At 35.6% G+C, this 489,834-nt stretch overlaps 1 protein-coding gene across 6 annotated transcripts; it reads right to left on the minus strand.

Annotated features, from left to right (window-relative positions):
• Positions 1 to 4,906: 4,906 nt before the first annotated feature.
• DGKB (diacylglycerol kinase beta) lies at positions 4,907 to 328,172 on the minus strand. Of its 6 annotated transcripts, XM_062567786.1 has the most exons (26): positions 328,103 to 328,172; positions 295,200 to 295,276; positions 291,045 to 291,065; positions 274,979 to 275,132; positions 269,803 to 269,943; positions 264,458 to 264,507; positions 260,518 to 260,592; positions 259,844 to 259,963; positions 248,843 to 248,960; positions 246,011 to 246,099; positions 245,814 to 245,930; positions 241,871 to 241,969; positions 239,937 to 239,939; positions 234,894 to 234,926; positions 231,664 to 231,780; positions 227,698 to 227,771; positions 220,256 to 220,330; positions 210,405 to 210,490; positions 207,890 to 207,979; positions 202,905 to 203,065; positions 145,880 to 145,944; positions 85,295 to 85,385; positions 79,992 to 80,187; positions 16,362 to 16,482; positions 14,253 to 14,313; positions 4,907 to 5,309 (listed from the first exon to the last, which is right to left on the minus strand). In XM_062567786.1, exons 1-26 carry the CDS (start codon positions 328,170 to 328,172, stop codon positions 5,202 to 5,204), a joined length of 2,412 nt encoding a protein of 803 aa, XP_062423770.1. In that variant the 3' UTR covers positions 4,907 to 5,201. The 6 variants fall into 6 exon arrangements, with proteins under 6 accessions (XP_062423770.1, XP_062423771.1, XP_062423766.1 ...); XM_062567787.1 differs by lacking the exon at positions 291,045 to 291,065; XM_062567782.1 differs by lacking the exon at positions 239,937 to 239,939.
• Positions 328,173 to 489,834: the final 161,662 nt, after the last annotated feature.

Consider the following 489,834-nt stretch of genomic DNA (forward strand, 5'->3'; position numbering starts at 1 on the left):
TGAGCAGTTAAGTATTTATTTTCAGTAACTACCTTGGACTAAAATCCAGACTTAAAAATTCAATGACTTTGCTTACTCATTCATTTAGACCAGCCAAATAATTTTCCATGTTTATTACAAATGGGCACTTCACTATGAAACTGTGCCGCTTTACCATCAACATAGCTATCACATTTCTATAAATAACAAAGCCTGATGATTATCACTTACTCTTTGTATGACTCATATTTAAAGAGCTCCCTGAGCTGCTTCTCAGGTAGTCTCTTTGAATCATGAATCAGAAGAGAGGGAAAAAAAAATTAGCCTCTGAAATATCACCATGCCGAGAGATTCTAGATGCCTAGATTGTATCATCTCCTATTTATAGTGTTAAGCTGTAGGGCAGTCAGACAAAATGGAAGTCAGTGGTCATGCAGAAGTTTCTCTGATTCAGTTGCTCTTGTTAAATAAAAAGAACTTGAGACTGGAAAAAGCTCCATTAGCCTCCATCACATACACATACATGCACCCATTAATCACACACACACATCCATTAATCACAACCTAATTCCGAGACACAACTGTACTTCCATGCATGATACAGAAATAGGAAATAATTGGACTGAAATTTTCCAAATTCTTGGCCTGAAAGACATCTGCTCACACGCTGACTCTAAAACTGGCTCTGTGTCTGTGTATGCAAAGGCAATGCTGTCTGGCAGGATTACTCACTCAGTACTACATAAATATGAATACTCCACTTTCAAAGTCAGCTCAGCTTCGCCTAGCGTAGACACTTCTAAGGTATGCAGGGTTTGCTAAAAACAAGCTAGTTTCACATAGAGCCACTCACTAAAAATCACTCTATACTCCTGAAAAAGCCACTTAATAGGTCTCCATGAAGCCTGCATGGAGCAAACCATGACAGACCTTGTACTATTGGCCAGGCTTTTCTGCACAATACACCCATTAACCCATGCAGTCCACCACATGCCACTGATTTTAACCCATTACCATAAGGAGTGCTCTTCAATAGCCATTCGGTTTCCAGATCTGGCCTGTGTGTTATTTCATTTCCAGGCAGGGCCACAGCAAAGCCTTGCTCACTACTCACTTCATCATGACAGAAGTAGTCTCCTTTCTTTTGGACAGGGATGGAGGGAAACCTATGCTTTCCAACCTCACTGGAAGGGCTCAGTTCTTCACCTCAGTAGTGGGCCTTACTCCTATTAGGCCATGTTTAGCCCAGTGAAGGGGGCAAACACTACCAAAGTCCTTAAGCCCTAAGTACATAGCCTCTCTTGGGTTATCTTGATCCCAAGGTTAACCTGGGGGTTAATTCACTCCTTGGCACATCACGCTCATCAGCTGTGAGTGCCTTCACATGGCTTCTCAGCTCCACATTACAATTTTTATGCACCCACCTTAGAAGTACCATGTCCCTTTAGCACATTGGGTTTAGGCTCAGTTTTGTCATTCCTTAGAAGAGTTCTTCCAGGCTCTTATCCTGATTCCTTGTCTGAAGATCATTATTGCTGATACTTCTTCAGATCTGTAGTCACCACAGCAATACTCTAGTCACTCTTCCAGGGAGGCAAGGGACAATACTTTTCCAACCTGACTGCTTCCCAAAGGGCCTTGCTATGATCCACCCAGAACTACGAGCCCCAGAATCCAATTGGGATTGAAGACAGTAAGTTCCCAGGCAGTACTAGTATCTTAAATTATTAAAAGGCCAGCTTGTTGCAATTGACTAACTATCTATCATCCCAATTCACAGATGTTAATTGCATCAAACCCAAATATTCTTTAACTAAGTTATTTTTTATGCTGGTATCTTGAAACATCTTGAACAGTGACTTTATTTGCGTTACATAATTTTGGGTATTAGGCGATCGTTATTACTATTTACATGCACTACTGCAGAGCTGAGAAGACTGAGGCAATGTTATAGGACATTGTTTCAGAAACTAAATTCTTCTTAGCTCTTCACAAGCTAAGCATATCAGCAAGTTACCTGATTTGAAACAAACACACACACAAATCATGAGGTGATTTAAATAATTGTTTTGATGATACATATAAAAATGTTTTACAAGTACTGGAAATGGTAAAAATGTATTTTTCTCTGCACCAAAACCTGCTTGGGACTGATGCTAACCAATTTCAAAAGTTAGATTTCTTCCTGAGATGCCAGGTTCGTTCCTCAGCACACTGCCCAGCTGCAACATATTAGCAAGTAAAAGAAAAATTGACAAATCCAGTGTCAGACACAATTCCTGTGTGTTTTTAATTTCAAGTGATATTGCCGACATTATTAAGGATGCCTAAAAGAATGACTCATTGTAAACAGTGGAAGGTTGACAGCTACCCCTCTAAGATACACTGCATGTAAGAACTGTGTGTACCTAATGTGGCTGTATGAAGACACAGGCATATATTTTTTGCTTCACTCCACCATGTACCAGTGTATAATTTAATCATAGTAATTCTGTGCATATTGAAGAAGAAGTGACATGTTCTTTCATCAAATGTAGTATTTTCCTTTCATATTATATTCTAGGTACTGTAAATTTTTTCTCTACATCATCAGTGCTTTCAGCTTATCACTAGAGGCTTTGTTAAACATGCAAACAATCAAGATTAACAGAATGACAATGTAACTATTAGAGAATAAGTGTATAGTAAAATAGGTCCTCCATTATATTTTCCTTCAGTGAGACTTTGATTATACTGACTTCTTTAACAGAGCTGATTTACCTTAAATATGTCTAGTTGGAAGAGTATATAGTTGCGATTACATGAACCCATCTATTCCTCTTTACATGAAAAAGTGTGTTGTCAGCAATTTGCTGTTCACAGACTGGTACTTTTAAAATTTCATACATTATTAAGGAATAGCTTATGTATCATTTTATTTGTTTTCAGAGATACAATGTTCATGAGATAATCATAGAGAGCACATTATATATTATCATTAAACACATTTTTGCCACAAAAAGTTGAGAGCATTGGTAGAAAATCCTATGTCAAGTTATGTGAAAATATTTATCACCTTTAACCATAATTTCATAAAATCAATGTACATTTTATGTAACATTATGTCAGCAAGTTCCTTCTTTATGCAAATATCTTTTGCTCTACACTTATGTATACTAGCAGTTAAGAACTCCATCAAATGCTTTTCTCTGAGTATATGTGTGTGTATGCCATACAGGAAAAGTAATAATTTCACTCCTATGGTAACTGTAATTGTCAACACCACTGGACTTAAGAATGGGGAATTAGAAGATCTTAATTTTAGCAAATAATTGCCATTGTATCTTTCTACCTAATGCTGAATGTAATTGGTATTTACCTCCTAATGTTTACACAACATTGAGTTTATATTTCAAAGACATAATCCTTACCAACTATATACTGACTTTTATTTCAGTTTCTATTATGTAAATTAGGACTTTGTTGAATACTGAATATTGAGGAACAAAGGATAGCAATTTTATTTAAATACATGCACAGTATCGTGCACTACAGAATGATGAAATACTATTTTTTTTTATGGATGACTGAATCAATAGAAAAATAGATTTAATAAATCATTAACACTTTAAAGTCTAGATAAAAGTGGGAGGAAACTGATAAATCATGCATTTCAAGCAAAGTTTTATCTTCTCCTTTTTCTGTTTTTTTGGTGAAATCTCTGAGAACTTAAGACATGCAGAGATGACGAGGTCATTCTGAACAAAGAGCAATGTTAAGAGTGCACAAAAAGTTTCGACTGAGACTATATGTTCATATGCAACATTTAAAAAGGTTGCCATTCTTGGACTTCCTTTCAACGTTAGACAGTGCTGTGCAAACCTCAGACAAATCCCTGTAGTACGATTTCTAAGTTGTTAGGAAGTCTCTCAGAGGGCTGAAAAAGTAAAACTTGAACAATTGCCTCCCCAAATCTTTATGGCAAGAAATGTTTTGAACCCAGACAGCAAACTACAAAAGGGGAGTAGGTAACAGTTTATCTTTTCCTTGAGAGACTAATTTAGAGGATGAGTAAATTATGGATAGCGTAAATTATTTATAAATAATAATGACAACAAAATTAAATACAATTTTAATTTTGCAGTATCTGTCTATGCCTATCAACTTATGAAACAAATAAAAAGTGAGTATTATTTTCAATTAATTTAGTGTTTTTCCTACCCCAGCATTTGTCTGGACATTGCCAGGGTAATCAAAAAAACTGTAAATTTTCGGAAGTGAGTCTACTCCAGTGAGCTTGATTAATTATGCATTAACCCATTTCTCTGAAGCATCCTTCACTAAATCTTTGGTGGGAAATGCACTTTATTAGGCATGAGCTTTGGTTATTTGTGTGCATACATACTGTACTATCGGTCAATATGCAGAATGATTTAGTTTTCCATGTTACAGGGATTTATTGCTCGTTACAATAATTTTAGTGTTTCAGCAAGCAATACCTATGATGGTGAGATGCAAGTATTATTATCTTCACTCTTTGCATGATCTCCTCAGCCCTATAGCTTTTGCTCAAACTTGCTTTGACTTCCAATCTTGAAAAAACTTGCACAAGAGTAATCATGGTCACTTGAATACTGCACACATGGGAGTTCAATTAGGTGTTTTCTGCAGGTACAATTACTCATATACATAAGAGTTAGCAGAATAAGATACAAGATTTTAATACTTAGCTGAAGAAAAACATTCTCAGGGTAGAAAAAAATGCTAAACTAAAAGTACAGATTAATGAGATCTGTAATAAACTTTACTCTGAAATAGGTCCAATCAGTTACTGAAGACATTTGATTCAAGAGAGATTATTGAAACTGTGGCATACGATCATTGTAGTAGAAAAAAATATAAATGGAATTATATAGAGAAAATCAAATTACCCATGGCATTCTCTTCCCATATTCCATGGCAGAATTATCGCAAAAATTAGTAAATGGTAATGCATGCAACAAAAAATATGCCGTATCACTTTATGTAAACATCTGCTTTCTTCATGCAAAATGCCTACAAAACTGTGACAATAATTTTTTCTAATAGCATAGTTTTACATTAGCTCAGTCACAGAAACTGTTAAACCAAAATCCATGATTTTGCAAGTGGAAGATATTCTAAAATTCTTGAAAGATTTCCAGCATAAATATTCCAAAGCCCAACACAGCTAATTAGTTTTCTAAAAACTAAGCTACATAGGTTTATTCCTTGCTGTGGTTCCTTGTTCTTTTGATGATAGATGAGAAAAGACCAGTTTTTGGAGGTGGTCCCATCAACATAGGTGCTTGGTTCTTGTGGGTTATTTTTATCTGGGGGAAGAAAGAAGAAAAATAGAGTTATTCCCAGAACTAGTTCAGCTCCTACATTCAAATATCCAAAATGCCTGAACAATCTTTAAATATGATTCCTGAACCATCTTCATTTAATCAAAGATGAAAGATTTTTTATTTATTTTTTATACATAAACATGTACATACTGTATTTTTATGAATATATACATATATATACACATATGGTATATATATGTACACATACTGTATTTTTTATGAATGATACTACATATGTAGTAAGCCAATCTATGTATAATCATTGTTACCACAAATACTTTAAATTACTGGCAATCAATATTATTAATCATATGCAATGAAATACATACCAGTAGGTGATCTTACTTTTTGAGTGTGAGTTTTATTGCTAGCTGTTGAATATTTTACATATCTACAAGGTGAATAATAATTTAAAAGCTGGAAAGGACATACATGCTGACAGAGCAAGTTGTTGCCTACTATTAAGATATAAGCTGCGTCTTTGTATGCTTTATTTATAAAGCTAATCAAGCTGTACTTCTCTTCTAATGTAAGCGACTGCTTAATTTCAAAATAACCATTATGAATGAAAGTCAAAAATTAACACACAAAAAAGGTCAAGAATGATGAACTAGCATTCTAATTTGTTAATTAATTGGTAATATAATAGACTCAAATATTGAAAAGCCTATTTAAAATACTTTGCAAGACTGCTCTAAAGCCACCCATTTTGATTTCTTTGATATAAAACTACGAATCACCTTAAATGAGACAACCTTAAAGTAGATTATGTCTGCAATTTTCTCTAATTCAAGTCTAAATTAGAGAAGACATTTTATGAATGTATGCTATGCTCAAAGCTAATTGAAAGCAATTATCAAAGTGGCATTTTGTCTGTGACTTTAAGATACATTGTAAGATAATAAATGATTCTCATTATGTAATAAAAAGGTCACATCTTGCCTTTGGGCTAGTGACGCTAAGAGTTTTTCAAAAGCAATCCGAGACATTTTCTTTAGTGAACTACGACTAATACAAGAACCATCACTTATTAAATATCAGTTGTCACCTGCATAGTACCCACATCAGAGATGGGTATTTCTTTCAAAAAGAAACACCACCTCATTAAAAACTGGAAAAATATATCTCTTAAAGTGCATACCTGACATTTTCAAGTTAAAATGAATATCCTTCACTTGTCATTCACTAATAGTAATGAAACAAAAAAATGTATGTCACGTGGAGAGGCTCATTAAAATATAGATCAGGACATTTCTTGGGGTAGAAATTTACTTTACAGTCTAAAGAGACAGAAACATAAAAATCTCAACAGAACGAGTGGGTTTATTTAACTGTATTATAGCCTTTACTTTATTCTCCAAATGTTCATTTCCATGCCACCTTAGTTCATTAGCCTCATATTTCATATATGACCTCTTTTTGTCAACACTGTTCATTAGCATCAAATTTAGTATATCATTTTTGGCAACCTAGATTACATTCACACAGAAAATAAGTCCTGCTTCCAAAGATTGGCATAAACATATTTTCTCACAAGAAATTCTGCTTCAGGCACCACTATGGAAGCCAAAACTGTAATTGGGATAAATTGGCATCATTCCATTGATGTCACTTTATACCAGCTGATGATCTGGTCCTGGAAATCCTCAAGGATTTCTGTAACTTTCACATCCTTCATAAGACGCACTCTGGGGCTCAGAGATAGTGATGACATCAACCAGAGCCGAAGGATCAATACTAAAGTAATGTGCAGCTGCTGAGAGTAAATTCTTCGAGATGCATGAGGGCTCAGCATATTGCAAGATTTGGCCATGTTGAGGGAATAGGAACGTCCTCAGAATTTCCTGTCAGAGGTAAATCATTGTAATTCTTCAAATGAAGAAAAGAGCAAAGCACAAAAGATGGCTTTAGCATGAAGAGGTGAAGTAATCCTGAGACCTCATACAGATTGCGTGTTGGATTGGGGCTGTTCAGTGCTGCTGAGGATAAGTGCAATTACATATTGAGAAAATATTTATCATTTGTAATGTTCTTTTTTGGCTTGAGCCATCTGTTTCAGAGACCATGACCTCTTCAGTATGTTGTATCCTATCAGCTGAGATCAGCTAAGATGCCTGAACATGATTAACCACTCATGCACATGAGAATGGAGTCCTATATACATTTCTCTGAGGCATATTTTCAACTCCTGCAAATTGGCACAGTTCCACTAGTTTCAAGTGTACATTATGTTCTGAAAATATAAAAATAAGATGTAAACTTGAAGTACATATTTTATGTATCCTTGGTAGCATAAGTTAGCATTACATTGGTTAACAATGATAACCATTGATTCTTTTAATTTCTTGCTGGAAAAATAGAGCTAAAAATCCTGATATTCGGGTGATAAAAGAGAGATCAGTACAATTGTAGTACACGCTGTCTTTACTGGACCATAGCAGCACCTTGCCTGAAATATGCTAATTTTATCTTTCTCAAGACTCTCAAGCACTGTGTTTCTGTGCTGGATTCTCACTTCTGCTTCTCTTTCCATACTAGCTGCAGTACTGGAGTTAGTGCTGTGAGTTTAGGGGATAACTGAAAAGTGAAGGTACACACTTTCAGCACTAAGGTGTCCAAAAGAGAAATAGTGTTGCAGATCAAAAGAAGGGAAGTAGCACTGAAGACTTAAGAGTGCTGCGTGGGAAACTGAAATGGACAAAAAAAAATAAAAATCTTTAGTTCTGAGTAATCAAAATCTAGTTAAGTCAAAAAGAAAAAATGGTATCTTACTGAGGCTACTTAGAGCTCTGTGTAGACTCTGTGTTTGTGTACATGAGGTAGCTAAAAAATAATTTTTACCATTCACTTCGTTTCCCTCGTTCAGCAAGCAACCTTACGTCTTCTGTATCAGAAACATAATTTTAAAAGCTTTAAATGAGATGCACTAGCTTTTTTGTTTTTCCTTTTTCCCTAGGTGAACCTGTGTTTAAAACTTGACTCAAAACAAAAGATATATAAAAAAAACAAGTTGCTCAGAAAAAAAAACCCAAAAGCTCAACCCTAAGCTAACTTATTTTTAGTAACTGATGATACCCTGACAGAGTCCTGCAAAATACTGTGGAGTTCTGTGAAAATAATTTTGGGGAACATTTACTCAGTTTTATTGAAAATATGGAATGGCTTACAGAAAATAAGGAGAGTGCTCTTAAATTTAGGGGAGAGATTGAAGTGCGGTTGGAGGAAAAAACAGGCAAAAATTTTATATGGCACAAATTTATATTTAAAAAACATCAAAAATATAGAAATAACAAAATTACATTTAGGAGGAAAGTAAATAGCCAAATGAATTGCTAAGATGTCATGATTTTTTGTTGAAAGCTCTATGTGCAACATTATAGGTTAAACTCAAGCTGTTGAAGCCAATGGCAAAACTCCCATTCACTAGCTGAAGCCAAGATTTTATTCTATGTGTTCATGATCACAGAAATTTACAGGACTGGTATATCTAGTAAATAGATTTAGCAGAAAAATACTGCATTTGCAATTTTAAAATCACTTTTGCAGTATTAGAAAGTAAGTGTATCTAATGATAGATTTGTGGGAAGGAAGACTAGATGCAATTAAAAAAAGAGCATAATTCTTAAAGGTATAGACGGTAATTGCTCCCTATTTGAAGACAGGAAATTTTCTAATAAAGGAGAAGCCAGAGTCTGTGATATTAAAAATGTTTATAAAAGCATAAAATGGACATTTATTTGTTTCAGAGCAAGTCAGGTTTTCAAACTGTGCCGTGAAGTCACATTAATACAATGCATTCAGTAAATAAAATGCACTGAGCGTTAATAATTTGAAAGTAATAACTATATCTTTTAGACCAATCAGTTTTCCTTTTGTGTTCATTTTTCTACAATATATGCTGGTTGCATATGTGCTCCTCACTTCACAGAATGCTTAAGTGCTTCATATTAATACAAAATATGGTGTTCTAAATACAGGTGCTAACTGGAATGCTAAATTACACCAGAAAATTGAAAACAGAGATAATCAATTCTGCTCATAATATTTCAATCAATATTACACAAAAATAGTATTATTTCTGTATTTTAAGGAGAGAAGGATAAACTGAAAGATAAAAACATATTAAGTTGGAGCCGGTAGTTCATGGCCACTTCGTTCTGTTTTTACCAGCAGGGCTTGGCTGTTGGTAGGTTTGATGGTAGGAGGAATTCCCGTAGCTGAGATGCCCATATGCTGCACCTTTCTTTCATGGGAAATGGATGGATGCAACACCTCCGTATCACAGGAGTGCCAGATACTTTTAACTTCCTATAGGTAGGTGATCAAGTGCTGTACAGGGTACCATGAAGGGAATAATATAGATTGTAGGCAGTACTGGAAGAAAAAAATTAACCTGTGACTTGTATTATGTGGCATTTGGTCAAATCTTTCAGATCTGGACTGGCGGTTTTAAATATAGCATTATGCAACACATCTTTTAAGTAAATTTCTTAACAATATTATTGTGCAAAGTGCAATCAAATCTAATCAGTTTGGCATTAATTAAGCTCTAATAATATACTCTAGCCTCTCTCCTAAGTAGTGTGATCCGCTTCCCCTTCACACAGGTAGATTGGAAAACATTATGGTGTCATCATAATTTTTAAACATACTGAGAAAATGACAGAGCTGCAAAATTAAAATAAATGATTAATGGCATTTTTTTCATGTTTTGTACTAATAGGTATCACTGAGGTTTTAAATTAATAGAGCTGTCAAGCTCAGGGTTGTTACAGATCCAGTGCTGAACAAAAATGGAAATTATGTATTCCACAGACACCTAAAGATGACACTTTGGAATATTTTAAATTTTAATTAGTAGGTGCAATTGTTTTTTCCCCCTTCCCCCTTAAACCACTGCAAATTAATTGGCAATTAGTCACAACTAATTCTTTTCTTAACAATCTGAACTGGAAAGAAAGGTACATTACACGTTAACATATTTGTCTGGGGTGCAGAAAGCACACATGCAGTAAATTGCTTTGTCAATTACAAAAACTACTGTTGTGAAATTAAGAAAAAATATGCATAGGTAAACAAAACTAATTAATGTGCAGTGTACCTGTGAGCACAAAAAATAATGCCCAGCTACACAATAAATTGTTAGAACCTCAGAAGAGCACTCTGGCCTAGAAACAGAAATGTATGCACATTCTTACTCAAAAGAGGGGGGAAAGATACAGCTTTTTATAATAACACTAAAAACTTTTTCTACATATCTACTTACAGCTTAACTGCGTAACAACTGCCTAATATTCTACTAACATCAGCCAGTGTAGCAAGGACCCAGTTCCTCTTTGCCCTCGAGAAAGATACAAAAGTCTCATTTCCCACTTTTTAAAAAGCTGTCCAAAAAATCTCATTACATTCACTGACATGGAAAGAGGATACTTTACAGACTGACAGGCGAGAAAACAGCTGCAGATTCCTCATGCCATCTATGGCGTGTGGGAGCCAATGGAGCTACATGAAAGCAAATCTGTGGCTCTTCATATTAGCTTTCTCACACAGCCCTGCCATATCATGAATATAGTTTTTTGATTTTAGCTCTTGTTTCTCTCTGGACTTAACTAGAAAGGTAGGATTTCAGTAGGCCCTCTGTGCTCAGGTTCATCACATCTTCAGGGACTGAAGGAAAGGCTAGAAAGAAACCATCCATTCATTCCAAACATATTTTCAAGTACATACAAATTATAATATTCTAAAATTTTATGTCTGAGGTTCATTAAATGGTTCATTAAATGGCTTACTAAAAATTTACCTTTCAGTAAATGATTCTAAAAACACTATTAGACATATGTTATATGTTTTCTTTTGGATGTCTATGAAACTCTGTTTCTGCGGTCCATTATAATGGCTCTCCCTAGTTTCATTCCTTCATTCAGGCAATATCCTTTCATATTCTATAAACACATCTACCTTCCACTTCCAGTCTGGTGATGCTAGCAGCTTGAGACTCTTTCAGACATGATGCCAACCAAGTCAGACACAGATGAAAGAACTGAAATCACAGTTATTTCTGATTAAGACAGAATATCTTTATAGATTTTTCAAAACAATACTAATAATTTATGTGCTTAAATGCAAAGATTATTTTTCAAAAAAAAAATCTGATAGGTGAAGCTAGAAGTTTATCAGATTAACTTGAAGTCTTTGAAGTTTCATTGCTATTAATGACCTGTTTGGAGATCAGGTGAAACTGTAGATATCTTTCATGTTGCTATATTTGTCTGGGAGAGCTCTGATAGAATTTCCTCTTCAGCTAATCAGACAAGATGTTTAACATAACATTAACATTATCATCTTTCCTTCTCCCAAAGACTCTTCTATAAAAAACAGTGAAAACAATACAATTTGACATTCAGATTATGCATCTTATTATACCAGAGCAGAGTGACTTTGTCAGACACTGCAGTCTGCGTATGTTCAACATACTGAAAATTCTGGATGGCAAGATGTCTAGAGCAGGGCCATTTATGTTTTTAAGTATGCACAGAACCAGCAAAAATGCACTTCTGCTCTCGTTTAGGGATGCTAGTGGCATGTGCAATAGAAGATGGTAAAAGACAGTAAATGAAGCACAGAGTATATTTTTGAGTACTAAAGCAAATCACAGGAAGAAAAATCACAAATCACACAGCTTCTAGGGGATCACTGTATTATCTATTACATTCCGCAATATTTTTCAGTCTACTCTGTCATTTTTGGGAACATAGTTTCTAAATGTTTGAGAAGGAACAGCTATTAGCAGCACGTGTGCTGTTTGTGTAACACTTTTTCCAGTCACAACGGAGAAGTAGCAGAGTTGAGCTTGTTGATTGCATTCTCACATCAACAGGAAATAAACTTCAAAGCCTGCGTTTGCTGATGTCAACCCATACATAACAGGGATTTGATACAGAACTTGTTTTTCTTAGTCTGCTTAATGGAATCAAGCAGGAGAATTTTGATCAGGACAAACTAGATTTCTTGAAAAACGACTTGAAAAATCTAAATGCAAAACAGAAGAAGACTTCTGAGTTTAACCACTTGTACCTTGGGACAGAGTTGAATCAATACTTGCTGTTAGAATGAATTTCTTTTTCACTCCAGTCTCTGTAATTTTTATATCCGCAAGAACTACAGAACTCAGGTGACACTGAAGTTATAAGTAGCTTCTCTTGTTTCCAAAGAGGTTCTACTAAGCCAGTAGGGACTGAGAGACTATAGACCTGAATCCAAAATGGTCTCACAGATGCCAGGAACTCAGCATCAGGACACCTAATTTGAAGATAAATGCTACACCAGAGTGTAATCCACAACTCCTGTGTAAGATCTTTAGGTTCCTCACACTTTACAGAAACATTCACAAGAGCCAGTACCTCAATATACCTGATAACTGTGGATATTCTCAATCTTATCCCTCAGCAGGGTTTAGATATGTGATTGGCACACATCATTACCTAAGCACAACTCGCAGTCTACAGATCCATCCCAAAGGGGCTACTCAGCTCACTGAGTTCGTGAGATCACTGTGCCAAAATGAAATATGGGTTATTTCAACTACTATCCTATTAATATAAGCTAACATTAGCCTATACTAATACGCACCTTCCCCCAGTAGCCTACATATAAAAATGTGAGTCCAGAGCTAGCATGAGTATCTTGTCACCACATCACAGTGCATGATGTATGAGTGCTGGCAGCTCTATACACGGGCCTCAGTTCGTTGTAAGAGCTAGGGAAAGAGACTTCCTAAGAGATAGGGAGGGAAAAAGGAAAAAAACTCTCATATATTTCTTAAGAAACAAAAGTCCTACATTTCTTTATCTGGTTGTCAAGATTTTCTCCATTTAAATATTAGTAATTGCTCATTCACTTGCAGGTAATTCTGGGACAACACTGATTATATCTGCAGAGAAGAAAAAAACTCATGACTCTCATATTGTTCTCCATATTTTTTATGAAATCTGAGCTCTTACAGGTTCAAATACCTGGCTACACAGTTGGCTATACTTAAAGATGTGTTTTGATTTTATGTTCTCTTCAGCCTCTGGTCTAGGATACACATCACTGAGAGACTTATTGGAGAGAGATACTAATGGAGTGTTTTTAGAGCTACACCTTATTTTTTTTGTCTATTAAGAGTTATTCAAAGAAACTGCTCTGAGCAACCTCCTCCCCATTCTATACTATTTAGAGGAATAGATGTGTCCCTCCTGTTTACTTGCCCTCATTTCATACATGTGGGCACAGAAACATCATAACATAAGGGATTAATTTCCTTCCCTTCTCCTTTATACAATAAGGGTTTTTAACTATTATTTATCTTGAATGATTCAATCAGCACATTCAAAACCAGCTTTAAACAAAATGTTCTTGCTATGCGCTCTCTAAGGTAAATGGAAAGTCTTCCTAAATTTTATAAGAGTTATTAGTCACATACATTTTAGCACCATAACTAATATCAGGTCTTCCTCAGCAATCAATAGTATAAACGTGATAGTTCATCACACACACACACAAAAAAAAAGATGACACTAGATAACAGGATACTGGGACTGTACTCCCTAAGCATTTTCCAAAGTTTGAAATAAATGATATCATAATAATGCCCATCTTTTTACTCTATCCCAACCTGCGGAAAAGAACAGCATGACTAATTAAAAATGCAGTGGGTGTGAACTATATAATAATGCTGTGTGAAGATGCTACTTAAGTAAATTAAGTTAATATTGATGACAATGGTTGTCTTTTTAATCACAAATATTCTGTTTCTGTCACTTAAGAAGCAAAAATAAATAAATCAGTAAATGCTTCTGACTGAAATGAAAATAGTGCTATAAAGAAAGTTTCTGAATTACCATTTTTGTTCAGCACCCTTCTCAGAGATAAGAGTATACTTACTGTGCAAGGGGTCTGCATCCAAGGTTCCCCATCTATCTGCATAGGCAGAGACTTGCTGGTCCTAAAGTAATATATTTCATTACATAAGTAAAATAACTAGACAAAACTGATAAATTTAAGTATTAAAGAGACATATGTATGATGGCATAGACCCATATAATCCTGATTTACCCTAAGATTCTGTATAATTTCTGGTATGGTGAAACATGCCAGTAAAAGTAACTCTCCTAGTAGGAAGCATAAGCAAGCCTTAGCTTCATTTTCAACATACAAAACAAAAACATAGCAAACATTCACACATCTTGTTAGTAATATGCTATTCTCTCATGGGAGAATAGTCTCTAATTTGTGAAATAAAGAGTGAATTATGCAAAAACAACCCTTCAGGCATAAACTTTATTAACTGAAAAGATAAAGAAACCTCTGCTATTTTTGGTAACTTAGATTGAATGCTATGAAGGAAATAGGAAATATACCTTATCTCTATGATCAGTGTTTGCTAGAACCATAAAAGATGTTTTCATACTTTTGTCTAACTCCAGGTTAGACAGAACATTCTCATAACATGTGACAATTATATTCAGAGCCTTTAACTTACCATGTTATAAATTCAAATTGTTAGTAAAGAGGCACTGATTTTAACATCAAGCATCACTTAACATCAAGTATCCATTTATATATCCATGTACACTTTTGGAACCACATTGAGTAAAGTACAGATAATTAGAAAGGAAAACGAAAGGATTATCTTTTGGGGTCTCTTACAACCCTATATTTTTGTGCTATAATGGTTTCCATTCAGACCTATTGGAAATAACACAGACTAAATAATTGAAGAAAAAAGAATCAGTTGAGCACTCATGATGTCAGTAGAAATTCTGGCTTGGACCCTGAGAGTTTGTGAGCTTAATCATTGTCACCTATGGGCATATGTAGATGAAGCAAAGAATGTGCAATGAGCCTTCACTTCATAGCTTGAGACAGCTACATTGGTGGTCCTGCAATCTCTTGGTATCCAAAGAAGGTTGGCAGGAAGCATTCTCATTTCTCTTCTTTATCTACATGACAAAATACTTTGAATATCACCCAGTTCTTCAGGAGATTTTCAAAAGTACACTAGGTCCTTTAGAAATCCTACTTATTTTATTAAAGTTTTGATTAATGCTCTTCAATAATTACCTTACTTTATGCCTCATTTAGGCTTCTTAGACTTTAATTTATAGCTTATGATTCTATTAAAATTTTGAAAACATACATTGAAATAAAATTTGAAAACATATATTAATAGCTCTTAATAATAATATTTTGATGTACAACATTTAATTTTACAAAAGAAAAACAGGATCACAGAGGAAGAGCTAAAATGTTGTAAATCCCCGCTCCTACCAGTCCTGAAAATTTTTGTCTCTCTCTTTCCCATGCTTATCTAATCCAAAAGTTAGAATGATTTTTTTTTCCTTAACAGCTTTCCTATATTTCCTTTACTGTAACTCTCGTCACTTTTAGCTTAGTAAATGATAAAATACAACTAAATTAGTGTGCTCCACTGTTCATAGCTTACACATGCCAATGCATTTATTAATAGTGACTTGTCAGTGTTCTGTAAATAACAAATAAATTAGACACAGAGTACTTTGACTACTAAGGATCAAAAATATGCTTTACAAATACTAATTACATGCTACTATTCCTTGGTGAGGAATGCATTAGAAATGGGTTAAAATTTGTTAAAGTGATGTTAAATGACTTTTTGCTCAAAATTGCTTAGAGTCTATATCAATACTAAAATATAACATGTTCATGCCCTACTCTTTTGCTCCAACTGCTTGATATTTTTTCCTCAAAAGATGAAATGAGAGTTGAATACAGATGAAGCCTTAATATAAACACCCTCTTTCTAGCTTTTTGACACCTTTAAAGGAAGGAAAACATAAGGGCAGAGAATATGAATAGAATAAATATTCTTTATTGTTTTAAATTACTACTATTAATATAACAATAATACTTTCATGTACTCCTGACTATTAAACCACCAAAATGAACCGGTACTGTATGCAACATTACTGTTCATTGTATGCCATATTACTGCCATATTAGAGACGCCAGTACCTGATGACAACAGATGAGCACTGGGCAAGCCGTTTTCCAGCACTTTTCAGGCCTGTATATATCTGACCCATCTCCATAGCTCCTTCCAGACCAACAACTTCCATAAGTTGGTCACTTAGATCTGAAAGAGTTGAAAATTGTTCCATTAGAAAAATTATTTTGTCTAGAAATGATTTTGACAGTGGTCATCTTAACTAGTAAAATTTTTTTTCAGATGATGAAAGACAAAAGATGAAGTGAACAGAACTGCAAAAGTGATTAAGGTGATGATTCCTAAGCAGTGATTGCAGCTTTCAGGCTGGGCACATGTGGGCCTGTCATCACACCATTCTAAAATATCCTGACCAAAATGATTCTACAATACAGTAATACTCTTCCTGATTTATTTTAATACATACATACAAAACTAAGAATTTTGTTATGAGAGAAAACAAGAAAGACTCCTTCATGATCTTTATGACATGACTATTTATTATTTTTATTATTTTTTGCACCGAATTTTTGCCTCAATAAGTGCACAGATTCATTCCAAAAAGTGCAGAATTAAACTTGTATCAGCAACTATTCATCTAGCTTTTTTGAACTTTGGAGTGCCTGTTTGCAGCCACTTACATATTTTTGTTTTACATTGCTTTTTGATTACATAGCATTTTGGCACTAAACTTCTAAAAATATTTTAAAAACAAAGTGCTTCTGGCAAAATAAATGTTAGTTTGTTTGACTGCAAGGAGCAAGGACAAATTCTATCTAGAATTTCAGATGTGAACAGAGATACAACCAGAAACCTGAACAGTAATATAGCAGTCTGTTTTGAGAAGCAACCAACAAAGGTAATGAAATCTTATTCAGAACCAGCTAAGATGTTTTGTATAAAATATTCTACATGCTCCAGTTTAAGTATATGTTGCCAAGACCAGATGGACAAAGCGAAGAAACAATTTCTTAGCACTATATTATGTGTGTTTTATAGACTAGCTGGTAATATCCATGTTTATGAAAGATATGCTACTTGGTGAAGCAGAGATGAGCTAAAATGTTACTCTATCATTACACTGAAGAACAAAAGAAAAAGAGCACATTACTCTTTGTATATTTTAAACCCTCCAACCTTTAATGAAGGTAGAATTTCATGCTAATTATCATATCTTTGAGGCAAGCCCAAAGTTTCAAAGGGAGTCTTTTCTGTTCACTTCTTTGGGCTTTGAATGAAAGTAATTAAATGAAAGAAGTACTGTTATAGGAAAAAAATGAAGTATTAAAAGCAAATAGAATTTATGGTCTGGATTATTCTGCTTCCATCCAGAAAGACTGATGCTATCCAATGTCTTCCTTTCTATTAGGTTTTCTTAGTATTACTTGCTATTTTAATTTTCTCATCAGGGTGAAATCATTTTCATATAATATAAATGAAGCAAAAATAAACCCAGTTTTTCCTATTACAGAAAACAATAACATGGACAATAAATTAAAATATATAATATGATAGATTTTAAATATGCTTTTTAATAGTTTGCATGACTATAACACATGTAAGCCTAATTTTATATGTTTGACTTTCTGCTGAATTGTTTGTTTAAAGGATGGCATTCTTTTAAAATATTTTCCTTGAAATTATTCATACCCTTTGAATCTTCACTCAGATTTAAACATCAGATTTTCCTGATATCCATAGAGATTTAATTTGGAAAGTCCTACTCATTTGTAAAAGCTTTTAAATTATAAAAGCACACAGACTTTTATAGATGTACTAAATCATTAAAATGTTTCTAGCCAAAGAAAACATCAAATTCCTATTCACCGGGTTATTAGAAAATTATTATTTTTAAAAATGGGAGAATAATTAAGAACAGATTTTTATTACTGACAGCTCAGGCAACATATGCAAGACTCAGAATACTGACATTTGCAATGATATAAATTTGATGCCTCATTTTTCAATTGCTGTGAGATTAGTGCCAGTGACAGCAGTTAACTAAGGGCCAAATCCTGCCCTTTGATCCTCATCACATATCTCCAAAAATACGGTATGTTAAACACTGGAAGATAGAACTGAACAATGCTCTTATATACCAAAAGAAGTCAAGCCTTTTAAAAAACTTCGCATTTGCAATGGCACATTCCCAAAGTTGGGTTATTTTAGGCCAAATATGAATATTTTTAGCAGCAAACTTAACTTAAACATAAACTTCCTTCAAAATCAATTAGGACTAAAGCAAATGTAACATGCAATTAACTTAGGGTTAATTTTTGCTCCTGCCCTAGCTAATATATTTGACCTGCATGGATCTACATAGCCAACATACATTTCAACAAATGATTCAACTCTGTTGACTTTGATAAAAGCTTGGAGTGAGCAAAAGTAGAAAAGTGAGTGTATATTTTAGCGCAATTTTTCAAAGCTGTTACATGGATATGGGTACTTTAGTTCAGTATAAAGGGTCAAGACATCAATGAATCGATTGTTCATAAAAGGTCCTTACCAAAGACTCTGAAAGAAACTAAGCGCTCTTAAAAGAGGTCAATTCCTCTTTTAAGTTAAAAGATATGAAAAGGAAAGTCACTCTTCACTGTGGTGGAAGGTTATCACTAGTTTCTCAGAAGGATCTGTGCTGGGCTCCTTAGTGCTCAACATGTTCCCCTAAATAACTTTGAAATAGGAGTAGATAGTGAGTTGCTGACGATTCAGGAAAGAAAAGACAAAAGCCAATTAAAAAAAGTTGCAAAGGAATTTCACAAAACTGAGTGACAGAGCAATAAAAAGGCAAGAAACCAATAATAGTAACCTAATTCCAATGAGTGGAAGTAGAGGTAAACTGTTCTCTTTCTTGCTCTCCATATATATGTATATGCAGAGATATGTATGTGTGTGTATGTGTGTGTAGATATAATTTTTTGTATATATGTTATGATGGGCTTTAAGTTAATATTGTCATGCAGAAATTAATTCTGAAGTTATTCTGGCTACTTCTATGAAAATATTAACTCAATGCTCAGTGGTGATCAAAATTCAATATTGTGATTGGTAACACCATGCAGTAAATTATCTGTAGCTCTGGTCCACTCATCCACAGAAAGATATAAAATAACTGGAAATTATTGAGAAAAGAGCAACAAACATGGTAACAAATATGGTTCAGTTTCTATATAAAATGAAATGAGACTAGGACTCCCCAGCCAAGACTATTCCTTATTTCTCAAAATGCCAAAAAGGGAGCATCACAGTGCTTTTAGAACAAGCAGGAAATACTTTTAATGTAATATGTAGTTAAACCTGGAATCCATCATTTCAGGATCATCACAGGATACTACAGATGCTGAAAAGTTTAGATGAGTTAAAAATTAGGCAAATTCATGAAACTACTGAAACTAGCCATATTGGACTTCAGAAATTCCCCAAATCACAAATTGACACATATCTGGGAGGGTATCTTAGTGGAAGAATCACTGTAATTTTGTCTTCTTTATTTATAATGATACAAAACTGGCTGGTGTTAGAGGTCAGACTGAGCTACATGGACTTGTGGGTTGACTTAGTGAGACTGTTCTTATTATGTTTTTATAGATCTTACACATTTTTATTGAGAATAATAAATGTTGCTTTTCATTAAACATCAGGTATTGCTTAGAACAGGCTTTAACATGGACTTCCTAATTGTGTTTGGGACATAATTCCTTTATAATTCTTTTGGAGTCCCCAAGTAATCCCCTAAAATTACATGCTCTTGTGCTTGTCTGTGTACGTCTCTACCATACTATATAGCAATAAATGCAATTTTTTAAGGTATGTTGCAGTTCTTTGGCATTATATAGATTTTAGTCTATAGATAAAACAATCGAGTGGTAAATGCACTAATAAAAATTTCTACCTGCTTCAGTGCATGCTTCATCTTTTATAACCAGTTTTAGGTGGTGTAGGTTTAGGAGACTGAAGATCAGATTTTCAAGAGTATAGTTGCTAAGAGTGAATAGTTGCAGCTATCAGATACTGAGCAGCTTTTCAATCCAGCCATGTCATTTAGTTGCCTAAAGGTGGAGAGTATCTTGGTATTAGTGTATGAGGAAAGTGATTTTTGACTGATGCCTTTGGGTTCTGGAGTCAGCTTGTTCTACTGCAAGCTCTGTGAAAGAGCTGAAGGCTCTCACTTGTTTTCCATGTGAATGAGCTGTTAGAGTGTGTGGGAATGTTTTCACAGCACATTGCCTCTCCTGCCCTCTTCCATAAACCAAGCTACTTCACGTGTCTCCTCATATTAGCCCCATCAGTAAACAAAGCCAGCTCTCACAAGGGAGGCAGATGTCAGCAACTGGTGACTAGCATGCAGAGGGGCATCTGACCCCTTGCACTCATTCCACATGGCTGGATAAAGTCACCAGGGAGACGCCTGCCCGTTTCCTCCCATCGGGCAGTGGGAGGAAAAGAAGTCCAGATAGAAAGGCGCAGAAGTGGCACACGAAGCACTGCATGCGAATATGAGCCCTTTATAGTACTCTCCCTAGTCATAAACACGCTTGGAAACCTTGAAGTTTCTCACTGAAGAGTTTACATTATCCTTTAGCTTGGCATTAGCTAAACACTTCAATATTCAAAGTGAATTCACAATAGAGTAACACATTTGGAATTCATCTGTGAAGATAAAGCAAGGAAACAAAATGGAGTAGGAGGTGGAAAGAAGCACGATGTGATTAGAAATACTGATTTACATAGAGAACTTTCCATCTATAATGGAACTGGTTTTGATGTTCAATTTATCTTTGTAATATATAAATATTGCTGTCCTGGCAAGAGATTGAATGACTCTATTATAATTTGGGGTTGCTGCACTCACTCAGGCACATTTGCATAAAAACACTGTTGGTCAGTGCTAAATCTGTCTCTGGCAGCAGTTTGTCTTCAGCGAGAAGGGGCTCCGTGGCTTACTAAATGCAATCAAACCCTGGTAATCATCACAGGGGAAAGTTTTTAGTTCCAGTTAAAATACTGGATAAGGGTTTGAAAACTGGTGTGATGCCAGAGGATCCTTGAAAACCTGTTGAATCCAGTGCTCTGCCCCGCATGAACACTTCAGTATCTTCTCGAAGCAGGGAAAACGAGCTTCGCGTTACGCAGGAATGTGGGGGCACTTTCATATGCAGTAATAGGAATGGCTGTTGTATAAAATGCTAAGGATGTGTTTAATGTCACAGTATTGCTTGATTTCAAATGAACAGCTTTTTCTGGATTCCTGGTTAGAAGAAATCAGTAAATCAAGAGTAATCCATGCATCTTTTTTTTTTTTTTTTTTTTTTTTTTTTTTTTTTTTTTTTTGGTTTCCTTTCTTTCAGAGAAGCTACCTGAAATAACATCTCTCTCAACATTTGTAATTGTTTATGTCAGAGTTGTACCTAGAGGCCCGGCTGATGACAAGGCTCTGTTATGTTACTGATTCACAGACACATAACAAGAGACAGCCCTTGTCTCCAAGAATTTATAATATAAACAAATAAAAGAGACAAAGCATGGGGGAAAGATAATATTATTTCATCCATTTTACAAAGTGAAAAATTGTATACAGACAAATTTAGGTCCTGCAAAAGATTTGTTCTCATACTTAACTGAATATATTGTGTGTAGACTCACAACAGTCATAATATTATTTCTACTGTGTAAAGCGTGTGAGTTTACAGAAGTGACTTGGCCAAGGTCACACATGATGTCTGTGGCAGAGGCAAAAACTAAATCAGCAGCTCCTAAATTTCAAACCAATACTTATAGAAGTCCATTCCCCCTCTTAATATTAATTTCAAGGTTCTACATGAAGTCCTGTATCTATAGTATTTGACTCAGTTTTGACTATTCTGCGTTACTGAGTTTGCTTATAAACATTAAAAATCTGAGGGAGGTACATACATCTATTTTATGAGAGTATTGACTTTAAACTCTACTCTTGCCTTCATTTTTTTAAAAAAATCTTTTTAAAAGAACAAAAATGAAACAAAACAAGCTAAGCCCGCCTCTTGGTGGGAGAAAAGGAAGAAATATCACTGCTGTAATTTTCACCCCACCGAGATACTCAGATACTGTGATAATAAATAAATAGATATGTTATACACACACATACATATATTTTATATTTATGCAGACATACACACATATGATATATACCCAGATATATGCGTATGTGAGAAGTAACACTACATTTTTGCTCTACCATATGAATTGATGATGCTCTAATGAGTTTTAGTGGCGTAAGACTGCAAGGTGATGTTTATTGTTGATACGTAAAATTAATGCAATTAATAAAATCCTGGCACTGCTGAATCCAGTCCTCTCCTCCAGTCCTCTGACTTCCATGGGCCTGGATTTCACCCAGTATCTTTCAGTTTAGCATAGAGATTCATTCCTCAGATGGAATCGCTTAGCAGATACTGCTCAGCAAACTACTGTATATTGGATATTTTGTATATAATCATCTCCTGACTCTCATTAATCATTTAGTGACAGGTTCTCCAAAAAGTAGGAGGGCAAACAAGGAAGAATCAGTCCCTATAATTAATTATTTTATGAAACTTTTTAATGTGCACAGAAGGCCTTTGTAAAACTTTTCCTTAAGTGAACTCTTTTTTAAAAAAAAAAAAAATCTTCCCAAGGGGAAAGAGAAGAGAGTTCTTAATAGATTCATTCTTGATTAACAGTAGAAGAAGAAAAATAGAAAAAAAAAACCCTACAGCATTCAAATTAAATCACTTCCACCCAAAAACTACTCCCAAATACCAATGTTCAGATGTTCAGATTTTCAGTGTTTGAAACAAGAGGTTTCATCTTCCACTTCGGGAGATCATTATGGAAAAAGTCTTTCATGGTAAAGCTTGGCAGACAAAATGTATTCTTTTTTTCAGATTTATTCTTTTAATAGTTTGAGGTACAATTGCATTGAACATACTGCTGCACCAAAAGAAGCCCCCTATTACTTTAATCTGTATTCTTTTAAAAGTTATTTGTTCAAAAGGATTTCACTGTGTTACTCTTATACCCCCTTCATCCAACAGAACAAAAGCCGTTCTATGAAAGGAGTCTAAACTTGGACAAACCGTAAAAAAAGCAAAGTTCCTCTCTGTTTTTATCAAATTTGATTGCTGCAGCTGTTCCCAGTTTCTGTATTTTAAAAATAGCCTTATTCAGTGCCTTGTTGGCTAAAGGCCAGAGTACCATTAGAACATGCTGTACGGAAAACCTCTATTCAGTTACAGATACAGAAATATATTTAAGATCAGTGGGGGTCATCTGCAGCAAACACTTGTATGGGGGAAAATGGAATTTTAATGTGTTTGGACTGCTCACTACTTTTAACAGATATTTAAGAACTTCAAACCGGATATCTTTCTATTTGTATTGGTACTATCATATTACTGAGCATCAGGTATAACACAATATGAGCAAGTCAAGATCATTTCAACTAACAAAAATAGATCTAATTCTCAGATTACTTCTTAGTAGTTCTGGCATTCACTTTAAATGGCTCCTAGTAATATTGGATATTTGATTAGCCTATAAAAATGCCACAGCCTAGAAAAGAAAAATATAGTAATATTGATGGAACTGTAGAAATCTGATCAATGGAAACCAGCTTTGATTTGCACATTTTGAAAAGGACTAGAACTAATAGAGGATAAGTGTTTCTGTTCTGCAGGTTAGCAAAATGTAATAATGACATTATTTCCATGCTTATCAACTGAGGAATTTTTTAGTTATTCACTAGAAAGAAATCTTCATCCCATTTACATCAGTATTAAAACTCCTTTTGATTAAAGTGCTAGGGATTCTGGTCCAGGACCTCAAAGATGATCTTCATGCTGTTTTCTCGTTATGACAACCAACTCCACTTGATTCCTCTACCATGCTACTGTCCTGTGATGGCTGGAGATCACAATACGCAGGATGGACACTGGTTTGAACAGCAGTTTTTAGTAATTAACCAGAGCCTACTCCCAAGAAAGGGAATTAAACTACTTTCTGAAAGCATTTTGAAAATGAGTGAGATGTATGATAGATCAAAGCTTCTAGCCATTTCTGGTAAACTGAAATGTCTATGTCTATAGTGTCTATACTTATTCACACTTATGTTTTTACTGCAGTTGGAGGTGGGACTTCCAGTACAGTAGAGCTATCCAAGGTAAGTAGAGGTATCCAAGGGTATTTGGATAGGTACTTGGGGGAGAGAAACCATAGCAGTGATAGCATCAGGATAGCCTATATGAGCATCCTGAGACCCCACATGCTTAGTGGTTGGATGGAAGCCTGCATGTCTGGGCCTTCACTCTCTCTCTCTAGAGATTGCATGTTCAATTACAAACACCATCCGCACCTTCTCTGTGTACAGAAGGAGCATTAAACAATTCAATGCAGCCAGACCTAAAGAACTCTGGAGCAAGTATTGGTATCACCTAATCTTCCTAAACTCTTCCTATAGTCACTAGAGCTAAAAAAGTTTAGACTTAATTTCTGACTAAAGTATACATATACTTCAGTGTCGTGTGAGATGGCCTAGGATTTCCAGGACATTCACCCACAGCTGACAAGCCTCACAGAGGACATATAAAAGTAACAGATGAAAGGATGGCATCTTGAGAATAACTCTATTGGTGTTAGGAACTTACACATGGACAGCTGAAGAAAGTTAAGTGTTCCCTCCAGAAAGCACTTCATGGTATGAGTCTGAGAGGTCTGATGATCTAGTGGGATATATTTTTCTGTGTTGCCTCCAAAAGCAATCCTGGAAGTTGAGCTAGCATGCTTAGTCATCTTAGCTAGGTGCCTAAAGCTAACTTGTGGCAAAATCTGCAGTCCCCAAAGTCGCCACTTGGCATGGCTCCCTTTACGGATGCTAAGGCTTATAAAAGCCTCACAGACACTAGTTATAGGCATGCAATTGTAGATATTTTTCTTCCCATCTGAACTAAATACTTTGTTAAAAACAATCAGATTTTTTGCCTATTATTGGTTTACAAGAAGACAGTTCTAGTGTACACAGAAGAAATTTTTGTTACTTGAAGAAACCAAAGGGGAAAATGACTTCTAATCTTGCTCAAAGAAAATTAAATGTTTTATTTGATGTGATTTCTGTGCAGAGACATAACAAAGGATTTCAAAGAAAGCAAAAGTAATTTTCTTTAAACACCTTTCATTATTTTAAGTGATAATGACTGATATCAAGCTATTTTTCAATGCACTGTTATTAACAATACCCAGAGGAAAAAGGATATTTTCATAACTGTAATCAAGACAACTACAGAACATTTCCAAATTTCTTCTCAAGGACCAAAAATTCAGAGCCAGCTATGAGTATCACAGTAATGAAACTCAAGTTATTTTTAGTGCCCTAGTCCTTAAAGTTATCAAAGGGGGGGGGGGAACACCTTTTTTCATTCCGAACAACAACAGAAGAATGGTAGGAGAAATCTACCCCCATACTGCCTAATGCAAAATAAGAGACCAAAAAAACCCAAGGGAATGATTCTCCTCTTATTTTCATTCCCATTTTTCAGTCTCATTTTTATTCTCAGTGATGGGAAATGACAGAAAGTGAATGACAACAATGGAGGTTAGAGTTGTTTTGCTAGTATGACTATACTTGTGTTTTCTTCATTTTCATAGTGGAATATGCTAACCATGAATATGGCAATCTCACTCTAACAGTTGTCATATTTGGAGCTACTGAACAAAAATTATGCTGCAATTTCCACATAGCTATTTTAGGAAAAGTTCAAGGGGGACACAAGTCCTTTGAATTCGTATGGACATTGCAACAGGATGGCACTTCAGAAATGCTTTTACTTTATGAATTCACTTCATTATGCAACTCTGTTTAAATATGTTTTCTAGGCATTGGGGCCAAAACTGTAATACAGTGTACATCAGATTACCATTTCTCAGTGCAGATATGTATGAATTCGAGAAGCTCCAGGGGCTGGTGTAGCGCACAGGATTCTGGCTGGGGTAAGACGGGACATACTGCTGGTTTTTTATGCTGTTATATTAATTCTATTCTATGAGACCGTTGTGTGATATTTTATTGACTACATTTAATTCTCATGATGGTTCCCAGGCTTCATGTGTTAGTATACATTCTATTCTTCTAAAAACTAAATAACATATTCAACAGGAAAACAAACAAGCACAAATAATCAGATATATAAAATAACTGTTTAGGGAAGTAACACTGACCAGAAAAGTTAGGCAATACTTGTAGAGAGAGTTAATATCCTTCATCATACTAGCGGATACAGACGGAAAAAAAAGGCTTTCAGACTGAGAGCTGCCTGAGGTCTGAAGCAGAAGGAGCAAACTTCAAATTGAATACAAGCTGGGAACAATCATTCTGCATTTGCTTTAAGTTTATTAATCAATTACACACTGGAAAGCAAGGGATGGGAGGGTTGCTCTCTGGTCACAGATGGAAATTAATCTGAAAGGATGGAAGATTGTTCATGAATATTTGGGCAATTTTACTTTCCAGGTTACTTTCAACAAAAGGCCAGACTTTTAAAGTACTTTAATTTTAGCCTGTGCCCAACAAATCATTTAAGCATGGATTTATCTTCAGTGGCATCCAATGGACTGCATGTGTGTTTCAAGCATAACTGTAGGTGCCTTGTTTATCAGGCCTATTTCTATGGTAACTACTATATGGTACGTCATCTCACAATATAATTATAGAAATAAATAAGGTAGTGTGCAACAAACAGGTTTATATTTACACATTTGAGGCATCTGAAAATTCAGCCTTACCTGTATAATGTATATATAATGTGTAATCAGTTTTGAAGAATAGTTTTCATCGTTGTAATTCATACATGCTAATGTTAGCTGGTTCTCCCACCCCTCACCCCAACACTACTTCTTTACATTAGGATCAGCAGCACAAGAGGATTGCAATATACTAAAGGAATTAAGAAAGCAGAAGGTGCAGGTGCACTAATAAATGGGTGGTCTTTGGATTACAGTATTTATGTGTGCTATGCCGAGCTAAACAGAAACCTAAATGTTACACGTACAAAGTGGTGCAACAAGAACATCTGTGTTGGGGGACTGAACTGGCATGGCTAACACCTCCAGTGCCAGGTGCAAAGGAAATTTCAGTATAGCTTGAGTAATTTTGACTGCTAGCATCTGTATACATCAGATTATCTCTCCTCTTCCTAGCCCCATATCCCACTAAAGTATTTATATTATACATCTGGCTTCAGATTCTGGAATAGCAAAAGATATGTTGTAATACTTCCATTCCTGGATCTTAGCCTCATTTTTTTCATTTGTTTTTCACTTCTCATGAAAGCAGAAGCCCACAGTTAGTAGTATTTTTAAAATGTATATTGTGGTGCTAAAAAAACTGACCATTTTTTCCCTGGGAGAGAAATATTACAACGAAAAATAATTCATTTGATCTATTTAAAGATGATCAAAATGCCTGTACTGAAAGCTTTCTCACCCTAAAGAACTAAAGATGGGTCAAAACTTCACGTTTCTGTGACATACATGTCCGCTCTCCTGAGATATTTTAAATTTTCATGGAAAATCACATTTTAAATCAACATCCAAAATAAAATGAGAAATTTCATTTCAATTTCAAATGAAATATCTAGTTCATATAAATGCTGATGATATCTGGTAGGAGAACTAGCTGAAAGAAAGAGAATTGGACAGCTGACATGATTGCTGGAAGATGCAAAAGTAGTCATTCCTGATTTACTCATCCAAGTCCAATCCTAATAACATTTAACTTATGGCAAATGTATATAGAGCCCACAGAGACCATAACCTATGTCTGTGTTAATAATGAGTTGGGTTCAATCTTTTATTTCTTAACCAGGCAAAGATTTTAGTGGTCAAATGAATAAAGTTGAAAAAATAAGTCTTAGGGGGTAAAAAAAAAACATTAGTGACATATCAGTTTGCGTGGAAGATAACACCATGGCCATGAGCTCTGTGAAAGCTTTAAGTTATTCTCAAGAAAGAAAGAAAGAAAAAGAAAAAGAAAAAAGGAATGGGAAGATTATGCTATACTTGTATTGCAGAATGAATAAATTTGTTGGTGCACTGTTGACATATTTGAACCACAGCTCTGCATGTTTTTTATTTGAGCACTTTTAACAAGACCTATATTTCTGTTCAAGACAGGAAGGAAATGCTGTCAATGATACAGCTGGACATATATAGCTTTGAAGGAATTTCTTCAGAAACTTTTTTGGAAAACTATTTCTTTCTCTTGGCAATGTCAAATCACCTCTTTCCATTCCCAAGCGCTGATTAAACCTTGTGAATATGTCTAATAAATAATCTAAAAAAAGAAAGGACAAATTATTTCAAGTCTATACTTTTCTGGGAATTGAGAGTTTGTTCCACCACATTGTAAATTATCTTTGATAACTTCTAACAAGGTGTGACAAAAATGCAATAAATACAAATAAATCCACAGGGAATAAACTCAAAAAAAAAAATTACAAAAGGTTGATTTTTTGGGGAGGAGGAGGGAAAGCTATAACAAATTTGCAATCCCTAGTTACTCATCTTTTCTCGTTACTTCAGTTCTAAAGCCAGATTCCTTCATTATTTTTTGACCTGATATGAAATACCATCTGGCAAAAGCATGTTGCAGTTCTACATAAATGAAATAATTGGAGCGTTTCTTTAAAATATATGTCATAAGCAAGTATTATTATGCATTAGTAAAACTGACTTTATTCCATTTCTGCGCTCTGTTGCTGAGCTGTGACTCCTCCTTTTGTGCCTGCAGGACCTGGGATTCCCGGGCAGTCCTCCATCTAGCACTGAGCAGTCTTGAGCCTGATCAGCTTCCACAGCCATACAATATGAGATGCATACATCCGTATATTTCATTTATATTCATTTTATGCATTATTATTGGTAGATTTTGGTAGTACCACAGACTTAGAATCTGTAGGAAGAGATCACAGCCTCTGAGTCCTGACAGGTCTGTGGCAACAGATTACGGCCGAACCTATCTGGCCAGAGGGGCTCTCTCAGTGGGCTGAATGGTATGGTTACACAGGAGCCACTTCACACGGGCATCAGGTCTCCTTGTCTTGGGACAGCTCGAGCACGCTTCAAAATATTTTTAAAAATAATTTTGGCCAGACAGCCAGTTTCAATCAACTGCCAAGCCTCAAGACCTGAGATTCCTATGGATGGACCTTCATGCCAGCACACAAGCTCGCTCTCCTTTTTTTCAAGTCAGTGGGATCTTCTGTAGCATGCCAGTCTCACTAGGCATACATTATTAGAGGAGTGAAGCCAGAAAAGACAAAAAGGAAGTCATTGATTAATGGGATACACGTTACAATGTTGTTCCTCGACAAGTTACGACAAGCACGGAGTAATAGTGCAAAACAAAATATTTGCTGCTGATGAAAAGGGGTATACAAAACAGCAGTTGGTCGTGAGCAAACATTTTGCAGTTGTAAAGACCCAGCTGCTTTGGCTGACTAGAATGAAAAGCCACAATGCTCTAGGAGCTGTGAAAGAAGAGCTCACAACTGATGAATTATATCAAAAGAAAAAAAAAAAAAAAAAAAAGGCTTCCTTAAAAAGCATGAATAGTCCAAATAGTCCTCTATTCATCCATTTATAACATATCTAATTTCTCTCAATCTACAGTCTTAGGTGAGTGAGCCATGTACTAAATGAACACCTGTTCACAGCTGTTGAAACCAGTTTATTCCTTATGACTGTTTTTATTTCTCATTAAATATTAATTCATTGATATTAGAGTTATGAAAAATTTAGCATAATTTTCATCCTCCCCTATATGAATACAAGAAATTAAAGGAAAAGGGAGTTCATCCTGCTTTATAGGTATGAATGGTACAGCTTGTGATATTTCCAGAAAAGGATGACAGTATCAGGAATCAATGAGAAAAAAAAAATGCCTTGTACATCACCTAAATATTTAACTACGATATCAGCTTATGCTAATCACATTTCAAGAGTGGGGTTGAACATGCTGTAATTGTGCCATCAACCGACATGAATCAAAGCTTTATTTAATAATTGTAAAAGCTGCCATTTGCTACTTTTAAAATATCTCATTTCTCACGGTCCTTTACTTGATAATGGTCACTAGAGTTACAAAATGCTAAAAATATCAATGTTCTTGAAAACCTTATTTGAGTCCTTATTGCAGAAGATGAAACATCTGTAACAGTGTATGGCAATTATCAGCTTCTTGCAATTTCTGGCAGTACTCAGTTAAAAGGCTTTAAAAAGTGTAAGTAAAAATATTAGTGTTTTGACTACTTGTAAGAAACTGTTTTGCATGCAATTAATATAAAGGAAACTGCCAAGTCAATCTGAGCTTAAAATTTAGGGTTTTGTGTTATTTTTGTTGTTTTTAATTTATTTTTGTATTCATTAAGAAAAGGGTGGGGAGAAAGCTGTTGAAAAACCTAAAACCAATAGAATTTTCCAGGTATTTTATTTTAATTAGAATAGAAACATATTGTAAATCTCATCAGATAAACTAATAATGGAGCAAAAGCCAAAAATTCCATGAATATGAATATACATATAGTATTAGAAAAAACAAACAAAGTTCCCTCATCCTGAATCATGCAAGAAAAAAAAAATCAAACCAAGAACAGTGTTCTCTCGGTAGCAAGCATAGAGAAAGTTCAACAAAAGTGGACTCAGCTCTCATTCAGATATAATGAGAACTGGATGCAGTCCTAAATCTTTTGAATAAATGGAAAAGTATCTTCTCAGAATAAAATAAAATTAATCAATGCTATTTTGGTAGCATTGGTCTTTGGTAAGAAAAACAATCAAACAAATATAAAGAGGAAGATTAGAGGAGAACAATAAGAAGAAACAGAGTTAATTGCTAAGTTTTGAGACATTTTTTTCCATTATATGTTTTCTTCCAAAATGTCCTGGAATATGACATTTCCAATGCTAATTCCCAGTGCTTAAACAGATCTTTATATCAAAGTACAGTATACACACTGGAGTCCACATTACTTATCATGAGAAATAAAATGCACAACAAAAATGTGGTCTTCAGAGCAGGACTGAACTGAGGTTAGCTTTTCTGAATATTGGTACTTTCTATGTTGTTAATTCTAACTCAGTAATCTTAAGATTGTTCTTTTAACTTACTTTTTATGAACAGTGTACATAAAGCCCTTCATAAAATAAATTTTTAGGCTTATACATATGCGGATATACAATAAACATTTTATAGAGATTTCAAGGTTTTCTAATCACTACTTCTTGTCACTTTTTTCAATCAGGTTTTTAATCTTTTAAATAGTCAGAGCTATTTAAAAAAATTAATTAAAGCATTATCAAACTGCAATGGCTTTCTTGATTAGCCCCATCCTGTAGCAGTGCTTTTTTGCTGCAATATTTCAGCTGTAATAGCTAAGACAAGGACTGCCTACTGCTTTTCCTGTTCTATTCTACAGTGTTTCACAAAACAGGACTGTATTTTGAAGACGCATCACAGGAATCATGACTAGTGCTAATAATATGAAGTATAGATTTTTACTTGGGATCTGTTCCAAAGCCTGCCAGTTCTGTAGAAATGAAGTAACAACCATGTATGTATGTACAGTATTATATCCATTCAGGCAATTAGGATAAGAAATTTATTATTAATGCATCAAGTCATCACTTAAACACACCTACATTTTATTGTCATCCAAATATTAATTCCATTATGGAATCTACCTGATACAGTACCTAGACCAAAAAAAGAGGAAGCCCAAGAATTTTGTTTATGAAAGATAATTTTGTTTCATAAACCTGTGTGTGAATGTAGTTAAAATATGCCTTTCATTATGTCCTAGTTGTGTGCTTCCAAGAAAGTAATTATCTGTCAAATATTCCACTGGCTTTGATGCATTCTCAAGAAGTTCTTTTTTTCCCCTCGTCTCTAATAGGGTTTCTACCAACTTATGATTCTTTTGCATGTTTATCAGCAAGAGGTGAAAATGCTACGTAAGTGGCAGTAAGGGTCCTAGTTGCATCAAGAATACAAAAGCAGCATGACAAAGGCCCAGGGAGAAAAGTCAGGAATCTTGAATTCTGTTCAGCTGAACTGTGTAACCACTGTGTAACCTCAGGAAAGCCATCATAGACCATTTACAATCCCCATCTCATTGTGCCTATTGAATTAACAGGACTATTTGGTCTTGCTATACTTATGGATTCTTCTGGATCTCATGGGATTGGGAAAGTGTCTGCTCATATACATTCCCTTTAAATTTTCCAGTAGCTCCATTTTCAGACGCGAAACCAATGATCAGCCATGATCATCAATGACATGCCGAGCAGACTGTGAGCTCTCTAGGGCATGGATTGTTTTTCTTGTTTGTGCAGTATTCTGTTCCCTGCAACTCTGCTATCTGATTAGACTCCTTAGGAGGTACAGGAATATACATAAATAATAAGCAAGAGGAGAGACAATTAAAAAAAATAATTGCTACCATTAATCTAAGAGATTAAGATGTAAACTACACACTTCATATTGCACTGCTGACTCCCAAGGGAAGTTTGTCTAAGAGAACGTACACACATGTGCACACGAGGCAGTATCATTGATCAGTGCTCCCTCACCAGTTTAGCAGAAATCTCATCCCAGTGCAGACTAATGATTTTCCTGGGCTGACCTGTGAAGTATTCCTCGCTTCAGCTCAGTCACTCAGCCTCCTCGCAAATGCCAGCTTGTTTTCCACAACTATCTTTTCCATCCACGGGGATTTTAATAGGCACAAGTAAATGAGGACAGTTATGAAGTAAATTCATAGTATAAAGGAAAACCCCCAAAGCCCCAAATTAATCGAGCACTCAACCTTCAAAGCTTTTTCGTGCTGACTAGTGCTTGGTCCTTTGGACAATGCCAATGATTTCTTTCTAGGCTGACCATCAGAAAGCCATTTGTGCACCCTAGTATGGCTTTTCTCTGAGCTGGTGAGCGTGTCTGCAGCTCAATAGGACTATTCACATGAACAGCTGTTACTCAGTGTGACTACTGGTAGCAAAATTAGGCCTGTCCTTGCTCTTCCTTCTTGCTACAAACATCAGCTGCTCAGATATCCAAGCTCTTTTTCTATGGCTTTTTGCCATACACAAAGCATGCGGATGACAATTTTCTTACTCTTTTTTTTTTTTTAATTCTATTTTCCACAAGCATTTACATAAACTAACGTTTATATAATACTTCATATAGCTTCTTGTATGACTGTTGATAAAAATTGCAGTTAGCTTTCCAGTTAGCATGAAACCTCGTGGCATTCACAGATAAAAATGACCAGATAAAGGCATCTCTGTTTAAGTATACATTTGATTGGATATAGAAGACTGTTGGACCAACGTGAAATTTTTATTTTTATAGCATACAATTAAATCTGATAAAACTAGAGATGATCGTTTGATATATTTTATTTTCATCCCAACACAATTTTTATCCTTAACAAATTCATATATATTATTTATTTACATGCAAAATATCCTTAACCATTTTAAAAACCTAAAGTATTATAAGACAAATATTTATTAACATTAATAGTTATCAAATTTGGATATCAAATATATCACAATATTCCTTTACCTAACTCTCCGCCCTTCTCCATTTTTATCAAATTGTAACAGTAACAATCTGAATTCAGAGTTGGTGTAAAATACTCCAACCTAAGAGGACCATACCTGAAATCATGAGTATTACACTTGCTTGTAGAAAATTAAACATCATATTTGAAAACAAAAAGTAATAATAGTACTTCTCCTATTTATTGCTCTCGTTTGATAACTGAAAGCATTTTATTTAGCATTTTACTTCTGGTTAATGGCCAGAAACGATCATTAATATTAATATCTCTCTTTGCATTTATATTTTAAAATCTCTCCAACTTGACTCTGAGCTGAAGAAACAGATAAGGCTCAGAAATAAATTAGAAAGGGGTATAAAAAGATCTTTTGATAACGAACTAGAAAAATACCTGAAGAGGGAAAGCTCCACATGTAGCATTTATACAACCAGGTTTAAAGATCAAATATGGCTTGTGGGGCTGTTTTTTTGTTTTTGTGTGTTTTCCTATCTATATATATTTAAAAACAAAACAAACAACCCAGAACTTTAGTTTTTTTCTCTTTTTTTGCAGCCTGTAATCCCAAAAGCTGGAGAATAAAGATCCATGAGGAAAAGTTAAAGTGAAATATATTTCAGATACAGCTGGACCAGGTGGTCCAATCTGCTAGTTTACTACTCATTGGCAACCATTTCCTCTTCTTCTGACCCCTGGTTTATCACCTGTTCTTAATGACTTGTCAAGATTATGGCTAGTGGATCCACAATTCATTCTGACAGTTTTTTAAGAACCCTTGACTGAACATCATCTGGCCCTGCTGATTTATGTATATATTTAGTTTTTCTAGGTATTCTTTTACCAACTTATCACTCATTCAACTGATCCTCATTAAATGTTAACTCACCATGCTTCTATGTTTTCATATTTAAAAAAACAAAACAAAAAAACGTGAGCACAGGTGGGGAGGAAGGGAAGGAGAAAAAAAAAGAAAAATAACACAAAACCCCCAAATCCTCAAAATAAATCTTGATGGATATTTCCAAAAATATAATCTACAAGTTGTCTCCTTTACTTTCCTGGTTAGCATTAAAATATGCTGTGCAGGTGCAATGCAAGTAAACAGATATACCACCTAATGGAGAAGGGTGGCTGTTCCTGGTTAGCAGGTACAGCTGTGCTTGCCAACAGATTAGGGCAAAGCTGGAAAAGTCTGGATTTTGGAGTACTCCCTATCCTTTTCTCCTCTGCTTCCATGCACACAGATTAGTCTCAAGGGAAACAATCCAGAAATAGTACTGACATTTCCTTAAGTACCAGACTTGTGATTGTAGCCATTATTTACACAGAAAAACACAAGACAAATCATCCTACTTCCCAGCATGATTGCATAAGTACTGCTTCCAACCTAAACCCTCAGTAACAATTATGATTTCCTAACATAAAACCTACACTACCTTTTCCATAGTCTACTATTTATGCCAGATTTCTTATACCACTGTTTTTCACTTCCTCTGGAAGTTATTTTCTGGCCTAATATTTTCTGATAGCAGTAAAATTCATATAATATACTTACTGGTCTTTTCCTTGTTGCTATTTCATATTAATTCCTTCTTTATCTCACTTACTGAGAAAAAGTATATTAGTACTGCTAGTACCAGAACTACCATCTGCTGTGCCTTTATTATTGTATCATTCATTCTATGCCATCTTCCATGTCCTATCACCTCTTACTAACACTGCTTACTGGATCCTGGCACACTGATTCTTTTAATGCCAACAGTATCTGCTTTTAAAATGCAGCACGTTTTCGTTTTGCTTTAAACTTAACTGGTTGATTTTACAGGTTTATTCACTATTGCAACAGACTGAGATCCACACCATGTAAATTCTAGCACCATCCCCCCAATGTTTGGGGGCATGACATTGGAGGATGTGGGGAAGGAAGGACCTGAAAAGAAAGGCACACAGACAGGCACAACCAACACAGACATGTCTCAGTTCCTTGTTTCATCAATAGAGATATCAAGTCAATTAAGTCCCAAAGAGGGACCCAAGTTGGGGGTCCCTCTCTCCTTGGTTGTCTGTACACCAAAGTAGCAAATTTCCCTTCCACTCTGGATCCAGTTCTTCCAGCCACACTACAAAGTGGGCATCGAGGAATCAAGGTTGCCCATTATTAGAAAGGAAAATTATAGCCACAGTAGCAGTATTTAACTGATTATCTCATAGTACCAGGTGATTTTCGATATAGTTTAAACCATACAGACGAGTGCCTAACCACCGAAGCTCTGCAGTATGTTGAGGGACTGGCAATAAGTAACCAAAAAGAAAATCATTATGCAATTAGGAGGAAAGCAAGATAGAGTATTTCTGGAAATAGAAAACATGGATTCAACCACATGCAGCCTAAGAGTGCTGAAGCCAGATGTCCTCCCATATCCTGGCTGAGAACCTTAACTAGCAGTCCTTCATGGGAAAGGTAAGGACCATCAAAGAAATTGTGTGTGTCCTGACTGGCATGGTGCTTAGTTATCTAACTGAGTCACGATGGAGCTCCTGGTGGGAAATACACATCTATCTTCCCAGATTAATACTAGAATGCACAGGGATATCCACAACCAACTAAGCAGGTGTTTTCAGGCAATTGAGCAGTACTGAGCACAAGTTTCAGTGCCTAGAGGGTCTAGACAGTGGGAGAAGTGGAAGTTAAATATATTGGATCTTTTTCCAAAATTTGTATAGACTTGGGGCACCTAAATCTCGAGTTAAGTAGTATTTAGATTCACTAGATCCCATCTATGTCTATTAATACTAATATTTTGATATTAAAATTGATTTCACAATCAGAATTGACTGGACTTCTGCATTACACAGATCTCATCAAGTAACGTGGTGTATAGTGAAGGGTTATGGTATAGACTAATTAATTTGGAAACTACAAAACATCCTACAGTAAAGCCTTTAACATTTTGCAAGTCAGTCTATCCTGAAAATATAGCAGTGCAGAAGTGCCTATCAAAGATGGATAGGTACTTGCATCTTTATAAAGTAAACAAGAGGATGAAGTGTAAAATATGTTTGTCCTTGAAACTCCTTGAATGTCACAATTTGGCCTGAGGAATTTCTATAGCTGGATTATAAACTCTGAAGGTTAAATGATGAAAACACTGAATTATTATGTAATAGACAGTGTCAATATGATCTGTCACCGATCTGAAAGAACACTGTACCCAGTGATAGAAAAAAATACTCCTTCATCAAATACTGAATGAAAACAATAAATGATACTGATCCAAAGGACACAGAGAATCATACTGGAAAACTATATCCTATAGTAATGAGCAGCGAATGAGTTTTTAATCTAATTTCAAAGTGGCAACAAACAAATAACATGCTTTACGCTGCTTTCTTGTTTAATCTCTCTCTATATTTTTTTTGTAATCCTGTGCCTTGGGCCCACATAAGAAGTTCTACCTCAGTACCTACTATGCTAGTCTATTGTATACAGTATAAAACCTGTCTCTCCTAAAATGATCTGAATGGGTCATATGTAGGAGACAAAGCACTGTAACCTGACTAGTTCCACACTCACTATGCCTATTTAAATCAATGACACACAAAAAAACATGTTCTGAACTACATTATAGCAGCAAAGCTTTGTTTTTAAAAAGCAGACATTCTACAGAGACAGAAACATGGTCAAAGGAAGCTTTTGCATTAGGGTGTGTAGTTTCATAGAGAGACTGGAGAAAATTTTCCCTAAAAAAAAGTAATGTAAGAGGGCAGCAGAGAAGAAATATAGGTAGTTTTATTTCACTAGCATAAAGAAAAGCTTCTAAGAAAAATAAATAAATAAAAAGCTCTGATCTCCTAACTGATCCGGGAAACAATTCAATTAAAATAATCATCATGCCAGAGCTCCCTTCCTGATCTGCTTAAGTAAGTTTGTATTTCCAATAGTAGAATTAGGCTATGTATATATGTGAGTGCTTCCCTCAACCTCTTCTGCCCCAGAGAAAATCCTCTTTACAAGGGGTCATTTAGCAAATGTCATGGGGGGTTAAAGGATCTCAGGTTCCCAGAATTTTGACTATATTGACTATACGATTTGTATGCCTTAAAGGAGAAATCTGACTTAGATTTAATGCAGCCATCTCTCTTTTGGCTCCACTAACCAAACTTCAGTGTGGTTTTGGTCAGAAGCTCTGCATTTGCTCCACAGTGGCTGCAAGTTTTATTAGTTTCTATTCTACTTACCTAAAACAAAACAGTTGAAACATATTTCATTGTATCATCTTTTGAAATAACTCATATGCTTATAATGAAGAAAAAGCTAAAATAGCTATCCCGGTTAGGATAACAAAATATAATGTTATCTTTACTCTTCTAACTACAACCAAACATTTAAATGTGTTGGAGTGCTAAAGGCCTGCAATATAACCAACCTTATATTCATGGTAAAAGATATATTTACAGACAGATTAAGTAGATTATTTCTTCAGACAAGGGGTGAGAACCTTATTCTTTGGATATGCTGCAAGAAAAGAAAGTATAAGAATAGCAATTACAGCCATAGCGGATCAGACTGGTAATGAAAAAGGCATTTTCTGCTGCCCTGGAAGCCACTCTTCACACAAAATACAGCACTGTGCTCAATAGACCCAGAATTCATGGACTCAGCAGGAATAAACTTGAAGTACTGATAATATTGTATGCTAAATTCAATTCCATTTACAATCAGTTCATAAGATTGTGATGGATGTGTCTCAAGAAATAATACACAAAAGCCTATAAGAACTTGGATATGGATAAACACACAAGTAAACCTCTAGATTTCTAGGCTGTTATGACAGTTCATACCTCTTGTATTTTTAACTTTCCTATACAACAGTATTTTGTTAGCAGTTAGTGTTTTACTGAAAACATTATGAAAATGGAAACTTCATTTTTGAAGTGAGTTTCCAATTTCCCCCTTTTTCACAAAATAATAATATTATGATGTATATAATGTTTTCAATAGATATTGTTTGATAATTAAATTATACTTGTAAAGAAGAAAAAAAGAACAAGAAACAAAATGCACTTCACAAGACTTCTTAATCTTTAAGCAAATATAATTTGAAATAATAAAAATACCCTTTGATTCACATATTTTAAACAACAGCTAGTTACATAATTTTTATTCTATCACATTTTTCACACACCACTAATATTCAGAACTATTTGACCTTTCTATTGATGATCTCCAAATTCAATCCCATGAAATGAATCAGAAATCTTCCATAGAAACTATTTTTTCCTTATTTATAAAAATTTAATTTTAGGTTGCTTCAAACTTGACTTTGAAACTATGGAACAGCAAGGGAAAGCAAAGTTTTTAACAAAGGAAGATCTTAAAACTGAACATGAGCCATAACACTCAAAAATAAACTTACAGTTTAGAAATAGAACTTTAACAGTTATTTAGAATAGCAGCTTAGAGCAGACTTAGGTCTGTTTGAAAAATCACTGGATTTTCACTTTCAGATCATTGAGAATTGTTCTCAGAAGGGGTTGAATACTGCCCTTTCATCTGCTTATACCTCTATCTATGAATAAATATCTATTTACTCAGTAAACACCAGAGTTCACGTGATTGCACTTCGTACAGGCACAGGCAGAATTCTTGGTTTCCCACACAGTATAGATCTCAGTTCTCTGAGCACCATTACAGAGCATTTCAGGAAAATGGGAAATGCATGCAGAACAGCTATTATAGCATAGATTTCTCTGTTCTCTCCGTCGGAGGAAAATAGCATAAATGACTAAGAAAGCTCTGTTCTGTGAGGTCTGGCGGCAGAACAAGGAAGCATGCGACTCAGATTTCTTGGATTTGAGAATGCTATTGCTGTTTTCTGTTAAAATACAGTCTTAATTATGGATCAAATTTTTAGAAGGTATCAGAATTGCTTTGGAGAAGAAATGAAACGTATAAGAAAACTCTTACCGAGCATGTTGGGAAAGTGTGTATCATCTCTAATGAAACTTCTTCACTGAAGAGAGACAAGTGAACAATTTACCTCTCTTTCAGTCTGCTGAACTTAACCATATTTTAATGGCTACTAGATATTGGCTATCTCTTTTCCTCTATTGCAAGTTTTGGGAACCTCCATAAAAACCCGTTCCAGTATTATCATTAAGTATTATAACCAGCAACAGCTCCTTTTTATGACCATTCTCAGTATTGCATTTAATTTTCAGGTGAACAGCACAAAATTTCCCCCAAAGATCTCAAAAACTAAGTTGAATAGCTCAAAAACATAGGTTTCTCAAGTTAGCATGATTAATATTGAGGTTATAAAACTGGCATTTCAAAATAAGTAGAACTATTTGTGCCTGACAAGAAGTTAAAAAAATATCTGTATTCATACATGGTCTAAATCACAGTGACTTAGTTCTATAATGCTTCAGCATACATTTCATGTCATGCAATTCTCATTTGCAGCTCCATATCCAATGAAAATATTTCCCTTCTACACATCATCTGCAGAGGTGGATATCCTTTCCAAGTCATTAAAAATAAAACAAAAAAACCCCTTCAAACCTTACATAAGTTAGCAAAGGTGTGCAAATGTTTGTATGTGTATGAATGTGTGGGTATATGCTCATTCGTATCAAGGGAAAAAGAAGGCAGAGAGGTATAAGGACTTACCTAGCTCTCATTGCAGAATTTCTAGTTTTAAAGGCATAGACACTGTATTATACCATAAGTCTCTGCACTTCACTAATTCCAATGACTGCAAGCTTCTTTGTGATTTTGATTTTGCAATTGAAACTGATTGGCTGGCGGACAAAGGGACAGAAACAGCTGCAGCTGGTATTATTGATTATTTCCTCAATTTAAAGGAAGTAAAGCAGGAGGCTAACAACATTGAAGGACAAAGGCTAAGTTGTTGCTCTACATCTCTGGCAAAGCCAGTCACTGGCCACTGGAGCATGCTCTGAATTAATTCATAAAATGTAGCTATTATAATTTTAATAACCTGGACTGCTGTAGAAGTCATAGGAACCTGCCTGATATGATGGGGAATTTTTATCTCATTATTGTTTTAGTAAAAACTGAAATCTCTAATGTGAAAAGACACTAAATCCAATATAAACATTCTGGAAGCTACTTTTGGGCTGTGTTATCAGTAAGACGAATAACTTTCCAGCGATAGACTGAGCTCACAACAGTTAATGCTTAGCCTGAGAGGTCCTGCCCTCTGAATGAGAATTGTGTCTTCCTAGAGAAATGAGAAGATAACGCTCTAAAACCAGGAGATGCACTGGTGACTCAGGACTGGGGGAAGGGGAAATCAAATCAAAGCAGGAAATGTGTAAATTTAGAAAACAAATGACACAGATGTTATTTGTTGTGCCCCTTTTCTTTACTCCCTTCAATTCATTGACTTGACATTGGCCACTCTTTTTTTGTCTTATGTAATGCCTCAATTTGAAGGAAGCAAAGCAGAAGAATTGAATAGAGCCTGTCTCCATTAAATAAATGTACGTTAATGTAGATACATGGTATAAACATACAGCATCATGGATATCATTCCTTGATGTACAGGATCTGTAAAGCTCTCGTGAGCTCCTGGATGGAGGTCTCTCAGGCTACAAAACTGTAGCAATTTACCTTACATAGTGTGTGTTGCATTAAGATACAATCTTGGAGCAGGAAGAATCAGATGCTTCCTTTTAGATTTAAAAAGCTCTTTTTCAATGAACATTTTTATGATAAATCTAAAAAATGATCAATACACACATTTGTAAAGAACTAGACCAAAAAGCAGACATGAAGACATCCCTTACCTATGCCATTTGGGCATTCTCAAAGCCTTAATGTGAAAAAGCTCCACAACTTTCCGGGGCAGCCTGTTCCAGCTCTTCACGCTCATTACCATTACAAAGTTTTTCGAGTTCTATCTGAGTCTCTTGATCAAATTTAAGCCCATTACTCTATGTACTGTTCTCCACGTACATGCAGAGCAGATGATTCCCTTCTGCTTTAAGAAGCTGGAAGCTGTCCTCATATTCCCTCTCTGTCCTTCGCAACTGTGCAGAGATCTTTTAAAGAAAAGCACTCTAGGATCTGAGACTATGCTTAGATGATGGCTAAGACTGGATCTGTCCATTACTGGATCATCTGAGAGAGCAAATCTGATCTACACAAGCAGATCTGAGCATTTCTGTTGGGAACGCTCAGTTCGATGCCTTCCATGCCCACGGACAGACCGCCTGTGTTACCCGTCTGCATTTTGTCTTATCCTCCTCTTGTCTTCCAGCGGAAGTATAATGTCTGTAACACTAAACTAAACAAGGTCAGGTTTTCTGACCCTCAGGCTAACTGGCACTGAACGATTTCCTTCCATACAGTTAAACTCTCTCCTCCCAGATAACAATATAGCTTTGTCAGTGCTGCCTACTGGGAACAGTCCCTGGCCGGCACCCAGACATTATCTGGGAGTGTTCGTTTCCACCAGGGAGCACGTTGCTGGACAAGCACGTGCCAGAACTTGAGGCCTTGCTCTGTAAAGTTTACTGCCGTAAGTGTAGCCAAGGCTGTTGACCCTATCATGACAGAAGAGATGTTTATGGCCAGTGCCCCCTTCAGGATGTGGTGTTCTGTTTCTGAGATTAGCTACTGCTTTGGAAAAACACTATACCACTACCACACTGCTAGTCTGGAAAATTCTCATTGCTAACGGAGGAAGCCGGGACAGGCTCTGCTGCAGTGAATCTTCTAACAGCATCAGGATTTTCTAACTGTATCACAAGTGCTTTGACTTTTTTGGAGTCTCCCGTTGCTGAGGGGGTAGAAAGGAGCAACTCCCCAGACGTGCGGTAGGCTGCAGTGAAACATGGTGTTATGCAATGGATAGGCTGCAAAATCTGGGCAAACAGATGAGCAGCTCCAGATCAGCATCTGAGGAAGCTGCAAGATGACCCTAGACACTAATGCCAGCCTTTAGGGTGTTACCTCCTGCACCTATCCTACCTCTTCCATAAGGTACAAATGTCCATTAACATTAGTGAGATATTAGTTTCCATTTTTTTCCACAGCCAGCCAAGCTGTAACACATTTACACTGTCTTGTACTAAGATTTATCACCCCTCAAAACTACCAGACATTCAACTCTTGACCAGTACTCACCTTCAGCATTTCACTCGATACTCTATTTACATTAAAAGTGAATTGGTTCACTGTCTTGGCTTGGACTCACTTTCTGAAAATTGCTTCAGTCAGGCTCAAGTGTGAACTTACGGAACTCCTCACAACAGGAAGTTTACTATGTGTTTTGTGGAAAAACTATTTCCTTTGGTTTGTTTTGAACAAAAACCCCTCCTTTATTTTAAAGTTTAAAAACCAGACTCCCACTAGCTTCACCTGATAGCTCCTTGTTTCTGTATGAGAAGAGACAAGGAATGGGCAATTCCCATCTATTCTCTCCAAGAAACTAAGGCCTCTTTTTCATCCCCAGGAGACTTATTCATCTTTTCTTTATATAGTCTATTCCATCCTATGGCCACAATATTTTTGATGATAATTTAAGCATTCTAAAATAAGATTTAGCATTGTGCTTTTTCACGGTTTACCCTACTCCAGACTACTTTGATAGAACCTTTTTGTAAAATCCAGTAGATAAATTTGATTTCTAGGTAAACTTGTGCAACCATACTGGCAGCAGGACTATGTATTAAGTCTGATAATTAATAGTCAGAAAAGACGTATTTCTTTATTATTATTATATACTGGGGAGTTATATATTTAGTATTAGAATTACACTAATGAAGTATTTTATCAAAATATTCTACTGAATTCACTCTGAAAATTGTATAGAATTGTTTCTGAGGAATAGATAGTTAACTGTGAACACATGGGCATATGGGATTATTGAAATGAACCAAGCACAAATTAGGCAAATTAAAGGGAAAGGATATGATTAAATGTAAGCATTAGACAACTCTGTACAAAATGGGAAACTTAGCTGTCACCTGCGAAAGGTGACAGGGAAAAAATTTCATACAAAAAATACTATTTTTTCAAGTTGATGCATTCTTTTGAAGTATTATATTTTTCTGCTTCCTGAAAATATTGTTGTCTGTCTGCAATATCTAAAGGAACATAAATTACCTTCTCTTCCCTCTATCATTTCTTATTGCTCTAAAGTTTAAAATTACAATTGCTCTAACTAGGAGCCCAGATTACACAATTAAACAATATAGTCTAGAGGTGGACAGCAACCTAAGACAAATATCTATCTATTTAAAATTCCTTTAAGGAAGGAAATACTGAGACTCATTAAAACAAGAAACTCTTTCCTTTTCAGGTCTTCTGAATTCAGGTGCAAAACTACTAGCGATTCTGCCAGCAAAGAAACAAAATTACACTTCAGTGACAGATTAAAAAAAAAGAGACAGCCAAAACCACCACAGCCGGTCACATTTTAGTCACTACCCCCAGACATCAAGAGAAGCAGAGAAGAAGTTTGGATTATTTGCGTGTCACGCTTAAGGCACACTGGCACAGCTACACAGGTTGCCTGCCTTCACTGCTTAGTTAGGAGCAGTGCACCTTGTTTGTTTGCTTCAAGACTTTGTAAGTACTAAAATGGCCCCTCTTAAGATACAAGACCAGCCAACAGCTGAGCTAGTTTAACATTTACGTGTTAAACGGAACTCAAGAAATATATTATAGCTCCTCATAATGATTACGTTCCACTTTAACAGACACTGTGAAATAAAATCTTCAATTATAAATACCATTTAAGTAGGATACATAAACAAAGGTGCACATCAAAATTATTTTTTTAAAAAAGGCATCATGACTCTCATCTGTGTTAAAAACATAGGGAAATACTTTAGGGCCAAATATGGCAGTTTTAATTCTGCTCAGCGAGCAAAAGGTCTTCAAGTGGAATAGCTAGGCCTGTGGCAGCAATTGAAATCTCAGCCTATTCTGTTTACATTATTCTTGTTTACAGCAGGATAAAAATACTGCATTACAAGCTGATAAATGCCTTCAAAATATTAAGATATACTTTTTAATTTTACAGTAGAAATAAAACAGCCTTTAATAAGATTGGATGTGTGTCTTAGGCCAAATTTGCATAAATCTCTGTTTCCAACATGATGAATCTCTGTTCCTAAAATGAATTCAGTGCTGTCAAATTGAATCCACAAAACACTAATTATTTAGCTGCTGTGAACTGACCCATTTGCCATTCTTTTTCCCACTCTAGGGGAACACTTTGAGAAAAAAAAATTGAGAATGCAAATCTTTTTCTTCTAAGAAGTTGAAAAATCCTCAGAAAGTCAGAGCACAAAGCAGGATTCTGAATAGAGTATCCTTTGCCTGTTTCTGCATAGTTCATATTATATCAGCACTTTGCTTTTCTGTTTCATGCCACAACAGTTCAGAATTTTTATGCCATTGTAAAAGAATGGTGTAATTTCCATAACAACACAGACTGTTATAATCACGAGAAGATACTGAGAAAGCATAAAACACCTGGGGAATTTCTGATTCAAATTTTGTGATATGTTCTTAATCTCAAGAGAGGCCTTTTATGTTTGAAGAAATAATCAGAAGAAAACCAGTATCTGAAAAAGAGCACATAGGTGCTGGTCAGTTATCAGGAAAGTCAAAGGTACCGAACTCACCCCTCTAACCAAACACTGGCATGTTGCTCACTTTAACACCTCTGAATGGTGCATCGCAGCACTTTGCTCAAGCTGGAATGGGGAACCTCATAAATGTGTAGTTAATAACTTATATACTGTCCTTCCAAGAAAGGCAATGAAAATTATTCAAATGTGTTGCACCTCAGCCACTCTGTGCATGTGCAGAGCCAAGACGCTGAATCTAGTGCATGCCTGAAAACAGATTTAATATTAGCCTCTTTAGTTTATCCTAGCTCTGTGAATCTCCATTGCTGCAGTGTAAAAACTGAAGATAGTTGGGCATTTCGGTGATCTTTTAGGCTGAGGTGATATATGATTACACAGGAAACATGCAGCAGCTGAGGTCAGCTATCAGACAAGTTCTGCTGATTTCTGCTTAGGAGAAAAAAGTGATTCCAAAGACGATGTAATTCAAAATCTTGGAGAGAATTTGCAAAGATTTGTGAAGGTCATGTCAAAAGAGCAGCAAGGGACATGCTATGCTGGCCCAGCATGACTAAACAAATAGAAAAAACATGGTCAGAGATTTTTTCAGAGTACCAGAGGGGAGCTGAAAAAAGTTTATGACAATTCATAGGAGGCACCCAGCAATAACTGACATCATAGTTACAGCAGAAGGAAAAACAGAAAACAAAAAACAAAGTTATTCACCAACATAGTATGAGCTATGCAAGCTTCATATCCAAGGAACAGAAAGATTCTGATAAAACCTAATGTTGTCTTGTACAGCAACAGCTGTAACAGAATTTTTACACTTTGCACATACTGTGTTCTTGCAAACTTAGATAACTCCAGAATTTTTTTTTTTTTTTTTTTTTTTTGAGGCACACGGAGTGATCTAGGCTTACCAAAGGTGATTGGTCCTTTGTTGAATAGAAGTGCTAAAAGAAAATTGTATTTAAAAACTGTGCTGAACAAAACTCTGTACAGGTTATGCTAACTTGTAGGAATCTCAGATACCCTAAGGAGACTAAACTAAAAGACACACAGGGCATATTTAATTGCATTAATTCTCACATGTGTAATCCCCTTTGAAAAGACATGCAATGGTGCCAGCAGAACAGACAACAAGAGTACATTCTCCCAGCTCATATAGCGATTGAAGGAGTGGCCAGAACTGCGATACTTTATTGTGGATATCATGGCTGACCCCACACGTCCTCCTGCTGCTTTGTGCTTTCTGGAGAGTCTTTCACCAGGAGAGTCTAGCCCAATAGTGACACATATACTCAGTCTTCACCGACAGAAATCAGAGCTTAATTTGTGACATACTAACTACTTTTACCCTCGTTATGACTAATAACGAGAGTTATTAACAAGATAACACTGGACGACTAAGTTATATAGATTGTAGTTCTGATTCAACACCTGCTTTGGACAAGAGTAAAATCTCCATTGATTGCAGTAGAAAAAAAGATTGGATAGATATATGCATGTGTGACTATAGATTCCTTTGTCTAATGCTGCTTTCACCTTTCCTGAAAAGAGCTAATCTATTCTTGCATACTTAAAGAGGTATTTATTAATGTTTAGCTTCCTGTAGCTAATTTGGCTGCTCTATGCAGCTATAAAATTTTATGACAGTAAACATGAGAGATGTGCCTAAATTGCATAGAAATGTTTCTAGACTGCCTGTTTTATATTTCTTTTATAGTGTCAGTCCCATTAAATTTACATTGGTGCTAATTTTACAAAAAACTTTGTGTTAAAATTATTAGGGTGACAAATATGCTGAGTCGATTATTTTAACTACATCCCTTTGACTGCATAGAATACTTTTGCTTCAGTTTGAGATATATATATGTGGAAGCTCTACAGCAAACATTGTTATGCTTATCCAGTTACTGCAGCCACTGGAAGGACCAGTGATGACTGTGAGCAATCATTAAAATGGGGTTTAACTGTTCACATCTCAACATGACCTTCAGAGCAAGATGACTCTCAAAATAAAAAAGTCATTTATTTCTTAACATTTGCCAAAATCTACAGTGAGGGCAGAAGAGAAATAGCTATATTAATATAAAAATGAGTGAATATTATACCAAGGTCAGAAGATAAATCAGCTGCTGGACCTTCCAAGGTATGAAAGTAAAACAGAGCACTTCTTACAAAAAGAACTACAAACCACTTCTGAATTAACCACTAACAGCATGGATATCTATAAAGGTAGTGGAGAGAAGATTAAGATTATGAAGAACAGATAAAGAAGCATACATCTTTTGATGAGAGAACACCTCTCTGTACTGAATCAAAACTAAAATTTGAATCAAATTGGGGATTGCATTTTTATAGCCTGTTTCAGAACAATGCTTAGTGCCTATTAGGTGAACATTCCCAGCCTTGAAGTCCTCACCTGAAAGTAACAATATAAGACCTAAGAATTTGTAAGAATCAAAGTATTTTTTATCTACACTGAAATTACTCAAAATGAGATGTTTCTTCTTGCCTCTCTCATCTTTGTGATAGCAGTAGTACAACTTTTGATCCCTTCTCACAAGACAGGTGCAAAATGACATGCAGGTCAATAACTTGGCCTCATCTGAATTTTAAGTCAAAACATGGCAAGTGAGTGCAATCTGCTTATAGTCATCACAAATAAAACTAGTGTGATTGCCATAGTACACACCTGAGTTCTTCAGTATTGGAATGTTACTTTCCTGTGTATTTTCTCTGTAAGTATTTTCCCTTTGCCTACATTCTCTTTCCACGTCTTTCCTCTCTTTTCCTTCATGTTCTGGTGGCAGTACTAGATTCAAGTGAAACAATGCTTTAGTTATAAAATTGTAAGCCATAGTTTTCCGGTTCCCCAACAAACATTGTTCTTATGAAATAATTTTATTTGTCTGAGCAATTTCACTAAGCAGAACCTTGTTTGGTTTCGTAAGAATTAGAACTATATATCTGATCAATAGCTGCAGCTATATGCATGGATTTTGTCCTCTTTTATGCGTATCCAAGGCAGACAGATAATTCTGAAGTGTGGTTATACTGCAGTGCAGAGAAAGATTTCCTCTGCCAGTGCCACTATATTTTTCCAGGAAAAGGACTAAACATTCCCAAAACCCATTCTCCTAACTCCTCTTTCCGTTTGCTTTCCCTCATTCATTTTGCATTCATCTTTGCCTTGCATCTGTTTACAAACTAGTCTATTATTCAGCTACAGTATAATGGTGCAGCAGTCATTGTATTCTTTTTTATATCATTCTTGCAGCTTTTGTTTCCAACTTGCTGGGTTTTCTTTTTTCTTTTTTTTTTTTTCTTTTTCTTTTTTTTTTTTTTTTTTTAACTCGTATAAGCAATCAAGCCAAGAAAGGATATGAACACATAAAAAAGAAGTGTAGTTTGAACATCAGGCTTTTACAACCTAGGCAAGGTTATTGCTGATTCCAGAGAAGAATAACGTTAAAAATTGTTTACTAGAAAGTTTAAAGCTCAAAGGTATGATAAATGAGAAAAGCTAGAGATTCAAGACATACACAGAAATCACAACAGATTTTTGATGCAAAAGTGGAGGAATATGAAAGACACTGCTGTTAGATCTGTGAATGCAAGCAGATGACTCTACCGTTAGATTTTGCCACTTGGCAGCTAGCAAAGCCCGTGTTACCAAAGGCTACTGTGAAGGGAGCTGTAAGAGGAGGAGCTCCATGGACCTCCTTCTGGTTCTCCAGCCATGGTCCCTGCAAGCCTCCCAAGAGGGAAGCACATTGGGGAGCCATCAGTGGCTGCAGGAAACTCTAGCTTTATCTTGTAAACGTGACAAAACTGAGCTCCTCCAAATAGGATAACAAGCTACCTGAGCATAAACTTACAGAAACTGCCCTTCTGTACATAGGTACAGAAGATTTTCCATGGGAGAAAGTGATCTGAGTTTACACTGTTAAGCCTTTCCTTACGACAGTCAGCATCCTTTTGTCCTATTTTCACTCTCATAATCAGTTCTGATCTTCGATTTTCCTCTAAGTACTGGAATTCATGGCTTCCTAATTCATCCTATAAACTGTTTCATAATGAAATAAAAAGGAACCAGTCAAAGACAACTAAAAGGCAGCAAAATTAAAAAATAAAAAAGCAGTAGCTTTCTTATAAAATAGACTATTGAAAATACCACTCAGGGAAGAGTGAAGGAGAATTATGAAACAACTTTAAATAAATAAAAAAACCTAAAAATCTTAATTGAGTTATGATTACAATTTTTAGACTTCATGCCTCAAAGTTTAAATCAACCATAATTTACTTGAGGTATGGAAGTAATTTCCTTTCAGGTATTCAAACTTATCTATTGTGGGAACTCTTCCTACTTCTGTTAAGCAGCCAAAATAGACATTCAGAGATTGGATCAATGAACCAGTGACAGAGTATGATTATATGACAGTTACTCTTCTCAGACTCTTGTGCTTTCCTTTGCAAAATTTCAATACCTTTGTACTTAAAATATCTTCAAAAATATTTTGAGACATTTATGTATAAATTGATTTATTATAAGCTTATTGACCTTATGTATAATTTCCCCATCTCAGAAAATGCTTAATTAAAAATAAACTCAATACCCATTGTTTGAAAAAATAATTATGACCACAGACCACATGGAATAAACCCCCTCTACACTCTCCCACATCTTAGAAACTTAGAAAGTAGAACTCTAAAACACGTATTTAAGAAAAAGAATGTCAAACGCCCTTCAAGAGCACTATAAAATGTAAGAAAAAGGAAATAAAAATAAAATACTATGCAGCAGAGTGTTTTACTAGCAGCAGCTGTAACATAACTAGACAAAAATATAACAAATTGCACTGGATTATTGAAGAGTTGTAATTTATACAGTTCTGCACACATCTACATAAAAGGCCAAGTGTAAGGCAAATCTATGTTCCTCAGTTCAGAGTATGCAGGAAACTAAATTTTCATTTAAGTCAGTCAGTCAGTGACCCACCTGCAGGCAGACATAGTTCTCCTTAGCTATTACTAGTCCTCTGGTGGATACCAGTCTTGACTTCATTCTCTATAACGTTCTCTGAATTACTGAGCAATACAGATTTGTATATTAGGCCAAACAAATCATCCAAACCAAAATCCAAAACAGGCCTAAGAAACAATCCTTATATTGCCCTGGCAGTCACCTCCGGACTGACTACGTTAGAGGGGAGAGAATTCAGTCCAGACTACATGCTAGAGCTGTTCATTTTCCACAGTATAGCTTATTGGCTGCACTATTAGACTGTACTTGCAGAGTCCGATGCTTTCCCTGCAGAACTAATGATAAAATTCATCGTGGCCAGAGTTTCTGTGTAGGAGGAGATTATTATTTGAAAGAAGACAGAAACATATCAGGCTTGTTTCCTTTGGGAATTTAGGTCAGGCTTTCGCCAGGAACCCACAGTCAAAGTAATGTCTTACAATGTAAAATAAACCTTAAACAATTACTTATATCTATTCATAAGTTACAACTGAGTGGAGGAAAAATATTCTCCATAAAATTTAATTGGTGACCTCAGAAGAGTGCTAATACCTAAAATATAACTACCCCTCTTATGACTTCCCAAATCAATAATAATAATGTCTGAATATGAAGTTAGACCTTCTAAATTCAATAGAAATGTCAGTGACAGTAAATTTAAAGGAGGCCTCATACCCAAAGACATGAAAGCTCTTCAATGAGCAGAAGAAGAAGAAAAAGTCTTCTGGCGCTGTCCCAAGATCACCTAATGTATTTAGAGTGTAAAACAGGCATCCTTGGTTGTTCAAGGAATCATTCTTCTGCTCCCTCAGAATGAGACTTTCTTAAAAATACATACAGCTTATGGGAAGAGTCCTTTCATTTGGATTTAGGTGTCTATGAAAGAAATATTTCCAAGTGTTCCTTTGTGCTCACAGAGCCTAAAAATGTTCTTTCATGTTTCAAGGCTTTGAGGTTTCTTTTTTTGTTGTTGTTTTTTAATAAAAGTGAAAGATATTCTTACTGCATCATGTGATTCCATGATCTGGGGATTGAAGAAAAACACCAAATGTCTTGAGAGCTGGCAGCTCTGACAGTGTTACAAAACAAGCCCCTGAGCCAACTTGACTGAGACACGCTGGCCTCGCACAGTTGCTATAACATGACAATAAATGTTTAAGTTAAACGTCTATAGCACAAGGAAGCTGCCTCTGACTTCAAATGTTTATGTAGAAACTCTATTAGAATAATAGCAGATGCTGCAGTATGCAGAGCTCGTTACAGAGCACGTTGCCGAACTCCCCGAGGGGCACGCGGCGGAGCTCCCACTCCGGCGTCCAGCAGCCCTCGGGATCGGCTGGCGGCGTATCTGAACAAGCGGAAAGGTGAAGGCCGAAGGCATGTCGCGTCCTTAAAAATACGTAGAGATTTGTATACTCCAGGGAGTGCTAAGTACTCCGGCTCACTCAGGGGAACAACCTGGAGCTGCCACTGGGGCAGAGCGGCTCTGGGCTTATCTAAACGAAGCTTTGCGCTGAATTGGTGCAACAGCGCTGCATGCTGCACTGCTGGGGTTTTTTCCTTTAGAGGATGCTAATATACGAAAGATGCAACCATTCCTTAAAATTCAAATTGAAATTTGCTTCCCCCACGGCTTTTTTTATTTTGCCCAGAGGAATGAGCAGCAGAATGACAAAACAAAGGGAAAAATAAATCCTTAAATAAAAGATATTTAATTTCTGTGCTTGCTGACTTGCCTCTCTTACTCTCTCTTACTCATTGAACAATTGTACTGAAATGAGTAAAATTACTCACATTAGTCACATCAATGCTGTCTACAGAATTAGGGACATTCTCTTGTTTACTTCAATCTTGAATATTGCCTCTGCTATAAAAAGTGGTCTCAAAGTATGCTAGCAGAGATAAAAAACTCCACATAAATGTCAACAGAAGTAAATGCATATTTTACCTGTGTTGAATCCAAGTCCTAAAACTGAAAACAGCGTGGAAACTAGTAACCAGAGTTATCAAAATGATGTTATTTCTACTGTGTGGGAAAGAAGGTTTTCATCAGGTTTAGAATAAAAGTTCAAAATGTGGAAATTTTCTTAAAATTCATATCAGAATTGGTTCTAAACAATTGAAAATAACATTAAAACATTTTATTTTGATACTATCAGATCTGATATATTATATAAGCAAAGAATTCTTTGTAAAGAATGCATATTACACTGATTTAAAAATATTATACTATAAATACCAGAACTTCAGCATTATCAAAACATAATAAGAGAATCAAAATGATTATGTGGATTTTTTTTTAATTGAAAATTTTACTGAGTTCAATTCACTTTCATAAAATGTATTTTAGATGAAGTTTCAGATGAAGAAGATATTACAGAGAGCATATTTATGGAACTCTGCTAGTATTTTACTGCACTATTAATTTATTGTTTTTACTAACTAAAGTTTGTTAAACTTTTATTAACAAAGTATTATATTTAACTTATATTTAACAAAGTATGTTAAAAGTATTTACTGCTTTTTTCTTATAATTACTTTTTTGTTGATGATCTTGAACCTTTCTGCATTCGTGATTTACTTCATATGATGAGGTCTGTCAATGGTCACGTGGGAATCCTAACACTTGTGAGACAAGTCCATGTTCTTACTCAAATAAAGATGATAATGGTCTAAAGTATCAAAGTATGTATTCTTTCACATAAAATGACTTTTGCTGGCTTTTTTTCCTGAACTCAGTCTACCTTCACTGTTGATTACATTTCATAGAGCACTGGGTAGAATTCTGCTATGAAATGCTTGGAAAACCTGCAAATATGTAAGTGAGCAAGCACCTACTATACTTTTGTGTTCTTCCATGAAAAGTGGAAATGGAAAACTTTTTATATAGAGATGGGCTGCTAATAAGAATTAATTACCATTATTACAGGTATAGTGTTCTATCAAATGATTCCTTTAACATTAATGCTTTCCTTCCTACTTTTTCTTACTATGACAAAGAGAGATTATCATTAAGATATACATTTATGGACTTTTAAGGCATGTTTTTATAAAACTGTACATATATAAATTCAAGCTTTATGTCAATAATAGAACTCCTGAACTATAATGCTTATTCAACATTTAAATTACATTAATAAATTGATGGGGTCTCACAGCATAAGAAACTGATGCAAGTATTTATGAGAACATTTAAATACTTGTGTAAATCCAGCTAACGTAAATTGAAAACAATGCAACATGATGTCTTCTTAAAGCTAAGGACACACATTATTTAACCAAATCAAGATCTACATTGGGTTGAATTCGGTTTGAAACAGAAATGAGATCATAAATACTTTTATTTAAACAAATGTATTCATTTGGAGACTATAATTTATACAGCGCTTTAAGAACTTATAGGATAACAGCTCTGAGCAATTACGCAATATGACACATATATATATGATTTCAGGAAATTAAACCTGTTAAAGTATGGGGCAGGAGAAGAGAGGGCACCTTCATACCAATTGCTTTTAGGCACATAAAATCTTAAGTTAGTTTGTTAGTCTCTCAAGATTCTGTATACAGCAAATGGAGAGAAATGGGCAGTTCCAGATGGTGATCCTGTATGAGCCTGGAAGTGTTTAAATAGGAAGTTATTAGTTCTGCCTTCCTATGCCTTCCCCTAATGATCATGAAAAATAACATTACTTCAGACACCTAGGAAACTCTTCATACTGTATGTCGAGATATGCATTCAGTAAAAGACACCACTCCTCATACATTTGTTCATCTTTTATATTTCTACAAAAGAAGGAGTGGGAGGAGAGAAGAGAGAGAGAAAAAAAAAAAACATAAAGCCTAATATTAACTTAAAGATGATGGATGAATAAAAACCCCACAGAGGAGGAAACAGATTTTGGAAGCCAGTGATGAACAAACACATTTCCAAAACAAAAGCGATTCTTACTGATATATATTTCCAGGATGGTTCCTTCTCCCCCAAACGCTGCAACTAACAGCATCAGAAATGACAGTAACATCTACAGTACAGTAAACACTTCACATCATTAATCAAACAAAAGAATGGCAAAATATTAGCAATCAATATACCAATTTTACTAAAGATAAGAAATAGTTGGAGACTGAATTTGAAAGACCACTGTATGAAAGGTGTAAAGGTCTAAAGGAAATTAGGCAGGTGATGTTTCTAAAACACATCACTAAAAATCAATGATGATTTTTAGAAGAAGTTATAACTTTTTTCATTAGCTCCAATTATGCTCTGATGAAATTGGTTTACATTTGATGACATGATCATTGCTGCCACCAAACCAGCCTCTCCAGGCCTCATTACATTAAATGTCAATTAATACCAAAGCAAGCAGTTTTTCAGGGCTCCTAGGAAAAAAAAAAAAGAAGAAGAAGACAAGACTAATGTATTATTTCTTCACAGGATCAAGGAGCAGTGGATTACCAAATAGGGAAAAATGTTTGTTGATTCATGATTCAAAGGCAAAATTGAACCTATGCAGATGGAGGTCACTGGGAATTGTTCTAATTAGCAAAGTGCAACAAGATAGATCATCCATTTCTGCTTTCTCTCCCAAGTGTCCAAATATATCTCATCAAGAACAGCTGCCAGGAGGGGAAAGGAAAAAAAAAAAAAAAAAAAAAAAAGAAAAAACACACACATACATAAACTAAAAAAAAAACAAAAACACATGGGATAAAAGATGGACCAGCCATGACTTCTTTAGAAATTGAAGCAGTGCTTCACTATAAATTCCTTCCAAAGAAAGAATCATGAACCTATCCAAGAACCATGGTTTTAATATGAACACCACAATGGAAGAATATTCCTATAGATTTAATCTAGATATTTTTAAATTAATGAAAGAACATGTAATGAATACTAACTGCTATATGCAAACACAGACTCTCAATGAGCTGTTAGAGACTTATGTAAATAATATACTTTCAAGCCTCAAATCTGTTGTGATAGACCGATCTACTATAGCAACTCCATCATTGCCTTGCTGTTCCCCTGAATTTGATGCTACTTGAAGTGAAAATACTCTCCAAGCAGTACAATTTGACATGAAGTTACAAATTATGCTTCCAAAGAAAAAAACAAAATTACTCTGCACTGTCTTCATGATGTAATCGTAATTGAAAACATCTCACACAGTTGTTTATAAGTTATGAATGTGCTGATTTTGAAAATTCACTTCAGACAAAAATATAGGTTATTAAGGAAGAAGGAAAAAAGAAAACCTAGATTTTACTTAGGAAAAAAAATCCTAAATAAATAATTCATGCTTGGATGAACTGAATTCTAGTCTTTTAGAAGGTGCCAACAGATGGTTTACATTTATAGAAAGCACACTAGCCGACTTCGAAACAGAAATTAAAATTCATAAACCATATCATTAGTTCTTCTTTGAAGCACCATTGTGTTTACGATGTGGATTTGGATTTTCCCAGGTGAACAGTCTTTAATCATAATTTTACTAAGGAAAAAGTGCAACATGTTACTGTTTAGCTGCCATTTAGTGTTTGTAGGTTTAGAATTAACCTGATTTGGTGATCATGTCAAAAACAAATTGAGAAAATGGAAGCTGAAGTATAGTTGATGTTTTCAGCTATTACAAATTTCATAGCAACTTCAGAATTTTAAACGTCAGGCATTGTACTGTCAGTTCTCATGTATTAGAGGTTTATGTACTGTGGCTTCAGTTTATAACACCACTGCTTGGACTGAACATTGTAACTGCCAAATAAACAATGAGTTTGCACCTCATGTAAAAGTGAGCATTTAGTAGTTCTCAGTTAATTTTTATAACTCCCCAGTGAACTACAGTCATTAATAGCACAGTATTATTGCAATACTTCATTTTTAGTTATACTCATTGCTAACTAAATGTTACCACCTAAAAGATAAGGTTATGATTAAAGTTTATTTTATACTTAAAAAACATACACTGAGATCAGCTTTCATTAAACTTAGTTATACATGTCTTTCCTCTGTTCATAGCAGATTTATTGTTTAATATATATCTTTGATATAGCAGAATAATATCACGAGGTATGGGAGAATCCCAAGAGATAGGAGAAGAGTTTGCTGCCAAAGCATATACAATACAGGTAACCTCTTTTCCAGCAGAAGGCTGATGCATTTAAAAATAATTTAAAAAATGAGTTTTGTGAATATAAAGTTGACAAAGTAAGAAGACAAATCTTACTTGAATTGACAGATGAATTCAAAACAGGACTGGAAAGAGAGAAAATGCTACAAATTGCTACAAACAGGCTAAAGGAAGCGGAAGAATTTGGCTTGTTTAGTGGAAAGGGGGAGAAAGGACTCCTGGTTACTCTCTACAAACACATCAAGCGACTGGGAAGGCTTGCGAAGAGAGCAATGCTGTCATAAGGATGATGGATCTGGACACTCAGGTGGAGACGCTTAAGTGATAAATTGTAGCTTTAAATGAATATATTAAGCAATTTCCACATAATAGATAACAAAATCCATTCTGCTACTTAGAACTACCCTGGGTAGATTCTCCTTCAAACAGTTTGAACTAGTTTAGCTCAATCTCTAGATCTTTTCTCATTTTCTGCAGAAAAAGAAAAAAAATCTATGAGCAGCAACACATCAAATCCCTTTAACATGTAGTAGATTTTTGTAGCTTTTTCTTCAAACTGTAGCAGTTGCAAACTGAGGTGATCTACACATTCATATCAACTTAAATGTGTTAAATTTCTAAACATTATATTTATTCACCTTTCTATGCCCATTTTATACTGCAAGACAGGAGAAAAGCCAAACAGATTGCTACTAATTTTGACCCCAACAAGAAAAGTTTCTTACTGCTATTCAACACAGACTCATAGCATTCTTAAAAAAACACACTCTTTCCTTTACTCTGTGTGCCAATATAGAAAACTAGTGGGGATTCAAGAAGTAGAAGAGAGTCCTTACAAATTATTGAAGAGTGGATAACATAACCAAGTCTTATTTCTGGGACATGCCTTATAACTTTCCTGATATTGTCCTCTCACTCATTCTGCATGGCCTTTTGCCCACTGCTAATCCCTAGCAGATATCCTACCAAATTAAATCAGGTCATAATATCCATGAAAAATATAGACTGAGGAATAGGAGGAAGAGATTTCTAAGTATTGCCAACAGAAATAGGGAATGGTCACCAACTCCAGATTACTGAACATTACATACCTGAGATGTATCAGGATCACAGTTCTGTCAATTACTGAGATCATACAAATATATATAGAAAATCATAATGATTACTGGAGGACTCAATCCAGTTACAAATCAGAGTGGTACGGAAACATATAACTTGCTCTGTCAAACTACAGTCTCAATTTTACCAATACTTACAGCCATGTTATAGCCACATTTAATAAGAAGCCCCAGAAAAGCACTATGTATTACACTCAGATCTGGATTGAATCCTTCACTCACCATCCTCCAAGGCACTATCTAAACAAACTAATTTTCTGCAAAATTACTATTCTTCTAGAGAAGGAATATACCTTCTACATACTTTCATGAAAGGGCAGTGACATTAAAATACCATCTGGAGAAAAAATATTTTCTTAAGATTAAGTTCTGGTACCCCAAGCCAAAAGCAATAGATTCAGTAAAAGGAAATAGTTATTCCCAAGGTATTTTATAACTGCTACTGAATTCAAATCTGTCACCATTCTCTTGGGGCTTTATGCACTGGAATCTTTGTAAAGTAATACAAATGAGATGATAACATCAAAATGAGAATAGGCTTGAGGCTCTTGATAGAAAATAATGGAGAAGGTTTTATTTCAAACTGTTTAATACAAGAGTTCATTCAGAAGGCCTTCAGGACAATAGAACTTTTTTCTAGTCTATAAATGTCTTCCATAACTACAATATATGTAAAAACAATATTATATTACTACCGTCATTGTTTCAGATACCTGCCCAGTTTAGGTGATTTTCAAGATACCTCTTGCACAGAAACTGGCCTCTCTGCCTGTCTTTCCTGTTAGTCAGTTAGACAGATTGGTCTGAAAATGCCTGGAAAGTTAGCTCCAATGCCTTGTTGGCAGGAGCCACACATGGAAACAGTTCACTTACTTGGTGAGATATTCCAAAGATTAAGATGCCATTTGAGGGCTTTTTTGTACATGAGTGAGTGACTTCAGCTGAACTCTTTGCAAGGCAGCATGTACTGTTTCTCTCCTGTTGAGTTCAGAACAGCTCCCAAAGCTCTGCAGCATTTCACTGGGTTACATTCCGTTCCATTATCAATATCTAATTTCCTGACTGATGCTAGAGGCCTCATTAATACTCTGAAACTAGACCATTAATATCATATATTGGTTGTTAAAGACCTCAATGTTTCTGATCCTTAAAATCATTTTTTCCTTAAAATTCAAGATGGATATTTATATATCTGGTATCTATGTTTCCTATAGCTCAGGGAAAATTAGCAAGACTCAGTAAAACACAGTCTATTCATTGTTTGCTTGTACAGAAGCTTATTCAAAACAAGGGATAATATATTGATTAGGTTTCTTGAAGAACACCTGCAAATTACTGTGTTGGAAATCCACCTCTTACTAAAAGAGTTATGAACAACATAAATCATTTCAGGTGTAGGTTGTCTTATGCAACTGCTTATTATATGCTTTATATTTTTTTCACTTAATAAGGGGACAGAATAAGGAATGCTGTTCAATGATTCAATTGCCATCATGCAGATACAATCTCTTTGCCTCTCCTAATTCATACTCTTAGGACTCTTGACCTCCTTGAAAGAGTAAGCATAACTTTTGAGATATAAACAAATAATCTTGCAAATATTTTTCTGGCAGTACCAGTATCAGTAATGATCTTCACAAACATATCTCCACTGGAAAAATACACAGCCACTTAGTTCAAAGTTATTTCTGCTCTGAACTTATTTTTAAATGATGAATTCTTCACAGTATATTGGGTCATGTGGTTTTAATATTTCATATGCTAGTTTACACAAATTACATATTTGCCCTTGAGGCAGAGAAGAGAAGAAGAAATCCATGCCCACTTTCAGCTTTTCTTGGGGCACAGTGCTATTCTCTTGAATGGGATGAATCCTAAAGCATATATCTCTTTTCCCTCTAAAAATCATCATTTCATACTCTTCTCAGAACCATAGTCCTAAACCCTCAACTAAATCATATTAGTACATCCTGCACATCTGTAGAGCCATTCAGCAGGAACAATAATTACAGACTTTTACTGGATATACCTGGGTCATACTTGCCCACAGTAATTGCTCATGCAAAAGAAAACAAACAAACAAAAAATCCAAAGGACTGTAATCACAGAGAATTTAATGCTTACGGAAATAGAAGAAAATCTCCTTATCTTCATGCAAGAGCAACAGATATCTTCAACTACACAGCCATCAAAAACTTCTAGTCATTACTGACAAATTCGACAACATAACGATCTACCATAAAGCAAAGCCATGAATAGATGCTCCACCCTAGCTCTTAGCTGCATAAGCTAAAGCTGTTTTGCCCCCAGGTGCTCACTGGTGCCTGCCTTCAGTGCAGGAGTGGGCACAAGCAGCTGCGAGGGCAGTACCTCTGATATCTGGCACAGCTGTTGGAAGAGTATGTGTCCATGATGGCCTGCCTCAAACAAGTCTCTCACCTGATTTGCATCATACTGACGCCCACATATAGGAATAACTCAGAATGGTTTTGAGCACCTGGACTATATGGATGCCTTTTGTTTTGTCTCCTATGTCTTCATGATTATTTCTAAAGGCAATATTCCTCTTAATAACTAATCTCAGCTACTCTACCCGACTCTCAGAGTAATAGACATGACTACAATTAGATTCATCTGATCTATTTCAAATATCTCTATCAGGATCACAAGAGGACTCATACCCTAATCCCATACATTTATTAAAAAGGGAGTCAACAGTGACAAGTTAGGTAAAGAGCTATTGTGCAGATGTCAGAAGGCAGATGTGAAGAACCTCACAGGAGATTTCTGTCTCAAGATTTGCAAGGCCTAGACTGCGTGACTGCAAAAGTCTACTTGCATACTTCTGCTGCTACTTTTTTTTCCTTTCTTTTATTTATTTTTTTTTATTTCCTATGTCTAGGATTTATCCAGAATACAAAGAGTGATTAGGAAAAGTTATTACATTTTAGCTCAACATCATATGGAATTACATATAACATTTCTGTAGGTTTTTCTTTACCTCTATTTTCTTAATTAAAGTCAACCCTAGAATAGGATGTAAAAAACTTTATCTTATCAGGAACAGTTTTGCTAATCTGGAACACCTGCATTCTGCAATCTCTTAAAGGCAGGTAAAAAGCCAAAATCATGTGATATCCACTATAAAATAAGTGCAAATAAATCAGTATTTTTGGATTAAGGTCATGATTTAATGTGCACTAATAAGGTGAACCACCACTGCCAATTAAGAGCTGCTCCGTTTATGTAGTATCTTCAGAAGGTGAGATAAATCCATTTCCTTTGTATTTTAAGTCTTTGGTATTATATGTTGATTCATGCACATTTAAGCATGTAGGCATGAAGGATGTCCTAGGTAATTTTTCAAACATCATAATCTATTCTCTGTGAAGAGAAGATACAATTCCTCAGAAATTCCTAGAATGAATGAAATCAAGAATTTTCATAGGCGTTAAGCACTCTATAATGATTACTGTAATCATTATTTTTGGGCCAAACTATAAAATGAGTGCAAACCAAATTTCTCAAACCTCATTACCAAAACAATTTTAATTGGATTATGCATTTAACTTCTCTAACAGGTTTATCCTTACTTTTATCTAACTAAGTAATGACAGCAGGACTTTGTCTGTTTGAATAGATATACTGTTATTTTATACACAGTTGCAAGAGTAAGATTGTTGCAAGATTGCAGATCATTGCATTGTCTGTAAGGCTGCAAATACAAGGAGTTTCTGAGGAAGCTGTGTGTGTTTTCAAACAGTTGTTCAGAGACCTCACGGCAGTTGCCAGCAAGATTGGCTCTTACCACTGTCATTCCCTTAACTGTATCCACTGACATTCCACTTCTGTCTTCAAACCAGATGTCATCCATTACAGAGAACATTCTCTCCACAGGTGCATTAGTGCATCTGCATGCCAAAACAAATTCAGCAAGGAGCAGGAGATTTTAGAATGTATGGTTTTTTTTTTTAAATTATTTAAAATTTTCACCCATTTTTCAGCCAGCTTTCTGCACCCAAAACCTCATGACAGAGAGGGAGAGAAACTTCCAGCTTAAGAGAGACTTTCATTTCAGCAAGTAAAAGGTTCCATTATCTAAAAATAAAATAAAAATGAATGTACCCTCCCTGTGGTTTTGGGCCTATGTTCTGCATGCTATTAAGATGACACAGGATTTTGGTTTAAGTAAAGAAAAAAAAATAAACAAAACAATGCACAGCTTGGATTTGTTTACTAGGTCATTGGCATTGCAATGTTCTAGAGATATGTTTGGTGAAGAGGAGAAAATACACTTCTGATGGACAGGCCTGTGTAAATCCACGAAACTATGTAACCTGTGATACTAAACTTGTAACACCACTGTAATGTAGAGGATTTAAGCCTCCATTACAATAAATCAGGCTGCATTGCAGATCTGAGATAAGTCCATTCAAGTGCCTTGATCCTGAACTATCTCCTTAACAAGCACAACCGTAGTCAGGGTAAAAGTCAAGGCGACAGAAATTTTCTTGTCAAAGGAGATGTGCCCCTGCCCATGCTGCTCACATGTCTGTCACCTTCAGCCTCTCCACTATCTCCAGCCGTGTTTACTTGGGGTAGTGCAGAGTAAGCTGGGAGAGCTGCTATACTTAAACAGCAACCCCTTTTCAGACACTCTTAATTCATACTAAAAATGCTTTTGTGTGGGATAGTGAAGGAGCACTTACAGTGCTGTTAAATCATACATTCAGCAATTCTTTCTGAGTAGAGGCCTATATATTTGGTGCTAATTACTGCTGACACTGCATGGATGCAGTTGCTGATGGCTGTGATATTAGTATAAACACAAGCACAGTCTGTAATTAAAAGACCATGACTCTTTCTATACAAACATTTCTTGCTCGATATCTCATATAGTGACGCAGATTTCAAAATCTACTCAGCATGTCAGGGAAGAACTGGAAGAGCAGCTCAGGTGAAAGTAGTCAGTTTTTAGAGGTTCTTAACTTTCAAACTGAAACACAATTTCTAACTTTTGAGGTTGAGAAGAAATTTTTTAAACGCAAAAGGAAGGTAGCAAATAATGTACTGCTCCTCTTGCAAAAATCCAGACAAAAACTCAGATTCTGCTTTTGCTATTCTTACCTAGAGCAGGCTGAAAAAATTGACAGTGCCACCCCACTTTCAGGCAGTTAGAATGTATGACTAACATCCTACAGCCATGAGACTTTTTTTTTTTTCTTCCAAAGAAATACAATTATTCTTTATAAATTTACTTTTGGTTTTTTTGAACCTTTAACATTTTGGAGAAGGTATTTTTCTGTAGCCAGGAAAGCCAAAAGCTAGCCCCCTCCTCTACTAACTTGAGCTTTCAGAAGACCTTAACATCTGCTTTCTACAGGAAAAGAATTCTTGGGGGGTCAGAAACACTACAGTGGGTGAAGACTACATGTGTGGCCGTATAAATTAGGAGGTGCCTCATCTTCTGGGAAACGGAGAGGAAAGACAGCAAATGCTTCACCTACTAATTCCACATACCTACTGAGCCATTAAATATCACATATTTATATCATCATATAACCCTGGTCTGCATTACTGGTATCTATCTTCTTCTTGGTGTCAAAGAATGGCCACCTTTTGTTCTTTCTTCTAGGAGGCAGAGACGACTTTCATGACTTTGTTACAGAAAAAAATGATAATATTTTCGTATTATAAAAGGACACAAATTAATCTCCTTCTAAAAGGACAGTTTATTACACGCCACTCAGACACCCAACTTATATCCCTTGACTAAGGAAAATCATACATAAAGTTACAGGAATGCACTTGGTTCTCAGGGGAGAAAAAGGTGACACTCCGAGAGTCTTTCCTGCTTGCACTCTGTTAGGTTGGAGGGTTATTATTATTATTATTATTAAAGCCAGGGGATGTGGACATCTGTCTGCTTGCTTCCCTCACATATGCAGCAACTGTGTGTGGTCCTCTAAATTAAACTATTAGCTACGCAGTCCTGTATCCCCGTACCAATTCTGAGCTGCCTGAACTCACGCCAACTAGAAAATATTCTGCTCTGTATCCCCACTTCACCCACTTAGAAACACTATAAGAAAATAAACAACGCTTTCAAATAATGTTTTCACATTTTTTTCTTAACCTCTTCTATAGTTTTAAAATTTGTTCTTTGAAAATGTACACTAAATTAACAGGTCTAATTTTAAAATGCAAGCTTGCTCTACAGCAGCATGCTCCACTGGATGATAATGACTGTATGAACAGCTGCTGTGTGAGGTCAGGGAGTCACAGAAGGGGAAAAAGTAGCCACTGACATGAGAAGCTGGGTGATCTCAAGATGTAGTTGAGCTAACGCACAAAGTTTGCATTACTCACAAGAATGCATTAATAAAGACTAATGGGAACCAATGTTTACGTGCAAAAGTTATTACTCAATTAAGGATACACTCATTAGTAAGTGTCCTTTGATTGCACAGGTATTTATGAAATACTTGTTGGGAGGTTTTCATCTGATAAACAACACGCACAAATATGCTTCAAAACACTGAATTAAGAGATTTACTTTGTTTACTGGTTTAGTTAACTTCTCAGACTAGGGCAGTTTTTGTGAGATTCAAGATTACATTCAAAACACAGCAACTGTAAACACACATACTTTATAGCATAAATCTTGCAACACCACTATCATCACGCAAATCCATCACAACAGCAACTTCCAATCTTTATTTAATGCCTTTTTGGGGTCATAACACACAGCATGAAGCATTTTCTAATGAGGGGCAGAAGCACACACACAGCTGACTTCCTATTCCTCCCAAGACAACCCAGCTATGCTACTTCACATTCTGTCTCTTTTTTGTTGTTAGATATGTAACAATGTCATCCACCATGCTGTACAAGTAGTATATGTTAGTTAAATGGATTTCTTCTTTTTCAATTATCTAGCAACATTTTGTCAATTATCTAGCAGCTCGCATTGGCCAAACTCGTCAAATACTTCACAGATCTGTTAGATTCCTATAATGATGGAACATATGTTAAGAAGACCCCAAATCCCTACCAAAAAAAAAAAAAAAAAAAAAAAAAAAAAATCAAACATGAGGTCTAGACCAAAAGATACTTAATGCATGTACAATGAAAGAAATCTAGTGATTTTTTGAATTCACTGGTCACAATGTCACTCTCTCTTTCAAGTTGTTGCAAGTAGTTCCTTCACTTTTAAAGCTAAAAGGCCATCTTTTCTCCTATTAGCTTTTGTTTTAACACAGTACTTTTATTTCCACAGCAGAAGAAATCCTTTTCCATGAGCTGACTGTCAAGTGAATTTAAACTACCTGTGTCTCATCTCTACCCAAAACCTTGACATTACTCTCAACAAGCATCTGAGAATTTGGAGATTTTTCAGATTTTGACAAGACATACTATTCAACACATTTTTGAAGTTATTCAAAACAGATTTCATAGTGTTGTGGTTAGTTCATAAAGAAATAACTTTGGAGCACAAACATACTAAAAAATATACTATTAAATCAGTACTAAATTAGTATAGGCAGCCTTAGGAAAGTTTAGGAGATGTTTTAAACAGATAGCATAAAGAAACCCCTCAAGCTAATGAAAAAGTTAATTTTGTTTGTCTTAGACTAAGTAAACGACACTCAGAAACATCATATAGAGAAGGCCAAAAAGAAAGAATTCACAAATATACTAATTTTACACTAGTGACCAACCCTTGACTTTGGCTGATGCAAATCAATGTAAAACTGAACTTGATTAAAAACCAGAAACTCTAATTATTTACAAAAACCCCACCCCACCCACGAAACTTCTGCTCCATGAATTCAGATGAAACCTAGACAGAATAGGTTAGAATGATACACATCTAGACAGATGTGTTTGATAAGCCCATATAATCCACGTCTTTTCTGATACTGCCAACAAATTGTCATGAATTCTCTGATAAGTGACTACTAAGAACTCACAGACTGCTAGACACAGCAGGTTAAAATAATGTAGCAGAGCAGGCAGTATTTCATAAAGGTGCACTCACATGAGTAGGAAAATTAAAAAAAAAATCACCACTAGACCAAAGCAATTATGTATATGAACTTAGATTTTTAGATTTAGAGTATGTCTGAGGAGAACCAACAGGAATAACGACGAGCAGTATTGTATGTACCACACAGACCTCTGCAGCTGACCTTGCTGGCTCAGAGGGAAGGGTCAGCAGAAGCTAGCTAGACTGCTTTCCCAAGAATTACAACTCTGGGACAATCTGGTGGCAATACAATGAAATACTTCAATAGGGGTCATCACCTGACACAACAATCACCAGATCACCCTTAATTTCAACATAGTAAATATTACTTTTGTTTTAATGTCAAAGACAGCAGTATTAGAAGAGTTCCATGTTCTCTCCTTCAAGAAGGAAGAAAATATCACATAAAGAGATTAGGCCTCTACTATTTATATTCAAATAATTCCTTTCACATAATGTGAGCAGTAAACTCATTCAGCTCCAAAAAGGAAAAAAAAACAAAAAAAAAACCTTTTTTTTTTTAATATTGCAGGCAGGTACATATTGCTATTTCCTCCTTCTCTAGTGGACTTCTTTAACCTATAAATTTTTCTTTTACTTTTTATAGTAATATTAAATTGACTCTTGCTTTGAAATGCAAGTTCCTGCAAAGTTATAGAGTCATACATGATCTTCTCCAGCTAGCATATACACCCTGATACGCATACACATGCAACAAATTTTACAAATTTGTATATATAAAACTAATAAGAGTTTAACTGTATCCCCTGCTACAGAAAAGAGACTTTAGAATAAGAATACTTAAAAATAAACATCTCTTGTAAACGCATGAGTTGATAACTAAAGCAGAATTAGTGCCTCTACTCTATGCATTTTGATAACTGAGTTGCAATTTTATAACCAAAAAGCATTGTATAAACAAGACTACCCATACAGTTTTTCACCTGTAAAAAGAAAGACTTTCATACATTTTTTCAGAGCTAATCAACTCCATCACCCCAAAATTAATTATACAGCAATTATTTTTTGATGTTTTAAATGTCTTCTGATTACGTCTTAGTCAGTAATTCTCAAAGTGTCTACAATATTAATATGATTTCCGATGTTATAACAAAAATTGCTGATTGTTCCTTACTAATGTAAGACTTTTTATGCTCTAAAGACTTAATCATCCATTTTATCAGTTTTTAGGTAATGGTTCTAAATATCTCCAAAATGGAAATGAACATTTTACTTTGGATAAAATAAATTCATTTAAAATCTTGAATCACAAAGAGTTTTTCACACCGCCTAGAGAGAATGGCCACCTATTGGAAATTTCTTCACTATCCATAGATGGTCATCTAACCACGAAGCTCTCTGCACTTCAGAGAGTCTATTATCATTATTTTTACAGGGTTGCAAACCATACTGGAATGAATGCAGAAGTCTGAGTAAGTGAAAAAGAAACATGAACAGAAAATGAAAGACATACTGACTGCCTGAATTGGGGTCACATACAGAATAATGTTGGACTTCTCCTTAACTTTATATTTAAGAACCAAACCCTCAGATTTAAGCAAATGAACTTTAAATCACAAATTTTTAGATTCTTTAGACTGCATACTCTAAACAAGTCCCTGAGCAGTCTGATCTAATCAGACCTGCTTTTGAGGCCTGGATTAGATGAGGGACTTTGGCGATCCCTTTCAATCTAAATTGTTCTACGATTCTTCATCCAGGAAAGAAATGGGCCCATTTGCCCATCTGTGTTTATTTTCATGTAGTATCTGAGACCTACAGATGTTAACATAGAACAAAAATAATAATCACTATCTGCTAATTTGTCAGTTTATTCGTACAGTTCATGTAAAGTAATGCAAAGAGTTGTTTGTCAGCCTTGGGTTATTCACTGGGTTCTAGAAAGGCTGTGTTTTCATATTAATCTCACTTTCTTTCCTGTACTCAGCAGCATATTAGACCCACAAAAAATGATAACGAGAATCACATTACATAGAAACCTTCTGTGATTTATTAAAAATCTATGTCCTAGTCCATATTTTAAAGGAGGTTTCTTACTGGTTGGAGGCTGAAGCCACTGAAAACCATAAGCAAGCCTTTCTGGAACTTTTCCGAAACCAAAAGCAAGCCTTTCTGAAACTCTTTCTGAAGAACTTACTTAGCTAATAACTAGAGTCTTCATTAGAAAATAACAGCTGTGCATATGGAAGATGTTTACAAGTTTCACTGAGGATGGGTGAACGTGAAAAAAAAAATTGGCTTGATTCCATAATTTTACGACCTCTGCAGTGCTAAGAACTATTAAAAGCTATTGTAAATGTAAAGATGTGTCTGAATGCTCACAAGGAGGATGATAGAACAACTCCTGAGCCTCACACAAAGGGCCTTTGAAAATGTTCATTTTGCATCTTGAAGCTTTCTGCAGCAAGGAATGCATCTCCGGTGAGGACACAAAGCCTATACAGTAGCTTTAAGATGTACTTCTCTATATGGGGGAGATATTCCAGCACAGCTAGAAAATTTCTCCCCTGCAGGAGCTGCCCACTGAGGCTATACACAGGTAGCACAATTTAGTGCTATCAGAAATCACAACATATACAATAAATGGAAAAATCTGCAACAACTTGGATTTTACAATTAAGTATATATCTCTGTTTTACTGCTATTTTTCTTATGTCCAATTTCAAGGACTTCCAGTGATGATAATAAACCCTCCCACTGACACATATGAAAGACAAGCAGTGTGTTTGCAACTCAGTTGCCTGGAAATAGTAGGTCCAGAAATAGTTGGCGCTAAAGTTTAAATAAAATTATAGAACTCTTTCAACCTTTCTACTCTCACTGTGTAAAAGCGAAAGTATTGTAAATCTTGTTGACAGTTATTGCCTTATCTATTGGCACACAGTCAGCAGCAGTTTGAAAAGCGTTGTGCAGCATAGCTAGTGCCCATTACCTGTCTTCCTATATTTTCTTACAATTTATTCTCACCCCAGCAGGCAGCACCTCACAACGCCATTAATTTGTTGGGCAGCTCCTACTTTCCAATACACCCTACTTTACAATGTGCTCTTATAAACAACCTGGTGGTTTACTGGCAACGCTTAACAGTGTCAGGAGGGAGACTACAATTTAAAGGCAGCAGGTAAAAGTGGAACAGGTCACCGAGATGACATGGTCCGACTGAATCTGCTCTCGTTTACATTGGCTTATCATTAGCACAAGTGCACTAAATCACCTGACTTCCACTTGGTCTCTTTGTAAAAAACATGATTGAAGCAACACTGCTACCAAACACTGCTTTCTTGATTGGTGTGCCTGGACACACGCTTTTGCTATACAGTATTCTGCTATACAGTATTCTCTAGCAGATCATGAATATTTATATGAAGAAAATAAAGACAAAAAAAAACTTTAAATTGATCAAAAGAATAGGTATGAAAAAAACTCTTTGTGCAAAGTACATCCACAAACACTAATTTCTCCTGTATGTCCCATTTCTATCTCAAGTGAGTAATGCAGCAGTATACACATCCAACCTGTGGTCTTACTGGGTCATAATCAAATTATTCCTATCACCAATATTTTTAGAACACTTTACTTATCTTTTTATTAGTAGGATAAATGTGTATATTAACTGAAACCATCTCTCCTGTTTTTACTTGAAATTAAATTGCTGTCAATACAACACCTTTCACAAACACTGGAGAAACTTGACATTTCCTATTATTAAGTAATAGAAGACTAGAATGGATCAGAGAATATGATTATGTGTTACAGCAGCCAAAAAAATGATCTGCTAGGCCATTCTATTTTTATTCCCGAATCTTTCGTCTTAAGATTCAGGCACCTGGGGCAGGATTAAATGAGCAAATAGTCTGAGTAATATGCTCTCGGACATTCCCAGAGAATACTTGTCTGCCATTAAACAAATTCAATATTTCAGAATGGTTACTGCAGCCTTTTATACAAAGATCACAATATAAAAGCATATGTTTGGCATCAGAAAATATTACTATACATCTAAACCATATAAGCACATATCTGATCACATTTCGTTCTCTTTTTTAAAGTGATGACAATCATCCACAACATTCATGTGTAAAGAGAATCTGAAAGGGTTAAAATTGTCTCAGTCTTAAATGTATCCAACCTTTCTACTTCATTTTTGTCATTTTCCATGTACTTGCAATGTTTTCAAATAACAGACCAATTCCTTAACTCACGCAGGAATCTAAATTACAATAATCATATGCATTCCTTTCCCCAAGAAAGGAAACACCTGTTGTAGTTAGTTAATTGCTGACTTTTTGTAAGCATTTGGAAGAAAAACTTCATAAGCAAAGAACAAATGAATTATAAACACAGTATGAAACTCAAAGAGTAGTTGGAGACAGCAACAGATGTTTCCACTTTGTCAATTAAAGAAAAACTCCTTACCAAAGTACCATAATAGAATATGGTTATTTTATAACTGAGTGCTTGTTTCTATTCTCACACTGGTCTAACACTTCTGCAATAGTTGTTACTTATGCCATATATCAGTATGAAATAAAAATTAAGTTCTACAAAAATATGAAAATCTGATTTTTGGAGGAAAAAAGTATGCGTGTGTGTGTGTGTGTGTAAATCAGTGTAGAAGATGCATGCAGAACTGTATTTTATTTACATGCTTTTTTATGGAATTGTTGTCAAAGTAGACCACAAGGTGCACATTTATGTGATTACAAAATCTAAAATTTCTATTAAACAGATCTGACTTATATATATGTATGCATGTATGTATAAATTCACAGATTTTCAGCTGGAATGTATAAAGGTTTTGCTCATCCACATTTAGAAATATAATAAATGTGAAATTCTGCCCTGGGCTACATTACTTTATTATTCCTTGATATAAATCTGATAATTTCAGTAGAATTACTCCAAAGGGAGTCGTGTCCTGTGGAAATTGCATCATATGTTTTTGTACAAAAAACAATATTTGATGCTTGTCCCAGTAAATTTTAAATAACAATTACATGCCTGCAGTATTAACAAATGCTGAATTGTAGACTTACCACACCATACTATTGCCACTATACTGGACGAGCTGCCAACATACAGTAGCAGAGCTACTGTCAGAGAAAAGACCAGAATACCAAGAAACTTAGGAATACAAGGAAGCTAATTATTAGAGAGCTGCACATTCTTCAAGGTGCATTTTCAGCTGAAAGCAAACCTGTTGTCTTTAGTACTAGGAATGTGGGAGAAAGCCGGACAGTTTTGCTACTGTGAAAATGATATTTGTTACTAATTCTGCATTGAGTAAAAGAAAACAAAAATCAAAATCTTTTGGATTTTGCATTCCTATTCCTTACTACTTACTACATCTTCACTAATAATTTGCTTCTCAGAACAGAAAGCATTCATTTACTTGGGTTAATAAGGCCCAAGTGTTATGAAAGGCTCCCAGGAAAGCAGAATTAAGCACTGGGACTAATGTGGAACAGGTTGCAAATACCTGTGTGTGTGGTGGAGAGGAACATAGTGGGCCAGTATACCTGAAAGTGAGCCACAGAGCCTGCACAAAGTGCATATCTAGGCAAGATTAAATTCACTTTGGACACTGCACCACGCACTGCAGAGGAGCCTGAGCTGCTGTGAGGAGCTGGAAGCTCAGCCACATCAACAGGGTGCTACATTTACTGTTGGGCACATTAACTGAGTCCCAACAGAAAACTGCCTGCCCGCTGCCAGCGCAGAGCTTGGCTTGGGTATCTGCCTGCTGCACTGTAGGTGCAGCCCGAGAAGAATAAGCAACTTCCTGCTTGTCGGCTGGTGCTGAACGTGCTATCCCTCCCGTCCTTGCCTAGTTCTCCGCACGAACCAATTTACTTGGGCTTTTTTCATACAATAGCTAGAGTTAATTTCACCTACTGCATTTAAAGTCATGGGAGTTATACGTGTAAATCCCTGTACTTAGAGATAAGATAGTCCTTTATGCCATTTTAATCAATCTTTGTCATGGGTATGTTACTTAATAGCTCTGTCTTCCTATAGAAAATGAGCAACTTAAGGGAAATGAAACTTTTCAAAGATACATTTTCCTTCTGGCAGTCTGTGAAATACACCATAATTATCCTCTTTCGATGAATAACGCTTGAAAGAAAATGAACATTCTGCGCACCAAAAAGTATAATATAATGACAATCTCAATTGCCTTGTAAATAAAAGGAAATTGTTTTTCTGTTATGATCTATATTGCACAGAAACATGTATACATGCTTTATAAATATAAATCCAAATCAGACTGTCAATTCATTTTTCAAGCTGCTACTACTTCCTAATAATAATACAAAACAGTATTTCACAGATACCAGGAACAGTATTTATATTTCTAAAAGATTTAAACTCTATTATGAATTATGGACTCCATTCCCCGTGTTGATGGGCTTACTCGTATGAGCAAGGCTCTTTCTAAAGCACCTTTTCAGTAATAAAGGTATTTAGAGGAAAAGCAGGAACCTAAAGTTTCACTGCCAGAAAGAGGGGGAAAGGCTTTGTTAATAGCGTGTTAAAATGTGCCTGTCCACTTTTTTTTTTTTTTGGTGAGGAAAGCTGCTATCTTTAACAGCTCGATAAAATAAACACAAATTTGCTCCTCAGCTCTCACAAACTAATGGGTACAACGTACAATTTAACTAAGTACAAGGCACTAGTCACCCCTTTCTGATTTGAAGCTGGCGAAGTTGGCATTCCAGCGAATGCGGGTGTGCAGTAAAAACAAAGACCCAAACCCATGAGATCTTCAGTAGCTAATATGAGGCAAAGAAAGAATTTCTACCTGTGAATAGCAGATTAATCCGGCTGCCAGAATCTCAGTAAGGAAAATTTCATCTCTCTATAAAAGTCTTATTCTAGTCATGCTTACCAATGCCATCACTTTGCCAGGTTGAGTAGCTCAGCACCTTTGTCACCTCTACACGGAGTCTAAACACATAGCCCTTTACTAAAAATAAAAGAAGTGGAAGTTCACTAATGTAGAAGAACTGAAGGTTGTTTAATTCTTTCTAAATTTAAACTGCTGCCTCCACAAAGATAAGATACTGTTGATTTGTGGTAACACATCACAGTGTGGGGATCGCTGCTCCACAGCTTCTGGAGGGACCACCAAGAACCTGGAGCTGCTGCTTCAGCAAAAGCATCTTGCCTTTTGCAAAGAGCAGGTCCTGGATTCACAGGAACAGATGCTTTCCACAGGGGGAAAATTGGCAAGGGTTCCTTGCCCCTGCTGAGTCTGCAACCCCACCAAAGCCAGAAATCACCACCTCACACGCTCCCAAGCTACAGTGTGCAGCTGCTTCCAGTGAGGCAGCAGCTCTCAGCGCCTGCTGTGCTCCTGCTGGAGATATGGAGCAAACTGTCCAGCACGGTGGCCTGTTACTGCTGATCAGCTGATGACTTACAACTTGACAAGGTGATGCACAACTGAGGAATGCAAGATAAGCGCATGCAAGGGAAACTGGATATTCAGTGTGGCATTCAGAATTTTAAAGGTGACAATATAGTGCAGCCCAAACTAAAGCAGGGGCAGTATGTCACACTGAGTGCTACTCGATTTCAAACACTGCCAACATTATAATCCCCCAGACTGGCATTCCCCTGTTCAAGTCCCTCAGGGGCTCCAGGTCTTATTCCAAGCAGGCTCTACACACACTGACAAGGCAAATATTTTGCTGGGGTCCTTTCTGTGCAGTAGATTAGTGACTACAGGATTCATGAAAGACGTAGGACACATCAGGACAGGCCCAGAATAGAGCGCGTGACTCTGCTCAACAAGGCTCATCCGGCACAGCGGCGACTGGTTCCCAATCCTGCTCCAAGGACCGTTTGTGTATTTTATGACGGTTGTCATGTGCAGCACACACAGAAATTCATCTAACTAACTGTTTCATCAGCTGGAAGCAAGGTGTCTAACCTAGCCAGTCAGTAAGGATCCCCTTACAGCACACGGAGAGAGAGGCACCACCAGGGAGCAATTTATCCTGCCTGTCTGAGACCCTTACACAGGATAAACACTCTTTGTGAGGTGACATGTTCTCTATCTATTGACTATAGACTTCTAGACACTAAAATCAGCTGAGATTAATGGCTCCCTAGCTTTTACAGGACTCACAAGGATTTGATTTACCATATACAACACGTGCTCGTGTATTTTAGCAAGAAAATGCAGACAGAAATATGTGAAGTCTAGCTTAGAGCTTAAGTTTACATTTTAGGATGTTTAAGTATAGTTCTGGATGCACACTTGGACAGGGAAAAAATTGGTCTGAATACATTTAGAAATTTATTTCAAATGTTTTAAGAAGTGTCTGGATAAGAAGGGTTAACTTATTTATTTATTCATTCAGAGGATTTTCTGTATCTTTCCGGTTTCAATCAAGGGCAGGAAATAAAGTGCCCAAAACATACAATTAAACAAAACTTGAGAAATAATGGAAATTTCATACCAAGGGGCTTTTGCATTATTTTTAAAACAAAGAAATTTAGGTTTATAACTAATGAAATTTATGAGTGAGCCAAGTATTCAAAGCATTTTAGATATATGCAACACTGTAACTTGCTGCATATAGAATTTTCCTGAATTTACAACCTAGAAATAAGTTCACAAGGGTTTTATAGCAGTTTACACTGAAATAATACTGCAGTCTTTTCCTGAACTTCATGCATTTAATGCTTTGACCCTACACTTCTATCACCAGTGAACGAATAGTCCTTTTTAAATAGACATACAAGCATGCATACGGATCCTCCTTCCTTTTTACCTTTTCTAGGAACACAGATACATTATCTTCCATGACCCTTTAAAGTTTAACTTATTTTACTGTTAATTATGGAGGGTTTTTTTTCCCCTTGTCTTTTCAGATCTATGTGTTAGTCAATATACAACATACAGATCTTCTTGAGTTACTTTCATTAGGAAAGTTAGATTTTTCATTCTTCATTCTTACTTACAACTAAAGACAAAAGTTTTTTTCCCTTAAATATAGGAAGATTCAAGCAGAAGGCATCTTCTTTGCTTATCTAACGGTTTTATAGTCAGAATTCAACAGCAAAAGCAGTCTTCCTCACCACTTTTTCTTAAAAATACACCAAGAGATTTTCTATTACTATGTATGCTGCTTCCTCTTTTTTTGGTTTCACTGTTCTTTTTCTGCTATTTTCCATAGAAATATCACAAACAGAGCCCAGCAAAGCATTTCCAGCCTATACGCGCTGTTTGTATCTTTGTTTTGGATACAGATATGTCCCTCAGCTTTTGGAGAGGCTCTTCTTGCAGAAAGACCTTAAATGTTTTGCAAGCTCAAATACAAGAGGGTGTTTATGCCGCCCTCCAGCCTATTTTAGTGATTTTGTCCTAGCTTAGGGCAGTGCACAATTATTATTTCTTTTGATGTTTAACTGATTTGGTCACTGTTTTTTATTGGTTAGATGTATTTCTGCTTACTGGGATCCTTAATATCAAATGTATTATGAGAAGATATTATGATTAACTTAAGCTAATTTACCTTTTTTTTCCTTCTCTAAAGTAGCACAAATAACCCACAACACTGATTATTAAAACTGGTGGAACTGAATTATATCAAGACTTGCTTGTTTCCATCAATCTATATGTATGTGTGCCCTAAAACACGTACTTAGGATTGTCAAGGCAGCAAGTAATTAAATGATTTTACTTAGATGCGCCAGCTAAACTATATCATTTCTGCAGCTGAATATCTAACACAAACCACTTATGAAATAGTTATTTTTAATTATTTTTCTCAGAAATGTGTTAATGATTATCTTTTCCTTAAAAAAATAATTTCTCTTTAGAATAGAATTTCATACCTAAGGAATATGGCATTTTTTCCTCTTCCACTATGTACAGATGTTTTGGAGTGTTCTAAGGCCTTCACAATTGCATTTCTCATATTTTTTGACTGTAATGAATCATCTGTATGCAGATTATTCTGCTCCTAAAACTTCTGCCTTTCCATTCAGAAATTCATAATGCAGTTATTAACTGAGATCTCCACATAGAGTTATTGAATCATCTTGGTAAGCTTGGTTTATGCCTAGATACTGTGCCACGAATGCACATTGTCTTGAATTAGTCTATTAGTCCAGCACATTGCTTAATAATGGCTCATTGCAGCTCCCCTAAGAAGCTAGCCTGTGTAGTTTGTTAAGTACTTGGTTAAGCACTATGCTTGGTGTTGTACAAAATAAATAGGAAGAAATATTCGTCTACTAAAATATTTATAGATTATGAGTTTTATCCATTAATACTAATGTTCATAAACTTTGACTAGAGTAAGTCCACTGAGGTGATTGAAACTACTTATCCAAAACAAGTTATGGACCTATGTTTGCAAAAAAAAAGTATAAAACTATTACCCAATGAAGAAATCCCATTTCAGGACAGGGTTCTGATAACTTTGGCAACGAAAGCAAATCACAGCCTAAAACATTTTGTCCGAAGAAATTCCACTGCATTAAAGAAAATGTTAGTAGACAAATTAAAAAAAAACACATTTTTTAAATCAAAAATATTAAATAAAGAATGTAAAAGTTTGCAAATTTTATTTAGTATCTCTAGGAAGACCATTTTGCTGTTTAACACCTAACAGAAGTGGTGAATATTTAATGGAAGACATATTTTCATGATTCAACTTATGTTTTGGATGTTTCCAAATGACAAGTAGCTCAGTTATTTACATTTATGTATCTCAATTCATACTTTAGTTCATATGCAGTATGTTCATCTTTTTAAAACACTTCTTTTTTGGTATTTATCAATATTTGTGTATATCCAAACAAAAATCCTGTCCAAATAATGTTCAAGGATAGTTCACAGTTACAGTTGAGATCCTGTACTAGAGAAAAACTGATTGTGGATAAATATTTAATAGATACATACATACTAGGAGATGAAAAAACAATTAAAAACTCACAAAAAATAACACACTGCAAGCAGCAGATTCGTAAAGTGAAAATACCAACTAAATCACATACCTGGATCAACTATAATGTATATGTGTAGTTAATTGTATTTATTACTATTCATTGATTACGGACAATAATCCTGAATTTCCACCTGAATATAAGAAAGAATTTCTTCCCTGTGAGAGTGACGGAGCACTGGAACAGGTTGCCCAGAGAGGTTGTGGATTCTCCTTCTCTGGAGATACTCAAAACCCACCTGGATCCAACCCTGTCTAACATGCTCTAGGTGACCCTGCTGAGCAGGGAGGTTGGACTAGATGATCTCCAGAGGTCCCTTCCGACCTCAGTCATTCTGAGATTCTGTGATTCTGTGACAAGAGAAATTCTAATTAAAATTTAAAAGAAACAAAACCAAAATCTGATTTCTACCCTAACAGCATCTATTGAAAGATGCTTTATACTTCTGTACAGGAGGTGAAATGAAAACTTCAGTATTTGATGTCATTAGTAAAGAACAGTATTTAGTATCCTATTGCTAAACAAGGTTTTATTTCTAAAGAATTATAAATTTATTGTACAAATGTATTTTCATATATGATTTGATATGATAATGTCAAAGCCAGTTACCTGTTAGATGGAAATATATAAGATACACACACACACTTTCTGCACACATGCACAGCTCCTAATGATATCAGTAGGGATTTAAATACTCTTGTATTTAAATGAAGAATATACATTTTAAATTACTGTATTTCAGTTTATATTTTCAGACTATGTGTATATAACACAGTGTCCATCTAACTATTATTTCTTAGGTCTGGCTATTGAGTGGACAGGCAAGGAAAAAGCAGGCCTTTTTCTTCAGTGTGCCACCATGTGTTTGAGTAAACAGGAGTGAGGAAAAAAGAAATCAAGGTGAGAAGGCTCAGAGAAAGTTACCTTCCTCCAATCATATAAGAAGGAAAAAGATTTGCCGTAACTTTGATTCTCTTCCCTGCAATGATAGTCATACAATATATGCCTGGTTTTTAGCATGAAACACGCACAAAAGCATGGGGAGACCTCGCAGAGTTTACTATTGCTCTGGATTTCTCAGTCACCAAGTCCTTCCAGAGCTGCTCCAAGAGACTCGGTGGCACCTAAATACCCAGAGCAAGGAGACAGCTTCAATATTTTCTACCTATATACTATTTAAGGGCTTAGATTTTGAATGCTAAACTTCAGTTCCAGTATTTGTGGTTCCAGTATTTGTGATCAAGTAACAAAGCCAAAAAAGCAAAAAGTTGCAATAAAATACAGCTGCAATGCAATCTGACAAGACTAAAACTGAATGTAAATGCCACTGTAGGCCCAAATATGAGAATTAGATTTTCAGAATAAATGTCATGGATATCTATATGGAAACATGGGTATGTTAGGTTACAGCTGCCTAGAAAGTGTAGTGTTCAGTTATCAGAAGCTGTATTTGGACAAAAAAACAGCTGAATGGATATTTATTCAGAATATGTAAATAAACAGAAGTTAACAAACAGGTGTACATTTAACCTTGGTTCTCAATCCAGCAATACATATTTCTGCACCAGGCATTAACATTTTGTAAAATGTTTTTTTTCAAACTACAAACACACAAACCTAATATACCTAAGAAAACAATCACTTCAGACAAGATAGGACTCTAGGATATGCTTCTCTAAAGCTAGCAAAAGAATCATATTACCTTAGAACAGACAGGAAGTCAGCTGTTTCCACAGTGGATAGATTTAGATTTATCAAAGCTCTTTGATAAGCCTAGACTTAAAATAGATTGAATTCCATTATTCAGCAATATTCTTGAATACTGAGATGAAAAAGCTTACTCTAACCTGAATAGCTATTTTAGCTGGCAAAATTAGAAGGTAAAATGCAATAGAAATGGATCCATAGAACAAATCATTTCATCCCTAAAACCTGATGTCCAGGCTATCTGCATTTTAGGTTTCTACACAGGGATGGTAGCGTATGCAGAAGCAGTAGAAACTTAGCTGTTGATAAGACTTCAGTTGACAGAGTGTGTTGTTAAGTTACATGGAGATAAGGAGATCATACTGCAACTTGCTGAAATGCACAGTAAATCTTGAGTCCTAGTACCTACTGCAGTCTCCAGTCCATAGAAAACTACTTCTTTCCTAAATTTACTTCATCTAAATAAATAAGCTGGATTAAAACTACAACATATTGTGATTAACTAAGATATAAACAATCACTTAAAAATTACTGCTCATCGGATACAAAAAGTAAGTTATCCAAAACTAGAGAAAGGATTAAAATAAAAATCAAACTGTTTAAATCCTGACCTTGATTCAGTCTATGGATGTTGTAACCACTGAAGCAAAAGATACTCTTTTCAACGGGATAAAAAGTAAAGAGAGGAAAAGTTCGGTTCTTTGATCCTTTGGTGTGAAGAGAACCACTGCTGCATAATCATTGCAGCTTGTGATGTTTTATGGTGTGTTACAACACATACTAGTCAGCTTCTACAGACTATAGTAGAGATTGCTATTTATTTTAGGGTTTCCTCATAAGTTAGGATTAATAATAAAATTTAAGGAGAAAATTCATCTTATCACCAGGAAAGTATATGAGCCCTGAAAGAAAGGATTACTCTCATGCAAACTATAGTATATACTATCAAGGATTGCATATAGCATCATAGTATGGTAGCATCAAACGTATAGACAACTCCTTGTTACCACTAAGCAGTTTTCCACAGCCTATTTCCTTAGGGCAAAGTTTGTTAGAAAAGGTGCATGATTATCCCCAATTTTTATGCATACTGACACTTACGGCAAGCATTTTTTTGACTCCAAAAACTGCAGGCACTTCTAGACTAAATATAATAGCAGCAAACAGTGCCACATGCTGTGCTTACTCTGCTTTACATGTGACATCCTAAGAAAGGCAGATTGGCAAGTATATAGCAATTGTCAGCATGTCTTTGCTGCAGCACTTACCATCAGAAAGCTAAACACACACACACACACACAAAGAAATAGCTAAGAATTGTCCATCTTTACTCTTTGCAAGAGGCAATGCAATTGCAATTAAATAATAGAGTTGACTATATGAAACCAGATAGCCTGTATTAATCCGTAAGCTTACCTTGGCACACAAACTTCAATTCCTTGGCATCTATGACAGTGGTTCTTTTATCTGACCTCTTCTTTTCTGTCCGACGATGGCTACGTCTTTTCTTTGTCTCTCCCCAAAGATTTGACCCACCATGCATACTTGGGATGTTGAGAATGGCAATTCCTTCCAGAGAAATATTGATTAAGTCTAGCTGAATTCCATCACACTGATTAGCAAGGAGAGAGAAAGGGTTAGAGAGAGAGAGGGAGACAGAAAGCAGTAAAAGAGAAAGAAAAATCAGAATGTTCTACCTATTAGATATTTTTTCTCTAGACATTCACTGCTCTTAGCACTGTTATTGGTTTATTCAAGGTTTATATCTAAAATATATATTTATATCTGGAAAGGAAGTATGAAATAAGAATAGATCCTCATTCAGCAGGCAAAACATGATTACTATTCAGCCCTTGATTGCTTGATTAAGTGTGGGACCATTTGGTAGAGCCAGGTTGTTATTTGATGCTTATTCATTGACCCGTGTGAAACATATTTTTGATTTCATTGCAGCTATTAGCCAACAAACATTTATACTGCAAAAATTGCCACTGTAATAACTGGTAGGTTTTTTTGTTGCTTCTTCCAGCTAAATTGTCTTTCTTATGATTTTATAATGATACTTGCCATTATAATATCTGAGTTCCTTCCACACGAAATTGAATATAAAAGTCCTTACGAACACATTGTAGAATTTCTGGTTATAGTTAGTAAATGCTTCATGGAAAAGGGTCTAAACAGGCCTTGAGAGCACAGAACAGCACACAGATATCAATGTCAACCCAAAGGCAAAACCTGCATGTCATGTAGAGCTACACTTGTAAGAGAATAGACTTTAACTTATCTAGCCTGCTTGCAGACAGACCATGACACCTTCTCAGGTGGCAGAACAGCCTCCACAGAGGAAAAGAGACTCAACTTTGGTTACTACATTCGGGAATACATTTTAATACGTATGTGGAAAGCACAGTGTCTAAGCCAAAGTCCCAGAATCCACATTCTTAAACCTTAATTAAAGGTAAATTATCTTCACGTCTCACAACATAGCTAAAACATAGAGATACCCTGGCAGGTCACACACCTTATTATGTATAACATCACGTTTCAATGCATTAGTTCCTACTCCTTCGGTGTATGACCGGAGCATTGGAAGGGGTTCTTCAGGCCAATAGGGGCTCCAGTCATGCATTTAAAATTGAGTAAGGGCCTTGCTTTGTAATTCTGATAACACAATAATGAGGAACAAAACTGGAAAAATAATTAACCGTGCTTCAGTAATAGTCCACTGACATCTTGCATCTTGCTGCTCTGTGGGTCACTGGCATTTTTTCTCTGTTTATCTGAGCCTTTATCACAAGCTTAAAGAAGAAAAGGAAAATATAACTCGCAAATGACTACTTGTATTTATTCATTTACTCTGAAACTTACTCAGATCATGAATCTGAACTATATTGTAATGCACAGTCTGCATCTTTCTAATTCTTCTAACAGAATTGTAAATCGGGAAAGAGAACAATTTCTGTATTAAGGTTTCCATTCCATGTTTGCTCTTCCAGAACTAAATTTTAAACCTGTGGATTATATTCATATAGAGGAATTTTTACAATGAAAAGACGCATCTGGAAATGAGTTTGCAGTTGTGGCAGCAAATGTAATTGAAAGTGTAACTTTTTAATCACAGTTCTTTTAAAAATAAAAATGGCTGGACTCTTCACTATCATTTTGAAAGAGAATTCATGCTTTTTCCTATATTTTATATGTATTAAATACTGAGATGATTTATTTTACTAAAAATTCTACTCGTGTATGCTCACTTACTGCTATACATTCTAGATAAACAGATATTAATTTCATAATTAAAAGTAATCTTGTGTAAATACCCTGCAGGCCTCAATGAATCAAACACATACTGTGTGTCAGGCCTCCCACTGTCTTCAAGTGGAATGTACTGGCTGGATAATTAGATAGTACATATTTTTTAACCTTATTTGCATGCATATTATATCTTTTGCACACTGACAAGCAGCAGTAACAACAAAAGTCAGATTACCACAGGGAATTCCCACAAAGAAGTCTTCATTCCTTATAATTTGCAGCCTAAATTAAAATAATTTGATCTTTGACAAGGATGAAATGTCAAGCAGAAGGGGGTCCTCTACAAGCCACGGCCTGTGGCTTCTGAAATCTGCCTAATTTATGTCAGTCACTTCTTAATACATATTTAAGTATTACACGAGAAAGATGATAAATATGCAATCTGACACCTTTGGTATTTCCCTGCTGTTAATTTATAAAGGTCTGGCGTCCCCCAAACTGACTGGAATTATTTAAATAAAAGAAGGATTGTGAAATAGGATGGTGCAGGGTGCAGGCTTCCATTTTCACTCAATATTGAGCACAGCAGGTAGTGCGCTAAGACAATTATTTGACTAGGCCCCAGAATCCCACGGTGACGAGTAACTTCCAGAATTAGTAAAAGAGGGTTTCTTTTGTTCAAACGCAGATGAGAAGTTTGCACTACAGGTAGCTTGCGCTGTCCCGACACATTCATAGGCTACAGCGACAAAACACAGATGTGTTCTGCTCCTTTATTTTGTTTCGAGGAATACAGAGATGCTGCTGCATATAAAAACGGGCTTTTAAAATGCAGAGGGGGCTTATTTTGGTTACAAATAAGCAGCAGTGCTTCTTGTTCTTTTTTTGTGACCGGCCTCAGTCCCCTTTTTGGCATAATCTTTTATACTTTGTTTATAATATTGAAAATATTTAGACCTGTAGGTGGAGAACATAGCCATGCCTGAAAGCAGCTGAAAGGCTTTGCTGTCTAAACAAGTGTGATAGTATGCAAGAGAACATAATCTCTCTTCCTCACCTGTTAATACCAGGTGGTATCCTATACTTCCTCTGGTCGCGTGATGCTTCTCCAGCCCTTCTCCAGCTATGTACCGCACCAGCCCCACTTATACTAGACCTGTGCCTAGATTAATTAAGCCTGTTGCATACACCTTATTTTTTTTTTTTTTTTTTTTTTTTTTTTTTGAAGTGGAAATAACATGTAGACTGGTAATCTGCAAAGTCTTAAGCCTCATTTAGTGACACATTATGTTTTTTTAAAAAAAAAGATTGCCCTATTTTTTCCCCTTTAAAAACTATGATTATCTCAACATCTTTTTAGATCCCAGTTTGGGAGAACATCCCTTATTCTGGATAATATTTTAGCCTGTGCTACTTTCTTGGTTATCAAATAGGCAACTTTTCCTGTATCTTAAATACAGAATTTAGTAGATGAATTCAGTGTTTTGCATCTCAAATAGAAGAATAAAATACAGCACTTAAGACACATGGATGTATATCAGGAAAACCAAGCTTACTTAGTTTACAAATCAAATATATGGCTGAACAAATAATTGCCCATAGAAGTCTTTATTGCATTCTCCCAGCTTGGAGATACAGATCCTTGATTTTAATGTGCCTTGTTCATTCAAAATTTGGGTGTAGAGCATATGCATTCTGTGTGCATTTTATTCAGAGTGAAAGATGGTGCAATTCCTCAAGCTCTCATTTACAGCAACACCCCCAAACTCCAAGCAAGGGGCAGTAGGTTAAAAACCAGTTTAAAACAGCATTACATCCAAGTATTTATAATATAAAAACAAGAAACTTTAAATACAAGCATATTGATAAACATTGCTTGCTTAAATATAATTTATTCATCATAATGTCTGTAAATAACTTTCTCCTAACACTCTCTGCAAATATTTTGGAAACTATGTCCCATATGATTTGCTTGCCTTCCTAATTATAGGACTAATGATAACGGCCAGCATAAATGAAATGAATATTAGTAAATATACCTTAAAAATTAGCCATGTATTAATTACTAGCATTACTAGTAAATTTTACTAATAAAACTAGTATCATCAGCATAATGAATTTATATGGATACTTGTTTACTATGGGACATTAACAATGTTTCATCACCTGTCCAATGGTTACAGGTAGATGGCTAAAGAAGATCTTATCTTACTAAGAGTTAAGCTATGTGAAAATTCAGCCTGGTACAAATATTTTCTGGGGTAAGCTTGCTCTTCAATTTGTACTTAATCAAAAAGTAAAGTTAACCTGCAGGACATTCAAATCAAATCCAATCAATTCAGGTAAGCATTTCTTCCAATAACTAATCAAATATTTCTCAGGCTGTATTTTCAGAGCTGTATTTAAAACCAAATGTGTGAAGCACTGTCTTAGAAAGCAAAATTAGATTTTTTGTTTGTTTGTTTTTGAAGGAACATATCTAAGTACTTTTCCATTTTAAGAAGAGACATAACTACAGACAGGCAAGTCTCTGGCATCACAGGTCTTACAATTTCAGTCTCAGTATCCTTCTCCTCTATTCTGCTTCCATGGTCCCTTCAGATCATTTAAGTGCAAGCCTTTCAGCAGCCTTTGACCAGACTAATAGCTTTTACCATACCTTTCAGGCTGTCTCATACTACTATACAAACACAGTATTGACAAGTGCAATTTCTCATTACTATTGGAAAAGAAAAGCACTGTAATCCTCTGGAGAAATAGTTTTGTTATTTAACTTAAATTCTCAAGTTCGTAGCTTCACTCATATCACACCCTTCATTTATTTAGAAGTATCAGTCACCTCCCCAAACAGTTTACCTAATGCAGCCACTTCTACCAGCCATCAAAACAGCAGTACCACATTATTTTACATTCCCTTTTTGTCTATAACTATCCTCTGTTTTTTCAGCTAATATGTTCAGTGTATAATGGAAAGATGACCCCTTGTGCAGAGAGAAAAGATAGTTAATGAAGGGGAATGACTCCAAAAAACATATATTCTTTAACCTTTATTGAGGAAAGTAAGTACAATTTTATGGAATTGAGTTTTAAAGGTTATAAAAAGTTGGGACCTAGAAATAATAAGATTTTTTTTATTTTAATCCTGCAGTAGCTCTCCCTCCCTCCAACAGCCTTTCATTTTTCCATCTGACCCAGCCACACTCCCTATTGATTTCTAATGTTATAGTTCACCTCTTGACCTCGTCTACAGTATTAAGACTTCACTAATCATCAAACTGAACTTTGTTCCAGTGTTCAGGGCTACACTACAAACAGACATGATAAAAATAATAGTTTGGAATACAGGGTCGAAAGGATGTGCACTGCTTTGCCTTGTTGGATTCAGGCACTCTGCCCCCCCTGCTCCCTGCATTTCAGCCAAACTAGTGACATTTCAAGGATAAAGGCAACAATTAGTTTCTTACTTCTATTTCTACAGATTCATGCAGCTTCTTACAGGTGGCTGAGAAAGTTTCCGAAGTGCCAAATTCAAAATACCAAAATTTGTTCTTCATTCTGAAACAAGAAAAAGAAAAGAAAAAGAAATATCTTACTCACTATCAATATGTGACAAAAGTGATCACTCTGTCTTCCATTATAAGTAATGGCAAAGGCTTGGGAACATGTGACATCCCATTTGAAATAGATGAGCTCATAATTTTCAAAGCTTAAATGTTGGTGTCAAGTTGTATGATATCCCCTAAAGGGATGACAGGAATGTGTTGAACTGACAGGTTCAAATGTACCTTTGACTTTTCTTTTTCAGTGACTATCAGAATATTTTTTGTCACTTAACCAGTGACATGCCTCATAAAAATGTATCGATTTTATTTCATGTCTTACACCAGCTATATGTTTTCTGATTCATGGTTAAAATTTATCTCACAGAGCACCAGTATGTGCAAGCAGGGCACTCCTCTCATGAAGAAGAGCTAAGACAAAAATGTAGCTTTTCATAAGCTTGGTAAGTGGCTGTTGTTCACGATGACAGATAAGATAAAGAAAATAAAATTTCCAGATCTAACATCCTTTAGGTATTTTGCAGTAGGAGAGCTGCAGTACCATATAGTTAACACATAGACACATTTAAAATGGGTAACAGAACTTGTATTTTGAAGTTCATTAATGGATTCTATAGAAAAACAATCCACATATAAACGGTACTAAATTTTTGAAGTTATCATGACAGTGAGCAGAGATTACACTTTTTCCATCTTAAATACATAAAGAATGCACTTCTGTTTTACCAGAATTATTACATACTGTTAAATACAATCAGGACATCAGTGATACCATTTCATATAATTAAGTGTAGTTTTGTGTAGCTATCATGAGTAATTATTATTCTGTAAGAGAAAGAGAAGTAAAAATAAAAAAGACACTGAATTAGAATTCATTATTCATACTTAAGAATCAGATATGAACACAGTGTATCCACTTGTATAAATTATGCTCTGACACAAAAACATAACGGTGTGCTTGAGCTGGAAGTGGAGAAGAGCAAAATACAGATATATGCGACTGTCAAACATGTCAGCAAGAGTTATAAATCCTACCCTATTGGTAGGTATTTCAAACTACACATCAAAGTCTACTTAGCGGCTCTTGAAGTCACAGCCATGCAGAGGGAGCAAACCACTGCAGGGTTTGCCATTTCCAGAAACATGCTGGGAACAGAGCTGGGATTCCTGGTGCACTACAGAGGAGCCTCAGGGTGTCCAACCCAGCAGCCTGCCCGAGGCGGGGAACACCCAAATAATAAGGACACGATTTCTCAAAAATATGGTGCAACCCTTTCCAAGGGCTTTTGCACAGAAATTCTGGATGCACTTGTAAGCAATTTTTAAGAGTTGATTCTGGGACCAGCCTGCTCTAAGCAGCATACACACCTACATGCTCACTTGGGATCAACTGCTCTATTTCTGCCATGAATATGAAGAAATTCAGAGTCCTTTCATCGCCAAACAAGTGTGAACAAAGTCCTAAATTCCTATTGCATCCCTTTGAAAAATCTGGATGCAGCTATTTTCCTGCTTTTTTCTACACAGGGAGAATGAATAAGGAAACAATAGGAAAAGCTGATTTAGGAATTCAGAAAAATTGTCATTTGTCATTTCTTTTGATCTCGTTATTGAGTAAGATTAACAAGCCTTTGTATCTTCTCCTTTGAGAGTCTTTCCTCTTGCTATTCAGTTATTTTTACCACAAACGAAGCATCGTTTCTTTCCTTTATTGCAAAGTCTGCTTTAAATTGATTTCTCAATACTGTATATAATAAATTCTTTGACTTGCAGAGAGCTAAAGCAGACAGATATATTTTAGAATCATTTTAGATCATTAAGAATATATAGCGTCAAATTCATTTGACAATGCACTCTAGGTTTACTAGAAAATTCAGATCAATAAATAAAAATTTGTAGAATTATATGCTATAATTACATTTATATACATTTATCAGGTGCTTTTTTGACCATTGATGTATTTCTTGTCATTGTGATATATCTATAAGATTTTATTATGCCATAAAATGTAGTCTTGTGAGCCTGTCCTCCTTTCCCTAGCTGGAGACATTGGCTGTACCTCTTGTTTAAGCATATAAAGACAATCTACTTGATCACCTTATCAGTACAAATAGACAGAAATAACTTTGTTCTTCATTTTTGAAAGGATCTACAACTACCACACCATACAACAGTGATTTTCTTTACAACACTGCTTTTGTCAGAATAGGAAAGGGAATAGCTTATTTTACAGGAAACTATATTTGCAGATGCTTTCATTCTTAACAAAACTTCTTGATTGAAAGTACAATATAAATAAAAAATGAATCATGATTAAAGGCCTGACCTAACCCTATCTAACCCTATCAAATGTGTTATTGGATTACAGTATACCAAGATATATATAGATGTAGGAACGACCAAAATAATTTGTAGTTCAAGAGCCTCAGTTCTTCCACTGGTGGTAGTGCTCCATGCCAATCCGGCACTGGCTATCTTTCTGATAAGTGCAGTAATCTTCAACAGAGATGAAACAAATTTACAATACAGTACAAAAAGGCTAGTACTGTAATTTTTTTCTGTCTACTGAACTCAACTGCTATATTTGATTAACTAAAAAAGTAGACACAATTGTTTTTACTAAGTAATCAAAAAAGTTTAGTTAGGGTGAATATTTCTCAGAAAAAGTTCTAGCTAATATTTGGTAATCAAGACAAAATGATCAAAATAGTCTACGACATAGGTTTGCTCTATATCAGTTAATCAGAAATCCCCCTACTGCTAAATCTATTTTGTATAACCTTTCTGATTATGCAATTACAAGGCATATCATTGAAAAATTGTCCTGTATCTAAATATGGAAATAGTAAATACTTTAGTCTACACCTGAAGAGCATGTACACTTCTTTATAGTGCACACACTCTGTCAGAGCATGCATAACAACAGGTTACTAATAAAAGAGGTCAGAAAACAAAAAAGGGTATCTATAAACTTGAGAAGCAAATTCATACTCTGACTTTAAGGGACAACAGGCTGGGGCAGTCATTTATTATTAATTTTACAGATTTATCATCTTTTCCATTGCATTTTATTTACATTTCTTATTCATATATTCCTTGCTTATATTTATTATGTTTATACTATATTTATTTATATCCTATCTTAATTATGCAGTGTAAAGCATCAGTGATTTGGAATAAAAATTTCTACATCAGGAAATTTCTGACTCCTCTTTTTCTAAACATTTCAGCTGAAATATTTTGATCATTTTTGCAAACGACTCTGAGGAAAACCATGTTTTTTGCTTATATTAAGTTTGTTTGATAGCATATACTTTGAACTGTATTACTACTCCTACACTTTTGGAGAAGAGATTTTAAATTTAGTACCAGGATAGCCTTGCATAAAGGCTTCTGGCCACCTGCATGAAAACACATACAGAATTCCATGGTATCATGTTCATTTGGGAGAGAGTTCTTGGAAAACTTTAATTTGAACATTCTCACAGGGCAGAGAAAGAACAAACTTTTAGCTCTAGTTATATCAAGCTGACACCCTTCATTCTTTCACCTATATAAACTATGGGGATTTTTTATCCAAGGAACTGATAGTTCTTAATTTTTCTCAGCTAATTCCTTGAAGAGCCGACCTCCAGGAAGCAACCTCTACCAGAAATCTGTGCAAGAATTTCTGTCCATATAAGGGAAGTCGTACTTTGCTATTTTGTTTCCTCCATAAATCATACTGGTCCCCAAAACATAATCCCTGAACTTTATCTGTTTAAAAGCTTCTCTTTTCCTAGCAAAGCCAGCTGTTGTGCTGCAAAAGTACCATTTTTATTTTCTTTGTCAGGGAGTGTCAAGAGCTGGTCTCAGCCCATATCATAAACTCAAAGCTCCCCTTCTAAGAGCACTCTTCATGAACAACAACATATAGATTATAATGCATTTTGAAAAAGAAAAAAATAAATATCTTTTTTTCCCCACCATAGGGGAAAAAAATAAAGAGTGGGAAAGAAGAGCCCACAGAGTGGATGCTTCACATCTCATTCACCACAAAAATAGCAGAAATTTGAAGAAATGGAAGTGTGAGACAGAAAGATGTATTTCCACAGGAGAGAGATGTTCAAGGACAGAAAGTGGTTGAGAGTGTATGTGAAAAAATGGAGATGATCATCAGGAAAAATAGAGGACTCAGAGAGAATAATGAGAAAAAGATAGGAACCTAATTTCAAAATGTATTGAACTTCTGTTAACTGAAAGAAAAATGAGGATAAAATAGAGAAAGGATAGAAAAAAAAAGAAAGAAAATAAACCTAAAGGGTGCCCAAAAGTACAAGCATACACTTGTGAAGTCTGAAAACAGTCTAGAAATAAAATTGGGAATACAGAGAGTGTCATACTGGACAAAAAGCCTGAGCATCTGTTCCAATATTCTGACACTGACAGTGACTAGTACCACAGACTTCAGACAACACTGTAAAAATCCATGCTATGAATAATCTAGCTCTAAAGAAGGTTTGTTTATTTATTTATTTATTTTAACTCAGACTGTGGTACTTTATGCTATGAGGGAAAATGCAATAAAGAAAGAAAGGTAGAAAAATAAAACAACAAATAAACAAAAAATTACCTTGATTAAAAATATATATATTTATATTACACTGTGGTTTTCTGCTGCTGACACAGTTGCTGTTCTGCTTTGCTAGAGTTTGCTCCCTATCACATTTTTTAAAAAGTCAGTACAGAAGGTCTAGTGTTGGCTAACAAATCCAAGGAATAAAAAGGTCAGTACCCAGGAACAATCGAAACACAAGCAGCTATAAAAGTCTTCAGTCCCACAACTGGGAATAAAAGCGTCTGGGACCTCACTATCTTATTTTCCTCAGATCTTGGAAAAGTCTTTTTAGCTGTAGCTAAAATTGCAGCTTTTGGTCTATTGAGTCCCAGCCTATGTGACATAAGAGTAAATGAAGTAAAACTTACAACAGCTTATATGTCAGGGTGATTGTGCTTTGTATTCTGGTTACAAAATGTGTTGGCACATTGGATTTTTGCTAATGAAATAAATATCTAAAAATATGATAAAATAAAATAAATTAAACTTCAGCTGCTAGAAAATATGTTAACATTTATTACAATTTTATATAAAGAATATTTTTATCAAGTCCTGTTCTTCTCACATAAGTTTTCAACAGACAACATATTTTCCATCTTTTCTCACTGTTCATAAATCTATTATCTAGGTAATTTTATACTTAGGTAAAAATGATTTCACTGTAGCACATAATATATATTAATAAGAATGTATGACTTTTTCTAATGTTCTTCTTTTCTTTCCACTTCTGTCTTAACAATCATATAATTCCTGTTCTGCTTTATAATGAATCATATGCAAAGGTAAGGAAATAGCCAGTGGAGATGCACATCCAAAAGAGATTTATGTGTGACTGGCATGATTTTAATGGGGACTTCTTTGTCAATTTTTTCTTTTTCCATTACCAACTGTACTTATGGCATATCTAAGTGTTAATCTCTTATGGTACATAGCATAAGCAGAGATTTTATAGCTAAGTCCAGAAAAGTTAAAACCTGAAAGGACACTTCCAGTTTTACACTGGAAATTAAATAAATTAAAATTTTCACATTATCATACAACAATACCACAAGCAGATGGAAAGTTACAGCCTAAAAGCTTATACCATTGAGTTAAACTTTGAGACAGTTTTACAACTATTGCTGCAAACCTGCATTTCACTCCATTTTCTCTCTTGCTTTACAGCACAGTTTGGCACTGTAACTTGCACTGGAGTATGTAGTCGTTCTGCAGTCTCTCCTGTCCACCTACCTGCTCAACTTTTCTAGCTTTCTGCCCAGTTTCCTCCAAAATGTCTGCAATTTATTAAAGCCTTAACAACCATCCTTCCTTGCCTTTCCTTTTCAGTTCTACTTCTACCTTCTTCTGGGCTCTCATATCCATCCATGACTCCACTCTTGGATATCCTGTCAGCTCCAATCATTTTCAGTAATAAACATGAATCATGAAGAGCTGTGAAAGAGCCTCACAGGGCTGAGTGACTGGGCAATAAAATCACAGAGGAAGTGTAGTGTAGATAAAGGTAAAATGATGCAAAGAGGAAAAAAGAAACAATTCTAATTTTATATATGGTAGTGGGCTTTCAGTGGGCTTCGGGGACGAGGTCCTGGGCTTACAGTAGTAGATCATTGAATGAAATGTCAGAGCAATGCTACATGGCATTTGCATAAGTTGAGATGTGATGCTGAATACTAGGTGTGATTTTCCTCTCTCCAGCTAGAGGGAAGGGGAAAGGAGAGAGAGAATTTATTTTCCAGTAGAACTGGAAAAAGTCTGAAGAAAGAAAACAGAGATGAGCAAAATAACTCTTCAGTCTAAGAAGGTGATAAATGAAGGAGATAGATACAACAGAGCTCTCTAAAATTATCTATGCAGGGAGGAGGATGAATAGAGAACAACTGTTCACTGTCTCTCCTGAGAAAAAGCTATGACACATGAAATGGAGTGAGGAGGCAGTAGACAGAGCAAACAAAAGGATTCTTTACACAGCATGCATTTAAGATACTAAACTCTTCACTATCGGATGCTGAAAGCTTACATCACTTCAAAAGTGACTAGAGAAATTTGTGGAATAATCACTGAAGTCCATATATCACAGAATCACAGAATAGCTGGGGTTGGAGGGACCTCTGGAGGTCATCTGGTCCAAGCCCCATGCTCAGGTAGGGTCAGCTTAGAGCAGGTTGCCCAGGACCATGTACAGGTGAGTTTTGAATATCTCCAAGGATGAAGATGCAACAGCCTCTCTGGGCAATCTGTACCAGTGTTCAACCACCCTCACAGTGAAGAAGTGTTTCATAATGTTCAGAGGAAAATTCTTGTGTTTCAGTTTGTGCTCTTTGCCTCTTGTCCTATCATTGGGCACCAATGAGAAGAGTGTGGCCCTATTCTCTTAACACCCCTCCATCAGACACTTTTGCATATTGATAAGATCATTCTGAGACTTCTCTCCAGGCTAAAGTGTCACAGCTCTCTCAGCATCTGCTCATATAAGACGCTGTAGTCCCTTAATCGTCTCTGTGTTCCTTTGCAGGTCTCATTCCAGTAAATCCTTGTCTTTTTTATACTGCAGAGCCCAGAATTGGACACAGCACTCCAGATGTGGCCTCATCAGTGCTGTGTAGAGGGGAAGGTCCACCTCTCTTGACCTCCTGGCAACACACTTCCAGTATAGTCTAATAGCCTGATATTGTTGGCCGCCTTTGCCATGAGGGTGTACTGCTGCCTCATATCTAACTTGCTGCCCAGCAGGACTCCCACGTCCTTCTCTGCAAAGTTGCTCTCTAGTTGGTCATCCCCCAGCCTGTATGGTGCATGGGGTTACTCCTTCCCAGGTGCAGGACTCTGCACTTCCCTTTATTGAAGTTCAATAGGTTCCTCTCTGCCCATTTCTCCATCCTGTTAAGCAGCACAGCTGTCTGGTGTATCTGCCACTTTGCCCAGTTCTGTGTCATGAGTGAACTTTCCGAGGGTGCATTCAGTACCATCATCCAGGTATTAGTGAAGAGGTTAAACAGTACTCAACTCAGTATGCCCCTGAGGGACATCAATAGTCACTGGCCTCCGGCTGGACTTCATGCCACTGATCACCACTCCCTGAGCTTGCTGGTTCAGCTTCCCATACACTTGCCTAATTCATAGTTCATCAGCTTGTCAATGAGGATGTTATGGGGGACAGTGACAAAAGTCTTACTAACATTGAGATAAACAATATCCACTGTTCTCCTCTCATCCACCAAGCATGTCAACTCATCACAGAAGGTCTTCATATTGGTTAAGTATGATTTCTCCTTCAGAAATCCACATTGACTGCTCCAAATAACCTTCCTGTCCTTCATGTTTTTGGAAATGTTTTCCAGGATTAGTTGCTCCACTGCCTTTTCAGGGATTGAGGTGTGGTGACTGGCCTGTAGTTTCCTAGATCCCTCTTCTTCTGCTCTCCTGAAGTCCAGGGTCACAATTCTCATTTTTGATTTTTTCCCTCCTCACAGGGTCCTGAACTCCACCATCTTGGGGTTGCTGCAGCCAGGCCTTTTCCTGACTTTCACACCTTCCAGTGTCCAGTCCAGTTCTTCCCTGTTGGCAAGTATGACGTCCAGCAGAATGCCTCTCCTCGTCAGCTCCTCTGTCATCTGAGTTATGACGTTGGTATCAATGCACTCCAGAAAACTCCTGCATTGCTAGGGCCCTGCTGAGCTGTCCCTCCAGCAGATATCGCACTGATTTGAGTCTCCCATAATGACCAAGGCCTACAAATATCAGCCTTCCTCTAGTTGTCTGAAGAAGGCCTCATCTACTACTTCTTTTTTATCAGGTGATCTACAGCAGACACCAACTACAACATCATCCATGTTGGTGTGCCCTCTAATCCTGACCCATAAGCTGAATGCGGGACCCCAGCCAGAGCTCTTTTGCTCTCTCAGATAAACAAGCAGCTCCCTCTTCTCACCATCCTGTCCTTCCTGGCTCATCCTTCCTCAGGAGCCTATATGCATCCATGGCAGCACTCAAGCCATGTGAGCTATCCCACTATGTCTCTATGGCATACTACAATGAGATTGCAGCCCTGTAATAGCACACAGACCTTTTCCTTATTTTTCCCTCCCCTCTCTCCGGTGCTGTATGTATTAGTGTATAGGTTTCAGAGAGGCATCCCATCATGCTATCTTCCTAGAAAAGGCAAAGGAACTTTCCCCATAATGTGATCGTATGGGCACTTCCTTATTGGATCTGCCAAGCTCATCCACCACTTTCTTGGTTAATCATTGATCATTCTTCCCTTTCCCATCATTTCTAGTTTAAAGCACCCCTTACCAGCTTGGCCAGCTTGCTGGCAAAGATACTTATACCCCATTTTGTCAGGTGGATTCTATCTCTACAAAGCAGTTGTCATCCCTTGAAGAAAGTCCCATGGTCTCAGAAACTGAAACCCTGATGTTGACACCAGCTGTGCAACCTGTTTTTGACCCACAGGATCTATTCAGTCCTCCTTGGGCCCTTCCCCCTCACCGGCAAGATGAAGGAGAACATTCCCTGCCCCCCTATGCCCTTGACCATTATCCCCACAGCCATGTAGTCACACTGATACTTTCCAGGTCTGCTCTGGCAGTAGTGCCTACATGAAAAAGAAGCAGAAGGCAACAAGGAAATGTTATTACTAGTTACCCTGTACTTATATTCTCTCCTTAGACTCATGAGTAGACAGAGGTGGTGGAGAGATGGTAGTTCACTAGATAGACCTCTGGCCTGCACAGGATGGGATTTTTTGTGTTCTTCTATTTCTAATCTTTTTACTTTCTTTCTACATTTACTTTCTTCTGTCCTCTTTTCTTAAACTCCTTGCTTAATTATTTATTTCTCTTCAGTAAATGCCTTATCACCCATAACTATTTCTTATCTTGTGTGTCATCTTTTTATTTGTATTGAAATATTTGTATAGGCAGCCCAGATATGGATAAAGTTGGTCTACATATTTCCAAATAGAGGTACTGATGTCCCCAAACATTGTATACATCTATATGCATGCAGACAAAAAGTGTAACAAATTCACCACATGTCTCTGCACTATTTCCTCACTTTGTTGAGCTACTGATCAGAATGTCATTTGTCTAGGTTTTCAAGATAAATAGTAGTCAGAATGGAAGCATTCTTTCTGTGCAACTAGAAAAAAATGAACAAAACCAGAATGACAATCTTTCGTATAATCTACATTCTTCACTTCCTCGTTGTCTATGAAACCTGTTTTAACTGAACTAACACTAATGCCTTTCTCACATATCCTTCTCACTCTGCAGACTCCAGTAGATTATAGAGAAGTCTACTACCAGCATTTACACAGAGGAGAATCGTATCCTAACACGCAAACATATATTGCAATATAAACAACACTTCAATCATTATAAGAGCCTCTGGAGTATAGTGCTAGGTACTAGAATGCAGGATGTACTAGATGGCTTTTGAGCTGTGTCTCAGATTATGTCTGTTCCATGCCAATATGCAACAAGATATATCTAGCTCATAAGAAAAAAAAACATATATTTCTCCTAGAGCTATAGAAATACGATACTCTCAGTTGGCATAAATCACAGGAGGGTAACCTACAGCACTTGGTATAAAACCCAGCTATTACAGAACAGGGTGATATTTGGTGACTGATAATAGTTTATAAGACATTCTTCCATGTAACAGGATACTGTTTCAGATCTACTGTATAAGTATGTGGAAGGGATTCTGGCACTTGATTTTGAAAATATTCCAGTTTAAAAAAAGTTATTGGTAAGACTAAAAAAAAAAGTCTGTTTAGTTTCTCAAAAAAGTTTACAAGTAACCAATATGATCATTATATCCGTGATTTAATCTGTCATTTTGCTCTATTAAATGAACTTTCTTGTAATACTTGTTAAGTCCTTTGTGTTCACTCACCATCATGAAGATTTCTGCTCTTATCATTTTATTTATTTTCATCCTGATATTTCCCTTCAATTTCCTTCTCAAATTCCCTAGTCTTTGGAGCAGATGCTGAGGCACCAATGACTCATTTATCTGAAGAGTTTTTTTTTTTTTTTTTTTTTTTTAACATGAGCAAAAATAAAGGCTATAAACAGTTTCTTCACTTACTAGACTCAGTTGTACTAGAGAATCAACAAAGCACTGTTTAAAAGCCTCTCTGTATATATTATAATAGACACAGTAACTCAGAGCAAGGTCATAGAATTCATATTTCATCTTTAAATTATGTCAGGCAAATAAAATAATTTTCCTTCTCTTTACCGTCTAATATCCTGGTATGTACAAGTAGATATGACACTAAGTACTACTTAAGTTAATGAGACCACTGTTACAGCAATTTAGAGGTTCAGGTACAGATTTACACAGAGCAACTTCTCATTGACTGCTTTAGAATTATAGCTCCATTTTAGAAAAAAAACCCCTAATTTTGTTTCCCTGTAAAATAGCTATATATGTAATTAATTTATCCTTTTCTCTACACAATAATTTTAACTTCCATTGCAAAACTGAAGTATTTCAATATTGACATTCACTTCTGTCCAGAAAACCTCTCCATTCCCTCAAAATATTTGAAACAACTTTTTGGAAACCTTTGAAAAGATTTTTACCATTCCCAGGTAGAACACAATAAGGAGATTAAGAAAAAAACAATAAAAAAGTAATCAGATGCTGGAAAAGAAACAATGAGCAGTTCTTGCGGGAACACAGGCAAGAAACCTCAGACTCTGTGTAAGAGAAGATCTTCTTTGATAAAATCTCTTCTCCTTAGGACCTCTTCAGAAATATTTAAGTCTGACAGGACACCGGCAGATCTAAACACCTCTGCCTGTTGGACTGGGATTCACTAGCCTCTAAACCTTTCTCTTTTAGTGATAGAACAGTTTAAGAAGTTTCATCCTCCTTAAGCTCCGTTGCCTTCTGATTCCACCCACGCAGAATCAAGAAGTGAGGAGATCACATCTAAGAATGAGACGGCTTTCCTGGGTTTCAGCTTGACACCACATTTAGACATTTAAGTGCATCTGTCTGCCTTTGAACTAGACATTTTTACTCCCATTCCAATTTTTATTCCCATGTCAAAAGACATATACTCAATAGAATTTAAGGTGACCACAGCAGAATTGGTCTCCAGGCTTCACTGACAGAAATAACCGGCTCTCAAGAGACTAGAATGAGAGCATTGACTTCTAGTTCACATACACACAAACACCTTCAAATGTCTGCATTTAAGTGTCTAATCTCAAACTGAATCTCACCCATCTTGTTTCAAAGCATTTACATCAAAATAGAAGAAAGGAAAAAAAAAAAAAAAGGAAAAACAAGTTCTATTAAATAATTTTACTCAATATTATTTTCCTAAGTAAACTGAACACAGTAGTCAACTGCGGCTAAAAACAAGCTGTTTTGTAAATGTTTCTCATATGCAAAGACTTCCGAATGCATCCTTAGTATAGCAGAAGGTCTTTACTTAGCAGAAATCAGGACTTAGCATCATCATAAGTGCACATGGTTGCTGTATAAATAATAAATTCTACTACTATAACTACTTACTACTTACTACACTGCTTTTCAAAATACAAATCTAGAAAACTTTTTACACTGAATGACACCTGAAAGGATGAGGCAGCTGCTGAAGTGAGAGCAGATCTGAGAGTACTGTAGTGTTTCTGCTCCTCTGTACGTGTGATCGAGATTCTATTTCAAAAATCTTCTTGTATAATCAGCAAATATCTGCTCAAATACCTCTGTGCTACATACATTGCATATCATTTGTTTCATTTGTTAGAATGTTGGGGTGGAAACACTTGTTTTTGAAATATTGTGCTTCACTGCAATTTAAAATACTCGTAATCAAGAAGGAATAGGTATCTTTTCAAAACCATACTTAAAATAAATCTGTAAGATGGCATGTTCCTTCTACATAACATGCTTGTGATTATATGCATTTCACTATAGGGAAATCTATAGAGAGAGATCTCTTTTCATAGGGATATACATAAAAATCACTTCAAGAAATTTTCTGCCTTTTTAATTTTTGGATAATCATATGCTACAGAAATGGTAAATTTAGCACCAGTGTACAGTAGGATTCTTTTCTGCATCAAGAGAATTGGTGAGGAATCAACCTTTATGGGTGATAATTCTAAGCTATCAAGTAAGCCTAGTAATTAGACCTGTGCGTCTACCTAAATTATATTTGTCTTGTTCAGTGCCTTCAGTTTAACTTCTTACACTGCAGCTCCATATTGCATTTCTAATCATTACTTCACCCCTGCTTTTTAAAATCTATCACAGTTCCATGCTACCAGCTGTTGTTTTCTTTCTTAATGCACTTTACTTGCAAGCAGGGGAAAAAAAAAAAAAAAAAAAAAAAAAAGAACTGATCTAAATTTCTTTGAACCTTATTCTTACTCACTGTAAGTCTGATTTTCAGCTCTTAAGACAAATGGAAGCAATTATTCTTTGCTTTAAAGTCAGTAATACTTCAGGAGTGAAACTTGATAAAGAAATCATACATAGTCAATAAGGATTCAGTCATTTGGAGTTCTTGATCTGATTTCTTAAAATTTGTAGAATTCCAAAGACTGGTTAACTTGAAGATTACACCTGTTTAACTCGCTTGTTAAACTTAAATAAACAAGTACAGATTTTTAGGTGTATGTTATTGAGCCAAGAAATGCAAATTGAGGTTGATATTCATATACAAACATAAAATAAAGCACTTATTTCTATGTTTGCAGAACTGGAACTCCATTTTTGTATAAAAGTTAATAATTTTACATTAGTTAACATTTTCTAGCTAATTCTACCTAATTTCTAACTAATTTTCTAACTGATGTAAGCTAAGCCAAAATAAGCCACTCTTAAATCAAAATTAAAATACATCTACTCTTATCTTTTGTTCCAGTTTTACGTTATTATGCAGTTTGAATTCAGAAAGCAACAACAAAAAGAAAACAAGCAGACAAACCTTATATTAAATTGGTACAATTATTGTATAGGCAGAGGTTATTCACCATATAGAAAGCATCAACTTTTGTTAACACATGTGCATAGTTGTTTGTGAACTGTGAACATATAAGTAAGGAAATATAAATTATCAGCACATAAAATGTGGTTTCAGTAGGTTCACTTTAGTTACAAAAGAAATGCAGCTAAGTCTTTTACTGACAAACAGTCGTATAGAGCTCACAGAACTTAGCTTGCAGGCTTGGCTTTCTTTCAAAAAATCAAATGCTAAGAGTAAATTAGAGTATATAAACATAGTCTCTAAAACAGGTCTTCATAACGTCTTCTCCGATGAACTTTTTAGGACTGAAGAAAAGTAATAAAAAGCATAAAATATGTTTCCACAACATTACATCAGAGAAAGGGCAAATGAACTTTCAAAATCTAAAAAAACAACCAAACAACAAAATCACTCTGAAAAACCACGTATGAAACGGCCTGTAAAATTTTCTACTTGGGACAACATCATATTCTAAATTCTTAAGTAAAAGCTTAGAATGCTGACTACAACAGAGATGTTTTAAAAGAACTGCATGCATCAAACTTTTCAATGGATCCTATCAACTGGGAATATAGTGACGTATAATTTTCCTTTATAATGGTGAGTGAAGAACCAAGAGGGAAGCGTATGCTGAGATTCTTAGCTTTTCTCTAGTTCCTTTGCATCAGTCTACCAGTACAAAGGGGCAGTAAAAGTGACTATTACTGTTTTATTGTGTAACAAAGTCCTCATGACTCTTACAGTAATGTAATTTTCTTGTTTTTTAGGAGTTTGGCCAGAGAAAGGGAAGATACTGGAATATTTCTTCTTCCCATGAGTCCTCAGCTATGTAGTATGGTGCTGAGGAGCTTGTTTGCTAATTTATGCTAGAGATGATTGAATCAAAAAGCTTGACCTAGGATTAACGAATTAGATGGCAGGAGAGGCAGCATAAAGTACATACAGGATCTGAACTGTAACTGTTAGATTGAAAAGATCCATATTTGCACTTCCTTGTGCGAGTGCTAGAGCTGACTGTAATTATAGTTTTCAGTAACATACAGGTTTCTGTGTTAAGAAATAGGGAGCACATTGACTAAGAACCTTTCAGCGAAGGGGGTGGAGGGGAGGAGAAAAAAGCAAAACCTGTTTAGTAAAAATTGCATAATTTTCAGTAGGCAACAGAGGCTATTATATTAAGTCAGAACTGTGCAATACTTTCTGAAAAAAGTTTAATCTTTGCAAGTGCACTTCCACAAACTATTCCTGCAGTTTTCATAAGTAGGCAATATAGCCTATTTGTTTATCATTAACATAAAATTGTGGCTTTATATCTATGTAGTAATATTATTAACATACTTGTTCTACTTGCATAAGCTCCACAAGAACATGCAGAAGTTTTTCCCTTTTATTTTAGTAAAACATCTTTTATATTCAAAAGCCTTATACACTTGATTTTGATAGTTTTTTTTTTTTTTTATGTAAGGTTTTAGGTTTCTCTCCCAGTAAATAACTAACACACTATTTTTTCCTTCACCTTGTCTATATGTGCGGAATTGTGCTCAGCAGCTTTTTTTAAAGATTGTCTAATTTTGCAAATGTTTCATTCAAAAATCTCAGCCTGTTTCTTCTCTGAGCTCTTCCTTGCAGCTAGAAATTTGCTGTGAGTATGAAGTATCATGGGCCACTGTCACATGACAAATTACTGTTTTCATCCATCAAATATTAAAGCTGCTCACTACTGACCTTGAACACTACTTACGCTCCCATAGCCAGGCCCCTTTTCTAAGTCAGCAGGGTGCAGCTGGCACAAATTCAGCTTAGCAATCAGATTTACACTGGTTCACAAAACTTGTGACTTTTAAAAGCACCATGTCTCATGTAGTATAACCAGAGTCTTGACCGCTCTTTAGAAAGGTGCCCTACACCTGACTATTCCTACTGAGGAGTATTACCTGCTCACATTGATTTGCAACAAAGTATTTCTCAATAAGTATTTCCACTTAACATTTACTCTCAGGGAACCTGTGTAGTAGGAGATATTTATGAGTTGCTTTCAGCTTAAAAATAAATCACCTCTAATTCCTCTAAGCAAAATCAATCAAAAGCCTGTAAAAAATGGACTGGTTGTTTGGTCGATCCTGGCAGAAAAGTAAACAGCACTTCAGCTTTTCTCCACCATTAAGGTCTAAATGGCCTAGAAAGTAAATCAATATCTCCAGTCAGCCTTCTGGCTATTGTTTAGCCAGTAGATATGGATTTTCTCTAGCTTACTGCACTCCTTTGGGACTAACCTGTAATCCTCAGAGAGTAATAATAAGTTCGTTATCTAGTTCAGCTCTCTGTTGTACATTTAAATGGACCACATCCATCAGCAGCACTTGTTAAAGTTAAAGGACAATGACACTCCATTCAACCTATTTCACAATGAAATAATTGCAACATATGATGGAGAAATTATTATAAAAATCATATTTCTTCTCAAGTTACTAAAAATAAAATATCATAAATGAGGAAAAAGGGTAAATAAGGATTTTTTCTAGCTATGAAACCTTATTTCTTCATTAATGAGTTAAATTGTGGTGAAGTTTATTTCTGTCATACATCATGCAATCTTTCATTATTCATATCAATCTGTTTCAAATATTTCTGGTTAAATACTGCTGCGAAGCAGGCAGCTGTCAGAACCAATCAGTACTTTTTTGTCATTCCTGAGCTTCCAGATGTTTACTGGACCAAAACGATTTTCCCTCTCCCTACCTAGGAGTGAACAAGAAAGCCCTCTTATGTTTATACACTGAAGTTTTAAAGGGCTTTCGCCTCAGATCATAGAATCTATATTGTGCTCTCAGCCAGAGATAGTTACAGTCTCTGATCCGAGCACTCCGTCTCATTGTGTACCCGCATTTTCTCCGATAAAGGACGCAGTCCACCACAAAATGACGAATAAAACATTACTTTTACAGCTTTAATATTTTCTGAACATTTCAAAAACATTACCTAGAAACTAAATGCGAGTTATTCTGAGGATTTAAAAAAACACTTACTAGTTGCTGTGAATAGATCCACACTGTAAATTATGCACATGAAGACTGTTGTCTGCTGGGGAATGTGAACGTGTTTTATCTATGGCCTCATATTCAGCCCTCAGAGGGGTTATACAAAAATATTTAAGAGTCACAGCCACAACTGGCACAGGTTCTTTTCTCTAATTTCAGAATTAAGAGGAAGAATGACAGGAAAAGGAGTGGAGTGTGTTTTGAAGAGAAATAGTTACTATAAGCAACCATATTTTCTTTTTTCAGAATTGCATATCTGGATTTCAGCTGCATGTAGGTGAGTGACAAATAGTCCTCAGATCAAAAGGAGAGTTGTCAGAGTCCTAAATAAAGATTAAGGAATTGATCCTTATAATGGATCATCTAAATTCAGAGGTTGAGTCCAAACAGCAATGCTGTATAGAAAGGCAAATGGAACGCTATGACAGTGGCAGCTCTAAAACAAGGCAGCATCAGTCCCTGCTGAGCTCTTGGTACCAGGATCACCACCACGTGACAGCTAGAGAGTACCCACGGTTCAATACACTTGTTACCCTCGATGTTCTGTCTAACAGCTCTGCTGTATTTCTAAAGCAATTTATTCAGTCTGGTGAAGTTTTTTAGACCTTTCCGCAGAGCACTGCAATGAAAATCAATAGAACTTAGGTTCCTATGTGCGTGTCACTTTGAAAATGTCTAATGTCACTGTGTGGAACAGTGCTTATACACCTTAAAAGTCAGAGCCTTAAAGTCTTGATGGCACTAATCTTCTTGGGCAGAGAGTAAGGTTTGGTCAAAGGATCTGTCAAAGAAGTCAAACCCACAGAAAAGAGTGCCTGAAAAAGTATCACATTTTACTATTCTTCTAAAATACATCGCCAAAGTGGTTTTCATCCTTTCTCTCTAGATACGTAAGACGTAAAAAACCAACCAACCAGAACTCCTTCCTTCTACTGTTCCACAGGATTTGAGGATTCACACCACTGCAAGAAAGCAGTGATGGGTTTGCTGTTCTAGGATGAGCATTTCTTTGCTTTTGGGATTCTTACTGAAGGATTCGGCTCCCCTTGTTATATTCTTTCTTGCTGTTCTCTTGCAGCAATGAATTGTGAGGCAATTCTTTCATGCGTTCATTTTTCTCGTGGCTGAAAATCTCTGTTCTTCATTTCTACGTTAAATCTAACTAGCTGCAACTTCTGTGTCTTGCAATACCTTTGTCTAATAAACCTAATTGTCTTTTCCATTAAATAACATCTCATAAAGATACTTGTCACGATCATCTCAAATTTTAATCTTGTCCTTTTTAAGACAGATAATTAAGATTCAAGTGTATTGTGGCTTTTTCCAACTTTTAATAATTCTTGCAGTTTTTCAGAATTCTTTTCAGTTTCCAGTATTCTTTTTAAAGACTGGACACTAAAATTGGATTCACCAATAGCAATGATCTCACTAAAATCATATAAAGTCTCAAGAATCGCCCTTCTACTTGTAAGTAAGTATGATGTTCCTGCTCATAAAATCAAATACTATATCTGCTAAGCCACAGCATCACCCTCAAAAACTCCTGTTCATCTGGTTACCAGCCATGACCATTTAGTCCTTTCCAAGGTCACAGTTTTCTAAAATACAGTCCTCCATTCTCCAAGTGTGATCTACATTTGTGCTTTCTAGATGTGTGACCATACATTTAGTAATTTTAAAATATATTTAGAACAACTCAGCCCAGTTTACCACATAACCCAGACAACTGTGTTATTAACCTTTCTTCATTGCTTAGAACTCTTCCAATTTTTGTAAGTTGAAAACTTTGCCAGCAATGTTTTCTTACAGACCTCTGATAAAGGTACTAAGCTACGCTGTGAGAATTAAAGACTTCTGTACAAATATTTTGGATATAAAAATATACAGTGGTAATTACAACTATACATAAGCGGCTTTCAGTGGCTGAGTGCCTATGACTTTTAGTTTCTGTAACACACTTATAAGAAATAATTAGAAACAGAATATGTATAAAATGCATTTTGGCTTTAGTGTAGTATATTATAGACTCCCTCCAATCAATATATTTCTAATGTCTTGTTACATTAGAACAAAGTTAAAACCTGAATGCTGTTAAAGAAACTAAAACCTTTAGATAGTTTTCTGAAATAATTGTCTTCTGTGTTCAGATTTTTTTCATCATCTCACTCCTATTTAACTACAGTTACATGTATGATCTAAATACCCTTCAAAAACTACATAATTTGGTAATTATTTTAGGCACTTGTAATACTCCCATACTCTAATATCTTGCATCTAGAACGAGATCTGGCCCTAATAATTCTAAAGTAAAATTTGCCCTGTTTTCAATGAGTTCTGGATCTTAGTCTTTATCTTTGAAACATAGAGCTAATGTTCTCTTGACAGTCTCATTTTAGCAATGCTCTTTACTTTGTATAATGCATCTGTTTGTAAAATCTTTTTTTTCTTTGGTTTTAGCCAGAGAGCAAATTCAAAAAAAAATCAATTTCGTTATTTTTAAATGTGATTATTTTAAGAAAATGAACTCTATAAACAGTCTCCTATTTCTTCACTTATCTGCTCCTGCTGTCTCTTGGGCTTAAAGTAGAATGTTTTACCCAAATGCTGGTACTCAGGAAACTTGAGTTTTTTTCAGAGCTTTGCTGATGGGATGTAAATAGATACTCAAAGTTACCTATAGTTTAAATAAATGACTGAACTTTCAGAGCTGAGCACCATTCTCAGCCGATCAATCTATTAGCAGAAGTTTTGTGTTGCAGATAAAATGAGAGCTCTTGGCCATATACATAAAGCACCATGATATCAACAAAACAGAAATATTATAAGAAATAACAATTATTAGGAGCAGTGGCAACAAATTCTCCTGATGGAAGTAGTTTTAAAGCTGAAGTAAATAGCTTTTCCCTACTGTGAAGGCCCAGCTCCTGTTTCTTTTTGCTCTGTGGAGGGAATGTGCAGGTGCCTCTACTGCAGCTTATGAGAGGAGCCACATGTTCAGAGGACCAGCGCCCTGAGTGTTGGCAGATGATTGTCCCTACAGCTAACCTGACCCAATGCATCCCAACAGTCTTATGGCGCTATGGGAATTGGAGTCAGGTGAGGTGATCTGACCACAGGAGACAAATGGGGTAAAAGCACTTACATTACAACTCTCTTGAGATGCTCGACAGTTGGGAGCAGGCAGATAGCTGTCAAACTAAAGTGAATGACACTGTCCATTTCTGGATTATTGACAGAGTTCTTAATTTTTTAACATTATTCTTTTGAGCAAAATCCACTAGCCCATGATATCTAATGAAGAAAAAGGTGTTTGTTCATGTCATGTGGTAGTCTTTTGTTTCAAGTGACTAAAAACTTTTGCGTAGATGGAGATGATTTTTATTATGGCTTCCTTTAGCATTAAGGATGCTGCTGTGTCCTGGCTTCATTGCCCTCTGGGACACCATGTGTCAAGTTCCATGGACTTCCAGCACAATGAGTTCTGTTTTAGCTTATCTGACTAAAGACTAAACAAATTAAACAAACATAAAGGCCTGGTGAGGATAGATGAGCAATCATAGGCAGAAGAACCAAGAAAGCCGATCAGTGAAGAACAGAACATGCACAATCCTCCTATTGAAGGAGGACGTGTTCAGCAAGTCCAGAAGAGACTACTTAGATGGTTGTGGACTGCAGCAGTCGCCTTGTGAGGAAAGGCTGAGGGAACAGGGCTTGCTCAGCCTGGAAAGGAGATGGCTCCAGGGGCTTAACAGCAGCCTGCCAGTCCCTATAGTAAGGACGTCAAGAAGATGGAGCCAGGCTCTTCACAGCACTGGTAGGATAAGAGACAAAAGGCATAAACAGAAACAAGAGAGGATCTGTTTGGGTATAAGAAAAACACTTTTTCATCACAAGCACATGAAGGCAGCAGAACAGTTTGCCTAGAGAGTCTTTGTAGTCTCCATCCTTGGAGGTTTTCAAGTCCAGACCGGATGAAGCCCTGAGCAACCTGGTTTGCCTCACTGCTGATACTAGGATCTGAGCAGGGATACGGGAGAGACCTAAAGTTCATGACAATATTTCAGAGATCTGTGAATATGAGTATGATTATGAATCAAGACAATGTGTATTGTCCACCAGAAACATGAATCCTGATCAACTGGAGAGGAGAAACAAGACTGGACTTTCTGTATTCGTCCTTTTGCGAGTGCTGATGGTGTTTTTGTAGGTGCCAGGAAAAGCACGGCTCTCTGTGTTGATATGCGTCACTGGTTATGTGAATACCTCTGACGTCTTGGAATTCCCACTCCAGACATGGATCTGTGCTGGCAAAATGGGAAAAGGATGTGGGATAACACAGTACTGGCAAAATTTGGGGAATTTAGCATTCAAATTCAAGTCCTAAGATTTCACAGACTTTTCTGTGTTGAGCTGTTTAGCTCTGACTGAAAATGTCAGGAATATTTGATAACAGCTTATTAAGGCTTATAGAATCATAGAGTGAATCATAGAATGGTAAGGTTGGAAGGGACCTCTTGAGATCATCTAGTCCAACCCTCGGTATAGCCTGTACGGGGATTGAACCCGTGACCTTAGAATTAGCAGCAGCACGCTCTAACCAACTGAACTAAACCTAACCCCAATATTGATGCTTAAAACCTAATTGAGACAAATGTATTAGTATTGCCATTTCATAATTAATAGAATTTCTAGTCTTTGAACTAGAATAGGTACCTATGTCTGTTTACGTTATTTGCGTATACTACAGTATCCTATTATCACCCATTACCATTGTATCTGAGGCTCTTAAAATCTGGAATGTATCTAGACTTCCCTTATGTACAGCAATTGTACTGTTCATGCTTACAGAACAATTAAATACAGAGAAGAATTAGTAAAACTTGGAAAGTCTGTTCTTATCAGACTTTTGCACTGAATCTACACCTCAAATTCTGTTTCTTTTACCACCAAAAAACATTTTTTTTCCTAGTTATTGGCACAATTCTTAGCCATGGCAACACTGATGTAAATCTGAAGGAACAATTGAAACTTATATTCTGTCCCATTAAAAAAAACTACTTATTTCTGACAAAAAACTCCACTGAAAATCTTGAATTTAAAAAAGTGCAGATTAAAAGACACATTAGCAAAATCTATACACATGTCTAAGTGAATCTATCAGTGTTAGACACGAGTAGAATCAACCGTTTATGGAAAACAGCATTACCAGGAGGAATCAGTCACCTTCAACCTCTACAAGACTTGTAACAGGAAAAACTAACGACAAGGGAAACATCCAATATTACAGAAAACAAACTGCTAATCAACATGTTATTGATCCTTCATTTTGTCAAGGTCATTTTGTGTTTTAAAAAATGATCTCACACTAGATCTTTATAGAAAAAGTGGGCTAATTTGATTTACAAAGCAAAGTGCTATTAATTATGGAAGACAGTCAATAAAAAAGCTGATTCCTCTAAACAGAAGGCAAATCTCATAGCCTATGATTTATGATGATGGTTATGATGGCAAAATATTTGCAGTTCTCAATATCATCCAACTTTGGCTAACGGGAATAAAAGATGCAGGTAAGATATAATCAAGCATCAATATAAAAGAGCATTACAAAACAAGCAACCTTTGGAGAAGTAAAGGCAAACATTTGCATTAAGAATAATACATAAAAATGAAAATTTTTTTTAAGTTTCTTTTCCACAGTACAGAATACAAACTTCTTTTTTTTAATGTCAGAGCCTGCCTTCTGTCTTACTACAGTCCCTAAATGCCTAAGTTACGTAACCAGACATCTCCAGGGCACACAACACTCATCTAAAAGGTTGTACTCATTACAAATTTTCCCATTTGGGAATATTAGTATGTCAGTAAAATCTGTCATACTAAGTTCATAACTAAGGCAAGCCCTGGATTTTACTAAAAATGTCTTGTAGGACTTGAAAATATTAAAAGGCCTAATTTCCCTTGAAGAAAAGAATATTATTAAAGTCTTAAATTAAAGATTATAAACAACCTATCACACATTTTAGATTAAAATATTTAACGTTAGGTAAATACTTCATATAGCAGACATAAAACTATAAGCCTAAAAAGAGGTATGGGAAGGTCAAAAAAGATCTACAATAGGAAATAATCTTAGAGAGAAAAATGAAGAAACCGGAAAAATCAAATGCATCTACTACAATATTTTCAGTTTTCTTTTTGCATTGTTTTTTATTTTAAACAGTGGGAATGGGATAATTCATACTTCTTAGAATAATTGTTTCAAGCTGCCAATAGACAAAAAGAGAAACAAAATTGGTTATTCCAGGTCACATTTTCCATCTTTTTTCATAATCACAAGATTTAAAGAATGTTTCTGTCACTGATGTAATCTAAGGGTTCCAAAAGCCTACAGCCCACAGCTTGGGCTTTCAGTGCATATGTCTTAATTCAGCCTGGAATTTTTAGCTAGTCTCTTTAACACAGAAAGGAACAGTTCTCTATCCTGCATGGTTTACAGATAGCAAAAGACACGTCTAAAAGAACGGATCAAATTTTGGCTTACCAAAATCATCATCTGTTTTTATGCTCATGCAGTTGTTTGAATAAAGTATCATTAACATACACTTGCAAGGTGCTGGCAAAACTAAACTTATGGCTATCACTAAAATCTTTCATCATATTTGCTTTATTCTCATGTGAACAACATGACACTTGATTTTGACAATCTGTCATTCTTCTAGCGTGTTTAGAAAGCTGTCAGAGCAGTACTTTTATGTTTTCCATCAAAAACCTTACGATGCAGAACTGCTCGTCTTCTATTAGAGTCCTTGTCAAGCCCAGTGAGCTGTTAGGGAAGACTGTGTCATATTGTTTCAGGCCCACATGTCAGCTACAGGAGAAATAAATCTAGGGGTTTCTATCAGCATTAACGCTTACTTGTGCATTCATATATATCAGATATCTTTGTTTGCAAGAGGCAATTTGATAGTGTCGTAGGGCTAGTGTGAGTAAGATATAAAAGCTCCCATCTTCCAAGTTAGTGAGTGTCTGCATGGCTTATTCTCCACCAGCTTGCTCTCTCTGAGCCTGCTCTCTCATTTGCACCTCTGCAAAAACAGCGGATAGCTAGTGTAAAATATCGACAAGTCCAGTCAGCACTATTTGATACAGAGTTTCATGATCTGTGCAATGTTACTCACCAGCTTTAATTTTTAAATCTAATGGAAAGTTATATTTTTGAATAGATTCAAAATGTTATTTTTCATCTTTGAATAATTATAGAGTATCAAATCCTTTCTACAAAACTCCCCCCCCCCCAAAAAAATATGTCTGTAGGCTGTTTCCAACTTTCTAAAATTGTCATAACCCTAGAATAAAGTTTTTGAGAGTATTATCAGAAAATACTAATGAATCTTTATAATAGACTGCTACTTATTTTAAAGTATAGGACCCCAGAAAGAAAGGTAAAGTTGCAGAAGGATAGTCAACAATTTTAATGACAACTGAAATTGGTAACCGTTTCATTAAAGGCCTCAAAAGACTGTGGTCTGAATATGAATCATAACTAGCTTTTAACACATCCTTTCCAAAACTTACTTCAAAGCTTATTTACAAAACCTAATTATAGAAGACTTTTCCACACTGGAGTCAAGCCATGTACAGTTGTGGACTCTGGTGCATAAATATCTTCAAATATTATTAAAGTAAGGCCATTTGTACTTTTTGTTCTCCTACAACAGTTGCAGATTTTTTTCTCAAGCTCAACAGCAACCATATTCGAACATAGATTCGGGGGGAGGATTGTCTTTCCTTATGGATGGCTTTCTAAATATCTCTGGAGGTCCTGATATTGCTCAGAACAAAAAGATCCCAGTCAAACAAACAAACAAAAATAATCTTTTCAAAAAAAAAAAAAAAAAAAAAAACTTGCTGTAGCCTGGGCACAAAAGGGACCAAGGACACCACTGTAAATGATGCCATTATTAGCAAGAAGCCTAAAACTACACAGTGATTTTGCATTATTTATCTAAACAACTTAAAAAGTTATTTTCTGGCAAATATGCAGCCTCTTTCGGCATTCTGCCAGAAGTAACATTAGATTGAAATGCATACATCATTCTTTCTGTCGTTAAACCTCTGCACAGACGATACTTTTAGGTAACTTAAAACCAGAAAGATGTCAAACCATCTCACTTTAAATCTTTGTGAACAAGAGCCCTGATGTTACCTATCATTCCCAGATACCTTCATTTTTAAGTGCGTAATAATCAATTTAAATTAATTACACAAAATTACAGAAGATAGCACGTTTAAAATGAATTCGTGTAACTGACATCAATCAAAGTGTCATATGTTCATAAGATCTAAGCAACTTCCAGATAAACAATAATATTGATGTGGTAACATCAATAATATCTCTCGAGTTTGAGCCCAGCCCATACTCAAACACAGATTTGTTCTTGCTTCCAAACTTTTCTAAACGTTCATCTGTGGGAGAGGCCGGGGCAAAGCTGTGCTTGTATCATGTTGCTGGACTCAGACAGACAAAGCACCTAGATGCCTTCTAAGGAGGGTTTCGCCAAAGTCAAGATGTGGCTAAGACTGTTTTCAGACAGTTTATATGAGTGTAGGACAATAGTGACGCGTGTAAACGTTAGGACACAGTGTAATCTAGCCCCTGTCAGGATCTTTGCTCTGCAAAGTAGAACATATATTAAACAGTATAGTCTAAGCTGACAAAATATCATTGTTGGTGCACACCACTTCCTTGGGGTTGTGGATGGTAAAGCTGTGTAAATACTTCAGCTGTCTAATACATCTATGGGTCTATTGCTATATCCTAAAATTGTATTAAAAGTTTGAAGTCCTATCTAAAATGAAAACTTGCTTAACTCTGCTCTGTATGCTGTGCACTGGAAACATTTTCCTGAGTACAGGAGTACACATCTTCCAAACAACTGCTCTGATTTAAAGACAGCTGACTTACAGGTATCAGGCAGTCTAGGTACTCTAAGCCTTCAAGTAGGCTTATTTAAAGTTATTTAAATAATTGCATTCAGATTTATGAGCATAATTCTATGAATGCATTTTCCGAAATCTAGGTGAATGTCACTAGATGGTCATAGTAGCCAAAACTTTTAAAAATTTTAACAGGAATATTTTTGTTGTCATTCTTATTATTCCCATAGCAGTAGAAAATTCAGCCATGGAACAGGACACAATTGTGTTAGAAATACAAAACAAAAAGTTGGTCCCTGAATCAGAAAGCCCTTACATTTAATAAAAAATCTTTTTTCCACATTATTGATCAGATAAGAGGCTTCTATTCTCTGGAAGGATAGAATATTTCTGAGCGAATGCCAACGTTATTATTTCTTATATAATGGTGTTTTCCGATTTGGAACAGCAGTACTGCCAACTCTAATATTAAAAAATCATGAGTCAGGTCTCAAAAAGCATGTCATTTGGGAAAAAATTACACTTGGATATTTCATATTTGTCATTTGCTGCTTTGCCTAAGGGAGTGTTCAAATCATACCTTTAAGACTTTTGCTACAACAACGAAGACAAGAAACATATTTTTAAGTAAAACGAAATCTTCCTCATAATGACAAAAAAATTGAGACTTCAGTAAAATTCCAGCACACCAACATTTGTGATAAAAAACCCCAATCCGCTGTTTTTCAATACTGAAACGGAATAAACTGTGTGCCATGTGCAATTTGTAACTGAGGGTCAGCCTTGCCAAGCCCTTGGATAAGACTTCCTATTTGCCTAGGTAGCTTTTGCAAGGAGCAGGCCAAGTTTCATGCCCAAAAATGTAAGAACACTAAGGATGAGAACAATTTGATTATGTGGTCACCTGAGACACTAACACCAGTAATCCAATTTACATTTATTTCACTTTTATTCCTTAGTTTATTTTTAATTGGAATAGGCTGAAATCAATACATCTGACTGTGTTATTTAGAAGAGAGATTTAGAAAGCCAAGGTGAAGGTAGCATGAGAGAATTAAAAAGGAAATTAAGATGTGGCATCTGGATGGATTTAAACCACAGCTAAAAGGTAAGAAATGCCAGTAGAAATGCCAGTCAGGTAAGTACACTGATAAAGAATAGGTAGAGATTGACAGAGGTGGCTTTTTTTTTTTTTTTTTTTTTTACTGTCAGAGAATATGTGGTGACATAGCAAGTCAAGATGAAACCCAATATTAGTTTTCTCTGCCTCATGTCTAGGAATGTCAACATATGGAATGTGTTTCATTATTTACCTATGTTGCCCAAGAAAAACAAACTGTTCTTTACTATTGATGCCAAAAGACCCAAAGAGGGAGCAGGTTCGGGCTGTTAGACAAACATCCCATCATTTTAGCCAAAAATTATCTATGGCCACTAACATCCATTTTTTGAAGCTCCACTCATCCAAATCATGGAAAGAAGGAAGCAAGCAAGCAAGCAAGCAAATATTCTGAGATATATTTAATGCTATATCTAATATCTCAAAGTTATTTTTGGTTCTTTCTAAACTGATTTTTTTTCAGTACAAAGATTATTCTGTAGATAAGTCTAATCTTCAATAACAGAGACCTCTTATTATAGCTGCAGAATGAAGGATAGAGTTTTGACTTGGCTAACTAGCTTCAAGAAACAAATAGCTTTTGAAAGTATAACACACGAGATTCAGTCCATCAGATACTACTAAATATTATGATTTGATGTATAGTTTCTCTGATGGCAAAAAGGAATACCATATGATTACAGCAAGGACTTGCAGTTGAGAATAAGAGATCCAACAGCTACCACAGCAAATAAAGAAAAAAAGTATATTATGATGTTATGCCATATGCACTGCCTGGCATTCATTCAGCTCACTGTAGCTGAAAAATGGCTGCGAGCATCTATGTTCCATTAACACTATGTTAATTATTATCATTGTCTCATCAGTAGTTTGTTTACGACAGCTCTGGGTGACAAGGATACTGAGATGCTCTATCAAAGCCATCACCTGATGAGATTTTTATTGGCATAAGATCTTTCTTTGCTTTACTTAGCTACATTACAAAAATCACTGTTTCATTAAATGCAAATACTATTCCCTGCCTTTGGCTTTTTATAAGATTCATATGAATGATATAATAAGCCTGATCTGGCATTGCAATAACCTGCTTCTTCTCTAAGTGGGGATAAGCTAATCTGTATCTCTTCTGAAGAGATTCACATTGTAATAGTAAAGCACCAAATGGACATGTTCATTCTTGCTTAATAAATCTTTTATTTCTGTTTCAAATGTGCAAGAAAGATATTAATTGCAATGCTATTGTCTAACTAAAAGTAAACTCCTCAGAAATTTAGCATTAAAAGGGAAAGATAGCAAATGCTTAATTATGCCTCATAAATAGCATTTTACTTACCATTGCATTGCTGAATCCTTAGGCATTCAATTTAGATTAGGGCTTCGCTAATGAACATGTGAGTTCTTTCTTAATGTCTTTCCTATTTTGCCATCCTAACAAAGATGGCCCTTCCAAAACAAAGGATATTGTACTAAGGTAAATGGTCCTAAGGCAAATGAATACTGGGGGCCAATCCTTTGGTTTTGCTGTGTGTTTTGGTACGTGCCATGGATATGACTAGGCCTCCTGTATTCTACCAAAACCTATTTTTAAGTAGCTCTTAGAAACACTAATTTGAGGAGGATTCAGACCACCTCCACTGAATCTCTGCGCCGAGTGATTCAGGCATGTACTTCATGGGCAGTGAGACACTTGCACTAGAGCAGATGGCCTGAATCTACTTCTCCTCTTTGGTAGACACAGGCTAAGACAGATAGAAAATAATTGCTCCTCCTTCCTCTTCTTCCATCATTTTTAAAGTGTGAGACTTGATGCCTTTAATAAAAATTACTTCAATTAAAATTTAAGGTTGTGAATTACAACACTAAAGGAATGCCACTTCAACAAATTGTATTCTACTAACTACTGGGATATTTCCGTGCTTCATCTTACTGTCTTTCACATTTATCTAACAGCTTTTTCCTCTGGAAGTTTTAATTATCTTTGTTACTAAATAGTTATGTTGAATGGGAAACTGGAATTACTATGGAAAAAACACAATCTAGCTCTATAAACAATACCTTCTTTATTACATTCACCTCCAATCTCATGACTTTTCTTTCTCATTTGTGGTGTCTTTCTTCTGTTAGATTCATAATCACAGATGTACTTATAATAAGGAAAAGCCACATTCAGATGTGGATGTGGTGTGAACTTGAACTTAACAGTGGTGAGCTACAAAATTTCACAACATAATGGATCATCATTCATCCAAATAAAGACATCATTTCATACCTGTTGGACTAGTATTTCAAATGTGCATAACGCAAATCTATCCCGTCTGAAGACTTAGCTGATAGTCTTGTTTATCATCACCAAAAGGCTGGCCTCATCATGTCCTTTTCAAGTGGAACTTCTTGAGAAAGTATCTATGAGATTAAACAATTTTGCTCTTTGTACCAAACAACCAACAGTTCCCTTTGTACTTAACTTCCTTGCATGCTTCAGTGTCAACGGAAGTTCTCATAATAATTATTACAGAGACTCCTTATCTGAAAATTTACTGTATCTACCAGAACACTCCTTATCACATGGTAATTACAAGTAGATCAGCCATCAGAAATACCAGGATCATAAGAAGTAGTCTGAAACTATCAAAGATTAGTTTGTTTCACAGAACTGATTTTAAAATGCCTTAATCATAACATTCTTTAAATGGTCATGGACCAACCTATATGGAGGTTACTAAGAAACAATAGGTTATAAAAATTCATAAATTCAGAGCAAAAATGTTTAAAATTTTATGTTTAAAAACAGTGAATGAAGATAAGGAGCAAGAAAAAGAAAAGGGACATCACTATGAAGCTGAATTTATAACAGAATCACTCACCTTCTCTACATGCACATTTCCAGGCCCTGGGCTTTCAGACTAACAGTATTCAGGTCAACACAAAACAAGAGCCAGACAAATTGCCTTATCTTCAGGTTTCTGCATATATTACATTTATGTCTCACATTAGTGATGCTTCAAATTCAACCTTGTCATTACTTAGTTCTAAATGATTTGTTTCCATTTCTGATCTAAGTAGTTTGGTAACTGAATCAATAAAATAATTCCAGAATATTGCCTCAAGGACTTTTGTCACAGCCTGCTTGGTTTATTTACGGCTAAAGTTAATTGAGTTATTTGGTAGTTGCTTGTTAGAAACACGTCTGAAGGGTTAAAACTTCTGCACATCTCTTCCACTGATTTTCAATGAATGCAGGACCAGACTCAAAGAAAACAGTCCATGTAATGTTTGAATAGCCAGTGTTTCTCAGAAGATTTCACAACTGCTTGCAAACAGCACTTTTTCCCCTTTTACATTCAGAAATACAAGAAAGAAACAAGAACAAACAACGTTCTCATGTTGACATTTCAGGGAGTGTGAGCTATTCTGCCATTTTGCATGCAACAAAATTCAATATCAATTATCTCATCAGAGTTACAAGGTTTTTTAGTGTTATGAACATGTATTTCATGGTTGATTTCATGCTTCAATGCTTCATTTACTTTTGAAAAACTACATTTTATTAGCAAGGTGCATACTAAAACTATTAGCTGTAGATTTTCATAAAATTCACTTGACCACAGCTTTTAATGAGCTAGCACTAGGAAGGGAGGAAGAAAATAAAACTGTAGGTCTTGCAGATACATTGGACCAATGGAGGACTCATAGACTTCTGGGACAGGTCTTATGACCTCCAGACACCCTCTGCTGATGGAGCCATGTGGGGAAAATCTCTTTGAGTAGATGCCCACAGAAGTTTACTCCCCTTGAGTTTTCTCCCATTACTTTGGAATGGAATTTGAAAGTATCTTTTGAATCCATAAGTATACTTTTGAAAGAAGAAATTCTGCTTAGCTTTGAACTATGATTAAAAGGTACGAGTCAAATGGACAACGGGGTGAGATTTTGTGTATGTTTGGGTGTGCTTGTACTGCAAACATACCTTTCCATCATCCTTTAATCTATTTATTACTTACCCAAAGGACTTTCCTAGCCTTTTATGATGTCAGCTTTCAGCAAGGAATGACTTTTTATGACCCTATTATAAACCTATAAAAATGAAGGTTTACAATGGAAAAACTAACAGATGTTTATTTCTAGCTTTAAAAGGGGGAGCTTTGGACTCCAGAGTGAACATAGCTTTCATTTAAAAATAGTCAGTCTTCACAGCTATTTGGCATTTTGTCCTGGAACTCTATATTCTGTTTCCTACAGTTTCTTCAGTTAGATCTATTACTCTTATAACAGTACCATTTGTCCAGATACACTACAGTGAAAGACTGTCTGCCTTTTCCTTATCAATAAATTCTTATTTTAGCTTCTAAAAATATGTTCCACATTTAAACTTGAATCTAAAAGTTGGGCTAGGGATGAATTTGTTTACAAAGCTTAATGAAAAATATGTACCTATTTTTGAGTCTGTTTCAGTAAAGTGCAGGAATGAATGACTTTAAGCTTAAAAAAAAATTGATTTTTAAATGGGTTTTTGGAGGCAATAGTTTGTAATTGGTACTAATTGATTTGTTATTAAAAAAACCAGGACAAGTCACTTCTTTAGGTGTGTCAGGTCAGAGTATTTTCAATGACAATTTTGTGAGGTTATTAGTATGTCTACTTAGTCCTTCTACTGCACTCAGTAATCCAATGCCTGTAAAAACAAAGACTGAAACATCATCTCCCTGTGAAAGTGGACAACAGCATTCCTAGCTAACATAGTGAAAAATAAACAACTATTTCTTCTCATTATGTTATTAATTCTGAACTAAATCTGGTTGAATTTCCAGGAGCTTTCGAGATAACATATTTTCCTGAAAGTAAACAATGAATGTGGGCTCTAAGCAATAACAAATAAAACAATATACATATGCATGAATGCATGAAGCTGATCTTGTTAAGTCATGTTCAAAACAAATGCCTTGAATTCTATTGTACGATACCATGATGTCTGGCAATAGAGGAGCAGCTTTAAGACTTTAGAAAGACACACAAATGCACAGTGAAGCATATCAGCATACAACACTAGGAAAATTGATGGGGTATTGCAACATAGTCCTGGTATTACTCATTTGCAGATGTATTTTAAACAGTCATTTCCTAAAATCTCTCTATATCTCCTCTGCTGCTTTTGCTGACTTTCCCTATAATGACTAGATTAAAAGGAATGTACTTTGTCAACAGAAAAGAAAATTGGCCTAATTCTTTCTCTGAAAATGCAAAAGCTTCTCACAATTTTGTGAAAAACTTTTTCTATAGGTGTTTTGGATATGCTATAAAATGGCACCATGAAAAGAACCTGAAATTATTATGGCTGCTCCAAAAAGAATGATTAAGTCTAATCACAATTATGAAATTGCATGAAGAAAATAATTATAGTTGAAATATTGTACCTCTCCACATCTCTTGGGATCTGTTCAAGTTAAATTAGTATGATTTGGAGCTTGGGTTCCCTTTATAAGCCTTCTTGGAATGGAATCTACCCTATTTTAGTGATACACTCTTGAAAAGTCGAAGGCTGACTCAAAACAGGCACTCTGTTGCAGGTGCATAGCAGAACTGAAGACACTGTAAAATTAAAAGTCATTTTCATTTTGATAAACAAACACTCTACAACATCAGCTACTGAACTGTGCTAAAATAAAAGATTATAGAGTGAAAAGTATACATATAACAATAAGAAAACAAAATATTTTTCCCTTTTGGATAGTCTTTACCATTGTCAGCAAATTTCCCAGTGCATAGTGAATATTAGAATCTTGAAAGTTCAAAAAAATATTTTAAATTCTCTCACTGTATCATACCTATGTGGATGCACTCATACTTTTACATACATATAATACATACATGTATCTATATATTTTGAGAAATAATATAAAATAATACAAATGAAACAGAAATTTATCAGGCTAGCCACACAGTTTTTTCACTTGCATTTTATTGCACTTGCTGATGATGAGTTGAAAACCCCCCCAACAACAGGTCCAGTCAAACAGAAAAGAAAAGATAATCCTATGTACTTAGATAGTTGGCCACAGACCACCAGAAAGACAGGGAAGACCTAATTTACAGGTGTTCCTTCACAGGAACTTTCTAACAAAAGTTGTTGAATCTGAACTAGTAGAGTATGGCTTATTTCAGATTTTACTTATTAGAAGAATTTATCAATTTTTATTTCCTGAATAACATGTTGTTCTATAACAGACTACAAAAAGGTCTAATGAAGGCACGTTCAATGAATGCTGATTTATATTGCTCACTTATTCTATTGCTCACTTCACAAAATCTGTAATGCTAGTTCTCACCTTAGTATCTCATACTTCTCATCACGAAGACTAGATGTCTTGTGCTAGCTAGACCAAGTACTAACATAGAAGGAAAAGATTGCTCCTGACTAAAGTGGTCCTAGAGACCACTAATGGATATAGACAGATAGAAATATGAGAAAAATGCAGAAGGGAGAATATGGATTTATAAAATAAACAGTAGTATCAGAACCAGAGAAACTGTTATATAATATTTGTGTAGACTAAGTCAGACAGAGGGCATGTATGGGTGCATTCCTAAGCCTTAGTAATCAAAACAGGTGTGTTCCTAACTTTAGTTTATAACTTCAGTAAAGTTAAGATAGCTTATATTTCCCTAGAGTCATAGGAGATTACAATTTACCTTGGTTTCCTGGAGCTTCCTCCTTTGATCACAGAGTAAAAGGGTCCAAAGAATTTATGATGACAGATACCATGGAAAACAAGAACAATTTAGGATATCACTAAAATCTTTCAGTTAGTATATTAAATATATTTAAGAGGAAAACAGGCATGTCTTATAAAACAGTTTGTAAATGAAATTAGGACTAAAACCAATCAAATGACAGAAATAGGATGTTAAAATTACTTTTTCCTTTTCTTCTAGAAAATGTTATCTCCTATTTAATGTACCCATGAATCTGCAGATTAAATTTTATAAAAGTTATAAGACCCTTCTTCTTCAGGGAAGTACTTTATGTTAAATGCATATTTTAAAACTAAGTGGGAAAGTTTCTAATAACTGAGTTCTAGCACAACAGGTTAATCAGATGTGTTTGGCGGAAGGAAGGATTAAAAAGAAAACACAGATCTCAAGCAGATGTACATTGAACATATAGGCCTATGGGCACAGACATACAAATCAGATCTTAACAAGGCCAATAATATTTTATGAAGTAGGAGATGCTGCTTGTCGAAGTATTAATCGGTTATGATCCACTTCAAGAGCATTAATTCATTGATGGAATTTATTCCTTCAGGTGATTCACTAAGTAACTAAGAAATTTAGTCAGTTTCTTCAAACAGACTTTAGCAAAATAACACCAAAAACTTTCTGTAGGGGCTTGGGAAACAACCTGCATTGCGTCCTCTCCATTCTAAGATTATTTTCAGATTGTTTCTAGATGCCAGTCTCCAAGAAGGAACATGAACAGCAAGATACATGATGAGACCTGGTCTGGCCTGAGACAGAAGGCAGATGGAAAGAAGAGGCAACAAAACTTTAGTAGGAGACCATGGACAATGCAAATAAGACATTTTGAAAATAGACACTTCTGTGTGGATATGTATGTGCAAGGTAGCTTAGTGACAAGAGGCATAATATCAGGAATCAAGACAAGAAAGCATTAGGATAGAGATCTTACGTGCATGTTAAGAGAAAAAGATTTGAAACATTAACATTTTGATTTTTCCTTTCTGTACAATTATAGGTTGCAATTACACATCAAAAGAAACAAATCTACCCCCAGTTGGGATGGAGGAACATCTGCACTTTCCAGACATTCTTTTCCATGGGATTTCTTTGCAACAGCATAGAACAACCAGTCACTTAATGACTGCATTATAATCCATTATGTTCAAGAGCCAATTACTCCTAGGCCTTATAGTTTTACCACATACAATATGTCTAAATTAGATGCAACATTGTGGATCAATCAAATTCCAAATTTTATCTGAATCTGACTGCATATACAAATAAATTATATTGAGGACGAGGGGAGGAAAAAGAGACAAAATTACAAAACACCAAATCGTTAACAATCTCTTAAAGAATTAGCTACTTCTTTCATTGATACATGGCCTATGCACAGACAAAATAATTGCAGTTTAAAGAAAGTATCTGGTATTTTTCCCAGGTGTAACAAAGCCCAGAAATCAGTAACACTGAACAGTTAATCAGGAAACACACAGCACAGATCAGCATGTGGAATTAGTCCATATATGAAACTGGGATTATCAGAACAAGGACTATAAGGGTCATAGGATACAAATCTGTAGGAAAACAGACTTCATTAGTTTGGCTGCTCTTGCTATAGTTTGTTAGTATTATGCTCCTCTGGATGTACAGTTGTTAATAAAATAGAGTTATGAGTTACTTTTTAAAAGTGTATACAAGATATATGAGTTGGTACGTGCCACCTGCCTAAGGAATGAATGAGTCACTAGAAATGCACATAAGATGTATTATTTACAAATGCTATATTTTGCAGCATCTTGACATTTGCCAGTTTGTAAAGGCTATGTCTCATAAATCTCTGTGGGCAATAAAAGCATTTATTCCTAGACCGCTGAAAATAAAGGTAACTTGATAGAGGCTATATTCCATCTGATGGTCAAAATAGTTGCAACTTTATTATTGGAAAATAAGACCTTCACTTGCTATAAGTGAGCATTACTCCATCAAGATCAATAATGTTGATTGACTGCAACAGGGTAAATGCCAGAAACATACATCAAAATTTCCGTGTAATATCTCAAAGGAAAAGAATGTTCTTAGTTTTGTTCCGTTTTTGTTTTTGTTTTAATAATTCACTTACACAACCCTCATCACTTTGCTCAGAGTTCTGTATATCTTGCATGGGTAAATTTGGAGCTTAATCAGCATACATCCAAGTGGAAATTAATGCAAACAGAAGGCAAAACAGGGGCCAAAACAAGAGCATTTAGTTTTTCAATTGTAAATGTGTTTTTACATGCGTAGATAGTTGCTGTAAATAGCAACAGAGGCTTGGAAAAGCTTCTTGGATATTTAAGCAATATGAAAGAAGTCACTAGTGGTTGTTAGGTGAGTTGATGAACATGTGTTTAGATGTGCAAAGACATTTGTTTTAGGAAACTTAATAATATGACTTCAAAGATATGGCAACATTAATTGAAGCTGCTTTCCACAAATTCATAAACCACCTGCAGTATTCATGATCTCTAGCACTAAGCTAGTTTGGTTTCTAGAGTCCTGAAGCTGACAAAACATTTTAATAAATTCTGAAATGGAATAAATTCAATAGCAGTTTTATTTTATAGCATTTTAATAAGTACATGCTCCTTTTCCCTTCTCGTATCAAGAACAGTTGGCCACTGCCTTTAGGCCTGAGTTCATAAAATCATTTCATAAAATAAACTCCTCCAAGAAAAGGAGTTTCATTTCTTCATGCAACCTTCACCTTCATCTTCTAACAAAAGAATGAAATGTCCCCATTAGATCAAAGTAGTGAGATAGATAGGACTTTGGTTTAGCTATGATAGTTAATTTTAAAACATAGAAGCCTGCAATATATGTACAGTATCTTTAGGGTATGTTTAAAACCAACACCTAGGTTTTCTCTAAAGGATTTTTTTCCTTCTTGATCTGTAACATGTACAACCCTCCTGGGAGGCTGAGTTGCTTTTTTCACTCTCACCATGGATTGGTACTGCTAAATACAGGATGACTTAGGTTAGCTGCTTGGTAGCACTCCAAATGCCACTATGTTATTTCAGGTACCTAGCTGATACTCCTGTTCAATCAAAATTAATCAAAATAATCAGAATTAATAATCAAAATTAAACCAGTTGCTGGGAATATTGTACTGAATGTACCCCATGCCCCAGGGCAGAGCAGTAAGGACAGCTAGGGTTTTATTGCTATCGTAGTAGTATTGATCACAGTGTGCTTCCTAGGATCTCCTGACAGGGTATTTTTGCTTTGCTTTTTTGAAAAAATTCCTCAGTTGCAGGGATATAGGCCTGCTGGTGCCTGTGATCACAACTGTGTTCCTTCTGTAGCATAATATGACTTCTGGTGTTTCATTGCATGCCTTAAGTTTCTTGTAGCAGGAAGAAAAGCATGCAATGCTACCACAGATCTGACGAGCTGCAAGCATTTCTAAGTAATTTTATTATTTTGACATCTGTGACTGCAGTGGATTGAATTCGACGTCCCAAATGTTTTTTTTCAGTTCCTGTCTTCCTAAAAATGAAATATCGAGCAACACTTCCCTTCCAGTCCCTGACCACCAGGAGTTCAGACACTTTCTGCATTGGAGTCTGCAACTAAATAAGAATGTTTAATAGCTCGTGATCTCCATCAATTTGCTTAAATGCTATGCCATTCTGTGGATTGCCAATTCTAAATCAGGAGGGTCTGAACTACTCTCTCAGGTTATTCTTTCTGCCTATTTTATTAAAAATATGTTTTATTTTATTATGCTAAAAAAAAAAAAGAAACTGAAAACTAATAGATTTGACTCTTGTATCTACAATGAACCTTTGGACAGGTACTTAATGAGAAAGTGTATATCTGGGATAATCAAACAAAGATCCCCTAACTAGCACTTATTACTCCGACACAGGTTCCATAAAAACAAAACAGAAGTCTTTGTCACCATATAAACTAGTTAGCTCGCATCCAGCGAGCTAATCCTTTACCAGGTATTGCAAGAGGCACATTCTTTCTGACGCGATATGATAGACTCTCTCCCTTGCTTTCGGTATCAAAGCTCTCACTGCAGTTCTAGCAGCTTTGTTAGGAATCCTATCTCATGTTTACTAGGAATCAGCTTTCTGTAGCTAAACCAATAATAAACTCTGTTGATAATGTTATTAGGAAAGTAGGGCAACCCAGATGACAGATCTGCCTGTGACACCAAAATACTGCATGTTGTAGATTGCTGTTTAAAGTTTAAAAAAAGAAAAAGAGATGTATAGTAAGAACACTTCTTTAAAAAAATAAAAATCAAGTGGCAAAGTCCCATGCTTAAAAAGAAAATGGCAAAAAGGAACAAAAAAGGCAAAACTCCTCAAAGCAGGTCCTACAACAAAGTATTCACAATATTCACACAGTTTATCTGGGTCTTAGCATTTGCTAGGAAATTCATGACAAATCCTGTTTATATATTAGGTTTCCAATATGCTCTATGACTCTTCAGAAGATTTAAAAGGATTGGTACCCACATAGAGAAGAGTCAGGGCATCACTGCTGTAAAGCGTGTGAATCTGAAAGAATCTTCCCCCTCTACAGCTGTCTAGGGACCACTGTGAAGACTTTGCCCACTTTGGCTTCCCTCTGAAGATGAACTGCTGTGGTGTTAATCACAATAATCATGTACTTTCTCTCTCCCTAATAAGCATTATTTGCTTTCTATCGCAGAGTAGGGATTCTGAAGAACTAAGATGAACCTTTGCATCTGGTCTTTGTTGAGTGCTAACTAAATTCAACTTATCTCTTTTCCCTGTATTCCAAAATAATTATGTGCTTTGTGGAGTATGGGTGAAGAAGATGACCTGGATACTGTGTATTGCTGTTTTTCTTTCCCAGGCATGCTGTCTAGGCAATTTCTGGAACTGTTTTCTCTTTACTTTCTATTTTGGTAGGAACAGAGAAGCATCTACATTTACAATAGGATAAAACTGAAACTGAGTACAATCTGAATTAAAATCTGAATTAAAAACTGTACTAAGTAACTCTTATCAAGTTTCTCATTAAAAGATATTTTTTATTTACTAAATGTGATTGCATACGCAAGCTTTATTTAACTAGTTTATTATTTTGATTGCATACCTCCAAAATATGTTTTCAGCTAAGGTAATTGTGTTAATTTGCATCTTGAAAGGGCACCTTTGCAAACCTGAGCATTTTATCAAAGCTATTGCTGCCAAATCAAAAGAAGTTCATGCACAGAGATGTAATGATTCCCTTCAACATTTTACATTGACGAGAAAAAGGAAAATCAAAAAATCTCTAATCTTCTAAACCTAATAAAACAAAAAAAGGAAGACAGAATGGATTTTCAGTGAGATATAAAAATAACTTATTTCTGCTTTTCAGGGAATTGTAATAAAAGAAACCGTAGAGACAGGAGGTGGTTGAGATAGAATCCCTTCCTCCAGTCTGGAGACAGAAACACATCAACTGTGCTAGTCAATAGTTGATCGAGCAGTGGCTGTTCGACGGAAGGTAAAAGAGTAAAATCAAGGTACAGTTCTACCTTGATTTTACTAACAGACAATTTGGCACTTAAACTAGAGGATAGTCTTCTTTTTGTCTTATTTGGTTCTAACAGGCATTTTTTGCAACTCATTGTATAAAGGCTTCTTTTGACTCAGTGGAAATGCCTCTAACATGACTGCCTTTTTTTTTTCTTTTTTAAAATTCCTTTTAATTAGGACAAACTATATCAAGAAAAACTAACTTATATTCAGCAAAATCACATATCAGATTATATTACTTCAACTAAATCCGTAAAAAATAGAATGAACCGTTAAATTCACGTGGCTTATGAACCCTGACATCTCTAAAAGAGTTTTGATCAGTGATGCTGCCAGCTGAATCACTGCCCAGAGGCTTGTTCCTTCTGAACTCTGCACAGCCACGAGAAGAGCAAATACCACATAATGCCTATGAGCCCTTATTCTGCCTTGGTCATACACATGCCACTGCGCAAGAGAATCACAACACTGACGCTGCTTTTTTAGATCTGTGGACTCTGCAAAGTTGAGGAGATCATAGGATAATCATACTTTTATATCACCACATTTTTGTGGCCTCCACAAAAGTGACAGATACGGCTTATTTAACCAAGAAATGATATTGTCCGCAATTATCCAATAATACACAGATTAAAATAACTTTTTATTGACAAAATCAAGATGAAAAATCTAGATTAGCAACAAAAAAAAGATCCTTTTGGATATATTCACAGGTGACCAGCTTAATTAAGTAAAAAGAGAATCCAATATAAAATAATTACATTATGCCAAATCTGATCAGATGTGTTAAAGTAATGCTGATATAGCCTTGATTAAAAAAGGGGGGCGGGGGATGCAACAGTCTGCCTTGTTATCAGTGTGTATGTTGTCACAGCTTCCCGGTGAACTGTGACTGAGACGTATTAGCAGGTCAAAAGGGCAAAGCTCTTCAATTTTTTACAGTTCTAGAAAATGGATGACATTCGAAGAAAGGCTTAGTCTTAGCAGGGGACCAACCAAAGTGTTATTTTTTCTATATATATTCTAAAAGAAGAAAAAAGAAAACAAACACAGGCTCTGTTATTAAAAGTCTCTGCTTCATGCCAGGCTTCTTCTATATGTTTATTGTGTACAATTTACTGCTTAAACCCCCTATAAAGCTCACACAATGATTTGGATAAAACCAGAAAGAAAAGTGCTATGAATCTTGCTTCCTGGAGTGGCAGAGGTTGGGCTAGAGGTGAGATTTCATGAATTACGCTCATAAGTGCCCATCAATTATAGATAACAGTATAGTTAGATGCATTATTTTATCTCAAATTAGGGGTATGCAATTGGGTATTCAGAGAAGCTTGCTCCAGCACCTTTATCTAAGTGCTTTGGCAGCTGAATGAGGTACAACCTGACTATATCTTCCTTAAAGAAACAGATAATTAAGTGTCTCCTAATCACCTGGCCTTTTTTTTTTTCTTTCTTTCTTTTCAAAAGGTTAACACTTGAATGCTTTAAAATCTGATTAATAAGAAAAAGATGTGGTGACCTGATAAACTTTCTAACCTTTATCACTTTTTAAGATATATTTTAACATTTAAAGTCCCATAATAATTTTGCTAACACTTAATATTTTCCCATTTAGGAAAGTATATTCTGCTTGTCCTCTGTGGTGAGCTGAAGACTCAGGATAACAATGTAATCCATGGAGAAAATGCTATAATAAGAAGAAAATTTGTTGCAAAAGCAGGCAAGGGAGGATGACTGGCTTATATTTCTATTTCATCAGCTCTTTTCTCACATTACATGACACTTGTCACTACCTCATGTGTTTCTAGCATACCTAAAAAGGATGACATACGCTCTGATAGCCATGGACTGGAACTCAGAGGACGTGGTTTCAGTCCTAGACTCCAGCACACTCCCTGGAAAATCATTTGCACCTTTTTATACCTGTTTCATTATTTATAAGACCTTACCTAAGGTCTTATATATTTATGGGCTGCAATACACACACAGCAAATGATGTGAGTATCTTTGAAGTTTAAATTCTCTTTCTTAGTAGTTTTGCAGACATCTATAGGATGTTTAAATACTAATAATTATTTGAAAGACAAAGCCTGGTCCCTAAAGGCAACATTATAAGCAAAGATGGAGCAGGAGAGACTCCATATATAGCTCAGCAGGCATTTTCTCTCGATATTTCCTACTACCCAGAAATGCTTTGGACTTGAATCTGTGTCTCTGTAAACCATCTGCTTGCAATATGGCAGTATTTCCAATCTAATGGAAGCCAGTATAGGCAGTCCTGCCTTGAGCTGGCACAGGATTTTGTTGCTTACTTGCACCTAGAGGTCCTTCTTTACACAGTGGAGAAACTACTAAGTGGAGAAATGCTAGACCCTCTCAAGCCGTGTTCATGGGAGACCATCACGCTTTTCCAGTTGTTTCAGTTATGGTATTTTGCAGATGCAATGTGTTAAGAGGCCATTAAAACTTTTGACAGGATATTTCTGCTCTCCTTAATACTGTTGGAATACATGTAAGAGTTAAGAGAGGAAAGCTTAACCTACACTCATGAGGCTTTGGATTCTGGAAACCAAGGTTGTATACTTATTCCTAGACCAAATCCCCTATATTATTTTTTTCTTCAGCATGAACAAAGAAGCAACAGCCAGGACTTTCAGGTTATATCTGCTACCTTTAGCAATTATGTAGTTCAAAGATTAAAGGAAATGTTGTTGATTTTTTTGATGCTGTATGAGCACATGTTGCCCCACCAAAAATATCTAAAATTAAATGTTACACAGAAATGTCATTCAGAGTAGTTATTTACCATGATGATTGTTATGAATGGTCTATTTAGAAAGGGAAAACTGTAGTCAATTGTTTTCAAATTACTGACCTATAGGCCTATAGAGCCATTATTGATCAGCTTCTGGGCAACAGAACAGGATAATCTTTGTCATATGATTTACTTTAACTCATGGAAAAATTTGGTTGAAATCCGAGGATGATTTAAAAAAAAGACTTAACAATATTAAAAAATATATTTTATAAATATCTTCATGACTGAGTATATAATATTAATCTAGTACTGCTAAATCAGTCAGTGTAGTATCCTCTTCTGCAAATGATTGAACATTTGTCCTTTTCAGTAAGTGTATTTAGCACACTGGAAAAAATATTCCTCTACTTTTTCCATAATAGTAATAAAAAAACTGATTATTTTTTACTTGTCCATAAAAAATGTCCTCACAGCAACCTGAATTTGATTAAGCTGGTATATCAAATATATATATATATATATATATATATATACACATATATATACATATATATATATGGAACTGTGCATGGAACTGTGCGCACAAAGTAGGGCATATAAGAACGTATGTACAAATTAGATGACTGCAGTATTTAGTGACACAGTGAACAACCATCTTTGCTAATGTAACACTTTTTTTCTGCATTTAGTTATTTGAAATTGAAGTCATTTTTAGCCAGAACATGCCATTCTTTTAGTGATTCAGTCAGGTCTCCTTTATCAACACACTAATCATAACAGCTCTAATGAAATATCTCAGACCTTGAAAGATTGTAACATTAAAAATAATGGAATACCAAAAAGATACAGTTATGAAAAAAGGTTTTTTCTTCTTTAGTAGAAGACTAATTACATGTGCAGGCTAAGCAAAAAAAAAAAAAAAAAAAAAAAAAAAAAAAAACAATCCCTTCCTCCTTCATTCTAGGTGCTTCAACTATACCAAAATAATTCTCAACCCTATTAAAAGTGATGGAAACGGAAATCTTTAGCATGCCTTAAATGATCTCAGTCTGCACACTTCCCACCTTGGGTTTAGGCCAGGAAGTTGATTTTTAAGAAGCATTTAATACTGCAAGAATCCCAAGCAAAGGAAATTGGCTTCGGTGTCTTCAAACTTAAGGTCAGTGAATACTGAACTGATCCAGTGTGATAGATATAAGACCCAATTGTTTAGATGTGAACTACTCATTACCAATTCATTGTTATTTTTCTATTGCCTTTATTTGAGTCTAAAATCACCAAAAAAAAGCAGTCTCAGTGTGCTCTATCTCAATAGTAGCTGCATTTAGTTTTGTTTAAAACAGAGAATTAATCACTGCCAATATCTTTCTTTCTTTTTTTTTTTTTTTTTTTTTTGACAATGCTTCAAGAAGTTTGCAGTGGAATTAGAAAATGATTGTTAATTTACACATACAAGATAAAATTATGTGACTTAAGAAAGATTAAATGGAACAATCAAGAGTGACAGTGGAAGAAATTAAATCAGGATATGAATGAGCGCTGTTTTATGCTGTAGGTGTTCTTGCAAAACCTAATGCTAATACTTAAACTCATCAGTTAATCACTTCCCATATTCTTTTCCAAATATTAACCTTTTAAAAAGTTGAATTAGCTTAAGAATAACTTGATATATTATTAGGATTAATTTAAAAAGTCCATGCAGAAAAAGAATGGTTCTCTTTTTAAACAGTTTTTAATTATTATGAGGCTTATATGAAGAGGAAAATATATTTTAACAAGCATCCACACAAGTGGTCTGATTATGTTATTCTAATCTGCAAACCTAATTATCACCTTCTTATGGAGTACAAGGAACAGCTTTAGAAGAAAATTAATGTATCCTATCAGTGGGACAGTTTGTCACTTTATTAAATAATCATCTTCTTTGCAAATAAAATTGTTAGAAGCTTCATTGTATTAAGGAAAAAATAAAACCCCTCACACCATTACATATTAAAATTAACTTCCCACCGTTTCTTTAATGGTCTATTAAGCCTTCACTGTGGTGGATTATGAAGTACAAATGAGGATATCAACTGTTTCTAAAACTGTAAGAAACAAACATGTTCTATGTGCATTTTTTATTACAGTGAGTTATATTCTAGCAAACATTTAAACTATTTTCACTAGTTCCCAAGAAGGAACTAGTGTAAGAAGGATACTCAATACATAAAAGTAGATGTTACATTGTTTTTTTTCTCTTTTCGATCAAAATCATAAGCTATAGGGACAAAACTGACATCTCTGTCCATTATTTCTGTAAAATGACTGATTCACATTCTATATTTCAACCTAGAAGACCAAAAAAAAAAGCAATCTGTTGCTACAGATATCCCTGGAAGTCATCTTTAGACTGACCTCTGGCATAAAAAATGGAAATCTTGATATTTAATACATCATTGCTTAAAGTATCATTCTCTTATACTTCTGACTGAAACTCCACCTCTAAATCTTCAGAGGCCTGCTGCACAATAATTGCAGAATGACACAGCTTGCAAGTACTTACAGGAATCCAGCTTGTAAGTACATACAGGGTCATATCTGTCCTGCAGAGAAGGACTTATATCGGACTCATCAGTTATTAAAGATTTTCTTTCACTGGTTGTTGGAATCAAAAACTATAATGCATGCATGACGTCGTCTTTGTTTCTTTTGTTCTTTTTTTTCTTCCTCGTAGCATACCTGTTATGACTTCCATATAGATCTGGATTTTTTTTAGCTAGCTTTGATTAGACAATATTATCCACTGATACCCAAACTATATAAAAGAAAGCCACTTTTAATAGAATCTTCATCTAGAAAGAGTTATCTGTTAGATAACAGATGGAAATTCAGCTCATAATCATTTATAAAACATACTTAGCTACCATTTATTAACTGATCTCTGATCAATGTGCATCACCTCAGATTTGGGAAACACAGCTTGTGTGTACCACATTTGGACTAAAGTCTAGAAATTAATCTCCAACATCTCAGGCCAGTGCTCTTATCTTCACAATTTTAAGCAGGGCTTTCAGTGTTATTCACTGGAGTTGTTTCACTCTGGTAGTAGGAAATCAAATGGACCAGCCTCCATCCTTAAGCTGTCCATATGGCAGTGCTCTACCTTCTGTAAGTAAATATTCACCAGCACAGATCTAAAAACCAAACCAAACCAAAAGAACCCCTTCTCCCACATACTAACTTAGCATTAGGTCAACTGAAACATGAAAGAGCACAGAGTGAGAAGCTGAGTCTACGTCAGGCTGTTGAAGTTGGGATTCTCCCGTTTCAGGCAGGCACTACAACTATTAGGATAAGAGCAATTGTGGGAGAGACAAAGGCCCCTTTCTGCTACCAAGGCTATTCTATAAACTGGATAAAAGTCCTAGAAATATAAAGCTTTGAGCTGTCATAACAGTTTTCTTATTCTATCCCTTCAGAAAAAAATCAAAAATTCTATCTGTGTTGTTATCAGAAGGATTGATCAAATCTGCAGTGACAGCATATAAATATCTTATTCATAAAACTGTCATTCTGGTTATCAACAATATTTACAGTCTTTGTGAATTTTAACTACAAAGATACTGATTTTCCTAACTGATTGCTAAATGTAGATCTCTGTTGCTTGTGGATACAAGTACATGCAGCTATCAAGAATGCCCAGTATTATGTAATACTGTCCTGTATACATGGGATATTACTATGCTCTGTAAAATAAGGCAGTTTGTCTAAAAAAATTAGAAGGTTACTTAACTTTGACAGTAGAAGACCATCATTAACTTGGGGTAATGAAACAAGTCATAAAGTCAATGTTTTTATTATAAATTCTACTTCTCTACACTTTTTTTTTTTACTCACGAAGATTGAAAGCATGTCTTGTAATAAAAGGTGAAAAACAAAAAAGCTCAGACAAATCAGGATTTCAGTAGAAATACTGGCTTATCTATTAGAACTATATATTTTTTTTAACAAGGTTGGACTTATTTCCAAACCAAAATTCTTGGAGAATAGAATAAAATACTACTTATAGTTAGTTAGATATTTCAAAGTGCTCTCCAAAAAAGAAAAGTGACCAACTCTGTAGAAAAATAGGATATTAACAAGTTAGTCTGCAGTGGTATAGACATATAGTCTCATACTTTACTAAGGAGGCAATGTTTCAGGGCATTGAAATCATTTTCTCTATTTTCACAGGCTGCACTGAATTTTTATTCCTACATGTTCTAAAAAAGAACTGCTTGTCTAGCAGTGCTGTCAGACTCTACATGCACACTAAAATCCTGACGTACAGCCCAAATATGCCCCCCTCCCAGGCCACAGGTTGCAGAGTACTACCAGCTCAGTGCATTAAGCTGGCAAGTCTTCTAACGAGTACTTAACTGTCAAAGAGAATCCTGGTAGAAATGTACATGATATGCAGTGGTCCACTACATTGATAGGAAAAAAAGTTATGAGGAACATACAGAATCACAGAATCAGTAAGTTGGACCTCTGGAGATCATCTAGTCCTACCTCCCCACTCAGCAGGGTCACCTACAGCATGTCAGACAGGTTTGCATCCAGGTGGGCCTTGAATTTCTCCAGAGGAGGAGATATAATATATGTTATAGAATCACAGAATCACAGAACAGCTGGAGTTGAAAGAGACCTCTCAAGATCTTCTATGACTTTCTTATACTGGGGAGTCCAGAATTCACTTCAGATGTGGCCTCAGCACTGCTGAATACAGGGGAAGCATCACCTCTCTCAACCTGATGGCAACACTCTTTCCAGCTGGTCATCTTCAACCAGCTACCATACTAGATCAAGGGCGTACTCTTTCCCAGGGGCAGCATTTGGCACTGGACTTCACTGAACTCCACCAGAGTCAGCTCTCCCCATTTCTTCAGCCTGCCAAGGTCCCTCTGAACAGCAGCACAACCATCTGGTGTACCAGCCATGCCTCCCAGTTTTGTATCATTTGCAAACTTGCTGAGGGCGCACATGGCCCAATCATCAGGGCACTAGTGAAGAGGTGAAACAGTACTCAACCCACTATCGGCCCTGGGGGACACCACTGGTTTCCAGCTGGACTTTGTGCCACTGATCACCACCCTCTGGGCTTGCCAGTTCAGCCAGTCTTCATTCCACCTCACTGTCTCCTCACCTAGCCTGCGCTTCACCAGCTTGTCTATGACAACGTGATGGGCCTGTGTCAAAAGCCTTACTAATGCTGAGATAAACAAATCCACCGCTCTCCTCTCATCCACCAAGCCTGTCATCTCATCACAGAATCCTATCTATCTGGTTCAGCACAAGTCATCTTTGTAAATCCATGCTGATTGCTCCTGATTGCTTTCTCATCCCTCTTGGGTTTGGAAATACTTTCTAGGATTAGTTGCTCCACCACCTTCCCACGTATCGAGGTGAGTTAGATCAGCCTGTACTTCCCTGGATCCTCTTTCCTGTCCTTCTTCAAAATAGGAGTGACACTGACTTTCTTGCAGTCTGCAGGCTGTGACCTTCCCTCAGCACTCGTGGGTGCATCCTATCAGGGTCCAGGGACATGTGTAAGTCCAGGTTGATGACGTGTTCCCTAACCTGACCTTCCTCCACCCAGGGAAAATTTTCTTGGCTCCAGACACAATCTCCACTCTGAGGGCCTCGGGATTCCTGAGGGCCAGTTCTACCAGCAAAGACTGAGGAGAAAAAGGTTTTGAGGAATTCAATTTTTTTGTGTCCTTTGTCACCAGGGTGCCTTCCCCATTCACCAGCAGGCCCACCTTTTCTTTAGCCTTCCTTTTGCTGCTGATGTACTGGCAGAAACCTTTCTTGTAGCCTTTCAGGTCTCTCGTGAGAGTCAGCTCCAGGAAGGCTTTAGTTCTCCTAACCCCTTCCCTGTATGTTTGGACAATGTCTCCACATTACTCCTGGGTCACCTGTCCATGCTTACACTGCTTGTACATTTCCTTTCTATGTTTGAGTTTAGCCAGGAGCTCCTTATTCATCCATGCAGGTGTTTTTTTGATTTCATGCTCACCATTCATTGCTCACCGAGCTTGCAGCTTGGAGGAAGATGATCCTTGAATACCAGCCTGCTCTCTTGGACTCCTCTTCCCTTCAGGGCTGCATCCCCCAGGATTCATCCAAGCAGGTCCATGAAGAGGCCAAAGTCTGCTCTCCTGAAGTCCAGGGTCGCGATCCTCATTTTTGATTTTTTCCCTCCTCACAGGGTCCTGAACTCCACCATCTTGGGGTTGCTGCAGCCAGGCCTTTTCCTGACTTTCACACCTTCCAGTGTCCAGTCCAGTTCTTCCCTGTGGCAAGTATGACGTCCAGCAGAATGCCTCTCCTCATCAGCTCCTATGTCACCTGAGTTATGACGTTGGTATCAATGCACTCCAGAAAACTCCTGCTTTGCTAGTGCCCTGCTGAGTTGTCCCTCCAGCGGATATCACACTGGTTTGAGTCTCCCCTAATGACCAAGGCCTACAAATATCAGCCTTCCTCCAGTTGTCTGAAGGAGACTTCATCTACTTCTTCTTCCATACAAGGTGATCTACAGCAGACAGCCACTACAACATCATCCATGTTGGTCTCCCCTTTAATCCTCACCTATAAACTCTCAGTCAGCACCCATTCCCATGGGTTCCATGCACACCCACAGTTTGCTCATTAAACGGCATTCCTGCGTTCTCCACACCATGGCTTGTGCCTTTTAAACAGCCTATAGGCATCTGGCAGCAATCCAGTCATGTGAGCTATCCCACCTCTCCATAATCTCCATAATCACTATGAGATGGTAGCCCTGTAACTGCACACAGAGCTCTAATTTCCTCCTTTTTGTTCCCCATGCTGCATGCATTAGTGTAAAGGCACTTCAGAGAGGCACCAAGCATGCTGATTTCCTGGAAAGGGCGCAAGAGCTTCCCCTATAATGCTGTTCTGCAGGCAAATGCTTTCGGTGATTCCCCTTCGGCTTAGAATAAATGCTTCTGAAAAAACCAACAGGTAAACCAAACAAAGCAACTTGAGTTCAAGTAAGAGATATGGCCGAAAAGCACTTCCCTCTTGCTCTGTCAGCTTCTCCATTTCTTTTTTATTAAAATACTAAACCATGAGCATTAAGCAGCTCTTAATTTAGCTGTATAATAAAAATTGAAATCCTTCTTTACCAAGAGTGTAGTTTTCTTGAAATCTGTATCCTTGATTATTTTATAAGGTGAAGGAACAAAGTAAAACCAAGATAGGCAAAGAAAAGAGGAGTAAAAAGCAGAAAGAGAAACAAGAGGCATGCACTAAAGGATGAAGGAAAAAGTAAGCAAAACATGAACGTTCCTTTAAGCAAGAATATGCTTCCAAGTTAAAATTTGATCTCAAAACTTCCTTCACTTGAGACAGGTACAAAACATTTGACAAGGTTCAAGAAGGTGTAATACTGTGAGAAACTACTGGCCACTAGTTTAAGTCACAGTGAATTCAACTAAATCCAGGTCTTTTACCATATACCTCAGCCACGTCTTCACTATGTATTGCAACGTGCTTCTAAGATTGTGGAGCTAGTGCTATGGCCCAGATATGGCTCTGGAAATACAGATATAACAACCAAAGCAGTATCACCTTGTGCTTGAGGTACTCTAAACCATAGAGCATGTGGTCCACTCAAGTCCTGCAGTGCTGCCCAACTTGGAAGATGACTTACAGTTCACTGTGTAGGAGGTCAGCTGTGCCTGTTAAAATAATTTTGAGAAATCGGCAGAGTCGAAGCAAGTGCAGAGCAGTCCTGATGGGCATCTTCTCTCTGTAACTCTGTAGTTCTCTGCTTGACAGTGCTATCTAACATGCAGATACCAGTACAATACACATAAACCATCCCCTTTGTAACAAGTGTGTCCAGTGTCCGTGATACTAATTTTGAACATACAAATAAAGCAGATAAGAAATATTGTTATTAATTCAAGCAATACAGTTAAAAATTCAGTCTTTCACAGGACTTTAAAAAATAGAAAAACTCCTCTTCTTTGGGTTAGTCCCTTACCTACTCCATCCAGCTGCAATTTTGTTGCCTAGTGCTTAAAACACTTTTGAAGGAAGTGAGAGTGTGCATGATTGCCCCCAGTGAGAAGGGGGAACCGAACCCCGATCTCCCTCTTCCTGGGTGAGCGCTCTCACTACAAAGACGGTACAAAAACAGTGATGAGGCTGCAGTCGTGTGGTTGCTGTGCTGCTTTGCTACTGCAATATTTTCTCTGAAGTACAAGCCCTGTCTATGTAGGTCAGTCCACTCAGGTTTAATTTCTAAATGCTGAATACAATTTGACAACTAAATTTATGTTCCCAAATCACTTACACATTTACTTTACAATTCTTTATGCAATCAAAGAAGCTAAATATATTTCATCTAGAATGAGTTGTCAGCTGTCTCATAGCAGCAAGACTAACATATTTCTTTGATTAACACATTTTTTTCATCGAACATCAACAAAATCTTGATAAAGAATTAAAGACTGACAGCTTAACACAGCCTTCAAGGATTTATTATCAAAACCTAAATCACTTAAGAATTTAGACTGCTTCTACTTATACTGTTACTGTAGTTATTAATATATCACCATAATTAAAAGTGCACAACATATTTTAGCTCATAAAGAAAAAAATCAATGTTGCCCTTGTTTTTAATATTTTGAGCACAAATATTCCTACTACAGAAAAAGTTCTCCACTTGGCCATTATACTCCCAAATCACAAGTTACTGTTCCAAAGAGCATTCAATGCCTTTAGACATCTTCATAATTGGCTCAGAAATAGCATGCTGCAAGAAAGGTTAACAGACCTTGCTGTTCCTCATATGGAGAAATCTTTAATAAAAAAAAAGAAAAGAAAAGAAAACGAGAAAAGGATAACTGAAAGGTCCTCAAGAATCAGGAAACCATATTACTTGCGGCTGTTCCCTAAGTCTCATTTAAACAAGAAGTGGCAAACCTAACAGATGGCCTCTTCCTCTGATTACAAAATGAAAAACCTAAGCAGCTTTTCACATATATACCTGTGCCACACAGATTCAAATGATGCATTCAGAGCTCTAGGCCTGAATTTTAGGCATATCAGGAAAACAATTTAACATAAATTCAATATGATCTTAAAACACTTAACTTATTTCTTAACCTCAGGAACAACAATAGCTGTTGGCATAATTATATCTAAATACATTTCTAGTAATTCAAACTGGATATAGTTGAAAATAGGATATTATGCCCTGCCTATTGCTGAGATAGTAAATCAAGGTCCTTTAACCTTCCAGTTCAGAAGCAGGTATAGATCAATGGGTGCTACCCACTAAGCAGTATAGTTAAAAGAGAAGCCCAAGCATTTTACTTTTAGCAACATGTTAGTACACAGAAATACTCTAATCTGAGTAAGTTGCCTATTAGGAAGGCAAGAGACTGCATTTCAAAAGAAACTGAACAATTCCAAAAGATTTACTCTCAAAAAGAATAAAATTTACTCTCAAAAGCCTTAAATGACCAAAGAGTATTCCCAAAACACATCCGCTCTCCCATTAGACAAACTATAAAATGAGCAAGAGGAAGTCATGCAATATCACTTTAAACTACTTTTTTTTCCTAGCTAAACTTGGCTTCAATATTAGCAGTGCCACACATCAGAATAAGCAACAGTCCTTCCCTTTACACTACTAAGTCAGACAATACACATTTCTTGGTGGTGTCATGTTCTTTGTTTTATGCTTGTTTGGATAACTTATTTAAAAATGTGTAATATTTGACTGATTTTACAACCCAAACACAGACAGATACACAAAGAGGCTGAAAAAAATCTGTATTTTGAGTGTAAGTATGTAAAAACTTTATCTGAACCATTCAAAGTGACTATCTGAAGAGAATTAATATTTGGGTAAGTACTTATCAAGTTTGATTATATACTTATAATCTTATCAAATGAAATAAAAAAAGTGATACTTTATATTTTCCAAGTGAAACTAAAAGCAAAATTATTCTAAAGACAACACGAGCAACAATTTTGTAATAACAATATGCAATTATCATACAACTTCATTATATGATATTGCAGTATACAGATAGGATCTATGTTATATAAAAAGATAATATTTTAAAAATATTTTCTCTGAAATAACATATCCTTTGTTAACTAATCTAATATATATTCAAGAAGTCAAAAAGAATTTTACCTGAGGGATAGCCAGAGGATTTGTCTAATTTTCTAAGACAAAGAAATTATAGTTTACTGTATAGTATAGGTTTGGAAATCCCTTTTGTTTTGCACCATTCATAGAGAAGGGTATTGCAAAAAAAATAAGACTTCAAATCAAATCAGAAAGAAATCTGATTACTTGCATGAAAATGATACACATACATAAGCTAGTCAAACAAAATTCAAATAGAAAAAACAGAAAAAATGGAAAATGTTATTTTTTATCTGAAGTACTAGAGATGATGACAGGCTTTTTATTTGACATATTAAATTCCTAAATTACTTCAGTTATATAATTAGCAAAGATAGGAACTATTGCTTATTTATTCAGGATCTGGCACACAGGCTGAAAATTAATTCAAACATTTTGAATATTAATATTTAAACTTTTGAACATTAGTATTAACATTTTGAATAGAGTTAGGAGGATTTGCTACATCTACACTTTTTCATATTTCTTTCCAATTACCTAGGTCTTTCCAATTTGACATAAAACTAGTGTGGAGCATCACAGCACAGTGTTGGAAGTTTGGGGTATTTCAGCTGTAAGATGCTGGATCTGAAGTAAAACCCAATTTCTCCCGAGTTAAGGCACCAGGCCAGTTAAGGCATATCCTGTGTATCATGTCAGTCCATGCAGTACTGAAGACATATTTGGACTCTCCTTATTATCAATGAGTGCTACCATATATTTCTGAATAATGGTACTCTCTAGAGTCTAAATTACTGGAATTAAAGAATTAAAAAAAAAAAAAAAAAAGAGAGAGAGAAAAGCTTGAGCAGGGGGGTTGGACTAGATGATCTCCAGAGGTCTCTTCCAACCTCAAGCATTCTGTGATTCTGTGAAAAGAAAAGCTTCACAAAATCCCCACAGGTCAGAGTGAAGGTGTTCACACTGTGATTAAATTTTAATATCTTTGTACTTAAGAATAATGTGTTTATGTTTATTAAATAGGAAATGTAAAATGTATTCCTTGACAATTCATTTCATTGCTTTTAATGGCTGGAATATCATCAATAATATTATAGGTAAGTGCACTGTGCCACTTAGCAACCTTGTCTGGATTTTGAAACAAGGATTTGTTGGTTTTGCAACATATATTAGAAATGTCTGCTGCTTAACCCTTTGTAAAACCCAGCGTCTGTTGTAAATATGAAATATAGTCACATGAAACTTATGCAAAGATTTGCCATTTACTTCAGATGAATTCATCCAAAATAAAGTCTGAAAAATCAGTTGCAAATTTACATTCTTAACAAACATTCTCTAGTTCTAACAACAAAAAGTCTCCAGTAAAAAGCAAGCAGTATTTCCTTAAGAATTTGTATCATGATGTTGATACAATTTATTTCAAGTATGCTCATGAATGTCAGGGAAAATAACTTTATTAATTTGTAAAGAAATTCCCAACTATACTTCATGAGTAAGCAACAAATGGCATGCTGTAGTCTCTCGGTTTTACTACAGTGTTTCTCCTAACTTACAGACTCTCTTCACATGTGAATTTACTACAAATGAGAGTAGTCAGAAAGCTTTTTCTGTCGTTGCATTATTAATTTTTTATTTGAAATGGTGTCTGTTTAATTCCTATATACTGAAGTTTGCCTTTAAAGTATTATAATAAAAGACAGTAGTGTTAATTAATTAAAGAATGTGTAGAACTTCCAATAGCCACTTCAAAATCCAGATAAAAGGTTCATGACCTACTCTGTGTAATGAGCCATCATCTACAATAAAATCCTTTGCCAGCTTGACATCAGTTGAAGAAAATTAGATTTTATTGACATTGGCCTATACCATACGGACAGGCCTGTTGTAAATCAACAGTTTGTTACTTGCAGAAAGCATGCTGGGCCAATTTCTTTATATCATTGTGTACCATGTTAAACAAGCGTTTCTCCTAGGCAGTGCAATGATTTTCACCCTTTAAGAAGGCTATCCATTTTGTCTGACAACTTTGAATGCAACCGTTTCTTTAACAATTGGGTATCAGCATATATCTTTAAAATATGTAATTTTCCCTAAAGAGAAAAGGCATTCCCATTCTGTTTTATAAATATTAGTAGTACATATTTAATTTAGTTGTTACTTTTAAGAATGAAAAATGAGAAGTATTTCACAACATCTCCAACAAAATTGCCCAGTGGACAGCTGGACCTTACCATCATAAAGTGCAAAATCTGAACTCATTTTGCTCCAGCAGTAGCGAATTTGACAGTTAAGGACTCTGAGAATGTAAACATAAATTCACTGTTCCACAAAGGGTCGGACAAAGTACACTGTTCATATCTTCAAAGATACACTTTGAAATCAAACGGATGCTCAGGACTACTACCAGTCCTCTACTTAGAATACATTATATATAGAGAAAGATAGACACTGCTTAAATTTTGCTCTGTAGTCAACAGACATGGGCATGTTGAATCAGCATTATTTTCTAAATATCTTCTTTTGATAACATATTGTAGACCTAGTACTACATGAAAGAAGAATGTCTGATGAAAAACAAACATTTTCAGTATAACTTGATGTGTTGACCCAAGCTGCAATGTGACAGAATCTACAGCTTTTGTGAAAGCCTGGTAAATATACAATACTGGTGTACCATTTGCAAATACAAACTGTATTAAATGGATGTCTGCTTAATCCTCACATTAAGGATTCAATAACTCTAGGTAAAGTCCTACAGACAGAAGAGCTGCAATATAGTACCAAAACAATCATATTGGTTTTGTACCAGCTCAATAAACTCAAACATACGTGATACACCTCAGGCATTTTTCTAAAGATGAGACATTCCCGCGTGTGAAGTCGGACAGAAGAACATGTTGATTCCTCCTTCCTGTTTCTGTCTATTAGCGTAATAACGAAGAGCTAGGTAGACTAGGCTGTATAACTACAGGCCAGCTCTTGATCATGTGCAAAAACTTCAGACTGTGCTCTGCCTACTGTTGTTTCTGATGACTGCTACTGCAGCAATACTGTCTGAATGCAGAGGTGTTGTCCCCTGGAGTCTTATCCTTTTAGGAAAAGGAACCAGTGGGTTCAATGGCACAGGTAACAGATGTCTGCAATCTGGTTTCTGCATGGGGTCAGTGTCTTTTTTTTAAGTGTTCTCTGCTCATTCACAATGAAAAAGGGAGGAGAGTTTGAAGGAAATAGACTCTAAAATACCTGCATTTCAAATTAGGAATATTCTGTTAAGGACTGCATCATGCACTGCAAAATTGCAACTTTTATTCAACCAAACAGCATGCATCATTTAAGCTGAAAAAGTGAAAGAATAATGAAAATAGCAAAATTATTTTGTTCTATTCAAAATGAAACATTTGAGTATTTAATTCAAAACTAAAATAAGCCAGTTTTAAAACAAAGGCTAGGCATATCTAAGAACATAGTGTTTAAATTAAAGAATCCCAGAACTGTTGAGGTTGAAAGGCACCTCTGGAGATCATCCATGTTTCAGTTTGTGTCCACTGCCTCTTTTCCTCACACTGAGAACAACTGAGAAAAGCCTGGCTCTGTTTCCCACCAAATAGTTACACATAACTTGATAATATCTTCCTTGAGCCTGCTCTTTCCCAGGCTAAAGTGTCTCACCTCTCTCACTCTCTTCTTGTATGACAGGGGCTCATGCCATTTATCCTATTTGTGGCCCTTTGCTGGACTTGCTCTAGGAAAGCCACGAATAGGGAGGCCAGAACTGGACACAGCACTCCAGATGTGGCCCCAGCACTGCTGAATACAGGGGAAGCATCACCTCTCTCAACCTGATGGCAACACTCTTTCCAGCTGGTCATCTTCAACCAGCTACCATACTAGATCAAGGGCGTACTCTTTCCCAGGGGTAGCATTTGGCACTGGACTTCACTGAACTCCACCAGAGTCAGCTCTCCCCATTTCTTCAGCCTGCCAAGGTCCCTCTGAACAGCAGCACAACCATCTGGTGTACCAGCCATGCCTCCCAGTTTTGTATCATTTGCAAACTTGCTGAGGGCGCACATGGCCCAATCATCAGGGCACTAGTGAAGAGGTGAAACAATACTCAACCCACTATCGGCCCTGGGGGACACCACTGGTTTCCAGCCGGACTTTGTGCCACTGATCACCACCCTCTGGGCTTGCCAGTTCAGCCAGTCTTCATTCCACCTCACTGTCTCCTCACCTAGCCTGCGCTTCACCAGCTTGTCTATGATGTCTATGACAACGTGATGGGCCTGTGTCCTCACCTATTAGCTCTCAGCTGGGCCCTCACCCATCCCCAGGCAGGGTTCCACGCACATCCCCTGCTCATTATGCTATGATAAAAGATTTTACTTTTAAATGAATGCTACCTCTTCCAAACATACGAAAAGGTTAAATCAATCTTACCTGTGGTGTTTGTTCATCAAACTGAAATTAATGCTTTCCAAAGCAAAGCAAGTGATTTGGGGAACCTCCAATATCCAGTTGGAATAACTGTTCTATTTTCTTTGCTGCCAGGTTATATTAGAAATATTTTTCAATACAGTTTTGAATACAGTAATAGTGTTTACAGGACAGGACTTTTTTTTTTTTTTTTTTTTTTTTTTTTACTGTGGTCAGGCAAGATGTGTTACTATGACAAATACATAATATAGTGCAGTACTCAAGTAGGTGCAAACAAACGATCTGGTTAAAGATTTATTTATCTTCTATTTCCCCTATCTTTTCCTTCTGTGGAATTAACAGAATAAACCAGTGTCATATAACACGCAGGTCAAAGTGTACACATAACTACCTACATGTATAAACATTAAAAGACCATTGATTTTCTTAGAAATCACTTGCACAAAGTAAATCAGTACTTTCTGTATTTTTGAATAACATATCCTTAGAAGTTACATGTACATTGGCACAAAATAAAAGCATAATTAAATGAGATGAAAGAGAACTTTTTAACTACATGGTCAAGTATATGATACTAACTGAGTTATTAGGAACATGAATATTTTTCTGGTTTATGATTTCTTCATAATAAAAGAGCTATAAACAAGGACAATAGAATCATGTTCAAAAATCTCAGTGATGATGTGCTGAAAACTGTAAATACAAACTATAAATAATACATTTCTTAGCTGAGTCTAAAAAATATCTTGAATGCTACTGGGTGCCAGGGAGTCAAATTAGCAGGTTTATTTAACAGAACATTATTTTAGAATAGTTTAATATTAAACTGAAGTATTTTTGTTAAATATTTTCTTTGTTTCCATCTATATATTTTAGTCATATAACGCACACATCTGTTATTCTCAGCTTCAAGTCTATGATGTTTACACAGATCCCCGTGCAAGGCATTTTGGTCTAAAAGAATTGTTATTTCAACAGTATGTCCTTGCTTAATGACAGTGTTGCTTGAAATGCTGTCTTTTGCAAGTTTACCCCTCCTTGAGGTTACCTCAACCCCTCCACACCGAAATCAGGAATTCTGACCCTATTCTTAAGCAAGAGATACTGAGAACTGAACCATGCTTTTTCAAGCACAGTGACCTCAGCGCTTCAGAGCTGTAGAATGGCTATGGTGACAGCTGAAATTCTGAATTTCATAAACATACTTAAGTCCTGGTTTTGAAATATGTCAAAGTCCATAATATCAAGTAACCTACTTCCAGAGTATTCTACAATACTAACTAGTAGTAATTAAAATTCTTCCTAAGCCTTGTGATGTGCTTTCATCTTCATTTTGGACTGATAAACCAGTACACAAAGATTCTGCTTTTACACACAAATGTAAAATATCAGGAACTTCCATATTGATAAGCTCTATTTATGTATGTATTTATTGCTATGCTCCCATAAAACATGTGATGAGAATGTCAAGGAATGTTCTCAGGATTGAAGATTGTAATTATTGTGAATTAAAAGAAAAACAAAAAACTTACAACCACAAAAGTACTGTAATTTACCTCGCTGAAGCACATGCAACACTGTTGGGTTTTGACAGAACTCTGCACATACAGTTAACTCAAAAGCAATTTATTCTTTCATTCTAACCAAGCAGACAATTTTGTTTATCTACTAGCCAAAAAAACAAACAAAACAAAACAAACAAACAAAAAAAAAAAACAGTCTGCTTCGACTGTTCTGGCTATTATAGTAATGGAAACCTTACTTCCAATTTAATATTCAGGTTTCTAGCTACAGTATATTGTGACCACGGGCCGTTTCAGTTCGGTAAGGAGATGAGACCCTGTTTACATATTCATCTTCAGAGCAGAACCTCAAAGCAAGGATCTGCCTCACAGAACTGAATGATAGATGTGGGAGCACAAAACCTTGGAAAATCAGGCAAGATAAAAAATAAAACTCACTGAAAATCAAAAAAGGATTTTTAAAAATATTTATTTTTATTTTTATTTTTTTTGAGTCAGGAGAGATATTCAGAAGTGTCAAGGTAGGATTTTCAAAAATATAAGTGCTACTAACTCTGAAGCCCACTGTTAACCCACTTGATCCTTAGCTGGACTTGCTGATCCTAAACCATTTGGACTGGATAGAAAATTCCACACACTGGTGAAAAGAAAAGTAAAATATATCTTGCTCTTTAGCAAAGATCTAAAAAAAAAAAAAAAAAAAAAAAAAAAAAAAGGGCTTTATTTTCACACACTGTAGGAAAATGTATTTTGGAGCATTGCTAAATGCTAGTGTTAGAGGAACTATTTCTGACCTAGCATTGTTGGTCAGGAAAATTTCATTTAACAATAAAAACAACAATCTGCATTTTTTTATCACTACACAAAAGAAGAAATATTTAAAAAATCAGTCTCTATCACAATACATTGCCCAAGACTTTATATTCTCTCTTAAAAATATATAACCTTTCTGAATAAAAAAACCTTTTCAAAAGAAAGGGTTACTTTACAGAACTGAAATGGTCCTTGGTCACAAAAAAACCCTCTTTCAAAACCCAAAGAATCATTGATTTTTTTCATGTTCTTTCAATATCTCAGTGCCATAGCACGTAAGGACTTGAACTATATATTTTTGTAATTAATTTCCTTAAGATAATGTTAGAAACATCAGATTCCTTAAAATATAGATGAATTTCAAGGTGAGTCTGCTAGCAGATGTTATTAATGGCATATGATTTATTGTGACATGAAATCTGATCTGAAACTCATGTTATTAGCTGAGCTTTTTATAAATTATAATTGCCAACTGCTGAAAATATGCAGAAAGACCACTGATAAACTAGCTTCATCTTCAAGGACTAGAATATCTGCATTTGCTAAGTGTCCAATATCTGTAGTCTTCCTGAATTGGTATAACACTTTTTGATGTATAGGCTAGGTTCAAGTTCAGATAGTATAATTCTTTCAGAATGATGAGCATCAGAGTAAGAATAAGAGGTAATACAACATAAATGTTTACTGCGGTACTTCAACAGAAATATATACTTGGGTTCATAGTCTGTCATTGCATAGATGCTAAACAGATGGAGTATTCAAGAAAAAAGCCCCTATTTCTGACTGTTAAAGTATGGGAAACATAAATTTTTGCTCGAAACATGAAAACAGTAAGAAGTTAGATAACATCCAAATATCATCCTGTATATTTCTAAGGAGTTAAACAACCCACTGGCATGAACAGAATATTTCTGTGAAGACTTGCATCTCACAAGACTTTCCAGGTAAGCCCCAGGGAAAATTAAAGAAAAACTATGAGTAGGTTCAGAAAGACAAAACATTCCGGTTATTCTTTTTTCTAGATATTCCCCTTTTATTCCCATGCACTTAACATCTTTCTTTCCTCTTCCCTTCTGCCTCTTAATGGTAATTAAAGTTTCTGAAATGTTGCTTTTACCCATCACAACTGATGTGTTAAATTACCTAAATAAAAAGAGACAAACATAAGCATTGCATTATGAATATTATCTACTCAACAAACCAGATACTGAAAGAAGATGAATTTACAGTACATGTTGTAATACATTTTTAATCTCCAGGAAAGCTCTGAGATAACATTCCAAATTCAAAAAGCAACACAAGGAACAGATGCAAAGTCTCATTTTTGACTTTTTTACATATCCAAAGCTCTTTAATGATAAAAAGCATTTATGTGTAAAATGGCATTCACTTGCCCTTACTAAGGGTATATATGGAAGAGCCCCTTGTCAATGTACCAGTGTGCGTGTGGGAATGAAACATAAGGATCACCATCTGCAGCTGTCTAATAAGTGTTCTTCAGTGCCTAATGGCAAAGTGTCAATTCAGGGATCCTCAGATACCACAATGCATCATCTTGTCCATGCTAGTCTTACAAGTCAAACATTTTGCATGTGAGAACAGTTTATTTATAATGTTATTCACTTCAGTTGAAATACCACATATAAAACAGTAACACTACAAGCAGTCGGGGAGCACATACATAATATGAGATGCACCAATTTCCTCTCTTTTATAAGAATCAGTATTTTAAAGGATATTCAGAATTTAACCCCTTACAGAGCATATCTCAATAACATAGAAAGAATCTCTTCATACACAAATATTTTTAGGTTCTTACCTACTGTTGAACTTCTCTGGATGTTTTTCTCTCATGATATGGAATCTGTGGGCAATTGAAGCATCCTAACAGAAAAAAGAAAACTATAAATCTATCATGATGGGAAAACTGCAAAACAGAAAATCAAACCTGTAACCAAAGCAAGTCATTTGTAAGATGCTTTGTGAAATATCATTGTTCAACAAGAGCAAAACTCTGATCAGTTAGAAAGCTCACAGGTACACTGTTCCAAGAGTGGGATATATCTGAACACAATTAATTTATTATATTTCTTATGGTCTTCATTACAAATCAGAAATAACAGTTATTTTTACTGAAAGTGTCTTCAACTTCTTTGTAGCAGAGACTATCCAGATTCACTGAAGGTTTACCGTAAAACCATTCAAGCAGTTCTTTTTGTTGGAATACTAAATAAAGTCTACAAAATCTATTCCTTTAATAAAGCTGAGTGATTCAGCAGAGTTACATTATACACATACAGCTTGATATTTGCATATGGCTGTTCAATAGCTTCCTATAAATTTGGTAGAAAATGGAAATAAATGCTAGGGCATACTCCATTTCCGACATATCAAGCTGGAAAAAATTAGTGACTTAGGGGGGAAAAATTAGGATTTTCAATTTAAAAGATACTTCTTATTTAAATTAAATATATCTTATTAAAATATTTTAAAATATTTTAATTGATGATTAGTCATAATTGGTTAAAATGCATATCTGAAACAAAATAGTATACAATATCTATATTTTGGTACACCTTTAAAGAAAATCAAACCATTGCAGTTGTGGAAGCTGCTGAAAATAAAGTGTTTGAAACTGTTGTGCTAAAATCAGTTTTCACAGTAGTTTTGTATCTCCTTTGTAGATATAAAAATATTTTCTTCCTTCTAGATAATTTAACACTTCCTTCTCTTACTAATTCATTCAATATTTACAAACTGGGAATTAAGAAACAAAAAAGCTTTTTTCCCATCTTTTAATTTAAGTATTAAACTAGGTACAAGAGTATGTAATCTACCAGCTCTGTAGTCTTGCAAGACATAGTAAACAGAGAAATTCATTTGCTTTTCTCATTAAAGATACTATTTTAATTGTTAAATACATGTTATTAACTGCAAATCATGTTTCTATAATTACAGCTTAAAATACTGCATATATAAAAATTAATATAGAAAGAGCTAGCTTAGTTAATAATAATTTTAGTTGAATTTCATTTCCACTTGAATAGCCTGACAAAAATTACAAGTAAAACCATCACTATAATCAACTATCCTGTAGAATAATGCATCATTTACCACCTTAAAAGGTCATGAAAATAGAAAAAGTAATAATTTCAGAGAAGTATTAAATTCAGTTTGAAGCCCTTATCTAGCAACATGTTTTAAATGATTTCTCACCAGTAAGAATCAGCATTCAGTGTGCGTGTGTTGGGGGGGGACTTAAACTGTATCTTACTGCTGATTCCAAACATGATTAAAATATTTTGTTTGAAATCATTTCTATTTAAACCAATTCACCTTAATATAAATTTTAAATAATCAAGTAATTATTTAGTGCAAATATACAGGTACCTATTAACATCAAAAATGCTTGCAGTCCTTTATGGATGAAGTAATTTTTTATTTATTAGAGTCTTAAGCAGGGCAAACTCCAGAGAATAGTCTGGTACAATATCTAGATTTGGCTTACTAACCCACAGGTACTTTGAAAAAATAAATGTGTGAATTTGATAACAGGTCAGATAGAGCTGCCCAGAGTGATTGATAACATTTTTATAAACTTTTAAGATTATGAATAAAAAGCAATTACAGAGTCATACATTTTTTCACACTATTGTACACAAGGGCACAATAAAGAATTTTTTTTTTTAGCAAAATGACTTGTAATCACTGATCAAGTGAAATCAATTAGAGGCATCACTAAACATACCGTCTCCATTGAAATTTTTACATTATTTGTGATCTCATTATGTAGCTTATAAATATGCATGCAGCATGATGTATTTTTAACAGACATACCATTATTTTTTTCTATCTTTAAGAATAGAATAATCAGTTAACATTTTACTGCCCTACAAGGAAATCAGAGCAAAAAGCCCTAATGAATGAACTCGTGTTAGTTACAAAAAGCCTTCTCTTTCTGTCCTGTCATCCAAACTGCCATCTGAAACTTTGGATGCAATATTCTCAAACTCCACCCACCATTGCTTTAAATTTATTTTTATGTGCAATGTAATTTTATAATGCAAATACCCATAAGCACCCAAGTGATCCCACAGTTGTTGAATACGGATGAAATAAAGCTGACAGTAAACCCCGAGATGTCACACTTCTAAACAAAGCCTGCCAGCTGAACTAAAATAATAACTCTGTTAACTTTAGAAAGACCCGTCGTTAATACTTCAGCCCACCCCAGACTTGCCAATATGAGAAAAAGTATATTTGTTAGCCAGTTTGATATGAAACACAAATAAAAGGACTTCTGTTGTGGTTAACTGTTAATTTTCTCTACACTGAAGCACAAGAAAAAAGACAGACCCAAGACAAGCTGAATAAAGGAGTAGTAGCATATTTGACACAAACTAGGAAACACTAATCAAGGACTAAGTGTCTAATGAATGAAATGAAAAGGGTAATGTGCTTACTCCTGCATAACAAATGCCCGGCACAAACAAGCTAGGGATCGATGCCCACTGCAGATGGCAAACAGGCAGTTGTTTCTATGCAAGGTTGATTTGATTGAAATTTTCCCCTGCCTGTACATTTTCTGACTCCCAAACAGATCTACTACCTTAATGAGCTGAGAGGTAAATAAATAAATAAGTAAAAGTAATATACAAAGCAAATTTTGGTAGGAACAACACAAGACGGGCATATGTCAGACCATTTTCACCCCAGAACTGCTGAAAGGCTGTGGCTTTCAAAAAGAAAATCATAAATCAGACTAGTAATTGCACACAGATAAGCTCCAAAGCACGGGAGTTGCTAAGAATTTCTTCAATTTGCAGAAGGCCCAATTCTGCCTTAAACCAGTCAGCTAACTCCACCATGCACCACCCTTAAATTGCATAGCAGAAAAACCCCTTCCCACCATAACTCCATGTTACACGGTAATCTGGAAGTAGCCATAATACTTGTACATTAATAAGTTAACCCTTCGTTTTATGAAATAAAATCCTCTTTTTTTTAAAAAAAATATCTTTGATCTTTCATTTGTTAAGATAATATATTCTAACCCGGTATCAATAAATGAGAAAACAACTGGGAGAATTAAAAGTAACAAGAGTAAGAGGTGTGGGCAGGACTGCAAGTGCTGTCCCGTAAGAGCCGTAGGAATTACTGGGTGCTCTCCACGAATCCCAAGGAACAACATTCACAATTTTTGTATTCCTGGATGGAAAGAGCAGAGGGTCCCTTACTGTGAGCTGTTTCTGCTACATTTGAAATAGAACGAGTCCTTCCAAAAAGAGTCATCTAGCATAATCTACTTAGAGCCTACTACTGCTTTTGGACTAATGGAGAATTATTATTTTTTGTGTGTCAGAAGCTAATTAACTCTACTGAAAAGAACATAATGATATCCACATGCATAATAAATTGAATATTTGCATATTACCTTAATATTGTGAACTTTTATGGTACCTGATATTGTGAATAGCCAATAAAATATGAGAAAATATTTTTATTTTTGATAATAAAACTCATGTGAAAGAGAAAACTCACGAGCAAAACCAAACTTGAAATAAGTGTTGAAACAAGTGAGCAAACTCAGATGCACTGTGATGTTACCTAAAAAGGTAACAAGTAAATCATTTTTTGAGAACGGTCAGCTGGGAGTGAGATACTGTTAATATCTGATAGTTAATATCACAGATGAGCATTATTATTAACTTTAAATTAAGTGATATTTGTGCTTGCCTAAAATACAAATTTCCAGAAGACATATTATACCTGAACCTAAATGTTTTCTATTTGCAAAAGTAATATAGCACAAATGCACACAAACATACCTAGACTAATTAATCCTCAGCAACTTTAATGTTAATAATAATCTGAAAAGTTACAACTGGTGTTAGGCCTGTTGCGAGGTGGAAGGCTTTACGTGATCACTGTAATGTGAAGCTAGCCCCCTTCACTATATATTTGCTTCAACCACAAGGCTTCTTTTATACATGAAGTGCTCTGACACTTTGTACCAAAGTATCCAAGACAGGAGATATTTTTCAGGAACACTTTTGCATCAGGTCCAATGCTGGTGCACAAAGAAATTGTGAATACAAAGTATTTTTAACCAGAAATTCAACTAAGTAACAAGACAATTTTGTGTTTCTGACAATATTACGTGAATATTTGAGTTGTATACTACTAACATGAAACATTATTTTTAAGATAAAAACTATTTTACAGTCACTTAGATGTTATATGCAGTATATGGTAATAGCCTCCATGATTATCATTTCTATGAACTTTCTTTTCACAGTGCCACCATAGTATCTGTTCGTAGTATCTAACCCAAAAAAACCTTACTCTCTTTTGTATGTCTCTACGTTAGATGGTTTCTATTCACTTCCGTAGAATTTTAAAAGCAGAGATAAAGAAACTGATAAGCATTTGATGAACATGAGTTGTAGTTTATTCTGGCTTGATAAGAACATGAATTTTACCCTTTTTGTGGTAAGAAACTTAGGAGCATACTCTGAGTAATGTCCTTTATTCTCTTTAAAAGATTGACCATGAGAAGCATGTCGTGAACATGCAAATGTGTATACATACATATATACCCTTAATTTGATCCTGTTCAGAGTCTGAAGTAGTTAGACAACCTTTCTATTACCCGACTCAGGTTTGTTTTAAATCCTGACAGCGAAGATAAGATAGAGAACAGACAGAGCATATCTGAATCTACTACTAGGAAATGGAAAAAATATTTTAATTGAACTAGGACATTTCTCAAAGTGACCTGCCAAGAAGAAAAGAAGCTTAAGTTGCTACACCTCTTTAATACCTTATGATTGACTTACACACATATATATTCATCTTTTTAATGGGTATTAGCATTACCGGAAAGCAATCTGAAGCAGTCTTTTCAGAGGGGTAACCTTATACATTGTGAATAACCTTATAGAAAGATTAATGCATTTAATATACATCTATCTATAAGCTTGCTGTGATTAAAATTTCCATTAAATAATAATTTTTATGCTGGTGAACAAACAAATGACCAATGTGCATCATCTTTGGATACAAATGGTCTGATTATTTTTTTTCTAAGATGCCTCTTTAATTAAGGCTTAATGGATTCCAAGGCTAGGAAGCTTAAGGGATAATTCAGTAACCTGTAATCTTTGGATCAGAATGCAAATCTAACCTGAACAACCGGTTAGCTTACATCAGTTCAGTTATTAATGTGGAGTAGTAAAGATGGAGAAAAAAAATTATTGAAAACAGATTAAGAACAGTTTTCTACAGTGGTTCAAGAATAAAAATTATTTTCTAGATAAACAAGCCTCTCCATCATTATTATGTACAATAATAATTCTGCACATACATTGAAAAAGCCCAAAACACCAATACATCCTTTGATTTTAATATTTCTCACCTGATAATAATCAAATAGCCTTAGACGAACACATAATATGTAGAGTACAGAAACATATTCAATGATCCAAGTCTGGAAAAAAAGAATCCAGAAGCTTTAGGTCCTGCCTTATTTGGATCAGTATGTCACCACTTCATGTTGGACTCCCAGATATTTCTGATTAAAGTACATATACTAACCTGGGAGAGAAAGTAGCAGGACTTCCCAAAAATTCCATTGATACATTGGTGAATTCCTACAGCATTTGTAGTTTTTAGTGCAATTCTGAGCCCTTATATCTGAGGAAGGTTTGAAATAGCTAAACTGAAAGATAATGCCATTTACTTTCTCAAGAAAAAATCTGAGAAAATTGCGTTCCTTGTTTCCCAAGGAAAACATGTAAGCTGGCAAGATAGTCTTGTTCGTTGTGTCAATGATATTGCTGACAGTCAGCCCTGTATTTAAATACGGTCATATTTAAATAAATTTTAGTGGTACATCTATTACTAAGTCAAGTTATAGTTCGCATGTTAAATATACATTCAAAAATGTAGTATCTTTAAAATAGGATGAAATATGAATAACCACAGTTCTGGTGGTCAAATGACTAGAGGATAGGGTATTTGGAAGTCATAACAAGATACCTGCAGCAGGACATCAGATGTAAGCATATTCTCCCTCCCTTCACATTTAAAATCAGATGTCTGTTGACTTTCTGACCCTGTATTTGAATAATTTGGTACTGTAAATATTTCATATAGCCACAAAATAAACTCCATTTTGCAGGAAAGGATGTATTTGTGAGAAAAGCTATGTTCTGCCTATGTATAACTCTATAACATGTGGACTTGTACACAAATTTCTCAATAGAATTTATTGCAGATGAGTTCCTTTAGTGTGACAGTCCCAGCTGTGTAGTGACCAGTCCAGGAACCAGTCCTGCAAAACAAGCCTCTGCAACAATATCTCAGGGACTTTCTTTGAGAAGCTATTCTGAATTTTTAGAAACTGACATAAAATTCCTATGTTTCCATCTTTCAGGTCAATACCCAAATTCCAGGGCCAAAGATGACTGGGAGATAAGGTTATTGTCTGACCACACGACTAAAAGTATGAGCTATTACTTAATATGATGCAGAAGGCATGCCCCTGTACCATGGCCACTGCTGGGAACACGTCGGGTTGCAGAGCACATCCTTCTTCCTTTTCTTTAAATCTGGTCATCCTAAATTTGCTGCAACTAGAAATGGTTCTTCTAGATTCATGTTGAGTGTTTATGTGGTCACTAAAGGGAAAAGAAGAAAAGTGATCCCATGGCAATTAGCCAGCTTAGCCATATAAAGAGTAAAGAACAAAGTTGTTCAGAGATCTCTTGTATATTGAAAAGGTCTCTGTGGTTAACCTTTAGTAGCACTTCTGCTACTGCTGATGGAGAACTATGCTGAAATTGCCCAAAATTATTCTGCATAGTGGATTTGAGCAGAACACAATCAAGGTCACAGCTCAAATTAAAAATGAATACAATCAATACAATGCAATGAAAATGGCTGTTTCTATAGCTGTTCTTCAGAAACACACATCATAGATATCTATGTGTGTGTATATATATATATATATATATATATATATATATATATATATACAGCAAAAAGCAGAGGAGTTCACATTTAGAGTCTCTCCTGCTTGAAACGAACATCCAGAATTTCATGTCCAGTACTTTGGAATTTTGAGGAAAGTATGTAATTTTCCAAAAAAATCAAAATCAACTACTAAGAATTTTTGGTGGTATACTAATTAATGACATCACACTAAAAAAGTTAACATAGACCAAAAAGATATACTTGGGACAGGTACTCAGATTGCGTGTAAACTGTCTTTAAAAAATAAACTCTACTTGTTTATGGTCTTCAAACATTGCCCTAATAAAAAAACAAATCTTGATGATGTTTTTCCTCTTGAGCTTTGACCAAGTTGGCATTAGTGTAGTATTCACAGAAGCTAAATTTAGGCCTTTAATTTAGGCGCCTATACTGGAAGGACAGTCTCTCTATCCTTCTACCACAACCAATGGTAAGAAACAGGCTACTTGGAAGGTTTCTTCCAAAAGGCAGTTCAAGGCACCTAAATAAGCTGCTCTAAGCTTTTTCTTTCAGTTTTCAGGAAACCTTTCAGTATTGAACAAATAAGAAGTCTAGCACTGCTAGCTTCTTCTAGCACTTCTTTACTTAAGGAAGCTATGCCTAAAATACAACTTTGAGCAGTCCTCTGAAATCTTCACTGGAGTCCAAGCTAAATCTTGTATCACCACCCATTTTATATGCTCATTTGCTTGATAAAGATCAAATAATAAATGCTCACCTGACTTCTCCTTAGCAACTTCACATAACTTGTTAGTCAGAGCTTTGGCAACAGAGACTTATGCTTTTAATACATATTTATGTTATTCATTTGTTTCCATAGAAGTTATTTATTTTTATAAATATGCAAACCACTGAAACATCTTATTGATTTACAGTCTGTAAGAATATTTTTCTCTTAATTGAAAAAGGTCACTCTTTTCCTCATTCATTATGTTTTCCAATTTGAAATTTAAATTTTCATATTATAATATTATTTATTATCTTCCCTATTAGACAAACAAATCTTGGGGGGGAGGAAGAAAACAAACTCACAAATTAATGCTGGACATTAGATTATTCAGCTACAGCTGTTCTCTCTCTCCACTGATAATCATCAAACTTCCTATGACCCTACCTCACCCTTACATATTTGATTCTCTTTGCTCTTTTCTAAAGGCCTAAAAGCATTTTTTTTAATCTTTTGCTCAATATCTGCACTTTTACTGTAGCAATCAAAATATTCTCTGAATCTTTCTCATATGACCAAAGCTTCTTTCTAATTTATTTATTATTCTAATTTATGTTCTTGGGTTTTTTTCTTTCCCTGCATTATCACTAATTAAGCAAATCTACAGTTATTAGATACAAGTTTTCTCTTTTTCCTCATGACTCAGACATCTGAAAATTTCATTTATTTCAAGACCTTTTCCCTGGGAAAGATTTTAGGATTGCTCTGTTCACCTTTTTTGACTGTATTAGCATTGACATTCATCCTCACCATCTTCTCCATTTTACTCATGACAGGTCAAATGGGTCAAAACATCTGTTTTTTTTTTTTTTTTTTTTTTTTTTTTTTTTCACTCTGAAGAAAAGGTGTACATCTTTAACCTGGGCACACCATGCTAGTTTGTCATGCTACTCTTCTTCATTACTAACATGACCTCTCTCCCTTTCAGGAACTTCTTCCATGACTTCCTTCTCTGATATAATTTCCAGGAGCAGAATCAGTGCCCACCCCTTCCCGAGCTGAAAAATTCACTGCAACTTGTCTCTCCTGCCAATATCACTGGCCTGCATACTGCAAACAAGTATTTCCAGTCAGAAGAAGTGATGAGGTCAGAGAGTCTGTGGATGATATGTCGATGGCATTAGTTCACTGTTTTCAGCATAAACTTTGAGGCTATGAAAATGCCTTCCTCAGACTTACTGGTCATAAGTGAAGAAGATCAAATGTGGGATACAACTACTATCAATGTACTAATATACAGGCCTTTGCTTTTACTTGGTGTTTCCCTATATTTTTTCCCCTTAAAATTCTGTTCAATCCAGACTGCTTGAATGATTACTACATTAGTTTTCCTCCTTGCTTTTGCTGGTTATTTACTTCTTCATAGATTTTACCACTGTATCCACATTATTTAAATACTTTTAGCAAAACACTTGGAAGGGCAGAGCAAGCTCTGTTTTCTCTCATCGAATTCAGGACTGTGAGGTCCAAATGTTATTAGTCTAGAAGAACAGTTAACTCAAGCATGCACAGTGGATTTTTTTTTCAAGTATTTCTCTCCACAATTTTATATTGCCTATCTTTCATACAGTCTTAATCTTATCTGCACCTGAAACTTCTTGTTAAGTGATCAGCTACAAAATATTCCAATGTGGAAAGAATTCAAAGTCTTCACTGTCAAATGTCTGACATAATTTCTAGATATCAAGGCCATCAAAGTGTCACATATAGAAGGCACTTCTGTGTGCCACATATGAGGCATTCTTCTGTCTATAGTTGCAGTAAGTGAGGGTCACGATGACTTTTTGTCCTGTCCAAGAATGAAGGCCTTTGGTTCTCGTCATCATTCAGTGATGCAGCTCGACTTGCGCAAAGCTTCCTCATTCATGCACAGGCTTCCAAGGAGGTTCCTTTAGGCTTTCTTCCTCCTTTCTCCTCCACCTGTCTAGGCCATGCCCTTGGGTGCTGATAAGCGCTAGGGATCCAGTTCTGACCTTAAGTATCCATCAAAGCATGACATAGCTGTGGGAAAATAATGAAAGTAACTGCAGAGCAAGCTTGCAGGCCCTAGCCAATGCTATCCTGAGAGAAAGAGAGGTATCCTACCCTTTTCAGGCATTCAGGCACGTTCAGCGTATCTACAGCCTTTGAGGGCTACAAAATTCTGGTGAAGGAGAAGAAAAGTTTAATGGAGATTCCTACACATGGTCTTGTTCCTACACATGGTTCTCCCTAGTGCTCATGGCTAATATCAAAGCACCAGACTGCCTTACAGCAGAGTAAGGTCATATGGTAAACAGAAGAATAGCATTTTTATCAAATTGAGAGCATCCTATTTAAAAGATAGGGTGAAAATACCTGGGTAACTAAGAAGCCTCCAAGAACTGTGAATCAGATTCATGTAAGGTATTCATGCCTAGAATGCCCTTACCAGAGAGGTTTCTAAAAGTGAGCGAGCATCTAAAAGATAGAATCACAGAATCATAGAATCACAGAATCAGTAAGGTTGGAAGGGACCTCTGGAGATCATCTAGTCCAAACTCCCTGCTCAGCATGGTCACCTAGAGCATGGTAGACAGGGTTGCATCCAGGCGGGCTTTGAATATCTCCAGAGAAGGAGACTTCACAACCTTTCTGGGCAACCTGGTCCAGTGCTCCGTCACTCTCACAGGGAAGAAATTCCCCATCATGGTCAGGTAGAACTTCCTGTGCTTCAATTTCTGCCCATTGCCTCTTGTCCTGTCACATGGGACAACTGAAAAGAGTTTGTCCCCGTTCCCTTGACACCCTCCCTTCAGGTACTTATACACATTGTTAAGATCCCCCCTCAGTCCCCCAGGCTGAAGAGGCCCAGCTCTCACAGCCGTTCCTCGCAGGGCAGATGCTCCAGCCCTCTGATCATCTTCGTAGCCCTACGCTGGACTCTCTCCAGTAGCTCCATGTCTCTCTTGTACTGGGGAGCCCAGAACTGGATGAAGTACTCAAGATGAGGCCTCCCCAGGGCTGAGTAGAGGGGCAGGATCACCTCACTAGACCTACTGGCAACACTCTTCCCAATGCACCCCAGGAGACCATTGGCTTTCTTGGCCACAAGGGCACATTGCTGGATCATCCACCAGCACTCCCAGGTCCTTCTCTGCGAGGCCTGCTCTCCAGAAGGTCAGACCCCAGTTTGTACTGGTGCCTAGGGTTATTTCTCCCTAGGTGCAGGACCCTGCACTTGCCCTTGTTGAACCTCATGACGTTCCTCTCCGCCCAACTCTCCAGCCTGTCCCGGTCTCTCTGAACGGCAGCACAGCCCTCAGGTATATCAGCCACTCCTCCCAGCTTGGTATCATCGGCAAACTTGCTGAGGAGGCACTCTGTCCCCTCATCCAGGTCACTGATGAAGAAATTGAACAGTATGGGACCCAGCACTGAGCCCTGGGGGACACCACTAGCCACAGGCCTCCAACTAGACTCCACACCACTGATGAGGACCCTCTGAGCTCTGCCTTTCAGCCAGTTCTCAATCCACCTCACTGTCCACTCGTCTAACCCTCACTTCCTGAGCTTCTCTAGGAGGATGTTATGGGAGACAGCGTCAAAAGCCTTGCTGAAGTCAACGTACACAACGTCCACTGCTCTTCCCTCATCTACCCAGCCACTCACTCCATCATAGAAGGCTATCAGACTGGTTAAGCAGGATTTCCTCTTGGTGAACCCGTGCTGACTACTCCTGATCACCTTCTTTTCCTCCATATGTCTGGAGATGACATCCAGGAGGAGCTATTTCATCATCTTTGCAGGAATGGAAGTGAGGCTGACCAGCCTATAGTTGCCTGGGTCCTCCTTCTTGCCCTTCTTGAAGACTGGAGTGGCATTGGCTGTCTTCCAGTCCTCAGGCACGTCTCCAGTTCTCCGTGGCTTTTCAAAGATGATGGAGAGCAGCTTGGCAACAACATCCGCCAGCTCCCTCAGTACCCGTGGGTGCATCCCATCTGCGCCCATGGATTTGTGGATGTCTAGCCTGCCCAGAAGGTCTCTAATCCTATCCTCCTCAACCAAAGAAAAGTCTTGCCTTCTCCAGATTTTCTCCCTCACGTCCAGGCTGCAGGATTCCTGAGGGCTGCCCTTAGCAGTGAAGACTGAAGCAAAGGTGGCATTCAGTAGTTCTGCCTTCTCTGTATCCCTTGTCACCAGGGCCCCTGCCCCACTCAGTAGCAGGCCCACATTTTCCCTAGTCCTCCTCTTGCTGCTGATGTATTTGAAGAAGCCCTTCCTGTTGTCCTTAACATCCCTTGCCAGACTCAATTCCAGCTGGGCCTTAGCCTTCCTCGCAGCATCTCTACATACTCTGACTGCATTCCTGTAATTCTCCCAAGTAGCCTGTCCCCTCTTCAACATTCTGTGTATTTTCCTCTTCTTCTTCTTCTTCTTCTTCTTCTTCTTGTTCTTATTTCAAGGCCAAGAGCTCCTTGCTCATCCATGCAGCTCTCCTGCCCCATTTGCTGCACTTCTTACTCATAGGGATGCACCACTCTTGAGCTTGGAGGAAGTGATGTTTGAATACTAGCCAGCTCTCCTAGAACCCCCTTCCTTCTAGGGCCTTAACCCATGAGATTCCTCCAATTAGGTCTCTGAAGAGCCCAAAGTCCACTCTCCTGAAGTCCAAGGTTACAATCCTACTTGTTGCCTTACTTCTTTCCTGCAGGATCCTGAACTCCACCATCTCAAAATGGTTTCTATAGATGCACTATAGAAATGAAAATTAGACTGTTCATAAAGATTACAGTCTAATGACCCTAATAGACTGCAAGACAATAACATCTTGATCATATATTGGTTTTATTGCTGTTGTTACTCAAGTTTGTAACTTTTAAGATGAAGTCTTCATACATAGTACATGTGGACAAGCTTTTCCTTGAGTGTAAAAAAAATCACACACTTCATTGACCAGTAGTTCCATTAAAAATATAGGGTTAATATTCTCTGAAATATACCTATTCTCCCAAAATATAAAGTTCAGATAAATAATATTTGATATCAATTTCTCTCAAGTTAAATAAAGCATAGCCTCTGCAAAAATGGCTATTTGAAATACAAATCAGATCAAAACACAGAACTAGATGTCACTTTACTGAGCATTTAAGGGCTAAAAAAGATATGCAGTATGAATAACAAGATCCTGTTTTCCAGAAATATAAAGCACTCTATGGCATACAGAAAGAAAAGTCTTTTTGAATCTCAGTATCTGGATCTATGGCAGAGTTAAAATATCGTATGTCTAATATGGACAGGTGTTTACAATAGGCATAGTCAGATTTTCCAAAACTGATTCACATTTTTTCCTCCTGAAACAGACCAAACTGTCTTTATACTTGTTTTGAATAACTGATTTAGACAAGCAGAACTTTTTACAAAGACAATCTACTCAGAGTATAGCAGAGAGAGCTTATACAGTACCTATTTTGTTATCTTCGGACATTACAAAGATTTTAGGTTAAATAAATTTATTCATTTCAGAGCGATTCTATTATGTAGTATAAAGAGAATAAGTCACAGGTTATTATTGGAATGTTCATACTCAGAGAAAATCAACAAAAAATTACTTTTCATAGTATCCAACTAACTAATAATTATGAACTGTAAATGTATTTTAACAAAACTAATATGAAGATAAAGTTGGCTTTACCTTAAAAAAACACCCAGCAATTTTAGGGACTACCAACTTTATATTTCATTATGACATTATGCCGTGTTACTTCACTATTAAATAACCTCACAGTAAAATTAAAACATGTTTCTTGATGTGGTCAGAAACTCTGTAAACTGCACTAAAAGCCTTTGCTGTGATACATACATACAGAATTTTTAACCCGAAAAACCAAAATGTCCAAATTGCTTTATAACTACTGTGTTGACAACATACAGAAATATCTCTGAAGAAATATCGCTATTGCCTTTCACTTCCCATAGATCTAAGTTTGCAGAAGACTTGTGAAGAATGCTACAGGAGTATAAGCGTCTGGTGAGCGAATCTGAGAAATTCCTTAAGTTCTCTAATCAAAAAGTTTTCTCCCCGCTTATTATGCACTTGCATAATGCTCCTGCTTACCCATCTGGACTGGCTCAGTGCGTCACGGCTGTTCCTTAAGTTGCTAAACTTAAGGCTTTCATGGTAGCTTTGAACGTGTTATGCCACTATCCTACTCTCAGTCTCAAATTGTTTAGGAGGATTCTATTGACTTATCTGATAAAAACCCCTTGCACAAGTCTCGTTTCTGACACAGATGAGATTTTCCAGTAGGCTAATAAGATCAAGTATTAGGGTCTAATGCCACAAATTAATTAACAGGTTCATTGAGTAACTCTATAAATGATTGCACCATCAAACTGAGGGGGCAGCAAATTGTAGTGCAGAGGTGAGAACAAGCGGAGTGAGACACGAAATTCTTCAGTTTCTTTCCTCTCTGCATGTCTTAAAATAGGGCCCTTAATTTGTAATGAGCCATGAAATATGTGACCACTTATATAAGTGAAGTGTTACTTGTATGGACAAATGGCAAACTACATATTCATCTGCATGTATGTTTGCTTTAACATATGACTAGAAATCTTTGAGATTTTTAAAATCTTCTGATACAGTATTTTCAGCTCCTGTGAACGAGTTCATCAGACCACTACAGCACATATTCAAAGTCAGGTCCACTAAATTTCATTGAAAACAATTTGAATTGAATAGTTTTTCTGAACCCCAGGCCAGACAGCTATTTTTACACATATTTTACAGATGGAGAACCACATTGCTGTTCCACAAAAAATAACAACTCGATTTGGTTTGTGAGTCAGAAGTTCTATGTGAATCTTTGGCCTAAATGAAAGTTTAGTCAAATCAGCCTTCAACTTTTGACCTTAAAAGTCAACAATACAATAGGCTCAAAGCTGCTCCTAATTTTTTTTGCTTTTTCATAAATTTGCAAAGCAGAGAGCACCTGTTTGTAAAGCACTGCTTTGATTCAGCAGCTCAGGTAGTTAAATAAGGTAATCAATACTAAATGACAAGCTAGTATTCCCAAATGTGAGCACACTAAGTAGACACCTGTCTTGCCAATGTTTGTAATAAAGTTATCTTTGTAATTACTGTGAAAATAAATGTAGTTAATGTTACTCAAGCATGCTCAAGCATAAATATCATACCCATTTGCCACTAAAAGTTAGCCAGGAGTAAGAACATTTCAATGGTTATAAATATTTGGTATAATACTAGCACTCTTAAGGACAATGTAAGTTTGTTAAATCCTAATTTTACTAGTGTTTTAGTTTTGTTAATCAAAACAATCAAAAAAGTCCAAACAAACAACGTCATTCAAAGGTCAGTGTAATCTAAACGTCTCTAACTTTTGGAAAAGTCTAAATTCAGACTTTAATCTTTTTAGTTTCTGATATGTACACACAATTCAGAGTCACTTCCCATCCAGATGCCTGAAAGAAAGATACCACTGAGACCTTCCTTTAAGGACCACTTGGAATACACCAGACATTTCATTTTGATAGAGAAAATGAAAGTTGCAGTTCAAGCTGCCATGACTTTCAAAAGAGATGAATCTATGTCAACAGTCCCCAAAGGGACATTTAATAATGGCTTTTGTTTATACATTATTAATGACATAAACATTTGGTTGCTGGAATAAGAAGCATCTTTTGCCCTTAATTTTCTTTCAGTAAAAATACTTACACTGTTAGAAATTGGTAAAGTATCATCTACTGCAATTTCACTGTTATTGCACAAATTGTAAATTATGCTTTCTGAATTACGGATGGAATTTTTAAAAGGCTTCCATTTTTATAGTCTTTTGAAAGGACAATGAAATCTATAAAAAACCAAGATTACAATTTCAGCATTTAAAATCTACACAAAGTAATTCAAACAAATGTTATGACATTTAAGATAATGAAACCCTTCATTTATGCCAATGTGTCCTACTTCACATATAAGGAGTCAGAACAGATGTCCAAATACTGTAATGCCAGAAGAAAGTTAGGGCATATCTTGATTAATACTCTCAATGCAGTCCATAGTGTCTCTTTAAAACTGGCATGCGTTACTTCAAAACATCTACTCAAAACCCATTCTAGGAAACACAGCTAGACAAAGTGTTCCCAAGACAAAAGGAAAACAATAAAGCTCTGTATAACCCTTTTAGCAATGTAAGCTGCATATTATCGACAGACCATTCATTGCAATCAGCAAATGATTAATTGCAAATTTGTTGCTAAATTGACCACGAAAAAGACAAGCTTCAGGGTACTGTTAAAGAGGAAAAACTTATGTTAAAAATGATTGGAGACTTTTGTAGTGAATTAATTCTAATCAATACTCTTGTTGACTACACAGTGGAATAATGACTTCCTTAAATAGCATATGTACCCATTATTGTAGACATTCAAATTAATATTTAACCTAATGCCTTGCTTTTTTTTTTCCTTCTGAAACAGCATTTTTCTAACTTCACTTTTAAGAATTACAGTCTCAACTATCAACTGCAGTATGTCTAATATCAATCAGTTTGGGGGCATCATATAGAAGTAGCACAAAAATTTCTACACAGAATCTTTTTTTTTCTTTAATTATCCTAGGCATAGAAGAAATATAAGATGCCTTCAGTCATATCTACCCTACAGACTTCTGCTAACTGTACTATCATTCAGTTCTGTGTAAAGGTTTGAGTTCAGATTTTCCTCATTGTGCAAATTTCCTCTTGTTGTAGATGAAATCACAAGAGCAAAAGCTAATTTTTCATGACATAAATCTTCTTATTCCTGTGAGGATCAGTATACTACTGCAAAATAGATGAGGGGTTTTTTTTGGCATGATGATGTTTTCTTGAGAAGTGCTTTGCTCCTTCATTTGATCTTGAGTCTGGTTTTCATATTTTTATTCTAGAAAAATTGATTTATTAATAGTTTTATTGATGAAGAAATGCTTTAATGGTTCAAATATATTCACAATTAAAGCACAATTTAGAAAAAAAACACTTAGGCCTAGCTTAAAACACCAATGATATCACTGGGTGTCAACCATGGGCTTTGAGTTGAGCATGTGTTTAAATGGTTTCCTGACTAGGAATGGACTGATGTGTATGTTTATTAAAACTTTTTGGAAAGCAAGTTGCTTGTGAGTATGGTATAGGTTGAATTGAAGCTCTGAACTATGTCTATTCTTCTTCACTTATTTCTGATAATATTACAGAAAAAAATGTTAAGAGAACCTATGAGAAAGTTTACATTGTGGCTTGTGTCCAGTTCTCTTGGAAAAAAGAATTCCAGACACTAGGATATTTTTTCTTCAATTTCACAACTACTTCTGCAATATACATTTGTACATATCAAAAAAAATATATTTGAAAAGTTTCGAGTTTTACTCTGGCTGCAAAATAAATGATGAAGTTACCTAAAAAGCCTACGAACAGATAAGGCAAGGACAAGGCTAGGAGCTGAAATCAAGCTGATAATAAACCAGTATTAGTTTTTAAATATCTGAGCAGGACAATTTTTTTCTTCATTCAAACTTCTGCTTTGAAAATCCCTGAAATATTGTTTCCTTTAAGGAGCATAGATTGCATAAAGTCTCCGCAATACCTAGCTTTTAGATGCTTGGCCCAGAAATAGAATCCAAACTCCAAAGTGAAGCCCAAAACTTATTAAAGTCAGATACTTCAAAAACTCTCATTATTTTATGAGTCAAACAGATTGGCCCACATTACTTCTCTTCACTGCAGCCTTCAGTAAAGTTCCTTCTCTCTCTCTTCCTCTCTCTCTGTATCCACAGACCAGAATTCTCTCCTGTAAAATAGGTACAGATATCTATTCTTTCAAAGAGCTGGGTAGAGTTTATAAAAGAACTCTATCTCATCCACTTTTTTGCTTCTGGTTTTGGTCAAAAGTGTGTTCTTAAGGAAAAATATTACAAGACAAACAAAGTAATACTTCCTCAGGAAGAGAAACTAGCAATATGTTCTAAAAAGCATTAATACAAAACACAAGAAAATGATGTTTTCTTAACTAAGCAATTATAACATAGGATTATGTTTGTAACCTAAAATGCAAATTTTCTATCAAGATTTCACTTACTAAAGAGATGTAAACAGCAGTAACACAGTACATAAAATATAATACGCATGTGACAAAATAGCCTCCATTTGGTAGAATAATTATTTTATAACTTAGCCTTTAAAGCAAGTCTTCCAAAAGATTTTTTTTTTTTTTTTGATAGGAGTCTTTTGTAATTCTGATACGTAAACCAAAAACCTGACATGCTATGGGTATTGAGCAGCCTCTTTGGATTCCAGCTGGCTTGGCTGTATGCCTTTCTAATGGTAATGAAGTCACACAGCTGCTAGGACAATCAGCTGGAGTTCAGATCATCACTAGCTAAATGGATATCCACTGACTGGCTTCTTATCAGGACTCATTAAAGTTCAGTGTTAACAAACTGTAGGGTTACATAGGTTTACATGGTTACAGCAAAGTGCCTTTTAAAAATGAACTTGTTGGAGCTGAAAAAGAAATCTCTCCTTTTTCTGCCTATAAATGTCACTTTGTGCTGGTCAACTCAAGAAACGTCCAATCCTACTCCCAGTGAAGTGAAAGGAAAATTCGCATTCATTTGCATGGAAGTAAAACAAATCAGTTCCCAATGTTTCAGGGATTTTTGAAGAATACTGCTATTCAGATTACTTCAGAATGCCTTGGCTGAAGGGTCGCTAAGTATTCAGCTATGTCCAATTTTCAACTTAGAATGCGGTGCACGCTAACCTGGGAGAATTTATGCTTTTGCTTTGCCCATGAAATTTGCTGGTGTGTTTACGCCTCTTTTAAAATGGCAAAATTTCACCATTTTTATAAGAGGACAATTTTCAGTTATGAAAATGCAACCTGACATACAGTCTTTTTAACATAACAGTATTATATAACTTTAAATGTGAACACAATAAATTTCAGTGGTAACTGCATTTCCTCTAAATAAACAGAAAACCCCCAAATGTTTAAATTTTTACAAAATCCTTACTGATTCTTTTTGTCATCCCTATAGTTGTTGTCTTTTGTCTTTACTGAACAAAAAATTAGAATATGGAATATGCAATGGTATTTACTTGATACTAAAAGGGTATAAAAATCTGTATCAGCCATGTGTGACTGTTCAGTGAGGGACTTTCCAAAGTACTCTCCACGTTCTTCAAAACTGATATAGTCTCTAGACAAAATTTCAATTGTTAGAAGTAATGGAAACAAACTTTTAATTATGGGACAAAAATGTCATTTTTCAACTAGTAAAAATTCAGTGAGAAATGATAGTAGTTGAACATCTGAGCCTCTGTGAAATTAGTGAATTAATCAGCTCTTTTCTTTTCTTTTTTCTTTTTTAAGCAGATTTTCAGTCAGTTAGGTTTTTGGTCACCAGCTTTATGAGACAGCTCCCAACATCAGGGCTGTACAATATAAAATTTATAACTGACTTAACTGACTTAAAAGAGCAGTATCTTAAGACTGGCTTTATAGTGATTTATACAATCAACAGAAAAAAAACCCAATCAAATTACAGGCAAACTTAACCCTACAATCTAAACAGTTCTGACTTTTGTTCTCTTTACTTTCATTTTTAAGGTTTGCCCAGCTCTTTCCAAATAGGTTTCCTCTATTAAGCAAAAGCTGATCAGTATTCCTTATGTGAAACTTAGACTAAGGGCTTGGCAACACCCCTGGATTATAATCAGCAAAATATCATACCTCCCACAAACCAATATATGGAAACTCACCCACGTAAATGATATCATCCTGATTCAACTAAGCATGCCCAGACTGAACAGTGACATTCATGCACAGCTAGAAGTTCATAGAGGGAAAATAACAATACTCCTACAGTTAATTACTCTCAAAGAGAAATGGGCAAATAACTCCTTTACACTTGCACTTACTCAGAATTCTACAATGAAGTCTTCATTGTAGATCCTGCTAGAAAAAATATATTATTTTAGTTTTGATTTTAAAATGTCTTTACTGGCTACAAAAGTTGGCAGAACGACAGCATTTTCTGCATTAAGTCCTATATTTATCCACTGAGCTCAGGTTTCTGTGCCAATTTTCTTTGGCTTTTACCTAGAGGGGCTACTTCTGCTGGCAAGCAATAAGTTCACTTCCATGGATCACAGTTGAGGCTGTCAACAAATGTGCCAACTGTATGACATAGTTGTCTGCTCAATAGAAAGGACTAAGCAGAATTATTCTATAGGTTGTATAAATGTCACTTGGTAATAACTTTTGGTTATTGTAGATCTCAGCTGAATTTAAGTAACTGAGCTAGAAAGTAAAATCTCTGTAACCCATTACTTCTCCCAGAAATTTATTCCAGAAACCAACCAACCAACCAACCACATGAACAACAATTGACCTGATTTTATCCATGAAAGGGCACTAGCAAGTAGACAATTCACTAATATTTACAGCTCCAACACAATACTCACTCATACCTGTACAAATATTCTTATTAACTTCACTAAATTTTCAATTGGCTTTTACCACTCCAAAAAGAAACAATTTTTCAGATAGAGAATAATAAGTATAAATACATTTAATTCAAATTATCTGTAACTTTTAAGATTTAGAAAGATACCTCTTTAGATTTAGAAAGGATACCATTTAGTAACAACAAGAAGTTAGCATGAGCACATGGTTTTCTTCTATTTCAAATTTCTGCAGTATACAGGTATGTCTATAGGATATAACAAAGTGTTAATGTGGCATCCAAAGGAGAGAGATTTTGTACAAAATAGAAGCCACTTGCAGTGTTTTGCAGTGTAACCATCTAAAGCAATTGCTCTTGGCACAGATCTAACCAATTTGTGAGCAGGCAAAATGCCATCTGAACAGATGGCATGAGGTACACAGCCAAATAGCCATGTATGTGCATCGACTGTGGGTAGTAATGGCATGATTCCCAGCCATGAAGGTCTAAACAGTTGTCCATCCTGATCTTACAAGCTCATGTTTATAAAGAATTGTCATCAATAATCTAGCTCTGCAACGAATTAATTTTTTTAAAAAAAATGTTACTAGAGCTGAAAATGGCAGATAGCTGAATTCAAGACAAATCCTGCGTTCATGTCTTTATTACTGCCTTGAACAACAACAAAAAAGAGACAGCTCCAAAAAAAAAAGGGGGGGGGGGAGTCCAGTTTCCCAGACCCCTTCTACTTGTTGCTTGCCACTGTGGTAATACTCAGCAGCCAAAGACTGGGTGGATCTGGAATTAGCCTTTGGGTAAGGGAATGTCTGTGCACATTCCCTCAACATCCTCCTCTTTCTTCTTGTTCCCAGATTAGGCAACTGTTCCCAAGAAATAAAGAACAAAGTGTCCTACTCTGGAGAGTCACCCGAATGAGTCAAAGGCACTATGATCTCCCCACGGTCGAGTACAAAAAACTGTAACTGGGCTTTACAAACCTTATCCATCCCCTCAATCTTGGGACTAAAACCAGCTCAGATTCAGCTTTCCCTGACATCCTTATCAGTGTGTCTCAGCCACCGCTGAAGACCCTAACCAATCATTTTGCCTAGGAAATTTTCCTTAAACTGTTCAGTAATTCAGCATAGCTAATGATTTCTAACTGGCTAACTCCTTTTCCGCATAGAAACTGCCCAGAAACAAATTAAGATACTTTTGTGGACATTAGTCACTTTAAATTATTTTTCATATAATTTCAGTGATTGGTTCTTAAATAGATAGATTTTCATTGTGTGTGTTTATTAGTTAAATTAGTTAGCTAACTGGTTGTGTTTTGTTTTATAGAAAAATTACTATAGCAAATTTTTGCACTCTGTTTGGATGAACAGAAATTTAGAATCGGGATTTTGAAACAAATTCTTGCAGTTTCAATTTCCAAATCAATGCTTGAAAATAACTAAATTTTATTTTTCTTAAAAATGCTCCCTGCTAGAAAATGTACATCCATAAAATACAAATTAGCTATTTAACTTAGCATTTTTATCTTTCTGAAAGTTGGGCCAAGCACAAAAGAAAGACCCATACTTGTAAACAGAATAGACTAGCTTAAAAAAAACAAAGAAAAAAGAAAAAAGAAAAAAGAAAAAGAAAAAGAAAAGAAAGAAAGAAAAAAGAAATTTTTTCCAAGCAGATCTGATGAGTATTAAATTTTGTTTTCATGCAACAATATTGGATTCTATACAGTATCCATCCAAAGATAACCAGAACTTTTAGCTTACATAACATGTAACTTCTGCAAGCATGATAGTATAACTTTTTAGAGAAAATATCAGCAGCTGCAATTGAATTAATTTTACTAAATGATCCATCCTTACAAATTCACCAGTGTAAATAAGTTGACTCTGTGCAGATAACTAAAGTTAGTTCAATAGCACACCTATCAATGTTCAATACAAAAAAGACCATTAACCACAGCCTCTTAAGACATTTCTTGGTAGAATATGAAACAACTTGGCAAACAAAGACAAATTTGGTGTCCTTGCAATAAGAACAACAACAAATAGCCCTCTACTGATTTTAATGGGATTAGGAGATAGTCTGTAAACATATCATAGATTCCAGATTATCAACAATTTTATATAATGTATCCCAGAAAAACTGGAGGAATATTTATGTCAGTGAATATAGGTTACTGTGAGAAGGTGTCTATTGTTTTACCTGTGTAAAGTAGTGCAAACTGCTGGAAAGGGAAATTGATATCCGAAGAAAGAAGAGAAAGGGAAAGAGAAAGAGAAAGGAGAAAAAAAGAAAGTGCAGTGCAGTCCCACCAAAGCTTTAATTGTCAAAACCTTGCTAAATTAGCTCTTTGCTTTTGTAATATGTCCTGCACATACATTTATGTTTTTAAGCTTACAGATAGAACCTCTCTACTCTTAAAAGGGTTGACCAGTACAACTACAGGGAAGGCAAATTAGCACAAATGAAGCCTGCATGAACAAAACATATTTTTAGTAATAGAGTATAAATGAATTACCTGAACAGAATAATCATTTCCACAAAACTCCCCTTTTTTCCCACAAGTATATCTTTTTGTTACAGTTTTGTTAATTAAAAGGTAAGCTTCTTGTCACTCTTTTAAATGAAAATTATACTATCAGAAGTTTTAAGATAAAAACAATGCACATATGTATAGTTGATTAAACCTTTTCTTCCTATTATACCTTAGAAAAGAAGCTTAATCTAGTAAATGCACTGGAAACCTAGATTATTGCCTGGTCTGTTAAAATAATCAGGCATACAAAAGAGAACTAAGTACATATATATGCATATTACATGGCATTAAGTGTTGAGCAGAAGGCTAAATATGTGGTGATAGCATCCATCCCTCCATTACAATACTCATCATAGCTGTGAAAGTAAAAATCTTTCACATTTCTGTTCGTATAGGGCAACTGTAAAATCAGCACATTTGTATAGTATGATTCAGGTATTCAGAAAGAGGCACACTTCTGCCTAGATTTGACCTATTTAGTCCTGGAAGCCAAGATGTCTTTGACATTACGAGTTGAAATTGGAGGGTTCATACTATGCAGAAGAGTAAAAAAGCAGACTCATGAGTGACCTTGATCTTTTCAGACAGATCAGGGAAGATCTGCAAAGAACAATATAGATCTAAATGAGAACAATATAGATTTAAATGAGAAAGGAAAAAAATCAGAATGAAGATCTACCAAAAAAAAAAAAAAAAAAAAAAAAAAAGACTCCAAATGATAGCAACTACACATGAATGAAAGACCAAAGTAAAACAAACAAACAAACAAAAAAAGACCCACAGATGTTTTGGAGAACTAATATTGAGAATGGGAAATATGAAGATACTATGAAAAGAATAACCATTGTTGCACTAAATCTGGCAGATCCAGAAGGTTAAAGACACTAAGATCGAAACGAAAATAATTATTTATATGAGAACTAATATGCCAATGATATGTTCAATAAATCAGGTGAAAAATTATATAGATAAACATGCTTTAAGAAATTGTTTTGCAAGCAGCACAACTAATGTAATCTGATTTCTTACTGATCTATGTCCTCAGGGCATTACACTTACATACCCCTAATTCCTGAGACAACCCCACTGGTCAAGAAACTGTACATCTTTCAGACATTGTAAAACTAAATGTATGATAACTAATGCACCAGTTGCTATGAATTAGACTGTTTTACAGCTGAACCCTGCCTGCTTTTCTTTCAAAGGTAGCCTCTCTCGTACACCAGCCACTGATTTTCACAGATTTCTGAAATCTTCATGTCTCTTTCTAACTTGGCTGGAATTAGCCTGACAGTCACTCAGACAGACAACATGATCACATGCATTTTCTCTCTTCAGGAAAAAGTGTTTAAAATCAATGAAGCTGCAAAGATGGCTCAGGATAGAAAGCAGGGAACGACTGAAGGAGCCCACTGAACACCTAACAGTCTAAAGTAGAGTTAACTAACCCTGCAGCGGAAATAGAAATAACTCTTACCTCCTTAGTTTATGTTCTGAAGATTGTCAACCTGTGAGGGAGACACTGTGGAAGATTTTAAAAATGGTATTGTATTTCTGTGTGGAGTTCTCCACGCAGCCTGCTTGTAACCTATGACCAGCACAGCTCTGCTACATAGCTTACTGGTAGCACTGGTTCAGCTTCATCAAGGCTTAATTGTATCTAAATGATGATTCAGTTTTAATACAATGTATTCATGTAACCCACATTTCTGTGCTGCACTAGGCAGCTTTTGCTACATTCTTATGAAATCTTAAAACTAAAGCAGAAGCTTCTACCAGAACTGAATCAAAAATTTCTATATTCAAATTCAAGATGTGCTTACAATGAAGGGCAGGATGTTTCACAGTCATTTAGCACCTCCTGAGAGTTAAAGATTACCAGTGTATCTTTGTGACTTTGGTCAAGTCACTTAGAGGCATCTGTCAACTAAAAAAAGTTGACATGCACTCCTGCCTCAAAATGACATAGCTTCTGTTACTACAGTTAGTCTGGTATAAGTGTGCTACCATTAAGAGATATATGAAAAATAGCATTCTCTATTTTCCACTTTGCTAACATGGCAAACCTGAAAAGTCTCAGGCCAGTATTTATCTATGTAGTTTGTGCTTGTGTTTTTAGCTATGAGTCTATTAGACAGCAATGAGGGATAGTAACATGAAGAAATATCTAGCAGAAAAGAATATTTTCCACAATCCTTATGAATTACTGTAGGAGATTTAAGCAGTGGTATAATGATTGAGAGCACAAAAATCAGTATTTTAAATTGCCTAGAATTTGATTTGATTGCACACTTTTTTCTGTTCTTCTTAAAAAAGGAACAATTACACACTTACCTCACAGAGGTATAGTAAGACTTAATAGTAAATGATTCAATATCTCAGAGGACAAAAGGCAGCAAAAAATACTATTCTGTCACACTCCATATTTAAGGAAAAGGTGTCTATAGTTTGAAGAGTAAAACACATGCATCATCAGAGTGCTCCTGCATAGAGACTCATTTTACTCATGTTGACCAGGTAATTTTACAACATCTACTAGCTTCATTCCAAGAAATCACTCCACAAAAGCAGGGTATCAGTTCCTGTTCACTGCTAGAAAACGTGGCAGCACATTGCAACCACTTCTCAAGGGCCTGGGAAAACAACAAAACATACAGGATCTCTTGCAGGGCCGCAAGTCATCACGTTTCCAGGGGACTTGACAAATATTAGGCAAAATTCACTTGTGAGATGGATCCAGATTAGAGTCTACCATTCAGTCGTCCTACTACAAAATGAGAGAAGTATTTCATACTACACCCAAAGTACAATATGTTTTTTATAATTTGCCTCACTGCCACTTCTCTGATTCCCTCTGGAAACACATGTGTAAAGCGTGGCAATAAAGGGGTTATTCAAGTATCTTAAGCATCTGCTTTTGTGATTAGTATTTGAAAGGAGATGAGTGCTTCTCTTGCAAGGCACAAAATGACATGGATTATAACAGGTACTGTTAATGACAGTATATTAATGTTTAATAATGCCGAGTGATTAAGACTGGGTCTGTACTTTATTATTCTATCTTCTACATATGTCAGAACGGCTTGAATACCTTTTGGCATTATATTTAATTAAAAGTAAAAGTTAATTTTTCTCATTCATATCAGGCATAAGAACTATTACTTATGATTACACTAAATTTCCTAAAATGACTTTCTTTGTTTAATTGATTGTTCACAGTCTGAATTAATATAATTTTATTTTGAGTTATTTGATTTTTCTACAAAAATGTATAAAAGTTTCAGGAAAAATACTCTAATATCATACTAATTGATTGAATATAGTTGTTTACTATAAACACAAGAGAGTTTTTATCACAACAAAGAGTTGATCAGACAAAGAACTGGATTTGCAAAGATTCTGAAGAGCACATCATCTATACATTTTCAAATGGATACTGGCCATCTCAAATAACTTGATGAAAATGGTTTGTGCTAAAAAATCACACTTTTGGCATCTTTGAAAATCCCAGTGCTTGCATCTGATGTATTTTATTCTTTAAAAATATAACACCTTACCAAAGGTAAATATTTTCTCCATGAATTTCACACCCAACTGTATTACTAGTAGCACAGCTGAAAAAGTGATTTTCTCAGTATACTTTAGACTGAGTTACAGAATTTCTTAAAAACCTATCTTAAATATTAACCTGGTGTGTTCATGCAACAATAGTCTTGCTAATAAGAACATATCTAATATGAACAGAACAGAATATAATCAGATGGAAAAAATCAACTGCACTTCAAGTTAGTATTTGAACTTAGTCTGGAAGTTAACAGATTAGTTAACATTAGTCTTCTGTATCTCTAAAACTCCCTGGCAGCACAGTAGTTTCTAAAAGCAGTACAATTAGATACATAAACCTAAACTGCAAGACTCTCTGCAAAATGCTAATATAATCAAAAATAAGCTTTGCTAGACTGTTATCTAGTTTTACCTGTGCTTATTTGAACAAATCCACCATAGAACATGATTTCTTGAAGATTTCGGTGCTTTTAAATTCTTGTTCTATGTCCCTCAGTTCTGTATAATAGGAATACTATTTTCTAATTTCACAACATACTGTGAAATTATATTCCTTTGCAACTACTTCTACTGCAAAGAGAGCCATATAAAAGTCTATAAATAAACTACACTGTAAACCCCATTTATTCAGCGAATACTTGCCCACACTACATGGCAACTCTGTTTCAAAAAATATGTTTGGAAGCTCAAGGGATAAAAACCCATATGTTTATCTCCTGTATAAGATTGTACCGAGAAGAATAAATCAGTTTAAAACATTCCAAATGGTACAAAGACTGATTTTGCTCATATATATGGTTCTGGCCTATGTAAAGGTGATTCAGTACGGTTATGTTCAGGTAAAGCGAAACAGTGTAAGTTAGGAATCCTTGCCAGGCACAAGGACAAATTTTCACGTGATGTGTACCTCTGATTTATCCCCCCACCTCTGAGGCATAAGTAAGACTGAAGTGTTCTGTCCTATTTACTGCTACATCCTGCACCAGTGATTTCAGACTCTTCCTTCATTAATAGACCTTCTTGTGCGGCTTTGGTACTCTTTGCTCCCCTCCACTCACTTGCTCCCGCTGTCTCCTCAAGCTTTCCCCCCCACAGCCAAACTCCGCACAGCGATGAGGCAGACAACATAATTATTTCTATCTTTAGCAACAGCGTGCCAAGAGAGGAGAGAAAGATCCTAGAGAATGGCACAGCAAGAGAACTGAGGAAAGGTCCTTGGTCCCTCCACCAGTCAGGACCTTCTTGCTTTCTGTAAGTCTGGTTTTGGCACAGAGTCCAAACTCACATGCCCAGCAGAGACTGAGTCTATGTAGAACCTCATCCTATATTTTGGTACACTCGAGCAGTCGAGTACTGCTAATAAAAGAAATTGCTGCTAGCATATATGAACCATCTAGTGCTTCATTTGTTGTTTTATAACAACATAGCTACTTTAAATAAACTCAGCACCTCAAAACTAGACTTGCCTGCATTTTCCTTTAACATCACACCCAGTCCTGCACCTCTAACACATTTTGTGAAGGGAGTAAGAAACAAACGTGGAGTTTCAATGCACTGTGTGCATTTCTACATTTGCTCTGCTCATCAGCATCTTTCCTATATAAATAAGAGAAAAATAATGAAATTCAGATACCGAACCTTTCTTTCAGTCTGAATTGTGGGAGCCTTTTGTCAACTGTCTGAAAGGACGTGTTCTTTTCCCTAGGCTGCCACTAACAGTTCTCTGTGAAGATCTACTAAAAAAAGATGTTTTAAAATAGCATGGTTTACAGATACTTATCATAAACTCTGCCACCTTCACAATATTTTGACTGTTTAATAGCTTTGGGAGAGAGGATAGCTAATTACAGTTGCTCCAAAGTCCCCTTCATATGCATGTTATTAAATGGCAAACATTTTTATATGCAATGTCCTCTGTGCTAATTTGCTAATTCTGAGGACTATTCCTTTTCTCTAAGCATCAGTTTACCATGATATCGATATATTTTGCTCATGGAGCTTCTGTAAGACTGAATCTTATACATTGCAAACACAATTGCAATGAAGAGTTCACACTCTTACACTCTCTCTTGCAATGGATTTGGATATGTGAATTAGTAGTTTATGGATCCATTAGCAATTCATCCTCAGCTGAAATTTTAATGTAGCACAAAACAGGACTCTAAGGAAGTGGAACCCTCCTGCATTACAATCCTCCATCTTTAATAATATAGAGAAACCAGTTGTTTCAAACTTACAATTTTTGTTACAGTTTAAAACCATTACTTCATTTGCCCACAGTATACCAACTGGATCCTGATCACTGACTTCATGCAAACCAAAACAGTTAAGTCATATCATGTCAATATTTGTAAATCTTCAGTAATTATATATATGTATATGTACAGATAGATGTATAAAATTTATTGTACTGAAGACAGAAATGTAAACCTCAAATAGGAGGACGAAGGTAGTTACATTTTCTTAACAATCTGATAAAAAAATATTAAAAAATCAGAAGGAGAGGACAAAAACAGTTTAATGTGAATAAAATAATAATACTAAAAAATGAGCACTCATAGAGTCCAGAGAAGCATAAATTACTTTTCATTTAAGAGTAGTTCTCCAGACACGGCTGAACTGCTGCAACAGACCCGTGTAAATTCAAACATCTACATAGACTTTCTATTTGAACTAGATCACCAGTTCTTTTCTCCACCTTCCACTCATTTCCCTCCTTCCCCCCAAAAAACAAACCAAGAGAACTCTCTCCCTACCAATCTGAGCAGCCTCTTATTCTTTTCCATCTACAAACATGACAGATTTATATAAAACTTCAATTCTGTATCTTTTTACTTATTCTGTATGATTTTTGTTTATCGATTTATTTGTCCATTGCAGAAAATGAAGACACGAGTGAAGTAGAAAGCAGGTATGGACATAATTGTTTGTGATTTTGTATTTGTTAGAAATCTGTCCAGGAGATGTCTTCACAAAAGTAAAGGTTCAATTCCTCTGACATCTTCTGAAAAGGAGAATGAATTATAAAGATTTTTAAATAATAAAAGAAAATGTAAATGTTAAATACTTAAGAATACGTTTAGAACTGGTGATATGCAGACATTAAATATAAATATCAATTGAAAAATCAGGAAATCCAGTGGTCAGTAATATAGTTTTTGAAAAATAAATGCAAAATAGTAGGCATGTGGATATTGCAGGGCCACAAAGGTAACAGTTTCTCTGTAGGCATCAATCAGAATAAAACTACAGAGAATGCAAAGTTCTTTTTTTCTTTGCTTTCTTCCTATTGCCTATAACTCTCTATAACATCTACCCTGCTCCTCAAGGCATACTAATCTTGTGGAGATTGATAGGGTTAAATAGGTCTGAGCAGATAGCTATGCTTTCAACTCTTTTACCCAATCAAAATGTTCCAATTTCCAAAAGCATTTTATAATCAGATTATACCATGCTGACATTTATATACAAATTATAGTGTTTCCATGTATCATAACCCTTATAATCGTGAGCAGCTTTAGTAGAATTCTCAGTGGAAGACAGCTTTGATAGAAAATCGTTTCTGTCCTCCCAGTTAATTACTGATTTTTTTTCCACCAATTAGAAATTTGAACTCAATCCCACAGATTTATAATTTACAATCAGTAGCAAATGCATACAAATTACTCTTGCTTCTGTTTTAAACATGACTAAAAGTTCAATTTATTAAATGTTAAATCATATGAAATATCCACAGTAAAATGCTGTGTAGTAAAACCTTCTCTGGCTACTGGAGAATACAGAATAGTTATTTATTTTAACTAATCAATCTTAAAAGCTACCAAAGGCTTTTTTATGCTGGGTAAAAGCATATGTGTTTGCACTCTAACCTACTAGATAAGTATTGCTAATTTAGACTCTTAATCAATTAAATTTTTTTCAAGCACTGAGGTAAGTAATACAAATAGAAAATGTAGATCAAAAAAGGAATGATTACCTGTTTAAAAAAAAGCCAACAACGCAAAGAGAGAAACATTAACTTATATTTCCTGCTCTAGTAATTCAGCTGCCACTGAATCATAGTAGATTGAGGTTTCAAAATTTACCTCAGTTTCAAGGAAACATATAATTACACCACATTTCTCTGCATTTATTTTCTTCCTTCACTCCCTTTCCCATCTGACCTTCCAGATCATATATGACTTTGTATAGGATAGGACTCCATAACTGAATGATCTGAAAACAGACAAATAATGGTGAATCACTGCCACTTGCATTTATGATCAGGGAGACAGATTACGCATGTATGAATGCTCCCAAAGTTCAGCAGTGCTAAAAAGAGTCCAGAATTCGTATACCTTCCTGAAAGCCTCTTCAGCACACTTTCTGAAAGTCTACTCAGCAGACTTTACAGAAGTGTTTCTAAGTCTCTTTTTCCCAATTATTAATAAATCACAGAATATAGAGGTGACAGCTATATCAAAAATCACTTGGCAATACTGACTTTGTTCTATTCCAGTTAGGACAACTACATGTATTGCTTTTTAACAGTTTATTTTTCTTTTTTTCTTTTTTTTTTTGCTAATGTATTATAAAACATAATTAAAAAGAACTATTGAAAACTTGTTTAGATTAATAACAAGCTTCAAGTAATTGTAATGTGAAGAAACGTGACTGAATAAATATACATATTATCTTATGTGAAATGGATAAAATACTGCAAGAGATGATAATAAAAAAAAAAAAAAACTAATTGATTATTTGTAACTCTACATTTTACAGGTTTGTCCTCAATGTCATCAACAAGTAGGTGACAAGTAGATCTTATTTAAAACACAATATAACGAAAAGAAAAATCCAGTGCTCTGACTTGAACTGATGCCACTTAGATTCAAAATGCTTTCACACTATGGTTAAAGGAAAATTTTCAGTTGTTGCAAACACAAATTGCTTTTTGGCATTCTTTTTAGAACAAAGCCCATCGTAGCTCTATCCGAGTAACAAATTCAGAGCAGCAATCTTTTCAACAACCAACTTATTGCAATGCTTTCTGATGCTGCCTGGAGAAGAGCTGGTCACTTTTAAACTGCAGGCTGTCATCGGTAATATGGCAGAAGGTGCTCTTGGGAATCTAATAAGGTCTGTTATTACAAATATTCGTATCCAGTTGATGACTTGATCAATTTTCCTGATCCTTATGGAGGCATTTTCCCTCACTTTGGTTCTGATTACATAAGATTGCTATTGTAGCAGAAGATATAAACATTTCACAACTAAGTTTATCTTAATACTGGCTTTAAGGAGAAAATTCTTCTACTTGTGAAGCAAAACAGAAGATTATAAAAGCTTTCATATCCATAGCAGTACTGCGAGCATACCCATACACTTCAGTAAATACTAATTGTGAAGCTACTAGAGTTAAAAACCTTTCTATGTATGTCAGGTATGTGTCTGATTTATATAAAACACATATATATGTACTCCCACCACAATTATTTTACCCTTAAGCCAACAGAGTCAATCCTTAAATATGTCTGAAATAAAATTTTTTCAGTCTTATCACTATAAATGGAAGTTCATACCTGACAATGTACTGAGTAAACAAGTGCATCGTGGACTAGATAGTCATAAACATGATCAAGCTAAAGATAGAAACAACTCAGAAAACAGTCATTTTGTACATAATTTGTATATGCATTGAAACATTAGGATTGTAAAATATCTATTATTGTTAAAAGTAGATATTGAATCTGCTGAACTCTTGATAATATTGCAATTGCTGTTCCTTTAAGTTACTTCTCTAATGTCTTCCACTATTTAATTTTCTCTGTATCAGGAATTTTTCAGCTACAGTAACTGGAACTGTCTTCACATAGAGAGAGCAGAATGGGGCCCTTGGCACAGTCAAAATTATCACAAGTGCAAGCATATAGGGATATTTCTCAGCAATTCATAGTGTAGAAGGGACTTTGAAGAAAAGCATGTTTAAAATCACTTTTATGCTCTTATATAACTTTATTCTTTGCTATGTGAAGCAAGTCACACTACAACTCACTGCTAAAAGAAAAAAACTTGTAGATCAATTTCCATGAAAACTGGTAATTCATAAAGAATCTTTTCACTTTGCCATACTAATTTTTTAATTTGATTTTCTAAAATACTGGTGTAAAATTCCTGTCATACACTCACCCTTGAAACCAGGCAGAGCCCAGTTATGAACACATTATTACACAATTCAGAGTTTAAAAGTACTTCTAATATGGGGTTTCAGTATTAGTTAAACAATTCTCTCCCAAAAAAAAAAAAAAAAAAAAAGGCCTTTAGTTTATTAATCACTATTAGTGTCACTCTGATACACATACATTTTCATATCGACATCATCATATCCTGCTGCCATGGTTTCAAAGCACCATGGAATATTAGCTACTAATGACAGAACCATCAGGTCTGCAGATATGTATTATCCAAATTAGTCTCCAAAACAGTGAGAAAACCCCTGAACAAAGCAGTTTTATTCAGACTCTCTGAGTCACCCAGCTGCTGGACCTACTGGCAGACAGATTAATTCTAAAAGATTAATTCTCTTTGGTTAGAATTCCTGATATGAACACGGAAAGCAGTACTACGGGCCTACCAAAATACTCTGTGGGGCTGAACGCGCTGTGATTGCCTCCGTGAATGATCCTCTTCTTGCCCTCTGTCAGAAAACCATTATTTATTATTTGCATTAACATAGCATTTAAGAATTGTTGTTATCAATTTGTAGAGCAGGGCTGTACAAACACAGAATAAAAGGTCAGTTCTTGTCACGCTAGTCCTCGACTGGATGCATGGAAAGAGCTTGTCTGAAACATCATTCCTTTGGGTTCGTTACCTCTGATTAAATCTGGCTTTCCAAATCTATTTGCATCAAAGGTTACACTAAATATTAGATAAGCATAAAGTTGAAAAGAAATGTATTCTAGCAAAAGAAGGAAGTAAATTCTTGATACTTAAATTCAAAATTCATTACAAATGTGGTGAATAAAATAACAACATTTCAAGACTACTTTTGATAATAAAAGTCCCTTCTAACTGCTGCAGCATCTTGTCTGGCTTAGGAAATATACAGAAATTAGTTCCCCCTAATTCACAAGAATGACTTAACCTCGAGGGCTTTGCTGGTTACACTCTCCTCCTTTATTCCTTTGTTTAAGGGTCACTCACCTATTTTCTTCTCAGACTGGCTTATGTTACTATTCAATGTACATGTGTCAAGAAAGGTATCTTCCTCCTCCATCCTTTGACTAAGCTTATTTCTTCTGGCTTAAATAACATTCCAGCTGGCCACAATATTTTCAAGATTATTACAAGCCATGGATCACAGCTCTACTATGGATATGTAAGTCAAGGACAATAAGAAGTTTTCACTACTTGCATATGTTATCAAATTCACAATTCTTAGTTTATCTTCATATCTTCACAGGGACCAGAGACAGCTTATTAATTACAGAGCTACAAACTTGGCATTTAGAGTGCTCTCACCCTTCTCTCATAGCACTTGTCAGTTTTGGACTCTTGCCATCACCACTATATTATAGAAAATCAGTAGATCAAAAATTATTATCAGATTCAATCAATTTTCCAAGTGCTTAATTTACCCAATAAGAATTTCATGGCTCCTAAAATTATTGTCATAATCTTCTTTAGCCCCTGTTTCACTTTCTACATATTGTGAAATAAAATATGACCTTTTGAAATACAAACTTAGCAATTTAGCTTAGACACATAATATATATATATAAGGTGTTCCCCAATCCTGCCAATAAAATACAGAACTTTAATTTTACATTTGAAACCTTTAGTAAAAAGTTAAGGTCAGTGTATTATGTGAGATCACTTGTGATTATCTGTCTTTTCTTTCAGCATGGATCAACTCCAAAAGAGTCCTGAAGATACACTTGCACATGTATAAGCTATATGAATATTTCTTCATATTTCATAACTTTGGTTTTTATATTCTTTGCTTTATATGAAAAAGTACGATCTCATGATCAGTGTATCACATGGAAATTCACTCAGCTGCAGTTCAGTGCATTTACTTATTCAGCACATGAACAAGCGCTTATTTAAAACATGAAGAATTGTATTGTATTTGCCTTAGTGTTTTTTCTACTAGCTCATAGCAGCCAGTTCTATGCTGCAGTGAAAATGAAGTATCAGTCCTGTACTTTGAGAATTATACTTTCTCATGGCACAATAGCTATGACATGTCCTTACTATTAAAGTTCAGATTGGTGTTAAACTCGATATATCGAGCTACTGTAAATAATACAAGCAAATCTGAAAAATACAGAGATTTCTTGATCATTTTGGCTCTACATTACTGCCTGCCAGCATCAATAGTTACAGAAATCCGTTAAGGGTAGCCTGAAATGATAATTACATATACATCTACATGAACATACACAGAAATATATATGTGTGCATATATATGGCCTGGTCACATGAGCTTTAATGCGTACGACTGAGCCATTTTTTCCCATTGTCTGAATCTCTTGAGGTTATGGGAACTAACCTGACAGAGTATTTAAAAGCAACTCATGTCAGTCAATCAGTTTATTTCATGAGACAGCTGTGAAAGTTGACTTGGATTCAACAAATATTGTATGCCATGTGGATAGATGCCTAAAAATCAGCTAGAATAGGCTACTTAATTAAAGCCATATGTTCCCATCAGTTACGCACCGTGCACAGAAGCAGCTGGTCACAAGTTATACAACTTACGTGCAAAGTGCTAGTAAATCCTTTATGTGGGAAACTAATGTCTAGATGGCAAACTGACAGTGGTGTTTGGTACCATAACATAGTTGGATGTACTCTGCCCAGGTTCAACATTGTACTATACTTAGACGCTTGCAACAATACTATTTAAAACATGATCAAGTGCAAGATAAGACCAATAAACCTCAGAATTTCTTGTAATGCAGTATAGATCATTCACAAATTGACATAAAAATAGCACTAACAATTAGAATTACCAGCAGCACTTTGATGACGAGTTTAAGTGTTTGACTGTTCAGTGATTCTGTAGGACCAGGGGTTTTAACCGACCTGTGAAATCGATAAGACTAAAACGTTCACAGGCAGATCCCGATATCTAGAAAAAAACACTGACTGAGGGCTAACTTCTTATGACTCGGTCGTGATTGCTAATTAGCTGATGCTATAATTACCATTGACATATAGTATTAAGTCATGCAATTTAAAAGCACTTCAGCCAGATAAAGGGACAAACCTTTTGGTTCATTGGAATGGCTGCATGGAAAAAATGTTCCCTAGGCTTCTGTATGAAATATTTGACTTCATCTAGCTGACTTTGTGAGAAGTAAATATAGATACACAGCAGAAAGCAGAATTGTACAGATCAGATTTGGGGGTTTGTTTCCCTTTTTAAGAAATAAAATATATGTAATTCGGTGTGAATACAGAATTATAGTGAAAACCATTAAAATAACCAAACAAGTTCTGTATGATATGTGAAGGAAATCATTTGCAAGCAATAGCTCTCAATCAGCTGAAGAGAACAGCGCATCTTCACAGACAGGTTATGAGGTCCTACCCTTTGTGGCATACGAGTGCCACTTTCCAGACAGGCTGCAGCTTGATCCTTGTTTGAGAAAACTAATCCTGGTTCTCCCCTCTATCAAGCTTTAGGTCCATTCCCTTTCCAGGGTGGTCATGACTGGACAAAGCAGAAAAAAATATTTCAGGCAGGAGGATAGGTAAGCTATCAGAAGAGGAATAGTATTGAATAGTATTGAAGAACTTCAGTTCTTCAGCCCACAGAATGCAGAAAAACGTTGCATAATAATGCTGCCCTTGGCAAGTCTGATAACGATGTCGTGCATTTATCTACAGGAAAACAAACTTTCATCCCTGTTCTAAAACAGGACACATGAATGTACAATTTTATCACGGGCTTTCACACTTAACAAGATTGTGCCTTCATAGTCAAATGCTTGTGATATAAAATTTGCAGAATACTAGAAAGGTATGCACTGCTCTGGGCATAGCACTAGAAATAAAAGGGCTACAGCTCTCTTAATCATTTCAAAAAGTTTGGACTGACATAAGACATCCTAATACACTGACTGCATTACAAGGAGCCTCACTGCAAGTGAAAAATATAGCCTACAATTTTCTTTTTTTTCATTGCCCTTACTATATGTTTTGCTTCCTTTTGAGACACGGGCAACCTGTATGACCTCTGTTCCTCACATCTGTTATGCACAGCTATCTATCTTCAACTAACAATACCAATTTGTGTTTCTACTATTGTGAGCTAAATCAGGAATGGAAGTGTGATAAAACTTTCCTAAATACACTCAGTGTTTCTAACTGGTTAGCTGTTAGGTATATATGTGTGCATACATAAATGCTAGCATATAATGGACGTTTTATATCTATCCTGAGGGAATTTACATTGCTCCTACAAAGAAGTAAGTATTTATATGTTTTCAAGAAGGCTATCAGGCCTACTGTGTGATCTTCTAGCTTGACCAGACTAGCCAAGCTACGTAACACAGCCTTGAACCAAAGGTTTCAACACTTTCTTATGTGTTTCCATTTTGCATTTGAAATTTTATGCAAATTAATGGCAAGCAAGAGCTTCCCAAAAGTCATTTCTAAAGGGATTATAAAGTGCCCAATCCAATTCTATTACTAAATGCAAAAATATGTGTTATTTTGCTCATGCTTTACATTTAGAAACCTTATTTTTTCAATCTAACTTAAGAACGATCTTTAACTGCAAGGCTTAGTTTTTCTTGGCAGCTGACCATAAATTATCAGAAGGAGGCAATCAATAAATATACATGTTAAAACGCAATGACTGTAGCCATCAAAACAGTCATTGGAATATTTATACTCTGTGAAACAAGGGAATTATAGAAGCTGTCACTCTTCTTGACAGGAAAAGATACCATACATGCTGTTTAACTTCAAATAGAGTTAAAGAGAAATAGTACACAAAACGACAGAGCTTCACACAATTTAAGCAGTGAGCCAAGGGCAAGGAAGACCTTATAATTATTCTATGCCACTTTCCAGTTGAATTTCATAAATGTACATGCTCTTTTTCTGCAGTATTTTCACTTATTCTTTCTGACTGAACTCAAATTATTCTTGCCATTAACCCTTCTTCTATATTGCCATATGAATCAACTAGATCTTTTAAACCCAGTAGCCTTTAAATACTAACTGAAGCTCCACATGGCACATATCAGCTCCAAATGTTTTCTGAAATTTCAAACAGAAAAGAGAGTAAAGGCTGAAAAGATCATCTGAGATGATGTGATCAAGGAGGATGTTTTAAGAACAGAGCTTTGGGAACATGATGAACCACCCAACGTAATAATACATAATAGGGTTCAAATCAAGTAGTAGCCTGCTTTATAAACACTAAACTGTTATATGCTCTAAGTTTGTAAGAAATGGGAAACTTCCTTACTAGTTTTACACATACTTTACATTAAAAAAAAATTAAAAAATATCTCTTATGATAACTTATTGCAGATAAAAAAGAGAATATGTATGCAAAAAAAGGCTGCTTAATAAGTATTTTAGTCATTGTGATACTATTATTACATGATATGATATACTTAACTACTACTATTGCAATTATTGCAATATTTTTCAACTCTATTGCTTTCAAAAGATAACTCCTCTTTTGCTTTTGCATACGCATATGTACTCAGACACTACCTGGAATTCCTTTCCCTACACACGTGTAGCAGCATGGTAATATGTATGCTGGAGCAATGAAATGAGTGTAGGCAGGGAAGGAACTGAGAAGCAAGCAGCCAGTTCTAGCATGTTACAGCCAGGAAGGACTAGTCCCAGCTGCCCTAGCAGCCCATGGTGCACCTGTACACGCTACTGCTTCCTCTCCTAAATTCCTTTGGGGAAAAGAGTTCTTATTCCCTTCTAACTAAATGGAAAAGGTTCCACTAACAAAGGATTCACTAGTATATTGATGACTCTAACAGTTCATGATGATTTTCCACATAAATAGGAAATAACATTCAACATTACAGTTCCTAAATAAAGCCTGTAATTTCCTCCTGAGCTATATTACATATTTAGGAAACTGTACTATCTTGAGCTGAAATCTGAAGAGATGAAAGTATGCAGATTGTCCCCATTATCAATCACCTCCATTCTTAAATACCTATGATTTATGTCCACTCTTGATTTGTCAAGTTTCAGCTTACTTCTTGAAGATCTTTCCTTTTTTAAGGTACTGTTGGCTACCACATATTTTGTCCCAATTAAGGTACGCTTACATTGATCTAGTTGTTTCTTAACTGTCTTCTCAATATACAGATTGAGCTCTCAAAGCTTCTGAATCATTCCTGGCACTGTTTTCTGAACTCCCTTGAATATTTCAGCATCCTTTTTTGAAATATAGATGCCACAACTGGACAAATTTACCAGGACTGCATACAGATCATTCTAATTTTACTAAATATCATTCTCAGAATAAAGCCAAGGATTATATTTGCCTTTCTAGCAACAACACATAGTGATTACTGAACATGGCCAATTAGGGATTCAGAGACACTACTTCAGAGTATATAGTCTTCCACGCCACAACTCATAAGCTTCTTCTCTAGGTATCTGACAGTGCTAAAACCAAGTGTTAATAATAATATTAATTAACATGATGAAAATAGCTACTGCACCCAAGAAATAAGAAAAGTGGAAAGGCTGATGTCAATCCAGGTAACATTCTTACACATTAAGCAGTTTATTCCTTGAGAGATGCCATTGCAATTTCCAGTATTTGATATCTGAATCAGTAGTAGTGCTACTACTTTTCTGACAGGCTGAAGTGTACGCTAATTAATGACAGGGAACTTAATCTCAAGGAATACATTTTATACCCCAGTATTGAGTCAATCACAATGTTGTTCAATGATATGAACACAGTTCTTCTGCATCATTTACTTTATTCAATGTGATATTTAAGCATCTGACTTAGGAAGGCCACGCATGTGCCTTTAAGTTCTAACTGGATGTGCCTATTATTTTATAGCATAGCCATGAAAGCCATTTCAGAGCAAATTTGGATACAAACCATATGGAACATTTGGAACAAAGCAAACACACTAGCAATAATTTACCCATCATAATACAGTAGAACCAATTTTCAGATGTATCCCAGAATCTGTCCGGTTCAAAGATGAGTGTTGGAACAGAAGGAAAACGTGAGATTCTGTGTTTTGATGAGAAAGAATGGCAAAAGGGATATTAAGGGTGTACAGAGGTGAAATGTGCTTATTTATCTAAATTAATTTAGACAAAATTGATGCACTTGCTTGTGTGGTTGCTTTTAAAGTGGTTAAAGAGTGGTCAAAATTGATTTAGTTTAATTGGGTTAAGCTAAAACTGTTTTAGCCACTTTTAAACTGCTTCAGTGTCCAAACAAAGCAGTTGAACCTACTTAGCTAAATGGAATTAGAAGCAGGAATATGCTTCTAATTGGAAGAAATGGAATTGTTAAGCAGGAACAATTCCTGTCACACAAAAGTGACAGGTTAAGTGACAAAGTTAAAAAGAGAGAATAGTAAAGTTGAGGTAATAATAAATGGATATTATAGGATAAATGAATGAACTAGGAAGAGGGTAGAAGAGTAAAGGACTGAATACAAATAAAGATAGGATAGGTAGACATATAGATAAAAGAAGAGAAGGCAAAATAAAAAGAAGGAAAAAAGAAGAGAGGTTTGACTTTAACCTTATTCTTACAGAACAAACAAGAACAGAAGCAGTAAAAACAAAATAAGGTTTTTATAAATTGTACTTCTAAGCACAACCATCCATTTCTTCCTCTGGCAAAGCTTCTATTGATTTTTGCCTGACTAAAGATCGAGCCTCTAATTTGGCTCTAAGAGTGGAAATTTGTTCATTCTTGCCATGTACCATCTCAATGAACTATTGTAAGAAAACATGCTTATTATGATCTTTTGCTAAGATGCCAGGTGGTAGCACTTATAACCTCTTGCTATGGGAGTAGAAAGGGGATTTATTTTCATTATTCATGAGAACCATTTTTAAGGGATAACTAGTAACATGAATGTAGCTCTGAATCAAGTGACATGAAGTGTACTTAATTCTGGGGTTACAAAATGAAATAAGGTGAGGTAGTTATTTAAACTGGTAATTGCTTGTAAAATGCAGGTACACCATGGCAATAAAAGTTACAAGGACGTAAATTAATTAGCCACATGATTTTTACGTTTTGTTATACACACACATATATATATGTGTGTGCGTGTGTGTACACACATACACATACATATATATGTGCCATATAGTTAAAATTGACAGCTAATATTGTATAGACAAGATTCGACTTTACATTCCCTGAAAGCCTCAATTAAAAATCTCATCTGATATTTCAGAAAAATTGATCTTCTTGATTGTTAGATCCCTAAGCTTCTTTCTGACCCAACCTGGTATGTGCACACAGAACAACATATGAACAAGGCTGCTTTGATTCTGGACTCATGCTCAGATGGCAGGATGTATCTTTACTCACAGTATGGAAAATTCATAGCCCTAACAACATATAGATCATCAAAGGCTTACTACAGATAGAAGGTACAAGAGCTTCACCACTATTTTATTTGTATTTAATAGCATAAAAGTATGCAGAGTTATGTGAATAAAATATTAATTTTATTCCACACACACGGAGTTGATTAGACAGGTTAAGACAAAAGTATTTTGGAGGCAGTGTGCCCTTGCAGATAAAATCTGACCGAAATTCAGTAGGTCTGATTCTGCTCCCAGGTTACCCCTGGCTTCCTGAATGGCTTTGGAAAAGTCACTTCAGTTACTAATAAGATAATGATGTGTGTCTCCTTTTGGAGTGCTCAGAGGTCAGGAATTTAGGGAAAAATATTACTAGTAAGGGCTATTGTCTATAGTGTCTAGAAACTAGCAGGTGAGTGACCCTCACCTCCATGCCACTACTATCCCTATGCTCATAACTCGACACAGAGGCTTCAACGTTATCGCAAGGTCAGATCATGCAAGATGCTAATTCTGTGCCTTATCACTGGTATACTTCATCCCTAAAAATAACTTACGTAACAGAGAGAGAATCTACCAGTCATAAACTTTATTCTCTGTTAAATCAGAGATGAAATAGTGGCTTATATGTCTTTTCTCCTTTCTTTCCAAGATGTGAAGAAAGGATAAAACTCATGCACTGTGCTGATTTTTTTTATATTTTTGTCCTCAATAGCCATAATAAACAATGTAAGAGATTATAATTTCAGCTAGTAAAAGATAGCATTTCCCAGAACTGTCTGCTGGTCCATACATTTCACTGGTAGATAACATTCTGTTTACATACATTTTGCACACTTTTTTTTAACTCCTGTTTTTGCATGGGAAGGGAGATCACCATAAACTGAAACATTAAGGAGATCATATATTTAACAAAGCAGAAAATTTCCATATCCCTTTCCATGCATTCTGTCTGGGTGATGGATTAAGCTACATTGTAATATTCAGCTTCAAACATTATCACACACAATTAGCCAGACATAATTAGACAGTCAAGTGAGAGCGTATTAGTCGTCACTCACTAAGCTTTTTCATCTTATGACCTGTACAGATTTCCATAAGGTGAAGGCCAAAATGGACTACAGCATTTTTATTTGACTAGCATTTATGAATTCATGTATCATTATCTAAATATTACCTTTGATTGAGATCTCATTAAAGGTCTCTCTGTCTCATATCAAAATGTCAATAACCCTCCTAAGATGGGAAATGTCATTTAACTAAGGCTGTACTTATTAATCTAATAACTTCAAAAATGATCACAGAAAATGACTTTTTTTCTCATTAGACCCCCCATTGTTTAGGGCTTTTTTTCCTTCAAAAAATACTGCGCTTTCTTCAGAGATACATTACAATGAAAGTAGAAATTAGTCTCTATTTGAAACGATAGTTGCCTTCCCGAGCTGAAGCGCTATCATCAAAGAACTCTCTCAGCACCAGGTTTCTTTTTGGTACAGCATAGCATCCCTTTGAGACATTGGCAGGGCCCTTATTCCTCTTGGTCTCATAAAATATTCGGTGTAAAAGTAAAAGAAAGAAGAAAAAAAGAGGATCTCATTGAATTCAAGAAAGAGAAGCAAAACCCAAAGTCTAAAGGCAAATGCTTTTTAACATTACACAACTTTTAGCTAGGTATAAATTTATGGCTGGGGATATTCACTTTCCTGAAGATTTTCCAAGCACTTTTGTTTGGGAAGCAGGGATGATTTCTTTCCTGTTACCACAGTAGCAGTCAATGCTTCAAGTAGGTGATATATCAGTTGGATATGTCAGGTGACAATCTTTCCAGATGCATTTTGCCTGGGATGGGAAAAGGAGAAAAAAAATTCTCTTCCTTAGCCACCACTTATGTGATTTTACAGATGTAAGGCAGCCGGTCTTTGCCTCCTCCTGGCTGAAGTAATAAAAATATTGCAGTAGTCTAAACTAGTTCTTGCAGGGCTCAGAGCTGACATTCCAAGCTGTGCATTTAACCGTCTTTTTTATTTCCTCTAGTCAAGATTGGCAAGGCTGGATTTATGTAACCTGATATATCTTGCTATTCCTATGTACTACTTGTGTAACAATTCCCTTAAGATTATAGATTTCATCTGCTTCCCCAAAACTCCCCCGGAAAAACCCGGAATTCTCCACTTCATTTGCTTTAGCATCCTAGATTACCTGACTTGTTTGAATGACAAAAATGCAGGATACAGCTTAGAAAGAAGTAACACAGAATGGGCAATATATATGGAATTTTAGGGGTAACAGCTCTAGACAGCATGTAATTGGCAAATGCTGCGATCAGCTCTGAAGTGACTGTTGCCAGTTGTTATGCTCAGTTACCAACATCCTAGCATGAGTTCTGAATTACAGAGAAGAGGGAAACGTGCTTTCTGTGACAGCCAAAGCAGCAAAGCAAAAAGCGCCTACGTGAATGCGCTAGACACATCAATCCAGAGACCGAGGAGCTCTTCATTCACCCCTGTAGGGACAGTCACAGTCATGCAAAGAGTCTTTCCAGCGGGACTACTGCATGGAATTGCACTATAAGGCCAAGAACAGCCCCTAGGCAGGAACCTCATTACTAGGATGGTCTGCCCTGAAAAGGATGCCCTGTCTACATTATACAGCTATTGAAGAGTTATAGTGTATACGTGACTCGGCGGTGCTGAACGAAGGCACAGGCGCAAGCTTGTGCAGATCCCGTCACTTTGCACTATGTAATACGTGCTGATGATCTTGCACATCACCCTAGATGGGAGCATCCTCCAGAGTGAGACTGCCTGAGTGGATGCACTGCAAGGCACTGACAGAAACGTCTGCTTTTATGACTTTTACTCTGGTGTGTCACATCAGCTCACTTAGGGAAAATTTGGCCTTGATGACACCACTAGTAGAAGTACAAAATTACAGCCTAAGGGCAACAATAATGACCCATTCTTTTGGCTGTTATAACCCTAAGTACTCTTGGAATCATGAGAAATACAAGAATGCGCTATATTTTGCACTTAAAATTTTTATATTAAATGAAGAAATTGTAAAATCTCATATAGTCAATAGAGAGCTCCTTGGCTATGTGTCTGTAGAAACTCTTCTGTACAAATTGTTCTAGCAAGGACATGGAATAACTTATGTTCAGTAATTTCCCTCAGGATCCACCTGGTTCAGATGGTAACATAAGACTAAGTGTTTCTTGGTTAAATCCGCCCACTTTTAGTTTAGTTAAATCATGTTCCTTCTGGGACTCTGCCATAAAAATGCAGAAAACATGCAGATCTGGAGATATAAAGAATAATTTTGTACTACTTGATTCTCAATTAAGCTATCAGCTCTCTGGATATATAAATAATGCTAAATGGTGGATAATTCTAGGCCTCTCAGATTTTTAGATATTTTGCTCTTAATATTTCCACCATATAAAAAGAGAACAAAATCAATAATGCACATTTTAAAATGGTAGAGATTATATTGTTATCATTATATATTTTGTGATGTGAACTCTTTGCAGACATATACAAGTGCCTCAGAACTAAAAGCTTCTTCCTGAAGAGCTTTTTTTCTTTTTACATATATAAAAAAAGAATAATCTCTTTGCTATCTGGGCCTTAGGTTTGGCACACAATACGGTAGGTGAGTAAGCACTAATCTCCAGGGCTTATTTAACATCCAATTCACATCATATCCACAATGAGTCGTCACGATCAGCTGATGCCCAGCAGGGCTGAGTAGGGCTCAGGAAGACCTGGGAAAGCAGAGTCCTCAGATACAATCTTCTATGGGGTGGGAAAGGTGAATGATGTTGTCAGGGAGAAGTCGTTAAAATAATTTATTACATAAGCTCGTTTACATACACTAGGACTAACTTTCACATGAAAATAGAACGATTACAAATGAAGTCCCAATTACTTTTTATATTTTTCTTTTCAGCCTTAGCAGAGTAAGGACTCTTGATATTTCTGGATAGCCCTAAACAGTGCTGAGTATTTCTGGATAGACAGACTATAAGCTTTGAAATTCAATTTTTAAATAAAATTGATAGTTTTATGTACGTACACAGAGCATGTCAAGACATCTTTTCTGGTTTAGCCATGTACAAGGTGTCAGCATACGCATAGCCAACCTTATGTTCTGCACAGCTTGCACATGTTTTATAAATTCCTTTTTCAGATGTAGTTGACCTCCACTGCTAGCCTCGCATGTCTTCATGACCTCTGCCTTTTCCTTCAGGTTATTTTCTCAATCCTCTAAACTTCTTCCTACTTCTACCTCAGTATGAGACTTATAACCAATCTTTCAGCTTATTTACCTTACTCTTAAATATAAAGTATTGTTGACTTTTACTTTCCTTGCAACATTCCTCTTATCATCACGAACCAGAAATACAAGATCAGGATGAGGACTAAAATTTCAATTTCATTTAAATATAGACACTTCTCACTTTGTGTGCAAAAAAAAAATCATATTTTTCCTATATCCTTGACATTTCTTTTAAGAACAACTAACAATAACAGCATTAACAAGATGAACATACATCACAATTATATTATGATAATATGAATGAAATACTATAATGAACTCTTAATCATTACTTAGTACATTACAAATTTCATATGGAGAAAATAATACCTTACATATATAATGAGTAATATCGTACTAAGACTAATATAGTTGTAAGTTAATTATACACTGTGTAGCTGATTTAGCTGCATTTAGCTAAGGAGCTGTTCTGAGCTCACTGCAGATTAATTATGTCTTTAGGCATATACTCTCATTTATAACTGTCACTTGCGACAGTAGCTTCTGGCTAGGCTGCTTTGTAGTCCATTCCTTTACAAAAACAAAAGCAAAAAAATATATATATATTCTGAACATCCTAGAGGTTTCATGAGACTCAAAATCTCTACTGGCTGAGGTAAACACTAAAAGAGTGCAGGTTTCATTTTCTGCATTTCTGCCCAGAAAAATCCTTTTATAGTATCTGTTTAGTAAAATTACAATGCCTCATTGCATACTATTTAATATAATTAGTTCTGTTAATCACAAAACTTAACATAAATCTCCTCAGAACTACCCTATAAATAGTTGTATTTTCCAAATCCCTTATAAATTAAATAGAAGGATTTAGGTAAGTGCCAAAGACTGTGCCTATGATTTTCATTAAAGTTTTTACTGATTATAGGAAACAAGTCCTTTTGAAGTCTTTGATTATACATCAGATGAATAATTTTGCATGACAGAAATGGGTAATAAGTGACAGCAAGTGCATGAGCTAATCATAAATCTAAAACAAGAGAGTTTTTCTCTGTTCAAGGTGTTCACCATTGTTCTAACCTCACCATGAAAAGTTAAATGAAGAAGAGCATCAAGTATATAATATGCCAAAATAAAAATGAATCTACACAGCAAAATAAGAGAGGGAGAAGGAAGGTAAAAAGTTAGACACACTATACTCTTACATGTCTATACTCTTGTATAAACTTTGGGGTTTTATTGCAATTAACTGCTAGCATAAAGAAGAGTAAAAGGTTGTGTCAACACTAACATTTTGCTTTGGTATTGAAGTTTTAAAGCAAATCTCCCAATGCCCCCATTTCCTGTAATTGTGTTTGCAGTGAAAATTTGATGCCTTTGAGCTGATTTCTTCTGTAGGAACTACATTTAGTGTGTGCCTATGTACTCCTCTCAAAATATAGGGACACACAAGCTCAAATCAATGACTAGTCTTTTAGGTAACTGAGACAAGTGTGTGCCAGGAGAGTTCAGCGCAGGGGAACTGACTTTATCCAGTTTGGAATGAAACTCCCAGATTGCATGTTGTGTAGATGTGTGAGCCTCACTCTCAATTGCTTCAATGTACTGCTGTGCTCCTACCGAACCAAATTGCTTGATAATGTGAATGTAGCCAAAAGAACTGGCGTTTTACTGATCCTAATTAAAAAAAAAAAAAAAAAAATCCCCAGTGAATGAATCTCAGTCCTCAGCAATCTCTCTGTCAGAAAAGAGAAACTGCACACACAATTCTCAACCTCTCTATATGATATACATACTTTTAGGATGCACTCACATTTAGCAATGTTAGGAAAATGAAGGAAAAAAGATCTTTCAGATAAGATAATCAGACAATAGGAATAAGCTAATACCTTAGAATTTTTTATACTTTTATAAAACATGAGAAAAGTTATCTCAGATTTTTTTTTTTTTTTTTTTTTTTTTTTTTTTAAGTGGTAAGTTTCACTAAGTAGTAGAGTAAGGGTGAACCTTCAGCTCTTCACTTGAATGTACCTTACCCATTCCATGCAGCACAGTGCAGGGCTCTTGCTATCCTCATCCACATTATGAAAGGCAGGAGGTTTTGCTGGCAAGAGGGATGAGAAGGTAAACTAACTCCACAGCTGTGGAAGAAAATAAGCTAGCTTGAAGTTCTGACATCAGCCTCACAACATAGGTATTCCTAACTCTAAAAGTCAGCATTCCCAGCTAAGGAATTCTCATTCTACATGCTCAAGGAAACATCATCCCACAGTAGAAAGGAAACCTTCCGAGAGGCTCTTACTGCTCTTTAGCTGTGAATATCTACTACAGCTCCAGCTTTTCAAGGCATATGGTATGTTTGTGCTTTCCTGCCATGAGAAAAAGAATAAGCACTTCAAATGAAAAACCTGTATCATCCTTATTTGCCATATTTTATGCCCAAAATGTCTGCAGAAGAATCTCAATTTAATTTCAATTCAAAGCAACAAAAGCTGAAAAGAGTAAACATGATTCAAACATGTAAACTGCAAAAACCTGTAAGGATCACATTTTCATAAAAGATTAGTAATGTTTGGTGGTTACAAGGTAACAAGGAAACCATAGATCAGACTACCAGCAACTTGCAAATACGATAATATTTCAAATCTAGGATTAGATCTGTCTAATGAGATCTCCTTCTCCAAAACAGCACAAGTCTCTTCACAGATGCAACCATCACTCCTAGAAAACTGGCTGCAGGACTAAGTCTTATGTTATCATATAACCAATATCAATATGTTTCTTTTAAAATTATATTTACATTCATACATGAATGAACTGTTCATTCTCTTAACCCTTTTGGAGGAGGAGGAAGTGTTTTGAATGACAGAGTGATAATATTGGTTATTATGTAATGTTCTTTCTCTCACTGGCACAAGAATAATACAATATATAACAGCACAAAATTAGCACATTCAAAGTGATGATTATGATTCACCAAATCATTTAAGCATGTGCTTATGTTCATATTAGTTCAGCAAACCAATAAATGTGATTTTCAGTTAAGTATACACATGAATCTTGCTATAATTGACTAGCTTACAGCAAATGCCCAGATTTAAATATGTGCAGTTGTCCAGTCATATTAATGAGATTGCAGAAAATAGTTTAAAAAATTACTGTATGTTTAACTACTTTGCTAGATCAGAAGTGTTTAAACATATACTCAGATGTCATTTTGAATTAGTATAAAGATGAAAGTGCCTAAATCAGGGCCTAAATAGCTAATTTCCATAAGAGGTTTTCACACATTGTTACAAAAAATTCTCTCTGACCACTGGGAATGCAAAACACTGTGAGACTTTGGAACTTCAAAATATACAGTTACTGCAAACCCAGAAATGATTCCCTTCTGTAAATAATGTACTATAACAAAATAATTGTTTGTAGCAATCAAGATATTCTGAAATAAGGTAGACGTTATAGAAGACTATGGGACTGCACCATCAGCTAGAGGAACTAGCCTACTTACGCTCTGACATTTGTGAGTAAAAATTCTGATAGCCAAAGCTTCTATTCATGCTCATGAACAGTACTTTTAAGAAACAAGCCAACAACAACAAATTATTTTAGGTAAGATTTCTCTTTCAGAAAAAAAAAAAAAAAAGAAAGAAAGATGTAATGGAAGTGGAGGTTTATGACTTAGAGCACAGCAATGGGGAAGCAGACCCATAACAAGTCCAAATTTATGATTATGAGAATTAAGCAGATATATTTTTCCCCATTGGCAGAATAAGAGGCTCTTAGTGACTGGTTAATGCTGAAGGATATTAAATCATGACCATGCAAATATCTATTTGATAGTGCACTTGCATAGTAATATATTAAGTGTCATGAAAGTACACTTGTCTTTGTCATGGACCTTTGCTACTTTCTGATAATTTTGCAGAGAACACATACTGAGTATAGTAGTACTAGGATGAAAGGGGTCTCCCCTCTGACAACTGCTTTTTTTAAAAATAGCATTTAATACTGACTTGTTCCTTAAAGAATCTAGAGAATATTTCAAGGCACATTCAACAACCTTCATTGCCTTAACTACATACACTTGCAAGAAACATTGTTGTAGACCATCCAAATCAGAATATCACCACATTGAAATCGATATCACATGTTGGAGAAACTGAAAGGAAAGCTGAGGTATTCTACTTGTGTAAGTTCTGTTTTGGCACTAAAATTCTGTTTCTGTTGATGTTAGAAAAGAAATCATATTCAACTAGGTGCAGTTTCTGAATTGCCATGCACATGTTAATCAAATGGACAAAAACAACAGATGGAACAGGAATCTGGATATCACAATTCTCTTCCAGGTAACTGTCTTAATTATTGTTCTAGAGTGTTACTCTCCGTTTTGTTTTTCCAATATGTTTTTGTGTACGTGTTTGCGTATGCATTCAAAGGTTCAGCTGAATGGAAGATAATTGTGTAAGTCCTGTCTAGGCAAATAAAGAGATTAGACACGTTTTCCCCACATTATGTACCTTGTGAAAATGAAAATGTCTGAGTAAGACTAGTTACAGCTTTAAGCTTTCTAAGGAGTGTGAGTCTGTCTGCAAGGACTTTTCAAAGAACATATGCAAAGAGCACCAATAGTAAAAATTCCAAGTAAGCCTAAACTAATATACAGATGCAGCTGATCAAGGGCAAAGCAATTCAGGGGACAAAGAAAGCCAGCCTCTAAGGTACTCTGCTATTATCCTAGGATACAGTAGCCCTTGTAGTCCCTTTTGGCCTGACTATTAGGCAACAAGTATGAGCAGAGGAGATCCATAGGTTCTTCACATACAAAACAGCTACATAACCTGATCAAAAGCAAGAGAAAAGTTAGTTCAAAATTCAGATGGGATCTAGTCAAAAATTCAGAAGGAATCTAGCCCAGAAGGAATAAAATTGAGAGGGAAATCTGTAAGTCCTGCAACTAGTCATTTATACAGAACATTTCTAATTAAAAATAATAAAAAATAACAAAATAAAAAAAAAACTTAAAGAATATAAATAAATGTATAAAAATATATAAATATATAAAGAAAATCTTCATTATAACAGGTTTTCAGTACTGATTCATGTTCACCTAGTTTGACTCCATAAATTGTAAACTCTAAACTAATTCAGTGGAAGAACAGTAAGTTCAAAATTATGCTTGGTTCAGAAAATCTACTTTAGGACTCTTCTCTTAACAGCAAAGCATATCTATACACAAATCCTTTCAGCATTATTACCCTAGAAAATGGAAAATAACATATAAGGTCTTGAGTTTCTAAAGGTAAGTCAGTGGGAGATAGATGAATTGTTCAGTTATTATTGAGGTCACATTATTATTGAGGTCATATTAGTATAATTAAAACTTACTTTTCATTTAACTACTTTTATATTTTCAAGCTCTTTACATAGTAAATATAAAAAATCTGTTTCTAGAAAAATTGGCTGCTACAGAATGATGCATGTTACTCAGCTGTGCCTTTGGTTTGGTCTAGAGCTATTTGCTCCAACCAAGAATGTTATCTGGAGTGAAAGTATAGACCTATCTTTAGGAATTAGAATTGATCATTGTGAAATATTAAATAACAAAAAGATGTTTTAAATGACTCCATCAGAGTTTTTGCCTTATTCCTCTGATCTTTATTTCTTCAACAAACATGTAGCAATTACAGTGCTGCTAGTCAGACTTCGAAAACTCGGACGTTCTAGTCATATGTCCAGGAACTTTTACTGACTGATCCAAAAGTAACTGAGTTACAAAAAAGACTACAAAAAGATTACAAAACAAGTATGAGTGAATTTCTTATCCTTTTAGCATTGTACCAGTGAATAGCTCTTCCCTCAGTTCATACTATTGCACGTATGTTTAACTGTCTATGTCCACACACACACTCATTTCAAGTATATTTTTTATACTTTCAGCAATTTTGCTAAATGATGTGACATGACTGAATTTCCATTCCCAGGTCAACTACAGAAATTCATTGCAAGCCCACTGGACAGAATGCAGGGGCTGTGATACCATACAAACACAAATATAACTGAACTCTGTGTGTGATAGTCACACTAGTCTAGTGTACGATGGCATAACTATCAAGGCAGGTTGTGCAGTCTATGGGGAAAAGAACTACTGTTTCTTTTGTCCAAAATCTGACAGTAATATTTGTATTTCAGTAGCCTCTTTCTGATAGTTGGCTTTATAGTTCCTGTCTGTATCATGCCCGCTTACCTTTTTCTAGTGTTACTGGTTATTTCTGGCCAGCGCACAGCATCTCTGACTTTCCAAGGCAAGCTTCTATTTTCACGTGGTCCTACTATATTCTTGATTTTTTATTTCCTCAGCAAAAATTATTTGACTGTTTTTATACATGTTCTTCTTGGAACTTGTTTCAGTGATTCCAGTAATATTGGGAAGCAGATGGAACTTCTCTCCTGGTATCTTGCCATCCTGACAGAATGATGGATGTGAGCACTTGAAAATCTTTTTCTTATTCTACTTCACCCTTAGATGTTTTCTAGCTCACAGTTGGAAAGTGACACACAGCTTGGCCAATGCTTTGTACGGTTTTTCTGTTCCCCATGCTTCCATCAGCTGAACATCTCATATACTCAGTCATTTACTGAATCTCAACTATTCAGTTGAGTTCATTTGTTTTCCTGTACTTCTACAGGAAACTTATACATATCTCAGAGTAGAAAAATTATTTTTCTTGTCTTGAACATACTAACCAAACCTTTCACATACTCAGACTATTATAAAGCATTCCTTCTCAACTGAGTGCATCATTATTTTGCTGCTGCTGTCAACCCTTCTATGAAAGCAATGGCTGACAGAGATCTGCTATTGGTCTCACCTCACTGACTTCTTGTTGTATAATAATATTTTGTCTCACCTACAGAAGCTTTAGTTATTTGATCATCAAGTCCTTACTGTTTGAAACACTCATCATACTGAATTAAAAATAGCCGGGTCTCGTTTTCATAGTCATATATTACAGATCACATATTTCAAATGTTTGAAAAAAATGTTGGTTATTGTTTTACAAATTGGGCAGATCCTTACTTATTTAGTATCTTCAGATTTTGGCAGTTTGCCTTTTTGGTTCAAGATACAACTTCAAGAAGGAAGTATTCCTGGAATAGATATCCAGGCATGCAGGGACTATAGTGAATGGGAACAATCAGCATGGATTTACTACGTCAGGGTGCCACAAGGGCCACTGCCTGTCCCATCACCCCAGCAAGGGAGCCAGGCAAGGGGGGCAAGCTCAGCTCCAGGCATTGGGCACCTCCATGGAAAAGTGGCCAAGTCCAGGCCTGGACATCAGCTCACAGTTTGGGGTCTGCATCAGGCCCAGTAAGGTTAACCATGGTGAGACACAAACCCATGATGGCTGGGCAGGGCCTTGGTGGCGGGGCTGGGTTGAGACTAGCTGAAGAGCTGACCTGCAGGTCAGGATTAGGCAGGGGCAGTGCTGTGGCAAGCTGGAGACAGGCACAGCTATGGCTCAGGACAGGCACTGCAAAGGTGTCACTCGGGCAGGGACTGATGGCCCAGGCCTGGGCTGAAATGGTCTGAACTGATGGAAAATAGACGAGTAAAAATGATTGTTTGGATGATCAGGCTCAGAGATGGCTTCAGGTAGATCTAATAGCCTGCCAAGGTCATCAAAGAAGTTATCAAGCCAGCCTTTTCACAGTGGTGCATCGTGGCATGGTAAGAGACAAAGAGTGTAGCATTGAAACGAGAGAAATTCACACTGCATATAAGGAAAAACTTCTTCACTATAAGAACAGTCAAGCACTGGAACAGTTTGCCCAGAGAAGCTGTGCAGTCTCCACGGTCGGAGATTTTCAAGGCTCAAATGGATAAAGCCCTGAGCAACTTGCTGACGCTGTTTGGAGCAGAAGATTAGATTAGAGTGCTCCTGTGATCCCTTCCAACCTGAATTATAGTCCCAAACCAGTAAGAGTCTCATGTCAATCATCGCTTTATCTCATTTTTATTTAGATTTACTCCTTTGGCCTTTTCAGATAGACATTAAAATTATGTTTGTTGTCTAATATAATTTCTGCCATACTATTTCAAAATCCATACAGCAGCTTCTATTCATAATGCAACAGAGACTGTGCTTATTATTTGGCAAGGACCTATTAAATAATGTTCAGTGTTTTGTAGAATACCATTAGTATTCACAGTGCTTCAGAGAACGCGTGAAAAATAAAAAGAGGGTGTAATTCAGTGAATGTAAGGTTCTACACATACGTAGGAAGAATCAGCTATGCAAAACCCAAATGAGATATACAGTAGTGGTTCTTTGAAAAAGCATACGGAATTAACAATGGATCACAAGTCAAACAGGAATAAAAAATTACGGTAATGTTAAGAAGGCAAATTTCACACTATTTTTTGTAATAAAGGTATCACCTGCAAGACATAGAATTTAATTCCTCTTTCTACTTAGTGCTGATGAGACATAAAATGTAGTATTGTGTCTAATTGGGAGCACTACAATTCCAGAGAGATATGGATCACAGGGAGTAACTGGACTGAATTCTCATGTGTCAACTAAACATACATAAAAGCAAAACATATGATCAGATGACTAGAAAACATGATCTGTGAGAAAAGGTTGAAGAAATTGGGGTTAGTTAGGCTACAGAACACAACACAGAGGCAAGATCTGATCAGCCTCCTAGGATCAGGGGCAGGTTTAGCTTAGCTGGTTAGAGCATGATGCTGCTATTGCCAAGGTCACAGGTTCAGTCCTCGTATGGGCTACGCTGAGCATTGGACTAGATGATCTCCAGAGGTGAGTCCCTTCCAAGCTTACCATTCTATGATTCTATGATATAATAGATATTTTAACAGAGGAATAGAATAAATGTTTTTTTTCCTTTTTATCCTTTCCATATAGGACAAGATGTTCTGGGGCTAGGTTACACCAAGACAACTTGGATTAGATGTGACAAAAAATTCTGAAAGTAAAGATAACAAAATAATACAGAATGTCTGTGCAGACAAATAAAGGAATTTCCTTTATTGCAGGTTTCTAGAGAGAAACCGGACAAATATCTGTCAGGAATGAGGCAGGTGTCACTGACACTACCTTAGGGAGAGGAACAGATAGGTGACTTTCTGAGGTAAAGGCTACTTCATCAAGTACCATTTTTTTAATGAGTCTATGAATAACACAATCTAAAACAACAATCCTTTTGATTTTTCTTCATATACGTTTGTAGGTGGCACTTATATTTCTCTGCTACAGACTTGACGCAAGCTGCATTCTCAGCTATCAGTAACTCCACATTGTGTCCCAGTGAGAATGGTGGGAGATACCAGCTTTCCCTATTCAGCAGCACTTGCCAAAGTTCGTATTAGGCATCACGTATTGAAAATGGTTTTGCTGTTGTGAAATTAGGTTGACTTCAGTTCTAGTCACTTGGTAATGCATTTTCAGGACTTTGTCTATTTGCATAGACATGTTAATATTTTGTCTCGCTTTTCAAGAATTACCATGAATACTACCTAATATGTGAATTACATAATTTTAACAGTCTAAATCCCAGTTCTTGAATTTTTCTTTTGCTTTGTCTCATTACTTACTTTAATGAAATTGAGACGAGCATTATGTACATTTGTGTGTATAATAAACTCAAAAGAGATCTTACTCCTTCAAAAATATGATCTTAACAATTTCGGAAGCTGAAGGAAACATATTCATTGTTGGTACAATTTTGTGCTGCTCAAAATTCCATTATCTGAAAAAAATCATAAGTTTAAGGTGATTAAATTCAAGAATTCACATGTTTTAACTGAAAACTGAGTTTTCTGGTTGCCTACAGAGCCTGAAATATTAGCCTATTTTCCTTAGATATTCTGGAAGTGCATTACAATATCCTTAATAATATTATGATCTTGCCACTGTATAATTCAATGCAACTTTTCTTGAATGCAATTCTGTTTTCTTCTCTTGAATAATTCTAAAGAATTCTTTGAAGCCTAGCACATTCACAGATGTCCCACTATCTACCTGGCATTCAATTTCCTGTTTCTGGGCTGTGCCTTTACATGTGGTGCTCCTCTACATTTTATAAACCATTTAAACTGCACTGTAATAACATACAGGTGTAAAATCTCATCCCTCATCCCTCTCACCTTTTGCTTGCTTCCTCAGTGTAATGTATTTTTTTTTCCTTGTCTGTGAGCTTTAGCATCAATATTCTCTTTCGACAAAGTCACAGAATATGTCCCCCCATGCAGGGCACTTCCATTATCATGATATTTTTCCTATAGCCTGTAACCTATTCTTTTGCACTGTGTTTCATGTCTATGAACTTGATTTTCACTAGCTTTGGTGCACATATATACTTCTATATCCTAATTTCTGTAATTTCTATTGAATCTAGATATTCTCTGCACTTGTTTTGAACAATGGAGGCTAACAAATCTGATAACACAGCAAAAGAAAATGCAAGTTCTTATTACTTAAATATCTTAACCTTCGGAAGATATTTAACCCCCCCCCCCAACATTTAGAAGTAGAAGTGAAACCCCACATTTATAAGGACTGGGCTGTCTCTGCATGATGCTTATCCACACTGTATCAAAATTATAGAATTACAAACAATATTATGTAAAAGTTTCAACAAGAACACTTATAACCACAAGCTGTGGTAGAACCTGTGAGGGCTGGAGTACAAAGATCAAGCAAATCAACAGAGACTTAATTTCCTTGGATTTACAGTGAGTATGTAAGGACCTTCTATTAAAAAACTTTCTACAGGGTTTTGAAACATCGCATTGAAGATTTAGATACATAATATACAGATTCTTGTAATGTACAAGGTAAATAAAGCAAGTTTGTTTTAGAACAGCCAGAGCTAGCTATTAGAGGGCACATTCCCATGTTAATTAGTCTGCAGTTATGTCTGAGTTATAAATCCAATTTGTGAGCTCTTCAATCTGTTGAATTTGGTTCTCGTTATGGTCCCCTTCTGATTGTGTTTGAGTCTATCCACAGTAAAAGACTACAGGAGAGGCAGACAGGAAAACCCTGATTCCTCTCATATATGCAGTGTGGCTAGCAGATGAAATTATGGGAAACCATGGAGAAGCACAAGCTGAAAATTAAGTTCCTAGGAGCTGAAAAGTCCAGTATCCACATGATTTGGTCTAACTATGAGCATCCATCTATAGACAGAATCAAGAAGATACTTGGGTATTTTTCATTTTATTATTTAAAACTGCCCTGAAGAAACAAAGAATGTCACTGTTCTTTTAAACAGTTCTCAATATGCAAATAGTAATGGAGAACTTTCCTTAGAGTTCTTAATAATGAATATTTTCCTTTATATTTTTTTAGGATCTTTATAATGACAATCTAGATTTAGTGTTATGGCTGTTCATAAACTATTAGGAACAACAAGAATATCATCTACCTGGGAAGACAGAAGATCCTGAAAAGTAGTTTTAGTTTGAATGTAAGCAAATTTATGTAAACTGCTGTCAGTCATCTATATATTCAATTCACTAGCAAAATAACATTACAGATGATTTGTAGCCAACCATTCTTCACTAAGACTTGCAAAAAATATATTTATTCAGAACAACAACAACAAAAAAAGCACTTAAGGATAAGCATAAGTCTTACCACGCCAATTGAAAAGTAGTTATTGATGATGTTGTAAGGCACTGGGTCTCCTTTCTCATCTTTATCATTGGGTATTACTTCGAATTTCCACCTGTCCAGCAAAATTTCTGTGCTGTTCTCAATGTCTTTTAAGATCTTCATCAGGTTCTCACCTTCATAACCTAGCAAAAGGTGAAGATGGTGATTTTTACCAGACATTATAAAAGTTTTATTTGGTTTTCTTTCTCGGTGATTGGAAAAATGAAAATCATGCATGTAAAATCTGAAAAGCAGGATTGTGTTTTCAAGTACTATCAATTTTACAGTATCTGTAATTAAAGGAATACAAATACAGAGTTGACTTCTGCACTGTAAACTTAGAGTAATTCTACAGATTTCACTGGGCAGCAGATACATAGTGACAATGGAGAAAATTTGATCTAAACTTGCCATTCCCTCAAATTTTCAAAGTGATTATACCAGTCATCCAAGCACTTGAAGTTATACTTTGTATAAAATTCTTGATATAAAATGAATGCTAATATTTAATGTCTTTAATTTCAAAACTTACACAAAAAGACATAGAATCCTAGATTTGCGTCTAATGAAAGTCTGACAATAGAGTGAAAGGTTAAAAGCTGTTTACCATTTTTTGTAAATGTTTTCAACATGGCCTAGCATAACAAATATAAACTTTGAAACCCATTCATAACTGATGAAATACCTATCCAGCAGAATAACTATTGTTTTTCCATATTTTAACATCCTGCTCTGCAACTTTTTCTTACTTGTCAAGAAGCACAAGTCTTTAGCTAGTTCCCTGCACTGCTTAAATGTAATTACCTACTGTAATACACTGCATTGTATACTAAACTGGGTAGAAAACTATTGCTTACAACCTTTGAGTACAAACAAGCCAAAGTACATGTGTGCACATGCGCACATAAAAGGGGGAAATTTTACTGGGGAACATTATCAGCTTTCAATGCTATTCAGACAAAACAGGTCTATAATAGGTAACTGAGATCCGTGAATTCATTCCTCCTTCAAATCAGAAATAAATATTCACATTCAAGCAATATATACTTCCTGGTTCATTAGCAATTTTCATAAATTAAAGCCTCATCTTCAGGAAGCAGAAGGTGTACTTCTGGTAGAAGGAAAAACTAGGACAGATAACAGGAGTTCTTTTCATAGCTGCTGGTTCTACCAAATTGAGCATGTGCAAAAGGAGAAAATGAAGACTTTCAAAGCCTCCCTGTACAGAACTCATAGCTGTTATACATCTTTATTATTGTATTGTTTTATATTTTTATTTGTTACTGCCAATCACCACAGAAGTGCACAAGGTATATATGTACAATTCTATTTGTTTGTGTCCTTGAGATCGCTCACCAGTAACCTAGTTTCGTGAAGCCCCACCTGATCTCCCATTCTATCAAAGTTCCAGAAAATCTACGTCATGACACTGTCTACCAGAAAGCAAGTAGGCAAAGAATGGTGAAAGCCAAAATATATTCTTATTGTGTCTTTCTATTTTTTTTCCTCTATCATGTAAGCTCGTTTTAAAACTGGTAATTTTCAGTTCAGATGGATTAACTCAAAACAGAAGTAAATAGGAGCAAATGGCAGTACAAATCCTGAGAAATGTAATTAAAAGTAGTAATTGTCCATTGCTGTTCATTCTCATCTTCTCTTGCAGAAAGTTTTATAAAAAAATCAGCAGAGGTGAACTTGTTGAGTTTTATGTTTCACATCATTGAGAAACCTATGCCACAGTGACAGAAAAGAAATAGGTAGCATGACAAGACTTTAATGTCTCTGCAAAATTCCACTGTAATTACTCAGACCTTCTAAGTATGGGAAGATGAAACATGCAACCACAATTAATCTGACTTGTAAACAAACAGTTAAGTAAAAAAAATAGTTTTTAGCTAAAATTTTAGCTAAAAGCTAGTAGGAACATAGAAGAGAAAACTGTGGTTCAGTTTTTTTCAGATTCAGATGAACAGAGCTGATCCAAACAACAGAATAAATATGTTGCAAGTTAATTGCAACAGGACTAGGCATGTTTTTCTTGTTGCTTTGGCTTTTAATTTGCTGAAGCGTAGTGTTTTCCCAAAGGAAAAAGAAGAATTCAGTAGCAGGTGAATAAGGCTCATCATTCACCTATACAGAAGGTAAAAATCAGGCAGACTAAGATATAATTATCAAGGATTACAGTAATCAGCCAACAGACAGAATGGGAGAGCATTACAGAGGCATTCTTATAATTAGTAAATTCATGGGAACGTTTCATGCGTATCTTATAGATACTGCAGTGTAGCTGGCAAGCATCTGAGAACCTACATCTGACAAACATTCTCCATAAGGAAATGCATTTAGAAAAAGGGAGGTATGTATACAGCAGGAAAAACTGTTTAAATGCTGAGAGGCAAATGTGCCTAAAACTTGAGCAAAGACAGGGAATTCCATACTCTGGAGAACTCAGAAATTTTTGATCTTTGAAGAAAGATTTTAAAGATGTGTAGACCTGCCATGAAAGACTATCAAACACCATGAATAAGTATACTGGTCACTAACTTTCTGTGCTGATGGAAAATACATTTGAACAAAGACATTTGATCAAGACATCTAGGTAGGTGTTAGGACTTCATTTTGAGTTTCTGGAGAGAATATCATTTGAAATTGGATCCTGAAAAAGAATGCCTGAAGTTGATTTTTTATTTTAGCAATTTCACATAATATTTTAGTCTTAGGCTTACTACCAGAAAGAAGTGAGCATAATCATTTACCTCAAAGGAAATACAGCATGTGCTGGTTTTGGTTCTGCCAAAATTCAGCATGTGCTGAAAGGCGGGGCTCAAGGAGAAGAATTATCTGCAGGTTTGAGAAAGGGATTACTTTTGAGAACTCCATCTACACAAGTCCACAGGACAAGATGGGCTACATCTAAGGCTTTTGAGAGAGCTGGTCAATGTCTTTCTAATGCTATCATCTTTGAAATAGTAGATTGGGACCTGATGACAAACAAAAGACTCTTCTTCAAAAAGGCTAAAAGAACAATCCAGAAAATTACAGGTGAATTAGCCTCACTTTCAACTGTGGGAAATTCATGGAACTAATCTCTGTGTGAGCAAATCTCTAGGTGACCCTGCTTGAGCAGGGAGGTTGGACTGATGATCTCCAGAGGTCCCTTCCAACACCTTACCCATTCTGTGATTCTGTAAATCCTCTTGGAACACATTTCTGGACGTATGAAGGAAAAGGCAGCAGGCAGCATGGATTCACCAGGGTAAACAGCACGCCTGACACATGACTGCCTTCTGTGATAAAATGACCAGATTTGTGAGGAGCACAGTAGCTACCTTAATTTTAGCAGTGTTCAACAGTTTTCACACAACATACTTGCATCCAAATTTGAATGTTACAGTCTGGAAGGGTTAAAAATTAGATCAGTAGATAACTGATTGGATGGTCAAGCTCAGACAGTACAGGGGATTTAATAATAGCCTGTCAAAACCAATGAAGAACATAGAGCTAGCCTCTTCACAGCGACACATCATGGAAACGAGCTACTATGAAGAGTAAGAGACAAAGAGTGTAGCATTGAAACGAGAGAAATTCACCCTGTATATAAAGAAAAACTACTTCACCATAAGAACAGTCAAGCACTGGAACAGTTTGCCCAGAGAAGCTGTGCAGTCTCCACGCTCGGAGATTTTTCAAGGCTCAAATGGATAAAGCCCTGAGCAACTTGCTGACGCTGTTTGGAGCAGAAGATTAGATTAGAGTGCTCCTGTGACCCTTCCAACCTGAACTATTCTATGATTCTATTCTATGAGTTGTCAAGAAAATGAAGCTTGGTTGATTTGATTTTCTCCCAGACTATGTGAATAAACAGAGACCAGTCAGGACAGAGAAAATATCCTGAAATAATTTGACAGAATATTATGGTTATCAAAGAAGTTCTGTAGTAGGCAAACTACTAAGAATTTGCTAAAGACCTATCTGATAACAAGGCAAGCATTTGGAGAAGAAACCTGCCATGATGAGATAGGAGAAGGAAGAGGTATGTACACAGAGGTCACAAAGTTCCAAATAAACAACATCTGGACTGAAATGCCCAACTAAGAGCTGAACAGCCAGAACAGGCTAGGAGCCTGTAAACTGACATGTTTTCACCAGAGACTGAGTTTTGTCTAAGACTTCCTTCCTTTTATTTCTCTTTTTCAAGTTATCCTGCTCTTCTTTTTTCATCCTGTAATACATTACATCATGTATGTAATACATTAAATCACGGATGGAAAAAAGTATTGGAGGAACTGAGTTAGGCTCCATGCATCCACGAAAGGTTGCAAAAGATATTAAAAGTTTAACTTTACACATATATGTGTGTGTGTGTGTGTGTGTGTGTGTGTGTGTGTGTGTGTGTGTGTGTGTGTGTATTTCACATTCTTTGCCTCCTTATTTCCTGATAAATGGCACCATAGCACTAATTTTCTGGAATCCTCTGTAGGAGGAGAGAAGGAGAGTAGGTTAAAGGAACTAGTCTGAGGCTGAGATATATTTTCCATTTAATATTTATGAATATTAAAAAGAGATGAAATCATTCCAAACCCATTATTAGTTGTTTTCAGTAACCCTTTTAGAATAGCTCCAATTAAAATGTATTTAAGAATACCTCTTTTATAATGTATTGATCAAATAACTGTAATAAAGATTGCAAAAAGCCAACAATTACTACAGACTACTCTCATTGCACCTTAGAACTTTTTTGATGTCAGTGAAAGCTACAAACCAAACATAAAGAGTGATTATGACCTTCAATATCTACAAAACAGTTTATATAACATTTACAGATAGCTCATTCCAAAAAGAAGAACAATGTAAGTTTTTTTAAAATACATCATAAAGGAGAAATTAAAATGTTGAGAGTAGATTTTGATACAAAAGTTATTTTTCTTTTTAATTACATAATGAATGATATTTTAGTTTGTTTTTACCTCCACCCCATCTCAGACACCTCGCTAAATCATTGCCAGTCCCAAGAGGCAGGATAGCAACTGGAGGATGCTTAAGCAAGTTTGCTTTCTCTGTAAATAAAGAAGGAAAAACATAACTAAGGAACAGAAATCTAATTGCACAGTACTGATACAGTTACTGTCTTATTTCAGTGAACGACTGTGACATGTACCTTGCATATGAGTTTCTACCATGTTCTCCACAACAGGCTCTACCATAGCCCCTCCCCTTGTCAATATTCAATCATTAATTTATGTTATTGTTCTTAACGCAAAGACTTCTGGAACCCATGAGTGTGACATCTGGCATAAACAAAGATATTGAAGATCTTTTTGAGACTGATCATGTTGTACTCCAATTTTTTCAGCTCTGTCATTCAGTTCAAAATGCCAAATATAATTAGTTAAAGGACACGAATAGTGCGAAAATGTTGTACCTTTTCATCTGAATAGCCTAATTTGTGTTTAACTATGTATCCACATGGATTCATGTCTACACATGGGCACCATTACTAAGAATTCCTTGTAGCCACCACTAAGAGGTTTTGCCCATCAGAAATTAAATCTCATATACAAAATGATCCAATTGATCACTTTGATCACCAATTGATTGGATTAACTAAGTCAGTATTTTGTAGTTAATAACTAATATTTTCAAATTTATGTACTTATAGTGACATTTATCTCTTAACTATACTTTTCCAGTGTTTCAAGTCAAAGGATTTCTATTCAAAACCCAGTGGAAAAATGTGTCAGCAATTGCCACAATCTCTAATGAAAGTGGTGCAGGTAGCACTTAGGCATAATCTTTCAAATACATAATTTGTCTAATTCCCAACAGAATTTTTAACAGAAATGAGTATCTAGTTTAAAAGTTATACTTGAATAGTTAATCTGCTATTTTGTTACACAGAATAATGCACAGTTCTCAGCATGAGTTCATATCCAATGGATATGGCAGGGGCCTCTTCTTATTTATCATTTTTTATCTTCAATTCTTTCAGAGGATTTGGTATTTACAAGTATATTAAAAAGCTTTACAGCTTTTAACAAAGAAAAAGAAAAGGCAAGTTGAAAAGTCTCATCAACCGTGGAGATAAAAATTTGGGGTTTTCCTCATGCCTTGCTCTCTGCTGAGATTATTTTTAGATCAGGACACCATGGACCAAATGATCAAATTGAAAAAGTGTCTGCTGATTTTCTAAACCAGCTGATTTTTTAAACTTTGTATGCACAACTTATGCCAAAGAGTCCTGTTTGCTAAAAGGCAGTGTTCAAAATCAAAATTCAAAAATTTCTTGTACCTGCAGAACTGATGGATGCTCAAAATCGTTTCTTAGTTCTATACCACAAAAACTGCTGCAGAAGATAGCATTTAAGTGCACCAATATGCAGTCTTTTATTCAGATAACGCCACTAAAAAAAGACAGGTGGCTGCATGGAATTCTAGTCCTCCTCAAGAGAAAGGTAATACACAATAGCAGCTGCAAAACTTCATCCCTTCCAACTGGGGCAGTACATCAGATACTAGCACACATTGATTTACAATTCTGAAATCTAGTTGAGAGCTAGAAGCAACAGTCAGGATTTGGGGAAAAAAAATGAACAAGATTGGAAATATACCTCCGCTACTATCCATTCTTCCACCACATCACCTTTACTTTCCTCTTTACCATCCTCTTTCTGTAAGGTTTTCTGGTCTTCACCTTCCAAAAGCACACACCTTTTAACACTCATTTTAACCTCATTTAAACTTTCAATTAAGCCTTTTGGCCTCTCTTCATCTTCTTCCTACTTTCCATTGTCACATACTCCCAGTTTACTCTCTACAGCCTCTCTAATGCTAACTAAACAATCATGTGTTGCTGGAGACATTCTTCCTAATAAGCCTTGAGAAGTTTAAATTTGCATTATCTTGAAGTCTAGGTCTTCCTAAAGATTTGACTTACAGAGCACTTTATGGCCAAGTGCCTGAAAGAACTCAGAATCTAAACTGGCAAACAGGCCCCACCATGCACACAGCTGAGAGATTTGCATGGCTCTCAGAACAGTCCTTTTCAAAGGACTATTATCCCATCATCCCTATTATGGGATAATGGAGCATAAACAAAACTGTGGAAACTGAAAAAAGCCAATGAGCAAAGGTAAATGGTTTTGGGAAAAAAAAAAAAAAAAAAAAAAAAAAAGATTGATTCACTTTAGAGAATTGACTTTGAACTGAAAATTAAAATGAATTGATTCAATATTTCTTGCTTACTAGGAGTCCATAGGATTCCCAGAAATAGAAAAATGGGACTTACGTAGGGATTTTTGAATACTCTTAAAAATTTTGGATGCCCTTAATAATCCTCCAAACTAATATATTTCAATAATCCAGATGAAGAAAAAAAATCATATTTGAAATAGTTGGATCCATATGTTGATAAATAAGGGAGAGCAGTAAAATGAAAATCATGAGTAACTAGTCAAGCAAAGCTATGGAAACAATATTGATTACCTATGCAATCCAAAATCCAGCCCACTGTTCCATCTCCACCACATGCCAGTACTCTGAATTCAGGTACATCTCGGAAAAAATTTAACCTAAAACAGTAAATGAACATATCTATTTGATCAACATAAATTCATTCTGTATTATGCATACTTTCTATGACTTAAGCACATTTTATTTATAGTAAATACTAAACTGGCAAGTTTAGCACTTTAAGTAATAATCATCTCCGTCCATGCATTCATTCTTTTAGACAGAAGACAATACAATCCAACACGGTATTATCTAATAAATTTAATACGAAAACATCAACTTGAGGACTATTACTGTACACTACTATTAGAAATAGCTTGGACCTGATAGTTAATCCCAATCTTGAAGTTTCAGTTCAATTCTTGCTTCAAATTCTTGTTAGAAAACATTCTTAGGTTACCTAGTTATAAATGGACATGTAGACTTTCAAGGCAGAAAGTCTAGGGTAGCTAAGTATGTCAGCCATTTCCTCGTAAGGTGGTAACTATAAAAGCTTACAAAAACTGTGTATTTTTTATAGTATACTAATACCGAATGACCTGTGCATTTAGGGGTTGATACAAACTACTTTTTACAAATTTTACAGCACGGCTTAATATAGAATGAGTAGGAATCAGATTGAATGCATCCATTCCATCACCATTCAAACTGTAGTTTAAAAAGTGAAATGGTATCTTTAGTAATATTTTCCCTGGCCATTTCTGGCTCCACATTCACTGAGTGATGATCAGTACCACCACATCATTATCTGTTTCATGAAATCCCAACATTCTACAATGCTGACAAAGCAAGGGTATATTAAAACAATTCTAAATTGCAATATTTTTAATTCAAGAGCATTTTTATGGTAAACTCATGTTGAAATTAGTCCTTATATGTAAATTATGACTTGACAAAAAGAACTTCCAACAATTTTGCTGATATCTTAATATATTCTATTGATCATTGTCATGCACGTCTTAATATATATTTCATATGCTAGTGACTAGAGCTGTTTTTCAGTTTTTAAGCTCCTAGTAAATACACAGTAATTATATTGTGCAAAAATTCTTAACTACAAGTAAATCTACTAGATTTATAAATAATATTTTAATTCAAGCTATTTTCCGTATGAAATATTCAGCTCTAGTGCTGGACAAGGAACGATGTTCCTGTCCCCAGGCTTTAAAAATTCTTTCATGCCTCTTGGAAAAAATCAAGAGCAAATCAAAAACTATAGAGAAAAAGGAAGAGCATGTCAAAAGGAAATGAAGAACCAATGGCTAAAAAAGTCATTTAACATACAGAATATCTTGTTCTAATAGTTTTAGATCAGAGTTCCAGGACAGTTGAACAAAATATAGCTTTAAAGCCCACCAACTCAAAGGAATATTAAACACATGGTTGTCCCATTCCCTCTGAACAACTCTGCTCAGAAGAGAGCTTGGACAGTATCATCTGCCAAGTATAATGTTCTGAGGATTTTGTTGAACCCATTCCTACCTTGCAGCTCCTCACCTCTTATGCCATACTTGACATATTGGCAAGACAAGTGCTATAGGATCTCTTTCATTCCTAAGTGTCATGTGCTGTATCTGGCTGGGTACACTTGGGGAAAACGTCTTCTAATAAGGGCCCGGGCTTAATGATGCTCTGCTCAAAGCCACATCCCACCACTATGACAATGGGCAGTGAAATATGCCTAGCTCACCTGCTTCGCTTCATGAGACCTACCAAGGGGACAAATACCACCCATCACTAGCATTTCCTCTCTGACACAATATGTTGAGACTTTAGAAAGTTGGCAGATCTAGTTATAATGCTTCCAGTACTGAAGGTGCTTAAATGAAATTACAGACAGAATTGGAGAACAGAGTACTAAATTTCTATTAACTAAGCATTATTACCATATGGAACAGGTGAGAAAAAGAAAAATTGGAGGGGAAAAAAAAAAGTGCTTGATTCTAGCTTTAATTTAGTTAGACAGAGCACGAACCTAAACTTCAGTCTCCTTTTCTATAAACAAGTATCCTAACCATATGGCTATCAAACATTCTTTGAATCTTCTTTATTTTGATTGGGTATTTCATCCTTATTTAAAAAAGAATCCTAAGAAAAGCTGGGAAATAAAAAAATCTGAAAAAACTACATTGTCAGTAAACTCCCAGTAAGGTTCAATTGCTGTTTCCCCTAAAGCATTTTATATTTATGCCCAGTGAATTTTCTAAACAATAATCTCATAATACAACATGTCTTTTTCTTTTTACATATTTAAATATAAGAGATACCTATATAAATTTAATGCATATTATATATAAATATACTATAAATAATAAATTGTAATGTATAAAATTAAATATAAATTTATTTACATAACTAAATATAAATAAAGCCCATTAATTGAATAAGAATTTGTAGCCTACATTAACGTTTGGTAAGGGAATATATTTTTATGTTTCATGTAGTTCCATTCAAACTCAATAACTGTTATCACCGTGAAAGAAGAATTCGACAGGTTTGTTAATAGAGCTTAAAGTAAAGCATAGGAATTGTTTACCAAGATGTTTTTAACCATTAGTGCTTTATAAAATACCTGTGACCTGTTAGCCACATAAGATTTTTAAATGATTTGAAAAATCTCCTGGATCTAAATTTTTGCTTTTCTGCTGCATATTGGTGAAAAAAAATAGTAAAAGTGCTTAAGTGGAAATAAAATTGTTAAATTCACCATAAAGGCCTTGTGCATTGTCATACTACTACAAAGGACTAAAACAGAAATTTTAGTCCTATTTTCTTGAACCAATTTATTAAATTGTACAAGAATTCTTGATTTATAATAATCATCATACAAATAAAAACATAGAGCTACTTATAATGGTACTCTTTCTCTAAAATTGTTATCTACTCTTTTTAAAAAAACAATTTAATTCTTTTCACTCAGCTCATACAAATAGGCTAAGTAATATGAGAAAGGGGAATTACTTTCCCCTAAGTATCTAATGGGAGATATTAAAATATGTGGAAAATATATAAAGTGCAACAGATTTATAAAAGGAAAATTGTGCGCCCATTTGTTAGACAATTGCTTTTTACATAGCACAACGTGAATCTTAAGAAAAATCTGGCACCAGTACAAAGGACAAATGTTAATTATGTCAATAATCTTGACAGAAATTAAATAGAATATTAGAAACAAGTAAATCAGATTCTTCAAAACATATATTTTAGCTGTATCAAATTAACTAGTTCTGTAGTCCACACTGAATCATCTAACATAACACATTATTTTGATAACTTTTTTTTGCTTCAGTTAAATAAAAATAAAGTTACTAAAAAAACATTCCCTGCTTCTTTATAGATATGATAGGCAGATATGATTACGTAGGATAGACTTGGTTTTCACACGTAGTAAAATAAAGAGCTTTCCTACATCACTTCATACAGGTCATACAGTCAAAAAATTACAAGTGATGGAGCTGGAATAGAACAAAGGAATGTAAGGTTGATGCAGACTGTAACCCAAGTAATATCTACTCTTCAAACATTGGCAAACAGTCTACAGGAAAGATCAACAGAACATCTCCTACTAACATCTCCTGCTACAGGACACACAACATTCTTAATCCATGTGGGAATGAAAGATGAGAAGTCACAGCTATAATGACCCACAGGAAGCCAACAAAAATGGTGACAGCACCCTAAGGCCTTACAACAGTGGGATATTTGCTAGGTACATTCTTAGATTCTGGAAATTGACCATTTTTCTTGCTACAGAGAAAGGCAAATACAACCAACCCCTAAATTTGAGTTACTAGAGATTACATTCTATCATCACAATTGACAAGATCATCTAAGTCTTCTTTCCTGCTGAGCAAATACAAACTGCTGCAGTACTTACCAACCTTGCACATTCTACAGATGTTGTAAGTATACACACAGTTCTTAGTCACAGGTCGATAACGAACATATTAAACAGCCATGAGACTGAGCTGGAAACCTATCACTTGATAACTATTTGCATCTTAATAGATAAATTGGCCTGCTGTAGTTTTCCCTGAACCTTTTCTCTGTCATTTCATTAATAGATTTACATTGATAAAAGAGAGATCTGACAAATATCATACTTCTAGACAAATTCTGTAACTTACGAACTTTGTCCATTTGTGAATTCAGAATGCTGGGTTTAACCAAGCAATTTCACTAACATAGATGTTCTGGTTAACTCACCACTGAATCTCCTTAAACTAGCTATCCAGAGGAAAGCATAACGTTGAAAGACAAAGCAACTATATTGTTGTAATGTCCACTTTTTCATTACAAGGAATGTATTGCCTTCTTTTTAAAAAACAAAATAAACAGTCTCTGACAAATGGTTATTTACTTGAATACATAAATGAAAACTTAGCATAGTTTTTCCCTTCTCAGATTGCCAAAGCTGAGTTGGCCATGTGGCCACCGGAAAATACACACACACATTTTACGCTCATTATAACACTTCTGTACACTGTAATGACACTATTCATGAGACACTAATTACAGTAAAACAGTCCAATAAAATTAGTTTCAGTAAATACAGGTAATCATAGTGAGGGATAAAATATGGCTATCCTGGAATGGTGTTTTAATGTGCAAAGGTTAACTGATACCTAGCATCTGAAAATAGTGTTTTCAGTTCACACTTTCTAAAGATAAGGGTGGCTGCCAAATTCAAATCATGGGTTTGCTAAAGAACATGATGGCACATTTAGAAGAAAAAGAACCCAGTCCTGCAGTGCGTGTTCACATGGGTATCAGGGGACTTCATGGACATTTTACTGGAAAGTGCACTTTAAGGTTAGAATCTATGTCCGGTACCCAAGACTAAAGACATTGCTCTGTATCATATGCTTCATACTCAAAAACACTTAGGTTTTACTTAGGTTTTCCTTAGCTCTTACTTAAGATGCATACAGATCTATTTTTACAGCAGTATAGTCGGTAAACAACTCCAAATCATTTTGTTATAGATATTAAAGAGTAACAATAGTATCAAACTCCTGATCTCTACGTGAATGAAATTTGCTTTCATATGCATAATACTCCCGAGATGGACAGCATCTCTGCAGGTTTTGGAGAGACATATACCAGTCACAAGAATGAACACAGGAAGCATTTGTGGGAAAAGTGAATCAACATAGGCTGAGTAGCAGCTGGAGTAAAGATACTGGATGTCATAGGCATAGTGAATTTCAGAAGTAACTTAAAAGTGAAGGTGATGGAGAGAAGGGAACCAGTTGAAGAATGCAAAGAGAGGGCAAAAAAGTAATGAACAGGAGTAAGGATGACACAGAGGCTTTTAAAATAGAAAGCAGACAACAGGCTCTGACTCTCAAGTGTACTCACCACTGAACAGCTACCAGGGTTAAGAAAGGGTGAATGAATCTGAATCACAGCTTTAGCAGACTAGATAGACGTTTCATAATACTTAAAATATTCCTACACTATTGAAATATTTTAAATATTGATCAATAAATCTAAAATATTGATAAAATATTGAAAAGATTGTCATTGATCCTGCAACCACCACAGATGTCATTAATACTTATATATTTCATTACAGAAAGATTCCTTTCTTAAATGAACAATATTATTAAAGAGGTGATTAAAATATGTCTAAAACCAAAGTTTAAGTTTTACCTATTAAGACTTTTTAAGTTCTAAATTCTATTGATTTACAGTGCACAACTTTTACTTTAATCATTTTAGAGAAATAAGCAATCCACCATGGCATACTTTGTCCTTTTTTGGCAAAAATATAATTCTTCTAAAGCAATACAGCACAGGTCTCAAGGTTTTGTTCAGGAGAAAATAACTCAGCAGTTACCACGTTATAGAAAAATATTCCTAGTGTGTATTTCTTCCTAGAATATTCTAAAAATTCCCAATGTCTAACAGCAAAGAAAACAGGAATATACTCTAGCAATCAATTTCAATCATCAGGGAAAATAGTGTAATTTTCAAAATAGGCCTATTGCTTTGTGGAGTTATAAAAGCCCAGGTGCTGTAGATTCCCAACTAAATTACAGAGTAAGCTGTAGGGATTCAACCCGGCTGTCTTGGACATCTTTTAAGTGGATAGAATTTAAGATTTAAAAAGGCCTGTTGATGTAAACTTGTGGATGGAATTTTTTAAAAAAACCTATGTTGTCCAAATTAAATGCTTAAGAGAATTACAAAGAAATGCAACTTTTGTGGATGTAATTCCTATTATGAAATAAAAATAACATAAATTAGACATTTTAAATAACAGACTTAAGGGAACTGGAGCCTTTTCAGAGGGACAAAGCCTTTGTGAAATGGTGACCTCTCCACAAACATGTGGGTCTGTGGCTCAACTGCTATTCATCCAGCTATTATTTACCTCTCTGTGAGGTGAACAATAACTGAATTTCAGATTCTTCAAGATCATTAAATCCACAATAACAGTTGTTGTCAGAAGTAGAAGGCTCCTATAGAGATATAACAACCAAACAGGGAAACTCTTTTCAAGGCTAAAAACACAGGTGCTAGGCACAAATTACACAATGTATCAGCCTGGCAATTTTCATGTCACTTTGTTAACCGTGGCAGCCTGTAACCGTGGAGTACCTTTTATGCCTCTGTTCAGCTGCAGGGCTTACAGGGTTTCTCCAGCTCATACGTATGTCTTTGCTCCCAAATAAAGACTGTCTAAACCATTAATTAGTATACCAATCTTAAAAGTGTACTGTTGCCCTTTGGCTGAGAGCTCCTTGATTTTCAGGCTTCACAGCAAGTCAGCTCCCGTTCTTGGAAAAGAATCAATGTCAGAGAGTAGGCTGCAATGCCGTTTATTTGCATCACATGCATATTTCTCTCTCTCTCTCTCTCTATATATATATGTATATAATGTTCATGAATCTTGACATAAATGACTCTGGAAACCTTGGCATGGCTATGCTCGGAAGCTACAAGGAACACCTTTGCTCCTGCCCCTGCAGTTCTCCAACTACCATCCCATCTACTACGAAACTAAGTGACACAATCACTTGAGCAAGCAGGGATTGACTGCAGTACTAAATTTATTGCCATCTTGTTCAAAATATTTTTCTGCTTAACTACTACATATCGGAAAACTTAATAAAAATGCACAGTAATTGACATTCTAAGATTTTTTTTCATTTTCCTTTTTCTTTTTAAGGGAAGGATTTGAAATGGAAAGGGGAGCGAATCCTTTCCAGATTTCAAAGAAATTCAAGTAGGGACTCCAATAATGCTCATTCTTCCTCTGAGTAGGTTTTAACCTCATGGTTTAATCTTTAACCATGAGGTTTTAACCTTATTTCAGCCTAGGTTTGCTAAGGAGCCCTTTACTCCAACATACTTCTGTGAAAGAATGTGGTTATTCCACTGAAGAGGAACACTGCAAGATCTAGTGATTGACTGTTCCTATTTTCACAAAATATAGCAATTTCTGAGCCCCTCTGAGATTTAGGATTTTACTGGTGTCCTAGTTCTCTCATTTACCTGTTAGCCTAAACAAAGCTATGTAGATTTTCAACAGAAACAAACTGAAAATGTTAATTCACATCAGTCTCAGACATATGGAACTGTAGGTCGGAAATTTTTGAATTTTACCTTCTTGGTTGATGATGGCATTTCATCAGAAATATATCATCAACAACAAATGACAAATGCTAACTTATGGATTAAAATGGGCAGTTTGGTGCTAGAGAAAACAGATAAATATTACCCTAATATTATAAACAAGGCACAAGTTTAGTAACATCTGCTTTTAGCATTCAAAACAAAAAAAGCTCAAACAGACCTGATTGAAAAGTATTAAAGTAATCATAAATGAGTTTAAAATAAATGTATATTATGTTTATCCCTTTCAATTCAGTAACAGTAACTGGCATGAAGAATACAATTTTTTTGCCCTGTACTGCACAGTTTCTCACTGTACTCTATTTTGGTCTGAATGCCACATAAGGCAACATTAAATAAATGTAATATTTTGATTGACAGTCCAGTGTATTGTAGAGATGGATGTGTGAGTGAATGGATGGACGAATGGGCGGGCGGAGTTTTTTTTAGGTGATCCAGCTTTCACAGAAAGAAAAACAGAGATTGGTAAATGAAACAGAGAGAAAACATGGTTTATTGGATTGCTTGCCTAAGGGACAAATCATACACAGCCCACACAGAATTGCCAGGGGCAAGAAGTGATGGCAAGAGATAAACTGAAAATTTAAGATTACTGTTTTCTGTGAAATTATTATTAATAATAATAAAATACCAAAACAAGCTTAATAAAATGCAATGTCTATTTGAAAATTAATTAGAAATTTCTTCAAAGTGAGACTGAAGTAAAACTATTTAGCTTCCTAACAGGAAGAGAAATTGAAAATATTTCCTAAAAAAAACCACTGTTCTGGTTCACAGGATTAGAGTTTAAATGATTTCAGTGCAGGGTTTCTGTTTGCACTTAACACTGCCCTCTTGTGCTTCTGCCTTAAAACACATTTTCCTTAGATCATCACTAGACACAGGAAAACTAGAAGTCAGTCATAGATGGAAATGCAGGCAATAAATGAAGTATACTTGTCAATAAATGAAATATACATAGCCTGATTTTTTTCTGGCTTTCAATGAAATAAGCTGAATTTGAAGAAAAATATTTCAGCGGTTTTAAAAGTTAACAACTTAGTCTCAATTATAGCACTTCTAGGATCACACTCTATCTAAAGCAATATTGGTTGCTAGTTTTGTCTGTGTTAAAATTTACTAAAAATTCCTGAAATAACTTTCTGTAATTTTTCAAATCTGCTTGCCTTTTAGACTAACATTGTTTAAATTTTCCTTAAGTCCCAAGATTAGTATAACAAAACACAAACAGCAAATATCAACTAATAAACTTAGCCAGAAGAATTAGCACAAAGTAGTCCTGAAAATCCAGACTTCAAAAAGAATTAGAACCAGTTCCCTTTTCACTTAAATTGGCTCTATAAACACTGTAAATCTAGAATAGACAGCTGATGTACATTAGTACTAATGAAGACTTACTTTCTGTATATTTGACCTTAAAATCAACAGTAATGGCATACACTCTTAGAGCAAACTCTTTCCTGTAGTATGTATGTGGAATACAATATCACAAGGCACAAATCATGTACATTTCCACTTTCCTCTTTCCTCCTCCAACCTTCAAGATAAACCTAAAAAACCCTCTTTTCATAAAAAATTCCAAGATCTAGAACAGAATGGAAAAAATAAATATCCCAGCACTTGTGCAAACTTTGCGTCAATTAACATATACATTCTATTATCCCCCTGCAGCTGTTCTGGATGATGAAAAATTTCATATATCAGTCATATAACTAAATGACATTCAATACATACAAAACGATCGGTGGCCCAGTTGTTCAGGGTTGGGGTGTGCGCACACGTATTCACACGCGTGCACACACACACACACACACGTGCACACGCGTTCCTTTAAAGGAAACGTTTGTCTTGTGAGTCGCTCTCTGAGGCTGCTGAGATACTTGCAACATAAAAGTAACCGCTGAGTGAACTCGGATTGCTGATAGAGCAAGGAAAGCTGCAAACAGAACGCAATTTATCACACGGGTCTTACAGCAGCCTGCATGGTTATCAGGAAAACACGTAGGATATGTACTTTTATTTCTACATGTCAACAAATAATATCTGTAATTTCTGCAGCCATTTATAGGTCTGTGGCGTTGATACATTTGAAGCATGCCATATATGCTTCAGTCCCTTCATTTGATTATGCAGTTTTTTATTAAATGAGTTCCTGGTAATGATATTAACTGTAGACTTACCCTGGCATTGGTCCATTTCCAGCAAGACTATAAACTTGACGAGGATTTAAAAGGTACTGAAATTTTCTATAAATTCTGACAAGATAAAAAAGACAAGGGAAAAATATTTACTTTCACTTCTGAATTGTTTTTAAAGCTATCGGCAAAAAAATTAAACAAGTTAACACATACTATAATGGATCTGAATTACAGAATCTCATTAATACAAAAGCATGATCAAATATTTAAACATGACAATTATAATAATTTACATGTACAGAGTTTTGTGAGCACAAAATCAAGACATAACTGCTACAAGCTTTTTACAATCCAAACACCTTATATAGACAGAAAAAAGTAGGATAAGGAAGCATGATGACATAAGAAAAGGTCAAAAAAAAAAAAATTTGTAGGAGCACTTTGATTACTATTAAAGTAATTTCATTGTGAAGGAGAGATTTATTCCAGAAATTTATTGCTAGCACAAAACTAAAACTATAATTAGTTGCAAAAGAAAATTGGCTCTGCCACCTACCAAAAATGTCCCCATACATTGAACAACATTATGAGAAAGCAAACTTGTTAGCAACTTTAGATTCAGTTAATGGGAACTTACACCATCTTTGCATTATTTTTAAATGGAATGAACATCAAAAAGATTGAAAATCATTGTTTTAATTAAATTACACTCATTTAAAAAACTTCTCAATAATAGGAGGGAAATAAAATAGTATGATACAGCATGGAAAGTGTTTTTCTATTCCAGAAGGAAACATTGGGAAATATTTCTTCAAATGGTACAATACTTCAAAAATGACAACCCTTTAAATTTGAAGTTGCTTGTCCTTAAAGCATGACAGAAGTTTTGTATCTTGATTACAAGTATTTAGAAATGCAATTTTCTACACTCATTACAATGTGATACCTGTATCATTTCTTAAGTAGGAATAATCAAAGACATGAAAGAGTTTGAGCTCAGAATCACTGAATACATGCTTAGGAACTATGACAATAGTTATAAAACCTTGATTCCTGCTTTTAACATTTATGTCCTCTAGCTTATTAATATTTTAATGCTTTTAAGAATACACTTATTTTTTTCCACTGGAATAGCTCTTCCTTTCCTTAATAAAGTAACCTTTATTACTGCTTTATATAAAATAGATGCATAAGAATTGAATTCTTTTAACATAAATGTCCACATGGCTTAAAATTCAGCAAACTAAAACTGCCTAGACAAAATTTATGTGCACATTGGGGGACTTTTTTTAATAGAAATATATAGTTTATCAGGCTAGATGGAGGATGAGGGTATAAGGATACTGAATAGAAACAAATTTATAATTATCTGTAAAATTACTAAATTTGAAAATTTTCTTATCAATTATTTAGTGATATCAGCTTCTTTAAAAAGCATTATATTCAAGCACATACACAAGCTATTCCTGCTGCCACTCATGACAGAAAACGTCAGCATGAAATGACTGGCTTCTCTTTGTAAGCACGCACATTTTTGTCAACTGTTGTGATGATGACTAAATCAGACATTTGACAGTGGATTTGCAACACTGTATTTTCATTTCAAATGCAATATCTTACTGATGCAAAGGGAACCTATTTTTAATTTTCTAGTTAGTAGGTACAAGTTGCTTGTCAGTGACAGCAGCTGCTTCTCAGTGACAGTGATGCTATTTAACCTGGTCAAAAGTGCAGTGACTTTAACCTGTGTAGCTGAGCTGAGGGAGTTCCTGAACAGTATAGTTACGAAGCCCTAAAGGCTTAACTGTTAGCTACCTAAGAATTAGGAGCTACAAAGCATAGCAGCCATTACCTACACTCACAATACTATCGTTGGGTATCAGTAAAACGCTACAGAAACCTTCCTAATAAAGAGGGAGCTATGTATCTCTAGACAAAGCCTGGAAGTCCACCAGCAATAATGAAGAGATTACACTGAATCCTCCTTGATTCAATGCATGCCATTCACAGATAGTGGCTGAACATCAATAGCAGCAGAATCACGCTCTAATGACTCATTGCAAATGACACATCATACTTTAAACTATTATAACACATATTTATGTACACCAGTCTGTGTAAAATTCATAACTTCATGATGATTCATTTCAGTTCTCACATTCACCAAAAAAAAGAGGAAGAAACTGCTGTGTTTGCCTCCGTACTAAACTGTAGTTTGACAGTGTGACACATTCAAGACTAGGAAAGGGACAGTAATACAGTCTTCCTGGTTTTATATGCACAATACTGAACAGCCTAACAACACTGATGTGGGTTTTTTGGGGGATTGGGGGAAGGGAAAGAAGTGTTTGCTTTTGTTTGCAAGGGAAGACTCAGACACGGTTGCTGATTTGCGCAGACAGAGCAACGAGGCAGCGCGGTGGGTAATGCCACCTAAGAGCTCTTTGTGACTGAGGGCAACTCCACGAACAAAGCCAGTTTATGAAATTACCACTTGCCACCATCCAGCTGCTACCTGCCCCATGACACAGTTTACCAGCATACAGTTGTGCTTATGTAATTGTTCACTGAGATATTCTGCCATCTAGATAATTCTAGATTCAAGTAAAAACACAAATCATTGGAAAAGTTCCTCAGCTGTCATTTTGTCCCCTCGCTTGCATCGTGGTCATGATACAATATGCAGTGGAAACTCCAAAACTAGGATAACCAAGGAGGCAGGAAACTACAGCAGAAAGGGCCAAGAGGGCTGGGATCTTTTGTAAACAGCCCTGCTGCTAAAGAAAATACTCCTGATGCATGTTCACCGCTTGGCCTGAGCCAGACTGAGCTGTCAAAAGATCACTGCTTTAGAAAGTTAGGAGACATAGAGGGACAGAAAACTATCTGTACTCCAAAATTGGTAGGAAAATTGATTGCACTGGGAGAAAAGCTGACCACATGCCTTCTGTCATCCGGGGAATGCATCATTTCAATCACCTGGGGTACGACTTCAGATAAGGGGAGTTTAGGCTTAACTTATCAATAATGACAAAGAAGCCAAAGTCTTCACACTCAAGATAAAAGAACGTTTTAGTCTTTTCTCCAGGACATAGAGCATTTTAAAAAGCACATTTTCAATCGTGTCTTTATTTTGTCTCCATGCTAAATGAGAGTTTAGAAATCCAGTGTAATCCTAAAGTGAGACTGAAGAGCTACTTTGAAACAAAGTTATCTGAAAACAACAAAGGTCAAAGATATCATCAACCTTCCCTGCACAGATACTGCAAGTGGAGTCAGCAGGAAACGTCAGGGTACAGGAACTGATCTCCAGTGCATCCAGCCGCACATTTGTCAAGGAAACAATTGTTTAAACTCACCTGCTGGCCAGGCAAATAAATTGCAAAATGGGGAATGGGAAAGTAAAAAAGTAACGAGTGTGGCAAAACAACAATGTGATTTAGCAGTACTCTTACGTGAGAAACATTACCCTTCACGGTAAGAGTCTCTGGAAGCACTACATGCCATAACCACTTGCCAGTTGCATATTCTTTCAGTTGAAAGAATATTTTGTCAATGATGTAATAATTATGTATACTTTATTCACAGGTTATTGAAAGTTGCTGTCTTGATAAGTTGGATCTTAAAGTCACACATGCAGGAATGTTAGCTCTAGGATGAAATAGAAATATAGTAATTTTTTCTGACTGAACATACAAGTGTTTAAATTTCCATTTTATGTACACTATTGAAAACACGTTAAATTGTAATGTAGCCTAAAGAAGACATCTGATTCGGTTTGATGAACTCCTGTCCAATCTCATTTTAATTAAAGTCTATTTTTTGTCCGTGAAAGGCTAAAATTCATCAATTTTAACTCTAATCTGCTACTTGTTGCTTAATACACGTTAAACGATACACTTCTCAAATGGAGTGATACCTATTGCCTATCACCTGAAATGCAAATACATTTAAATGTCTTTATTTGTTCTTAAAGGATTTACTCCAATGTAGATATGTTTATAACAAATTTTAGAAGAAAGCATGACTGGATTATTTTCATAGTACTCTATTTTTTAATTATATCTGAAAATCATGGCATTATTTTTTAAAAGAGAAAACTATACAGAGAAAGAATATGCTATTGAATACTATACATTTTGCACAACTGTTTAACAGAATTCAAATTGCAAAGCATTGATAAGATAACCTAGATATGGTTATAAAGAACACAGATGCTCCAAACATAAAATATTTTTATCTACTGAATGTACTCTTTCTACATATCCATTTATGTTTCCCACTATCCCTTTGTTGCAACACTCAAAACCAAAGCTAATCTACCTTCCTTTAAGTCGATTGATCCTCAGTTCCTTTCCTTTACATTTGAGAAATTTGAAAAGGTTTGCAAAATCAGAATGGAAAAGGCAGACTTATTGCTGGGGGAGGCCACTTACTCCTTTTGGTGTCAGATGGATGCATGCACTCTCTCCAAGTCTAAGGGCAGTGAAATGGGTTGGCTCACCATATGGCAAGGCATAAAGTCTCATACAGGGGAACTGTGGGAACACTGGATTCTTGACAATATCTGCAATAACCTTTCTGTGTTCAATGAAAGTCAATTAGAAATCATAACTTCATTCATCATGATCCCTCAAATATAGCAAATCTTAAGTAAAGACTGAAGAACAGCTCTCACTAAAACATCACCTTAATCTGATCGAGCCAAGATAATGAAATTCTCACCTACAAAAATTAGTAGGTTCCCCCCCTACACACACACACACAATGGAAATTTTACTTTTGTTACAAACTATCTTCTACTCTTAAGTTTCTCAATATCTGACTAGATTGCAAAATCACTATAATCAGAGTCTGACCTGAATCACTATCACCATACATTTTGCAAAGATATTTATGTTTTCAAATATTCTTTTTTTTTTAATTTTTCACATTTTATAATTGCCAAAAAACTCTGAGAGTTTCCTCTCTCTCTCTCTCAATATATATATATATATATATATATATACACATATATATATATATATATTGTTCCCTGGAAGTAATTTCATACTTGAGATTATTTGGGAAACTGAAAGAGCATTGGGGACAGGCTTAGCTCAGTTGGGTAGAGTGTGGTGTTGCTAATGCCAAGGTCACGGGTTCAGTCCTCGTATGGGCTATGCTGAGGGTTGGACGAGATGATCTCCTGAGGCCCCTTCCAACCTTACCACTCTATGATTCTATGATTCTAAATCTTCCAAGTCATATGTGATCTTAACATCCTTATTTTATCATTTTATTATGTTACTAGAATCAAAACGAAATGTCAACACCTGAAAGGCAGACAGCAAACCCCTTTTTATAAAGTATTCCACACGTGGAAAAGCATTTTTTTTTCATTTTAAAATCCAGTTTTAGATCAAATCACGAGATAAAAACATCCTCTGCTGGTGGTGACTTGAGGTATGTCTACATTGGTATGCAGTAGAGTTCTTGACATGCTCCAACTAACACAGGAAGCTTGAATGTGAGTTTGACAAATTAGTATGCAGTTAAACATATTTTCTGTGACATCAAAGCCAATTTAAGAGATTCTTATACTTCACTATACCCAGTTGCTTTTTGCTGTCCTCATGCTACACACTTCATTATTTAACGACACTCGCAGTTAGTGATATTAGTGAACAAAACATGTATATAAATTTATGAAGGCATTATATTTTAAAATTCAGATTATTTCTGTAATTTACTTGGCCCCATTAACAGTTGCATTAACATAAATGGAGAGGTGTCAGATTGCTATATGTGAATGGAAACAAGAGATTGAGTTAGGGAATCAAGTTTTAAACTTGCTTTACCACAAGAGAATATGCATCATTAAATGACATCCCTCATGTTCATTAAGCCTATTCAGCTAGTAACATCTGGGACCAACTCTGAGCTGGGAACTAAAAATGTGAAGCAGCGTTTCCTTAAACTGTTCCATGTAAGTGCAGCTCTCTAACCTACCTCTCACAAACCTATTTCCAAACTGGACTCCTGACCTACTGACTTCACATGCATGTTATAAAATAAGGCAAGCTGTGTGCTAATGCACACAGCGATCCTGACTAAATCGCGTGCTACAGTGTTTGAAATACTGTAGTATTTCAATACTACATTCCATATACTATATTTCAATACTACATGAAATACTTGCTCACCATACAAGCCTCAACTGCTGCCTCATATTGTATTATCATGACTGCAAAGGCATGATCTTGAAACCGCTCATGCTGGATCTTTTAGACCAGTCTCTGATTTACAAGCATTACTGGCAGGGTGATAACTAGGCATACCAGCCCACAGATTACATAATCAACTCCTAAGCGATAATCTCTTCTCTCTGAGGTCTTTGAGCATACTTTTGGTTAAATGTTCTTGAGATCTGAGATTTCCCTAACACCTGCCTTGCAAGATTGCATGCTCTTTTGGTTTAAATGCGGAAACAGTGTTTGAAAGAAACAATCTGATGGAGGCAGCGAGGAAGAGGTAGGGAGAGATGACACATTTTGAAGTTCCTTTGCTCCCCTGATTCCAGGTGTGGGAGTTGCACTAGATCTTTTCTTTTGTGCATTTGGGTATCCATACCACTTGGCATCCACAGGTGTCCTCTTCAGTGTAAAATTGGCCAAAAAACAAAACCTTCTTTTTCAAGGTTTGAAGAATAAAATACAGTACTGGCATTAGAAGCTAGTCTAAAAATACTACGATTTACCTGATGATATATTTTAGTTTTGATCAAAAATCACCATATTGTTAGCTCTTGTGATTCTGAGGTAAATTCAGAAAAAGAAATGAGTTTACAGAACAGGATAGGAGGACAAGGCTCCTTGCCTTTATTTTATCATACCTTGATGCACTAACATTTAACCATACATACAAGCTTTTTGAATTCACTACTGACATACTTAAAATTTAATCTCTTTAAAGTCTCTGTGATTAGACTTTGATTCTCTAACTTGATTGTTAAAGTACTTCCTATGTACATTTTTCTTCCTCTCCATACCTAAAAGGCTGGCAAGTTTACTTACTAAGTCTCCAAAAGGTAAGTCATATATTAGAAAACAGCTCACTGTCTACAGTTTAAAGCGCTGGCCTTTTTGCATAATTAATACAGTTACTAAAACCATTACAATATGAAATTTACAATGCAAAATATAGCAATTAATGGCTACAAAACTTTGCATCGAGTATAGTTGCTCTTTCAGATGTGAAATGAAGCTGTTGCATAGAATTCATTCTAGTTTTTAATTGCAGAGTTTATAAGCATGTGCTAATGTGCACCTATTCTAAACAGGGTAATAGGAATGTCCAAATGCAAGGCATAACACTACAAAATGTACTCCAGTCTTGGATTTCTTCACACATCTAAACTTTTCAGATCCAATTAAGTACATCACAGATCAAATAGAAAAAAAAAAAGAAAAAAGAAAAAACAAAAAGAGAAGACAAATCCTTACCTTTCACCTTGTTTCCCACCACTTTTAGGATTGACAAAAACTAAAAGTGGATGAGTGCCTGGAACTGGAGTGATCTAAAAGAAGGGAATAACACAGCCACTCATTAATGCTGTGTGTTGCAATCATTTTTTCCTATAGTAGTCAGAAAAAAAAAGCTTAATACAAACTCTATGTTATGCTATGTAATCTAGCTGGATGTAATTCCACAACTTGCAATAATCCTCACTTCATTAATTTCCTACAGATTATAAGTGACATTTACAATTTTTTATGATAGCTGTCTAGCTTACAGCTGTGATGCCATTTTAACATATAATTCCACTGAAATCAATACTGATATATATATATATATATATATATATATACACACTATATATATAACTGTATATAACTATAGTTATAAGAAATCTCAAACAAGGGAAATCTCACAACGAGAATATTATTTTTTAGGTTTTTTTTTTTAAATGATAGAAACCTGCAATACTTGAAATGATCTGAAATCCCACAGTTTTAAAAACATAACAATCAGTAATAATTAGCTCCTTTAAATAGCTTAGACAGCTGAGAAGTTGAAGAAAGGAGAGCAGATGAAATGTGGTTGTGGAAGTCACAAATCTGAGGAACAGAATAGGAGGATGAAGAAATACTCATACGGAAGGAGACAACACCTACCACATCCTTTTTTTCTCTTGTGTTTCAAATGTTTTACATACTAAACTAACATTTCACTTTGTCAAACTAACGCCTTCCTTCTAAGTAATACTGTCAGTCTGCATTTTCAGATGCCGTAAGATACGAGCGTTCACTGCTTTTGCTACATTGACTTTTAAGAATGTAAAAAATTTATATCAGATGAAGAGCTACCTGTAATACCTGTTTTTAAATCATAAAGCGAGTACTCATATGAAAAAGTATCACCCTTTTAGCCATATATCACATGTCAAAAGCATATTAAGAGTGCAAAGTCACCACCCTCTGAAGTCATGCACTAACAATTTAGATTGTATCTGTTTCAAAAAAAGAAATATATTGAAAACTCTTGCTCCAAATCTCCACTCATAATTCCTCAAACAACAGGATCTTTTCAGCTGAAGATTGCACAAAATACAACTTAAGGCATAACCTAAAGAACAGGAAGCCAAGAGGTTTATTTTGACAATCTTAAACTGAAGATTTCTGAATCTGAAACTCCTTTTTTCCATCCATAATTGCACAAACAATGGGTCCAATTCATACAAGAAAAAATTAGGAAAAACTTTAGTAAAATAAATAGAATTAAATCTAGTATAAAACCTACACAGTATCAGACTCTGTTGCAGTATATCCTTATAGTATAGCACTGTAGGTTGAAACACATAAAATGTCAAATTGCAGGACATACTGAAGTTTGTCATATATTTAATTTTTATCTACTGTTTAATCAATTTTAGTTATTTAGCCAATTCAGAAGATGTTTGTTCCTGTGAACTAAGTGTAAACCAATGGGGCTCATTGTGACAGAGATGGACTACCTACTGAAATCCCTTAGGACGCAGGTTAATTAATGAGACTCATCCTAAGGTTATACATGATCTATGACTTCCTCTAATTAGAAATAATAATCCTGATCATTATGCTGGTTAGCTAGAAAGAAGTAAGATGAATGTGCTTAACTATGATTAATAGTCTTCTCTAAGTCGTGCAGATCTGAGTTATGTGCATACTGCTCTCTGATGGAAGGAAGGTTTTGCCTTGATACTTTTCTCAGCAAAAACTAAATCTGATGAACTTATTTTTCTTTTAAATCTTTTATTTCCAAACTTAACCCTATTATTATAGGTAGGTGGTCTATGATCATCAAAAAAATCTAAAAAAAAAAAAAAAAAAAAAACAGTTTGTATCCCACTTGATTCGAAAATAAGATGTCTTTCAAATAATTTCCTACAGTTTTTCTAAATTGGTTTTCTAAATAACATAGATGTTTCCGTATAATTCACAAGCAACCTAAGATTTAGGCTAAGTTGGTGAATATTTTCAGGTATTAATCTATTATAATTTCAAGATAATCTTTATGAAGCTTTTGGAAATGTGATTTAAATTTTGGGGGATCAAGCCTGCAAAAAAACTTATTTTTTCTTTCTTTCTTTCTTTTGTCTTTTTTTTTAAAAAGAAAATCAATTATATATAGCTTCTCCCATATTTAAAACAGAGGTCTCATGGGACTAATGTGGGGATTTTCTGGGTATCTCTGATACAGAATCTTCATATCTTAATTCATAAAAAATGCAATTAACACCACAATCTGATTAAATAGATCATATTTTTTGATTAAGCTAAGTTTCAAAAAAAAAAAAAAAAGAAAGAAAGAAAGAAAGAAACTCATCAAAATCCTTTTCTATTTTTTAAAATCACTGAAGCTCACATTCAAATGAGAAGATGTCAGGAAAATGTAAGTGCTTACTGTACCACTCCAGTAGTGTACTTTGGCCAGTTATGGTAGAATTACAATAGCATTAGAATTGTTACAATTGTAGAATTCAGTAGAATTACAGTGCAAGGAGTCTTTGATCAGCTACAGAAATTTTTGCTCCAGATCATTCTGAAAATATACTTCAAATGTAGCAACCTAATCCTAGGTAAAATAGGAGGTAAAATAAAAATTCAGGATATAGACAGTGCTGCTACTGAAAGGAGATGTCAGAAAAGTTCTCCTCTACCTAGAACACTTCTGCTCCCTGGGACTGCACAGATATCTCCCTGGAGCTAGAGAATTCTCCATGTGCTTCTGGTAGCACCAGTTTATTAGGTCTCTTCACACTGTGACTGATTAGACACAGCTTAAGCATTCTGTCAATAAATACTTTATTGCTTTATGCTTTATATCTGTCACAGGTGATCTGAATACTACTGCAACCTGGGTGGATGACAACCACAGGAAGAGAGCCTTGAGAGCCATGGAAAATGATCACGATAGTATCCTGCCAGACCATCAACGGAGCAGTCAAGTGACTGCAGAGTTTTCTGCTATTTTTTTTTCCCTTTGAGTTGTCATAAGAAGAATGTTTCACAAACCTAAAAAGATGAAACAATACAGTAAGCCTCTATCCTGACATGATAAGGGGTATCATGAAATAATTATGAGGTATTCAGCATTTGATCTATGGTAATGGAATCTTTGATGTTTTACTGAACCTCAATTCCAGTACACCAAAAGATACAGAGAGCAGTCAACAACATATATTAAATGATCATCATATTGTTACCATGATGATCACTAACTCCTGAGGAAATCAAGAAGCACCACCACATATATGAACATTTACACTACTCAAAACTGCCCACATCTCCGGGAAAAGTAGTCTAGCAGCTCAGACAGAGCTTTCGACGTGCTCTAACCTCCCTACAGTAACATTTGCTCGTCAATCACACGCACAGGTACATACACTATCGGGTTTCTTTTCAAGTAGAAGAATCTCCATTTACTATAGATAAAGCTACTACTATAACCACCTTGCCTAGCTCCACCCTTGATTGTGATGCGCCAAATACTTTTTATGGAAATGCCTGGAAAAATACATTTGAAGTTTAATTCATCCACTTGTTAGTTAAAAGATCCAACAGTGATCAAGTCATAGGCTCAGTTTTATCAAGTAACTTCAAACAATGTTGCATGACAGATACTAAAACAATCAAGTTCATCCTCACCCCATAATCCAAGTGTTATAGAGCTTAATATCCCTTTCCCGTTAATGTCTTATGAAGTCTAACAACCATATCAGAAACAGGGGATTTCCATAAATGGAAATAAATGGAAATCCTGTACAGAGGGAAGAAGTTATCTTACTGTCATATTTTCAAACATATAAGAGTGAAGTATTAGAAGAATGTATATATAGGAAATATTTTACTTTTAAGATTGCTCACCCTATTGTTGTCTTCATACCTACAAATAACTTCTTAAAATTAAAATAACAACAATAATCACACCTGAAGACCTTGTCCATCTACGGTGACTGAATTTGCTCTTTGCATTTTGTTCCGTTCTCCCAATTTGTTCATTTGCTGGGGACAACTCTTTTCTTTTTTCACCGTTGCCTGCCTTTCCTTTGAGAAAAGAACAGAAAAAAAAAAGGGAAATTTTAACACATTATATGATGCTACCGCAACTTGCACAATGCCTGAACAAAATTTGGTTTTTCATAGAGAATAATGTCAGATTTTGCTTAAATGAAAATGAGATCTGAGTCAAGTTACTACACAATGTCTGTCCACTTCACATAACATCTATCCATGTGCCTAGCCATTACTAGGCAATAGATAGATGGAAATTGTGCAGTCACAACACAAATTAAAGCAATGATGTGAAGATAATCTGGCAGTGCACGTTGGCATTCTGCAACTTGAAAGCCAATCATACAAAATCCTTAACCATTTAATAACCATATTTATAACAACCAATACAACAACTTAATATCTAATCTTAACTGGTAGCAAAGGTTGGCTCTTCTAAGACACTTTTCCACTTTTGACAGAATATACCCATTCTAAATGTACCTTAATCAATTGATGGTCTATCTTTAAAAGTATATATTTAAAATAGCTTTTTATAAAATATGTATTTTATATCAGAAGGACTATACTCAGTCCAGGGGAAGTTGTGAATCTGTATCAGAATCTCAGCAGCTGGTAACTTGTAACACTAGCAATAGGCAGCACAACTAGGTGATTATTAGAAGGAAAGCTCTTCAAAAAAGGTATCTTGCTGTAATCATATTTTCAACTGTTGTGAGGTTATTTCAAAGAACTGTGAAAGTTAAAAAAAAAAAAAAAAGAAAGAAAGAAAGAAAGAAAGAAAGAAAGAAATATTGTCCTTGTTCTTTGCATCTCATTTTCTTTTCTATTTATAAATTGCACCCAGCATGTCCTTTTAGCATGTCCAAAAATGCATCATAAAATAAGACAGCAGATGTTTATCAAATGGAATCAGTGTCCCCAAACCCAAATGCACTCCAGTCACTTTCCTCACTTTACAAGTGCACAGAGGCTTTAAACCAGTCAGGGGAATGGGCTGGCACAAAGCTGCTGCAGCAGCAAAGAGCATGAAGGACATACACCCCCTGCAACTGCGCTCAGTAAGCAGTTCATTAAATGTTACCATTTACGTTGCGTGGCAGGCCAGACTCCTCTCTGTGGTACCTCTGATAAAGCCTAAGGGATTTCACTAGCAATTAATCCATGTCACTCTTTCTAGATCAGTTTAAACTGTTAAGAAACGTTGACACAGATTCTCTGGGATGAACAGTATAACTCCCAGCTTAAAACAGTGTTCCTGTTTTATTACAGTATTACTGCTTCATTAATACAGTTGTGGACAATCACTATTTTTATACTATCTTTGATTTCCTTAAATTTGAATACCAACACAGCTTCAGTCTGGTCCTGAGGCAAACCAGAGTCATCCCAGGTTGCTTTAGGTAGCCAAGTGCTCTGGAGAACTGTGGCCATCTGGTCACATTTTCTATAAGACGACTGACAAACGTACGCCATGGAACGAACAGGGGAGTCTACACTATTTCCCATTCACAGTGAGATCCCTAAGAGCTTAGTTAACTGAGCTCTTAAACTTGTCTGGTTATTCAAAGCATTCAAGAGAAGGTCTAGCCTACATACTACTTTAAATAGAAAATTACCTTTAAAGTAGCTAAGAAGAAAATAACAAGGCTCTGTAGAAGAAATCACGCCAGCTCATCCCAGCCCTAACCTTCAAAACACAGACATGCACTGTCCACATCTTTGCCTAAGAATCGCCAGCTCTGCATTTATTTATTCAATGTTTTTTACATACTGGAGCCAGGATGAAGAATCCAAGCAGAATAACATTTGCAATATCACACAAACATTAATGCGCTATGCCATTGGTTAGTGCCAGGAATGGAGAGTAAGACAACCTCAGTATAAAGGAAGTTTCACGTAAGAAGCAGTTGTGGAGTTTGATACAAAACTGTCTGAAATGTTATAAAAAAATCCAGTATGGATAGAGGACCTTGTTATCTTTTAAGGTCTACTTCTTTCAATGATAATTTTAGAAAAAAAGAACAAATAAAGTATTTCCGATTACATACCTTCTATATATATGATACCACATTATATGTCACTGCATGCATGAAAAGTAATGTTTCAGAAACATTCATGAAGATAAGAGTCTAGATTTCCTAAAATTATGGAACCTACATATACGTAACACTGTGAGGATCTGACTTATGGTTTATATGAAATAATACAGTAAAGTGCATCCTAACTCTGTACTGAATATTTCTATTAAAGGTACAGAAAAAGAAATATTTAATTAAAAATAATCTTGTAAATATTCTTGTACAGATATTCTGTATTTTATATGAAACAAAAAGTTGGCTTTCTAACCTAGTTGCAAAAGACTATTTGAATAAATTTCAGGAATTAGGGAATTATTAAGATATCTAAGATTATCATGCACTAAACAATGTCATTTCCTTAAGAGATAACAACAATTTAATAAAATCATCTTTGGATAATAGCGTACAATTTCTAACTTAATGCTTAGAATCTGACATGCACTGAAAATAAGCAGTATTACAAAATGCAAACATGTATTTTCAAGGTAAGAAATGTTTACACTACAATTGTGCTGCATTAATATCTCTTTTAGTTAGAGCATACAAAATGATTAATGTATCTGTGAATCACTTTTTTCTGGTGGACATGCATGAAGTTGATAGATTGAAAACAGTATTTTTAAAAGCTATTGTACATTTTGATGGCTCAGAGAATCAAGCTTTCTTTTTGTCTGCTATATGCCAGAGCATATACCTTTCAAAATAGCATTTATCACAGGAAGAATCTTTTCTGCCCACTTTTGCATCTTTCATGCCCTCTTTTCTTGCCTTGAACTTCCACTTTGAAGTCATTATCCATTAACTGATAGGATGGAGCTTCCACCATTCAGTAACGGTCCAGTTAGATCACTGTCAGATTAAAACTGCCTCTCAAATTTTACCTATCCTTTACTCTAGCAAGTAAGGAAAAAGAATTGATAAATGAGATAGGATCTTTCAAACAACAACATGGAACACCATGCCTAAATAGTCAGCTCAGCCCCAAAATGCACTTTATAGCAAGAAGAATGTACATTATCGCGACCCATCAGTACTCGCGTACACGGATGCCTCCCCGTTACGCACCTCAGGGAGCAAACCTCCTGAAGTGGGTAGCGTCTGTCGGAAAAAAAGAACGTTAGGCTGCAACACTGAACAGCTGGGGTGGCAAAGGGGCTGGGGAGAGCTCTCACAAGGAACGCTACCTTGCAGCAGTTGAATTTCACAAAAAATATATGATGCTTTATTCATTTTTTTTCTTTTTTCTTTTTTTTTCTTTTTTTTGCACATTTGCACAACCACACTTCCACAGTGTTTTGAATACCATATCATATAATTCACACTCCTGAGAGTGTGTGTGGAATCATTTTATCACCAGCTAAAATACTGAAAAATCTGAGGACTACACTCTTTCTTATAGTTAAAAAGAGATACTTGGTTCTTGGGGAGTACTCTATGTTGCTTATTTTCTGAGTCTTTGAATCCTCATCTAAACTGAGGAATCTTATTTTAAACAATTCCTTGCACTATGATTGACCAGCTACACAATATGTGTTCTCAAAAAGTATCTCAGCCCTTTCTTTCTACGCATAGATACATTTTCTTTAAACAAAATAGTGATATTTAGAAATATCATATGCTATTGTAGCTGTTGTCATGAGAAAACAGAAGATTAACAACTAATGTTTTACTCAGTAGTTTTCTTTTTGTATTTTAACTGCTGACATGGAATGCAGTCCTTATGCAGCAAAAATTGATTTTTGCCATCTTGTCTCTTACTCAATTTGTGAAAACCTGTCTATTTCTAAATTATTTTGTACACAACTGAGATTATTTAAAGTTATTTAATTTTAGAATCTACTCATTAAATATGATTGTAAAACCACTAGTGAATGGTTAGTTTCATTAAATAATTTGTCAGATAACTACTGAAAACTCCAGGTGACTTCTGTATGATACTTCTATGTATAAACTGAAAAAAAATTATAAAAATTCTTCTTTTAGAACTTTGAGATTTGAGTTTGAAAGGTATTGGTTTGTCAAAGAATGGAAAGGTATCCTTAAACTTTTGCAAGGTGAAGCTCAGGGAAGCTTAGATGTGTGTCATGTGAATGCCAAACTGAAAGTTTTTCTTTTTTAAAGGAATCTGGAGGAAGGGGAGGTTGGTCTTTTTTCAAAGTCATACCATGATTCCTTAGAGCTACTTTGTTTAATGACCTGGCAGTCTCCAAGGGATGTAAAAGCTATGTTTTAATATGCAACAAAATATTAAGTACTCCTACACTGCCATTTTGGAAGCCTACATGATATTCAAGACCCTACTTACAAAAATTCCATTCTATGCAATTTCTGTTAATAGTTACTCAAATAACCAAAGAGAATTAAGGATTCAGACAGTCAGAAAACTGGCAGTTGGCAAGCCTGGGGAGGACTCTATCTGTAACAACTATTGAACATTACATCCAACTGTGATATAGATAGGCCACAACATTTTTAGAATTTACTTTATAAAGTTATCTCCACATTTCCAGCTCTAACTATGTGTATATACTGATCAGAAGGGTCAGTATAGGACACCATATTATGATGCATTGAAAGCTCATGGAGTTCAATACCCAGATCTATGCCCATGGACTGAAGTTAAAAGTTATCCCGGGGACAAGACTAGTGATCAATTCATTAGCAAGAGAATCTGTCCAATGAGCTATATGTGCCCATCCTATCAAGGGAAGATGAGGCTTCTAATAATTTGATAGCTGTTTTGTCAGAAACATTATGTCAATCAGAATGTTTAAGGGTTAGCATCAAGAGTATTTTCAATAACTTTTTTTCTTTTCTTTGAAATAAGCACATTCCTCCTTTTTCCTCACTTCTCAAGGTTTATGTTATGAATCTGAGATCAGCTATATAGCTGATCATTACACATTACTATTTTGTTATCCATAATACAAGTAGCTACCTTAAGTGATAGCTGGAGCAAATACTATGTCATCTGAAAACTCCCTCTGACCTCTCCGACTGTAAGACTATTTTGAACAAGAAATCACTACATCGTGACTTTATATAATATTTGTCTTGCTTTTTTAAACTGTCTTAATAGAGATATAAAGACTTCTCAAAATCATAACCAGATATTTCTCATTTAGCATGTCAGACTTATTTCATTTAGTTGGTAGAAGACAACTGGCCTTACATCTTGCATCTATTCAAAATTTACATCAATATGTAAATACAGTAGGGCCCAAGACTTTTTATTTAATTTCAAACCTAAACTAAAGATGGGCAACCATAAATAGGCTTCAAGGAATATAAAACATTTAGGAAAGTATTTTGAAAATAAAAATATATTAAACACCAATGGGAAAGTATGTTAGGAACAAACACAGGGACAGAGAGTAGTGATGAAATGTGGGCAGGCAACTAGATATAACTTAAAATGATTGAATGTCTGCCATTTCAGTTTATCAGCATCTTATTATTTTAACATTGAACTGTGTTTGCTGAACAGATAATTAGTTAGAAAGATACATTTTCCTCCAGGGCAATTATTAATTTTCTTCCGACTTCAAAGAAATGAAAAAGCTTTTATTGTAGATAAGCACACCATTATATTTCAGGTCTGTTTTAGGTTCTCAAAGAACTGAATCTGCAATATGATATGTAACTGAGAAGGAGAAAATGGTATTCTTCTGTTTCAGTTGCTATGTCATTACTTAATATCCAACACAAGATTCAAATTCCTTCCTCATAGAAGTATATATACTCAAATAACTATTCCTGCTGTGTCTATGTTCAGAAACTCACAATAAGGCTCAACTCAACTGCTAAGGATCTGATTGCTCATAAAGATGCTTACACATTGCTGACTTTCACCACTCAATGTTAAGTTTGTATTCAACTGAGTTAAAATTGATCTCTACTGTTAGAGAAACAGCAGAATCATTTCAGGATTTTAGGATTAAAAAACAAACACACAAACAAACAAACAGGAAAAGGGATTAAGAAAGCTCATTCTTCAACTAGTAACTGCTAATTCCCTTATTCTCTCTCTGCATCTCTGCATTCCTATGTGAGTAACATTTACCTACCTCACAGGAAGACAGTATTAGAAAAACACATTATCAGACAGGGAAAAATACCTAATGAATTATGTTCATTTATAGCATTATAACTATTCTATTTCACCTCTCTAAATGCCGTCAAAGAAAATTCTTGTACAATATTATTCTTTTCTTCTAAGCTGCTTTTTTATCAGCATCTCAACACACCTGCTATACTTATACAAATTCATGGAATTTTGAAAATAAATGTAATAATGTAAATATGACATTGCATAGCATAACATTTTTCATCTGCAACATAAGTATTTTACATGCTTACACCAAACCAGTTACAAACATAAGATTTTTGCACTGTGTGTTCTTCTTTCATCAGAAATGGAGGAAAGAAAAGGAAGGCAATGAAATGAAGAAGCCAGCATGTATGTTAGAATTTTTACCTTTTGCCTTATAAAAGAGGGGAAAAGAAAGAAAGAAAGAAAGAAAAAAAAAAAAAAAAAAAAGCTGTATCATAAGAACAAACCAAATCTCTTTTCTTGCCTACTCACTCATCTCATTCCAAAGCTCAGTTTTTAACCTGGTTATGATCTAATTCTGTACTCTTGGTAGACTAGGATTCAATTGAGTTAAAGATTTTTAAACTCACTGCCAGTCAACCTTATCATGAACTTTCATTATGCGTATGTAATTAATTGGGTCCAATGAACAATATCAGCACTGAGTTATAGACTTTTTCCCCCCACCATATAATTAGAATATAATTACCCACAGGATATCAGAATGATGCAAAACCTTTCCTCTAAATGCGCCCTCATTAGGAAACAAGTCTCAATGTACATTTATTCAATCAGTATGAATTAATTAAAACGTTACTGAAATAAAAGAGGGTAGCATTAAAGTGTATCTGACATCTATTAAAAGCCTATCGCTTGAGATATGCACACACAGTTTATAACAAAACTCATTTAACTCAAGGAAGAAACTTTACCATACAACAAGCTTTATATACAGTAAACAGAAAAGTGAAAGGACAAATTTTAAAATAGGGAGATTACTTTCAATTAGATCATTTAAAAACCTCTGCAAGGAGATACAAAAAATTTTCATATGGCATCAAATTCTGAAGGTAGCCTGGACAGATATATTACTCTTTCATACCATACACAATGCCAGTTCTCAAACTGCATGAGTTTCACCATGATTTCTTTCTTCAGCTGAGAACTTAGCTCACCCTACTTATGAATAAAATTTGACAAGCCGCATTTTTGTGGTTTGAAGGTGGAGCCCTCTTATTTAACTTAGACCAGTCATCTAACTTTTAGGGGCAACAAGATCAGATCACACCAGTTACTTTACTTTATGATCACCTTCCAGAGCAACCCCCCTCTCCATTGCCTAAAGAGACCCTCAGTAATTCAGGCTAGTCACCTTAGCTGAGATAGCTATGTTTAGGGGAAGACAATTATTATCCCCTGAGATATTAAGATTGGGAGTGGTAGTTTTTCTATTGATTCTTCTCAATTCCAGTAGTGATTTTGGACACTGACAGATTCCTAGGAAATGAAAGAAATAACAGAGAAGGTATAGAACTGGACAGCAAACTGAAGTTTGAAGGCCCAGTTTGGTAACTGTGTGTAATATATCATTATGTAGAAGAACAACTGATGAAAAAGTTATCCTTTCCTCTGCAGAAAGAATCCAGATTTGACTTGTGAAAACTGTAAGTGAGATATAGTGGATGAGACAGAGGTAAACGTATATATATATACATATATATACATATATATATATATATATATGCCCTTATTTCCTCAAAAGAGGAGATGTAAATGTTGCCCATTTTGTAATTGTCCCTCAGAGAAGGTAACTTTGTCTGAGATGAACTTTGACAAACAGGTTTCAGGAAGAAGTCTGCACTTTCAGTATTAAAAAGGGAAGAGAGGGCTAAAATGCAGGGGAGAAGAAAAGATACAGAACATTTCAACTTGCCATTTTGTCTTTCCTACAACTGTTTTTGGTTCTTTTTGGGTAGAAAGAGATGCTACACAAGTTACCATGACAAGACAGTTACCTGCTTGTCCTTTCCTTCCACACAGAAGTAGCATTCTAAGAATATCACTGCTCAGGTGATCTGCGAAGCTAAATGTGCTTCATGGTTGAAAGAGCCTCCAACTGCTGGGCTTACAATTTGAAAAGTATAAAACCATCATTCCTACTAACAGACATGCTTACTATTTTATCTTCAGAGGATTTTGAGGTGAAAACATTCACTGCTTTGCTGTTCTGAGAGTGCTGGTTTCACATTCACTGAAGTACTACATTTATCAAAAGGAATCCCCGTAACAGGAAATGGTAGAAACTAATTAAAAAATTACTAAGATAAATAATACACAGACTGTAATCAGTCTTTTCTAGGAGGAATTCCTATTAGCCAGGTCACTGATGTATTATTTGTAATTTGAGTAATCTCAGGATTTTAATGCATTTTTGGAAGAATTTACTGAAGAAAGAGTATACTATGAAATTATATGGTTCCCATTAAATCACAGTAAAACATATAAACAACAATGTTGAAAGACATGCTTCATGTTACATTATTAGTATGTAATAGTGAAACATAATTCTGACACAGGAAAAATAGTTATTTCTGCTTATGCATTCAAAATTTGCTGATGAAACAAACCTAATCAAGGGTGATTTTGACTCTAGAGTGGTTTTATATATCCTCTAAAAACTTAACTAAACTCCAATTGTGGATTGAAAATCGTAATTCCGCTATACTTCTTCCTCTCCTGAAAAGAAAATGGAGTTACACAGACATAATTGAAGATGAAATTTCATGCAGAGGTTTCATTCAGTCTATAAGAGTAGCAAACAATAAATAACAATCAAGCAAGAACAGTCCAACAAACATGATTTCTATATACTAACCTCTAAAGTTTGACCTAAAATCATGAAATAAAATGATGTAATATTAAACAATTATATAAATATTTAAAAATATTTAACAAATATTAAAACCAGCTTCCCATTGCTTTATCTCCATTGACAGCTATGGAACAGTCTCAGTTTATTCAAGTACCAGGTCAGAGTCAAGCATTCATCCCTTAAGATATTCATAAACAAACAGCCAAAAGGGTTAATCAAAAAATCAGTAATATACATAAAGCATGAATATTATTTTTAATTACCAAAAGTTGTTTGAAATAGTAAGGTAAATTTTATTTATTTTTTTTTCCTCACTACCATAAATCATCCTTTCTCAAGGTCAAGAGTTCATTTTTATTATGAAATATATTTAAAATAGGAAACCATGCATATCTGTTCTGGTATGAATATGAGGATGCTGTGACCTCTATCTGCATAAAACATCTAATTCAATCTACGAAGTTCTAAAAATCTTTTTTCATGATGAACTGCTCAGTGCCTTCAGTACAACCTACATAGAGCAAGCATTTTATTTTCATTGAATTGAGTTATTGTTTTTGTGGACAGAGAAATTTACTGTCCACTACTGCAGAATAAAATATACCGTAATGTTGATGCATAGCTTGCTGCAAGACCAGCGTCATCATTCTAGGTAACCTCCGGCTTAGATCAGAGACCTCAGCATCACAGATATACAATATGCATCCCAAGCACAAACTGTCCATAAGAATAACTTCATTATTCTGGGAAGTTGGATCTATAAAAGATGTAAAATGTAGTGTTCTGCCTATACAGTTTCTGGTAAGTACAGTCTGACTAAGTGATAAAACCTGAGTCAGCTTCAGTTATAGTATGCCCTATAGAAAGTTCATTGTCACATAAAGGAAAACGTAATATGCAGCAGATAAAGTGATATGCTTCTTCCTATAACTAATCAGCTAGGATTACCCATTGTGTTTAAGGTTTATACAGTCCTGCTAAAACAACAATTTCAGTACCAGTAATCAGCTCCGGCATGGCTTCATCCATTACCTATGACAGAGGATTTCGTTAGGACGGAAAATAAGAACAACTCACCAATACGACCGGGCAGATTGACGTGGGCGGTAAAATATGATCCTTCAGAGGTCCACAGTCACATTCAGGTTTTAGATGTGAAGCACATTTATTATGTAACTAAGAGAAGACAGAAAATTAATATTCAGCTTTTTACTTCTACAGTCTAAAAAATCCTAAAATATAATATTAAAATCAGGTGAATTTAGATTACTAAACTAATCTAATTGCTACCATAGTACTCTACAGGAAATGAAACAGTGCAGCAGAAAACATCTTGGGCTTGACAAAACCAATGTATTTGTACTGAAATGAACAGCAGATCAAGATGCGTTCTAGTTAGGAAATGCTACATTTGGTCCAGTGTACAATATGAGAACAGCGTTACATTGACAGTAAAGCAACATCAGCAATGCGATTAGTGACGATATCTATGGGTGATCAACACTTTCATTTCGTATGACAACTTCTTACGCTGAGTCAGGGATTATAGTACTATTACTGTGCATGTCTTGGATTATTCCTAGTATTCATTCAGTTTTCATGAAAGTAATGGAAAGAATTCTACTCTGAGAACATAGAAATAATATGCTCAAGTTTTGCTAACTGAAATAATATTGGCTTACTTCTATACCGATAAAAAAAAAAAGAAAAAGAAAAAATATGACTATCACAGCAAGATAAAATCCCAAGAAATAATAACAAATTCATTGAAACACTTTGCATTAGCAAAAGTTCTTATTGATATCTTAGAATTTAACTCAATTCAAATGTCTCTGAATAGAATATTTTAACATATGCATCCAACTATATAGTGCAAAAGCACAGTTGTGTTATCTGGATCATTCAGATTTGATTGGAATTTTATTGTGACTGGAGAGAGTCACAATAAAAATACAATTTCATATTGTGAAATTCAGTGAAAATTTATTATTTCTGCACCGATTAAACACATTATGCATTAAGTTCTTCAGCTAATACATGCATTTCCTATAAATACGAGTATTTTATTTTTTGAGAGGATATATATATTTGCATTAGAGGAAAATAATCAGGATAATAAACATCAGAAATTTTGAAGCATAAATCTTATTTATTAAGTATTATATCTGGTTTAATAGGTAGCATACAGCATTAGTTCAACAGGTTCAACAGCTGTTATAAAATCTGTAGTTCAACAGCTACATCTATAAATCACTCTTTTCCAACGACTGATTCATTTTTCCTTAGATAATTTAACCATGTCAGTATGATCTCCATCAAAATTACAATAAAATCTTATCAGTTGCTGATATATAAGCTTTACCAGTAATATGTTCTTCATGAAGTCATCTAGTACAGTTAATGCAGACATAACATTTCTGAATTTTGAACTGAATAGCACCTAATATTAGCCTTCTCCATATTCATTTATACTGCAAAGTTACCTTCTCAGGCAGTTACTTAGCAACAGAAAATAAAAGTCTAATGAGTTTTGATTTACTCTGAGTATTAAAGCCCTATTATGAGAGTATTTTGGTAGCCCTGTAATCTAAATCATTTGTCATGATAATTCTTTTCCTCAGTGGTAAGGCTACTTGTACCATAATTAATGCACACCAGGCCACGTTACATCAAATAAAAGTATCTTCACACATTCAGTGATAATTAGCAGCTCTGCTACTTGGTGGCATGCAAACTTATCTATGAGAAAAATAGCTTAATCTTCTTATTAGTCTCTGCTGATCTCTGACAACAGAATTGATGCATAGCAGACAAATGAAATGGTAGAAGATATGTAGCTTTAATGAAAACATTTTGAATGAAATAAAACAAAATACGCATCTCTTCTCAAAAATATTTTAGCAGATTTTAAATACATATCCCCAAAAAATCCCTTACCCCAAATCTAGTTCCTTAGAACATTACCTCCCTCACAACTAGATGCCTGGAAAGTTGGAAAATCTGTATTTGCTAGACAGAAAATTTAAGAAGCCCCTTTATAAGATTGTATGGAAAAAACAGGGAATCAAGGTCCAGGGTAAAACTCGGTATAAAAAGCCTCCTTAGCTCAAACAGTCTCAAAACTCTGAAAACTTTGTGATTTGAATCAGTCATTTGACATCAGAAATGATCCTATTAATTTGTACGAAGGAGAAATGATTAGAATGCATAAAAGACATGCTCAGAATTGGCTGTATAATACCTAACATTCTCTAATGCTACAAGCCCCTGACGTGTCACTGTATAAGAATGTGAAAACATATGATTGTACTGGATGTACTGATAATTAAGTAACTCTAGAGCATCCCTTCAAAAATGATGCATCTGTTTGAGATTTACTGTATTATTTTTCAGGAATAAGGCAAGGTTTTATTATTAGAGAATAGAGTCCTAAAAAAATACTATTTATGTAGAATTGTACAAAAAGCAAAGAGATTGAGAATAAAACTTAAATAGCAATATTCTTCAAATTTGAAATAAAAACCCAATCATTTTTCACTTGTGTCTAATTTACACTAGAAATCATAGAAATAAAGTTTCCTAAAGTTCTTTTGAAAATATAACATTATTTTAATAAAAATATAAATATTTAAAAAACTGATGGAAATACAATTGCAAAATTATATGCCAATGCCAAAATTTTAATATCTGAACATCTAAAAACATACATCTGTTTTTAATTGGAATTTTGATAGTTACTCAAGCATTTAAATATGGAGATTGATACGTAAGATATTTTCAAAAGAACTTATCCTCTTCATTCCCAATGATTTCAATCAGAAATAATTCTTCGGTACTCTTCGGTCCTTACTGTTTCTCAGTGCTTATGAAAGTCTTCTATATTTTGGTGTTTTCTTCAGAAAGCAGAATGCCTTTTAAAATCTGGTTCATATTCATATTTAGGTACATAAATACTAGGAAAATATTTTTTCAGAGGAGCTATAGAATTTGCAACTTCCTTTGACTTCCCATGGAAGCCTTACATAACACGTATTTCTTGAAAGATATAGAAATTATATATAAATAGATATATATAGATCTTAACATATGATGCATATCTCTACAATAGAACACTTACTTAGCCACCTAAGCAGAGTTGGTGGCTGTCTAATCTGCGTTTCAATATTTTGGATTGGATGTTTATTCTCTAAATAAATTATCCAAATTTTGACAGCAATCTGGACTACATATTTGCTTCCCTGTAAAATACTGGGTTTTCTGTAACCATAACAGCTTATCACTGAAAGTATCCTGGATCTATTTTCCTTGATGATTTTTCACATTTTGTATTTTTATGTTAAGAAAATATGTCACAAAACATCCAAACTTTTATGTTGAATACAAACATTCTCTAATGCCTCATTCTGACATTATTCTTTAAAACACTGAACAAACGACTGATGTTCCATAATAATAATAACAAAGATGATGATGATGACGACAATAATAGTAATAAAAACAATAATAATAATAATAAAAATCCTATAAGAATTCTGAATCTCTCCCCATTTAGATTTAAATCCTGCCTTGTCTAGGAACAGAAATACTGGCATTGTTCTTTCTAGCATGAAGATCTCACTTATAAGAGTAGTGTTCCTTGAATGTCATTAGTTCCAGTTACTGGTTACTGCTGAACAAGGAGTACACACAAGTTGTATATATTAGGCTTAGTGCACAGATTATTATTTTAAGATGTCTCTGCTATCACTCCCAGGCACTTGAAATCACTGTATCCTACCAGATGTCCTCAATTACATTTGTCTGTCAGTACACCACAGATCACAATTTTTCCCTACTTCACAGTGACCTTGACTTTTATCAGTATTGAAAAATTCCTTTATAATCATTCCAATATATATGTTGGGAATTCTCTTCTTGAATTAATGAGCTGAACGAATATTATTACTATTGCTCTTTAGAACTGGTCCTTAGATTTTTATCTGTCTAACCTGTACTGAAGGTTTTACTATAGTGTACTCACTGTGATCTGACACCAAACACAGTGAAGTCCAGTCAAGCCTTGGTAACATTTTATAGTTTTGTGACACTTATCACATTTTGTTGGACAATTTCCTTCTACCCAGAAATGGTGCATTATCTGCAACAGAAAAGTGTGGACATATGTAGGGTTACTAATTTAACAGGTTCACGACAAAGGTAATGCTACCTCAGACTTACTTCAGTATTCCTTTTAGATTTCACATAAGTTTTGATGCAAGATGCAGGAGCTCTTGAGACACAGCGTTCATGGACTGTATACTTGCAAACTGGAAAAAGAAACACATTAATATAGGCTGAGGCAATGATGTTTCTGACTACATTTTTATTAAGTAAATAATGTTACCAGCATGCCATCTCTATATAATCAATCCAATCAGTCAAAGAAAACTCAAACTAGACTGCTTTTCCATGGAATACAAAAGGCCAATTAGTACAGGAAATATTATGCAAGTGAAAAATCCAAGAATGCACCATCATTACATAACAGGAAATGCTTAATTAAATAAGAGCTCACTAAAGTTTTTTACAATAATTCCCAAATGACAAAAATATTAAAGACAAATTGATGACTGCCAAATGGCTTGGTGTCATTTGCTAGTAGAAAAAAATCTATATTTTACAAACTATAGGCATGAGAGCAGCTGGCAAGCACAAAAATAAAAGCCAATGAGTTTATGTTGTTCTTTCTATTGATTTATAAATCTTAAATGGTTGATTAGTCCATTTCCAGATAGCAATTGTTTTCATGCATTTCATGCAATCATCCCAAGTTTAACTCTTATTTTCCCAAACACTGTCTCCAGAGAAGCTTTCTTTTCTAACCCCTCCCTACCTTTTCGCGCAACTATCTTTGTTGGCCAGGTCTGTAAAGATCACACTAGCTGCATTCGGAAAATATACAAATGTCAGGGTACAATGCAAAGTTTTCCTGACTATAAAACTCTATGAGCATATTTGTGTGACGACCAAACAGCTAACAATACTGCAACAATTCCTAGATGAGGAAATAATGCCACTGCTTATAGCTGCATTCAATAGAGTTAACTATTAAAACCTGAGAGTGAATACCCTGCATGATATATGTCTTGTGCTTTTGACCTCAAGAGCAATTAAGCACAAAGTACTTCTAAACACCTTGCTTGCACCTATTACACAAACCCAGTGGGAGGCACAGCCATTAATCAGACAAACTGCAGGGAGTAACATTGTTGATTGGACCATGGAGGGACGGTGAGGTCCCCTGCAGTTTCCTTTTTTTTTTTTTTTTTTTGCGCTTCTCATACAATATAAAACACAAATAATGAAAACTATAGCAATGCTTTGAAAATATGTAAGAAGACAAGCTTAGCAAAATACATAAATAGAGTAATCATTTTGTATGAAGATTCATGGCCCTTCCTGTATGAAGTAAGTGAGAGGAACACGTGAAAGTCATTCTCACCCAATAAATGCCAACTAAAATAACAAATAAATTTAAAAGAGGAATATTGCACCACAGAAAATTACAGCTCTTGTAAGGCTGGTCTTTCTGTAGCAGTTTACCTTATACAACAGGGAAAGTCTTGTCTACATATTACCAGTAACTACAGAAGGGGAAGGTCCATGTTATTTGTTCAATAGAATTTTCTCTCTCTATCTAATGCATATGGGTCTTAGGTTTCCTCACCAGGATAAAGTAAGCCTCTTTACATCACTTTAACTTAAAAGAATACTGAATGATGCAACGGTTCAAGATTTGACAGTCAATTCAGCATTTAATGTATATTCAGTTACTGTCATCAGCATTTATTAATCTGAAGATGCAAGATTTCTGTTTGTTTGAATTGCTTTTAATGAATGTATCTCTCTTACTCCAAAATATTGCGGCTGAAATTATATGATGTGAAAACCAGTAAATGGAGGATTTACATCTGAATTATGTTTTAAAGATGTCTATGGCCCACAGAGGGGAGAGAAATGGCTGATTCCAAAACCCTCATTCGTTTAAAGTAATCTCAAACTAGATCAATAACACCATGCAGTCAGAAAGGTTCCGATCAGCTGTGATGGGCTACCCATCATTCCAGAAATGGAGAAAGTAGCTTACACTAAGAATCTAGTTAATTCATCAAAAAGAAGAATGAAAGGTGACTTGATATCATCATGAGGAGGATACTGTGGGTACTGAAGATCTCATTAATCTAATGGAGCAGTGCATAACGTGAACCAATCCCTGGAACCGTCTATTAGACATAGTCAAATCAGAAAATAGGTCTTTGTTAAAAAATGATTAATCAAGGAAACACACCACAAAAGAAAGATATGGATCATCCATCTCTTGAAACATTCAAATAGAGATGAGATATCCTTTGGCAAGATACAAGTTACCAAGATACAGGTTATGAGCTGGTCAAACATAGGTTATTATTAGGACACATATCTATAACTCAACGGATTGAACTATAGTAATTGCATTTAATAATCTTATATAAGTGAAAACAGATGCAATAATTTTTCTGAGTTTTTATGGAAGCTGGACTGGATACTAGTTTCTGGGGAACTGGAATTTTGACCACTACCGTTAATAAAACAAGAGTTCTGAGGAAAATTGGAATAAATAAACATGAGAATTAGATACTAGGCTAGTCAATGCTTAATAAAGAATACAAATTATTTTTAAATAAAAAAGATGAAACAACAATAAAAATATTGTGTTGAATCTTAAACATGATCCTTGCTAAGAAAAATGAAATAAGAAGTAGAGGCAGAATACAAAAGGGAATATCTTAACATTGACAGATATTGTAATACAAAAACTCCCTCAAATGAGAGTTATGGGGCTCAAAAGCCCCATAGCTTGAACAGCTGAAAATGCAACCTTGAGAACTCATGCATAAAAGATGAAGGGGAAAACACCATTGTGCTGGCAAAGGGTTAGTACTGGGAAGCTACAAGTTCTTTGGTATAGCGACTGTAACACTTCTAGGAATAAACATATCTGCAAATGGACACTGAAATATCTATACTCACAAGAACAGCAGAGACCTTGTTTCCCTACTCCTATTAGCATGTTCAAACAAAGATTACAGTAGGCAGGCTTGTTAAAGTGTTTCAGTCTCCATACATGCTGCCCATCATCTTTCACATTCTGCGCAAGACATAAAAGAAACAGATTTCATTTAATAAAATAAACAATGAAATATCTAAGTGCCAATAAAAATTGGAGATTGACTCAAGAACGTAAAAGACAAGCTGTTACTTCATTTAATACTCTGCACCAGATAACTGTATAATCCTTATAAATACACAAGCAATGATATAATAAAAATTCTTCAGAAGCTCAGGGATGTCCATGTGTTTCAAAAAAAAAAAAACACTCAGCAAAAGCACCAGTCTGTTGTCAACCCTGCAACATAGCTCTAGAAATAAATCTAAGCAGATATTAAGTTCCAATTAATTCTGAAGCTTATTAAAATAACTTCCAAGATAATTCCAAAAATAAATATGCTGCAGGTTAGAAGGCAAAACTCCCCAGATCAACAACAGAAAGGATTGCTAAAACTTCAAAGATGCCTTCAATGGCCCTCAGAGGGAGGGAGACATATCATTGTTCTGTATCTTATGATTTATGTGAAGTGGAAAATCCAGCTACACCATGCTAGTATCTATTGCCAGCTTTAATTTATGCTCATCTACCAACAGTCTACCAAAAAACATGCATTCAACGGCAAGATTTACATTCCGTACCTCTTCACTAGTAGCTGAACTGCTCACACTTAAGTCTGTCTTTCTCAGTTAGCAGCAGCACTATACTCAAGTCTTGCATGAACAGACCAGCCACTAGACTAGGCCTTGCACCTCAGTGTCCCAGTGTAACTCACGCTTACATCTAAATTATAAACCAAATCACTTATAATTACAGAAGTAAGCTTTCAGTTGCACAGTTCTCCTCTTCCTCCCAAATGGAATCATTCTGTGACCTAATTGTTATTATATTGCTTACTAAAATGATGTGCATTGTACAGATAGTAAATTATGCACAATTACCTCTGTAAATTCTAAGTTTCTCAGAAAATGTGGCTGTCAGATTTTTTTCTCTTTACAATTATTAGAATTTCTGAACTAATAAATGAGATTTTTCTAATCTGTAATATCTACAAAATCTTTGAAACCTATTTTAATTATCTTAATTATTTTTATAGGCATAACATCAAATGGAAGAAAAGTAGTGAATGTCTATCTAGAAACAAGCTACAGTATGATTTTGTTGTGCCTTACTGAACTGCTGTGGTCTTAGTCACTTCATTATTAAACATACATTGTCACATATTTAAAGATGTATAGTTCATGATCACATTACGATGGCATAGAAATCTTAAAGGGAAACAGTAAGCAAAAAATGTTTATGATAGTTACAATTCAATACAAATTACACACCTTATTTTCACATAGAACTTAAAGAATTACAAAGAAGCAAACAGTGTGTTTGAGCAAATATTTCACAAATCCAAATCATGCAGATGACAATGCAATTTGATTTGCTCATGTCTAAACTTGTACTACTTTATTTAAGTACTTTCAACTCTGTCACATTTCAACACACGCTGTTTGAAAAAAGTAGAAGTACATTGTGATCACTACCAATTTATTTGTCAGACATGAGAAAAGAAAACCACATGAACAGCTGGTTCTCATCTAGTTACTGATTTTTCATATCAAACTACAAAAATGTTTATCATACAAAATATGACTGACTTGATTTTCAATAATACATTGATTTTCACTGATAAGAGCAGTCAGTTTAAGTCAGAGGACGAGATTTTAAACAAAAAAAATATGTTTTATTGTGTATTACCACATATAGCATTAGTTATGTCCTTAAAAATTGGCATTGTTCTACTCCAAAGGTTAGTCATTAATGACAAGTCAAAGATGAAGCCTACTTCATCCTCATGAAAGAAAAATTTACTTTCACAAGAAAAAATAGCACCCTAAGACATGAGGACTGTTTGCTTCAAGCCAGAACACAACTTTGAATAATTCCTACAAATTACCTACAAACAAAAGGAACTCAAATCAGCTGGAATATTTCCCCCCTCCTCGCCCTCTGTTGAGATACCAGGATCAGCGCCTAAGTGGAGTTCCCCTGATATTATCAGCAGGAGATCAAATGCCATCTCTGACAGCTGGGCAATGGCAGGGACCCCTTTCTGCAGAAAGAGCAGAGCAGATGCCTAATGTGGGATTCTCAGGCTGGCAAAGAGCGTGGAAGTTTTCCAATTTCCCCTGAAGAATCAGAAATAGATTCTGCAGCTGTGGAGCCCTAGTATCCTGTCAAGCTCCTTCATGACTGGCAGCTGAAAAGGATGGATGTATTTTATTACATGAACTCTGACTCCTGTTTCTCTTTCCATCTTAAAACTCATCCAAACCATTTTCTAAAGTATTGTTACATTGCAGCATACTGAGTAAGTTTTAAATCATCTACAAGTAAACAATTATTCACTAAACAATAAAGACCATGTAAATTATTCTGAGGGAAAAAAAAAATAGTAAAGAATGTGTACTTTCATTGTAACATACATTACTCTGGTCATCAGCAAACATAGTCATAAGCCACAAGCACTTAAAATGCAAGCTGATCAGCTTTTATTAGCAAAAATATTTGCAATTTCTGAAAATTAACAAAAAATACATGATTACACAGAAAGATGCTTCTAGCTCACGTTAGTTTCAGTTACTTTTTCATTTCAATTTTATTTTTAAAAGAATGGCCACTGCATGTGAATGTATCGCTTCTTATTTGAACAGAACATATGGACCAACTTAGCTGGCATTTTCCTTATCAGAAAAACAAACAAGTCTTGATGTGGGTGTTCTGCCAATTAAAACACTTAACTGTGTTACAGACTGCCACTGATGCACAAATCCATTACATAAACACAATGCACTTTTGGAAAATAGCAAATTAAATTTTTGCTCTTGTGCACTGCCAAAAATCAGCAATAAAGTGCTGCATATGATTATGCATGTACATAATTTTTTAAAACATTGCCTAGGAAAAAAGACATAATGTGAAACGAAGCCCCCTCAATATAAGATTTTAAGTATAAATAAAATCCGTATTTCTGACACATCAGTGCATTTAGTGACATTCAGTCATTTTGCTTCCATATCCTGAAAAGGAGTTTAAAAACAAACAGTCATTAAGAAGATCTCAAAGCAGGGCAGGTACTGTAAAATTTTCTTCCTCACTTCATTATACATCACTGAAAATGAAGCCTCCATATGTCATATAGAGACATTATGATTCTATGACAATACTAGGATTTATTTTGCTAACGGTGTTTTTAACTTATGGGCCTGACCCTTCTATCACAGACTTGATTGCCAGAAGGACCTGACCTTAAAAAGCAAACCAACCATGAAATAGTCAGCCTTACAATTAGCAGAAAGCTTCATGAAGTCACAAAATTTAGTCTAGGCTAATGTTAAGTTACTCTAGCTTTCCAGGTGTTTGTAAATAAAGATAATCAAAGAGATCTTAAGGTTCAAACCATCAAACTTCAGATTCCAAAACAAAAAAAAAAAAAAAGATAATAAAATAGCTGATAATTTTTTATCCTGGTCAAGCATCACTTCATATAACAGTAGCCACAAAGTGCCTGAAATGTCAGTATGTTCAGTCTTTTCTATGAAAAGAGCCTGTAACAAGCAACCTATACGGTAACCAGGGAGAAGGATATTAAGGAATCTAGTAAATTATTCATTTGCTGCCTACTGTTATGTTGTTTTGGTTTGCATTGTAAAACATTTACATGTCCTGAGGACATTTTTACGACTGATCTTTGGGTATTAATCAGTCAGTAGGAAGGTGAGAGGTGTCCATTAAACTATGTAACAGTTTTGTGTTAAAAGGAGGTGCTAAGTTCTGTTTCCTTGCTGGACTTTCAGCAAAGACTTGAGGTCAGGTTTTCTTTCATTTAGTTGGATTTGGGGGGCTTTTGCAAGTCTCCTTCAACCTGAGAAGGGGTAAAATTACTCAACAGACATGTCTTTTGGGAGGGCTCCTCACTTAGAAATGTAGCAGGGGAGGGAAGGAGGGGACAACATTGCCTCTCCAGCCTTCATCCAGGTAGCGAAAAGAGTATTATCCTGACCACCCAGAAATGCTTAAATAATAATGCACACACAAGAAAAATGATGGGAAACAGAACAGGGAGCACGGGGCGGGGGGGGGGGGGGGGGAGCTCATTTGTTTAAAACAACCTTCATAATTAGCCACACTGTCACATTTTCTTGTCCCTGAAGTGACAGTCAACTGTCACCTGGACAGACAGAAATGCTGCAGAAATTACCATTTAAATAATGATGAATTTGTGTACCTGCATGAAATACTGTGTATTTTACACATACTTAAACATGGAACAGGCTACGGTTATTCCTGATTTCTCCTAGGCTTTTACCAACCTCCAGGCAGAAGGAAAGGTATTTACAAATGTCCTGCAAAAAAGTGGGAGTTAGCAGAGCATAAAAGTAATACTGTCAAGAGAAGGTATGTACTTTTTTTTTTTTTTTTTTTTTAACAGATCCTAGGATGAAATCTTGCAAAGACTTAATGTTACTCCCTCTGGTGGCAAATCTATGGAATGATATTGGTAAAACAGCTTCCATCATAACTTGGGGAAAACCTACTCCCAAACCAGTAAGGAGGTAGCAGAGAGAGCATAACCTACAGCTTCTTCCAGGAGGACCTGCATATGTATGGAAATAGCATCATTTAAGTTATCTACCAGCTATGACTTCAGGCAAGAACGGTAAACTTAACATTGGGGAGGGAGAAAAGCCCAGATCATCCCTGTTCCTCTCGGAATGAAAGAAATGTAACTTTACCGAATGGGCTGCATGTTAAACAGAGCATTCAGAGTTCTGTCTCAGAGGGACTCCTCACATGGCAGACTTGCAAATGTTTTCAAGTCCCCACTTTGGTTTTACTTTCAGATAGCCAGAGCTCAGTAAGCAAGTAAATAACCTATAGACAACATAAAAAGCAGCATTTCCCATCGTTACAGGAATGGATTTCCATGAATCTCAGATGGATTCACAGCAACATACTACAATCCATATTTAATCAAAAAGGTTACAAATAATTACTTTTTAAATTCTTAGGAGGTAAGAACATAATATTTGTTGCTTAAGGATCCAAACTAAATCTTAAGAGAATTTCCTTCTAAATTAACTGAAGTATAGTCACACTTTAACAAATATATTTTTGTCTCATTGAGATTTACCTTTTTTTTTTTTTTTTTTTTTTTTTTTTTTTTAAGTGTTCAGAGTATATCTGCTTCAAGAGAGGAGGTAAAATGGATTGAAGACTAAGACAAGTAATTTGAAAGAAAGGCATAGTGGCCTGGTTTCATACTATTTATGACAAAACTTACACAGGGTATGGAGCATTTATTGTTGCTCAATCTTTCTTTTGCCTTAGAGCAGCTTTTCAGCAACCGTACGGCACCAGCTACAGTGCAACTCCGACATCTAGTGGCCATGAAAAGGGAGCAAATATAAAATACTTTCCACTCCTAAAATGCCCAGGATTTTGTAAACGCTAGCACTTGTGAAAATTACGTGAAGATTTACACATACCTTTTGTAGGACATCTGACAGAGGTGATACATCACAATATATCTGTCAGAAAATTATCTGAGAACAGAAATCAAGTGCTTTCATCAGCACACAGTGGAAAAAATACTGTGCAAGTGAGGGACTCTTAGGGGAGCACCGCAAACCCCATTCATGCCTGCAAAAACCCTTCAGAGTAATGCATTAGTAAATGCCTTTGTTCCCAAATAACAAAGAATATTTTGAGCAATGCAAGGAGATGGTCGTTGGAGTATCTCATACTTTGCTAAGGGTTTTATCTGCTTCAATTAATGCAGAACGGAAGAAAAAGGTCAGGCTCTTTGCGGGTTTCGACCGTGAAGGAGTAGAATAAGGAGAGCAGTCTATTCTAATAGTTACTCATGTGCAATATGCCACTTTCCAAAAGCGCAGTTATCAAACTGAAGGAGTAATTAGCAAGGACATCTCTATCCAGTCTGTGTTTCGGCAGGAGAAAGACCATCTAATGCCTTAAGAAGCAAAATCAAATTTGGGAGTTGGTGAAGACTCTGAGAATTTCAGACTGAAACATGACCCTAAGACAAAAACTCTACCTAATACAATAACTACTAAAAATTTAATTATATAAATTAATTTCCTCTCTAATTCCTTATTTTTTGACTTTTTTATTTATTTTTTACTTCAAGAAATCCTTAGTTTTCCAGAGACTTAGAAGCTCTTGGAATAACTTCCAGGAAACTGCTGTGACTAGATGCTTCAGAATAAGAATTACTGGTCTTAGAGAGAATGGTTTTAATAGATATGCTACTTGACACTATGTATTCAGCTACTGCTAAGCAGAAAATATATAGTTGTCCAAGTACATCTGAAATATATAAAATTCTAAGATCCACTGTTGCAAAACAAATTTCCAAACAGTATGTGTATCGAAGTACCTCCATCGAACAAAAATTAATTATTTTTTTTAATTTAAATTTCTTATTTTGTACTGAAATTGTTTGTCTTGAAAAGCACTGGAATAGAATTTATTGTTTCTGTTTTAGAACATCACCACTTACATATTTCAAAGAATGTTCTACTTTCATAGCAACTCTAAAATCAAGTTTTAGGAGCAATTAAAAAGGTAAAATGCAAAAATATAAAATAAACTGAATATTTAGATGGACTTCTTAAAGAAATTCCTCTTAGGTATTTATGTTCTGTTTGGCTTTAACCTCATCCAACAATTTTTGATTTTATTCATTAATGTTGGCTAATTTTGAAAGGATACTAGAAGTTTCATGGACGTCTCAAAAAAGAAGAGAGAAGGAGAAGAAAGTCAGGCAAAATTCCCTGTTAAATTTTTGAATTTGGCAGTAGCTGGCTCATACGGATCATGTGTGAGATCATAACCTAATGCTCCTGTGTCTTTCAGAAGGAGCCTACTGATGGAGTCAAAGAGCAAAGACTACAAGTCTATAAGATATTAGGCAGTTTCAGTCCCATTGCTTATAAACTAACTTATTTTTTTCAGTTTTGTATAATACAGTTCCATATGTCACTGAAATGATTCTTGGAATATTTTGGACTACTATTTCTTTAACTAAATAATCTAATGTAACATTTAATACAAATGAATTGAAAGATTTTTAGTGTAATTTAAAGCTTTTACATCATATCTAGCCTTTATAGATCTCTTAAAGGAAGATAAAGGATTAAGTAAAAATAATCTGGCTGAATTTCTAAAGATATGAGGGTAAATCTTCAGCTGAAACAAGTTGTCACAGCTTCACTGATGTTAACATAATAAATTATGTCAACTGAATTATTGTTTGTACAAGTGGTATACAAGACTTAAACACAATACAGTAAGTGAAGAATGGAGTAACTCTATCCTCCAACCCTAGAGAAATGAAAGATCTCACTTGTATTAGCTTCAATATGAAGCAATTAAGAGTAATAAAGTGCTCCGTATGCTTAGTTTACCAAAAAAAGAACACTAGGGGGACTCGATCACAGCGAACAAATAAAACCTGTATAGACAAAGAGTGTTTGATAATGGAAGACTTACATCTAGCAGCACAAGCCATGAAAGCATTTAGAATTTGAAGACGTATATTTTTATAGTGAATATAATAAAACATCATATATTTTTAAAATAATTTGGATGTATTAGCACAGCCACAGATTACTGGCCTTAATCAAAAGTGAAAATTTGTACTTTGTTGAATTTAAAATAGATGTATTTTGACAGTCAATAATTTCTATCAAGTCAAGGCTACAGGGAAACAACAGAAACAGCTGATGTCCAAAAAGTTAATGGTCTAATGAGACCATGAGATAGCTTACAGTTCTGACATGGATGTGCTTAGATCTCTTCCTCTAGGGACCATCCCAGAGAACATCCAAAGACTTTTAAGGTGAAATAAATAAATAAATATATAAAATAACTAGATTTTATTTAAATAAAAAATAACCTAGATATTCAACTTCTTCCCAAGCCGAGAAAACTCAAAGAAACTGTGTTAAGATAGTAAGACAGAAATAACATTTATAAAAAATTTGTTCCAGACCACATATCCTCGCAACTATGCTCTCCTTTTTATCATCTAGGGCAAACTCTGCTTATTGCTGCCTGATATTCAAACAGTTCCTTCCATCATCTCTGAGGCCTGACAATCTAGTCACTGAAATTTCATTATTCATTGCATGAGCTACATGTTCCCAGCTTCTTACTGCAACTTCTTTGAGAACCATATATTCCTAGCAAGTTTTTTTTTTTTTTTTTTTTTTTTTTCCCTTCATGCATGGGAGAAACAATATTCTAACAGGAAAGCAACAATCTTCTCTCTCCCTACACAGGTCCACCTGAGCTCTTCAGGAACAAAGCACAAATTCAGAATAAAGCTGGATACTGGCACACTCAAGTTTTGTGCATATTGACTTAAAATTGCCAGACCTGAGATATTATAGCTTATGATTGAAGACTCAGATTTTTGAAAAAGAAACTACAGTGACCATTCTTTGTCACTATCATACTGGACTGGCTCTGAAACCAATCTCTACTTGGTTTTATTGCCATAGTTCATAACGGGATGAAAAAGTAGTTGGCTAAAGCCAAAATAAGGCAAGAGAACTGTTTTTTATGTAATGAAAACATATCTTAAGCAGCAAGGGAACTTCCTTCATATTGAAAAGTTGTATAGCCTGAGATTTCTAATCAAATTTTCCTTATTTTCAATATGTGAAGAGCACCTGAATGTGTCTAAGCAGCCTAACACAGGAGGTTGTTCCCTTTATTCTTGCAAGCTTTAAGATATCAGGACTTTATTATTTCATTAATGAGTGCAAAAGACTCTTTATCTTACTTTTCATTACCATAACTAAAAGGGAAGAGATAGACAAAAAGCACAGTCCTGGGTGGTTTGGTTTGCAGAATGTAGCAACGGGATGTAAGGAGTAATGACAGCATTCCAGCAGACAAAATGATCCATGTTTTAAAAGAGCAAACGTATCACTCAACAAAACGATGCCAAGAGTTTACACAAAACATTAATGGATAGTCATTAAGAGAATTATCTTACATGATTAACTTTTCAGTGTCCTAAAATACACTTAGATTTGACTATTTCAACCTGTGTACAAGCAGTAGAGTTGTGAAAAAAAATAATGTTTCTTCGACACATGAAGAACTCAGATAGTCTTAATGAGAGAAACACTGACCCACGGTGATACTGTTCACAGGACTACGGAATTTTAATCACTGAACTGGCTTGGGAATTAGTTAAAATACTTAAAAGGATAAATTATCAAGTAATATACATTTACATAGCTTCTTTACATTTACATAGCTTTTGGTTTAATACAGAAATAAACCTCTACAGAAGGACCTGCATTAATTTATCATAGAATTTAAGCAGTTTTATAATCAGAAAGTATGATATGTCCACACAAAATACTCCCAAAATGACTACAGTATCTATAAAAAAGAAAAATTCATGCTGAAAATGCCTAACAGTTATCTGCTATACTGACTGCTTACAAGAAAGTGTTGCTATTTGTTTAGAGTACTTCTGCAGAAACAGTAGAATGCAGCCTGACACAGATCTGCTATTTCATGATGGGGAAGTAATTTAACTTCTTGTTACTCGAACTCTCAAATTTAGAATTAGGAAATCACTGATTTCAGTGCTGATTTAAACGTGCAGTTAAGTAATCCTCAATTCAAATATCCAGCTGGAAATTTGATTAAAAAAAGCTAAAGGTATACTATTTTGCAAGAGTTTTAGAACTTTGTCTAAATGTATCGTAGTGTTGCAGATTTTCCTATGGCCATTCTTTGTGAAAACAAGACACTACTGATTGAGCGACTACAGCAATCTAGGTTTAGTTTGGGCAGTAGCAGTAGATGGGGAGTGTTAAAATTAGTTATTATTATTTCTCTTCAGCTTCTTGAAAGGATTTCAGAATATTTTAAATAAAAAATGCTTTATATCAAATCACGGAAAACGTATTTGAAACACATGCTGAGATACACATGCTCAAACAACTACAGGGCAGCAGGTGGCACTGGCAGCACGCCAGTGTTAAAGCAGCTGTGAACTCATATAAAATTGGTCATATTGCACATTTCTGATCTTTATTTGAAGCTGTAAATGGAGAAAGTGTTCTTCGTTCACAACACTCAACCCTTTGGTGTAAGTGCTCTCTTCAGTGTTGCTACTTGGTATGGTTTATTGAGGTAGTTATGGAGATGGAGGAGCTCTCTTCACAAAGATACACAGTGGCAGGAAAACAGACAACTGACACAGAGTGCTTCAGAGGAAACTCCATCTCGACATAAGAAATAAAACTCTTCACTCTGAGAAGAATTAGACACTGAAGGAAGCTGCTCCAAGAAGCGGTGAAATCTCCTTTGCTGGAAATATTCAGGACTCTACTTGATATGGCCCTGGATAACCCAATCTGATGTCCTGCTTTCAACAGGAGATTGGACCAGATGAACTCCAGAGGTCCTTGACTGTTCTGTGAGTCACCGTGGCTAAGCTACACTGCACAGCACCACACAGAGAAGTCTTGACACTGCTCCAAGCAACTTGCTACATACACATGGGCATCAAAACATCCTTCACAGATACTATTTTGTAGCAGAGATTTAGCAATACATTGTCTGTAGGACTAACTGGTACGGCTAGCACATCAAACTGCAAAGCTTTTTATAGCTTCCAGCTCAAGAGCTAGCTCATTTGGAGCAGGTCTGGACACACTAATATCGTTCTGCCTTTTGAAGGCACACTTCTCTTCTTCAAATGCCATTCGGCCATAGTGAAAACAAGAAAAGACATTCTTTATGCAGCCTGCAGAGAAACTAATTTGAGGGCCACAGCTGACACGCACGCAGAGGCTGGATACTCTTATGTCAATACTTACATTCTCTAATCCAAGCAGCACCAAGAGCGGGATTGTTGTCATTCCTCCTTGGATCCACTCTTCTAGAGAAACAGTGCCATCATGGTCATAGTCAATTTCTTCCATCATTTCATGGAGGATCTATGCAGTTTTAATGAAAAATAAATAAATTTCATATTCTAAGACAACAATAAGACATACAGAGAACTCTGATCCCCTATCCATGCACAAACAGTAAGGAAAATATCATTTGTATGACATCTTTGGAAGAAATGTATTAAAATGACTGGTGACAGGTAAGAACATGAAACTCCATATTCTTATTTATGTTTCATTAACACCTATTCACAAACCAAGTTATGCCCCATTGTGTACTTACTATGTACACTACAAATAAGAGATAGATCCTTTTAAGAACTTTTCAGGGATACACTAGTTGTATTATAAACATTAATGATTATATGAACTGAAGAAAAGCCTTAAACTTTAGCAAAGAGCTAAAGCAGAACACACAGTATATTTAATCAGAAAAAAGACCTGTTGAAATGCTAGTTAACAGTGCTATAGTGAAGCACAGACTACAATGATTTCCAATCTTACTGATACCTCAAATCACTTGTAGGCATTCAGTATTACAAAGTGATTCAAAACAGTCTCTTACAACATCAAAAATGGGTGACAAAATGGATGCTTACTGGACTCAGTTCAGTAACATCCCATTCAAGGTATTCTGCAACATGCATCATTTGAGCAATGATATTTTCCAGCTCCTACAGATGCAAGAAAAAGAATAATTTAGTGCAATATTATAATGACAAATTCTACTGCAAACAGTTTATGTTTTACACCTGTTGCCTTCAGTAATATTGTTTTGCCAGTGCTAAAATACATGGAAAATTACATTTCTAATCACTCACTGGTAGTCAATATACAGTGTGATTGCTACCGAAGCCTAAAGTAAGAGACCACTGAGCATAAAAAGGAAGAATAATTATAACTTTTAAAGTAAGTATTTTAATTTACATAAATATATTTACCCTTACAGAAAAGTCTTTTTTGTGAGAAGAGGAGGTTTGGAGCTCATATTTGGCATACTTATTTAGTAGGAATAATTTATATTCTTTGTTTGTCATGGCAAAAGGACAGATGATAAACATTTGTTTTAAATAAACACTGACCAAAATTGAATCTGGTTATTTCCAGGACAACTCTTGATTTCAATTCCACAATTCTATACAATCAAAACTCATGAGTTTGAGTCATTAGGACTTAAAATTCAAAAGGTATCTCCCTATATTCTAGGGGTTGAGGAATGCACTGGATAGAAATGCTGAATTAATACTGATGATGGAAAATATTATACACATAAGGATATGCATGAACTGTGTGAACTTAACTGTAGAGGTCTGTGAGAAATGTTACATTTTCTTTAATTATTTGTTAGGTAAAAGTGAAAAAGTTCATATAGATCTTTGAATGCATCCTCATGTAACTATAATACTTAGCAGTAGCTGAAGGTCTACCCCCATATTTCTAGGTCAATCCTGCATGCCAATGTAAATTCAAACCATATAGACACATGAACCTTTCCACTCCTATTCTCAAAGGGAGTACAAGGGAATATACACTACAATTACATATATGATCTGATTTTTTAAAAAATGCTGAATATTTGTATCTCCAGAAACAAGGCAGGTAGTTTTATCATCTGAAACGCAGGCTTGCAATTAATTTCTTTAACTAGTCTTATATAACATCAGTGATATTTACATATAAACATATGTATTAACGTGATTAAGCACTGGAACAGGTTGCCCAGAGAGGTTGTGTAGTCTCCATCCTCAGAGATATTTGAAAGCTATCTGAACAGAGTCCTGGGCAACCTGCTGTAGGCGACCCTATTGAGCAGAGAGTTGGATTACATGATCTTCAGATCTTCCTTCCAACCTCAAACGTTCCATGATTCTGCACAGTAAGTTTCAGGGATGATGGAAAGAGAGCATAAAATCTGTCTCTTGTTTAGTATCTTATTATTATTATGTTCAAGAGATTCCCTAAATATTGATATCCAACTTAGGAAAAAAAAATCTCGAGGATTAACACTAAAGCTGTACTTGAGAAAGAAGTAAGCTGCATTTGCAGATCTCTGCAAAAGAATTTAGCTACACAGGAGTTTATAGGCATAATGTAGAGAGCAATTTTTGAAATACTAGAGTAATCAGTGTCCTGTGAAACCAACTGTTATTTGAAACAGGTCCTACTTTGTAGCTTTTTTTCATTATGGAGATAGCGAGATTAAATAATCACTGGTCAAATACATAACTGTACTTTATTTACTCTTCACTTGTAAAAAAAGATGTGGACACAAAACCATGGAGTAAGAAAGTCAATTAATTTCTGAGTTATCTTGAATTGACTAATCTTTTCATTGTGGTGCATTTCATACTTCAGATGTTCTTCAAGTTCTCCTGTTATTAAAATCCAGAATCTGAGAGAATTATATAGATAGGACATGTTTTAATAGTTCTTTCTAATGGGCAGTATTTTGTATAGAAGCATAATTTCTGATTGCACTTTGAAGTCAAATTGTGCACTACACACTAACCTTGCTGCGATGGACATCCCATTCCTCCTCTCGCTGGAATTGTACACACAACTGAACATCATATAATTCAAATATATACATCATATAATTCAAATTTGGGGGTTGACCTTCTGGAGAGCAGCTCTGCAGAGAAGGACTTGGGAGTGCTGGTGGATGACAGGTTGACCATGAGCCAGCAATGTGCCCTTGTGGCCAAGAAGGCCAACGGTCTCCTGGGGTGCATTGGGAAGACTGTTGCCAGCAGGTGGAGGGAGGTGATCCTGCACCTCTATTCAGCCCTGGGGAGGCCTCATCTCGAGTACTGTGTCCAGTTCTGGGCTCCCCAGTACAAGAGAGACATGGAGCTACTGGAGAGAGTCCAGTGTAGGGCTACAAGGATGATCAGAGGGCTGGAGCACCTGCACTATGAGGAACGGCTGCGAGAGCTGGGCCTCTTCAGCCTGGGGAAGAGAAGACTGAGGGGGGATCTTATCAATGTGTACAAGTACCTGAAGGAAGGGTGTCAAGGGAACGGGGACAAACTCTTTTCAATTGTCCCGTGTGACAGGACAAGAGGCAATGGGCAAAACTGAAGCACAGGCAGTTCCGCCTGACCGTGAGGGGGAATTTCTTCCCTGTGAGAGTGACGGAGCCCTGGACCAGGTTGCCCAGAGAGGTTGTGGAGTCTCCTTCTCTGGAGATCTTCAAGGCCCACCTGGATGCAACCCTGTCTACCATGCTTTAGGTGACCCTGCTGAGCAGGGAGGTTGGACTAGATGATCTCCAGAGGTCCCTTCCAACCTTACTGATTCTATGAAATGAAAGGCATAGCTGATTTTAGCCTCTCATTTTAATGTTCTTAACAAAACGTTCTTGCGCTGGAAGCTCTCCAGCTCTTAGGTGAATCCACATCACTAGCAAAATATCAAGCATAGACTATAGAGCATTTAGGGAAGTAAAATGTAGTGCAAATGTAGCCCTGGACTAAAAGAAGTAATAGATTTTTGCTTCCTAATTTGACCACTGCCTTCATGATCTGTAGTCCACCCTATGATTTAAGGTACTTCAAACTCCAGCATTCTAAAAAAATATTTTTTTTCAGTAATTGTATAACTCACAATTTTCCAATAGAAAGTAAGCATGAAGTGGACTACATAACCTAATACAGAGACCATTTCCCATAACTATAATGCTGCAACTTCCTTCATCATTTATCAGTAGGGCTTTCCTATAATAATGTGTAAAATGTGATCTGTCAACATGTTCAGGCACTTATCTAGAACCATTCAGTATTCTCATGCTGTATTTACTATGACCAGTTATCCAATTAATGTTTTTTACTCCCTATCATAAAGTCTTTATATTAACTATGTCTATGTATCTAATATTTACTTTTCCTTACCAATTGACTCTTTGCTTTCCTACTCTGAAGACAGACAAAAGAAAGGAAAGCTGCCCATACAATACCTATTTCCATTAGCTGATCTTTGCTCCTTGCCAGAAAACACAACAACAACAACAACAACAAAATAAGCACATCTACATTATTAAAAAATCCTTTCTGACAGCTCTCTCTGATTTTCATTCAAATATGTGCTTGGGCTACTAATCAGAACCTCACCTATAATATTGCTCCTCAGTTCTCAATAAACTGGAGGTTCTGACATCTCTCCACCCGCACCAACTGTGCGACTCTCATGCTTTCCCTATTTAACGAAGCCTTTCCAAATGGCACCTCTCCCAGAAACATACTGGAGTTTTAAGAACCATGTTAACACGTCTTCCTGCAGCAATTTTTTTAAAAATCAGAAAACAAGACTCATAACAGTTTTATAAGTATTTGACAATTTATATAGACAGTTGTAGAAGAGAAAGCGTATGGAAGAGCTCTTAGCTACTTTCAAAATGGATGATGTTTCTATTGAGTACAATTTATACTTCTTCTATTAATTTAGTGTAAATGTGAAGTTGATTTGGTTTCATGCAGTTTGCTATAGGTATACTATTACTCCTATAATCTACTGCATACCAAAATTAATAAATAAAATTACCGAGCTATCCAGGTATCCATTCCCATCTGTATCATATAAGCGAAACATAACTAAAAAGGAAACAGAAAGAAAGGTGAAGGAAATTCAATTAGAAAAAAACAGCAACAATGTTATTTCATTTTAACAGACCCGAGTTCCAGAGAAAGAATAGCATCATCATTTTCCTCAGGGTTCACTAATCATAAACCCGCCAAATCCCTTGTGAGATTATGTGAGAAACAGTCAGTGACTCCCCTGCCAGAGTGCCTCCAGTAAGACACATGAGCAGGTCATTACAGTTGCATTTTTTCAATGTAGCCCACGCAGCAGCTAATTTGAGCTGTGACATGGGATTCCGATTCCTCCTAGAAAGGATCCGTTTCCACAGGGAGCACCACCAAAAGGCCCTTCTCTGCCACTTTGCCAAACATATGATAACGTGCAGCAGGTCAGGCAAATGTTGATATGTCTACTTAAGTTCCAATGCTATTCCGCTCCCTCCTTTGCAGCTATCACAGTTCAATATTGATACCGCTTTAGAAATGTTTTCTGATCAGCTAAATGAAACAATGTATTATTTGAAGTATCTAGTCAGCCAAATCCAACAACAAACATTACTCATATATGTCGACATGACTCCTACCAGGTTTACATCACAACCTAAACACGCTCCATCAGTTTGAAAATGTATTCTCAACATGCTGGGGAGCTACCTAGACAAGAATAGCTCAATTTTGATAATGTTCAGAAATAATGTATTCTTCCATGTTCCTATCATTACCTGATTTCAGTCATAGAAGCTGGTATATCCATCACTACCAAGATCTTTAAAGGCAGCTTACTGAGCTGGTCATTTGCAGGATCAGACTGCAGAGCAGGGATAAGCTTGAATCTTTGGTTCATTATTATAAAGCAATTACTATAGAACCATTATTATAAGGTAAAGGATGAAAAACACACACCTAGGAATATCTTCCTCTTTGTCCCTACTATGTGGGGGGCATAGTTTCTCAGAACTTTGAACTCTAAAACCCATCTCCTTCAACTGTGTTTTTTTTTTCCCCATAAAAGACCTATTTTCTAAGGAGTAAGAAGATAGAAAGCCCACTTAGATGTGTTGCAAGACCCTGTAGTGTTTCAACTCATCAAAAAATCCAAGTAAATTACTTGAACTGTGATATCAATGTCTTGGGAAACATTAACATATGACCTATTAACAGTGAACAATCTGATTACATTGGATCCACAGGAAATGCAGCTTTATGCCAGTAAATTCTGCAAGCCAAGTTTATTACTATTCTCAGGCAACAACAATAAAATGACAAGTGAGAGGAATTTCTTAGCAGGTGGAAAACAAAATGAGAGAAAGAACGTGATTATTTTTGACTGAGGGGAAAAAAACACATAAACAGGTATTTGGATTAGTGGGCTTGCCCATCCCCCACCATTTTCCCAAGTTGATCAGATGATTCCTCAGTTGATCCTTAGATAACTGAGGAAAAAAAACCCCAAAGCATAAGTACTACTCCATCACTTTAGCAATGTTAGCCACTATGATACGACCTTAAGAGCTGTAACAAAAGACTGAAGATATTTACTCCAGAATACTGTTACAAGCTACATAATTTCACATGTTCATAGCATAAGAACACTAAAAAAAAAGAAAAAAAGAAAAAAAGAAAAAAAAAAAAAAAAAAAAAAAAAGGTGCTTAGTGAAAAATAACGGTTAAAAGTCACCAGAGACTGGTACTGTCACTGCTACTATGCTTCTACCAAAGCTGCTCTGAGCAAGACAGCTAATACCATCTGGCAAAGGTACCATGAAGCATTCACAGTTTCCATAGGGATGAGTCACTGAATCACTCAGTGACAAAGTTCAGATCATTTGGCTCTGCCACCTCCTCCTCTGTGCTTGTCCTGTGGTCCTTGAAAGGATCTCTACAGCCACCACTCAAGTAGCAGTTGTTTTAGGAGTTTCCTGATCTTCATCCATTCCAGAGCAACAGTGTTGGCAATTTTTAGCATGAGTCAGTAGTTCTAGTCAGTCATTTAAAAAATATTAGTACAGATGCAACTGTTTCATCTTGCTAGGAAACAAAGTCTCTCCTGTTGCACATGCATTGCAAAGGGATAATGCTCAACCTCTGTTCTTTGCTGATATTCTGTTTTGAATAACTACCCTACTGGCCAGGCATGTAATCACTTTTCCATTCATACACTTCTAAATATTCATGTTCTTACTGATTTACACAGTCTGGGAGAAAACACAACAAACAATAAAAACTCCTGAACAAAAATCCCTGTGCAAACAACTGACAGAGCCTAAGCCGGCCTTTCATGTTCCTTTTCCCATCCCCTAACACAATAGGGCTGGCTGATCTCTATTATGAGACTGCACACCTTACTTTCTGCAAATAAATAAAAATGTATTAAAAGAAGATTACCAAGACGAGAGTAGGTGTTGCACAGCTGAACTTTCCAAGTTTGGGTGGCATACCCCCAAAACTACAACAGTTGCAAATCAGGGCCTTTAGAGAAGAAATCACAGAATTCATTTTCACATACACATGTACACACGAAGTCTGAACACACTTTCTGTCTTCACCACTGCAAAAATGTAAACGAGAATCGCGCCATTCTGGAAGCTTTTGTCAGTTTGGAAGGGACAGAAAATGAATAACTTAGAGAGAATCTTGACAAGAGAAACTATGGCAAAAAAGTGCAGCTCATAATTCTTGGAGTTTCTTTTCATAACTGTGATGAGAGGTCTGAGCCCTTATAAGCTCGTTATCTTCTGGAGCTACAGTACCTGTGCAGGTTGCGTTCATACCTAGTGCCCTCCATACTGCCTCCTGCCGTCTCCCTGAAGAGTTTCACAATAGGTCTGTGCCCCACGTCTCTAACCATCTACAGCCACACTAATAAAAACACATGCAAATTGAGGAATGGGCCGGGCTGAGAAAGACCCACATAATTGAGAGTCAAAATAATGTCCACTGTTGGGGTTACTAAAGAGAGAAAAGCGGTGCTACAAAACACTACAGTTCAGTCCTAGGGAAGCATCCTGCATATTTACAAAGGGTTTTTCTTACGTATTCAAGAATTACCAGTAATCGAAGCTTGGTATATGTGAAAACAACATGGATAGGAAAAGGTAGTTTCTATGAATCAAGCTTGCAGGCTAAGCTACAGAACATCTAAGTACATAACAATACAGACGTCTGTTTGTAGTATGACCTTAAAAAGGCAGCTCAAATTCTTCCAAATTCTTCTCTGCAGCTAAAGTTTGGCTTATAATTTATACTGAGGTTAAATACATTTTATGAATAATAGATGTGCTAAGTGTGTCACAGCTGAGATTCATAGTGCTAATGAGCTTTAGGAATATCAGTATACTGTTATGTGTAAAAGAATCCATTCATCTGCTGAATTATTTGTAAATCTATGAAAACCTATAAATTATACCCAGACCCAAAATCTATAAAACACTTTTCTTTTAGTGTCTTTTTATCTTAAAAATCCTCCATCTTATATCTATTTTTATTTGAAAGCACAGCTTCCATGCTCTGCTCATCCTGAATCTAGCTTCTAAACTCTCAGCTATGAATCAAGGTGTTCCCATTTTTGTCAACAGAAGAACTAGTGATTTGAGATTAATATTAATGTTGACAACTCTGGAATAAGCCACCCTTTCATTTTTCTGTCTGTTGCTACTAATTTATATTTCACTTTGCAGTCGCAGTGCCTATTGTTATGAAATTATTTCAGACAAAGAGTTAAATTATACCATTGATTTATAAGCAGAATTCAGCTAGAATCTACAAGGAATTATGCACACTAAGTAATGGTACAGTATAATCGACACTATATAAATCAATAAATCATATAAATCAATATATGGTGTATTTCAACTTTATATGACAAACTATAAAATAAATCTACATAATAAGCATGTTCTTACTTATAGATAATAAATGTAAATGAACTTGAATATGTGAAATGTGTAACAACAGCATCCTTATTGGACCAGACTGTCTCTTAAATCATTAAAAAACATCCACAGTCTCTTGCCTATGCACTTCCTCTAAAAGGAATTCCATGCAACATTCCCTGCACTAAAATCACCTTCTGCTTCTCTGCCTCTCCCTCTTTCCATTGCACCAATTCCTGGCTCCAGGGGAAGCAACTGATCTCCATTTCATGCTACACTCTGGGCTTTAGAGCTCTGATAAGGCTTGCACGGTTTGCTACCAAGAAAGAATTACTATACGGTAAACTGAATTCAATTCTTGAAACTTGTTTTTCCTTTGTATGCATTCTGAATGCACATTTGCACATCATCATATTCCTACTGTACAATACCACACTATGATTATCATCAAATCTGAGGGTAGAACCTTATAATCTTAGCTGAGGTAAAATTGCCAGTGATTTTACAGTATGAAGTCTAGCATCTTGGAAGTTGTTATACGCAAACTACGAAATATGAAGATAGTTCAAAAACATATAGTCGCTTCACCTTGCAATGAATCTCTTTGCAGCAAATAGAGGCTGCTGTCTGCATTTCCTATCATATTGAGTATTTACCTTCCATACAGTATCAAAGCCTGATCCCACTGCTCTTTTATAAAATAGACCAGCTATGCATATCAAAGTATATTTGGTCTTAGAAAGGACTACAGGACTGGACTGATTGTTTACCTACCTGGAACTAACTGTTTCTAAAATTACATAATAGGAAACACAAATGTTCTTTTTTGTCTGATTTGCAAATCAAACTCACTTTACTACTTTTCTGAACTGATAGAGGTATTGGGCTTCTATGAATCAGGCCCTTAATTCACAAATCAAGCCTTCCAGAGTCAAACATTCTCTTTCAGCAGTGGCACAAATCCGGATTTTTTTGTTTTATTTTTTTTAACTTTCTGATATTCTTTAATATTATAGAGTCCATGGCCTACATTAGCATCTGTTCTTTGCCTGACCTAGCATGTTTTCTACAGATTATCCTAATCATTACTTGTATATATCTCTAAGCATCCTCAGTATATTTGTTTTTCAAAACTCTGATACCAGGAATAATTTATTTAAAATACTATTAAAAGAAGCACTTGAAAGGATTATTTTAATTGTAGATCTTATGTGCCTTGCTGTCCAACTTCACGTGTACTAGACAGAAAGAAGTTAATTAAAATCTTAGAGTTAAAACTCTTAGCAAGAATAATAGTTCATTTCCACAATACTACTTCCCTGACACCAAATTAAGTCTTAAATTTGAAAAATTCTGAATCAGAAATTTTGATGACTTTTTCCTTTCCCTGAAAATAAATAAATACATAAAATAAGGAAAAATAAAAAGAACATACATTCTAGTTTATCTTCAGGTCTTCCTCTTTCTAGCAGAGACAAATAGCAAACAATGTCTTTCAGCTGGATCACGTCTGGTAAATGCAAGTTAGCAGGAGTAGAAGGTCGGGATGCAGTGGTACTTTTGTTAAGTCTCAAACCTGGAAATAATACACAATCCCTGTTACTCTTATTTATAAAATAAATAGAGAATGCAAAACAAAACTCCTATACACATGCATCTTTGATTTCTTTATTTAAATCTCAGAGGATTTCTTAAATATAGAATGTGAAGTTTTAAACAATCCATATTCAGAGTTTATCTGGCAAATATAGAATTAAAATGATAGAGTTTTGTGAAAAAGGTGTAAAATAATATACAGATAAACAAGCTACTATAAAAAGAAATCAACAAGGGCAATGGAATCGCTTTTTTAATTTGCCCTGATCTGATGTCATTTGACTGAAAAACATTTCTGTTGAATATTTTTATTCAACTGCTTATATGTTAATTTAAATATTAAAACAATCCCTGCACAACTCTGCATCCACCTCCTTGTGTTTGAGAAGTTTCATCAAACTTACAGATTGTCATCAGCTACACTAATTAAAAGATGTCTTAGTGATATCAAAGAGAACTTTGATGACATCCAAATGTGTATTTTTCCCCAAAACAGTCAGATGCATGCCAAAACAGCACATATTTAGCACATATTGTAGAAGACTTGGCCCAAGAATATCATGAAAATAAACACAGAATTTAAATAATAGTCATAATAATTTTTCAAATGTTGTGATCAGAGCAGTTCCAGTGTATCAGCTAGAACAGAAGTTTCAACACTGCCAAACCTTTTGCTTCAAAAAACATTAGCAAGACTAGTCCTGAGGATATTATTAGAATTTGAAGGACTGATAATAAATAGAAAAACAAAGTAAAAGGATAGGATTACACAGAGATAGAAATAATACGACTTTCTTAAAAAATTCATTGCATTTCCCACTGACCTTAGCAATGCTAAAGAAGAGTCTTTACAAAGGGATTAACTGTCCTTAAATATTTTCTATAATTAATTCAGAACAGGTTCTTCACTGCTTACATAACCTGTGTACATAGTTTCTCTCACCCATTCCTCTTGGATTAGCTAACTACTTTATCAAATAGAAACAGATTTTTTTTTTCAGATTTTTTATTTTAATCTTGAAAGCTTTATTAAAACCTAAAAATTTTTTCAAATGGTCTCCCCTAAGATATGTATGCTGCAAAAGAAAAAAACAAAAACAAAAATTAATTACTGAGAGCAATTTGGCATTCGGGGAACGTGCTTTTGAATCATGTCCAAGGTTTTAGCCAGATAAGCACTAAAAGTAAATATTTAAAAGAATAAAAAGGTTGAATAGGTCAATATTCCACCAAATATTATTGCTATAAGAACTAGAGCATTATTTTAGAGCTGCTGTACCCCTAAAGGCTCTGCTTGGACAGGCCTTCGAGATGGACCGTTTCTCTGAAGAGGGCCTATCCCCATCTGAGGTCTGATACAGAAAGCTTTAAAGCTTTCTACTCTCTTGCACAAGGCCTTGTGATATCATCACCCACGAGCACTGTAAAATCACTATTTGTATTTCCATTAATATCAAAGAGTGAACAAAGTAGCTCAGACAGCCAGACTTTAACCAAAAGCAATGTACATTTAAACTTGAAAACTACTTGGTGCAGCAACTGACCATACGATGTGAGCAAAAGGAGAGAGCTATTTCACACGTTTCCAAATAGTACAGAGATCTAAAAGAAGGATCAGAAATTGAGTTCCTGATCCTTCCACTGGATCTACATTTGAGGTAGGTAGTGAAGTCTAAAATCTGCAATTTAGGAAAAAACATGAAACAGAATTCGGACTTGAAACTAAAAAGAATAGTATGTACTTTTAAAGCAAGACAGCACAAAATATTAACCAGTGTTATCTTTAATCACACAATTTATGGAAATAGTTCACTTTCCAATCTTATGTGAATCCTGTGCATTGAACAGAACTGGACCTAGCTCATCTCAAATATTATAGCCCTGAATCCCACTGAAATCCAAATGAAAATTAACTTTTGGCCTATCATCAGCTGCATATCAAAGTATTTTCTTCATAATCATAAGTAGCTGAAGGGGGGGATGCAATACTGACTTAAAACGCTACTGCTTACCTGGCATCTGTTTCCATCTCTCTTCAGACACCTTAACTGAAAATAAATTTATAAACATAAGTGAGTGGATAGAGAAACACTAAGTAAAAAGTGCACATATTCCAGAGATATTTATGAACTTTGCTACTTTTCTTGGGAGCTCATGTAAACTTTCCCGTCTTCCAGAAGAATGCCAGATGTTTCCTTCACAGTATGATCAGTTTTTATATTATTGGCAATGTTTAAAAATTACTTGATAAATGGAAATCAAGGTTTGCATGATTTTCATTTGTACATTAAAATGCTCAAATGCCCCAGTTTTTCTCCTTAATCACTACAAATTATAAATATATAACATCTAGTTAAAATCTCATTTATTTGAATTACAACACAGACAGCAAATTTTCAGGCACAAATAACCAATAATCCTGAGATGAACTGAATTGTCTCTGTTAACACGCTTTGGGCATAACACTTCATAAAATTGTCCTTTTAGTATTATATTGAATTCATATGGAATACTGCTAAACTGGTCTCATGACACATTATTTAAGTCTTTACTAAAAGAAAAATAATTAAAAGGAATTAAAAAATGGAAAGAATGAGTGAAGGAGAAACAAAATATAGAAGGTAATATTATAATAAAAATACAGCAAACAGTTTTAACAACAATAAAAGAATTCATTTATTTAAGTGTGAAAAAAGTGTATCAGAGAGAATTGCAACATCGAGGGAAGCTTAACATGGCGTTTACTGAGCAGAACTTGCAAATTAGTCTGACAACAACCTAAAAATCACAGTGAGCATTTTCTTCACATGAAATGTCAGAGCCACAGGAAGAAATGCAACACCAAAATGACAAAGGATGGCTTTTGGAAATATCTACTCAGACAACATATGCTAAAACATAACATAATAAACAAACAAATACGTATCAGTAAACATCAGCTGTTGTTGGAGTTATCAGGCAAAAAGTGTTGAATGTAAAAGATTATGAACTAATGGTGACTGGTACAATGCATGTTTGTAATGGATGCTACTCCCTGTGAAAACATCAATAAAAAAACAGACATGCTGTAACTGGAAACAAAAATCGTGCTGCTAAGACATTATTGGCAACAGAATCTGTACAGCTAAGAGAAAAAATGCCATGCTGAAAATGTAGACATCCGAAATAATCTTTATTGTCTACTGCAGAGACTATTACATTTACACATGTCCTGCCCCTAGAGATTCTGTCACGGAGAATCTCTAAGGCCGAGGGACTGAAAACACTCCTCTAAATGACTTGCCCAAACCCATGAGGAAGTCATTATCAGAACTGCAATTAGCAACAGAAAGTTTTGCATCTTCTGCACAGTTGATTGCATCACAGCCCAGTGCTCTGCACATGGAACTAGTCTAGATAATAAGACAATAAAAATACAGGAAGTTTGAAATTTATTGTCTACACAGCAGATGTTTGTGGATGGAGATGAGTCCACGGCAGTTCTGACTAGAAAGGATAAAGAAAGTATCTTAGCAATTCAATTCATATGAAATGTTGTAAGCAACCTTGGCTAGCAGAAAAGGTTTCTCAGTTAAGCCTAAATTACAGCTTATGTATATAATAGGTATTATTATGCTCATAACAGTAGGCAGCAATGTAATATGTCTTTTGGCTGAGCTATATAAAGCTAAGAAGTAGAAAAAACAAATACTATAAATTTAAGGAAAGAAAAATAAATGAAACATCTATTTAACATATTTAATTAAAAATGGTGTTTGCTAATCAGAGAAAAGGTTATCATAATAGACTGTTCCTTTCTCAAAAAAACGAGTCAGATTCAATGGGCAATATTTAAAGGCCTGTAATTCTAATTGTATCTATGCATCTATAGAAATAGGCATCTATAGAATCTATAAAAATTCAGAGCTTGTTACTGTAGCAATCTTTTTCATACTTTTTCATCTCATTCCCTGCTAAAAGCAAGTAATTGGTATATTCATAGGCTGTAATGTTACTGAAAATTATTATCCATATCCCTTAAAGCATCTCTGTAACACAATATTTTAATCAAGATGCACCTATATCAAGTCCCCATCTTCCAGGTGAGTTGCATTTTGAGGATATTTAATTTTCTTATAAAGATTTCAAGTGATTAAAGATCCATGAAATCCTTTTGTAACTTGTTCAAACTGTTCAATTTCCCCAGATGTTTAAAGTAGGAAATTTATTTCTAGTCTAAATTAGTCTAGCTCCTGCTTTCAGCTACTGAATGTTGCTATAGTTCCCAAATTAGTACCATTCAAAATGAAGTCTCTGAAATTTAGGAAGATAATCTTATTTTTTTCTTCTAAATTTTCTTTAATAAAAAGCTTTATAAAACTTTATAAGTCAAAAGTTTTTAACATTGTTTTTCATGAAAATATGTTAAAAATGTATGCTCTCTAAACCTAAAATCATATTAAATAAAATGTACAGTCTAGCATGAAAAATTCAAACTATATTAAGGAACTGATCCTCACATTGGTTAAAGAAATACTGGCAGCACTTCCAGGTCATTTAAACACCAGGAGCTGATAAGTGTGTAGGATTACCAGCAGCAGCAGCAGCACAACCAGGAAATTAAAACAGGAGATAGTAAATGGGTAAAGATAGCTTTAGAGCACCAGGAGGAGCTTCCTGAAGGAGGCTCTGAAGTCTTCTAAGTGTTTACACAGTACAGTAGGCAGCAGGACCATGTAACCATAGCAATTTAATTAGCATTAACATGAAAAAGACCGTCCACTTGGTGTCTCAGCTACATCATTATTGTGAATTTAAAAGACGAAACCATTTAATTTCCATTTCTCTTCACAATAGCCCTGTGTTCATGACTGAGTTTCTCCAAATTCACAGATACTGGGGGGGGGGGGGAACAAAACACATATACAAAACCCCCTTAAAGACAATTTAGAATTCTGTGTGTCTATAACTAATAGAAGTAAATAGCAATAGAAAAAAATTTTAATTTCCTGTATTACTGTAATTTGATTACTTACCTCCAGAAAGGAGCTGTGGTTTGTTTTTTATTAAAGGGCTACAGTGAGGGATTTTGTTGCTGAATGACATAAAAAGATGTTCAGTGAAGTCATCAGGCAGCTCTGCCTCCAGAAAAGTCTTCATGAACAGCCTGAATCCCTCTAAATCAATTGTCTAGAATGACATATATATATATAAAAATATATTATTATTTGTTAGTTACAGAAATATTTCATATTAGTGCATCAAATATCCTGTTAACAAAAAATGTTAGACTATCCTTGAAAATATTGGTTTCTGAAGATATAATCTGGAATACACATTGAAAACTATTGATGAGAAAGAGCGAGTGAGAGATGGCACATTAAGTGCCATGCTACCTACTTTCTTCATTAGAATATGACTTAATTACATAAATAAAATCAGAACCAAAAATGTCTGTGGAGCTCATAGGGCTGTACCTGGTACATTTTAATTCCTCCTCGAGTTAGGAAGATGGCAAGCAGGGAATTTTTGGATCCTAAGTCTAGGGAACTGAAAGCCAGCTAAGTTCTTTTCCTGGTAGCAACACGTTTTATTGCTGTTTGTCAAAGAGGAATCAATCATTTTATCTAAACAGGTTCTCATAGCCAAATAGGAGTGCTGAGACTGTGCAATATTATGCATAGGAATAATAATAATAATTTTTAAAAAGACTTGTTATTGGTTTCAAACATTTGCCATTTCAGTTTAATTTGTTCCTGTTTTCACCAGCAAGGTAAAAAGTGGTTAACGAAACTTCATCAAATACATCTCTCCAGTAAAACAATGTTATCAGTCTTAACTAACTAAATGAATGTAAAATATTTTGATCATATTTTATCCTACTAATATAGAGTACTACTAGAGACAAAGGTGTGATGAATTATTATATCAAGAGATCTTAAGACAATTTTCCACCTTTCAGTAAGTCTCAGATAAAGCCATGTCTTACTGCAAAATCAAGGTGGGAAAAACTCCCACCTAGGGAAGACTTTACATATCCCCATGAAAACACCTTGGTGCAACAGAGCAAGGAATGCAACACTAGTGAGCAAAGGACAAGAAATTAAGTCAAACACAAAAGTTGAAGACAAATTTTCATAGTGCCCCAGTAACTTAGGAATCTGAGTCACCGTAAAAAAATACGTTAAAGTAGCTATAAAAATTATTTCACTTCGTAGTAGTGATTTTTCTTTCCTTTTCTGCCTCTGCCCTATTTGACAAGATAAATAAATTTTGTTCTGTACATAAGAAATAAGGTATTTTCCAAGAAGAGGAATAAAACCTAACTGCCCCACAGTAGTACTTTAATTGTATGCCATTCTTCTTACTAGAGGGCAACAACAAAGACTGCAAAATCTGACAAATTTTGTGCAAGTTTACTGACTTACTAGCAATATAAACTTGGCAAGAGGGCATCTCTGTTGAGGTTAAAACCGAACACCTTGTTTGACAAAGAAGCTCAGTGAAACCACTAAAACTCCTACCTATTGAATGAAAAGCAAGCAGAGACTGGGAAAAAAGAAGCATCTTAGACACAAAGTAATTATCTTTCTGTCATCCTGGAGTTTCAGCCATTCTCTTCTACATTTACAACTCATACTCTGTTTCAGTCCTGCTGTAAACTTTCTAAATGTTTTCCTCAATAACAAAGTCACTGGCACTTAATTCAGTTCTTACAAACTACAAAGGCAAAAAGACTTGTATCAGCAGCCAAGCAAACTGGTCATCAGTTTACAAAATATATATATAAATATATTTTTTATCTGACAGCATAACAGATACACTAATCGCTAAATTAACTAATATTAGAAACAAGAAATTGTACTGGATTGTTCATTAATGAAATGCGTCTTAGCAATTTCATTAAAATTAAAGAGGTATAGCTGAGATGAAAGGAAAACAGAAAAACAAACTACAATCTCACTTAAGTTAGGGTTCATGGATAGACATATTAAAATCTCTGTTACATAAAGCTTTCTTTCATTTACCTTGTCTGCAGCTTTTATGTACACATTTCCCTGCTAAAAATATTCCTTGAGCTGATAGCTATCTTATATTTTTAAACAGCTGCCCCCATTACCATACTGCCTGAGTAACAGTTGTCCATAAAGCTGCTGGCAATAACTATTGATACATTTTTAATTTTACAGGCTCAGAATTATGCCTGAGCAAAAAAGTTGGTCAATAAATAAGATTAAAATTATGCAATTTTCCTTCCTAAAGATTGTTTTTCTCAAGGAGGTTCTATCTTTTCAATGTTTTCTAAAGACTGTCAAATTATTGTTTACCCCAGTGTCCTCTAATATAAGTGTTCCAAACTGTCTTATATTTTCTGATCACAAAAGACAAGGTCTATCAAAGTAGATGACTTGGCTGCCGTAACCATTTATTATATTTGACGCCCTGGCTGCCATTGATTAGAATGCCCAGCAAAAAGGAAAACCAACTGGACAGGGAAGTTATTCTGGAAAATTGTTCTATAGCCCAAGCTCTTCAGCTCAAAGCACGTTACACTCTCCTCTCGCGTGCCCTGGGACCTATATTCCCACAGAGAAACAGTATGATTTGTATAGCAAAACAGAGCTCTGATGTTGTACAGTCAAAAAGCCTTCAAATGAACCTGAAAGTTGGTTAGGAGCTGGTAAGTGACTTGACCACACATCATCATAACCTGAAACAGAAGATGGAAAATCACGTGCTGTATCGGCCAAATGCACCACAACTGTCCTGACAAGGACAGATCCCCATGAACAGATCTTCGCCTATATGAAGAGGATAGAGGCCTTGATTCTCACCCTCCTTTTCTGAATAACATTTTTCTAGAGGATCTAACATAAAGAAGTTGGGTATAGATTTACAGATGATCTTAATAGGAATTGAGCTCTAAAGCAACGTAGGCATTTTTGTAAATTTGTTTTTTTCTAAATGCATCTACACTAAAGATGTATTTTTGTAATGTATCTACAGTAAAGAACAGGAGACTCGTAATAGATTTAGAAGTAGTTTAGATTAGCCATACAGTCTACAAATATGAGAGTCTTCAAAGAAGGCTCATTTTAAATTAGTCTTAGTTCTTTCTCTTCCCCCTCTCTCACTGTAATATACACAAGCCATTACATAATGGCAGAGAATGGAAGAATTTCTTAAAAGAAATCCTATGAGAAGCACAGAAGATTCGTGTTGAATATGCTAGAATATTACCAAGCACCTACTTGAGTACTGAGTATGGCTCATTTAAAACAGAATACTTAAAGAAGCAAAGTATTTGCTGAACCTCCATCCTAATTTAAAATAAGTTTTGCAGAACAACACCACACAGTATCATGAATACTTCTCTATTCTGAAATTATATAGTACTTCCTTTCTCATAGAACTTCCCTGTTCTAAAATGTGAAGATGCTTCTATTCACCTCTTCAAGCAGCAAAGATTGTTTGCCTTCCCCGTTCTCAAGTTGCCTTTCTGAGATGGCTAAGTAACCAGCCTTTCTCTTCTCTGATAATTATGAGGATATATTTCGCCCACCCTAAGCTACTTTTCACAGAAATCACACAATGTTTTGGTAAGCAAAAAGACTTTAGCCACAGATAGATGAAAAAAAGGAATGCAGAAGTCATTAATTTTCCACACTGACATGCATCATGCTCACTCATCTATGCAGACCATAATACCTTTTAGAAGACTTCACTACCACATCAGAATTATTTAGAGGAAAAGTTCAGTAAATTTTGGTATGGTTGTAAAATAATTTATTTCTGTTAATTAATTCAGAAGCATTAATTAACCAGTTCAGACTAATAATATCAGAATAACATATACTGATACGTATTAGCATGCATACTAATTGCTTAGTTTTCAGCAGTTGCTTGGCTTTCAGAAGCTCCAGCTGAATTCAAATGAACCTGTGAAAGAAGGATTTAGCTTCTTAAATAGCAATTCAGAAGGCATTTTCCATGATGTTTCCCAGGTGAAAGGAGAAGACTGTGAAAGGATGAAGCAAACTGGTGATGATTAAAATGACAAAATACAATTTACTCCATCCATTTTGCAAGAGATTATGAGTGTGAAGGGGGATTTCCATCACAAGTGTAGGGATATCAGGACATCTCGTATTTTCAAGGTAATGGGGTTCAGCTGACTGAGACACACAAAAGGGCCTGGCTGAAGCAGACAATATTTCCCACCCAGAGGAACATGAAAGAACTTTCAGACCATTTGGCCTAAATCTTCGGGGGTAGGGATACTCACTATGCTGTTTTAGCTTCAATTCAAATAAAAAAAAAATCTACTAAATGCCTGTGGTCACAGAAAGCGAGGTTTTTCTATATTAAGCAGACATAAATGGATTCTTCTTTTCTATATGTTGCAATACCTAATTAACCAATTTGCCCAGTGTACTAGAGTTCCATTTCTTATTGTTTCATACCATTATTGCAACATATATCTTTATAATCTTCCTTATAATCTTTTATAAAGCTTTGTAAAGTTTCTTACAGTTATCGCTTATAAAGCTTCATTTGGTAATATAACATCTTGGTATCAGCTCAGAGAAATACCCATTCAATAATACCATCAAGTTATAATATCTAATTTAAAGCATAATGTCTACATAATATTAGTTTTACTACTATTTTACAAGGAATACATCATTTCCCAGTTACACCATTTAGCAACAATTCCAATTACCTCAAATTCAAAAACATGGTATATATCTAAATTTGATAGAAAGGGAAGGAGACAGGACAGATGGCACAAGTAAAACTGCAATTTTAATTTTTGATTTCTTTGCAGCAAATATGTGTGTCAATCATTAAACTTTTTAGCTTTTCTGGAAGCAAACATTAAACTGGATTCACTATGACTCACGGCAGAGGCAAATTAAAAATATGCATCTTTCTTATGTGACAATTTGTCAGAGACAATCATAACATTTAATTAAGCATCCATAAAATTTCAAAATTAATTCCAGCCCAAGCTGCCAACAAGAATTTAATTCACAGGTACAGTTTTTTCCTTTAACTTCCCCACAGACAGATCTGCACTGTAAACTGAAAAGTAGAAACAAACCAGCATTTACAATCAGTTCTAAATGATTGACTGAATACCGAAAGAAGGTATCCGGACTTGCCCCCATGCATCCAAATGCGTAAGATGACAGATTTACGGAGAAAGGCATCCTAAGGTGTTTTTTGTGCATTATTAGTTGTGCCCATTGAGAGACGCACTGAGAAGAGGCATGGCTTTTACTTCACAGCACTGTAGACCTTAGTTTACAGACTAAGGAATCCCTTATACGTTTTTGTAACTATAAAACTAGGCAGCTAATTACAATCTAATGAGAACAACATGGGACAGTTCAGAAATACATCTGAAACTGGATTTCAATATGATACTGATGCCTTTGTTCATACCGGAATCCTGAAGGACTGACTCTTGAAGTCAACTGCTACCAATCAATAAAGCACTCAAATCAGATAAACCCTTTAGCTTTCTGCCTTAAACTTCTTAATGTGCCCGCAAACTTGTTTTGTAACATGAATAAAGCTGTTATGGTCTTGATTGGACTGAAGTGTTCACTGTTTACCTCATATCTAAGGTACAGAATACATACCAGGATAGCTAACTAAATCGTGATACTTGGTCTCATTTTCCACATTCACAAAAAATGTCTAAGGAAAAAAATAATAAATGCTGTGCACCAAGTGCAGTGGAGACCACCATTTCATTTTGAATGCACAGAAGGAGTGACAGCTTTTCCCACAATTTACACAAATATCTCCTGGTTGGGATACACCCACAGGGTGCAATGCTTTGGTTGAGTTCCTCTCTTTGCTTGGGGAAATTCAAACTTGCATCCCTTTTTACAGAGGATATTTAAACATCAGAAAAGAGCTGAAGATTCACTGAGGAGAAAAAAAATTTATAAAGAGGTCTCTGTAGGTCTACTCCAAAGAATGATTAAACGTTTATTTGCAAAACTGTTACTTGCCATTACAGCAGCACTTCTGGGCACACGAAGAATTTAAGGTGCTTGAGTATGTTTTATTGAAAATGGTTAAGCAAAATTTTTTGTTTGTTTGTTTCTCAGTTGCTATATCAAAGGTAGGTGCTAACTTCATTCAGAGTGGAAGCACCTCATTTTGGATCTAGGCCTCTGCTAAAGGAAACAAAACTAATGTATGTATTTCACATACGATACATAAATATTTTTATGTGTGTTTGTGTATGTGTGGGTATGTATATATATGTATACACACACACACACACAAAACAATGAAGCAAACACCAATTATAGCTTTTTTCAGAGGCCATTCAACATCTGTGGGACTTTATGTCATCTGGTATGCTGCGTATACTGACTGATTTGCCCAGCTCTTCAGTTTGAGCTGATGATTGACTGATTTGTCTTGTTAAAGAACCAAAACTCAACCATTATGGCATGGAAATTTCTCTGACGCTTATGGCATCCTTCACTTTACAAGAAGCCACAGACAAAGACAATTAGAATTTGCTATGCCAACTCCCATCACTTTAAAGAAAATTCCTGCCCTCAAATAGCCCTTTAAGAACCAAGATAAAACAGAATTAATTAGGCCAAGAGTTTTCCTCATAATGATATCCTTGAAATAAGTTAATAAGAAACAGTTACTCAAGGAACTTGGTTACAGTGTCCTAATGACATTACAAAATAAAGTAAAATAAAACTAAATCAACACTAGCTATACACATAGCAGCAGCTGCAGAAAGTAGTAATACCACATTGTGCCTATTTTGCCTAAACTGAAAATCCTGAGAGAGAGAGAAGAAGAGGGAGGATGCCACTCATGAACAAACTAGAATATGGGGGGAAGCAACCTCTGAGCCAGGCCAGCACATGGGGTGACATGAAAACTGCAGTGACTTTTAACCTTCTTCCAAACCCATTAGCACCTCTGGCTCTGCTGTATCTTATTCCCTATTCCTTTCCTCTATTCTAGCAGCGGCCAAGGAGGCACAGCTGGGTAAGTAGCGCAGGAAGGCTCGAAATGGGCTACAGATCCCAGAGCTGGACTCTTGAGAGATCTTCAACCACATCTAAGGGCACAGAACATGATGATGGGGCATATAAGAGGAGTCTTTTGAGTTAAGGTGCCGCTCTGAATTCAGTGGAAGAACTAAGCTAAGATCCAAAAGAAAATCCCTCCATAGGGTCTCAGGATCCTACAGAGATGTTTAGGGAAACATGTTTCTAGAAAGAATTGTATTTTCTCTTCCTCAACTGCAAAAGGTTCCTGGAAAAAACAAACAAACAAACAAACAAACAAACAAAAAAAAAAAAAAAAAAAAAAAACTTAATGGCTTTGGCCAAGTATTCTAAGCAGTTTTGCTGTTTTTCAATCTTAATACATTAAAAAGCCAATTCTGTAGAAAAGCCGTTAGCCTAGTTTCTGTTCTGCTTTCCCATCTCAAGTTTCTGATCATTAATTTAGTATGGATCCTTCTCAACATACCACACAAAATCCTGTGACAGTAAGCACACAAAACGATACATAACAATCATTGAACTGGAAATAGTGTTACTAAGGAATCTAGACTGCAGAGAGCTGCAAATCACCAAGGGATTGAAGTCCTGGCAACTAAGGCAAATAAAACACAGTTTTAAGGACAAAATGTATTTTTCAAGAAAATTTTTGAGATGACATTGATCACATTGACTAAAAAAATTCTCAACTCTGAAGAGATCAACTTAAAAATACTAAAATTAATTTTATATAAGTATTAAAAATCTCTTTAAGTTAACAAAATAGTGTGCAACACTGTACCACAAAAAACAACAATAAAAGGACCATTATCTTCTACAGTGTTTTGACAGATTATATCTGTATGCACATTTCTTCAGTTATCCCATTCAACTCAGATATGCGCTGAGAAGCTTTTTCGCTCACTAATACCACTGAACCACGCATACACCTTACACCTCTTTCTACTCTGCACCAATGCCATAGAGTGTTAACTTCCTACTCTTCAGCTTCTCTTGAATTCTAGATTCCCAGAATACGTGGGATGGAGGTGGGGGGAGAGATGAAGTACAGTCTACCTTTATATATGTTTTAAAATGTCCAGTTACTAAGGTAAGTGTCTTGTTTCTCCTCAAGCACTTACTCATAAATACATTACATTAATTTAGTCCTAATTCCTAGACAGCAAGTTTCCCTGAACCCCAGGAAAAACAGGAATTGGAGAACTGGTTTCCCCCAATAGCAGTATTGAAAGTGAAACTATGAGTATGCATAGTGCTTGCAGAAAGCTCAAAGATAATTTTTTAAAGGATTTTAGGCTTTTAAAATTTAATATAACACTTTTATATAGACCAATATTCACCTAAAAATGGGAGGGATGCTCAGCCGCATCAGTATGATACTGATGTATCTTGTATCAGTATGGTACAAGACTCTATAGAGATGTCTTAAATACTTGATTCTGTTTAGACAGAAGGATGGCTGCCAGAGGGAGAATCAAATGCATCGAGATGTATCCTGGCTAACCGAAAGCATAGGACCACCTCTATAAATTCCCTTCTCTTTGCAGACAATGCAAGTCCGTCCTCCTTTCCACAGTCTGAAGCAAAAGCTCTGCTCATCCCCTGCTGCACATTGAGAAGGAACAATCTCAGTCAACTGCTCATCTGCATACAACTACGTTGCATTCTACTTTCTTAAGACTGGTGGATGTCACAAAATTTCCCAGAACATATTGGTTTTGTAGTCAAAACTGGAATGATGGGAGCTGAGAAACTTGTGCATGGGACCACACGGTTCATAAGCAAGAATGCACAGGAAAACTGCAAGCCAACAGTTTGACACAATGTCAGCAGTTTTCACTTGGCTCTTATTCCTTACAAGCTATGAAGCATCCATACAGTTATTGGCTCCTCGAAACCAGTTAAGCTTTCTCCCCACCCCTCTGTGGGGCACCCAGGAGTTAATAGCCCTTAAATTGCTCATTTTAGACTGGTATGAAACATAACTACAGATGTGATTATAGGAGAAGGAATGTATATTATATACAGCAACTCATCTCTTGTTCTCCACCTCATAGAGAAGAACTGATGCACGTGTTGGGCAGAGGCTAGGGATTAGTGAGATAAAAAAAATTCACACTCTGGGTATTTAGCTACTCCCTTTCTCCTACTGCAACTAACCTGTGCTATTTTACAATTTGTTCCTTTGCATTACTTACAGCACACAGAAATACAAGATCAAGACAGATGTGTCCATATCATGAAGAAATATGTATTTCCAACTGTGCTAAAGTACACCAAACTCCATATGGTACAGACATAATAACTTTATATACTGTGATACTGAGTATATGCAAAACTGTTTCTTAGTGAAAAATAGGATATACTAGTAATGCAAATTTTGCATGCGGTAGAATGTACTTTAATGAAAACTATTAAAAGTTTTTAATTACAGTATGTAATATTTTACCTCCTACCATGTTAGTCATTTGAAGAGAATGGATAATTTAATCAGAACAAACAAACAAATAAATAACAGCTTTTGTTAATCAAGATTTACCCTGAAGCCAAACTGCCATAGAGGAGGTCTAATTACCTCCTATATTTTCCCAGCTGGAGTAAATGCAACAAGAAATTTTAGTGGCTGATATGTATAAGAAAAGCAGAGAAGCTTTACTACTCCACTTTCCATCTCCTCAGAAACTGTAAAAGAAAAAAACAAAACCAAAAACTTACAATAACCTCTTGACAAAAGAGCTACAATTGTGGATGGGCTAGGGTGTGGAGCGTGATTAACTCCCTTTATTCCTCCCCATGACATTGGTCATATAAATGGAAATAAGGCATGATCTGGTATTTGGAATTAATCTCCACTGAGAATTCTTTCAAAATAACACATTCTCTTTGGTCTTTTTGTTCTTCTAATTTTGTACAAAATATTTCAACATAAGTCACAGTTTTCATCATCCTGTGAACAGAATGTAAGAGAGGAAGAAAAAGTCCATGTTCCAGCACACTTTCATGAAACATCGTTTTCAATCATTAAAAAGAACATTTCAGAGTTAATGGAAAAAGAATTACGTTTAAATGCAATTTTCAATTAATTACTTTTTAAATAATGCTGCCAACTCCAACTGCTGCCAAAAATGTACAGCATAATCAGTATTAATCTACTGATAGTAATAGCTCTGAATTATTTTTTGTTTGTGTAGGGGTCTCCTTAATTAACTCTTTTGAAATAAGTTATATAGATCCAACATATGAAAAATTGCTGCCTGAATCAAACAAACAAGAGAACAACCTAGAAGGAAATGGAAGGCTCAATTTTTATGCAATAACTAGACTTTTCAACATAACCTTGATGCTGTACTGTTATGTTTCATGTTATAAATTGATGCTAATTACTAAAATGAATGTGAAATGTCTTTATCAACAACAGCAGTCTTATCCCAGTCTAACATCCAAGTAAGAAAAAAACTTCTACCAGCAGGTTTTCTTTAACACGTGATTACACGTGTGTTAGTACTAGTGTACTAGTACTATGTGTGTAGTCCATGTGTACTACACACATAAATGCATATACTTACTACACAAAGATTTTTCTAAAAGAAAGAGTGCTAAGGGACATACTTTCAGAAGGAATCTTTAATGGATTACCTGCCATAGTCCTATTTATGTATACTATCAATGAATAACATTAAAGAAATGTACATAAATTGTTGCATACTAACAGAGTGAGCAGCACTTATCTTACAATGGGGACAACAGCATGCGACAGCTGAGAGTTACAAGTACTACAAAAGTTAGGAAAAATGGGGTAGAAAGCCTGCCTCAGACTAAAACCAACTAAATAGTAGAAAAAAAATGAAGAGAAGTTAATTCTGAGAAAAGTTTTGGCTGAATCAAACAATTTACCTGCTTGTGAAGATAGTTAAAAAATCTACTGATGAACTTGGCTGAACTGCCATTTTCATAATTGGCTAAAATTAACAAGAACCATTTATCTAAAAGCATTCCATATCAGTAGCATTCCCTTGTGTTTTAACCATACTGATCTTCCCTGCTTGTTGAAAGTTTCACAGATGTTGTCTTTTGGCTACCCTTTAAAGAAAACATTTGTTACAATACTTCTTGTAAGAAAAATAATGTATGAGTAAATCATGTGTACAGTCCTTGTGCATTCCTCCTCCTTCAAAAGTTTTGAAAGGTGCACGTTGACAAACTTTCATAATATTGCAATTCATGGATAAATGGTTTGCTAGTATTTAACATAATCTGAGCCTACATGATTGGATCTTTCACTTGGAATAGTCATTCTCAGCAGCTCAAGAAGGTTTGAAATGTCCCATTCTCACTGGCAGCAATTTATATCCACTTCACACTATTGGCACAAATTTACCGCCTTTAGGAAAGTGAAGCTGTGTTAGTCAAGCTAAATTTGGGTTTGTCTCATCAGAATTTAAAACTGTAGCTTAGCTTAGAAAGTGATAAATTTGAGAGCACCATCATCAGCCCAATTATATATATTTATAGACCAATGTTTTCAGCAATATGTGTGTTGCACAAGAGGACTCCAAGTCACCTCCATTTTTCGCCCAATTACTGCAATAATTTATGATTAGGATTTTTTTTTTCCATTTTGTTTATTTATACAGTTTGATAAACACCATCAACATGCCACCATGCAAGTTAATTAACTGTAAGAGCAGCCATTATCATAAAAGCAAAGTAGAATATAATATATCATACTGCAAAATGAAAAACAAACAAAAAAGGTAATAATTAAATATTCTGCATAAAGCACTTAACTAGAATTTACTAATTCAGCCTGAGTAAACCTATATTAAATTAAATACATTTAAAGATGTAAGCCAGACATTAATGAACATTAGGCTGTTCAGGAGTCTAGTAACTGTCTGTAATTTCTAGATAATAACCTTTAAAGAAAAAATAAACTAGGTTTGCTGTGTGTCTGAACAGGTAGCACAAAGGTCTGTAGCTCTGGATGGTCCTTTATTAGTCCACTGGTACAAACAGGATGTAAATTAAAAAAGGAATATAGTACCAATAAAGCATCCATTTGACATATCCTTACTGTTATAAATGGAATACAGAATTTCAATATGAATTTGTTTTAAGAAAACATCTTTATGTGATTTTGTTTGTCAAAAAGAAAGAGAAAGTACACACCAGGCAAAAACCTCTCCTCTGCTGCTTTCATAGCATGAATTCAAGAATGCAGTGATTGACAGAAGGCACAGGGTAATAAAACAATAATGAGACAAGTAAAATGTGTGTTGATGTCACGACTATTATATTCTTAATGCATTCTGCCATAAACAACTGTGAAATATTTAGTAACTCTACGACAACGCTACGTTTGGCCAGTTTCCAACAGTCAGCCACGAGATGTTACAGACTTATCAATACAAAAAAATCTCTCAAGGTGGGAGCGGGGAGGGAAGGTCAATCTGCAATACTTCCTGGGAACTTCAAGCTCTGGAACTTTAATTTACTTCTCCCCGAATTCATTTTAAGTGGTTTGAATCTAATAGCCATGAGGACATCTTTCTAGAAACCCATCTTGCAAAAGGCAGTTTGAAAACCCAAACAGAAGGGGAAATTGCAACCATCTTTCATCATCATCTTTGTATTTGTGAGAGACTAGAGGGAGAGAAACCCTTGTTTCCTGTCTCTTAGAAAGCAGTTAGGCGCATAGCCTATAAAATTCTTAATTAGTAAAATGACTTCAGAGTGCATGTTACATGCAAGGTGGAAGTAAATAGTTCTATTCTATCCCAATGAATGGGTTCACTCACCTGCTTTTCTACCACAAGCACAGTGATATTTAAATATGGCTATGTCTTAAGATGTGATTACCAGTGAACAGAGCAGCAGCCACTTCTCTTTCCTTACAGATATTTTTCTCTGCAATCACTTTTTTTCCTGAATATGCAATATACCTTGTAGGACTTAGACTAGTATGACTGCATCATTTGCATATTCCACATTGACCACCTCAGCAATGGTTTTATGCTAATTATTAGGAGTGTTAGCTATATGTATTAGATCTTAATAATAAACTGCAATCCTTATCAGCACAAAACTACTACCAAAAAACTTGGAGAAAGGATGGACAAAGAGAAATCATACTATCTTACCTGAATTTTTTGTTTCTCATATTTTATTGCAAATAAAATTAAATTAAAATTCAACGCTAAATATTATGAAATCTACCAGAAACAACTAATAACTTGCTCTAACTCCTAATTCATGTATAAACATCATATCGTTGCATCTATGTTTGAACTGAAATGCATCAACTTTATATATTCATTAATGCCAATGTAAAAATTAAGTAGCATACTGAAGCAAGTCCTTTCTCAAGGAATTTGTTTTTAGTTCACTCTAAAAAAGGATAAATTTGTTAGTATTTCACATTACTATGAAAAAAAAGAGAATTTTATATTTCATACTTTGAAACACAGTACTATCCATATTTGGCATCATATTTATGTTATGTTTTCATGCTGTTAGAAGAGCTGAAATGTCAAGTAGTCTGTCACTCTTCAAATAAAATGTTAAAACTAAAGAATTTTAGACACCAGTGTGACCCTACATAACATTTTTCTGTTCCTATGCTTGGAAAGTTTTCTTTTTAAAAAAGCTTTAGTGTTAAGAAGCATATTCTTTCTATGTTTTAAATTCTGTATTCTCCTTCTTTTAAAATAGTTTGAAACAATATCTGTTGCAAATTGGAAATAAGTTATCACCTCAGAAATGATGACAATAACAGTAACAGTAGATAACATGTAAGTGACAGTGGTATCAGGCCCCACAAATGTAAGGTAATACGCAGCCCAAAACAAAAAACAAATAAACAAACAAACAAAAAAAAAAGTAGGAAGATGAGTATAAAAATGGAAGATTAAGGTCAAGAGGGGAAAGGAGCAAGAGATGGACTTGTTAGCACAGACTGAAGAAAGGAGACAGAAGGACCACTAAAAATGGTCCTAAATGTTCAAAACTGAAGAGGATGCAGCAGAAATCGATGTACCTGAAAAATCAGAGTACATCTCCTCAGTGCCCTCAGCGCTTTGCGCAGAAAGCGGGCTCACAGACCAGGCGGCCAGCCCAGCATTGCCGCCTGGCAGGCTTCCTGGCTCCCTAGGTATCCAGGAAGCTGTTCCCTAGAAATTCTCTCTAGAAAGCAAAAAAAAAAAAAAAAAAGAAGAAGAAGAAGGGTAGGCCTTTCCATTCACAGAATGCTCATTTTTTCTGTTCCTGGATGTCCAGGATAGCATTTAATATGGCTAGCAAAATACAACATCTTTTCTTAGTCTTCAGTTGCTTACAAGTGAGGGATAGGCTTATGTTCCCACATAACAGATTTCTTATAATTCTCCTCATCCTACTAACTCTTCTATAAATTAATTCCTTGCTGAGTTCACACTTCTTGCATGTGGGACATATATTAGTAAAAACTGGGTCATTAAGAAACTTGCTTGCCTGCAGTAGAAATATTTTGCTTTATATATAATAGAAAAGCAAGGTTTGCACAGCAAATTAATCTCTTCTGCCAAATCGAGTAACACAGCTGGGGAAACAGGTACAAGAAGCCTTCTAATCTGTATTTCTCTGTGCTTGAAGGTTTAACTAACTTTCCACTTAAGTCAATGTGTCCAAAAGATACTACCTTTCCCTGCAAGCCTTGTCTTGCTCAGACCCCCGTGGCTACAGGAACACTATTACGATGTCCCAAATAATATATTTCTCCATGACCAAACTACAGCAATGCTTCGTCATCATTTTGTGATCAGCTACCACACTCAGGTCTCTATCTGCCAGTAGCACCGGTCCCACAGCACGCTGCACTGTACTGTACACTAGCGCCTTTCATTTTGTTTCTATTTTCTATAATCCAAAAGATCATCAAGCTTTTTCAGTTTGATTTTCAGGCATTTCTCCATTTTGGAAACAATTCTCAAATTCGGGTTAGTGAGCACATTCCGCTAGTATTCATCTGCTTTTTGTTACAAGGTTATTAGTGAAACTAATCAGATTAGTCCCAAGACTGATCCTAAAAACACCGCTTTAACCTGAATGTCTCCCCTTTCAGAACCCACTGCAGTCACTCTTTTAACCAACATTACTTTCGTAATAGGTTACTTGAGGAAAAAAAGAGCACTTTCACAAGCAGGAAGTGAGTTACTGCTCACAGTAGCACACCTCCAAGAGCTCAAAGGCCTCCGACACCAGCACGTGAGGAGCTCCTACCAAACTTTCAGTCCTTTCAGTCTCTCGACTTTGTGATTGTTCTCATGCTCCAGCTGCCTCTTCCCAAAGAGCAGAGCAAAGGCTTTTTCATCCCTCTCTGCTACAATGGAAGAATAACTAGGTCATTTGAAGAAATAGTTCATTTGGCTCGTCCTTCTTGACTTTCCTCTTTTTTCTCAATATTTTTTAACCTTTCTTTAGGCTATTTAAGCTAGTCAGTTGTATCCTGGAGTGGATGATGAACCCTTTAACCCTTTCTCTTGTAACGGTTGTAAGCTTTCACATGAGAGAAAATTTGTTTTAAACACACTATAAACCTCAATCAAATATAAAATATGTTTTTTTAAAAAACCTTGTACATATAAATGGTACTATACATTCATAATAGTGATAGCTAATATTTTTGCCCAGATGTCTATCACTTCAGAATAAAACAAAACATTTGAGATCTCACTAGTAAGTACATCTCTCTGTGACAAGTGTAGAAGTTAGCTAATTACCTTGTTTTAACTAACTTATTTTTCATATTGCTCCGAATTAATATGTTAGTAAAATCATGGATTGTTACAACAACCCAAATGAAATGCATCTAGTGAAGAACAGTTTGCCAGCATAAAGAGAATGAACTTTGGTCACAGCCTCAGCTTTAAATATTTATCTATTATCTTATAGGATAGCAATATGCAATACTTACCCATAAATGAACATTCTAATAAAATCCTATAATAAAAAAATACTGCTCCTATACATAACAAAAGGAGCAAAAAGTCATATCAAGTCTACTTACTTGGTTAAGTATATCTTGTTTCTGTAATGCATGCAAGAAAGAAAAAACATACATACATTAATGAAGTACAGTAACACAGAGACTCTTTTTATAATAGAACTACTTTAGTTAAAAGAGTAGTGATGCAGATAAAGTTTAAGAGAGAACACAAAATATTCCATTTTCTTGAATTGGCACAGACACCAAGAAAATGGTTCTAGTCAGCATTCTTGTTTTGATTAATTACACGGTATAAACAATTTATTTTTAACCATGCAATGATAGATATCCAAGGAAAAGAAAGTAAATACAATGTTTGCATCTTTCATCCTTGTGTAAACTAAAAAAAATTGTCAAGAATTGTTAACAAAACATTTTAATAAAAAATGAACACAATGATAAACACTAGTAAGCACTGCCTTAGAAGTTATCACTACATGCTGCTTCAATTTCTAGTAACTTCTGCTTACTTTGAGTACTGAACTAACTTTCTACATTATTCTCCATTATTCTCAAACTGCTATAAATATTTTACAGTAAAAGGTATTATCTTAACATTACAAATACTGTTGCAGACTATGTACAAATTATATTGATTGTACCAGATTTTTCTAAAATGGAGTTACCAAGGGTATCTTTCATACTTCTACAGAGCCAATTAAAGAAACTAAAACCTCTAGAAATCAGAAGCACCTAGAGAAAACTCCTCAAAAGAATCCGCACTACTTCCAGAAACACAAAAAATCATTTGAAGGAGGCAGGTAATTGCAACATGACTGCAAATATTCCGCCAAGTTTGGGGCTTGGCCTCCGTGGGCAGCTGAGATCTCGAAATGTGCCTTGCGTCATGCAGTCTCTGTAATAACCCTTTTGCAAGTGTTTCTCTTCCCGGACTTTCTGCACATGCGCATTTTTACCCACACCCATGCTGCGGGACTCGGGAGTACTCTCCAGCTCCAGGTGCAGACCTGGGCTGGACCCTGACTGCTTGCAGGCTGAGACCCCTCCAAGCACTTTCCATTCTCACTCTTGGTGCCCTGGTTAACCCCCAAAGACGTAGGTGGGTAGCTAAGTAGGTCCACAAGAAATTGTGGTATACTCCAACAGATCCCCCAGAACAGCTGTTCGATCAAGAGTCTAGGCCTGCAAGCACACAGAGATGTGCTTTTACTGCCCAAGCTGGATACAGTCTTTAGCTCAATCTACTTCCTTAACTTTTGCTAGCCTATTCAGTGCTCTCCACCAAATAAAATGATTGAAATTAATAAATGTAGATAAATCGCAAATGATTGAGACACCTATTTATAAATCACATATTCCAGCAGGTTGATCTTAATTTACCTGTAAATCTTACATGAGGTGTAAAATCCAGTCTTAATTACATATGTTAACAGTGACACACACATACACACAAAGAGGCAGGAGGCAGAGGTTCATTAGGTTTTACAGTTTTAGTCATCTTCCTTACACTGAAAGCTAGCAGAGAGTAAAAGTAACACTGCCAGCTCCACAAATAAACTCCCCAGACTGGATGACCTTCTGATAATCAGCTTCACTATTCCCACTAAGCTCAAAAATCATTCACTCAACTAGATATAAGATAACAGAAAAACAAGTCAGATGGTTTCACGTTACAAGCTTTGAATATCCATAGCTTTTCTTTAGCTATTTCTGTCCCATTAAATCTGCTTGTGATAAAAAAACGCAATACAGAAGCAATAGCAGGGTATAAATTCCTGAGCCCTTTAAGCAGGGAGAAGCCTGAAACAAGCAATTTTTAAGCCTTTTTCTTAAGAATAGAAATACATCACAGTGCAAAACTAGCTGGCATAGCCCTGTGTTCCACATTTGTTAGTCGAAAAACTGACATAGCTTTTTCGCAGATTATTGATAACACTGGAAAAACATTTGAAGTGATTATGAGATAATGATCTAGGAAATAATGAGATAAAATGGAAACATGCTGGTATCTCCTACAAAACAAAATGTTGGATGCTTAACAATTCAAAATGTTATCTATAAAGCACGGAAGAGGAAAGCTGCATCATGACTGATTTCAGTTGGAGCTTTATATCTTGGATATCTCATGTTGCCAATACTAAAACACTCTAAGACTTTCTTTTAATTTTTCAGGTAGTAATTACCTTAGTTAAATAGTACATCCAGCACAGGGAGACCTCATCTGATCAGACACAACCAGCTCTCAAATCATCTTGTAAAGAGCTTATCGAGGTAGCAGGCTGAATGAATGCCAGAAATACAGACACCCGTGCTCTGTGCAAGGGCAGTTCAGTCTGCCTTGGATTATTCACTCAGCTGCAAAGAAAGTAATCTCGGCTACTCTGCCTCCAGTTCAGCAGTTTATGTCACGAAACCCGAGCTAATAAATCCTACTGAATCCAAACCAGCTTTACTGCTAGCCGTATTTTCCTTTTGCTGCTCTCTCTAAATTTTGAGAGCTAAACAGCAAAATGCAAGAGCTGTTGGGACCAGCCTGGGTCAAACATGGGCAACCCCGAGCGGTGCTGAGTACACCAATACCCCTGCTGAAGACAGTGGAGCCACTGTAAGGAGTTGGGTTTCCTTTCTCTCCTCCCTTTCCAGCCTCCCATCCGGCTTATTTGCTTGGGTGCTGCACTGCTCCCTTTGCCCCTGAGCTGCTTCAGGGCATCAGTAGGGTGCTACATGCAAACGGTTGTGAAATGAAGAACAGAATGGGAAGTGTTGTACAGATATGTGGACTCTGCTCGGGACCGGCTGTGTCTGCTTATTCCAACTTTGCATAGATTTTGCCACATCCACTTGGCTTCAGTCAGAGCAGCTGTCACAGGTGCCCGTACTGCTCGCTTTTTGCCATGACTCAATCTCCGCATTCCCCCAAATTGGAGAGATGACTATTAAAAGGGCTTAATCACACCACTTTAAATACTGACTTGTTGTATACAAATCTTGATAGTTTCATAAATGTGTATTACCTACAAGATGTCTGTTATTTAAATATATTCATAAATACACAATTAGTTTGTACTTTAAAAGTGTGTATTTTACAAAACTGAAAACTTGTATGGAAAGTGAAAAGTGAACAGTTTCAAGAGAAAAACGTGAATAATAATTAAGAAACTTTTAAGACAATTTTACAATGTACATTAGGGACACAAAGAATGCTGCAGAAGCCAAAAAAAAAAAAAAAAAAAAAAAAAAAAAAGGTAGGCTCTGAGTTTGTAAATTAACATTTCACATTTTTCGAAAAAAATTTACTGCTTAAGTAAAATAATGGAGATTTAAAATGATGATTTATAAGATAACACATACTAGTTCAATGAGGTATGAAATACTTTCCTTGGAAAATAAACGAAAAATTGAAAAGAGAAATTGAGTAAAATACTCAATATTATGTTGTACTAAGTTCAAAAGGTCAAACAATATTTCAATCTTTCAATCCCAATCAAACCCAATCTTTGGGTTATAACTGGCTTACTTGACGACAATTCTCATCTTTTACACCCTGAATAAAAGCTCAAGTCATTTTCATAATGGTTAGTTCATTCTTCTGTTTTACATTTCACACAATGCAAGCATAATAAGGAACATTACAGAAATACATTTTTACTTAGCTACATTTTGAATAACACTTTATGGATGTGTTAACCAGATACACATTGCAATCGAGAGTATTGGAAGAACACAATCTAGCTTTTTCTACCAGATGAAATAGAATATTTGCTCTAGGAGTGAATCTGTAGCCACAGTGCGCACATGCATGTTTCCCTTCTGCAAAATTCTTTGCTTTATAACATGAGAAAGTGTTATGCTTCTCAGAAAACACTTATGAGAAGCAGAATTTAAGAAGAAATCCTAACTGAACACATTGTCCTTTTCTAACTTCTGAAAATCTTAATATCTTAATCGTTAAAACAATTGGGAAGTACATTAAATTTACTATAACAGTTATTTCCATTTTAAGAAAACAAATTGTCTGTGTAAATTATTCAACAGTTCTGCAGGATGTGATGTCATAAACTTTTAGTTCTTCAAAATATACATATCTTTATTTTCAAACAGTCACAATTACTTCAAGTAGTATAAATAACCTTCTTTTTCTAAATGCTTAAATTTGATACGACACTTATAAATATTTTTCCCACCATTTTTGACCATTGAAGAAAGAAGAATTACCCCTTCAGGATTATATTTTGCTAGCACTCCACTGCCATGAAATTCTTCCAAGACATCCTTAATTTTCTTGGTAGAATCTAGAGGAAGAATAAAGAGAAAGAAAATGAAAAAATAGAAAACAGATTAACATAAAATGAACTGTAATTAAATAAGCAACAACAAAACCGTTAATAGCTTTTCTGAACGCACATTAATAATTTCCTCTAGCTGCACGAGAGCTACTGGCACAATGAAAATGAGAACAAACTGTACCCTCTCACCAAACACTGCAAAAATCAGCAAATAAACACTAACATGTGGAAACATACACTTTTCAACCCAAACCTTGATTGCTGTTAGGTAGTGTATTTCTGAATGAATTGTTTGCAAGGTCTATTTTAAGTCACTTCTTTTTGTCCTTGAAACCTGAGTTATCTATGGAACATGCTCATTCCCAACAGCATTACTAAATCTCCTCTGGCATAGTTGCCAATGAGTAAAGGAGCTGTCAGAACAGTGAAACAATATCAAGATAAAGGGAAAAGTCAAGGAAAAATCTTTTTTCTGAAATCATGTCACAGAAAAAATGTTGCTGTTGAAGCCCCAACTCCTGCAAACCTCTAAAATATTCTAACTGCTGCCAGCTATAATAGCTTTAGGGCAACTTTTGTCTAACAGAATTGTAAAAAACTATGCCAGTTCGGCAACACAGGCATCTTTTAACTCATCCATTTTGTTTTTTTCAAGTTATAGATGTCTACTTGCAAAATAACAAGACTGTCATTTCACTAAGTTGCCACTGTACAAAACCCTTCAACTCACACTCAGTTAGACTGCATCATGCACTCAGCCATTCTCTCCACCTTTTAAGGTATCTTATCAACAAAAATAAATGTAACACAGTTTTGTCTTAAATATAGCAGTCAAGTGCATAATGGTCAAACGTGCATAATGGCCACAATCTTGGAGTAAACCTTGGACCAGCAATGAGTAACAGATTCATTACAGAAGAAAACAGGTATACATAATGGCGGCACACTTTTTTCTATGGCAAAATCTGGAGGGAAAGAAGACAAGCAAAGAGAGAGGAACAAGAACAGGACTATTAGTAATGTTTGGACATCAGCAATCAGTTAAATACTTAAGATTACAAGCATCAGAACCTAGCCTTACAGCTTTAAAAAAAAAAAAAAAAAAGTATCAACAGAACACAGAATGGTAATAGTTGAGAGTTAAAGAAATTCCTCATCTACAAATTGACTCTAAAAGGTTTATTTAATAAATTATATGACTTTAGGAGGGAGAAAATATGACAGCAAAAAAATTTAAAGAAATTTAAGTTTGTAACAGTTATAAACAGGAGGAATTTCACACTACTAAAATTCAATTTCCTCTAGGGATGCTGAAAAGGAGGGCTTTTCATGGGAAGGTGGTATTAGAGTTTGGGTGGTAATAAGAATGGCTTCTCCTAGTGTCAGTCATTTTATAATGCTTTCTTAAGTGAAAATACCTGATACTTTCTGTATGGTCATAATACAAGAGCTTATTTTGATTAATCAGATATATTTTGACTTATCAGGTTGGAACTAATTGAATTTCCCATATCTCACGGGCAGTCACAGCAAGTATTTGATAAATAGCCATCTATAGTTTTACTGATATGTGATCTTAAATGCAGCAAACAATTTCAACTTTGCTGGCTACTAAAAAAAAAGAATCAAAAACTGTAATAAAAGAAGTGTAGTAAATCGATACGTTAAGTTGAGTAAGAACTGTATTTAGAAATCATTCAGTTAGACAGTTTTCTGATTAGGACAAGTACAGAGATTGATGATTGACAGTGATTTCTATTTCACTTGGTCTCTTATATTTCAGTATGCTTTTCAGTAGTCATATGGACACACAGCTGTCTATACAAATCACTGCACCTTATGGTAATGAAGTCAATAATCATGGAAGAGGCAATCCAAGCTGAGCAACTACATGAAAGAGGTGTCTGAAAATAACTCTAAAAAAATATTTTTGTGATGTTTGGAAGAAAAGAGGAAGAGGTCAAACACATCTGAAATAGCAAGAGAAGTCTCCTCCTACACATTCTGTTATACAAAGAAAATATCTAAATTAAAAAATGGCTTGCGTGCTAGAGATTTTACAAGAGCGAGCTGAGGTTTTTCTCCTAGGAACAACCACATTTCTTTCGTATTTTCCCAGATAGATTCTATTCATCTTTCAGCGAGTATTGTGCCTAGGCAACTGTAATTAAAACTGAAATAAGTGTTATGTTTCTAATTAAAAATATATTAAATCTTTGCTTTTAATTTTGTACAGACTCTTCTTAATCAAATATGATTAAAACAGAAAAATTCTCTGTTTCAGCAACTGCACAACTACTTTCTCTTTTTCTGCAAGTCAGCTCAATGCAGTCATCCAGCAAGCATAGCAAGTTCCATCCTTGAAATATCAATCAAGAAAAAAGGGTCTGTGGATCTAATTTCTGCATCAGTTGTCCCAACAGAACTCTGAGAGACTTCCAAGGTCTGGACAGGAGTTACATTTATTACAAGCACCACATCACACATTTGGCAACTGAGGCAGAACCATTTTTCAAAATCTTTTGTTCACAGTCATTCGATCATTTTTCGGTCCATGTAACAGTATCCAAACTAACCTGAAGAGATTTTATAAAATTCGGTGAAATGACATATCAATGTTTTAAGCTGAACACCACTAACAACAGCATCTGCTTGTGTAATCTTCATTCTGTTGATGTTCTCTCAGAAAAATTAATTCTCTTTCTACAACTCTAAAGGCAACCAGTAGTAGGAGCATGTTCCATTTTTAGTAAGTTGACCTGAAAGAATGTGATCCTCAAGATCATTCTTACCTGGGGACTGCATGAAAAACAAATAAACAAACTAACAAGCAAGAGACGTTGTTTTAGAAAGCTCTAGGTCAATAAAAACAAACTCCAATGAAACACTCTCTCAATTCTACTGATAAAAAAATTGCTAGGTAAATGCCTTCTGGCAAAAACAGACAAAAGTTTTCAAAACTTATTTGAAATAATAATACATATTTAATATTACCAGTATTATGCAGGTAATATATATATAGGATATACATACACTAGATTGTGTATATAACATATAGTACACAGTACAATATATACCGGTGTGTGTGTATATATATATATATTATACTATATAAAGTATGTAAAGTGTGTGTGTGTGTAGCATAAGCCAGGCAAAAACGTATTCAAAAGCCAGAAGACTCCTGCTCTCTAAGCTGTACAATTCAAATGTTATCCTAGTGCATTTTTTTCACCTAGTGTTTCATCTTCATCCAAAATTGAGCATCTATTGAATCTTTCTGTACTACTAATATTAAATACCTTAGTCAGATGATGTTTATTTAGAAAAATATAGAAAAGTCACACTTCAGGTGTTCAAGAAAAAGAAGACTATTTCATTTCTTAATTAGTCTTCTCAGTGTTATGACTACCCATGAATTGGAATTTGACTTTTTTTTTTTTTTTTTTTTTTTTTTTTTATCATAGAGGTGCAATTTTCTCAACTGTTCAGTTCAGTAAAGCACAAAATAGAAATATAATTCTGATCACTCATGTGCATATTTATTCAGGCTTTAAAATTCCCCTTTTCCTTTCAGGCAAATATTCTTGCGCTGAGCTGATCTTACTCATCTCACACAAGCTCTCCCCTCCTTCCAGACTCAGTATTGGAAGTCAATAGCCAAAGTCAAATTCAAATAAGTAAAGTTATCAGAATTTTGCTTTGTATCTCCATTTCTGATAAAATTCCCGCCATAGAGGTACACATTGCTAACTGTAGTCTCAACAGCAGACTTTCAGTAGTTCTTATTTTATGAGCAAAATAAACCATACAGGTCAAATTAAGAGATAAATCATAGCATTATGTAAAACTTAGGAACACTTCTCCAAGCCAGGGACAGACATAAACAGAAAGTCACAATTATTCTACTAACCTTCCCAATGTTTCAGGACAAAGTACACTGCAATAGGTCTGTACAGTAGAAACAGAAAATCCTCCCTGCTTTGATAATGCGCTTATGTTCTACATGGTTGATGGAAAATGAAACAAGACTTGTTAATTCTCTTTCTTTGATACATATACTTTATTTTCTTCTTCTTCTAATATCATCAGTCCATGAATGAGTATAGCTGCTCTGTGCAACTTGTAAACATGCCAGAAAAGTTCTAACATAAAGCAGTAGCAAGTATTTTGCAAAAACTACCTTATTTGATTTTAAATTTTATTTTAATGTCCAAAATGGATAGAACAGATTCCATATTCGTCTTGTGTTCTTTGAAAACATTCTTTTTTATATCCAAAGGGCAAAGTAAATCATGGTTACTATTTCCTACTGCCATACTTGCATGACAGATAGTAGAAAAATTCACTGTTAGTTATCAAAGCAAAGTGTCGTAATAATTTAAATATTCATGATCCATCTAGGTTACACACAATAAAGCAATGGAAGGATGTCCAAATTAGCATTTAAGAATGGATTCACATTCCTCTCATTTCTGAAACAGTAGGTACATTCATTTGAATTGACCTTGGAAAAATTCTGCTCCTTTACAGAAGTCACCCCTGTTAAAATCAGTTTTTTAAATAAAAATAGAATTATTGAATAGCACTGCTGATTTATCAATAACAACATAATTTTACATGCAAGGTCTAATCAGAGCCTTAGCTGAAGTACTTACTACCATATATTAAAAGATAGCTCATTTCCACCATTTTCTTTTCTGTTCCTACTAATAAAAAGTAACGGAAACATGTTTTTCATGTTAAAAGAATGTACAAATGTACTGAGTAATCCCCAAAACCCTCTCTAGGTTTTACCCAGAGTGCCAAAAATTTATCCAAGATCTCACTGTTTTATATCTTGATTACTGCCACTTACTTTCCCTCTTTGCCTGTCTCCATGATGCTTATTATCTCCTATTCCAGCACAAGCAGTTATTTTTCCCTGTGATCTTGATACATGGCTGAAGCACTTACTAACAATAGATGTTAATCTCACAGATGCTACAGGCTAGTTTCTAATCTATTCACTCTGATCCAAATTATCTACATAATCACTAGAAAATGGGGATGGAAGCACAAGTCGCAAATTCAAACCTGTGTTCTCAACATTACCTCTGCAAATACAGATGTTCTGCTCATCTTAGCAACCTACTGCTTTGTGAGCACTCTCAGTAAATTCACAGGCACCACTCACTTGTTCAAAGTTAAAAATAAGTAGTCTTTAATCTCACTAGATAGCTGGATTTTATTTTTTTTTTTAATTAAATATAGATTATTTCTGTGTCTGGGTCCCCTTATTCCAAGCTCTCCTTGAGAGAGAAAGTTTCTAAATATGTGTAGACAGAGCACACAGCATCTCACTGTAGTGCCTAAATCTCACCTTATCTGTAAAGCTATGTATGGATATGTAAAGCACAGTATAGATTTCAAGGAAGCATTAAATATGTTTTTTGGAGAAGCATTTCATATTTTTGTTCTCATAATTCTTTTTTTTTTTTTTTTTTTTTTTTTTTTCCTTTTTTCTTAATTACTAGTCCAATGCTTTGGGCATTTGCCCAAAATATTTGGTTCTTTCTTTTATCTGGATGGATGGATTTTATCTCTCAACCTGTCTTCCGCTGCAATTTGGACAGAATATAGCAGTGTTCACTGAGCTCAGGAGATGGAATAGGAGAAAAAGAAACTATGATGCTGGGGTTAGACCCCTTCCTTGTGAGAGGCTTCTCAACTTCTGCTCTAGTGAGTCTGAGGAAGAAAAAACAGGCTAGGCATGATGCAGAACTGAAAAGTTAATAGTTTTGGGGAGAAACAGAGTGGTGCAGACATTTTAATAAATTATGACTTCAGACCAACAGACATATAGATGAGACTTGAGCTAATGTTGTATTGTTTCAGACTAAATACAAATTAAATAAAACCATAACATTAGAAATAATTAGCCTGCCTACATAACAATGGCATATTCAGTGCCTGACTTTTTCTTAAGTGTTTTTCAGTCTTTTTTTCAGTTTTCCTAACAAAGTTACATGTTCTAACTGAAGACAAATTTACATACCAAGTTCCAAACCATTTAAGATATAGCCCACATTAAAAATGATTATTAGGTTTATAAAATGCCACAACTTAAATGAGGAAGACTGAGCACTCCAGACTAGAAGTCAGTGTATCATTTTCCCCTACTCAGAAAACACTGACCAGTAGAAGAAACCACATTCCTCCACATTCTCTCCTCATCCTCCCCCAAAATCCTTAGAAAGAGTAAAGATAAAACAAAAAATTCCCAAATACAAAATATTCTTCCCCAAACCACCAAAAATTATGTAAAAATCAGCTTAAATTAAGAGCCTACACACATAAAACTGTTTTGCAATTTAAAGTGAAATAACCACTAGAAAGCAATAGCTTAAAAGCTGTTCCATTATAAATCCAGATGTAGTTTTCACTCTTCACAAAAATTAATAACAACCTGCACACTTATTGGACCATAACTAATTTTGACATCTACAAGTAAACTAATAACCACTTCATACAACTATTTCCATTTTGTAAACTTACAAAATATGAAAACTATCAAAAGTATCTAAAGTCCTCCAAAGGTCAAGTTCAGCATTTATATTTAAAAGTATCAGGGTGTTTTTGAGAGATTTACGGCTTTATACATAGGCCATAAGATAGTTTATTTCCACCTAGCACGTTGTTCTTATTCCCGATCTTTCTCACTAATGGCAAACTTGAGTTCCCTTGTCTCTTCCTTCAACATACACCTACTAAATACTAGTGCACGTTTCTCCCTCATATTTCCCAAAGACAGAATTGCCAAATGGGTTGGTCAGAGACGCTAAACTTGTGGGTTTGAGTTTATATTACAACTTATGACACATCACATGAAATACAGTTACTGTGCAAATGGAACCTGCAAAATCATTTAACACGTTCTACCTGTTCACTATGAGGGTGACTCAAAATTAGTTATTAGGGCTTCTTTTGATCACGGCCCTTTATTTCTAAGAGCTTGAGAGAAGCTCCTCAAGTGGTCGCAGTTTTCTCTTTCATCTGTACCTCTTTTCTTTTTCTTTCATTTCTTTATGGGCGAAGCAGCCTTAAAGCCCTGTTTCATTGTAAAGCAAGGCAGAATTTAAAAGCTATGTTTGGTTCTTCCATCCTTCCCTGTAACAAGAAAAGCTGAAATGTTGAAACGCTTCTGTACTCTTCCTGAAGCAGGAAGATTTGATGTTTCTTCCTTCCAAAATATCGTGCTCATTTTCTCGGCTATGAGGATTTTAAGTTTCCTGTTACAGAGAAATGACTGTTACTGCATAAACTTACGCAGTGAAACTGAACTTTAGAGGTGAAATTTTAGCTCTGTTGAAATTGAAGGCAACACTTCTGACCTTAACAGGAAAAAGACTTTCACCTAAGGTAATTTTTGTAACATGCAATAAATCATATTCTCACAAATAAAGCAATATAAATGTTAAATCAAAGGAAGCTTTTTTAAAAAAACTAAAAAACAACTAGATTTTTTTTTATTCATCCTACTGGTTCCTGATTCATTAAGATAAATGTATCTTTCATTTCAAGATTTATTCACTATTGCAAAGAAATATTCTTTAAAACTATAAAGTGCCATTCTCGTGATCTTGATTCTCTAGTTTTTATCTTAAGATCAGAGGCTTTAAAGTCAAATAATTATCTAGACCATAAAAGTGAATTAGTAACAGAAGCACACACTGCTTTGAATTTTTTCTGTTCTCCCATTACCGAAGGATACAAAATGATGGTCTTGTAAGAATGACACATTGACAAATAGAAAAGATTCAAACATATGTTTGAACATACAGCATTGTAGGTCCTGCTCCTCATCCTACTTCAGGTAGGAGTTAATTCAGTTTTAGGGAGCTGATAAAATTGAAAGACATGTTTCAGGCCTGTTAAATTAATTATTAGTTTGAGTTTGAAATTGTACCAAAATACATGCTTGTTAATGGTGTATGATGCCACCAAAAGCATTTTAGATTACATATTTATCATTAAAATGGCTGGTTGTCTCCCTGTCTCATTGTAGGAGACAGTAAATAAATCAGATATCATTTGTAACACAGTAATTTAGATTCAAGTATTTGTGTACCTGTCCTATTTTAACAAGATGTTAAAGCTCTTAATCTTGGTTCATATGAATGGGTTATGTATTTCTACAAAGGGACAGAATCTAAATTAGTTAATTGTCACTTACGATCATTTTCACACAAAATTACCTTGACATAGGAACCTAACATGGCAAAAAAATCCCAACATGATTATTTTGATTCATTTCTCATATTTATATACCCAAATCATGAGACTTTAACTGGTGTGGAATGCATGAAAATTGGCTCAATAAGATTTTAATTCTTAGGCTTTTATTTAACAGTTTTTGTAACTCTTCTCAATTGCCAGTAGAATTACAGTAATGCAAAAACTTGGCAGAGTTTTCTCGGAGGTTTCTAACTACTTAATACACAATTAAAGCTAAAACTATACTGTCTTCTTCACAGTAACAACATATTTCAAATAACTATGAGTAAAAAAGAAAGAATGTAATTATACACTACATGAGAAAAATGTTTGAGTTCAACGTGGATTAAAGATAACGCATCTTTGCTGTCATGTGCAAAATGGAAAGACAGAGGAAATACAAGCAGGAGAATACATGGCAGGTAAAATGAATACACTATTTTTTGAGATAATTTTTATCATTTTTCTAAACATATGGATGGCAAGTATGACACATTACTTCTTTAAGTTTTTTTTTTTTTTCTGATAACAAAACAAGTACATTTTAAAAGGCAACAAGAGGAAGTATTAAATGTGTCCAGATGGTGAAGAACTTTTCACACATTGCAAATTCCCTGTGAGCTGTTACAAGTACAGGGGCACAAGGGTAACTGGGAGAAGTGACACAGAAGAGAGGGAAAGGATTCAGTAATCCCACTCACTGCAGTCACTAATCAGCTAATTCTAGGAACTTCTCCTATCATTTTAACTCTGAAGACCAATACAGGTGACCTTTTTCCTTGCAGTCTGTCCCACACACTTCAAGGAAAAAACTTCTTCACAGTAGCAAACCAGACCATTCACAATCAGCAATGTTTTACTACTTACCTTCTCCGACATGGCAATAATGGATTAAAACTTCACAGGCAGGCATTTAAAGTTCAGTAACATGTAAACAGTTATTTTAACACCCTACATATTTGGAAAAGTAAGGCCAAAGTGGAGAACCAAAGCATACAAATGTAGGCTCTTCAACACCACACTTTATTAAAGACATCTTGAAATTTGTAAAATCATTAAGACATGTAGTTTACCTCGGAAATTTTTATATCTGAAAGAGGCATAATCAGGATTCCCAGGTCCTATATTGTCTCTTCATCTAAGGGCAGAGAAGAGGTAAATACTACCTATTCTTGTGTTTCATTTTTGTTTCTTTTTCTCTCTTTTTTTCATCCAATTATTAGGGGATTATGCAACTGCTAAGGGGAGAAGAGGGGGAGTAAAGTCAATATGAACAAGCTATAGAGGTGTACTGCTGCAAGAGAAATGTGTTTACCAGGCAGAAGCATTGGAATATATTACAGTATTCCACTAGGTACATCGTATTCCACAGTATATATCAGTAACTAAAAAATACACTTAGTGTCCTCATTGTTTTCTTTGAATTATATTTGTTATCTGCCCAGTAGTAAGCTAGTAAAAGTAGGAAGCTGTTTTGCCTTTTTCTGTTCTAAATATGATTCCTTAATTTTTGTTCTTGGTGATCGTGAATTGGAATAGTAGTAAAAAGCAGTTGCTAAAATGTTCGCTAACATCTATTGTCTCTAAGACCCCAAAGCAAGCCCTGACAATTGAACTGAAAACTTTTCAGCATTTAGAGGTAATGTTATCAAAAACCTCTATCAAGCAATGTAGTTGTACAGAACGCTTGCCAATATTCTCTATTGCTTTGCTAGTTTTGGTATATCTGATCTCCACATTAATGTATATTAAATACACATACAGATGTATACATAAACTAAAATACAAGGGCTTGGCAACAATCTTCGTATCATAATTTCAGTTAGGTGAATTCATACCTGTGCCAGTACCTGCAGCCAGCAAGGTATTGGCTGAAGTAACCTGTCAATCACCATAAAAAATAGCTTAAGGTTGCCACCATGGATTGAGGAAGGGAAAAAGGGAAAGCTTCTGCTCTATAGTCTATATATATTTTTTGAATATCATAAATAGAATTGATCATTTGGGGCATTAAGCATACTTCCATCCTTGTTATTTTCTTTTTTTTTAATTCCGGTTTATATGTTAAGAAATTGCCTGAAGGTTCACAGTTTCCAGTAAACCTGTTTAAAATAAATTTAGGCTATTCTTGCTTATATGAAGCCTCTTCAATTTGTATTTCCTTTATAGAGGGTTTTATATTTACCAAGTTGAAAGTGCTGACACTTCACATCAACGGTTCTAATTTTCCACCATTTTTGCTGAGGATCCTGCTGTAATTCCATTTTGGATAAAATATTTGTATGCTTTTTATAGTATTGCAGGTGTTGAGGCTTTGGAAACATTAATGTCATATAAAGTATAACGTTAGTCACTGATAAAATCACAGGTGGTGTCCATAAAACTGAGTTGTTAACAAGATGTCTGCCTGCAAGTCACTGCCTCCCAATAACAGCTTAATTACAAAGTCATGGTCTGATGGTGAGATTGTACCCACTGTGGTACTACTTACACATTCAGCTATGTTATAAGGCTACTAAGAATGCCTTGATAAATAGTTAGAATTAAAAAATTACAGCCAAAAGAAAAGATGCTACAAACTGAGCAGTAGAATTTGAAAGTCTCCATTTTCAAACCTATGCTGGAGATCTGTTTTATGTTCAAGTGTTCTGGAAAACTAATATGTTTTAAGTACTACTTCCATAAATCATCTAGCAGCAGAGATCAAAATTCAAAATTCTGCTTCCATCCAAGCAATCTCTGTGTCTGAATATGGTTCCATTAAACAGGTCTCTTGCAGCACTGCTATAACAAATCTTCATTTTGCCAATATTAAATACTTTTCTCATAAATGAACTCATTTATCTCATTAATTTCTTAAGAGATTGTATAGGAAATATTGACTGTAACTGAAAAACAACACTCTGATGAGAGGCAGAGAGTACAGGAGAGCTGTACTACACACAGGTATCAGGTGAAGGAGAAGCTCATAAGATTTAGTTTATGTTCCTGCAGAGCTACGTTCTAATGATTCTTGCTTGATCCATCCCAAGTCCTTTCCGTTTCACTATAAATGCGTTAGATGTGAATTCTAGCTCTTCCTTAGCTTGATGGGATTTAATCCTCTGCGTCTTTGACTTACTATCAAAGCTGACATACAGCAACTCTTTGCTGATTTACTTCTTCCTTGCTCCCTGATCTAGTAAGTTCAAGCTCCTTTAGGAGGACATACACTCAATCTGGCCATCAGATACTGCAGAAGTTGTGTTCATTCAAATAAAGACTGCAGCCACTCACGAACACGTAACTCGTAGTCAATCACCTGAGCTCTCCATTGCCAAGAGATCCCTCTCATAATTCACTTCTTTTTAAAAAAGCACTAGCTTAACTCTGTTCTTGAATTCAAGATTTTCATTGACTTCAAGAGGAGAAAAGGTAGGTCAGAGCTAAGCTTCACCCATCATCTCTGCTGCCAATGTCTTCTTTAAATAGAATTACTCCGTACAGGCAGAGGAATTTGCTCATGTAACTTTCCTTTCTCCCCTAATTCCTAGGATTATATTCTTGGTGGATGAATGTAATTTTGGGAACACCAACTGAAAAATTACGTAGATAAACATAAATGAGGTTCGAGGAAAAACAAGTAGAAAGGAATTCAAAGGTTTACGGTACTTTGAGATTACTGCTTTACCAATCAAGTGCCTCTAGTTGTGCAGAAAAGTTAAAATAAAAAATGGCAAGTGGAAAGGCAATTAAAGTTTTGTGAATAGCAACCAGTAAAAAAAAAAAAAAAAAAAAAAAATGAAAGAAGTGTCATGGATTATCCTTGTTTGAAACTTCAAAGTGTTTTGTCTGAAAATAAGTAAAAAAAAAGTATGTCTTTAAAAATACATAATGTGTATATAAAAAATAAAACTCTCATAAAAAGCCAAAAAATAGCAAAAATAAAAGACAATACACCTTCAGATTCAGCCATACATTAAAAAATTCTGAAATTACCAAGGACCAAACCAAGTAAGAACATGTTAAATAAGTATAAAACATGCTAAAGTTGAATTAACTTGTTTTTTTTTCCGGCTATTTCCTAGCCAGTCCTAAATGCATTTCTAACATTCACAGTATTTTCAGCCATCAACTAATTTTATGCTGCAAACCGTTGGTTAAATATTCAAAGAAACTGAATAGATACGGCACCAGTTCCTAACACACGTCAAATAAGTTTTGCTACTGTAAGAATATTTTATTTGAAATAATTCTCTCATGTTTGTTTTGAACAGTCTTCTGAAACATGCTTATATCAATAAAAAAAATCCACTGAAAATACAAACCTATGCAGGTTGCTACGTGGATGAAGACAAGGTTTCAGAACTACAGGTACTGCCTAAGAGGATGGGAATCTTTAAAATAAAAAATACCAGTGTATTTGTTTTCTTTAACAATATGGCCCAGGAGATTCCATTTACAGCAACAATTGTTGCTACAAACAAAACTGAGATAACTTACCTGTATGTTCTGGTGTATTGGTCATGCCTCTGCTAAAATAAAGTCTTTTTTGGTTACCCTTCCTTTTCCTCAAAAACACATATTCAGTTTGATTGAGTATTATCTCTTTATAGTTCAAATAACAATTTAAGTCAAAATAAGTCTTTTTCCAACTTTGTAATTTTTTTTAGAAGAACATCTTAAAAATGATCACTGAAAAGCTTTAGTGAGAAGAATAGAAGATGACAGAACAACCTTGGGATCTTCAGTAAGAACCCATTCCCAGTGCCTATTCCTCTCCTGCTAGTTATTTGGCTCCCTCACCTCAGTATAGTCTAAGCAGATCTCTCTGAGGTGAAAATCTCCTTTTTCCCCCCTTCATCTTACAGATCACTACCAAATATACTGAAGATGTCTCTACCAACCAAGGAAAGGCATTGTCTACCCTGAAGACAAAGTTGTGACTTGGCTCCTACACTCAACCCATAGCATTAGGGGCAGAGATAAAAGTGCAGTTTAAAGCAGAGACCTCAATTTCACAAGTGGATTTTGAAAAGCGTACTGAATTCCCTTCTGTGAAAAATTTATTCTAGAAGTATCGAAAGTATCAAAAGGCAGCCTAATTAAGCCAGTTCTCTTAAAGCTGTATGAGATGTAATCACCTTCTAACCATAACATGAGCTCACTTTGAGTTAAATGTACTTCCCTTTACCTATATCAAAGATCAAAGTTTAGTACCTTTCTCCTCTACAGAAACATGCATTTTTATGATAAGTCTAATATAAACTTGCAATTTATATATAGAAAGATCTTAAAGAATATATGTTTTACTGATTTATCCCATGTAAGGACAACTATAGGTTAGCAGCCCATATGAAAAATTAATGTAAATATGATACTAATAGTCTCCAGTTTTTATAAAATGATCTTTGTTATTTACTTATCATCATCATCTGAGCAATCATCATTTGCCTGTCAACATCATCAGTCATTAGCTATTCCTGGCAAGTTCACCAAGAATTTCCTTATTAAGATCTGATTCCACATCCCAGATGATGTCTCCATCTTTAGTTACATCTTTCCATATAGCTATGCTTAAATCATTTCTGCCAGAAAACCTGCCAACAGTCAATAACCTTTGGAGAATAAATCACTTTTCCAATCTATCATACTACAGCGTAAGGAGGGAAAAAAAGTAACAGACGTGATGAATCAAATGACTTACTAAAACATCTTTTCTGTCACCTATGCTTCAAATTACAAAGATATCACACAAAGCTAAACGTAATGTATTATTAACAAGCAAGAGAAAAAACATTTATAATTACGTGTACTGACAATAAGCTTACATTAAACTTGATATATGCTTATTGAAGTGTTTTATGAACACAGCCCAGAAACATAGGGATTATAAAAAAAAATTAAGGTACCTGACCTGGTTAATTTCTATAAAATATAACAACATTACTTAATACATAACAAAATACCAGTAACATGACACTGGCATTCATCACCTTAATTTTGCCACAGACAGAAGGCAACTTGACTCTAATGAGCTAATAATGTGCTCAGGTTCAGCATTCAAATTTATATCCCTTCCTAATCCATTTACTTCTCTCACAGTGTGCTCACACAGGATAGGTTTATTTATTTATTTTTTATGCTTCAGTTAGGAAGATTAACAGTGATATTGTACAGAGCATCTAAGATCAACATAATTTCAACAAAGGGTGATCTGACAGAGCAGAAGAAAGCAGAAAAGACATGAGAAGCCAAATAATGACAAAGGTGTAATCACCAAAAAAAAAGGACAAGAGAAAACTGAAAAAAAAATAATAAAAAAAGAAGTGGGGAGAGTGAAAGATGAAGATAGATAAAAAGCAGGAGATGAAAGTTTAATGGTGAGACAAAATGGAAGACGAAAGAAAAGTTTTCTTCTGCTCATCTTTTCTCTCTTCTTTCACTCTTTTTTTTTCCTTTCTCACAACTTATAAAGAAGGTATTACTAATGAATCTCAAGATAAACATCTCAGCAATGCTTGATCATTCATAAGGACCTTGAAGAGCCTAGACAAAAGATGAGATCACATTTTAAAGTTTCTACAGACCTTAACTATCTACTGATCTAAAAGGCTGACTCCCAATTCACAATAAAGATTTTCCATCAAAAGCTCTCTCCATGAGGAAAAAAGCATTAGAAGTTAACCTTAGAGCTTCCAAGAAAATAGGAAATTAATAGTGCAAAGGTGAGGTTCTGGGTGCAACAAGTACTTGGATTCATTATTAACTTGGAACTGAATATTTAGAAAGTTCCATAAGACTGATTAATAAAAAGATTGTAATGTGGGATTGTAATGTTAATTAAATAGTTTGATTTAAGGGAAGAAAAAGAAACAAGAAGATGATTTGAGATACATTCACTTAGAAACAGAGGAGCTGATGGGGACCAAAGTTACATTCCAAGTTAATGGGAGGGTTCCTTGGTTCAGGAAAAGTTCTGAGGATAAGGAAAATTGGTGGATTTGGTTATAAGACACCAGGGACAGTGCAAAGAGAAGGAAAACTAATTTAGACTTCAGTGACTCAGAAGCCGCTTAAGAGTTCTGTTGAAGGATGACAAAGGAACTCTTAAAGCTGGGCTCCTTCTTTCTGTTGTTATATTTTGATTTAGAATTAGAAAAAACAATATTTTTGAATACTTCTGCTATAAAAAAAACTACTGTAGGACATTTTAACCCTAGGAATCTATTTCTGAAAGACAGACATGGAAGTGCTGGACCCTGCCAGGCATGCTATAAGTGCTATATACAACAGACAGTATCTTACAAACATGTTTAGAAACTTCTGTATCTAGACATTTTATGTCAAGGAAAAAAACTCTAATATCTGTGCAAATGAGCTGAGAAGAGTGTGGTTTTTCCTTTAGCTATGATGCCATGCTTTATTTAAAACACCTGATAGCATAGTTCTAATATCACTGCATAGACAAATACATAAAACAATTGTAAAAATAGAATTTATTGAATGCTATTTAGTAGATAACGTGCTTCCCTAACAAATAAAATTAACAATAAATGTAGCATTTCTCTTCATGCCTGGCATTTAGGAATACCTAGCTGGGCTATCCCCAGTCTTCCTGTAGCCCTTGCCTGTTCATTATCTTACAAAAGAGAGGAATTTTCAGCTGGGATGGAGTTCTGATTAGGTATATACAAAAACTGTAGCCATGTTTCTATGAGAAACCCAAGTTTCTCATAGAGCAGTATTTTTTTTTCTAATGCTTTTCTAACATGTGCTTAGTAAAATAGAGCTTATCCCAGACTACGTGTTAAAAAATGACAGAGTAAATGACTTATTAGCTTTCAATATGTATGAGATCATGGTTTCAAGATGAGACAAATAAGGATCCAGGCTCCTGAAAGTAGTGACGCATAATCCTCTGCACCATTAAGAAATATGCCATATCCTTGTCAGAATCTTTCAACCTTGGTGTCGCTCAGTGACAGCAAACAGGAAAACAGAAGACTCTTTTCCACCACACAAAAATTAAAAAGATACCCCCAACAAACTCTGAATCTGAAAGAAACAAAAGATACGATATGAATAAAAATCAAATGGCTAGGCAGAAGGGTAATTTACTTTTGTCAATGAAGCTGAAATTTTTGAAGCTGTCTAGGAAATAAGATCACTGAAATCAAAATCCCAAAATAATATAGAAATCTTTCTTTAATGATTTTAGTTATATTTGAAGTTGCATTTTAAAAAAGACTATGGAAGGGATTTATTTTTGCTCCACTCACCAAGGCAACCTAATAAAATTCTTAGATGAAATTTCTATTGATTTTTCACAAAGGAATAAAATACCCAAAATGCTTTGGTAAATATGATATTTCAGTAATTCTGACATGTTTATTTTCATATCCTACCTTTAAAAATCAGATTTTGCTTTACTTCTTCAAAGCGAAACATTCAGATTTTTAATTCTGTAAACGTACAAAAAACCTTTTCAATAGGAACACTGAAATGTTTTGTTTCATCAAAACAATTTGTTGTTTTGTATGCCTACAAATTGCGCTATTATGTAAAGATATTCTGACTAGCTTTAATCAGGCACTGAAGGAATTCTAGAGCTCCAAGATGATCACATTAGGAGCACTGAAAATAAACTCCAGCTGTGCCGCCGCAGCCAGCTTACTGCTGGCTTCTCATTCAGGAATCTTTACCCTACACTACAATCTGTGGCATAAGCATGTTGCTTCTCTGGGAAACAGGACATTCCCAGCTATCACAGCCTTTTATTCCCATGGGAAGACCTCAGCCAGAGCCCACAAACCCCTACAGGTTCCACGCAGGCTCTTGGTTTCATTTCGGAGCATCCATTCCCTCGCCAAGTTGGGTCGCCACGATGGCCTTAAGCCAAAGCAGAGAGCTCTCTGTGTAGGTACCAGCCACGATGCTACTGCTTGAGGATGGCAAGAGATGAAGAGGGGGAGGCTGTGGATCTTGCCAGGGAGCTGGTGGAAAGGGGAACACCTGCCTGCAAAGGGGGGAGAGGGTTGCTCACCGCTGCTGACAGCGTAAAGAGGAAAAAGGAGGAGGAGGAGGTAGAGGTAGAAGAGGAGGACATGCTGTCAGCAGTGGGGGCTCCTCTCAGCCTCATCAGAGAAACATGGCCACTGACAGTGAACTCGCTCTGAATACAGAAAATACATCATTTTCTTGTTATCACAATTGAAGCCATCCCTCGGGAGCTTTAATCACAAGTACAACAACGTGCATCATATGGAGTTAATTCTAATCATGTCAAAGATCTGGAAAAGCAGAATGAAGGCTTCTCATTCGGCCTGCTGTGCGTCTTGTGAAGGCATTGAGCCCTGTACAAAGATCAAGGATTGACTTCTACCCAATTTTAAAGGGAACAGCTATAATTCATGTTGTTTAAAAGCTTGTATGTGATTCAGCAGATAATTTGAATACAGAAAAATAAATGATTTTTTTTTATAAAGTATTACATTTTTAAGAAAAGCACATACATTTCGCCATTGGCTCATCTACTGTGTACTTTTTCATTCTCACCTTCTTCCTAGTTCTGTTGCCTGCCTTTTCAACTCTAACATAAGCCTTCCACCATTTCATGTATATTGCCTAACTTCCCATTAACCTTTTCTCTTTGTACGTATCTTCATTCTTTTTTATCCAAATCCCTGCAGCCTTCTTAATTGCTACTGCTTGTTTTCACCAGTGCCTCCTACCTACATTTTATTTCTAATGGCCATTCTCTAGGTCACAAACTCACAACCTGCCAAATAAAAAAAAGGAGCTAATGAGAATTAGACCTTATCTGCCTCCTTGTTCACTCTTTTCATGTTTCTATATAAGGTGCACATTTTTTAAGGCACAGGATTCAAGTTATTTTAAAGTCTAAGATGTTCTGACTATGACCAAAAATAGAAGTGCGACAAAATGAAATGGGATACTCTCTTCAGAAAAATTATTTACAATGAACTAGTTTCACAGAGTGAGGCATGACTCTGCCTCATTAACATTCACATTAACATTGTTTAAACAAAAATATCAGTTCACAAGTGTGAAGGTATCCCCAATACAAGAAAAATTTCCTGAGATTTTTCAAAACTCCAAAAAACAGAAAATCCTCAAAAGTTGTAAGAAAGTATTTGAATTTCTGGACCTGAAAATGAAAATGGAGCAGTGTTCTACATTCCCTTAAAATTAAATGTAACAATGGCCTGAGCGGAGAAAAACAGGAACTTGCAAAAGAAGAGCAAAAGTGAAAGCTTGAAAGCAAACCTGCAAAATGGTAACAAGAACTAAAAGAAATGGAATAAAGAATCAAATAAGATGTAGGAGCAAAAATACACCAAAGCCATGAACTGCTTTTGGACAGATTCTATTCTATTTGCAAGAAGAAAAATTACTGTGCAAAAAATAATAATAAAAGATCTGTAGACGAAGATGAATTTCTCTGTCATACACATACCAAGAGATATCTTTCTCCTACATGTTCAACAAATGTAAAGAAGATTTTGATAGATTAAATTACATATATCAGAACCTGCAAAGCAGTTTCCTTCTTTAGTACTTGTGGAAAAGAAAACAGAACTTTCTACATGAACCTGAAAACTGGAACAGACATAAAATGTACATCCTTTCCCCTTTTTTCCCTTTTGGCACATGTCAAATATTTTTCCATAATGAACAATTTAGGTAACTTCTTTATTTCTCCAGAAAAATACAGTTCATGTCTGTTCACTTTTCAAAATACATTTGGAATGTATTTTCTGGATTATTATGCTAAGTTTTTTATTGTTGTTAAGATAAAAGAAATATTTGATAACATAAAAGATACTGATATGATTTTGCATATGAATATGAATTTGGCTATGAAGACAAATAGTAGCAACAAGAGACCTCCAAAAGCTCTAGAGTCATGGGACTCTGGCTTAAAATTAATTAGACAGAAAATTAAAAGATTAAAGAAAAAATACAGAAGAAAAAAAAGTGAAAATAGATTTTTTTAAAAATTATTGAAGCCTTGTAGGATACAGAAAGTTAGAATTATGTTTTTTGGGAAAAGATTATGTACATATATTTATAACAATAGAACTTTGAAAGCAGAAGAGGGTGTTCATGCAGAAAATGACTATTACAGTTGCTAGTCTGACAGCATGACTGCATAGAATTTCAAAATGCAATTGGATGCCAACCAAAAAAAGCAGTTTGAAAATTCTCTGCCAGCTCTGACTGCAAGCCCCAAATAAAGCTATCTGCTGATGGTCATTTTGCATGTCTTGGAGTACTCACTTTTACAAAGTTCCATCCACACCAGAAGCTCATTAACTCTTATCTACAACTAAATATGTGTACTGGAAAAAACCCTAACCTTAGCATACACAAATAAAGAAAACCATATTTTTAATTACACGGAAGACTATTACTGCCAGTAAATTGAAGGCAAAGATTAGAAGTGTAAACCCCTCTAGCTACATTATGCTTTCATATGAAGCTTAGGACCAGACCAAAATAGTACATAACAACTCACACTAAATAAGGGATCTCACTTTCACCTCTTTCACAAAATAAAATGTTTCCCATTTCTCACATCTGTTTGGTCTGTGTAATAACCAAAGAGGTTTCACCTCTTTCAGAAAAGAGAAAAGGAGAAATAAAATGAGGTAGAATCTGCTCTCCAGAACAGGATACAGAACAGGGCACTGAAATAGCAACAGCGCTCGTGGAAAACACTCCGCAGAGACTCACGAGCATTTAGGAAAAACATCCAAAAATAAAATCACAGAGATGTTTCAGCAACTGTAAGCCACAGCAGGTCAATTTTTCTGAGCTAAACTAACTAAAGAGCTGTTGGTATACGTATTTTTTTATTGTTACTGTCTATTTTTGGAAGAGAAATATGTGGCCCATAAGAAGCTTGGTTTAAAAACACGAGAATGCTATTTGAGACAAGTGGTTAGCATATATTAGCAGTCTGACTAAGAGGAGCACTTACAGAAACTCACCTGCTGTTACATACAAGACTAATCACAGTTAAAAACCCTAACATAGAGCCTGCCATAATCATCATCTCGGAATACTACGTGGAGTAACTCCTTGGCACTGTAATTTGTGTAGCAACTAGCAGCAGGCGAATGCAACTTCTTTGTGGTCGGCAGCAAGAACATCAAAAACATACAAGTGAATATATTCTATATCCCCTGTTGCCATATCTATGAGTGTATCCATCATTTATCTGGATAAAAGCTGAAATACAGAGCAGCTTTTCCAGCTTTATTAACTAGAAGTAATACAACACTGAAGGAGGTCTATCTCAGATTCAAGCAAAAGACTTTCCGTAATGCAAAGACCATATTGCTAGTTTCCACTAAAATAATTAGAGATGTGATTACAATCCATCACGTCTTATCATACAGAATTTGGTATTGCTTTTTATGTTAAGACAGACCCTGAGTAAAGACTAAAATATTGTTGCCTAGAACCTTCACAAAACAGCTCAGACACATGCCTCCCAGGGGCAGGATGCTAAATTGCAGGGATGATTGAAATGTTTTATTTTAATTATCTAAAAAATGCCACATGGATCTCGTGGCTAGATGACAAAATGAGGAGGGAAGAGTAGAAAAACAGGAAACTCAGGTTCTTACAAAGGCTACCAACTGGAGGAAAATCAAGAAATTTAAAGTAAGCTTATCTAGGGTATTTGTGAAAGCATTATCCTCTTAAGGGTAGAGTCTGTCCTGGAGTTTGCAATTTGAACAACAGCTTAGCCTCCTACAAGTCATCCATTACATCTCTAGAGGGCTATTAGAAGCAAGTGCTACTCTGGCACTCGCTTACTGAAACCTAATCCAGAAAATAATTTCAGCATATGCTTAATTTAAACACAAAGTTATGCTTGGAAATACTTGAGCATGCTCTTCCATACAATTTGGCACAACTTCATTGTAATTGTCATTCTTATCATGGATTCACAGAACCTATTACAGGATCCATCTTTTTTACAGATCCCAGAATCTTTGTAAAGCTCTGATAATTAAAAAAAAAAAATACTTAGTAGTGCTATGTATTGTTTGGAGATACCATGTGTTAGATGGACATTGCTTAAATAATACTACAGCAATCACAGACAAAATAGTAAGGTTGGACTTGAAGAGCAATGCAACAAGATTCAGTGTGTCTGAAGCAAAACGTATAGATATGATTCAATACTTAAACCAGTGAGGTATGAAATGGATCGTTATTCCTTAAATTATCAGTTCATTCCTAATTAACATCTTAGCTATGAAAATAACTCTGAATGAATAATAATTTCTGATTTATTCTAGATTAAGAGCAGTTCCAAAGGGAATATAAAGGGATTATTTCAAATTCCTGTTTGTATACATATTGGGATTTGCCCTCTACCAAAAAGCTTAATAAGTAGTCAAAAAGAATTAAAAGTAATAGTACTTCTACATTTTCACAGGTTTTAATAATTAACTATTTATACAAAAACTTCTACAGGGATCTCTACAGAAAATTGAATAGTTATCCACTAGAGTTCTGCTTGAATTCTTTTCCTCCTGCCCAATGTTATTCCTCTCAATCTTAATCCATTTTTCGTATGAAGTATTTATAATTTGTTATGAACAAACACCCAAAATATCAAATAAGAATTTCTGACATAAACCTTTAGCTGCTTAGCTCTGTTTTAGCTCCTCTCTGCTGCTCTGATTTTTTAAAGACCTCTTTTGCTTTTGGTCTAATCATCTCATTCTGAGATCTGTTCTTCCCTTAGTTCCTTGATCTCACTCACAGCGTTACCTTATTTGAGTTGTGAAAGTATCACAGATCCATTGACTTTGGCTTGGAAATACAAGTTTTGAGATTTAATCTTAAATCACTTTGGGTTTGTTGTGTTTTCTATAGTTTAATTTGTGGGTGTTTTACAATTTTTCCTGTTCAAAACTTCCTTATTCACCTCAGGAGTCCTGCATCTCTTATGTTGCTATGATGGTACATTTACCATTTGTTTGCAACCTCAGTTTAAAACTAGAGTAAAATACTTAAGAATCAAACACATATACTTCAGTGCTCTAAACTATTCAGATCTTCCACATTTCTTACTTCTGTTTTTCTTTACATCTCTTCAATCCTCTTCATCCCTAGCATCATTTCAATAATTTCTCAGACATTTAGACCCTGTCCATTACTGTACACTGTTCAACAGAGCACTCAGGCACATGCTAAATGCAGTTTCAGCGTTCCCACCCGCCACTCATAACTCATTATAAGAATATGGCCTAAACTTCCTTGCAAAGCAGTGATATCAGCAGTGACCATGAGATTTAACAGGTACCTATTCTGATACAGGTAAAGATGCTAAGTTCTATCCCATCTCTGTAGTGATTTTCAAGAATAAATAAAGTTTTAAAAGCAGAATTATCCTATTATTTGAAATCAGTTAACAAATTATTTGTATGCTTTCATGGATGAAAATATATAACCTACTACTAGGTCAGTTAATTATGAGAAATACACTCTTCAAATTAATTATCAATAACTATCATCATTGCTGAAATTAACTCAAGTGCCTTAATAAAGCAAACATTTTATTCTTCAAAATGAAAGGTTATAAAATCAAAAACTGCTAATGTCGTTACCATCCAAGAAAATTTTATATTATACTGAAATTCAATCACAAGCTCCCTCCACATTTCCACACTTCCATATTTCATACTTTTTAAAACAAAATAATAAATTATAAAACCCAAAGCACTGGGGTTCTAAAAAGAGATTTAGCAATAAGTAAATCTCCTCAAAAGGCATTACATTTTGCAATGCAGCCAACAGAACTATGCAGTGACAGTCCATAATACCCAATAAAAATCTTCCAAGGCCACACAAAAGAGTAATATATTTTTAGTGCTTAAAAAACAATGAAAATATTCATAATTATATGCACACTTAAAAATCAAATTATGCTTCTTTTAATTAGCAAAAAAATCATCATCCTCTACACAGGGAAAGAGGACTTATGCCTCAGAGCTCTATGCCTCATCAGGCAGCCTAAAACCTTTTAAATTCTTTTAGACAGAGGTCCTAATTTGGACTATCAATAGCCACCTATCTACTCTTTTCAAGAGTAACAAGATAGATATCTTTTGCTCCTTTTTTCAGAAAACCAGGATAGGCAGAACAGCACAAGTAACAAGTAAATGTAAAGTATATTTATTTAGTAGATGAGCTGGGTAAGCTTCTTTCCCTTCCCTTTCCAGTGCTTTGCTGGGGTGAGAGAACCCCCTCTTGGAGTTAGAATACCATACAAGCAGAGAGGAATCATCTTTCTCTCAGAGCTATTTTTTCAGTTTGTCTGATGAATCATGGATTGCCATGATTTGGATTACACTTTCAAGTTTTTCTGCAGAAACACAAAGACTAAAAATACACGCTTCTAATGAGAGCTGAGATTCTGCCACAGTCGCATGACTCCACAATTAATCTATTCTCCTTTTACTTTGTTTCCTTAGAGCTTGGTGAACTATAATTCTCTGTTTGTGACATGTGGATCATTTCCACAGCAACCAATTGAATTATCCCCCAAATCTTTGTAAGAGGGAGTAAGCAAGATGAACAGATGAACTCTTAAGAAACAAATGCTTCTCACTGTTTACATGCAAATGTCCATAAAAACAACTAAGTAATAAAGGAAAAGAATTGTGGAAGATATATAGAAACACAGGAAATACAACATACCTTTTTTATGTTTTACAGTGTATTAATACATGTTCAGTATTTTTATAATCATATGCCAGACTTGTAATGACCACAGTGTATGTTCAAAGACAATAACAGCTGATACTGCAACACCAAGCCTTAATGACTGGCATTATTTATCTGTTCAGCTTTGTTGCTGAAAAGGAACCATTATTTTTGACAGAGAAAATAGGAATCAAGGTGAGATGACACCATCCTTCATCACAGTAGGTAATGTTTCCAGACACCATGTACCATAGATCCCGCAGCCACAGAAATCCTAGCCTTAAGTAGTAAGGTTTCCACTTCGGAGATCATAGAAACTCTGTAGATTTGTTTCTTGCAATGATTCTCACAAAAATGTAAATGAGTATTTTTTTTCCTAAAAAATATTCATAATGCCCCCCTCTTCATTTGCCACAAAGGCCCAGCACCTGGGAGCCTACCTGTATTATTTAAAAACTATACATCTGTATGCATCCCTAAGGATTAACACAAGCCCTGTTCTAATTGACAATGCTAGAGCTCTGACAAGCTTTATCTCACCAGATGCCTAAAGAGCCAGTATGCCCTCAGCAACAGTGAAAGATCTCAGTAGCATAAACTAGGAAATCAATATGATTCCTAGAATCAATATTATCCAATGTCAGCACAGACAGTTCAATATATATTTGTTTGTATTGACCCATTTTGTATTGCTGCAAAGTGAGACTTGGTAACAACTGCCATCTTCTCCAGGTGTTGTGATTTCCTCCTCTCTCCACTTCCATGGATGAAGCTGAAGTGGAAGATGGTTGCCCAACATTATGGGCAGGAAAATCAGTGCATCTTTTAGTTAGGCCACTAAGTGCTCTTGATGAAGGGACAGCATCCTATTTATCATCCAGTAAGTGTGGCCAGAGCCTCACTGTGCTCAAATAATGGGTGTGTGATAATCAAAATGCTATAAAAAAGGCTATTATCTCTGGAGTCTGGCACCAATGCAATCTGGTGCTATCTAACAGGACACATCTAACATTTTGACTCCTCTAACATTTCCCCCATATGAAATCTAGATAAGTACAGAACTTCAACAGTGTTTTACACTAACTTTCCTAAAGTGGACAAAAAAAGTGTGTTAACACTAACATAACTCAGCTTATTTGCTCCAAAGTATTTTTGTTACTCCTGAAGGAACATTTCAAGGCTCTGAGCCACCATATACTTGACCCTGACACTCAACCATTCAGAAATCAGAAACAGCTCTTTAACTGAAGCTGAAAGTAGTTGTTACTTTGTTGAACTGATCCTGCTCTGGACCAATCTGCCAAAAAAACATGTTTAAAAATTCTGAATAAAGAGTTCACTATAAAAGCCTATAGCTCTTCTTGTTTGTACTAAATGAACCGTTGGTCTCTTTCCTTTATGATATATGATCTCTAGCAGTTTCTATTCAACAGCAGGCAACAACAGTAGTCTTGCATTTTGGTGGCTATGATCCCTTTCCACCAGAACTCTTAAACCAGTCATATTTTCCTGAGAGCATCCTTTGTTCAATTCATGGCACTGCAAGAGAGATGAGATCTATGAACAGGAAGGAATATGTCCAAGTTCTCCCATGCGATAGCCACAAGCATATACATATTCATTATTTTCCTTCTTAAAGCACGTCACTATGCAGACGGCATACAAAATTTCTTATGATTGCACTCTGAAGACAAAACAAGATCCTGAAATTAGCTAAGATACAAGCAAAATGTTGTAATAAGTTCATTTAAGAAAAAAGTGATTTTAGTTTTGCCATTACTGTGTACAATTCAAGTATGGTTTTAAGAAACCCATTAGTTCCTATAGGAATGTTTTAAATAAAATTATCTAGTAGCCTAAGAAAGACTAAAAGGACTGGAATGCATTTACCTTTGACATGGGAAAAAAAAATAGCGCCTGAACGATTCATTTGATAGACCCTTTAGCCAGAGCAAGAAGGTCAGCACTTTCTTCTGCATTGTCCCTTTCCCTAAATAACCTATTGCACCTCATATGATTTGAGGACCATATTCAGTATGCACTAGGAAGAGAGAGAGAAGCTCTGCATACCCCTGAGTATCCTGTATTGCCATGAGGATGTTCCTTTTTACTCACGGCTGTGGGTAGAGTCCATGCAACTCCATTTTCCCTGGGCTAACTAGAGAACTGACTGAATTCTGCTTGGGTAAAACCACATGAGCTAGCCATAGACTAGGCATATATCACAGGTGGAATATTAAGCATTTTAGGTCATCAGGAAAATCATCTAAAAGATTATATTTTTATATAATATATTACATATTTTGTATTATCATACGTTTCTCAGCTTTGTTTCCTTAGGAAGTGCTTGGCCTGGTAGGTCTATCTTACAGTCTCTTCAAGATCTAACAAAGATCCAAGTGACAGAAGAGAAAGAAACTCATTGATCCCTCTGTGCCCAGCTCTCTACCCACCCTAACTTCTTCATCTGCGAAACCATCCTCAGAGGCCAAGTCCCAATTATAATGGGATAGGCTAAAAATAAATTCACAGCTTTGATAACTTCTGTTCTGTATTTCAATCTAACATGAGTCATAAATTTGGATCTAATGCCCTCATTAGTGCAGACTGCATATAATCACCTTCCTTTGGACAGAGTTCAACTTGATTAGCTATTTATGAACAGATCTGACTGCAGCTTGAATTTATCAGATCTAGTATTTCTCTCCCATTTACTCTAACTTGGAACAATATAGGAATTTATGCCAGAGATTTAAATTCACAAGTCTTAGAATAAAGATTTCATCTCATTACAATATTATATCAGAAGCCACAGTTCAGCTCTCAGAAGAAGTAAACTGAGTGCCCCATCAAACCTCTGCATGGGACTCTGATACCTTCTAGTCAGATTTTTAGTCCCCAGCAATAGACTCGCAATCATTCCACACTCCACAAATAAGCCTTACAAGCCCAGCTGTCTCCCCCCGCCTTTTTTTTCCTTTAGCCACCACATAGAATTCCATCCCCAAAAGGCCTTGCACACAGAGAAGGGATTCCTCATGAGACTCATTATCCTTCTCCAGTAAGCTCTTTGAGAGCCACAGGATATATTATAGGCTGTTCTGGCAGCCTCCATCTTCGAGGTGGTTTGACAGGCTCTGACAAAACTTTACAAGAACTTAGTTTCCTCCATTTTTACCAACAGCAGTATAAACTCCATACTCCTTGCATCCAAGATTTGGGATAAAACTGTTCAAGTAATTAGCAGTAATTTTCTCTCTCCACTTTCCAACAGTCAAACATAGCTGCTTTTAGCTCTCTGTAATCCTGGGGGAGGCCAATTCCTCATTACAATTTGCACAAACGCAACGTGGTATTAGAAGCCTGCAACCCTCCTCTTGTACTGAGGAGCTGGTAACGGCCCATGGCTTCCAGGGCTGCTGGTGGCCAGCTGCCACACACACAGAGTCCCCCGTGGGTTATCATTGTAAGAGAAAATCTGTTCCACCTGAGAGCGCCACAGAATCAAGCACATGCAAGAGTATCTGGCAACTTAATTCTGGACAGAAACTTCTGCTAACCCTGCTGTTTCTCATTCGAGATATTTTTCACAAGTCTCTCCTGTTTCCCTAAAAAATGGCTATACTGTCTAGTTCTTGCAGTAGCTATTGATGCTGCTTCAAGAGATGCTGCAGTTGCTGCTGCTGTTCCCGTTCTCCCAGCCATTTCAGTAGTACTCTATTTCCATCTTCAAGCCGTGACAGTTTGGCCAAGTTCTTCTCCACTAGCCTGGGAAAAAATCATTGCCAAACGTTTTGCAAAAAGTCTTTTTCAAGCTTTTTCCTCAGGGCACAATTTGTTGACAAACCTCAAAAGGACAACACAAAACAAAGCAATTTTCCCAGAGTACACATGCTGCCAAGAGCTCAGGGGCCTTTTCCTCTGCCTCTCTCCACCTACTTTAGTACTTTAGAAGGTCAGACTTTCCTTCGTTTTAAAGCTTAGCTAAATCATGTAACTCTCTTGCTTTAACTCTTTCCAACTCCTTCAACATTTTTTCACTTGTTTTTGGAGCAGGATCATCCATACTTCCTTGATCTGAAATTTTTGATTATATTAGCCATTTAATAAAGTGAAGATGATACAAGAATACTCTCCAAAATGATCAAACTTACTCTATGGATATTAATAAAATCACAATGGAAGTGCTTACATCGATTCTCGCTATTATCCTTACAACTCAGGCTGCTGTTAGGATAAGGCACACACAGGACTAGCTGCTTGACAGGCAGACTTCTCAGAGGAGAGACCATTTCTTCTTAAATGTTTGCATAGTACCAAGTATATGCATAGTTCTGTATTACTCCTGTGTACCTTAAAGGGATATTTTTATGCAAAAAAAGGCATCTTTTCACCCTTCTTTCCCACAGCCAGCACTGATAAGATCTAAAGGAAGAAATATAAATTTGTCTTGAGTAAAAACGTGCATGTCTTTCCCTAGAATTTTCATGTTTTGGTGTGGGCTACAAACCCATAATGAGCATCCCGGTTATCTTTCTTTTATCTCTTCTATGGTATTTTAAAACTGGGTAAAGACCTAATGCACAAAATCTTCTACTATTCCCTCTTCAGAACAAAAGGAGATTTTTAATTTGACCAGAAAGGAGGACACAAAGGAACTGTCATTACAAATAATTACTCTTGTAAAACACACGCACACAATTCACATACAAATTAACTGCAAAGAGGCAAGTATGAGCTAATATGCTCTTTGAATTCTAGAAATACAATTTTCTTCTTTTTAGACTAACACTTCAATTGTTCCACAAAAATTCTTTTGAAGCCCCAAATTATTTAAGCATGACTGTATGCAGATGAAGAAAGTTTTTAAAACTTAAATATTAAGTAGCCTCAACCTGAGCTGAAAAATATTTTAGTAAAATGAAATCATGAATATTCTTTGAATCATGGACATCTAATAGGCTATTACATTTATACCACTTTAATTGTAACCACAGCAAACCAGAGTTTGCTACAAAGATATTAACTTACTGGAAGATACTCAATTACTCTCAAGTCCTGAGTGTCACTCTGAGGAAGATGTTTTGTGACTAGGAACAACTGGTGGAGGACTCAAATTTGTATCTCCTTTGCCCTTAGGTTAATTAATGGAAATTGGAAAAAGGTGATATGTGTTTTGGAAAATAGATTTTACATTCAGAAAATGTAATAATACATTTTCATTGACAATAAGCTTGAATGAACTGGGAATCATACTATAAATACGTGATGAATAGCATAAGTAAACAAGACCTAGTAGGAATTTCTGAAGGGGATGCAGAGCAGGGTATCTGCACTTACTGCAGGCCTTGTTTATTTAACAATACTTACAAGAACAGAGAAGCTATTATCTGTTAGCTCATTATCTATTGTTATTGATCTGCATAATTCCAATAATCCTAAATTTGCATAATAATCTTACAAAAACAATTCCATCTGGATTTCAGTTTGTACAGAAATAATTGATTCCAGTGACCACACTGAGTAGATGTGACTCTCGATCACTAAGAGCATGATCCAAAGCCACTAGCATCCAAGGTAGAAATGTTTTAGGGAAACTTTAGTCCTTGAATCGAGCCTAAAATAAACAAAATAAATGGGAACAAAATGAAATAGGAAGTAAAAATGTTATATTTTCTAAATTCAAAAACTGTATCTGTTCAAAGAAATTTCCAAAGTTAAAATCACATTGTAATTTAGGTAGGATTTGTGACGTACAGTCTATATACATCAAATTGAATGAAAGGCAGAACAAATAATAATCTCCAGTATCAGTAGGTGGGTGGAAAATTAATCACTTTGATAAAACTTCCCCACTGCATTCCAAAACACTTTGATGAAACTCAGCTCCTTCACACAATTAGCAGTCAGGACCTTCCTTGCCAGCCATGAGGCAAAGTTGGGGGTCATAGCTGACAGCTGTTGACAGGCATTTGTCACAAAATTAGACATCTCTGGAGTGTTATCTTCTGCAGCCCAGAATCTCTCTCCTTTCTGTGGGAGTTAAAGAGTTTCCAAGGCTCATCAGAAGCTCCCAGATATCTTTTTGCCTAGAACAGAAAAATTTCTGTTCTTTTCATTCTTTTTTAGAACTACTGCAGAATGCTAACACTATAATGTAAAACACTACTCATTCCAGCACAATTTTGTTGCACCATCTGCAACAAGAAGCAGTCATTTCTGACAAAGGAGCATGATGGACAGCTGCTACTTTGCATACGTAAACATATCACACTTCTGGGACCTGCAGGGCTGTACCATGAGAGAAGATCCAGTGGTACCTCCAAGTTACATGCTGGAAAACAGAGTGCATTTATTAAAAAAAAAAAAATTAAGCAAGCTTAGTCAAGCAAGCCCAAGTCTCCTAGGATCTTGCAGCATTCAACAAAGAATGGAATATCAAAGAAATTATATACTCAATTTTTTTTATAAAATTCCACATAATTTAATTACTATACAGTGATGAATAGAGTCAATGAGTCAAGGCATCTACTATCATAATAACTTATATCTCTACATGTTAGATGAAAATATAACAAATTCTAAAATGCTAGATCTTTTAAGCCTTACTCACACATTTAAAAGTGTTGTGGTTCTGCAATTAGCAAAATTAATTTGGAGAGATCACACATTTAAAACAAGGTCCATATCTGGGTTATATTCCTTTGAAATTATATATTAAAGCTTCTACACAATTAATGATTTTTTTTTTCCTAATTGCCTTGGAAATTCAAATGTTGATACAAATAAACATCACACATTTCACATACTGGTGCAACTAACATCCTTTTACACACAAGCAGAGACAGATTTAATCAACACACTTCAGAAACATTATGTCTGCCTCTTATGTATACACACAAATCTGTGTTTCTCCCATTACATACACACACAAATCTGAACATAAGCAAATCCAACCAATTTCACAAAATGCTTTATACCGATACCAATATTTGTTCTATTAAAGGAATAGTTCTGAACTGTGGTGTATGCAAGAGTGCTGGAGGAGGAAATGGTAGTAAAAAAAGACAGAATACAACTGCCTTTTTCATAAAGGAGAAGACAAATACTGTTGTAAACAGTGCACTGAAGGCTTAGAAAAAATAATATACAGAAAAAAAATAACTATTTATACCTGTCTATATTAGAAGTCAATTTTTGATAATGAAAAAGTTAATGAAGAACCATTTTGAAACCTCTTCATAGACAGAAGTAAATATTCCCTTTAAAACTGTTGTTTACTATCCAAGACTTACTCATGTCGATCTTATGAAGCATAAAATTTTCCATTGCCATCTTCTATGAGGGCAATGGAATATCAAAGACAGTACCCCTTCAAGCTTTACAGAAGTCCAAAAAATTCCATCTTACAGAAATCCTAAATACAGGGAAGTATGTTAGACAAAAAAAAAACAAATGCTAAAAAAGCTTGGATATGTTCATTTCTCCGACTCAGGCCAGATCTTGAATAATTAATCGGTTATATTCTATTTCTTAAACAGGTCTTATACTCCACTATTAAAAAAGAAATGAAACAGCTCCCTGCTTGGTAGTATCATTGAGATTTAAAGTAATACATAGAGCAAATTTCTTCATCTCTGTAGCTTGTCCTTTGAGACAAAATGGTAGCATGGGTGGCAGGAGCATGCTTTGTTAATAGAGTATTTTGAACTACAGGACAGTTACATAAACTCGAAAAACACAAATACATCTGTTCCAGAAAGCATTATATATGTATTTTTATCTGATCACTTTTTTTGTTCAATGACATTGCAGAAAAATTCATAGTTTAACTTGATATCATGAAAAATGTACAAAATCCAATAGTACATTCCACTGAAACGTGATTAAAGTTAATTCCAGTCATCATTTCATTGTTATTCTGTTAGAGAGCTCTACTGAAATACAATTGCACGTATGCTGAGATTTTATAGGCAGAACAATGACAACAAAAAACAAGTCATTTTTCTTCATTTTACCTTATTACTAAAGGACACATATATGTATAAGTCATTCATGAATAATTCAAGATTCTCTCTAATGTTTTTCAAAATACATTGGCATTTTTGGTATTTCTTATCATACAGGAAAAATTCTCAAAAGTTGCACTATTCTTGCTCAGTTCCTGGCTACATAAACTGCCTCTTAAATCTAACTTCTCATCTGTCCTCTAAGTATGTAATTCTGTTCCACTTATTCAGGCACCTTAAGAAAAGTTTGCCCAAGTAATAACTAAAGAACTGGATCTTCAGCTTGTGTTTTGAACAGGGAGATTTTTATTTCCATGTCTTTCAAATCAAAAACAAACTCATTCAGATTGAGCAGCTAGGTATGTTTCTCTTGTAATCATTTCCAAAAGGACTGAACAAGTTTGTTCATTTATTTAATGATAGTTCCCCCTCCTGAGGCCTACAAAGTGTTAAAGTGAGTTTAAGAAAGCATAGAAAAAAAAAATGCTTTCTAAATAACCATAGTCAAATAACCCATAGTCAGTCTAAGTCATACCATACTGGATGATAAATGCTCAGGGGGGGGGAAAAAAAGGTTAGGAGTCACCAACTATGATTTTTTTTTTTTCCTGAAAAATCATATCTTTTGAATTAAAAAGCAGAAAAAAAATGAACCCTAATTTAACCTGTTATTTAGCAGTGAATAATATGAGTAATAATATACAATGTATAATGACAGTAATATATGCTGTTAACTGTCCTGTGGCTCGAGTTTTGTCTTCTAAAATACAGCTCAAAATGTTCTCAATTTTGAATTAGCAGTTAAGTCATGTATGTCAAACAGTTAAGTACTTACACTCTGCATATTTCTGAAGCTGAGAGAATTCTCCAGGACTAAGGTTAAGCCACTTCTCCTGGTTCGTCATAATGGCAGTAAGGGTCCTTATTAAATATCAGAAAAGCATGCCTTTTGACCCAGGTGATGCAAATCCCATATGGTTTTGTAGTTTCAGTCCACAGTGCTTGGAGACTTGAGAGATGGCATCGGTCTACGCGAACAAAGGTTTTGATGCTATGAACTGTTCCCAAGTTGTTGATTCAGTGGTGAGTTACAACACTGTTAAAAGAAAGTCCAACATTAGAAGTATAAATATCAGTTTTACTAATGGAATAATTATAGCTGATAAACATATTTTTCCTGTATATAATTGTGTTCCACATTTGTTCATATAATATTTGTTCATAATCAACTTTACATGCATTTTCGAACTTTATAATTCCAAATGGTTCTATACAGCATTCCTAACTAAATACTATTCATTGTTTATGACCAAGGTGCATCTGCACAGTTTGAGCAGGTACATTTCTGTCCCAGTAATAATCAGCGTAATAGTAGGCACCATCTACGATTAGACTTAATTCCTATGATTTTAGTATGAGATTTAGGTAATTGGGTTTACATTTGATTATGTCATTGTATAGTACTCTGCAGCCTTGTCAAAAATATTCTGCAGCTTTTATCTGTCATCTCAAAAATGAAATTAATTTTATTCAGCAATTTGGTGAGAAATTCATGAGAGATAATATTAACTACTAAAATGAAATAATAGTTGAAAACATCAAAAAAATGAAATATAACTGTTGGCACTATTCAGAAATCAGTTCAGGAAGGAAGATTCAATTGCAGGTGCCATCGCATTCCAGTTTTATGTAGTTTTGACCTCGGTAGAACAGACTTTACAAAGGTAATGCATTACCAGCACCACTCCTTGCATAACAGGTAGTGTACTTTTCATCTAATTTTAACCATCTGAAGGTCAGATATCTCATCTGAGACTGTCATGTAGGGCTCCCTCTTTAATCAGCAAAAAGAGACAGGTGGCCCAAACAGCAATTAATCCTCTGTTTTCAACATAATCTTAAAATGTGATAAGTTGTCTTCCTGTAGTATTTATTTTCTCTATCAATTACAGAGACTGCCTAGATGACAGGTTTAGGCTAGAAAGCTAATTTTAGACTGTAAGAGGAATCTCTTATATGTCTGGTAATGGTGTTATTTACAAGGGTCAGATTATGAAAATAGCAAAGGAGAAATTCAGACAAGAGAGACTGACAGAGTAATGGAAAGAGTGCTAAGGAGGAAGATATTAGCAGCTGGGGAAGGAGGGAGGGGGGAAAAGAGCAAAATATGAAGAGGGAAAAAAAGGTAGAGCAGCTAAGAATAGAAGTATGTGAGAGAAAAATACACTCATCTAGTGACAGTCAGCATTTTTTTTCCCCGTCTCACATATGAGAGCATCATTTGTGGACAAAGAAATCCAGGAAAAGGTAAAAGTGACCAGTCAGAAAGCTATTATTCTGTCGTGAGAGCCTCATTCCTCTTATTTGCAAGATGAGAAAAATCACTTTGGTCAACAGAGACTTTTTCATCAAATTAGAAGTGTTTCACTTTTGACAGCTGATTAGATTATATTGAAAATCATCTTATATTTTCAAATAGATTTTCCCCCCTCATCTTGACAACTGATTAGGTTTTATTGAAAACAGTTTTATATTTACATGGTTGATCTAACATATTCAAAAATGTCTACAACAATTTCAGCCAGTATTACTTCTTGCATTATTAATTACATCAGCTTCATTAGCTGTAAAAACTAACACTGCTGAATGCTGTACCATTAGAGATCATCCCAGTTATTTATTTAATGCAAATATTGATGATTAACAGCCTACCATTTGAATTGTTATCTCTAGCAAGATAATAACTGGTTTGGGATCTAAGCTGATCCATCTATTCATGTCTTGTTTGCAGTACACGGGCAGGGAAAACAAATGTTTTCCTCCCATTGTCTTCCTCTTCTCCTGTTTTAGGCTAAAGCCTCACCTCTAAGGCAGGATATCCTTTCCCCTTTACCAGGCATCCAGACTCTCTCTTGCGTGGGGACAGTTTTGTGAGAAAAGGTACATGACCTGATGGAGACGGAAGGGCAATGGAAAAGTTTGGTTTGGGCATGACAGTCCACTGGGAAGAAAACATAGCCTGTGTTTAAGCACACAGAGTTACTATGGAAGATATAACCAAGTTTAAGACTACGTTATTACCTTGGAAATCTCTCCAAATTTAAGTCCTCTCTTAAAAAAAAAAAAAAAAAAAAAAAAAAAAAAAGACTAGGAGGGAATCTAACAGACTAATTTACCAAGCTGAACTGAACCCTGAAGCAGAAATGTGGAAGTAAACATCCTGCGAGGACAACTCCCTGGTCTTTGGGGGACTGCAGCCAGCTTCTGTGTATCACCTCCGTGTGTGTGAAGCAGGAACGGGCACAAACATAACAGTGAAAATTTCTGCAAAAGGAACCTCATAGAGGTTTCCTTTTTTAGTCTCCTATGTTCTGTTCTAGTTTATGTTCTGCTTCAGGAGAGGTATCTCAGACCTAAAAAAAGAAAACGTAGCCTTCCTGCATCCATTAATTAACATTCACATTTAAGGCTTTTATAGCAGCATTTTCTCATTTTACATGGATAACAATGTGTTCTTTACACAGATGCTAAGGCAAAAACCATCAAAACATATTTATGTATTATAGTATGCATCTCATCTGTTCAGTAAACATTTTATTTCCAGTAGGTCAATATTTAATACAAGTTTCTTAAGTGCTGTAAGAGAAAGTGTTAAATTTATATTACTTTCTTAGTAGAGTTTAATTTAAACACTAAAATAAAGTGCAAAAGAATGCATTCTTTCAGTACTCATGAATATCATGCAGTGAGGGAACTAAGTCAAGTATATGAAGAGGAAAGTAGGAACAGGGATAACACAATAACAAATGAAATATAAAATCTTGAACCAAAACATTAATCAAATGTGCTTGCTGGCAAGCAAAATAAAGACCAGAAGCACTAAACAGATATAAACAGTGCTTTGACCTCTCCATGCAGAGGTAAATTGCTTTGAAGAGCACAATATAGTATACAGTTAAAATATACAGGATAAGTTACTTAGCACTTAGCCAACAACTTTAACAAACTTAGATTTCTAGGAATTCCTCATGCCCCTGAGATTCTCAGCTACCCTTAAGAAACTAGGCTGAGGAGAAGAAGAGAAAGGAATAGTAGTGAGGGGGGAAACCAAAAGGGCATGTCCCCTCTAGAGCAGCCTCACTAAGCAAGTTATCTCATAACCGCTCATAAAGCAGGGCAAGGACAGAGTAGCTCTTGGGAAGTATGGCAAAAGTTGATACCCTCAGTCTTATGATAACACTCACTGACGCTATGTTCAACTTCAAGCTTTGATGCCAGACAGCAACTATGGCCTGTGCAAGCATGTCCAGCCGCTCTATCCATCCAACTCCCTCTGCTTCTTCACGAAAAGGACAAGGGCTGCTTCTGGGGCACATCATCACTGCCGTGATGTGCAAGCAAGATGAATGCATGCCTTAAGGCATTTTCTCTGCTAACCATAACAAGAAAGCCTGAACAGTCTAGAAATTGGCTATTGGAAATTTTCTGTCCCTTGTCCTACCAGTCTTTCCATAATGCCCATCTCGCATCCAATTTTATTATTAATTTCCAGTTACTCCATAAAGAGTAAACCGGGGCAGGCTGATGACAAGAAAGGGTGTAAGTGACCAGTTAAGCATCTTCCACATTATAAGAGAATGAAACCTTCTGATCAAGGCTTTCTTCAAGTCTTTTCCTCCCACTTTCTTCTTTTTGCTAACTCCAAAGCTATGTGGGAGCTTCCCGCTATGTGGGAAACTAAGCTAATAAGTGACTAATTCATTTAGCCAGCCATGGAAAACTAATTCCAATATGTTCATGATTTTCTTAGGAAATAAAAAAAAAAAAAAAAAAAAAAAAAAAAAAAAAAAAAAAAAGACACACACACACACACACAAGGAACTGGAACCATAAGGAGACTAGTTTCCTTCCAAGGAGACTATAGCTCTCTGCAACATGACTGATTAGTGATTTTGCCTGAACAATAGAAATAAGTAACCCAGAATGTTTTATACCTTAGTTGCTATGGAGGCTGAAGCAATTATGCTTTTCAAGAATTGAACTTTTCTATACAGAATGTACTTGACATTTCCTTCAATCGTGTCCTGAAATTTCACCACGGTTATCAGAGTCCTGTGATTTCAGTGTGGGTGACATCATGGATTTTCCAGATGAGAATTTTTATATGTCAACTACCACATGCTGACAGATATGTACCTGAAAGTCTTCTGTATTAGCACCTGAAACCAGTTTAGGAAGCAGAGATGTTCCTTTACTGACAACATGTAAGCACATTTCCTCTGAAGGCTCAATAGTGTCATTTGCAAATTTAATCAAACAACGGAAAAGTGAACATTCAATGAATACTTGTAGAAGAGGAACTCAGACTTCATATACAAAATATATCACCTTGTTATAAGATCTGTACAATAGGAATACATAAGGGATTACGTTGCACTATTTCTGGTTTATCTAATCAAGCAGTTACGATCAAGGTACATAATGTTTCCCGGGAAATGAATGACAAACTTTGATACTGAACCCCCGCATACTCTCTGTCCTGAGGTTGTTACTGTCAAACAAGATGAACCAAAAAAAAAAAAAAAACTTCTATTGATATCCAAGACAATTTGTGAATATATTCTGGCTATTCACTTCGCATCTTTTGGGAAACAGTGTCTCTAATGTCAGCCATACTCCAAATTCACTGAGCTGAATGTTTATTCTGAAGAGAAACAAAGCATAACGTCATTTTAGTAATATACGTTCTTTTTCAGTTCAGCAAAGGATGCTTATTGATGTAAATGATCTGATGTAATTCTGAAATCTAAACATGGATGCATTGAGATCAATAAAAATTTGCTGACCTGGCAGAAAATCTCTCCCATGAAACTTAAAGCAACTTCAACACAACTCAAAAGCATGACTGCTTTAAACCCCAAGTGTCCTAGTTTGGGGTAGATAAGAACATTCATTTAAATTTTAATGAAAAGATTTGGTCTGTATTCCTCAGAGAAGCAATTATTCCAGTCCTCTTCAAATTATTTATGTGAAACATATCAGTAAACACTGGGGACATACGTAGCACCAGAAAACCATTGTGGCAAGTTAAGTAGAATACCTGAATCTTTGAGAAAACATTTCACTAATACGTTTTTGTGATAACGAGAGATATTAGCAACAATTGCAATACATCGGTAAAAACTGATCAGGATATACTGGGAAAAAAAGGAGATAAATGTTTAGTAGAAAAATTACTTAATATATTTGATTACATTTTAAATACAGGAGTACCTTTTTAACTATATTTTACTTTGCTCTTGATGTACCTTAACTTCATCACATGGCTACTTTAAAAGCAAATTTAGATAGATCTCAAATTTTTCCAACTCTTGTTAGGCTTGTTATTTCCTGGTTCTTATATTAAAAACTTACCAAGTGAGAAGAACTACATCTAAATTTCTTTTCTTTCTTTTTTTTTCTTTTTTTTCCCCCTCACTAGAAGAAATACTGAAAGAAGCAAATTTGGAGTAGGAATCTGGACAAGAAAATACCAGAATGTATATGTATCTACTGCAGGTTTACAATGGCTTTCCTCTTCCTTTAAATAATATAATTGAATGAAATAAACTGACATATTTCAGGCTGGATTCTACCTTGTGCTTATGAAGCAAACAGTACTTAATTCAAAAATCTTTTACTGAGTATCATAGGGCTGTTCAAGGTTTAAAAACTCCTGGATTACAATTTTAGGAAACAAAACTTAAATTTTAGAAGGTGAAAGCATGAAATTTGACAAGCTATTTATCTTTTTAATAATTTTTCATCAATCAGTGACTAATTTGCATTAGCAAATTTGTCCAGAGGTCCTTTAAAATTTGGCACTCTATTTTTTTTTTTTAAAAAAAAAAAGATTAAATGATCACGCTGTATTACATTTTCCTTTTTTAGATAATTAATTATAAACATATTGAAAAGTGAAGGAGTTGGAGGGATGACATTCAAGATGAACTGCACCAAAATATGAGGTTTAGACAGAAAAGTTTCTAGAAAAAGGGTATTAATATTTTGAAATTGTCTAGTTTCAGAAAGGTGCAGTATGTCACTTGATTGTGAATTTCTAAGGACTCTTAAAAGAAGGCTGAATGGTATAACCAGGCTTACGACTGGTATTCATTAATAAATGACACAAAGTAATTTGCCACAAATTACTACAGAATTTGACTATTATTACTGTTTTTTGGAATAAAGCACATACGGTCATGCACTGGATAAATCATTTTGCTGAGAGAATTAATCAAAACTCTTTCCAAGTTACACACTACTAAGTTTTTATCCACCCCAAAATTCTCCAAACTTCAGAGCAGAAGAGAAGAAACATCTTAGAGGCAAACTCTGCCTTGAAAAGTATGAATTCGTCACCTTTCACAAGAAAACTAAACTTTAAAAGTGCATCTTTCAGGGTGAATTCTATACAGATCTCTACACTAGCCGCATCACAAGTATCTGAGCCCATATCAGCAGAATATTAAGCTCTTTGACTACTATCTACCATGTGTTGTTCCTCTGTTCTTTCTATCTCCTCTCCCGGGATGAACTGTAAATTCAGCATCACAATTAACTTTGCTAGAGTCCTTTTGTTGGTGATAAGCTACATGCTTTTTGTTTAATTGCTTGCTTTAATTAATCTCTCCATATTTAGGTACTCTGGGGGGAGGGTGTATTAAAAAGAAAGAGAAGCTGAAAAGTGTAATTGACAACTGGGAAAGATTTCTGATGATCCTTAATTTCCTGGGGCAGAAAAATTCCTGCTTCATGGTTGGAAATAAGCCTTTGAAGAGATGGGCTTTAGTTGTGTGACAAAAATGTTCCACTGTGCTTGAGGAGAAGATTTGTTAACAGCTGTCCTCATTCCAAAAGTTTTATGCACTTTTAAAATATACCAGGAACATGGCACTTCAGTTCCCTTAAATAAGATGTGAGAATATGAAACTCATTTAATCTTCAACAGGAAAAGTGCACAGAGAGTACAGAACAGGTTAATGGGCAGGTTAATGGATTTTGTAAGAGATGGGCATGCTGCACTGTTTTCTACTAGCTGGATTCCTCCCCCCGCCGCCCACCCCTGGGGAGATAGCTTCAAGCAGAATCTGATTAAGCTATTGTAGCCCCAAAACGTGAATAGCCTATGCCATGTCATCATCCCTTGAGAAAGGGCAGAGCTTTCTAGACAACTGGAAGTGGTTTCATATTTATTCTCTGGTACTATTACAGAAGAGTTCAGTGACAGTAAATTACCAAAAGGGATATTGTAAAAGTGGGATAGGCCCTTGCCAACTGAAACGCATATCCTCAGCCAAACCACGCGATAGCAGCAGCATCTCACACTACTGTTCCCTGTTCACCAACACAATGTCTGTCTTGCTCAAAATTAGTTCCCAGCACCTGTTAATTTCTAGGTTTGCAAAGAATCCACAAATGGCATCAGTTGTATATTCCTGGCACTTTGACATTCCTAGCACAGTCGATGGCACATGCACACCGTCACCAAAGATGTGGACATGCAAGTACAGTACGCGTTAGTGTTTACAAAGGTAGTGTTAACGAAGCAACGTTAAGAGAGGAAGGGCAGAGCGGGCACAGCACAATCCTCCGAGCAGGCTCCACGCTCGGCCCGCCGCGCGCTCAGGCGGCACCGAAATCCACGCTGCTACTGTTTCACTGCTCGTGTTGCCTGCAACTAATACTTAAAAGCAGCTCGTCTCTATCTTTCACCTCTTCTAATAGCAGAAATACATCTGTATCCTCTCTCATCTTACATCTTTATCAACTTTCCTTTAGGCTATATACAGCTATTGACCCAAAACCAGTTAAAGAACTAACATTTTTGAAACTTCACACAAGAGATCTGGTTACTGATAGAAGCATATTTTCTAATTAATGGTCCGTTTGTTTTTCTCCAGGGAAGAGTTACAGCATCAAGACACATGACTTTAATACTTTGGCACATCTTTCAGATGGGACAACAGCATCTCATCACTAACTGTGTTGAATATTTCATAGGAATATGAGAGGACGACACTAAAATAGCTGCCTTCCATCTACTGATACCAAGGCATAAAAAGTAGTTACATTGTAAATGTTTAGACCTTTACCAAGATTCAATCCCACACCCCAAATTTTAACACATTAAGCAGTCTCTAGTTTCTTTTTCTTTTTTTTTTTTTGGGGGGGGGTGTGTAGCTAACTAATGCCACATATTTATCTGACATTTTTAGATACTTAAAACATGAGGAATAAAACATTGCAAAAGAAAAGATAATTGTATTGTATTGTAAGGTATTTAATTGTACTTTTATTCAGCCTAATTTTATGTACTTTTTCATTGAGTTCAATTCAAAATATCAGTCTTATCTCACTTCCTCCTCTTTTTGCCATCTAAACTAAAATGTCCTGTTTCCTTTTTTCCCCTTGAGATTTTTACTGAGCTAGTATAAATTATTCTTTTGTTTTTATGTATATTTTTTGTCTGCATAAAGGCTTTATATTTGGTTCAGTTTTAGTTATTATTTCATTTCCCTTGTCTTTTTCTCATGTTTTTCTCTGTAGTTTCACCTAATTATCTTGTCTTCTAAAATGTTGCAATTTTAACTTCAACTAATTCTCTTCAGATCTAGCTTATGCTTTTATGCAATAGTCCTTGACATTAATAGTATTGTTATTGTAAGTATGACTATCTAAAGATATGAGAAAGGTAGGATTTTCAGAAACTAGTATAATATATTTTAGTAACCAATGAAGCTTTCAGACACACAAGCTTTTCCTCAAGTCTGAAAACAGATGCAGAAAGCTTCAAGACCAATTATTCTGTCTTTATCTTAATTATGTCACTTTATTTTATAGTTTGAGTGAAAAGGGTACTTAGTACACTATTGCCGGTCTGGACTATGTGCACAAATGCTTCAGGACTATTAATTGTTTTCCCCTGCTTTATATAGGTTTGGGGATATTCACTCTTGTGACTGGATAGATGACCCTGATATCAACGGGTTTTTCTTTGAAGGACGCAAAGCAAATGCATTACGTAGCAGTAAAAACACCCTACATAGGGAAAGGAATTAGGCAGCCAGTCAGCAGCAAACTGCCTACCCTCACGAGCCGGTGAAGACAAGTCTCCTAACTCTGCCACCAACAATTCTTATTGCACACATTACTATTCAACTTCAGAACAGCCTTGTTAGAACACAGTAATAAAATGTATTTGAAATTACCTGAGTATAGAAGCACAGGATAAACCTGTGCAAAGATGTTCTGAAACAATTGCATATAAGGCATATATGGCTCATTAGAGTCAAAGACGCAAAAGTTGAACTCACCCTACCCCACTCTGGTCCAAAACTTATGCCAGTTTTGGAACAATTTCTACCACCTTTGCTGCGATTCGTTGTATTTTCTGTTCCCTCAGGATTACACTCGTGCCCATAAGGAACTCATGGGACTTAGCCCAAGGAAATGTTAATGTCACCTACAAATTATTGTCAAGTGAGACCCTGCTGACTCCAAAACAACATAGCCACCTCACATTTCAAATCCTGGAAAACTAAACAAATTTGAAGTACTAATCTCTTTCCCTAAATTTTGGGCAGTGTTAACGGACCAAAAGACTTCATGTTTTTATGGGAAATTCACTCAACTTGATGAACCGTAGCAACTTCAGCATTCAAAAAGACCACTTTGAAATTTATCTTCAAAGAAGCTCAAGTCCTTTGCATTGTCTCCTTTACATCAGACTTTTGAAGCCTACAACTTCGCTGCTTTAGTTACCAGTTTAAATGAAATTAAAAAATTGGAGTGAGTTCACTTCCTCCTGAGAGCCCTTTGTTTCAGTGAACAGCCCTCAGCCTAAGATACTGATACATGCAAGGTTGAAAGGTTAAAAATATGGCCCAGTAGACCTTCCTGTTACCGCATCCTGCAAATTTGGAGGAGGGGGGATGTAAAGTCTATTTTTGGCTTTTTATCATTAGAAAGAAACTATGAAGAAAAACCTTGATATTTATGAAACGGCACAAGATCAGTAAGTCGTATTTTGTCTTTCAGAGCATAAAATGTTGAACAATAATTCCTCTGTATAGCTTCAATTATATAGAGTCAGTAACCACTATAGTACTTCTTCCATCTACCTGATCTGTACAAAGAAGTCACTAAAGGACTGGATGTTTTATGAGAAGACTGTAGATGAAATATACACTTATTACAGTGTTTGGATTTAATTAAAATCTTGTAAAAGAGAAAAATTTACATTTTTAGCAAGTAAGTTTGGAGGTTTTTAAAGACTTATTTTCTGTTCTTTCATCCTGAACGGATACGGAAAAGTTTTCAAATGAAGAGATTTTCAAAAAATCTTTTGGGTCATCTACTGTTATCAGTAGGCACTGGGTTTTGCATGTATAACTCTTTCTAGGAACCAGCCATATAAAACTCATTTTTGTGAAAGAGAGGATATGTGACAAAACAAAATTATACCAATAGAATCAGGTGTTTTGTTTATCAAATGATTTGTAATGTATAAAGGAGGCATTCCTTTCACTTGCTATGTACTAAAATATGCAAAACAATTCTTCTGAAAAAGTTCATTCTTTTTATTGATCTTTTATCAGATGATTATCAAAGCTATGTAACCCCTAAGTTATTCAGTTTACTGATGTCACCCGCTATTTTGGTGTAACTAGTGAGATTAAAAAAAAAGAAAAAAGCAAGAACAGTTTTCTTCCATTTGTTATTTAAATCTGTTCTGTGATGATTTTTTGCAAAGATCATATTTTACTTTGATAAATCTCTCTCTCATCAGTAAGTATAACTTCATGTTCTGAGAATATCGAAGATCACCTAAGGCCCAGTAAACTTCCATACTCAAAAAGATAAAATGCATTTAAAATGAATTTGTTTTATATACTCCAACAGATATTCACGGAAATGTTTCTTCTGTACTTGACTGGATATTGTAAAGAATTCCTTTCTTTATGCTGATACTTGCAATAAGCAAAGAGAGAGCTAGCCCCTCTTGCAATCTTGTATCATTTGAAGCATGCCAAGCAATACATGTTGTTTTATCCATTGCTAAAATGACAAAGGACACCTACTAAGCAGACACGCACACAAAAAGGAAAGAAAAGAAAGAAAAATCAGAGAGAAAGGACATCCTGCACCTCGTGAGGTTCACCTACAGTAAGTCACGTACCTTCATGCGAATCTGTGCTTCAAAGCAAGAAAAGCCCTGGCTCGCAGGGTGCCACAGGGCACAGGCAGAAATCCCGCAGCTGAGCACTGGCAGCCGGGGCACTGGCTATTCCACTTGGTGCCCCAGACCGAAACGGCTGCGCTCTGGTGTCCAGCACTGCCGAAATACACTGGGTTTTCTGCTAATTCTTTACAAGTTGGCTTAAATAACTAAACAGATGAAAAATGTTGTTACTACTAATTATGTTATCATTATTATATGCTTGTCTTATAACAGTGCAAGCTTTTATAAGCCTAAAATTGACTATACCATTGACAGAAGTATGTGCATAAAGGACAGCTCTGCGTGCATTTAAGTGTGGGATTAGAAAAACGAACGAGAAAGGTATATATATACCATTTTACAGAAATTAAGTGGAGATTTGGAGCTCCTAAGAATGAGTATAGACCTACTGCTAAATTTTTAAAAGTAGCTAAACACTCAGCTGGCATAATTATTGCATTTTAAGTTCACTAGATGTACTGAAAAATTTGTTCCCAAATAACTTGTTCACTATCACACAGGAAGCATGTGGAAAACTCAAGAACTGAAGGGAGTGAGATCTGTAACTGAATATATTCAAACACAAGAACAGTGTTAATTTATGTAAGTCAATAAAACAGTTTTACCTCTTAACAGCTTTTTTTTGTCTAAACTATTAAGTTTGAACTGGAAAATCTAATTTTAAACTCTTAGCACATATACAACTTACAATAACATTGCATAATATAAAATTTATCATTTATATTTAATTACCAAAAGCACTGAATTTTAATTAAAATTCTCTCTCTCTCTCTCATTTCAGCTTTGGTTACTGCTCCAATAATTAAAACAAGAAATAGTTCACAGAAAGTATACACTGCTGGGGAAACATTATCCCTTACAGATTTAGCTACATACAGCCAGTAAGGTCACCATTCGGGGAACCTGTGGCTGCATCTAAATTCCTCGAGCGCGTGTGCTGTGGCTGGCCCTGGCTTCCGATTCCCCAGGCACCCACGCTGAGGAGCTGCTCGGAAAACACCCCAACTCCCATCCAGTTCGAGCAGCTCCATCTCCTTTCCAGGGAGGGAGACTAGTGCGTGCCCAAGCCCTACCCAAAACACAGCTGAGCAGAGGCAGCTGGGGTCTAGACCCCAAATGCCAGAAAGGCTCCCAACGCACCAACTTACTTGTCCCTACAACAGCACCTCAAACTAAAGGAAGATGGAGCTACTGAGCAACGTAGGTTAGGACACGAAACCAACACCTGCCACAGTAAAGACTGGAATTTTAACCACTATACTACCCTTCTCCCTGGTATACACCTCAATCAAAGTGTGTGTGTGAGGGGGGGAGGGGGGGAGGATAAATAAATTCAAGTCTGCTACTTGAAATTACAAACTTACAAAATGTTAAATATTTTCAGTTCTCAGAAGTCAAGTGAGAATTTTGTGCATTCAGCATTTCTCAAAATCTGATCTTCTCACATACACACAAGACAAAAGATTAGATCAGAGATTACTATAGATCTCTAATATTTATTAGTAGTTTCCAGTCCTCAAGGTTCCGAGATACAATTACATCATTTGATTTAGCTTACATTTCTTAAGCTGGCAAGGCTGAAATAAGTTTTTTTTTTTTTTTTTTTTTGGCTTCTTAAAAGAATTTTAAAAACCCCATAGATTTAGCATACCTAATAAATTCAATGTAAATATACCCTGTTGTAAATTTATGTACAATATAACTTTGATAGTTCCTATTTTCTTTTTTCAGGATAATTATACTGAATTATACTAGTATTATGCTGTGCTAATATTTAAGAAGCCTACCTATGCTGAAGTTCAAAATTATGAACATCTATATTTCTGTATAGATACATTTAAATATATACATAAATATTCTGTCAGCAATTACCTTAGAATATTCTGATGAAAATAAATGATCCTTCATACTATTTTATGTATATCTCTCCTATTTAATCATTCATGACATGTATCTAGCCTTTGAAATAACAGGTGTCACCAACAATGTTAGCAGATCTCCTACAATACTGTTGCTTAATGAATTACTAAATCAAAGTTGGCATAGATAGCTAATTAATGAGATAAATATTTATTTTGATTAGTTATGAACCAGACAGATCACTTAGAAATATTTAAATTCTCATACCTGTAGAGTATTCCATTATTATATGTAATTTAAATATTTACATATGCATCTAACAAAGCTCCAGTAAATAATACTCTTTTCCTGTCAAAAAGTCCAAACGAAGATCAAGTGTGTTTTCTTGCTAATCATGATTCCAGATAACACTGTATTCTTTTCAGAAGTATAGTTCTTTTTTCTGAATAACCAAAGCAGTTAATATACTAGCAGGCTCAAAACAGTCCAACAGCCCCAAAATATTTTAATGAGAATAGCAAGCTTTTCTTGTTCAGCACAGTAGGGGAGATATTTTGGTTAGTTTAAGTTATGCATATTTTTCTGATATATCAAAGGTTGCAAAAACACATTTCTTTTTTATGAAACATCACAATTGCTCCATTTGTGGTAAATTTGCCCTGGGACATAACATTTTACAATGAAAATTGTTACAATGGTGCAAATTGCGCCATCTGTTTTAAGAACAACTCTCCAATGATTTCTATGGAGAACAGTCTCCTTAAAAGAGTAAATGGAACAATATATCCCAAAGTACTCTTTTACCTAGCTTAAATACTCTTGATAAAAAGATTTTGAAATTTAGCAAGCCACTAAGCTTGCTAAATAGCACTACCACTAAGCTATCCCCTTACTCTTCTTCTGTTCCCCAAAAAGCTAGTGTAGAAGGGTAGAACATCACACGTGGGACAGCCCCATGGAAGCAAAGGCAGACAAGGATCCCCACAACTCAGGGCCATGCAGAGAGTCCAGGCTTTCCCTTTCCCAGGAGAGAAGTCCTGCCAGCACCCTCTTTTCTGCTCAGCAACAGCAGCACTACCCATACCAGCAAAAGTAAACAGGCGTGGGGTCATAGACCTAGAGATGTCAGTTGATCACAAGTAAAAGAGTTTGGGGTATGAAAGTCTAATGTTACCCTCACATTTGACCAGTGCCATCTCAGCGCATCCATAGGATACGCTGCAGACAATGCTAATGTCAGAGCAAGAGAAAGGACTTCGGGGGGGGGGGAGCCTCCTTGGAGTTTCCAACCACAGTGTCACTGTAAACAAATCCTGCATGCCAAATACCTTAGATGCACATCAACTGCTTGACAGAACATCCAAAAAGGAAGGGGGGAAAAACCAAAAACAAATCACAACCTTGTCTTGTTATTGTCTACTTCCTTTTAAGGATAAAGTATTTCTCCAACACAAAATGCAACTACAAACTTCAGTGGCATGAACTTGCCATGACTGTCTGCATTTATTCACCTGAGAACATGAAATCTCTATAAAACTCTAAAATAATCATAAAGTTCTGATTTAGGTCCAAAACAAGTAATTAATATTAAAGAGGCATATTATCCTTATTTACACTACACCAGAGTTATTATTTTACAACACATTCAGAGCAGAACATTCCTGGAAGTTCCCTGGAGAAGCGATCTGAAACCCCTTTCAATAGAATAACAACCTTCTGCATCAATGTAACCTTCATATTACCTCATATCTCATTTAGATATAGTTAGGACAAAAGCCTCCTTGTTAACTTCATTAAGCAGTTATTGTATTAGGATGTTTCCAATATTTTCACAGAATTACCAGTGTTCTCAGGATATTAGTATTTTTTCATCAAGTGGTCTGGTCTAGTTCAAAAAAATTATATTCTTTCATCCAAATTGTCTACATATGATGGTAGTAACATAGCCAGCATAACATCAGATGACAGTAACATTATCACAGAACTTCAATATTCTCTTCATCAGTTCCTTAAGTTGCTCTATCTTTATACTTTTAGAAAAAATAATTTTAAACCACACTGAAGGCATCTTGAACCTGAAAAGATCCTCTTTTGCACCGTACATAGTTATATCTATTTCTGCAGTACACTTTTCACACAGGTGTTCAGGGTTTGGAGATATCTTTCTGAAGATCAATGATATAGGGAGCACCTTCTTTATATTTAGAAGTGCTTCAGTCATGCAGATCTCTGTCAATATGGGTCCAAACTGAAATATTAGTAATAAAGTAACATGAAAAACATCATTAAAAAAAACTACTGGATTGACATACAGTCACAACAGTTCCCAAATTGACATGGGGACTCATCTTTCTTTTACTTGTCAAAGGATCTTTCCCCTGCCCACCTCCCAGACATCGTGAGTCTCCAGCCTTGCCTTGATCCTGGCACCTGCTGAGCACCGTTTTGCATCCATCTCTCTCTAACTAGATGTTGTGTAAACACTCAACACAGCATTGTGTTTGCTCACCTTGTGCTCTGGAATTTACCCAGTGCTTAGCTTATTCACAGGAAAAATTCCACACTCTGCCCTTTCCGTAACCGCAGTGCAGTGCCTTGTCTGAGGGCCACCCTTGCCCCTGCAGAGAGAGCTGTTTGCCCTGAGTCTTGGTCTTTCACCTCCAGCCCTCACATCTGCGTTCCTGCCCTCGGCAGCAAAGGGGCAGACGCGGCAGCTTGGCGGTTCCCCGGCTCTGCCTGCGCAGAATTCAGTCCCAGGGTTTCCACTCACAGAATCAGGTCTTCTCAGCAACGACACAGGATTCCCACAAAGTTTCTCCAACCCACACAACCCTTTCCTGCTGTGCTTTTACCTACCAAGGGAATGACTGCAAGTATCTCACACACACACACGCACACACACAGAAGAGCCAGTGACAGATTTTATTTGATCGTGTGTGGGGATTCCCACCAGCTATTTTCTGCAGCTATGCTCTGGCAGTCAATCTGTTGTTTGCTCTGGCGAACCATCTTTAACGGTAGCACTTTGGCTCTTTCAAGAAGTGATCCTCAGGAGTGCCACATCTACAAAATAATATAGTCTATTCCATCATTTAAAAACTGTGGAATCACTCAAATTTGCCTAGGGCTTATTCACTACTTTTATAGAATGTTGAAATTTTTGTCCTAGTACTTGGTAAATGCAGGTATAGATTGAGTTTTCACTTACTGTTACAACTCATGCAATCATCCCAAGTAGAAACTTAAGTATTTTAAAATGAAAAAGCCCCCAAACATGAAGAAATATATATGCAAATGAAGATGGCTATGCTTACAACAACCCAGTCAGCACCTTTCCACTGATAATCAAATGCTAACAAATTATTCCTTCCCCTAAACTATCTCTTTACAAACCAGATGTTTGCAAAAATGGGCTGTTAAAAAAAAAAGGATGTTCAGTAACAGCAAATCTGAAACCTGGGCCAGGCCAAGAGAGGTATCTTAATTTTTTATTTGAATTTCATTTGAGAAGGAAATAAAAGCCCTCACTCTTCAAGGCAATAAGCATCTGAAAAGAAAAATAGGGATTTACTTGTAATTCTTTTGTTTTTCTTCCTTTCCCAGACAAGCTCGTTCTCCCCAGTTTTTGGAAAAAACATGCTGACAAGTAGAATTTCTACTCAGCCAGTTATCTTTGCTGCAGTAGCTTCCATTGCAGTCACTGCCAGCTGCGAACGTCCATGCCCTAACCGTGTTTGAGACCACCCAAAGTATCACCTATGTTTGTGGTTCATAACCCCTGGGGCACACTAAAGTCTCTTCTAGGAAACATACTAGAACTTTTTTCTGAAATGCTATAAAAAAGGGTAGACAACAAGGTCAGTAACTCTGAGTTGAACTCAGCTTCTGTCACATTCCTCTGCCCATACAATAGTGATTTAGGAAAAGGCATATACACATAGATAACATTTTTATTTTGCAAGACTTACTTTCATATATCACTGAATATATACCTCCATGTAGCATGAGAAATATACAATAGTAACAAAAGCGTTCTCCAGGTTGCATTAGTACATTTCCATGACGTTTCTAAGGTTCTTACCACCACGGCACCAACGTAACAAAAAAGCTAATGTATAAAGCATACCTTATTAATAACATACAGCAGAGTACAGGAACAACAGTGCTCTAGAATTAGGACTGTATCTGGAGACTCAATGATTGAAATATCAATTCTCTAAGAAGCATGAGATTCATTTATAATAATTCTTTTCTAGTTCGGGCGATGTATTTTACATATTCCTAGAACAAACAGTCATAAACAATGCTCCAATGAAACCAGCTCCCAGTAAAAATGAGCAAGGGAGAGAAATCAGTTCAAGCATTTTTTTTCTTGTACAAAATCCAAAAAAATGTACCTTATCTTCACATCTACATATGAATCTGCTTTTAAATGTGCATGTCTACTAAATCACCTTGCTAGAAATCATGCGGTTAGAAAACTACTTGATAGCAGATCAACACATTTTTTGGCTTTGGCTCTCCAAAAAGAAGTTATGACTAAAAACGGCATTTCAAATACGACTCACTACTAATTCCCATGTTACTGACTGAAAATCACTTAACCGAAGCCTGCCACAGGAGGTATTTAATATCATCGATCTACACATGACTGCAATTCCCACATACATCAGTGGCAGCTCCACGTGCAGAATGAAGGTAATCTACGGCTCCAAAAGCAGGAATTTATTTTGGTCTAAATCCTAAAGTGACTCCCACAGATGATTAGAAGCTGGCAGATTTCTATGTATTTGCTAATGTTAGAGCCATAATGCAAATATAGCCTGGGGAAAATTCACAGAAAATAACTATAAATTTTGTCAGTTACAAATGTCAGTTACAAAACAATTCATGCTAACTAAACTATGTTTTCAACACAACCTCAGCCTAAATTTTAGCCCTCAATTTTGCTCCTACTACAGTTTTCACAAGTTGCCAGTCTAAAGCCTGAAAAGAATTACATACTCAATTATGCATTAAAAGCAAGACAGATCTTCAAAAGCAGAGGTCATATCTGAATATTCAGCACGATGCATCAGTTTAATACTAATCATCATTTTTTCCTCAACTTCAAAGTTTTGCTCAGTTATCCCAATAACTTCAGAAAACGTGAACTTCAGCGCCCAGAGTCAAGCCCCACTAGCAGCTCTCACTTGCTGTTCACTTTGTCCCATTCACCTTAGCAGGGCCAGATTCACAGGATGTCAGCCTAGCATTTGATTGTGCTCAATATTCATTAATTTTATCAGCCCAGATCATTGGAAGTTTCAGTGGTTACTATGAAATGCATGCTTTATGGAGTTAACATCACTTGAATTCCTTTGTAATGTAACATTCTTCTATTGGACATTTAACAGGGTGACAAGCGTCTATCTCATTATTTGCAGAATATATTGAAATAGTCCGGTATTTCATTTAAGATACATATAACATGTCACAGAACCATCACTGTTATTAAAAGGAATAAAAAAATGACATGATTCATGGCCATACACTTTGTTATTTATAAATACTATTACTTATGAGCATTATTTATAATAATGAGTTGTTCATAAACAGCAATTTGTGGAAAATTTTTTTGACTCTGTGCAATCACCAATTGTACATTTTGCAACTAAAATTAAAAAAACAAATTATTTAAATGTTAAGAAAGAGTGTATTTGTTCCCAAACTAAGTATAATGCTTGGAAACAGACTGCCAGTGAGAACAGTCGTATTTATGAATTTAAAGTTAATTTTATTCCCATCTTCTCCAAAGTTTAAATTTAAAATTCCAGAGCTTAAAATTTGTGACAGTAACTCATTGCTCAAATGCCTTCACAGAAGGACACAGAAGGCATACAAGTATAATCAAATTACTCCTGCTGTATTTTAAATTAAAATTATCTCAGTATTTTTGCCCTCTTTCTTCTTGCAACGTTATTGTTAACGTTTTGGCTTGTACTATAAACTGTAAGGTTTCTTCAGACTGCAGGGAAAAGCTCTGCAGCTTGAGGTAAGGGTGCACAAAATTGATGGCCAGTGAATCCCTCTGGACGAGGCAGCTATGACACGGATCCCTGAGGCTATAAAGGACTAGACACAACGGTCCATGTGATCTGTTCCAGCTCTGTGTTCCCATTGTAAGTCTTCACATTGCTATATTACTCAATTAAAAAGAGGATTAATGTGGTGATATTGATTTTTTTTTTTAAGTAATAATAGTTCATATGTAAGAATCAGTTAGTACCTCTTACTTACAAGCTCCACTGCTGTTGGGTATAAGATCCAGATAAAAATAATACTTTCATTGGGGATTGGACTTCATCCATAACTAATGTGATCCCAGCTAGGGTTAGTCACTTGTTTGGGAACTATTTCTCTAAATACCACCTCTAAACTTTAATTCCTGTAGGCAATTAAACTGTAATAGGAACCTTCTGATGGCTACAAATTTAGTCATGATCACAACATACATGGATGTATGATGGCATATTCCTATTCAGCATGAGGTCAGCATAAAATTATATAGAATGTATGCATAATTACATATGTACCTGTATTCCAAATTGAAAAATATTTTATATATTACATACAAGGTTAAATATTTTACCTGATTAGAAGATTAGCAAAGATAAAAAATATTTTCAAATATTCAGATATTTGTCTTTTTCTAAAACATAACTGCATTTCTAAGAATTCTTTAAATGAATAAGTTCACCCAAGAAATACACTACATGCATTTCTTGTACATAGGTATAAATACACGTATTAGAATGTTATGAAGCTGATTCTTTTTTAAACTAGTTTTACGTTTACTATGTATTTTACTTTCAAAAAACTATTTATTCCCAATGAATGATCAAGTCATTTTTCTACTTGTTATTATCCACACACCACTGAATATCACATAGCTATCACGCTCAAGTGATATAAATGAAAGTTCCATACGTCACTTAAAAATGTGCAACACTGATACCATAACACTTTGGTGCTAGACCAAGGAAAAGTTTCAGAGAGCAGAAATAGAGGTACTCAACCTCCATAACTACAATCCCCCTCCCCCTAGCACCACCAAAACCAAAAATATCCTAATAGCCAAACTCTCCCTTCTGTTGCTTAATCCTAGCTAATGCTAGCCTCCACTGCCTGCTGGAACAGTTTCATATGCCTCAGCAACAGATGAATATAAAGCAATGCAATCAATAAACACAATCCTAGCTTTATAGCTAGAGTGATGAGCAGTGAGATCATCAATGATGAGCTAACAATTAGAGACGAAATTTTGGAATTATAATCAGAAAGCATCAGACCAGTGCCCAGGAACATATAGATCCCTGGTGCTCTTGCATTTTGAATAACATATGGAGTTCTGGGACTTCAAATCAATTATAGTAGAACTGCAAAAGAGGAAAAAAAAGAGCAACTTGCTCATGAGAAACAAATGAGTATACTAAAATTTTTCTGGATTAGAAAAGAAGCAAGGGGATATCACAGAGATCTACAAAATCATGAATGCATGTGGAGGGTTGGAGCCTGGAGGAGAGCTCTGGAGATGCTTACCCTATTCTTACATTCTTCCCTATAAATGCACTGTTAGGGGACAGCATATAAGGCTAGACAGACCTCTCATCTGATCCAATAACGCTATTTTTCTGATTCTAATTAGAGAGATGGAGAAAGAACCTATTCACCTGTCCTAGTAATATATCACTTTTCCTTCTTCTGATGTGGATATGAACATGCCACAATGATGTTTAAGGACAACGTGCAGAATATATCTCCACACATACACCAAAAAAAAAAAAAAAAAGAAATAATCAATCTATTTTAAATCTGAGCCTTCATGAAAAGCTCCAGGACAATACTTAAAGGTCTTTGCATTATGTTGTTTACACCTGTTCCCTTCAGAGAAGGCACATTTATGGTATTAAGACACAAAGGGTTTGCTGCCATGATATGTCTTTCTTCTCTTTCTCTTCTTCAATCTCATTAAGATTGCCCCAAAAAAAGAAATCTTCAGTGAAATTTGTGCTTAATCTGCAGAGACAACAACATTGCTGAAGATAAGAGGTAAGTTTTAAATATTAGCTTCCCTTCTACAACACTAGACACTGAAAAACATCGTAACAGCTGTTCCACCTTCAGGTCCGTGATTTTGAACAATTTTAGTCTCTTACTGCTTTGCGTGGATTATATAACACAGCTATTCTTCTTAAATGGCCTTAGCATTTCTTTCGTATCTCTGAAACACGTGCATGAACATAGAATGCACTGGTTTTTAATGCTCTAAGTATTTAGGTTCAATAAAAAGTAGATGTAGAGGTTTTAGCTATAGAGGTTCTACACTGCGGTAAACGTCAAGGTGTTACTAGAAGTTAGAATTGGGGTTCAGTCATCTTAAACAGCATAAAAAACAAGTCTGATCTGAAAAAAAGCAATAATAATGAGCTGGAAGTGTGATTTGTGTTTATGTGTGGGTATTGAGTATTCCTGTCAATGTACATATTGATAAAAAAATAAAAAGTTCAGTAAGTATGAAATTCGTATCAACTCCCTAGGAGAGGAACTGCATTTTATTCCTTCACGGGTTAATAATTTGCTCATAGTTTAAAAGAGTTGGCACCTGCTCTGCCAGAGACATATTTGCATTTCCAAAGAATGAGAGCAGTAAACAAGACAAGGGGAGGAGCACTGAAACTTTTCCTGAATAAATTAAAGATTAATAATCTCCAAGGGGACAGGATGAAGCATTTGAATCTGAATTAAAACTGTAGAACATGCCAAGAAAAATATCCGCGTATGAAAACTGGCAAATTTTGCCAGCTTGGGATGCTCTCCAGTGAAAGCTGGCCAAGAACATAAATAATGCAAGAAAACTCAGTCCTTGACCTCATACCAAATCTAAGGAGCAGTACCTTGTCAGGGTACATAGAAAATTTGGATCTGACTTTAGTACAAGAAAACAAAGCAAGAATTTGTTTCAATACTATAATTCCTGTCTTTATAAATCCATGCTTTCGTGTGTGTTTTGGATTTTGCAAATAAATGATTTATTTTCTTTTCCATTAACACGGTAGCTGAATTAAGGTTAAGTTAAGGATGAATTAAGAATGCTTTCCAAGTCTCTACATGGTAGAAGCGTAATTCCATTCCCATTGGAGCGGTTATCCATTTAGTTGGGGTCTTGGACTAATCATGCAGAATCCAGTGCTTTAATACACCAGGTTAGAACGCTGGAAGTGCAACGCATTGTATCTTTCTGCAGCTGGGCGGTATTTTGAGAGGTGGTACTATAGGGTCTGAAAGGAGAAAAGCTTCACTGAGCGGCCAGAGTTGGTCATAGGGAGTATCTCCCAAACCTTGGAGGACTTCAACTTCTTTAAAGTTACAAAATGCTTTACAGGTGTTTGTATATTCTCACTAGTCCCATTTCCTCTATGACTATATGCTCACTAAAATACTGTTATTTAGTTTTATTTCATAGTTAAATCGTTCAGAAGAGTGTATTTGTATGAATCTACAACTACTTCCATTATTGACAGAAGATCTACCCTGACATTATGCTAATCCAACCTGAATAAGAATTCACAGAAATTCTTGCGAGGGAGACTTGAAATTTCTCTAATTCATTAGAGATGCAACTAGAAGTAAGTACTGGATCAGCCATCCATTTTTCTCATCACCAGATACAAGTAAAAATCACCATGCTGGTAAATGGCATAATACAAGAGTAGAAAAATATCTTGATCACTCACACAGGTTACCTCACAAGCTGTTTCTATAGTTTCTAGATTCCCAAACAATTTATAGAAAGCAACCATTGACTGAATATAAGAGGTTTTTAATGATACATTATTTTAAATTCAATAGCAAACAATTTCATAAGTGATTGTCACGTTTTACTATGTAAGAGACACAAAATAACCACTTACCATTTTAAAGAGAAAGTAAGTGAATATTCTTATCAGAGCACCTACATTGATTAACGCCATGTGTATTTCAAAGCAGGGAGGTTTTCCTGGAATTCCTCAAGACATTCTATTATTACCAAAAAAATGGTTGTCTCAACTGTGCCAAGTCTAACAGAGGCAGCACTGTTTTATTTTACGCTGCTATGTAAAAGACAATATTGTTTAGAATCTGTAAATTCTTTTTGTTGTAAGGCTGTAGAAAGGGATATCTTCTTTCCGGTAACCCACTCTAGGCTACTACTTTTGGTAAGTATATTTTATCTCATATTTATTTTTAACAATACATTAGAAAGTATTTGATATATCCTTGGGATTTCAATCCTGCCTTAACTTTTTTTTTTTTTCTGGGTAACAAAACACCCAAGAGCACAATTTACCTCAACCACTGCTGGATGTCTTAATATTAGATCTTGAACTGCACACTGGTCATCCCTGGCACCCTTTGTAATGATCTGAGACTTAGATACATCCTGTACATACTTCCACTGACCTATATGAAACGCTTATCCTGAAACAAGAATCTCCCTCAGCAGGTGCTTTTATCTCTCAATCAGCAATAATAGGAGAGGCGCAAGGTAACTAGCTGGTATTTAAATATTAAAGCTGGGACAGATTAATCCCACTTATGTGTATTTCAAACATTATCAAAACTTCGAACTCTAAATGATAACCGAATCACCATAATTACTCTACAAAAAACATGAAGAAAAAAAACAAGGTAAAATTCTTGCCACATACTAGCAGCATAAGGAAGGATCAGTCAAGCACTCTGTCTATATATATAAAGATTCATTCAAATTTCATTGGTGATTTCTAACCTTCCAACCTTTTTTTACCTTTCCACTGAATTCGCTAATTTAAGCGCTTTAAAATTTTCAGGTGGGGAAAAAAAAAAAAAAAAAACACTTTGGAGACTAACCTTGAAAAATAACAGCAAACATTAAATTTACCCTTTGCATGTTTAATTTATTCCCATCTGTAATCATATATCTGTCCAATTTCATCTATTTTATTGGGGGAGGCACTTACTTCTTTTATCTTCATCTGTCTTTTGTCTTTTTTCCTGCTGCCTAAAGATATCTTCGGGCCTATATCCCAATATTACCTCCCATTTTCTTGATGAATACAGCCATTCACGTGGGCGACGTGAGAAAATCTGTTCAGCAAGAGGCAATAGACTCGAGAAGAAAAAAGGAGCAGACTGTTGATTCTTGGGCTGCAGCGGCTCACACTGCTTGCGCCCAGACCGATGCCCCTATGGACCACGTGGGCAAGACACTACTACAACTACTTCCAGAAAGACAGAAAGGGAAGGCCTCTTAACATCACATCATCTGCAGTTCTTCCGTAGGCTCACACAGCTGATTGAATTTGCCACTGACATCCTTCGCTTCGCTTGTCAGCCAAGCGGGGTCATAGCTGTGCAGAGACGTTACCGCATGAGAAACCTACACATGCTTGTAGACGGTGCAGGGCTGAGGCCTTACACGCACTATGGGAAATTTCAGCTTCTTTCCAAATTTGAACAAATGCAAGCCTTGGAAGTGTCCACCTGGAAATAAACTTAGACCATCAGACTAAAATTGACTAGCATTAGTTATTTTTTCCTTCACACAACATGATTTAGATAAAGGAAAAATGGCATTTTTCATTATCCTGGTGCATTCTCCAGTTCTCTGAATAAGCCACAATTACATTCAAATGCTTCATAAATTCCCGCAAGGCAACTCAAAGGGAAGTAAAGCATCATTTTGCAGTGGAACAGAGTATAAGGCACACAGCACAACATCAACTTCTGTGAAAACTGAATTACACTTACTAGTCGGGATTTTTTTTTCCTACTGTAACACATAGAGAGTGAACTCCTCATTACTGCTCATGAGTAATAGGAAGTTAGTATTTGCCATTTGAATCCTCTGCTCATGCTGATAGTCCTACTGAACACAATGGGGGAATTAAAAAAAAATTTCCAATCAAGTAATCAAACTGTGGGCGGAAGTCAAATTTAAAAGCATTTCATGGCACTTACAGTAACTAGAAATAAAGATTTATTACAACATATATGAACAATCTATTCCTGAAAATTTTCAAAAGACAATAAAAGGTATTTAGATGACATTTTATTTATAATTTATTATAGTAAATAAAAAACATTATCTAAAAATAGAAAGTTACTCTATTCTAGCACTTAGAAGTCTAATTAGTAACACTGAACTGACAAATGTGTTTGTAAGTTTGCTTTTCTTTGTTTTAATTTTTAAAGTAGTTTAGGGTGTCAGAATTGTACATTTTCATTCCAAACTAGTATTAATGGGTTGGACAAGAAGTACTTAAAACAGCCTCAAAATACTTACATTTGTTAAGCTTTCAAACTTGTGGCAAACTTACTAAACAAGAATATATGCCCTCAAGGCTAAACTGTTGCAAACATTATTCAGAGAAATCTTCTATTTTTGTTCAGAAACAATTAAAAAAAAGAAAATGTGTTCTAGATTGCGTAAAACTGCTTTACTGGTTGTTTGGGGATAGTTATTCACTCTGACTTGAAAAAAATAAAACAAAATATACTTCTCTACATGCTAAATTGGCATAAAATGCCAAACATGGATCAAATCACTTCTATCCATATGATGCAATGAAAGTTATGTCAAGCTGAACAGACCAGTGGTATCCATTTCAAAGCTCAGATTTGTAAAGGGTTTTTTCATGCTCTTGTGGACAAGGTATTAAATATAACTGCAAACATATAATTATTTTCAGGGAGGCATAGCAGGTCATTTCTTAATCTTTTCTTTAGCACATTGAGTTAGCTTGTTCCCCAAACAGAAAATTATTAACAAAAATATTGTTATGAAAAAATACAACTATAGAGAAACAGCTGTAATAGGACTCATGTTATTGCTATTAATTGTTCCATAAGTGCTCCAGGAAACAACGGACAAGAGTTGAAGACTCAAGAAACTTGCAGCTGAAAGGTCAACAAATCCTTTACATTGAATTATTACAGAAGGAACTACTGTTTTTTCTTTAACCTTCTATGTCTTCTATTATTGATTAAAATGCCTTAGGAATGTTATCATTCCTACCAAATAACACTTAAAACTCATTTTGCACAGGTACTCAAAAAGAAAAAAGCGAGCTCTACCCAAAGCAAAGCCCGTGTATTATATTATCTATTTTATTGTCCGAGACAGGAGTGATGGTAGGAAGATCAATTTGCAAGTCTTGAAAATAGGTTTCCATGTTTACCTGAGACTGAAAAAAAAAGGTAGGGAATTGGAATCAAAAACAGATGGATTTCAGAAAGTCAGCATCCTGTCCTGACCCTCAGCGGCATTACACTCTCTTGGTGTCCTTCCTAGATTTCACATCACAACTATGAAATAAATGGAGACGTTCTCAAGTAGCTTCTCCTTTCCACAGGTTAGGTCTAGCTGGAATTCTTTCACTCCTGGACACCAAACTGCAAAACAATACCTTCTCTTTTCATATTCCTCATCCTTTCCTAACTCCTCCTGATTTTTGTCACTCCTTCACAATTCTAGATATATAAAGGGAACATTTTGTCATAAGTTTTTCACAACAGTTCATGACTCTTGGCCTGACGAAAGTTGAGAAGATTTATTATGAATACTGATATAATTATGTAAAAATGTTCCTTGCCACAAAGCTAACTTTAAAACAGAAAAAAAAACAGCAGACACAACTGATGTCGTAAAAAGACCTGTTAAAATTGTGTGCAGAATGTTTAACTTATCAAGGAACTGTAAAAAGGTAACAATAATTTGTAGAGAATGAAATTTTATGTAACATCTAGATACACTTTGTACTTTATTGAATTAAATAATTATAAAGCACAACTTAAATCCTTTGTCTTTCATTCTACAGGTGACTTTCACAAGAACTCAGAGCTACTCTCATACAGGCATGAAGCAAGAGTCCAGTCCAGCCATCCAGATGACTGACCTGTTACTATCTTTTCTCACAAACATCCTGTATCTACACCCTGCTTTATCAAAACACTGCTCTAGCAGATTTCCTACATTTTGTATCATTGGTACAAAATCCTTATAAATAATATATATTTGGAAGAGTATCATATAATAGGTTTTTTTTATTATTATTAACTTTGCTACTTCCAAGTTGCGTAAGCGCTTCAAAAATAACTTAGTATGTCTATTGAGCATAATAATGTTCTTCGAATATTTTATTCTAAGACATATCTATAGGTTTATATGTAAAAATGATTTCAGTTTGTAGCCCATATATTTTTCTTCTTCCTTAGGAAAACTATAGTTCCTTAAGTTCTTCTATGTTTGCATAACAGCAGCAACTTCAACTGGTTGTAGAAATCTAAAATAGAGGAACAGATTTTGGCCCAAAATGAGTGAGTAAATATCTTGCTGCACACTCATTTAAGAGAATGCATTTAAGAGGATTTCAGGACTTCCCTGTCCTGAGAAACAACAAAGCTCTTCCACCTTGACAAGCTCACAAGGGATAGGTAACTTGGCACCCCAGTAGGGAGTACTGCTCCTTAAGGCCAGGTGCTTCCTAGCATTCATGTGCTTGTCATCACTCTGTACAAGCCATGCATTTCAGTCACTAAATGACACTGGACTGTCATTTCGGGGGGGGGGGGAATAACTTTTCTTGTTGCTTTATCTACAAATCACAGCAGAATTCTGGTCACTTGGGAAGGCTCTTCCTATAGATTTTTTCTTTTTCTGAGCTATAACGATATATTAAAATATGTGGAAGGAATATATCACTGAAGTGCAAAGGAAAAAAAGGAGTAGCCTTGATACATTAGGTCATTTGACCCAAATAGGAGAAGAAACATATAGTTTCCCTTTTAAAAACTTTTTTAGACTGTTTATATTTTTTCCTGTAAGAATTGCAGCTTTTTTCCCATGTTGTTGCATTCCCTTTCTTACTTTCTGAGATATGTATTTTACAGGTATATTTAATTTACTTTCAAAAAGGCACACATACCATAAAGAAAATGCTTTTGAAAATGAATAAGACTTCTCCTTTCTATTATTTTTCTGCAACCTAGATGAGAAATTATTGAGGAATGTATAATCTGGCTGTTTATCCAGAGAAAAAAAATATGTGATACAGTAATCTGAGAAAACCTTTCATCCATTTCTATAATAGCATACTTACAATGAAAAATGTAATTGTAAGCACTCCTGACAAATAAAACACTTTTCGACAGAATGAATCAGAACACTAGACTACATAAAACATGAATAAGCTGTATCTACATTGACTTCAGACATCCAACAGTTCAGACAATCAGTACAGTATTTTTAATTCTTCCTTTAGAGGATATTTATATAAACAGACTGCCACATCAATACCCAAAGTTTCAGGTGACCAGTCCTTATGGCTCAAGTTTGCAGCTGCAGCTTTTGTTTCACGCACTCGCTATGTTCTTAGCCACACCGCACGCTTCAGCGATTCAATGTTTTGAAGCCAACTATCAATGAAAGCCCAGCCAGTATCACGACATTTACTGTGGCTGAGCAAAGTGGCCTAGGTCAACGAGACAAACTGGCGATCACCGCGAACCAAAGCCACCAGTCGCGACACATTCAACACAGCGCGGCTAGCTCTAACTTTCCTGCCAGCCCCCCACTACGCGCCTACACACAGCCGCGCACAGCCCCCCTCGGTTTCCGCGACCGCAAGCGGCTCAGCCGCCCAGCGCCTCGCTAACTTACTGCAGTGTGATGCAGGAGGAGGAGGAGGAGGAGGAGGAGGAGGGCTCACGTCCCCGGCATGCGAGGGAGCCCGGCGCCCTGGGCAGCGAGGGGGACCGGCCATCCAGCCGGGCCGCCGCCGCCTGCCGCAGCCCAGCACGCCCTGCCCCGCGGGGCCGCCGCCAGCCGCTGCGCGCCGCTCCGCGCCGCAAGGCGCGCTCGCCGCGGATCCCAGCGGCCGCCCGCGTCCCGGCGACAGGCAGCTACAGCCTGGCCGCGCGTTTTTAAGCGGCGCCGCACCGGCAGCTTTCCCACCCCCTTTCTGGCAGGGCGGCAGGGGAAGGGGAGGGGACGAGCAACACACACACGCGCGCACACATACACACACACACACACACACACACACCCGCCGTTTGCTGATGCCCGCCCGCCCTCCGCGCGGTGCGGTACCTGGTGTCCGGCGCCTGCATCCCTCCGGGACCGGCCGCCGCCCGCCCGCCCTCCCCTCCCCGCCGGCAGCGCGGCCCGGGCCCGGGCTCGCTCGGCGCTCGGGCGGCGGCGCGGCCAGCACCGCGCACGGCTCCGCGCCGCTCCGCTCCCTCTTCCCCGCCCGCCCGCCCCTGCGCAGCACTTACTCAAAGTTTACCCGGTCCCTCCGCCGGCGGCCACCCTCCTGCTCGCAACGCTGTGGCAGCGCCCGCGCAGCCGCCAGAGCGCGGAGGGGCTGTGCGCGGGGGCGGGGGGGGGGCGCGCGTGCAGGCGGCCCCCCGACACCCCGTGCGCACCTGCGCGGGGCCCGCCCTCGCGTACCTGCCGCTGCTCCCGAGGCGGGAGGCGGCGGCGGCTGCCAGGCAGGGCGCGGGCGCGGCCCCCCGCGCTGCCAGCCGAGCCCCCGGCGCGGGGCGGCGCGGCGCGGCGCGGCCGGCGGAGCCCGCGTCCCGCAGCCGCGTCAGCTGCGCGCGGCCGGCCGCAGCGCAGGAGCCACCATTTGGCCGTCGGTGCCGAGGGACGGCCGCGAGCCGTGCAGCAGCGAAACGCTGCCCTGCGCCCCTCGCTGTCCTCCCGAGGGGCGGTCTCGGGCACGCGCTGAGAATTTATCCATAGGTAACAACAACAGCAGAAGAAAAGCCCGTAGGAATTTGCACGTGAACTAAAAAAAAAAAAAAAAAAAAAAAAAAAAAAAAAAAAAAAAAAAAAGAGAGAGAGAGAGAGAAAAGAAAAGAAAAACAAAATAATGTCTATGACATGAAAATAAATGTCTTTTTACCAATGAGTTCCTCTTATCAAGGCACAGAACAAGGGAGGAGATCAAACTTTCACTGGAAGCTTCCCACTGACCTCAATGCCAATTTGTCTTGACTAAAAGCAATTCCTCTGAAATGTTGTCTGATAGATTTATAAGCAGAGCAACACCACCAAACTTCCATCTTGACCAGCTCCCAGGAGCTCTTCCTAGATCATTCATTCATCTGCCTCAGAGTATCAGCTGTGATCTTGATAGTTTGCTTAATTATAATAAAGATCAATTCCTATCTGAATCCACTTTGTTGCTATAGGCACTAAGAACACTTCAGCACTGAAGATCGTTTCAGGCAATCTAAATGGAACTTGGCACACTGCCAATAATTTTATATCGTAATAAAACTGCAGAAGTATGAAAATACCAAATATTTTACCAAGTTTATTGTTATTATTATCTTGTAACTGCATCCATTATTCCTTTCTGAAATCTGCATTTAAAGGATATAATTTTTACATAACATACAAGTGTATAGAAACTTTGGGGATCGTCTTTATTTTAGTAGCCATGTAAAACCTTGCCAGCACAATTTTGTTCCTAATGATTTTTGGTTTTTTGCAGGAGGATTATGTAATTCACTTATCTTATGGTAAGCAGCTTCCTCAGACTATACAAAATGTATCTTCTGTAAATTAACTGCTACACAACATAGTAAAAGACACTAACCTGTTTTGAATTAGCAAGTTTCCAAAACTCATTAACACTTCATTTTTTTGTGTTTAACTCAGAGTTCAAATATTTAGATAAGTTTCAAGAGTATAAGTACAGTGTATTTTATATAATAAAATATAATGAATACATATTTATACCATAGACAGCACCGTACACATATTAATGTGTATACAGCTAAAATTACTGTGTGCAGATACCTTTGATTGCCTAGTCTAGTTTAAACAGTCTAGTTTAAAAAAAATGTTCATTTTTCTTCATATGCACACCAAACCAAACAATGAACAAGAAAAATGTTTCTAACTTTGGGAAAAATTCTAGGGAGTGTAGTCTTACCACATAAGCCTTTCAGTTCAGATCTGTGTCAGTAGATATTCATAAACTTTATAAATATCTTTCCAAATAACATTTTATCAGTAGGACATGACTAGCACTTATCTTTAGTCTCCCATGTTTAATATATTGTTTTCCCTCTAAAACATTGATTTCCAAAAATTCTTTTCCTTTCAGAGAATAAATTTGGCCCCAGCATATCTGAGCCTCGGGTTACAATGCATGAATCAAAACAATGAAATACAATAGCTAGTTACTTGTGATGCATCATTCCAATATGACTATATATATATATATAAATTTATATAAATATACGTGTATACCACTAGATCAAGCAGTTTGATCTATTGCAGAATATATATAATATACACACACACACACACAAATACAGCTATTCTTAATATTGTACATAGCTTTTGTCACATCTTCTTAAGTTGGCCTATACTGTTTTCTTCTATCCTGTATTGGAACCATGTTCTGCTTCAGTACCTATTGAAATAAGTCTGCCAAATTCTTCTGTACTGTCATTCCATTAACATTTGCAACTTTAAAACATAAAAAGTTCAGTCTGAGGTCTTGTGATAAAAGTAGAAAAATTAACCATTTCATTACAAAATGAAATACACTGTCTTACAAAAGCAGTAACCATTATACTGACCAGAAGACAACTCAGTATGGTACAGCTGTCAAATATCACAGTAAAAGTTGTCAAACCAAGGGACACTAATGTGAGGATTTTGTGTCTGCACTGAAAAAATGTTTATGAAGATTGCTATCCTCAGGGCTAGCCTTGGAAATGGGGTCACAGTATGTCCATTTTGAGGAAAGGCCAAAGGAAGGGGATGGCGAAAAGGCTAAGGCTGAAATACGGCATTTAGCTAAGAGCTCCCTCAGCCTCTTCCCTCAGCTCCCACAGCTCCCACGAATCTCTCTTCGTGGCTGTGTTTAGGGGCAGCACATTCATAACCTGTTTTGCTTTAGTTCCAAAGCTTTGGTCCCGTTCTAGAAGTGGTACGCTGCCTAAAGTGTACATGCTCCTGTCCTCTCCTCCTCTATTTAAGTACCTACTATAAACAGATTGCCATCTTAAAAAAAAGTCTGCCTCTTAATAGCTCATTCTCGCACAGCAGAGAAAATAACAGATGCCTGGAATCCACAGCCAGGATTTTCAAAATGAGATTTCTTATCTTCTTTTTTCAGGTCTATGTTTGACCATTTAAATAAATTATTTGTGCTGCTAAGCGTAGCTTTAAATTACTCATTTAATATGCCTTTGTTATGAACTCAGAAACCAGTTTTGATATCATTTATAGAAGAAAGCACCAAATCAAAGAGACATAAAAGGGAAAGTAAATATCCGTATTTGAGAAGATAGAGTATTTCAAATATTCTAACCAATCTTTAGCTAATTTTTTGTTAGGTCAATAAAGACCTGGAAAAATACTGGAAAAAATAAAATCTGCTTCTGCTTGACTATTGCTGATATACAGGTTTGATTCTCTAATTGCTACAAGCCAATCAATCTCAATTCTTCCTGGGAAAATCATGCAGTGACTCCTCTTGAAACCCTTATCGGTGTGTGAAGGAGAATGTGGTGACTGGAAACAGTCAACATGGATTTACCAAGGACAAATCTTGACTGATCAGTATGACTGCCTTCTGTGATAACGTGACTGAATTTATGGACAAGGGAAGAAGAGCAGATGATCCCTCAACTTTAACAAGGCTTTCTACACTGTCTCCACTACATTCATGCACCCAAGTTTGGATGCTATATTCTGGATAGGTGGAAACTGGGTGGGTAGATAGCTCTTTAGATGGCTGGGCTCAGAGGATAGTGGTTAATGAGCTGTACTTCATCTGGATGCTCGTAACAAAAGGTGAACCATAGGGGTCTATCCTAGGACATGTCCTGCTTAACATCTCTATCACTGACCTGGATGAGATCATCCCATGCATGTTGTTCAAGTTCGTAGATGAGACACACAAATTGGCAGGACATGCTGACACACTCAAGGGCAGGCCTGGCCCCCAGAGAAATCTAGGCAGGCTGGAGGAATGGGCTGACAGGAACATCATGAGATTTGACAAGAACAAATTCAAAGCCCTGCAGCAAGGAGGGAATAACCCCTGCAATGATACAAGCTGGCGACTGCCTGGTTAGGGAGCAGCACTGCTGAAAGGGTGACCACAAGGTGAATGTGGGGAGCAGCACTGCTGAAAGGGTGACCGCAAGGTGAAAGTGAGCCCACAGTGTGCCCTGGCAGCGAAGCAGACCAGCAATGTGTTGGCAGGCTGCTGTGAGGTCCTTCTCAAGCCTTCCCTTTGCCAGTCTGGACAAGCGCTGCCCCCTTATCCTCCGTCGTGGGCCTCAGTTTGGAAGGCAGTAGTGAAATATCCACACCTAATTTCTGCCCAGACAAGTCAGTGATTATATACAGATTGTCATATGAATGTAAAAATACTTGAATGTATTTCTCTGTACTCTCATTTTCTGACATTATCTCTAATGCTTTAAGGGAGAGAAAGACAACTATAAAAGAAGCAAAGACAAATGTGTTATACTACAGTACGAATTCCAACATTTTTTTCGTTTCCAACTTATTCTCATCCTCACTTTCTGACTACATATGCAGTTTTCTTCTGTATTACTTCACTTCTAATTTCATATTTTGAACATGGACTGTCCATGTATATGTCATATGACTAATTTACTTGCAAAACCTTTTTCTAGAGCCATCTAAACTCTACAGGGAGAATTGTCAGAGACATCAGCAGGCAATGAATTTAAAAGCCCATATAATCAAAAATATCATTGGTTTCAAATGTATATAGGAACGAGATCTAATTATACTAAGTGATAAATGTTTATTCCCTCTAAAATTACTCTGTTTGAGTAAAGATTACTTAAGAAACACATGTCTGATAGTTCATCCATTCTTCAGTATAATAGTATAAAGACTATTAAGCTCTATACAAGTTTGTTGATACTGGGCTGGGCAGGAGGTAACGTCAAAAATGCATTTATTGCACATTTCTTAATACTGCATTATAGCAGTGACATGTATTTTTTCCCCCTACTCTTCCCTTCCTTCATTACATGCAGGTTATCAAAAGGAAGCATATGGCTTGCAGACATTTGAAATAAAAAGAAATATCTTTATCTGAAATCTCAAAAACAGCTTTATGTTTTAAAAGATGGTTTTAATACATTAATTACCATCTGTATGTTTACTGAACAGTGTTAACTGTGTGAAAAGATATGATATGTCCTTAAACATTTGTTGAATCTGAACACATATTTAGGAATCACTATTTAGCATTCAACCACCAATATAATTTGTTTTAGGAAGGCTTTTTTTTTTACTTTAAACTAAATTCAACTGTAATTCAAGTGTAATAAATTCTCTGGTGGACAGTAATCATTCCAAAAAACTGATGACCTGAGATGAAGTCAAGGATTATTAACTTTTAAGAAGATAATAGTTCATTATATGCACCTTGCAAAATGACTGTTCTTGTTGCTGAAACAGGAAGACTAAAAGCATGGTGAGGGCTTAGTTAAGCTGTCTTTCTGCTACTACTTTCCAAATTTTCCCTGAATTTTGGAAAGTTGCTTACGTACAACACCATGCCTCCATGTGTGCCTCCTGCAGGTAGATCTAAGAGGCAGTAGTAGGTTATCATGTCCCAAAATACAAACACACACCAGAATTGTATAAGAATCCTCTCCCTGCGCTGTTTATAATGGGAAGAACAAAATGGAACACAAATGGGAACATCTATTTTTCCCTGTTTTATGAGTTGTTCACTAGCAGAGGCAGTACAAAACTTTCACAGATAAGTATTATTAAACGTGTATTAGCACAAAGCATTTCACGACAGAAAGCAAAGGTGCAGGGTTTACCAAGACAAGAGAGAAGGACAGCAGTTCACAAATGACTATGGAATCAATAACGAAGAGATAAGCAGAAGAGGGTGAGGTGAGGTGAATTTAATTTGGGAATTTCAAAGGGACCAGGAACACTTGGTATAAATGATAAAAGCAAAAGTTAAAATTTTTCAGGTAGGCACAACAGAGAGGAAAAGAAAGTTACAGAGAGCCAATGGTGTTTGTTACAACTTTGCTTATCTTGAAAAAACACGCTATAAAAAGTGAGCATCAGAAAGGGAACAAAATTTATAAAAGATTATTTAAAAGTATAGCTGAAATTAAAAACCAAATATGTGCCTGTTACTTGCCGTTCAGCTTAACTTGTTCTAAAACATAAGAAAATGAACTATAAGAATTCATAAACTGCATTTCCTGATCCTCTAGCTAATTAGATCCATTTAATCTGGACTTTCCTTAAACTGAATCCAAAAGGATGAGGAGAGTTTTTTTTTTTTTTTTTTTTTTTTTTTTTTTTTTTGAAAAATAATAGAGAGAAGACATGTACTAAGTGAGTAGGCCAGAGATATATAGTGTCAGTATATCTGACCTCAGGGAATAATGACATTACCAAGAGCAACACAATTATCACAAAGACTGTGAGTTTTGGGTATTCAAATATTGAACAAATATTCAAGAGATATGTATATTATCATATAAGAAAGTGAATGGCACTTAAAAGCAATAGGGAAAGTTGAAGTTTAGAAAGCTGAAAACTGAAAAATATTAAGAATAGATAAGGAGATTTGTTTGTAAAAGCAAATGGAAAGAAAACAAGTAGTAGAAAAGAAAGAAACTATTAGGAAGAACTAATTACATCTAATTACACTAAAAGAAAGTTTTGAGGTGGAGGAGGGAGAAGAGGGAATGAAGATAAACAAGGACATATATCCAAGATGGTCAGTATCAGTGAAAATTGTACATGAAGTGAATACTTACTGGTGCAACCAATGTGTGTAATAGGAAATACTCCAGCCTCGAATTTTCACTATTTAGTTTCAACCTAATCAATGTGGTTTTCAGGTAAACTTTTTTGACATTTCTATTCCCATGTTCCCCTACATCCTGCACCACTGTAGGAACATTGAGTGGAGAGAAAATGAAAGACCAACAAGGAGACCAAAAATGAATACAAGAAAGAAACAGAGAGAGGCTCATTTATTTACATTCTTTAAATAAATTTATATCCTTAAAATAATATTATACTTTCTTTTGTTCTCTGGTACACCTGCTATCTATTTCTTGGAAGAGAAAATCAAAGAAGCTTATAAGAGAGCAAGCAGAAAAGATAGGATCAACAATAAAAAAAGTAAAGAGAAATTTCTTATTAAGTTAGTAAGGAGGAGGTCATGAGCAATATTACAAAGAAACTTGCAGTGTATTCAAGGCAACTAGAGAAAGAAGAGAAATCAATACACTACACAGTGTCTAGCTAGCACCTGCTTTACTTATAGCCCTTAAACCTCAGATTCTTTTACAGTCTGTGGTGGAATTTATGGATAATTTTTTTCCTCTTTGGGAAGTTATGTTTTGCAGACAGGTCAGAAATCTAGCTATTTAAATGAATTGGGCAATATATTTTGTAATAATATACACTTTACAATAGCTAACATAGAAGTTTATTTAATAAATATAGATCCTTAAAGAGGCATATCTTCTTCTGTGATGCACCTGGTACCACTCCTTGGCACACTAATGTCTTTTTTGGAAAAGCTTATATATAGTACACACATCAAGGTTACATTGTAGATACTTCAATTAACTATGGTTTTCAATAAACATTTTGTTAAAAATTATTTCCATTAAGTAAAACCTTTTGAATTCTTATTGCTTCCTGCCATACCAGGTCATTTGTACGTTTCTAAAGTGGCTGCTTTTAAAGTATGTTTTTATGTAAAATTCTGCTTGTAGTTGAAAGTGTATAATAAAAAACAACTTCCACTAACTTCTCTAGTAAGACTTGCTTACAAATTTAAATTTGTCAATTTAACAATTTATCGATAAATCTTTTATTCTTATATTTATTGTTTTGCAGAACATGTTATTGATAAGTTAAATTTTGCTTCTACTTGCACTGCCACAGCTACTTAGGTGGCTTGTTCTGGATTTACATTACTATAAATAAGATCAGAATAAAGGCATTGGTTTGTGGAAGCAGCAGGATCCTCTGAATAAAACTGCCATCAACACACTTAGAGACTTGTGTCAAATCTTTTCCAGTTTTGCTGCTGGACTATTGTGTGACTTCGGTGTCTAGAACTTAGGCACATGAAACCAGTACTGTGATTTAAGGCCAAAACTTTTTAAAATCTTCCACAAACCTCAAATATTCAGTTAGGAAAAAAAAAACTGGGTAACTGAAGTTCTACTTTTAAAGATGACCATGGCTTCATAATTTTTTGTTAATATCTAACAGATAAATGTTTCTCTCATGCCTAGAACTTAGAAGTTTAATGCATGAAAAAAGTTCCCTGGCTCAGACTTCTCTCCCTGGAGGGACTCAGACTCGCATCTTACCTCATCAGAAGATAATCAACATCTTCACTGCCTGTTAATGCAGGCCAACAGAGAAAACATGAATTGACCCCCCCAAAAAACAAGAAAGCACAAGAATGAGTAGGATGCTCCTACCTAGGAAGGACAACAGACTTGATTTTATTTTTTGTTTCTTCTGGGATCCAGGAGAACCTTTCCATGTAGAAGGTCTATAAAGTCATACTTTGAACTCTCATTTTGATGCAGTAAAATGTACAGTCTTTAATTCAAATGAGGAGTGACAGACTGATCCCAACAAGACCAGATTCAACATTAAAATTCTGGTACAGGGAGAGAGGGAGGATTTGATCCAAGTTCTTTTTATGCTTTTTATACCGGCATTTTCTAATTCTCCTGCCAAGTTTTAAAAAGCAAGTGGTGATGCTTTCACTGATGCTGCAAATACCTGCTGGATATGCTCTGAAAAGATGTATCAAATAAAGTTGCCAAGAAGATTATGGATTGAATGATCTTTTGGATTTAGCTTGGGCTTTTCCATGAGTTGCTATGATGTCACAGCTGTGAAGACCAGAGCAATTTTGGGGATACATATATGTGCAACTCCAGATTTCTTAGAAACTTTAAAGAAAAAGAGACGCGTTGAATTTAGAATTAAGCAACAAGATTCAGAAACCAGATACTTGGAGCTAAATTCTAAATGTTTGCTTATTTCTTCTGATTAATAATTTATAATATTTTTACAGCAAGCCCTCTATCTCTTCATATGTGTTTTACTTCTCTGGACAAATTATCTGGAGCAATGAATTTCTCTAATGTGAATTCTCTTAGTGATCAGCACAATGAAGTTTAAAATTTGGCTTAGGTCCATATTATAAACTGCATCTATGGGACTGTGTAGGTTTATCTAGTTTAGAAAAAACTCTAGCATTATAGATGTATAGCAGTGGAAATATTTGCTTCTAAAAGTTAAATTAAACCTGAATCAGATAAATACACTACATTTATTTGCTACTACTTTAATGCAAATCTGAGTGACACTTTTCAGGCTAACTAAATTTACAGCTCAGATGTTGATTATTACCAACTATACAATATATGATATTACCAACTAATACAATGCTTACTCTATTTTCTTTTATTATTTTAGCAGATTTTATTATATTTTATATTTAATATCTATCCAATGCTGATAATTGTCTGCTGCAATGTATAGCAAATACTTCATCTTTTATTAATTTTGATGAGCCTTTATTTACATGCCTAGCTTCTCTGTCTTGAATGGAATAACTGCTGTTTGTCTGCTAATATGGAATCCATCTCAGAAGAGAAAACAGTCATGATGCCGAAAATTTTGCTCACTTCTGTCACAGTTAGTTTCCACATAATAAGCCTGAATATTTAACTCCTTGATATCACATTATTGCATATGTATGAACATAGTCATCCACTTGCATAGAGTCTATTCCTAGTGCAGTGTTTTAGCACTTGTAAATTGGACTTTTAGATCTTATCTAGCACTTTCGCTCTTTATAAATTGGTCCCTGATCCTTCTGTAGAGGCTTCATGTGGCTCACATACTGAAGAAAAAAGGCTAGGCTACAAAGAAGGCGATGGTACAAAATAAAGAGAGGTATGGTACGCAAACTGCTTGAGGATCCTGAATGGTGCTGCAGCTGGTAGATCTGCTATGATGTGTGTGGCTCTGAGGATACACACAAGTTATGGGTAGGGTCTTCTCCAACTGCTCACCTGAAGCATCTTCACAAGACATCAAGTTGTCTTGAAACAGCCAACTTGGACTTTGTATTGCAGTTATCTATTTTTTTTTCAATTCTGTGATGATCTTCTTAAAGGTACAACACAATTTTATCTTAAAGAGTAAACCATGGTCTTATTCAAATGATGGTGTGCTTTTCACAGCAGCTTTCAGTTTGCTTTTAGCAAAGGTGATCAAATATTTCATGAAAAATTAATTTGGTCACAAACCTTTTTCAATGTTAGAGAAAATAAGACATATAACAGCAGCTTGGATTAGTTAATGCACATTTGATTTAGTGAAAATGTTGAAGTTAAAATAATTGAAGTATTGCTACAAATGCTTTCACATCCCTTTTTAGCATTTGCCCTGATGATACTGCAGCATTTGTTGATTTATGTATCTGTTTCTGCTATGTTACCTTTTCAGAACTTACTTTTTTCAGACTTGATGTGGTAAAGAATTTTGTCCACAAGACAGGAAATATTGGCTTTAAAACTATTTAGTATTGGCCACTCTACACTGTCCTTCCCGTTCCACTATTAGAAGGTGCTGACAGAAATGAAAAGAATCAGCTGGGATCCTTGCACAGGACTTTGTCATGTGAGATGGGCAGAACACAGACAAAGGCGAGGAGGAGGGAAGAGCAAGTGCTAGAAACTCCTTTGTAGGCACACAGTAAGGGATTGCTGATACACCCAGTCGTTTCTGTATGTGATGCAAGGTGAACACAACAGAAGTGATCTGAAGCCTAAGGAATTTAAACGTTGATGTGAATGGGGTTGCTCCATACAGAGCGCCACTAGCAGGGCAGTCCTCAGGAATGAATACAATACAGACATATATTGCTGATATCTGAATTGTATATACTTTAAGGTAGCAGAAAATTGTTTCAGAATATATTGTAGTGTGAACATTCAAGCAAAATAGAATTTAGAGGTGATACAAGTTGCAAGCTTTGTAATCAGAAGATAGGAGTGAACACAGAAATTACTGTAGTTAGGTATGGCGAAATAAATGAAGCAATAAATGAAGCCTGGGAAGACCAGAAGTGGGCTGTGATTGTCTCAATTGTGTATAAACAGGAATAAATTCCTACACTATTCAAAGTAATGAAACACCTTCATAAAGAGTCACCTGCTACCGTCATTTCATATGTATATATTTTTAAATATTCAAGAGCTTTCTGGTACTTCTGGAAGAACAATACTTTTGTACTTCTGCATAGCGTTAAGTAGTTTGGTGGAGCATACATTGTTGAAAAGAACTAATGGATTAACTGAAGCTAGACCTCTACATTTCTTATACCAAAAGTTAGCTCTGAAACAAATTATCAATTACAAAAACATATTCCTCAAGTATAAAACCCTTTAAAAAAAGTCCACATACGCTCTAATAATATCTAGGACTGAGCCAGGTTTTGGTTTAGCTTGTCGTTAGCCAGTTTCATGTTTCTTAAGAAAATTAGATTTGTGTGTTCATAGTGCCTGTTGGATCTGTTTGAATACCCTGCTCAATTTTAACCAAATTTCATGGATAATCAAGAAGAATGGAAATCTCAGGGATGATAAATTCGTGTAAATTTTATCAACGCCAATGAACAAGCAGGTGAGAGATGCTCAGGTGTCTCTCAGGTTTAGTACCATGACTGGGTGAAAGATATCAGCATGAGCTAAGTGATCATCTGTTCTGTTTGGCCTGTGAGCTGACCTGCATGCACACAGTGGGAAGCAGGGAAAATTTGGACTTGCTGCCATTTACTGGGACCTGGTGCAAGGTCTATTTGAAACTGCAAATATTAGAGAAGCAATGTTGGACTTGAAGCAGATGGAAACGGAAGAGGAGAAGATAGAAGAATTTGTAAGGCTGATGCTGCATAATTACTCTGTCCCTATAGGCACTTGATGAGGTACTCTGGAGTTACACTGTAGCATTTTCAGTCACTCATGGATCTCCTCAGGGTTTCAAGATAGCACACTAGAAGTGTGGCAAAGATGGCCATGAATCAACACATTTTCATTTTAAATAGAAATGTTTCAACAAACAGATTTTAATATGCAAAGACAACCATTAACTGCTGAAAGCTGCTACTTAAATAAACAAGTGAGCTACTTTCTCAACCTAAGGGAGCAACCTATTCCCTCAATAGCCATATTTACAACTTTTATCAGAAGAGAAAAGATTTAAAAGCTACTTCTTCCCTTCTTAAAGAAAAAATATCACTGACTTATGAGAAATGAGCTCTGGTCTGACCAAAAAACACATCAAATAAAGTCTTCAGCTGTACTTCTGAAACCCCCTATTTCACATTATTGTAAGTTTTTTTATTAGATGTCACAAAACCAATCAGTTAGAAGTTACTAAATAGTACCATTCTGGATACATCAGGAGAAGTTAATCCATCTTACTAAACATGCATCTGGAAATATTTTTTCCTTTTTTTTGATCACTAGAGGCTACACATGTGATTCTAGATATACAAAAACTGCTGGGCCTTTGTTAGATAGTCAGTATTCATTACAGAAATGTACTTTAATCTTATTTTTAGAAAAATGAATCCAGTTCAAACAGAAGAATGGAAGAAAATCTTAAATAAGGAGGTCAGAGAGTAAGATGAGGAATGCAACCAGGTAAAATGATTTATATTAATTTTCCATACAATTAAAAAACTAAATAATGATAAAGAAAAAATAGAAAAATATCCTTAAAATACCAAAGAGAAATGGAAAATTTGTTTAATGAGCTGTAAATTTAGAAGAATTTTGAAATAATTATAAAAAAGGAAGATAAGGAGGTGGAGTAACTCATCAAGCTTGAATGCTCAAGGAGACTGCAATACGTTATTTTCTTAATTATCAACTCTCAGCTAGAAAATACACAGTAGATTTATTGTGTGTTTTAAGTATCTACAAGCACTGTCTACATAGGCAATAGTAGGGAGTACACAGAGCATGTCACTGATTTTACTGTGTGTGTTAAATATGTGCTCATACCTGTGGTCAATTCTGCCATTGTCTCCAGTGAGGTTTTTACCAAAAGGCATGGAATTTAACCCATAGGGAAGTAATTCAGTATTAGTGGCATTTGACATTAGTTACCAATGCAGAACAACAACTGGAAAAGTAATGATACATAGCCTTCAGGCAGCAGATGGTGAGATGTTCCTTGTCTTGAGATAAACAGCACTGAGAAGTTATAACCAATGCTAATGGATCAAAAATACTTCTTATCTGGCAAAAATATAAATATTGCATCTACTTCCAAATTAGGCACTTAAGAAAGAAGTGTTTAACACTAATTATTAAGGAAACTAACCTGGAAAAACACCTTCTTGCCAAGAAAGCATTGAGAATAATTGTTATGACTGTGGAACAGTAGTAGTTAATAATGCTGCAATTAGAAGCATTCTAATTTTCTTATTTTCTAATAATACATTAGATACTCAAAAAAGTTGCGTATCTCACAAGAAGAGAACTAGATCATTATTCCTGACTGTAAAATCGCTTGGAAAGAAGCAACAATTTGCTTTGCTGATGCCAAGGTCCTGTATTGCTTTTTAATTGCACAATGAGCTGTCAATTGAGATTAAGTGAAGTTCTTTGAAAAGGTCTTTTCATTGAATTAAGCTTCTTAATAAAAGTAATTACTTTTCTAATTTCCCACTGGGCTATTAAACTATAATCCAGTACCAACTGGAGAGAAAGTAGAGATTCAATAACTTCAGTGGATATTTGGATCAGTCCCATAATATCAAAGCCATAACTAGGGCTTTGGCAATGTAGCATGTATGCAAGGGTGGAATTGAATATGTTGCAGAAAAAAGTAGAACAATGAATTTAATAATTATAATGCAGAAAAAATAAGCTCAATTTTGGTTAATCATTATTAGATTCCCCTTATAACTGTTATATTTTTTAAAGTGAACAAAAAAAAAAAAAGAAAAAAGGAAGAGCATCAATAGTTAGAACAGACAAGTGAGGACAAGTGTATTCTACAAACTCAGTTAAGAAAAAAGTGGGTGAAAACAATTTTAATATTCTTGATGGAATATTGGGGGATTTTTCACCTCCAAAAATGCTCTACTGCAAATTTGTAGTTTCTAAAATAGACAGCATGTAGATGAAAAGTTTCCTGAATTTATACCACATTTTTACAGTTCTAGTTCCCATGTGCAAATCTGGTGCCATGTTATGGCAAGCTGAAAGATCGTTTTTTGGTGTGGAATTAGCAGAGGTAAACAGCACAGCAGCTAATGAAGTGATGCCTCCTGAGAAAATGTGTCCTTGGAAAAGAGCACTGGGCACGAATTGATATTGAAAACACTGCACATACTTGGAATATTTTTCCTCTTCCCAGACATTCCAAGTTGACCAAAGGTGCACAGCTACTCAGTTTCTGTGGGATGATCAGATGTTGCTCTAAAAATCAAGAATAGGCAGATTGCAAAACAAGCAGAAGCTTCAAAGTGTTTAATTAAATTATTTTTTATTAAGAATCATGAAGAATTAATGAACTAAAGAACAAGCTATTGTGGCAAGAATAAAGATATCTTTTTACACTTCCTGGTCCTGCTACCGACCTGCAAGATGACTCTCAGACTGCTGTTTCACTTAAATGAGTTTCACTTTTCTAATCATTTGTCTTGTCTACATGTGGAATAGGTAGAACTGCTTCTATCTATATGGGGTGCCTGGCATAAAAATAATAAATTCACTCCAGGTGAGACACCTGAAAGACACCCTGGAAGCAGCACTTAAATAGCTAATATCAGCCTTATGGATGTGTACTACTCTATCACAAGAGAGAGCAGTCTCTCTAAATTCTCCTTAGCTTTATCCTTGCAAAAGCAGAAACACTGAAAATTGTGCATACAACACTATATACTTAATTTACTTTCCATCTAGACCTGTTAACTAAACTTCCATTGGATTATAGTGAAATGTCCTTCCAGAAAATCTTTGCAAAGAGTCAGCTGAACAAACTTTACTTAAAAATACAGTACAATTTTTTTTAAAATAACAGACTGCCTTTAGCACTTACAGTTTTTGCTAATTCTTTCCATCTAATTACAAACCATATCTATTTCAGCATAGTTTATAAGCAATCATGAGATTTTCTGCATTGGACCTATGTCATATGTGATGATTCACATAGAACTGAGGACAGAGAAAAAGAAAAACGTAGTTAAGTAGGTTACGAGGCCTCTCCTCTTCCTCGGATGATGTAATTTAAAGATATACAGAATGGTCTCTTATGGTGTCCCTGTTAATGTTAGATTGCAGTCGTAAGTCGCGTGGAAAAATACCAAGAACACCACAGAGTTTTAACGACAGACTTCTAAAGCAAGATTTGCAATGGTCTGCTAGCCTGCTCAGAATTCAAGCAATGCAGTTGCTTTGGGGAAGGAAATGTAAAATAACATGTATTTTGTATTAGGTGATTACACCACAGGACGTTCCGTAATCAGCCCCACCGTGGCCTCATTATCTCTTGATAACTGTGCTGAAATAATTTGTGTCTAGCAAAATGAATCCTCAACCTCCAAAAACAAGTGAAAATCTGCTTATATTATTCATCATTTAACAAAAAAAAAAAAAAGGAAATAATATCTAGCTTAATTAAAAAGTAATTTCAAACACTGATATTAAATGTGCGTGTTTATATCAAAATTGTCTGTGATGCCAAGTGATTCATACAAGGAAAGTACTACTCAGAGTACGAACAGAAACATGCAAGCACCTTTGAGAGACCGTTATAAAGCTCTCCTAGCTCATTATATTTACAGTCTATTCTTAAAGGCATTTCTTTCATTTGTGGTAGTCAACATCCTTCTGGACACCAGGCAGTATATCTTTTCTTAGTTCTAAATTTGTTTCTAAAATCAATTCTTATTGAATGATTCACCACGTGTGTGTATGCCAGTCCTGTGTGAGTTTCATCTCACTTCTATATACATTCATTAGGCATGGATTAACAGTAAATGATTTGTATGTGTCTTATGTACAAACGAAAGGTATATACACAAGCATCAAATAAAACCTCTGTAGTCTGTGTAGTTACATTATTTAGAGGTATTAAGATGATTGCACACTGTACAAGAAAACTATCCTAATTCCAATATATTATGAATTGCAAATAAGTGTCTACCCCAAAAGTCCAAGCAGATGTTCTCTTTTTAAAAAGGATACTATTTATCCAGTCAATGAACTAAAATACAAAATGTAGCCAACTGCACACAAACTAAGCTGAAGTGCAAACTCACGAATACACTGACACTGAAGTTATTCAACCAACTTAATTTATAGCTGTAAAGAACTAACACAAGAAGAGTCAATTCTTCCCCTTACAGACAAATAGAAAAATGTGGAACTAAAACTATTAACAAATACTATAAGAAACAATTTATCCGTCTCTGGACAGATACACATTTCTTTAAAAATCTTTTTAAAAGTGAGCCTATATCACCAATCCAATATACTTGAATTTAGCAAAAATGTTCAATTCTTTCTAATGTTGATTTATCTGAAAGGGTTGTATACTCTACTATACTACTATACATATATATAGTAGATTCTGGATTCAATACTGAAGTTGGAAAATGGTTTGTTCACATCTCACAGTATCACAGAAAGTGGATTTTTAAAAAATCCACAACAAACCTGTAACAAAAACATTAAGGACAGTTAAAGTGTGATTCAGCTGACAGTTTGATGCCTACATTCTAAGGTTTAGATATCCAATTTTCCATTACAGTCAGTGAAAATGCAGTCAACACATACTCTGTATTGACATACTCTGCAAATTAGAGGTATTCAGCTGGTCGGATAAGAGTGTCTCTTGGAGGTGAAACGAATAGCCATCTACATCCAACCAACCTTTATTGATTATAAAGCCTTACCTTTATTGATTATAAGGTGTACATATTTGTTTGTACCTTGGCACCTATATATCAGCATCTAAATTCAAGAATCTCAGCCTGCAAGTGGAATCCTACTGTTGTCTGTCACTTTGCACTTCTTTAAAATTATGCTTAAAATAGGGAGAAGAAAGTAAGAGTACCCTTTTATTTATTTTAGAAGAGTGTTTGCCTTGTATCTGATTGTAATATTCAGAATATACTCAATCAAAATGGAGTATGTAGCCCTGGCCTTCCTGTAATTAACATTTTTGTAAATCAGTAGCAATTCCTTTTCAATCAATAGTGTTATTCAGTCTCTCCAGTATAACCAATACTGTGAAACTCCTAGTTTAAAAAGCTACATTAGGACAACAATACTTTTTTTCAGTTTGTACTAACAACACACTTTTTTTCACAGGTACCTTGGCTACACCTGCACTTCTCTTACCTGAGAGATCTCAATAGGGCCCTGAAACATAGGGGTCTCATGGACCTGATACTTCATATTCCCATTTTTCTTACACATAGGAAAAGATTGATGTGACTCCAGAATGCCCATCAAGACCATCTGCCTTTAGGACATGCAACCAGGGCCCTTATAGGATCATCTCAGGTCACCTCTGCCCCTTCTACCTCAGGGTAGAAGCCTCAGATGAAAGCATCATGGTCAGATGTTTTGAGTCTGTATTCTCTATGGCACAGTCTGAGCCACAGGACTCTCACAAGACCATGAGAAGCACTCATTATCTCATCTCAGAGACACCACAGAGATGTTTTCAGAAGGTAAATATTCTGGGTAGGCAGCAAGTTTAGCCTTATCAGGAGACCAGTCCTACACAGTAGTGTAGATACAACCTCATACATCTTCTGGGAAACGTATTAGCTAGGGAATGAGTTATCTGTTTTTTAATAGTCATAAAAACAAAGATTGCCATAAAAATGTAGACCAGGCTGCTAGTATGAAATTATACGACACAGAGAATTATCAGTTACGTTGTTTTATCAACTACTTGATTTGCCAGTGGGTTCTGATTTACCATGGCCATTTCAACAAGAGCACTTGTCAGTGAGAAAAATTCTTCCAGTGGCTATTTTTTATTCAAAACATGCTTAACACCCATGGCTCTGAATATCTTCTTTTCATTTATAACTGCAGAACATCAGGTTATGTCTGGAGGAGAACAGCACGTTTGAATTACCTGACAGATTTGAGCAGGGCAGGGCATGGTTTCGAAAACTGTCTGTGCTTCTAGAGTCAGTTATTCTTTAATCTGCAAGTTAAAACAATTGAATTTTAGAGTTGCTATGGTAAATGCATTCACATGTAATATTTTAATTTATAATACAACAGTTTCTGCAATCCTGCCTTTGTTAAAGAAATCAGTTACTTTCACCAAAAATGCAATTCCAGTGGAACCATCGTACTTTCATCAGTAAATAATTTTGTCTTACTTTTTATTAACAGTCTGTATTTTTAGGGGCTACTCTAAGCCAGAATATCAGCCATGTATTGTAATATCCAAGATTGGTGGTGTCAGCACTCTAGGCTGGTCATAAAACAGAGAGAAGCGTGTAAATTGCAGGAAACTAAACCACTGAGAAATGGCAGTAAACTAAACCAGTGGGTATGCGATGCAAGTGTGTAGAAATGAAAACAGGATACAGTGGAAAAGACAGAGATGATGGTTTTTCTAATCCTGATTTTCCTTACCTTACATGTCCACAGATATTCCTGCAAAACTCAGCCTTGGCAGATATGGCACAGTTGCAAATAAATTTAGTAGGAGCTTTATTCACTTATGCTTAGTGTTATGCCTAATCATCGTGGAGTAGCAATCCAGACCCATACTGAGCCTCCACTGAATGACAAACAATTTATATTATTCTACCACTAACACTTTTGCAATTTACACAGCTGAAAATGGCTTTGTCTGCTTCTCGGGTAACATGTGCTACCTCAGATCAGCAGTTTTCCAGTCAAGCTTTAATCAAAACAATACACTGAATATTCACATGGTGCTTTAGATAAGCCTTTTGTTAGAAACTAGCTCAGAATCCCTCCATTCATTCAAATGTTTCTAGATAATTCATTTTAACTAAACACACACATTTTTGCTACTCAGTAAGAGAGTTTATTCTGTGGAGGTGAACTCACTGCAAGAGTGCAGACTTTGTTTTCAATTATGAACTGAACCAGAAAAAGCACAGAAAGACCAAAGTATTCCTGTAATTCCAAATCTATCTTACTGATGCCATCAAAACATATTTTCTAATGATTCCCATACAGTATATTCATTTTAACTTTATACTGTTCTCATCATCATTTGATTTTCAAATCTGCCAACTGAACTAAGGACTAAGCATAAAATGTACTTTGTTAAAGAAGAAAAATATTTTAACAAAGATTTACTTTTCTACCTTCATCCTGTGAGTGCTCATCGTTTTATTTTTTTAGGAATATAATAGGTATTTAGAATTTATTTATCCTATTACAATGCGTAAAATATAAGCAAAGTAGGATATTAATGAACTTGCATACATGACATCAAAAATATCAGCCTAGATATTCTTAGTAAACAGTATGCTTATCAGCACTGACATTACAATAATCTAGAGCTGCTTTAGGATTACATTATTGATCTGTACATAAGAAACATATTTTGACAATAACAAGGAAAAGGAAAAGCAAAAATCTTATCTTTTAATTTATTTTCACTAAAACCAGTCATATTAAGAAAATTCAGGCGTGGGTATGAACTTGAAAACATTTTACTAGCAAAATATTTTCTGTTTTTCATAGCAATAATGTCCATCATGCCAAACCCCAAACCAACCTAAAACTGTGGCCCTCGACAATGGCTATTGAAATAGTCTGTGATAAATACTATTTTTGCAGGAAAAATGGTCATACTGTATTTTGTGAAAAAAAAATGATACATGATCTCTTATGCAGCATAGGACTGCATTTTTTTCTTTGCCATCTTCTCCCAGTACTTGAAAAAAGAGGACTATTTGCCTATGGGGATAAGAGAATGCAGTGGGCCATTAGAGGTTCCAGACATGAGTCACATTAAATAATTATAATTACTGCTATATTTTCAGTTGGCTGCTGGTTTTATTTGGAAATACTTAATTGAAAAAGCAGGGATAGTTTCAACTAATGTAGCATTTTGTACCATTATAACTCTATTTAGCCCCTTCTTTAAATCTACAGGATTAATCAGGTGAAAGATAACAGCATCTTAAACATCTGCATAAGAATATTCTCTCTTGGGGTATTTAAAATACCAAAGGTACATTAATATATTTTGGAACTAGAAAGAAAAGTAATAAGACTTGGTTTACAGAAAGACAGACTGAGCCTCAAGACAATAATTATATCAGGACACCATGTTAGAGGTATGCTAAACACTAATTTAGCAAATAGATTACAAGAGAAACTAGTACTCAGAGGAGCTATATTTTGAGTGAATAGGTTAAACTTCTTCACTGACAGATGTATGTGGTCAACACTGTCACAGACGCTTATGGACACACTCTGTGGCTTAGCACTCTCTTAAACTTTCATATGGTGAAGTAGGCGTCAGGATAAGTTTCTTGAGCAGATGTGTGCATGACAAGAGAAGGATTTATTTTTAAATCAAGCTTTGCATAATGGTTTAAAACACTTTTTTTTACCACATTGTTCTTCTGGAATAGATTTTGTTTGATCTATTTTCACACACGCATACAGGAGCTATTCTTTTATTGATTTATTTTTAAAAGAAAAGCATGTATTTGATAAGTTGGTGACAAATTTGAAACAGAAAAGTATTAATTTCTCAACACTTAAGGTAAGAAGACTCTTATAAAAAACTGTCCGTGCACAAACATATAACTAAAAATTCAGGATTTGATCTCTGTTCCTTAATCAAATTAATCTCCCGTGGAAACTCAGTTTGAACAAGAATTGTAGGATTTAACAATTAATGAATAAATAAGCCTTAGGACATTGAAAGAATGATGAGTATTCAACATTTACTTTCTACTCTTTTGTTTATTCCTTGTCTTTTTCACACCTCCCTTCTCATGATGCTCACAGATATCCTTCATCTAGAAATCAACTCTACATTTCAGCTGGAAGAATACCCCTGCTCACCTTAAGCGGGTTCTGCACAGAGTCAATTCAAGCATCCTCATATCCATAAAAAATAATCCCACAACTGAAAAAAAACTCCTATCTATACAAAATTGACCACCACCTTTTTTATGAATTAAACAGAAATAATGTACTCAAAACCCAATTACTAATACTTCATGTGCATAAAGTAGCAGGGGCTATGTTTAACTTCCAATATTTTCCAGCTTGTTCATAGTTGCTGCAGAAATCTCTCCTCCGTGTAAGCCATTTAAGGACAGACCTTCTAGATGTTAGAAGCCTTCTGAGACTGTAGTTTGTAGCTTCAAAAGGAAACCAAAATTGGCAATATAAAATAAGAAATGAACACTTAAAAAACACAGTGGTCTATAAATAAACTCTTTGATAGTGCTATTTGGGATTTCTAATTGGAGAAGAAATATCACAATACTGGCAACCATAACAGCTCCCCTAACATAAATATTGGCTTCAGAAGCTGTTTCCTTTTGTCTGGCCTAGAATATGTCTGTGACAGCTGCTATTTAGCAAATAAAAAATCATCATATGCCTGATAAAATATAACATGCATATTAATATTGTACTGCAATAGATTTAATAATTTGTTTAATATCATTTTCAAATGACTATATCGTGCTGATATAATGACGGAAAACTACTTTGGAGTTTTTCCCAAAGGAAAAATCCCAGAGTTTTCAGTTTCCCATCACAGACAGGCAAAGCTACACACACTAATGTTGTATACTCAGGGCTTGTGAAAGTAGAGCTGATTACAGCTGAATACAGTTTCAGAGAATCACATTTATTTTATTTTATTTATTTATTTTTTTTAAGAGGGTCTCTGTCTGGCTGGTTTCCAGGGAGAAAACATCAGCATCAAGAGCTGGTGGAAGAGATTTGGTATTGTGCTGTCAAAGACAGAAGTGGTGTGCACACCGGTTGGGTCACATGCACTAGTGAACAGTTGAAGTGCAGTGGCCAATCCACAGAAAAAAAATGATTAAATACACATTAATATTCACTCGAAGAATCATAAAGCCTACTCTTGAAACTTGCCTTCACAGGTTATCACAAATAATTTTAGAGAGGTACTGAAAACCTTAATTTTATTTCTGTATAAAAATGGAATCCTGCAGAGTTTGTATGTACTTTTGCATTTTGCTTGAATATGATTGCATACTACATTGGAAACAAATAACCTATTGAAGTGAGAATGAGAAAATAATTTTGACAGACTTGTTAAGCACAGTTTTGTTAACATACTGTCTTTCTGTAATCAAATTTTAAATGCAGATCTTGCTACTAAAAATTTGAATTCCCTTACCTTCTTGGCTGATGTTATTACAACTAAGATAGCTGTTAAAATGTATCCAAGAAATACATGCTCAAAGAAAAGTTCAAACAGCCCCTTAAGATCAATATTTAGACTTCAGAGAAAGATAAAGAAGAAAAGTAAATGAAAAATAAATCATATGTTCCTTGGAGAATTTTGCTGCCATGGGATAAGGCAAGACTGACATGTTTGGGCATCACTTGCGGGCTACACAGTATCTTCCTAACACAGTACTGTCCTGGACAGCACAGTATACATTATTATACTCAGACTGAGACTTGAGTATGTTTAAAGCCTGCATCCATGGAAATCAATGTCAAAATACTAAGTTTAGTGAAGATAGAATTTCAGCCATAGAACACATCAGGTACAGTTTTCTAACTTTAATTTATTCATTAAAAATAAATTAGGTTGTACGTATGCATTACCCTTCAGAATGTATCTATTGCTCAATATAATTCTGGTAGATATCATTTCATATCATTCTCACAGAGAAAACTGAACTTCAAAGCAGTGGAACAGATTTTGGCTTTATTCAAAGGCACTTACATACAGAGAATCTGCCAAAGGAAGTGGGACTGTATAGATAATTCATTATTTACCTGAAACAGATAATTTATTGTTTACCTGAAATTCATTATTTACCTGAAACGTGTTTTCCTTTTATCTAATAATACCAATGATCATTTTTCATGCATCTTTTAAATTGTTCTGATAAATAATTTTGTGATTAATTACAACTAATTGCATTTTCTTCACATTCATTTCTATCTTTTTCCAGTTTAGGGGAAGAGGAAGCAAGTTATTTCATTCCTTTTGCATCAGGAGCAAGAAATGCCTTAAATCTGCCTTATATATGTGCTTAATGTGGTGGTGCTTTAAATTGCTATGTTTAGAGGATGCTGCTAATTACTTATCATTTTACGGAATCGGAGAGTTGTAAGAATAGGTGAACCATTAGTTAAACCCAATGTTAATAACTTAGTACCTCTTTTTAGCACCTCCTGAACTTCTTCAGACTTCCTAAATTACTTGTAATAATAGTTTCTGTATGATATTGATATCCATATGATTGACACCATGAAAACTGCAGTTGTCAGGGCAGAAAAATTCAAGACAAGGTTATAATCTTTTAAAAAATGTTTAAAAATGCTTCTATGAATACTTTTGTAAACCTAAAAACTAATCCATGGAAAACAAAGGAGTTTATATAGTCATTTATTTCATAGTTATCAAGCACCTTTGAGATTGTCTGATGGAGGTAGCCTTCTTTAGTCAAAAAAGAGAAAAATGAGAAAAACAAAACAGTAAAATACCATCTCTGAAGAAGCCATTGTCTCCAGCAACAGCCAGCAAACAAGATTAAATTGGTTCTGCATCCAAAGACCTTTAAAAAAGAATGACAAGGACAAAATAAGAGGGGAAAAAAAAGAAAAAAAGGAGAGATTGCCTTTAGCATGGGCTCCAAGAGGGGTCTATTAACATGGCTGAGAACCATAGGTTGTCACAAGAAATGCTGTTTAATGCTGTCTGAAACTGAGCCATTTGCAGGAGGTCAGGCTTTAACAAGGGCATTCAAGGATAGCAAAGCATCCTGAGGAACAGGTACACATGCTTTTTTGGTGAATGATAATTGAAGTTAACATTCAGATCGTTCCAAACTGCTTGTCAGAAATTGCCATTTCCTCTACTGTGCTGTCCAAGATATTTATCTGATTGCTCTGTAGAACATTTTAGTCAAAATAAACCAGGCTAGCATAAAGAGTTACAATATCAAGTTTTTGCTTACCAGGGTTATTTTGACTCAAACAGGCTATGGAGCATTTATGCAAGCAGCATAGACAGTGGATCGCATGATAACAACTTCCAGAACCTCAAAGCTGATGAACAACTGGTGTAATAAATCAGCAGAAAGGGGACGTCACCAGTCTATGCCTGGGGGTACAAGTCACGCTGTAAACAGCGCAGGATCACCTTCCACTCCAGATAAACTGAAGTGACAGTAAAAAAGACACATGCTCAGCTGAGCTTCATCCAAAACATAAGCACTAATAAGACCCCCCAAATACCTCAGAAATTGTTATCTAGCTCTATGGGTAGTCAAAATCTCAGGATTTCTAAATCTCCTCGAGGAGGGATGTCCCTTACCTATCTGAATGGGATTATCATTCAGCATGCTCGGTCTTATGTCTACACCCTGTTAAATTCTAAATGTAGGGCTTTCCATATGTCTCACCTACTGCTGGGTCTATTTTAGTAAATATTCTCAAACACACACACAGAAGTAACTCTTGCAAAAAAAGAAGGAGTTTTTTTCTCTGTGTGTGTGTGTGTGGCAAGGTCTGAGGAGGTAATCACTAGCTAGATGCTTCATTTCTTCACATAGTCAATGACCGAAGAATCCATCTGGGACCTGAGATAAACTTTCAATCCCCCATTCCACCTAATCCAGACTTCACATGTACCTTACCGTAGGAGAGCAGTCTAAACGCAAACTTACTGGATATAATAATGAAAGTACTTGCCAGCTGCATGAGAGAATCAGGTTTATATCACTAAACAAATTAGTACTTCTTCCAGTGGGTGAAAGAGAGAAAAGTCACCTTACAGCACTATGACCCTGTAAGGATCAAGGAAAAAAAAATGATTCAAATAGTCTTGTTTCCAAAATTTAGCCTAAAAAAAATCAAGGTTCAGTTTATCCTAGCTTTTAAAGTAAAAAGATGCTTTTGCTTTGCTACAACACCATCACATTTCACACAACATTAGGTACCTCTCTCTCCTGACTGAACTTGATTTGGCAAGCTACCATAAAAGTAAAACACTCCTTAGTCTACCTACAATTCATTATGCCATGTAATTTTTCAATGTGTATTTTTCATGCCATCAGAAATTGCTGTATCATATGCCAATGAAATACACTTTTGCAAGAATGTTTATTGAGAAAATTTCTGCTGGCTTTTTTTCTGTGCTGAATTAACCCTGAGGTAGAATATATAATATTTAAGCAGATATTATTCCTGTATATGTTAACCAGCTCTAAATTCTGCCTGATATTTGAAGATTTTTTTGCATATTTCAATTCTTTTTACATTATCTAGGGACCTTAAAGTTTTCCAATTTATTCCAAGTTGTTTTAGTCAAGATCTGTCATTCAGTGGGTAAAGATAAGAGCACTTAAAATGTATTTAGTGTTTTCTGAATGATGAAAACAAAATATAATTTGCAAATGCATTTGTTAATATATACTTTAACACTCAAAATTATTTCATTTTGTTCCCGCTAAAGTTCATACTTTTTTTCTTTTTTACCATCGGCTTGAGTGTGAATTTTTTACTGTAACTCTCATCCTATTGGTTTATATTGCCGAGTTGTTGTTTTAGAGAGCACTGTGGAACTAGCTGAGGCTGGGGCAGATATGACTCAAGTGCTCCACAGGGAGATAAAACTGAAGAATAAATAATATATCTTAAAAACCTACAGGTTTTGTTTTCTTTTTACCTCTGCACCTACTCAATAATAGTGGACAAATTGTTTTAATAAAAGAGGTCAGAAGAGTTAGTGGTTTCTCAAAGTTAGGAAAGATAAGTGTCAATGGTCTTGAAAAGGAATAAAAATAGGAAGTGCAGTAGTGGTGGCTAAATAACACTCATCCAAAAATAAAGGAAGAAATATTTATACAAAGAGTGAAAACTAGACATTACAATTAAAAATGAGAACAAAGGAATAACCCAAGTATCTAGCAACACTACTTAAGACAAGAAAATGTTGAGAGAGGTTACCAGTGAAATCCCACAGAGATACTGTTCAAAATTTTAATAAATGATTTGGAAAGCAGGCTCAATAGTGAGATTATAAAAAGTTGGTGATAATAAATCAGTCATGATTGAAAAGTGCAAGACAGACAACAGGAACTGCAGAAGAACCTTTACAAAACTGAGTAAACTGGTAATAAAAAGATTTTTACATAGATAAGCATAAAGTGATGTACATGCATAAAATTTTATGTATGTACACAATAATAAGAAAGCTAAGAGCTGTTTAGAAAAAAAGGGAAAGCTAATAACAATTAATGCTGCTTGGGGAAATTTTTGCTTCTTTTTTTTCAAAAGAAATGGTAAAGTGTTAATTACTCAGGCTATACTGAGTAACAACAGACTACTAGAACCAGGGCAGAAACTGGCTAAAATAATCTGATATTTTCTCTGAAAATATGTGAAAGACAATAGAATTAAAAGAGAGAAACAGAGGATTTGGAGAATATTAGTCAGTCTAACTTCAGTTCTCATAGAAGCTCTGGAATAAATATCTGTCTTTAGGTAAAGAGTAAAGCTAAGCTAGAGCGAACATCCATCTGCCAAGAGGAAACATCAATCCTATTTTCTTCCTGTGACTATAACAGACCTTATTGAGAGGGAGAAATAGTAAACATGATAAATGTTTATTGCTTCCAAGTGTTTGATAGTCTTACATATCATTCTCATAAACAAGCTAAGGAAAAAACAACCTAGATGACACTGTTGTAACTGTGTGCACAACAAATTTGAAAACTATATTTAGAACAGTTACCTGTAGTCTCCTATTATCAAGCTGGGTGGAAATATTGGGTGGGGTTTCACAGGGCCTGTTCTGGATCTAGTATTATTCAATATTTTCATTAATGATCAGGATGATGGAATAGAGAGTACATTTATTAAATTTACAGACAATACCAAGCTGAAAGCATCTGCAAGCACTTAAGTGGATAGGATTTGAATTGAAAGTGACCTTGACAAATTGAAAAAGTGATCACAAAAAAAGAGAAAATGATGCAATTCAATAGAGAAGAGAACAAAGTATCACGCTTATGCTATTTGATCACAGTTATAATCCCCAGCTGGAAAAATACAAGATGGGAATAATAGGCAACACTTCAGATTTACAGTGAGTAATGAATCACAGAGACAAAGAATCAAAACCACTACATGATATATGCAGAACTATAATACTGCAAGGAAAATGTGTGCTGTTTGATACCAGTCCAGTCTCAGTACTTGCTGTGGCTCTCTTTAAATGGTACACTGCATGCATTTCAGATGCACTAGAAAGCATGCTCCTCAACGCTTTATGGACAAAAAAAAAAAAAAAAAAAAAAACAAGAAAAAAAAAAACAAAAAAAAACCCACTTTTCTTGTCTTTTGGGCTGTTTAAAAATGATCTCTAATGTTTACCTGGCAATACACAGGATTTGAATCCATAAGCTTCTGTACAAGAATGATTCTCTTTCCTGGTTGAGTTAAAAGTTACAGAAATGCTTTACTTCCAGATTGGGAAATATAAGTTGAACTGTAGGTATTGCAACTGATCAGTAAAGCCATACAATGAAAGAAGGCTCAGAGACAGGCAAGGGCAAGGTGCCCATGCACCTCAGGAATAGTGTAGAGTAGGACTCATTAAGCATAGCTGTGGCCCAGAAAGCAAACTTTGCCTCAACACAAAGGAGACCAGAGGGTGGCCTTGTTTTAGATAAACATCTGTGTCAGTTGAATGGATCAACTGGTTTAAATGTTTCTTCCTAAGTTTATCAAAAGGCTGTGAGTATCTCCCTGAGTTAGGCAGACCTGCACGGGGGAAGCGTACACATGGCTCAGCCCAACATAGAGTATAAAACTTGAACAACCAGTAAAAGAATTTCAAGGATAGCGATGGGTTTGAACTGGTTTCTACCCGTATATTCCTTCCCAGCTACTGGGGATGCTCAGCATCATGACAGTGAGCATATTACAGAGACTGGTAATAGGGATCACATTGGTGCTGTTTGAAGTGTATATTGCAATAGCTACATTTTGCTAAGTGTATACACTTGTATTGTGATTTCAGTATATTGCTGTATCACTCTGCTAAATCAAAAATCCCATGTAATATCAAATACCTTAAAAGTAAACTTTAATATTAAACATTGCACTCTCCAAATGTGGAATATCTAAAAGAACCTGATCAGAGTCCTGGACTCTGAAAACTGAACAGCAGAAAAGGCCACAAAGAAGAGATTTTTTGTTAAGTCATGAACCACTGCAGATAATTCTGTACTGAGAAAGTATTATACTAAAGAGAGTATACTAAAGTCATATTTGAATACTGGAAGGTACCCTTCAAATTTTGCTAAAGAGAATTATCTTTTTGTATTCTCCAAAATAAATGTCTGCATATATATACATATATTTTCATGTCATGTGTATTCTACTTATGATTCATGCTATCTCCATATATTATTAATATTCATGGGCTTTTATAGACTTCTTTATGATCATAATTTGCATATTACATCTTCAGCAAGTGTTCTTCAATAGGGAAAGTAAAAGATGGGGAACAACTAGCTACACTGGAATTTCACCGTGGGTAATGAATTACAAAGATCTCAAGAATGAAAAATAGCATATTATTGCAAGATATACAAGCAGAATTTATTTAGGGAACATGGAGTAGTTTTTCCATGTAATATTCACCAGCACTCTTTGCCACTTGCTTTTACAAGTACATGGAATAGATTAATAAAACACAGGGCATTCATGATGCCAATTTTTTGCACTCTCATCAGAAATTATTTTCATTGGCACTTGTGAAAATAAATTACTTCCTCTAATGAAATAACTGAATTTGCAAACAAACAAACAAACAAAAAAGGGTCATTATCTAAATATATCATCTAAACAAAAAGCTGCTTACCTCTCTATCATTAGAGGTTATTGAAATTACCCCTCACTGTATAAACTCTTTATTGCCATTTTACTCTGCTTAGGTAATGAAAATTCACAAAAGAAATTTGCATTTGATGATTACCAATTTGTGATGTACAGCTTTATGTTGTGGAATACAAGGAAGCATATGGTTCATTCTCTCAGTATAATTAAAGCACTTTTCTACCGGTGTTTTTAATTAAAGAGACAAAAATAGGAAGATGAACAGTGTTCTATGATCCTGAAACAAGCTTACTCCTTCCATTCGTAATGGAACATGCCTAATGTATCTGTGCAGAATCAAATGTTCAGATAAGGACCTAGTTTATATTTTTTTTAATAGAATTTCATTTCCATTTAAAGTTAGACCATAATGATTTATGCTTCTCCATAATTACTTTCTAGGTTTTAAAACTGGATATCATCTCATCTTTGACAACCACTGCTGATCCAAATGCCATCAAGAATAGTCTCTTGCAACTCCCAGTATTTGTAAGCTATCTTTCTGATGGGTTTGCATTCCAGCTTTGCGGTGTTATGTGTATTGTTACAGCTGGTGAATGACAGGAGACATGTTGAAATACACACTTATAAGTAATGATAGTGAATGGAGACACTCCTTTAATCCATCTTACTTTGGAGGAGTTATATTATTCATTCCAAATGAATTACATAATCCATACTTTTTTAGGTATGAAGTCTGTCCATGTTTTTTGCTGCCTGTGAATCTATCAAGGTAAGTTAGAACCATGTAAACAGGTTGTTCAGTGAATACTATGTTTCTCATAACACCAGAAAACGATAAAACATACATAGTACTACACAAATGGCAAGTAAGTTACCTTTTAGGTAGTTGCAGTGATTTTAACAGAGCTAGTCCAGGAGTAAAGCACTATTCTGTAACAAGACGTCTGAATCAGCCTTTAGTGCATCATACTAATCAGAAAGGAAGTCAAGGAAATGACCTCGTTAAGTTCTAAAAAGTTTCTGTTAATTTCACCATTAATAATAAAACTAAAATTCTATACCTTTCTGATGCTTCTCTTTTATGATACAGGGAAAGAAAGCCATTTTAGAAACAAGAGTTTCTTGTCTATTAAGATACCCACAGAGAATTTAGAAAACATGTCAAAACAGCTAAGATGTTGCAATTCATTAATTAAGGAAATATTACATTATAATTTCATTATCTAGGTCTTCATTTAAATGACTTTATTTTAAATATTCATATTTTACTAAATCGTTTAAAACATTATATATTCAGTATAGCTGCATTTCTGGTATAAAAATAAACACGCATCATCTGCTACAGTAGAACACTATTGTAAATCCTAATGTTCATGCCTGATTAATAAAATAAAATTTTAAAAAGCAGGTGTGCTTTCTGTGAAGTATTGCTTTAATCTTTTAAACTTGTAGTCAGGATGAGGTTTGTTGAAGCATACTACTGAATGAGGTATGGTGATTTTAGAACGAATTTTATCTATTCAAAGAAAAATCAGAAAAGCTCTCCAGACTGCTCAGGTCCTGAGAAACAGTTTTATTTCTACTATTCTCTTGAGATTCTGCCTCAAAAGATTTGAGATAGGAGATAGTGGAAGATCAGGCCTTTCTGACAGAGTCTTTATAGATTAAATTACTGGCTTAAATAAGAGGGCAGAGAGAAATAGGAAACATGGGACATGTAGGGGATAGGAAGTCATTAACCTGCGCTTTCACCCTTTTCCATCAAGTCGTCACCAAGCCATGTGGCTACCAGAGAGGTAGGAGAGCTCTCAAACCTGATATCCTCCATCACTACTGGGGTGCAAGCAGCTCGCGCTCCCCCGGTCCTTTGCAGCACGGCAGCTCTCGCCCTCCTCTGAAACCAGCAAGGATTCATGGATGCACCTTGGGTTTGTATATTGGTTAGTGAGGAGAGCACACTCACACCACAGGGCTCATTACAAGAAGGGCAAAGACATGTTCCCGTGTCCCACCTCGGCTGTAAACACCAAAAAAAAAAAAAAAAAAAAAAAAAAGCTGATCTGCTAATAATGCAAACAATTGCTGGTAGAAGGAGTGGGAAATTTTTCTTCAAACTTCATATCAGGCTTCCTCTACCTGTAGGTATTATTTAATTCTCATTAATAAATGGAATGGAAGAGTCATTGCAGCTTGTCTCAGACAAGTGGTTAAATAGAGAGAAATTGTCAGATATCACAGCCAGCACATATCACAGGTTGAATTTAACATCAAAGTGTAAAAGCCTGCTTTGTAAAGTCAAAAAGTCATGTCATCGAATTCTTTTAAATTTAGCATTGTCCATTTCTGGTTGACATTCATCTGGAGGATTTTATTCAAAGATGTCAAACAAAGGACACTGGTAGGGGAAAAAATGCCACAAAGGATGTAGATATTTTCCATATTAATTTCAGAATGATAGTGATTATAGAGATCTTCCTATAAAAGACAAAGCGAAATCAGCAGGAGAATCTGACATTTCCTTGGACTTCTATGGAAAAAATTTTAAAAAAATAACCTCACTTTGGCCTTGTTCTCTTTCCATTGTGTTTTGTCCTCAATCCATTCTTATGTTTTAAATGTTTTGTAACAATTCTTTTCCTGAGATACAGAAACACGGACCATGATATTGTTTCTCACATTGTATGGGATTAGCGTACTCCAGTGGATGGCCTTTATCATTTGAGCTTTAAACTTCCTTTAACCATCATAGTGCACAGAAGTGTGACTTCAGTATGTAAACTGAACTAAATTCACCTCCTGATTTTCTGCCCAGATGTTAACATGGTAAAATGTAACATATATTCACAGCAATAGCTGTTTTTAGAATAGACAAATAAGACTGCAATGATTCCAAGTCACGATTAAATTGTCATATTTCCTCTTTTTTCTTTTAAAAAAGATACAATTGATACAACCCACTCACTGCCATCTACCATCATTAATGATTCCAGAAACAGTGAACAGCTAAAAATTATCCCCAAGTCAATAACAGCTGCCAAAGCTCAAAAACACTGCAAATGATTTCTCTGGAACTTGTATGCCTACACATGGATTTAGAAGTTTGCCTGTGGACAATCAAAAGTGAGCATCTTGCTAGGTGGCAAATTGTCTATAATGGCAAAAATTGACTGGAATTTGAGATGCTACTACATGAACACATTTTAGTGTGTCAAACACATACTGGCATCTTTATAGCTCGCAATACAGATAGATTTCACACTGAAACGTTTACTTTTCCCTATTGTACACCAAATACTCTAAAATAAAGCGCAAATTACACAAATACCCTTATATAAAAAAAACTCTCCCTTAATTTTGAGACACAAATACCATCCTTCAGTCTGAAAAAAAGAAGCAATACAATAAGCCTAACTGACCACCCTGTAAATGCTGTTTATAAAATTAGAATTACTGTAGTCAAATTGACAGTCACAAATAAAATTAACACTAAGTAATGGTAAGTATTTTAAGCTTTCTATTGATTTTAGTGAAAGTTGCCTGGTGAAAGTCATTTTTAGAAAAACAAACAAAAAGAACAATAAAAGTAGTAATTTATTTGAGGTGATTTGATGAAATTACAAACTCTACTATCAGAAGGACAGCAAAGTTCTTAGGGTGCTATCAAAGTAGTATAGTAACACATCACACAGTGGGGTATGGGCAAACCATTAGATTTACCTTTTTTTCCCTCTGATGAAAAATATACCATTACTAGATACTGGCCTTTAGAAATGATATATGAATAAATTCCAAATATTAACAGAAAAAGAGGACTGGAGCTGAAATCAGTCTCAGTACCATTTCCTTCTAGCACAATTGTACTTATCTAAAGCTATTGAACCTCATATCACCAAAAGAAAATGTCACAGACTCTCAGAAAGCAAAGGACAGACAATTCTACAGATTATTGGATCATGTCCTATTTATAGAGATCTAACCTTTTCAGCCCTAAAGAAAAGCAAAAAGAAAAGTGGAGTTGTGTCATAGATCCAAGTCCCAAATTACAGTAATTTGGTACTGTTATTGTATTTTGTTAATCACAGAGACTCAGCAAAACACTAAGTGAGTCACCATTAGTATGAGCAACGTTTTATTCTCATGGCAAATAAATGTATCATGCCTAAATATTTGTAAAAAAACAGAAAAAAAAAAACTAAAAAGCTCTTTACCTTACATGCAGTTTTTATCTTACCTCTGCTTATCAACAATTTAATCTGCTGAAATAAGAAGCTCTGCTTTGGATAATAACTATGAGGGAAACCAGGTAGGTTCTCCAATTCCAGAGCTGGCCAATTATAAAATTAAATTTGCGACCTAATCTCTATCCTATTTTAAAAAATCACAGAAAAGACATCAAATACAAGATAAATTATAAGTCCTGGAACTGAATCAGTCTTTAGTGTGCACCAATGAAAACAGGGTCAGGTGGTGCAGCAGAGCAAAGAACCATGGAGGACAGAGCACTCGCAGACTGTTACAGCTACAGTGAGCAGAAGAAATCTCAAAACTTTTGTTAATGTGGGCCTGTTATTGATGGATCTCAATAACGGTTGACACCGAAGCAACCTGACTTTTGCTTCAGGTTCCTTGCAAAGCTTTTCAAAACTAAATTACCCTGCAAGATCTCTTCTTTTTTTAATTGTCTGGCAAACTGTGAAATGACACATTGTGTATTTCATAGACAACAACAACCTGTTCTAAGTAAAAATTAAAATTTAATGGTACATCTCCAATATATTCGTATTCTTTAGCGTAATCATCTGCATAGTTCTTTAAATTAGCATTTTAGCTGTCATGAAATAAAAAAGTAGCTGAACTAGAACAATACTTGCCCCTTAAATTTCTATAAGAAGGTTATCTGATCATATGTTTTCTGCCCTTCTTGCATACAGTCCTACCCTTCTGTCTCAATGATCAAAAGAGAAGAAGGTCTAAAATCCCCACCTAGACCAGGAAAAGACTGCCACATGGCTACTACTCAGCATCAGTTTTGAAGTTCAGCCATTCCTACGTTTCACCATATCCTTTTTATGGCAAACATAGGTATCCTTAAATGACTGTCTGAGACTAACCTCCCATGTCGAAACAAGTTGTTCAGTGAAGATTGTGCCAACCATCTCCAAAATTTAGGGGGAGAGCTCCATGGGACTAGAGATTGAGATATGCAACTGCTGGTATAAACCTCTTTTCAATAGATTCACTGAAGTGTAACTGTGGTAGGAAAACATGTATTTGTTTTCAGTGCACCACTAAGAAGGTATTACTTTTTATATTACTATCTATTTTAGCCTTTTAATCTTCATTTCTTTATAATTCAGCAATGTCAGCTTCAATAAAGTGGGAACTTACTGGTTTTCTGAACAGAGATCCTCCCACATGACGCTGGGGCGGCATTACAATTTCTAACATAGGCCTGTTTGGCAAGAATGACGGCATACAGGAGATATAATATCATGGAGTTATGCCATGGGAAGCTTGACAGGTCTTCTATCCCAGGTGTCTCAGCAAAAAGAGAGGATTCTTAACAAAAACAGTGCTATTACAAATGCAAAGTATTTTTCAAGAAACTTATGATCTTCAGATACTAAAAAAGTAACAAGTGAGATATCAGTACAGTCCTGAAGTGGTTTGATTTCAAAACTAGCTTGGAAATTCCTGACACGGATTGCTTATTTAATTGAACACCGTGCTAAAGGAAGAAAGATATTGGTTTTGATCTGAACAATATTCTGCACTAAGAAAATATATCAAGTCAGGTAACTACAAGAAGCAAAATCATAAAGGAATTTATGTTGGCATGATCAAAATGTATGTGTTCGTTTCATTTCACTAAATTAAAATATATTTGAACTCAAACACTTGACTGTACAATTTTTCGCATAATGAAATACATATTTGTACTAGCAATTCCATTTACTTCAGCTGAGCAGCTCACATGAGAAAATTCTGCAGTGTAAATAAGATTTGCACAATCTAGCCCTAGGCAATTTCATTACCTTACAGACTTATTACAAGCCAGCTAAAAAGACTTGGCAAGTGAGAAAAAAGTTTAAATAGACACTTTATATATACATATAGATAGATAGATAGATAGAGAAAATTTTCATCACTTGTCTGCTTAACCTGAAGCCTGTTCATGTGTAATTTTCCTCACAGTCCAAAACGCTTACTGAATCTGCTTGTTCGGCGGTTCAGATTGCTTCATATGAGGATAGAGTATATTTCTGAAATAAACTACAATACCTGGTGTAAGTCATTATTATTGATGTACATTTTTTAAATTGTTGTCTATTTTTAAAACTGGGAAGTTTAATTTTCCCTGAAAAGCTTGAAACGAATCAGTCTTTGAATTAACCTCTTTATTTTCATAAAAAAATTCTGTAGACTTGTCCAGACAAAAGGCACACTTCTGTCTGATGCTAGAAAAAAGAAACTGAAAACTAAGCATAAAACAGTTAAAAATTATAGCTGAGAGAAAGAAAAAGGGTCAAGGGATATATTACGTAAGGGAGAAAGACTGAGGTCAGATTACTGTCAAGCTCTATGAAAAATATATTTAGTTCACCCTCTTATACTAGAGTGACTTTTTAAAAAATTTGTTTATTTGTTGCTCAACCATATAAAGGCAACTGAACACTTAATAGTCTGGCATCAGTGGATCCATAAAGAGGGAGAAAGGCAAAGCCAGAAGGACCCTGTACCTCCTGGTACCTCCACGATCTATAATATAGGTGCCCACGTCTCCCACAAGTCTCCTGTCTTGGTGATGTCTGTGACAGGGCACTGAAGAAAAGCAAGAGTGAGTCAAAGAGTGGGATTCATCTCACCTCCAGTTTGTAAGTTTTGGGCAGCTACACCTGAGCTAGTCTGCTAGCTCCTTGTATAGTTATTGGCAAGACGTTGGCAGCAATGAAAGGTCGTTCATCTCACCTCTTTCAGGCTGAAATGAGCTGTCCTCAGAGGTTGCTTAGTTGTCCCTGTTGAGTACAAGGGAGTCCACGGTAGCCTAAACATAACTATCTTGGCACTGTTTTCAAACAGCAATCAAAATTACCTTTTAATTTTACTTGAAAGCAGTTTGAGTTTCAGAATAAGAAATATTTTATCACAGATCTTTAGGAAATATTTAGGTCTTTCTATACCTTGAAATCTTAAATAACTATTTACATAACTTAAGAAAGAAGAATATCAATCTTTCTTTCTGAATTCCAACAAATGAAATAATTTCTTTACCATAATGACAAATAAGAAACTTGGGATGCAAAATGTAGAGTGGGAATAAGTTATAACATGTCCCTTCAAAACCTATATATCAAGCTTCATTTGATGACTCAGAAACTATGCAACTATTTTAAAGACACTTATGTCTGTTTCTGTAATCCTAAGGGATGTCATTATAGGGAATAATCGTGTTAAAAAAACCTTTTTACAACCCATTATCATTAATTAAAATATAACCAAATTAGAATATGAATATGACTTTTCAGTTAATCTAAAAATACATTCAGTAAGAGTGAATGCTTATACATTCCAGTAAGTGGAAAGCCCATGATAAATACTATTGCAAGCATTGATGTGATGCTGGATAAGTTTGACTGTCAAAATAAAGATCAGAAAATCAGTTTTTCCAAAGTTTCTACCTGAAAGACAGATCACTAGAGTCTTCTCCATTGTTCTTCCTTTAAATAGATTTTTTATGTGTTAGATCTGTGCCGTCTAACAACGTAACCTGACAATTCTTTGTTAGCCTAAGAATTGTAACTCAGAAATAGAAATGAGAATTCCTTTTACTTTTCTCCCTTTGACACAGTTCATCCATATTTGACACAATCTGCTTAAAATTTCTATAATTTTGATGTAAAAAATCTTATCAAGCTGGCCATGTAGGAAGAACAGGATGTCCACAATCACACTCAGCAACCAAGCTGACTTTACTCTATTTGCTCAATACTTACGGCAAAAGTGGCATTCAGTTTTCTCTTATAGAGTTACTGGTGCTTAACAAATAGTAAACATTTCTACATAAATGTATGTTATAACATGGAAGTGCAGAAGCTTCCAAAATAGTTGGAGCCAAAGTTAGTTTAGTGTTGCCAAGTAAGTTATTTCTTTCCCTAATGCCCTGAGAGAGAACAGTTTACATAATACTAAAAACACAGGGAGAATAGCTTACATAACACTAAAAAACAGTCGTCAAAAATGAGAGTAAACAAATAAAAGTGTTAAGAACTTATACTTTTCCAAATTTCTGCTTTTGAAAGGTCTTCACCTTTTCACCAATTAAATACCCCCCAAAAATTAATTGAGAACATTCTGTGCCTTTTGCCTACCAATCACTGGTTTAATTTATAACCAGTTAGCAAATGCTCGACTATTTTCTGTCTATAAAAGGCAGTTGGGAGTTTCCAAATAGTTTTCAGTTGGGAGATACTACTCTATCCAGAAGTCCTGAAAGAATTCTTCTTCACTTCGCCAATAGAGGAATTCTGCTATAGTTATGAACCCCCCCCCCCACCAATCCTCTCCCCCCAAAACCTACTTCACAGAACAACTTTGGGGCAGGAGAAGCCCAGGAAGCTTGCAAAGGATGTCTGTTGCACTATTAGCCACAAATTTAAATGTCTCCTTAAAAGAGTATATAACTTCAATAAAAAAAAGAGAAATATTTAATTAAGGATGTGAAAGCTGATGCAACTGAATAGATGCAACCAACTGCCACACAGGAACATTAAGAAAAAATAAAATTCATTTAAGCAAAGATGACATTAATATTCCATTGATAAGGTTTTACTTCATTTCAGCAGTTTCATCTGACAAGATTTCAGACAGAGTGTAATATCTCCCAGACCTGTCAACCCTGAAAAACAACTCTAGTGACAGGAATCACCATAACTTGTCTTTTCATACAATTGTATGAGGGTCTTATTTTCTCACTTTGACTGAAGTGATTTTATGCTTGTATATTATTATCAGAGTTCTCTATATAACTTGCTTTTTGTGTTATTTATTACATTAGCTCTTCATTTTCTTTTTCTTTTGCAAGCTATGCTTCTTGAATAACAATATATGTTTCTTGACAGAGAACATACCCTTAGACAGAGCACCTGCCAACATGAAAACCAAGATACCAGGATATTCTATTTGTGGCCATTGCTCCTCTCTCCCTCTTTATTGTCTTTGCAACCTTCCAATCTCTTTTGTCTCTCCTTTTCCAGTCTTCAGCATTTCTCACAACCTGAAGGTTAGCATCCAATATAAAATATTAAACATCAGCGTTAAGATTAAAGCTCTTATGCATAATGCAAGATGTTACACAGAGCTAGACTTTCTATACATTCTGATACGCAGAGGCAAGAACCAGCTGAAGAAAATAGATTACAAAAAACATAATGCTATACTTATTTCAAAAATTTTTCCCTCCTCATGAAACTTGTAAGAGTTACAAATTTACCCCAGTTATCTCTAAAAGAAAATCTGTATCTCTCTCTTCTGCCTTAAATTGGCAAGGGATGTTAAGGACAACTTCTTCAAATGTATCAGCATTAAGAGGAGGACTAGGGAAAATGTGGGCCCACTACTGAATGGGGCGGGGGCCCTGGTGACAAGGGATACAGAGAAGGCAGAATTACTGAATGCCTTCTTTGCTTCAGTCTTCACTGCTAAGGGCAGCCCTCAGGAATCCCAGAGCCTGGACGTGAGGGAGAAAGTCTGGAGAAGGCAAGACTTTCCTTTGGTTGAGGAGGATAGGATTAGAGACCTTCTGGGCAGGCTAGATATCCACAAATCCACGTGCCCGGATGGGATGTACCCACGGGTCCTGAGGGAGCTGGCGGATGTTGTTGCCAGGCCGCTCTCCATCATCTTTGAAAGGTCCTGGAGAACTGGAGAGATGCCTGAGGACTGGAAGAAAGCCAATGTCACTCCAGTCTTCAAGAAGGCCAAGAAGGAGGACCCAGGCAACTACAGGCCAGCCAGCCTTACCTCCATCCCTGGAAAGGTGATGGAACAGCTCATTCTGGATGTCACCTCCAGACATATGGAGGAGAAGAAGGTGATCAGGAGTAGTCAGCATGGGTTCACCAAGGGGAAATCCTGCTTAACCAATCTGATAGCCTTCTATGATAGAATGACTGGCTGGGTAGATGAAGGGAGAGCAGAGGACGTTGTGTACCTTGACTTCAGCAAGGCTTTTGACACTGTCTCCCATAACATCCTCCTAGAGAAGCTCAGGAAGTCTGGGTTAGACGAGTGGACAGTGAGGTGGATTGAGAACTGGCCGAAAGGCCGAGCTCAGAGGGTCGTCATCAGTGGTGTGGAGTCTAGTTGGAGGCCTGTGGCTAGTGGTGTCCCCCAGGGCTCAGTGCTGGGTCCCATCCTGTTCAACTTCTTCATCAGTGACCTGGATGAGGGGACAGAGTACCTCCTCAGCAAGTTTGCCAATGATGCCAAGCTGGGAGGAGTGGCTGATATACCTGAGGGCTGTGCTGCCATTCAGAGAGACCTGGGCAGGCTGGAGAGCTGGGCAGAGAGGAACTTCATGAGATTCAACAAGGGCAACTGCAGAGTGCTGCACCTAGGGAAAAAAAAACCCTAGTCACCAGTACAAGCTGGGGGCTGACCTGCTGGAGAGCAACTCTGCAGAGAAGGAGCTGGGAGTGCTGGTGGAGGACAAGTTGACCATGAGCCAGCAATGTGCCCTTGTGGCCAAGAAGGCCAATGGTCTCCTGGGGTGCATTGGGAAGAGTGTTGCCAGCAGGTGGAGGGAGGTGATCCTGCTCCTCTACTCAGCCCTGGGGAGGCCTCATCTCAAGTACTGCGTCCAGTTCTGGGCTCCCCAGTACAAAAGAGACCTGGAGCTACTGGAGAGAGTCCAGCATAGGGCTGCAAAGATGATCAGAGGGCTGGAGCACCTGCCCTGTAAGGAATGGCTGTGAGAGCTGGGCCTCTTCAGCCTGGGGAAGAGAAGACTGAGGGGGGATCTTATCATGTGTACAAGTACCTGAAGGGAGGGTGTCAAGGGGATGGGGACAAACTCTTTTCAGTTGTCCCGTGTGACAGGACAAGAGGCAATGGGCAGAAATTGAAGCACAGGAAGTTCCGCCTGAACGTGAGGGGGAATTTCTTCCCTGTGAGAGTGACAGAGCCCTAGAGCAGGTTGCCCAGAGAGGTTGTGGAGTCTCCTTCTCTGGAGACCTTCAAGGCCCACCTGGATGCAACCCTGTCTGACAAGCTCTAGGTGACCCTGCTGGGCAGGGAGGTTGGACTAGATGCTCTCCAGAGGTCCCTTCCAACCTTACTGATTCTATGATTCTAAATTATACTTTTCTCTCTGCAGCTGGTGTTCATGAGTTTCATTCTCCATTGTGAGTGGGCCTGACACCACAGAGGGCAAGTAAATACCCTGTGCTCATACTGTTCATCTCCCTGAAGATCTGGGAAGAGTCAAGTTTATTTTCCTTTACACTTTCTACATACCAGACACTAGCAGATATGGGTCCTCCTTATGAAACAACCCTCTTCAAGTCATATCTCTTTGGGGAGAAACAAACTCATAAAAGCAATGGTGGCTTTGCGAGTAGCTACTTTCTCCCCCATATTTGAAACATTTGGGTAGTGTGTGTGTGTGTGTGTGTGTGGGGCGGAAATCAGGCAAACAATTTTTGTTTTGGACACAGAACTTCTGGAAAAAAAAATTTTTTTTACTTTGCTTATGCTTACAATAGCATGCAGCTGCCATAACCTGTCCAACCTAGTTTCAACAACAAAAATATATTCACATACAGAATTGGTCCACTAAAGTGATTTTTCACTTACGATGGGTATTTCCTGAAATAATATTGCATATTTTTCCAGTGAATAACTCCTTTTATTCAGAGTATTATCCACTAAAATTCACAACTAGAAAAATCTTTGTCATTATCACACCAAAATCAGTAAGAGAAATTTAAAACTCAGTATATTTGTATCACAATACCCAAGTCATCATCTTTTTATGTCCAATAGCATAGTTAAAGCTCAAACAAGAACAACACCTTTTGCTTTACAATGTCTATTGAATGCTAGATACATCCAGGCTCTACTGTGTGCCAGAACCAGTGGAGTCATCTTTGTTTATATGGAGTCATTATATACATATATGTTTAAAGAGTTATAGGCAAGTTCAAAGCAAACTATTAATTACTGACTAATAGCAGCTTAAAAGCAGATTTGCAGAACTGGGACAGGAAAGTCTGTTCATTTATTATATCAGCTCACTTCTCAGCAGCATTGAGCACAGGAAAAAAAGGCTGCATATTAGTGTGGCTAATGCACAGTATTTGAATTAAATCCTGGTAGGTTTCTCTTACCAATATTCGGAGAGGATTGGAACACGCTGCCATAGAGCTCGGAACACCATTTCTAATTGTCTTATGTAGTTCTTTGTGTTTAATGAAACAATGCAATAGTTAAAGCTGTTCCAGTTCCTCTCTCAAGGTAAAAAAAAAAAAAAAAAAAAAAAAAAAAAGGCGTTTTCTTATGTTTAAATTGAATTTTCCATGTTTCAGTTTGTGTTTATTGTGCCTTCACCTGTAGAAGTTAAGAGGGCTATCTCCTGAAGCATATCAATTCATATTATTGCCTTTGCTGAGCTGAGCTAGATACCCATCACTTTGAAGCTGTTTGGGATTCAGGCACTACCCATCACCGTACTTTTAAGCCCCTTAGAGATATGCCATGCATGGTCTGGAATTACCTAAATGACTTTGAACTTTATGGAGTTCATCTGAAAAAAAAGCAAAAAGAGATTTCAGTTCTTCGATTTGTCTCGTTCCCAGTAGCCCACTGTTCAGAGAACTTTCCTAAGAAATAGGACACATGGGGTCTGAAACCCAGCTTGGCTCAACGCAGTCCCAGCCCTCTCTCGGTAGCCTGTTCTGCACGAGTATGCTGTTTCATCCTCGGCTGCAACTGGAGCACAGTGCCACCAAAAATACAACAGGAGATATGAAAGAGTGTAGGCAAAGGGAAGCAAAATGTTTAAATTGTCATTTTCAATTCTTTTCCCAGAGCCAGATGCACTGAGCATCACACCAAGTACATCTCTCTTTGATTAGGGTCTCTGCTTTGCTGTGTTTTTCTTTTTACTTTTTGTATTACTGTACAGTTGATATCTATTTTACTTTGCATACTGGTTGAATGCCTGTTCTGCTGGCCTAGACTGTCAGCAAAATTTACTAAATGTACACCGCACAGAATCGAGCAGGCATGCACCAATCTACATATTTTATCATAATGAAATGAATATCAATGCAAAATATATGAAGCAAAACAACTGACTAAATGTGATGCTAGTGTCTATGATAAAACATTCACTCAAGTTTTGCTTACTTTCATCTTTTTTAGCATTATATTATTTAGGTTGTAAATATGTTAACTGTATTTGTTGTCAGCACAATTTCAAGATATTCCAAAACTAACTGTGAAGAAGGATGTTAAATGCTTTTCTCTGTTCTCTGTGAATTGAGTTTTTGATTTTTTTGTTTGTTTTGTTTTCTGGTGTTGCTTGCTTGTGGTAATTTGATCAGCTTAAGTTTCTTTTAAAAAAAAAAAAAAAAAAAAGTCAGCTCTTCTTTTGATTTGTGCCATGACCATTTTTCTTAGTCTCTTTAAGATACTATTATGAATCAAAAAAGCCTCAAAACATTACCTTTCCCTAAAAACACTAGCTCACTGAAATTGGTTAGATTAGATTTTATTTTTTTCCCGGGAGAGTGTTGACATTTTGGCAATATGGTGATTTTATCATCATCCGTAAGACACCATATCTGTTGAACAGCTCAATGATTAGATCAAGGTATTGGAATTTTTGTGTATCTGCTCCACAGTCAGAATTCATCAAAATGAAAGCTTAAAGTTTTTATGAATTTTTAATCATGATTTAAATTTATATATTTATAACTTTTGGTCTTCCAGGAAATTACTTAATTTTCAGACATTTCTTCAACATCCCTTCTCTACTATCAGACAGATTATGTTTTCTTTTAGTCAGGTAAATAATGATAGGCTTTTAAAATGATTGATCTATTTCTAATTTGTCAGAATTATCACAGGCCTGGAATATGTCCTAACTGGTCATTATCTTCAGAGAAATGAATTCATTTAGAAAGTTAATATTTATATTCCTAAGGTTTCAGCAGTGGGGATAAAAATACACCATAGCTCCCAGGCCAGGCTCTTATCTAGCAAAAAATTGCCATTATTATACTGACATTATGCCAGGAGAGTGTCTGCCCTTCAAACTTCTTTTCTATTTCATGGTTGATAAAAGCTTTAAATTTCTGGCTAACCCTCAGACATCTAAAGAAGTATATTTCTGAATGATTTTCTTTAAATGCTTGCCCATCTGATATTACTTTTGTAAGCAAAGTGGGTTCTTTTGCAACCATAAACTTTTTTCTTCTTTTTAATTTATTTATGGGTGAGCTTTTGTTTAAATAGACTTATTTCAAGTCTTGTTCCTGCAATAAGCTCAACTGACCCTTTGTGAGTTCACTATGAAGCATCTACCTAGAAAACAGGAAGCTAAAGCTCATGAGGTTTGATTTGTCTACTGATTTAAACTCAGTACAAAAATCAAAATAATCACAGGTGTGCTACTGGATATGTCTTTTCCTTTGAACTTTCCTTAAGTTCAAAATCAGCTGATTTTCCTCTGTCATTTCTTCAGTTTTGTTGAATCTAACATATTTCCTGTGTTTGGTCATCTCTAATACCTTGGGAACTAAAGCTACTTGGAACTATTTAACACTGAAGTAAAAATTTCAAGGCAAATAACATTTTTTTTTAACCTTATGGCTTTCTAAGGTTTATTCCTTCAATAAAAATAGTAAAAATAAATAAATAAATAAATAAGAGGCTTCTTTCCTTGGCTAAAAGCAACTAATAAATTTGTCTACATTTGCTCTTTCTTGCACTTGTATTTTCACTTTATTTATGAGATTTTTCCCATCAGTGCAGCGCTGTTATGATGGTTTTAAATAAGATATATTGACCATGTCATGGATAGCCCAATTCTTAGAAGTTTCTTTTCCATTTTGTAACTGGAAGGATATTTACTCATATATATACACCAGAAGAATGTCTGCTTTGAAACTCCTAACCAAATTTAGTGACTTCATCATATTTTTGAGATATTTTAAGAACTTTCCACTTTGAAGTCAAGATTATTTATCCAGCTCCTTAGCAGTACATTTTTCCTTCTTCAGAGGTGATACCGTATTTTATTAATTTACAAGCGCTATTTTCCTACTCAGCTTGCTTAATCCAACTACAATCCCTCACTCAGTTTTTGACATTTTGTTTTCACCCCTACACTTTAACATTCTTTTGTCAGAAAGAGTGCATTACATGCCATATTAATACATATTCAAATCTATGCATATTATCTCTACTTTTCAGCAGAAGAAGGAAGCTCATGGAGTTCAGCCTCTGAAAGAAAAATCTCAGTTCAAATGAGTTAAACTCCAATCAAAACTCCCTCTGAAAGGGAAGGTTTTCCCACAACTTTATTTTTGGATGGTCACTGAAAACTCATGAAATGATATTGTATACAGAGAGCAGTAGTAGTTCAATTCTTGTACAATCTTTCCTATAGCTTTGCTCTTGCAGATCTCTGAAACATGCCAAGCGAACCACTACAGTCCATTTCTCAGCCAGACAGTGCACTGGACCTCAGAGGGAGTTGGATATTTCTTCAACACAGAGCACAGTCTACTTGGAACTGTCCTATGTGATACAAGCCTAAAAGATCAAGATCAAGCACATCAAGTGCACTTGGGAAAATTAGAAGCAGCCTGATAGTACACCCCAGCTAGGCATCTCTTATTATTTTTATAATATCAAAAGATATCACTGAAGAAACTGAGGAAATGATAATAGTTCTATATTCAGGAAAAAAAATCATAGCTAACAATGTAGACTTGCTTATGATTGGTTCCTTAAAACTAGCATTTTCTAGTATGAATGCTAAACATTATTAGATACTTGATTTTAATTTATTTCTTTTACAGCAAGACTATAGTCAAAACTGTATAGCCAAACCAATTAGGAGCCATATAAGACTGACAATAGTTTTGGGAGAATATATTTCATAAATTCTTATCTGAATGTTTCTCATTTCCTTTTGCCTTTGACAACATCAGTAAGTCTTGCTTTCTTACTTTCCAGGTAATAAAATTGAGGTAATGCTTGCCTAACCTGTTATAGCAGAAGATTAGTTGTTGTTTACATGGTGCTTTAAATCTGCAGAGGACCATATAGAATTTAAGCCATCATAGATTTACAAATACATAATTTACTTCTTTTTTAATTATTATTGTTGTTTTTTAACCATTGTTAAACAACGCCTTTCAATATAATCTGGAATGTATACTGGATTAGAAAGAAATAACCTTTATGAGTACATATATATAGTAAGGATGGAGACAACAGTAGCAGGAGGAGAGTACTGGTAAGACTGATTTGTTGTCAGATCCTAGTTCTGTCATGTAAGAGTATATTGTGTGTTTTGCACTAATTCATCAGTAGCAACATAGTGTTATATCAACTATTGTTTGTCAGATTTGAAGCAACCCAGACATGTATTTGGGAAAAATAATTCTCTATCTGTACAATGAGACAAGAGAAGGTTACTTAAGCAATAAAAGGGCATGATTTTATGACTTTAAGTTGTAAATGTCTTATAGCCATTGTAACTGATATAGATATCACCTATATCTTTTCAGAGAAAAAGGAAGAGTGCATGGTATGATGTTCACTTGTAAAGAAATGCATCACAGAAATAGTTATTCAAATTTGAAAGTGAATTTTTTTTGCACTCTTCACACAAAGCTGACAAGGTAGTTCATTAAACAGACCCAGATTCTGTTATATATACATATATATACAGTGAGACATTAACAAACCAAAGCATCGAAGAACAGATAAAAAGCAAAAGTGTTCACCACTGTCTCAGGTCATAACTAATTCGCTCCATGATGCTGCCTCACAAGCCTGGGGGCAGAAGCAGCAGAAGGTGGCCCTGCAGAGAACAGACAAGGAGCAGCTCACAAATGTACTAAAGCACATTTTTTTCCCCAGACTTTCCAGTAATTACTAGCTCAACAACACCGGGAATAACTATTTCTTCCCTTACGAGAAAAGATTGGATGTAGCTTGATAAGGATGTGGACATACAGTACCGCTAAGTTCATAGTTTATTATGATCTTCTGTTCTTTTGACCCTAATTGTTTGTACTTACCAGCAGTCAGCAGCAGACTCAATATTCCTGCAACACAAAGTATTAGATATTTCTGTCACTAAGGCCTTTGTTGGTAACCAGAACAACAAAAAATTTACCTACTACTTGTGATTTTGCAGTTTTTCATTGTACATTAAACATGTTTCACTGAAACATGGCATTCATAATAAAAATTCTCATTTTTATGTGCATCCATTTCCTCATTGCAAGGAGACGCCAGATCAAAGACTAAAACAAGGAAAATGTTCTTTCCTTTTTAGTCACTCAAATTTTTCAGAAGATAGAAACATGGAAAACATAAATCTTACATGCATGAAAGAGATGTGGCCATCTTCTTTTCTCAATTAGTCCTATGAAAAGGTAAGTGCAGATTGCTATAAACTGCCTAGTATATTAAAAGCCTCTGGAGCAGAGTTAAACAGGAAATTAAAATAGAAGACTACCAATTTTTTTTTTTCTAAAGAGGCTTTCATAGAAAAGTATTAAAATAGTCTGAAATAAAACCTGTAGTTTCCCTTATTTGTGGATTGATTATTGCTGTGTAAGGATTGACCTGAGCTAACGCTAAGACTTGATTAATTTCAAATTTGAAAAATTAAACTCCAAATAAAAATTATTTTTATTATAAATAATTACTGAGTCAAAAAGTATGAAAAATAAAAAAGCCAACTATTTTGCATATTTTGCAGACAATTTTACCCATATCAAGCCAGACATATAACACTAAAATTTAAACATTCCAAAACCCTTAACTTTTACTGTATTATAAGTGAAATGATTACCAGTGAGTGACAAAATATAAAAAGTCATTTATATACAAACTACAGAAAGAGAAAGCACACAGAATCACATTGCTATTCACATAAATATCTGGCTATATAGAAAGACAGATTTTTAGACATAGGAAAATGACTAAAATAGCTAAATAAATTTCCATTTTTATTACATCTTTGTGTTTTTCAAAACCAGTGTTTCCATTTTGCAAGTCTTGAGTTCCTTTTTCTTTATGTATGAGATCTACATAGAGGAAGCTGAGGTTTAGACTGAGTTCTTTATAAACACTATATCTTCATTTGCAATATTAGTTACAGGAGCTATACTATGATCCTGTTTAAAACTTTGCTGTTTATTGGTTTTGCCTACATACAATGACTCGTTAATAAAATCATAAGAGTGGGAGAAGGATCATCTTCATTCCCTCATATGTGCGTTGTCTTACATGATTAAAAGCAGTAAATCATCTGTTCTGAGAAGAACAAAAACTACCACTTTGAATATAGTTGCTAGAAAGTCACCATTGTTTGATTATTAATTTTCTTTTCTATTATTTAGGAAAAACACCTCATTAACAGAATATACAAAACCTGGAACCATAAAATATATTAGTGTGAGCACTGACTGCAACTATTTTTTACATTTTCCTAAATAGATTACCACTTGTACCACTTTAAGTTAGCAGGTTTAATTAGGTACGGCTAGGTCTGAAAATGCTAGCTTTTTACTTTCCTGTGTATATTCATTTGTAATTATTTATTCTTTTCAAATAAACTAAAAGTTATAGTGTCAAAATCATGAATATTTTATCAATTATCATTAAGTTCTGTATTGACACACCCTATTAGGAGACTAAACATGCAGAGAATCCAAGATGGCTCACTGATGTAATAATATGGTAATTTCATTAGCATTACTATTTAAACAAGAATTTACATCTTCATATACAATTACACTTAGTTTTTGCTAATCACCACAATAAAGGTAGCGAATTAAATTTCTGGTGATCAAGACGTTCCTTTAACTCTGTTGTAGATACAAGGCAGCAGTAGAATGATCTCACATGAAAAGTGGAAAAAGAACCAAACCCCATTTTTCTAGACCTCAATTCTTGAATCTTCCTTGATTGTTGTTATTATAGTTCCCTTCATACAATAATTGTAGCTTTAGGTGACACTTCATTTCATTCTGTAAAATAAAACTTCAATTTGATTACCTAACGTTTTTTAACATGCATGTACATAAGAAATTCAATTCAGGCTTAAAATACCTTTAAAAAGTATGCAGTCTAAGATATTACTATGGGGAAAACTTAAGTAATGTTGACTTACTGGAAAGCAACTAATGCAGTCAAGACGTTTACTTTAAAAGCAGATATTCTGTTTTAGGAAGTTTTTTTTTTTTTTTTTTTTTTTTTTTTTTTTTAAATCATCATGAAAGGCAAATGCAAGTCTTGCAGTGCAGCCATGCACTTTTCATGCTTTGGACTCCAGAGCAGAACAGAAATTTCTCTTCCTTCCCTAAATAAAGACTTGAAGTTGCTCTGATTTGTTAGATCTTTAAATGTCCAGGAGTGATGATGTTATGCCTATTGCTATTATTCTGATACTTTTCCCGTTTAGCTGGGATTTTTTTAAATTCTTGAATATTTATGCACATCTTGAAACTCTACATGCAGAAGTACTGCCTCAGCATTGTATCTTTTAATTGTGTCTCAACAAAAATATCAACCAAATGGTAATTTTTTGGTTTATCTAGGTTTCCCATTAAATTGATATAACCTGGAAAATATTCTAAATAATAATAATAGAATGATTTATGTGATAAGGAAACATTAAACCTCAGTCACTGTTCTCATTAGTGATGTCTGAATAGTACATTTGGTAAATAATTAAAGTTTTCTTTTTGAAGTAAGTATCATTTTAATATAAATATGTTTGGACAAGTTTAGAAATCAAGCCCAATTAAATTTCTTTCAGTTGAAATCAAGTTCAAGTGAGCCAGAGCTATATAAGACTGCTTACTTAGGCTTGAGCTTGCAGAGGAAGATACAATGAAAGCAGACATGCAAAGGAGTATGGGGTACCACAGGAGTTTTGGATTTGGTTAAGATTTATTATGAATATAAATACTTCTGGAAGAATTTGACTTGTGTACGTTTTCCAGGCTAATACCTCGCTGATGCTATGTGTCTCTAAAAGGTTAATTTCATGGTTTGAGCACTATGCTATGTGAACGTATTTGAAAAAAATGTAGCACAAACTAGCAGACTCATTGAAACTACAGACTGTGTTAATCTTGCGATGTTTATAAAGACTTCAATATTCAAAACCAGCTTTTTTTTTTTTTTTTTTTTTCCCCTAACACTAGTTTAGTATTTCTGATGTGGGAAGACACAAGCATTAAAAACTATGAGACAGTAGAAATCAAGTAAATTCACGAGGAGTAAATAAATTAGGTTTCTGGGTGGTAAAAGATGACTGAACTGCAATACAACACACATTACAGCTTGGCTGAAACAGCACAGAAACACAAACGCAGAATGAAGAGTTTTTTTTAAAAAAAAAAGGCAGAAAATCAAATGCAGAAAAAAAATCTGTTCAGTTAAACTACACACATCCCACGTTCCACTTCCAAATGTTTCTTTTTTCCTCAAACACAAAATCTTGCTATACTTTTGAGAAATATTAAAATATGAGTTTTCTAGCTTCAATTACTTGTTGCAGAGAATGAAATTTTTGTTTTCTTATTGTCCATACTAGTTGAAAAGTAAAACTGTACTGTGCTTGAATAAACATTGCTCTTACCTGTCTTGAAAAGCTGTCTTGCCATTTGTTCAGGAATAGCTTGATCCGATGCCTACATCAAATCATCTAACATTCTTGTAAATGAAACCTTGTATTAGGGGAGAAGCTCTCATTTCTATTACTTTTTATATAAAAATAATATAGATGACAGATCCTTTTACAAGGTAGCCTAGGGTTCTTGTCATAATGTTGTCATAGTGACAGTGACATCAGTATACTTCATCACAATCAGTACAGCAATTTATCTGGAGAAAACAATGTTGATCCTCGAGTGTATTTTGTATTGATCTCCTTTTCAAGTTTCATTTTTTTTTTGCAATAATCCTCAATTCAAGTGATCTTATTCTAATTTTCCATGCTGTAAACAGCCTTGTTTTTTTAAAAAAGTGGAAGAATATGGAACCAAGTTTGATTCTAAAACTTCTTTAGACAAATTAATATCTCAAACAGTTATTTATTAGGGTAATAAAGAGACCTTCCTAGGCTGATTCTATTCTCACAGTCTTTTTTTTTATATGACATGGAACTGTTTGCAGTGTAAAGTACTATACACAGATGCACGCACTAAAAGAAGTGGAAAATGGTTTTCTAGAAAGTTATATATTCTCAATTTTAAGTACATTTTTAGTGGAATTGAAGTGTTTCTTAGCAAAACCCATGTGTCATGGTAATTCCTAACATCATTACAGCATTTAAAGGCCTGTTTTCAACACACAGCTTGTCACCTTTCTGAAACATCCCATTTTTCCAGTCAGTAATTGCTACGAATATTCATCTCAAGTTCCTCAAACAGAAGGCCTATATTGCCTGCTTTTGTCCGAGAACACTACTCTGAATTTAAGGTGAAGGCTGTAGTTCATTTTCTTTGAACCCATCTAATTCTTGCCCTAACTGAAATCTGCCAAGGTAACAAATCAGTGCTAATTGTGATATTTTCTTTTGACAATAGAAATATATTTCAAATATAGGTGATATACTTTGATGTTGATTTCAAACATTTTCTTCCAATGCTATGACTTGGAAAGATTGTTGTTTGATGCTATCACTCTTGGACAAACTACTGAAAACAGCTTGAATCCTGAACCAGACCACGTTTTCTTTTATGTTTATTCCACATGTTAGGTGGAAATTAACCCAATACACCTCTCCAGTTTCTAAGGAAAGAGGCAATATCTCTGTACCAGTATATACATCTAACATATTCCCATATTTTGAGTATTCCATGGATTTGTGGTCACTACTCTTTGAAATAAAAGACATTTTGAATAAGGAGAAGTACAGAGAAGTAGATAACTTTCAGATAAGCTTCATATCATTTAATATTAGCCACATTAAAGTTAGGTCTCTAGTTGAAGATAGTTATCTATGTTAGCTATAACCTGCCAGAGCAATTCAATCTGCCATCTCAACATCTATGTTAGCTGGGATCACTCATCATTTGGAGGTACCTCTTTCTCCCCATCAACTATAGTCTACTTAGTTACTCCAAACTGGCATCTTGTTTAACCTCAGTCTTACAAGCTAAAATAATCACATCATAGATAAATATGGATTCATGGGTTCACGAAAAGCAATAGATGGCATCCTAGTAAATGACTGGGGGAAAGGGGAAGGACAAGGTGACAGAAAACTTGCATTCCATAATTAACCAAAGAATTGAATGTTGCCTGTTACAACCATATTATAAAGGACTAGTAATAGATGAAAGTTCTTTGTGCTGTGAGTTAGTACTTGGCACAAAAGCCAGGCCGCTTCATATTGTACTAGGTACATACCTTTAACATACATCTTTACTGACTCAGCCATCTAAAGTGGGAATAAGTACTATAGTCTATGATCTATTAAAGACTCAAAATAAAGAAAGCACATTTTATTTCCTTATAAAGTCAACTTAAAGAAAAAGCATTTTTATTACCTAACATGTTTTTGAATGGCTGAGTTGCAATCTTTTAAAAATGATATTATGAACATGGAAAGATTTTAATAGTCATTTTCAATGGTGGTCCTCACAACTGATGTCATCATGAGGGGGTTACTCATTCAAAAGGCCAACAACAAAGAGATAGCATCTACCAGCTTCTCCACTTAATTGTGTGACATTAAATTGTTTCTGCATATCACCATATAAGAAATTATTCCTTTATAGAACAATAAAAGACAGAGATTCACTGCTGACCTGAAGTTATTCCGTGACTGACTACTTTAAAAGTCAAAGTAGCTTATTCTGTTTCAAATATCACCATGGTGTTTAATTTTTCTATAAAGTAATATTCACATATTTGTTTTGAAACATAGAACAAAACTTTAAAAGTGCAAGAAAACTGAAACCCTTAATTCCCCTGAATTTTCACTCATACCTTAATAATTCAATATTTATATTGAAATATAAATATTTTCCTCACAGAAACCACTTATTTTCTATGCAACAAGCACATCCAAATGTATTTGTTCAGAATAAATCACATCAGTGAACACCAAGAAAATTTGATTTAAACAGCCACACAGAAATAACAGAAAGTGAGCCCTGGCACTAGACCAATGGAGAAAAAAAAAATCCCACTTTTTAAAGCAACATTAGTATTTAGCCTGGCACCAAAAGTCCTTCAGCTTGGAAAGACATATGGCAACTTCCATTGAACTAAAAACACGAGCACCCAAATTTGTATCATCAGGAGATGTTCTAGGTCTTTTTGTCCATAACACTTGGTCCGGAAACCACTGCACTAAGTGAGAAAACATTCAAATGTCAAAATTCAGGACAAGTATCCCAAACTGTAAATAAAGGTCCTCCTGACAACAGCTTGTGCTCACAAAACATGCTATATAGAAGCTGCCTCAGACACTGGAAAGAAGACAACTGACAGGCAACATAAGATGAGGCTTTACCTTGAAGCACCATCTTCTAAATACCGGGCTGAAAGCAAGGAGTCTTTTGTTCAGTCTCATCCGCTGCCAGTAGTTGGACTGACAGTCAGACATGAATTTCCTGCTGAAAGTTTGTAAGCAGAGTACTGGAAAAGCCTGTAATGTTTCCCTACTGCTGTTTTGTTAAAGCATGAACAACACACACAGATCACACTGGTGATAGTTTTTCCTACAGTCAGCACTAATTGCAAACTATTGCTCCAGCCTTTCAATTGCACTGTAGTTTGCTATACCCTATAGCTTATCCAGAAACTCTGCCTTAGTGTATGCATTACAATGAGTGCTACTAACACAGGTGGAACTGATCTTAAAAGTTTACCTTTTCTATGTTCCGATGACCTGCTATGACTTCAGATATGCTCATGATATATTTTATTCCGTTCTTTCAAACAAACAAACAAAAAAAAAAAACCTAATATCACTGTTATTTGGATTTTAGTTCAATTTATAATGCTTTCATTCTCAGGGCTGTTTTTGTTAAAGTGCATGTTGACAGAAATCTTGATTGCAATTTCTCTCTTCCTCCCAAAGCATTTCATATAAAAATTAACCATTATCCTCTTGTATCCTACTAGTTGCACAGATACAAGCAATATTTCTGCCTGTGTGGATGCTGGGGTAGAAGAATGAAAAACAGACCAGAGAAAGGGTCTAGTCTTGTCTGCTCTCCTCAAACAGTCCCACCCACTGCCGCAGGCAGAGTCAGAAGTCTGGACTGCACAAATCTGCGTCATGAGGGCATTTCCTATGTCTTTATGCTAATAGCATTACAGGAGCTGACGTTTCCCATTTGCCTCAAGGTTATTGTTTTTTGTGCCCTTTAATTAATTCAGAAACTTCAAGCATTCTTTGTGTATTTATTAAGATAATTACATGTGTCAGTCCACCCTCTGTTGCAGTCTATATTACAGTCAAGAACAAAAAGGTAAAGCATTGATTTGAAGTCTTTTCCCAGAAGCATGCAGTTTACAGCCTGCAGTTTGCTAATGTTCTAAATCTCCACAGTGGTTTGTTATGGACTATGCTAGAATTAATCAGGTTTTCCCATTTTCAGTGATGCAAATCATATTTGCTGCAAGCCTGCAGTGTGCATGCTTCTGGTGCAAATGCATGTTTTAGTGTTTTATAACCCTTATGTTCTGCTGCCAAAAAAAACGAAGGGCAGCTGTATGAGCAGCAAAGCAAGATTTAAAAGAAAAAAAACAGTTTATTTTCAGAAAGTAGATTGTACTCATTGCAGAAAGCAATTTAAAAGATGCTCCTGGGAGAGTAGAGTGTTCCTGCTTTGCAACATTTCAGGACAGCACCAACTTGGGGGAGGAAGAACTGGTTACCAAGGGCAATAGCGAGGAATTAATTTTGACAAATTCAATTCAGTTCTTAATTGCTATCCTCTTGTTTTCATTGACAAAATAGTTTGTAGCTTTTGACTCCACCACTTTACTTTGAAGCGTTAAATTTAAAAAGTGGAGCGACACAACAAAGTGAAGGAAGCCAAATTAAAAAACGATGAAGGCGAAGTCCTTCAGATGGATTTCTCTTTACCAGGAAAGTCAGCTCACTCGAGTCACATGTTCTTCTTAAGTGACAGTAGCTCATCTCAATATCTGTATTGTTCAGTGTGATTCTATTTGTGCTCTATGGAAATGTAGACATCATCCTTTTTTGTTATAAACACTAGCTTAAGTTTCACTTACATTCACTGCAACTCTACACAGTTTCACCAAAAGACCCTTCCTGTTCAGAAATAATTATAAGCAAGAAGACTAAATTTGCTGAATTGTTACCTTTTGACTAAAATTTATCACTACAAATGAATTTCCTCCCCTTCCTAGATCATTTACATTCTATGATTTTGAGCTATCTGCACAGGAGGAAATAGAAGTATTTTCAAACTTTTTATTTCTGATAATTCAAAATGAATTTTGTCTTAAAACTATGAACTTTGTATTTCTACAGAAAAACCCTTTATGAATATTTGAAAATTCATCTCATGAATGTATCGTGTGTAATTGCTTAATCAAGCCAATGGAAAACTCAAGTAATTACAGAAAGCTTTAACCTACCTAAAGTGACTGGAGAGAATGATGGGGTAGCATTTAGGGTAATATACTCAAGGTCAAGTATACAGGGATGAATATCTTAAACTACTATACAACTGACAGTGATGAAGATATTTAAACACAAAGCCTAGCCTAACATCCTACTTTGATCATGAAAATAAGCTAAGTATTAAGATGTAACATAAGGAATAGAAATAAAAACCAAAATTAATATATTTTATTATAAATAACAATGCCAAATGCCCCAAATAATGTGTTCTTATGAATTATTTTCAATATATATCACAATTAAAAAAATTATTCCAAGATAGACTACAATTATTGAAGGCAGACTGAAAAAGCCTTTTACAGCAGGACAGGACTAAATATATTTGGACTATTTATTTTTAAAAGGCGATACATTAGAGGACATGAAAAAGAAAGCAAACAAAAAATAAAATTGTACATAGAAGATTGAAAACTGCTGTTTATTGTCACATAAAACAGCAGTAGACACCCAAAAAACATAAGGAAGGGAAACGTTCAGCCTCCCTATCCCCCTAAATCAATAAGTGAAATGGTTTGCTACAAGATATGACTTGTAGCAAGACCTCATAGTATATATAAAAAGAAAAGATGTACACAGTAAGAAGCAACACATTTAACTAGCTAAAACTAAAATTAAGAAGAAAATTAAACCTTGTTGCTTCAGCTATTAATCCTTTAAGGCAATTATCTGTGATGAAGTATCTTGAAACAGCCAGTATTTTCAATAATGAAATGCACTCATCTTTGTTCTAATTAAATATGGCAAGTCTTCAGTTGCCATAGCTGGTAAGTTGACAAAGAAGGTTCCAAACTGCACAAACTCACACTGCTTAACTCAACGAGAGCAAGATCCAGGCTTATGTGTTTACTTATGGACTCCCTCTAGATATAACTTAGGGACTCGTATTATGAATTTGCTTATGAGAGGTTATATATTCGTTTCAAGACTGTCTCACTTTGTGTGCCGCCTCACGACTGCAGTGATAAGTTCACCACAGCAGAGCGATCCTAGAACAAAACTATAGATAGCTATTTTTATCCACCGAATAATGGACATGCAAAGGAGAATGAATACTCTTGTTGAGCAGCCGGTGTAATCAATTCCGCCTGGTGGAGAATACTTGAGGTTGGTAGAGGAAGACTCATAAAGCTTGAGACAGGAAAGACTGGCATATTTTCACAGCAAAAGAGTCTGGTCTGGGAGATTAATCATGGTTAAGGCAAGATGACCTAGACAGAGAGCTAAACAAGCTATATTATTGCAATGGACACCAGTCAGGAATATCCTCGGACAGCGAAGAGATTACTTCAGCTAGTCTCATTTTTACAAAGTAAGGGATACATAGGGATACACAGCCACCTAGTGAGTGCAAAGAGCGATGGTGGAGAGCAGATGACCAGAGCAGTCCAACTCCAATTCTGTTCTGATGGGAGACAACTACCTTCAGATCTTGGTGGAGTTTAGCAAAAGTTAATAACTTGCAGCACCTTCACATATTTTGTTAAAATACAGAACAAAGCATAGTAGTTTATAACATTTCCAGCTATAGAAGCATAATATGAAGAAATGAGTATCATGAGGAAGGAAAACAAAATCAACTTCTGCACCAAAGATTGTGCCAAGTAACAAAGTAACATGTCTGAAGAGACCACTCTTCTTCAGGCAGAGGTGCTAGCACACTTAAAGTATCAAGCAGTAAAAATACTGTTTTCACTGCATGCATCTAAACAAACATACAGATTACGAGCATTTGCAACAGCAAAAAGATCCCTGGTTCTGGAAGCAGAACTACAAGCTGCAGGTGAAAGTAAACATGCTTACCTTGCTTACTTACTTTAATTCTGAGATATACAAGGTATACCTCCTTCCCACTGCTCAGCATAAAACATTAAAAAGTGAATTTGCTCATTTATTTATTTATTTATTTAAATTCATTTCTGTCTGGACAGTGGAAGTAGGATTTTAAATTACCCCAAGCTGATTCCAAAACTATGCTTAACGATAGTCTTTGCTCCCTTAAAAAGCAGATATTTAACAAGAACGTTTCTATGAAGGTAAATTCATGTCACCTAAGCAGCTATTCATATAAAAAAAAAAAAAAAAAAAAAAAAAAAAGAGTTCATCTAAGAGACAGCTGATTTCATTTGGCAAAAAGCTATCATGACCTTTAATTGCACATTAACACCTCTGATTTGAGCTGATGACCATTTCCTGGATATCCTTCTGAGACACAGTGCTAGCTATGAGTAATTCCCGACCTTTAACCACTGCATTAACACCTCTAATTGTAAATGAGAGAGCAATTAAGCCACAAGCTCTTCCTTATGAAGCGGCTTATGTGACTATTATTTGGCTGGCCTACTTCAGAATATACATTCCCTTTAAGATGGGAAGGGAAATGATTTCCCGAGGCTTTTATAATTTATATCCTGCAGAAGTTGCTCTGAGTGTATATGTTTTATACAACTGTAGCTAGAAAAGTTATATCTACGTTATATCTTGCCTTCGAAAATAACAGTAGTTACTTGCATGCATTGCTACTCATAATGTTTCTTTGTGCTCCCTGTGAGTGTAAAGTCACAGCTGTAACCAAACTATTTAGGCATGGTACTGTCAAGTCTCCAGACTAAGCAGGTTAAGGCTGGCAAGCTCATATATGACACAGCTGGGACACATTAATATTTCACTGGCATAATTTTCTACCTTCTTGCAAGCAAAACTTCTGGACTACCTTCTTACACAGAGCTATAAACTTTAAACTTGAAGGTATTCAAGGATACATAAATTACAGTCCCTCTGACATAAGACTACCGCTGACTTACTCAAAGCCTAAATTACACACAAACTCTGTATCTGTGCCAGGAGTTGAGTCATCCTGGTAACACATTATTGCAATTCTGTAGAACAGCCTAGGTCTGCACACGTAGCAGAGCTGGAAGCAGCAAAGCTTAAATCTCAATAGCAGCTAGAAAAATGTGTTGCAGTAGCTTTCATCTCCCCTTCAAGCAGAAATGTCTTTTTTGCCTAGAAACACAAAACGCTGTCTCGGTTGTCTTCTCTCTTTCTGTCTGCCACAAGTCTTGGACAGATATACAGGACAAGCTGAACCCCTTAGTCTTCTATTCTGAAGATTCTTTCTTGGCTTATTTAGTAACTGGTTTGGGAGAGTTTCTTTTTTCTTTCTTTCTTTTTTTTTCCTCTTCCTTCCTTCTGATAAAAAGCTCTCTGGCAAATCCGTTGTCACATACAACAATTATAAACACCACCATGTTCAAATAAAGGAGTCCACTTCTTACAGGCTTAAACTATAACAAATAACTTGTATCTACAATTAAAGGAGAATACAAAGCTTTTAATATTAGAGGAATTCTTCTTAATAATAAATGTAGAAAACATTTTTGAAGTTAAAGTAATAGCTGCATTCTGCTATAGCCTTTGAGAGAAAGTGAACTGAAAAAAAAATGTTTTATCAATTTGCATTTTTATTTAATTGAAATGGTCCACATCTGTTTTGATAAATAAAAGAATTTGAACTGGTCAATTCCCCAAAAGAAATACTTGCACTTTTTCCCCCTTGTAGCCATTAGAATAGCTCAAGCATAACCACAGCTCATGAGTATGCTGGACTGTTGAACTAGTACACTTAGCACACCAGAATGAAAAGAGAAATATCTAGTAGCTCATCAGTTTAGGGTAATAGCAATTTTCTACATTAAGCGTGCTAATAAAAGTTTTAACCTTTTTTTTTTTTAACCCTTACAAGCGCATAGTGAACTCTCTTTCTCTCTCTCTCTCTTTATTTTTATTTTATTTTATTTTTTTATGACCACTTTAGATATCCTATTGTGCTTCCTCTTGGCCAGGTCAGCTAAAAAGCTGGGGCACTCTGTGGTCCAGCTGCCCCCCTGCCAGGCTTCCTCACATGAGAATTCCCACAGGAGGAATCAAGACTGGGCAATGCCAGCTGAGCAGTTCCGCCTGGGGAATAAAATCACCTCAGAGTTTTGGTGGTCTATCAGATTATCAAGAGGTTAACAGACGTTAATCCATTTCTGACATTCTTCAAAAGTATACTGGATGTTTTCAAAAATAATACCTTTCTTTACTTTCTGTTGAACAAAAATTACAGCCAAATCAGTATTATTCTGTTTTCTCAATAGGAGAATCTCTTAGAAGCCTAGAAAGCAGAGATGTAGAGGAAATGAATGGAAAAGGAAGCACTCCAGACTAACATAAGTTATTTCATACATTGCTCAAAAATCACAGCAAGGAATGCTGTATAAAACCCTAAAACATACTGAGAGATCTCTTAGCTAGGAATTGAAATATTAAAGTCTAATTACATACCCATACATCTAAAAAACTACTTTGCAGAGTATGAGTAGCCTCACTGAAGATCCGTTGAAGACAACAAAATTGCTTACACAGCCAAAGCTTTGAAGTCCACAGAGCACTGACTTAAATGGCTTCTAGCTGCAGTACACAAAACCCTGCAGCTCTGAAAGGAGACTCTGACAAATTTTAGCACACTGCATTTTTTGTCACACAAAAATATTTTCATTCTATTTTGTAGCATTTTATACAGAAACTTATATAAATAATAAAATAGTTGAGGGAATATTTTCAAAAACAAAAAAACCCTCTTAGATATGGTTCCAGAATGCCAACATATTTTTTAAAAAAATCACTAATAAGGTAATTATTAAAAAAATAAATAAAAGTAAAAAAATTGCACACAGAAGGAAAGAAGCAGAGAAACAAGAAAAAGGAGATATATGTATTTCTAGATATATATATTAATATATATTTATGATTTTTACATTTTTAAACTATCCCACTCTAGCAGGATATTGTAGATTGACCATGCAACAAGAGGCATTTCAGCTGTAGCAAATAAAAACAATTTTTTTTTCAGCAGAATTGTTCTCCACTGTGAAGTCAACAGTCTACAGTTATACCCATTCCTCACCCAACCTTTTCTCATAAAACGACTGAGAAACCTGCTCTCCCACCTAGGCAGGCTGAGTATCTGTACAAGCTTGCTCATCACCCTCAGCACTGCTGAGCTCCCAGTTCCCCTTTTCCACCCCCCTCCTGGCCCTTCAGTGAGCAGCTTTTTGAAGCCTCATGTTGTGACATGCCACTTTTTTCCCCACAATTAATACTGACTACTGGTTTTAGTTGCTTCAATTTTGCTGCATATATCAGTTATAAATTATTAATAAGGAAACTCAGTTCAATGGTGTCTCAGTCTGGATAACTAATTCAGCTCCAGGGGCTGTTATTATGCCTGTAGGCTTCAAACACCTCCATTAATTGCGGAGCTCTTAATGGCTTAATTACAGTTCCATAGAGAATAAAACACAAAGCCTTTGCTTCTCAAAGCCCAGACCCAGTCCCACTACCAGATCACCTTGGTTTTTTTACTACCCTATTGCGAGGCAGAGATATTGAAACTAGTACTGTGGAGATTGTTGCTTTCGGTTCAAAATATGTTGGCTTGCTCTGCACAAATAAAAAGGACGTAACTGCATTATTCACGCCATAGCAATTCCAAAAAGCATTATACGGCAAACCTCATTTTCAGCCCTTTTATTCACAGATTCTAGGATCCAAGAGATTACTAAAATTAAACAAGAAACAAGATAGGCCTAGTTTCTGTTCCCAACCAGTGCTCTCTTCCTCGACTTCAGCACAATTTATACTTTCTCTGTCAACTTTTTCCCTTCTTTCCTGCTCGCCGCTGTCATTGTGCACTTTGTTTTCATCAGTCTCTCTGCCCTTCTCCGACTATTGCTAACTAGATTTCTCCTGCTCCAACATCCTATCAAAGACGTGTCCCAAATACTTATTACGTTTGTACGTCTGTGGTGCTGAAGCACAGCCAGCACGCTGGTTTGAAGCCCAGATTACCTGTAGATGATTTGCCACTCACTTCCTCTGTATTCCAGCTTAAATCATCGATACCTTGTTTCTGGTCATAAGAAGTTGAAGGGAAATCCTTTCTCGTTCAGAAAGGGTGTGAGGCCATTCCTTAACTGCAGTCATTTGGAGTCCTAAACATCAGGAGAAATTAGGGCAAATAGCTCCTGCCACGCTTCCAGCATGCTTAGTCATGCGACTGCAGCAAGGCTGCATGTATGTTAATCTAGTCAAAGTGTTAAAAACTTTTGACCAGCTACAGAGACAGAGCTGGAGGGGTTGACAGCTGCCCTTGTACTCTGCCCTGCCGCTGTAAGGCCACCGGCATGCTGAGAGCTTCTATCCCTCCCCTCCGGGGCTGCCAACGGAGTGACGTATCTTCATTTTCAGAGTTCCCAATTCCAAAGCAGCACTGCTAAAAGGAAACGAGCTATCCAAGAGCTGAAAACGTCCCTAACTCTCACACTGAACTCTGAGAAGTACGACAGTAACCTCAAACCAGAACCAGTTTACATCCAACGCGCCTTGGACAATTTGTCAGTAGAGTAGAGCTAAAACCGCCCGAATGTGGCTAAGGATCTCTGACTAAAGCTGTTCCCTCTAGTCACTAAATTCCTTTCACCTGCTCAGGCCACTGCTTGCTCTTAAAAACAGATTGCTGCCTGACCTCCACAATACATGAATTTTAGCTTCACATCAGATGCTAACAGAAATATTTTGTAGCCTAGTTCCTGAGAAAATGAGGTTCGCATGTTGATGCAGCTCTATATGTATCTGTTTCTTCCCTTTCTCCTAATTGAATTTGCTGCTTGATTTCCCCCGGTTTTTCGAAGGATTAGAAACCCTAACAGTGTCCTTAAATACATGGTTGGTTAGAGGAGCAAAAACTCACCAATGCCTCCTACTAAGCTCAACTCTTACTGGGCAACAGAAAGACTGAAAGGGTAGGAAAACTTCAAATAACCATAGAAAAAAACACCTTTTAATTGTAGTTTTCACAGTATTAACATGAGAGAGTTCTGGAGACAGAGTCGTATGAAACCATGCTTAATTCATTCTGCTGCTGACAAAACTCCTGCTGATGCCTCTGTGTTGCGACACCCAGCACAGAAAAATGCTTTGGTCACAGTGACGGGTGCTTTAGAGGCTCCCGGCCTTTCTGGCAAATATTGTTCTCACAATGCAAATACTTCATGCTTTCTGTTGGCTCTTTGAGATTAAATTTCAGGGCAAAAATCATTCCAGAGGAAAAAGAAAGGCAGATGCAAGAATGTGAGTGAGAGGAAATATGAAGTTAAAAAAAAGTTAAGCAGAGGAAACCAATAACCAGTAAACTGTAATTCAGAATTATGATTTTCTTCAGTTTAGAAAACTTAGAGGAAAGATAAAAAAAAATCTGTTTGTTATTTTATTGGAGCTATTAAAAACAAAATTTAAGTACACTTTTTGGTTTTACTAATGAAATATATGCACTCCTTTTAGTCATAACAGGCTTAATGCTGTTATTACTTGTGGAGATAGTGTTCTTTCTTGTACATTTATGGCATTTGTCCTTATAATTTAAGCCAAAATACGTAAGAGAAATGATCTCCCAGCAGAAATTTGGTTAAGCCTTACTATTTAATGAAGTAACATTCTATTTCTGTAATATTTTTCATCTGAAGATTTGAATGTACTTTGAATGACTTCAGTATTCTATAAAAATATTCTTGGACTGGTAAATAAATTCTTCCATATACTGTCTGATGCATTCCAACCCTTTTAATATACCTTTACCACAGTTCGATCAGATTCTAGTTCATAAAACTGTTATTTCAAATAGAAATAGCTTACATATGATTTCCAACATTTCTTTCAATGTCAGGTTATTTAGGCTAACTCTAAATTACATAACATCAATTTGTTTCACATTTTTTGAAACATCTTTTAAACTGATTATTCAGGCTGCATGTACATTAATATATTCCACTTCCAAGTACAATACGCAGTGAGTTATAATCACTTTACATTTGTGATTTGGGTGATCCAGATATATACTTTAACTTATCCCTGAAATTCTATTTTTGATTATGTCTTAGTTTTCTCGAGTTTCCAAAAAGGTGGCCTCTTACTTATTCGATGAGAAATGACTAATTTCTTTTCTTTGGAGGGGGTGGGAGAAGTACTGTAAAATTTGTGAAGCATTTGCCTATGCAGATGTCTCAACATATTGCTATACAAACCCAATATGAGTTTTAGCCTTTTAGGAACATGGTAGTGGGTTATTCAGATAATTGTTTTTAAATATATATAGTTTTCTGTGTAAGGTATTACATAACTGATTAATTACTTATACTTAATGCTGAAATACTGTAGAAATCTGTGGCTATATTATCTGTGGCTGAGTCTAGCAGCATGTAATTAGTATCACTTATGCTGACAATGTAGTATATTCATACTGTATATTCAGTATATTCATACTGGTTCAGGTAAAGGAAGAGGAAAAAAGCAACAAAGAAAGAAATGAAAGGAAAATAAAGTTGAAGATAAGAAGATGAAAATGGGAAGAAAGAGGGAAAAAGCATAGCAAGGGAAATAGGACAGAGTATAACATTATATATGTATATACACAAATTTATAATTATTTTAGCAGCTCCCTCAACTATTTGAAATAAGACTTCAGAAATTCACAAGTTCAGGTCTATTTTGGTCCACCAGTTCCAACGAGTGCAGAAACTGACCCTATCAATTCATCATTCGCTTGCAGTGGATATTTGTCAATCTAGCAATGCTAGCCTAATACTTGGCAAGTTAAGCTCATCTTCTCTTCATATGTTCTCTCTCTTGCATTTATTTTACCTAAAATAGACAGGTCCTATAGCATTTATTCTTCATAAACTATATTTGCCCTAATTTATCAGGTATCAATAGAGAAACACGTGCAGTGCACACCTGCATTTCTAGGAAGAACATAGTGGAGGCAGTTAGTAGTCCCTCCTGGTATGCTGAGGTCTGACTTGAAGAAAGAGATAGACTAGATTGTAGTGTCTCACTTGGCAGGACATTGAGAAGAGCTTGCCAGACCGGAGCCAGAGACAGTGGCTGGAGACTACAGTGATCCCGGGAAAGGGAAAGCTGCCTGGCATGCTGTGCACCATGCCATGCACTGTCACTGCCAAAAGTGCAGGACTTGGCAAAGACGACAACACTGTGCTTTGAAAATGCTCAGGGCTGGCTGTGCATACTCTGTTGTTCTTCTATGGATTCCCTTCTAGAGAAAGAGGGAGAACAGGGGAGAAGATGGTAAGGTAATGAGAAATAAAGTTTATAGACATATAGGAAAGCTATAAAAAGAAATGATAATGAATAATAAAGAGTCACTGGATATTAGTCATAGATAGCTAAAAGGACAAACTCTGAGGACAAAAGCAAACAGAAGAACTGGGAAAGAAGAGGATAATTGACTTTAAAAGCAAAACATATTTCCAAATAATGAAATTACCTGATCTCACGTAAAACTGGCCTCCAATTCCTTCAAACTCCATACACAGCTTTTTCTTTTTCTATATTTAGCAAATCCTTTCTCAAATTAAGGAGATTTTCTGTAAAATAAGCATCATATGTGGTGCCAGCATTCTGCTTTGTTTTAGGAAAATAAACTGAATGACCCTAGAAGGATACAGAGCTATGTGAAATCTTAGATTCTAATCAATAAAGATAAGTTGCTTGATTTTCAAAACTCTCTCATTTAATCATGATTTGAAGAGCTCAGGTGTTAAAGAATCTACTGGCTAGTATTTCTGGCATCTCTCTGGCAGATTATTTTAAGTACATAATGACTAAAATTTAGAAAACAGAATAGCCTCACTGCTAATAAGAATTCATCTTGCTTCAGCTACATTCTTTTATGCCCTTGCCTGCTAGGGTAAAAGGCCTTTTTCTAACAGGAGAAGTAACATACTGAACCACACCACCTAATCTCTTCGATAAATAGCTAGTGTCATAGGACAAAGAGAAAGAGAGATCCTCAGATTTTGTTAAAAGAATACATTAATGGAGAAGGTGCAACTAATTTTTTTTTTTTTTAAACGTGCTGTTAATTTCTGAAGTGCAGTAGGGATAAATGTAAAACTGACATTCTTGGTAAGTTCTCTCACCAGCCAAGGAATAGTTTAATAATGGAGAAATGGAAAATACCACTTATCTGTTTCATTTTTTTAATTTGAAATCTCAGTGATATTATGTTTGAATTTTACAAGAGAGGAGACAAACAGACTACAGTTACTGAATTTGTTTTATTTTAATCATCTTGGTGCATTCTAAGAGAACAGATGAATCTCTCCCCATCTGTTTCATATTTTATAATTTACTTAAGTGAGAGCAAACATGATAAGATTAACCTGTATTAAAAACTTGAAGCAAATAATAATTGAGTACGTTATGTAAATATGCATCTAATTCCAGTCTAAATAGCTAGGAAAAAAGTTGATGGTTACATTGCAAGTCAATTTATGCCCTTCATCTTATAGAATATCAATATGATTTAGGATATGTTGGCTGTGAACTGCCACGTGATCTTCTTTGGGAACAACAGTTTGAAGGCAAGCCTTTGAAAACATAGTTGTGCTTGTCATCTTAGCCTTGAAGACCTTTCAACACAGTAGGCACTCACCCAAGAAATTTCTTGTGAGTACAAACATGTTAAGCATTACTTGTTTGAGAAGATGCTTACTGGTAACGTCACAAGAAGCACTGTAACATCTTCAGAACCAAAGCAAGGTGATTGCTCCCTACATGAAGGACTGTGTGAAGTATCTGTGAAAGCCAAGTATGATAGATAGTGTCTGCCCTGTCAAAAGTTCAGCACCACTTCACTCAGGAAAAAGCATCTTTGCTAGTCTGGATTTTATCTGTTTTTTGTTTGTTTGTTTTTGTTTTCCTTCCTCTCCTACCCCGAACTATCCACTGTAGCAAATCGAACAGTGTTTTATTCTCCTCTAACACACACACAAACAGTAAGGCACATAACAGATGAGTATAGATGCCTATCATTATTGCCATTATAAAACAAGAATAGCCACTGTATACTAGCTCCTTACTGGTGCTACTAAATTATTTAAGCAGAAAGTGAGGATGACATGGATGCTATGAAATTAAAATTAATAGTGCTTAATGCAACATTAATTTTTAATGATTTACATTGCCTGTCAAATTGAGAGAGTATAGACTCTCACTGGCATCTCAATTTGCAAGAAGTAAATGCACGCAGTCCCTGCTGTTTTTAATCAACATACCAATATCTATAAAAATTTACCATCTCTAAGCTCCATTGGAACAGCATAGGGACAGATTTCAAAAAGCAAAGTGAACAAACATGCACAGGATTAGGTACTGTATTAGGTAATTAATTCACTGAAGATATAACTATAAAAAGAAGCATGAAATCTAATTTTCCAGCATGTCATTCACAAACAGTTTGGGCAAAATAGGTATGAGTGTGAGAATCAACTTTCCTAATTTCATTTTAGTGTTAAATTTCCCAACAGACTTGGCATGCAATAAATTGTATATACAAGCATTTAGAAGGACAGGAATAAAATGAAGTGGAATTAGAAACATCAGAAGAAATGTATTTGGATGCTAAATACCATTTAAACACCCTCTTATCAATCTCAACAAAAAATAGAAGTATCAGACTATTTTCTTTAGCTCCAAGTCCACTCACAAAAAACAAAAATTAATCCTGGTGTCATGCTGGGGGGAAAAAAAAATAAATAAAGGAAAACTAGACATGGAAATTCCCTTGTGCATCATCAGTAGCCCAGGCAGAGAGAAAACAAGCCTCATTTATGTGACTTTCATTCAGCTGACTTAAAGATGACTCACTTACACCTGTGAGATGTAAACTATTTAGTGGTAAATATCTGATAATTGCAACATCCAAATGGAATGGAAAGAGGAAAAAAGTAAGAGCCCAAATCTTGACCTGCATCGTCATTAAAATTTTATCAAGTACAAGGTTGCAATATATATTTTTTACACACAGAGCTAGAGGTTAGAGACTTGCATAAGAAATATTCTTGAATTCTAAGCTTCCCTTACAGAGTTTAAACCCACAGTTCTCAAACCCTAGACTTTCTTAAGAACCAAGCCTTTGAAACATTATTAAGGAAAGTAACCCTTTTTTCAGTTGAAGCTAGGCCTCTGTGCTCCAGGAGTACAGAAGGCATAGCAAGGATGGTTGTACTGCAGTGCAGAGTTTTGTTGTCTGGGTTTGCTGTGGTGCAAAATATTTGTGTGTTTTACATTAGTCATTTTGTGTAAATAAAACAAAAGCCTCATAAACACCAGTAAAAAGAAACCACAAACATACACAACAAACAGCACTGAGGGCAGAGGTGTTCATGATAACCCCCAGCCAAAAACAGTAGCTTGGTGTTTTTACTGATTTAGAGAAAAAAACTTGCTTATCTTCTCACCAAGTCAAATAAGTTCTTACGTCTTGCTGGATTGCAGCCTGGCTTCAACAGCAGTGAAAGACCAGCCCCACCTAGTCTTGCCTCGAGGTCAGGACATCTCTTGGGATCGAGGATATTTAGATTCAAGCCCCGTAAGGTTAAAGAACATCTAGAACGCACGTATTTGCTCCATGAACGTCACTATCCTACAATACTGTACAAAAAGCATCAAGCGTTTCCTCCTGTGTCACACTCACTCAGAAGGTGCCTCCATATTTGGAATCAAGCAAGGAAGAGGCACAGAAAGGGAAGCCCTGGGAGATGCCTGTGCAGGTCTCCCTCCATACCTGCTGTTCTCTACCCTGTGGCTTTAGCCTGCTTCCTATCTGGACACATCAAGTCATTTTCCAGAGGCTCCTAATTTTTTTCTGGTAAGCAGCAGAAAGAGATAGTATCCTATTTTTGCCATCCGAAAGCCTCTCTCCATTACCTCATAATGAATTTATTTTCCTAACCTAGGTTCAAGGTCTACAAGGGCAATTCAATCAGCTTAATCTTTGATCAGCTGCATGAATGATTACCATTAAATTTGTAACATTTCACTTGTCCAAATGATCAGGAAAGCCTAGACGGTGAACCGGACATAACGTAGCTTCGGGTAAAAGGCAATGTTCATCCATCAGTTTCTAAATTATATTTGTCTCTTCAGTTTTTCCTTCTCCAAAGTTTGTTCCAGTAACTTTCCTATTGTTGTCTGATCAATAACCATAGGGTCCTCTGGGTGACCATTTAGATTTCTCAAGTTTATGGATGAGATTAGTTTTTTCCAGATTTTAGTTTCTCACACTCTAAAGAAAATTTTATCTAGCCGCCTAACAAGTCCTTTAATTTTTATGTCTCTTCCTCCACACACCTTACAATTGTGCGCTCAATATTATTTCTTACTGAACTTACTATTTCTTACTGAACCCTAAGATAACAAGATTGACTGTATTAAGGGGTTTTACTAGAACTGCTTGCTAACCTTGGTTAAAAGAGTACAACATAGTTGGGTTTTGGACATAGTCATTTTATAATCTTAATTTCATCACTAGCCAGTTAAGATTAAAAATTTAATAGCTAGAAAAAAAATATTAGTAAAGATAGAGAACCAAAAGCTGGAAAATTTGCCAAAGATCATTTTTTCCTCATTTCACACATTTTAATTAGAGACTTCGGTGCCAAAATATATTGCAAGTGCTGAGCCACATGCCTTATTTTCTCCTTAGTGTTAGACTTACACTGAATATGCTTAGTTCTCAACAAACGAATTAATCCACACACATTTCATGCAGCCTTTCTGTTTCTGTTCAGAGAAAGATCAACACATTTAGCACTTTCAGAATATGGTCTTCTGGCCTTTAAATTTACTATTAAATCAGAAAGTCCTTTCAAATAGTGAAACAGTGTTGTCCAAGACAGGCATTTTTTGTATAGACCGAATTCCAAATCAGAGCCTGGGCATTTAGAAAGTAGGCTTAAAGAACCAAAGAAAGATGAAAAAGACACTGTTCATATTTTGGTAGTGCCCTGAAAATAAACTTGCATTCAATTAGCTGCCTGTAGCTAATAAGAATGACTGTAAATACAAAATCAAATTCAAAAAAAAGCAAAAATGCAAATAAAATGAGAAATAAAATTAAAATATCCACTAATAGGCCAAAGGGTTCTTTTTAAAATCTATTTTCTGATTATTTTGTCATACTGTCAGCATACTGTGAGCATAACTGTCAGCCATTGCCATCCCAATATCAAATTCAGAAATTCATAATCAGAAATAAAGTTATACTAGCATTGAAGTAGTGAGGTATTCTAGCTTTGTAAAATACATACTTTCTGAGCTGAGAAGAATAGTATCTAGGACAAGAATACAAGATGTGTTTACAATGGTTACCTAAGTAAAGGCTTGAATACCAGTCAGATTACTGTGCAACTAATCTAACCTTCAAGCATACAAACAAATTTCAAATAGTATAGCTGGTTATAAAGAATATTTCTCTGAGATGGCTTGTAGAGAATAACTATAGTAATGTAGAACAGATCATACTTTTCATCAATAGGAAAAGGTGTATTTCCTTTCTTGAACACACAAATATCACTATACTGATAAGAATAGCAAATAGTTTTATTTTTGCTTTCTATTGTTACAGTGGAGTTACAAGTGAAAAACAGTTAAAAATTGATATGCAAAACTAGAACAAAACAAGTAAACTAAGAGAAAGTGGTATTTTAATAGCTTTAATTCAGACATAGATTGCTAATTCAAAATTAATTTATTCCCAGGATATATTACAATAAAGCCATAAAAATGAAAGGAGAGTAGATGTCTGTTTGAACACAGGAATCTGAGAAGTATTAGCAGTCAAACTGCCCAACTAAAAATTACCTAGTGTGACTGTTTGGATCAATCAGTTTGATTATTTCATTTCTCAGATGTACGTGTCTTGTCTTGCATTATTAATTTCTATTCCATGATCATCTGTGAACTGGTAGAGGAAAATAGTTTGGTAATAAAGATTTGATTTAAATTAATAAGATTATTTAATATCCTATAAACCTTAAATAATATCTTTTGGCATGTAGCAATGCAGTTACCACTAAGAAGGTTTTAAGCTGAAAACAACTCTGTAGTTGATAAAGTGTTTTGTTTAGAAATGAAAAATAGATTTTTCAAAATGCTGAGCTTATAATAATGCAACAATTTTAAGTCAAAAGATAAAATAATTTGAATCCCTGAGATGACGTCTACTGCCTTTAAAAGAAAGTGCATTTATTTCTCTTCCCTTCCAGACACTTGTTCAAGGAAGCAAGCATTCCTTGTTTCAAAGATTTGTGAAATCTTTGTGCCTGTTCTTATCTGAGTCACCTTCTTGATCCAAATCTATCGGGGGTTTGGAGAAGGCCTGCTATGCATCCTTTATGGTGAGATTTCTGCCAAGTACTGTTCATTAGGAGATGGGAGATTTTCTATTAAAAACCATGATCTATATGTTACTGATATCTGAGATATGAGAGAAAGGAAAAAAAAAAAAAAAAAAAAAGCTTGAAGGAGAAGGTTCTTGTTTCATACAAATTGGGATGAGCAGCAGAACACATTATTAATAAAGTGTTATAATAACACTTCTTTGTTTAAAAGCTTATGTTTTAGTCCACTAGTTGCTGAAGTTCAGTACACACTCATCCATCCTGGCCTCTTAAACTCTATGAATGAGAGATCTCAAGCTGGGATTTAAAGGTATTCTATAAGGAACACTGAACAAAATCATGTACGAAAAACTTCACCCTCTTTGGAGTGTATGTATGTGCTTTATTCAGTTGCAAAAAAGATATACTTGTTCTCCAGCATTTATACTCTGGTCTCCTCAGAAGGACCATAGCTGGTTTCTTTACTGTTTCCTGTGGCTGCACTTTCAAGAGATCTCACACGTGCTAGCTCACTTCCTTCAGGAAGCAGGAGACCCAAAATTCAAGCCCTTCTCAAAGAAATAGAATAGCACATGGTTCTTGCAGGAGAGTTTCTTTTTTGTGCACGAGTAGAAGCATCTTCACTCTTCCTCCTTCTGAAACTTTGACATTATACAAGGAGAAGAACTGAAAGATACACTGATCAGAAAATACACAGTGATTTCTTTGAAAGAGAAGGCTGAACTTGGTTAAGAGATTCACTTTCTAACCCAATGCTTAGAAGAAGCGTCTCAGAGAGATACAGCTCCTAAGAAAAAAATCAATATTTAGAGAAAAGGGGGGAAGGAGGGAAGGGGAGGCATTTTTAGAAGTAAATCACTCACCACTTGTGGTTAAAAAAAAAAAAAAGTTTTCTATCCTTTGGAGACAAGGTTACTTAAAGATTTGCTTATATAAATCTTTACAGAGAAGTTTTCTGTGCTCTTCTGTACTGAATAGAGTAGAAGACACTCTGAAGACAAGAAGGAAACACCACCTTAGTTTTGGAAACAAGAAGGCGAAGATATCATTTAGTCTGGAGAAGCACTCGTGCTGATAAATATTTGCCAAAATTAATAAACAGTTCCACTGAAGGTATATAAGTTGGCAACAACTAGAAATATTTCAGAAAAATTTTAAATACTTGTTCATGCATTAACTAATTAACTTTACAGATAAGCCCAGCAGCTGATAAATAGGAAAACTAAGACAAAATGAGTCATGTTTTTAGGAATGAAGAGTAGGAATCCATGTTTTAAAACATAAATGCTGAGCAGCTCAGACATTTCAAAAAATTTAGATTTTTATGACACAGCAACTTCTCCTGTCTCTGCAGAAAGTATTGCCTGTACACTAACCAGAGCAACAAACAGTAAGTGCATAAATCTAAAGCCCCTGCAGCATAAAGTCTTTAAAATGAGCCTTTCCTTGAGGGAACACAATTAGATAAATATTTAGAAGGCAATACTGTTGAAAAAAATTATAATTGAATGACAGTAAAGACGGACTGACTGCAGCAGGAAGCAACGATGTGTTTTGCTTGGTAGTTTAGAGCCTATTGAGAAAATTTGAAAATTGAATTAAGAGATGAAGGTCTTTGGAAGAGCAGTCTTATAACCACTTTAGAAGAAATATGAGCTTCATTGCCAATAAAACAAGTCAGCTTAAAAGGAAAAAAAAGAAAAGAAAAAAACAAAGTTTCGTTCTCCAATAACTAAAGACTAAGAATATGATCATTGCCCCCTTTCTTACAGAGAGGTAAGAAGCATTTATTATTGGTTCATTCATTCACCTTTAACTTAAAGCAACTGTAAAGGAACATTTTAATACCACAAGCAAGATAGTAAGTCAGACTTGGAAGATACCAAAGAACAAAAAAAAAAGAGAAAGTATTTGTTTGGCTGCTATTTGGATTGGGTTTGACAAATTTGCCTTCAGACAAATGACAGAATTCTACTTCCTCAGCAGAAAAATCCACATAATTATTTGTCTGAGCCTCTATCAAGGTCAAGGGATAACAGGGTGCATGGGGAAACAGAAGAAAAAAAAAGAGATCTATCTTCATTTTTCTGGGAGCCAAGATTTCTTAGTTTTCCCTTAGTGTTATGAGAAAAAGCATTGGCTTAGAATATGAAACTCATGCCTGTTACAGATATACCACAGAAAAATGTCCTTGCTACATTCTTTATTAATTTACTGTATGAGACCAAGCATTACCTTAAAGTTCTAAAAGATTTAAAAATATGTATGTACATACATGCACATATACATAAATGCTTTCTTTGAAGCTTCTATTTAACAAAATGTTGCCACTGAATGTAACAGCTATTACACGCAGTACTGCTCCTCACCATGGGTACAGGGACACTGTCACAGAAATCAAAAAGCAAAGCTCCTACTGCAATGAAAACAGCTTATTTTGATGCTTATCAGATTATGGATCTCACAGGGCCCAAATAACAAGATTTTCCACTCCACATAAGCAGAATTCTTGGTATATCCAAAGATGAAACAATAAATTAGTATGTGCAAGTAATGCAAACTTTTCTCAGTAGTTACCATTCCTTCTTCACAGAAGTAAATGCAGTTGCTTTACTTTTCTTTTATTCATAACGATGCCAATGGTGAGACAAGAGACTTATATTTAGCTTGTATTAGTGTCCAAAAATAGATTAGACTACTATTTCATGTTTTCTTGTTCCTACTTCAGGTCAGAACCTTATTTAACTATGCAAAATAGTAAAGATGGATAATAACGTTGCAAGGAGAATTATTTTAAATGGTTTCCCCCCCCCCCCCCTAAGAGGCAGGTGAGGTGAGAAGGAAGAGGCAGCAAGGTTTCTGTTCAGCAGGCTTCCATGGCAACCACAGTTAGCTTATACAACAAATTGTCACAGATGTTCACATTGAGTATTTCTGTATTAAACATGCAATCTTCAGCGTACAAATACAAAAAGCATGCGGGAGATGGACCAGCAGTAGCCCAGCACGATAAATGGTCATTCAGTGCTGGAAGGCATCTCAGAAATGGCAGAGATCAATGGGATTCAAATGTGTTTCCTCTGGACTTTGCCTTCGCATACTTGGCGAGCAATACCAGCAACCCTCCAATACGTCACTATCCAAATAGGTGAACTTATGTAGCTTTTTCACACAAATTCCAGTTTGTTGTTTCTGTTATTTCTAGGCTTTTTTTTTTCCCATCTCTCCCACTTCTAATGATAAACAAACTGTTTTCAGTCTTATCCAACACTCTGGAGGCAGAGTGTTGAAAAGAGTAAAGAGCCCTTTGGTCTTTACTGTATTAACTTATATTGGCATAATACTTCTTAAAGATGACAGAAAAATTCTTAAAAGTATGTTTTTTCATGTTCTATAATAAGCAGGATAAGTCATGGAATGAAGATGCGTTGCAGGTATGCCCAGCTTTATGGCAGGTGACAGAAGAAGACACAAACCAGGAATTCCCAAGTTTTAGCCACTTCAGCACAGAGAAATTTATACGGGATTAGAAGGAGAAAGCAACAGCTTCATAACTACTGCTACAAATTGGGGAAGAGTGGGGGAAGATGGTACAGCTCTAAGTAGTAGTATGCAGTAACATAGCACCTTTATCCTTTAGGCTATTTACTGCCTATCTGAACACGCAGAAGTCCATTCAAAATCTTCAAAATGTAAAACCACTAAGCCAGTTCCATCTTTTAAAACCTCTAATGCTAACAGAGGTTATGACCATCTATGCAACAGATGAAAATTTCCAGTTTAAACTTGTAAAGGAGATACTGTCCTGGCCTACAGTCTACTGAAACAAAGCTTTAAGGTTTGACTTTATGGACTGCCTGACACACAATGTAAAATCTATACTTTGAATGTTTCATAAAAATTTTACTCACTGAATATGTTACATAAGTGCTATTTATATTACTTACATTTCATGACCAATAATTATTTTTCTACACAGGGTCCCAGCTTCTTTCCCACATGACATTTAAAAAACAAAACAAAAATTCCCAACAATTTTCCTTCCTCCCTCCCTCCATACTTCCTATAAGAAGGAATTATTGGTCATATATTTTAAAGGATTGCTTTTCCTGCATTGCACAATCACTTGAGAGCATCACTTCCAGAGAAGAAAAAAAAAAAAAAGAGAGAGAGAGAGAGAGAGAGAGAAGAAAAAGTTTTTTTTAAAAAAAAAAAAAAGAAAAAAAAAAGAGCACCCCAGGCAAAAGTTGTACTATTGGACCAGTAAAGAATAAGCATTATAGTTGCTGGAAAGTATCAGTGTTATTTCTTCTGAGAGCTTTGCAACCTAATGAATGACAGTAATTTTGTTATCAGTCCGCAACCACACATACGATTTATGTTCTGTAGAGTGACGGTCCCTAATAGCAACCTTGCTAAAGCAATGTCACTAATGCCAAGCATTAATAAACTCTGGATTATGCTTGCCAGAAACCAGACACTAAACTGACATCAAAACAGTAACTTTAAAAGTAGAAGCCAAAGGGGTTATTGTGTAATTTTCTATCAGTTAAAACAGTTTGTGCAACATCACATGATTTTTCTTCAACAAAATGTCATTTTGCTGTGCTTTCCAGTACTTCAAGTTTTAAACAGTGATTAGCTTCATCAGACCCCAGGAGGGAGGACTAGGGAAGTAAGAATTTGTGGAGGTGGCACAACATGAACTTTACAAAGCAAGCTGAAATATTTCTAGCAGAGGGATTTTGGCAGCAAAGATAAAGAAACAAAATTTGCTTTTAACAAAAGTTTGAGTCATTTTCCAACTCAAATTTAACTTTAGATTAACCTCAAATATAAGACAGCACAGTTTTCCTTTAATAGAAGAAAAAATGCAAAGCTATTCCCTATAGAAATACTATATCTTAGTAAGGGAGCAGGGAAAACAAGTTACTTGGTAGAACTTCTGCTATAAGCATTTTGACTTGTTTTCTTCAGTGATTTTAAGTTTACATTTTATGAACTCATGTTTTTAGGTGTCTGACTTGCAAAAGTTCACAAATAAATTCTCATTGGAATTCTAACTGCACCCACTAGTCTGGTTACTTAGCCCACAGGTCTATCTGTTTCATATATATATATTTTTTGTGATAACAGTTTTTAAACATATCTATGGCTCATCTCTTGACATACGCACATCTGTCTCTGATAGCTTACACAAAGTGTGTGTTCTTTGCCCTGTATCGGATACAAAATTTGTCTAAGCTAAAGATCTTTGAACCTATCTCCCAAATTAACTGGCCAGGTTAAATAAAGGTTTCATCTTTTTAGTTAGATAATAGAGTACTCACTCCCTTAGAAGTGATAAGTAGGTGTTTTATTTTATTTTATTTTTTTTAGGAGGAGAAGTCAAATTTATAATAGTTTTGAATTCAAAGACTCTGGTCAGAGAACATTGTCCAGTACAGAGACCAGCTTCTACTGAAACATTTCCAGAGAATCTCTGTGTAGAAGATATTCAAAGATTAGACTCTCAGTGCTTTTAAGTGAAAATTTTGTATCTAGAAAGCAGTCCATTTTCCTAGGCTCTAGCAAAAGCACAAATAGATTTAACTGAGCTGTAGGCTTAACATTATGTATGCACAGTTATTAGAGAAAGCATATTAAAGTCTAATGCTCTTTTCATAGGGTTTGTTTATTTTTTAAATTTCTCTCCACCTTATTCTAATCATTTCTGTATTTCCCTAAAAACATTGTTTAGCAAGAACAATTGTAGCTGACATAATTTCTTGATAGTTCTGACTGCTCATATCACACGAATTTTAAAGAAGACAACTTTGTTACTGCTAAGCAATATTGTACTGACTCCAGTCAATTGTTTCAGAAGCCTGATATTCAGGGTTAGTAGGACATTGACAATATGACAAAATAAGCTTCTTAAGGAGAGAGAGAATAGAGAGAATAGAGAGAATAGAGAGAATAGAGAGAATAGAGAGAATAGAGAGAATAGAGAGAATAGAGAGAATAGAGAGAATAGAGAGAATAGAAAGAATAGAAAGAATAGAAAGAATAGAAAGAATAGAAAGAATAGAAAGAATAGAAAGAATAGAAAGAATAGAAAGAATAGAAAGAATAGAAAGAATAGAAAGAATAGAAAGAATAGAAAGAATAGAAAGAATAGAAAGAATAGAAAGAATAGAAAGAATAGAAAGAATAGAAAGAATAGAAAGAATAGAAAGAATAGAAAGAATAGAAAGAATAGAAAGAATAGAAAGAATAGAAAGAATAGAAAGAATAGAAAGAATAGAAAGAATAGAAAGAATAGAAAGAATAGAAAGAATAGAAAGAATAGAAAGAATAGAAAGAATAGAAAGAATAGAAAGAATAGAAAGAATAGAAAGAATAGAAAGAATAGAAAGAATAGAAAGAATAGAAAGAATAGAAAGAATAGAAAGAATAGAAAGAATAGAAAGAATAGAAAGAATAGAAAGAATAGAAAGAATAGAAAGAATAGAAAGAATAGAAAGAATAGAAAGAATAGAAAGAATAGAAAGAATAGAAAGAATAGAAAGAATAGAAAGAATAGAAAGAATAGAAAGAATAGAAAGAATAGAAAGAATAGAAAGAATAGAAAGAATAGAAAGAATAGAAAGAATAGAAAGAATAGAAAGAATAGAAAGAATAGAAAGAATAGAAAGAATAGAAAGAATAGAAAGAATAGAAAGAATAGAAAGAATAGAAAGAATAGAAAGAATAGAAAGAATAGAAAGAATAGAAAGAATAGAAAGAATAGAAAGAATAGAAAGAATAGAAAGAATAGAAAGAATAGAAAGAATAGAAAGAATAGAAAGAATAGAAAGAATAGAAAGAATAGAAAGAATAGAAAGAATAGAAAGAATAGAAAGAATAGAAAAAGTTTCCTAGGGAGGACTAGTATGACTGAACACCAACTTGCTTAGTAAGTAAGTATCTTATGCCCAAGAGGCTACTCCTACTTTAAAAAGCATAATTAAAAGGCTCTTCCAATTTCTTTTAAGATTTACTTCCATGCTGAATTTGTTTGGGAAGGAAGGAGATACGTTGATTTTGCTAGTCAGCATTGCATGTTTCCATATATAGGGACACTTAAAGTAAAAAACATTACCTTTTTTTATCCAATTATTTATTTAAATTAAGGGAAAAAAAATTCAAAATTCAATCTGTTGGATAAAAGTGACCTTGAAGTTTTCTGCTCCCAGCTGAACTTCTTTGTGTATTTATGTACTTTTTTCTTCCTCTTGCATTTCTTCATTACATATATAGGATGATTTTTTATTTTACATTATTAGGCTGTCTGCTTATCTACTTAGAATGCAGTGTGTGTCATATCTGGTGAGGAGTGGGGAAAAGCATATTTTGTGGTTTTCAGTCCTTGAGGGTAGAAAATACTGCTTTACCCTGTGGTTCATCATCTCTTCCATTGTCATTATGTCTTTGCTCTTTTCTCCTTTAGCAGTTTTTCTGAGGCACTTAAGGGGATGTTAATAATGAAAGAGATGCCAATAAAGAAAAAAATAAACAAATCCCTAAGACCACAGTCAAAATAAAAAATTTCTCCAGGGGCTTGTAAAGTAAGCAATCTTCACTCTCCTGTGAGATAGCACTGTAGGAAACAGTGATCTCGGTATGTAAGGTTTTTCTTTTCAAAGATTCTAGAGAATTTGATTAGATATTTGAATAGATATTCACCCACTTAGAGCTCTACAGTAGGATTAAGAGTCTTTGTAAGACTATAATAGAGCCTGAAAATATTGTTTCCATAAGACACACTTGATTTCATTAGTATTAGGACTTCCTTGCATTTCTCAAAGCCCTTCCCCCCCTTATCACTCCCCTTTACAAATCAGGTTGTCAAGCACTACAGGAAATAAGACATTTCCTTAGAGGCAGAGATATTGAAGTAAATAGATATTTTCAGTCAGCATTATGTCTTTCCAACTAGTTGCATGTATAACTGGTAGCTTAAGAATATTCTGTGGACCTTACATCCTAAGGGACTACCCATGATTTTCTTAAGAAATATTGCTATGTTGAAGTTAGGTAGATGTATAACAAAGGTAAAGAATCTAAAAATATTTGTTGCCCTTACATACAGTACTTAAAGTTACATAACCTCTGCTGTCTAAGAATTTAAAGTGCCAAAGTGTTTAAGACTTCATTTAGTTTAAAAGTTAAATATCTTTACCCTAGCCAGTAAGTTTCATGAGTGTTTGCATCATGTATTCTCAGCATGAAATTCCTTTTAACAAGCAGACAATCGTATGTACAGTTTAACCAACAGAAGGATACACTTCTGGATAAACTCTGTTTCAAAAGAAAGTACATGTGCTGAGAGCCAAGGTGATGGAGATAAATTCTTAACTTCTAAGAGAAAATGTCTTTCACGCTTCCTTCCCCTCACCACAGGACCCTTACCAATTAGAAGGGATAAATTTTAGCAACCTCTAAGCAACCAAGGAGCACCTTGAAAGTAAGTTTGGGTCAAGTTTCAATTGCATTCTGTGGATACAGAATTAAATACAAGCCATGCTAGTTATCTAAAGGAGATAAAGAAGAAAAAAGAAAAAAAAAAAAGAAAACAATCTGAGCCACAGCCAGCTAATATTCATGGATATTCCAGCTCTATTAGACACAATATTATTGATACTGATTCTCAGGGTCAAATTAGAAGGAGATAAGTAGCAGGCAATTTTTGCAATGGGGGCACAAACTTGTGTTTTTTGATAGTTCAAAACACAATTTAAACAGACAAAATACCTAGAAAGAACTTTGTGATACTCTGCAGGCAAAAACTGTATTTTTGACATAAGAGCAATTTTCAAATCATTTTCTATTATACTGCACCAGTAAGAATGCCGTATGTATGCTCATCATACATATGTTCCTGCATTCTGCATATTTACCTCAAGATAGGTTGAAGTCCTATCTGGAAATATCTACAGTCCTAAGGTTGATTTCTCTCCCACCCCCCTTCCTTTTTTTAGTGCCACCTACAGACCTCAGTCTCCTGGACTGAGATAACAGTTATTAAACCAGATGAAGCTCAAAGAGACATGTCCTTAAGATGTAGCTTTTATTTATCTAAATAAAAACTGCTCAGCACATGGCTTTTTGCATATATACACTGACTTCCTGAAAACAAGGAGAAAACATCTGACTAATTCAGTATAGGCATTCTGACATGCCCAAATCCTCTTGTCCACCTCCCGCAGTGGCTGCCATAGCAGGAGTCATCCTAGAGGTCGGCATCTGAGAGTTGCCCTGAGTGGTCGTATTCCACATGCCCATAGTGATTGAAAGACATCAAAATAAACAAGCAAATTCTATCCAGAATGACTGGAGACAGTGAAAGCTTAAAGCAAATCTTTCCTAAATCTTTCTTCTTTGAGGTTTTCCCAGTGTCACATAGTTTGTTGTTCTTGGTTGAGGAATGAGCTACGATCTACAGTGCATGTAGTAGATACTGGCTGTCCTGGATAAAGTTTCCACGCTAACTGTGGAAATTGCCATATCAGGAAGAAGTGCTGAAGCTGCTAATGGCTACTTGGAGCATGTCACTGTTCCAGTGATCATTAAAACAGCTTTAAACAATTATTTGGACTTCATATCAGAACCCCAAGTGTATCAATAGGCCTCAGCTAATAGGCCCAGCTTGATCTGGGACCTCCACCCACTGCATCTGGGCTCCTGATCTTTGCTTGGCAAAAGTAAACCACCAGTGGAAGGTCATTCACAATAAACAACTGATTAGATATGTGCCACAATTCCCAGAAGATATCACTCAAGAAAAAAAGGTAAGTTCTCCTGAAAAAATTGTACTCAAGAACAGCTATATTGAATTTAATTTTCCAGAAAGCTAGGTTTTAAGAAGAGAACAAAACAACTTTGTATCCTCAAGGTGAAAGCTCTTCTCTAAAATGGCCCCTAAAGAATACCTGAAGTCATATTACATTTGGAGTATACACCCATAAAGAACGGTTCCGCAACGCTGGGTTTGCAACCTCAAGATTAACAGAAATAAGCACATTTAGCAAAGCTAAGGTGGAAGAAAGGTATCAAGGACAAAAGAAAGATAGGTACAAATGGCAGTAGGTGATTTTCACAGCATATGCCTGCTTTTCTGTTGAAACAGACATAATTACTTCAAAGACAAATTTAAAGTGGAAAAGAAAAGAAGGATTTGTTTGAAGCTCTTCTCTTACCCCTTCTTTTAGTCCTGCTTAACCTTCCTTTCCCTTCAAAGGAGTTTTCCCCTAGTGGCTTTCCTAAACAACATAAACCATTCGGTGCAGTTTATGCTGACTGTTAGAACTTAAAGCCCTTATAGATTTCAGGTAGTTGCAAACGAAAGTCTAGCAGGATTTTGAAAAACTTCTAAGCCTCTAACTGCAACCTCAACGATCTAAGTCTTTTAAAACTCTGCCTCAGGATCTGAAGCTTTTAAACTTGAGTCAGACAAAGTTATCTAATATAATATTTAGTACATCAAATGACTGGATGTCTTTTCAATACCATCAATCATCCACAAGTTCTTCTGTCCTTTTCTTTTTTTAAAATCTAAGTTTGTGCCTTTTCTTTAGCTCTGTTAAAAGTATCTATAAATGAAATTTATTTTTACCTCCAGGGGAAGATAAAAATAATAATTAAAAAAAACCTCTCCTGCAGCAATATGTTTATTGTCCACAGAGGTTATGAAAAATTGTATGACTGGTTCAGAGAGCGCTTAGTTGTCAGAGGCACTTCTCCATGCATCTACAGCAGCTCCTACACTAAGTGTTCCTATACCACATCCAGCTGGGCTATGGACCAAGCTCTTCCAGGCCCAGAAGCTCAAATGCACTAACAGGAGAAGACAGCTAGCACCCACATTTCTGGGCTACCAGGCTTATGTCAACATTCCTTTGATCTTACCATGGGTAAGCTGTAGAAGTAGTACCTGACCTTTCCAGAAGGCAAGCCATATATCTTCACATCCACAGCTGGTGATCAGACAGGTACAATAACAGATATATGACCACAGTAACTCCACCTACAAGAGTCTATACACTGGTTTTAGGAGTATCTGGGAACACTAGTACTTGAATCAGCCACAAAGAACCCCAGACCATAGCTTGCATGCTCACCTTAATCTCTATCCTCTCTCAGGAAGGCAGGAAGTTAAAAACAACGCTCTCCTAAGTCACTCAGCACGCTAGTACATCCCAGAACCCTTGCCACTACCTGCCTTTCTAAAGGGAAAAAGTAAACAGCATCAGTCCAGACACCTCTCCTCTGGACTAAGATTGCAGCTCCAAACTGGACATCTAGCAACCATTCCTTGCTCTTCCTTATGACAATCCTAAGTGAATTCCCTTCTCCATAGAAATACCCCTTGCACTACTCCTCTACAGCTCCTTTTCACCTGATGGCAGGAGCTCTCCCCTCCTGCTTTTATAGCAGCTGTTTCCAAACAGCCAATTTGTCACAGCAGGAGATCATTAACCCCTACCAGGCTGCTGTTATCCTGCCCTAGGCAAGTGCAAGCAAGTGTTAATTTTCTACATACTTCTAGCAAATTCAATTTTTCTTAAAGAAACAGCCCAATGACTTGAGCTGTGGTATGCAACATTTTTGCAATTCTTGCAGTATCAAACATGAATTTTTATGTGTTCATTTGTGCTAAAAAATCAATAATAATAATAAAAAAATCTAACATTTCATGAAGTGATTTAATGTTTCATAAAAATGAAAGTAAATGCTATTGCTTTGTTTCTTTTTTTACTGGATAAACATTTTGTAAGGCTACCAAACCTTTCTTGCAGTTGTTTGAGGGTTAAATTTTATTTTCATTTTTGTAAGGGAGATATAGCCAGACAACATGTGAAATGCAAACAAATTTTACATTCTTATCTGTTGTTAAAGTGATTTAGTCACTTATATGTAGTCAAATAGTAGTAGTCAAGAAGTTTAGCTGAAGGGGAAAATTACAGATATTTTAATGACATATTTAAACTTATTTCCAAGGAGATGACACAAAAAGAAGTGAATTCTTTGGTATGATCTTAAACAAACAAAAGTCTTGCTCTGGTTGTGTGTAATGTAACACACTAAGCCATGAATTGGCATCTAGACATACTATACTTCAAAAACTTTCTGTCTTCTGGAAATTCAATTTCATATTCTTCGAACTTTCAGTCTAAATTTTCTTTTTTTATGTAAGTACACAGTTTTGATGACAGGTTATCTCATTACTATTTGTAAGTATATAAGTATGTGAGCAATCAGAATATTAGACAAGTTTTTCTGTAACTATGAATTGCTTTACTATGGTCTAATATTTACATCTCTTTTCACATATTCACATCAAAGAAATAAACTGATATACTGCTGACCATCTGTCACTTCTGAGAGAATATTCTGGCAGTAATTAATAGTATTTTTGATTCATCCTTCTTCTGCTTCCCACTTTGCAAGTATATATCTTGGATTTTTTGCTTGCAATTTTTTTTCTTTTTTTTTCCCACTCGACTAGTCTAGACACACATAGGTATTTTGTTCATGGAATCATGAAACATCGGCATTAGTCGTTCATAAATATTTTTAAGCAAATGAATCGCAGATAATTCATGATTATTCATCAATGATTCATAAACTAAAACAAAATGAATTATTCACAAAGGTTTTTTTATGACTTTAGCATCTCAAACTGATTGATTACAAGTTTTGATTCTTTTTGAGTCATTCAGGATAGAATAGCTGTCATTATTAATATAGCCTGAGTACATTGCCAGGCCTTGTTTAGATGAATCAATTCTGTGGAGGAAGCACCAGAAGGAACAATTTTCAGCAGTTTATTTCACCTTTAATCCCTTTCATTTTACTAGTTAGAAACCAAAAATTGACCTACAGGTTAAGGAAGTATGAACCATTATCCATTGTTAAATTGAAATAGCTCAAAAATATAAAAATATTGCAAGCAGTTATGGTTCTTATTCCTGTCTTTCTCTTTCTCTTCCTCAATGGAGGCTTCTTAAGCCTCCTTATGTTTTTTTTTTTCCAAATAGCATTTAAATAATAATAATAATAAAAATGCCTGCCTAAAAATGGCTGTATTTGTCTTTTTAGAAATCACTAGGGAATGTGTTGTATTTGCATAGTATACTCTGCTTGCATTAAAATACAATTATTCTACTTTTTTTTTCAAAAACTGTCAGTCATAATTTACTTCCTACATACTTGTGAAAAAGCAGGAGAATTAAAAAAAGTAAAGAGTACCCTTATGCCATGTACATACCCACACGAAAAACTGTGACCCAAGAAAAACAGGAATAGCTCACGTTATTGGGTCTCTTTCTTTGTTTTACATAAAAAAACAAGACAAGACAAAATCGCGAATCTTCTTCCTTTATTTTCTGTTACTAATAATATTTTCTTCAATACAGTAATCTGTCACCACCCTAAATGGCCTTTCACAGCATCTCTATTTTCACTTATTGACTTTTCTTCTATAGAACTGATGACTGGCTAAAATCCTCTTGTATCACCCAAAGTATCTTTAGATTAAAATTGTCTGCAAATTATTGTTTTTGCTGACAAATTCTCAATTTATTCCTACTAAATGATATCACTTGTTTCATGTTCAAATCAAATTTTCTTTTCTGTATTTTAAGAGGACCCTAGCAAGATATTTTCTTTAGTTTTCTTTAGCAGTGACCAATGACTTTTCTGAGCACTGCTTAGAAGTCTTTTATGTTCCATAACTAAAATAATTAAGATTAAGGTCCTTTCTTGGTTAGGGAAGTGATTTTAGTTTTACAGGATCTGATGCTTCCAACACAGAGCTGGGAAAGGCAGGGCAGGTCACTGTGTATGAAACACCAAGCAATCCTCCTGAGCTGAAACTATCATTGCCTCATCTTGACTGAGCATTGAAGGAAAGCTAGGTGTGAAATACCACTGGGGATGTGCTGGTTCCAGCATGGACAGGAAAACAGAAGAGGGCATTCTCCAATGTGTCCTAAATTCCTCTATCCATTGCATTATCAGGTGATCAGGACTCTGATGCACATTATGGAAGCCACCATGGAGACAAAGGCACTTCTTTGTCTTTTACTGGAAAAATCTCTTGTGTTTTTATGTTTATAAAGATTTATCAGAACCCTACCAGAGATTTGAGAGAACATATTTTGACATGGAGTTTTCATAAATTTGAAATGTAAGAGCTATAAAAATTAATTTCATTACCATGTAACATAGAAATAATAGACACTATTATCCTTATATAATTAACAAAGTTAATAAATATTTGCAAGAATACTGCAAGCAGAAGATTACCCTTAATAGTCTGCAAATGTCAATAGGGCTAGATAGCACAGGCTTAGACACAATACGTTTTGATTATCGAAGGAATCACAGTAAGTGTTCCTATAGACATGCCCAGCCTAAAGCAAAAGTGAAGTAATCTGATTTATCATAAATACTTTTCACTTAAGAGTGGACTAAGCAAAATTACTTTGTCGTGGACTAACAGGTCAGGTACAGATATTAATAATATTTGAACCATTAAATTGTAATTTATTAAATAGCCATCACTTGATCATACATTAGAGCTATAAGACTGTTCATTCCAGAAATGATTTCTCTTTAAAGCTTTCTGTTTATTCTGTCATGACCTCATTTTCTATTAGTCAGACTTCGAAGTTACCCCTAAGTCTTGCCTATGTTACACATGTTACAACTCCAACACTTCTTGGTTCCATTACGATCTCTTCTAGCTTTAATATTTTTCTCAGGCGTGTTTCACGATTACTGAAATTTTAGAGAGAGTGTATGAAACTCATGCACAGGAAAATGGTGAGCTCCCAGCTAGCTAAGTTAGGAGTATTGCTCTACAGCTTAAAGATTAGTAAACATTCAAAGAGACAGGAGTTCCAAATGATGCAAAGTGAAGGAAAGAAAGAGTTCAGATAAATTTAATATTATAAAAGGGAAAGCATATTGATGTGCCAGTGCAGGCACGGCATATATGATGAACTAAACATGTATTCTAAAATTTAAAAAAAGTGTAAAATATGTGTAAATACAAACAGTTAAAATTTAAATTTCTGTATGTCTGCTAGATCATTTCTTTCACCTTATGCAATCACATGGTCACAAGAATCAATGAGAAATGAGTCAGCAGAGGGGAAAAATTTCATTCTCAAAAACCTACTTTATAGATAATATAACAAGAATTTAATTTATGCAGAATAGCTCTATATGTAAAAAAAAAAAAAAAAATACCCTTGCCTTGCATCATCTTCATCACCACGGAGATGCTATTTGGTATTTTTATCTACTTGTATGTTTTTATTCCACAAGTATTTTATTTAGAAGATCTAGCTAACAAGATTTGCTACTCTGAGTATTCCACATTGTCATTTTTTTAAAAAAATTAGATTGTTTTGTGGGGAGTAGGAGATTGTTACTGAAACTGTTTTAATGTTTTCATAGAAGAGTGAAGCCTTAATATTTCAAAATAGAAGAGAGAGAAACTCTTCTAGACTATAGGCATAATCCCATATCACCAAGCCAAGCAGTAGAATCGATATGTCTGAGTAAAAAAGGTGCTGTAAACCACTGAGGAACAATTGGAAATGCATCCTGTCCAGCATGCTGCAAACAGCCTGGACCAGGAGATTAGGTAGAGATATCCCAAAGGAGCATTTTCATGTCATGTTTTATGGCGATCCAACTGTATCACAGACGTAGAGATAGAACAAATACAGGCTGAATTGTGCACTTTGTGAAATAAGGAAAAATGCATAGGGAAATGACTCACAGGTTAAAAAGATATTCAGATGTTATGGATATACCAAATAGGATTACTTACTATGCTTAAAATCTGAACTCCTGAGGCATTCAAGTGTCTGTAGTTTGCCAATGGCTCTGATTATCACACGTGCAAATCTACTATGATCTATTTGTTTCATTCTTCTGCTTACAATTGCTAGCTCTAAACCAAAAACTCCTTAATTAGGTGCTGTACACAGAAATAAAAAACAATCCCTGCCCCAAAGAACTTACAGGCCAACTATAAGAGAAAACAGATGAACAGACAGATGGGGGAACAGACGGAAATAATGAGACTCTTCTGATGGGCAGAGGAAATGTAATTAGGCAGATCATTTACCCACGCATGGTAAAGTCTGCTATGCTCGGGACGCTATGCAGAGATTTTACAGAACTTCTGCATTACAGCCCTGTTGGCCCTCCTGCTGTAATGAGGGCATTCCTGTAACACAGAACACAAAACACCAGATTTTGAGAGTAGCTACTTTTCAATAACTGCTTACTCATATATATCTTACTTGCTTCTTTTGGAAATAACCAACATCTGAGCCCTGTTACAGTGAGGAGATAAGGCAGAGATAATATCTAAAGCTTTTGATACTTTCCTATTTTGCTAAGGCATTTTCAGTTTGATAACGTCCTGAGGATCTTGTTTCCTAACAACAGAATCAAATAAAATAAAAATATTATTTTTTTTGTTGAGGTATTATTATTTCATAAGTCATTTTATATGTTTTCCCTCAATAAAACCTGTTTTATTTTTTAGAAGGATGTTGAAATTAACTCCTGACTGAAATGCGTTTCTGTGCTTTTAGAAGTTCACTTACTTTTAATCACACTTTGTTTTACTGGAGACTGAGGTTCTCATGAATTTACAGTGTACTGAGGAAAATGCATAAGAGATCCTACTGTCACCTTTTGTTTTATGTGTAAATCACATTTGAGCTCTACTATACAAAAACTGATTCAGTGAAATAAGACAAAATATATTTGTCTGTTTTCCTCATATTAAATGCATAGGACACCTGTTCCACTAGAAAATGGACTGCATATTTTTGTAAGGTTAAAAAATGTACCACAAAATCTTGAAATTAGTATATTATGTCTTAATGTTAAACAAGCATACATTTTTTCTTGTCAAAAACAGACAGATGGGACTACACTGTGAATATTATAGATTAAAAAAATGTTTAGCATAGATTCGCTCTAGAAAATCAAATGAGATATTACAATGCCACTTTTAACTTAAAATGCATGTGAAATAGTCCTTGCTTCCTAGACATATTCAAATGCGAATGCTTCAATAAATTATAAAGATCATTTTTCCATTAAACAGAAACATTCTGTGTTAAACTACTTTTCAAATCTTTTATAACTCTTGAGACTGCAGAATAAAAAAATTCATCTGATCCTGCAACATTGCTCAATTCATATTTAAAGCAGATTATTAATTATATTCCTGATGATTGAAATATGATGTAGAGGACTTACAGAAATTATGTAACCTGACATATGCTGGTATGGGAGGCGATGTGGAAGCACTGCACGGCAGAACTTCACTCTGCCTAAAATATCAGACTAAAATGTCAACATGCTGGAAAAAAAAGGAGGACATTTGCAGTTAGAAATCAGATCATGCAAAGCCATAATGTTTTTGTTGGTCAGCAACCACAATTTCACACACAAGAAGGGCTCTGGGATAGCAACTACCCATCTTTACATTACAAAGCTGTGATTTCCAGTCTCCCATAACCACCTGGAATTCTTCCTGTAAGTTCCAGGTACCAGTAATTTTCACTTTTCATGCAGAAAATCTGAGTTTTGCTTCTCTTTCCTTCTGCACAAATTAAAAACTGGTTCAATTCACAACTGGCACCTCTGCATTTACTGCAACACTCCTACTGATTTCAGTGTGAAGGAGTTTCACTTGAAAACATATTGGCTTCTGCTCACTGCCTCTTAGAAGTGTTGCTAAGTGGCTTGCAGTAAACATGTTGCATGTATTTCCTGTAAAGATGCTAGAGCTAACTTGGTGCAAATCTGATAATATTTTAAGTGTAATCAGAATTGGGATAAAATATTCCTATTGAAACCTGTACTCAAACCACATTAAGCTTTTCCTCAGCTTCAGTTAGAATTTAAGATTTGAACACATTAGTGTACTAAAGTTTCTGACAGTTATTTTTTTAAAACTTATATACTTATGTAGCCATAAATTACAGACCAGCCAAATTTCTAGTCCGTATTAATGTTTCTTTTCTCCCTCCCTTTTCTGATAACAGATGTGTCTATCTTTTGAATGCCTCACACAGAGTTAAAATGCTTAATAAGCTTTAGTTTCCTGCTTCAGGCCTTGACCTGGGTACCTAAGAAACTACCATAGCTCAGAATTCTCCATCTGGGACTACATAGCCTTAAAAAAAAATAGTCTAATGACTCTCACTTTTATTTAGCAGGTTTTAGCAAAATAAAGAAATTTAGAACATTATATTAAGCTTTTACAGTCTCAATAATGAGTATCTCTGAGAATGAATACTGTAGTACAAAATGGAAAACACAGTAATACTTTTTTATTAACACCACATTTCACTGTTTGATTCTTGTCATAATTAGAGTCACAATGCAATCCAGTCCAATATCCCAATAAAGTATCCACAAATTCTGAACCATTCTGATCTCACAAGATAGAAAATATCAACACTCATATCAATTTTACAACTATGCAAATCAATAATATGCAGCAATATTTAAACATAAACATAAATTCATTATATGTTTCATTTTCAGGGATTAATTTAGCTTTAATATTCTGTAAGGGATGGTAGAAATATATTTTTAAATACTTCTGTGCCTTCAAACAGTCTGTTGTTCTACATGTCCTTGTAGACATTTGAAAGGTTACAAAAAATTAAATAATTGAATTTTAGAGAGGCTGATCTTATATCAGAATGCAATTAGCAATATTTAGAACTATTTCCATTCATCTTTTCATTTTATAGGTATTATTATAGGTATTATTCAGCTATGTTATTCTGGGCACAAATGACTGCAAGTGCTTTGTAGAATCTAGTAAAAATCGAGCTGTTTCAAAGGAAAGGTAGATCTTACAAATATGTCATCTAGCTAACCTTAAACCTCTCGATATTTCAAATTCTGAAAAGCTAGCTCTTAAGAAACTGAAATGGAACCTAATCACAGAAAAATTTGCATCCACAAGACATAAGCTATGAAGTTAAGCTAGTGTAAAAAAGAAAGTAAGCTACTGCTGACAGGGCTCCGTGATATAAGGCAGGCAGTGAGGATCACAAAGGGTATAAAAATAATTGTCAGACATCAAATCAAAATGATACTTCTCAGGAATCCAGTTCAAGGAATTCTAAGTGAGAGTGAAATGATGATGGTTTTTAGAAAGCAAAAATATATGTATGAGTAGTCCCCAGCAGACATATACACGACCAAACCTGCCTGAAGGCTGCACAGATGGTCACAAGCTTGTACTGAGGTCTCATTATTTGGTTGGGAGTGGGAAAATCCATTAGCTTTCAGGTTTAGTCTACTTCTCACTCTGTTTAAAGGAATTCAAACATTCAGAAAAACTACAACTGCTATGTTGGCAGCAGTGCAAATACACAGCGAGAACGCATTTCCTGGGGCAGTACCTACCAGCCACCCTTGGACAACATACCCTGGAGCTTTCCGAACCTGAGCTCTCATCTGAGTCTGCTTCATCAACACTGGGATGGTGACTAGCATGCATATAGCCAGCATGCCCAAACTCACTTGAAGTTTAATGTTGTGTAGTTTTCTCCGTGTTTGTCACATACCAAGAGCTCTTAATGAAGAGCCAACATGTCAGAGCGAGACAGCTGTTGGAGAGAACTAGCAAAACGATTAAAAGGGACAGAAGTATCAAGACAAAACATGGTGTTGAAAATATATTTAAGATATAAGTAGTATTTGCAGGTGATATAGGTGAAGAGACAATGAGGTTGGAGCTACAGGAAAGAATGAATTAGGACTAATAGCATTTAACACTTTCTAAACACACAAGTGGCTCCTCTTGCTGTCTTACACTAGCACTTTATTAACCTGTTCTCAAATGTAGACATTCTTTTCTGCTTTTGATTTACCCTCTTCCTTTTGCTTTCCCCTGCACACATCTCCTTCTTAATTTTTGATTTAGTTAGTTAACTCTCTCCTGCTTACCCATGTTCCCCTTCATTTTGCCTTCTCCTTCAAAGTGCACACATACAAGTATCTCATTCTTGTATATGAGTGATGTAATGTGTTTTCTGAATATCAGAACATTTACTAAGAGTCATACATTTAGATTTAGGAGTTTCACTTAAAAGCATCCAATCTAAAAATGCTACCTTAAATAATACTAAAGACATTTTCATAAAGAATCAGAATATACAGAAATTAATGCTAAGTCTAGTATTCTTGATATAAAAAGAATTGAGTAAGAAAATGACACATTCTCCTGTGTCATAATATGGCATATTATGGCATAAATAAGTTATGCATTTGAAGACCATTGTCATAATATATTAATAAAAATGAGATTGACAGTTTCTAACAGTGGCAGCTACAGAGCTCCCTTTTATATTTTCAGAAAACATCAAACAGCACCATGGACAGTAACAAAGGAGCATCTGAGATATCTGAAATACACTGAACTGTGAAGAGCAAAGATTCAGATGTCACTGCATTTCATCAGTTCAAACTCCTGATGGAATATTGGGTGACTCAGTATATACTGAGCCTTTCAATTTTACCATGGTCTATCTCCTAGTGTTTAAAATGCTATGTGAAACAATTGATTTACACCGCAAAAATATTTTAAATTTAGTCTTTGTTCAGGTTTACCTTCTGCTCATAAAGATCCAGGATTTTATTACTATTTTTCCTTCAAATACTAACTCTTCAAGTTCTTTTTAAAATCTGTCTAGTTAACTTCAGCTCCTATGAAGCTCCTATTTCCTGGTGAATTTCAGATTTCATTAGAAAAAGTCACACTGGGAAGCAAAGAAATTGTTCCTACCTGTGAGTTACTTTGTTTTTATCTCACTGAAGCTTTTTAGGAAGGCTTAGGTTTGTCAGACTTATGCAGTCTCTTCAGAATTTGATCAGTAAATTCAGTTCTGAAACAAGATTTAAGAATGTATTTTTAATGAAACTGAGGAGATTTGGATGAGATTTCAAATGTGTCCGGGATGGAAGAATTTTGTGTAGAATGCTCAAAATGCCATGAAGACATACCAGCCACGTATCCCAGCTGCCGTGATACCTGGGCTATTTGTTGTGGATGCAAATGCAAAAGCTGCTGTGCAGTACATTGGCTCATATTTTCTATGCTGACAGCTAGACAGATTGCAAATAAAAATCACAAAGCTGACAGTTTAGGATCTCCCACTATAAAAAGAAGCTACTTGAGTTTTACTATGTCAGTTCACCCTAAGTCATACAAAGAAAATGCTCAAGGTCCCTCCAATCTTATCCATCAGGAACCTGCAGTAAATACTAATATCACTATTTATAAATTGAGTGGGTATTAAGAATAATATTCATTACCAGGGGAATAATATTCTTCTAATTAGCTATTTGGGAATAAAAGCAACTCTTACTTAAAGAATATTACCATCACCTCCAAAAAACTTTTGATTTTAAAATCGTTGTCTTCCCACAAAATAAGCTTTCTGTAAAATAAACAAAATAAGTTTTCTGTAATTATTTTTAATACTACATTTCAGAACACAGAATAAATCACTGAAGTTATTTACCCACATTGCTTTGCATGTATATTGTTGTTCATTCAGAGATTAAAAACAAACGAAACATCAAGCTGAGCAATCAAGAGTTGATTTTGTATTCTAGCAGCTAGATTAAAACGAAAAAGCCCTCAAACAATCAGCTGTGATTTTCTTGTGGAAGTTGGTTGCAGAGGCGTGAGAATGCATATCAAAATATTGTATCTTCAATACTGCATCTTCAATACTGCATATTTTACTTTGAAAATTAAGAACTGTCATGTTTGATTATCTATAGAGACCCAGACCATTACTCTTCATCTAGAGAATCTATAATTGTTTTATCTCTCCCTTGAATTCTTAGTGTGTACTTTTCAAAATTAAAGCTTTGGATTTACCTGTAGTGCTATTTTGTTTGGGACACAGTTATAATCTTGCTTATATGCATGTAAAATAGAATTAAACAAACCGAAGCCAATGGATTTGGCTAGAAATAGTGTGAACTCAGCATGAGATTTCTCCTGAGGTAAAAGGGAATCCATAAAGCCTATAGGTTTGCAGTAACATTAAGCTATCACTGAAAAAGCCCTTTTCCATTTATATTAAAAAAAAAAAAAAAAGAAAAAAAAAAAGAAAAAAATCTGGTTTCAAAGCTTAATTTTGAAATTGATATTTTTCACATAAATTGAGAACAAATGAAACAAATTAATTAATCTCACAGTCTTTTCAGTAAATAATGTAATAAATTCTTTTTCCCTGAAAACCGTGATTTTATTCTTCTCATGTTGTTTCTTTTTTTATATACATGGGAGAATCAACATTCATATCTAAAGAAACACTGTTGGTGGTCAGAAGATTTGTTTTTTTCTATTTTTTCTTTTAAATTGAGACACACTGGACCCTTAAAATTTCATAGTGACACAATGAGGACAATCACCTACAGACATTATTTCTGAAAATAAACCTCTGCATATCTACTCTAAACTCCCAAACACTGAAGTGTCTCTGCACCTGGTTGGAAAACCATAATCATATTTTTAATTACTCCCTTCTGAAGTGTCTTTTGAGCCTTGTCTGAAAACAATAATCATCGTTTTATATTGTTTCCTTTAGCAACTAGGTACATGAATTACTATTTTGTGGTTATCTAACTGAAGCAAAGTTTCATATCCATAATCCCTTTCCCATTTTATCCATAGCATCTCTCTTTGAAACGTTAGATGTCTGCTGCTAACACACTGATGCCTGCAATTTCAGTGAAAGAGAAGAGTTTGCACTTCTGAGCAGGGAGTGCGTGGGAGATGAATTGGTCACGTTCAGCGGCTGCAGCAGAGCTATTTCTAGTCTAAAATGGACCAGACAGCCTTTGAAGTGCAAGGAGAAAAGTGCTTGCTGAGGTGTTATCATAACAGCAAACACGGCTATATATGGCTTGTACAGCTTGTGAATGAAAAGATCTTGCAAAAACTCAACTCCCTAAAATAGAATACAGTTAAAAGTATGTAATACTCACAGGAAATGTATGGGATAATGTTTTAGCTTTTCTGGGAGGGGGCACTGTATCTCCTTATGTGCCATTGTTAATCATTTTATAATTTACTCTCCATCAACAAAGCCACTTTTATGTAAAATTCTGAATCTTGCATGTGTTTTGTGATTGTGCAGAAAACAAGTGAGTCATGCCCAGAAACGGTAAGGTTTCTTACATTGCAGGGTGACTGAAGAATAATGAACTTTAACTGAAACAGTTGCATATAGTTCCTCATGATTCGCACCCTATATAGAATGATCTCAGGTTATGAAGTGCAGTGTTTTGCCCTCACACTTGATTTGTATCTATTTGTAGAAGATGTGGGCTTTATGTCAGCTTCGCAAAATCATGGAGGATCTCTGAGAGCCCAGCTTTTACTCTGGCTTTTATAACCTTTTGTTTCCACAAATTCGTTGTATACCACTGTCCATTTTCAGTGCCACTCTCCATAATTTGCTAAGCTATCTGAAACAGTATCCCTCTGGGTAAAATAATGTTTGAAGGTCTTGAAATAGCTCTTTATCAACCTGCAGGATTATGAGTTGCTTAACAGCAGGTATCTTATTTTAGTTACTCACTGATTCCAAAAGGTATTTACTCACTGACTTCCAAAGCAGGAAGAAATGAGACAAAAACTGTACCTGTTGGTAGATCATATTTTAGTCTGTCAATACTACCAAGACATCAGATACAAATGCCACAGATATATTTATTTTAATCCCATAGTGCTTCATTTCCAAGTTTTAGTATCCCTTCTTTCTTTCCTGAAAGCCAGATACATACAATATATATATGCACTAATAGACTGAACAGGATCAGCTGAATAGATTCCATTTTTTGAAAGCTTCATGTTAAAACACTAACAAGTTATCATTATATATTTTATAAGAGGTGTAATTATCTTGGATGACCTTTTCAATGTATTCCTACTTTGTATTTTTTAAAACAGAACAATTCTTATTAATATGTGCTTATGCAACAGCAATGACATGTAGAATTGCACATACCAAGCCAATGCACTGAACTCCATTACTATGAACACAGATCTAGATGATTCATTAACAAGTTCCAAAGAACAACAAAGTAGTAGGCAGAAATTTCTACATTAAATTCTATAGCATTCAGAAAGTTAAGCTTCTAATAACCCGTGCTATCCTTAAATTTTATGACTGTATGAATCATTTTACTATCTTACTCAGAAATAACACGGGAAGAATTTCACTTTTGTGAAATGATTCTATGGCAACTGAAAAGAGAAACATTTGGCTTTAATTCTTTTACTGAATTTACCATCGAAACGCACAAGGATATTTTTACCACCTGTTCAATCTTCTTAATCTCATTAGAGTTGCATAAGAAGTAGTACTACAGTACTATTTTAAAGTGAGTTTATTCTCTCCAGGCAGAACATAAGTGACTGAGATACTGGTTTTTCTCTATCGAAAAAAAAAAAGGTAATTTATAGTAAAAGCAACAGCATTCTTACTGTTTGAACATCTTGGAACAACAAGAAAACAATTCTTATTGCTAATTCTGTATATACTTTCTGCTATGTTGAGATCTGAAGAGTTGCAATATATTTCTTTGTGATAGCTTAGTGCGCAGCGTTATATTTTGCCACAAAAATATAGGACCTGAGCCAAAATGGAGATAATAGAAAGGTTCCCACTGATGTCAATGAACTTTGGATCAGGTCCCTTATGGCTAAACACTGTTATTTTACAATTTGTAACTGTAAAAAATCTATATTGACCCTAAGACAGTGTAGGAAGGAATTTCCTCTTTTGTTTTTACAATTATTTTTAGTATCCTTCCTTATGGCTGGATATCTTTGAGAAAATAATAATAAAAAGGAAGGACACCTACAGGTTTTCTAGAGTAACCTGAAGCCTCACTACAAGCTATTATTTGCCCATCTGGAACACAGCAATGGAACTATGATATTTAGCAAGTGTTGTTAGATTTAAAATTACTTTCCCTCATAGTTCAAGACTCTTTTCTTTCAAAGCCTGAAGGCTTTCTCACATAAACTAAACTAGGAGTCCTCAATGAAAGAAAGAATCTAAATTTAATCGGTGGATTGCAGTGATGACACTGTAGTAAACAGTTTATAAAAGAGGGTTGCTTTTGCTGTTTTAATGTGTTTACTACTAGCGATTTTTGAGGGTTTGAGAAAAAATATTAATTTAGGTAGTCTGACCCAGCAAAAATACTGCAGTGAACTGCAATAAAACTACTGAAGTGAATAGAGACAAAACTTATTATCCTATTTCCTTAATGCCTTCAAATTCAAAGCCTTTTTTTCCTCTAAATAATAGTGTATTTTGGCACCTCTACTTCATAATCTGAGCTTTAATTTAATTTTTTGCTATGTTGGATCAGGTATGTCTAACTCTGTGAATAAATTTAGGTTCTTTTCCAAAAAATTAAATATCATGCCTTTGTGTGGAAGATACATTTTTTAATGGATTGCAACTCCAATAAGAGGCTAGTATTCACAGCAGAAATGAATCAGTTATATGTCACAAAAATGTGACATATTTCTGTCACTGCAGTAATGGATTATTTCATAGATTTTATTTCATTGAGGTTTCCTAAATATTACTGATAGGATCTCATATTCTAATACTTCCTCAGAGTCCTGTGAAATCATTGATAAAAATAAAATAAAAATCATTAAATAAATATTAAGGCCATAGTAGGAAAGTTGATGTGATGGAAGCAATTACTCAGGAGTTCTTGTAAAAAAGTTAATGAACACTGAAGCCATTTTTATGGTTGAAACAAAACATTTAATTTGAAGGAATAACTCTCCAGTGAACACTGAATACTCATTCATAATAAAAGGTAATTTTATTTTCCTATATTGCACAGAAGATAATATGGTAGTGGTCATATTCATTAAAAAAAAAAAAAAAAAAAAAAAAAAAAAAAAGGTTGGCTTTTATTCACACTGTGAGAAGCAGGAACACTTTCAGGCAATGTTTTAGACTCCTGAAAAATCTGAATAGCATCTGCCTCAATGAAAATATTTTCCTTCTAAAATTGAATATTTAACACTTATAGGGATTTCATAGCTGTAAGAGATAGCAACAGATAAAAATCACAGTGGGTAGGTGCTTGGAAAAAATAGTTTGACTTAGTGTTTGTGAGTACAGAGAACTACAGTGCAAATAAAAGTACATAAAGCAAAATAGGTTAATGTCAGAAATATTAATGGTACATCTTTATACACCCATCCAATAAGATGAGACATTACATGTTATGTCACTAAATCTGTCTAAATCATTTCAAAATGATATGGTGGGAAATGCAGTCAACGCTGATCTCTTGGTCTATGGTTAAGTAAGTCTCCAGCATAATCTAGAGAATAAGTTAGGAAGTTAAAGTTTATGAATTTGGGTATAATTTCAACTAATTCATAACTAGAAAAAAATTGCAAATAGCTGAGTGTTCAGGATAATCAAAATGTTTCCTTTTACATTTTAAAAATGAAATACTTCAACTTTAATACACTTTTGTTTCTAAACTGTTTCTAAACTAAACTTTACTCTAAAGGAGTAAAATGGTAAAGTATCTCCCAAAATAAAATGAAATCTTTAAGCTAAAGAATTTTAAAGCTCTACATTTAAGCTAAAAGAAGAACATCTCAAAAGCATCTGAAATATTTTCCTCCACCTTGCAAAATTTTTGGCACAGCTACTGAACCAAAACTTCCATTGTTTGTACAGATCTTCTTTTCAGTTTTTCTAGAAACTGTTCTCCTGCCTGAAAATGGCACAATTATGTCCCAGCTACCTAAACTGAACTGAAATATCAAAGTAGCGACTGCTGGGATATGGCCGTATGCCAAACAAGGAATTACCTCCCTGCCAAGAAAAGATCTGGATGGTTTTCTGAACAGTTTGTAACAGTGCAAATGAAGACAGAGTTTAGAGAGAAAGTGTTCTATTTGTTGTGCTCATTCCTTCCTCTTTTGCCCTCTTTATTTGCTCTGCTTTTTAGTGCACTTGGTAATGTTACATTTAGTAATGCTAGATGTGATACAATGCTTTTCTGATATGACTGAAGACTGAAAACGCAGACAGCAATATGCAGAGCTTATAGAAGTATAGAAGAACCAAGGGTGCTCTGCCACTGCCCTATACCCAGATGAAAAAAAAAAAAAAAAGTTGCTGATGTACCCTTATACGTGACTTTATCAGAGTTTGAAAATATCCATACATCCAGGGAAACTTAGAAATACAGAACTGGAATATAGAAGAAAGACAGGAAAGGATTTTGAAACAAACAAAAAAAAAAAAAAAAAAAAAAAAAAAAGAAGAAGTTTTAAATATCTGTTTCTAAGGGACCCCAACAATAAGTTTTCCATAATGATGACTGTACTAAGAGCTCAGTGTTCTTTAGAGAATTATTCGCTATATGCATTTTAAAAGAAATTCACACTTTTTTTCTGTTCAATTCATACCATGATCTATTTTGTATGTGTATAAAAGTGACTCACTAAAAATAAATTATTCACCACTTCTAGGAGAATATATGATAGACTGAAGCTTATAGTAAAGGAAATGCACCATGTGATCTTAGAGTACAGCGCAAAAGCTTCTTAAGAAAACAGTAGAAACAGGGAAAATAATGAAATATATTCACAACAAATACTTATAGAAGTTCATTTTCTTGGTCTGTTTAGGCTCAGTCACGGCCTTCCCAGTGGTACTCCACCTCTGGCAAGAAGCAGCCTTTGATTACTACATGAAGTGGATTGAAGGTCATGGAGCTGCCTCTTAGCCCTCCCTTCTGTGTCAGCAACCTCTGCCCAGTCTATAGGTACTTCCTTTATAACTGTGCCAAGAAATGCGGATGATGGGGCCACAGCTGCATCCAGCAGGAGGACAGGGAACCCAACAGTAGAGACTGGCTCTCCCCTCTGACTGCTGCTGCTACCTCAGCCAGGAGAGATAAGAGATCTCTTCTACCCATAAGGAAACCTGGAAAAAGAGGATCCACCTCTCAAAGTAGAAGTATAATGTTGTCTAGCAGCAATATCTATTCATTAAACTTGGATAGGATCTTTAAAGGTCCACTGAGTCTCCCTCCTGAAGAAAAAAATTGGTGAAGAGAAACCGTTTCCATCAGTTGTCTAGCTTCGGACTACTGACCATTAACTCATCTCCTGCATGTAGGAATATAATGGTCACATGTTTACGAAACATCATGTGATGCTTATTTAGAATGTAACATCAAAAAATTCATTAATAAGCTTTTAGCAACATGGGTCGTGTGAGTTTACTTTTTTACTTATTTTTTCCTTCCTTTCTGTCCACTAAAAAAAAAAAAAAAATTATTCTCCATCATTAAAAAGAAAAAGTGAGGACTCCTAAACTTAATAAGAAAGTCTCTTGAAACCAAGACATGAGATTATTTATAGATATTATTTATCTTTAGGGTGCTTTGCTAGTTGATTACTTTTAGATCTCTTGTGTATATCTTCTCTGGAGACAAGACTGACTTCAGCACTTATTTGCTAATTGCTCTTGAAATTCCCTTAGGAAAGGTTTACAGAAAAGATACACATAAAGCTACTCCAGATCCTTTCACCCTCCAAGACATTTTCTATATGTCTATCTGACACTGTGCTTCCTTTCCATAACTACTCCTAATAGGTGAATTCATCATAAGTCCAGTGTTTTAGCTAATCATCACCCAGCTCTTATAATCAACTCAATAGATCAATCTTCGTCTTAGACAACAAATGAAGAAAATGTTGAAAATGAAGATAACTGTTTCCTGAATTGTGTGTATGCTACTCCATATTAAAGATGAGGCAAAAAAAGGAAATATAAGTCTACAGCTGGAAACATTTTCTCTTATCTCTTCTTAAAAATGATGATTTGGAATCACTGGCATCATAGTAACTGTTTAAAACACTGTGTTGATTGTCTATTCCAGCAGGCTTGGAACAGAGCTAAAGGAGATTAGACAGTAAAATGTACACGTTTCCTTAAAACAAAAATATTCTTTGCTCATGTATTATATTTTGATACTTAATGAGAAAGGGACCATAATCACTTATTTGGAATTAAACAAATGGAGCTCTGTGAGCTGAATGCTACAGATGGGATAACCTGACACTTGCAAGTATATGAATAGAACTTGTTTAGAGACACTTGATGATGTGAGCCCAGCATCCCAGTACTCAGGAGCACCCCAAATCTCCAGAGGTGACCAAGGATGGTTTTCAAAATATTCTTTTTTCTTAGTTTCTTTAGTAAAGAACACAAAACCCCCCGAGAAGCAATAAATTCTTGTACACTTAGTAATTATGTGAATTTTGTTGGAATAGAGTAGGGAAAACTACCCATCTATACTGACAAATCCTCCACACCTTTAGTAGCTTGAAGTTGCTCCCTACTAAACCTTGAACCTCAATCATTTCAGCAGAATTTGCTGCCTTTTCCTTTTTGCCCTTTTACATAACATTATGATATCACTGATGAAGAATTTGTGTCTGTCTACAAAAGGAAACTTAGGGAAGTTAAAATGAATTACCTGAAGGTGTGAACTGAACTGCATCATCCAACTCTTGGGCTGCTGTTTGTTTCATATAAAGGTTAACTTAAGTAACTCAAGGCCACTCTTCTCAAGGAGAACATCCATGCAGAGTTTAATGCGGTCTAATTTCACACCTTCAGTTAATTCCTTCTAATTTCCCAAGTGTCTCTGGATAGAAAAATCTTTTGGAGGCACACCAACCTTTGAATCAGCTATACAATCTTTGACAATAATACAAAATTGGCTATATGCCTGGAACTTCTGATCTCTGATTTTCTCTTTCATTCAGCATTTTTTTCTACTGTTCCAGATAAGTAAAGTCCAGATGTTTTCTGCTGTTCAAGAAGGCAACCAGACTGCTGCTGCCTTAAGAATTTATTTATTTATTCTTTTTATTTTCAGAAAACATTAAATTGGGTCCATTTTGTTTCAGAAAGGCCAGTATGATTTGTCCTCACATTGCTATCTAAAGCACAAGTTACTGCATTGTACTATTAGGATTCTCAGTTCTTGCATCCCTTTAAATGGAATAGGGTCCTGAATTACAACATTCCCCATTACTGTTTTGTATTTCTAGAGTATTCAGGGGTTGAAACAGTTAAACTGCTCACTCTGCTGGTTAAAGATTTGCTCATAAATTGACTATTTGTTCTATAAACATAGGTACAAATCTCCATCTGTTATCTTGAAACTTAAATCTTGAAACTGAGTTAGTATTTTCTGGGAAGTAAGTTCTTATTCCTCAGGATTTCTCAGTTACACTATTCCAAACATATGCAACTTTCTTAGAAATAAAATTGATAAAACTGCTGTTTCTGCATCATATTCACTCCTCAGCTCTCCTTCTCAGGCACACTCACTCATCTTCAGTTGCATCTAGGCTGGATTTTTTGAGATACTTCTTGAATAAAAACTGAGGTTATCTTCCACTTCTGACTCTTCATAACTAAGCCTCATGCTGATTTGTGAAAAACAATAGGCTTTTTGATCCTACAGAGTACACTTATTAAAAAGGAAGGTAGGAAATCCATTTCGAGTATGCCAATGGCATAATTTCGTACTTCCTTCCTCTGCATTTTTTTTTGTATTTACCATCACTTGAAATCTTTAGTTAAAGATTGAATTTTTAGAAACTTAGACAGAAGTTCTTTGGGGGATGCAATACATTAGATTTACAATTGCAATGTGATTAGAAACATCAAACATATATATATATATATATATATATATATTTTCCCCCATGACACTGAAATTTTCAGTTGTGTAAATTTTCCTTATTATTGTACAATTAAATAAATTTCCTTCAAATTATATTTACTGTTTAGGGGAAAAAAATCACCTAATCCTCATTTTGCGTATTATTTTTGGCTAGTCTTAACTCAGTAGTTTTGGAAATTATGCTAAAAATTCTTCTGAATTTTCAATAAAATACAAAAAATAAGGCTAAAGGGAGCCTACAAGCTTACCTGGCCCAAACTCGTGCTCCATGGCAGAACTAACTATATCCAAATTATTCCTGATATGTTTTTCCAGTTTGCTGGAATTATGGATGGAAGCTCAAGAACAATAGCCACCCTAAGCATTTGGATCTACTTCTTCACTGCCCTTACTGTTACATTTGATGTTTAGATAAGCTATTTAAATCTGACTTATTGTGCTACTTACTTACTGTTACTATCCCTCATCATATCCACAATGTGCAGAGAAAAGGTCATGTTCCTTCCCTAGTTGTAGATCTCATTTAGATATTGGAAGACTTCCGTCACCATGTAGTTTTCTGTTGTCTAAACTCAGTATTTCTTTCAGTGTTTCCTGATAGGCCATGTTTTCAAAGTTTGTGATAAGTTTCAGTATGCAGCTCACTTACATTCTACCCTCAATTCCTTCAGAGCGATATCCAAAAAAGGACAGACTATTCCAGCCAATATTAATATTTTACTACTAAGGAAAATAGAAATGTTACAATGAATGCCTTACAAATGATATTCCTTTTTCCACATCCTAAAATCTTTGTTTTAAAAATAATTGACACTATTGGTTCACCTTCAGTTTGTAATTCACTATAACCCAGATTAAGAGAGACCTGGAGCTACTGGAGAGAGTCCAGCGTAGGGCTACAAAGATGACCAGAGGGCTGGAGCACCTGCCCTATGAGGAACAGCTGTGAGAGCTGGGCCTCTTCAGCCTGGGGAAGAGAAGACTGAGGGGGGGATCTTATCACGTGTACAAGTACCTGAAGGGAGGGTGTCAAGGGGATGGGGACAAACTCTTTTCAGTTGTCCCATGTGACAGGACAAGAGGTAATGGGCAGAAACTGAACCACAGGGCGCTCTGCCTGAACTTGAGGGGAAATTTCTTCCCTGAGAGAGTGATGGAGCACTGGAACAGGTTGCCCAGAGAGGTTGTGGAGTCTTTTTTTCTGGAGATCTTCAAGGCCCGCCTGGACACAACCCTGTCTACCATGCTCTAGGTGACCTTGCTGAGCAGGGAGGTTTGATTAGAGGTCCCTTCCAACCTTGCCGATTCTGTGATTCTGTGATCCTTTTCCGAGGAACTAGTGCTACTTAGTGGCAGTTCCTCAACCTGTGTTTCTCCATACTCTTCGCTTGAAACTGCTGAAAAAATTAATAAACATTCTTTATTCTATTGTTCAGGTCACTTTTGACTATAGAACAGTATGAGAACCATAAGAGACAAATGAAAGTCTTCAATTAATATATCCTTCCACTGTGACAGCTAGCAGTTGACAACTACTGCCTTGGTAAAAAGTTCACTATCAGTTTTGCACCTACCTCAGAGTACCTCTACATAGAAACATTGCTTTCCTAGCTTTCTTGTAAACCTGTTAAACAGAATTAAGGCTTCAGGGAGAAGCAGTAAGTATCATATAACTAATTCATTGTGCTGGCATCTTACAGTATATATTTAACCTACCAGTGGAACCCTCTCATGATACAAAAATAAGTTGAATTTGGAAGAGCATAGTTAATGGATATATTGAAAGGCCATAAGATTTTCTTATAACTTTACACTGATTTTAAAGGGAGTAGGAGCACATCCTGCTTAGCAGTCAGATATTATTGTCATTAATATATTGCAGAATAGCATAAAGATAAGGCATTAGTAAAGTGCCTTAGCCTAGCATTTTACAGTTAGGTTACTAGGCTTTATAGTTCAATTTTCACATAATGTGACTTAGAATACAATTTAAAATAAATAGTAGAATATGACTGTATCTCATTAATAAAAAGAATCGGGAAGATCAAGCCTAGTTTTCCTTGGCAATATCTTCAAACAGGAATAACTCAATTGACTTTAAGGATACCACTGGAAAAAAAGAAGCTTTCAGATGAAGTAAAGGGTATAGAGCAACTCTGGAAGAAGAATGAACTATTTTTATCCTCTCTTTTGATACTGAAGACAGGTTACCTGCCTGTCCCAGTCCATTACTATTGGATAATCATGATTACTCAATTTACTTTAAAGATTAATGACAGCAGCCGATGGGAAGGGAAGCCGATGGATTGGAAGATTCTACGTATTTTCCAAAGGCATAGCAGCACTACTAAAAAACCTTCTCATCCTCCTCAGTACACTTGCCTTTAAGACCTCACAAAACACATTGTCATAGCTTTCAGGTTTATAATGCAAAAATATACTTATAAGAATAAGAGTATAGGTAAGAAAGCAAAATTTCACATTGGTAATTGGTTTTGAGTACATTGCTTCTATCTTTAGATAACTGTGTGTGTAACAGAATCAATACCACTTTTGTGCAATGATATTAAGTTGCCTCAAGATAGTGCAATAAAATCATTTTTAAAATGAAAACTAAATAGTAAATGGAGAGATTTCTTTCTTCAAACCCTGCAGTGGGTTGGAAGCTGGAAATGCATTCCAACAAACTCTGCTTTTTGTGTACCCTCCGCTAAGGGAGCTACCCAGGGAAGCAGCACAGCTGAGGAACTGAGAATAAATAGCCACGAGCGCTGCGCTCTGGGAGAGCTGCAGATGAAGTCGCAGCCCTGGCACCCTGCCACCGCTTGCTCCCGAGAGGGGCCCCCTGGGAAGAGTGGCAAAGTTACTTCTTTCTTCTCCTGCAAGCCAGCCTACAAAAATTACCCTTCACCTGACCGTGTTCACAGAGACAGCTTTGACTTTCATGGGCTGGCTGATGTGACTTGACTTTCCTTTCTGTTCCTGCTTCCGTTCTCTACCTAGCTCATGTCTATTTTTCATACTTTAAGTGCCAGTGCTGTGAAACAGACTTCTTTTTGTTCTGTAATTACGTACTCTGTAGCACCAACGAATCTTGATTGTGGCTCCGAGGTGCTACTGTAGCAGAAATAATAACTATGCACTAAAAAAGGAGAATGGGATGATGTTAGAGCTTTTTCTCTGCCTAGGGCCACAAAGCCAAATTGGAAAAAGCTATTCATTATTTCTGCTGAGTTATCCATTGCCAAGTCTTTTGTAGAAGGTTGGTAATCATAACAATTCTCATTTTACTTATGGCTAGCTAAGGACAGAGATTAAGTCCAGAAATAAATTGGAAAGCTTTGGTGATATTTTGTTGTTGCTGCTGCTGCTGTTTTGTTAGTTTTTGGAGATGTTAAGCATTTGTATAACGAAGTATATCTGAAGAAAACAAAATGCTGTGTTATCTTTGATTTCACTTTTGAGTGTAGCAATTTAGCCCCAAGTCCAGCCCCAATCCTGTTGTTGATATACACAATAAGCATCAATAACCAAGCCTGCAAGTTGTTTCCCTAGCTGAGGAAAGTGTTTTAAGGTACTTCCCATGGCAAGACTTCCTTTATTAGCTAAAATAAAATATTTCCCATAAAGGAAGGTAAGTAAGTGAAACATACTATTATTTATTTCCTATAGTAAACTATTCATTCTGAGTGAGATTGTGTTATAAATTCATACTATAGAATTCAGAAATACTAGTGTGGCCTTAGATCTCTTTTAAAAAACTGTCCTGCTGTCTCAGAAATGAGGCCTTTTACACAGCATAAGATCATAATCTGCAGTCATTTGGCTTCAGAAATCTTCTAGGGCTTTAAGGCCTTATGGGCTTTCTATGAATCCTAAAAAGATGGAAGAAAGACAAAATGTCTCTAAAACTTCCATGTAAAATTTGCCTATAGGAAAACATTTATTTGTAAATATAGTACTTAGCAGACCATTAGTATAAAAAGGAGATAGATATTCAAACTTTGAAGTGATATCTTCAAGCTTTAAAAATGTTACTTTCATTTAAAAAATACATTATAGATGTTATTTACAGAAATAACTTCCACATCATACTAATTGCAGTAGAGTTTTTATGTAACACTATTAATAACTGCAAAAGTACTACCCAACACTCAGGCAATTTATATGCAAAGGCAAGTTATTCACCATGTAATATATAGTACATAACCTCTGTGGATAGCCTAATGAAGATGCAGAGAAATAAAATGCTAAGTTTAAGGGAAAAAATAATGAATGAGCAATTGAGACTTTTAGGAAATAGAAACTCTTGTTTCACAGGAAGTATTAAAACAGAAATCACATGGGACAGATACATCTCAAGAATTGTCTTCAGAGAATTAACAACATAGAGCCAAAAAATACCTATCACTTTCCAGTGAAAAACTGGAAACATCTTGGATGAGTAAGATTTATCAGTTACCAAACTCTGATATTGGTTTAGCTGAAATTTAAGTGGGCTAAGTTATTTCCCCTACACCTTTTTTTTTTTTTTTTTTTTGGGGGGGGGGGAGTGGGGATAAACTAGGTAAGCCAAAAGTGAATACAGACCATATATTTTCCTCCTTAATAATAATAATAATAAAAAAAGAGCTTTCAGTCTAGTATAGGATACAGAATATGGTTATTCATAATTGTTACACCTATGCTCTTGCTGTCTACTTCTACAGTGATGAAACATTCAAAGCACTTTATATGGGGCACAATTCTTGTAAAAATTCACCCTGTATGACTCCAGCCTTGCTGTAACCTTTTCATATACTGTTTTCTTTATATAACCAATTTCATTATGATTAATGTAATAAAATATTATCCAAATGTTTATTTAAGTACTGAAATATAGAAGCTCGTGCTTCTCATTTGTTGATCTTAAAGCTGAAATTCCTACAATACTAAGCTTATGAAGTTGTTTTAAAGAAGTCCAGAGTCTGAGCCATACCAAATTGAAATAGCTGATTCCCATATTTGGCACAAAAAAAAATGGAACTCCAGCCAAGTGTTACTGTAAGGAAGAATATTTCTGAAATGGAGCTAGATTTCAATCATATGTGAATGAATCATCCCATAAAGGTGCTCTTATTTCAAGTCCATCCCCAGATCATAAGAAAAACGTTTGCAGTTTTATGGAGATATCTCACCATTATCTCTTTCAAAGCCTCATCAAGGCTAGAGGACAAATCTGTCTTTGCCAAATGGATACTTAATGGAAGATGTTCATTTAATTTAAATAATATTTTTTCTTCCCAATATAGGGCAGAAGGTTTTTGGTTTCCATAGCTACTAGGATATTTCCTTTGAACTTTTTCCAGAATACTTTTATCTCTTCCACATGCACAGACACACTATCCTATGAAGTATGCATATATTTGTGAAATACTGTGTGCTTCATTACCAATCCCTTGCCGGATGGAATGGAGGAAATATAGTCCGTTGTTGATGCCCAATTTCTGACTTATCAATTTAAGTCTTTTAATATTTAGCAACATTTTATTAAAAATTAACTTCAGAGTCCTGTGAGTGATAAACTAAATCGGTAACATTTATTCTGAGGGATTTTTGGGGGAAGTTATTACTGAGGAAAGCTGATTACTTGTTATCAGTTATTTTGATCCAATATAGTTGTATGCTTTCTAAATTAAAAAGGATTGTTTGGAAATTGTACTTACAGGTAAACTTATATTGGAATTTTATATATGTATACATACATATATATATAGATATCAATGCTTGTGTCTTTGCCATAGAAAACTCACAAAAGATACGAAAGATAGGATTTTTTAAAAAACAGATAGAAAACTTTTTGTTGAACTTACTTATCTATTTTTTCTAACCTTCAAAATGCTCATACCACAATTTTTAAGTTATTTCCTTATCACCATCTTCAGGATTAATCCATTCTTAGTATTTTTTCCAAATCATTCCCTTTTCATTCACAAAAACAATTTGTCAAATAAAAAATATTAATATTCATTACAAACTGATACCAAATGTCAATGAAAAACACAGGAAAAAAATTTCTTTGAAGTGTTTTCCTTAAAAGATTATAAAAAACCATATTTTTTACATAGAAAAATATACAACCAGTTCCATTGGCTACATCAGTGGTTCTCAGAGTGTGTTTCACTGAACATAGGTAACTTCTAAAGCACTATAAAGTAGTTTGCATGCAGTATCGGGTCCCACATCCAAACACGATGAATAGAGGATACACCTTGTAGTATAGTACAATACCTAGATCCTTCTTACCACTATTGGCACACAAGCTATGTCAGTGCAGTGTTTTTTGGGTTACTACCTTTCCTCTAAAGAAAGGAGACAATAAATGGACTTCCTTTTTATCAGTCTAAGAGTTGACGCTGCATCCACACAAGACAAGTTGGAGTGCATCTCCTCCCTTGCATAGGTGTAGTAGACAAAAGGAGAGAAGCTGCTTCCACTGATCCCATTATGGTATTATATAAATCTCTTTCTTTGAGAAAGGGACAGCAGAACAAATCAAATTTAGGACCTTTTGATTTTTTTATATATATAAAATAAATATATACATATGAATATATATATATATGTACACATACATATATGTATAAATATATATGTGTGTGTAGGTATACATACATATATATGTGTGCGTGTGTGTATATATATATGTAAAAGATATGGCCACTTTGCTGTAGTGACCAAGAAAGAAAAACAAACAAACAAACAAAAAGATAGGTTCTCTCATAAAAGTTCTCACAAATACATCTGTTAACTTTTGTGGGAAGACACAAACGTATACACATCAGCTTAATTTGTGAAATCAGTAAAGCTATACAAAGTCTATAAAGTTCTGTGAAAGCTTTTGCAGGAGGAAAGCTTGAAGTATGGTGTTCCCATAACTTTAACGTACAAAATTCACACTACCTAAATTTTAAAATTTGCTGCAAGCAAGCAGCCTCTTTCATATCTTTATTCAGGGAATGCATCATCCTATAAATTGGTTCCAACACTCCTTGCCACAAGCTCTACCGTCATTAAAGAATGTTAACAATCAATAAACTGCCAGTAATATACTTCTGCTTAGGTATTCTGATAAAAATATGATGTACCTGAATGTTTCTATTTGCAATTTTCTGAAGACTGGGACAACAATACGGGATAGACAACAGAATGGACTGATCTTTGACTTGTGGAATAGGAATTCTCCCAGTTAGCAATATCATTTACAACTCGAGAAAAATGTACATAATACTAGGGCACTTTCTGATGAGAAGGTTCACCAAAGGAAGGTTTTGACTTCTTTGAAAAAGTAACAAAGGAAACACGGTATAAGATTTGTCTAAAGTTATATCTGAATTATCACATTCAGTCACTGTCTGGTGTCCCTAAGTATCTGACAACAATTGCTAGACTCTGCAGGATGGAAGTTACAGGGACAAAAATCTAGAAGAGTAGGTCATTAAGGCTACTGACTCACAAAACTGAGTATCTAACCTAATTTTATACTGATTCATCCATCACAGCTACTACCATGAAGCAAACTTGCTGAAGAAGCCACCTAATTCTGTTAGTAAACGATCTGACAAAATCTTTAGTAAAAGATGTTTCTCTGCTGCATGTTATTTAACTTTACTTAACTAAGTCTTCTCATGAGATATGTGAGGAAGGTAGAAAACAAGGAATAGATAAGAAAAATCAGCTTGTGTGAGTGCACTATCAGTGGTGTCTTCACTTGCTATGAAGTATCATTTAATTTGTGTGTGCAACACATCTGCATTGGCCCCAATAGATTTCCAAAGAGGATCGTAAAGTAAAGAGTCATTTTAAGCCCATTAGACCGTTAAGACAGATTCTAATCTCTCTCATTTATTAAAATGAAGGCAACATTTTGTGGAAAATCTCTTTGTTCCCAGATGGAATAAGAGTTGCTCTGCAGTCAGAGAAATTTGGCAGTTAAGATGTGATGTTGACACAGCTGCAGGTCCTGGCAAATGAGCCCATTTTGCGCAGCTATGTTCTTTCCTTCCCTCACAAGACCTAGGGAAAGTACTGGAGAATTTCTCACCTAGCCGAATGGGTTTTGTGCATGAGTCATTGCTAGACTGTCATCACATTCAATATGGACACTCTTGGCTATCATACTTCTAGTCAGGCAACGGAAATCAGCTCAAAGCCCATACTCAAATATGAAGCTGCTTGTCAGTGTATGACCAGGTCAAAAGTTGAATGAGGGCAGATCAGCTAAGACAAAACACAGACTATTTGTGGGAGTGAAATCATTAATTTCATATTTGCTTAGTCAGGTATCTCACTGGATCCTTTGCTTTTCCTAGATCTGAAAACCTTGCAAGATATCAAATATATCATGCAACTCAAAAAGCACTATGAAAGAGGATCAGGTGGAAAGGAAGAAGACACTAATATTTCAGCATCAGAACTCATGGAAACACTTTGGCTTCAAATCACCAAATAGTGATCCACTAAAACTATTTTGCTTGAAAAGAACTAGATGAAAAGTAGCCCTAATCAAGTGCACACATTTTAAGATAATAATGTCTACCTTCCTCTCCTTTTTGTGACTGATGAATAATTGCTTTCTGTGAGGAGCTCATGGTGCTAGGTTGCATAAAGGCACTCTGATATATTTATCTTCACAGCAAAATTTATAAGGTTATCATCCATCTTCCTGTGTTTCAGTTTGTGCTCGTTGCCTTTTGTCCTGTCACTGGGCAGACTGAAAAAAGTCTGGCCCTATTCTCTCTACAACCTCCCTTCAGATATTTATTCACATTGATAAGATCTGTGTGAACTGCTGTGCAAACTGCTGCATCTGATTGTTGCCTGTGTTAGCTGAGCTCTCACAATAAATAGGATGTTTCTAGAACTACTCCCCGGGTGCAGATATTAGTATCTCCATCAAGGTTATACTGACTGCAAGTTTTTGTTTGCTTGTTTTTCTGCTTTTAAGATTATTTGAGATATTTTTCCTTCCATCATGTTAGATTCAATTCACTTTTTAATTTGTATTAGTAGTAAATACTAGTTTTATTTTTTTCCTAATCCTTGACCAAGGAAGTAGAAAAAAGTGTTCTTATTACCAAGAACAATATACTTACTACTGGTCCTAAAGTTTAACTGATGGCATGTCAAGTATTTTTAATAAATACTATATGAGTATATATATTTTCTATAATATTACATAAGCTTCTTAACTTTATAGTGCTCCTTAATCTATCAAGTAGTCTTTGCCACAAACAGAATCAATATTTGCTCATTGTCTTTTGAACTTCTATCACACCAAAAGTATTCCGTATTGGCTACATCTTCAAAAGCAAAATAAGTGACACTTTCATGATGGTTAGCATCCCGGTCAATCCAGGAAACTGAGTATACCAAGGAGAAAAAATGAGGAAATTCTTTCTAAAATCAAGTAAATGCCACATTCAACTACATTTTACATGTAATCAATGAGAGAGATGTTTCTGAAGACCTTCAAAAAAGTCCACTATGATTAACCTAGGCATGTCCTCCCTCCCTTGACATACAGTATTCAGCCTCTCCAGATGGTCTGCTAATCCATGTTAACTGTGTGTCTACAAGATGACAAATTAATCATCATTACTATAGTGGCCTCCAGACTTGCCTAACAGCCTGATATTTAGCGCATTACAAGAGAAGCTGCTGTTTCTAGGTTTTAATTAGCTTTATGGTAACCAAACAAACCTTCTTCATTTCAGGAAAGTGCTGTCAACACCCTCTGCCGAAGCAGAGATCAACAAGTACCCAGCATTCAGAAAGCCTCAGGATGAGATCTGACACAAACAAGCATGAGTTCAATTGTAGCTTAGGTCTTCTGTTTAGAATGGGCAAAACTCTTTCCAGCCCTAGGTTCTTGGAAAGGGGTTACCTGGTACAGACAGTAGGGAATTCAGTGGTGAGAAAAGCAGGAAAAAAATAGGCTTGGGAGTCAGGGCTTTAGAAATCTAGATATTTATTTCATATCTATTAGCTGAAACCTATTGTATTAACATCAGCCTCTTTTTCTCTTGCCTATTCTTTTGACCTCCAAAAGTCTTCTGTTGTTGGTCTCATATGCCCACCTTGATAGACTTCATTTACACTGATGCAGCCACACATTTTCAGGAGAAAAGGTGAATATAAAGTGAGAATTCTTCTGTCAGAATATCTCATTTCTCAGGAAATTAGTCATTTGCCCTGATACATCAGAGAGCTACATCAGAAAGCTACTTAGTCAAGTTTTAGAGTCAGCGTCCTATGCCTAGAAACACTAGATAAGGGTTTCTCAAGATTTCTGCTACTCTGGAGCTCATCTACCCATGTGGCACAATTCAAATGCAATATAACAAATCCTTCAGAATTCCAAATAAGACAGCAACATCTCATTTGGTCTAGGATGAGAGGAAAAACAGCTGGGATTACTGATTTCAAACATTAGCTGGAGAAAAAATGACTATTTTTAACTACCAGTACTCTCTAACCTAGTCTCTTTGTGATCCCTTTAGAACAAAAGGGATTAGATTAAAAGGCAAAATACCACCATTTTCTTCCTAATAAAGGACTGAAGTCTTAAAAATGTCTAGCTTTTCCAAAGGATTTAGACACCTGAACTATCTCTATTTGCCTCAGTCTGGATCAGTACAGGTTGTACCTGTCTGTCTGCCTAAAAAAACATTTCTAAAAAATTAATAAAGAACTAAAATTGAACATTCAGGGAATTTTCAGAATAAAGAGTGCCTGAAAAATTTACGTATCTGAAGCATTAACAAGGAAGCTGTCTGCCTGGGATTTGTGTATTATTCCTGCAACTCTTCTTGATGCCTAAGTGGGATTTTTGGATCACACAATACTTGACTTTTGATTTAAATTGTATGTCCATATTTTAAGGGTAATATGAAAACAGTAGTTCACAGATCTCACAAGAGCAATTTAAATTATTTAAATAAATAATTCTCTCAGTTAGAGAGAATATATATTCCATTATAATTTTCAGAGCTTTTGGGAGATCAAGAACATGCCAGATTTTTATTTACTAGATATGCTAAAAAATACCCCAAATAAAAAAGTAATTTCTTGTAACTGAATTTATTTTTGGAAAATATTTCCTTGTTTTGCCCCATGAGGATTGCAGTGCTGCTGCTTCCTGATTAGATCTTGACCTTCAAAAATTCTCTTTGCCAAAGCAGTTACAATACAGGCTACAAGTTCTAAAAACAGTAATTCAATGAATACTTGTAAATTTTAACCTTTCTGGTATCTTTTAAAGACAGTTAGCATGCAAGAGGGTTCCCTTCTCTTTAGAGTCAAGATGAAGAGGAAAGTTGCCCTAAGAAAACATGTACCCAGATGGAACAATAATCCTGCCTTCATTTAATGTTTCTACAGAATCAAATATAGCTACTCTTTGTACTTTAGAGTCAGAACTGAGGCTTTAATCAAGACTTCTCTAGATCCTTTGTCCTCTGAAAGTGTCTTACCTTTGTTTTGGTAGAACCTAAGCAACTTAGTATAAGGTTCATAGGGACCACCTCCAAAGACATCATAACCAGAGTACTTTCCTAAGGCTAAAAACAAACATATTACAAAAATTACCTTAAATGATAACTTTCATATAATCTTTGCTAGATTGACTACATCTGTTTATGGAAGTATGAATTTTTGTTGAAGAACAGATCTTTCAGAATAGGCCAGGGTTAGCAAAAAGATATGCTAATCCTTCATTCAAGTCCTTGAGGAGTAGACAATACTCACCTAATTCTATAGAATCATAGAATCGGTAAGGTTGGAAGGGACCTCTGGAGATCATCTAGTCAAACCTCCCTGCTCAGCACGGTCACCTAGAGCATGGTAGACAGGGTTGCATCCAGGCAGGCCTTGAAGATCTCCAGAGAAGGAGACTCCACAACATCTCTGGGCAACCTGCTCCAGGGCTCCATCACTCTCGCAGGGAAGAAATTCCCCCTCATGTTCAGGTGGAACTTCCTGTGCTTCAATTTCTGCCCATTGCCTCTGGTCCTGTCACATGGGACAACTGAAAAGAGTTTGTCCCCATCCCCTTGACATCCTTCCTTCAGGTACTTGTACACATTGATAAGATCCCCCCTCAGTCTTCTCTTCTCCAGGCTAAACAGGCCCAGCTCTCACAGCCATTCCTTACAGGGTAGGTGCTCCAGCCCTCTGATCATCTTTGTAGCCCTACGCTGGACTCTCTCCAGGAGCTCCAGGTCTCTCTTGTCCTGGGGAGTCCAGGACTGGACGCAGTACTCGAGATGAGGCCTCCCCAGGGCTGAGTAGAGGGGCAGGATCACCTCCCTCCACCTGCTGGCAACACTCTTCCCAATGCACCCCAGGATGCCATTGGCCTTCTTGGCCACAAGGGCACATTGCTGGCTCATGGTCAATCTGTCCTCCACCAGCATTCCCAGGTCCTTCTCTGCAGAGCTGCTCTCCAGCAGGTCAGCCCCCAGCTTGTACTGGTGACTAGGGTTATTTCTCCCTAGGTGCAGGTCTCTGCACTTGCCCTCGTTGAACCTCAGGAGGTTCCTCTCCACCCAGCTTTCCAGCCTGCCCAGGTCTCTCTGAATGGCAGCACAGCCCTCAGGTGGATCAGCCTGGCATCATTGGCAAACTTGCTGAGGAGGTACTCTGTCCCCTCATCCAGGTCACTGATGAAGTTGAACAGGATGGGACCCAGCACTGAGCCCTGGGGGACACCACTAGCCACAGGCCTCCAACTGGACTCCACGTCACTGATGACGACTCTCTGAGCTCTGCCTTTCGGCCAGTTCTCAAGCCAGCTCACTGTCCACTCGTCTAACCCAGACTTCCTGAGCTTCTCTAGGAGGATGTTATGGGAGACAGTGTCAAAAGCCTTGCTGAAGTCAAGGTACACAACGTCCTCTGCTCTCCCCTCACCTACCCAGCCAGTCATTCCATCATAGAAGGCTATCAGATTGGTTAAGCAGGATTTTCCCTTGGTGAACCCATGCTGACTACTCCTGATCACCTTCTCCTCCTCCATATGTCTGGAGATGACATCCAGAATGAGCTGTTCCATCACCTTTCCAGGGATGGAGGTGAGGCTGGCTGGCCTATAGTTGCCTGGGTCCTCCTTCTTGCCCTTCTTGAAGACTAGAGTGACTCTGGCTTTCTTCCAGTCCTCAGGCACCTCTCCAGTTCTCCAGGACCTATACTTTTCCATTATTTTTATTTTCTTTGTATGTACTGTTTGTACAACACAGAATATAGTCCTGTTTCTTCGGAGTAAAAAAGTGATGAATAGATGTTTACAACTTATCTGAAGAGTTGACACCTCTTCTCTTTTTGATAAGAGCAGATGTCATGATGTTGCAAGGCTTTGCTGGTACTTCTTTTCTGATGGCCTAAAAAGCATCTCAGTCAACATTACAATTTTGAATCTGGGTGGCGAGGGGTGTTGGGCTTTTTCTGGGGGGGGGGGAGGGTTGTTTTTGTCTTTTTAAAATTATGCTTTCTGAAATTCTGACATATCCTTACCTTCTGACAGCCCTTTGGCAATTGTATGAATGAGATGATAGATCTAAGACATTAAAAGATACTGTCTGGTGAGGAACTGTTGTGCCTAGAGACATACTTCTCTCACAATATTTTATTGCAAGAGAATTCCTTGACCAGAGACACCAGAACCCCAACAGGTATTTATTCTTAAAGAACACATGACATTTTGTCTAGTAGCTTCTGAGTCTTTCCTATAGCAGAGCTTGATATCTACATATGCAGTTTTTCACCTGTTAAGAGTTGTTGGTGAAGCCACAGTGTCTTGGAATTGGATCACACAGTAACTCTCTGGAAGGATGCTCCGCCTTGGTTACTTCTTACCACGTAGGCCTGTCTCTTTATTGTCTGCAGCTAGCATGCCAAAGTCCTGACCACTACTCAGCCATTCCAGTGATCAGATAAAATGTGCCAACCAGAGGCCGTATTTGTTCAATTATGCTTAATATTCAGATGGGTTCCTTCTTCAGACAAGATGACAAGTAGTAAACATAGTCCCGTGCACTGGGTCCAAACTGCACAAGGATCTACCTGCCCATCAGCCTGAATATAAAGTATCAAAAGTACAGCTGCATTTCCTTTGCAGGGAATCAGTTCCTTACATATTGACTGACATTTTATTGGTTATTTACTTTTATCATGAAACTATTAAGATTTGTTTAATTGGTTTAGTTTCTTTACCTGTACCCTAAATACACAGCAAAGCTCAGTCTTTATCAGAACCACATGTTCTATTTATGGCTTGTATCTTCAGATGTTATATCTGGATGTTTTCCAGTCTACATGTCTTGATTTTACAATTACATTGGTGCTTTATATAGACCTCATTTAATCCTTGATAGACTACAGACATCCTGCATGCTGGCCTATTATCTAGCTTCTTATCAGTTGCACTCAACCCATTATTTCAGCTGCACAGCTAAATTAGGTGAACTATTTCTCAAACTGCATTGTTTTAGTCCACCCTTACCAAACTGATTTGTTCAAAGCACCTGAGAAACCTTTTCTGCCCAAAGAAAATAAGATGTGTTCACAAAGACCACACAAGAGAAGGCAAATAGAATAAAAAGTACTAGTATTATCCGTAGTATGTGAACCTCTAATATTCTTCAAAGTCCAATGACTGCACAGACGGAAATACTTAACAAAAAAAATAAAAAAAGAACAAAGAAAAAAAGAGAAAGAGAGAGAAAGAAGTTCTCCTTCTGAGGAACTTCTGCTGTGCTGGAATGTACTTTTACCAAAATATCAATGTTTAGTGCTAGCTACAGAAGGAGCTAGTCATAAGAATCATCAGTCATATGATTCGTAAGAATCATACAGTTGTGACTTCAAACTGTACACACTTGATTGACATTAATTGCTCACTAAAAGTAGAGCCATTTGGAAAGGAATATTTGGAAATAACCTGATCAGACCAACAAAATGAAAGTGACCTCATCTTCCTGAGGAGCACACTTTGCATCCTCTTAATTGCTTCAGAGATTTATGTGTCTGAGGGATGCAATTTCCATTAAGTAAACAAGAAATGAGGAGTGGGAGCTAAAGATAATCCCATAATCACCACTCTTGAAGAGACTTAGAAAAGACTTTCAGTAGTTGCTAGGACAGTCATGAATGGCCGATGGCTTAGGACTACGGCTGTCCTACAGTGTTGTGACTGGACAAGCCAGTGCCTACCTCAAAGGTCTATAATCATTGTAACAAACATATGGACCACCTGTGAGAAGAACAATGTCATCTTTACCAATATTTTCTTTTATTAAAAAACTTTATCTAGAAATTTCTGCTCCTCTCACTTTTCCACCTCACAAGCTATTGACCAATTGCTGAGGTGAATCAAATCACGATTCTTGCATTATTGTTCTCATTCAAAAATTTCAAAATTACAGTTTTTAAGCTATCAACTTATACAACATCAAACATTGACTGATCTCAGAGTACTACAGCACATGGCTCATTGATCTATGTCACTCCTGTATTCCTCAGAGACCAGATCCTACTTTCTGCTGTTATAAGCCTAGCACTGTTGAATTGCACTATTGCACTGGTGTGATTTTAAGTCTCTGCATTTTTTTTTTTTTTTTTTTTTTTTTTTTTTTTTTTTGCTGTTATGCTTGCTATTTTCATCAGCTACAACCATTCTACCAGGCTGTCAACTAAACCCAGGTTGATTTGTATACAAGAAGTGTGAACAATCCCTTTGTTCATATTTCATGTTTTTATCTTGATGATCTATTCTAAGACTGGAAAAATTTTCCAGTATTGTATACAATATCACATTATGAACACATATATCACAATATAACACATTTTCTATCCAAGAGGTATTAATACCAAGAGTGAACACATAGTTGAAGAAATGAAACCTCAAAATCTATTTTTCTACTCTTCTTTAGGATTCTCATACTTTCTGTTCACCATTGTGGCTTTAAAATGTTAATGAGTTTATAAATGTTGGTGAGATCAAATGTAACTACATACTATCCGAATTAATAGAAGAACTGTTTCTCAAATTAATAAATGGAGAATAGTAAAAGCAGCACTAGAATTTTTCATATCATTCTTTAACTTGAGGCTGAAATAGGAAATATACTTTCACACTGGGAAAAGGAACAGAAAATTAATCTTGCATTGCTGTTATGCCTCTGTTAGCAGTGGGACACGAGGTCAAGGTGCTGCCTCAACAAAGGTTGCTCAGCCTCCTTCAGCAAGCACTGTGTTCCTGCAGAATATGGACGGCCTGTGTATGAAAGACTGGAAGCAATGGCTCTATAAATGTCTGTTCTATGCTGTTAATAGGGTACATCAGCTGGCAAAAGGTCCTGGAGATGACTAAAGGCTATTGAATAGTAGTTTTCCAGCCTTTTAAAATCGCTCTCTCCTCCACCTTTTCTTTAGAGTTCACCCACAGACATACACAAATACAGTTAGAACTTTAAGTTCTCAGGCTGCAAGTGCAAGATATAAAAACAGGGATCTAATGCCTACTTTCCTGCCCTTGCCATCATTCTGCATGATGGAATAAATAATAGAATATTACAGAAAGGGGGATTCTATAGATACCTGAAAAGCAAATATTGACTCACTAACAAGGCTGGGATGCACCTGCATGCCTCTGCTAACATCACCCGTAACATCAGTTACTCATGTTTTCTCTGCACAATACATCTTCTCTGTCAAGCTGCACTTGTGAAAGACCCATAGGGAAGACAAGGACAGCAGCTGTGACCATTTCATATGTATGCAGCCCCATTCCCTACCTCTTCCTCCCTGCATCATGGGGTAGCAGTCTACACAGCTAGTAAATACCGAGTACTATCAATTTCTAATGCCATCACCATGAAAATTTGGTTGCTGGGACTTAATAGTGCACCTTGCAGGTAGGGCCAGTGAAGAGGGAAATAGATCAGACCACTAACTCACCAGCTCTGTCTTATCTACACAGCCAAGAAGATAGTTATTCTGGGGCTGTTCTTAAGCAGAGTACAATATAAGAGCACCAACACTGGCTGAAGACAAAGTCCATTTAGCTGAGGGGCAAAAAAAGTGAATGTCTGAGGGTCACTAACAATGGACGTCTATTCCACAAACTTGTCCAGTGTCTCCCTTCACTAATGAGCACTCTCAGCACACCTTCTGTGATAACAAGTTCCACAGATCAACTACATATTTCATGAAGAATCATCTTCTTTGGTTGTTTTGAACCTAGCACTAATTATTTAATGTCTTCTGGGTTTTCTACATTGTAAAAAGATGGCAGCAATTTTCTATTCTCACTCTCCATGCTGCCAGTGTACATCTGTCAAGTCTCCTCTCAGTTGTCTAATTGTTTTTCTTCCTTCAAGTCTTGGTTGAGAGCTGCAGATTTCTAGATTTTTATTGTTTGTAACAGAAGATAGCTGAGTTGTCTTCATATACATAACTCAAATATAGAACGAGGATACAGGAAACAAAACAGGAAGAGTTCAGTTTATACAGTAAATGACACACAAAAAGCATTCAAACTTTCAGCTTCCTTTTATATAAACATGATATAGTTCACTTACATAAGCACACAGACTCACCTCTCCTGCCCACTGAGCTGAAAGCTCCTCTAAACTAGTCCAGGTTCCTCAGCCTTAGTTCCAAGGTTGTGTGTCCCGCTTTTATTGCCCACCCTCACTGGTCTAATTTTCACGCACAACTGCTTTATATCGTTCCTTGTCTCAGTTTGTTCCCATATTCTTAGATCAAGTTCACTATTAGATGAACTTCTCTAAGCCTATGGATTTCATTCTCTTCACTACTCCAGATACAAATAATGGAAATCCCCTCCAATACCAAATTTCAAAACTCTTCTAGACCTGTTAGTTTAACATCCTTGCCTAATCTTGTAAAGTGATTAATGCCTTTAGCAACTTTTTATCTATAAGGAAAATGGAGGACATTTTATACCTTACTGAGTCTGATTTTAAGAAAAAGATGTTACATTTATAGATTATTTTAAAGGATATAATTGCATAAGTACAGTTGAATAATTATGAGTCGTTGTGGATACGGAAAGAGTAAGTCGTGTTAGAGAAAATCTGGTTAGTTAAAAAAAATGAAAAATATTATTGTACTGACCTAGAAAAATCAACAGACTTGATATAGCTAGATTTTTTAAAAGCCTCAGAAGAAATTCAAAAGAATGGATTAAGAAACCTTTGGGGGGTAAGTGAGTTTTAACATTTTAAAAGTGTGTTTTTAAAAGTGAGCTTTAAACCCAATATCTAATCTAATATAATATCTAATATAATATCTAATCGAATATCTAACCTAATATCTAATATCTAATATCTAATATCAAGCATTTGTGATCAACTGTTCAAATCCGAAGGCCAGTTTTCTGAAATCTGACTCTTCCCAATCCTTGATCTCTTGTTTAGTATGTTTGAGCACCTGCTTCCCCTGTAGTGCCATAAAAACTTCAATAGCTTCTACATCTGATCTAGCCACTTGCCTTCAGGGAATGATCAGCAATACTGAGGTTCCCATGAGCACCCAGAAAAACATTAACTGGAAGGAAAGCAGAAAGGCAGCTTCCAAGAAGTGAAATCCCACAGGGCTGTAGATTAACACCAGCAGATACTCATATTTTATTCAATGGTCTAGATAAAGCTGTAATAAGTCAGATCATTAAATTTGCAGATGATACTAAAATAAGGGGAGTACTTAAGACTCACAGGGATGTAAGAATAATCCTGACATTAAAAAAAAATGGGCTCAGCGGTGAAATAGGAAATTAAATGAGTACTAAAGTAATGAAGACTGACACACTTCAGTAAAAGTAATGCCATAGACATATGCTAAGACACTTACAATTTAAATTATATTAAGTTAATTAATATGCAAAAAGAGGTGCAGTTATACTAGTATTGACCTTTCAGATTATGAACAAGGATCATAATAAGGAATGGCAATAAGATGTGATCCCTATCCTGAAGGGATAACAGATGAGCATAAGCAAAAATAACACACAACAATATAGTATTGTAAAAAAAGGCTTTGTGCCAGCACAGTCTAGAGAAAAGTGCTAAATCACTCTGGACCAGTAAGTCACTAACAAGACTCAAGAGAATCACTCTGGTCACCATCAACATCTGCGACTCTTTTGCACCACCTACTTTATAAATTTATGTCTAATTACTGACTACTTTAAAATTCCACAGATAAATTTTGAAAGTGTAAGTTCTCATGTGCAAGGTAAGTACACTCATGTGTAAGTACAAAGAAAACACTGTTACAGTACCAGGCATTTGAACAACACTGAACTAAATTAAACACCCATTTCTATGAGGAGGGGGGACAAAAAATCTAGAAGGAGGTCTCCAACCCTCTCCCAAAACCTACATATGAAAGAAGGTGTCAGAATAAGGCAAGGAAAAAGACAAAGATGCGGAAGGGAAAAATAGGAAACCTTAAAGAAAGCTAAAGGCAAAGGTTCTTAGCTCTGGACCACACACACACACACGCACACACACACACACACATACACACACAAATCATTTTGCTTATATAGGAAAAGACTGTAAAAGCCAAAGTTGCTCTCTATTAATACCACTGTAATAAATTGTCAGAACACCTACCTCAGAGCAGAATATCCCTTTTCATTATACCAATGGAAAGTTTGAGGAAGACTGTAGAAACCTCACACTTTACCCTTGAACCAGTAGAATCCTTTGTGTTGAAGGCAGCAGGCTCTCTATTTAGCCTAATTTCTTCATCTGGCCTATTAATAAGACCAATTAAATGCAAGTGTCTGGGTATAGAGCCTTAGACTAAGTTTGTCACAATTCTGAGAAAGAAAGAAATTTCAAGGAAAAACAACAGCAGTGTTAACAGAGAGAAACTGCCAAGGTCATATTTATCTAGCAGCTTAGCAACAAAGGAAATCTATGAAATTCTGTAACAGCAATAAGCCAATGGATCAACACAGCATTATGTCACATCTTGAAGGAGATTAGAATGGTAAATAAATGAAATACAGTGACAAGAATGAAGACAGGTTATTCAGCTTCTTAGCTGTATAAAATAGTGAATGAACTGCATAGATTCAATGAGTCTTTAAACAATATAAACAGGGAGAAAAAAAAGAATATTAGCAAAGCTTTACCTCAATTAATAGGAATTAAAATAAATTACTATTCTTTCTTTAATCAAATTCTATTTGATTACACAAAACTCCAACAAGAACTCTGATAGTATTCTGAGATATGTAAGTGAAAAGTAGAACAGTAGCAGAATGTAATGAAGTACTGTGTAAAACTCACAGAAAACTAAATTATTCATCTAGCCTACACTGCAGAAAAAAATGGAAAACAGTGAATCATACTAGTAAACCAGTCTTCTGATTTAAGTTTATAAAATATCATGTGATATGTTTGTGAAAGGAATACATTACAGTAAATGTATCAATATAAACCAAGTCAGAGGCTATATGTAAGATATACTGTATCTGGAAGCATTACATCATATCAAGAAACAGTTCACACTCTATTGGGAGTTGAATAGATTTGCTACAATATAACAAGTTCAGAATAGTTAAGATAAAGCCTCAATTAAACATAAACTTACTAGAGAATAAAACTGTTATGAAGCGCATACTAGACATCAGCATAACACAGGCACTTGCGCTCAGTATATATGAGTGAGGCATCCTTCAGTAATGAGTATCTCATTACTGCAAGCACCAAATTCCATCTTCAAAAGATTTTACTTTGATTACATTTGCTGTTAAAAATCAAGGTCTGAACTCGCATGTGAATGTACACAAGTGATGACATTAAAAAGTCTAATACAGCAGTACCGTATCCAACATAAAACAAAGTAATGTCTCAGATACAATTTATTACTGCTTTTATCTACAGTGATAAAAGATCTCCATTAGTCTCCGTTAGTACTCATACACACCCACAACTGGACTAAAAGTTCTCGGTTGTCTCTCAGTTTAGTTCGCTTCAGATATGAAATATATCCTCCAAGGTTTCTGCACTAAATCGCATCCCATCTGAGTGAAAAAGAAAAGCTGTGACTATTTCTTGGCACTTCCAATACAAGAGAGGATGAGAAAGTAAGTGCCTACTCCATTTCTCTCACTCACTTTACACTGCAGAAAGGCACATATTGCTAAAAACATCCTGTTTAGGACAGGAATCATTCCATACTTCTGGTATTACCGGCAACCAGTCATATTAGCAACCAACTCCAAAACCTCTACCTTCAACTTATCAGTCTGCATTTACTGATGGCTACTTTATCCTTTTTATTTTATGATATCATTGTTGGTTGTTTAAACTAGCTCCTCATCTTCACTACGTTTACTCCCTGAAAATTTAAAGGTTATATCCAAATTGTACTTTTATTCTAAGTTCTGGTGTCCATCTCAACCGTGTCCTGGCTACAGGTTGATATAGCTTTACTCTCTTCCTCTGTCTGCCCTCCTGCCTCCATTCTATGAGAGAGCCAGGTAGACAGGTCTGAAAGCATTTTTTTTTCCTGTGTCCTAAGTCTGAACCAGAGAGGGAGTAGACCCTATGACTTGCAGCTACCACGCAATCTACAGATAACCATGAAAATGTAATCATATTGTCTCAGCTTTTGTTTAATTTCCTTAGAAGATGAATCCTTTCACAGAGTCTCCAAATAGTCTTATTGCCTTCTTGTGAATAGGAGTGACTGGAACTGTAGATAAAGTAGATAAAGTACATAGTATTATAGCCAGTATTATAGCCCATCAGTGTCTTGTACAACACCATTAGTGCTTCCCTATCTTGACTAGGAATTTTTCACTTAATATCCTCTTCTTTTTCAACCACAGTCCTTTGGAGACTGCTGTGATTTACTAGCAAACCCTAGTCTTCCTTCTTCTTGGTCTCTCGATTGCTATGTTTTGAGTTATCCGAAGTTTTTTGTCATTAGTCCTTTGTGAATGACATTGCAGTTCATATTACTAAATTTCATTAAATTTATGTTATTCCATTCTTCAAGCTTATCTTATATCCAGATATCTGTCCTGCCATCTTTTAGCTTTATCAGCTATTTTTTGTTTCTACACTCATTTGGGGCCAAGGTAATTAGAGAAAAGTTAAATAATATTAGCCTGAAGACTGAATCTCGAACAGTTCTGCTACTAAACCCCAGTTTTGCTTTTATCAGCTTCTAAGAAAATTTGAACAACTGTACTGGATCAGAAAAAAAAATTACTTCTATCTAGACCCCATATCTGACAGTGGCCAAAAGTGGACACTTAAGAAAAGTATATGTGTTGAACAGTTCTTGATAGATTTTTCTCTTGCCTAAATTCCTCTGGTTTTGTACTCCATAAACAGTTTTTATAACTTTCTATAACAATAAATTTCATAGCTTAATTATGGCATGTGAAATAGTAATCCACTTTCTGTTCAAGCTGACAGCCTATAACTTCATTTGATGTTACCTACATCTTCTAATATTAAAAAAAGTTAAACATCATTCCCTACCAACATTCTTTCTACTTGTGATCTTATAAACCACAATCATAATGCTTTCAGCAGGCTTTTCTGAAGGCTGAAAAGACCTGGTATACTTAGCCATCTACTTTGTCTATTTTCTAATGTGCCATATAATTCCAGCATTTATCATCATCTCTCGCAGCTTAGCTAATAGTTTCCTACGTGGTATCATATAAAATGGTTTGACAAACTATTGATAGATGATATGTGCCATATTATTCTTGTCCAAGAAATCAGTTCTTGTGTAGAAATGAGAGCAATTTAGTATGCCATGACCCAGCTTTGATATATTTTATATTTTAGCCTTGATATATTTTATTCTGCTTCTTATTTATCTCCATATTTTTGATTCTTTTTCCTTTCTTTTAATTCTTAAAAAAAAAAAAAAAAAAAAAACTTGAATTCTAATAAGGTGAGACTAATGATTGTCAACCTACCTGAATTATTTTTTCCTTTTATGGAAGTGTAGTATCTGTTATTCACAGACAACGTCCTTCAAGGTTTTAGAACAGTGAGTAACGGGTGCCCAAAACTGAATGCATTAAAATTACTGAGTTCTGCTTCTAATAGTTATTTCCTTTTCTATATATTCAAAGTCATGAACCATCCTCATTTTGCATTCATGTTCTACATCATCCTCTTAATTTAAAACTGAACCAAGGTGTTCAATTAGATTTCTAGACATAATTTCTGCATTTATTTTTCCATTCCCTTTGCAAAGTGTAACTGGGTTCAATGTTTTGCAACCTGTCAGTTGCAAACTGACAACCAGTCACCAGTCAGCGCAAACCTGCAGCTAGTCCTTAGTAGTGTCTGATTTCCTAGACAAAGTTTTCTTTGTTGATCAGTTCTTTTTTTCCATTTCTTTTACTTACTCTGAATATATTTTTAACATGATTAATCATTGTTAGGCTTAGAACCTTTCCTATGTATCTATATTCTCTCCCTAGAATGCAGACTACAAATAGTTCTTTCATCTTTGATATAAAGACGTTTTAACCCTTCTTTGCACTGTTTTTGAGACAGAAACTGTTTTGAGTATAGTTAAAGTCTCTAACAACTTTCCTTAATTTCTCAATATAAAATTAAAATGTTAAATATCAAGTCCATTCTCTAGTTTCATAGTGGGAGTTTTGAGCTGTGGGATGAGTGTGCTGTATCGATGGAGTGCTGCCTGGGGAGGGCAGGCAATGTCTCTAGCCCTACAACCTGTTTAGGTGTCTTTGGGAGGGATTATTATTTCAAGTGTAGCACTTCAGTGCTGTCAGGGAGCAGCAAGGGCCAACTGCTCCTTAAGGGACAGGGTACTGAGCATAATAACATTGCCGGGCAGGGCAGGGCTCTCACCAGCCATAGCCTGGACCAGAGCAGGGCAGACCCAGAGATCATGGTGAGGTTCAGCCAAGAGTCCGGATCATACGAGATTTAGCACTGAGTGAGGAGCACAGGCTCCCTCAACAAGCCCTAGAGGCTGGGCAGGCCCATGGGGTTCACTCAGGAGCCTGGGGTTGAGCAAACTGCTGGCACTGTGGAGAGATCAGAGCCCAAGGCCCTCAGGAGAGTTTGCAGGATCAAAGTCCTGTGTGGCCCCAGACCAGGCTCCACAGTGCTTGACTCAGGGCTGGAGAAGGCCTGAGCTAACATCATCTGGGAGCAGCAAGGGCCGAGGAACCGAACAGGATGGCACAGCTGGCAGCACAGGGCCCTTGCCAGCCACCGTCTGTCCCACAGTACCCAAGTGTAGCAAAACAGACAGACCCAGAGATCACGGCAAGGATCAACCAAGAGGCCAGATCATGAAAACTGTGGATATAAAGCAGGTTCAAGGTCAAGCCAGGAAGTTAAGCTGGGGATTAGGGGCAGAATCAGGTGCCCCTAATCACCAGGCAGTTCTGCAGTGTTGAGGTGGATCCAAGGCCATGCTGTAAAGTCAGCCCATCAGCCAGGGTCCAGGTGAGGCCTGGTGAGGGTAACAAGAGTCAGATACAGCCAGTGATCGCCAAGTCAGTCCCTGGTGACACGGCAGGTCTGAGGCCAGGCCAGGAAGTCAGTCTGTGGTTCAGGGTCATGATCAACAGGGTCTACAGTCAGGCATGGGCATAGCTATGGCACAGCCCCAGCACACAGCTCAGGCGGGAGCTGAAGGCCCCAGGCTGAGCATAGATAGAGCTCTTGGGCCCATGGACAGGGGTGGGGATGCTCCAGCTGACACTGGTCAGGGCCATTAAAAGCCTAACAGTACCTAATACATCATGTCAGCATGGATATGGAGCTGTGCCCAAACCAACATGCTATCCAGCCGCCTGAATACGGGGGAAGGAGATGTAGCAGCTAACCTCCTCAGAGTCTGCTTGGGGATGGTTAGGTATTGTAGAAGTGTCTGGCTGCAGCAGAACCAGTTAGCTTCCTGAAGTCCTGTTGTGCTCTTCCTCCCCACTGCTGCTTAGATCTTAATTGCTGGGTTCCCAGCACAGGTTTTAGAGAGTTTCACTGGTTTCAAATAAATAAATCTCTCTATTAATAGCTATGTTCAAACCTAGAGAAAGAAACCTTTATTTGCTTTCTTCTATTATTCTGTCCTGTATATTTATTTGAATAATCAATGATCATGAAAAGCACAGTTAGAGGCAGGAAAGTGATTCTACACCATTTGTTCACATGAACTTACATCACTGAAATTGCTTTTACCAGTCAATAGGAATAGTAATGAATACAGTACCAGTCCATAGGATTATCCTTTTGCAGCAGTATTTGTGAAAAAAAGTCACAATAAATGGTCTAAATTACCTGACACTTTCCTATTTCAGACTTTACAGAAACTTTTAAGGCACTAAATAACTTGATATAATTCCTGCTAAGTAAATGAAACTGAGATGAATTTGGATATATTTTCATTATTAAAAAGTGTCTTTACAATATCATTAACATTTTATTTTTCCCTTAGGCCCTGTAAATGCTGAATAGCAATGGAGAACAAAATGCTGCCAGTAAAAATTGAACGTTTCTCATCCTATAGCAAGAGATATCAATGTATTATTTATATGGGAACAATAACTGAAGACATTATCAATTGCTATACACAGTGTATGTGTAGAGATTGCAAAATATGCAATATAGAATTAGTCAAGTTATTCCAGGCTTAATCAAGTACTTTTGCAACCAGATCATCTGAGTCAGTCATGCTTGCAATCACAAGATCATTCTTCAGCTCTTCATTTCATAGTAGCTCCTCCTAGCACAGTAACATCCTAGCTCCTTGCTTGACTTTTGTTTTTACTATTGCATTAGGATCAAAAAAGTATAAGCCATACTGAAACCAGGGAAGATCACCAAGACAAATAAGAACACAAACAGTTCCAAAGATATTTGAAACAACATATGGAAGAAGTAAAAAACCCCAAATCTTTAGTTATTTGGGAAAATAAATAGCCTTTAAAAATTAGAATTAACTGAAATCGTCACCTGCAAAAAAAAAAAAAAAAAAAAAAAAAAGGAAAAAGAAAAAAAAGAAACAAACATCAAAATCTATAATCTGAGACAATTTAGAAATCTCTTGCTTCTTTTGTCTTTTCAAATATCGAGGAATTCTTAGCTGAACTTTATATTATATTCCTATAGAAAAAATTAAGCCGGGAAGAAGGCCCAAAGTCACAATCTCTATCAAATAAACACATTGTTTTCAGATGAGGGTGTTCTTAATGTGAGAATAAGTTCTTTATGGAGTCATGGGTTGAAAAAAGAAAAGGTCTGCCTCTTTAATATGCATTAAAGGATTCTGGGTGCCCTCAGGAGAATGAGGAAGAGAAAGGAAATGGGTTTACTGGGAACTGTGCCTACCAGAACACATTCTCCTTGCATGTTTGGAATCTCCTAATTTCTTCAGGATGCTTTGTAAAGTAGCATTATTAATTACTATCTACTCTGACACCAGAGACTGATTGCCAAAATTTGGTAGTCAAAATTTGGACAGTCAGTTTCCACTCTATACAACCAGAAATATATCACTGACTACTTGTGTTACTGTCATGTACAGGGTCTCTGGACAAATCCAGGTCCCTTGCAGTAACCTCTGAACAGAAGCACAAAGCATATTCACAATATAATCTAGAAAAGCGGGTGTAAATTGCTTAGAAATATCTGAGCTAGCTTCATACTAAACAGTTTTGATAAGTGTGTACCTTTGACAGCACAGGCTTTGGTTGTCAAATACTTACCAGGCATTCTTGTCAAGTCTTTGCTGACTGGCTAATTCCTAACATGCCTGGTGTATTTAAACTAAAACAAGATCTTGCTTATATCTATAGCAGATTTGATCAAATCTTGTATTATTGTCACCTTCAGGCTGTCAGCTTAGCAGGTTGATAAACTCACTCATCATCAAAAGAGAGAAAGGCAGGCATTTCAAAGGCGAAATCCAGCTAAGCTTTATTAGATATCAGGATGGGCAAGCACTGCCTTTCTCAGATAGGCATCTGAGAAAGGTTAGTCAAGAGTACTCCTTCTCATTGTTGACTATAGATGGAGCCTATACATTAGCTTAAACAAATAGTTCATTTTCAGTCACTAAAGTCAGGTCTCAAATTCTACCTCTAGGTGGTGTTGCATATGAATGAAAGCTCTAAATTACATAATTAATCCAGTAAAAGATGAAAATTCCAAGAAAGTAAAGTGATGCAGCAAAAGAGGCACCTGCCTGGCATTCATGAGATCTCAATTCTTTTTTCTGGGTTCCTTATAGCTAATCTGTTGTTAAATTTGGGGAAAATGATGTACATGACCTTTTCACTGCTGTTTTTTTATAGTGAGATTTTTTTTCTCTTGAACCATAAAGTTAAGCTCCTTGAAAATTTTTAGTCTCTCATGCTATGTAGCTAGCACATGGTGTCCTTGAAGTAACAGGGTAAGGAAAATTTAATGGAGGAGGTATCATAAAATGTACATTTCAAGCTATCTTTAGTTTGTATACTTTGTTTTTTCTAGTTTCCTTTAAATCAAAGTTATGATAACATTCTAAACTGTCTTCCTGATTTATGAACGATTCAATCTGAAATTCATCTGTTCTTCAAAAACACAGCCAACATAATGACCAAACACCTTTAATTTTAGGCAGCAGCTCTGTTTCCTACTCACAATAATTCTTACTCTAAAATTATTCTTAGCCTCAAGAGATTCATGAGCTTTGGAGATATTCATATCTAAACTTTCATATTAGTCTCGCACTGCCCTAACACATCAATGATAAGAGTCCTTCCCAAAATATGTTTGTAGTACAGCTGTTTTATTTCGTATTCCACAGCTTTGCCTTGAATCCAATTTGAGCGGTTGCCACTTTTTTTGTGCATTTTGTGCAGGTATTTTCATTCCTGTTTATATTTTGATGACCAATATGTATCTGTTTTCTATTTTAGCTAAAAATATTACCTGTCAGAAAAGTATTCTTTGTCTGATGTACTTTTTCTTTCAAAAGATAATTCTTCAAAGCTCCAATAGATGTCACTGTCAAAATATAAAAGAGAGTTGGTTGTGTAACACAGTCAAAGAGCAAGGCAGCAGGAAAGCCTTGCTCACTGGGCTGCTTCAAATCTCAGCAAGACAGCACAATTCATTAAGCTAGATATTGAACTGAGGAGCTGCCAGTCAGACAACACACATCTTTTCATTCTTTAAACCCTTACTATTAGATCAGAAATATGCAATAATTTGACTGAATATGAATCTAAGATTGGACTCTACTAAGCATCTGGGTTAATAAACTCTCCTGCTAGCTTTTTGCTCTTTCCTGATTCAACTGTTATGTACAGCCCATCTTCTGTTAAGCCTTCTGTGCGCATTACTATGCACTGTGTTTTGGAAGCACTGTTTTTCCTGTTGGTTTGGATCTTGTTTGGAGTAAGCCTGCTAAGAAGCTTTACTACATCTTTTAGAATGGCCTGTAAAGACATGATAGCATCATTTGAAACAAATAAGTAAAGCTTATGAGTAAAACGGTTTCAGGACTATTTTGCCCAATCTGGACAAAGAGTTCAGCTTTTAAACTGAGCAAGCAGACACTTTGCCCTCTTTCTTTAGCCCCTAAATCTCTGGGAAAAAAATGTATTTTTTGTGTGAATATTGAAGCCATTCATTGTTCCGAATTTCTTTTTTTATGCTCTTTGGACTGGAGTAGCAAAATCCTAAGTAGCTAGTGTGTCCTGGCTGCTAAACCAGCTCTTTTGGGTGTGCTGTTGAAAGGACTGCAGCAGTTCTACTGCCTCGGTGAAAAAAATATTTGTAAAAATCAAAAAAAAAAAAAAAAAAAAGAATTGGCAGCCCTTCATTTTTGAGAATACACCTGGGAATGGAAGGCCATTTAGCTTTAGAAAACCTAGTGACTTTTTCTTTAAATGTCTGTTAACTTGTGTATTAAATGTCATTTTGATCAAGTAGTAAGATAAGTCCAGTGGTGCAAGATTTTCCCAAAGTCGCAGAACAGTTGAGACTGCAAGAGATCTTCGGAGATCTTCTGGTTTGAATCCCCTACTCAAGCAGTGCCAGCTAAGATAGGTCATGCGGGACCATGTGCTGTCAGATGATCTGCAAATTACTCATCCAGTCAAGAACCCCTTTAACACTTTTCAGTCTATCTCAAATCCCGAAACTGTACAGTAATTCAAAGACTCGGCCATTTATATGGTTCTGTTAAAGATAAGTCTGTGGCTCGCATTCTAGAGAACCTACATTTTGTATGCAATTATTTTTACCTAAACCTTATTACCTAAGATACTGCACTTGTAATATGCTATTGCACTTACATTTTAAACCTTTTATTTTTTTATTTTCACAGTGAATTTGGCTGAACTACAGTTTAATGAGCTTAGGATGTGAGGCAATTCAATGAACCAAAAAGAACAACCAACCACGCACAAAGGTCAGCACAGCTACCCAGTTTGTTTCAGCCAAGGATCCAGCTCTTCTTAGTAAAACACTGTAACAACAGGCTCAGTTTGCTCCTTCTTTCTTATCTGCCCATAGAAATTTTTCTAAGGCCAGATTTGGTTGGAATGACAGAAACCTCCCAGAGGTGAAAGTGTCAGAGTATGCCAGAGACCACTAAGGATGAGCACACACTGCAGGTAGCAGAGTTTCTTTCCCCAAAAGCAGTAGAACATGAGCACGTGTAATCTAGAATCAGCTTTTAGTGAACACAGCAAGGGGCTCTTTCATTTGCTTTTTACCTGCTGGTTCATGTTGAACAAGGAGTTTCTCTTTTGTCTCTTATTAATCATCTCTGATGTGTTACTGCCAGCAGGAACCTTATCTATGACACTTTCTCTCTCTCTCTTTCTCTCTCTCTGGGAATCAGCTTATGAGAGAAAAGTAGACCTCTGGTCCTCACATATAGTGTCTAAGCAGTTTCCTTGGGTGATTGCCTCCAGCAATTTTGTAAAATGGGCTGACAGATAGTAGATTGAAATTGCACAACAGTTTACTAATAGCTGTATTCTTGGCTCTTAAAATCAATCTCTCATGGGTAATCCATATCTAGGGAGATGATGGACATCAGCTTAGCTGACTGACCAGTTGTGTAGTTTCCCCATAGACAATGTTAGAAAGGCACTGTGACCTTCCAAAGAATGCAGTGAGAAAATGCCAGACCGGTGGTCTCCAATATAGACAGATTGTCGCTGTACAGCAAAGTCATAAATGGGGTTTTACTGATGAGATCTTCTAAAGCATCTTCAGTACAGAATTTTATCTAGTCTATAATTCCATCTGTGCTACAGGGATAAAAACAATAAAATGTAAAATAAACAATCAACACAGCTCTGAAAAAAGGGGGAAAAATGGTTGAGAAGACTTCCAAAACATAGTTAAAAATTAACACTGTTTCTCCAGACAAGCAAATAAGACACAGAAGGCAGAAAAGAGAATATATTTCCACATACTTTTAGCTTGCTCCTCCCTAATCAGAAACTATGCCTGATAGAAACAGAAAGCACGAAGAAAGCCATATTTTATTATTTTGCACTTTTAACACCTTCATGTCTGCTGCATATGTAGTCAGTCAAAACCTAGAGGTTATAAACTGCAATTACCCAGAAATATTAAATAGTGGCCAAGAAATCTATCTGTGCTTTCTGGAAAATAAATAATAATTAAAAAATGTTATATAACCTTTTCCTCTGTGAATTTATACATAAAACTCCACATTGTTGTATCTATTCATCCACATCTCAGATGTGGACCAAATGCATGTTTTTAACCAGACAAGAACTCTGGCACTAATAATTCTGTTGCTGTGAGACCTCCTCAACAGGAAAATGGGTCCTACATTTGAGTATTTTCCACAGAATATATTTAGACTTCTACAGGACTACATTTTCCATAAGTTCCAGAAAATCTTCCAGAAAAAACAAAAACATCCCAGTGAACATTTTTGGCAATTTTGACTGAGCTCAGACTGTGGAACTGAATTTGAAATATTACATTACTTTTTATTAATATCAATAA

Source organism: Rhea pennata, chromosome 2, assembly GCF_028389875.1.
Source record: "Rhea pennata isolate bPtePen1 chromosome 2, bPtePen1.pri, whole genome shotgun sequence".
In the NCBI taxonomy this organism is placed as follows: domain Eukaryota; kingdom Metazoa; phylum Chordata; class Aves; order Rheiformes; family Rheidae; genus Rhea; species Rhea pennata.

What these genes read in the sequence shown, in the direction of transcription:
- DGKB (XM_062567786.1), bottom strand. Translation starts at nt 328,172, where the DNA reads ATGACGAACCAGGAGAAGTGGCTTAACCTTAGTCCTGGAGAATTCTCT. An exon ending in GCTTCAGAAATATGCAGAGT is followed by an intron (nt 295,277 to 328,102) that starts GTAAGTACTTAA and finishes TTCTTCCTCTAG; the next exon opens with ATTCTACCAAGAAAATTAAG. An exon ending in ATGAATCTGTAGAAATAGAA is followed by an intron (nt 80,188 to 85,294) that starts GTAAGAAACTAA and finishes CTTGCTAATCAG; the next exon opens with TGTGATGGAATTCAGCTAGA.